This window comes from Grampus griseus (genome assembly GCF_964374135.1).
Source record: "Grampus griseus genome assembly, chromosome: X".
Classification (NCBI taxonomy): domain Eukaryota; kingdom Metazoa; phylum Chordata; class Mammalia; order Artiodactyla; family Delphinidae; genus Grampus; species Grampus griseus.
The window spans coordinates 17,649,317-18,226,032 of record NC_138999.1 but is presented as its reverse complement, the minus strand read 5'-3'; the positions used below and the strand labels follow the sequence as shown (position 1 = coordinate 18,226,032).

General features: G+C 37.7%; 3 protein-coding genes across 8 annotated transcripts; 2 read left to right on the top strand and 1 right to left on the bottom strand.

Annotated features, from left to right (window-relative positions):
- The first annotated feature begins 23,266 nt into the window (after window positions 1–23,266).
- Window positions 23,267–77,675, top strand: SMPX (small muscle protein X-linked). 3 transcript variants are annotated; one of them, XM_082680780.1, is made up of 5 exons: window positions 23,267–23,465; window positions 27,489–27,545; window positions 39,020–39,106; window positions 45,260–45,408; window positions 72,194–72,453. In XM_082680780.1, the coding sequence occupies exons 2-4, from the start codon at window positions 27,507–27,509 to the stop codon at window positions 45,392–45,394; spliced, it is 261 nt and encodes an 86-aa protein (XP_082536906.1). In that variant the 5' UTR covers window positions 23,267–23,465; window positions 27,489–27,506; the 3' UTR covers window positions 45,395–45,408; window positions 72,194–72,453. The 3 variants fall into 3 exon arrangements, with proteins under 3 accessions (XP_082536906.1, XP_082536907.1, XP_082536905.1); XM_082680781.1 differs by lacking the exon at window positions 72,194–72,453 and adding an exon at window positions 65,566–68,420; XM_082680779.1 differs by lacking the exon at window positions 72,194–72,453 and adding an exon at window positions 77,269–77,675 and having other exon boundaries at window positions 23,268–23,465.
- Window positions 77,676–121,828: 44,153 nt separating this feature from the next.
- Window positions 121,829–127,327, top strand: KLHL34 (kelch like family member 34). The gene has a single exon (XM_082681619.1). The coding sequence runs from the start codon at window positions 122,445–122,447 to the stop codon at window positions 124,389–124,391; it is 1,947 nt and encodes a 648-aa protein (XP_082537745.1). The 5' UTR covers window positions 121,829–122,444; the 3' UTR covers window positions 124,392–127,327.
- A 417-nt stretch (window positions 127,328–127,744) lies between these two features.
- Window positions 127,745–385,390, bottom strand: CNKSR2 (connector enhancer of kinase suppressor of Ras 2; the record flags this gene model as incomplete). 4 transcript variants are annotated; one of them, XM_082681111.1, is made up of 22 exons in its annotated part: window positions 385,286–385,390; window positions 332,409–332,572; window positions 324,353–324,555; window positions 311,574–311,661; window positions 286,091–286,132; window positions 270,450–270,569; window positions 264,483–264,542; window positions 260,750–260,818; window positions 244,943–245,089; window positions 234,602–234,735; window positions 229,237–229,448; window positions 212,531–212,620; window positions 210,688–210,902; window positions 187,771–187,819; window positions 187,179–187,351; window positions 184,936–185,009; window positions 184,572–184,643; window positions 177,525–177,592; window positions 170,778–170,878; window positions 167,924–168,470; window positions 129,552–129,748; window positions 127,745–127,960 (listed from the first exon to the last, which is right to left on the bottom strand). In XM_082681111.1, the coding sequence occupies exons 1-22, from the start codon at window positions 385,347–385,349 to the stop codon at window positions 127,745–127,747; spliced, it is 3,105 nt and encodes a 1,034-aa protein (XP_082537237.1). In that variant the 5' UTR covers window positions 385,350–385,390. The 4 variants fall into 4 exon arrangements, with proteins under 4 accessions (XP_082537237.1, XP_082537238.1, XP_082537239.1 ...); XM_082681112.1 differs by lacking the exon at window positions 212,531–212,620; XM_082681113.1 differs by lacking the exon at window positions 244,943–245,089.
- Between the last annotated feature and the right edge of the window lie 191,326 nt (window positions 385,391–576,716).

Below are 576,716 nucleotides of genomic sequence, written 5' to 3'. Positions count from 1 at the left end.
CAATGGGAGAGGCCACAACAGTGAGAGGCCTGTGTACCGCCAAAAAAAAAAAAAAAAAAAAAAAGTCTACAAACAATACATGCTGGAGAGGGTGTGTGGAGAAAAGGAAACTCTCCGACACTGTTAGTGGGAATGTAAATTGGTACAACCACTATGGAGAACAGTATGGAGGTTCCTTAAAATACTAAAAATAGAACTACCATATGATCCAGCAATCCCATTCCTGGGCATATATCCAGAGAAAATCATAATCTGAAAAAATACATGCACCCCAATGTTCATTGCAGCACTATTTAGAATAGCCAAGACATGGAATCAACCTAATGTCCACTGACAGTGGAATGGATAAAGAAGACATGGTACATACACAATGGAATATTAATCAGCCATAAAAAAGAATGAAATAATGCCATTTGCAGCAACATGGATAAACCTAGAGATTATTTTACTAAGTGAAGTAAGTCAAACAGAGAAAGACAAATACCATATGATATCACTCATATGTGGAATCTAAAAAGATGATACAAACGAACTTATTTACAAAACAGAAACAGACTCACAGACATAGAAAACAAACTTATGGTTACCAAAGGGGAAAGGTGGCAGGGGGGTGGAGGGATAAATCAGGAGTTTGGGATTAACATATACACACTGCTATATATAAAATAGATAATCAACAAGGACCCACTGTATAGCACAGGGAACTCTACTCAATATTCTGTAATAACTTATATGGGAAAAGAACATGAAAAAAAAAAGGATATATGTATAACTGAATCACTTTGCTGTATACCTGAAACTAACACAACATTGTAAATCAACTATACCCCAATATAAAATAAACATTAAATTAAAAAACGTTTTTCAACATTCTTGATTCAGGAGGTGGAAGTTGGAGGGGTGGAGGTGGGTATTCTGAGAGGGAAAGCATTGTGTTGTCAAATGGTTTGGAGGTGGCCCAAGCAAAATTTCAGGATGTCCTGGTAGAGACACAATTTATGAGTGAGGAAATCTTTTTGTACAAGGAATGGATAAGATTATCTCTGTCTTTTTCTAATTGAATTTATTAGCTACCTTAACCATCTCCACTTTAGATTAAATAAATTCCTTTACTATTTTTTTAATTTTGACAAAATTTTAGAGATACAGAAAAGTGCAGAGACCAATATAATAAATACCTTTGTACCCATAAGCCATAATTGCTAATGATTAACATCTTATCAAATTTATTTTTTTACACAGAAGCATTATAGATAAACTTGAAATCTCTTTCCCTGTTTTTTTCTTCCCCTTTCTACAGGCAGTTATTTTCATACATTTTATATGTATCTTCTCATCCAATTTTTGGATTAATATATTTAGGTATACTTTTCAAATTATTAATTAATTTTGTTTTCTGAAAATTCTATATCTCTAAGCTGGAGTGTCTTGTTCCAAGCTTCTCCACTTGGAAAACTCCTACTCATCCTTTAGGACCCAATTCAAAAAAATCATTATCTTTTTGAAGTTTCACCTTAATCCCTTAAACAGATTAATGGTGAGTTCCTCATTACTTCTACAGCTTTCAGTTCCTTCCTCTATTGTACCACCAGTGTGGTTAGGCTTATCTGTCTTCCTCACTATGAGGCCCTCAGGGATCAGAACAGGTCTTATTTATTGTTGCATCTCCAGGTTGAGTTCACTGCCCATTAGAGAATGGTCTCAGTAAATGTTGAACAAATAAATTGAAGTTTAGAACATTTGAGCAGGTAAGGATGGAATAAAAAATGCTTTTGCTAGAGGAAGAGACCTTATGGAGTGGGAAGAAAGAACTTGATGTATTAGATGGTCTTCATGGATTGGGACTCATTTGACTAGAGTTTCATTTGAGAATTAAACATGTTTACACAAAAATCAAAGAAGAAAACTAACCCAAGTTTGGTGAAGTTTACATTACCTGTTTGAAATTTACTGTGCCTATTTCCTCCATGATAAAAATGGAATTTTTAAGCTGTTTAATCTAAGGGAGATATGTAAAAACATGGAGAATGGAGAATTTATGAATATTCATGAGGGAGTATTACTATATTAATAGAAAAATGAGTCAGGCCCAAATTTTGTTCAGTCTAGGTCATTATTGCCTGCTGACATAAAATATAAGCTCTAAAGACAACTGTCATTAAAATTTTTATGAAAGCACATTATCCTTCAAAATATTTTAATTAAAAGTACTCAGGGGCTTCCCTGGTGGCGCAGTGGTTGAGAGTCCGCCTGCCGATGCAGGGGACACGGGTTCGTGCCCCAGTCCGGGAAGATCCCACGTGCCACGGAGCGGCTAGGCCTGTGAGCCATGGCCGCTGAGCCTGCGCGTCCAGAGCCTGTGCTCCGCAACGGGAGAGGCCACAACAGTGAGAGGCCCGTGTACCGCAAAAATACAAAAAAACCCAAAAGTACTCAGGAAAACACTTAGAGCAAATTCAAAAGTTTTTTCCTCCTTTTTTATTTTGGTGGGGTGATCAGGAAGAAAGCAGGTCAGAAACAACTCTGGAGATGAAGGACAACACATCTCACACCAGCTTCAGAAGTGCCAATTGCAATTAACATCTCACAAATCACACAGTTCACACTGTGTTGGCAAGTGATTTTTTACAGCTGAACTTTCACATTCCAAATTTGTAGGGAGTTTAGGTGTTCCTGAAATGTTCCTGAAGATGCTTTATTTTTACTTTTCAAGGAGATTCTGGGCATCTGTCTAATGTCTGACCCTGTTCCCAAAGACTGTGAGGTGACCTTGGACCCTGAAAGAGACAGGAGCCACTGGGGTTTCCTGGGAGTCAAGTCATGGCATTCGACTTCATGGAATGTGGCACAAACGTGTCATTCTTGTTGTGTGTGTATGTGTGTTTGTACGAGCTATTTAACAATTTGTAAGAGTGACATGATAACTATCTTCTAAATTCTATCTTCACCAGGGCTGCTTCTTATCCTGGAGTTCATTCAGGGGGCTTAAGGACTTGCATCTTTCTTTTCACTATCCTCTAACTGAAATTTAGTAACTATTTCAATTATGAATATAGGCAATGAACCACAGTGATATGAGGCATTGATCTGTAACTTTACCACCAATGGAACAGATATTTCCCAAGGACATTTTCATTGTTGCAATTGTTGAAATATTGTTTATGCTCATCACTTGGGAATTATGATAGTTAACAGAACTACCTCTGGACTTTAGTTTTTAATGCACTAATAAGCAAACACATATATTATTATTTCAGATTGATTTTAAATATTTTGATACCTGTATTTCAATATAATCGACTAGCTTTATAGTACAGTGTATTTTATTTTATGCATTAAAAACATTCTGAGAAGGTACTCATAGGCTTTACTAGATGCAAAAGGTCTATGGCACAAATTTAAGAATGCTTGGTCTACAGAAGGATTCAGCTTCCTCAAATAAAACACTGTGCATGCAACTGTGGTATAGACACCAGTGTTTCTGAAACTTTGTAAAGTCATTGAGCCCCATCTTCAAACAATAGCTCATGTGGAAGATCAAAGCTTGGCTGCCCTGTTTGAGGGACCCTTAGCCGAAAGCCCCATCTTTGTGGTCTGTCATTTTGAAGTTGACCCTGGGCAATGTCAGAAAATGGAAGTCCATGAAGGACTGTGGCTGTAGCCTCAGATGGAGTCAGAAGGAGCAACAGAGAACAGAAGTTGGAGAGAAAAAGAAACCAGACTAACAAAAGATAGGGGGAAAGACTGGAAGAAAAATGATGCCAGTGGATAGAAGGACATCTTTGATATAGCAGAGACAGCTAGTCCTCCTTTCAGTTTTGGTATTAGTTGTAGAGTAGTTTTATTATGAGAAGGCTGTTTGCTTTTAGAGTCAAAGGGAAACGCACGAAGTTCGGTCTTGCTGCATGAGAGCAGACTTAGAAAAAATTGGGAATTCTCTCAGACCCACACTGGAAGTTCAGGGGAGGATTCTTGGTGGAAATGACATCTGAAAAGAAACTTGTTGTAGGACAACCTCTTTAAGCCTAGTGGGTGCTGTTGGTGCCCCACCCAGATCTTCTTTACTAGTCAGTGCACTAGTCCCCCAGCTGCTGTGAGTGTTGGGGACCCCTTCTCCAAGGAGTTGCCCTTGGCCCAACAGTAGCTTCTCCCACCCCCAACCTCCTAGAAAAGAAATGGGGGTGATAATGCTGATGCCTCATTGGCATGGTGCCATTTGTACTCCAGAGCTCTCCACTGCATCAGGCTAAAGCTTGTCTCCAGCTGAGACCACATCTACCCCTTCCTATCCTGCTTCTCTCATGTCCCTTCTCCCCAGAGCACTCCCACGAAAACCACATGAACAAGAATCCCTGTCTCAGGCTCTGTATCTAGGGAACCCACACTAGGATTCCTCATCTCTCTCTCTCTCTCTTTCTTTACTCCTAAGGTTGGTTTTATTGAAGATAGGATCATAAAACAAGAGACATCATGACATAGAATCTAAGTATCACTGGCTTCACAATTTTGCCTTGCATTTGGGACAGGGATTAATCTCTTTTTGTATAATCAGTACCTTGGCCTAAAAGCTTGTCAGTTGCCTTGAAAAGCAACAAGTCTCTCCTACTTACGTCATGTATTTCCTTGGTATCTGATCTTATTAATGTGAAGTACATCCAGAATCTTTCCTCACGAATTCTCCATCTTTAAAAGCAAATAACTCCTACCTCTCAATTGTAGCAAGAATTTTAAAAGATGGTGGACCTGTTAGAAAATATGATAATTAAGTGCTTCTAAGAGCATTAAAAATCAATTTCCTCAACTCTTGACCTCCAATGTCTTTAAATGACTACAGGTTTTTTGTCTTTTTTAAAAATATTGCCTTCCACTTCCCACACGCAGAAGGAGAAAAGTAAAATATAAATGTGTATGTGCCGGAATGTTGAGAGGCTGTATCAAAGAGGGGTTAGTGTGTAGACTGTGGAGTCAGGCTGCCTAAGCGTCACTCCTGCTACACCAATTATTAGCTCTGTGACCTTGGGCAATTAATTTCTTGATGTCTCAGTTTCTACATTTATAAAATGGGGACAATACTAGTACTACCTACCTTATAAGATTGTGCAGTGGAATAACTGATGTCACTAAAGCACTTACCACATTCAATATAGAAAACATTAGTTATGTTTTAGTCATATTGTATGTACATTCTTTTCCACTTTACTCATGACTCATGGATTTGAACATAGTCAAAGTCTCCAAATCATTTTATCTCACAAAGTTGACTATTATACTTTTGTTAGGATTCTTTTATTACCTTAATTTTATGTTTTAAGAGAGAATTTGAATAATTCACATTTGAGGGTTTTTTTTGGTTTAGTGGAACAAAACTCTTCAAGTATAGAGATTTGGTAGGTCCTTGTATATTAACTGTTCATCAAGAGAAAAATAATGAAACAAATTGAGATCGTATATTAGAGGTAATTGTGCATATCCTGATTTAGAAAAAAAATCAGTGAGTATTCTGGTTATTTGTATTTTGAAACTAACATCTTTTTCTTAAGGTATCATGTTTATTTTAATCCAATGAGGGGTAAAGAAAGAATGTATGCATTGTTTTTTTTATTACTTTAGTTTGGAAACCAGAAGTGAAAAACTGATAAAGCTGAGGAATAGCTGCTTTAATAGAGAAATGGAAAAGTGAACTGAATGTTACTATAAAGAGGAACAATAATCTATATACGGTTGACTGGAGTTTTCTCCAGAGTGGTCTACAGAAGGAATGAACCTGGGGGAATACCTGTGATCTAGAGCGGTGCTGTTACAGATGTATAGATGCTGACTGAGAGTTTGATGGGGACGCTACTGTACTGGTTTTCTAGGGCTGCCATAATGAAGTACCACAAATTGGATGGCTTAAACAACAGAAATTTATTGTCTCACAGTTCTGGAGTCTAGAAGTCTCCAGATCACGATGTGGTCAGGGTTGGTTCTTTCTGAGGGCTGTGAGGGAGAATTTTTTCCATGCCTTTTTTCTAGCTTCTGGTGGTTTGCTGGCAAACTTTGGCTTTCCTTGGCTTGTAGATATATTACCAGGATCTCTGCCTTCATCTTCAGATGGCATTTTCCCTGCATGCGTGTCTGTGCCCAAATGTCCCCTTTTTATAGGAATGCCAGTCATACTGGATTAGAGGCCCACCCAACTCCAGTATGACCTCATCTTAACTGATTACATCTACAATGACCCTCTTACCAAATGAGGTCACATTCTGAGGTACCGGGGGTTAGTACTTCAACATATGAATTCTGGGGGAGACACAACTCAATCCATAACATTTAATGGGGAAAGTGCCAATTATGGTTTTAAAGCTTGGCTGTGCCCCAGAAGTAGATTGCTAGTGGGTAAACTCTTCTCTTCAGATAAAGTGTAGACATAAAATATATATTAAAAAAAAAGAATGATAAAACAAAAAAACAAACAAAAATATATTCAGAATTAGCAAGAATCTTTTTAGCACTTTTCTCTAGCTAAACAGGATTCTTCCTTTCTTCGGCCTGAAGATATTCCTCTTACCTACTTTCCAAAACCTTCTCATGTTAATGCATATGTTTCACTCTAAGCCCTTTCTTGGCCTAGGCTGCTTCTTCACTTCTATTTTGGGACAACATCAGCCTTCACAACAGGTGACCTAACACTTCCAAAACCACTCAATAGATGGTGACTAGAAGAAACTATTAGAAGAGAAGTCAAGGACTAGGGGAGTGATGTGCCCAAATGGCAATAATGAAGAAGACTGTGAATATTAAGTATGACTATCTTTCAGGTTTTCAAAGCTGACATTTGCCTAGTTCTTATTTCTTCAGAGCCTCAGAAGTGGTTTCCTAAGGTCTAGTTCAAATAAACCAAAGGCTTTTCTTTCCTAAAACCTAATTCAAATGTTAAAAGATAGCAAACCTGTTGGTCTTAGGTGGAATGATGATTTTGAGAGTATATATGAAGTAATTTTTGTCAGGGCAAAGGAAAGTTCATGCTACCATCCTGGTTAGGCCACATGGTTATTGCTGAAGGTTTCTGATGATCACAAATGCCTATGTAGGATTAATCCAAGCCAACTAATACCTTAGTTTCTCAAAGGGTTTTTCACCGCTGGATATTTATTATATTCAAAGATTAAATGGTAACTGAAACCAACCTTGGGTCTGATGCAGCTGTCCCAGAGTTATATTTCAGTGTTTGTGTGGGCTACATTCATAATACACTTTGTAAGAGCTTAATATAAATTCTTGGAACCCAGATAATACCTCTATGTCTATTAAAAGAAGTTAGAACTTTGGGATTTAAGGTGATGTTGCTTGGCAATAATAAAACAAAATAAAGCAAGGCACCTAAACATAAAGCAATTATTTCTTCTACAAAACAGAGGGTCACAATTTAAGGAAAAAAAGCTTTCATTTTTAAAAGACTAGAAAGAAGCAAGTTACCACATTGCAGAATACATTTTTTCATGAATAAAAGCAAAATTTTACTTCTAATAATTCAGTAAAATAGAAAATAATAAATATAATTTGTGTTAATCATGCTATACAATATATAATTGTGTTTATATATTAATATAATTATATGGAGAATATACCATAATGCTTTTCACATGATTTTAAAGAATATCTTGAATGAGGGTGGTCATTTTTATACATGAAAACAGTTAGGGACTTCCCTAGTGGCGCAGTGGTTGAGAATCTGCCTGCCGGTGCAGGGGACATGGGTTCGAGCCCTGATCTGGGAAGATCCCACATGCTGCAGAGCAACTCAGCCCGTGCACCACAACTGAGCCTGCGCTCTAGAGCCCGTGAGCCACAACTACTGAGCCCTCACACCACAACTACTGAAGCCCATGCGCCTAGAGCCTGTGCTCCACAACAAGAGAAGCCACCGCAATGAGAAGCCCACACACCACAACTAAGAGTAGCCCCAGTTCGCCACAACTAGAAAAAGCCCATGTGCAGCAACTGAGACCCAACACAGCCAAAAAAAAAAAAAAAAAAAAAAAAGAAAGAAAACTGTTATTCCCCACCAAGAAAAGAAAGAAGATTCAGGAGAATTGAGTGACTCTGGGAATATTGGAATAACATTATATATCAGGAGTTGGCACACTTTTGCTGTAAAGGGCAGGTAGTAAATATTTTAGGCTTTGGGGGCCATGCCGTTTCCACTACAACTACTCCAGTCTACCTCTGTGGGTGAAAAGCAGCCACAGACAATATGTAATGAAGAGGCGTGGCTGTGGTCCAATAAAACTTTATTTACAAAAACAGGCAGCAGGTCATAGTTTGCCAACCCCGTCTATACATCATTAGGGAGACCATCGTGATCAACTAATAGTGAAAATCATATAGAATGCAGTGCTTTATAACCTTTCAAATAATTCTACATACATTTTTTTCATTTGGATCACTCCAGATTTCAACTCCTTTCCTACCCCTGAGGGGGAAAGCTCTAGTGAACATTGTATGAAAGCCTCTATCAGCTGTGAGTTCCTTGAAGACATGTTTCATGTCTTATTCTCCAGCGCCTGGCAGTGTATACTGAATTGACTTAGTGCATTTCCTGTGACCTCAATGTACCTACTGTTTCCCTGCCTACTTCACTTTCCCTGTCTCAATGCGTTTCACCTTTCCAACAGCTGTTCCCTTGACCCTTGTACACATTTGTAATCTTCCATATTTAAGCTGAGTATTTATACATGTTCCTAAGGACATTTCAGTTGACCCAAAGCATTAGGGTGGAGTCAAAGGCTTTTCCTCCTCGTATCTAACCCACCTGTGTGGATGAACCTAATTGAGCATCCATCACTACACACATAAAAAGGAAACAAGGACCATTCATTCGGGCACAGTGGACAGAGAAGGAAAAGATAAAATCCCTTATTCTGCTATTCCCTTGACCTTGAAAGCAAGGCAGGATGCTTCCTTAGGCTGGCCATGCCCTTGAGATGCAAGAGGCTGGACAGGATAAGATGTTAGTGATCATTTTTGGACCAGGTTGTGACTGCTGCTGGCCCCCACTTTGAGTCATTTATTCCTAAGCAGGACATATTTGAGCTCGCTAAACTGGATCTCAAAAGCATCATCTAAAAGAGAAGATATGTTCTGCAGCAGTTTCTCTAGGTACCTCCCTAGGCCTTTCTATTTTTTGCCTTCATAGTAAATTGAAAAACATGGCCACACTATTTAGCAGCTTCTTCCAACAAGAGGTGGTCTTAGGGCCAAGAATTTTCCTCTGACTGTGCACTATTTTCACTGTGGTTAATTTATAAAGGGGTTATTATTGTAATTTTGATTTTTTTCTTTGGCCCTCGAGTTATTCAGAAGAGTATTTTGTTTTTATTTTTATTTTTTTGGCTGTGTCACACGGCTTGCAGGATCTTATTTCCCCAGCCAGGGATTGAACCCAGGCCCGTAAGCAGTGAAAGCATGGAGTCCTAACCACTGGACTACCAAGGAATACCCTAGAAGAGTATTTTAGTATTTATTTTCCTAACATTTCTATTTCTTTGTGTTGTTAATTTCTAGTTTTTTAGCATTCAGGTCAGAGATCGTGGAATATGCAGTTTCTAAATTTGGAGACTTAAGGTTTTGTCTCATAGTGCCTTAAGCCCTTCTGTAAATATTTTGTGGCAGTAAGAAATGAATGTTGAATTAAAAATTTATGTGTGTACATATATGTATATACATGTAACATATTATACATATACATCATGTATTATACATACATAATCTTGTATGTGTGTACATCTATTCAATTGAGTTTAAAAACTGTAAAATTACAATATTTTATATCCATATTTAACTAGATGGTTTTCTAAATTCTGAAGAGGTGTTTTGTCAAAACTTTTTTTTTGTATTTATAATAGTCTCTGCTCTCTATATTTTGATGAAAAGTTGTCAGTACTTAGAGATTCATGGCTAATATATTTGGTGGCTTGTATTTGTATTAAAAAATACTCCTAATTTATTAGAAATATTAAAAAAATTTGTATATACTAAATGAATGAAAGAGGAAATAAAAACTGAAATTACATACTATTAAGAAATTATTAACAATAAAAATAACATATATTCAGATGAAAACTGATCCTGGCCTCACTTGAAGTTTATGACCTACTACATTTCCAGAGCAATTCCCTCTCCCTCTCTGAGAGGGCTAGTTTAAACCTTCTCAAAACTCCAAAACTTCTTCTTCACGTCTTACTCTCAGCTGCCAAACATGCTTCTTTTTTTAAAAAAAAAAAGATTTATTATTTATTTATTTGTGGCTGCGTCGGGTCTTAGTTGCAGCACGTGGGATCTTCGTTGCGGCATGTGGGATCTTTCATTGCAGCACAAGGCCTTCTCTCTAGTTGTGGCACATGGGTTTTCTCTTCTCTAGTTGTGGCGTGAGGGCTCTGTAGTTTGCGGCACATGGGCTCTCTCGTTGAGGTGTGCTGGCTCAGTAGTTGTGGCATGCGGGCTTAGTTGCCCTGTGGCATATGGGATCTTAGCTTCCTGACCAGGGATCGAACCCACGTCCCCTGCATTGGAAGGTGGATTCTTTACCACTGGACCACCAGGGAAGTCCCCAACCATGCTTCTTATTTCACTGAAAAATTATTCTCGATCAGAAGAGCATGTCCTCACCCTCTCCCTGGCAAGTGGACCAACCTCCTCACCTCTGCATCCACAGGCCTTCTCCCCCTCCTGTCACACCCATCAGCTGCCCTTGCTCCTACGCTGTCTCCATAAATCGGATCCCCACCACTTGCGGCTGCGCTGGGCTTCGTGCCCCTGTGACAAGTGTCCCTTCTCTTTCTGTTACCAAGTCCAAGCTCGCTCTGCTCACCACACGACAGGCCAATAAATCGGGAGACGAGGTGTTGAGGCAAGGAATATGACTTTATTCGGAAAGCCGGCAGACTGAGAAGATGGCAGACTAGTGTCCCCGGAAAAACCATCTTATTGGGGTCTGGACGCCAGTTTCTTTTATAGAACAGAGAAGAGGAGGAGGTGAGGAAGTAAAGTAAAAAGGCCGTTTATCTTGCAAAATAGGAGGGGATGTGTTAATTTCTTTTTTTCTGCAGCCATTCACAGGTAGGCAGGGTCAGACTGTCTCCCGGTGAGCGGAACAAAGGCACTTTACTTTAACATTCAGGCAGAGGGGCAGGGTTCCCTGAGGCAGTCCATTATGTATGATTATAAAAACAAAAGAAACGAAAAGCAAAGGTTAAAGTCAAAGAAAGAGATCCAGCCTGGAGTCCCATTTAGCTGTTCCCTGTTACCTTTCCTGCCTCATCAATGTTTCCCCCTCTGTGGGATCATTCCAGCCTCAGGCCTGATATATATTATCTTTCTTCTTAAAAATAAGACTCCTTCCTGTGACCACTTCCAGTCACTGTCCTCATTTTTCTGCCACCTGAAAAGTTAGCTACCCTTTCCATCTTGCCTTCCTCATGCCCCATGTTGTCTTTGAGCCCAGTTCAAGCAAGTGTTTGCTGCCAACTGCTCTGCTCTCAAGGTCACCACATGCCAAAACCAACGATTAACTCTGTTGTTCTCTCAGCGGTATTTGACCTCCTGCCTTCTGGAAACACTTCTTTCACTTGGGTTCTTTTTTTTTTTTAATTAATTAAATTTTTCGCTGCGTTGGGTCTTCATTGCTGTGTGCGGGTTTCCTCTAGTTGCAGTGAGCGGGGGCTACTCTTCGTTGTGGTGCGCGGGCTTCTCATTGCGGTGGCTCTTGTTGTGGAGCACGGGCTCTAGGCGCGCGGGCTTCAGTAGTTGTGGCTCATGGGCTCAGTAGTCGTGGCTCGTGGGCTCTAGAGCGCAGGCTCAGTAGTTGTGGCGCACGGCTTAGTTGCTCCGTGGCATGTGGGATCTTCCTGGACCAGGGCTTGAACCCGTGTCCCCTGCATTGGCAGGCGGATTCTTAACCACTGCACCACCAGGGAAGTCCTCACTTGGGTTCTTGTATGCATTTATCACTCTCTTTTTTAAAAAGTTGTGGTAAAACACACATAGCAAAATTTACCATCTTAACCATTTACAAACGTACAGTTCAACGCCATTAAGTACATTCACATTGTTGTGCTACCATCACCACCATCTGTCCACAGAACTCTTTTCATCTTGCAAAAGGGAAACTCTGTACCTATGAAACACTGACCGCCCCCCCACCCCCCAGTCCTGAGTTTCTCCTTGACTTCTAAATGTTGTTGTGCTCCAGGGCTCAGCCCTTTGACCCCATCTCTGCTCTAGTTACACTCCTTCTCTAGGAGACCTCATCTAAATCCTGGCGTTAAATACCATCTCCACAATGGTGACCCCCAAATTGGGATCACAGCTGGACTTCTTCCTTGAATTCTGAATTCATCTGCACATCCAACTTCTTCAACTTCTTTGGTATCTCCATTTAGAGATCTAATAGGCGTCACAAAGTTAAGATTATCCAAATCAAACTTTGTTTCCTACCCCCAAACCTGCTTCTCGCACAGGGTCCCCACCCCAGCATTCCCTACCTCATCATTCACTGACTGCTTAGGCCTAAAGCTGGGGGTTGTTCCCAGAATATAAGATCCAAGACGGCAGAGATTCCTGTGTTTTGTCTGCTCAGGTACCTCCAGCACCTAGAACTATTCCTGGCACATGGAATGTTCTCTAAGGCTCTACCTGATCTAACTGTGGCTATGTCTTTCCTTCCACCTTCCGACTCGCTGCTCTAAAGCCATTTGGTTCAGCGCGCATGCATGCACCCACCTTAGAAATGTTACAATTATTACTCTTCCACTGGGTTCTGAGGTGATTTTAAGAATGTGAATTTAAGAGGAATTTCCTAAGGGATTCAGGAACATCCAAATTAATCTTTTACTAGTCATTCTCTCCTCAACCCCACCGTGTATGTGGTCCTTGAGGGAAATAGATGCATACAGGTGGCAAACCAGGCTCAATAACTTCCCGGGGCTGTGGCTCCCAACCACACTGCCAATTCACAGACATGATGGAAAATTCCTTTTCCTCCGCCAGGTTCCCCTGTTTGAAAAACCAATCTTCTCCTTTTCAAAGCCCAAACTTAAGTTTAGTCTTGGCCCTGCTGAGTGAGGAAGGCCTCACCTTCCCACCTGTGCAGGAGGAAATGGCGTGAGAGAAACTCAGCAAATGAGCATGTTTGTCTCAGGGATGAGAGCTGCCGCCCCATACTTTTCAATGCAGGGACCAGGGGCCCTGGGGTGTGCTGCCCCGGTGGAGAGAGAACATAATAAGGAGGGAGACCAATAAATTGGAAGGAGGAGTCACAGGGTGGGAGAAGGGGAGACAGAGGCAGACACATACAGAGACAGATGAAGAGCGAGAAAGAGATAGGTGCAGACAGAGCCACAGACAGATAGAGACAATGACAAAGAGACCTTGGGAGAGCGGGTCAGAGAGAGCAACGTGGCAGAGCACAGAGCCTGGGGAGAAAGGTAGCCATGTAGCTTCAGTTCTTTTTCCTGGATTACTTGCTCTTGGAGCCCCGAACCTCCATGTAAGAAGCCAACTACCCTGAGGCTACCGTCCTGGAGAGGCCACATGTGGGCATTCTGGTTGATAGTCCCAAGTGAGCCAGCCTTCCAGCCGTCCCTGCCAAAGGGCATCAGACATGGGAGTGAAGCACCAATCTTGGAAGTGGGTCCTCCAGCACCAGCTGGTGCAACTTCCAGAATGAGGGCAATAATTCCTTGAATAAGTCAAATAATGCTACGTTATGTGTCAGTAACAAGCCGAAATTTCTTAGCTTTACACAGTAAATGTTTATTTCTCATCCATGTCAGAGTCTGATGTGAGTCTAGTGATCCCTTTTCATCTTGTAGCTATGATATCTAGGACCAGTGGCTTCTAAGGTTGCTACAGACGGAGAAGAAAGAACTGGATTGCACAGGATGTTTTTAAGGGCCAGGCCTGGAATGCCTTATAGCAGTGCTTCTCAAACTGAGGACCAGGTTTTTTTTGTTGTTGTTGTTGTTGTTTTTTTGGCCATGCCACGGGGCATGTAGGGTCTTAGTTCCCCAACCAGGGATTGAGCCCATGCCCCCTGCAGTGGAAGCGTGGAGTCTTAACCACTGGACTGCCAGGGAAGTCCGAGGACCGGGTTTTTAAAAAAGTTTAATCCATCACAGACCAATACTTTTGTTAAAATGCAACAAAAATGAATTACTAGAACAAGGAAATGCTGCTTGGATGCAGAGGCAATGTCAAACTGCTGTAAAAGTCCCTAATTGCTTACTTTTTTTGCTGTGTTGGGTCTTCGTTGCTGCGCTGGCTTTCTCTAGTTGTGGTGAGCTGGGGCTACTCTTTGTTGCGGTGTGCAGGCTTCTCATTGTGGTGGCTTCTCTTGTTATGGAGCACAGGCTCTAGGCGTGCGGGATTCAATAGTTGTGGCGCACAGGATTAGTTGCTCCGTGGCATGTGGGATCTTCCCGGACCAGGGCTTGAACCCGTGTCCCCTGCAATGGCAGGTGGATTCTTAACCACTGCGCTACCAGGGAAGTCCCCTAATTGCTTACTTTTAAATTTCTGTATTAGCTCATTGCAAACTGGTAACATACAGTTTGCAAATGGGCACTGGTGCATGGACCACATTATGAGTAGCACTGGCTTACAGTAATTGGGGCCCACATCCTATTGGCCAGAACTCAGCCAGGTGACCCCAAATGCAACTGTGAGTGAGCCTGGAAAATACAGCGTCCTGTGTGCCATAAAGAGGAGACAACGGCTGAACTTACAGCACTGCCTCTGTGACCTGCTTTAAGTTAGGGTTTCATTCTTTCTTTCCCTCTAGGAGGATCCAAATGTGTACAAATTTATTGTCTCATTTATGTTTATAGTTCTCATTTAAAAACAAAAACTTTGCAGGGCAGGAGGGAGAGGAGACAGGAAATTGCCCTGTATAGTATGTGGTGCCATTGTGATTCTCCCTGGTTTTACAGATCCTGACCTTGGGTAAAATTCTAGTTGGGTAAAAATTTCATTCAGGTGGTTGCAGTGATGTTTCTGTAACATTCCAGATCTCCGGTGCATGTGCAGATGGCTACTGTTTCTGCTTCAGACCCTAGAGGAGGACTGTCCCCCATCTACCATGTGTCACCAAAGGGACTAGAGTTACCTCATTTTTGGAAAAAAGCCAGCATACAGTGGTTTCATATGACAGTGCAGGAAAATGTAACTCTAAATAATTTTGTAAGCTGCAAAAACCCTGCAAAGATAGTCTCTTTCCACACTCATTAGAAAATGACTAATTAGAAACAGAAGTGCTCAACATTGCAACCGTATAACTTTATAAGATTGTTCCAAATAAATTAGGCTTTTTAGAAACAAGAGGCTAATGTATTGGCAATGTCCATCAACAGAGGGATGGATAAAGAAGATGTGGTACATATATACAATGGAATATTACTCAGCCATAAAAAGGAACGAAATTGGGTCATTTGTAGAGCTGTGGATGGACCTAGAGACTGTCATACAGAGTGAAGTCAGAAAGAGAAAAACAAATATCGTATATTAACCCACATATGTGGAATCTGAAAAAATTGGTATAGACGATCTTATTTACAAAGCAGAAATAGAGACACAGATGTAGAGAACAAATGTATGGATACCAAGGGGGGAGTGGGGGGATGGGATGAATTGGGAGATTGGGATTGACACATATACACTATTGATTCTATGTATAAAATAGATAACTAATGAGAACCTACTGTATAGCTCAGGGAACTCTACTCAATGCTCTGTGGTGACCTAAATGGGAAGGAAAGCCAAAAACAAAGGGATATATGTATATGTATAGGTGATCCACTTTGCTGTACAGTAGAAACTAACACAATATTGTAAAGCAACTATATTCCAATAACAATTAAAAAAAAAAGAAACAAGATGCCAATGTGTTGGCAATATTTCAGAGCAACTTTGCTGACGTCTGTGTGCCATAAGGGCCTGCTGTGTTGGGGCAGACAATAACCAAGCTCAGCCCAAATCCCTTCAGGTCCCACTTCCCAGTTTGCTGCCTGCTCCTGGCTTCAGTGGGCACTTGCTTCCAACACCTTAGCTCTGTTTTTGAGGCCTGCCCTAGGGCTTCTGTAGCCTGCCTTTCCAGCTGGTAAAGAGAGCCAGAGTCCCTGGGAAGTTGTTAGCCTGGGCAGTCCTTCTCCAATGACGGACAGGTGCAGGAATATGACAGCCCCACTCCTTTGCCTGGGCTAGGGCAAACCTTTATGGCATAACTTATACTCCAGAGCCCCCCTGCAGGATCAGACAGAAGATGCCTTCTGTGGGACTTGAGATCGCTCCTCTGTTCCCCAGTTTTCCTGGAAACACTTTCTTAATAAATCACTTGTACACAAATCCTGATTTCAAGATCTGCTTCTGGGGGAACCCAATGGAAGATATGTGTTCTTTAGAACCAACACCCCTGCAAAGCAGTCACCATGTTGATGGAACAGCTATCTCTGAGGTGGCAAGGTTTCCAACCTCAACTGGACCCTCCACACTGCTGGGCAGTACTTCCAGCTCTTTGTTCACTACACCTGGTTTCCTCTTCAAGACCCTTAGAAAGTTGAGGCCAGCCATCAGGTGGCCTCTGTTCTCCCCATTCTGCCTCCTCCAACCCCACAGACCCTCTTACAAACTTTTCGGCCTCAGCCTTCCACCTCAGCTCCTCCACAGTGGGAAAAACATTTGTTCCTACCTCTATGGACCTTGCTTGACAATGACCTCCTCTTGACCTTTATCAACTTCTGCACCTTGGCTTCTAAACATGTTTAAATATTATTCAGACTGAAATAAGATATAGCCAAAAAACTTCTCTCCATATTGGAAATCTCCAAACCCAGGCACTATCCTTTTTATCTACTATTCATCAAGGGTCTAGAAGAGATAGGCCCACTTGCTGCCTCAAGCCTTCATGGTGTAACCTGGTTTTTGAAGCATCCCCTCAATCCACTGAAGCTCTTCTCTCTGAGTCAACAGTAGCTTTTAAATCTTCATGCCCCATCTTAAGACTTCGCTATGTGCCAGGCCCTGTGTCGAGTGCTTTAGATGTGGATCTCATTATTGTCACTGCTACCTTTGCTCCTTGCCCAGGGACCACGTTCCTTCATGCCACATGACCCAAGTCTGAAACTTAAGAGACACCCTCCATTCCTCTTCTCCACCGTCCTGCATCCAATCCCTTGGCAAGGACACATTTGACTCTATTACCAAAATACACTTTGAACCTCTCTTCTTGTCTTTATCTCCATTGCCAACACCTTTGTGCAGGTCAACATCATCTCTAACCTTTTAAACATTCTACGCTCTTCCTTGCTTATTCTATTACAGTCCATTCTCCACATGGCAGTGACAGTGAGCTCATCAAAGCTCAAACCAGGCAACTCTATTGCTTAAAACCTTCCAAGGAGTCCCACTACACTGAGAAGAAAACCAGCATCTCTTGCCAAAATGGCCTACAAAGGCCCAGCCAGCCTCTGCCTTTCTCACCTCATGTCATGCCACTCTTCTCCATGTTTAGGCTGCATTGTTTTTCTGCGAGTTCTGAGGACATACTTTCCCATCTCAGGGCCTTTGCACATGCAGTTTCCTCTGCCTGAAGTGTTCTTTTCTCACTCTATCCATCTCAGTTCTTCTTGCAGAGATGCATCTCCTGCCACTCCCCCTCTGTCCCAGTTTCTCTTCAGTCTTTGTGTTTTGTTTTTGTTTTTCTGAGTTCTAACCACTGGACCGTCAGGGAATTCCCATCGTTTGTTTTCATATTACTTTTTATTTACTTATTTATCATTAGTTTTGGCTGTGTTGGGTCTTCGCTGCTGTGTGCGTGCTTTCTCTAGTTGCAGCCAGCGGGGGCTACTCTTTGTTGCGGTGCGCGGGCTTCTCATTGCGGTGGCTCCTCTTGTTGCGGAGCAGGGGCTCTAGGTGTGCGGGCTTCAGTAGCTGTGGCACACGGGCTTAGCTGCTCCGTGGCATGTGGGATCTTCCGGGACCAGGGCTCGAACCCATGTTCCCTGCATTGGCAGGCGGATTCTTAACCACTGCGCCACTAGGGAAGTCCCTGTTTTCATATGACTTAACAGGATTTATCTTGTTTATTTGTTTACTCAGCTTTGTCCACTACCCACTCCCTGTTGTAAGCTCTGAAGGCAGGAACACATGCTTATTCACTGCTTTCTCCCCAGGGATGGTGGGGATAGGACAGTGCTGGCATTTAGTAGAAGCGCAGGACATTGAGTGCAAACATTCCTTCTCTGTAAAGCCCTCAGCATCGTGGGAGAGTTAGGGGCACCTTCTTCGGAGTTCCTGTAACAGTTTGTGTATAGCACGTAAGTCCAATAACCACGCGTTATTTACTTGTTTGTCTCCTTGACCAGGCCATGGTGAACAGGCTTCTGGAACACAGAGCTATATCTTACTCATTTTTAAACCCTCTGCTTCTAGTGCTATGCCTGGATCATAGTAGGCACTTGATACAATGATGGCACGTGATGAATGAATGTATGAATAAATGAGTGAAATAGTATTCTCATGGGAAAGGATGACTTAGCTAAAAGCTGGGAGTGCAATTTTTCTGAGGACAGAGGAGCAGATACTGTGCTTTTGGAGATGGAAGTCTGAATTCACCTCTGAGGCTAGATAGCCCCTTTATTTGGGCAAGGAAAATATTTGGGGAAAAAAAGCTCTTGAGCTGTACAAATGTGAAACAGAGGTCTCTTTTTGAAATGAGAAGTCTGTAGACAAGGAGATGCTAAATTCTTTTGCATAATTATATAAAAGATTTTTTCCTATGGGTAGAGTTATAACTCTGCACATTACTTCTTAGAAAAACAATTTTTCCTCTCTGTGGGTATTCGTGGAAGAAAGCTAAGTTCCAAGGAAGGAGACAGGAGCATGGCCACTGCATCATGGCATACGACAGGGGCTAAGGAGAGAAGTGGCTTGGCTCACACAGTCAGGTAAGGAAGGAAGTCATCACATAGTATGTACCTCAGGGGACCAGCCTTGTCACCTGCTCTCCTGCATGAAAAACAAGCATTGATTTGTTCATAGTTATGGGGTCAAAAATTTAAATTGAACACAGAAGTGAACGCTATGGGAAAATAAGAGTGTTTTCAAAGGTCATAGCTAGTTTCTTTTTCATAATTCTTTTTTCCTAGCTAATCATTCTTCATTTGCTAATATTTTCTTCTCTCTGTCAGCCTACACAGTTTTTTGTTGTTGTTTTTTGTTTGTTTGTTTTGTGGGGAGAGGTTACATGTTTACACATAATGGTACAAATAGTTATCTGTTAATTCATTTAAAAATGTTCATATTATGATTTATTTTCCTCTTTGCCCAAACTGTAGGTGGGCCCAGGATAGAGAAGAACTGAGCAAAGAGGAACCTGAAAGAAGCCTGTAATTTGGGGTACATGATAGGAGTCTTACCCACGAGAGCATTGAGGGACTGGGCAATGGTTTGAGCAGCTTGGCTCTCTCTGTTGGCTTGTATGTAGAGGAACAAGGGGAAACCCATGGAATTTGGACCCTGAAGACTTAGATTTGGGTTTTGACTTGGACATTTGTTAGGCACGTGAGTTTACCTTTTTCAGGATGATTTGTCATTTATAAAATGGAGATAAATAAAAACAACATCTGCTTCACAAAGTGGTAAGGATTAAATGAGATTCTGTGTGTGAAAGCACATTTTCCACTATAAAACTCTATATGTATGTGTGTATCTTGTCTACACAACTACCATTCTCTTTCGTCTTCATTGCTAAGAGCATCCTGATTTTATATGAGATATTTGAGCTTAGCTAATCATTTCTACTCCATTCACCCTCCACTACTTATTTATTTTCTTAGCTTCCTTTGCAGCCATGAGACCCAGTTCCAGCCAACGAGATGTAAGGGGAGGTCTGCTGGGGCTTTGGGAGAGTTTCCTCCCTGACAAGAGGAGAGCCACTTTTCCCACCATCACTGCCATTCTGTATTGTTTGGATGCTAGTGAAAGATCCTGATTCTTGGAGCTGTGGAAGCCATTTTGAGAACATGAGGTAAGAAGCATGAGGATGAAAAGCTGACTTGTAGAGAGTGGCAGAGTAGAAGAACTGGAAGTTGCCTGGGTCTTTTTGACTTCATCAAATTTCTGAACCAATCTGGAACTACCTCACTTCAGGTTTCTAGGTTTGTGAGATGGTTAAATGACTTTATTGATTGAGCCACTGCTAGTCAGGTATTCTGTTACTTGCAACTAAATGCATCCTACCTGATACCATGTGCATAGTGCTTATGTGGGAGCGTGCATGTGAGTGTGCTTCCTTGAGGACTTTGGTGTAACAGGTGAGAACACTAAATATGGGAGTCAAAAAGCTGGGATAACTGGCTCTGAATTAACACTCTGAGCCTCGACTTACTGATCTATACAATGGGAATAATACCACTTAACCCACAGTGTAGTTGGGAGGGCTAAATGAAATATATAATAACTACAAATGAAAATGCTTTGCAACTCCACAAGGGTTATATAGACCTAAGGTGTTCTTAGATATCCTCCTGCTGTTTGACTGCCGTGGAGGAGGGATGAAGGCATGCAGGTAGAAATGACTTAAGTGAATTTGGTTTTTGTCAACAACCCCCAATGCTGCCCCTCTTTCATGATCTCCAGTGAAATATTCCCAAAGGTCTCAAGCTGTCCCCTCAATGCCCAGTACTGTCTAGTTCTCCATTTCTCATATTTAAAGATGCTTTCTTATTCCTTCTTCTCCCATTTCAGTTTCTCCAATAAGACATGGACTCATCTTGTGCCTGTCACCTCAGGCCCAGTTAATTGTTGCCCACCAATGCAGTTATGTGTTGGTGTGTGCCCGGGGCTTTCTCTGTTATACAAGGCCTTAAACTGATGGGGTGACAAGAGTAGATCACGGAAAAGCACTTGGCTTCTTAGTGCTTTTTGGGGACCTCAGTTGGGAGGGCTGTTCAGGTCACAACTATTCCCCTCTCTGGGAAGGACCTCCTCCATAGGTGTGCACCCCAATGGCCTCCTGTATGCTAGGTGACCTGGCCAGGAGTTTGGTGATTGACTCAGGATGGGGCAATCAGAACCCTGGGATTTTAAAAACTGGAGTGGGAGAAATAGATTTGGCACTCTCTAGTGAGGTCTGAGTTCTTGGTTCTGGTTAGTTCTGAGGCCCACCTGCACCCCATGCCTTTCCTGCCACACTATGAAGCTTTCCCAGTGAACCCCCTTGTCTTGGTTTGGGTTGCATCAAATCCAGACACGGAGACAAGGACTTGATCTTGTTTGATTGGTGGTGTATTTGGGTGATGATCCCAGAGAACGTAAGTGAGGGAGTGGGGAAGTGAGAGAGAGAAAGGAAAAAACCAATAAGGGTGTAATAATGAGCAAGTCGTTTCCTGCTGTGGGCAACTGAAGCTCAGTCCTGCTGGGGACCTCTGGAAACTGGACCATATCTCACAGTCATTCCACCAGAGGATGGGGAGGTGGGGCGTTTATCACCGACTTCCATCCCTACTGGCTGAGATTTGTCCCTAGGGGTGTCTGCTCCCTGGCACTTCTGGGTCATGCCTGCAGCACACCCAGGCAGCCTGCCTTGGAGATGGAGAGAGCCCCAATGTGGAGGAGCAGAGAGATTCAGGTTTTTGAGGTGAGAAGGTGACAGTGTCCTGCGGACTGTCTATAGCTGCAGAACTCAGGTGGGCAGAGCAATATTGAGAAAGACATCAACAGTGTCTGCCACACCTCCTCAGGGCTTAAACTAGTTCACTTTGCGTTTCTGTCACTTATGGCTACAGAAGTCCCGATTATGAAGCTCGCCTCAGTTCTTCCCACAGAGGCAGCTACGTCCACGTTGGGCCAGCCTTGTGTACAAGGCACTGCCGCCAGGAGCACTTTCCTTAACATATGCCACACCAGTAGCTACTGAGGGGTCAGTGGGGGCAAAAGGACTGTGGCAAAATGTATGGGCTGGCTGCAGGGCCAGGGGTCAAAAATGGCTCGTTGTTGTCTGGTGAAGGGCTCTGAACACAGAGGAGCAGCCAAACTCTGGGGAAATATTAAGGTGCCTACCCTAATCTCTTCCCCAGTGTGTAAAGAACTCACTTTTGCTGCCATATGATCTCAAAGTACAATGTCTAAACTGAATTTTGAAGACACAATTCTTTTAAACAGCACATGAACAGAACTTAATGGTGAACCCCAAACTGAGATGATGCACAATTATCTGCTGACCTCCTAAGTTACTGGAAAGTTGGTTTTCTCTTTACTCACCTGAAATCAAGTGTTCGGAATGCATTCAGTTGCAGGGAACTCACATCTGACTTTAAGGGCTCATACAGATCGGAGCTTCTTTGCCTCACATAACGAGAGGACTGGTTGCTGGTGATGGGTCAGCAGCTGACCGTGCTGTGAGGGACTCAGTCATCCCTCACTTTCATCCACTGGATGAATTATAAGTGAGTCCACTCTGTTTAGTCCTTCTACTGAAGGGGAGTTCTATGCAAAGGTAGTTTTAGAGGCTAGAGAAGTAAAAAAAAAAAAAAAATTAAAAGTAGTGTTAAAAATAATGAGCATGTGCTTTAGGATTTGGCAGTGTTCTCTTTAAAAAGTGTTTTGCCTCATACCTGGTCCTGGCCCTTGTCATACTTAAGATAGATACTTTCTCTTTTGTTTTGTTCTGTTGCCTCATGTGCTGTAGGGCCAAAGTCATTGCCACGAGTAGGGGCGGTATAGAGCAGAGAGAGTAAGGACTCTGGGCCCTGGAACCACACGAGTCAGTTGATCTGTGACCATTTTTGACCGACGAAAAGGATGATATCTGGTAGTTCATCATAATCTGACTGAGTGTTGATTATGAAATAACTTTCTCAGCTCCTCAGTGACCAAGCAAGGACTCAAACACTGTTTGTGGTGCCGTGCCGCCTCTCTCCAATTTTTTTTGAACACTTTGGGTCTTCTCACCTCTGGGTAATAAAGCTAAAGATAGAAACTTTTCCTACTTTTCAAACTTTCCTGTGCCCCCTCAGAAGTTGTGAGAAAACACAACCAGCATCTTCTGGAAGATTAGGAAGGCAGTAAGATTCCGGAGCCACCTTCCGGCTGACATTTGAGCCCTCCTTTCAGCACGGTCAAGCCTTTTGGAGGCAGCGTATGGCTTGTATCAAACTCTATATTTAGGAAGAACAACTGTGAGCTATGACAGGAATTCTCTTTAACACTTATCCTTAAACCGAGTTCCCCTCCAGCCCCGAGCCAGGAGCAGCTCTCAATACCGGGTGAGGCACAGAGCACTTGAGCTATTTCAGCCACATGAAAAGCATCGGAACTGAGATCACAGCTCAGAGGACACCGGGCGTCCCTTCCACTCACTGAGAAGCCTTGTATTCTTGCACCTGGCTGCCTGGAACTTTCCTCAGGCAGGAAACAAGTACATAAAGCAGGTAAGCAGGAGGACCCAGCTCAGGCAACTGGGCTTTCTGAAGGAAATTTCCTTGCTACCTAACTTGAAGTGGCTACTTATAACTTTGTAGGCTTGTAACCAGTGGGTGTAGCTTCCTTGTAAATTCACTGTTCATTGGTGATGTTGCTGCTTCTGTTTTATAAATTGTTGGGGGGCGGGGAGGTTGAAAGGATATCGAACTAAAAGTAGTTTTCATTGATAGGGACATTAAGAAAATTTCCATGGTCCAGATATGATGACTGTGACCCTGAGCATGAGATCATTTTGATTCTTATGGCCAGGATTACAGTCAGTCAGCTGCAGACTGATTCGGGCTGTAAGCCTAGAAATAATCAGGAGAATTTGGGTCAGAGAAAAGCTATAATGCTAGCTCTTTGGTTTACCTAAATGCAAATTATTGCCAGAGCTGTTAACACAGTACAAGTTTAAAACGCTTTTCTCCTCTCCCTAAGCACCAGGCTTGGCCTCAGTGATAAAGTTCTATCAACCTATAAATCCATTAATACTCCAGACCCATCTTTTTGAAAGCCTCACTTCAATCGCAGTGTTCCCCATACCCAGCAGAGTAGAGGGCAGCAGCCCTGTCTCTCCCTATGTGGGCACCAGATTATGATACGTGGCAATGCTGAGTGTCTCTTCGCTCTCGGCATATCTCAGGCAGAGTTGAATAAAGACTTAGTTCGGACAGCTGAACATCTTTCTACACCCTTCTTGGGAATTATTTTTAGCAGCAGACAGAAGATAATTCCCTGTGAGACTGAGCTGTAGCCACTTAATTGACCTTTAAAAAGAACAAACGAAGCCCCCTCTCTCCATATATTGATTTATTTTCCTCTGAATCCCTGCTTATTAAATTAGCGATATTAATGTTGACAAATTTTTAGTAAGTGAAAGAGTCTTACTTAGAAGTCAGATATTAGATGCTGTCCAATCAAATACCAGCAGAGGTATATTGTACATGACTCAGCATACGGACCATTAAAGATCCCCACTGACTTGCAGAACTGCCAGGAAAGCTCAACTGTGCTAAGCCGGCAAGCATTTCCATTGTAGTATAGGCTTTGTAAAAGTCAATGGTAAAACTTTCCATGTTCTCAAATTGTAGCCAGAACCAGGAGACACAGTAATAGAGTGCTTTAAAGAGTACCTCTTTGGATGAAAAGCTGTGGCCCCGGTGTGAGTGGAGTTGTGCATCTAAGGCATAGCTTTCTTTTTTGGTCCTGGGATGAGGCATGCAGATACAGAAGGAAGGTGCATTCTACACCCTGCATCCTTAATGGAGGTGAACGCAGGGCCAGGGAAAGAGCCAGGGAACACTGTCTATTTTTATTCATCAGTGTGCTTTGCCCTGATTTCTCTGAGAATAATGAGGACAGCGGGAACGGCTGCAGAAATGATTTACACAAACGTTATCTAGCCCGTTTGCAAGGAATGAGAGCTGGGATCTGACCAACTTTCTAGAGGTGTCTGTCTCGCAGACTGACGTATATGTTAAGAAGGAATTTGTATGCAAATGAGATTATACCAATGCTATACAAGGCCCAAGGAATATCCATCCGCTAGGCTGAGAGGTCCACAAAATACAAAGCAATCCAGGACTTTAGCGAAAAAACAAAATCAGCCTAATTTAAAAAAAAGTCAATGCGGTATAAATAACACAATCATTCACTGCCTGATTTTTTCCCACATTTCAACTTGCTATTGTAATAACATAAAGAAATTCCTAATCCCCACATTTCAAATTGACATACAATAAATTTTTTAAAGTTCCCAAGTGATATTAGTTAAACTTTAATTGTACACGTACAGAGAATGCTATATGATGAGATATTTAAAGTCCTGTGAGAATTATTGCTTTGCATGTCTTCTAATAGCTTTTGAGGAATAGAAACATTAAAAATTAAACTACCAAGCTTTTCCTTTTGAAATTGAGCTGTGTGTCCTAGATCCAAAAATTAAAAATCCTTCATTGACTTTTTGACACTGCAGGAAAGACAGCAACCTATCTGAAACATATCATAGAGCAAAAATGGATTCCTAATTGTTCAACTTGTTATTGCTTTTTAACTTTTTAACCATATAAAAAAATAAATTTATTTATTTTTTTATAAATTTATTTATTTTTGGCTGCTTTGGGTCTTCGTTGCTGTGCTCGGGCTTTCACTAGTTGTGGTGAGCGGGGGCTACTCTTCGTTGCGGTGCACAGGCTTCTCTTGTTGCCGAGCACGGGCTCCAGGTGCCTGGGCTTCAGTAGTTGTGGCACTCGGGCTCAGTAGTTGTGGCTCATGGGCTCTAGAGCGCAGGCTCAGTAGTTGTGGTGCACGGGCTTAGTTGCTCTGCGGCATGTGGGATCTTCCCGGACCAGGGCTTGAACCCGTGTCCCCTGCATTGGCAGGCGGATTCTTAAGCACTGCGCCACCAGGGAAGTCCCTATTTTTTTAACCATATTGAAAATAATTCTACCTAGACCCTTATGCATGAAGGCTGTATCTGTATATTACCAAAACATTCAGGTGAAACTGTAAAAAAAAAAAATCCCATTGTTTTCATGTATGTGACTCCAAGGACTATATAGTTGAGTATACTAATTTCAGAGATTTAAAAAAATTATGTAATTGTTTAACTTTGTATAATAGAGCCTAAGACTTTGAAGACCTCAGAAAGAAAAAAAAGCAAGTTTTTCAGAGTTCTCAGATCGTAAATTTTATCTCTAAAGTGTGTGGGGCATCACTACAGCAGTTTTTACTCTGTACTTAGAGCTGTAGACCAGTATAGAACTAAAAAGTCTCCAGCTAAGGGCAATGGCAATAAAACAATACATATTTGCACCATGCTTTACAGTTTTCAAGGCATTTTCAGGAACCTTATGTCATTTTGATTCGTACCACAACCTGTGAAGTAGGTGAAATTTAAGGAAGAGGAAATGGGCCTAGAGATGTTGACTGACGTAGTCCAGAGGACACCGGACGTGCAACAAATGCCAACACGGCTCTCGGTGTTCACTGACTCACCAGTGAGCCCACACACTTACACCAGTCAACTGAGGAAACTCTAGTCAACCCAGTTTATCATTTGGGTTTAAAAAGCAGCGTGTTTTTAATTCACTGAATTTCAAACTTTTTCACTCCGTCCTGTCGACATTTAATAGACCTAGCTATAACATCACTTGTACAGAGCTGGGCTGTTCCCTGCTCCCTGAGCCCCAGTAAACCTCGGCCACTAGTCCCTGGGCTCTAAGTCAGGTCTCACGAACTGAAAGAAAGCAAAGGTCCTTTGGGAAGGAAGCACTGCTACCTCTTAGGGATCTGACATGGTCACATAAGTCCTATTTGCCTTCTGAGACTGATTCGTTAAAAGAAAAGAAGACAGAGGCGAGGCTTGCCTGCCAGCTGCCTGGTTGCCTGGTTTACAGAGCCCAGGCTCTGGACGCACAGAGCAGGGAGACGCGGCCCATGTCCCCCAGGTCTCTGTGCAGAACAGACACGAGCACAGCGAGCAGGGAGCATCGCAATAGTAAGAATGCGATACAGGCCATTTCTCTTTGGGTGTTTGACAGAGGCGAGGCGGTCCCGATGGACTGACGTGCAGCCCTGGCAACAACTCGGTTCAGATCAAAAGTTCAGTTTCAAGCAGAAAGCTTCTGAGGCCCCAAACAAAGGTGTTTTATTCCCACAACCTCTTTGCTTTGCTGTTCTTGGCAGGGGGGCAAGAGGGCAGGGAAGGAGATGATAGCGCCTTTCAAGTTTCTGATTGCCTATCATGAGCATCAGGGGAGAGGCATCTCAGCATTTCTCCTCCTGAATGATTTATCCAGCGCTCTAGTGTTCCCTCTCCCTGAGGCATTAGGAAGGAGAGTCTCTAAGTAACCGGAAACTGAGACTGAAAGAATATATGGCCAGTGAAAGGGGTGACTGCCCAGTTGAATCATGAGTTAAATTCAAATTTATCACGATTGAGAATCTGAATGCCGCCACCTCTAACAGTTTCTTACCTGTTTTTTTAGGGATAAGACCTTGTCGATATGTCGAAACAGCCAGTTTCCAATGTCAGAGCCATCCAGGTAAGTAGACATATTTGTGTTTTAACATCAGCAACTTCCAGTCTGTTTGCTTAATAAATCAGACTTTTTGTGACTGTTCACCCCAACTGATGATTCACTTCAAAAAGAAAAGAAAGACTCGTGTAAGGTACAATTAAGGAAGGATATAAGGCTGGTAATGTATAACTGAGAAGGGAGAAGGTATTTTTGTAAGGGAGTCAAAGTTTATAAATGAGAATTAAATGGTCTTCTACAAAAATGCAGTGTGTATGTTTTTTGATATGCTTTTTGATGTGTAAGTTTTTGATATGCTCATCGATGGGAATTTAACAATTCAATTTCCATTTTTATATCCAATTGAGTTTGTTGACTCATCTGTTTAGAATACATCTTTCTTTAAATAACATCCTTTTCTTGTCAAGTGTTCTTCCCAAGGCTTGGGTATTTATTTTTTAAGGTCCGTATGCTATTATGTCTCCTCATGCCCTCTCAACAAACAAATTCTTTGGTTGTTTCATCTGACTTAAGTGTTACCCACAATAAGGGGAGGGGGAAGCAGGCATTTTGGAACACAAATACAATTATGGAGAAAATTTTAGTATTTGTTTTGACTCAGTACTAAATTTGTTATTTCTCTTAAGAGCTTGGTGTTTAACTCTCAAGTGGCTCCCATACTGAGACGGTGGGCACAATGCTTTATCGTAAAATTCCATCTTTCCTTTCCATCAAGATGGAGCCTTTTGTACTTTCTCTAAAGGAACTTTAAAACTTTTTTTCCCTGGGCTTTCCTGAATACTGCACAGCATATGGTAGTTTCTGAATACTTGGGGTCTGATGCACCATCATACATACACCTACTCATAAACGACTGTATTTTGAAGGGACATGCATGTGGTTAGATTGTGGTGTGAGGAATCCTAGCACACACCGGTGGTGGAAGTGGGTGGAGGGACGTATCTTTACCCGTCATGACTAATGCATAGCCTCAAATGGATGGGGTTCTTAACTGGTAAGATATATAACAACCTCTGGAAACCTGTCACAGAACAAACCACCAAGGAAGGGCCTATTGGCAAGGATTCAACTCTGCATTGCCATGTTTGGCCCTCTGGTGTCCACCTAGTGAGTTTCTGATGTATGTACCCTGACATTGGTAGTAGAATTCATTTTGCCTCCCAGGCCTGTGAGCATCCTTGAGCCTTTGAACCTTCTCTTTTACCCAGTGTGTATAGCTGTTAGTGGCATGGGCTGTGAAGCCAGATTAGTGGAGTTTGAATCCTTAATCCATTTTGTACTGGTGTGGGATCACGGGGAAAACCACTTTACCTACTTTACTTCTCTGCCTCTGTTTCCACATCTGTAAAATGGGGACAGTACTCACCTCCTAGGGCTACACGTATAAGATGCTTAAAACAGCACAGTAAGCCCTCATTAAGGGTCACATTGTTACTATAATACTTATCATTCCGGAATGCTCTGTGTTAAAGTGACAAAAAATAATACCATTTAATCACTGCATCTGAAGCTGTCAAAGTGCTAAACATAAAATTTCCTTTCTATTTTGCAGGACACAAAAACATAGTCTCTCAGGCTGCCTTTTATTCTCTTCCTTTTATAGCTGAAAGTGTGTTGATTTTTCTTCCTTAGTGCTTCCTGGCCTCCCTCAAATCTACACTGAAAATTCACCCGTATTTTACCTATTAATTTTGACCTTGATATATTTTTAGGTCTGTAATATTTAAAAAGCTGCTATTGACTGTTCTCAATAGCTGTTATTATACTGCATTTAAAAAAAAATCCATCTACTCTACCAACAAAGGCAGTGCTTCCTTATGGATGTGGTATTGCCTCTCTCAATATATTTTATGCCAGACAGAAAGCCTAACTTAATGCACCTTCAAATGAAATACTATTTCTTGTGGCTAAATAGGATCTGCACTATCTGATATTTTCCTATCATTTCTGCATTAAATGTAGGGTCTATTAAATAAAATATGAAAATGGTTACTCTATACAAAATGCTTTGTAGTAGGAACATTACCTAGGCTATGGTCTTATGTGGAACAAATAGAAACCCCAGCTGATGAAGGAGTGCCCTTGTTGTATAAGTACTAAAGATCTTAAATGTTCCATTCAACACACTCTAGTCACTTCTTTTTATTAGGATCTCATTTCCAATTCAGTTCAACTGTCACATTCTGGGTGCATACTTTGTTCCAGGCACCATACTAAGTGTTGGCTATGCAAAGATGAACTGAAACCTGATCCTTGAGTTTGAGGAGCTCATGGTCTCCAGGACTCACTAGCTATGCGACTTTGGGCAAGTTGTTTTATCCTCTTTGTGTCTCAGTTTCCTCATCTGTCAAGTGGGGAATTAATAACGTGAGCTCATAGGGTTCCTGCGAGGGTTAAATGAATCAATACTTGTAAGTGCTTAGGCTAGTTCCTGGCTCATTGTAATTGCTCAGTAAATATTAGCCATTATCATCAATCATCATCATCGTAATCATGTAGTTCAACAGTTCCCAAAGTGCGTCTCCTGGAATAGCAGTTTTATGGGATGTTGTTAGTTAAAGGGTTCCATGCTAAAGTGTCTGGGAACACAACATTAAGCAAAGTTGAATGGGATCTTTACTGCAGGATTTCTCAGAGTCCATAACTTGCTAATGGCTTCATATATTTCCAAGAAGGCAGTGATGTATACAATGTTTTCTAAACATATTGGACCTTTTAAATGAGTATCTTGTAGGATAGTATTTTGCAGTGCAAACTTCTAGAAGTAATGACTTAGATCTCTATTTTGTTTGGATTGAGCAAACTTAAGCCTCTGTCAACCATATTTCTAACAGTCAGGCATAGGTAGTTGAATTACTGCACTTATGTACACCAGACAACATGGAGCCAAATGGTTATAAATCTCTACCTGGCCACTCACTAACTCTGTGACCTCAGTTCACCCTTAGTTTACCCTTCTGTAAAATGTGGACATTCATACTACTTAACAGGATTGTTATAATGAATACACAAAATAATGTATGGCAGGTGCCTAGTTTATAGCACACAAAGTCCTTAAGAGATGGCTCTTCTAATTATCCAAGTAAGTAATGCATGGAATGGCCTTGTTTTCTCTTCAGCTGCTTCCATCTCCTCCCTGCCCCAGAATAAGCGGGAGGCCAGAATCAGACCCACCCTCAGAGGAGATGGACAGTTGTCTTTCACATCCACACTGAAGAAGAGATGGCCTTTGAATTGTAAGGGGATTCTAGCTAAGTCTGCATTACTTTTCAGTTGTATTAGTGAAATCTCATTTATCGCAGGGACATAAAAACATCCTGAAGGAGTCAGCTGATTCTTCCATAGTCTGCAGAGGGCCTTTGTCTCCTAAGCAGCTGATAAGGCTCTAGACCAGACGCTGGCCCACCTTTTCTGTAAAGGACCAGATAGTAATCAATACTTTAAGATTTACAGATCACTGGGCCTCTGCTGCACTATTCAGCTCTACTGTTACAGCACAAAAGCAGCCATAGGCAATACATACATGAATGGGTGTGGCTGTGTGCCAATGAAAGTTTATTTACAAAAACAGGTGGCAGGTTGGATGTGGCCCATGGGCCGTAGTTTGCTGACCCCAGTTCTGTGCTCTGTAGGCTGCTTGTTAAACCTCACTGTTGATGGGAATGGAGTTGCAACCAAGGTAACATCAGCACACTAGGCACAGTGGGTCTGATCCTTTCAGATGAAAGAATTTGACATGACAGGTGGTGGGGAAAGCTAGAGCTGCCGGGAAATCTAATCCCATCAGCGATCTGTTTGGTAAGTCTAATGAGACCAAGTGACACTGACCACTGGCAGCACCTGCCTGTCCTTCCCCTTCTTCCTGAACACACCCCCTTTGGCAACTGCCATGGGCCTCCCCAGGGCCTCAGCCCACCCAGAGCCAATGTCCTCTGAGTCGTCACTGGCCCTTTCTCTTCACCATTGATCAAAGTAAGCTGAGTGTTATTTGTCCTTTCACGTGAGATCTGAGAGTTTCATGGTTGAACGGAAAAGAGTCCTGTGCCCTAGTCATAGCTCTGCTCCGTGACTTCACCCCCGGTCCTCATGAGCTGCAAAGGGCAGGGGGCGGGGATGTTGCATTAAATGACCTGTAAGCTTCTGTCCAGCTTCTAATAGTCCATGAACTTCTTGAGAATAACTTCTAAGGTTTATTATTAGGACGATAATAATAGTCAGTTTCTTCAGGGTTTACTATGTACTTGGCACAGTGCAATGGGATTTCCATGGATTATAATGAAAGGTTTGGAGAAGCAAAAAAACTCACCCAGGATCACACAGCCTGTGAGTAGGAGAGTCAGGAACTGAACCCGAGTTGCCTGATCCCAAAGCCCACGTTTGGAACCATTTTGTAACAGTGACTAGTCTTATTACTTACTATCTCCAGTCTGGCACCGAGAGTGAAGATGGAGGAGTGGGTGTAATCATAACTACCAAGGCTACTTGAAGGACAATTACCATTTTATGGATGCTGGGTCCTCCCTTTTAAAGCCCTCAACCGACATTCAGAAACGGTGCCAGCATTTCAGCAGAAGCAGCTAATAGCTTACCCTGATTAAAGTCATCTTAAATGTAAGTTGGCTAGGAGTGAAAAGTACAAAGTAAAGTGACTCAGTAACAAACATGGTCTTGAAATACAAATGACCATGGCCACTGAATCCCACCTCTCTGCTTAATTGACTTAATCAAGCTGCTCGTGAAACTAAAACTAACTCCTTTATCATACATTTTAGAGGAATGATTATATGAGCCTTGCATCATTAGTTAGTGTATGGCTTCCTACTATGGGAAGTTTCCACTGTCACCCAATCCATGTGTAGAACAGAATATCTTGATGCCCTGAGTTTTAGTACTTCTTTCCCTTCCCCACCCGTTACCATTGCTCTTCCACTCTCCATTGCTCAGGGCATAAGGGCTCCGTGGAAGAAAAGAGCCCGACAAAAATATTTACAGACAGGTATTAGGGACTCTAATTCCATCTAGGACTTCCAGTTTATAAAAGGTTTCAGGTATGTGACAATCCTTTGTACAAAGGAACAGACTAAAACCACCCATGGCTGGTCAGTTAATCAAATACATTTATTAAAGCAAATAATAGGGGCTTCCCTGGTGGCGCAGTGGTTGAGAGTCCGCCTGCCGATGCAGGGGACACGGGTTCGTGCCCCGGTCCGGGAAGATCCCACATGCCGCGGAGCGGCTGGGCCCGTGAGCCATGGCCGCTGAGCCTGTGCTCCACAACGGGAGAGGCTGCAACAGTGAGAGGCTCGCGTACCGCAAAAAAATAAAAAAGCTAATAATAATAATGATGATACATACCTTCCTTTACTAGTGCATTTAAATGCGAAAGATAAAATATGAACTTTCATTTGTCACATGTTTTTCCTTTGACCTTGGATCTACTGTTTCTTTCTTAGGTAAACCACTATAACACAGTGTTTATGATTTCCACTGCTGGTTTCTTTGAAGTGTAGCCAGAACTTGAAATGTAGCAGTTTGACTCTAGAGCTACCTCCAGCTGGTGATCTTTGCTGCTCTGCCAGGGCTCCATATTGGTGACATACACTGACTAAGGGATGTCATTTTTTGAGGCTGACATTCACAAGTACTTCAGAAATATAACCTGCCTTCAACCGATTGTAGACATTCTCTTAATAGCTGTACGATACATTATTGAAATCTACTTTCCCCTGGATGACAAGACTACAGTTGAGTCACTCAGAAAATTATTGAAGAGAACAAAAAGTGTTGAGAACAGAGGGGAAAAAAAACACAACAACCTTTCAGTATGAAACATCATGGGTGAAAAACTGGCTGAGTGGGAGTTTCTCAAAATTGTATTGAGTGGGAAAGTTCTGTGTGTTCTGAATCTATTTCACATTTCAAGAATCCCTAAAGACAAAGAAGTCATGCATTCTAGCGATACAGAGCTTTATTTTAAAATGGGTTGGATATATTTTAGTTGGTGTGTGTATGTATGTGTGTGTGTGTGTGTGTGTGTGTGTCTGTCTGTCTGTCTGTCTGTCTTCCTAATCTAGGCTAATATATCAAATAAGAAATCTTTTAAAATTAGCTATTGGGAAAACACCCCTGTTTCTGAGAGTCTTCTGTGAAGATGCTAGAAATCTCAAAATGTCATATCCTGCTCCATTCAGAGAAGGACTAGGACTGTAAGAATAGGAGAGCACAGAAAGAAATATTGTAAAATGCAACCCTATAGGGGCTCCTCTTCCAGCGGCTGGGAGAAAGCCATGGGGGAGGCTATAGATTCTGGCAGGTACTGTTGGAGACCTTGGAAAACTAAAGATAGAACCCGTGGGGAGTCATCTGAAACAAATATGCAATGGCAGGAAACTCCAAAAGCCTGAGCGCTAAAAGGAGAGACTGAGTGGGGACGAAAAGGGAGGGGGAGATAAGAGAACAAGGGCTCTGGAAAGCAAAGTGGAGTGGGATTGTCAGTATCCAGTGGCTAGCAGCTACAGAATCCAGCCCACTGGGGAAAGATGCCATTGCACTGTAAGTCACACAGGAGTAGCTGTGGAGGGAATACTGTTTCCAGAATTCTCGGGCTCAAAGCCTGGAGCCAAGCAAGAGAACAATACAAATAATTAAGGGACTAGTGGAATTAACTTACAGGGAATTCTTTCGGCTTTTCTTCACCTGGTGAGATCAAGTGTAGTATTCATTTCACATCAGATAGGTCTATTATCAGGGAACTGTATCCTGTTCTGGCAAAAGATGATCTAGTAGATTTTTTCCATTCCAACTTTGAGGATGTAACAAAGTATGTATAGCTTGGGAAAGTGATGCACTGGGTCTGCTACATCAGGGGCATATTTAGAAATATTTAAGATTAATAAATCTCAAGGAGGGAATAAAAGCAAGGGAAGGTGTTACAAAAGGAAAAAACAAAAGCCTGCTTCCTTTACACTTACACAGAATCTATATAGAGAAGGAAGTCCAACCTCATATCAACTCCAGGTCATTGATTTCTGTTTGTTTATTCTTTCATAAAAACGTAGCTCATATTCCAAACCCATTTTGAGTAGTGAATACCATGTTCAATTTGCAGATGGAAAAATCGAGTCATTGAGAAAGTATTTTGTTTGTGTTCAAACAGCAAGTCAGTGAAAAAGACAAGAATATGACACCAATCCTCTGGCTGATGGAACAAAAACAGAGAGCTTATAGGTCTACACATTTCTATGAAATTCAAGTTACAAGGAATTTTTCTTATGGTTCTAATTTAGCCTATAATTTGTCACTCAAATATCACCGCCCTACAATTATATTAATGAATCATCTCTAATCAGTTACAAAGCAATCCTCTGACACTCCCTTAGGTGTACATTAATGATTGGATACTTGACACGTTCACAGGCTGCTCTGGATCCTGTCAATATTTGCTGTCAAAAAAACCATTTAGGGCTTCCCTGGTGGCGCAGTGGTTGAGAGTCCGCCTGCCGATGCTGGGGACACGGGTTCGTGCCCCGGTCCGGGAAGATCCCACATGCCGCGGAGCGGCTGGGCCGGCGAGCCATGGCCGCTGAGCCTGCGCGTCCGGAGCCTGTGCTCCGCAACGGGAGAGGCCACAACAGTGAGAGGCCCGCGTATCGCAAAAAAAAACCCCCAAAACAAAAACAAAAAAACCACAAAAAAACCCATTTAGGTTCTGGGTTTCTTGAGTCATGCCTTAAAGATGAAAAAGCATCAGGCCAGTGAGTTAACGGCTCACTTTTCAAATGTGGCTTTTTTTTTTTTTTTTTTTTTTTTTGCGGTACACGGGCCTCTCACTGTTGTGGCCTCTCCCGTTGTGGAGCACAGGCTCCGGAAGCGCAGGCTCAGCGGCCATGGCTCACAGGCCCAGCTGCTCCGCGGCATGTGGTATCCTCCCGGACCGGGGCACGAACCCGTGTCCCCTGCATCGGCAGGCGGACTCTCAACCACTGCGCCACCAGGGAAGCCCTCAAATGTGGCTTTTTTTGATGCCTATTCTAGAATTATCCATTTGGCGTGCCCCTTTTCCAAGGCCATTCTCAAGGTGTAAGTTTGTGTGGCCTTGAGCAAATCACCTAACCTCTTTGAGGCTCAGTTTCTTTATGAGTAAAATGAAGATGATAGTCTGCACCTCAGAAGTTTGTTGTGAGGATGAAGGTGTTATGACAACCTAGCTGAATCTTGCTTGGGGTTTTAGGGTGGATAAGGGTGGTTTGTGGTGACCGTGGGGAGGGGTAGTTACTGTTCCACAACTTCATCGCCAGGTTAAGATGAAAGTTAGTCCCAACCCAACTCTGCCACTTTGTTAAACATGCATTTGTTAGCAAACAAGCAGAAACCATCCATACAGTCTGTCTGTGAGCCTGATGAAGCCTCAGCTCTTGTCCCTTTAAATGCTCTGAGTGACTGCCAGTTTGCATAAAAGGTTCATGGGAGGCAGGTGGGGATTCTGTTGCCCCTAGTTGGCAGCAGTCCGCTAGAAATCCTCATTATCAATGACTGGAGACAGGCCCACTTAGGGACCACCCCTCTGAGCTCTGTCTCTAAAGATGCAAGCTATAGGCATCAGATTCTTACACTCTGTTCAGCAGGGTGGGAATTGTCTCTAAAATATTTTAACCACTCTACATATCTTAACCTCTTCCAACTTCATCAAGACAAGCCATTTCTAATAGTCATTCCATTATTTCACTGATTTTTTGCCATTTATGCAAACATTAAAGCCTCGGTTATTGGTGGAGATAAACCTAACAGAAAACACTTGGAGCAGCAATCTGGGGAACGTGGTCTTAGTGATATTTTACCACCTAACCACCCCAGGAGGATGAACTCCCAATGAGAGCAATAGTGTTCCCTACAGTTGTAGTTAAACCAACCTGTGCGTATAAAATATCACACTGTCTATGCTAAAGTAGTTTAAAGTAAATTACAGACATCTTAACAGTGGGCAGAGTGAACATTTTAAATGCACATCAATACTCATTCACTTAGGGGTGATCTCTTTCAATGGTTGTCAGATTTGGGCCCCCAAGTTCCTTGGAAGTGCTCACGGTCCGGGGCTTGGGGGAAGCAGATGGGGTCTGGGCTCCCTATAACCTTGGCCAGAGCAGCTCCACCTCCACCTAGTTTGCATTTTACATATTCTCACAACACTTTACTGAAAAGAAGGGTTCCATGGCCAAGAAGGGTTCCATTAGTGAAGCCTAACATTCACATTAAACAAGTGGGGAAGACAAGACCCAGAGCAGCTGTCACTCTTTCAAGTACAGGGAATCTATAGCCACTCCTAGCATTGGGCTCTTTTCACTACCATAGCCACCCAGGTACCATGGAGAGGCTACAAGCATTCCTAAAATCAATCTCTGAGCAAGAAAAGGTGGTATTTCCATAGCATGTGCTTTACTGAATACACCATCCTGGATGATTTTTACATGTTCCATTACTGAAAACTACAACCCACCATAGAGCATACACACTTGATTAAACGGGTTAGTTTAACAATCATATCTTTCAGAAACAATACTTTAACTTGAACTTCCCATTAGGAAGATGCCCTCTGTACATGCTTAATAAATGGGTCAGGGTAGTGGTGATCTAATTAAACTTTTAGCCAGTTAACTGTCTTCCAAATAGTCCCTATATCAACTTTTCCCCTCTTTCATCCAAACTGTAGTAATGGAAATAGTTATTGGTTCAATATACATCATCTTCGGTGAGTCTTACTTACATTGTTTTGATCTTATTTCAGGACCCTAATGATATTTCATCCTATCTAAGACACTGTCAATTGTAAAATACCAGTATTTTATGTCCTAAGAAATAAAACAAGTGTGCCCATTAAAAATTTAAGATACCATTGACTGTAAGACATGCTCTGATTTCAGAGATATTGAAAGAGGTGCATCTTGGACTTCGTGAAGTATGCTACCATATTTGCCACCATAGAAGACATGTTTTCCCTCTTGTCTTATACCTCCCCCTCCCCCCACTCTAGGCCACCTGATATTTCCATTAAACAGAGGAATAGCATAGAAGGCTCAGCCTTAGTTTTTCCAAAATGCTTCCCTCTAAAATTGTGCTGCACTTATATTGTAGCATATATGATACATACTGACCCCAAATACTTCTTGGCTTGTTGGCCCTAGGAATGGTGATGTCCCTCTCTTGATACCCACAACAAACACTTTGGATCTGTTTCCTTTCCGTGGGATCATCATTATTCTAGTAGGGAAGAAAGTTTTAAAGTCCTATGTGGAAAAAGTCACCTCCTGTTCTACGGAGCAGAACATAGATCCACCATGTTGCATGAACACAGACACTGGATATTTCCTGTGTCTTGAGTTAAACATTCCCCTGGCAACAGAGCTCATACCAGGCAGTTCCAAATACCACACTTCCTAATGATTTTGTTTGGTGTGGTACCAAAATTGCCCAAACTGAGTCATACGGTAACAAAATATGTTGCTCCCTTTGCTCGGGCATCATTTTCATTCATAACATCAGAGCGCAATTTCAACTTTTCAAGCCCACAAATCCAACTACTCATAAGGCAACACTTTATCTCAAGTGGAAAAAAATACACTCTGCCTTAAAAAAAAGTTTTAATGCTTGTTTTATGTGAGTGATACTCCTGGGTGAAGATGTTTTTGGTCTGCATTAAACATTCTTGCCTTTTGATACCAGATGAAGAAGTATGGACAAAATTCAAATTTACATATTCTCTTTCCCAAGTTTGAACTATGTCGGTATTTTCCTTACATAATTTAATGTTTAGCATATTTCATGTTTTCTAGAAGTTATTTTATGTTTACTGTGGGTAGAAATTGGTATTGCATCTTAATAAAGGACAAAAATCTATGAACTGTGATACCAATCAACTTGACTTTCCAGCACTCTCCTTACACACTGACCCACACAGTGGGGTGTTGGGGAGAAAGTAAAAGAGTGTCAAATTACAGAGACCTAAGGCTGTCCTAGAATAGCCTTAGGACATTATGGGAGGGAGGAGGTGGTTTGGGAGGTGTGATTGCCCCCCTCCCGTGGTAAATCTGAAGGAAGCTGAAGGAGGGCTAAGATGTGGGATGGTTTCTGCAAATGCCATGGCCTCCTTTCCTATCATTATGTGTTCTTTCCTCATCCCAGAGAGCGGAAAATATTAGGCACCACAGGAGGGCAACAGCCAGAACAAACTGTCTTCCAATTCTTCCAGCCAATAGGGAACTGTGAAATCACTGCACAGACCTCAGGATGAGTACAAGAAATCTGGAATAAATGGAAGTCAAATTTTCCTTGGCATATTTTTGTACTGTCATAGCAATTTTCTTGAGGTAAAAAGCTTTAAAGACGTACTTTTCAGATTTGTTTTGCCTCACAATGATTACCATCTCAGAGTGTCATTGCAATTTCTTACTTTCCTTAACCTAAATCTTCCCTGTTTTCTCTTTTAGGCAAATATCAATATCCCAATGGGAGCCTTTCGGCCAGGAGCTGGGCAACCCCCCAGAAGAAAAGAATGTACTCCAGAAACGGAGGAGGTGAGAAAAACTGAGCTGGCAGAGCTCAGCACCATCTTTCTCCTCCAACATCCTGACTAGAGGAGGGCAGAGGCAAGGCGAGGGCCAGCTTTCCAGGACAAGGAGGGCACCAATGGATGTGGGTCAAGGAGTCATCATGTAGTGCATACATTTCTTTGGTTGTCTTGCTCAATCAGCCACGAAACACACTGACCCTCACTTCCCTCCAGCCAAAAATCTAAGTGCCTGGCCCAGGTACTTCAAGATGCTGAGTTTAGCATCTAGTTTATTGATTGCGTGTGTCTTCTTGTGTGTGTGTGTGTGTGTGTGTGTGTGTGTGTGTGTGTGTGTGTGTGTGTGTGTGTGTGGAGGGGGAACCTCTCAGATGCTCTTGGTTCAGCAACAGTCAGTAGCTTGCTAAGTTTTCACTCTGAAGCTTTTATTCAATCTAGCTGGATGTATGTAGTACAGCTTCCGATAAGTGATAAACCCCAGTGGGAACGCAGGTAATAAGCACGTAAAATTACTTGTGGATTCAAACAAAAAGCCCCAATCTCTGGGTGTTTCCTTTGAAAAGAGGAACTTGCAAAGGAGTCTATCAATTTCTGTATTTTTCCCTCCCTTTCTTTCTTTTCGTTTCCTCCAAATTCAGATACCCAGTCTTCTAAAATGGGGGCTAAAATTCATCATGGGTGCAATAAATATAGTTCTCTGCCCAAATGTTTATATTTTTTCCTCAATTCTGACTTTTCTGATGAAACCTGGAAGGTCTGATTCTAAAAAAAAAGTTAAGGTCTTGGAGCAATAAAGCCACAGGGTATTGCAAACTGTATTTTACCTTTTTTAAAAGGTGAAAAGGCTTTTTAAACTTTTGTAGGTGACCTTTTTGGTATTTGCTAATAAAACTGGTTGTCCTGCATCTAACCTTTTTCTCTCATAAATAATTCCTGATGTGGTCCTCAGTTAGTGGTTCCAGCTTCCTGTAAATAGAAAGATAATTTTTGAAAGGAGGAGATAGAGTATTTGAGTGACATCACCAAGTTCTGGAGTTGCAGTCACTAAGTCACCCTTGACGAATAACAAATTTTCAACATACAAGCTGAAAAGACCTGGCCCTACTCGGCTCTGATGGTACATAATTTCTAGTTCTGCTGCTGCTAACTTGGCCACCCAGGTAGCTCATGATCATGAGCTCTCCCTCTGGGACTTTGGTCAAGTATCTGAGTCTCTGTCTGCAAAATACGATTCTGTCCGTTCCTCAGAGGGTTGCTGTGAGGAAAGAGTCATGTATTCAATAAATGACTGTTCATCGATTGATCGAATTATCCAATTTTTATGAAGGACTCCTGGGCCTATTATTTCACATGTTGTAAGAAAAAAGCACAGGGAGGTAGAAGGGAGGGCAGAAAGGCATTCTTTCTACATCTCCATTCATCTGTAATTAGGTTTTCTTCCTGTGCTTCCTCGTAAGCTGTGTGTCACTGGGTCTGGCAATCAGTTGGAAGGTAGCTTGACTCTCTTTTCACACTAAATTGACTGATGTGACTATTGTTTTGGAGGCTTGCATCCATCTTCCTCTGTGGTAGAGATGGCCCTCGCTTCTTCTCTACAACTGGTACTTTCCTCCACACAAGTGCCCCAGTTAGGAGCTTGGGAAAGCACCCTGCTTGTACTCTTGCCTTGTCCCCAGCCTGATGGTTCCGGCACATTCTAAAATAACTAAGAACTGATACAGCCTGGGTTTTGAAAACTTACTTTATGACCAACCACATAAACAAATGTCAACCAACATTCTTCTCAGGATGGAGGGAGCGAGGTGTCCACAGAGATCCAGAGATCCCAGAAGTGTTTCTTGAATTGAGCTACACCTTTCTTGTGGGGCTCACCGGTCGGGAGGGTGGCGAGGGGTGGTATTCCCTTATTGTGAGAGCTGAAAGGGACTCTCAGGACTTGTGGGGTCTTATGGAGAGGTGGGATCTAATGACTCAAGTTCTGGGCTGGACCTTGGAGTAAGTTTCTCATGGAAGCAATATTGCAAGGGGAGCAGTTAGGCAGCTTGGTTTGGCTACGAGGCCCCAGCCACCTTTGGTTGCATAATTTGAATGGGAAAATGGAATCTGAATTCAAATAACCAGTAGAGCCCCGCTTTTCTATTACTATCCAGTTTAAAACTTCAGAATTGCTTACTTTCTTACATTTGGGATTCATTGCTTAGCTTACCATTAAGATAATCACTGTCTAAAGTCGAGGGCATAACAAACCACTCCTGAACAGAACAGGCCACCTCTATCACAGCCAGGAGCTCCCCCATCTCAAACCCGCCACCATCTCAGACGTGAAGAAGGTGGACCCTAGCAGGAAGCCAGGACAGGCCATCTGACAAGGCCTGTGAGCACTGGCTGAGTCTCCCGCCCACCTATGGTCTCTGTAAGCCCTTGCTCTGCATAAGACAAGGCAGCTGCTTGATTAAAGTGATTTGAAGCGTATTGACAAGCCCCTGCTCTGCCTCCCAAATCTCTCAATTACATCATTATTAAGCCACAAAACAGCACATTGGGATTTTCTGTTAATTATTTCCCTCTCCACCTGATCCCTTCACATGATGCAAATACACTATTTAATTCTAGTCTTGCTACTTCCTAGCTGTGAGGCCGTGGGCAAGTTTCTTAACCCCCCCCTCACCTTGTGCCTCAGTTTCCTCAACTGTAAAATAGGGATAATAATGGTAGCAGATTGAGAATTTTTTAAGTAATTAATTAATTAGTTAATTAATTATTTCTTGGCTGTGTTGGGTCTTCATTGCTGTGCACGGGCTTTCTCTAGTTGCGGTGAGCGGGGGTTACTCTTTGTTGCCGTGCGTGGGCTTCTCATTGTGGTGGCTTCTCTTGTTGCAGAGCACAGGCTCTAGGTGCGCGGGCTTCAGTAGTTGTGGCGCGTGGGCTCAGTAGTTGTGGCTCGCGGGCTCTAGAGCGCAGGCTCAGTAGTTGTGGTGCATGGGCTTAGTTGCTCCACAGCACGTGGGATCTTCCCGGGGCAGGGATCAAACCCGTGTCCCCTGCACTGGCAGGCGGATTCTTAACCACTGCACCACCAGGGAAGTCCCACGGATTGAGAATTGATGTGAGGATTAAATGAGCTAGTAGGTGTAACTTAGAAGAGCTAGCAGTGTGTTTGCTGTTATTATTAAGTCTCCAGTGTATGAGCATAATACACTGTGTGTATAAGCACATCAGGCTGTTGTGTCGTACAGAAGAGAGTTTAGGGGAAAACGAAATAGGGCATCTGGTAGTAAAGAGGGAGATGAAGGTGAGATAGCTGGGAAATGGTTCACCATTTTGCCAAATTTTACAAATACTCTGTCACCCCCCAAGGGGGGCATTTCCCTTTGACAATAGCCATTTCTGAAACTGGGAATGGCGCGGGGCTGATAAGCCTTCTCTCAAGCTTTCTTTATCTAAAACCAAAGAATGTCTTCCATATCCCTTCTCAATTCAAATATCTACTTACAAAAGAAAAGAGAGCATACTTAGCCAAATGGAACCATCTGGCCCCTGCCTGTTCATGCCTTAATGTATTATAATTCTTATGATAACAAATTCACAGAAAAAAATGGAATCTGATTCGCATTCTTTTTTAGAAGATGAGAGAAGATTCAGTTAAGAATATGCACCACCACTAACCCCCTCCTGAGTCAATATCTTAAAACCTAGTTCTTAAATATACCCACTTATAATTTTCCATTATATGTGACCTTACCAAATCAAGTGTTGAAAGTTTTACCTTGATAAATAAAAAACACAGTGCATTGAGGTTTTAATAAATTTAAAGGAAAGTGCCTAATATTAAGTATTTTCATCCTTTAACTGTGTATGTTTGCACAGTAAATCTTTGCACACAGACACATAACTGCACACGCTGGTTTTCTGTGTTAATTGTGCCAGTATAGCACATTTTGATATTAGAAAGATAGTGATTATGACTCACCCAGGAACTTAATAGAAGGAACTGGAAACATTTTTCTCCTTCATACTTCTTTATTAAGATCTACCCACCTAACAACCATGGGAACATTTATAAGCAAGGAAACATTTTTCATTTCACCACTACACATATATATATATATATATATATATATAATTTTTTTTAAAGAGCACTTTATAGCCTTGTTTAAAATTTCTTTCCAAAAGCCCAACAAAGAACATTTTGGAATACCATGTCCTCCAAGTGGATGTTTAACAGTTTTAACTATTGCTTCTAAATCTGCATTTATAAATGATGAATGTGCGTGCATGATGCAAGGAAGCTGAGCCTATGGCTCTATACATTGACCCGCGGAAACATTTTCCAGACATATACAACAGATATTTACAACAGGTACAGTCTACATCGAACTACTGTATCATTTCGTGTGGGTGACATGTTAGCTATTTCATCAGCACTGGGTCAGATTCAAAGAAAATGACTACAGGAAAAACCATGAGCCCCTCAAATAAGCAATTTAAAAACGTTTCTGTAAAGGAAACATCTACCAAATAATTTGTTAAAGTTTGGGAAGCTTGAACATTTTCTGCCCTTTCCCTTTAGGGTTTAGACAATTTGAGAACTAGATATAGGAGCCAGATGGGGGCTAAAGCATGGCATTGGCTTTAATACCCAAGTTACAGGGTTGCCTAGTTAGGCCGGCAACACATATGGGCACAGGGCTTGCACCTGAGAAAAACGTGCAGTTTCTTATTCTTTTTCCCAGAACTGTATTGGTTCACTCAGTTGCTGGCCCAGCAGGTGGAGCTCTGCCAGTCTCATAGGGGGCCTGTTAATTTGGGTCCTCCAAGAAGCAGATCCAAAGGTGGGATTCTATGGGCAAAACATTTATTGGGGAAAACACTTGTAAGGAAAAACGAGAGGGTCCTCAGACCGTGATGCAGGTGAAGGAGAGTGGGACAGAGGGTTGGGCGGAAGCATCTTAGACAACAGTGCTGTTCTAAGGAAAATTCTCGAGCCCAAGTCCCTCCCAGGGGAGTCCCAGGTCTCCCAGGAACGGGCCCGCCTTAGGATCCTATGACACTCATTCATTGGTCACGAGCAGCCGTGGGAAGTGTGACCTCAGCATGGTGATGGGCGGGTTTCAGGGTGAAGCAGCTGGGCCTATCATTCAATTATCCTCCCTGCAGGAAACTGATCCCAGAGGCGTGCTCCTGTGGCTGCCACAGAGATCAAATGTTCCTCCAACACCTTCGTTCCAGGGCCCTGGGGAATATGCCCCCCACTGCTAGTAAATAGGAGGAATGAGCTAACCAGCAACTGTCTGTAGTAATGAATTGAAGTTCTAGGAGCTACACACAGCAACGGATCTTACTGTTTTACAGCCACTGTTAATATGTGTTTGGTGTATGTACATAGAGGCATAGATTTGTCACTATGGCACATTCTCAGGCTTAATCAGCTAAACAACCATCAACAAGTGTGCCTGTGCACTTCTGCACCAGGCATTGGAGGACCCACAGAAAAATGTATAGGATATGGTCCCGCCCTAAAGCCACAACAACAGAAAAACATAAAACAATAGGAAACGTAAAATGCTTTCCAAAGCAGGAGGGGAGAGCTGGGCCTCCTCTGCCACTCCATCCTACCCCACCCATATTCAAAAAGGTTTTGCTGATGTCAGTTTCAGTTTGTTTCTGCTTCCCAGAAATGTCACTGTAATAAAGGCTGGCAGCCACTGCACCCCAAACAAAAGAACGGAAAACTCCTGGACCAAGTCATTGTTAGAGATAGCCGTGCACTAACAGTCTACAAACCTGTGCCTTTCAGGCGTCTTATGATATTATGATACCAAATTAAATTTGATCTTGTAAGATGCTTCTCTTGGAAACACAACACAAATCCTTTTAACTAATGGTAATTTTTATTAGCTATCAGACACTGAACAGTACTCTTGTGTTTTCTAAGTGATGCGGAAATTACTTGTTTTCTTCTTCCAACTTTATTCTTCTATAAACTTCAGGAGATCTTGAAACTCTGAGGGTAACCCAACAGCACAAGAAAAAGTCACTCTGCTAGAATTACTCTCTGACACTATTTTTGCTTTAATTGTTTTCTGCTTCATGTCTATGACCTAGAGAGACCAAATGTCTTTTTCGGTGAGCTAAATCTTTCTCCTTTTTTTCTCTTCAGGGTGCTCCTCCCACTTTGGATGAGGAGAAGAAGTCAATTCCAGGAGCTAAGAAACTTCCAGGACCTGCGGTCAACCTATCAGAGATCCAGAATATTAAAAGTGAACTGAAGTATGTCCCCAAAGCTGAACAGTAGTTGGAAGAAAAAAGGTGAGTGAAAAACTCTTTTCTTTGTCTCAAAAAGACCACTATAAAAATGGTTTATGGAAGCCTTGCACCGAAGGAGTCTGGAATTCCAGAAGTGTTTGCTAAGGATCAGGACCTTCAAGTTAGACCAGTATTTCCGGCGCAAAGTTTTTCTGGTATGTAAAGCCAAGCTTTTAAGCCTACCTTACTCCCAAACCAGTCAGAGGGCCATTGAGGATGTTTGCCTGCCATCCCCTTGCTGGTTACCTTCTTGATTGGGGAAGGGTGGGGGTGGGGTTGGGAGAGGAAAGATGCTTGGGAGGGGGTCCTTGAGGAGCTTTTGATCTTCAGGTACAGGGAGCCCTCCATCATTGCATGCCTCAGTTTCCCTGCCCAGATGCCCCAAACAGCGATGAGCTACTTCTGAGCTGGAGAATCAGAGGGGCAAGGAGCTGAGGAGGTCTGGTGGTAGCCCAGGTGTGGGTAAGGCAGACCAAGAGGGCCTGGTAATGACTCTGTAAATAGAGGAGGGAAAGGTAGGCTCAAAATTGTACCTGCCACCCTTAAAACTGGACAGGTACATGTAAAAGTATGAGATTAGATCACTCCCTAACACCATACACAAAAATAAGCTCAAAATGGATTAAAGACCTAAATGTAAGGCCAGAAACTATCAAACTCTTAGAGGAAAACATAGGCAGAACACTCTATGACATAAATCACAGCAAGATCCTTTTTGACCCACCTCCTAGAGAAATGGAAATAAAAACAAAAATAAACACATGGGACCTAATGAAACTTAAAAGCTTTTGCACAGCCAAGGAAACCATGAACAAGACCAAAAGACACCCCTCAGAATGGGAGAAAATATTTGCAAATGAAGCAACTGACAAAGGATTAATCTCCAAAATTTACAAGCAGCTTATGCAGCTCAATAACAAAAACCCAAACAACCCAATCCAAAAATGGGCAGAAGACCTAAATAGACATTTCTCCAAAGAAGATTTACAGATTGTCAACAAACACACGAAAGAATGCTCAACATCATTAATCATTAGAGAAATGCAAATCAAAACTACCATGAGATATCATCTCACACCAGTCAGAATGGCCATCATCAAAAAATCTAGAAACGATAAATGCTGGAGAGGGTGTGGAGAAAAGGGAACGCCCTTGCACTGCTGGTGGGAATGTGAATTGATACAGTCACTATGGAGAACAGTATGGAGGTTCCTTAAAAGACTACAAATAGAACTACCATATGACCCAGCAATCCCACTTCTGGGCATATACCCTGAGAAAACCAAAATTCAAAAAGAGTCATGCACCAAAATGTTCACTGCAGCTCTATTTACAATAGCCCGGAGATGGAAACAACCTAAGTGTCCATCATCGGATGAATGGATAAAGAAGATGTGGCACATATATACAATGGAATATTACTCAGCCATAAAAAGAAACGAAACTGAGCTATTTGTAATGAGGTGGATAGACCTAGAGTCTGTCATACAGAGTGAAGTAAGTCAGAAAGAGAAAAACAAATACCGTATGCTAACACATATATATGGAATTTAAGAAAAAGAAATGTCATGAAGAACCTAGGGGAAGACAGGAATAAAGACACAGACCTACTGGAGAACGGACCTGAGGATATGGAGAGGGGGAAGGGTGAGCTGTGACAGGGCGAGAGAGAGGCATGGACATATATACACTACCAAACGTAAGGTAGATAGCTAGTGGGAAGCAGCCGCATGGCACAGGTATATCGGCTTGGTGCTTTGTGACCGCCTGGACGGGTGGGATAGGGAGGGTGGGAGGGAGGGAGACGCAAGAGGGAAGAGATATGGGAACATATGTATATGTATAACTGATTCACTTTGCTATAAAGCAGAAACTAACACACCCTTGTAAAGCAATTATAACCCAATAAAGATGTTAAACAAAACAAAACAAACAAAAAAATTGTACCTGCCACCCTTAGAGGCACTGCAAGCAGGGCCTGTGACTTTATTTTCATTGGCTCTGTTCAGTAATGATCCCCTGGTGAGGGCTCAGCCCCACCCTTCACTGCAGACCTGATGCCTGCAGACTGGTGTGGGATTTCTGTCAGTAGTGGACTTGTGGAATTGGCCCAAGTCATGGCTCTTTCTCCTATGAGACCCTGGGAGCTTTACCCAACATTACTGAAGGCCACCACGCACAGTTTATTCCATTTCTTAAGCAGAAGTTTAAGTCTAGAGGAGAGGAATCTATATTGGCAACATAAAACAGGTATTTATCTGGCTGATTGTCCATTCATTTGTTCATTCATCCAGTCATTCATTTATTAAACCAATATTTATTGAGTATCTGCTGTGTACTGAACACTAGATACATATACTGATTACTTATCATGTGACAGATACGGTGTGAGGAGCATTCTACCTATTGTTTGTTAAGTTTCATGATACACTCCCTGTGGGTATTAGGGTGACATCTTCTGACCACGTAGATGGCAAAGGCAAGCACAGCAATGGGGCCCTACAGTGTCTTCTGTAAACATAATGAAGAACAGACGTTCTGTGAGACAATCCCACTCGTGATGGAGTCACGCTTATGCTGACTTACTAAGACATTTGCAAGTAAGTTCTGCCGAAAAGATTTCTTCATAGTGTAGGAGCCAGTTTGAGTTAAAAGAACAGGACAGTATCTAGTGTTTTCAGCACAGTTACATGAACGAAAAAAGGAGTAAGAATAAAACACGGTGGATTCTATGACCATAGCGTGAATCCCAGGAACCTGGATGGGGACAGAGTGACGTGAGCAGGAACTGACCTGAAGCATGGCCACACACACTTGGTATTAATTATGACAGAATGAAGCAAACTGATGACTATCATTATATCAGTCCTGCTTGTGTTGCCAAGCTGAGATGAAATATTCTAATATGCTTGGGACAAAGCTACAGAACTTTCTTGTGAGAAAGCCCGCAGAAGTGAAATGAACTTTTGGGAATATTTATTATCATCACCCAACCAAGGCTGTTCAATTAGACATGTGATTTTTTAAAAAAATTAATTTATTTTTGGCTGTGTTGGGTCTTCGTTGCTGCGCGTGGGCTGTCTCCCGTTGTGGTGAGCGGGGGCTGCTCTTTGTTGCGGTGCGCGGGCTTCTCATTGCAGTGGCTTCTCTTGTTGTGGAGCATGGGGCTCTAGGCGTGCGGGCTTCAATAGTTCTGGCACGAGGGCTCAGTAATTGTGGCTCGCAGGCTCTAGAGCGCAGGCTCAGTAGTTGTGGTGCACGGGCTTAGTTGCTCCACGGCATGTGGGATCTTCCTGGAGCAGGGATCGAACCCATGTCCCCTGCATTGGCAGGCAGATTGTTAACCACTGAGCCACCAGGGAAGTCCTGATACATGAATTTTTAATGCAAATTTTAAAGGGTTTTGCTTTTATTAAATCCTTGTCAACCTAAATTTAACCCCAGTTCCAGTTTCAGAAGAATTTTGTTTGGAAGATCCAAAGGAATGCTGTTTTAAAATTAGTTCAGAGAGGGGATGGACTTCCCTGGTGGTCCAATGCTTAAGACTCCATGCTTCCACTGCAGGGGGTGCGGGTTTGATCCCTGGTTGGGGAACTAAGATACCGCATGCCGTGCAGAGTGGCCAAAAAAATAAAAAAATAAAATAAAATAAGTTCAGAGAGAATCTTGTGGTGTTATTCAGCAGAGAGGCTGATTCCGTAGCCTTGTATCTATGGTTACAGTAATGGGGAACAATACCAACTCCATAAAATAGCAAAAAGGTACTAGAGTATCCAGAAAACATTTTTTGTTACTTCATTTTCTCACAGAAGACTTTAATGATTCTTCTCTCCTGAACAAATTCTAATAATGCAAAACCACTCGGAGAAGCCTATTTGTCCTTATTCTACAGGAATGTGAAAACCTAAGTTGTCCAGGTAATTGATCTGAGTTCCCGATGAGGACAGTCATTGTTTTGACCCAAGGAGTGATCTTTATTTCTTGTAGGAGAGGTAGTGAGCTGGTTTGTTTTTGACTCATCAATTCTTCTCCTGCAAATCTGTCAGATTTTGAGACTTCTGTGGTCATGGTTTATGGTCACAGAGGGAGAACATTTCTTAACGTTGATTGATTCAGCGGAATCATAAACAGTAAATACCCTGGACCAGCCGTCATTTTGCCCCTCACTGGCTGGATTTGACTTTCTCCTTTTGGACCACCACTTCATCACCTGCCCTCACCATGTATTGTTCAATGATTTAATCAAACAGGTCGTTGTTTGAAGACTGAGTGAATAAGTCCATAGTACCAAACTATGAAAACCACAAGACTAAAGGCTCAAAGTCTAGGATATAACTATTACAATATTTTAGACATAAGACAGAGCAGCACCTCCTTCTAGCTAAGATCAGCACATCCTTTTAAGTGGGGTTTCAGATTCTTTTCATGCCCTGTGTCATGGCTAGAATTGTTCATGAAAATAGATAAAAAATACTATAGGACAAGAATCAGAAAGGCCAATGACTAGCCAGTTAGAGATCAGTAATCACGGCTTGTGGCAAAGGAGTTAGGGCCTGGACCTCATCAGGAACCAGAACCAGGCCACACAGAGGCAGCACATACCAAGTCAAGACCAAGAGACACGGGAGAATCCCAAATGGGGCCCTATTCCACGCTGGAACAGGCTGGGGCAGGGAAAGGCAGGTGTTCAGCCCCGTACCTCTCAGGATTCTCCTGGCTGTGGTTTACGGTGGCCAAATGGTGATTTAAGCAAGCCCAGGAGCCAGATAAGAGACAGGACCAGCAGCAATGTCTGAAAACCAAGAACCCTCCCACACTCGCATGCCTGCTTGTTTGCTGCATGATCAGGAATCCCCCGCCCCATGTCCACCGTCAAAAGCCACTGTCAGCTTGTTTGCTTGTAGCTGCAGGGGATGCCACCTCAGACTTCACGGACAGGGGTCTGGGGAACCTGGAGGACTGCTAAGGGCGGGTGTCCAATAGATTCTGTGTCCACTCTCAACGCCCAGATCAGACCACAGGTGCCCAGTAACAAACCTTTGTAACTAGCTTCTGTACCGTAGGCATTTTCTTCATTCCGTGCTATAAGATATATAGATGTCAGACTTGGTCCCTGCTCTCAGGATACTTAGGTCTTGATGGAAAGATAAAAATAAAATACTTCAAAAGATAGGTAACAATTCAAAAACTAGATAGCAGCTCAGTGATTCAAGATACCCCATGCTTGTTTATGACCCACTAACAAGTAGGCAGTAGAGCAAAGCAAGGTTATGACTTACGAGAGGGGGAACTCACAATGATTTGGCATCAGGGACAATTTCAAGGAGGTGGTGGGAATGGAATGGTTTAAACAGAGGCTCAGAGATAACCTCTGGATTTAGGGAATGTCCAGAGCATCATTATTGGGCCACCCTGCTGAGACCAAACAGTTCCTCTAGGGCAATACTTCTTAAACTTTTGGAGCAGAGCAAAGCAAGATTCCACAACCTGCCTACATCATCTCTTCTCTTTTTCCAGCAGTAAAAGAACTCAGTGATAACAAAGAATTAGAGAGGAAAAAAATAAGTATCAAAGTAGCAGCAATGCAGCAGTTATTAGAAGAATGATTAACAAAGATAAACCCTAAGAAGAATTCTACAATTACGTTAATGAACACAAAGATAGCAGCAACTGAAAGCCCTGGGAGTGATGAAGCACTAGAAAGAAATTGTCCTTCTGAAGTGGCAGGAATTACTCCTCTCTGTGTTGGACATTGCAGCATGGCCATGTGTTGTGCAACAGCCAGACTTGATGATTATGTACTAAACCAGGGTTTTAGAAAAATGCAAAATTGTAGTGATTCTTAATAACTCACTTAGTAGCTTTTGGCCATGTATATAACTGAAAGTCTATGGAATGAATCTCCATTTTGTTGTAAGATCTGAGTAAAGCACTCGCATTTTGGAATCAGGAAGTCTTTCGAAGTCACCCAGTGGGCATTGGACCATACTTTGAGAAACACTGCTATAGTGCAATAAGTGAGAGTGAATTGGAATGATCTGTAACTCCTGTACACCCATACGCTGCGCCATGGTCTCAAGTTAGTCTCTATCCCATACCCCACACTGGTCAACCAGCCTTGATTCTAGATTTTGTAGTTTGGAAAAGAACCATTATAATGCCCTGTTGTGGGAGGCATGCCTTCTCCATCCAGCACTTTGCCCCAACTCTGGCATCTTCTGTTTATGCTGTCACAGTCCTTACCAAAGTGATGTATTCATTTGCTTTTTAAATCTTCTTCATGATGCCAGCATATAGCTTCTTAGAGGCTAGGGCACATCTGATACATCTTGAGCACACATGCCTTATTACTGGTACCCTGACCACAGCAAGCCTGGTGTCCCCTAGAAATGTGTTCTTGTAGACTTTCCAAGTCCTTGCATTCTCAGGGAGATTACTACTTAAAAGCAAGACTAGCTTTTCTGTCAAGGACTGACGGTAACATTGTTGACTGCGATCAGTAAAGGGCTCAGAAATTTGACTTTAATTCATTGATTATAACTTTATTCCTCTGGGAAACTGAATAATTAGGGAAAATGTCAAGGTTGGCTCATTTTCCTCAAAAGGGGAGAAAAATATGTAAATCCAGAAGAAAATCATTTAATTTTCAAGAATTCTTTGGATTTATTTTTCAAAGAATGTCTATGTCCAGATAAGACATATTTACCAACCAGTCATCGAGAAAGATGCCATCTCTGATTGAGGAGAACATAAGGTGTTCATTACTCTTAAATGTTAAACATTACGCATCACGATTGTTCTTGCTGATTCAAAGGCTAATTTTGACAGTGTTAGCAGAAGGGCAAATTGATGTACTCAGACCCTTGATGAAGTGTGTTTAGCACCTAACAACAGACCCCCAAAATACATGAAACAAAAACTAACAGAATTGGAGGGAGAAATAGACAATTGAGCAATAATAGCAGGCAACTTCAATACTCCACTTTCAATAATGGATAGAGCAACTAGACAGAAGATCAACAAGAAAACTGTCTCAGTCTCTTTGGGCCAGTATAAAAGAATACCATAGACTGGGTGGTTTATGAACAACAGAAATTCATTTCTCACAGCTCTAGAGGGTGGGAAGTCCAAGATCAAGGCACCAGCAGATTTGGTGTCTGGTGAGAACTTGCTTCCTGGTTCATAGATGGCCATCTTCTCCCTGTGTTCTCACACAGCAGAAGGGGCAAGGAAGCTCTCTGGGGTTTCTTTTATAAGGAACTAATTCCATTCACGAGGGCTGCACCCTCATGACCTTTCACCTCCCAAAGGCCCCACCTCCTAATACCATCACACTGTGGATTAAGTTTCAACATATGAATTTGGGGTGGGGGGACATAGACATTCAGTCTATAGCAGAAATAGAAGACTTGAATAACACTATAAACCAACTGGATATAACTGACATCAGCGGAACACTCCACCCAACAATATCAGAGTACACATTCTTCTCAAGTGCACATATGGCACATTGTCCAGGACTTATTTCATGTTAGGCCACAAAACAAGTCTCAATAAATTTAAAAGGATTGAAATCATGGCAAGTATGTTCTCAGAGTACAATAGAATGAAATTAGAAGTCAAGAACAGAAAGAAGTTTGGGAAATTCACACGTTGTGAAACTTAAACAACACTCGTAAACAACCAATCAGTCGGGCTTCCCTGGTGGCGCAGTGGTTGAGAATCTGCCTGCCAATGCAGGGGACACGGGTTCGAGCCCTGGTCTGGGAAGATCCCACATACCGTGGAGCAACTAGCCCCGTGAGCCATAATTACTGAGCCTGCACGTCTGGAGCCTGTGCTCTGCAACAAGAGAGGCCACGATAGGGAGAGGCCCGCGCACCGCGATGAGGAGTGGCCCCCACTTGCCGCAACTGGAGAAAGCCTCGCACAGAAATGAAGAGCCAACACAGCCATAAATAAATAAATAAATATTTTTTAAAAAAAGGCAAAATTTCTTTAAAAAAAACAACCAATCAGTCAAAGAAGAAATCACAAGGGAAATTAGAAAATACTTTGAGACAAATGAAAATGAAAATACAAGATACTAAACTGTGGCATGCAGCAAAAGCAGTGCTTAGAGGGAAACTAATAGTTGTAAATGCCTATATTAAAAAAGAACAAAGATCTCAAATCAATAACCAACCAATCAAATCAATAACCAACCAATCAAATCAATATTAGCAGCTCCATATTTGGGAACCAGGCCTTTTATCATCTTAGAGTAAGCTTAACCCATATCTACATAAATGGCAAATGATTAAACTGATGCATGAATGGAAATATCAGCCCTTTTAAATGGTAAAATGTAATAAGCTAAAACAACCTATTTATATAAACACTGTAACAACATAATAGAAGCTGGGAAATAAAATGTAATCACCTGTAAGATCACCATTTATCATAATACTCAAGTTGATATCTTCCTTTCCAGTTTTCCCCTTGGGTTTACATATGGAATGCAATACAACTAATTTGCTAACAATATGGGGCTTTAGGTCATGAAGACTTGGTCTCATTACCTTCTACCTTTGCAACTTTGAGCTCTATGTCTCTATTTCGTTTCATAAAAAGCAGAAAATGGTGTCTCCCTCATAGGGTTTAGGATTAGGGAGATGTGAAGGATTAGGGAGAGGTATTTTTAAAAATACATCTAGGCATAGCACCTGGTACAGAATAACTACACATAAATGGGAACTGGTTCTCCTTTTACTTTTTTCCTACAGAGCATCATTCATAGCACATGTATGGTTTTGAATCTTGCTTTTTCCACTTCACATTTTCTCATAAGAATATTTTTCCAGTTTTACTGAGAAATAATTGACATACATCACTGCCTAAGCTTAAGGCATACAGCTGGATGGTTTGATTTACATATACTGTGAAATGATTATAGAAATAGGTTCAGCTAGCATTCATCATCTCATACAGATACAATAAAAAGAAAAGAAAGGAGAAAAAAGAAAAACATTTTTCTCCTTGTGATGAGAACTCTTAGGATCTACTCTCTTAACTTTCCTGTATACCACACAGCAGCGTTAGCTATAGCCACTGTGTTGTGTTGTATGTTACATCCCCAGTACTTCTTTGCCTTGTAACTGGAAGTTTGTACCTTTTGACCACCTTCCTCCAATTCCCCCTCCCCTGCTCTGCCTCTGGTAACCATATATCTGATCTCCTTGTCTATGACTCTGTGTGTGCATTTTAGATTCTACATATAAGTGAGATCGTATAGTATTTGTCTTTCTCTATCATAAGAATTTTTTATGCTGCTTTGTAGCTTTCAGAATTAAGTGATTTATTTTTCATAGTCTTTGACTTATGATTTCATAACCTTTTCCCTCTGCCAGAAGACAGAGGACTGATTTATTGTTTTACACAGAACTAAACTTACCCAACAACTTCTCCAAATGTCTTCTCTGTGGTTTGCTGCAAATTTTTTGTCCTCAATTTTGGAATGTTCCCTGCTTTGACCCAATTACAGAAGCTCTATTCATTTTGTTTGAAGGAAATGGTTTTATGCTGAGATTTTTCACTCTCTAGTGAAGCCACATTTCTTTTGATTTGTGATGCTCTTTTTTTCCCTGCTCCCCACTTGGTTAGGATAAAGATGAGTTTTGCAGTGGTTCTGAACTGCATCAAGGTTTTATTCATTTGTTAACCTGCCTGGCAAAGCTACTGTTCTAGGCCCTGGTTACAGCCTGTGTGGGTGTAAAGTACTCTTGAGGGCGAACGTGAGGAGCCTTTGAGCTGATCATGGCAGTTGCTTTAAGAGCCTCTCAGCAAACACACACAAACACACACAAACACACAGAAGCTACCTGGATGGTTTCTATTAAAACAGAGATCTGGAGGGCCTAGTGTGTGAATTCTCAGTAGGGATGTGAAATTGGTGAGAATAGATCTGAGCCCAGAGAAGCACATCTGCTCCGGCCAGCTCTCTAGAAGGCAGAGGTGACTCAGGACCAAATTTTGTAAAACCTTGTACTCTGGCATGTAGATTTCCACGGGCTAAAGGGCAGTTACCACTGGCGCTTGCCCTGCTCCCAATGCAATGGAACTCATTACCCTAACCCAGTGGTTCTGGGGGCAGAGGGCCATGTCTAGATACAGTTTGAGTTGTCACAACTTGAGGGAAGTATGGACTGCCACTGTCACCTAGTGGGGAGATGTCAGGGATGCTGGTCAATGTCCCACGATGCCCAGGACAGCCCCCACCCCCCACAACAAAGGATTACCCAGTCCTAAATGTTAGTTGTGCTGAGACTAAGTAACGCTGATTGATCAACTTGAAAAGTTGATGTCAGGACCAACTTGCAAACGTTCCTTTCCAAGCAATCAATGCACTGCATTTTACAGAAATCAAAACATTAATAAACAGAGAATAGTAATTAACCGCCTAATATTTATAATCTCTTCACATTAATCAGAGACTTAGGAATCAGCTACTCTTAAATATGATTCTCTTGTCAACTGGTAAACTAAATATATTTATGGTATACGGTACATATTAGGCCTTAAACGCAACTATTTTTGGTAGGTTATTTTTTCACCGCAAAAGTATCAGAAAGCAGTAGGTTATCTCAGCAGCTCATCAAGTCTTTTATTTATTTAATTATTTAATTATTTATTTATTTATGGCTGCGTTGGGTCTTTGTTGCTGTGGGCGGGCTTTCTCTAGTTGCGGTGAGTCGAGGCTACTCTTCGTTGCAGTGCACGGGCTGCTCATTGCGGTGGCTTCTCTTTGCTGTGGAGCACGGGATCTAGGCACAGGGGCTTCAGTAGTTGTGGCACACGGGCTCAGTAGTTGTGGCTCACGGGCTCTAGAATGCAGGATCAGTAGTTGTGGTGCACGGGCTTAGCTGCTCCGTGGCATGTGGCATCTTCCTGGACCAGGGCTTGAACCCGTGTTCCCTGCGTTGGCAGGCGGATTCTTAACCACTGCACCACCAGGGAAGTCTCTCATCAAGTTTTTAAAAATACGAATGTTAAACATAGAGTATTAGTAATCATCAGCACTAACATCAATGTCATCTTTTTTTTTTTTTTTTGCATTATGTGGGCCTCTTACTGTTGTGGCCTCTCCCGTTGTGGAGCCCAGGCTCCGAACGCGCAGGCTCAGTGGCCATGGCTCACGGGCCCAGCCGCTCTGCGGCATGTGGGATCCTCCCAGACCAGGGCACGAACCCGTGTCCCCTGCATCGGCAGGCGGACTCTCAACCACTGTGCCACCAGGGAAGCCCCTAATGTCATCATTTTTATTGTCATTGTTAGCATTTGTTACATGTTCGTGATATAACTGACACTGTGTCTTGCACTTAACATACATTATTTCATTAACTTCTCATGCTGACTGCATGGAGTATATACTGTGATGCCCATTTCATTTATGGGGAAAAGAAGGCTGAGAGAGTTTGTGTAACTTGACCAAAGTCATCCAGCTTTTAAGTCACAGAGGTGAGATGCCAACTGTCATCTGTCGCACTCCACAGCCAGTCCTTTTAATCACTAGCACCCACTGCATTCTTTAAAAATGTTATTTAACTGTAGTCTTCTGAGCTTTTCCAATATATCACTGTGTTAGGTCACAGTAAAAACAAACAAAGGCTTAAAGAGGCTGCAGAAACTGTCACCTCCACAAAGAGGTGACACCACAACTCTGACATGTTGGTTTATTTACGTGTTCATTCGTTTGCTCATTCAATTATCCAATTCATGCATTCATTCAGTCAGTCATTCAACAAGTATTTAGTGAGCATAAAGCATGCACCAGGCGCCGAGGTTGTCAGCTTTGGGGATTCAAATACACATCAGGGAGTCTAGCCAGGGTCAGGTGAATGGGCAGAATATTGCCTGGAAGCACAAATAATTTGCTCTCTTTAAGGGTCTTGGAAAAACAGAGGGTTCATTAACGTCTGTAAATATCAGAGAAAGCATGAGAGAGACACTGAGAGAAAGGCCAAGGCAGCGAAGGAAAGGAAGGAAAGGAGGGGAAGAGGAAGGAGAGGGGATGGAACAGCAGCAGTGGTGGCTGCGCCTGGGATGACGTGGCCCTGGCCCAGTGCTGACAAAACTGCAGCAGAGGAAGGCCAGGCCTCTGCAAAGCCCTGCTTTGCTCCTGGGCTGAGCGAGGGCTTGGCAGGCGTCTCTGTGTCATCAAGAGGCAGCCGTCTCCTACCCATGAAGCCTTTTCTTTCATGCCTTCTCATGCTGTGCGCAGCCCACGTAGAAAACTGGGGAAGTCAATTCCAGGCTGTCTAATCAGGCTTGGCTGCATCGTGACAACGCTGCTCGTTTTAACTCCCCCCGCACGTTGTGGCATTTGAGAAGGAGAAAGAGTCACGAGGGGGAAATCGAGACTTGCACATTTAACTTGTACTCCCTCGCCACGGCTCCCTGCCCGGGGACTGATCATTCCACACCCTCCGGTTTAGGGCTTTACGCAGATGGCGAGGTGGTGGCTGCTTTAATCCCAGGCAGGGACAGTCAATTGGCTTCTCACTGAGGGACAATTTCTTTTAAGCAGCGGACAGACTGGAGTCGTTTTTGACCAGGCGGGTGGCACAAAGACTGCTCAGAACCATTCATCTTGACTGCTGGAAAAACAGCAGAAACCAAGCCTGTCTTACCACCCAGAAGTCACAGGATGCCTTCTAGAAAGGACAGTGACACTTCCTTCCGTGACGTGTCACACGCGCAGCCGAATCCTTAGCACGTCATACACATTTTTCTGCCTAGCTCTTGCCTGACGCCCAATTTTAGATACAAATGATAGGAACCATGGCCGCTCTTTAGTTCCAGAAGCAGCAGTTCCTGAAAACTTACCAAACGGGGTTATTAAATTCTGAGTGTTCAAACATCCATTTATTCAAACTCAATTTTAATTTCCTAATCATTTTGTACTTGGGCTACCTGGAATTTACTTTGGCCGAATTAACCTTTTTCTCCATAAAACAAGTTAACAGCATGAACTGAGGTTGAACAGAAAGGGTTAAAGTACTGGAATGAATTCACTCCTTTAGTAAGTGAACATCTGGCACCTACTCCATGCCAGGCACTATCACACTAACGGTAGGCAATACAAGACAATGTCCCCCGAGGGACTCCCAGTCTAGTTGGGTGTGAATGTGAGAGGGGACCTTAGCACATAACAGCTGCAGCAGGAAGGAAGAAACATGTCATGGCCTTTGAATACAAGTGACAGAGATTCTAGACAGGGTGTTGCAAAACAAATATTCTACTGAAAGAAGGTTGAAGAGCACACACTTTAGAGGTGATGCAGGCGTAGGTTCATGCCCTGGTTTTGTTATTCTCTTGGTCTGTGATTTGGCTTAGCACTCCGTTTCTTTTTCTGAAAAATGAGAGAAATGCCTACCTCACGGGGGCAATTTCGCTCCCCGTCCTAAGGGACATTGAGCAATGTTTGGAGACATTTTTGGTTGTCACAACGCAGGGTGGGTACTATTGGCATCTAGTGGGTAGAGGCCAGGGATGCCACCAAACATGACACAACGTGCAGGACAGCCCCCCACAAGAAATGTCAGGAGTGTCAAGGGTGAGAAACACTGAGTTCACATACATGGTGTGTACAAAGTCCCCAGTGCAGTGGGAGCTATTATTATTACTAACGATAGCATGTTACCAACTTAATTTAAGACACTGAGCACTGGACGCGCTGGATGTAGTCGGACAGACTTGCGCTCTACTTCCGGCTATGTCACGTAGTAAGTCTGTGACCTTGGGCAAGTTCCTGACCATTCTGAGCCACGTCTATAAACAGAAATGATAATCCCGATCTTCAGAGGCAACCATAAAGACAGTGAGTTGACTCAGATGGGGCACCTGGCACAAAGTGGCATCCAGAAACTGTCCTTCCCTTTGTTGTCCCCACAACTTGCTCATGCCCTCTGCTCTCAGCCCCTTTCTTCCAAGGCCAAGTGTTGGTTGGTTGGTTTTTAAATGAAATACTCTCTGAAGAGTGGCTCTGCATATTTCCCCAAGGAGTATGAAAAAGCTCACTGAAAAAGAAAACTCATTAATTGTTTGTGACTAATCTGAGCTCGCTGAGACCCTTGTAAGTACCTGGGAGGACCCCTCCTTGAAGTATTCCTGAGATGATTTCTAATCTGCAGGTACCATCTTTCTCCGGGAGGAGGCACTGCAGTCCCATTTTTCAAAACCTGCAGCAGCTCCTATTTCCAAAGCCAGCAAAATGACAAGCATTTCACTTCAGCACTTTCATTTGATTTTGGAGACTTCAAGGGATCTCTACCCCCTCCCCAGCCACTTTTAACTACCAAATATGTCCAGTTTGCAATTTCTGATCTTTCTCTGAAGAGAATCAGTTAAAGAAATATTTAAAGAGTCAAGCTGCCATTCTCTTACTATCAAGGAAAAGTAAAACAATGCATTTCAGACACCATTTTACTGAGCATTTTGAACGGGCCTGATGGCCAAAAAAAGAGGCATCTCATCTTTTTAGTAATCTTTTGTACACAGACTGTGTACTATTGAAGTCTGGTCCGGAAACTAAAACAAGATCCATGTCGATCTAAACATCCAGAAGTGCCTTTGTGTCTGCTCCACGACATCCTGTCCTGGCTTATCCCCATTCACATCCAACCTCCCCATCTTATTATTCTCCAGGAGCGTTTTCTCCCTCTTTCTGATGTTACTTAATTTGACAATTAAGTCATGTCTACTTTGTAATAAGAGTGAAACAGGTAGGCAGTCAGTAATAAATACAGGTGCCGCATAACATGGCAGCTTGGAGACTGTGAAATGACCACCTTAGGGGAAGCCATGAACTTGGCAATGAGGAAACAGAGGCTTATTTAGAGTTTTATGGCAAGTTTTAAATCCCATCTTTTAACTAGAACCTACTTGTAGTAATAATATTAACAAGCCCTTGCCCTTTTTTAAGAATTCCACCATACTTCTGTGTTCATTCTCTTTCAAGGCTCACAACAGTTCTATGAGACAGGTAGGGCAGGAATCGAATTTGCAGTTCATTCTTATGTGACTTCCAGCTTCACCCAGGGTGGAAGATTGTGGGATGTATCGTCATGTCCCTCAAGAGGAAGTTTGTTCTAAGACTAATTATTAAGTCTAGTCAAGTCCATCTGTAGAAAATGAGTGTGATCCCTTTTAATCAGAAAAGTAGGACCACCAATGCAGTGTGCAGCAGGTGCCAAGGAGGGGTTAGTTACAAACTGTGCTGTGGTCCAGGACAGGTAATGGCTCTGCTTACACCCAGAGGGACTTCTTTCACTGACAGAGAAAGAGAGCTAGGATTAAGCTACCCACTTAGATCTATACATACATTTCAAAGGAAAGGTACTATCTCAATTTCCATTTCTATTTACTGTTTTCTTGCTGCCTAATTAAAAAAACATACTGTATCATTTATATACACACACACACATTTGATCATGAAATTTGAAAATCTGGTTGAAATGTCTTAATTTCAGAAAGACCAGGTGGCAAACCAATGGGCCTGGGGAAAACTTCACTCTAAGATAGCCCCAAATCATCACCCTAAAGGTCAACTCTTCTGGAAAGCTCTCCATTGTCAGCAACAGCCAAGAAATGGCATCCCAGATTCCCTGCAGAATTATACATGAAGTTTACTTCTGGTTATCTGTCAGGGGAGAGACAACCTGGGAGCCAGTCTGAGCCAAATCCAATCCAATTATGGGCCAATTATAGACCTGCTTCCACAGCCAGGAGCAGGCTACACCACCGAGCTGCTCTTAGAGCCCCTGGCTGGCAGGGAATCCCAGTGCATGGGAAGAGCACGTGGCCCAGATAAGACAAAACAGCTGATAATGCTCAGAGACCAGAACAGATGGCAAATGCAGCTGCATTAGAATGACCCCGAACCTCCCCACCATCTCACTGCCATCCCTTCATAATTGACTGCAGACTCTGTTTTCTCCTGGCGGGCACCCTTTCTCACTAGGTGATCAAATTATGAAATGCCAAGAGGTGATGGGCAGGGCTTCGCTCCTGTACTCAGGGTCAACCTGCTGCAATCCTACAGTCCTGGCCATGGTGCTAAACAGAAATGTGGTGCCTGGATACCCACCATCACTGCTGAAAACCTCACTGAACATGTAGGAGTTAAAATGCCAAGAAACTTGAGTTAGAAATTTGCGTTAGGTAAAAATAAAGCACTATTAAAAATCACAACTTTGCGAATTTTGGCTGGCACTTCCAACCGACCGAGATCATTTCAGGTCCACATTCCAGCATCCAACAGTGTAGTTACCCCTCCAGGCTGGCTTTGCACCTCTGATCTGTTAATTTGAGAAGCAAGCTCGTCCCTGTATTTAACTGAGGTCTTGAGGAGAGTGGGGACAAGGCAGCACCAAGGACAGCATCCTGTGGGCTGTGGCAATGGAAACTCTTTGGATTGGCCTAGAGTAGTGGTTCTCAAACTTTCTCATACATCAGCATCATCTGGAGGGCTTCCTGAGACTTAGATTGCTGGGCCTCACCTCCAGTTTCTGATTCAGTAGGTCTGGGGTGGGCCCGAGAATATGCATTTCTGACAAGTTCCCATGGACTGTTGCTGCTGGTTTAGGGGCCCCACTTTTAGAACCACTGACCTAGAGCCATCAGTCTAGATTGTTTAGGTCTGGACATTCCAAATCCCCTAACTATCCCATTATCTGGTCCACGGTTTTACAGCTAGTATCCAAAGGTATAGTGAGCAACTAGGCCAAATTTTCTTGCTGAAATTCAGATACATAATGCATCAATGAAGCAACAATCATTAGTGCTTATAATAGTGCTTCCAAGGGTCAGGCACTGTCCCAAGCACTTTACCTTGTAATTCTTAAATGAGTTAGTATACATAAGAGCTCCATTTTACAGGTGAGAAAACTGAGGCACAGAGAAGCTACATGACCTCCCCAAGGTGGCAGAGCTAGACGGTGGGGCAGCCAGAATTCAAATCCAGGCTGTCTGCCTCTGAACCATTGCCCCAGACTGATTCTCCATGTGGCAGATAAAGTTCCATGGGGGTGAAATGTACTGTGTAAATTATGAGGGACAATCCTAATAATAATGCATGAGGAATGCTAGTGTCATCAACTTACCTACCAGTCACTTAATCTCACTGATACAATATTAATTTCTGTAACTGTTAAGTTCTAACACTGCTACAGTCCAAGGGTTGGCAAACCAGGGCCCAGGGGCCAAATGTACCCCACAACCTGGTTTTCTTTTTAAACTTTTTATTGAGATAATTTTAGATTCACATGCAATTGTAAGAAATAATACAGAGACCTCTGGATGCAGCGGTTGGGAAGAAAGAAGAGGAGTCACTTTGCCAATCTCTGTAGAAATATTTCTAAGGAAGGCCTTTCCAAGTTTCAAATATATGCAGAGACCAAAACGCCAGGTTTGATCATCTTCATTCAAGCATACTGTTATGGATGTCCAGGTAGTGGAAATAAAACACAGAAGACATTCTAAATTTGAACATCTTTCAAGTCCAATACAAGACAGGACCAGGATCCCAGCTACCTGGCTGATTGATAGGCAGTTGTATAGCTTTTCTCAAATATTATGGTGTAAGAACTGAAGCCAGTTTCTGAACACCTGAGTTGTCCAGCCTTGGGCTTTGGGTGAGTATCACTTATTTTTATTCTAGTTATCTTAGTCCTGGAATCAGGCAGCAGCAAGTTGTTGGGTACAGTTAGACCATCCACAGTGCTGACTGCACACCAGGATCACCTGGACTTGCCCAAGCCCCACCCCGACCCATAATTCCTTGAGGGAGGGGTATGTTTCACAAGACCTCTGGGTGAGTCTAATGTGCAACTCAGGTCAGAAGGACTGAGTTAGAGAATGTTTCTCAGATCCTCCACGGACAAACCAAACTGAAATCTTTCTTGTTTGGAAAAGTATTTCTTCGGTTGAATGTCAAGGTGGCTGGGATGAAAGTCTCTAACTATGGAAAAAAGCCACACGCTCTTGGAAAGCCATGCAGCATATATGTACATTTATTCAGAGGGTGATCCAGTGGTGAGCCACAGCCTCTGTTTGGGACAGGACATGGGGAAGAGATACTAAGTTATCCAGACTGCCACATGAGTCCAAAAAATAGCTTAGAAGGGCTTAGAAGGGGCTGAAGACACGCTGGTTCCCCCTAGTGAGTGTGCTGTGCCTTGTTAGTGTCGTGATGTGTGTCTATCCCAAGATACGTAGAGACATATTCTCACAGGTCAGGGCACCACCACTGCCACTTAGTCTAACCAAGGTCCAGGCCCATGCAGAGGTCCTCTCTATACCCCCTGCTTTACAGATATGTCCCCCGCCCTGGAGAGTCACTTGAGTTTAACCATGAAATCAGCAACTTTTAACCCCTATCCCAATTCATCTCACACTAAAAAATGCTAGGGGTGTTGTTCCCTCCAAATAATCCCAGTTGCACCCTTTGGAGTGACTCATTAAGAACAGAGCCCCGGTAAGTCCCCATTCCACTGAAGTTTCTTTTAACAAGTTCAGTGTCTGGGTGTAGACATAATATAAGTGGGATACGTTTTTGGTACGTTGTGCTAAGGACTAATTGCTGGGTGCTGAACTATCGCACTGTAAGCTTTGGTTCAAGGTCAGCCAGCTGTGTTGGCCTGCTTCCACAAAGTTGAATCCATGAGTTCTCAGGACGCCATGTCTCTAGAGACTGGCTACTCATCTTTTTAGAAATGCCTGAAGCAATACAGTCCTACCCTGCAGCTAGGATCTGGTTTTTGACATAAATGAAATGCCAACTTTTCAGGATTCCCAGAAATAACACCTATTCATTGACATATAAAATATAAGAGCTGGACTTGGCTTAAGGCAACCGTATTAGTTATATATTGCTGTATAACAAATTACCCCAAACCTAGCAGCTTAAAACAATAATATTATCTCAGAGTTTCTGTGGGTCAGGAATTCAGAAGTGGCTGAGCTGCATGACTCTGGCTGGCATCCCTCATGAGGTTGCCGTCAAGATACTGGCTGGGACTGCAGTCATCTAAACCCTTGACTAAGACTAGAAGATCCACTTTTAATTTGGCGCACTCATCTTAAAGGTGATCAGCTAGCTGATTGGTGATGACTGTTATCAGGAGGCCCTGGTGCCACTAGGCTGCTTGAGTTCCCTCACAACATGACAGGTGGCTTCCCCCAGAGCCAGTGATCCAAGAGAGAGCAAGGCTGAAACTGCATTGGTTTTTATGACCCAGTCTTGGAAGTCACACTCTGTCATTTCTGTAATATGCTATTGATTACACAAGTCAGCTTTACTTGGTGTTGGACAGGTCTATACAAGGGTATGAATGCCAGGTGGCAAGACTCACTGGGGGCCATCTGGGAGGATGCCTACACAGCAGCCTACCCCTCTTTCTTTTTTCTTTTTCTTTTTTTACAGATGAGAAAACTGAGGTCTGGAGAAGTGAGGTTTGCCCAAAGTCACATAGCCTTAACATTTCAGTATTTGCTTTTCTTTTAACCTTACTGATCCTCACCATCCACAAGTTCTTGTATTTATTTAAAACACCAAATGTTGTTTATCTTTGGAGAGATTAGAAAGATTATTTCCAAATGTGAAGCCAGTTTCCATGATGTTTCTAACAGCAGAAGCTTTTATAAACCAGACAACATATAAGCAAAGTGCAAACTCTGAGCACTTGGGAAACGTTTTTCTTCACTTCCTTGAGTCATGAGGGAGGAGGTGCTCCAAAAGGAAGGAGAAGAAAGTGGAACCTCTTAAGGAGGGCAAACCCAGAAGTAAACTAAAAAGTCAGGGTTGGAGGGTTAAATCTTAGCTTGTATAATACTCCCTCTCCTCGCTTTGTTCTCCTATTGTGATAGTTTTCCTGTTCTCTCTTGATTTCCGAGGGTGAAAAAAAGCAGAGTAACACCAAAAATCAATGGAAAGGCCACCCTCCTTAGGAGTTGCTGTTTCATTAATCCCAAGTGAAAGACAGTGATCAGCCATAGGGACTCCCTAGGAGAAGCACAGAATTTTTTTCGGTAAAAACTTATGTTTCTGAAAACACATACACACAGGTTTTTAGGCACAAAACTCAAAACTGTGATAAATACTATCAGTTCTTTTCTTTTCAGGATCCTCTTTGAAACAGCCATCTTCTAAGAAGGACAACAACCAGAAAGAAACCTCTTATTCTCTATCCTTTTTCAAACAGTTAAAAAACAACAAGGCTTGTCACTCTGATCAACGTAACTAGCAGGAACAGGGTGACTTTCTCCCTGCCTGACCTATTTCGCCTAATAGGGCCACTTCTTCGCCCTCTGACAAGCTACCTTCTCTCCTGAGTTCCATTTATAGTAGGGCTTTATTAATGGTTAAATCGTTAGGAATGGGTCCTTCTTCCTCCCAAGGCTTATTTCCCCTGTTCAATAAATTAAGCCATGGGATCGGAGAAACTGTCCATTTCTGCTTTGTTTAAGCTCAGATTCTTCCTAGCCCACAAAATACTGCGCACTGCCAGGTGAGAGCCCACCCGGCAGTCTGTGGTCACGTGTGATTTGTCTTGTATTTAGTTCTCCAAATAAAGTGGGAGGCCCGTGGGAATTTTTCTAAGCCCCTGCTGGAAGTCTGAGATCTGGTGCAGAGATCTTTCAGTGGGGAGTCCCTGGGCCCTTGCTGATGGTGAGGGGCTGCCTTTCTCAATCCTCAGGCGAGAGCCCTTGGATAAGTGCTGTGAGTTTTTGAAATGTTTGACCCCTCTTTCACCTTGAGAGAAGGTTTGCAAACTCCATTCATCCACCATGCTTGTTGCTGCCATGCACATGACCTCAACGAACAATCGGAGCATTAATAGCCCACAGCTGTCAGAGTGACCTGTGCCCTTCACTCCTTAAAGCCTTTTCTCCCTCGTTTTTCCTCACCAGAGCCCTGCAGTAAACAGGTTTTTTAAAAAAGTAAAAACACAAAAGTGATCATGTCACTGCCCTGCAGAACAGGCCTCAGTGGCTCCGCACGGCCCCCAGGGCCTGCACCAGCTGACTCAGACTCACCAGGTTCTCCTAACTGGCATTTCTGCCCACTCAGGGCATCCCTTGCTCCAAGCCACTTCAGGGAGGTGTCATACTGACTCTAGGCCTTTATACATGCTCAGAATATTGTTTTCCAATCTCTCTCCTCCCCTACCCATGAGCGGGCTAACTCCTACCCATCATTCAGGTCTCAGTTTAAATACAATTTTGGAAAAGCCTTTCCATAGCCCCTTAAACTGGATAAAGCATCCACAGCTGCCTTTGTCCCATCACAGCTGCACCCATCACCATGGAGGAATGGATTGCCATCACTTATTTTCTTGTCTGACTTTCCTTCTAAATGTTCAGTTCCGTGAAGGGGGATAACTTGCCCACTAGTGTATCCACAGTGCCTACTTAATACATTTTCTGGCATATAATGTAACCAAAATAAAACCAGGCATCTGGTTTCCACCTTTAAGACCATTTAAGCACAGAGCCTCCTCCAAAAGAAACATAAATTGATCATCAAAAGCAGTGTCAAAAAGGAATGCAAATCTTCACCTACGATTAACACTGTAAAGTGACCTAAACATTCTTGATTCATTATCAGCCTGAAAGTCCTTCATCCTAGAGACTTCTTATTCCAAATGTCTTTTCATCCTTTCCCCAGAATCCGGTTATCCGATTGCCCCAGCCCTTCTTTTTTCTGTAATTTCAACTCAATTCACTGCCTTCAGTGCTCTCCGCCCATTTAGACCTCCACCAACCATCAGCGCCACAAAGAGCTTGACTCCAAGACAACAAAGACTCAGTCCTTGGTGCTGGGAAAACTGGACAGCTACATGTAAAAGTATGAGATTAGATCACTCCCTAACACCATACGCAAAAATAAGCTCAAAATGGGTTAAAGACCTAAATGTAAGGCCAGAAACTATCAAACTCTTAGAGGAAAACATAGGCAGAACACTCTATGACATAAATCACAGCAAGGTCCTTTTTGACCCACCTCCTAGAGAAATGGAAATAAAAACAAAAATAAACACATGGGACCTAATGAAACTTAAAAGCTTTTGCACAGCCAAGGAAACCATGAACAAGACCAAAAGACACCCCTCAGAATGGGAGAAAATATTTGCAAATGAAGCAACTGACAAAGGATTAATCTCCAAAATTTACAAGCAGCTTATGCAGCTCAATAACAAAAACCCAAACAACCCAATCCAAAAATGGGCAGAAGACCTAAATAGACATTTCTCCAAAGAAGATTTACAGATTGTCAACAAACACACGAAAGAATGCTCAACATCATTAATCATTAGAGAAATGCAAATCAAAACTACCATGAGATATCATCTCACACCAGTCAGAATGGCCATCATCAAAAAATCTAGAAACGATAAATGCTGGAGAGGGTGTGGAGAAAAGGGAACGCTCTTGCACTGCTGGTGGGAATGTGAATTGATACAGTCACTATGGAGAACAGTATGGAGGTTCCTTAAAAGACTACAAATAGAACTACCATATGACCCAGCAATCCCACTTCTGGGCATATACCCTGAGAAAACCAAAATTCAAAAAGAGTCATGCACCAAAATGTTCACTGCAGCTCTATTTACAATAGCCCGGAGATGGAAACAACCTAAGTGTCCATCATCGGATGAATGGATAAAGAAGATGTGGCACATATATACAATGGAATATTACTCAGCCATAAAAAGAAACGAAACTGAGCTATTTGTAATGAGGTGGATAGACCTAGAGTCCATCATACAGAGTGAAGTAAGTCAGAAAGAGAGAGACAAATACCGTATGCTAACACATATATATGGAATTTAAGGAAAAAAAAAATGTCATGAAAAACCTAGGGGTGAAACAGGAATAAAGACACAGACTTACTAGAGAATGGACTTGAGGCTATGGGGAGGGGGAAGGGTAAACGGTGACAAAGCGATAAAGAGGCATGGACATATATACACTACCAAACGTAAGGTAGATAGCTAGTGGGAAGCAGCCGCATAGCACAGGGAGATCAGCTCGGTGCTTTGTGACCGCCTGGAGGGGTGGGATAGGGAGGGTGGGAGGGAGGGAGGCGCAAGCGGGAAGAGATATGGGAATATATGTATATATATAACTGATTCATTTTGTTGTGAAGCTGAAACTAACATACCATTGTAAAGCAATTATACTCCAATAAAGATGTTAAAAAAAAATGACTGATGAGAGATAGACATAGAAGATAGATTCATAGATGACAGATAGATAACCTTTATACTTCATGGCTTGTTCTGAAATAAATAAACAAACAAAAACCCTAAAATCAAATGAAGATTTCAGATTCAATGTCAAAACAACATTATTCACAATGCAAGTTTCTGTTCACAGCTCCTGTTTTCCTAAATCCCTTTATGATAGTGTATTGGAATGAAGTCTTATATTGTATAAGAATACCAGTACAATAAGTTGAACAGTTGCTTTTGACCAACAAAAAAGAACTATTTATGTTAGTATATGCCCAAGCACTCTTTTTTACAAAAGAATGATGTCAGGAACTACAGGGCTTTTGTTGAAGAGCCTCTGGTCAAAAGCAAAGGACATTTGATAGTTAAATGCAAGGAGGGGGCAGGAAATAAATGAAGACAAACAAGAGGAAATGATTATTTGATTGTGACTGAAAGACTAGAGCACACAAAGCCATGTAGATTAGCAAACCCAAAATGCCAGCATTCCTTCTGAGCTGTAAAAAAAAAAAAAAAAAAAGACTCAGTCTTGCTTGGACGGCAGAGGAGGAGGGCAGGCACGTCGATCTATAAGCTTTTTTGGGTCTTCAGCTTGGAGTAATAGTAACAGTTCACATTTATCGAGCATTTACTATGTGGGAAGCACTCTGCTGAACACTTTAATATGTTATCCTCACAACATCCCTGGGAGTTTGGTACTGTTACTTTCCTGTACTTAATAGAACACTTACCCAAGGTGAAGCAGCTAGAAAGTAGGACTGCTGGGATCCGAAAGCAGAGTCTGCACTACAATGTCTCCAACAGAAGGCGCTCAGTAAACAGTTGAATTTATAGACAGGGTCCACCTGGGAAGCAGCTTGGAGGCTGGCAAGGCAAAGGGTGTTGAAGCAATTTCTCTGATGAATTCATTGCCAGCACATGTCAAAGCTTTACTTCAAAGCTGCTTAAAGAGGCTTCAAAAAGCCAGTTCAAAAACGTGGAATAGGAAAAAATGTGGTTAGACAACACTGTTAGACTGGGTACAAGTGGTCTTTAAACTCTGTCACAAGGCTAATTTAGTGAGGCAGGTAAATCTAATTTCCCACAAGGGGATCTTAATCTCATTAAAGTTATCAGAAAAAAAATCACTCATATGTTTTATCAGAAATGCTTCTCAGAAGGGACCACTCATCACACCAGAGCAGACAGCCTTCCAGCTCAGGTTTGGGATCATTTTTGTTCACAGAACCAGCCCTCTCTAGAGTGGGGTTTCTCACCCTCAGCACTACTGACATTTGGGCCAGATAACTCTTTGGAGTGGGGGTTGTCCTGGGGCCTGTAGGCTGTTTAGCACATCCCTGGCCCTACCCACTAGATGTCAGTGGCACTCCCTCCTCCTCGTTTTAATAACCAAAAATGTCTCCACATATCACCAAATGGCCCCTGGGGGGCAAAATACCATCCCTTTCGTTGAGAATCACTGCTCTAGACCCTCGATTCTCAAAGTGTAGTCCATGGGCCAACAGCAACAGCATCCCTTGAGAGGTTGCTAGAAATGTACAACCTCAGGCCACATCCCAGGCCTCCTGAGTCAGAATCTGCAGTTTAACAGGATCACCAAGTACTTCCTCTGGACATTAAAGTCTGAGAAGTGCTCCTAGATCAGCGGTTTGCAACCTTGGCTGCACATCAGAAGCCTGGGAGCTTTAAAAAATACTGAGCCCACCCGCAGAGACGCTGATGTCATTGCTCTGGGGCAGCCTGGGCCTCCGAAGTTTTAATAACTCACCAGATGATTCTAATGTGTAGCCAAGTTTGAGCTCCTGTTGTGGGGGGTTTAAAAAAACTCATCCCCCTCCCCAACTTTAGGAGCAACTTACCACAGCTTCTAAATAAGACCCCACATCTCCAAGGCGATGCTTTTCTTTCCATGAACATCCTTCTTTTTTGACCTCTTATCACTTTTAAGGTGATAAAATTAAAGGCCTTTGATGAAGGCTTCAAAAGGGACGATTTGGCCATAACTAACTTTAAAAATAACGGTTGGACTGATTTGGGGAAAAAAATGAAGGCACTGATTTAAGCTTGCCCAGATAGCTTTTTAAAGAAGAGCCATCAAAATCACCCCTCAAAATCTTGCTAATTAAAAATCAATTCCGTACTTGAAAAATAAACCCAGACATTAAATGGTGAACTCTATCAAGAAAACTGTTTTGCATGAAGTGTACAATTGTATAAAGAGCCCATGCAAATTGGGAAGCAAAACATTAACACCTTAATAGATAAATAAAGGAAATGAACTCACAATTCACAGAAGTAGATGTATAATTAGTAGAGAAGCCATGAGAAAATATGCCTCACTAGTATTCAAAGGGGGATACTCAATGAAAAAAGAGTTAGCAATTTTTCTCTTGTAATATTCACAAAAATAAGTGGGAAAATGATCATGAAATGGACACTTTCTCATTCCCTCAACAGATATTGTCTTCTGTACAGCAGGCGCTATGCCAGTCTAGATGATGAGGGTGTGGGGCTTAGTAAATGGAGAAAGTTCCAGCCATTGTGGATTTGTATGTCCTCCAACCCACTTAGGCCTTGATGGACGCCATCCTAAAGAAAACGTGTGGGAGAAGGTGTGGGAGAAGTTTTGTTCACTTTTGATAGCAAAATTGATTAAGAACCTGTGTCCAACAATAGGATTACGATTAATTCAACTCTCATATATCCACCTGATGGAATAGTATGCACACTATCTGTGCTATAATGAATGATAAATGAAAAAGAATACAAACAGTAAAAAACTGGATAAATGATTCAGTAATCAAGTAAATTTTGAAATGCTACATGATATCATCCTCACACCCAATATACACAATATATATTTGTATATTTAAAGCTCTGAGGAGCTCTGAAACGAAGAAAATGGTTTATCTGTGCTTAACCCCATATTCCTCAATTTATCTGACCATGGAAAGATTCTTTTCCCTCCCCTCCCCTCCCTTTCTTCCGAAGGTGAAACTTGCTTTATCGTCTCTTGGAACTAGTATTTCTCAAACAAACAAACAAAACCTTGATGATATATTACTGGCATACAGGGTAGTATTTAAGAGTTATGTAAAAATAAGAGCCATACATGGGTATATACATACATAAAATAATTCATGAAGCTGTTCACTTAAGATTTGTGCATTTTACTCTCTAAAAATATTTAAAAAAACTCTACTAAATTCTGACAAGGCAAACATATCTTTTGAAATTAAAATTGGATGTTCATTAGAACAAGTACAAGAATGCCAAGTCAAATTATTTTTACATTACAGGTACATTTCTATGTATCAGTTGTTCATGCAAGGTGCCTCTAATACCGTCAACATGTAAAGATTTATTGTAGGAGCTAAGAGCTCCAGACAGGCTTTTAATCCTGGACCAGCCATTAACTAGCTGTGTGACCTTGGACCTTCACCTTGGATTCAACCCCTCTGGATTTTAATTTCCTAATTTCTCTCTCTCTCTCTTTTTTTGGCCGTGCTGCGCAGCTTGTGGGATCTTAGTTCCCTGGCCAGGGGTAGAACCCGGGCCCTCGGCAGTGAAAGCGTGGAGTCCTAACCAGTGGACCGCCAGGGAATTCCCTAATTTCCTAATTTATAAAAGGAGGAGCAATAAGAAAACTCAAGTTCCATTCAATCTTCGAAAACAGTTTTACTATTTTAGAGGATTATAAAGCTTTTATATCTGCCTGATGGTGTACCAATGGCCATGTTTTTAATTTGAATACTGAGACTATGGACCACTGACTTCCATAATTGTTACTGTAAAAATAAACAAACAAAATATCAATCAGCTCTAAGGGAATCTCTGTGACAATGTGCTTTCCAGGATGTCTTATTAGAGAGAGACAGGGAGGCCTACATTTATTTCATATGTGAACTTTATGTCAAGAAATTGCTTTTCCGTTTGGATGTCCCAGGACCTCTGACTGCCAGAGACCGTGCCAGACAGTTCTAAGAGGATACTGGGTATTTCTGATGTAAGCGCCATTGTCCCTAGGTCTCAAATGCTCAAGCCTAAACAACATAGAAGGGTTTTGCCATCTTTGGAACCTCTTGTTAAGACAGCAGTCTACTCGACTTGTTCAATACTTTGTCTACCTCCGCGCGTTATCGAGCTCTGCTTTACTAGGGAGTCTCGGGCCAGTGTTTCTCCAGTAAAATCTGTGGCCCCTTTAGAAACAGGGTGGTCTGTGCTCTGACAGATGGAGAAATTGACCACAAAACTAGCAGCCACCAGCGGTGACTGGTCTTGGATTATACCCCTTATTCCACCAAGATCTCCCCAAACAAATTCAATGTTGTCTCACCTGCCGAACCCTGACTTGATATCCAAGGCAACAAACTCTCAATACAGTAGGATTAAAAAACTCCTTTTGAGCTTATTTTTAATGATTTGACCTGGACATGCAATTTGCCTTCTCCTTAAGGTTACTCAAATTCTCCTCACCCAGCACGTAACACTGTTGACTCTGGATTTTAGGTGCAGAATTTCCCCCCCAAAATGTCCTGCTCTTTGTGTCTTTCTGCTCTTCCCTGCTTTTACTAGTTATTGGTAGAAGCATTTCCATTTTTATTTTAGCCACCAAAGGCTTCATGACGCACAAAACCCAATTTGGGTGGATATTTTGCAGTTTAAGAAAAAAGTTTTAAAAGTTTTTACTTAGAGCTTTGTTTCTTTTACTCTGTGAGTGGCTGGTGGGGATAAAATAGTCTTGGGTTTGGAGTTACCCGGGTGCAGTTTCACGCCGTGCACTTCCTGGGTCCTCGACCTTGGCGTGGAGGTGTGCTAGGAGCTCTAGGGGACTCCACAAATGCCCTCTAACAAACTCCAGAGCTTCAACCAGTTTGCTCTGGGTGCCTGGTCAGTCATTGCATACGGAACCAGATGGAACACGAGGCACGGCCTTTCTCTCGATTACGTTTGAGTGCCACTGTGTTTATGGCTCTATGATTTAGCACCACGTAGGAAGAAGTAATCATTGCACCGCCCCCGAGTGTCTGGTTAAAGGACCAAATGCAGAGCAGTGTTGAGTGGCCTCCATTTCCTAAATGATGTATGTGGGGCTGCGGCAAGTATGAGTAACACAGCTATAAATGGGTCGGGGCAGGGTGTAAACATCACATGCTCCTCAGCCTGGACCTAGAGTGACACACAGGAGATATCTGGTGTATCACCCTTGCACCAGCCAAGGTGTGCCTTTCCCAATGTAAACTTTTTTGCTTTGGGTACAAAAGGGGTGTGCGGTAGCTGGAGAGTGACTTTTCCGCAGGGGGCCTCGCATTCTGCATCATTCTCACCAATGTCCCCGACAGGAGAACAGGACACAGGAGAATAGCTGACAGCTGTTGTCTAGGCAGCAAAGCAGTGTGGCCTGGGACACCGCCCAACACACTTGCATTCCAGCACCCCGACAAACAAGTGTGCTTTACAGCAGGGGCAATTTTAGCTCTGGATCCCTTCCCATTGTTCCCATTTTTAAATTTGAGCCCTCACCCAGGTCTCTGAATTCCTGGATTCTGGTATTCAGGTAACATAAAGGCGTTCTGAGAACACCCGGAGTCCCACCAGGCCAAGGACGGAGACTCTGGTCCTCTTGGGGCCTTGCACTCCTGGAAGGACCATCTGTGACCTTGGCCATCAGCAGTGTCCTGTGTCCAGGGCTGCTGGGCCCTCTCAAATTCTCCTGGGATCCGGGAGGGAGAGGGGAAGCTGGGGGAGGGAAGGGTGGTCTGCAAAACAACTGCAGTGACTCCTTTGTTCTATCAGCTGCCTCCTGCCCAGTTCCTTCTACAAGGAAGACCAGGGCTCACTCTGTAGATTAAATGAGGGCACTGTGTAAAGTCAGTGGTTCCTCCATCCCCATATGAAGCACAGTTCCCCTGGGGCTAGTACTGCATAAAGAATTGTGCATTTGCTTTTCCTAAATAATATGGTGATCGCAGTGGCCATGGTGGTCTGGGCAAACTGCATCAAGGTTTCCTTATGTTTCCAAAACTGTCTTAAAGTCAGAGAGGTCCACAAGCCGAAGCCGGTCATGAGGGGCATCTTAGGGTTTTTAAACAGTCACTGGAGGGTCACTGCAAATGGCTCATCCTCTTTCTCAGTATAGCTATAATTCCACCGATGTGAGACAGATGTGTGGGGGTCAAAGTCCATATCAAGCCTGTCATAGAAATGGTTCCCATTTCTGGTTGCAGATGAGGCTTCACAGTCTGGACACTTCTTGGAGAGAAATGCCACCTCACAGAACAGGCTTCAGTGACAACTTACTATGAATCATCACCCCTTCCATGCTGCTCAGAGAAGCCCAAGGAATGTCTCGGTTTCAAGGGTAGCTTGTGCTGGGCCTCTCATTCGGCCAGACAGACCGGCCATATGTCACCCAACACAGTGACCACAGCAGTAAAATGGCTTGGGCACACGCTGGCCATGATGGGGCTACGACTGGGGCCTAGGACAGGTGTAACAGCACAGTGGGGACGCAGCGCAGCTCATCAACACTGCCGGTTTCCTGCATCTTCGGTTCCTCGCCCACTCCTGCTACCTCACCAGCACTCCGATCCCACTTCTTGTCCTGCTCTCACCCCTCCAGCACTCCACCTCACCAATCCCTAGGCTCCCGCTTTGTGTCAGGTGCCATGATAGGAAATGGGATGCAAAAACGAATAGGGCATGTTCATACCCTTCAGAAGGTCACGGCCTAGAGGCAGGACAGCTATGGCGGGAAAGAGATGAGCCGGGAGAGAGGATGCATATAGGCAACTAATTACACCGCAGCCTATGATGTGGCGAGCCATGGGGGGAGGGGAGGATTTTAGTCTAAAGTTATCAGGCAAGAGGGAGTGGCCTGAAGGCTTGAATCACGTTACACAAGCAGTGAGTGTCCAACAAACTCGGTTCAGGTTGCGCGAGGGAGAAACAGACTGGCATGGGGAGGCAGGCGCCCTGGTGACGCTGGGAAGCTGCTGGTCAACAAAGTACATTTCAGCCAGGAAATCCTGGGCTGGGAAGGAGATGGTATCTTGCTTCTTCCTGGTGAATGACCTGGACTAAAAATTGAGTTTCTAACAAAGAGAAATAAATGCTAGAAAAAATACGTGAGCCAGTGCTGACGGCTGTTGGTAACATTTTCAGTTCTGCAGTCAATGATGCCTTCCTACCTTCCCCTCCAGTTCAAAAACCATCCAAACCTTCCCGTTAGTGGAGTGGAAGGAGCCCTACAGTCAGGACACAGGAATTCAAATCCCAGCTTTTCTCTTTACCAGCTATGAGACTTTGGGCTACTCACTTGGCTCTTTGAACCTCTAGGTGTTTCATCTCAACAATGAGTATAATACAACCTGCATCACAGCAATGCTATATAACTGTTAAGTGGTGCAACAGGCTTTGTAAACTCTAAAGAAATACACAGGAAAGCAAAACTTTCTAAAAGACCTCTGCTGCAGAATTCTCCTCGGGGCTCAGTGGCCACAACTGCGTCACATGGCTGTCCCAAGCCATGAGAGAGACTGGGAAAGAGAGTATTTGGCTACCAGCCTTTGGAGTAGAGAAAAGCAAGGGCGAAGGGGATTGTGAATGGATATGGAGAGAGCCAAGTCATAGCGACTGCCGCAGCGGGGGTGGGGGGATCCTTGTCTGTGGAGTTTTGTTTCTACAGCCATTGGTGCTAAAAAAAAGTAAGCATTCTATTTCTTAGAAAAGATTCAGCCCATCCACGTAAGTAAAGCATGCAAGAAAAGGCAGCAAAGAATAATGGAAAACAAATGGGTGAATAATGTTCAACCATCTCGGCACTGCAAGAGCCTTTAAAAGAAATGGCACCGTATCAATTAGCTATGGCTGCAATAACCAACCATCGCCAAATCCAATGCCCTAAAACAAAAGCATTTATTACTCTGGCTCATGTGTTTGTGGCTTAGCTGATCTAGGCTGGGCTCACTAACGTATCGGTGTCAGCTGGGGGCTCTGTTCCACATGCTGCCCGTCCTTCTCCAGGAACCCACAGGCAAGCCTGGGCATACCCTACTTGTGGCAATGGCAGACGTGCAGGAGGGAAAACCAAAACACGTGATCCCTCTTAAGGCTCAGGCTCAGAACTGACACACCATCACTTCTACCTCATCCTGTTGGCCAAAGCAAGTCACATGGCTAACCTCAGGCATGAGGAATCCTACCCTACTCATGATGGTAGGAAACTAAAAAGTTACATGGCCATGGGGGTGGCTCTAGGGAGGGGTGGAGGATGGGAGCCATGAATGCAAATTTACCAAGGCACCAAAGGTCTTGCAAGTCATAATCATAAGGTCGGCATTATAGTCTAATCCTTCAGAAGGAAGCCATCCTCCTTTAGTTTAGAATTACTCAGATCACTAGAGCCAGAGTTGATGGTCACACCTTCTACTCATAGTTCACTTTACCTTCATGGAATCGAGAAATGAAGTTTTCAAGTGAAAATGAGGCCTTCAATTTTGACTTGTACCTATCATATTGATTTACAAGCTGTCCCTAAAAGTACCTCATGGAAACTCAACTAACGGTTCCTTTGCTTTTTCCTTTGCAGGCTTGATGTGAAGAACTGAAGAGTAAGAGAATGGATTCAAATGAAAATAGCTCACTGAAAAGTTTTATATATTTGTATGAAGATTACGTACCTCCCGAATGCCTAAGACTCTAGCAGAAACGTCCTGGTTGTACATTTATATCTCTTCCTTCTAGCTGGCTGCACTACTTACTTTATCTTCACGTTCGGCAGCTTGCAGAGCAAATCAGCTCAAGAATTCACCACTTGGGAGGGTGTGGTTTTGAGGAGGGATATGATTCTATGGAGAAGGATATGGCAATATGCATAGCAATGATTTTGATTGAAAGTTCTCTGAGCGACTTCCCACACTATTTTGGTCAATATTTGGAATGTATTTTAGTTCTTCATCTTCTAAATTATGTCAATAAACTTTGTATGAGCTCAAATGAATATCTGAGTAAATGTAAAATGTGAATCTAGACTACATTAATTTTCGTATCTTCAGATAGCTACATATTCCCCCACATGGACAGAAATGAGATGTAAGCGCCAACCAAATCCCACATTGCCTAAGTGGGGGCTTCTCATTCTGAATTACTGGGGACCACAGGTAAAGCTATGGCTGACTTATCACTGCAAATGAAGTTAAGTAATGCCTGAGGAACTGGGCATCACTGACATTCCTCCTTCAGGGACAGCTTTTATGGTGAGTGCATTTTACTTCCATAGACGCTCAGAAATTCCCTTTGGCCAGATGGAGTAGAGTCCATTATAAGGCACAATAAAGTAAAGCTGAGACGTCAGAATGAAAGCGAGGGGCAGCTCATACCTTAGCTATCCAAAGAAAGAAGAAGTGTGTCTACTGGTGCTAAGATGGAGAGTCTCTATGAAACAATCACAAGCCAAGAAGAATTAGCCATGCCACGCTAGAGTCTGCTGATCTTCCCAGATGTCCCTGTAACTTCACAATATGAAGATTTGAGGGACCAGGTTCTCGAGATCACACCGTTTTAGAGACAAGTGTATCACCCACTTGGTAGGCAGACACCCCAACACCATGACTTTTTTCCTCACTTCACTGCCTGCCATTACAAGAAAACCAGATGTGCTTTCAAACATCCCAAGCACAAATTAGTCTTTAGCTTTTCTGTTTCGTAGAGATAGGTTTCCAGAAGCAGGGCTATTATTGCACACACGTGACTGGCTGCAGATTAAGGCGGTGCCCGATGAGCTTAGGTTTTGTGAAGGGGCGCCCACCTGGTCGTGGGTCCCAGGCACCTCGCTGGGCTGTGGCTTAGCCTGATGATCTAAATCTACTGTAGACATACAGGGCGGGGAATATCAAGCAGAACAAAATATACCAGATCATCATCTGTCAACAGAACAGATCCTAAGTAATATGGTGATGTGTTGCCTCAGGCCATTCCACTCCTTCCTAATTAGGGTAGTTGGGTAGGGTTACAAAATTTGCCCCAGTGTTCCTTTTGTTTATATATAAATGATCCATGTTCAGTTTCAAAATTAAATTCTGGTTTCATGTTATAAAAACCGTCTTCATATTTTAGTGCAGTCTGTCTCCCAAGTCAAATTTGCAGCATAAAGACCAGAGTCGTTAGACAAATTCAATGTATTTTTTTAGTTTTTCACTTAATATGTATTTTATTTTGTTAAGACTCAAATTCACTCTATGGGATTTAGCAAGTTCCATAGTCTATCAGTCATTGGACAGTACATATAATCTAGGGAAAGACAGATTTTATTTTCAATGAAGTTATAATTTTAAAAATTCACACGTCATGCTAAATGCCTCTTTAAAAACTCATACATCACACTGAAGCAGTGTGATTATTTACCTTACAGGCTTGTAAACAACTGATTATTATGCAGCTTTTCCGTGGGGGCGGAACAAGGTACAAGTAGTTGAAGTTTTGTTAGGAGAGAGAGACAAAAAACTACAAACAACACTGGTTTGAGTAATTAAAAGCAAGCACAGGTACAATGGCGTTTTTCGTGCACGTGCTACAAAGGGTCCAACTACCAGCGACTCTGCTGACAGGGGAGGATGTTTGAGGGCAAAGTACAGTCCTTCCACCCACCTCAGCTGGCTGCCCGCCTTGCGCAGGCTCCCCAGGGAGTGCTGGGGGGAACACGGCACCTTCACCTAGAACATCCCCTTGCGTCTCTCCCTTCCCCGGGACAGCATTTTGTGTTCTGTGCTTGAGGCCCGAGTGAAAGGAGAAGGCCCCACAGGGTCCAGGACTGCGTGGGACACTTGAAAAGCTTCTCCCTCTGGAGCAGAAGCCATCTGGAACAAGTAAGGCTCTCCAGAATCGTCTCAACCACTCACTTTTTAAGATCTTTACATTTCTAGAGCACAGATTGGAGGGTAATTAGCTTTGCTTCCAAGGTTACTTCCCGAGTAGCTGAATGACACAGCAGAATTTTTAAAGTGAGGCCCAGGGCAAAGGGGGATGATAATTACCCAAATGTATCGCTCATTTTGAACTAGAGCAGTTAGAGGATTTACACAAAGCCTCCTGTTATGGTCCCTAGAAGGAGTGGGATGTGACTGTGCCACCCTGTGACACTCCCTCTCCTACACTCTTGGGCTGACCTAGAATTAGGGTCCCCCCTCCGAGATAAGATGTGGAAAGGTTCAAGGGGAATGAAAACAGCTCATTTGGATTCAAAGACCACAGGTTGATCAACTAAAACTTCCCTTCCAAGGCAATGTGGCATTCTCCCCTTGCTTTGCAGTCTCTAGCTTAAAATAGAAACTGCATTTAACTTGGTAATTCACGCTCCCTTGGGATTTCAACCTGCTGTTGAATAGATGCATCAGTGGGCCCACAGCTAGTTCCTTGCCTCACACACCATCCGCAAAATTTCTGTGCTTCTCCAAAGGAGATGATAAACTTTCTTAACATTCAGACGTGATCGTGTATTCAGTCAACAAGCCACGCACACTGCTACCATTCAGGGTAACACGACCTGCCAGCATGTTGCTGGGCGAAGAAAACCCTTAGAGCTCATACACTGAGTTCATTTTTTCTCTAAGCAAATGACCAAACCTGCTCAGATCCCGCACTGAAGGCAAATCATACTGTCAAAAAAAAAAATTGTGCTGATTATAAAAGAGGGAATTCGGCTGTAAAATAAGATTATAGCCTTAACACCACCATCACCTAAAGGTGTTCTTCAGAGAAAGAAAAACAACCTCAACTGAGCAATCGTTTTCAGATTCTGGGAAGCACTTGGCCTCATATCCCTCAACCCTATGCTTCTTTATTAAAGGAGAAAATAACTCCCATAACATTTGACTTCAGTGCAAAATAATTCAGTGCCACCCCGGACTACGAGACGGCACTATAACAAGGCTCTTTTTTATGACCTGCTCTTCCCCTAGTTCAATGAGGATATAGTCAACAAGCAGAGCCCAGGCGCAAAGGGGGCTCTACCCTTGGGCTTCAGATACCTGCAGATGAGCTACAAAGCAAAAGCAGGTCTGCACTCTAACATCTAATTTTCAGATCTGATCGCGAGTTGGGCGGAGCGACGGGGAGAGGCGCAGGCAGGATTTCACCCTGGTGGGCGGGCTGCTCTCTACAAACAGAAAGACGGCTCTAGGCTTCTCTGCAAACCCCTTCCGCTCCTTAATATTGCTCAGGACGCTATAGTGCACTAGACAAGGCAGGGTCCTGGAGGAATTCCTGTTCAGAAGCATTTTGGAACACACTGACATTCAATCCACCTGCCCACACAAGCCGCACTGCCTTACAGCTAATGGTAGGCTTTAGGTAAAAGCAAAACAAAACCCCACCAAAACAACAACAACAAAACAAAAATGGGGAAGGTTTTGAGGTTTATTTACAGCTTTGTTTTATACTGTGTCTTCTGGCTCCAGCCACACAAAGATTTTTGGGTTCAGGCAATTCTCACCCTCCCTTACCCACTTCTGGGGGCTGGACACCCACCAGGGCATGGACATTTCTGCTTAGTACTGGAAATTAGGCCTTTGCCTAGTGTTCTAAAATCATCTGGGTGAGTCCACCTTTGTTATAATGTCTTGAAAATGGTATGTCGCCTTTATTTAAACTTGCAGGCAAGGAAACAGGCATAGCCATCTCCAGTGATTAATAACAATTGTGCATAGACCAAGACTCCTTAAATCTTAAACAGACGAACACCCCGCCCCAAACTTAGTGTTTTCCAAATCTTGAAGTCATTGCCAGGCATCATGGTTGTGATAATGATGGCCGAGGAGGGGGAGGGTGGGAGCTCCACTTGGAATACAGACAAACCACACACACACACACACACACACACACACACACACACACACACACACACACACACACACACACACACACACACACACACACACACACACACACACACACACACACACACACACACACACACACACACACACACACACACACACACGTACGTGGTGGGGAATTCACAAGGAGGAAATAGCCAGAGAGATGTCGCTTAATGAGAGACCCAATGGGCTCCAAACTCTGTAGTTTGATCGTGGTGAGCTGCTGGGACCCCCAACCTATAGATTCAACATTGTGACCCTCTACTTTACTCATTGCTTGCTTATTTCCCTAGACTTCTCCCGACATTTTCTTCACCAGTTTGGGAAAGGAACCCCACTCTCTCTCTGGCTCTGCAACCTTCCCATCTGTATAACTGGACTCTAGTTGCAGATACTATACCAAAATGACTGTGGCATTAATTTCCTTGGAGAGCGTGCTTCTTTCTACTAGAGGCTTTACCAGTATCTGCCACCCTGGAGTCATTCGTTCCATTTGGCCCCGGATCTAAACAGTAATGCCTATTGCTGGCTGGAAAATAAACCGTGGGAATTGGCATGTTTGTCAGTGAGAGGTCATGGGGAACAGCGCTGGCAACGGCCCGTGGTATCCCCCAGACCTTTCATTTAGAGGCCGAACAGAGGCAATGATCTCTAACAGATGCGCCATTAGGCAAGACCTACATCTGAAAGCTTTGTTGATTCAGACACTCAGTAATTAAGTTGTGGGCCAGCGAGCACATTATCTGCAATCAAACATGTCTCCGATCAGCGATTAGATGGGCAAACATGTGACCTCGTTGTGTCTGCCGAAGGATGATTATGTAACAGTCTCTCGTCCTCGGACAGCATGGTTATGTGCCAACTTTTGATCCCAGTAAATAAGCAGAAATCACTTGCTGTGTTCTGGGAATCAGATTTTCAGAACGACTGACTTCTCCTCTGGAGGCCTGATTGTACTTGACCTATTATTGATGTACTACAGAGACCCAGACCCAAGGTCAGTGGGTCCAAGAGAGGTGGGAGCTGTGAAGGAGGGGCTGGCCGGGGGGTGGGGGGGAGTGGGGAACGGCCTGGTGTCACATGATTTCACCCAAACAAAGACAGTCAAAGCACGTCTGCTTTTAAACTTCAGAGCTGTCTTGCTAAGTAAGAGGCAGTAAAGAGAAAGGTGAGTAGGAGGGAAGGGGGAAGGGAGAGAGAGAATGAAACAACATGAGACAGGGAGAGAGGAAGGGGAGAGGAGGAGAGTGTGAGTGCACTTGCTCTAAAGTAGAGGTGACCGAAGATGATTCCGTGGCTTCTCTGTGGTCTGGCTGAGCAGGGGAAGCCTATCTGTTTCATACACAATCGAACACTCATCATCTATTTTCTTCTGAAGGGTATTAAGCAGGATGTGTGAGAGCTTTCAAGTGCATGTGGTGAAGCCAAGCAAGGACTAAAAGATAATCTGGCTTGGGGTGACCCGAGACATTTAAATGTCACATAGTCTCAAATGCACATGTGACCTGGAACTGCCCTGAGGTGACTCAGGCCCCAGCCCTTTCTTAATCCCTTATTTGCTCTCCTTACTCCAGCGAGATTAACGCAGCCCTGGCCCGCCAAGCAGCTCCGAGCAGCCCTCCCTCCTGCTCTTAGCTTTCAGGGGCCAGTACCCAGGTTTTGCACAGTTAAGAGCTTGGTCTCTGAACTGAGGCTGATCTGCATTTCAATCCTGGATGCTCTGTTAGAAAGAGAAACAATCATTTAAAATGCTTCATGTGTTTTCAAAACGAAGCCTACAACCCGATTGATAGGAGATGAGCCTCGATCCAGTACAGGGCCAGGCCCTGTTGGAGCAAACAATACTGCAGTGTGGAGTCCCTTCACTCAGACACTTCGAGAGTTTTGATGAGTATGTTTGAGGGCTACATTGAGTGCCATGTTTGATGAGTATATGGATAGCTAAATTATAGGGAAAAAATTATCAACAGTGATTTAGAATGAATCTATCCATCTAGTGATTTAAGTCATGCTTCAAGTCATTTTGATTTAATTTAAATCCCTCACAGTCCAGATTCCTCCAGGGTAATAAGCAAATCAATAAGCATTTCTTTTTGTTTGCTTCTGTGTTCATTTCTTTCCCCAGCAGCAGACTCTGAGGCAAGGAATTAAGTAAAGGTAGCTTATTTGGGCAGGGAAGGAAATACCAGCAGGGGCTGGGAAGATGAAATAAGGAAGGGGAGGCAGCTGAAGAAGGAGGCTGTGAAGCTAGTTATAAAGACAGGTAACTGGAGCTTAATCCCGCAGGGGAAGCTCTGGGAGCCTGAAAGAGAACACACGCTCCAGAGTGGTCCCAGCTCGAGCAAGGGAGCTCGAGTATTTAGGTGCCAGCTCCCATCCATCACTGATTGAGGGCCACCTGCCACACCAGCTGGCAAAGTACACTTCGCAGGTCAGGGAAAGCCCCGCGACAAAGGTATGTGGTGACTGGCAAGTTGGAAGCTGGGTCATGTGATGAAATGTGGAAGCCAAGAGGATATGGGTAAGGTACAGGGTACAAATGGAAAAAAATGAAATTCTTATTGTAGATCATAGACATTTTCTACTGAAGATGTAACTGGCTAAATATACATCGTTACATTAAATCAGAAAGTGAATTATTCCTGGTATTTTCCCTTTACAAATGAGGGGTAGAATATCTTCTGGATAGGGGAGTGGCATCCTTGTTTTTTCCTACAAGGGTAACCATTTTGAAACAGTACTGACAATGAAAATAAATTAACAACTAGAAATTCTACAGGGCATCCTATGTCAATTAATTTCACAAATATCCCCATCCCCTCACATTTTCCAAACTACATTTTCATCGTAACATTATAGCGATAAAGCCAGGGAAGCCTATATCTATCTATAGTAAATATAGTTCTATATAAATATATAAATAAACATACCTATAGAAGTATAGATAATATTACATGATTAACAATACTTGCTCTCCATATTCAATTAACACACAAGATTACTATCACTATGAGGGCTTGTTTTATTTTTAAAATAGATGTATCCCTAGAAATCAGTTGATTAGACCCAGATTTCCCTTTTCTGTAAAAGCAGCATGTTTTCATCTATTAGGATTTTTTGAAAGCTCCAATAAAATATCCTCATGGTTAAACCCCATGACCCCAAAGCACTGGAGACTGTCAGTCTTGTTTATGTAAGTCATTGCAAAACTGTACACGACTTGGGGCTTAAGTATCAGTTCAATAAGAAAGCACCCTTGAATAAACTGATAAAAAGAGCAAAAGAGAAAGAGAACTTGAATATAATGTGTAATCGATATCAATGATTTGGTAGCCTGCTAGGCTGTGCAGTGAAAATGGCAAATGAGGTAATAGCATCAAGAAGGAATAGGAAATGAAAGCACCAGCAATGGAAATGTGGTTGAGTATATCATTATATGATATCCTGAGATGCCCTGAGATTGAAGGGTGGCAAGCAAGTCTCTTCCATTGAATGGCTTCCCTGCCACGGTGATTTGGGGGGTGATGGGAGCACAGAAAAGGGAGAAGGTAGTTTCACCTCTGTAAATGTAAAAATGTCTTGAAAGTGGCAGAGAGAGGTAGATGTCCACTGATACTCACTTTCCTTTCCCTTCCTCAGTAATAAAACCTCTGAATTTCAACTGGCTGCACAACTACTCTTCTTGCAGCTCACAGTGGCCCTGCGACTAAATTCTGGCTAAGGGTCATTAAGCAAAACAGTGTTTATAATTCGTGGTAAATGTCCCTGAAGGGAGAGGTCAGCTACTTCTTTCTTCCCCTTTTCCTCTCGCCTTCTAGCTGCAATGCAGATGTAATGATTGGAGCAGGAGTGGCCATCTTGGACCATGAGGTAGAAGCTGCGTGCTGTTAAGAGCCTAGGTCCATAGAGCCAAAATAGTAGACTTGGGCTGCTTACATTTCTGAAGGAAGAAAACAAAACCACTTCTTGTCCTTTGGGGGTTTTGTTAGTCAGAGCTGAAGTTTATTTTGACTAATATAAACTATTAACTATATATTAATATAAACTATTAGCTATATATACTAATATAAACTATTAGTATGTAGCTAATATATAGCATTAGCTATAAACTATTTTGGCTGTTCTTCCATGGAAATGAATATGGGATCCTGCAAGTTATTTACTAGATTTCCCTTTTTGACCAACAACCGTATCCAGTTCTTCGTTTAGAGGTGCAGTCATTCTGAATCTCTCCCTGCCTCCCACACAGAAAGGATATATACTTGCATCCATAGGGAGCTAGAGCATGGGCTGTGTGAAGGCAGGCCATTTGAGTATGGAAAAAGGAACAGTGAACAGTTTAGATTTAGAAATCATTCTAGATTGATGGTAGTGGCGTGCCCAGTCTAATGGCAGCAGTGTCTGAGGCAAGGCTCAGGACGGGGCAGTGGTACACTGATGTCCTAACCAAACTTTTCTGTGGCATGTTTTTCCGTCATGCTCACCTCTTTCTCTTACTGCCTCTCCAAGCCTGTTTCTCCCGCACTGCCACTGAATATGTGAATTATCCAGTATCCTTCCAGTGATGGGTCAGTATCTACTGCTTACAATCATAAACCTTGACTCACACATAAATTGGTATCTGGGCATGAGTTTCAACAAATAGCCTTAGGGAAATGGAGGTTATCTGAAGGGAGTTATTTGTCCTAGTTGAGTCTGAAGGCAGTGTTAAGGGGTGGGACTGTGGCAGCAGCTGGCAAACGAGCAAACTACTCATCTAGGGTCACCTGGAATAATGTCTTCTTTGAAGATGTGCTCCTCCTTGGACTGCCACATCTCCATTGGCAGCATGAAGAGTGCAACCCTCCCTCATGAGGGGGAATCATTTCTCTCCTGGCAGGAGAGATGAGGCAAGCAGCTCTAGGCCCCCATCTCTCTCACCCTCCCCTCACTCACACCCCTTTACCATTATCTGCCTTAGGACCACTGGGACTAATCTCATTGTGTCCTTCATTCATCACAGGAAGCCCAGACCGCCACATCACCCTCATCTTCTGTGCTTCAATCCCGCATGGCTCTGCATATCCCCTATTCAGATCCCACCTCCCACCCTTTCCCAGCTCCTTCAAGGTGCCCTCTGTAACCCCTAGTTGGTCATCAGCAGAACCCCCTTGGCTTCAGTTTCTTTTCTGAATGACCCCTTAGCACAGGGTTCCCCAATGGAGCACAGGGCATGTTCTAACAGAAACTGTTAGAAAGCCTCAGGGCTTTTGCATGAGTACATTGCTTCCTCTGCAACCCTTTCAAATGGTGGCTGTTTTTATTTTTCATCCCCATCTTTCATACAGCATAGGGCATGGAGATGCCTAGATATCTTCTTTGCTCCTCACGGCCAGTTCCAGACCATTCTTCCTCCCTCTTCCCTCCAAATTGGAGTCTCACATCAGACTACATTCCCACCAGCCCTCCTTGTTGCGGGTGGCCACTCTCCTACATTTATTGAAGGTTTTATCTCCTGACTCTCTTGCTCTCTCCAGTACTGTTGTCTTTCTTGAGTATTCAGGTATATGATGTATGTGTACTGGTATATTCCTTTCTATATCCTAGTTTCTCAGTTCCTTGACCTCTCTCGTTGTCCACCCTACCTCAGCCACTCATTCTCATGTTCATACACAGACCTTAAAATAGTCACCAAAAATTGCAACTCCTCCATAGTCTGAGATTCAAAGATCCATTCTCTGACCATCACCTCTTGTATTTACAGATTATTTCCTTTAGGACCCAGACTGCAACAATCCAGCCACATTAAGCTGTGTGAGTATAGAAATGGACTAGGTGGAGAGCTGGGTTTAACCAGGGTAGGTGAATGGAGTGATTGACCAAAGAAATTAAGCTGGATAGAAAGGACAGTGGGGATCTAAAAGGGAAATATGAAAAGATGGTAGGATCACTGGCTGTAGGTCCAGTTAGTTCAGGGATTTGTTTGACAAGGTCATTCCGGTGCCAATTATCCATTTGTCCATTCATTGTCTTCTAGAGCTGGACCCTGTAAACACTTCTCCTTTGCTAGCTAGTATGATCCTAAGGGCTGACAGTAGAGGGGTACTGCAAGTGCAATGCAGGAGGAAGGGGCTTCTCTTCCTGATCCTGGTGTGTTTGCCTTGTTTCTTCAGCATCCAGTGGCTGAAGTACAAGACACCCAGTGGGGCTCACTATCCAGCAAGTTTCAGTGCACCCCTGTGGGTGGTTTCCAGAAGGTTCCACCAGTATCTCAACAGTTGGCTTCCTAGTGAGTTTCACTGACATTCCAGCAGTTGGTTTCCTGCTTGCCCCACCTGACCTGCAGCATCTCAGGGAACTTCTCTGCCATCCAGGACTACAGTCACGCTCCCTCCACCAAGGTCTAAATGGCAGGCTTGGTGGATGGAGCCTCTTCCAGATTTGTTCCTTCCTTGGGTATTCTGTCTTAGCTTAGAGGTAGTGGCTGCTGCCTATATCCACCATTCCTGTATTCTTTAAAGATCTCCATACTATTTAGCACCTAATCTCCTGTTACTAGTTAGTAATCCTTAAAATTTCCCCCCATGTTACTATGTGGTTTCTGTCTCCTAACTGTCTAAAGAAAGAAACTCAATAGAAAACCATTTCTCACTGTCTACTCCTTTGATCCCTAGAGTCAGATCAGCATGTTCTGGTAGCCAATGATCAAGTGCCCCAGAAGAAGGCTTATACACCAAAATAATTGTAGGTTGTTCACAAAAATTTGGGGAATATATCTAGAAATGAGGGCGCTAGACCAAAGACGGAAAGACATACTTTATATTAGGCTGAATTCATCAATATGGGCCCACTTATCAGAGATTCTGGATCCTGCAGCCTAGCTAAAGAAGCTGAAAGTAGGACTTCCCTGGTGGTGCAGTGGTTAAGAATCTGCCTGCCAATGCAGGGGACACGGGTTCGAGCCCTGGTCCGGGAAGATCCCACATGCCGCGGAGCAACTGAGCCCGTGCGCCACAACTACTGAGCCTGCACTCTAGAGCCCGTGAGCCACAACTACTGAGCCCGCGTGCCACAACTACTGAAGCCCACGTGCCTAGAGCCCGTGCTCCGCAAAAAGAGAAGCCACCGCAATGAGAAGCCCGCCCACCGCAATGAAGAGTAGCCCCTGCTCGCCACAACTAGAGAAAGCCCGCGTGCAGCAACGAAGACCCAATGCAGCCAAAAATAAATAAATAAATTTAAAAAAGAAAAATTTCTTAAAAAGAAAGAAAAAAGAAGCTGAAAGTAGTTCTAATAGTTTACTTGGTGGACTAAAACCTGATTCAAGTGGGGCTCACCTTAAATGAGGTTGAGATGCAAGGATTTGTAAGGATTCTAAAGACTTATGGACATAGCTTGAGTTCATTCTTTGGTGTGTCTCCACTAATGTCACTTGAGAACTGCCCAGAAGACAGTCCCTTCCCATGGCCTTGAGAAATCAACTGGTGAGGGGAGTGCTCTTCTCAGTAGGCCAGAATTACTGACAGGAGATGATATGTGGAAATGGGCTTCCCAATATCAATGTGTCCTACTATCAGGAGGCCAAGGGGCACTACTTAACCATCAGAAGCAAGATGATCATGGTTACTAGAGTGGGAATCAGAAGGGTCCGAGCCACAGGGATCTTTGGCAGTAATGGAATAACCATGGGATTGCCAGGTCTGAAGATCACGGGTGGTCTACCAAGGCCCTATTTGACTTTGACGACAACAGCGCAACTCCATATCCACTTAACAGAGGTTAGGCATGTGCCCCCAAATAAAAGTACTGAGTTGAGACCTGTCACCCAGTTCTAAAATCTGAGTCACCCAGCTCCCAGACCAGAGCTCCTTGAACGAAGGAGAGGCTGCAAGGAGAACGAAGGAGAGGTTCCAAGAAGGAACCCTGTAAAGACTCCAAGAAGGAACCCTGTAAAGACTTCCCTAGGATCTCCTGGATCTTCCTTCTAGCCCTCATCAGAGAGATTTCATCATTTACCATAGTAAATACACGCTGGGAAAAGGGACTCACATACATCTTTGGGGGATTTTTGGACACTGGCTATAAGATAACATTAATTCCTGAGGACCTAGAAAGTTACTGTGGCTCTTTAGTTAGATTTGTCAGAAGATAAATGGATGTTAGACAGGCGTCCACCTCATGGTGATACCTATGAGACACTGAACCCACCCCCAGGTTGTTTCTTCAGTTCCTGAGTATTGATGAAACATATTCTCAGCAACTGTGGCAGACTTTATTTTCCAAAGATAGCTGTAATGCTATCTCCCATCCCAATGGTGTTCGAAAATGTGACCCTGCAAATACCCCAGTAAGAGGAAGAGTCTATTTCTCTACTGCCTTGAATCTGGGTGGGCCCAGTGACTACTTTGGCCAATAGAATAGGGCAGAAGTGACGCCATGCCAGTTCTACGTATAACCCTTAACTGGCCAGACACTTCCTGCTTCCTGCCTTTTGGAAGGCAGCCGCCCTGTAAGAAGAGCAACTACCCTGAGACCACTACACTGGGAGAAGCCCAAGTCAACATGAGATACCATGTGGAAAAAGACATAGACAAGTCTGATTTGACCAACTGGTTTGACATTGAGGATGGGTTTTCCCACTTAGATGATATGGCAGACACTTTAACTTGAATGAGCTAAAGCTGCACTTTCAAGCTTTTGGTAAAAATGTAATTAAAGCATGTGCCAATATAAAAGCACTTTATAGTGTGGTGAAAAATAGTTAAAAGAACTTGCTAGGGCTTCCCTGGTGGTGCAGTGGTTGAGAGTCCACCTGCCGATGCAGGGGGCACGGGTTCGTGCCCTGGTCTGGGAAGATCCCACATGCCACGGAGCGGCTGGGCCCGTGAGCCATGGCCGCTGAGCCTGTGCGTCCGGAGCCTGTGCTCCGCAACGGGAGAGGCCCGTGTACTGAAAAAAAAAAAGAACTTGCTAAACTTTTCTAAATGAGATGCCTGTTGGAGAAATCACACAACTATTAATTTTACTTGTTGTTCTAAGTCATAGTAATGTCTTTTTAGTATACTTTCTGAAATGGAGAAAGTAAATGATGCAAAGAGTAGATGACAATTTCTCAAGTCATATAGTTCTAAGTTTTTGCCTTTAAGAAAGTTGAAAATCCTATGAGCTGGGAGCTGGTACATTATTAAAAATAATTTTTGTTGATAGATCACCACATAACACTTAGCACATACTTGGAAAGAGTTCAACAAGTTGAGTGACATTGGTATGGCAAAACTCTTCCATTCCTATATACTTATTTGTGTAAGATTTCAGAACTCACATCTATAACAATGAAAAAATAGAATAAATTGTTGAATTGTTGCCAAACCCTGCCTCATTCTAGCAATAAGTCATATTCATCCATGGATACATGAGCTAATTTTTTAAAAGTCAGCCACTTCCATATAACTAAGAAATCCAATTTCAATTACATTTTGCTTTTGTGTCTTATGATTGTCAACATTTATATTTATGTTGTTTTGGTCAACTGTGTACAAATAATAATTCTAATGATAACTTAATCCAAAAGAATATTTTTAACACTTAGAGATAATATTTAAAATTCATAATTCCAGTCAAGATTATATATATATATACACACACACACACAAATTTTAGGAAATATTGTTCCAATATTTCAAAACTTATCTGATCCAGTAAAGCAGTCATTCATGTCCCTGATGAAGGAATGAAGTTCCATTATATATCTTCAATTTTTTTTTTTTTTTTTTTTTTTGTGGTACGCGGGCCTCTCACTGTTTTGGCCTCTCCCGTTGCAGAGCACAGGCTCCGGACACGCAGGCTCAGCGGCCATGGCTCACAGGCCCAGCCGCTCCGCGGCATGTGGGATCTTCCTGGACCGGGGCACAAACCCGTGTCCTCTGCATCGGCAGGTGAACTCTCAACCACTGCGCCACCAGGGAAGCCCCTATCTTCAATTTTTTTACTTCCATCTTACTTGTTAACGCAAACAGAATGATCAACCAATATCCATGTCAGAACTACACTCATTAGTTAATGACTCAAGCAACTTCCTGACTGAATCAGACAGTACCCAAGCCTTTATTTCTACTCTGATTTTGTCAAATCATGGTTGAGCTATGACCACAGGCTGGTAAAAACAACAACAGCAATAACAAACAACCACCCCACCCCGAAAAAAAAACCCCAACCATTGATGATCAATTGGCTATATGGAATTTATAATAAAGAGCATTGTATATTTTATTATTAGTTTTAAAGTGTGTGCTAAACATCCTCTATATTAGTAAAATTTGTAATGGATATCTATTTTTTCAGAGAGCTGGTTAAACCTTACCAGCATACCACTGCAGCCAGCCCAGGTGGGGCTGAAGATAATGGGACCATGAAGGGGTAATAGTGGATGGAAGTCATAAATACCTCATCGTCAGGTGCAGAAACAAGGAACATAGCCTCTACCCAGATTCTCTTCCTCACTGTGTCACCTATTTATTTACACATTTTGAAGTGATTGCCCTTTCTTCCCTTTTCCTTTACTTCACTAATGCACATAGAGTGTGACGGTGGTTGAGAAGGGATTATGAGAGAAACAGATATCCCTCAGATGCCCTGGGTGAGGGCTAGAAGAAGTGACTGATGAAATAGCAGGATATTTTCTTTGGAAATAGAGTAGGTTGCATTATTTGAAGTGGGAGCACTTAAAAAAAAAAAAAGACACATGAGAAGATGAGTCTTCTGAGGTGTTGGACAGCCAGAGGGGTGGAAAGCTCTGTCTACCTTGCACCCTTTTCTATGTCTGGGAAACGGCCCACAGTGTGAGTCTTGGAGGGAAGAACAGTCCTGCCTCCTACTGAGGAAACTCAAATTATGTGCTTTTCCTGACCCTTGGTGGCTGTAATTTTTTGCATGTTATCTAAGCTGAGAAAAATTAAATCCGTCCACTTGGGATTTTGGATCTGGAGATAATGGGGAACAGCTCAGAATTCTTCGCAGCTGCAGCCACAGTAGCCAGCTTCCAGAAGTGACAGTCAGGGGGTGGGTGGGCAGCACTGGTGGTTCAGAAGTGGCTTCTTTAATGGATTTTCCCTGTGATGTAGTAATTTTAGCAGTGGATCCAACTGCTTAGCTCCCTTTGTTGATTGCTCATTGTCAGAGCTGATTCTCCAAATCTTCCTGTTAATTCTGTGAACTATTTAATAAATTATTGCAATAAATGCATTTTCTGCTTAAGTACAGTTGGTTTCTGTTATTTGAGTTAATAAAATATGCCCAGATGGAAGCCTTTTAAAGGATCATACCATGATTCTAAAATGCAGGTATTTCCTAATGAGACTCCTGGTTAGAAGTCTGTTGCTGGGAAATTGAGAAGAGCATTAAGGCTGTGGATGTGCCCAACTGTCTAGCCTAACATCCATGGGAAATGACCAAGATAAATTGCTCAAAAGTCCCTGCTGTTCTCATACGTCTATTACAGGAGAAAACTGTCTTGATGATAGTTAAACCTCTTTTTTCCAAATATGCATTTCATTTTGAACATTTTTTTGCAATAGTCATAGCTCTGTGTCATATTTTTACAACAGGGCTGGCCAGGAGTAATAATTTCTGATGCCCATCAGCATTTCCCTTTATTATGTTGGAGGACTCTGTAGAAAGGAACATCATCTAAGTTGTCACCATCACAACTCATATTTGGCAAGTCAACAGTCAGGCTAAATGTTCCAGAAGCAAATTGAACACCAAAACTTGCCAAGTTTCTCATCTTTCAACTTGTGGTTTGTGTTAAACAGTTTTAGTGACATTCACTTTGATTTTTGGCTGGCCTGAGTTCTCTTCCGGAGGTTCTGGAGAAGAATCTGCTTCCAGTATTTAGGTCGTTGGCAGAATCCAGTTTCTTACAGTTATAGGGTTGAGGCCCCCATGTCCTTGCTGGCTGTCACCTAGAAACCTCTCTTAGCTCCTTAAGGCCATCTGCATCCCTCGCCACACTGCCTTCTCCATCTTCATTCCGATGATGGTGCAGCATCTTTTCTGCCTCCACTAAGAGAAGGTTCTTTGCTTTTAAGGACTCATGTGAGTAGACTGGACCCATCAAGATAATACAGGATAATCTCTCTGTTTTAAGGCCTATAGTCTTAACTACATCTGCAAAGCCCCTTTTGCCATGTAAGATAACATACTCAGACGTTCCAGGGATTAGGACATGGACATCTTTGGGGGGACAGTCTGCCTACCACAGTAATTCACCATCAGTCTTAGCCAAAGAATCCCAAGATGGGGTTTCCCACCACTTCTATTAAGCTGTGGCTAAGACTTCACCAAGGAGGTGAAAGACCTATAAACTGGAAACTATAAAATATTGATAAAGAAAATTGAAGGTGATTCAAAGAAATGGAAAGGTATCCCATGCTCCTGGATTGGAAGAATTAATATCGTTAAAATGGCTGGACTACCTAAAGCAATCTGCAGATTTAATGCAATCCCTAATACAATACCCATGACATTTTTCACAGAACTAGAACACATAATCCTAAAATTTATATGGAACCACAAAAGACCCAGAACTGCCAAGGTAATACTGAGGAAAAAGAACAAAGCTGGAAGCATAACCTTTCCAGACTTCAGATTACGCTACAAAGCTACAGTAATCAAAACAGCATGATACTGGCACAAAAACAGACATTTAGATCAATGGAACAGAATAGAGCCCCGAAAGAAACCCACACACCTATGGTCAATTAATCTATGACAAAGGAGGCAAGAATATACAATGCAGAAAAGACAGTCTCTTCAGTAAGTGGTGTTGGGACAGCTGGACAGCCACATGGAAAAGAATGAAATCAGAACACCCCTTTCCTGTCTCCCTAATGACATCATCATCAGCTCTTTGATTATGCCAAACACTTGGGATTCATCCTAGTTGCTTCCTTCTCCCTATCTCAGCCACTTACTCAATCATCCCCAAGCCCGGGTATATACCAAATCCTTTCCGTCACTTTCCCTTTACCCCACAGCTGCAGTAACTACTGAGCCAGGCAACCCTGATTTCTCCATTAAATCCACTGCTCCTTGCAGCAGCAAAATACATCTTTTACAAGCTTTAATTGGAAGTAACAAAGCCAAAATGCTGAGAGGTTATTTCTGGATGGTGGGAATGTGGGTGGATGTTATTTTCTTCCTGGTACTTTTTTGCACTTTAAACCTTTCCATAGAAAACTCAAAACAAAATGTTCCATAAAAACAAAAGCAAAAATAAGACGTTACCTTCGCAGAAGGGCTCCCCTCCCCTTCCCCATCCTTACATTACTATCTCTAATAGCATCCTGTTATTTTCCTCTCTTGGTCTTTATCACACTTTGCAGTGGTTTACATTTTATTTGTTTGTTGCTCTCTCTCTCTTGCTCTCTCACTAGCTGTAAGGCCATGAGGGCAGCACCATATTTATTGTGTTGATTACAATACACACAGCACCCAGGCCTATGCCTACCATGCAGTAAAGGTTTAATTCACCCAGGTGTCCCTCATTATCTGAACTCTCACTATCCAGCTACCCACTAAAATTATTTGCAAAAATTCCAGATTTATTGTATGAATCAAAACCTGTTATTGCATACCAGCAAACAAACGCCAGAAAGCCTGTTTAAGGTGCAAGTGAGTCCAGGTAAGAGAATGTAGATTATGTTGCAGTCCTATCTCAGTGGCTGCCTGATACGGATACTTGTTTAAATGTGTACCACCAACATCACGATGATCTGCGTTCCCAGTTATTAGGTGAAAATGTCTTCTCAGAAAGTAGTACTCATTCAGCTTCATGTTCATCATCATTTGGAGGAAAGGGAAGAAGAGGATCCATGTGCGGAATTTTCAAAAGAAACTGCAGATCACACGCACAAAACCATTGCTGTAGCCAAGTGAATGTGACCATGATATCAAAGAAAGCACCGCACTCCAGAAATGCAATGACAAGCCCTGTCTTATGCTATTGGGAGCTGTATAACCTTCAGCAAAGAGAATATGAACAGATGTTCGTTTGAGAGTTTCCCCCCTACACACTGTTTCATCTATAGCTCCAGACAACGGTTCAGAGCCACAACCACTTCCAGAGTCTTGCATGCCAATCAGAGATAGCTGTCCCCAGTTCCTTGTGTTTGGACTTGTAGGATGTGATACATCTACCGTTCTACTCAGTCTTTCACTCAACCCCAAACCCCAACTGTGACTGAAGCTTCCATCTCCTTCCTCTGGCCACCGGACTCTGCTCAGGCAGCTCTTCCATTGGCCAATAACCAGAATTTGAAAATTACCATATTATTTCATTTTATTTTTCTAAGTGAAATTTTCACTCATTATTTAAAGTATCTTGAACATTTTATTTCCACTATAGTTATTTATGTTTCAGTAATATTCACTGAGTTGGAAGAAAGATGAACTTCATCTGTTCCACAACATTCCTCCTCTCAATGTTGTCCTGGACCGGACCAGCTGTGTCAGTATCACCAGGGAGCTTATTAGAAATGCTAATTCTTGGGTCCCAACCCAGACCTAATGAATCTGAAACTCTGGGTCCCAGGATTCCATGCTTCAACAAACTCCCCAGATGATTCTGATGTACGCCAAAGTTTGAAAAGCCCTGCTATATAATGGAGTATTGTACACAAAAAATCAGATAGTTGATGTTTTAAATGTTTTTACATTATGTAGAAATCCCTGGTGGATGGTTTTAGAGGGCTTTAAGAATATTTTAGTGATATTTAAGAAAACTGGTTGTGGATTTTGGATGGGCTGGGAATACATTATTATTATTATTATTTTTGCCATTTAAAATAATAGACTATAAGCTTCCTTTATCTGAAAATTTGCTATCCAACATGCTTTCAGGAATGGATTAGATTCAGATAGCAAGGGAGGTCTGCATTCATAAAAGGAATGTTGGAAGTTTGAGAGGCATAAGCCAAGAATTCCTTCACAGCATTAAGAGCCTGTCTCGTTGAAAGGCTGACCCTTTCTTGCGTCTTCTGTAACTGCCTCATGATAGAACATATACGTGGGCCAAAGAGGGAAAATCATGGGGCAGTGGTATGAAATACTTGGGGAAATATGTGATGACTTTTTCGGATTTTAAGAAAAAAAGAGTTCAAGGAAACACCAAGGGAAAACTCAAGGCTGCACAAAATGTCAGCTCAAATTCTCACTCCAAAAAGTAATGATGGAGAGAGAATGGCAGTTCGCAACTAGAAATGATGTGAACCAGATTCTTCAAATAGCTTACTTCTGCAGGTCTCTATCAACCACAGCCAGTCAAGGACACATCTAAGAGAAAACTCTGCTCCTAGTGGAGCACCACTTGGCAACTTTCCAAGGGCAGATGCCATTAACTAAGTCTACACTCAAATCTTGCCATTTCTCCCAACAGACATGAAGCAGTCTACTGATTATGTAAAGTTCCAAAGGGGTCAAACAGCATAGGCTGATCCAAAAAGAGAATTTCTTGTGGAGACAGGTGATCCAGAAAATCAGCTTTACCATTCTGTTTCAAATATACATAGTTCAACACATACACACATTTCCCTTAACTCTGGGAAAATCTCTGTAAGAATAACTTACAAATGCCTATCCAGTCCAGGTAAATTACATCTAGTCTGGAATACTCACAAAAGGACCCAGGATAGGCAACACGGAACAGAAGTATACAGAGAATTTCAGCAAGAATAATGCTTTTAACTAGGCAGTTAGAAACCATGGTCAGGGAATTTATTTCATGACCAAATGTGTGGCCCTAAATGATTTCAGAATTCACTCAGCATATACTGAGTTATTGGAGGGAACCAACAATAACTTTAAAGTGTAAATTATACTGTTCGGCAAACCTTGATTGCATCAATAGCTGTAAGGAATGAACTGCAATACTCTTCGTTTATCTCTACCTGGAAAGTCTATCTGTTCCAGGAATTCTGGAAGTGGGCCGAGGTTAGTCCTGCCATAACAATTGAGACCATATGTCTTGATATTGAAAGCTTACTATATTTCCATCAGATATAGACAATGGAGGCAGTTGAGTCTACAAAATTAATATGAAACTATATATTCTATAAAGCACTTGTCCTTTCTTGATACAGTATGTAATCAGCATTTTGTTCTATTTAAACAAACCTAACTCTATTCATAAGTGCAGTATTTTTCTATCTGCACACTTACCCCTCAAATTATTTCCCTTATTTGGAATATCTTCCATTTTCTTTCTGAAAACAGGTACATCTTATCTTTCAAACCCCTTTAAAACTTTTTCCTTAAAACCTTCCCACACTAAAGTTAGCCTGCCTGGTCTTGTCAAAAAATACTTAATGAGCACATGGAGAAGTTAGTCTCTACAGCAGGGAGGAAGGGAATGTGCATAAAGAGACTGCATCATCCTCTCTCTATTCCAAGCCTGACCTGGGGTAGAGGAATCAGATGAGTTTTAAATTGACCTTGAGACTGAAATTTGAGAGTGAAGAGGACTGAGTATTTAAGCTGAATGGAAACTGTTCTGATAATCAAAAGTGACTGGTCAAGATGTTTTAAAGGACCTGCTACCGAGTAGAGAAGGGGGAAGCAGTAATTGAACAAAACCCAAACAAATTGAGACTCCTCAATAAACCAGTTCCATCTGTTTAGAGGGCAAGGGAAGGCTTCTTGTGGGAACTGGTACCTTGTAATAAGTGTTAGTGCATCTTATTGATATTTCTGGGTTTTGTCACTCTTGGCACCTAGAAAGATTTTATGCTTCTGTCCACTGGATGTTAGGCAGGGCCTTGGGCTTGTGACTACTCTGCTAATGGGTTGTGAATGCAAGTGACACGTGTCATTTCTAGGCCAGAGTAATCACTGGTTGGTAGGGAACCCAGCTCTCCCTTTCCCCTGCAACAGTGACTGTGGAGGCCCAAGCTGATACGGAGGTGCAGTGCTGGGTCAGCCCAAGGAGGAAAGCTGACCTAAAAGGTGGGCTAGGCCGGCAAAGGACTTTGTGTGAAAGAGAAACAAACCCCCGTTGTTTTAAGCTACAGAGATCGGGATTTTGTCACTGCAGCATGACTTAGCCTATCCTGGCTGATACACAAGTTAACTGAGAGCCAAAGGTTAGCCATTGGAATGAGGATGTGGGAAAGGTGTTGCAAGTAGGAGCAGTATGTGTGAAGTCTAGGAGGCAAGAAAGAGAATGGAATATTCTGTGACCTGAGGGAAGTACAGAAAGCTAACTGATGGTGGGGATGGCTGGTTTGGTATCGATGAGGCACCAGGAACCAGATCACGAAGGACCCTGTCAACCGTATTTAAGAGTTTGGGCAATTTCTAGATCATGATTTCTGTAAGGGCCAGGCTACAATTTATCCTTCCCAATGAGTCCATTGCAGAGTTAGGTGTGGGACAAGCAGGTAGCAAGTGTTAGAGGTGGCTTTCCCACCAAACTGAATCTTAACATTCAGTTTTTTCATGGGTGAAATTTTACTCCCCTTACTAATTTTTTTAGGGTTCAAAGAAGGGTATCCGAGATCTTTGCAAATTGGACATTAATTTGAAAAATAAAGTGGCTGGCTAACTAAAAGAGACTTCTTAAACATATATCAAGTGAACAAAAGCATGAATAAATAGAAGGCTGTTTTAATAGAGCCACTAAGCCGCATGCATCTCTTGGTTTCACAAACATGAGTGGAGAAATCGCCATTATTTTGATTTTGATTTATGCCTCCAACTCTGTGCTTATTAAAGCATGGCCCACATGGCTATATACATGCTCCAATAATTCATGCAGTTTGTAAGAGATTAATAAAATATATCATATCAATGTCACCATAAGTTTGCATAATTCTACTGAATTTCTTCTCCTCACTAGACCTGATATTCATAATTTCATCAGATTCAATACACTGTTGATCTTCACAGCCTGGTTTGTGAAATTACCTCATCCTCTAAACAAATATTAATGAGCCATCTTTATCCCTTGAACCTGGAAGCATTGCTGAAACCCACAGAAGCTAAAAATAGAGAATTGGCCTTTTAAGTACCATGAGCACCAGATGCAAGAAGGGAAAAAACATTAGGCCCATGGCTGAGAAATTTTATATACATTTAAAAATAAAAACTGGAAAGGAGAAAATATCAAAAGAGTGATTATTACACAAAGTTCCACTATGCAAGTTATTTATGGTACTCTCTCTAAAACTCCTGACCCTGGGATCAATTTCTAAATCAACTGGAAACCAGTCTCATCCCAGAGTGCAACCCATACAATCTCATTCAGAACCAGCTGGTATCTTTCCATTGTTCTCCCATCATCCTCCTGTGGATTATATTTCTGGATGTGGAAAAAGGAAGAAGGGAACTGTCCTTTCTCATTTGCCTTCTGCCCAGGACAGTTTTTAAGAGACACTTATCACCCCCATGGTTCATACCAGTTATCCATACCAATTCTTTGTGATTTTTTTTTCTTTTTAAAAAACTTTTTTATTATGGAAACATTTAAAACATGTACCAGACAGAATAGTATAACAAACTCCCATGTACCCAGCCACTTAGTTTACCATTACCAACTTGTGGCTGATCTTGTTTCATCTATATACCCATTCAGATCTCCCCTCCCATAAGAATTTGAAGTAAATTCCACTTCATTTATAAATTTTCAGAATGCAGAGGGCTCTTATCATTGGATACGAAATTCACCACCCTTCCTCTCAATTCTCTCAGATGGTGACAACTGAAAGTTACCTGGTGGTGTTATTTACGGAGTCTCCTCTTTGCAGGCTGCTCTGAAGGCACATATCTTGTCATGCTACCCATGTATCCCATTTCAGGAACTCTACTCTACTTGCAGGCAGGAAAAATGATGACCCACATGCATCATTCAACCAGCTTCCCCTCTTCTGGTCCATGGCAGAAGCATGAAGGACCCAAATGCTTTTCATCAACTGTAAGTTTTTGCTTATTTTTTCCCCTAGGTATATTTCTGCTATTGATTTCTGGTTTAATCCACTGTAGTCAGAGAGCTTACTGTGTATGATTTCCACCCTTGATTTATTAAGACTAGTTTATGCCCTAGAATATAGGTTTATTTTGGTTAATGTTCCATGAGATTTCCACAGGTGTTCTGCAAATGTCAATTGGGTCATGTTGGTTAATGGTATATTTAAATCTTTTATATCTACACTGATTTTTTTCCCTACTTGTTCTAGCAATTAATGAGACAGAAGTTTAGGGCTTCCCTGGTGGCGCAGTGGTTGAGAGTCCGCCTGCTGATTCAGGGGATGTGGGTTCGTGCCCCGGTCCGGGAAGATCCCACATGCCGCAGAGCGGCTGGGCCCGTGAGCCATGGCCGCTGAGCCTGCACGTCCGGAAGCCTGTGCTCCGCAACGGGAGAGGCCACAACAGTGAGAGGCCCGCATACCACAAATAAATAAATAAATAAATAAATAAATAAATAAATAAAATTCAATATATTAAAAAAAAAAAGAGACAGAAGTTTAAATCTGTGCAACTAAGATTGTTGATCTATCTCTACTTTTAGTTCTGTCAAGTTTTCCTTTTTATATATTGGAGCTATGTTATTAGAGCTTCATTCAGATTTAAGATCATTATGCCTTCCTGTTGAGTCAACTCTTATCATTATGGATCATCCTCTTTATTTCTAGTAATACTTCTTTCCTTAAAGTCTACTTTGTCTGGCATTAACATAGCCAGAGAATTTTCTTTTCAGTGTATTTTTCTCATCCTTTTACTTTTAATTTTGCTGTGCCCTGGTATTTAAAGTTTGTCTTTTATAAACAGCATATAATTGGGTGCTGAATTTTTCATCTGGGCTGTCTTTCTTTGTCTTTTCATTGTAGTGTTTAGTCCATTTACATTTAATGTAATTATGATTCAGTTGGGTTTAAGTCTACCAAGTTGACTCTATTCCCCAGCCTCCCTCACTGTCCCAGAACTCAGCAAAAGGCCTGCTGGAGATAACTAGCTATATGTTTGGGGCTCCTTTTGATTCCCATCAGTCATGCCAGCCCACACAACTGTTAGAAGGTTCCCTCATTTATTTTTACCCCTACAATGTCCTTCTGCATACAGCAGGCTTGATCCTCAGTCCTTGCCCACACTTGGCAAATGCCCTCTGGGAGGAAAGCAGTTGCTGATCTCTGCCTACTTAGGAATGGTCTTTCCCTCTTTGGAATTTTATTAAATGGAAAAACAAAAGGAACAGAGAATAAGTGAAATTTGGGGCAATGTAAGTGAGTCTAAATTTCCATATATCCTATGTCTATATTCACTAATTGTTTAACATCTTGCCACATTTGCTTAATCTTTACCCCTCCCCCCTCAACACACAAATGTTTTATTTTGTTTTCTTTTTGCAGACAATGAAGTAAGTTGTAGGTATCATGGCACGTTACCTCTAAATGCTTCAGCATGCATCTCGTAAAAATAGACATTCTCTTACATATCCACAAGACCACTGCCACACCCAAGAAATTTAATGTTGCTACAATAATATTATCTAATATCCATTTCACATTCAAACTTCTCCAATTTTCCCTGAAATATCATTTGTATCTTTTTAAAAAATCTCAGGTCAAGTCTAGGATCACAAATTACATGTGGCTATCATGTGTAGTCTTCTTTAATTGAGAACAGTCTCTCCATCTTTACTCATCTTTCATGACTACTGAAATTTTGGATTTGTGTAAATATTTCCTCACTATTAGATATTGGTTAAACATTTTGGACAAGAATTCTACATAGGACTTCCCTGGTGGCGCAGAGGTTAAGAATTCACCTGTCAATGCAGGGGACACGGGTTTGAGCCCTGGTCCGGGAAGATTCCACATGCCACGGAGCAACTAAGTCTGTGCGCCACAACTACTGAGCCCGCGTGCTACAACTACTGAAGCCCAGGCGACTAGAGCCCATGCTCCGCAACGAGAAGCCACTGCAATAAGCCTGCACACCGCAACGAAGAGCAGCCCCAGCTCGCCGCAACTAGAGAAAGCCCAGGCACAGCAACAAAGACCCAACGCAGCCAAAAATAAATAACTAATTAAAAAAAATTCTACATAATTCTACTGTGTCCTTCCACTGCATCATATCAGGAGGAACATGGTATCAGTTTGTCCCATTACTGGACGTGCTAAGTTTGATCATTTGTTTAGGGTGGCGTCTACCATATCGCTCTAGTATGAAGATAACTTTTCCCTTTGAAATTAATAAGTAATCTGGGAGGTGATACTTTGAGATTATATGAATATCTTGTTCCCCAATAACCTCTCACTCATTGGTTTTAGTATTCATTGATGATTTTTGCCTGAATCAATCATTACACTGTTGGCTGTGAAATGGTGATTTTCAAATTCTATCATTCCTTCTATATGTCTCAATGGACATCCTTTTGTAAAGAACTTTCCCTCCTCCCACCTTTATCCTTTGTGTACAGTATTACTGTGGACTCACTGATTTCCTTTTGCTATAATCCATTACTATCATTACTCATTGTGATCCTCAAGTTATCCCAAATTTAGCCAGTGGGAGTCCCTTCCAGCCAGCCCATTGTCCTTTGGTTGTGTCCCCATTGTTTGAGCACTTCCCTGCTTTCTGCACCTGAGGATGCTCCAGGCTCACTTTGTACCTTCCCCGTGCCTGGAATCAGCCATTTCTCCAAGGAAGTCAGCAGTGCACAGGGTATCAAAGCCCAGGGGAAGCACTAACAGTGTCTATGTGGTTCCAGCTCCGGGGTGTGATTTGAGGCATTCTCCTAGCTGCACAGCCTCCCAAGCCTTATTTTCTAGCCCTACTGAGGATTTTATGAGCCACCCGACACCAGTTAATCATTCCTTGTGCATTTAAGTGAGCCAGAGTGTCTGCTGCTTGCAGCCAAGAACCTTGATTGATACAAGCACCAAATGATTCACGTAAGCAGCCTGAACTCCCTGTTCTCTGGGTGGCAGTAGATAATCCAGAGCCTGTGTAAAAGTGTGATGTGATAATGGCTCATAAGAGCAGACTTGATAAAAATGAATTTAATAGCACTTTTCAGTTCCATGGTACTTTAAGCATCACCTTTAATACACTTGACGTGTTTGAAAGATGTATTATTTTCCTCATTTGAAAGATGGGAATTTGAAGTAAATGTTATAAGAAAGTGTACTAGAACTGAACTGTTTGAAGATAAAAGATGTACTGAAAACTCAAGTTAAAAAAATAGAAAAATATACCCAAATAAATTTTTTTGGAAGCCACTTCAAGAAGTCAAATCAACAAGAGCATCCAAATGTTACTATCTAAAGCCAAAACTATCTTAAATTGTCCCGGACTGGTCATTTATCTGTAGAGAGTTTTACACTGAATTCATGAAGAAACTCCAGTAATAATTAAAAGGGTTGTACTGAAAATACAGTAAGAAGAGTCAGCAGTAAAAAGAAACAGGGCGTAAATTACTGAGATAGAACGTTAATTTTAAATGGCAGTGGTTTGTCATAGCCAATTGAACTAAAAATGTGATCCACATTAACTTCACTCTCTTTTTGTAAACACCCCATAACTACTCTTGACATTCTCACATGCTTTGTCTTGGCTCAGTAATTCTCCATCAGGGTGAATTGCCTGGAGGTGGTGTGTATTAGTATACGTGAATCCAAGTGTATTAGTTATATCTGCTGTGTAATGAATTACCCCATGTCTTAGTGGCTTAAAACAACACACGCTTAAGGTCTTACCGTTTCTGTAGGTCAGGAATCTAGTTATGGGGTAGCTGGGTCCTCTGCTTCATGGATTTTCACGAGGCTGCAATCGAGGTGTTGATGGTCTAGGGTCTCAGTCTCATCTGAATGTTAAGCAGGGAAGGACCTGTTTACAAGCTCACTCTGTGGTTGTTGGAAGCATTCTGTTCGCTACTGGCTGTTGGCTGGGGCTGCTCTCAGCTTCTTGCACATGGCCACGTGCTCCTTCAAAACATGCAAACTGAGAAGTCAATAGAGTCTGTTAGCAAGACAGAAGTCACAATCATTTGTCACCTAATCATGAAAGTGACATTCCATCACTTTGCCATATATTTTTGGTTAGAAGCAACTCAGAGGTCCCACCCATGCTCCAGGGGAGAGGATTGAACTAAAGTATAAACACCAGGAGGTGGGGATCACTGAGGGCCATCTTAGAAAGCAGCCTACCACACCAAGGACACGGTTCTGAATGGAGTGTCACAGTCCTTCAAAAACGGGCTGTTCCCAGTGAGATGGAAAACAAACCTTGGGCTTACTGTGATCCATTGTATCTCTGAGTCATTCTTTCTTGACTTTCTAAAAAGTGAGTGATTTGAGGAAATTGTGATTGCTGGACATTTTTGTTGTTTATTTTTGAGGGCAGATATTTCTTAAAACACACATTTTAATAAGTCAATCATCATTTTAGAAAGACATTAGGGACTAACTTTTATTCATCCCAGGATCACATGTGCAGGGAGGTAGGGGGAAGGACGTCCTGTATTAGTTTTTGCTGCATGTAAATATAAAATGTTCATCAGCTTTAAAGTATTGTCATTGATCCTCCTGAGATTCCTTTCCCCTGCTGTGTTTTTTATTTACATATTTTCCTGTTACCTAGCACTCACCTATAATTTCCCCTGATGAAGGGCTTTGAACCTCACCAGGAATCTCCTTTATTAAGTAAATTACTTGCGTTTACCCTTTGAAATATTCCATATATTTTTCCTAAGCCATGTTTTTCTTATGATTCTATTTTTCTTTAAAGACACAAGCCCTGCAGCAGTGAGTTATGGAAAGTGCCAGAAGGAAAGGAGGCTTTGGCCTCCAAAGTCTTTTTTTAAAAATTAATTAATTAAATTTTGGGCTGCGTTGGGTCTTCGTTGCTGCTTGCGGGCTTTCTCCAGTTGTGGCGAGCAGGGGCTACTGTTCGTTGCAGTGCACGGGCTTCTCATTGTGGTGGTTTCTCTTGTTGTGGAGCATGGGCCCTAGGCACAAGGGCTCAGTGGTTGTGGCTCGCAGGCTCTAAAGCACGGACTCAGTAGTTGTGGTGCACGGGCTTAGGTGCTCCACGGCTTGTGGGATCTTCCTGGACCAGGGCTCGAACCCGTGTCCCCTGCAGTGGCAAGCGGATTCTTAACCACTATGCCACTGGGGAAGTCCCTGGCCTCCAAAGTCTTGAATGATGCTTTATTCACTTGGTTGAGAAACAAAGAGGGAAAAAAATGGCAGGGAAATAAGTTCCCCTCATCTTAAAGGAGTTGTCCCCACTCTACCACCAGCACATGAGGGGCTAGTGGTAGCGGTGCTCAGGTGGCCGGAAGCTGGGGCTTCAGTGACACCGTGGAGTGGGTGGGAAGCCCGGGACCCAGGGCAGGAGCAACAGGAACATCAGAAACCCCTCCTAAAAGGAGTTCACGAAAGGTCAATAGCAAGCCTTCTCACCTATTCAGCCATCACAGGGTAGGATAAGAAGGCTCTAAAACGCCATTGAGAAAAGAATAATACAACCATCAAACACTGGAAAGTGGGGAAAGAGAGATGTTATGAAAGTATGAGCCTCCTCATTGTTTGTAGCAGGGAGTCAATACTGTCTAAACACGTAGTTTAAACATTGTAACTCCAACCACTTAACAATATTTCTGAATCTTTTTTTTCTTAAACTCAGGAATATCTTAGAAAATACTATCTTATGGTGAAGAAATATCAATTAGGAGTTCTTCAGCTTCACTTCAATTTCTTTTGTTCTATGATATTCAAGTAAAATTAAAAGTAACATTTTAATTAAAATAGCACTTAGCTATTTTATTCTTACTTTAATTAAGAAACAGCATTTTTTAGGGCTTCCCTGGTGGCGCAGTGGTTGGGAGTATGCCTGCTGATGCAGGGGACACGGGTTCGTGCCCTGGTCCGGGAAGATCCCACATGCCGCAGAGCGGCTGTGCCCGTGAGCCATGGCCGCTGAGCCTGCGCGTCCGGAAGCCTGTGCTCCGCAACAGGAGAGGCCACAACAGCGAGAGGCCCGCGTACCGCAAAAAAGAAAAGAAAAGAAAAGAAACGGCACTTTTTAAAAAAGCTTCCCTCTCTGTATCTGTCCATCTCTCTACTAATCTATCTTTTTGCATGAGCCTAGGTAGTTGAATGGAACTCTCCTAATATCAGTGATAATTGCTTCTGGATGGTGTTTTGGGGGTTACTGTCAACTTCCTTAACTTTGTACTTTTATAAACTATTTGAATTCTTCAAAATAAGCATTTTTATGTTGACAAAAGAAGACTAATTTTTCTTTAAAAATAAAAAAATCAGAAAGAAAGGAAGAAAACCCACTGGTCAGAATGACTATCATCAAAAAGTCTACAAACAATAAATGCTGGAGAGGATGTGGAGAAAAGGTGGGAATGTAAGCTGGTACAACCACTATGGAGAACAGTATGGAGGTCCCTTAAAAAGCTAAAAATAGAGCTACCATATGATCCAGCAATCCCACTCCTGGGCATATATCCAGAGAAAACCATAATTCGAAAAGGTACATGAACCCCAATGTTCATTGCAGCACTATTTACAATAGCCAGACATGGAAGCAACCTAAATGTCCATCGACAGAGGAATGGATAAAGAAGATGTGACATATATATATATATATGTATACATAAATGGAATATTACTCAGCCATAAAAAAGAATGAAATAATGCCATTTGCAGCAACATGGATGGACCTAGAGATTATCATACAAAGTGAAGTAAGTCAGACAGAGAAAGGCAAATATCATATGATATCACTCATATGTGGAATCTAATTTTTAAAAAATGATACAAATGAACTTATTTACAAAACAGAAACAGACTTACAGGTATCAAAAACAAACTTATGGTTACCAAAGGGGAAACATGTGGGGGAGGGATAAATCAGGAATTTGGGATGAACATATACACACTACTATATATAAAACAGATAACCAACAAGGACCTACTGTATAGCACAGGGAACTCTACTCAATATTCTGTGATAACCTATATGAGAAAAGAATCTGAAAAAGAATGAATATATGTATATGTATAACTGAATCACTTTGCTGTACACCTGAAGCTAACACAACATTGTAAATCAACTATAGTCCAATAAAATTAAAACAAAAAAACCCCCCACCAAAAAAAAGTGAAAAAATAATGAAGAAAGGAAGAGAGAGAAAGAAGAAAAAGGAGAGAAAGAGGGAGAGAGAGAAAGAGAAACCATATAAACAGGCCAAGATAATAACAGAGGTTTATTCTGGATGTGTAAATATGGACCATTTTTATTTTCTTCTTTATACTTTCTTGTTTCGTTAGATTTTCAAAAACTGTTTTGTGTGTTGCTGAGGATATGGGAGCTTTTGGTCTCTTTTCTCCCAAAGGACAATTTGAAGAGTAGGACCACTATTAAGTGAGGGGTTGTAAAAGGTTTTTACTTTGCAATACGAGCCTCATAATGAAAGGCTGGGAGTGAGTTCATGGCCCAGCCTCCTTTAAACTACTCATGCAAAATTCCTGAGGGAGTCTATGGGTAAGTTTGATGGGACAGGGATATAAATAATTCACTGCTCCCATGTGTTGGTTCTCGTGGGTGAATCACACACTGGATACATGGCTCACTTAGTATGCTTCCCCTGGCAAGCAGGTGGCCACCTGGGATGATAACACAACGAAGCTCCAAGGATTTGAGCATATTGACTAAGAATATGCTTATGTCATATGGACATCTTCTATTTACCTGTGAAAATGCGGTGGCCTTAAGTTTTGTTTTTAGAGTTACCCTTTGAGGTTTATACCTACAAAACCTGAAGATGTTCAGATGTAAGACTTGTGTAAATTTTAAATATCCCTCTTGTAAAAACTAAGTAAATGTCAACTTAGAAGTTTCTGGTATTGTAACATTTTCTTTGGAGAAATGTTAAGCTTATCATAAAAGGAATTCTTGTGAGAAGAAAAAACCCAACTCTGTACTGTCTTTGGAAGGCCACTGAGAGCTGTGAGGGGGCTTTTGTCTTCAACAGATTTTTAGGGCATAACAATCTTGAGAAAGAAGCCCTTCTGCACAGTTCAAGTTTAGTACATCGCTTCACTATGGAAGAATAAATCAGTTAAAGAAGTATCCAAAAGGCAATAAACAAAAATAGAAAATTATTTCATAAAATCCCAAGACTCAAATCAAAGAAACAGCACATTCATGACAGCAGATCAAGGACTGACTAAATGACTGAAATTGTTTGGAAATTTAAAATATCGCCAGACATATATACAATTGAATATTACTCAGCCATAAAAAGAAATGAAATTGAGTTATTTGCAGTGATGTGGATGGACCTAGAGACTGTCATACAGAATGAAGTAAGTCAGAAAGAGAAAAAAAAATACTGTATGCTAACACATATATATGGAATCTAAGGAAAAAAAAAAGGTTCTGAAGGACCTAGGGGCAGGACAGGAATAAAGATGCAGACGTAGAGAATGGACTTGAGGACAGGGGGAGGGGGAAGGGTAAGCTGGGACAAAGTGAGAGAGTAGCATTGACATATATACACTACCAAATGTAAAAGAGATAGCTAGTCGGAAGCAGCCACATAGCACAGGGAGATGAGCTCGGTGCTTTGTGTCCCCCTAGAGGGGTGGGATAGGCAGGGTGGGAGGGAGGTGCAAGAGGGAGGGGATATGGGGATATCTGTATATGTATAGTTGATTCACTTTGTTATACAGCAGAAACTAACACACCATTGTAAAGCAATTATACTCCAATAAAGATGTTAAAAAAATAAATAAAATATCGCCAGGAGAGGCCACCAAGGTCAGTGATACAAGACCCATCCAAATGGCTCTGAAGGCTGATGTCCTCCCTACTTTCAGGAGCTTAGGGACAGACTGTCTCAGTAGGTCTAGTTAACTCAAGAAAAGGACAGGCTGATAGCAGCTACTGGGTCTGGAGGCTTCCCCTTTCTAATAAGGCCACTCGTCCACCCAGGAGGCTTCCACTATGTTAACTAGTTGAATCAGTGTCTCCTGGCCTCTTGACCCTAGAACTACAGTATGTGGAGTATCTTGGGGAGGGAAGGGTTCTCTAGTGGAACACTGGCCATGGTAAGCAATGTGACAACGTGAGTTTGGAGGGATTGCACATGCTTTCCTTCTCCTCTTTTATACATTTTCCCTCAATAAATGCTATTTTTTTACTTGCACCATGTGTGACTAATGCTGTGTGTCCTGATGGTCAGAAACTTGATTTTTAAAAAGAAGTTCATCTTATAGATATATGTCTTCATACCATGAAGAAAATGGTGCTTATCTCAATGTACAGTGATGTTCCATGTTCCCATCTAACAGCCTGCTTAAATTTACATCCAGACTGAAGTTTTGTCTGATGCATAATCCAAGTAAAGCTGGTTAATGATGACCCAGAGCAGGCGCAGAACTTGAAGCTTTCAAAGCTTTCTTTGTTTTATCAGCACATCTCTAGGCTAGTTGCTCACAAATATGATCAGCTGAGTTTTCCAAAAGTCCAGTCAAAGAAACTGTCCCCAAATCTCATAACTCTACATTTTAAATCTTTCTGATTTGTTATAGCAATGTCAAGGCAAGATTCTTTGTTATTATTGACAATATTTTTAATAAAATTGATCATTTTCTCCTCGATGTAAAAGTAATACTTGTCATGGTAGAGAATTTGATATATGTAGAAAAGCACAAAGATAAAAAATATCCCCTGTAATACTCCCCTGGATATAACTACTCTTCATTTAAATGTATATCCTCCCAATCTTTTTTTTTCCCCTCTATATATGTGTGCAGATTTAGTCAGACTAGCACTGCAGTTACTCTTCTGTAACCTTATTCTTTCACTTGACAATAATATATTCTGGGCATATTCCCATGTCATTAAATATTCTAAAAATAATCTTAAAGGTGACCTAGTGCTCTGCCATTTGGATCTTTCTTGAATTTCACATATTTGAAAAAATGTTTATAAATAATATGATAATCAATATCCTTGTATGTAAATCTTGTATACTCATCTGATTATTTCCTTAGATTCAATTCCTAGATATAGAATTGTTGGGTAATGGGTATGAGTAAGTATGAGGCAGCCCAATTATTTCCCCCTTGTAGATGCTTGTCATTGTCTTCCTGGATACTTGGATTTTTTCTTCATTTCAAAGTTCAAAAGCTTAAAAAGAGACTATATCTCAGTGTTGGATGTTCTGCATCATATTTCCCTGGAATGAAGTGTAACCTTTCAATCAGCAAATTCATTTATTTCTTTATTTCAGGGATATTTTCTTGTATAATACTCATGAATATACCTTCTTTCATTAGTGAGCTTCTCTATTTCAGGGATGTCAATTATCCTTATATTGGATCATCATTATCTGTCTTACACTTATATTCACTTCTTTTTAATTGTCTTCATCTCTAATCCCTTCAACTATATTCCTATGATTATCCCAAGTATTTCTCTATAGCCATAATTAGGTTTTAGCTAATAGCTCTATGAATATTAAAATATGTGATAAAATATATGAAAATTAAAAATATAGATGAGGAAAAAATTACCTACAGTTCACCCAGTTAGGATTACTGATAATATTCTGGCTCCTACCCTTCCAGACTTTTATTTGCATATTCAAGTGCTTATATATATGCCTACCTTTAAAAAATACATTCTTCCTAATCTAGGAATTCCACTCATGGACTTTATCCTAAGGAAATAATCACACAGGAATGCAAAGATGTTTGTATAAGGATGTTCTCAGCAGCTTAGTTTATAAGAGTGAAAACCTGGGTACAACCATTATGGAGAACAATATGGAGGTTCCTTAAAAAACTAAATACAGAGCTACCATGTGATCCAGCAATCCTACTCCTGGGCATATATCCAGAGAAAACCATAATTTGGAAAGATACATACACTCCAATGTTCACTGCAGCACTATTTACAATAGCAAAGGCATGTTTAAGCAACCTAAATGTCCATTGACAGAGGAGTGGTTAAAGAAGATGTGGTACACACACACACACACACACACACACACACACACACACACACACACACACACACACACACACACACACACACACACACTGGACTATTACTCAGCCATAAAAAAGAACAAAATAATGCCATTTGCAGCAACATGGATGGACCTAGAGATTGTCATACTGAGTGAAGTCAGACAGATAGAGAAAGACAAAATACCATATGATATCACTCATATGTGGAATCTAATTTGAAAAAAAGATACAAGTGAACTTATTTACAAAACAGAAATAGACTTATAGATATCCAAAACAAACTTAAGGTTACCAAAGGGGAAACACTGGGGGGAGGGATAAATCAGGAGCTTGGGATGAAAACACACACACACACACACACACACACACTACTATATATAACATAGATAACCAACAAGGACCTACTGTATAGCACAGGGAATTCTACTCAATATTCTGTAATAACCTATATGCGAAAATAATCTTAAAAAAGAGAGGATATATGTATACATATAACTGAATCACTTTGCTGTACACCTGAAGCTGACACAACATTGTAAATCAACTCTATGCCAATAAAAACTTAAAAAAAAGTGAAAACCTGGAAGTAATCTGAATATCTATTAGAAGACTTGTTAAACTTTGCTATATTCATCTAAATAACAGTATACAAACATTAGAAAGTGTATTTATATCCATAAACATTTACTGGGGAATATCCTCAAAACATATAGTTAAGTAAAAATTTTGACTTTAAACTAGCACACGTGGCGTGATCCCACCAGTGTTAGTGGTTACTAAATGGAAAGACTTCTGGCATTTTTGCTTTCTTTGTTATTCCTTTCTGTTTCATTCAAGATTTTGAAATTCCTATATCTTTGAAGAGAGATGGTGAAAATTAACAACATAGTTTACTTAAGGGGAAAATGTGTGTATGTTAGAAAAATGCAAACAGTATATATTATCTATTATTACGCAATGAGTCAATTGTAAGAAATGTGGTTCCATGCTCATAAAGACAGGAAGATGGCTGATCTCCTGCATAATCCTTAGTCTGAACACTGACACAGAACGTCATTACCAGGCCACCATAGTGTCAGGTGCACCCTCCAATTAACAGTCACAGGCTTATATGATGTACTCTCCTTACAATGCCAATTTGTAAAACTATTCAATGGTTACTGTCTATTAAACATCTGTACTACACAAACTCATTCCTCATGGATTTTTGGCTGAAAGAAATGCTTTGCAAAATCCCTTTCTGCTGTTTACTTTAATCCGAAAACATGATTGCAAGGATACCCTCACTTGCTGCTACTTTTCATGTTGTGTACTTCCCAGCACATTGCTATTAAATACCATAGTTCAAGGGTTACTCTATGCTTTTCTGTAAGGTGCTTGAATATTTTGCCTGAGGGAGAATGAACAATATAGGTAAACTCTTCACTGAAAGTCATTTTTTCCAGGACTATGTATATTTCTCTAATGTATTTAGGGAGAGTGTCTATGTTTATTATCTACATTGTACCCAGTGCTATTAACATACCCCTCACTCCTGTCCTATGTACTTCTAGGATGAGAAAGCTGAAACTGGGGAGTCACATGAACTGTCCCACGTTAAATGGCTTGAGCATGGTAGAACCAGGATTTGAAACTGAACATGCTGGTCCCAGAGCCCACCCTTTTAACACTGTACTAAATGTATTTCTTTCTGTAGGTAAAAGCACAAAGGGATGAGTTATTGCGGGAGTCACAACTGGTTGCTAGGCTCAGGGGAATAAGAAATATCAATGAGGGAGATAGGGACAGATTGGGATGAGAGAGAAAGAGCAGGGCAGGTCCACATAGTCACCCTCAGGAGTCTTATTTGGATAGGAATGTGCCCAGAGCTTGCCATCCTTCAGTGGTCCACAATGTCCACCTGGAGGGTGAGGGTTGGGAGATGCTAGATGACTGTTGCCCTAGTGGTGGACAGCATAGGAATGAAGGTGAGTATGTTCCAACCTCCCTCGCAGCACCTGTTAACTTGGCCCTGTGATTTGTCTATTTACTGATCTTTGGGCATTGAGCAGCATCTTTGGCATCACCAGTCTTTAGTTACGCAGCCCCTGAGGACAAGTCTGTTCAATGCTTAATGGGCAACAGGTCTACTCACAGCATTTCATGTCAAGCATTACCTTGATAAGATGTGTCTGATCCTCATGATACGATCAATAGCTGACGCTCCTGGGACCACAGATATACCCATCCAGTCTTCTCTTGGAGTGGGAATGCTGGGGTCTCAGAACCTCCCTAGATGTATGTAGATGTCGCTGACTTTCTGTTAGTTCAATGTGGCATGGCAGGTGCGGTCAGTGCCCACCCATATCCCTTGGCCCCCTTTACCATTTTTGTGCCCACCTGCTTCTGGTGGAGGTGCCTTCATTCCCAACAACAAACACCTGTATCTCCCTTCTGGAGGACCACCCCCAGCTGCTGGCACCTGCTTTGCCTGTGCAAAGAGAGAACTGGATGACTGACAGTCCAGGAGTAGCAACTCCAGCCTCTGTGCTCCTGATGGGGACAACTGAGGTGTGACCTCCACTGTCCTCAGAGCTCCCTCAGGACTGAGCCCAAGTTACCCTCCATGGGCTTTGGTGGCTGCTGCACCGTTGCTTGGCCTCCTTCCTTCCTGGGCCCTTCACCTCTACATTAGTGTTTTTCTAGGGAACGCTTCCTACAAAATCACTTCCTTGCGCTAGGAGTGCATTCAAAGTTCAGATTGCTTCCAAGTCTGCCCTGGTGTTTAGTTTCTGCCAGACTCCTACATCCCCTTCACACAGTGCAGGCTCTGTCAGTCAGGGATATGCGTACAAAAGTTCCTTGAAGGCTCCTCTGGGTCTGAAAAGGGAGACCCAAGACACGGTCAGGGAACAAGACAAGCATGCCCACATTCTCTACTTCTATTCAACATAGAATTGGAAGTTCTAGCCAGAGCAATTAGGCAAGAAAAAGAAATAAAAGGCATCTAAATTGGAAAGGAAGAAGAAAAGTTATCTCTGTTCACAGATACAATGATCTTCTATGTAGAAAGCCTGAAGAATCCCCCCACCCCCACCCCATGCCAACAGCATGGTCAGGTCTAGCCAGGCAAAACTGCCCAGAGAAAGAGAAAACTAAAATGTTTTAAACAATGAAATGGTATATGTTTGGGGTTTCTTGGAACAATCTGGGAAAGAGGGGGGTGGTGGGGGAAGGGTAAAAGAGGAGAGGGCAAAGAGACAGGGCCAGCAACATCGCATAGTGGCCCCTAGGGAGGAAAAGCTGACAGGTGGGCATTTTAAAAAACAAGAATAGCTATAAATTCTATCTGCTATTTTCTGCATGTTGCTTCTCTGTGCCTGTCCTACCCAAGTCTTCAGTAAAAGTTTTATTTATTTTTTAATCCATCACAGGTTGTATGGGAAGTCAAGGGAGAGAAAAAAGGCTTAGGGTCCATGTTCCTTGGGTGGGTAAGTGCAGAGTAGAGAGCATGGAACAACCCCAAGAAGCAAAACATGGGTGAAACGGGGCATCAACAGAAGCACGAATTGAAACAAGGAGTTACTAGGAGAGTTGTAAGCCCCTGGAATTTCCTCAAAGTTATTGGAGCAATGCTGGTTTTTCCCACCATCCATGGGAAGGCGGCTGGTGCAGTTTTTTTTTTTTTTTTACTAAACTATTAAAGGAAGCTGGAAGATTTCGGGCCAGCCAGGTGGCTGGGGTGGGGGTTATGCTTGTTGTACCTTGAATGGTTGTGAGTGGCCCTCCTACAGTGGGTAGGCTCTGGAAACACTGCTCTTGCCCCTGTGTCCTCATATTCTGGTGGCACTGTGCTCTCTGCAGGGTGACAGGGCAGGGCAGATCCAACTGCTTACTGGGAAATGTCTCCTGCTTAGGGTTCAAACTGAAACATCCTGAGTGACGACATTAAACGTTACTCAGAGAACAGCCACTTGTTTAATGACGGTTTCTTGCCCATGATTCTATAGGTAAGTTTTAGTAGATACTTTTGCAGAATGTTTCTTAACAAATGGACAAATGCCACAAGATTTTCAGGCTGTTAAGATTACAAATTATAAGAAGTTGAGAACAAAACTATCCTATAAGCTCCCTGGTGCTGGAAAGATCTTGTGTAGAATTTTTCCCTGTTAGTCACTGACAAGGATCATTAGATAGAGATTCTGAAAATAGCAGAAGTAATTGGCACAGTGGACATGCTGGCCATAGGTCAGACACAGAAAAATTCAGGAAAGGGTATAATATCTCTATAGAAGAGTACTGGTTAAAAAAAAAAAAGCATTTAAAGTCCAAGGCTCGACAACTCCTTAAACAGGTGCCGGTGATTGGAGAAATTTACTAACACTCCGAGGGTGTTCTTCGATTTTAGTTCTGGTTGTGCTCAGATGACATATCTGAGCCACTTCCCATTGTATGACTTGGTTTGCACTATGCACTCATGTGGAAAGATGTATAAGAGACTCTGAGATTGATGTCAGAACATTGTTTCATCTTTCTGAAGAAGGTCTGACCATGGGAAGTCATAGGTCTGGTTGCCTGTACACACCTGAATGTGCTGACAGCTGGCCCTTTGGGGTCAGACACTAAGAGTAAACCCACTTCATTGTGCCCAGAGGCAGGGATTCCTTCTGAGACAAGGATTCCTGTGAAAGTCATTTATTAGGAAGTATTCCCAGAAAAGACAGGCAGGGGGCTGGCAATGTGAGACAGGGAAGGGAAGGTCAAGCGAGTGTGAGACACCAAACAGGGTCCCACAGGACTCTGGATTGAGCTGTAGCTCAATCGGATAGGGGAGGTCTGGAAACAGTGTGAGCCACACCTGGAAAGGGAGCTGCCCTCCACCTGTCAGTCAGTCGTTGGTCAAGGGTAGCCCCTGGGAGATGTAAATTTGCAGGCACTTTTGCTTCTGTTCATGTGCACAGGGAAGGTGGGCTCCAGCAGCCCAGGGGTGCCTGCCCACAAAGGGACACAGGTGCTGGTTGCTGGGAGCAAAAGCCACTGGGATTGATGTGCACAAAAATGGTAAAGGGATCGAGGGGATATGGGCGGGGCTCTGACAAGGTTTGCTAAATCACGTCACCTTGGACAAGTTTCCTGTCTTCCCCGAGCCTCAGGTAACTCTTCTGATGGCCCGGCACATTCTACTTCTACTTATGTGTTTTCTTTCAAGGTTCTCTATTGCTAGAAGGTTCTTATTTATGCTGTGGCAAAATTTTTCTTTGTAACTTCCACTTACTGGCCCTGGGTCTGCCTTCTGTGCCTCTTGCCCTTCAGAAAGTTGAAAATAACAATCATTTAACTCACCAGAGGGTTCTTTCCTCTTAGTCTAAAATCTCCAGCTCCTTCACCTGCTCTCTCCATGAGAAAGAACATTTCCAGACCCTCCCTCTTTCTGGCTGCTCTCCTTGGGCATTTCCTGATTCATCAAAGGGCCTCTTAACATGTGGCATTCAGATAGGAAAACTGGCTACAGTTACATTCTGATTTGAGCATTCAATCAAGTGTTGAGAAAATGCTTCGGTTACCAAATCATCTCATGCCACAGAGATCGCTGTTAATATCGTCAGCTTGTCTGGGGTAGGGAAGGGCAAACAAGTCCACAATCTATTTTAAAGTCATATGATGTGGGGCACAGCCACTGAATTTTCCCGTCTAAGTCTTTTGGAGCTAGTGGGCTTCCTCTCTTTTTTGGGGGGAAATGTTGACATTACGCCTGGAACAAGTTATTACTAAGATTAGTGAATTCGGGATGTAGCAGAAATTATGAACAATTCTCTATTACAGTGGTTCTCACACTTTCATGTGCATCAGAATCACTGGGAGGGCTTGTTGCGAAGCAGATTGCTGGGCCCATTCCTGGGGTTTCTGATGCAGTAGATTTGAGGCGGGGCCGAGAATTTACACTTCTTAACAGGTTCCCAGGTGATGCTGCAGGAGGACCACTGAAAACCACTGCTTTACTACATTTCCTGGCTGCTTGGCCTCTGGTATGATGAGTTTTCAGAAGGCTTTAAGGGAGTGAGAAGGAAGAGAAACTCACATCTATTGTGTATACTCAGGCCAGGAATGGTCATAGATACATAACTTAATTTTATTTTAACAGTGTTATGAATGTAGAAGCGGTATCCTCCTTTTAAAAATAATAAAATGACACTCACAGAACTTAAGTCACTTGCTTAAAGTCTAATGGGGCAGATCTGGAATTGGAGCCCAGGTCTGTCTGAGTCCAAAGTCCAGTCCTTCCCCACCTAGCACACTGCTTCTTTAGCTGTCAGCTGGGCCAGAATGCCCAAATCACTCATGATTAAGACACACACGCACACACTCCACCCCTTGAAATCCTTTCACTTGAACTGCATGTCACAAAGATAAAATAACATCTCACATACAAAAAAAATGGTCTTGTTAACCTGGGTGAAGTTAACATGGGATTTTTTTCTCTACTGCATGTCTGTTATTGTTTGTCATCATGTTTTCACAATTAGTTAATGTGTCAATTTATAATAATAAGCTCTCCATGGAGGATGCCAGAAGCCGTGTGTTGGAAGTATACTGGTATTGAAAGGAGTCAGTAATGATAGATGATAAAGAGTTAACCTGCCAAAAACTGTATCCTAAATATCACAGGGCATATTTTTTAGAATGTTGTGGTTTTGAGAAAAGGTTCCCAATGTTATTATTATACAAATCCTTTTTTTCCTCAGAAGTGCATTACAATGGATGAACCTTGAAAACATTATACTAAGTCAAAGAAGTCAGTCACAGGAGACCATGTATTACATAATTCCATTTACATGAAATATCCAGAATCTACAGAGATAGAAAATAGATCAGTGGTTGCTCAGGGCTTGCAGGACAGGTGGTACAGGGAAGTGAGAGTTAAAGGGCACAGGGTTTCTATTTGAGATTATGAAAATGTTCCCAAATGAGACTCTGGAGATGTTTGCATAACTCTGGAAATATGCTAAGAACCACTGAACTGTACACTTTGAATGAGTGAATCGTATGGTATGTGGATTATATCTCAACAAAGCTGTTACCAAAAAAAGCACATTAGATTTGCAAAAAAAATTTTAAGTGCCTATTATACATGGACGTTTGTAGTTTTCAATTTTTTTTGACATATACAATTATTTTAGAGGTGAGAGCTATGGAATTTACATTTAGCTAGGTAGGGCCAAGTCAGGGAAAGTGGAGTGCCCACGGCTGACCAGCACTGCCACTTTGATGTGGGAAGTGAGGTGGGTGCTTGGAGGACTTTAGTTCTAGGCTCTGTCACAGGAGGTGCAGATGTATGGAAGGGATCATCGACAGCAGGTCACAGTCCTGACAAGGGGTGGGGGGTTCAGGATAAATTGCACGGTCCTAACAGGCGTGCTGGAGTGTGTAGCTGGGCCTTCGGCAGAAGCCTGGCCATACAAACTGGGGTGTGTAGGGGCTGCTGGGGCACAGGGGGCCCTGCGTCCGGGTTGGTGGAGTAGCAGTGAGTCTGACTGGATGCCAAGAACCATGTGGGGCTGGCCTTGGTAAAGGACTAGGGTTGTAGAGCAGGGGGCTGGATGAAGTGGTAGGGTCTTCTCTCAGTTGCAGGCCACGCATGGTGACCCACTTGATTCCTAGGGATGTTATTAGCTCATGGCCATACCAGGGTGTGTCTGCAACCGCAGCTGTGTGAAGGGAAGAAAGAGAAGCAGAGAGAAAGAGAAAGAAGTAACTGTCTCAGTCAGGTTCCTCTTAACAACCCTTTACTCCTCCCACTGACAGTCTCATTCCCTCTATCTGTTCAACTCAACATTATTTATGCCAAAGACTATGACAGGGGCTGGATATACAAAGACCAAGAAACAGTCCCCAGCCTCAAGGAGTTCATAGTCTAAAGGAGGAGGACAACTTCTTAGAAGCAGATCATTTTCAACAGAACAATCATATCCTAGTTAATATTGCCCAGAAATTAAAATATCAATACTTTCCATAAACATTACTCAAAGGACAAGAATGTTCTTGGATGGACTGACAGTTACATTTTCTAAACAAGACCTTGTAGACACATCTAATATGAAAATTTCTTCACTTAACACATTTCATCATATCCTCAATGGCAAGACACGTTGAGGTGGCATGTTGGGCTGGCAATGAACAGGTACCTGTTGTACAAAATTGGATTTTTGATGTCAAGAGTTTAAAATCTTCCAAAGCATCTCTATTCTCAAGTAAGTGTGACATTTTCGATTCAGACTGAATGCATGGTGATGGACAGATCTGATGGGCTGTGGTCCAATTTCAGGGTGAGAAATATGCTGTTTAAAAAACTGTATTTAAATTTTATCGCTCTGAAATTTGGTTTAAATAAACTGACTGTGTGTTGCACTATTTTATTTTTATCATACATGAGGTCACATAATATAGTGGGGAGGGAGCCCTGGATTCTGGTCCAGACTCTGTAACTCAATATCCAAGTCACCCAGACAAACCGTACTCTCTCTGGGGCTCATTTGCTACATTTTTAAAAAGAAAAACAAGAAACTGGGGAGGAAAGGGAGAGGGTTTGGCTAAATGATCTCAAATATACCTTCTAGCAAAATTCTATCAGGTTGAGTAAAGGCCATTTAATTTCACCATACAGATCTGTGCACAGCGAACCAAACTGGTATTTTATTTTTGAACTAAGAATTTTAGTGCTTTACAAAAAAAAAAAAAAAAGAAAGAAAAACCCAAACCAACTAGCACTGCCCCCCCCTTCTGTAGCTCTAACATTAAGAATTCAAATTGCAGTATTTTTAGTCTCTGGAGTTTAAGTAAGCCCTTAACCGGAGCCCCTGCCTGCATTTTATAATTTGACTAATTTAAGTCATAAATCAGTTTCATCTTTGACAACAAAGCAAAATCATTTTACTAATATTTTTATGTACTTCAAGAATTGCTTCTAACTGGAGGCCCTGTAAGTACTGATGGCATACCAGGCAGAAAATGATGAATTTTATCCTTCCTTGGATTTTTTTTTAAATGAAATACAACCCTAACTCTCAGAAATGCAAGTTATTTCACATGCCTTCAAAAGGTGCACTTAAAACAGATTACCAGAAGGCTTGTAGTAGAAAATAGAAAAATCAATTCTAGATGAAAGCAAAACACACAGAACCCTCCAAACTGGCAAGAAAGAACAGCTATATTAATCATTTAGTTATTTAAGAGCAGGGTGTCAGAGATGAGAAATGCTTTCCTGATGTCTCAAGATTGGGGTGGTTTTAGTCATCATTTCCGTGCTGGGTGCATCTTATAAAAATAACTTCATGAGGATGGGCCCTTCAAAACTCCAGCCTCTACCGAGCTTTGCAACCTTACTGCCCATTATAAAGTCACGGCATTAAGAATGGAGCAGGCAGTAATTACATCAGAGTCTGTAAAGCCTGGGAGACAAACTGGAAAGACTTATTTTCTTAAATGAAGTGGTCATTCAAAGGCAGAAAACCCAAGTCACCTACAATCTCCGTGTCCACTTTGCCAAGGGATGGGCCGGGTGGGGTCTAAGAACAGGAAGGGGGAACTCAGCCGGGGTCGGGGAGCTGGGTGGGAGCAAATTCCTGAAAGCGGAATGTGAGACAAGCCAGGGAGACCTCGGGAAGGGCGCAGAGTAGGCCCAGCATCTCGCAAGGGTGAGTCCAGGTGAGGAGCGTGCTCCGGAGCGCCGCTGGCGAGGAGCGTCGGTTCGCCCCGGCGTGATTCCCGCCAGCTGCTCCTCCGAGCGCAGTGGCCTCCTGGGTGTCAGCGCGCAAAATCGCCGCTTAATCCCCGCTCTAGCTGGATTAATTAGGGCCTCCTCAAAGCAGGAAGTTGCGAGCCAGGGGCGTTTTTCCCAGGCGCAGAGACACCGGGGGGTCGACACTCCTCCAGACCAGCCGGGCGCCCCTCCCCAGACACCAACAGGCACAGGATCCCCGCGACTCGCGCCTCTCCAGTGAGCGCCTCCCGCACCCCAGCCAGGTTCCCGGGACCCGCTGGTGACCGGAGGCTTGTGGGGTCGCCGGAGTCATGTCCCAGGCCCGGGCCGCTTGCTCCCGCGTCCCGGCCCTCCGTTCTCAGCCAGCAGCCGGGGCGTGGGGCGGGGCGCGCCGGGAAGGCCGAGGCCGCGCGCTATTCCTGTCGCTGTGAGCTACCGGCATGTTATGTGCTGCGGCCAATCACGCCTCCGACCCTCCGCGCTGACCTGAGCCCCCCCTCTCTAATCCCCTAGGCTTTGATTTGATCCTCCGCGCGGAACAAGCTCACCCCCCTTGCCCCGTAGCTAGTTGTCCCCGGCCCTCGCGGGTGCCCGCAAAACCCTCCTTGTCCACCCCCGGGAGGTCAGAGCCCTCGCCCCGCACTCCCCGGACGGCCCGAGTCGGGCCACATCTGCGCATCTGGCCGTCGGAGATCCAGCACTCCCCTGGAGTCAGTCTACCTGCAGCTCCGCCCTTCCAGGTGATGGTGCGCGGCCACCGCGGCCCCTGGCGCGCAGGTGTGGGCTCCCTAAACTGGGCCGTGGAGAGGGCTTTGGGCAACGCTCTGGCAGCCTCGGCTGCCGCCGAAACCGAGCCCTGCACCTCCCGGAAGACTCCAAACGCCGTGCCCTCCGCTACTAGGGGCTTCTGGAAACCGTTCCCCGACCCGATTTGCTCTGAGAGGGGGACTGGGAGATCTGCGGACCTGTATGAAGGAGGCCTGGGATTTAAGCTGAGCAGGCAAAAATGGGCCCCTGCTAGGGGCTCTTCGGCTCGCACGGGGGACCTGGCGGCGCCGTGTCCCGGGATGTCTCCGGCCGCGCCCGGCTGGCCCCAGCCCCGGCCCGGCCACTTCCCGCCCTGGGCGTCATGAGTTACTTCCTGTCTTACTGCAAAGCTCATGGCGGCGCGCTGCTCACCGGCTACCAGGCCCTGCGCGCCGAGGGCTTTCTGTGCGACGTGACTCTGGAGGCCGAGGGCAGCGAGTTCCCGGCGCACAGGTCGCTCCTCGCGTGTTCCAGCGACTACTTCAGGGCCCTGTTCAAGAGCCACACCCGGGAATCCCGGGCGCCCGTGATCCACCTGCATGTGCCGTCAGCGGCCGGCCTGCAGCGCCTGCTGGACTTCATCTACACCGCCTGGCTGCCGCTCTCCATGGACACCGTGGAGGACACGCTGGAGGCCGCCAGCTACCTGCAGGTCACCGAGGCCCTGGGGTTGTGCGGCCGCTACCTGGAGCGCCAGCTAGCCCCTGATAACTGCTGCTTCGCCGCCAACATGGCGGCGCGCTTCGGCCTGGTGCACACGCTGGGCGTGGCCGAGCGCTGCATTGTGAGCCACCTGCGGGAGCTGCTGGCGCGGGGCGCGGGCCCCGCCGGGCTGCTGGAGCTCAACCCCGCGTCGCTGAGGGCCGTGCTGGGTGCCCCTGACGTGGCGCGCGTGCCCGAGGCCCGGCTGCTGGGCCTGGCTCTGGCCTGGCTGCGGCAGGAGCCCGAGGCTGAACGGCTGGCCCACTGCGCCGCGCTGCTCGAGCGCGTCCGCTTCGGCCTGGTGCCCACCGACGTGCTGCGCCGCGTGTACTCGGGCTCCGGCCTCACCCTGCCCTCCCGGGTCAAGGGCCTCATCATCCAGGCCCTCAACTACCACACGTCGCCCTCCCGCCAGCCGCTCATGCAGGGCGAGCAGACCAGCGTCCGGAGCCCTCAAACCCGCATCTTGTTGGTCGGGGGGTGCAGGGGGCGGGAGGTGGTGACCGAGGAGGTCGTGGCCCCCCGGCGGGCAGCCAGGGGGAGGGGCGCCGCGGCGGAGCCCGAGGAAGAGGAGGAGGAAGAGGAGCAGGTGGAGGAGGAGGAGGAGTGGGAGCTTACCCAGGACGTGGTGGCCTTTGACGGGTACAACCACCGCTGGCGCAGCCTCACGCGGCTGCCCGCTCCGCTACTGGGACACAGCGTGTGCGCCGCGGGCAACTTCCTGTTCGTCCTCGGCGGGGAGACCCCGTCGGGCGGCGGCTCCTCCCCCACAGCCGACGGCCTGCGGGCGGTCACGGCCGAAGTGCACCGTTATGACCCGCGCTTCCACGTTTGGACAACTGTGCCCGCTATGCGGGAAGCGCGGGCCCATTTCTGGTGCGGCGCCGTGGGTGAGGGGCTCCTGGCCGTCGGGGGCCTGGGCGCGGGCGGCGAAGCGCTGGCTTCAGTGGAGATGTACGACCTGCGCTGGGACCGCTGGACGGCGGCCGGGGCGCTGCCGCGGGCCCTGCACGGCCACGCGGGGGCTGTCGGGAACTGCGGCGTCGTGTATGTCTCCGGGGGCAAGGCGGGGAGAGGCGAGGGCGGCGCGAACAGCCTCCGGGACTTGTTCTCCCTGGGCCCCGGGGAGCAGGCGTGGAGCAAGAGGGCGCCTATGGGCACGGCCCGCTTCGGGCACCACATGGCCGCACTGCGCGGCGCGCTGTTCGCCTTTCTGGGGCGCTACGAGCCCTTCTCCGAAATCGAGCGCTACGACCCCGGCACCGACCAGTGGACTCGGCTGCGGCCGCTACCCTACGACCGCTTCTGCTATGGGCTGGCCGTGGTCGACGAGACGGTGCTGCTGCTGGGAGGCCTGAAGTGGCAGGACTCACGCCAGGTGCCTACCCGCAACGTGGTGGGTTATGACCTCGACCTGGACCGCTGGGAGGACACTGGCTGCGCGCTGCCTTGGGCCTGGAGCGGCCTGCAGTGCGCAGTGCTGCAGCTGGCCGAGGGTGGGGACGAGGAGAGGGAGGGAGAGCCTGGAGAGGCGCCAGATTTAGTGCTGGGCGTAATGGGTCAGTGAGCAAGTCGCGCCTGACCAGGCTTACAGAGCAACCCGTGGGCTTTTCCTTAGGCTTGGCCAAAGAGGAACATTTCCCCTTACTCTGAGAATGGGAGACAGGACGGGTCAAATTTAGAAGGATATATGAATCATCTTCAGTGAACTGGGGATTTCTAGAAATTCTCATGCTGGGCTAGACATGGACTTTGAAAATAAAACATGACTCTATTTTCCCTCTGGTAGTTAGTGTTTCCCAGGCGCTAAACAGTGACTACTTTTGTGCCAAACAGTCAAAAAACGTACCATAAGAAATTATGTACAAGACCAGAAAATTGTTAGCTATAAAGACTGTAATAAATGGTTCTAGAAGATGGCATTATCTGAATAAATAAATATTTATCTGAATAAATAGTGAAGGGAAAGTGCCTTGGTTAATAAACACATGCAATCATTGTAGGAAGAACTATGATTTTATGATCCAGAATCATGGTTATAGTTCTGCTCTGATAGTTTAATATAGATATGGAACTGAGAGGAAAAAAATCTCTAAGAAAGCACCATTTTTTTTTTGAGAAAATAACCTAGGTTAAGTTTTTCTGTACTTCATCCTTACTTACCCTAGTCTGCTTTTGCCCTGGCTTTTGGCAGCTCATTGGTTTTAAGTTTTATTTCTGCAGCCCTTAGCCATAATAATCAGGCTTCTTTGGCTTAGTGGAACACCTAAGAAAAACAAATCAAAACCCTATTTCATTCATCCTCTTTAAATGTTCATTCTGCAGACATGCTGTAGGTAATATTTGTAAAAAAATATTTTTAAAGTTTATTTTTAGTGGTACCCCCCCCACCCTCTGCCCCACCTTCCCAAAAGAATCACAGAGAAACGAAAGAGGAGTAGGTGAAATTTTAAAGTTCCTTTCAGGTAAATGGGAAACCAGCTTGATTTTGCAGGACCTCTGAGAAGATTCTTGTATACACTGGACAGGTGCTTCTTCTGGCTTTTACCACCAATGGAGTGACAAAGTTAAAACCTGTAACCGGGGGTGGGGTGGTGGGGTGGTGGCGGCTGTGTGATTAGGTCACAAAGAAATGTGATGAGGACTGCATGAATAAAATAGGTGCTTTATAAGGATTCATTAAGAGCTGAATTTATTTGACTTCAGTTTACAGTGCTGCCTCTCTCCTAGATTTGAAACTAATGCAATAAAATGTACAGATATATAGTGTTAAAAGGTCTCTTTCATGCTAGGCTAGCCACGAGTCTTTTAAAATTCATTAGTTTAATTTTTACCATTTAAAACAACTTTACCAAAGTAAAAGCCGCTTAGTAGCAACACAGCTAGTCTTTCCATCAACTGCTCACTGTTTCCAGGGCACAACCTGGCCACTGTATCCACGACACATCCATCAGGTACAGATATTTTTAAGTAAATGTACGCATTTGGTCTAGTAAACATTAACAAGTCTAAACACCTGTAACAAGCACACTTCATTTTAGGACAAGAGGTTTTTGTTTTTTTGCTTTTGTTTTTTTACATATACAAAATCCCACAAATTTAATGTGCGTCAACACCCATGCAGTAAATAAATGTTTTTACAAATAGTTTTTTTAAATGATAAAAATATTACACCGGACCCAAAATTCCATACAAACATTAATACATGATTTCTCATCCATTTTGACTAAATATAGGATTACTGAAAATGTGCTGTAGAAAGGCCACTCTCCTGTACAGTTGTGCAAAGTCTGCAAAACGATAGTGATTCAATGGTGGTTTCAAAAGCAAAGGAAAAGATCCCCGCTGTGGAGTTTTTACTTTCTCCTCTACAGCAAAAATATTCACTGGCAGATATCTGAACTCTTAAGAGATGAAAGTACATTCATTCACTGAGCTGTACAGGCAACAGTATAAAGCTGATTAGAAGTAGATTTTAGGATATAGAATAGTAAAGGAGGGTCTCTTCCTCCTCCTAAAAAAACAAAACCCCAAACCAGCAAATTGTGACTTATACGTTATGCAGCCAGACACTAAAAAGCAGCACAGTCATTATCATGCTGTGATCACTTTCAAAAACGAGATGCTTATAAATGGAAATACATGAAGAGGATTTTTTCATAGACTTCATCCACTCTATAGAACAAATCATGAAACTAGGAAAAACCTCTAAAAATTGTTTCTCTCGTATAATTCAATGTAATATATCTCTGAATGACCATCATCCTCTTGCTCCTCAGGAGAGAGGTACATTTTTCTTTTTCAACATTGTTTTCTATATTAGAACATACATCAGCCTGTAAGTAAACATATTTTACTTCCCTGCCTGAAGTATAATTATATATAAAGTTTAACTAATGGACTAGGGGGAAAATTGACCCTAACTGGGAAGTTGACTCATTTACGTTTATACCTTGTAACTTTTTAGAAGTTGGAGTTTAAAAAAATGAGTTTGGGCTGAAATTATATATATATATATATATATATATATATATATATATATATATATACATACATATATATATATACATATACACATATATATATGTTAGCTGCCTTTCTGGGTGAGTTAAGTGTGTTTTAAAAAATCCACTCTCAAAGTCCTCTATACACAATCAGCATTTCATCACTACAAAAATAAAGGAAGATTTAAACCAAGAAAATAAAGCAGCTCTATCTTCAATTTTGGTCTCAGTTACAAAAACATCTTACAAAGCTTTGCCCTGATACACCATTAAGTGTCCCCATGGATTTGGAATACTATTTCCATTAACCAGCTTTCACAAGTTAATAGACTATTAAGACGAATATTAGATACCTGAACTTTTCTTATGTTGATGCTCTTCTGTTTTGCTTAACTCTTGTATGCGCATCTACATTTCACAAAAATAAAACTACAGCATTAAACTTTGTGCAATGTTTAAGAAAATTCTTAGAACATTTTAATAAATATAAAAAAGGTTTAAATTCTTTCCCACCCACAAGGATGTCTGCACCTGAAAAAATGTGATTTAGTTTTGAAGTCTTGTTTATATAAAATTAACTTAAAGGGAGAAAAGATGACCTTAGATAGAAAACCGCCTTTTTGTTTTTTCTACTTGAAGACCACCTGTCTTCAGAGTTGTTTGCAAAAGTTAACTTTAAGTCATTGAAGACAGCTGATTTTGCACATGGTAAACATAAGCTGAGCACTAACTGCATATAAAATATACAAATGCTCATTAAAGACAGTGGTATTATGACCATATAGGGTTTGTTTCATATAGTTTTGGTAACATTGAAGTATAGCTTGTCACGTGTCCCACACGTTGATATAAAAACTACCTTATATACTTGTTCAAAGTACCAGAAGGTACCACATGGCCAGAGGGCAGAATACACTTACACATGCGTTTCAATGTATGAATGAGTGTGTGTTAGGGAGGAAGTGATTACATCTACTTCAGAAGAAATACTTAATGGGTCATTTGAGGTGGTGTTTTGACAGATATCCAAGAAAAGATCGAGGTACATCTGCTTCCATTGTTGGAATTCTTTTGATGTCAAGTCTGGATTGTCTAGGACTTTATCAATAATGGCTACTTCGCCTTCTCTGGCCTGAAAAGCAAAAGGATTCAACAGTTACAATAGGGACAGACTGTTCTTCAAATTTAAAATAAAAAGTTAATAGGCAAACTATTAAGAGGCCCACAAGAAACAGCTCTGGTATACTCAAACTCAGCTATTTAGACTCAAATACTAGTGCACTTTTTCCTACACGCAGGCATGCCTCGTACTGCCCACTCTGCACGGTTTATTTTTTCTTCTGGCCTGTCCTGTTTCCCATCTCTGCCTACGGAAACCTTCCTCATTCTTTAACATCCAGTTCATATGCCTCTCATTTCTTGAACCCTTCCTTCGACAACTGGAAAAAATGTTTTCTCCTTCATTTAGATAAGTCCCCGTAACACTTGATCACTGCTGTTGAGTGGACTTACCACATTCTATGTCTTGAGTTACTTTTGCACTGTCCTTTTTCCTTCTGCTAGATGGTCCCTTGGTGGTTTGGACCTGAATGGGGGTGGGGTGTGTGGCTCTGGGAGGAGGGAGGGTTAGGATATCTTTGGACTAGAATTGGGCACCGGAATGATTCTTATGAATATTATAGCTCTTTTAAAAATTCTGGTCTTAGTTACCAATAGGCCATTAAATTATCCCACGGATTTGCAATAGTATTCGCATGAATACCAACTGAAAGCTAATTGACTGAAAACTTGGCTGCCTGCTACCAGAAATGTTTTCAAATCATGCATTTCCTATTTTGTTTATCTCTTTGGTATTCACCTCTGTTTCAAAATTCACAAAACCTCAGCAGCATACTACAGATCTGCAATATTTCCCAAAGGAGCTCTTTGCCCTTTTGTTTCCTGAAATTACTGCGTCACAAACTCTGTATGACATTTCTTTTCTGTTTTTGAGTTTTCCAGGGTGCAGGGTCTGCTTAGGGAGAGTGTGTATGGCAGGCCCTCTCCCCTGATACACACAGAGTGAGGGGGCTGACTCTTCTGGCTCCTTCTTCAACTTCCTGCCTCTGTTTCCCTTTCCTCACCACTTCCTCCTCAATCTGGGGGTGGCAGAAGAAGACTGGAGACTATGTAAACGCTTATGGAAATGTATAATAAGAAAGTAACATGTCAGTTGGGAACTGATGGTGTATACAGAACAATTATAAAATTTCTACATGGAACATGAATCACTCCAAATGTGCTGCAGGAGATATTCACAAAATATCTCAAACAATTTTAGCACCCACTATTGCATTCTGCATGCATGCTGTGTTCTTTTAGTAACTATATTAGTTCCACGACATGGCATATTTATCTTAGGAAAACAAAAGACTGAGGAATAACACCAGCCCTGCATTTTTGGAAAAAAAATTACGTCCTGTTTTCTCCTAGAACTAACTCATATAACACTTAGTCAGTGCTTTGAGATGTTAATAAAAAGTTAACATTATTTCCTTTTGGCCAAATACACTTATTACGCTAAAGAAACAGCTCGGCTTCGGCTTCGCATTCGGTATGTTTATCCTCCGCTCCCCCCACCCCCCCGCTATTTTGTATTTTGTCCCCTGGAGTATCTGATAATCCACTTTGAGTTCAGGAATGAATCTCTTAAAAGGAATTTCTCCTTCCATTTCATATCTTACCTTTAAAGTGCTTTTGAGAATTCTTAGCCTGTGTAGTTTTTCATTCATCACAGGATCATTACATCTCTTTATAAATGATAGCTTGTATTCCATCTTGGTTGAAATGCGATGTTCTCCCAGTGGTGACAGACTGGCTTGCTCCAATGCCCTATATAAATCTTGCAAAGAGTCTCCTAACTTTTCTTCCCTACTTTCACCTGCAATGTCCAAAAAAAAAAAAATAATAAGAGAGAGAGAAATAAATTCAGTGTAATAAACAGTTATTTGACACTCCAAAAATCTACTTAAAAATATATCTGAAAAACAGGATAATGAATGATTGGGAAAACACTCTCTTACATTAAAAAAAAAAACAACAACAACAAACCCCACCAAACCCACAGTTGCTGGTTATACTGGGTAAGACTAGCTACAGGCAGCCAATTGTTTTAGAATGATCAATTAATAGGATGCTTTGATTAACAGAATATTCTCTTAGTAGCAAATCACTGTACATATCTTGAGTCCATTAAGTTCAAAGAATTAGAGTACAAGAGGTACACAACACAGAAACAATCCTGCACGTAATTTAATATTTTAAAACATTAGTGAATATCCCTTATCATTATACTGATAAGCATAGAAGTGCTAAGTAACAGAGCTCTCCTGGTTTAGCAATACTGAATGAACTGATTTTTACATTTTTCCAGACTTCATAAGATGGAATGGCATTCACTGGAGTATATATCATTGTAAAAATCTTCTAATAGTGTGCCGTAGAGGATTATTAGGTTTCATGTGACTGCCATAGTAATGCCTGCCACATTGTAAATATAGTAAATGATCATAACTTATCATCAATAATAATGCTTTAATTAGAATGAGATATGGGAATGTTTATATGCAGATGTAAGCAAAAATCTGGCATGTACTAAAAGAAGCTACTTAACATTTGAAAGACCTGGGAAGAAAACACTCCAATTAAATATTTTTGAGAAAAAAAAAATTAGAGACTGGTTCAGGAAAGGATCTTAGATCTATTTGAACAAATCAAAACTCCCATATTATTCTTGAATTGTCTGAATATACTGATGTCATATCTTTCTCAATGATAAACAAAGATGAACTTGGATCGTGCTTGGATTGGGAGAGAGGATTAGGGTTATATCACATTTCCTTTAATAGAGAGCTTAAGAGTCCTCTTTGAGGAATACTAATTACATTGGCCCAAGAAGTAAATATGGAATGTTGTTCATTCCACCATGGTCCATGTAAATATTTTAGGCTTTCTGTCATAGTTAAAAAAAAAAGAAGACGCCCTAATTGGTAATAATGTAGTTAACATTTGTAAGTGCCGGGCAGTAGGGTAAATGCTTAACATTCATGATCTCATTTAATCCTCACAGCAGTACTAGGACTAGATCTATTTGATTTTCATTTTATAGCAGGGAAGTACCTTGCTCAAGGTCACATTTATTAAGTGGTAGAGCTACAATTCCGACTGGCCAGTCTGGCTCCAGAATCCATGATTTTAACAAGAATTCTAGACTGCCAATTTTGTCAGGAATCATTTGAACTGTGTATTTAACAGTAGGTGTTAAATGAATTTGTGAGACTTGCTTAAAATGCAGCATTCTAAAAAAAACTGCCCCCAAAGCCCACCAACACAGTACCTTAACTTGAGGGGATCATCTTTAGGATGAAAAAGTAACTTCATTTAAGTTTCATATTCAATTTTTGGCTCTGCTGCTGAGGTTGGCAACTATTGGTAAGTATGATTGTCGAATCCTTCTATTAGAAAGTTCTTTGTTATCAGCACCTGCAATCACTAATTCCTCTATAACAAATTTTAACTTCCTAATCATATATCTAAGTTAGAACTATAATCTAAAAATACAAAAATCCCTTTAAACAGCGTTTTAATTCTCTGTTGGCTCATCCTTCAATGTTTGCAACACCTAGAGGATTTTGAGGGGGTGGGGGGACAGAGGACTGTAAAAAGGAGGAACTGCCTTGTGGGCTAAGAAGATTGAAATGAGATAAGGAATTTTAACCGAGAATGGTTTGGACCCAGAAAGGCACAAAATTATAACGTCATTCAGAGTAACTAAATGGAGTTGTAAAAACAAGGATACTTTTGAACAGCATACTTCCATTTCATAAAATCATAGGCCAAGAAAGAATCCTGAGGAATTATTTAGTAGTTACCATTCTTTCTGCCTCAAGGCAAGACTGCATCTTAAGCCAGATGTAATTTCATAGAGCAGAGGGTGGGAGAGAAATGGTAGGCCTAACAGATGTGAATTACAGTAGTCTAGGTATCAGGTAGCCTAATGTATTATTAGTTGTTCAGTTCTTGAAGGAAGGTAAAGAGAAAAGGGATTCAGATTATAGTTTTAGGATTTAAAGGAGGCAGAAGTATTTTCACATAGTAAACTTTTATTTTAAGATAACCTCCTTCCATATTACCTAACATGTAGGGAGTATATATTTTGTTGAAAAACCATTCTTACCCAGTTTTCTTTCTCCTCAATTCTTAAAGTTTGTGGAATACTGAGCCAGTTGCTTGATTTTTTTAATAAAATTTCAATGTAGTTTTACCTCTAGAAGTGTAAGTAAAGCTTTAATATAAAAAGTGACAAACATAGCTAAAAACTGGAAGTTTTTTTTTCCTTCTTGCCATTAAGGGGGGAAGAAGCGTTCAAACAAAGGACAACATAATTCTACAAAGAACCTGGTTTGACAGCTATAAGAAGAATCGAGTATGGATTTATCTCTGGGCAGCACATTTGAACAGGGAATCACAATGAGACGGAACACAGAAACATTTCCAAGTAGAGTAATGGAATAGAGATATTAGAGATAAGTCAGGCCCCCTCCCCCCACCCCTACACATCATACACATATGCAACACAAGACACAGTAGTGGGATGAGGAAGGATGAGGGATTGAGATGCCAGGCTACCACAAAATGCCACCAGTTACTTAACATTTTAAGACTAGACAAAGAGTCCTTTTCTTTTCAAAGGAGGGGGAGTGAGGGGCAGAGTCACATTATAAATCTGATTCACTGTGCTCAACAGTCAAAACAACACAGAACTCAACATTCAAGACGAAAACAGACCTTTATTTTCTTTTATAATTTTCAACTGGTTTCCTTCATTTTTTTTTCTCAGATGAATACCAATTAAGTCAATTGGGGCTACCGCTGCAACTGAAAATGTGAAAGCACCTTTATCTTCTCTTTTTGCCCTCTTCTTCTTCGTCTCCTTCTCACTTCTCTTCTGGTTTCTCTCTCTTTTAAACCCTTGCTTTTCTTCTTCTAGAAGAGGCTTGCTTTGGAAGAGGAGGCAAGCACTCGGTCAGGTCTGCTTCCTGATTGACTTTCTTTCAACGTGCCAGTTCAGCCCTTGGAGCACTGGCCCAAACCCAGCTCGTTTGTAATTTGAATGAATGTTTTCTGCAAGTTGGCAAAGTGTAGAAGACCACATGCGAACCACAGGACATATAGAGGAACCTTCTGAGATTCCTAATGAGGAAGTGTATCACTGCTACAATGAAATTTTAATTTGTATCTAACTTATTAAGGAATTCTGGGCCTATGAAGGAGTAAGTTCCCTCTCAAATTATATTTACATTTACAACATGTAAATTAGTCGTGCGTAAGACGACACGCTTTTCTATTCCAATTTTATTAAAGCGAAGAGAACATATGAGGTTCTCTTTCCTATATAAAATTTCATTGATAGATTTGAGGATCACAGTGAAGTTATTGATAACTTGTACTCTCAGCCAAGGGAGGGTCATTTCTGGCTGTGTCATAAGTGGCAGGGCTGGAAGAAGATCCTCTTTCTTGTTTCATTTATACTCTAGCTACACCACGAAACATTGTGAGGCTAGAAATACGCTGAGCATCACCACAGTTCGTTGTCTGGTTCTTTCAGGTTGCATATGACCTCCACGTAGTGATAAAGAAAAGCTCAAAGAAAAGATTAGCCAATGCAAAATAACAGTTGGCTGGAACTTTCTTGCAAATGGCTTATTAGCAGATGATAATGCATTTCTTCAAATACTACGAGGTGTTTGGTTGATGTATTTCCTTACATTCATGCCCAGTGGTTATTAAACTTTTTTGACTGTACACCCTCACCAGTTAAAACACTTCTGTTGATAACATATATATGTATTACCCTATATTAATAGATATGCCTATTATAAGATAGACACAAAAAAGAAATTCGAGAAAATGAGATATGAAACCTGAGGAGAAATTCCAATTTTTTTTCTTCCTGTACCTCACCCCATGTGTACCCTCCTTCAGAGACTTAGACTGTGACTTTCCCTGAGCGTATATGCCTCGCTCTCCTTTGCATTTCCCAATCTTCTACCTGGCACGGTGTCTCATGCACCCAACGTTTAAACTGAGTGATGGTTTTCTCTACTTTAGACACTAAGTACTCCAAAGAGGGCTTCCTATCTGGTGACTGTGTAATTTGTACGCTAGTCTCGTGTAATTTTGTTCATGTTTCTTCGGTGAAAATTAAGGAGAACAGAATACAAACGTGGCGACCTAAAATGTCATTCTGGTGTCCTTGCTGTTTCCCTGCCTCTGCAATGATAATGTGGAAGGAGAGAAAAAATGAAAACAAAACAAAACAAAACGAGTATACCAACTGGGCTCTTCAAGAATCAAGCCAACAGTGAATAATCAGTTCTGGTACATGTTTTGGAAGGGAACTGTGCTCTTTTAAAATTGGACAATGATGTCCTCGTGGAAACAGTTGTTCCTTCCACAACACAGCTGGGTAATGAGCACAGAAGGTTGGGAAAGGCTAAGTCACAAGTGGAGAGAAGGCTGAACATAGTAGCATTAGTCACCAGTCAAGTGTGAGAGGCATTCGGTCTTGTACGGCCACAGAGTGCTCCAAGGCTTCCAGGCGAATGGCATCACGTATGTGGAGCACTGTTCTCGCCATGAAAGGCAATTAACATTTGCGTTGAGACATGGGACTATTTTCTGTGAATACTAATTTACCAGTGTGCCACAATGAACAACTTATTTATATGTAAGGTGACAAAGTTTTAATGGGTTTAATGTAGATAGGTTTAATGTTTGTAAGTTTTATGCTGAAGATGATTATGTATTCAGGAGTTTACACTGTAATTTGAATTGTTTTATAATGAAAGATTCACTCTCTTTAATTCATGTTTTTATATGTCAACTAGCTATGCCTTGCATTGTAAAACTGGGGAAGGGCAGTTTGTTATACCAGAAAAAAAGCATAAGATTTTAAAACCTGGCTTTTACTTGTCACTCTGTAATCAACTACCCTTTTCATAATTAGAAGTAATTGGTTTATTTTCTTTTAGGCAAAATAACAATAATTTCTCTGATGAAAAAAACTGAGGAAAAAACCCTTCTTTTGAAAGGACAGCTTGAGTGAGTCCACCAATATTGCTAAGTGTATTTTTACAGAAGAACATGTGAAACCCATCCCTGTACGAATGACCTTGTGCTTCACCAAAATTAAGTACAGCCCATACCAGTGTCTGTCAATTCCTTCTGCACAACAGTAAAGCCTACTTCCATAACTAGTTAACAAAAGAGACAGAGCTGAAGCTTATTCTACACTTCATTCTCTAACCATGTAATTTCTGCCGAATTATGTTGTTTAATGCCACAAATATATGACCGTGATTGCATTTTCAGGGTATTACGGCAGTTTTTATGACAAATAGTTCAGATGGCAAAATCTTGGTGTCCTTGGCATTGATTTATTGTCCCAAAGGGAAGGTTCTTTGAAGGACAATCTCAAACATAAATGACAGATTCTATATTTGCCCACAGAATTTAGAAAATTTAACTAATAGAGACATGGAGGTCAAGGTACCTGGTTCTTAGGCAGGAATTCATAAAGGGGACAGTTTAAAAACAAAGCTAAGAGATGATCATATTTAAAAATTAATGTGGAGTCCCCATATTCCTTAATGAGAAAAAACTAAAATTCTTCATATCATAAAATTTTACTATGACTTAAACAGGGAGGACGACCCAAGACAATCCCACTAATATTAAATGCCAACAAAATGCTTTTTGATGCATTTCTATATACCAGAACCATCATTTTTATATATACTTAAAAAAACACATTAAAATGGTTAGAGCACAGAGGCAACTGTAAGGCAGATCAATGTGATTTTATTCACAACACAAATTCCATTTGTGAGAAAGAAGCAAAGATTACTTCTCTTTAGAAAGATATTTACTATCAAGCATACTTAGCAAATTATTCAGCTATCTAAAAAGATCTGATACCAATTGGCCATATTTTTATTTTTACGTAATTTATATTTTTACAAGTATTCACATTATGCAATACTACACACTGTGGCGACAGGAAGAAAAAAACATTTTCAAATACAATGTTAAATTATCTGTTCATTGCACAGTATGAAATATCCATTAATTAGCATTGAAATTATTACAGAGTATCTTATCCAACTAAAGGAAATTTCACATCCACTACAGAAGAAAAATAAGCAATATTGAGCCACAAGTGACCCAGTTACATAGTATTAAATAATATCTGAAGCTAGTTTGAAAGACAACCAGACAAAATACTTTTTCAAAAGTGAAAACCACAGCCTATAGATTTGGAAAATTTTACAGAAAAGAATAGCTCATGCCTGTCCTATGAGGCAACACCATTTGTATACAAGTGCCAAGAAATAAGGAGAAAGTTAGGATTTTAGCTGAGGAATCTAATAAAGCCTGGCATGTGGAATTTTCTTCATTAGTGTCACCGAAAGCAGTCTCTGTGTTGCACCTGAATACACTTTATAATAGAATAAACATAGTAAGTTTCAGAGCAGGTTGTGTATACCTTGCCTTAATAGATTACACTTAATTTAGTACAATACAGCACGTCAAGTTTTAAAAATGCAAAATACACTTAATACACAGAATTTGCTTTCTCTGCTTTGCCTTAAAGAGGCCACCGAAGAGTCCATTAAACAGCCAGGGTTTTCTAGTTATTGGAGCTGATCCCTCTCCTTTCCTGTGTCAGGAGAACACAACTGAGCCCTTCCCCAGTCAATAATACCCTTCCCCTCTGTTCTCCCACAGAAACAGCAGTTTTCTGTCACTGTGCTCCATCTTGATTGGCTTTGATCTTATGCTAGTCCCAGTGGAGAAAGCTCGCATTCTTCTTAAGAGTGGCCTGCCCCTCTTAATATCCCTTTAGGGAGGCCCCCAATCCAAAACACTTGATGATCTAAGCTTTTAAAAGTCTGTTTTCTGTTATAAACAGCAAGGACGAGGCCATTTTAGTTGCTTGCAAGAGGTTGATGTTGAGTCTGCGTCGTGCCGACTCTCTCCGATCTAAATTCTCTAAACATTAGCTTATCAATCTGTGAGTCCAATGGGTTGAGTGCCAACAGAAGTGGATCCGATTTGGCATGGAGAGGTTCTACCAACTCTCGCAGTGTATTAGCCTAATATGATAAAGCAGTGATACAATATGATGAAAGACCTGCGAGTGCCATTATTTCCAAAGCATATTAGTATTTGTATTAGAAATACCATCATGCAATACCCATGAAGAGAAAAGAGAAAAATATGGCTAGAATTGCATATGGTTTTAATACCATAATGTCTTTCTGTTGGCATGCAAGTCTACTTGGCCAAAAATGGGACACTTTTTGTTTTAAGCTTGGTTATCTGGAAACGCCAATCTTATGTATACAAAATAATACACAGTGCAGATACATCTTTTCCTGCCTCTATACCTGTATATGCATATCTATAATTTTAATCAGAAAAGTTTATGTTAATAGTATTCTCCACACACATGTAAAATGATCAGACTTTCAAGAAAATTAAACTTGTTCTATACAAGATCTTTCCTCAAATTCATCCAATCAAGAAGTATGAGGAGAAGTTTTCTGGTCTACCTTCTATCTAACTACGCTGATTCACACGCTACCAGGTGCTAACTGGTGAGATATAAAAGCCCAGCTGGTGTGGCTCCAAGGAAGTGGCCGAATGCTGACCAACACAAAGTGAAGAGAAGTGAAAAGCTTCACAGGGTCAACGTGATGAAAGGGTGACTTGACACCTGCGCACAAGCCACATTCCAAGGAATTAAGAAACTAGATGAGAATAAAATTTCTGAATGACCTGGGACACTAAGAACAATTGGGCTGAAATAAACTAGTCTCTTTTAAGTTCATTTTAGTTTGGATTTTGAGGAATGCAAATATTGTCACCAGGCACAAATCAGTGATATTTTTACTTTCTAGCCTAGGGCAGATTTTTATCTGCTACATCCTGTAGTACCTTTTGAGTTATATCAAGAAGAAGGAACAAAATGGGAGAGGGAACAGAGACAGCATGTTGTTCATTACTAGCTCCCTCAGAAACTGGGAAGGGAGTGTGCTGCCCATAGCACAGTATTTAGAAAATAGGATGCAGCTTGGTCCAGAAATCAGCAGAACTAATTTTTGTTTGTGTCATAACCTTCTTTTGCAGAAAAGGGGCTGGGAACTAAGCAATCTTCATAGGTAGGTCAAATGAAACAAAAGATAACACCTCATTTTTTAGAAAATTATAATACTGGAACGCTAGCTCTGGATTCTACTACTTTGTTTCGTAAGGTTATGGAACTCCAAACTGCAAAATCAGAGGCAATCTAATGCTGGGCACAAGGTCATTCCTAAATTTAAGCTGTTTCTAATTTATCTATGCAATTCAAACATTTCCCCCTCAGAAACAATGTCACCTGAATGGTTTAATTTCTACTGCACTTAATCCATACTAAACCTGAACTAGAGCCTTGGTAACTAAGTCACATTTAGTTACATTTAAAGACACTGTATAGGATTGGTAAATTCTACTTCAAGAGACTGGAAACACCTCCTCAGTTGAGGCCTTGCCAAAGTGCAGGATGGTGGGGGGTGGAATGCTATTTCAAAGTGACTATAGCTATTTCCTAGTCTGTATGTACTAACATAAGAGAAGATAACTCTCTTCAGCAAGGTGTCTCTTCAACTAGCAGTGGTCAGGACCACTGGCTACCAAATCTCAGGGGCAGAGGCTGGCTTGTTAAACACAGATTCCTGGGCCCTACACTTAATCTACTCAATCAGGATTTCTGGGTGTGGAACTCAGGAATCTGCATTTTAAGCAAGCAACCCAGGTGATTCTTGTGCCCACTGCAGTTTGAGACCTCCTGCTTTAGGCCAGTCACATTGTGAGGGCTGGTTGGAGTGATGCCAATTTTTTGTATTACACATATAAGTAGTTTGTAAGTCAGAAGACTTTGTAGTTGGGCAAGTCACATAGGGCTTTATTTTTAGTCTCGTCACCGGTATAACATTGTATTATGTAACTCAAATGATTTCAAGGTTTTTGCTGAGGAATCCGATGGAAATATCCAGGTCTACTGAGAATACAGCAAAATGAAAGAGGCCGTGGTAAACTGCTTGAATAAATTCTTTCAAGCTACGCTTTTAGGTAGCATTAAATAGTTCCTCTTTATTTTTGAGGCAAAGAGAACAAACATACAGATACTTCCAGACTCAAGCCCGTTGAATCAACTCTATGTCTTGGTGTGTGCATTCTGAATCCCAAGTATGAACAGCATGGGCAGGCCAGGAGGGTCAGATATGATGGACTGGTGTATGGCTAATCTACATGAAATCTCTAAAACACAAAAACCCACTGCATAAAGATACTGTTTGATGAAAGCCTATCTTTGACTTCTGTGAATCTTATATTTATGTGTCTTTAACTTTTTGCAAGTTCCTTTCTGGTTCTCAACACTCTCCTTTTCTCTCCCTTTGTGTTTTCATTGGGCATTCTCTCTCTCCCTATTTCTACTCTTCTCCTTTGTAGCTGACAACTTCATTTATCCCTACTCAAATAGTCAAAACATTCAAACCGTTAAAATTACTTATTATAGTGACAGACTAATTTTATGCCTTTTTTTTAAAGGACCAGTGGAAATTGCATGTTTCTTAAAGACCCTAAAAATTAAATTATACGGCTCTTGATTGTTTTGTTTTCTTTCGGTCAATATCCTGACTATAAAAAATATTTCCTACTTCCTGCTATTAAAATATACCCCACTATTTACCAAGCTTTTAATCAAGTACATTTTGAAACAACAGCAACATATCTATGCTACCCCAAGAAAATCAGTAATGTTGCTGTTTGGCATATTACTTAAATATTTATTGAGCTTCCATTCATCACTGAAACCCCCAATTGTGAGGCTACCAGGCCACACAGAAAGAAAAAGATCCTGTTTCCCTGTTACTGAATCCCTCGAGATCTGAATGGTGCACCCAGATGTAATGCCATGTTGAGTCATGTATAGGATGACTTCTTCCAGTGTTGATCCACTTCTCATGCAAGCTCTTTACGGACTGAATCTATGTAGGATATGTTGAGAAGAATGTTTCTTTCCCTTTTTGTTTTATGAATTTAAAACTCTTTCCACTCAAATAATAAGCAGAAATAGAAATTCTAGAAACATAAGTTTTAGAAAGGTAATCAGGCTTCTAATAGTGTACCTGCTAGGAAGAACTGATGATCCTTCAATCAAATCCTGACGATTAGATTATAGGGTAAGGATGGAGGCACAAACATTTGCAAGAGAATGATTAAGTTTGAATACAAAATAGGTAAAAAAAATGTTTTCCTTAATGAATGAAATAGAAGAAAATATATGAAAATGGAAATAAGAAGTGCTTAAGCCAGAAGAGCATTTTCAAAGATTCCTACTTCTGAGTTCTAAGAGAAAAAGTTCTAAGAGAAAACTGGATCCATATACTCCACTTATCATATATACTCACTTATCATTATCAGTGAGCTTGAGGGCAAATTTAAGGGCAAAGCCACTGACAACTGGTCTTAAGCTGCTTGCAGATAACAAGGCAGACATCCAAGCTTATCAATAGTAACACACGTGGAGCTCCTGGGAGAGTAGAACTGTTTTGTGTGCTTTTGAAAAAAATCTAATTTACCACAATTATCTGGATCTCCCCCTTCTTCTAAATGTATGTGTTCAGATTTATGTTTTTCTTTTTGTAAAACAGGAATATCTAACACCAGGAATTGACCGTCAGTGATAATTACTTTTCTCAGTGAAAGTCTTGGAAAAAGTGGGCTGAAACCTAGGTTCAGAATGTTTGGACCAAGAGAGAGACTTAATTGTGGCTTGAGTGGTAGCTGTCCAAATTTTGAGGGCCTATTTTCTTGTAAAGGTGGAGTTCAAATAGACAGTATATCATGTTTAAAAAAATTTGTTTGTTTGCTTATTTTTACTACCATGGGGGAAGGAATTAGAAAGTCTTTTATTTTATGAATAATAAAGTATTCTTTTTCAAAATAAAGTGATAAACAGCAAAAAGTAATATAGTTTGTGATTATACTTATAACACTTATGGAGGTACTTAATTAGAAATTCCAGGTAAAATAAAAATATTTGGTGAACCTAGCTACAGGCAAAACAGATAAGGAAATACTGTTCCCAGATAAAATGTTCCTACAAATTGCCAAATAACAATTCCATTCTCTGTGTATGATTCACGGGAGACAGAGTATTTCCTTATGAAAGTAGTATCTCATCTTAAACTACTTACCGCTATATTATGACCTTAGAGAGCACTTAGGACTTACGAGTACACCACACACTCTGGCTTTTTCTGTCTGCATTAAAACCACTATCTGAAATAAAGGTACACCTAAAATACCCTTTAACTGAAGCTGATATATTAGCAACAACTGAAAAGGTCTTTTATGTTTAATAGTCACAGAAGTACTTAATATGTTAATTCAATTTACCCCGAGTTTATTTTCAATGAAGCATCTATAGATATATCAGAAAAATGTACTATGGAATTCTGCCAGATTATATTGTCATCCCAAAATGTCATCTTTCAGATTTTAAAATAGAAAATGGGAGGAATTCATTTTTATAGACATGCACGGTTCAATAAGGATTTAATGGGTGCCTATGGGTATATATACTATATCAAATGTTAGGGGTAAATATACGAAGATGACAGTCTGACCTCAAAGAGTTCACAGTATAGTTGTACCTTCCCCATTTCTGTCTTATAATTTTATAGTTTATATAGATTATCAGTAAAATAAAGCTCTACTTTATTAGTGTATATATATATATATATATATACACACACACACATACATATATACAGATTCTATTATATGACTGTAATGTAATTATACCATTACCCTAACAATGTATATTATATGTAATTATACTATGTATAATTACATTAATGATACATATTGTATGGATATATTAATTTAAATTGATAAGTATATTTGGAATACACAGAAAATAAATTATATTTGAACTTTAGGGCAAATTTAAAGAAGATCATTAAAATATGAATGTATGTGTGTATATACATATATATATGATATAAAACAGCTGAGTTTTGATGCTTACGATAGACGTTAAAACTGAAGAGGACTGGAGCAGAATATAGAGCCCAGAAATAAACCCATGCACTTATGGTCAATTATCTATGACAAAGGAGGCAAGAACATACAATGGAGAAAAGATAATCTCTTCAATAAGTGGTGCTGGGAAAACTGGACAGAATGAAATTAGAACATTCTCTAACACCATATACAAAAATAAACTCAAAATGATTAAAGACCTAAATGTAAGACTGGAAACCATAAAACTCCTAGAAGAAAACAGGCAGAACACTCTTGGACATAAATCAAAGCAATTTTTTGATCAGTCTCCTAAAGCAAATGAAACAGAAGCAAAAATAAACAAATGGGACCTAATTAAACTTAAAATCATTTGTATAGCAAAGGAAACCACTGACAAAATGAAAAGACAACCTACTGAATGGTAGAAAATATTTGCAAATGATATGACTCGATAAGGGGTTAATATCCAAAATACATAAACAGCTCATACAACTCAACATCAAAAAGACAAGCAACCCGATTAAAAAATGGGCAAAAGACCTGAATAGACGTTTTTCCAAAGAGGACATGCAGATGGCCAACAGGCACATGAAAAGATGCTCAACACTGCCAAGCATCAGGGAAATACAAATCAATACCACAATAAAATATCACCTCACACACCTGACAGAATGGCTATCATCAAAAAGAACACAAATAACAAATGTTGGTGAGGATGTGCAGAAAAGGGAACCTTCGTACACTTGGTGGGAATGTAAATTGAAACAGCCACTGTGGAAAACAGTATGGAGGTTTCTCAAAAAACTAAAATTAGAACTACTATGTGACCCAGCAACTCCACTCCTGGGTATATATCCGAATAAAACCAAAAACACTAATTCGAAAAGATTCATGCACCCCAGTGCTCATAGCAGCATTATCTACAATTGCCAAGATATGGAAGCAATCTAAGTGTCCATCAACATACGAATGGATAAGAAGATGTGGTATATATACATACAATGGAATACTACTCAGCCATAGAAAAGAATAAAAATTTTCATTTGTAGCAACATGAATGGACTTGGAGGCATTATGCTAAGTCAAATAAGTCAGACAGAGTAATACATACTGTATAATATCACTTATATGTGGAATCTAAAAAATACAACAAACTAGCGAATATAACAAAAGAGAAACAGACTCACAGATATAGAGAACAAACTAGTGGTTACCAGTGGGGAGAGGGAAGGAGCGAGGGGCAATATAGGGGTAGGGATTAAGAGGTACAAACTACTATGTATAAAAGAAATAAGCTATGAGGATATACTGTACAACACAGGGAATATAGCCAATATTTTATAATAACTATAAATGGAGTATAACCTTTAAAAATTGTGAATCACTATACTGTGTACATCTGTAACTTATATAATATTGTACATCAACTATTCATCAATAAAAAATAAACAAAACAAAACCAACTTCAAAAAAAAAAAAACTTGAAAGGGATCATAATACGCCACCTCAAAATATGCCATTTTGGCCTAAGGATTAGCTGAAGGTAATTAAGAAGCAGTAGACATAGAAAGATCTTAGGCCATCCCCCAATCGGCCTTAAAGCAGGACATAAATTTCCCACTGTGAAGGTGTTCCTCCTCTCCTCTTACATACCAGGAGAACAACCCTTAACATTTGAAGACAGGAAGCTGGCATCAAGATGGGTCTGCACAAACAAATCTTACTAAAATAGCCCTTATCTTCTGTTAGTTTCCCCATATATAAACTTTTCCAAAATTTACCGCTCTAGAAGCCCAAACCCCTTTTCCGGTTATCTTGTCAGTTCTCCATAATTTATCATGCTTTCTTAAAATGGTGTATAAAACTCAGGTCTAAGTGCTTCTTTGGGTCTTCATTTCTTTCCTATGAAGGCCTCTGTGCACATAAAAATTAAATTAACACAATAAAATGTATATGCCTTTTCTCCTGTTAATCTGTCATTTGTCAGTTTAGTTCACAGGCTCCAGGTAAAAAACCTAACAGAGTAGAGGAAAAGTTTCTTTCTTTCCCTATAAAACATTTAAATCAAGTCTTAAACCACTCCATCCTAAGTCATCCATATTTTAAAATATTTATATTCAAAATATTTAAATATGAAGTAACGTATTTCATAGATAAAGTTATTTTGAAATAACTTTCAGCAACGTGGAGAGATGGCAGCTTATTGGCAGAATGGGTTGCTGTTGCAACCTATTTTATGATTAATTACTTATTTTAAAATAATCTCTTTTAAATCCTCATTTCTAAATGAAATAGCTACAGAGGCAACATAGCTGGAGACTTTTTTACTCTCAATAATGTAGAGATGAACAATGCATATTTTTAATTTATGAGAATTTTCAACCTCTACCACCACCTTACATGGTTATATTAAAAGGATGAAATTCAATAGATGATATTCAGTCTGGATGCTATCAGTGTGAAGTAACTCAGTGATGAGAAGTGCCAATGGGTTGAACATGTAAATCCTAATGTGTCACAACACTTGGTCTGTGACCAGACTATGTCTGGTCTGCCAAAATGAAAAGGTAAATTGGGACCAACTACATTTCAGTTGTTTTCTTGCCTATTTCTTTCAATAGATTCCTCTTTGGTCCTTCCAACCCTATTAGGGCATTCTCTTTCTTAGCTGATAGGCACTCTAAAAAGCAGTTCCAATGTCATCTGAACCTTGAACCACTTATGCGACTGGGTGGTAAAAATGTCTTCACAACACTGATTATACTTCCATGACGCAAACTACTTCATTTGCCTATTGCACTTGACTTGAATTCTCCAAACTGGACATTCTGACGGAATAACAGGTAAAGGGTATCTGTACCTGCGGGGTTGGAGTTGTAAAGATACATTTAGTCTGTTGAGTCCATCAGAACCTACTCAAAGTAAACAAAGGACTTTGTCCTACGTCCTCTTCTAAGTTGCTGATCAGCAAACATGATCTAGGATCGGTAAATTCTGATGCTATACAAATTGTGCATTTACTGCCCAGCTTGCTACTAAGGTAGACTAAAAGTAGACAGTCAATGGCCTAACTTCTTAATTCTTGAAAATCTGATCTAAAATAAATACTTACATATATTTTTTTCAAATTAACAGTAACATAGATCTTTGAGAACTTTTGCTCTATAGAATTCCACCGTATTCTTATTCACATACTAGATTCATATACTATCCTCTAAGTACTGCTGTCTTGATTTTGGTGAGATTACTTTTTTTAAAAAAATATCATTCAGTATCAGCTCCAGTATCATGATATCCCACCAGACTAAATGAGGGGGAAAAAGAGGTACTGATCTGCAGAAGTGAGTGAAATAATAAATTCTTTCCAACAAGAGTACAACAATGGGTGTATGAGTGCATGTGTGTGGGTTGGGAGTAGAGTAATAAAAGGAGTGATTCTTACGCTAAAAGTTTAAAGACACTACTTCCTCTCACGTTATAACATTGTTTATGATTATAGAAGCTTGAAATGGACTTCTGCTTACTTCTCCTGGCTGAACTTATAATATTACAAAAAATTGTAATATTGATTTTCCCCCTTCAATAACTTCTAAATGTTAATGCCTTATTACTCACCTCCTTGGCATACCAGCCTGACATTTGGGATCATTTGCTCATTAACAGCTCTGGCAAGAAGGAGCTACTTTGGGGGTTCTGAATTTCTTAGCAGTAAAGACAACCAAAAATACCTTCCCCAGAAAAGCAAGTGACAAGAAAGGAAAAGAAAATTCAAAAGGTGTTTGTAATAATCTAAAATTTTATCTCAACAGTTACTTATCAGAATTCATATTTTTCTCTACCTCAAATCTGCTATAAATCCAATCTCTCCCCTTCATCAATAATATTTTCATATTCTCCCTTATTTTTCAATCTATAATAATTATATCAGAGACTATTCTCATAAATCCCCATTGTTAGAGTCATCTGCATACTGTGATATTTAAATTATTACATTTTTAGGTATTTAAAATGTATTGTGTACACGATAAGAAGAAAAAATTATTTTGGTAAAAACCACTATAAAATCATGTTTATTAGAAATACAGCATGGATGTAAGCAAATTAGCACAAACATCCATCTTAGCAAAAAACTCAGAGGTTAGAATAATGAATATTCATACTCAGTCTTAGTTGTCTTGAAATTACTGGTTATTACATTTTGCACCAACAAACTCATTTTACATTTGGGATGGAAAACTATGGGATCTAAGAACATATTTTTTATAAAATACCCTATTATATATGCGTTTCATTTTTTCCACTCCTGACAAAATTGTATAGAATTGTCCTTTTAAAGAAAGTAAGTTTTACTAAAGAGTTGGATATATGCTGACTCTCAGTGTTCTTATGGAAAAATACAAATGACTTTATAGCTCTTGCAAAAGGTTTCCAGCTATATCTGTGTTTAACATTTAGCATCACATGTTGAATTTCACACTCCCCAGTGTAATTACAGAAAACTAGAATCATACAGGGACTTCATTAGGGTGAGAGCTCGTTTTGCAAAATTCAAATGTTTGAAATGTCAGAAGGTTCTCCATATTGTAAAACTTAATTTGTATTCAAATATAGCAATGAATTGCTAACTTCCCGCTAGTGAACAAAACAAAAAATCCAATTATATTAACAAATTTGTTTTCCATTTGTAAATTAATTAATTTACAGCAACTTTATGGTGCCAGTTTATTCATAATATCTTTTAAAAATTATGGACAATTCCATATTTAATTGAAGTCAGGCTTTTTCGTAATTCCTATTTAGTGTATTTATATTAAACAAGGACCATGCTGTCTTCTCTCAGGTGAAAAAACAACCGTCGAACTAGATATGTGAATTTGTAAGGATGTGCAAATCAAGGGGTGAATTTGGAATTCTTAAGTTCCACTTAAGACTTCCTTACCATCTCTTTTGACTGGTGCCATTTGTGGGGGAGGTGAGGAAACAATGATAGCAGCTATGGTGTAATTAGTACCTCCTTAACAAATGTGACCATCAAAGAACTCTGCAGAACTTTGGCCCTTTTTTATTGATACTAATTTATATATATAAAAGAATACATTATTACTATAATAAAATAAAATTTAAAAAGAGAACACATTACAATAAGTTGTACTGGTGTATATGATCTTTTATAGATAGTTGAGCTGCTCTATCTGGATGTACTATAACTGGATTTACAGTGATACATTATACCAATCCTTTCTTGTTAAATCCATGTAGAGTTATGATCAAGGTCCTAGAATAAGTTTTCTCATACTGATCTTATTGTGACCAAGTGCAGAACTAATCTAAAAGACTCCAATACTGGATTTAGAAACAAAGTTAGACAATCCAAAACCAAAATTAAAAGCAGCATTTTAAGACCACCATGAAGTGTAGATTAAATATGTTATCTACTATTTAGGAAAACCGTCACATAATTTGAAAGGAAACATTCCTCCACAGTAACTGACTAAGTGGAGTATACACCATTAATACACACAAAACCAGAACTTGACCAAGGAAAATGTCATGATGACATTTTCTTTCTCCTTATTGTAAATCTTCAGCACAGCACTAGAAAGCCTGTTTTCTCTTTGTAGAAAATCAATAAATACTGCAAAAGCAGAAGCAGGAACTCTTCTTTAACAAAACAATACACTTTAATTATAGAAGGCCTTGGTTTCCAAGGCCTTAGTTTTAGCCATACTAGGAATGGTTGCAGATCTTACTTGTGTGGGAAGATCTGGTCTCCATGGTGATGAAGAAGTCAGCCTGGGAAGTGGAAAGAACTGTAGTACATTGCTCCCCGTAGAAACAGACAAGCTGAAATCAAATGCGGCTTCTGTACCTAGCATTGACAAAGCCTGAAGCTCCAGTGAAATGCTACCTTACATCAGGAGCTACCAAGGCAATCTGCTAAGAAAGGTGGGTTTCAGATACCCACATCATTTACTACTAAGACATCAAATCAAAAGCCAGAACATATGGGTTAAAACTGGTTCTGAATTTGGTTTTCTTAAATAGGATTTAGGAGTTATAGGAAGTAGCCCTGAACAACTTTTACTCTTCCTCAATTTAGTGTAAATATTCTGAAGGCAAATCAATTATGATACTAACATTTGTGTTTTGCTTTCCACTTTATAAAGTCCTTTTATATGCAATATCTCCAAAGAAGATGTGGAAAATATGAGAATTTCACTAGAGTTCACTTTGGTAATGACTTTTCATTTCATACTACGTACTGCATAGTACAAATGAGAAATTAGAAGTTGGAAATAGATGAAAGTGTGAATGGTGCATTCTTTAATAATTACTTTCAGGGCATATGAAACAACTTTTCAGATTTGTAAGAGGTGATAGGAAGCAATGTTTTATCATGAGAGAAAACAGTAATCCACAATACGTCAGATTTGGTACCTGTGAGTAGGAACTGGAAAGATCAGTGGCATCTTCCAATTTTACTCCTAAATCTGTCGCTTCTCTACTCCCTACCTCCACCACAAAATTAAAAAAAATTAATAAACAAAAAGATCCTTTAGCTGATACCAAAAAAAGAAAAAAGGCAGAAAGATTTGGATTGTTTCAAAGAAGATGGATAAAGTAGAACTTGGAAGAAAAAACTGAAGTAACTTTGTCTACCACATAAAATACTTTTCAAATTGGTCTCAAGACTTAATTCTTTGGAATTAGTTCTTTTTTTAATATCCCAGTATTATCTTGACACAAACTAACTATAAAAGGAATCATGTCAAAGTTTAAAATACTAAGAGTTTTGACTCAAGTGGTGGAATTGTTCCACTATTTATACAAATCGAGGTACATGAGTTTTGGATACTGATCAGTTAAAATTGGCAAGTACACTAATTACAACTTTTAGTAATAAAGGGTAAAGTGGTGTGCAGGGTTTGATTTACTTGAAAGAGCATATTAATGGTGATATTGACTTGCTGTAATAAAATTTAAATGTTGTAGTTTCTTTTATATAGGTCTAATATATACACAGAAAAAGGAAACATTTTGCTAAATTTTAGCCTGAATGAAAATGATAGATCTGAGAGGCAATATGTGGCTGAGAGCATTCACTCTGCTGTCAGAATGTCTTAGTCTGAATCTCAGATCTGCTATTAACTATCAAGGAGTCCTGGATCATGTTATTTAAACTCAGTTTCCTCACCTAGGAGATGAGGGTAATAACAGTATTTACCTCTTAGGGTTGTTGTGAAGATTAAATGGGTTATGTTAGGCAAGGACCTTAGAATAATGCCTTAGAATAGTTAGCACTCATTAAAAAATGTTACCTATTATTTGTGATAGATTAATATGTTCAATAAACCTACAAGATTTAAACTAAATGCACCATATTATAGATGTGTTGGCTTTACCTTAGGGAAGGCAACTCTATTATAGTATTTTTTCCATGTTGAAAAATACCTTTTCTCTCTATGTGAGAAAAGAATGAAAGATTCAGATTTATGGGCATGCCTAGCTTTGCAGATTGCATTTCAGGTCCAGACTATGTAGCATACCTTTATAGAAAAGGTAAATCACTGAAATGTCTTTCATTCAACAGACTGGTATAGTCCACAGGAAAGATGAAAAGAGTTTTCCTAAGACAACAGTGAAAGTAAAAGGACAAGTACATATAATCCAATCATTCTGTTCAGAATGTCCTTGATATCATATTTACAATTATTTTATTCAAAGACTGGTCAGTTCGTGATGTTGTAAGCTTGACTAAAATGAATTGAGATTTACTTAGAATGGAGGTAGCAAGTTAAAACATCTTCAGTTTTCACTTCCCTATAATTCAGGTTATGTTCATTAAATATATTTCACCAAATAACTGAAAGATATAATAAACCATGTTAATACAAATGGGACTTATTTCCCATATCAATGGGTGTTTCCCTCTTACCATTAGACAGCTTACTTTACACACTAATGTGGCCAAGTGTTCCAAAATTTATTTTTTTCTTCAAGATACAAACATAAAAGAGGGATATTGAAGAGTTATTTTGAAATAAGTGCCCTCTGTGTTAGATTCTTACTGTCAAATCCAAGAACACATATTTCAGCTTGTCATCATGGGGAACCATGTCACCTCTGAAGTATTACAGCTCTCCCTGATTACAGCTTTCTCTTCTATCTCTTTCCCTGTGTCTAATCTTTGATCTAATTAAGAACACAGCCCCCCCTCCTGCATTCACTTCCTTATCCAACTCGAACCACTCTGACTAGAACCCTCAATCTCCTCACCCTCTTGGATAGGTACTACCCATACACTTTCCAGTATTCAACTCCTGCTTTCTTACTCCTACCTGGCCACTGAGCATTGCTAGAAAAAATTGTCTATCCATGCCGATTGGCACCATTCTAAATTTGGGTTTTCTGACTTTTGGTTATTCAGGGCCACTTGGCAGACCTCTTATTAGTGCTTGGTTAGCTCAATTTCCAATTCCCCATTGGGGTGCTCCAAGCTTCCATTAGATTCTTCAAGCTCTACTCTACCTGTGGATCTTCCTTTGAACAGATAACTATTTGCCTCCACATTTGTAGAGGGGATATAATAACTTTCATCTGGACTGCTCAAATAGTTTTCTAACTGGTCTCCCCATCACTTGTATTCTCTCACACCAATACATCTTCTGTACTGCCATGACAGTGACCTTTCTGAAACTGACGTCTGATTACAGCACTTTCCTACTGAGATCTCCAAAGGCTCTCCATCATGTTTTTTGGGATACAATCCAAACTTCTGGGCATGGAATACCACGACTTTTATAATTTAGTTCTTGCATAGTTTTTGTCTCATCTCTACTCATCTATACTACATGCTGTATTTCTCTAAATTGTTCTTTGTTTTTCTTCATTTCTGCCCTTGCTGATGCTATATATTTTTTAACCACATAGAATGTAACACTTTTTTCTTTTCCTCCTGGTGAAATCTTTCATTAAGCTTAAAAGTCACATCCTCTCTGACACCTTGTCTAATTTCACGAGGTAGAAAGAATGAAACCTCTTAATTGCTTTCGTGGAACTTAACATGTTCCATCTTTTAAAACACTTAATATACTGTACATTTACATGTGGATGCTTTTCTCTCCCATTAGACGGCAAACTTACTGATTCTTTGATTTTTAAAAATGCTTGCTTTTCCTGCACTTAGCAGAGTGCATTCTCAGGACATTGTGGCTGTTCCATAAATATTACTTAAATTGAATTGTTACTAAAATAATTTTAATTTAATGTCTAAGTATATGAGGTGCAAACTGAATAAAGTATTCTATTAAACAACTGGATAAAATGCTTTACTTCACTTGATCTTCCATTTTAGTAAGAAGATCTACTTCATCTTTTAATTAATTAATTAATGAATTTTTATACAGCAGGTTCTTATTAGTTATCTATTTTATACATATTAGTGTATATATGTCTCTACTTCAAGTCTTTGATGTGAATTATGTGGCAGAGGGGGAAACTTTAGGAAGATAGGTCACTGAGGTCAAAGAATGCCAGTTATGGCACTGTTATGTCAAAGAAGAATGATCTAGACCTTACATGAAGTGATAGCATAACCACTGCTAAAGGGTGTTTTCTTTGAATGACCTAGATTGTCAAGTTATTCACATGTCATTCATATTCAGAGTAGATGAGGTGAGTCAAAATTTTACTAAGATTCAGGATGAGCTAGCTTTTAATTATAAATGTAGCCTATAACTACATTCTCAAAAGGTCTTCTGTTCACAGAGGCTGATTAGAAGGAACTACTGCAAAAAAATCTTAGCACCTTGCTAACTTGGGAGAGATGTTGGAAGGTGTTGCAGCCAAATTACTTGATATGGGTTTATTGCTATGTCCAAAACTTAGTCCTTTAAGAAGATTTTGAATGGCTAGGTTTCTATACCACATGGATCAGGCAAAATAGATACCATTATAACACAACCACTAGTTACTGTTTTAACAGTTAAAAATGCCATATTATATATCGATTCATCTCTATATTTCTGTAAAATATTAAAAAATTAACAGGTGAAGAGTAGCCAAAATTTACCCAAATATTTCAATGATTTACCTATTTGTTTATTCCTTTTTTTAAACTTTTAGAATATAACATGCTTTTATTTTAATAATCTTTTTGGAAAATCTACTTGAGATTGTTTTAATCCACTACAATTAAATGAATTCTAAATGAATAAAAGCATTCTCCAATCACTAAAAATATTTGATTTATTATAGTATCACTGGATCAATTAAATGGCTTTTCTAAAGATTCAGTCATCTTATTAGAGACAATGATAACATAGCAATTAGTATTCTACCTTTCTGAAACCTAATGGCTTGTATCACTCATACTTTCATTTAATTAGGCAATAACCACCTGAATTATGAGCTACTGGGTACAATATACAAGCTTGTCAGATATCTGAAATCTAAGACAAGCTCTGATTTTAGAGATCGAGCAATGAATAGAATAAAAGTTTGGTTAGGCAGACAAATTAATACATCATAATTCTACTTAACTTGGAAACCAATAGAACAAGTCACGACAGAAAACTATGAAAGTATTCCAGATTGCTCTTATTCTTTAAGCCATAAGAATTATAACTTCATAGGCACAATTCTCATCATTTAAACTCCACTAAACTCAATTGCAGATACAATAAAATATTCTTGAGTTTTTAGTCATTGGTCAGATATATGACCTGTTAAAAACATCCAGTTTATTGCTCTTATGATTTACCTTTGGGGTGATAACCAAGCCCTGCATAGCAGGCTTTTAATGATTGTCAAGTAAAACAAACTGCATTATGTCCCTTTTCCTTCTTTTACTTTTTTAAGCTTAAGATATAGTGTGAAATAGAACAGATCTGCATTTTGTGAAAATAGTTTAACTGGCTGAAAGCCCCTAGTTTGATGTCAATCATCTCAATATACTAAAAAGATAGTCCTGAATGTCAGCAATGCATAGGACTTCTCTATATATTTCAGAAACTGAAGAGTGATTTGAAGTCACCAGTGGAAACAATACCGATGCCTAAACAGTGAGTCATTCATATCGTTTGGTTGTCTCATTATTATTGTTGGGGTGTATGTATTAAACTCTAAAAGCCCGGAAGTTATTAACAAGATCACTGCTCAAAATAATAGGTGGAATTGCTAAATTTTAGCTGGAATTATAGAATAGTTATTCCATTCCCTTTTTTATTCTCCATATTATAATTAATCAGAAATCAATTTTTGGATACCCGTGTCTTTCTTCTTCCAACAGCATGCAGTGTTTTGTAAGCTATAAATCCTCCAAATAGTTTTATTCAGTATCTTTGTAGCCTTGGTTCTATGACAATGAAGTATATGCTATAAACCCTGTTTAATACACATATGTTCAGTGAACTATTAGCAAAGTAATTTTTTAAGGGCTAAATCTAGTTTGTTCGTTAATTATTGTGTTAATTATTCAGATAGGAGACATATATCACTATGTGTGAAAATATCAAGGAACATGGACAATGCAGCTCAACACTACTTTTCATTAAACCACACATGAAATCTTATCATGTATTCTCTAAAAATCAAAACAAAAGAGATCATCTTCAAGAAATATCCTTGTCTTTTATAGACAGGCAGCACATATCTAGCACTGGATACATTATAGCAAGATTATCCAATAAACATAAGTATGAAAGTGTCACCCCATAAACTGCTTAGAGCAGAAATTGGTAGTACAGTTTTTTACTACCAAGATATTATTATTTTATATAAAAGGGCTTAACATGAAGAGGTTTGAATGCAGCTTGTTTCTGTAATTTGAAGCTACAGTTGATAGATGTGAGTTAGTTACAGTGTAGAAATGCTAATTCTCAGGAACCACTGATTGCAGCTGACCAAGGAATATGGCTGATCAGGGATAGGACTCTGGGCTAAAAAAATAAGTTACTAGAAATCCCTGGTATTCTTATTTACTTACTCTTCCTAGGATTCTATAAATGGCCAAGGTCTGTGTGGTCCTAATACTTTATCCTGGCACATTCTGGTATTGACTGAATGATGTAAGAACAAAAGATTAAAAATCTTGCAAACTGTCCTAATGAAGCAACCTAATTTTTACAGCTCCGGTTTTCCAATTATTTGCAGAATAAAAAAACTGGTGATCAGCTTCTATGAAACCTTCTGAAGAGGAAAAAATATGAAACAATATAACCTGAGCTCCAATATTTTTTGCTTGTCACCAGTTTACTAACTATAGGATTTAATTCATTAAAAACGAGATTAATACTTGTAATTGCTGAGTGCATTAAAGCCCTGGTAATTTCATGTCTCAAAAATATAAAGAAATGAGTAAAATCTATTTGGAATCTAACATTGAACAACAGGGAAGAACTAAGTGGCACTTTAGACATGAAGGGGACTAGAAGAAGCTTAACTGTTTTTGTTTTTTCTAGTGGTGAGGAGAGAAAACACACAGTCGGATATGGACCCTAGATGATAAGAAATATGATTTTAAAACTTTAGACAGGCAAATATAAATGTTGAATGATCGGTAGTTTTAAAAAATGCAATTCTAGTAATACAAACATAAACTGTCCCAATGAGAGAAGGAAAGGAGATGCAGCTCCAGCCAAGACAGTTACAAGGATATTCCTTAGAAAAAGCTTTAAGGAGGATTTCTATAAAAGATGGAAGAGGCTACTCTAAATGAATGAGTGGAAAATAATACCAATTGCTTGTAAGAAGAGTGCCAGGAAGGCAAATGTTCAGCTGAGGACTGTGAAAAAGCTGAAGACAGAGCTCAAAAAAATTTTTTTAAAGAAAAAAGAATGACAAAGGAAAGTGGAAGTATATGACTTCAATGATATTTTAGGTGTTTCCTGCAAGGAGAAAAGTCTTTACACTAGTAAATTTAAAAGACATGCTTCTTGAGATAAGGGACTATCTTACCAAAGGACCCATTTTGTGGTCTCTTTGAACTAGCAGAATAATCTTAGGAACTGAATGAACTTTTTGGAAATTATCTCAGGGCCACCGTCAGAATGCCTTGAGGCTTACTGTTTCAAGAGAGAGTTCTCCTATCCAAACAAACAAAACCCTGCATGTGTTCTTCAGAGAACACAATGATAAACCTGATATAAATACATGATAAAGTTTTAGAATAGATTATTATTGGGAGGAGTATCATTTTTTAATTTCATTTGAAGGACCAACATGGATTCAATAAAAATGAAGCATTTTAAACTGGCTTTTTTTCCCGGACAGTATCTCTAGGTTGGGAGACAAGTGGAAAGCCAAGGGCAGTATGCTTTGCATATGATGAAATTTTGCATAATATCTTTATGAATAAAGTGCTATAAAGTGGACTTAGTGATATTACTATTAGCTGGATCCAGATAAGGATGTTGAATGACTGAATGAAATTAACGTATGTAAAATTTCAGACTGAATGCTTCACAGCTCTGTCTTTGCTCCTTTCTTCTTTAAAATGTTTTGTTACAAATGTTCTTTCCTTATTCAGTGAAGCAGTTAAAAACATAGAAAGGATACTTAGAACTTTGGAGGGTTATTCAACAACAGGAGGAATGATTAGTATCATGGATAATAAAACTGAGAGTCCAAACTTTTGTAACAGGATTGAATATTGCTGGGTGAAAAGCTGAGAAGTTAAAACTTTAACAGAAAGAAATATAAATAGCTGCATTTAGGTCAAAAAATAAATAAGTGTGGGATGCTAACTTACAACTTGGTAACATAAGTGTGGGATGCTAACTTACAACTTACAACAATAAAAGCATTATATGAATCAACAGTGAGTAGGTTAAAACTAAGGTAATCATGCCCACAAAAATATGTTGTCTAGATCACTGTAACAGTTCCAGTACACTTGGCCTGGAGACACTAAAGAGAAATAAGGTGTACAGATGTGGGTAACCAGGATCATGAGTTATCTAGAACTTATGCCACAGGTTATAAAGTTAAGGTGATTATATGCATTCAGCTCAGAGATGAGGCAACATAAATTATGTTTGATAACACAATTCCATTGTATAGTTTTGAACATGTACAATGTGCAGAGCACACAAGAGAGCAAAGGTGAGGCCATTATGCTGAAGAGAACCATAAAAACCTTAGAGTTAGAAGAAGCCATCATGTTTAACTGTCCTGCTGGCTCAGGAAGCCCTGATTGGTAGCTGGTTTTCAGCCCCTCCTTAAAACACTGAGTAACGGGGAGCCTTCTAAGCGGACAAAGACCAGTTATTACAGTCATGGGTAAATGCAACCATTGGAATGTTCTCCCTCATATCAATCTAAAATCAGCCTCCCTGTACCCATTACATCCTCTGGAACTTCAAAGACTATCTCATCCCTGTTCCACATGTTAGCATTTCAAATCCTTGCTCTGTATTTTTCCAATTTTCAATGTCAAGATTGACAACCGAGTAGAAGTGTCCATCATCGGATGAATGGATAAAGAAGATGTGGCACATATATACAATGGAATATTACTCAGCCATAAAAAGAAACGGAATTGAGCTATTTGTAATGAGGTGGATGAACCTAGAGTCTGTCATACAGAGTGAAGTAAGTCAGAAAGAGAAAGACAAATACTGTATGCTAACACATATATATGGAATTTAAGAAAAAAATGTCATGAAGAACCTAGGGGTAAGACAGGAATAAAGACACAGACCTACTAGAGAATGGACTTGAGGATATGGGGAGGGGGAAGGGTAAGCTGTGACAAAGAGAGAGAGTGGCATGGACATATATACACTACCAAACGTAAGGTAGATAGCTGGTGGGAAGCAGCCGCATAGCACAGGGAGATCAGCTCGGTGCTTTGTGACCACCTAGAGGGGTGGGATAGGGAGGGTGGGAGGGAGGGAGACGCAAGAGGGAAGAGATATGGGAACATATGTATACGTATAACTGATTCACTTTGTTATAAAGCAGAAACTAACACACCATTGTAAAGCAATTATACCTCAATAAAGATGTAAAAAATAATATGTCAGCTTTTATATTACTACAAGGAACACCTTTTAAACTAGAGCTGTCCAATATGGAATGCCCTGTCTTTGGGGGCACTAAGCTCTAAGTCCCTAAAACATTCAAGCAGAGTCTCAATAACAATTCTTCAAGTGAGTAAAAGGTATTTCCGTATTGGGTGGGAGGACGGATTATTTTATACTCTAATTTCTATGGTGCGATAGCTAATCATTATGCACATTTACACATAGTATGGCACATGTTATATGCTTACTCCAATAAAAAACAACTTATCTATTATTAAATGAATTCTTTACCTTAATATAAAGCATTTAAAATGGGTTTCATAGCATTTACAAGAGAGACACTACTCACAGTAACACAAACAAACAAAAAAAGGTGTTATACATTTAAAGAAGATTTCAAAGTTAAGGCTAACTTTTCACTTAATGATTCAGCAAAGATATTCAATATTTGTACAGAATTATTTCTGGAATGGTAAACATCTTTCCTACCTCCAGTGCTGAGGCGCAAACCTTCTAATTAGGTTAATAAAAGATTATCATGAATCTTAGAAGCCAGGATGCTAAAATCAAGAGATGGCTGCCCAGCAACCACATAGGGTATAAGACAATAGAATACAAAGTGAGGGGTGGGGCTTACTGTCAGAGTTGGCAGTGAGTCATATTGCAGCCACACTGATTCCAAGCTGTCCCTCCTCCCTGTTCTTTTTAGAAAAGGCATGAAAACCCCTGTTTGTTGGCATTATTAAAGAACAAGGAGAAAACAGCACAGATGTTAGAGGAAAAAGAGTAAAGTTTAAGTTTAGTGGTATTGAAGTTATGGGCTATTTTTTCCCACCAAGAATCCTAAAGTGAATGACTGCTTTAAAATACCCATTTCATAAGGTTACAGAATAGACTCAAAATCAGGGCAACCACAACAACAATTTAAGGAAAATATTAAGAGAAAGGAACCAATAAAGTCATGATTGAGAAAATTCAGAGGTCTTAAATGAATATAGATCTTGGGTATTAAGTCAATAAACTCTACAGATAATTTATCAAAAGAGAAATAGCACAATAAATATATCAGATTCAAAATCATGGAACATATGGTATTATAAATGTGGAAGAAAGTGAAAAACTCTGTTTAAAATGTTAAGGTTCAAATTTCCCTAAAATAGGTTTTCAAAATACAGTATAATTTTCTGTATTTGGTTAATAATAGGTTTTTCTGATAATCAAATTCCATATTAGCTGTACTATAAAACTGGGAAGCATCTTCTCAATCATCAAAGAAATATTTATCTTGTGGTCAGTATAGTATTAAGTCAGTATAATATCATGGCCTATATATAATGTTACACTGATCATAGATTGATATTTCTTTGATGATTGAGAAAATACTTCCTAATTTTATAGAAATCAATGGGGATTTTTAGACATCTGATTTGAGTTAATTAGCATATCTGAGTAACCAGGATGTATCTGCCCCAACCATAATGTTTAAGGAATGAGCCAAATCAGAAGTAGCTCTAAAAGTGATCTCATCCGATTCTAACCAGTTTTATAAATTTTGTATAAGTGATAAGTACCTTAAAGTGAACATAGAATACCTTGTGCTATCTCTCAAAGAATCATTTTTATAATATTATCAATTGGTTATTAGGGGAAATTACTGGCACAACGTAAGAAAGAAGCTGCATACTTTGAATTATTTGCTCTGTTTTATGTTATCAGAAAGATTTTTCTTATTTTTCAAAGATTATTTACAAATTTTTGTTGTAAGTAGACTTATGGAAGAGCTAGATATACTCTTAGCATAGTACCTGGCACGTAGTAAATAAACAGTAAATGTCTCTTGAATGAATGAATAAATCCATGCGTAGAACTAATTAGAGTATGTATTGATAACAGCAAACTAAAAGTACAAAATGGAGGTTTAGTTTACATTTTAGTAGGCTAAATGTAGATATTGAAATATTAGGGAATCCATGACTAAGAATGTTAAAGAATTTATAGCTGTGAAATGAATCCATGAGTATAATAACTGTCACTCTTATTTTCAAGTACTCTACAGTTTCCGTGAAATAGCCTAGAAAGTTGATTTTATTGGTATACTCTGTGTTTGTAATAGAAACAAGCATATATGAAATTGTCATAGTACATACCTGAGACAAGAACCTTCTAGAAGTTCTCAAAGATGAGGTTTAAATATTTAAAATATTTTTTAATGACCAACTGTCACTTTTGCATTTAAAATACATAGTAATAGGTACTTTTCCCTTATTGGATGTTATACTAATGAGAATATTTTCACATTAAAGGAAAAATTTCAGAGTGTACTAGTTTGAGCCATTAAGACCAACTATTAGGTCTAAGGTGCCTATGGCTAAACATAAGAAAGTCTGGGAGGCCAGAAGAATGGAACTAGTGAGAACGCTGGAAAAAAGAAGTAAGGGAGATGGTTTAGTAAAAGGTTTAAAGCCAAAGTCATGTGTGAAAAAACTCTGACCACCGGACACAGTGGTTCTGAAGCCCATCTCTGAGTTCTACATTCTGGCTTTTGAAGGCTAGACTTGCTATGCTTTTTAGCTAGTTGGCTCTGGCTTAGCTGTTTTCATCACAGAGCTTTGGGATAAGTTGACATTACTGGAAGACCCCCATAAAGGAGGGTGGGCAAAAGTCATAGAGCCCTAAGGCATTAGGCAGGTAGGCAAGAAGCTTCTGACACACGATTATGAGTGTGTGTGTGCAGGGTGTAAGCGTGCATATACAGCCATTGTCATTTCTTCCTTCTCACATTTCTCCTTCCATCGTTTTTGAAATAGTCAACAGGTAACTGTTGCATTTTCTAGGGTGATATATGCTGGGATTGGGGCTGGGTTCTGAGGTGGTATGTAAATAATCTCAGAAGACTGCTGCTTATATTATAAACTAAGGTCACATCAAAAAATGTTATACAGCAGAAACTAACACAACAATGTAAAGCAATTATATTCCAATAAAGATGTTAAAAAAAATTTCTGAGGAAATACACTAACTTGAAACCAACTAAACCATACCTCACCTCGCTACTCACAGTGAGTTACAGGAAAAAGACATATGAGAAAAACAAATTCATACAAGAATTTTTAAAGCTTTAACTTTTAACAGAAGTTACCTCTGGGGAAAATGAAGGAGAGAGGGTTGCTTTTCACTTTCATCACTGTTTTTTTAATTAGTTAGCTTGTTTATTTAGCAACAAGCAAGTTACTACTTTTCAATTAAACAATAAAAGAAAAACATGCAGGGAAGTTTTAAAACTTCCAAGGCATGTTTTATGGTGCATTCCTATTATGTTTTAACCTACAATCTTCCAGTAGTTGGTAACCATAGGAGGTAGACTTCATACGTAGAGGGAAAAAAAGGAGGCGTTTGTGACCTTCAGCTTTCTCTGGCAAGGGTGACCAAGGTAAAAGGAGTCTAAACTTAGAACACGTTCTCACAAAATGAGCTAGAACAAACTCTGCTGAGAAACTGACTATATGCTACCACTGATCTGAAGGAAGTGGTTTGCCTTTTTTGATGTGTGAAAATAGTAACAAGTAGCAGTATGGATGAATCTAATCATCTTTCTTGGTAAAACAAACTGTAAATCATAACTTGTCTTACCTATACTGGTGAGGGGTTGTCATCCTTTTATGTGAGCTTTAACACTTATCTGTCCACATCTTCTGCCGGTATGACTCTGTAGCATCTAGAATTCATTCTTTTGCCAACTGAATCTGGCTTCATTACTTATTATAAAACTTCTGAGAATATTTTCCTGGCTGATGCGGGCTATTGGTTATTCGTTAAAGTACAAGTTGCAATTTCAACACATTTTACAAATGAATCAGGATGAAGCTAGGTGATGAGTGACTTCTGAGGGAGCCAGACTTCCTTCGATAGGCAGCAGATTTTGGTAGGAAAATCAACTGCCTAGGGGTGCTGGAAGATCCAGTTTCTAACAATGAATTGCTTATTTCACATGTCATATTCTGTGGCCTTCATCTTTGAAATGGGAATAAAACAGTAAAAGAATGGTTTCAGCATAGAGAAAGTGACTATAAATGAGCCATAATACAAAGAGCAGTGATTCTAGTTATTAGTATCCTAGCTCTGTGGTACCCAGCATGAAGAGGATATGCTGAACACATGCAGTCCTGTCCTTCCCTTTACAAAATACCCCAAATAAAGAATTTTGCCATGTTTTGACTTTACGTCACACAATGAATAAAAAATAACTTTAGTTTTAACTACTATATAATAGAATGGAAAAGAATAAGTGATAAAAGGGTTTAGCTACTATTCATTCACTCACTGACTCATTCATCCAATAGTGCCTGGCCTACTATGGACCATATAATGTTTTAGGCACTGGGTATACAAGACAGGAATAAAATCCCTGTTCTTAAGAAACTTACACTCTGGTGAGTGGAAATGGAAAATAAATCAGCAAACAATATTTGATATTATACACAAATTGTAAAGCTGTGAAGATTATAAAACAGGGTAACATACTCAAGGATGAGAAGTGGTGGGGTAGGCGGGAGAAGGGGCATCTAGGTCAGACCAGGTTGTTAGGGTAGAACTCTAAAAGGGGAAAATATCTGAACCTGAATGGCAAGGTCTATAAATACATATTTCAGTAGATATATATGAGAAGGTTATTACTATTTGGAATACAAAGTTTCTTTTGAGTTCCCAAATGTCCAAAGTCAAAAAGGAAAGGAAGAGTGATTGATAATAATGTGAAATGAGGGACATTTCTATTTTAGCTCCTAGAGCACAGCTAATATATTGTGTTGAAATATACAAAATTGTTGATATTTCATCATTTTGAGCTACAAAAACATCAATTTATATGGTTCAACTCAGTAGCTGGAGCTAAACAAAGTTAGGTCATGTAGTCAGGTAAATGTTATTGAGTGAGGTTTGCCAGGACTAATTCACTATTTAAGTATTGTAATTGCCCTTTTTGCTTAAATCCAAATCTGTATGAAATCTACATAAATTACATAATTATAAAACATTTATTGGATAGACTTACAGTGTCAGAAATGGAAACTTAAGTGCTTTCTGGCATTACCTCATTTGATCCCCATACAACCTCAAAAGGTAGGTACTGTTACCACATCATTTAACAACGAAGCAATTGAGGTCTAGAGGTGTTAAATAATTTTTTTTTTTTGGTGTTAAATAATTTGATCAGTCATACCACTTGGAAGCAAGGATGTGAACTGAGGAATGTCTCCAGAGACTGTATTCTAACCTCTGATCACTTAATGTTTATAGGAAAACATGCTTATTCATTTCAAAGGTCAACAATAATTATATCTAACTTGCTGTATTTTCAGGGTTATATAATATATACCCCTCTTTTTCTTTTTTTCTTTTCTTTCTTTTTTTTTTTTTTACTGTACGCGGGCCTCTCACTGCTGTGGACTCTCCCATTGAGGAGCACAGGCTCCGGATGCGCAGGCTCAGCGGCCATAGCTCACGGGCCCAGCCGCTCCGCAGCATGTGGGATCCTCCTGGACCAGGGCATGAACCCGTGTCCCCTGCATTGGCAGGCGGACTCTCAACCACCGTGCCGCCAGGGAAGCCCTATACCCCCCTTTTGTTATCTAACATTTCGTTGGGGCCAAGACTTTTAAATGATGTGATCTGCGGTGTGTGTTTGCATATACACACTGAAAGAGTGAAACATTACTGGAACAAATATATTTGAGGATATAACATACATAATAGTAGAGAGGCTCATGTAGATAGTAATGATAGGCAGTCTGGTATACTCCTTTTCTTCATGATCTTAATAACAAATCAAGGTTAGTCTAAACTCATAATCATTCCATTTCCCTTGCTGTTTCGGCAGGGGCATATGATGCAGCCTTGGCCAATGAAATCTAGGGCCAAGTCTGCCAGAAGGATCCAGGAAGTTTTGATTTTACAAAAAGGACTAAGAATAGGGCCTGGTCTTTGGCTCTTTTGGATGCTATCTTATGAGAAGTGATGCTCAGAGCTGCTGGCATTACAGAAAAGTTAACTGAGTCCTGACACTGCAGAGCCATGACATTTACTCCAGAACAACCCCACCTCTGAACTTTCAGTAAGTTAGATAATTACCTTTTCCTCATTATTTAAGCCAAAAAGCAAGGGAGGTGTGATTAAAAAATCCAACCTGTAACCAATATTGAAATTATAGCTACATTCTACTTTATATCCAGTCTTTAGTGTTTTCTGTCTCTCTAACAATCTTTCTTCAAAATCAGACAATACAGTATTAAGAGAATATCTGTTTACTGCTTTCCAGATTTTTCCATTTTTTAAAAATATATACTTGTTACATTACCGCCAAGAATGGTGCCCTTAAACTTCACAAAAGTGACATATTTAAGGTTCTCTACTATTCTTTCTCTGACTTTTTGGTGCATGTCTTTTTATTCACATTGCTTGTATATCTTTTCCATCTATTCCCTTTAGACCTGAACTATAATTTAAGATATTATTGATTATTATGCTCTTCCAAACTCTTCGTGCTTGAACATAATTTATCTAGACAATAAATAAAACAGTAAAAAGTGCTGCAACATTTTTCTATTATTTTCAGCTTGCTCCTTTTTCTCCTTTAACACAATTTCATATTCTGGGAATATCTTCCCGTTGCCCACATACTTCCTACATGAATGTTCTTAAAAATAAAACTCATGGCTTTTAGAAACTCTTCAGGAAATTACTCTAAGACCCTTAAAATGACTGAAGAAGATTAATCTATCTTCTTCTGCACGATATTGGTAGTCATTATCTAGCCTCTCTGCCTATATAATTTAAGATATTAGGGCACTGAGTTGCACATTTTGTACAGCTCTTAAGTTACCAATGGTGTGCAATGGATGTTAGATTTAAGAAAATAAATTTAAAATACATTTCTTGGCAGATTTCATTTTGAAAGCATCAGTAAATATTTTAGCCAGATAACCTGATATGTACTGTAGCTACTAGGTAACATTTTATCTTTCCCACCCTCAGCCCCCTAAAAAAAAAAAAAAAAACCTAGGTTTTGCTTTAGATTTCTAAGCCCAAGCTAATGCTGGTCTTAGAATGCTGATAGGTTATCCCTAAGGCAATGAAAAAGAGCACATTATAAATTCATTGAGTACATGGTGGCACCAGGAATGCATGGCTAGCAAAGAGTAGTCTTTTAACTGCCAAGAGGGAAATCAGCAGGATTAAGGGATAAAGCTTTCAAAACCTCATCTAAACCGCCTAGTATGGCAAAGGAAGGAGAACTATTAGAAGCAGACCTCAAGCTGCATTAACCAAAACTGTATTTTAGTGTTATGGCAGATGATTTCTGAATAAAGAATAAATATAATATCTTTATATTTTGTCCCACACTTTTATGATTTATACTCCTTGAAAGCTGCGTAGGCTGACATAATTTATAATTTAATTTCACTGATGTATTATAAGGCCTATACCTCAGTCAGCTTCGAAACTGCTAATTGGGATAATAGGAAATTAGTTGTCTTCTCCCAAATGCCAGTGAAGTAGGTCAGGATAATTAATATTCAAGCTGACTTTTCTGTCAAAGGAAAACACAACAGGTCTCATCTGTGTACTTTTAGTTCTATCCACTTTAGACTAAAATGAGTTCAGCCTCAGAAAAATCACAGTATGACTCAGTTAGAGAATTGAATTTCAAAAATAAGACAAAAGGTAGTTCAACCATGAGAACGTAGACTGAAGTATGCTCTAAAGAAGACTAAATTTACACCTTGTAAGCAGGGCCAAATTCCACCTGTACGAAGAAAATGAAAAAACATCTAGGTCACAGATTTAGGTACATCTTGCTTCTTAGATTGCTCTGGAGACTCATAAGCACTATATAATATAGATCACGAGAGGGGCTTGGTTGGTGCCATAATTCTTCACCCTTAAAGCTGAAGAGAAGCTATATTTTCTCCATGGCTCCTTCTGCTCACGTGCCTGGTACTTCCTATTTTTAATTTCTTGGCAAACTGAGGAAAATGTTTGGAGCTAGGGACGTGAAACTTATTTGCTCTGCAGGTCTGTACTTGATTAGTGCAAATTCACTTTAGTAGGTCACAGTGCATGCTGGCCTCGAGCAGGACAGTTAGTAACACACCGCTGCTGGTCTTTGATTCTAACAAGCACGGCAGCCTGCTGACCGGAGCAGTAGCACAGTGAGAGCTCCGGGCGGAGGGCATGCTGTAAGTGTGAGGCTGAGGGGATGGCCACAGCTTCTTTCCCATGTATTATTTTGACTCTCCTGACAGAACAGCAAACAGCTTGATTTGAATAAGCAGCCTGGAATACTTACTCCTAACGGCTGACTCAGGGCAGTCATGAATAAGACACTCCTTAACTAGACCTTGAAGATTCTTTTGAAAACACTGATTTTAGAGCCGATATTTCCCAAAGGAGGTGCTCATCAAATTGCACACTCCTAAATATTAGAAACAGTAATGCAGAAAAACCATCATTGGGAAGCCGAACATGTACCCCATTAAGTTAAGAAGCATCTTCCAGGCAAGCATGAAACGTACTGCCCTGTTGAGAATGGTTTAAAGGACACTGAGACATCAAGTGGCAAGATTATAGAAAAATACCCAGAAAGAAATGGCGCCCTGCAAGATAGTGCACGGTCACCTTTAGTGAAACAGATCAGACTGAAATAACGCGAACTACCCCACGATATCGAACCGCAAAGACAGAATGTGCAATAATACCAAGTTTACCGACACACTTCTAGGGTGGTTCTGCCTTATCGCAATCATTCCACAAAGAGAGAGCCTGATGAAAAAGATGGAAAGTATTGAATAACTGCCCACTTGACTTATTCGGGAACCTAAAGGAAAAACCCACCAACTTTGGGAGTACATCTGTATGGCTAAAAGTACATCCAATCAACAAAACAGCAAAAAACAGACACTAGAAGAAAAAATAATCGAACGCCATCTAACTAGGGATGCTCTGTGGGCTAGTGGAGACTGAAGGAAGGGCGAGCCCAGGGCTAGGTTTGCCTTTCAGGTCCTAGGACACGTATTCTCCATTCTAGTCCTCCCTACACAATGCCCAGGAGGAACTGCTAAGTATCTAGCCAGTTGAAAAAGACAGCCTCAAAGACGTGTACCCGTGGCGATGATGGAATGTGTCATGAACAGGATTCTCTATTTCAGAGGGTTGTGCCTAATTTCAACACAATTTATTTTAAAATGCCAGAGATGAAGTATTTTCCCCAATGCGTTTGTAGAATGCTGAATAAACCTCACATACTTAGTTGTAGCAGTTGTGCAGCACCTGGACAACAGTTGAAAGGAGGTTTCTAACTCATCCTTAGTTAAGTTTTAGAAAACAACTTATACTAATCATCTTAATATTAAAAATATATTATCATGCTTGCCAGAACTCCTACAGAGGCCTGACATGGTTCCTAGATCTTTCCTCCACAAGACTCTTCTACAATTTCTAATAGATGTGAATGTTGTGAGGGCGTGGCAGGTAAATCACCTTTCCTGAACCAACAGTATACCTTTTAAAAGGCTCCTCATGGAGATTATGGCTAAAATATACTTTACGTGGAAACTGCTTTAACATATGAATTTTATTATAAGCAACTCATATTTTGATAGTAGAAAAGGCCCACTGTATTTTCTTGTCGATTATCTCCAAAGTAACCCTCATTTTAAATGAGACAAGCTTCAGATTGACATGAGGCTCCTGACCTGCTGGTAACCTGTGAGATTTGAGTTGTTTTTCCAGTTGTGATGAAGAAGTTACACTAATATATCCTGTAACCAAAGTCTCCATACTGTGTGAAATGGGCTGAAGGACACAGTCCGTTTGTATCCTTTAAAAAGAGAAGTCTAATGCCCTAGCGGGACCAAAGCAGTAACTGGTTTCATCAGCACCAGCTTGGGTCATCTGCACTAATTGGCCCATACTTCATTTTGAATAAAGAGATTTCATACTATTTCTTCTATACTATTTTTGGGGGTATTTTATATTCAATTCTTATAGCCAGAACTAGATTTTCTTTCTAAGTAAAATAACTGAGTTATAGCCTTTCTCTTAAACTAGCTTGGGTTTCTGGACTGGTATATCACATTAGTTATAAACAGAAGCTTGGTATGGCATGTTGGATAAATAACTTGATAACTAGTAAACATATTCTTAATGCCAATCAGAGGGTTACTTAATGACTTGTCTCTCTCAAGAGCGGATTCACATAAATTGAGCTTTGCAATCAACATACATACCAAGAAAGTAAATGGATGCTTTTGGCAAATTGGTTTCTAGAAACATATTCTGCTATTTGAAGTTAATAGAAATGCTATGTAAAATTTCTTCTTTGAAAAATTCTTTTGGATTCTTCCTTTCAACCTTCTCATGGTGAAAAGGGAAGTTATATATGTATGTATGTGTGAGTGTGTGTATGTGTATTCACTTACTTATTCAACCAAGGTTCTGCTAACACCCTGCTTGAAGCATTTATAGCTTCTGAACCCAAACTCAGGGGGCAACAACTGTGGACCAAAGGGATGATGCATGCAAGTGAAAAGAAAGTGGATAAGAGGAGGAAGCAAAACAAATGAATGCCATCAACCTTAAAAGGCAGATGGGCCAAAAAAAATTATTTGCTCTAGCTGTGGGTGTACTGGGATGTAGGCTTCATTACTCATCTTTTTTTTCCCCAAGTTACTCAAGTTCTGAAAGTGGGACACCAAGGGATACCTGACTTCCTATGCAGCAAAACCATTATTTTAAGAAAAAAGGGAAACAGAATTCTATTTTCTTAAAATAAGAAGTTTGAAAAGGTTAGGAATGTGTGTATACAGGCTGAGAATCTCCATCGGCATACTTACTTTTGTCTCCTATGTTTTCCCCTGCTGCCTCCCCTTCCTCCTCCTCCTCCTCCTCCTCTTCCTCCACCTCTGTGGGCTGCACGTCATCCTGCGGGTCACAGGCACTAACCGGCGCGTTCAGACAGCAGTGGTTGAACCCGCTATCTCGAGGCAGAGTAAAACTTCGAGGCTTGCCCCCGTTTCCATTTAACACTTGCATCCTCTCGCTCTCAGCTAAGGGGTACGGCCCATAGTGATCCTGTAGGTGGCACTTCTGAGTTGGAAGGGTGGACTGCCGCCTGTGCTCTGGGGAGATGGCCGCGGAGTCAGAGAAGACGGAATCCTCCAGGGGCAGAGTCTGAAGATAGTGTAACCCTGAGCTCGTCAGGGGCGTCTCGATTAAATCCTGCCAGGAGCGGCGCTGACTGGCTGTCTTGCGAATGGGGGACACCACACTGCTCCCAGTCAGTTCCTGGCGAAACTCCTCATGGGATGACTGCGACTGAGAGGTCTCTGTCGAGGAGAGCCGGCTGTGTTTCGCTTCCACGTAAGGACTGGCACAACTCATCTGTGGAAAGGAGCCTCTGATCAGTCTCCACAGAAATAACAGACCATGCCTATCACCAAGGAACACATTTGATTTCCACCATCTCAAAGTTAGGCCCCAGCTGACATTTTAAGAGACTGAAACGTGGATGTATTGAAATACAGCTACGCTGGGCTCTCATGAAAAATGTGACATACTAGTGCAAACTTTTACAGCAAAGTATAAGGCAACGTGAGTGCCTATGTAAGAAATATTTAGCAACTAAAAACAAAAAAATCCTAAGTTTTGAAATCTCTATGCATTCAAAATCCTGAATTGTTGCCAAATTCATATTTCCAGATGTTATGGAGTCTGGGGATGAGAGCAAGGAGACAGGATTTTGGATGTAAAAACAAGGTGCCTCTAATCGGACACAAGCCTTCCTCTTCTTCATAGGTGAATGTCTGCTCCTAGAGTGTCAAGGATAAGCTTTCTTACGGTCTTGTCAGTTCTGTGGCACTTTCTAGAGAGTTAAAAATGTAGAAAGGATGAGATTACACCCTGATGGGAATTAGCATTTGCCTTGAGCATAGCCACTTCAGAGCACATAAACACAAAAGAAAAATGGAATATTCTTATCCTTGGAATTTAAAGTTTGGGAATATATGTTACAGCACAAAGCACAACCAAGAAAAAGGACGGGCATCAAGTGAATGCTATAAAAGTCTTGCAGGCACCCTTACCGGGACAAGCCTTACTCTAGCTCTGGGGGCTAGCAGACCAGCCCAGGCCCCTTCCTGGCAGGAGGAGCCGGATTTGTTAGATGTGATCATTACGATTGAGGCTGAGGTTGTGGCCAGGAAAAGCCCGACTAAGGTGAAAGTGCACCTTCCCCTCTGGGTAAAGGAGAAGTTAAGTGGCATCTTCTGTGGGCAGCCAGTTTATCTTCCCACATGTTAATCACAATGTGAGTAGTTTCCTTCTTGAAATTCACAAGTTGCTATGATTAAAGAGCGGTTTGGTCAAGCTGCAGTTTCCCTTTCTCCCACGTTTACAAATATTTAAAGGAACTATTTAGACCCTGATGTTTTAGGGAAAGAGGGAAAATATGATATAAACTATATCTTGTTACTGACTTCATTATTTCATTTGTCTGTTGCACTTGGTACACTGCAGCATTTATTAATGAAATGTGTATACGGAGAGGAACAATTCTGCATTTCTGTCTACTTTTCTCCTTTTTCCCTTAGGTAAGAGATACTGTCATCAAACATTTCAATTAAAAATGTGACTTTCCTTTTAGTCCTTAGCCAAAAGTATTCATTCATTCATTTCAGAAATATTTATTGAGCACTTAATAAATAAGTACCAGTGTTGTGCTAGGCCATAGGGATGTACAGTGAATAGAACGGGGTCCCTGTTCTCAAAAAGTTCACAGTCCAGTCCAGTGAGCTGTTTGCAGTCCCAAATATTCTGATTTAATATCTCTGGATGACGCCTGAGCATCTGCATTTCTAAAACATTCCAGAGGCGATTCTCATGCACAGCCAAGGTTGAGAAGTGGCCTAGAATTATATGAACATCTTGCATAGCACCTTTCTTGTTAACAATCCCCTGTAGCAATACGGAGGTAGAATTAGGTGGCTGCTATTGTCCCTTAAATCCAGCTTCCATTTCCTATTTGGAAGACTCAGTCTCAAGATAGGCAGAATTCACTCTTATGGTACCGTGACCATGCAATGTATTGCCTAAAATGGGACAGCATTGAGACTCTTTTGGTAATTCTGATGGGAAATGGGCATACAACAAACCAGGACAATTGTGAAGATCAAGGTACAGTCTATACACAGAATAATTTACACAGGTTTAAGAAGTCTTAAGAAGAAGAGCATCACATAAACACATATACATTAAACCAGACCCCATGGCTTCCTGAAAAGCTACATGCCAAAACATGTTCAATACAGATATAATATAAATTTTTACAATTGCTTCTAAAGGACATAGGAATTAACTTTGTTAGTGTAGAATAGATAAGGTCAATTTATATATCTTTTTCTAAGAAAAACTTTTTTGTTGTTGACATTTTCATGAAGGCTACTCTGACACAAATGGTATGTTTTCTTAATAAAACTGGTAAGATACTTACTAGTGTGGAATCTGTGGTGACTGACTGCTTCTCCTGATTAAATACTCTTTGTACACTTAAAATTTTTTTCCCTTATTGCTTTTAGACTCCCTGTTTTCTTTCCCCCTAAAAACCCCAAGGTCTGACATGTAATTCACTACATAATGTCTCAGGTCAAAGAATCTGATGCTATATTGAGTATATTCCTACTGGCAACTTACGGAGGGAGGCCGTGGGTATGTATCGTAGGGGGGTGGAGGGCTGTCCTGTTTGGGTGTTGATGGAGTATCTGCTTCTTCCTTGTCACTCTCACTCCAGTAATCTGAAAATTCACACACATGGATACATCAACATTCCGTTAAAAGTTTCTAGCCATATTTTCAGGAACACACACTACCAGCTAACAAAAGGAAGTTTAAATTCCATTCCGACACCCTGCTCCCCAGCACTCGCTACTCCAGGCCCACCAACTTTTACTTTCAGTTGGGTTTTGAGAAGGAAGGAAGAGTACAATCACCTAATTCCAACCTCCTTTTAAAGCAAGCAATTACACATAGCCACAATTTTAGGTATGGCAATATGCCTCCAGTGGGGTGCTGGAGCTGACTTGTCACAGCTTGAGAAGGCTGATTATTAAATTTTCGGGAATTTTGCCAACGGTTGATATTGCATTCGGAGTTCAGAATCAGCCGTGGTGGGAGTATTTATACCATGGAAATTGGCAAACACTACAAATTAAATTTTGCTCTGTTGTCATCGTCAAAAAAAAAGGAGTTAAGATAAAGACACTGCATAAGTCAAATAAGGTTTAGGGTATTTTAGATTCCAGACCAAATTACTTAAAGCTTCAATTAATGAATGATGTCACATGATGCCTCTTAAAGGTGTATCATTTTATCCTAAAGATGAACACTCAAAGAAGAAATACATGGGTTGCTGTAGATCTCTACAGGTATAAACAGCTTGAAAAATAATGTTCTCAATCCTCTTCTGTGGCTTCAGTTCACTGGTTATCTAACAGTCGCTGTTTCCAGAGTCATGCTGACATGAATCTCTATAACACCATACTCCCACCTCTACTTGGAAACACATGGCAAACCCTGATTCTTGCCAAACGCAAAAGGGCAAATCTGCTGATGTGGGCTGTAAGTTCCAAACTTCTAGAACTACTTAAAAGGGTAGAAAATGTAAGCCGCTAGACAAAGTGACTTGGCAGACCTCAGGCAAGAGGGATGGGGAAAAACTCCGAGAGATACATTAGTCAAGTAAGTAAACTACACCACAAAGGCCAATCAGCAGAATCTGTTCTACCAATATCTCAACCACCCTGTAACTGCTGGGTTAATTCTTTATGTGATTTACAAGGAAAAACCTAGAAGTATTATCCATATGAATTTCAAATGATAAAAGAAGAGAAAAGTTTCCTTATTCTTATGAAAATCTAAATCACAAAAGAACCTTAACTTATATTCAGATGTAGGTGAAAAATCATGGCACTTTTTTTTTGCGGTACGCGGGCCTCTCACTGCTGTGGCCTCTCCCGTTGCAGAGCACAGGCTCCTGATGCACGGGCTCAGCGGCCATGGCTCACGGGCCCAGCCGCTCCGCAGCATGTGGGATCCTCCCGGACCGGGGCACGAACCCGTGTCCCCTGCATCGGCAGGCGGACTCTCAACCACTGCGCCACCAGGGAAGCCCCATGGCACATGTTTTTACAGGTACCCTTATCCACCCAGGAATTCCTATATTGTAATATTTTTATATATTTTCCTTGTGGTGCTGATTAATAAGTACAGCTAATATTTACTGAGTACTTATTATAATATGCCAAATAGAAAGTAGTACAACTGCGGTTTGAACTAAGAAATTGCCTTGCTCTAAGCCTCGAAGGGCCAAGTCACTGGGACTCTTTGTACGACTTAGTGGGAGAATTTAATGTGACATATATTCATGATCCTTCAAGTCCCCCTCCTCCTGCTGCTCAAAATTCTTTAGCAATGGAGATTATTATATTCAGGCCTCAGAATACAAGGTCTCTGAAAATCCAATTCCTACTTTAATTATTCCCTTTGAGTAAAGGATAAGCAAACACTAGTTAACCTAAATTTGAGATCTGGTTTTTACACTGGGTCACACCAGTGATGGGCAGCATACGAAGTCTCCCCTCAAATATGAATTGATGTAGTTGCCCAGAAATGGACCCAGTAAACACTGGTGGGAAAAGCATGAACTATATACTCGCGCAGATGTAGGTTCAGTGCTTGGCTGTACCAATTACCATTTCTGTGCTCTTGTGATAGTTACTTAATCTCTTTGAGTCTGTTTTATCATCTGTAAAAGGGGGCTAATAATAACCACCTTTCAGAGTTGTGTGACTGGGCTACTAAGGTAACGTATATTCAAGCGCCTTGCATCTTGAAAGCACTCAATAAATATTAAGGTCCCTAATATAGGGTGGATTTGTAGGTAGCATGCCAGGACAGTCTGACCCAGATCACACAGGAGATAAATGCCTAGTGTTCATCTTCTTAGACATTAGTTTTTTCTTGTAGCAAGTTCCAGCAATGAAAAGTGAATTCTGGAGCTCTGGGGTCTCAGTTGGGTAGTTTTGTGGGAGCTTGAAATACTACTGAGAAATTATTGCTGGAGGTGGAGGTACTAAGCACCCCCTCACCCTGCTCCCAAGCAGTAGGCTTGTGAAGATCACTCTGCTCTTACCCTTCCCACTACTTCCAGAAACTATGGCACCTGTGCTGAGTTCCCCCTTCAACTTTGCACTGAGACCTTGGGTCTCAAGGAATTAGTTCCTCAAGGGGTCCTGGCAGCACACTGAGAGGGAGATGATCACCATTTTATCAAGATCTCTATAGCTATTATTACAAGTGACAGATTTAGGAGATTCTCTCTCTCCTCCCCAGCCCCCCACAACCCCCGCTAAATTAGGAAGAATTCTAATCCTTTATTTGATGTAATTCTTGGTTTATTAAAGAAAAACACCATCAAACCAAAGTTTTCTTGGGTTGCCTAAGAAAAGGCTGAAATACCACTTCATTTCACACACTAACCCGTGTGTCTTTGAGAGAGCAATGCCAGGGAAGAGGCTACACAGAAAATTTAGGCATTTTGGTTTTGTGTGGAAAATTACAGGCACACTGCTTCCCAGAGGCTGAAACCAGTCTGATTTTCATTCTAAGAGCAAATTAATTTATTTTTCTTAGCTCTCTATTTAGCACAAAATAAATGGATACTTTTAATGTCTCTTGCAGTGATATTCAATTTTACAAATAACTAATCATGAATAAACAGTGCCATCAATAGAAGAGGAAAATTTCCACTTTACTTCTCATGTTGATACAAAAGGATAATTTGAAAGAAATTGACTTTTTCATCTAGAACTATCAAAGAAATACAATGTATTTCATTCACTTTTACGTAATTAAAGCTTTACAAAGACCTTGTGTGTGACTGAAAATAATGTGTCATGAATGTCTGATTTGAAGCTGGAAAAATATAGAAAAATGATTAGCAGACAATTAGCTAAATTATGATCTTGGCAGAATTTACTGTAACCCTGTTTTCTCTAAGTAAAACAATGCATAATGAAAAAGAACCCCATATCCTTTATACTTCTGTAGTTAAAGACAGCGATTCACTAAACTTTTATTTAAGTCAATGAAAGAGTCACTTCCAAGCTGTACTGAGTATTTAAATAGAAACAGTGTTTGGCAGTTATTCCTTTGCATCTTTCTGAAATATTCCCAATTCTCAAAGAGCTATATTTTGTATCAAGTTTAAACTTCCCTACTGAGAATGGTACTTACATGTCAAACAATTCTATAGAAGTGTGGAATAGACACGTGCATCCAGTAGTTGTCTATACAGAATACGTAAGACCTAATCCTGCATAAGGTAGGAAGTCTAATATGTTTCTGACCTACGTTAGAGTACCTGATGAATGTATACTCTAGGTGGAAATCTAAATTATTTCAGAGATTCTGGCTGTAGAGACCTGAACTGTAACTATTAGCTTCTACCTATGATTGTCTACCACATTCCAGTAGGCACTAAAATAAATACTCACATGACAGACTATGGCAGCATGAATCCATGGAATGAGTATTTTTTGGAACGTGCATGTGCAATATGACTTACCAGTTCTTTCATCCATAATGAAATTTGGTTATATAATGACAAGTACAAAGGAAATCCACTAAAATCAAGGCCATGCTCAGCTTCAAAGAAATGCCGAGTGATAAAATACAGAAGCCTGAAAATCCAACGTTCCTTATTCATGCAAATTGACTTTTCTCAAGATTCATTCTCCTATTGGCACATTGCCCACACTTCTAATTCTTGCATCTTAAAAAACTGAGAAATCTATATGCACTTTTAAAGAACAGTTTTCATGCTTTATAAAGTAATTTGAAAAGGAAGGCTGGTGTGTGTGTGTGTGTGTGTGTGTTGTGTGTGTGTGTGTTTGTGTATTTACCTCTCTTACTATAATTGTAGGCCTATAAATTAAGTAGAAGTATGAAAGTGGGGAATAAACTTTTAACAATGAAGAAATGTGACAATAACTGGCCTGACACTTCATAGTCCTGGCTGGGATTTGCCTGTGCACAGTGATTTGATAGAGATGGTTTCCATGTTATTTGTGGAAGTACTCATGCTGCTTCCACTCCCAGGAATGTTTTATTTTATTACTTCTCATCCTGCGACAACCAGTTCAGATAATGAGTCCACATAATATTTTTTTCCAATTTCCCTCCTAGAAGGAATCTCTAGCCTCATTCCCATGGAATTTGCTTTGTACTTTCCCATGTTTCACTTTCCATATTGTACTAAGAGTATCTTTTCTACTAGAATTCAATGTAATTTCAGGCAGGATGGGTGCTTATTTCACCTTAATGCAATTAGAGTATTAGCTGAAGGCCTTATTCAGAAACACTTTAATATTTAATAAAATATCTTCTCTGCCTCTTCACCGCTAACTTTATATGAGGCTCACTGATTGCTTTCTCCAAGTATTTCCTCATTAATCCTGACTCCTTCTCAGGTTTTAAAAAAAATTTTGCAGCCACTTAGCAATTTTTTAAATCAGTTGCATGTGGTGCAAAAATTAGTACTCATTTACTTTATGTTGCTCTTTAATTTTTCTTAGGCAGTTTCAAGTGTGAATTTTTTAGAGTCTCAATAAGATGCTGAATTCCCATTGGCAGTAACCATATTTTGCTATTTCTTGGAAATCTTCCTGCCCTATCTCCTCACCCTTCACTGCTCTAGTCACCCCCATTCTCTCACCCCATGGCTCTAAGCCAGGGGTTGATAAACTGTGGCCTGCAGGCCAAATGAGGCTCTTTGCCTGTTTTTATACAGCCTGTGGATCAAGAATGGTTTTTACATTTTAATTGGATAAAAAATATCAAAAGAAGAATATTTTTCAAAATGTGAAAAATGTTATGAAATTCAATCTCAGTGTCCATAAATAAAGCTTTATTGAAGTACAGCCACTTCCCTTCATGTGTCTACAGCAGAGTTGAATAGTTTCAACAGAAACCTTAAGGCCTGCAAAGTCTAAAATATTTACTATTTGGATCTTTACAGAAAGTTTGCTGACCCCTGACCTAAATATTTGCTGAAAGATTGGTTTTGGGATCTGGTTATCTTCTTTACATCTCTCTAACCGTTAGTTCTGAGATATTTAAAAAGCTTTCTCCGTGACGAAACAGTAGGTTTTCAGAATCTTCATGTCGACCAACAGGCTATGTCCACTGGAGACACAACTAGAAATATGTGTATCAATGTGTGGAATCCTTTTAACTTCAGGATGTCTCAAAAGTTTTCAAAGAACTATTTATGCTTCCAAGGGAGGTATAGCAAACATTCTTTGGGAAATGTGAAGCTACTTTTATTTTAAAATAAATGTATTTATTTATTTATGGCTGCGTTGGGTCTCCGTTGCTGCGCACAGGCTTTCTCTAGTTGCGGTGAGCGGGGGCTACTATTTGTTGCAGTGCGCGGGCTTCTCACTGTGGTGGCTTCTCTTGTTGTGGAGCACTGGGCTGTAGGCGCGCGGGCTCAGGAGCTGTGGCTCGAAGGCTCTAGAGAGCAGGCTCAGTAGTTGTGGCACACGGGCTTAGTTGCTCCGCGGCATGTGGGATCTTCCTGGATCAGGGCTCGAACCCGTGTCTCCTGCATTGGCAGGCGGATTCTTAATACTCTGTGCCACCAGGGAAGCCCTGAAGCTACTTTTCGAATAGTGACCACAACTTTTGTTAAGATTTCAATTTTGCATCAGGATACTGTATTTCATAAATGTGAGGTCAATACTAAGGCAAGTTCCATAAGATCACAGAGCTAACAAAGTAACAGAACTGAAGAACACAAGCAAATGAGATAATCTATGGAAGAAGGGATCATTCATCTGAGCTCTTTGCATAAAAGCACTTAAATGTCTGTGAAACCACTAAGTAGAAAAAACAACTCACCACCAAGGACCTTGACTTGGGTCAATATAAAGGACCAAATTCTAGGCTTTTAAATTTTTTTTTAACATCTTTATTGGAGTATAATTGCTTTACAGTGGTGTGTTAGTTTCTGCTTTATAACAAAGTGAATCAGCTATACATATACATATATCCCCCCATCTCTTCTCTCTTGCATCTCCCTCCCTCCCACCCTAGGCTTTTAAAATTTTTTTCCTCCATAGGAAGTAGACTAAAGAAGATGGCAACAAACAGGAATGAACTCCACATTAGCTGCTCCAAAAATTGGAGTTTATTTCCTGTTTAATTTACTAAACCTTACCCATAAGATGCTATGGTTTGGATTCAAAGTGAACAGAAGAGAAATAACCACAGACTGACATATGCATTTTCTCTCAAGTGATAGCAGTGAATCACTGTATAGGAAAACAGCAAGAAAAAAGAAGTGTAACACAATAGTAAAAAAAAAAAGTATTCCTTTACCTTGTTCTTGCTTAATCCTCTCTCTTTCTGCATATCCCGCAGTCAGCATATTAATTCTGTTAAGCCACCTGAAGAAACAAATATTAAAGTCAGTAACATTGCAACTGATTTTTTTTATACTTAACTATTTTCTTGGGAATAGTTATTTTAAAATATATAAGAATATATGGAATAATCCCAGATAAAGGGTGTGCTTTTTGCTACTCTTAACACATGGAGTCTTCAATGAGCTATAATTTGCTGTAGTACAAACTGCTCCCACACTAAAGATGCTATTTCACTAGAAAAGTCTTGGGCAAACCTGTTAACATCTGCAACATAAAGGGTTTTGAGATGACCAAAGCCCTATTAATTCTGTTGCTCTAAATGTAAAAGCACTCCAAATATTTTTGCTGTTCCGTTTCTTCAGAACAAATGCTCCTTTAGAGATATTTAAACAATATCAGATATAATTTGTCCTGAGAAGGGAAAAAATTATAGACCTTGCCTGTCAAAATATGTTTTACCATGAAATATTAGTTTTGATGAATCTCCTTTAAGTTTAATGATCCAAAGGGAAACACAGCTCAGTAGCAGTATACTTTGGAAATTTGTCTCTAAATACAAGGGTATTAGGTTTTTCCAAACACAAAACGAGCATATACAATTTTAACCTCTGTTTAGATCTTGAAAATTTATTTCCATGAACAATAGTAATTTAAAAATAAATCTTAGTTCTTTCCTCTTTCAGAAGAGTTGCTATTGCCAATGTAGGGAACTGCCTGAAGCAAAGCACTATTTCAATCTCTGTCTTTTGTCCCACCAGGTCTCTCCCTGTGTTCATTATTCTGGAAACTGTTTACACTGCATCAGATTATCAAATCACAAAATCTTTAAACTAACCTGACAGTTTTCCACTGGTCAATCCTGAGCTATGATCCATATATCTTCCCAAATAAGAAAGTAAGGAAGAATCAACCTTCCAAACTAGCTTGAGTAAGTTTGGAATCACTAGTATAGTTAACATCATTAAATTGTGGAATAATCTGATTGAAACACGTTTTTAGGAAAAAAACTGTGTTTGAGAAGCTTTTCTCCTAGGAGATTATCTCCCCTGTCAAGTGGAAGATGACTTTCTTTGAAGTGACTCATATATTTCGTCATTTATGCCAAGTGGTGTTAACTGTGCATCAGATACTTAGAATATCTTGAAAAGGGAGGGAGGAAAGTTGTTTCTCTAATGGACAAAATCACATCCATGGAAATTTAAGCTTTAATTTTAAGAATAAGTCACTTAAAGCACAACTTTATTTTGACAAAGCCTACAATGTAATGATCACCTCAACTATGGGAAGTAAAGAAGGGACTGGAGCAGAAATGGAAAAAAAATGGATCAAATGAATTCAGCAGCATGATATATACACACGATCCAGAAAATTATAAACTGTCAGCCAAGAAGTTAACTTCATGACAAATAACCTTTTAAAAATGACTCCAATCATTAGTAAAAGGTCAAAATTAAAATCTAGCCTATAGGTCATTTGTAGTAAGAAAGGGGTTGAACTTGTACTACAAGGTGAATCTTAGCACTCTTAGGAAAGACTGGCTTGGTGCTTTTTGGGTGGAAATGATGTTGATACCACTAGAGGAATATTTGTTAATGAATTTTAATTCAGTACTTCATATTTAATACTTTTTAATATATCACTGAAATTTCATTTTATCAGAAGTCTAAAGAGCAGTGAGGTCTTCATGAGATGAATAAGGAAACTAAAAAGAGGCTTCTTAATTTTTCAGCTCAACAACGTTTATTAAATGCCTGTTGTATGCTGAACAATGAGCTACGTTTTGTGGGTCCAAAAATGAATAAGACATAATTTCTGCCTTTGATGAGCTCCAGGATTCCTAAATTCCACAAGACAATTAAAAAATTAAACTACTTTTAGGAAGAAAAATTCTGTCCCCAATAAAAACTCTTTACCAAGTGTATGCGTAAACTTGTATGTATAGACACAAAAGGCTGAATGCAACACAACTGTTGTTGCTGTCTTGGATAAAGTTGTCCTTAGGCCTCAGTTAGAAGATGCTTATCCAAACACTTGCTGCAGTTATGGTTTGGTGTTTATATGCTATTATGAACAGCAGATATATATGCATTAATTGAGTTAAGAAATATTAATGTGTGCCAGGTACTGTTCTAGGCACTGAGGATAGAGAAAGATAAATGAAACAAAGTATCTGTTTTCATGATGCCTGTATCTTCAGTGAGGGAGACAGACAATATTTAAGGATAAGAGGATTGGGCCTATGGTGAATGTTCCAATGAAGCTGTCAACAGCTGACACAGAATAACGTACTGAGAGGGAAACCAGAGTAAGAACTGGGGAAGAAATGTAAGATAATCACACTAAATAGAAACTGGTGAGTCCTGACAATTATAAGGACATATGTGCTGACGTGAAAAGGAATACATAGGCCAAGTGAATTCAGTAAATAAGTCTCAGAATACTTGAGAAACATGATGTTTTGTTTTCTTCCCACAGATTTCACACAGGCTGGCAAAAAAGTTTTTTTTAATGTTTCAATGCTCATTTCTGAGGATGGAACAGATGGATTGGTGGTAGGGTGCTCAAAAGTGTTTTTGAAGATTACCTCACAATCAAACTTAAAGCTACTCAAAAAATAGATGGTGAGATTTTAATATTCTAAGTTATATGTATTTGGGTATATGTATGCATGTGCGTATGTATGTGTATACACACATGCGGATTTTACAGAAGAAAATTAAATCTAAGGATTGCTTTTTCATTCCAGTTACTAGGTCCTGTCAAAACTAGCACTCCATTTTAAAAATATATATGATAATATTTTAGAAATTATGAAATAACCAGGTAAGGCACTTATTTATAATTATTATAATATAATTATAATTATTTATAACTATATCATCTCTTGAAGGCTTAGGTACATGCCTTCAAAGGACTACACATAGAATGAACCAACACCCACATCATCTTGCTGCTATGTAACAATCAGCTTATTAAATAAAGTTGTTGGAGGCTGTCTCTCCCCAACACCAATCCTCTGTGAATATTGCCAGCACTGACTCTCCTCCGTCCTATTGACAAGTAATTTTTAATAAACTTGCCTATTGAAAGCAGACATTAGGAATATGCTTATTCAAAAAATAAAAAGCAGGGCAAAACAATAAAAGTCCACTATACTTAAATTTTAAAGAAAGACTCAGTATTTCAGGACAATTTAATTCTGAAGGTTGTAGTACACCACGGCAAGGCTTACATAAAACAGCACTCTTAAATGTACCATGTGGAGATGACATATTTGATCAAATTTATTTATTTTTTTCTTTGACCCATTGCTTAGAAAAGGCAACAAAATGAAACATATGGGTTTGGTTTAGCTTCTTCTCTGATATCCTGAACCAGATACATCCACAGGAGTATTAGGGAAGAGTTAGTGACATCATACACTTCTGAGTTATTGCTAACACAGGGTAGAGAATGGAGATCAAGAATGGTTTTATAGTTCATAAAAATGCATTTTTGAACAGGCTATTTTCTAAACCTAAAAAGACCCTGATTAGCAAGTATCACGAAAGATTAATTTATGTTAATTCCTGGATGGAAGTAACTGTGTTCTAGTGGATCTATCTTGTAGGAGAGGACATGATTATATATACCACTTATTTTCTGTTTGGTTATGATGTAAATCCTTCATATTTATCCTAAGGGCATTGAGGTCAATTGTGGTAAAATGGATAGTGAGTAACAACAACAGTAGAAGTATAAAATAGTTAAAACACAAAATAGAGTACCACCCCTCCCCAACAAGTACATAAACATTTTCATTTTGAGAATAAGCTCTTCAAATTCTGATTGGCTACTGTGAAATTTCAAGAATGGTAACATGCAAATCAAGAGAAGATTATGGAAACCAAATACAAGGCTCAGTTCACAGAACTAGAACAAATAATCCTAAAATTTATATGGAACCATAAAAGACCCAGAATTGCCAAAGCATTCCTGAGGAAAAAGAACAAAGCTGGAGGCATAACACTCCCAGACTTCAGACAACACTACAAAGTGACAGTAATCAAAACAGCATGGTATAGGCACAAAAACAGACATATGGATCAATGGTACAGAATAGAGAGTCCAGAAATAAACCCACACACCTATGCTCAATTAATCTTTGACAAAGGAGGCAAGAATACACAATGGGGAAAAGACAGTCTCTTCAGCAAGTGGTGTTGGGAAAGCTGGACAGCTGCATGTAAATCAATGAGGTTAGAACACTCCCTCACACCTTACACAAAAATAAACTCAAAATGGCTTAAAGACTTAAATATAATATGACAGCACAAAACTCCTAGAAGAGAGCATAGGCAAAACATTATCTGACATAAATCCCAGCAATGTTTTCTTAGGTCAGTCTCCTAAGGCAATAGAAATAAAAGCAAAAATAAACAAATGGGACCTAATCAAACTTATAAGCTTTTGCACAGCAAAGGAGACCATAAACAAAACAAAATGACAACCTAAGGAATGGGAGAAAATATTTGCAAATGATGTGACTGACAAGGGCTTAATTTCCAAAATATACAAACAGCTCATACAACTCAGTAACAACAAAAAAAACCCCACAACCTAGTCAAAAAATAGGCAGAAGACCTAAGTATACATTTCTCCATAGAAGACATACAGATGGCCAATAGGTACATGAAAAGATGCTCAACATCGCTAATTATTAGAGAAATGCAAATCAAAACTACAATGAGGTATCACCTCACAGCAGTAGGAATGGCCATCATCAAAACATCTATAAGCAATAAATGCTGGAGAGGGTGTAGAGAAAAGGGAGCCCTCCTACACTGTTGGCGGAAATGCAGATTGGTGCAGCCACAATAGAAAACAGTATGGAATTTCCTTAAAAAACTAAAAATATAGCTACCATATGATCCAGAAATCCCACTCCTGGGAATATATCTGGAGAAAACCATAATTCAAAAAGATACATGCACGCCAATGTTCACAGCAGCACTATTTACAATAGTCAAGACATGGGAGCAACCTAAATGTCCATCAACAGAAATGGATAAAAAAGATGTGGTACATATATACAATGGAATATTACTCAGTTTAAAAAAGAAGGAAAGAATGCCATTTGCAGCAACTTGGATGGACCTAGAGATTACCATACTAAGTGAAGTAAGTCAGACAAAGACAAATACCATATGATATCACTTATATGTGGAATCTAAAATATGATACAAATGTACTTATTTATAAGACAGAAACAGACTCACAGACATAGAAAACAAACGTCTGGTTACCAAAGGGGAAGGGGGGGACGGATAAACCAGGAGTTTGGGATTAGCAGGTACACACTACTATATATAAAATAGATAAACAACAAGGACCTACTCTATAGCATAGGGAACTATATTCAATATCTTGTAATAAACCATAATGGAAAAGAAAAGAAAATATATAAAACAATCACTTTGCTGTACACCAGAAACTAACACAACATTGTTAATCAATTATATTTCAATAAAAGAAAGGCTCAGTTCTCCTATTAATTATAAAAGATTTTATCAAGTTTTCTCAACACCTTTCTTTGCCCTCTCCTTGTATTCATATCCTTGGTTTGGAAAAATCACGCCTATACCCTGAAGTGTCAAAGAACAAGATTATTTATAAAAGCATATTAAGTGTCCATTTAGCGTGTTCAAGCACATTTATGAAGCTCCAAAATTTTGTGCTTAAAAATATTTGAACACTAACTCTTTAGAGATATACAAAGAAAGTTATATGGCGTGAGAACCCTATGTATATAAAAGGAATATATATTGAAAGCAAACACTTATATAGCACTTACAATTTAGCAGGTACTGTTCTAAGCCCTTTATGTGTTCTTATTTGCTCCTCATAAAAGTTCTATGGGTGGAGATGGTTATTATCTCCATTTTTTAAAAAGAGTTAATACCTGACAGAGAGAGGTTAAGTTCTATATCCAAGGTCACAGAGCTACTAAGTGGGACGGCTGGAATTTGGACAGCCTGGTTCCAAAGTTCATACTCTTAACCACTATGCTATTCTGCGTCTTCCTAACTATTGGCACATCATATGTGTAACATGCACTGCCTACTGAAGAGCTGTGAAGGGGAAAATTTTGAATCTTAAATCCAATTTCTACAAATCTAGAAAAGGGAAAGGAGAAAGGAAAGAAAAAGGAAGAAAGGATCAAACTCATAAGAGCCAAAATGGAAACAAGAAGCAGTATGTTGTAGATAATGAAAAAATATATATCCAGATTTTCCCAGAGCCACCAAATAACCACGTGCCATCTAATCACTTGGTTGCACAATCCTGTCCAGTGATAGAAGAAAGGTGACAGAGAGATACACCAACTATGCCTATGCCTAAGTTATTGAGATGGATATTCTGTCATAAATACTCAGCACTTGGAAAAGTCAGCTTTTTTTTTTTTTTTTTGTGGTACTTGGGCCTCTCACCGTTGTGGCCTCTCCCGTTGCGGAGCATAGGCTCCGGACGTGCAGGCTAAGCGGCCATGGCTCACGGGCCCAGCCGCTCCGCGGCATGTGGGATCTTCCCGGACCAGGGCACGAACCCGTGTCCCCTGCATCGGCAGGCGGACTCTCAACCACTGCGCCACCAGGGAAGCCCGAAAAGTCAGCTTTTTTTGTGGGTATCCTTTTTTCCTCACTTGGGAATAAATCTGAAGACATATTCTTGAAGTGGACTTAAAAAAATGTTTTTTTTCTACAGTGGATTTTTTTTTTGGCCTATACATGGATTCTGGCACATTTTTGGTAAACTTGACAAAAAGTCAATGAGTTTATTTTGACTTTTTAAAATGCCATTCTTTAAAATTAGGTATGGCTACATGGAGCTATGGCTGGGTCCATTTTATTTTAAACTGATCTAGAAACTTCAGTGACATTATTCTCTAGGCATTGATGTGGAAAACAGAAATCTAAGCCTAACTGACTTTCTAAGTATTTTGAAATTTAAGTAACTTTACCTGTTCATATCATCAAGATGCTCAGCAGCAAAATAAAAGCTTTTGATTTTAGGATGACAGGCTTTGAATGCACTGCAAAAGGAAACAGAGTACATTTATTTATTTCAAATTGGGAAATAAGTTAGAACCAAACAATTTTTATGGATAAAAATTACCTCAGATCTAATCTGAGTTCACATATATAATGCTTCTGCCGTGATGACAGAAATGAGTGAAAAATTCAATTTTCTGCCCACAAAACTGCTTTCTTATTACCTCAATTTGAAAGCATTAGACAAGCAACCTATAATTTAAAAGCTAGAAATTAAAAAAAAACAAAACTACCCTTCCTTTCTCTCCCTCGCCCCAAATAAAATCAACTTACTATTTCTTGCGGCATTCATTGGCTCTATCAATTTTAAATTCAGGCAGACTGATGAATCCTTCTGCTTTTTCATCCTAAAGAGGCAACACTCTTGTTTAGGGTATTATATATAAAGGTTTGAAGCTGGTGCTACTATACAACTATGCCTTAAATATCTATACTAATAAATCAGTTCATTTAATCCTTTAAATTAGACATTTTAGAGATCAGAATTTCAGTCTTACCTGTTATAGTCCATTAAATTGAAGGTATATTTTGAACATTTAGAATAGTACAAATTAAAATACATACAGAAATGTTTAAAAATTCTTTTTATATTAAAATAAAGATAGAAAAATTTTTAATTCTCAAAGTGAAATCTGTTTTATAAGTAATTTTTCCCTCAGAATGTACATACACATTTATAACATATAAAATAACTGTAGCCCACATTTACAATTCAATTTTCTACCATTTTAAATGTTCAGATATAAAATGTAGGGACATTTACTAATTCAATTCCTTTTCTGTCTCCAAAAAAAATCTCTTAAACCTGAATTAAATTATTTTGTGTACTCAAGATTTTACAAATGAAGAGATTAATTTGCTTTTCAAATATCTGACTTGGTTTACATGCTATATATACATAAAAGTCATGTTTCACTTGGAAAACTGAATGAAATCCATAAAATGCCCCCCCCAATGTGGGATGGGAATATAAGACAGGAGAATTATCTAAAATCTTACATCAGATGCAAGTTATTACAACTAGGCTAAGATTATTTTTGGCTAAACCCTTTAAATGTTGTTGTCCCTTTCATGTTCATGAGCCAACTCCTCAGACTTTTACTCCCAAACTTTGATCTGTGCTGTACCAGTTCATGGCTCCTTATATATCAAGTTCAAGAGACATCATACTCCCATCTGCCATCTCAAAGAAAAAGAATAGGGGTTCTCAATTCTTTTAGTGTGTGTGTGTATGTTTATATGTAAAACTTAATAAAATTTGATGCTAATGATAGTGACTAAAATGTGTGTGTTATATGCAAGAGCAGTATAACTTCCAATATTTTTCAATATTTGAGCATTTTTTTCTTCCAATCTTAGGGTAAATACAATAGTCTCAAATCTCTTTGATTTGTGTTATGTTACCCTTGATGTCTTTAATGTTAAAATTAAAAATTTTGAACAATTTAAAATACTTTTGGGGTAGTTATGATCTCCCCATTAAACTCTGAAAGACAGAAAAGCATTCAGCAGACAATCTACAAGTGATCTAAAATAAAGAGAAACATAAAGACGTTATGTTTTTACACTACTTGATTGGCATACAAAAAGTTTTTAGCCAGCACACTACATTAAACCACATACATTTTTATGAAAAAAAAAGCTAACAATAGAAATTTTTGTTTAAAAAACTTAAGGTGGGAAGAGATATGGGAACATATGTATATGTATAGCTGATTCACTTTGTTGTGGAGCAGAAGCTAACACACCATTGTAAAGCAATTATACTCCAATAAAGATGTAAAAAAAAATAAAAAAATAAAAAACTTAAGGTGAACTGGTAGATGGCTATGGCAAAGGAAGCAAATGTAGAGTTAAGGGAATATCAAAAAATAAGGTATACTGTATATCTGTTGTGATATGTGACAGGTTATATAATTACTCTGGATATAAATCTGTTTACTGGAAATGAAACAGGAAATTATAAGAACAATTGGCATGTATTATATACCCTCCCCCTGCTGTCCCTATTGGGCCAAATGAAATGAATACTTGAAGATTTTTGAAACTAGTCTACTAGTTCATTTATTCCTTAAGAAAAACTGAAACAAATGCAGGTGGTATTAACTTAATTTACTTAACTTACTAAAGGACTTCCTCCCAAAAAAGCAAACAGAAAAAATTTTAAAACTTTGAACAAAAGCAAGACATTTAAAAATCTTTATCAAATTTCCATGTATAATCCTTTTGAGTAAGCTATTGCTTGAATTAGTTTGGTATTTTTAATTAGATATACAGAATTTTACTATACATTATCTATATTTCAAATATGTTGCTACATTAGAATAATTGAGACAAGTGCCTTTCCAGAACCCCACAATGCAACCATTTTAAGAAGGCAGACTGAAAAATAACCAGCAGAAGTCTCCTGAATTAGCCTTAAGGTGATTATATGATTTTAAAACGTAAGTCTCAAGACGATGATTCTTTTGGTTAAAGATAAAATGAATGAGAAAACAAAATGTGCTTTGTCTTACCTCCTCATTAATATACCAATATAGGGATGCATCCTTTAGGACAAACCAGTATTTCTTCCATTTCTGTGAAAAATAACTCTTCGCATCTTTCTTTTTCCAAAGCCAGCCCTCACAGTCACCACGGCCAAGATCTTTGCAAGAAATTCGTCTTTTGCTCTTGCCGGCTATAGGACCTAAAGATAATAGTGGGTAAAAATGCTCTTTAAATTTTGTATACGTGTGAAGGTAGAAGGTTAATCTATAGATTATAAAAATAAGTCTGGATACTTAACAACCTTAAAAATTCTTATTTTCTCTTTGTATCAGAATAAAAAACTATGGAAAATTGTAATACCTTTTCGCCCACATGAGTGACATACAATTTAATCTGAAGTGCGTGATCCCAGTCTGAAAACCTGTTGAGACCATGTGTTGCAAAAGGTACCTTGTATCATAATTGACCTGAAGGAGAAGCCGGTCTTGGTAGCTCTTGTGCTAGGGGGTTGTTCTCTTCCAAACCACACTGGGCTCAGGCAAGAGAGGATGGGTGAACTGTGCTGGTGATTATCCCAGTGCAAACTAAGCAGCTAAATGTTTCATTTCCTTTTCTTACCTTTGTTTTTCTTCTTTGATTTGTGCTGCAGAGAAGACTGCTGAAATGTCTGAAATCAAAGATAGGGAAGAATGTTATGTGATACGCAGCGTGCCATCGGAGTCCCAACAAGCTGCAGAGAACACTCAAAAGCTGAACGGTGACTCTGAACCCCGGTCAGCGAAAGTACCTTCTTTTTCCAAAGACTCAAAACAAATTCATATATAACATGCCGCTAAACTTTCTACTTTCTCATGAAGCAGGAGAGAATAATGTTATCTTGGTCTTTATTTTGTAGGCAGAGAAATAGGGACATAAAGCAGGGCTGAAACTGAGGGCTCATATATGCAGAGCACTACCTTTCTTAGGGGTTTACAGTGCTTTCTCAGGCAATATCTCATTTGATTCTCACAAAATCTTATGAAGTTGTCAAGCAAATATGACTATCACTTGTTCCTTTGAATTTCATTATATACCATAAGCCACCATGAGCTACTGATCTCCTAGGCCCTCCCCCTCAGTTGCTAAATATTTCAGCACTTGAATCAATATTTTGTTCTCACACCTACTTCTGTCTCTATTATGGGGAACTAACCTTCATGTAGGTGATGTCAGTATGTTGGCTTTCTCAGTCCCTCATCTCTAACGTTCTTTACTTCTCCACTCTTCAGCTACCCACCCCCATGACCCTATATTTGTTACTCTTAAGCATACTCCAACAACTGCCTCCATTATCTCCATTTTACATAGTATAATACCTCCAACCCAGCAATTTTTAGAAAATCTTCATTGAGGCATCCAATTTATTGACTTTACCACCTTTTGTGCCTTTATTTCTCTTCTTCTACTTGCTTTCCATGGGACATCGTTATGACCATTTCCTTGAGCTATATACTTCCTGCATCATACTCGCCTAGCTAACAACCATCTCAGTTAAACCCACCTATCAGTCTATTCCACGCTAAGGACCAGAATAGCGTAATGTCTTAATAGAAAAACCCACAACTGTATGACTGGTCTAGCTTTCAATTAATGACTATAAGTCACTGGTTCCAGTCAGACAGTCTACTAAACTAGATTGTTCACTGGTCTAAATAAGGTTAATTATGTTCATATGATTAGCTAGCTAACAGGGTAGAGACATAGCATGTGTAATTTTAATTCACAGATAATCCTTCAAAATGAATTTTAGGTAACAGATCCTTCTTCATATCTGTAAGGGGCAATTGGATTTTGTCTACATAAAATTTGCTGGCCTTGGTTTTATAAAGTAAATTCGTATTCTGTGACATACTTCCTTATTTAGTATCTTTGCTTGTAAAATAACATTCTACTTACATAATAATTTGCATGATTTATATATGGTTTACATAATTCTTAGGAATATAATATTATGGGTGGATATTAGTCCTAAAGATAAGGGTCAGACAATTTGCTGACATTCAGTGTAACGCAGAAATAATCACCCAATTGTCAAAATAATATAAATACATATATATGCGGGGTGCGTGTGTGTATAAAACTTTGCAGGATCCATGGCTACAGAAATTCATAATCAATTTTGGAGAGAGAGCATAAAAGATAAAACCCATCATGCTATGTTAATTTTCTTGAGTGCACTTTGCTTCAAAATAATAACTCAGGCTAGTGTGCTTAAGTATAGTTAATTTACATTTAGCTGTTTTCCCTAAATTGTTTGGCTGTAAAATTACTGATTGGGTTTTTTCCTTTTGTGTTTCCACAAGTAATCATTATAATTTTACAGCTCATTATTTTTAAAAATGACAAAGATGGGGGTGGTTTGTTTTTAGGAAGCTACATGGATAACAGATAGCTCAAAAGAATTGAGTTATATAATGTACTTCCTATGCTTTTTGCACGTTCTTTCTTAGAACCTTAAGGTCTACTTTAAAATCTACACAAAAACATATTTTACGCTCTCCAGGTTTTCTTTTTTAACAAGATTATCTTTTCTTTCCCTATAAAAATATATTCTCATACTCATCATGATTGCAGAGTATAATCAGTATACATATTGTTGGAACCTAAGAATTCCTAGGCACACAATACAGATTTATCCACCATTCAAAGAAGCAAAGCTTTAGCTGTCTTTTTAAAATATTGTAACTATTACAATGAAATTCTCGTAAGAGAGACGTCATTATTTTTCCAAGTGATGTGACATTTCCTAAAATGAAAGAGTTAATTGAATTATATGCTTTTGAAAGTAATGGAAAAAACAATGAAAACTACCATTAAGGAAATAGGTCTCTGTGTAGAAAAGAGTAATATAGCAGGCCTGAGCCTGCTATTTTAGAAAGGCCTGCTTGCAAGGTTGGCCCTCAGCTGACATATGGGAACTTGGCTGGTAAACAGTTCCCTGTACTGACATGAAGCTTCCCTAAGCGATAAGATGATTTTGCCCACCTGGGGACTCAACACTTGCTTTCATTTCAGGAAAGGAAAAGTAGTTGCTAGGCAGAGGATGCCTATGTAACCAACCCATTAAAATCCTTGGGTACTTGAGTCTTTGATGGGCTCCCCTGGGCAGAGACACTACCCACATGTGACTGTATTTTTGCTGCTAGGGAAGTGTGCACTCTGCATGATCTGTCATGAGAAGGAGAGAGCACAGGAAACCTGCACATGGATTTCTCCAGATTTCATGTGTATCTTTTTTTCCTTACTGATCTGGCTGTATACCCTTGCTGCATCACTGTAATAAAATCTTAGCTGTGGGTACAACTATATGTTGAGGCTTCTGAGTCCTAGTGAATCACTGGACGTGTGGGTGATTTGGGGACCCCTGAAACAGATTCAAAGATTCCTTAAAAACTTGTATCAGAAATTGCTCATTATTCATACATATAAATAAATCCTGACAGTGAAGGTTTCCTCATGTTATCAGCAAGTATGATTAAATACCTTGAGGTGCAGATTTACAATCTTGTGTAGTCTTTTCTAGTAGAACTGATGGAATTATTCATTCTGAGTGATAGATATTTAATTGTTATCATTTTTCCCAGTTTCTAGTGATATCATGAAATATTTAATAAGAGCAAGACATTAAGAACAGATACATGACTATAATGGATAACACAGATCATATAAGGTATTATGACCAAGTTCAAAAAGAAAGAGGCCTGGAATCTTTGCTTTACTGATGATGAATGTTTTTCTCATGAGACAGAAAATTTGTAATATATTTTATTTCTGTATTTTTCTTCTTAGTTTCAGATCACCCTTCTTCCAGGTTCATGCTCAAGTAAGTATGTCTTTTAGAAGTTCTTTCATAGCAGTCTGTGAGTAGCAAACACTGCTAGATTTTTATGTTTGAAAATATAAAAACCCTTTACTCTTAAATAAAATAATACCTTAGCTGGGTATAGAATTCTGAGTTGAAAATAATTTTCCCTCTGCATTCTGAATATATCACTTTATTTTCTTTTAGCATCTATCATTGCCCTTAAGACATCTGTAGCTAGGGACTTCCCTGGTGGCGCAGTGGTTAAGAATTTGCCTGCCAATGCGGGGGACACGGGTTCACACCCTGGTCTGGGAAGCTCTCACGTGCCGTCGAGCAACTAAGCCCATTTGCCACAGCTACTGAGCCTGCACTCCAGAGCCCGTGAGCCACAGCTACTGTGCCTGCGTGCCACAACTAATGAAGTCCGCATGCCTAGAGCCCATGCTCTGCAACAAGAGAAGCCACTGCAATGAGAAGCCCGTGCACCGCGATGAAGAGTAGCCCACAGCCGCCGCAACTAGAGAAAGCGCACGCGCAGCAACAAAGACCTAACACAGCCAAATATAAATAAATAAATAAAAAATCTGTAGCTACTCTGTCATTAGTTATATTTTGTCTTTAGTCTTTCTGTAGCTTTTAAAATATTTTCCTCTTTATCCCTGATATTCTGCAATTGCTCTATGATGTGTCTAGGTTATAACTGATTTTAATTAATCTCATTTCACATTCATTGTGTTGTTCTTGAAGGTGTTATTTCTTCAATTCTGAAAATTCTCAGGCATTGTCTCTTCAAAGGGCCTTCTTTACTAGTCTCTCTCTTTTTGTCTCTAGACTTATGTTGGTACCTCTCAATTTATCATCTATGTATCTTTCATATTTCTGCAATGCTTTTTAGGTGAATTCATTCTGCTGTTTTCCAATTTCCTAATTCTCTCTCTGATTTTAAACAGTCTAAAGTATATCTTACCTATAGAGTGTTTATTTTACTGACTATATCTTACACATCCAGGATGTCTAGTTGGTATTAGCGCTTCTGAATATTCAGTGTTCTTAATCATCTTGTTATTATTTCAAATTTTATTTTAAGGGGTTTTCTGGATTTCCCATAATTTCCATTTACTAAGGAAAGAATAACCTTATAAGAGTCAGCGCTCTGGTCAATTGCTGTATCTTTATTCAACCTCCTTATACTCGTGGGTGAGGAAGCTCTGCTTGCCTTCCCAGTTGGTTTCACCCAGTGAGTCAATCTTCAGTTTCCTGACATAGTTGTGGTCCATTTGTTCTCTGATCCCCATTAGAGTAGACTCCCAGTCATTTCTAGCTCTTTCTGGACTCAGAGCCTACCAGGTATATGGCTTTAGTTCCCATTTATTGTCGTGTGCAATTTTGTTCTTTCTTCTAGTCCTTGGAGACTAGATCTTGTTTTTGACCATGACTGTATCTTTTTGTGTTTGGGGTAGGGTGTGTGTGTGTGTGACAGAGAGATAGAGACAGAGAGAGAGAGAGAATTCAAAGTATAAGCTCATAAGGCTTACTGACCACCAAAAATAGACTCCTTTTGTAAACATTTGTGAAGGTCCATTCTCTTAAAAAACATATTTTTATCTTTTTTCCTGAATCATCATTCAATAAAATCTTTCTAACACCATCACTAGCACTTTCTGTTTATTGTAGGGAGCAGCTGGGTGAAAGTTCTTTGAACTTTCTCCCTAAGAATGTTTACAAACTCTGAGCTTTAGCTACTTATGAATTTATATAGTCAATCGGGATTTCTTGACTGAGCTGCAGGCTGCCTAACGCAACAGATTTAATGTGTACAAAACTGAGCTCATGATATCCACCACCCATCAACCGAATCTGCTCCTCTCCTAGTCTTCTATACCTTAGTAAATGGCAATTCCACTTCTCCCCACAGTGGCTCACACCCAGAATACCAGAGTCAATCTTGACTCTTTCCTTTCTCTTATAGCCCATAGTCAATCCACCAGAAAGCTGTATCAGCTCTGTATTCAAAATATGTTCACAATATGACTTTTTCTTATCATCTCTACTACTACTATCACCTTGGTCTAAGCCACCATCATCCCTCACCTGCATCACTAAAATATCTCCTCACTGTTCTCCCTCCCTCTGCTCTCATATCTTCTGTTTTTAACATAAGAGTCAGAGTGATCCTGTTAAAATATGATTTGATCATGAAAACTCTCCAATGGCTTCTCATCTCACTCTGAATAAATGCCCAAATCCTTCCACTGACCCTGAAGGCCCTGTATGACCTGGCCCCTGTTACCTTTGCTTCCTGCGCCTACCCTTACTAACTTTGCTCCAGCCACAATTGCTGTTCCTAGATTATGCTGAGTGGAGTCCCATCTTAGGGCCTATACCCTTGCTGTTCCCTCTGTCTGAAATGTTTGCTCAGATACTGAAAGCAGCTCTTTTGCCCCTTTCCTGTTTGCCCATTTCTGTCCACCTCTAACCTTAAAATAACCTCATTATAAGAATGAGATGACTAAGCAATTGAAACTAACTCCTGACCTATGTTCTCCTGAATGCACACCAAGCCTTGTCTAACTTGTTGATTCTTTTCCTAGATAAAAAGAAGAAAGAATGAAGAATGAAGCAGTTAAAAAATGACTAGCTCTCTACCCACAAAAGCTCCCTTAGCACTCCTGCAGGCAGATCACGCAGGCAAGATAACATGTGAAGAAAGAGTCAGCCAGTCTGCACCCAATGGAGAATGATGCAGAACGCAACCTCCTGCCTTGATGATCCACTGAGATTCTTCACCCCCATTTTTCCCTTTAAAAACTGTCATCGCTGACCAGAATCTTCAGAGTTGGTTTCTGGACACGTGTCCACCTTCTCCCCAGATCGCCAGCTTTTCTGATTAAAGCACGTTTCCTTTCTACTGACACTTGCCTCTCGAGTTATTGGCTTATGAGCAGCAAGCAGCCGAACCTGGGTTTGGTAGCAATACTCTTGTGGCTTACTCCCTTACCTCCTTCAGATCATGAGTCAAATGCTTCCTTTTTAGTAAATTCTTCCCAGGCTTCCCTATCTAAAATTGTTATCCTTATCGTCCTCAACACTTCCTGTTTTCCCTCCCTGCTTTATTTCTCTCCTTAGAACTTAACATTACCAAAAGTACTTATATTTCTTGTTTATTACTCAGCCTTCCCTCCAAATATAAACTATATGAAAGAAGAGGAATTCTGACTGTTTTATGCACTGTTTTATCCTTTGACTAGAACAGGGATTTTAGTACTTCCTCTGTGTAAGACAGAGGAAGTACTAAATAAATACTGGTTGAGTGCATAAAAGTTGAACAAACCACCAGCAAAGAACACAGGATGTAGTCTTAATTAACTGATTGTTTGAACCTGAAGTCCTTCAGGGGGAAATAAACAAGCCAGGTGTCTTTTCTCCAGTAATCCATGTACAGCATATTACTGATGTTCTGTTCTTTAGTAGACTGTTCCTTTTGGTAGATAAGAAAAAATTCCTTTTTATCCAATCTCCTTTAACATTACTTGTAATGAGATTGTCTTACTGCACTTAACAGTTTAAAGTTGAATTCAAGATGTGGCGGGCAAAAGCGCATTAAATGTGTCAAAAGATATTTATGCATATAATTATATGATGAATTATGAATGGATGTGTTGAAATCACAATTCAATCCATAAAAATAGAAATGTGCTAAAATAAAAGGCCATTATGAAAGCATTGTTGATCCTCTTCTTAACCATGGCGATGCATGCAACAGTATTCTGTTTGGCTATAAAAGATTCCTTTTTCAGACAGTTGCCTGAAAAGAGCATTTGTCTTTCATTTTGTCCACAGATGTTCTGTTCAAACTCTATTCCCCCCTCTTCTGGATGAGGAAGTGAGGGGGAGGGTAATTTGGGTCATTCTTATCCTGAAACTTTCAGAAGCACTTATTTTAATTGTGGAAGAAAATGACAGTTTCTGTGTTACATTTTGAAAGCTCAGCTACTATTAAATTCTTCTCAAGTTGCAAATTGCCACACTTACAGAAAAATTTGCAATCAAAATACTCTCTTGTTGCAATATAGCAACTTCCTCTTACTGTAATTTTCTGCAAAGTTCCAAGATTTCTTCAGTGACTAGTCAAACCAATAGCTTATTTCTTATACATAAGAAAAGGTGCTTAGCAATTTGAAACTCTTGGGACAAATGACAACTATTTCCACATATTTAATCTTTTTAATAAACAAATAAACAAGAGCCTTTGAGATTTAAGTACTTCACAAAGAAACGTATTTTCCCTTACTTTCTCATTATTGTGTGTCAGCAGAAAAAGTCTAAATATGAGCAAGTGGGGTAAGATGGCAATGGGAGTAAATAGTACATCAAGAAATCTTCCATTTACGTGAAATAACAGCATAGAACTGAACAAATTTACTGTTGATGGTGGTCTTGCCATTCTAGTGCATGAGAAACTCTGCGTGGAATGGGGTGGGGATGAGGCACTGCATACACGCTGGGTCTTTGAGGGCAGTGGGTGAGCTTGCTCTGGATTCTGTCAATAAAGTTAACCTGACTTTATATTGACTGAAAATGGCTCTACACACACTCAAAAATAAGCATGCTTTTAAAAATAACAAGCATGCTAATAAATTATGAGTCAAACAAGAACAAAAAGGCAGTGATTGGGGGGAATTTAGAGAAGGTCAAACTCAGGTTGGGCAGGGTCAATGTTTCATCAAAAGAATATCATGCATATCAGATTCTGAAGGAGGGAGGTAAGTGAATCTTATACAAGATTCCATAAGGCAATTCCCCTTTCCTATTGGACAGTAAGTGGTAAGGTGGGAAGAAGAGCGATTATAGTGGTGAATGGTTAGGAAGGGTTACAAAAGTCACCACCCTTGGGAAACAGGAACTGTCATTCTTGGATCGTAATAATTATCATTTACTGAGGGCTTATGTGTGAGGCACAGTATTAGGGACTTTATATCAGTTATCAATCTTAATCCTTACAATAAATTTGTTCCGTGGTGATCATTAATGCCATTTTAAAGAGGAGAAAACTGAGAGTAAACAACTTGCTCAGGAGCTCACAGGTAGTGGCAGAGTCAAAGTTCAAACCCAGGTCTATCAATCCCAAAACCCGTTCTAACCACTCTGTGCAATACTGCCTCTCAAGCAAATATTCTGTAGTCATGGTAACCATGTGAGAGAAAAGAAAAACTGCTTCTGACATGAAGACATCCATTTATGAGAACCTCCCGTGTGATATAAGTACATTGCTATGTGGAAAGACTATAAAATAAAAAGATATTAGGATGAGACTTTTATATTAATGGAGATAATTCAAAGCAGTAACATCTTATCAATCTCTAATTTTCATGCTTTTGTCGATTTTAATTAGCAAGTTATACTGCTCTGTGGATTTAAAAAAAATTTGCAGGTTTTTTTCCCACAGCCATTAATCATATCTTCATGAGAGGAAGGCTCATGTTAACATTTTAATTTTGCAAATGAGATAGAAACTAAGGTTCAGAAAGGTAATAAGGCTCAGCCAAGTTAGACAAGGATGGGACTGCAATCATATTTTACTCCAAACCTATTAACAGTGTTAATTGAACTCAGCACAACCATAAAACCCTATGTCAATACTGATGAGGAAACCAGTGATCCAAATAAGGCAAGCCTGCCTCTCCACTAATTCTTCACACAGGAGAAATCTCTTGGAGCTGATTCATTGTGTTATGCAATTTTCACTTGATACACTGCTGATTATTATACAATGCCTTAAAATTACTTGGTTCACTTTCTCAACGTGTGGTTTTTAACTACTGCATTAGTTTCCACAAAGGCAGAAACCATCTGCTTAGCTCACCACTCTCTGCTCAACTCCTAACACTGGAACTGACATATAATTTTCTATTGAAAGCATGAATCAAACAGTTAACTGACCACCTATGTGTGCGGACAGTGAGGCAATGAGTTATGGCATCTCATATGCAATCTGTCAGCACATCCTGTCCACTCTCCCTTCAAAACATATCCAGAGTCCACGCCCTTCTCACCTCTTCCACTTTAGCACCCAGGGCTAAGCCCCTATCATCTCTCACCTGAATTGGCCAGATCCTATCTTGTCTTCCTGCTTCCACACTACCCCCAGCCACCTCCAGCCTATTCTCAACACACCAGCTGGAGTGATACACTTTGAATGTTTATGTTTCAGCAAGAACGGAATGCACAGTACCAGGAGAACAATACTGTGGTAGTGATCTGGAGACCTGACTTCTAGTTCTCCATATTCCAGTGATATGACTATGGACAAGTCACTGAAACTAATCTTGACCTCAATTTCCTCATCTGCAAGACCAGAGACTTGGACCAGATGCTCTTAGAATATCTCACAGTGCACTAACTGTACATGATCCTGACTTAAAGGGAAAAATGGCTAGTTACCAATGTACACCCAATTACTGATGTTTTAGGAATTATGTATACCTGCAATCAGTGTCACACACACACAATGCTAGATTATTCACTGAAAGGCGCTTAGTTTATGCTTAAGCTCCACCATGTATGGAAAGTACTTATCACCAGCCATATTAGATACAGCTATTTTGGGGTGCTTGATTAATGTGTACAACATGAGACAGAGGCAGAAAGTTCAAATAGGTGAAAAGCAGAACTAGGACAGTACCTGCTCCTGACACTTCTGTTTGACAAACTGTCGACATCTAGGTGTCAGAGAAATCAGGGTAGGCTTGCCCATCTTTTATGACAAAGAAACGTTTATGACCAGAAAAAATTGAGAGAACCAGATTTGCCTCCTGATGGCTACTAAATGACAAGGAAATAAATTATATGTAAAAGAAAAGAGAGAAAAAATAATACAAAAGAATCACCTCTAATGAAGAATGTACAAAACCTAAGAATCTCAAATAAAGTCAATGTATATGGCATGATAATTTTGTCAGCAGTTTTATGACAATCAAAATTACTGGAAAATTTTCTGGCTACTGACTTTATGGCTTCATTTTTAAGAATCTGAAACTAAAGAGTTTTGTGTCACCTTCATTTCTAGGTTTGTTGCTCTGACAGATTGTACATATTTTCTCATCATGGAATTCTTGCCATGTCATTGTAATTCGTTCCAAGAATGCCAGTTTTTCTCTAAATACCTTTATGGCTAAGAGTATGTTTATCAGGCTCTTATTCTGAGATCTTTGCTCTTATAGAATAGATAAGCTCTCCCAGACAACCACTTCAAATGTTTCTACATCGGCTAGTTTAGCTGCAGTTTTCTTGATCCAGAGATTGCTTTTCCTTAACAGAAAATCTCTCAAAGATAACATTGGATAAAAATCAAAGTTAAGTTTAGGAAGTTTCAAAAGTCACTATATGCAACTCATTTTATAGTAAAATAACTGAGAGATAAATCATACTCTTCCTTCTCTTCCATACTGAACCATCTAGTATGACATGATTTTAAGACTAAAAAAGCAAAATTGGTTTTATCTAACAGAAGGGAAAAAAGAACTTGATGGGGAGATTTTTTTTAAAAAATTTGTGTTTGCAACAGGAATCAAATCATCATGATGCTGTCAATTTAGATGGCATTTTCCATAGTCCTCTTTGCAGTGCCATGCTCATTTTGTAAATGAGAAAACTGAGTAAGAGAAAGCAAGCAATTTATGCAAGCTCAGATATGAAAAATTAGATTTCTGCGGGGCCTGATGTTTGCTGCCACTTCTCCAGAACTCGTTGCCTCAAATGCACCTAGATTAGGGTTTGGCTTGTTCTCAGCCCACTGGTGAGGACATTTTGGTAGTATGGTTGGAGGAAGGATGCTAAGAATATTTGTGCACTGCCATAGTGCCAGACACTGTATCAGATACTTTATATACATCATAATCACAGGGAGCCAAAGCTCTTACCCAATTATAAAAATATATATGGGGGCACAAGGGAAAAATACAACCTCCTCAAAAATATTTTACTAGCAAACAAAGAAGTGAATTTCATATGGCTGTTTCTTGTATCAGCCATCTGATAAAAATTGAGGACATGATGCTAAAATGCAACTAAGTGAAGGAGATTCAACAATTGGCTAAGATAAGATGGTCTAGGTACATAGATTTCTGGTACTCTTCCTTAAACAGAGTACGCAAAGAAATTCTTTAAAGAATTGCCTTACGTGTTTTAGCAAGTAGAAACCTCTTTAGGTAAATTAGACATTTTATCCTAATTATTACTTATACTAGTCAATCTTTTGATTTAAGATAGATAAAAGACAATTTGAAGTTATATTTTCCTATATGCTCTGGGGAATTAAGTAAGTAGGCTGTGGGGATGATACCTCCATAGACGTAGGCTGCACCTTGAGTCCACTCCAAATTTATGATCATTTAGAATTTTTCACTTTACAACTGATCCTCATACAGACTGTCACTAGAATTTTCAAAGCAGGTTTTACCTGGTAGGTACCTATAGTGCCAACAGAAAAGGAAACCTCAGTGTGGTGGTTATCTACTATGTCAACTTAGCAAAGCTGTAACTATTTATTTCAGAATTCCTCTCCCTGTCTGGTGCTAGTTAGGGCTGGCCAATGTAAATTTGTGTGAATTTTGGAGAATACAAGCGAAGCAGCAGCCTTTCTGCCCTGAAGGTCAGCGTAGGGTGACGGTCAGTGCAGCAGCGCACACATACTGCCACTTTTCTGCTGGCTCACCTTGCTGGGATAGGTTAGTAGCCAGGCGTGCAATTCCTTCAGCTCCTCTAAGTCCTGGACCAGGAGCCTGTAAATCTCCACGGCAAAGGGCACCAGCTTCGTTTTGAAGCTGGAGGCAGGCTTCCAGTCTGCTCATGGATTCTAGTTTGTCTTACTCTCCCTGGCTTCACATCTAGATTTTCTTCATGACCACTGGCTCTGCTGAGGTTCTTCACCAGCTCCTCAGCTGAGTAAGATCTAGTCCTTTATTCCACGCCACTTAGCACTTCTGCTTCCCTGACTGAACCCTAGCCGATACGTTCATTAATGCCCAAAGAGGACAGATGTTCTAGTCCTAGAAGCCTTTCTGATTTGCTCATCAGGAAGCAAATCCCCATCCATGTAAATGAATCCATTTCCTTTCTGTATGGCCTTAAGAATAGTTACTATGTGCCCAGCACAGTGGAACAAACTTTATATAGAGTGTATGATTTACTTCTGAAATACCCGAGTGAATTAAGTATTATTATCCTCTTTATACTGATGAGAAAATGAGGTTCAGAAATGTGTCTGAGTTCAAACAGTTCATGTTCTATTAACTACAGCATTATTCTTGGCCATCTGAATCTTAGAAAAGACAATTCTTTTCTTTAATGTTGGGCCCTTTTACTTGGAGGTGGTTAGATACAACAGCCATTGTCTCTTGAGGCCACTCTGAATTTATGATAATAAAAGAAAACACAAGAAGGTAAATTATTCTCCTATTTTGAGTTTCAGGAAAGTTTGCATCTAGTTAATCTAAAATTATGTGCATATAAAGAACAGGGATTGAAACACATCTATTTCTCAACATTGCAGATTGTTTTGGGTTCAAGTCTATTAGGATACTGTTTTGGCCTAACCTGATACTTGTAGAGATGCTAAGAAACAGATTTAGCAGTATTATTTAGAGCTGAGACTCTAGGTTGAGCTCATGCACTTGGCCTGCTGTCAGTTGCTGTCTGATCCAAAAGCCAAAGAAGAATCCCTTGAAGGCTACAAACAATTTAACACTGTTCTTGGAAGTTATCTTCAAGAAACTAGAATGTAACAGTAGTCAATAATTGTGCCTTAAACTTCATTCTCACATGAGATCTGGGCCAAGAGACTCAGACATGTAGTGTATTAAGAGGAATCTTTGGATGAGATTTGGGTATACACAGCAAATTATTAGGCCTACAGTTTTGCAGAATTGGATGGTGCTGAAACCATCCAGGAAGTAATGTATTTTAGGAGTTGAATGAAGAAGATAATTTGATATAGGTTATGGCCCTTCAATCAGAAGAGGTTTTAAACAGTTCTGGGGTAAAATAATTTTACCTGGAGTTTCATTAAACCTGAGATGCTTGATGAAATGAGTTATGGTGGTGAGGTAATATGGGTAGAAGTGATTATGGGAGCAAAAAAGTTCTACTGCCAACAAAACTTGAGGAAATTTTCTGAGGTTATAAAACTGGGAGAGACAGGCCTACAACATGAAAGAGAATGGGGTTTCTTTAACCTCTCTGATCAAGTGCCTCTCATCAGAATTTAGGTTTTATTTTTTTTTTAGAAGGCAACAAGGAATTTGTAATAAGATTTGAATTTAATAAATTTCAACTTAATAAATTCCAAATTCAATTATTCTGTGTCCTGTTTTGCATGATGCCTCACTAATTAAGCCGGATTTTGTGTTTTCCTTCCTGGCAGCCATTATCTAACCAGGAACTAGCAGAATGAGGCCCCCATTGGCTCAAACATGAAACTGAAAAGGACTGGGTTTACATAATCTGTTTTATACAGTGTAAGCAGAAACCTCTCTCAAGAGGAAGGGCGTATTAGTGAATCTTTTTGTTTGTTTGTATAATGCTTAATTTATTAAACTTTAAAAAATTTATGAAACAAATTTTTCAAACATTTAAACAATATTTTCACAATTAATAAAATTTATGAATTTTAATCAGTCTCCTAGGAATTCCATTAAGTCACAAGCCCTATACATCAAATATTTTACATGCTGCCAACACTTTAAAGGCACCACAGAACGTAATAATAAAAGTCAAATGGATTACTCTTGCACTTAAGCAATATAAAAGTGCAATATGTTTGGTCCTTTTTTCAGTATTTCTGTACTTCTTTTTTGGAAGTCTTTTAATGATTAACTAATTTCCTTTAATAGTTATAGGAATATTCAGATCATCTACTCCATCTTGGGAGAGTTATGTAGCTAGTGGGTTTTGAGGAATTGGTCCATTTCATCTAAACTGTTAAAGTTAAGTGCAGAGAGTTGTTCATAGTATTTCCTTGTTATTCTTTAAATGTCTATGAGGTTTGTAGTGATAACCCCTCTTTCATTCCTTATACTGGTAACTTTAGTCTTCTCTTTTTCCCGTTGTCAGTCTTGCTAGACATTTATCAATTTCTTTTTTGATTTTTCAAAAAAATTTACAGCTTCTGATTTTCTCTACTATGTTTTCTGTTTTCAAATTTCATTTCTTCTCTCTATTGTCTTCCATATGCTTACTTATTTCTTGTTTTTCTTTTTCTAATTTCTTGAGGTGACAACTTTCTCCTTTTCTTTTCTTGATTTTTTTGGCCATGCCACATAGCTTGCGGGATCTTAGTTCCCTGACCAGGGACTGAACCCGGGCCCTGGCAGTGAAAACGCCGAGTCCTAACCATTGGACCAACAGGGAAGTCCCTCTCCTTTCCTGAGATAAGTATTTAGTGCTATAAATTTTCCCTTATGCATATGTTGTGTTTTCATCTTCATTCAGGTCAATTTTCCTTGAGATTTCCTCTTTTACCTATGGATTATTTTAAAATGCGTTCTTTAATTTCCAAGAGGTTGGAGACTTACTTGTTAACTGTTATTGATCTCCAGTTTGATTCCATTATGGTTAGATAACATACTTTGTATGATTTCAGTTCTTTTAAAATTAAGGTTTATCTTATGACCTAAGATATGGTCTATCCTGATGACTGTCCCACGCACACTTGAAAAGAATGTGTATTCTGATGTTTTGGGGAGTCAGATACTGTTGGTGGGTAGTCGTTCAGCACTCTATACCCTTGCTGAGTTTTTGTTTAGTGGCTCTATGAATTACTGAGAGGGGTGTTCAAGACTTCAACTATAATTATAGATTTGTCAATTTCTCTTTTCAGTTCTGTTGGACTTCGCTTCTAGTATTTTGAATCTCTTAATGCATATACATTTAAGATGCATATAAGATTTAAGATGCATAAAAAATTTAACATTTTTATGCCTTCTTAGCGAATAGATGCTTTTTACACCTGTTGCGGTGGAGGAGGAGCATGATTTTTCTTAATGGTTTTCACTAAAATAACTATTAGTATAAATGGGTCAGTAAACACAAGTGAATTTTCCTCCTAGGCTTCTTCATGGACTTGCATTCTATAAAACTGTTTCATATTTATAGACAAGAAAAGCCAAGATTTCATTCCTTCTACTTTTTAAAACCACATAACCGTATTTAAGGCAGTGGGTCTCAACAAGTTTTGATTGTGACCCTCTTAGGCCAGTAGGCCTTGTGGTCCATTTGTCCCTACTTTCCAATGGAAAATTAACTAGGTGATACCAATAGAATATGACTGTAAGTACTGTAGGGTATGGATAATTCATAGTATCATTTTTAGAAAATCTGGGTAATGTGAATTACAACATGCTAGAAGGTAAAGCAAGCAACCTAAAGCAAACTAAGGTCAATAGTCTAATGATAATATATAATTAAAAAAAGCAACTGAAAACTATAGGTAACTTAAGAAAATCCTGCTGATGTACCAATATAGCATTCCTCCTGAAAACTGTGGGAACCAGAACCATCTACACTTGGGCTTGAGCAATAAGAGCACCACTGTACTGTTGGTTGCATGGATACTAGGCATCTTGGAAAAATAGTGAATTAGAATATTGAGTAAACTCTACTAATGCATTATTTTATGATTATTCAATTTATAACCTTTTAAACTCATTTAGTAGGTTACTAATAAGCAATATCTAGTCACAAGTGAAAATTAAAGTCTGTGAAATTACGTGTTATTTGCCCATAAGAATCAAAGGAAGGACTGTCATTTCTGCATAAAGCCTCAGTCACCAGGAGCCGTTTGCTAAGGACAGCCCAATAGTTTGAGAATCACCACTCTAGGGAAGTGCTCCAGTGGGAAACACGTGTCACAGTCCAGGCTGTTCCCATGTAGGCTTTGCCAGTGCTACTACGAATTTGGCATTAACACTCTAGAAATTGTGAAGTCATCCACAGGAACCAGAGAATACATATGATATAAATACAATAATATTTAGAATGGATATCTGCATGCACCCCGGTGAGGAGAAACATCATGTCACACTGTACCATGGCTGTCATCTAGGTGAGTAAAGTCAAAGCGTGGAGAAAGTGGTTATTATAAACAATTGTTAGCTCAGAGATGGTTATCTAGCCACTGAAACTAACTGCCCTCTTATTTTAGCTACATTGATCCTGAAACAATGCAGCTAAGACAGGCCTATATTACACAAACCAATCTTTATAACTGTAGATAAATTTAATTATAAATGTTTATAGGCTGCCAATATAGCATATTTTTCATCTTCGTGATAATAATAGCTCTGGCTTCTCTAATAGATGGTAAAATCCTTATGAGTAGACATGACTTTACATGACTTTATTCATCTAAAAATGTGAGTTTTGGAGTCAGACTGCTTGTACTCATATTTCAAGTCTGCTACTTTCTGGCTGTATGACCATGAGCAAGGTAAACTCTGTGTTTCAGTTCTTCAAAATAGATATAATAATAGTAGCAACCTCAGAAGGTCAATTTGAAGGTTCAATGAGATAACGTATGTAAGTTCTTAGCATAGGACCTTAGTAAGCAATAGGTAAATGTTAGCTATTATTATTAGTAGCAGTGGCAATATTATTATTATTTATATATATTCCACAGCACTTACTGGGCCTTAAAGATAGTTGGCACTACTAGAATTGCTGTTGAGTTTCTGCTAAATTATGTTATTTTTTGAGGGGCAATTTGAAACACTTGGGATAAATGATAAATACTTCTATATATTTAATTTTTTAAATAAACAAACAAAAGACTTTGAGATTTAAATATTTCACAAAGAAAAGTATTTTCCCTTTCTCATTATTGTGTGTAGGCAGAGAAAAAGTCTAAACATGAGTAAGTGGGGTAAGATGGTAATGGGAGTAAATATTAAATCAAGTAATCTTCCATTTACATGAAATAACAGCATAGAATTGAACAAGTTTACTGTTGATGGTAGTCTTGCCCAGCTGGTGTATGAGAGAGAAACTCTGCCAATGTTCAAATCCCAGCTCCACCACTTAACTGCTTATTGTTAGTGCCTCAGCTTCCTAATCTGTAAAATGGGGATAATACCAGCACCTTTCCTCATAGGTTTTTTTTTTTTTTTTTTTTTTTTTTTTTTTTTTTTTTGCAGTACGTGGGCCTCTCACTGTTGCGGCCTCTCCCGTTGTGGAGCACAGGCTCCGGACGTGCAGGCTCAGCAGCCATGGCTCACGGGCCCAGCCGCTCCGCGGCACGCGGGATCTTCCCGGACTGGGGCACGAACCCATGTCCCCTGCATCGGCAGGCGGACTCCCAACCACTGCGCCACCAGGGAAGCCCCAGCCTCATAGGTTTTTTACGAGGATTAAGTGAGTTAAAATTTGCAAATTACTTACAATAGTGTCTGTTTCATAATGTTTATTTACTTGTTAAATTTTTAAAAATAAGATGTCTTTTAACAGCTCTCCACCTCCTTCCTCCAGAAGCTCCACCAAAAATCCTTTCACAATTTGATGGAAATGGCTAAGAGTACTTATCAGAAGTGAAATAGTAACTGAGTGTTTGCAGTTATATCCTAAATAACTAAGACAAGCCAATGTTCGAATGTTATGAAACAAATCATCCAGATTTTTTAACACCTACTCAAAATCTGTTTTACATAAGCCACCTAAAATCACATTATTCAGTTTATGAAAGTGTACCTGCATGTTGCCTAGATCCATATCAAATTTTACTTTTCTGGCTTCTCAGCATGTAGATTTAAAATAAATTATTATTTTGTTTATGGATTTAGTTCAGCAGCTTTAATGTGAGAGCAAGGTGCCATATGTATATCATATTAAGCAAAAAAAAAGTCCTGATTCTAATCATCCCTTATCTAAAGGCTTTCATCACTACATTTGGATTTCACACACACACACACACACACACACACATCAGACACTGCTGTCTGCCTTTGCTTCATGTGCTCTCAGGTCAGATGAGGGTTTTGGCAGCTAACAACTCCAGTTTCAGACAGAGAATCAGTGAGTAGGTAAAATAAAGTTATACTCTTTTGAAAAATACCATCACATGCTTGGCTGACAGGCATAATGCGACCTCCATAACGAGAGGGCAGTGATAGGAAGAGAGCAAGAACTAGCTGGAGTGGAGGAGATGAGGCCAGGCTGAGGGGGAGCTAATCCTGTTGCCCTGGTGGCACCTGTGGAGCAGAGCAGTCTTGTAAATCACCCTGATTAAAGGTACAAACTGGGACCTGCTTTGAGAGGGAGCCCAACATGGTGAGTGTAAATTACTAGGTGATTCCAATACTCTCTTAAATGAGTGGGTGGTCAGAGTTAGGCTCCACATGGTCTGTCGTCTGTATCAGTAAACCAGCCAAACCCTCGTTGGAGGAGGCGCCAGTAAGGGCAGAGTTCCCATCTTTGGAGTGAAATGGAAACCTAATCGATAAAACAAAGTAGAATTTAGTCATGTGGACTAGACAAACATGATAGAAGACATTCAGAGCCCTATGCCTCTCCCCAGGCACATGGGACACTGAGCCTATGGTAATAGGTTCCTGGTGGTTCCCACTCTGAACACACCCCAACTGAAGGTCGGCTTGTACTGGGCAGGGCTGGTCATGGAGGTGGCTCTTGTTTTTGCAGGCTGAGGACATCAGCTGAGAGATACTGAGAAAGGCATTGAAGTTCCTGTCACATTTCACTCACTCATTCATTCATTTATTCATCACATTTTTATTGAGCACTTGTAAGGTACTAGATTTAAACTAGGTACTAAAATATAGTGCTGAACAAAATGGAGAAACTATCCTTTCCTGTCATGGACACGGACATGCCCTCTCTACCATATATAGTGAAGAAAGATACTAAGCAGATAATCACACAAATAAATACGTAATTATGAATCGTAAGAAAGTTTTCAAAGAAAATATACAGGGTGCTAAGAGACTATAATAGGAGAAACTGATTTAGTTTAGGGTGTGGTGGTCAGGGAAAGTCTCTCTGCAAATTCAGGTTTAGATAGGAGTCAGCCAGGGGGAAAGATGGGGTAGAAGCATTCTCAGTAGAGGGAGGGACATGTCAAAAAGGAAAGAGGTGGCAAAGACTGGTTATAATTAGGGTAGTTAGAGCATAGTGAATGATTTCTTTTCAAATAAGTTTAAGAAAAATACATAAATTGGAATAACAAATATATGGAATTAATAAAAATAAAATTATGTATTTTACAATACCATAAACTTTTAAATCTTCTTTATTATTATATAAACATTTCTGCTATAATTGCTAAGAGGAATGAGTCATGCTGAAGTCAAACTGTATTTGCCTGGCTTTGTGTATTATTAGGCTGCTTTCCAGAATAGACTAACGGGGATTATAATCTAGGAGCTTAAAAAGGAACACCCTGCACACACACACACACCTTTAGTAAATTGTTTAAGGGTATTTAATGCTGATATGATCCTGCTATTAAATTCAACTAAATTTTCTCCAAATTTCAACCCAGACCACATGGAACTAGTATTATGATAGCAGCCTTACGAAACTCATTATTCCATCTTTATAATCCTCTTCCACTTAAGTCCTATTTCATTAAAAATAGTTGTGCTATCCAAAGGAATAATTGGTAAGAATGAAGATTAATGGTTCATCATGAAGGTGATTGGATTACATATTGATACTGATCTTGTGTTTCTAAAAAAATTAACATAAGTAAACATTTTTTATTTTAAATAAGTACATATATACAGATTAAAAAATAAAACAAAAATTCCTGTGAAATATAAAAAGCAATCATTTAAATATATTTTATTTTGCCTCCCAGGTCCAGGCAATTTTAACTATAGTACCCTGTAGTCTCAGTAATATATCATGCTGAATAACTACTTGTGTTTTATAACAGCAGTAGCTCTGTATGTTTTTCTGAACTTAATAAAAAAATAGTAATATAGAGCAAAAGAGAAACCTGGGTAGAAATCAATCCACCTACGAGAAATGTTATTAAAATCAACATATGAGCGCACATGTTTCTTCAAGTGAACTTTTTCAAAATTCACTCATTTAGTTATTAAAGCACTAATTCATTTGTGTATGTAATGCCTACCATGCATGGAGGACCAGGGCAGAGTGTGGAAAGATCCCTGCAGTAGGTGGTTTGGGTTCTAGTTCTTACTCTTACACTGTTTTGCAACACAGCTTTGGGTAAATCACTTTTTTGAGTTTTGAGTTTTGTCATTTGCAAACACGGTTGTTGTGAGGTTTAGAAGACGTAACAAATGTGGAAACTCCCTTGATAACTGTAAAAGTACTAAATAAATGCAAGTAAAGTCCTCTAAGGAACTTAAGAGTCTAATAAAAAACTCACCAATGAATGTTCTTTCTTTTTGAACACTGGTTATAGACATTGAACATACACTTTGGGGCTAACAATTATTTAGCTTCTTTTAAACCAGAGAATAGTTAGAAAATGTCCAGCTTTTCACTCTGAAATTAGTGGGTTAGTGTTACATGGGAGGACTTCCTCCATGATTAACAATATTCCTTACCCTGTGCTGTCTCTCTGTTAAAAATTAGTTGGGATAAATATCATGTATCTGGGAAATCCCTGTTACAGACTCAGGATATAGAATAAAAATAGGAGGCAAAAGTAGGCTCTGCTTTCTTTCTTGGAATAAACTTCTAGAAGTAAAGTTACTAGACCAGGTTCTTTGCACACTTAACTAAATAATGCCTTTCAGAAAGGTGGTAACAATTTATAGATAATACTAGATAATACTCACAATATTCCTGATTAGCAGTTTTACCTTTTACTATCTTCCATAATTTAATTACTCAAAATTCACAAGACTCAGCTATTTTCCTTCCTCACGCAGTATATTCCTGTCTGGACGTGCACGACAGGATGGCACAGGCTGAGTGTTTAAATGAGCCTTCAATAGCTTACCGTTCCTCTTACGGCAAATCCAAACAGTTTAATAGTTTACACGCTCTGGGTGAAGTGGCCTCTTCTTTCCTCTCTAGCTTCATCTCTCACTACCAGCTTCTCTCTTGAATAGGCCAGCTGTCTCTTATGTTTAGATCTTTGTTCAGGCTATTACTTCTGACTAGAACACCAGCTTCTCAGTGTGAAGATAGCATTTCTGACTAGTGATAGCAAAAGTGGCCCCCACCATACAGCTATGAGTATTGATTTCAGAATGACTGCAAATGTCTATGGAAAAAATAATAACCTGATTTGCCACTTATTCAAAGTAGCAGGTTTTGATATGTGCATTATTCTCTTGGAGAGGAAGAGGCTGGTGGTATGTAATGGGGGACAGGAGAGGATAGAGAACGAGCACCCAAGAGTGCTAACTGCACTCCTATGTCAACCCAAATATGAAAACATATTTCTTCATTTTCATTTTATGAGAGACCTAGCGAATAAGTAATTAGATGATTTAAAAGATATACTCAGGAAAGCAACTCAACTATGAGTTGTTAAAATCTTTCACATCTTGTATATCTAGATGGTCTGTCTTCCACAGCAGTGACAGATTAAATTTTTTGATGCTGTATACACTAAGCACAGTTGTTCAACTCACTTAAAAGCCTGTAGTCCATATTTTTCAAGGGCTTCTAATAAGAAGCACAACAAACTCCCTTTTAACCAAAATGTCATAAAATGGGTTGACTTTGTGATTTGAATGTTTTGGCTAACAAGATTCTCAGCCTCCACAATGCCATTGTCCTAGTTTCTCATCATCCATCTGGCCTTAATGGCCCTGCCTTTGGTCTCACATCTCTTGATTGATGCTCTGCACCAGAGAGATCCTATAGGCCAATCTCATCATGCAAGTCCCCAGGTCAAAATTCTTCAGTAGCTCTTTATTACTACAGGAAAGAGCCTAAGTACTATCATAAAATTCCTGATCTAAGCCCCACCTACTTCTCTAGGGTCCCATCTACTGCCCCTTCTCACATGCTTTCCTTCAACTTTTAATGAACCAGTAATTTTGAGCCACATGAAGTCCGTGGAACATGCCATATTTGCACACATTTGTGGCACACTTTCATACGCCTTCCCACAAAAATACTGCTTTTCACTCTTCACCCAAATGCTCCCCATTCTGAAGCCTCTTCTCACTTCCCAAGAAGGCAAAGGCCGTTCTCCTACACTTCTTGCACCCACCCATTACAAACTGTATTGGGACTCTCGGTGTGTCTTTCTTTCCATATTACGGTGTGCTGTCTTCTCATTTTTACCTCGAGAACCATGCTCTAAGTCTAGTGCATAGTAGATGTTCATTTTTAGATGAAATCATAAATATATTAAAAATCTTATCTTTAATGTTGAACTTTACAGCTATTCATTTACTGTGTATTATCACACTAATGATTAATCAGCTAATTATTAGTCTCCATAAATTCTGTGCATATTAATTTATTTCATTAAAAATATAACCTGCTACAACACATGAACTCATTAAACATATGAACTGAAGAACAAAGCAATAAGCCATCATTTTTTTTAAACGTATTTTTCAGGGCATAACATCTAAATTTAGGATCTTTTGTGAAAATCTGACAAGAGGATAAAAATAAATAATCTGGAATTTACCAAAAAGAGTCTGCCAATGAAAGTATTATCATAGAGTCTTTGAAATTTTACTTACATGGTATAGTGTGGCCTCCGGCACAGGGGTGCCCATGATATCTTGTCTCAGTGCATCCATTTGCAAACTAGGTAGCAATGAATAGTGAGTCGGGCTACTACTCTTATCACCCTTCTTTTTAGACTTCTTCCCTGTGTCTTTTTTGCTGTTTCTCTGAAACATGTATTCTTCTTGAGCAATTTTTTCATTGCTCATATATCGGAGTAGAGAGTTTTCTATATAAAAGAAGATAAATAGACCAATGTAAATACGCAAATATTCCAAAGTTCCTATTCTTCCTTAATTGTACTATGAGATTTTGTTTCAGAAATGTAACTTGACTTCATTTATGAAATACCTTTGTAGTGAAAATATAGAGGATCTTAATTATTTGGGATCATAGGGAAACAGGAAATAGATAGCCTATAGATTATTTCTCCAAGTTTTAGGTCTGAACAAACTATATCAGAATCACCTGCGGAAGTTGAATCAGAAGTTCCGGGTGTGTGGCTCATAAAATTTTTAACAAGCTCCCCCAGGGAGATTCTGCAAAAATTTGATGACAAACACTGACGTATGGCAGGCTAGGGAGCATCCTTGGAGAAGTTAAAACCCACACTATGGACCAACAGTGAGGAAACTTAGTTCATAAAACCTATGCTTAAACTGATAGCCAGAACTATCAATTGTAACTATTAGTACAGTGCTTCATAAGGCCTTTTTCCCCCAAGATGTCACTATCATATCAACTCCCAAAAGAGTGACTCAGAGAAGGCATATAAGTGTTTCCCTTTTTATATTTTTCTTGGTTAATTCTATAAAACAAATGAGGTTAGAAACTGAAGTTTGGAAGACGGAATGAATACATAGATGTAAAGGAATCTGTCAATGTTCCTGTATTTACCAACACTTTCAGAAATTCTCGCTCCATGAAACAAGTGTTAAGAAGTCTAATGAAGCAGATAGTCATGCTTACTTATCCCTGTGTAGTCTGTGGATCTGTGTATTAATGAAATAAATTCTGCACACTGGCTAGAAATAACAGGCAAGTGGGTTAAACATGTTATAAAGGAAGCTTAGTGACTTTAGGTTCTATGAAAAGTTTTTTGCTTTGTTTTGAATAATTTTATTTTTCATCTATAACCTTAGGGATCTCATTTCAGAAAATGCAAGTAGCAGCATGACCCACTGGGCCCACCATATCCACACTTGGTTGAATCCCATTTAGTAGCAAAACTTCCAGTTGCTCTCTTTACTGCTCACCTCAATGGCAGGATAAGTGAACATAAAAACTTACTTTTGGTAGATACTTCAAGTGTAGCCCACCCCCAAGTAAGAAGATAACCCTGAACAGCAAACAGAAGAGAAAAAAAAGCAAAGCAGTTTTTTTTTTTCCATTTCTATATGGTTTTCATTAGAGTCACTGGCCCAGTTTCTATTAGTTTTTACCCATGTGCTTCAAAGCTCAATTTAACATTATATTAATACAAAAGTAGTGAGGTTGGCATTGCGGACCAATGGGGACTGATCACAAACTCTTTCTATTTGTTGAACTTAATTCTTTTATGCAGTTTCACACTTCTGACCTTGTTTTCCAAGTATTAACTTTCAAATAACACTCAGATATTAATTTTTTACACTGTACTTATCTACCCTGAATCCCTTAGGAGGCATTCAGAGAAGATATCTACTTAATAACAGATCAAGATAGTTAAAGGTTAGTCTGAGTTGGTTTGGGTGTATCATAAAGTCAATGAGAGAATGAATAGTTTTCCACTGAAGCCACAACATCCTATTTAAAAAACATTTCAATTTGCTTTTTGTTTCAACAACCCAGCCTACACTGAAATTCTAGAACACTTACCTCTTCTACTATCTCTCTTCATCTTATTTGGATCTTCATAGTCCCCCACCCAATTATATTCCACTGGCATAGATATAGGTCGTAGCTTGCCTAAACACAGAGAACAAAATTCACATCACATTGTTTTTCTTCCCCACGTCCGCTCAAACTTAAACGGACTTTTAGCTACAGTCTGCAAAACACACTCACTCATATGCAACATTATGGTTGGCATTTGTGAAGGTGAAAAATATGTGTGTTTTGAGCCAGAAGGTGAAACTGCCTGTGGCAATTGGCCAGATGATAATGCAAACTTAAGGCACTTTTTATAAATAATAAAGAACAGCCTAGGTTTGCTCTCTTAGGAGCCCCAGGCTTTAAGAATGTGGCCCTTTACAAAGAGGATCATCATTTTAGTGATTTCATTTTCAATAACTGGATCTGTCTTATTCCCCAATGCCCAAGTGTCTTTATCTTGATAGCCAATCTCCAGGATAGTAGCTCCTTGGGTTTAACCTGCCTGCCAGAACATTAACCCATCATTTCATGTTGGAACACCACAATACTAACTTCCCATCTTCACTGCCTCCTAACTCCTATTTGCTTTTTGGATACCACTATTCTTCAGCAATATGGCTATACTCTCTTTTATGACCTAAAGCTGGGTCTGCCCCAAGCATCTCTTGCTATTGTGAGTTCCAAGTAATCATTGTTTTGGCCTGTCCCATTTCCCTCTGGGTCTGTGTTCTTACTAAAAAGCATTTTAATTTTACTTTAGCAAGCAGAACTCATGGCACAGACTTTAAGGATAGCTTTTCGGTGAGGCTGCAGTGTATTATTTCTGACCAACTTGAAATTCTTGAAGCACAAAACAGCCAAAAGAAAATCATACTGAAGTTTAAAAAGGATACCTAGCACAAAGTCTGGCATACAAATTTACTAACCAACATTACAGTTGGCCTTTGTGAAGGTTAATAAATTCTGAATGAATGAAAATTAAAGACTCATGTGGGACTGGGTCATAATAATAATGATGATTATGATGATCATGATAATAGTACTAACATGTATATATCATTTACCATATGCCACATATTGTCTAAGGGTTTTATAAGTATTAAATTGTTTAATTATCAAAATTATGAGAAATACACTATTACCCTCATTCTACCAGATGAAGAGCCTGGGACAGGTTATGTAATTTACCCAAGGACACACAGTAGGTAAGTGTGTAGTACCAGGGTTCAAACCCAGGCACTGAAACACTACTTCTGTAGTAATTTTTGGTGACTTCAATATTCACCCTCCAATATTTTGGCCTCTCAGTTTCTTGAGGTTCTCTCCTCCACCCATTCTTGTGGTCATATGCTTAATCTTGTCACCTGCAAAGGCTGTAATTCTTCCCAGTACCCCAATTTCCTACCACCTTCTGTATTTTTAGCACACCCCCTACAGCACTCCAACAATTCTTCCTCCTTTAATCTACCAATCTTCCCACCTTTCAACACCTCCTGGTCACTGTATGTCCTCTTCACTTCGCTCCTTGCCCAGATACATTTCACAATCAAATTGCTATGAACACTCCATGGAGTTAAAAAATCCATCAAGATACTTCTTTCTCATTATGTTCTTAAGGAAAATGTGCCAATCTTATGGCATTTTATTATGTATGCTGATACAGCTTACTTAGTATATTTTCCTAAGCTCTTTGAAAGTCTGAGGATGAACTAGACATGATAAAATTATTATTATTATTGTTATTTTTTTTTTTTGCAGTACGCGGGCCTCTCACTGTTGTGGCCTCTCCCGTTGAGGAGCACAGGCTCTGGACGCGCAGGCTCAGTGGCCATGGCTCACGGGCCCAGCCGCTCCGCGGCACGTGGGATCTTCCCGGACCGGGGCACGAACCCGTGTCCCCTGCATCGGCAGGCAGACTCTCAACCACTGTGCCACCAGGGAAGCCCTAGACATGATAAAATTATTAATGGGCCCCCCAACGAAGTATTTATTTAATGGCTTCCTTTCAAGGTGTGCAAACAACTTTATAAATGATCATCTCAGTTTCCAAATTTTCATGGGGTAGATTTCTGCAATTTTACAGAGGGAATTTGGGTAAGCTGATGCACGTCAATATATTCTGCCCATCCAGGGTGGCATAAAGGTTTTAGGAAAGGTCTCACTTTGTCATGTCTATTCAACTGCTTTCCAAAATCAGTCCTCCAGCTTTTCAATGTTATGAGTGCTATATTTTCAAAGTTCTTACAACTCATTTCTTTAGAATCTGGTTTTAAGGATAAACTCCATTTCAGCATGGGCACTGAAACTGAAATAGTTAACAGCTCTAACACTGTTTCTACATGTCACTAAGAAAATCTTTTGAAAAGTGAAAAATCCAACAAATAAGCGTTGTTTTAACTTTCTCTCGCTAAGAAAGAAAATAGTCTGATAGTTTTTGAAGAATTGATTGGTTGTTTGGAGTCAAATAAATGTGCACAAAAACAGGAAGAAACTTCTCACAGAATACAAAATATATAATTGTATTCGTTGTATTTTACATCATATTCTCTGAGATTTTCATGGAACTAAGCCATGAAAGAATGTAATTAAGCCTTTGCTATGTCTGGTTATATCATTCACCATAGGAAAAAAATTTGCAGAAGGTTTAAACACTGACTTTTTATGGAGTGATTTTTTTTTAAACAGAAGTATACTGTATATTACTGATACAAAATTGAGGAAAATACATTGAACCAGACAAAAAACTGAGATAAAAAGTCTTAATTAAAATTTACTTTTATAGGGACATCAAGTTTTTGCTTTTACTAGTTAATAAAGCTGTGAATTTTAGCAATGCAAATCAAAATAAGTATTTTTAAAAGTAAAGTGTATTATTTGTTTAGTTATAACAAATATTGTTGCTTATAAACAATGCTTTTATAAATTTTTTATTGTGCTAAAGTATTGAAATAGATTTAGTAAACAACAGTCTTTGGCAAATTAAAAAATAGACAATGGCTTAAATTATTTCTAATTTTAAATATATAGATCTTTGATTGCAGCTTGGAAATGCTTGCCACTGTGTATTTATAGCAGTGTTTTAATTTCATAACAGCAAAGTTCAAATGGAAAAAAATCTTTATGGTTTGATGCTATAGTGATGCTAAGAAAAAGAGTTCTACATGCATTATTGCTAGATTTAAATCAAATGTACACTATTATTAATACAGGCAAAGTATTTTTATGCTCGTATGACCTTTTAAGCCTTATTAAACACATCTGACTCATTCCGACGTAATTGTGCATAAATTAGTAATAAATCTCTGAAAAATAATTTGGAAAATTGAAAGGTATCTCTTTATGTAATAACGCTATTTACTAATTCATAAGGAAAATTAATAATAGTCCAGAATATAGTAAAAACATGAAGATAAAAGCCCATTTAAAAATTTTGCTGACTACTTCCTCTTACAGAAATTTTTTATTCCTTTAAGCATGAAACATTTATTAATTATAGAGTTCATTTGACACATCATCATAAACCTTGTGATAAATCTGTGCTAGTATCTCATAGTTAAATTATTATTCTGTTACTTGGCTTTTCATATCTGTTGTACATCTGGAGCATTCTAACTGAGATCTCTATAGAGGCAGGAATTGTGCACTGTATTTCTTATTGTAGTCTAATAAATGTTCAAGAAGTCAAAGATAAATACTTTTGGATTTTGTTTGAATTTTATTCTGAAATTAATGGCAAGTAGCTTTTTAAAAATAATGAACTATATTTAGCTGCAATTAAACACAAACAGAACCTTAAATATAATTTAAAGAATATTTAGCACAGGGAACTATAATTCAATATCTTGTAATAATCTATAATGGAAAAGAATTCAAAAAAGAATCTATACATATCTATACATATATATGTATATATATATATGTATATATATATATATACACACACACACAACTGAATCACTTTGCTGTACACTTGAAACTAACACAACATTGTACATTAACTATACTTCAATATAAAAATGGTTAAAAAATAAAATAAAGATATATTAAATCTAAAAAGAAAAAGCAGATAGGAGTTTTAGAAAGTCCAGGAACAAGCCAAACTAAACAGCATATTATAAGGGACATGTGTAAATTGATAAAAACTACTCTAAAAAAGCAAAGAAACAATAAATAGATAATTCTGGAGAGTAGTGATATTAACAAAATAGGGTTGGACAGGGATCCACTGTTGGAAGCAAAGACAATGGTTAATATTCCAATTATTGGCAGGTTGCCAGAAGAACCAACCATGTGATTAGAGGGTTGGAACTTTCAGTCCTATCCCCCACCCCCCCACAACCTCCAGAGATGGGAGGGGGCTGGAGATTGAGTTTAATCACCAAGGACCAATTATTCAATCAATTGTGCCTATGCAATGAAGCCTCCATAAAAACCAAAAAAGGACAGGGTTTGGAGAGCTTCCAGGCTGCTGAACAGGTGGAGATGCTAGGAGAGTGGCGCACCTAGGGAGGGCATGGAAGCTCCAAGCCCTTGCCCCATGCCTTGCCCTATACATCTCTCCCATCTGGCTGTTCCCGAGTTATATCCTTTTATAATAAACTGGTAATCTACTAAGAAAAAAAAAGAATACTGATGTGATGGAATGCCTTATAATGATCTAATACTCTGTTTTAATATGAAATTGCTATGTTTTAATACTAGTGTACAGAATTGCTTGAAAATAAACCAACTTTTTCCTTAGACAGTAAAGCATTTTCAATGCTATTACAAATGCTACAGTGCTCTTTGGCAGAGTTAATTGCTCACTCTCTTGGGCTCCCTTAGCTCTTCCCTAGTGCCTTTTGTATATATGATCCTTAATTATACTGTATTGTATCTGTCTGTTTATGGGTTTTTCTACTTTTTGGCAGGAACTTACATATCTTTGTTATGGAAGTTCCTGGCAAAGATTCTGACCCAGAGCAAGTATTCATTAAATTTCTTTTGAATGCTTGAATGAAAGGATGCTAGACATTAGGGAGATCCCAAATTACTGGACTGTTCACTGGATTCTACTCCCTCTTTCTTACTCAAGGGCATCTCTTGAGCAATTCTACCTTACTTGCTCCTGTAGCATCAATTTTTCCCTTTCGACCCAATGATTCCCACTAGCATACAAACATGCTGTAATTTCTCTAACCTTAAAAAAAAAAAACCCTTCTTCAACAATAAACAGCCACCCCGCTACCACTTTATTTCTCTGGTCCCCTTAAGAGAAAGACTCCTAAAGTCTCACTTCTATTCTCAGTCTCCAATTTCCCTCCTCCTCTTTTTCTTCCTAGCTTTACTGAGGTATGACTGACAAATTCAAATGTTATACATTAAGGCTGTACAGCATGACTTTTTAAGGTTTGCAATGTGATTATACACACACACACACACACACAGACACACACACACACACACACTGTGAAATGATTACCACAATCAAGTTACCACATCCTTCACCTCATATAGTTACCATCTGCATGTGTGTGCGTGTGTATGTGTGGTGAGAACACTTAAGATCTACTCTCTTAGCAAAATTCAAGTATACAATGGAAAACATTAGAGTGGTTCCTCAAAAAATTAAATATAGAACTTCCATAGGATCCAGCAACCCTACTTCTGGGTATATATCCAAAGGAAATGAAATCAGTCTGTCTAAGAGATATCTGCACTCTCATGTTCATTGTAACACTGTTTACAATAGCTAAGATATGGAAACAAAACAAGTGTCCATCAGTAGATGAATAAATAAAGAAAATGTGGTATATGTATACAATGGAATATTACTCTGCCATAAAAAGAAGGAAAGCTTGCCATCTGTGATGACATGGATGAAACTGAAGGACGTTATGCTTAGTGAAATAAGCCAGACACAAAAAGACAAATACTGTATGATCTCACTTATATGTGGAATTTCCTCCTCTCTCTTGAACCTTCTCCAATTAAGCTCTTGCCCCCTGAACTCCACTAAAACTACTACTGTCAGGGTCACTAGTGCTTCCATGTTGCTAAATCCAATAGACAATTCTCAGAACCCTTGACTTTTCTGATCCGTCTGCAACATTTGACACAGAGGATTATTCCCTTCTTGAAACACTTTCTTTACCTGGCACCCAGGATTCTGTCTTCCTCTGGTTTTTGTCTCCTCTTCTCTTCCTAAACTCACATGCATCCTTCAGAGCTAAGCAAAAATGTCATTTCCTCAGGGATACTCTCCTTGACCTTGTTCTAGGTTGGGTTCCTCTATGTTTGTTTTTATTTTCTTTTGTAGCTTTTTTAAAATAGCATGCCAGTTATAGTCAAATAAGTATTTATTAAATTAGTTGCTTCAATTCTGTCCCTATTCTAGAATGTAAATTTCACAAAGGAACAAAAATTTCTCTGTCTACCCGTGGTATTCCCAGCACTTAGCACAGTGCCTTAAACATAGTAACAGTTCAATATTTGTTAACTGATTACTTGTTAAGAAAGTAAACAGGGGACCTTCCTCATACATTGGACTAAAAAGGTCCAAGCTATACCGTTAGTTTCTATTTTCAGTTTCCTTCCTCTTCCTTCCTGTCAACTTTCCATTCCCCTCCTTTTCACTTTCCCTCCCTCACTTCCTTCTAAGGAACCTGACCAACCACTTTCATTATTCTAACAAATTGAGCCTAACAGAGCTGTTTCGTAATCAAGCCAGAACTAGAAGTCCTGCCTCCTGATTTCTTATCTAGAAACATTCCCATATTAAGCTACCCATGATGTATGCTGAAATACTACTGAATTGCTGCCTTTTTCAATTGTATCCCTCCCCTACCTTTTAAAAACTCTGTCCCCAACATGCTAAAATCATTAAGTTTCAGGGTGATATACAGCATCTGAGAAGTAATCTTCTCAATTACAGTTGTCAAAGAGTTGAAAAAAAAGACTGCAGAGAAATTTCTCCTTACGTCTGATATATCCTTTAATGCTCACAAAAGAAGCTTTCTCTAGAGGCTAAGGAGAAAAAATATATACATACACACATATACACATCTGTTCTGAATATTTTAGCCAATATTTTGATGAAAATGAGTGTATTAAAGAATGTTAAGCTATAAGCATGCCACATACATGCCATCAAACTCCCCACATACCAGACAGAAAAATTGCTTTCAGATGGTTGACTGCATTTCTAGGAAAACATCCCGAGATTATTTAAGGTAGAGAATCACACATTTAAAGAGGAGTAAAATTGAATTAAGTGGAAAGTCAGTAATTTTTTAAGGATAAAGGCAACATATCTGGATCTAGTAAAATAAGTAAAAACTGGGCACTCTGATCCCTAGGGCCATATTTTTAAATTTTCATTTCTGGATAAAAGAGCTTGGGGAAAAAGTGGCTTGTAAACATCACAATGTGATGATTATTTAAGTACTGGATTTAATGCCTTATAATATAAATCAAATACAAACCTAATGATTATTAATTTGAAATCGTCTCAGTTGCATTAATGGAGAACAAAAACAATTAAAATCTCATTTCAAAGAATAAGCTACATCTTGTTTGTGAATTTTCCTATCGCTTCCTAAAGGTGATCTAGACTTTAAATGGGGACTCACATAAAAATTGTTGAAGGAGAAAATTTTGAACTGCATCAAAAATTATAGGGAACTTTTAACACCTGATTCCAAGGCTAATTACATTTTGAATCAAATTACATTCTACCAAGAGAGCAAATGTGCTGTACACACTGGAGTTCAGAAAGGTTATTTTAGTCGAAATGCTGCCACTGTGCATAGAGACCGGGAAGGATTCACATGGTTTAAATACTGTCTAAGCGGCAAAAGAGTTCTGGGTTCTCTTTTGAAGGCTCTGGTGGGTAAAAAAACAATGAGCTCTGCTAAATACTTTTGCCCCCTGCTGTGCTCAGCAATACAACTGTGGGAAAGAAAGATGATGTGGGGTAAATAGTATTTGGTTAAAAACATCCCATTCTCAAGTTAAAAACTACAATTAAAGCAAACTATTTTTAAAGATCTTAGTAAAAGCAGTATCTTGAAAATCTTATCAACCTATAGAAGACAGTCACCCCTTCTCATGAAAAGCGAAAAGGACAATGATTAAGACCCTCAATTGAAGACCCTCATTTGAAATAAACAAAACGACGTAGTAACTTTATAATTCCTTTCACATATTTTTCTCTTTGGGATCATATTAGTCAGTGAAGTTAGAAAGAAAGGTAGAGATGAAAAACTTCACACACACCACAGTTAATTTCTTAGGATTTCACCGATAATTAGTTTTGGAGTCAGCCTCTGAATGTAGACTTTGAACTTCTATTTCAGTACTCTTTTCACTGCATTAAATTGCCTCAGTGATGAATTCAAGACCATTGCATTACACAAAAATCCAATTCATTTTTCTTCAAAAATAATTCACTGACATGTATGATTACTGCTTTTTAAAAAAGTATACTCCCAGCCAGTTTGCAACTCTTGCAAAAAGTTCTTAAAGGCTAGGCAAAGAACTAATGGAGGATCAGAACATAAACTGTAGATGTAACTGTATTTGTTGTCCATCCCTTAACAAAGATGGAAAATAAACTGGTTTGACATGATGTGTTATTTATAAAGTGATGCTAGGTTGTCATACTTTTAAATGGCTGTATGTTCTTTTAATTATTTCCTCTAATGTCTCCAGTCATTAAGATAATCAGTGTATAATTTTTAGTCATCTCTCTTTTAACAAGATTGGCTATAACACTTGACATTTTCTATCCCCAGGGTTCTATTTCCTTCATGATTCTAGCAAATTGTTTTGCAGTGATACCAGTAATTCTATGACGAGCCATGCACTGATCTTTCCAGTTAATATTTATTACTTTAGTTTGGACTTTCATCACAAATAAGATTTACTCTAGAAAATGGCTTTTCTGCACAATAAAAATGAAGATGACATTCGACAAGCTGTCTGCTGGGGCAGACTTCAAGTTAAGAATAGAGGCTTTTCCAAATGCTTATCTGTTAGGTCAGCTGTTTGCAACTTAAAACAAAGAAATTTTAGCATTGGTATATTGGTCTTTAAGAGGAGCTGCAACTCTATTTCAGCCTTTCCAAAATATATTCCATCAAACATTAGTTCCATTGGGAGGTTAATAAATATTTTGTGACCAAAACCAAAAAAGATGCAATGTACAAATACATGTGGGAAACAATAAGCTAACCCCAATTCAACAAGATTTTCAAAGCCTTTAGTATGCTAATGTGCATTTATTAATCTCCAAGAGGGGGATAAAATATGCAGAGCTTCCCAATCTTATTTAACCACATAATCTCTTTCATTTACAAAGATTCTCTTTCAGAACTAGTGATCTGAAGAACGTACATAGGAAAATGCTGGATTACTTAAGCCACATTGTGATCTGAAAGCAGACACTAACCACTCTATTTAAATTTCACCTTGCTGCCATTTATTATATCTTTTTCCCATTGAGGGAAAGTGCATTCCGATTTCAACTAGGCACAATGAGTTCCCTCCTGTTCCAGGGGATGTCATGATTAGGTTTTCTACTATAGAGCAGGGTAAGTCATCTCAGATACTCACAACCTTATAGAGAATATGCTAAGTTTGAGTAAATGCAGGTCTATCCTTCCAGAGCAGTAAGTTCCCAGATCCTTTGAATAAAAAAAAGGCAATTGGTCCTATGTCATACAAGGGCTCTTTGATTTTCTAGTCACATACATCTGCTTCTGTATTCAATTTGTCTGCAACTGATTCTTCTTAATTTAGCTAGGGTTTCTCAACAGCAGCACTCTTGATGTTTTGGACTGGATCATTCTTTATTGTTGGGGGCTGTCCTATTCATTGTAGGATGTTTAGTAGCATCTTGGGCCTCTATTCACTAGATACCAGTAGCACCTCCACTCCCATTTATGACAACTACCAATGTCCCCAGAAATTGCCAAATGCCCCTAGGGGGCAATACTGACCCCAGTTGAGAATCTCTGAGTTGGACTGTTTCTATTCTTGGCTTTCCCATTTTGTCTTTAAGGGAAGCACTAATATCTTTGTGTTAATTCATTTGAAGAGTTTTTCTTTTCCTCTAATAGTTGCATCAGCTTTGCTGATTTGGTTTGCTAATCCCTCCTTTTTATCCACATATTAATATTCTGGAACTTTATTAAAAGTTTTTTTTTTTTTCTTAAGCTTACTGTTTTATCTATTACCTAGTACCTTCAATTCTTTCAGGGCAATCTGATCTTGCCAGGTTTCATTTCTTTGAAAGTCTCCAACTATTTAACTTATTTCACATATTATTTTCACTATCCTTTTTTAAAAGCAACTAATCTTAAACTTTAAAAAGGTGTGGGGTTTGAACTGTTTTCAAAATTTTGATGCTGAGAGGTTATAACTAGGCCCTTCTGCCTAGCATATGAGGTAGTGATTTCAATAACAGAACTTAAAAGAAGACTTGGATCACGAAGGTTTCTAGTGTTATGAGCTATTTGATGCTCTTCCTTCTACTTTTCAAAACCAAACCAAAAGAAACAAGCAAATTCTATATTTCTTTTAATTGGTATGATTTAAATGGCTGGTTATTTATTGGGTAGGTAGAGGGACCAAACTGAGGGAATACTTCCATTCCTTTTGTTCTTTATTAAGTCCCTCCACAGGAAAGGAGGAAGTGTTAATTTGATCCATCAGCACTTCAGAATCTTTGAGACACTTTTATTTATGAGCAGCAGTAATTTATTATGCCATTTAGGCACCATTTCTTGTAAGCATGGTTTCTTTTTTTTTTTTAAGTCTTTATTGAATTTGTTACAATATTGCTTCTGTTTTATGTTTTTTGGCCGTGAGGCATGTGGGATCTTAGCTCCCTGATCCAGGGATCGAATCCATACCCACTGCATTGGAAGGCGAAGTCTTAACCACTGGACCACCAGGGAAGTCCCTAGGCACCATTTCTTGAGTACTTTCTATGAGGCAAGATCAGTGCTAAGTACTTGAGATATAGTATCTCATTTAATGCTCATAAAAACACTAAAAGTAGTATTGCTATCCCATTTTACAGATAAGGAAACAAAAACACAGTGAGGCTAAGGCTCAATTACAAGGTCAATCAGTTATTAAAGGCCAAGCCTTGGCACCAAATTCAGGTCTATCTGACCTCAAAACTCATGCTCTATTTCTATCAGTAAAATTATACAAATTAAAGAAGAGTGCCTTCCCTAGGTGATTACTCTAATTTTTACATTAGGAACAGACTATTTTCTATTTCTATGCCAAAATATTGCTGAACTACTTTTCCATCAGTTACATGGTCCCTTATCACCATCACCTTGATATTCAAAATTATTTTGTGAAGCTCACTAACATGCAGTCTTTATGAGGTGTATTAAATAAGTCCAAAGGAATAAGAATTCCTGTGAGTATAGTACATATCTCATATTTCTGAATTTTTGATTCACTAATTTCTATTTCTATGTTTAGTTCTGCTTTGGAAGTAGTGCGTTTTACTTGAGCACAGAAATTTCTTGTGGTTAGAATCCCATTTTCTTTTCTCTCTAGCATAGCTGATGAATGACAGCTGAACTTTTATTTGATAAGAAAGATAATTTATATGCAAAAATCACAGGAAAGGGAACAAGCTTCTATTTGGAAATAAAGAAATGCAAATGTATTACGTGTACCTTTAAGAAATGTTTGAAATAATGTTATTAATTCTAATTTAACTGCCCAAAAGATAGAATGAAGTTGTAAGATAGAGAAAGGTGATTTTGAAGTATGAGAGACCCTGGAACCTTCAGACCATATCCCTACCTCACACTGATAAAACTCAGTTCACAGTATCACTGCCCATAAGTCCTTCACCATGCTACTGTTAAATCCCTTCAAGCCATTTGCTATTCAAGTGGATAAAAGGGACACGGTATTTGGTTTTCTCTTGTCCCAACTACTCTGGTGGAAAATGTTCAGGTATAATATTACAGAAATTAATTTTCCTCAATGCACAGTGTGTACAAATAACATTTCTGAGGAGCACTTGTAAAATACCAACCTTGCATTCGTTCACGTGCTTTTTGTGAGGTCCTGGATTTTCAATAAATCAGAAAAGGTCTGAATTCCTTCAAACCAATACTATTCTATAATATTACTGTAAAAAATGTTTTTATCCTATTCTTATAAAATATGACCACTCACAACCACAAAGGAACTCAGCCAACTGTGTCTACCTTTTAGCAGGTTTCTATGCACAGAAATGTGCTATGATGGAACAGCAAGGGCAAGGAGTCTGTGAACAGTGAAAAGGGAAAGCTGATGGGAAATATTACCATTCTGAAAAGTTGCCAAGCAACTGATCTCATCAAATTTGAACCTTTGCCTTTGAAGCATGAGCAGATGAGACCAAATAGTTAGTGATTTAATGCTATCTTTTTTCACCCTTTTACTTTCACATTAAAGTTTCTTTTTTTTTTCTGAACTTTCTGTTTATTCACTCCATCTTATTCTTGAAAAACTTTTAAATGGCTCATATTATTATTATTTACCTGTTGAGATATTTCAGTTCTTTGTTTTTTTCCCTAGCTTTATTGAGGTATAATTGACAAATAAAAATTGCATATATTAACATGATGATTTGATATTATATGTAAACATTGTGAAATGATTACCACAATCAAGCTATTTAACACATCTATCATCTCAAATAGTTACCCTTTTTTTTGTGGTAAAAACACTCAAGATCTATTTTCTCAGCAACATTAAAGTCTCTATGTAATAATGACAACAGTGAAAAGAAATATCTAGCACATACTGGGCACTTTCTAGGCAATTTACAGTGTGTTGTCATTAAATTCTAACAGAAAGTCTATGAGACAGATATTATCATCTTCATTTAACAAATGAGAAAACTGAGGCCTTGAGTAACATTCCTAAGGTCACACTGGACTAATTAGATGGCAGTCAGGATTACCAAGTATGGCTGATGATAAAGTCAATGCCAGCGATCACTAATCTAGGTTGCCTCACCTACTATATCTGTATTTCCAGAAATCATTCTTGTTTATTGTTTTAGGAAAGTAAAACCTATTATATGCTCTCTCATTTAAAAAGGGCATACACATTGTTGCTAACTGTACCCCTCAATTTAGCTATCTTTTCCTAAGGTGTGTTAAGGCCATGTCTATATAAATGCATGTTTATTATAGTGTCAGGAAATACAAAACATATAGAAAAACATATTCGAACAGATCTAGTTCTGCTTGCCTGAAATCAAATGCTTGAATTTGGAAGGGGTAATGAAATTTTTGGAAATTATTTCCCTACACTTTTGCAAATTATTTTCATAATAGTTAGCTATCCAGTACCACTGGTAGAGTCAACAAATATCCATGGGTATTTAATCCCAGCTCTACCACTTACTAGTTGGGTAAGTTATTTAACCCATCTGTAAAGTGAGGATTCTATTAGTATCTACCTCACAGGGTTAATGACTTTTAAATGCTTAGAAGAGTGCCTGGCATACATAAATCTCAACAGGTATTATTTACTTATTTTCTAGACGGGCCATCCACTGTCTATCCATACTGTATCTTACAGCTTAGGGCAAATAACTAATTTTTTACTTCACTCTTAGCCACAAAGAGTGGGTTCATGATATAAAATGAGAACTTTGGTTAATCAATACATTTTAAAGCTCTCAATTAGGATATTTTCAAGTATTTTTCTTTCCATCTGTTTCTATGTCACAGTGTCTAATAGCAGAGCTTCCCTAAATATTTTTGTCTTATATATCTATCATATGAATGAAACCAAAAGCACACACTAAAAACTGTATCATGGGGCTTCCCTGGTGGCGCAGTGGTTGAGAGTCCCCCTGCCGATGCAGGGGACACGGGCTCGTGCCCCGGTCCGGGAAGATCCCACATGCCGCGGAGCGGCTGGGCCCGTGAGCCATGGCCGCTGAGCCTGCATGTCTGGAGCCTGTGCTCCGCAATGGGAGAGGCCATAACAGTGAGAGGCCCGCGTATCGCAAAAAAACAAACAAACAAAAAAACTGTATCATGTTTCTCCTTTGCTTCTCAAAATCCTATTTAGACTCTTATAACTCTAAACCTCTTTGAGTAAACAGGTAAGCTGGGAAGTTAATAGGTAGTAATGGTGACTAAGTCCACATACTTGAAGATAAGGGTATTTGTAACTAAGAGATAAGTTGAACACTGTAAGGCTAAAGGACTTATACAATGCCTTTTAAGGTATTACACAAGTGCTAACAGGTTAAATTACTGTCATTTTCAGAAAATATAAAATGTGGACTTTTTTTGTAACTTCAGGGTTTTTTTTGTTTTCAATATACTTCAGCAGGATCAAGTATTTCATTATCATTGTTTTTAAATCCAAGAGAATATTGTCACACTTGGGGGTCCATGTAATGGGACCATTTTATAGGTTAAATAAAGAAGTTGTCATCAATTATTGCTTATTAAGGTTTGAAGTTACTTGGGACCTTTAGGGTCTGGGCTGGGAGATTTATATAAACCCTCAGATCTCAGACCTAGGTTTGAGAAGGTGTCAGGTATTTAGTGGGGATAACCAGCATTTAGAAACCCTGGATAATGACTATTCATCATTTAAAACTCAAGCATAAATGTCACTTTTATTTATGTGACTTCCCAGGAAGACTCTGGGGCTTCAGCTCCCAGGCTACTGCAGCACTCTGTTCACACCTTCTTACTTACCTAAAGTGGCTGCACTGCATCTCTTTGTTTTTTCCCTCTGCATTGTGACTGCCTTCCAGGGAAGATTTATGTTTTATTCATCTTTGCATCCCAAGTGCCTGGCTGACCTGATGCACACAACTAATATTAGCTGAATGAGTTAACAAATGAATTAATCTTTGGGAATACTATGGCCACAAATTCACGTATGTGAAAGGTAAGTTTTATTATTTAAGAGCTGATTTTAAAAAGGTAAATATACATTCAACTGCTAGCTACCTGGAACAACTTTCAAGTTGTGCCAGGGAATCTCTACTGAAGTATCTATAAGTATCTCTAGTGAAAGTTCAGACTATATGACCAAAAGTAAAAGAACTTTTGCTTTTACTTCGTTATCCCTCTTTTAAGCATATATACATTTCTTTTCTCCTAAGTGGTTTATAAAAGTATATCAAGAATCTAAAGGATATCTACTTTTTCTAAAATTTAAATGGTATTCTATTTTATTGGAAGAGATATGATCTGTGGAACATGATAGCACTAGGTGCTTTAAACCATAGTTTGAAGGAACTAAGAATTCAGAGCCATTTAAGTAAGAACTTAGTAAACTATTTTTTTATAAAGCTGTCAATAATCAACTTCATCTGGTGACTATAAGTTCCCCTTAAATTAAACATTCTTATCTACTTCAACACAAGTAGAAAATAGCCAGAAAATTCTGGGACATAACAAAAGAAGAGTTGCTATACATTAATGCCTATCCAATAATAGGTAGTCAATAAATACTTGTGCAACGAATTAACAAAAATAAAAATCTCATGTGATGGGGGCAGGGGCAGGGATAAAAAGATGGCAGGCCTCTATACTGCAGAGGTTTACAATATAATAGTGGAGAAAAGCAAAGGTACAAATACCTTCAATTTATGACAGTTCAAAATAAGTGCCACCAGAGTAGTATAATTGAGGAGGAGCACATGATAAAACAGCACATGTACAGAGAATAACACAAAGCAAGATAGGTATGGTTCCTATTATTTAGGATCGTTTTGGCCAAAACTTTTCATACATAATTATTACCAAAGAGCTGTAAGGAAACAGGGCGTGGGTAATAACGTAGGTAATCTTTCGGAACCACAGGAGGGAGGCATATGGCCATAGTGAAAAAGTAAGGGAGGCAGGTGGAAAGAGAAAGTTAGAAACAACTTTCCTTCTGCTCAGCTCCCACTGATCAAGTCTGGACTAATCAGCAAGGATCCTGCCCTTCCCCCAAAACTGAAAAGGATGGAGCATAGAATTCCAGTTCAATACACTCATTCTTGCAATAGGACCACAGGTGTTACTACTTTAACTTTAGGCAACTTTATCTGCAAATCTTACAGCTACACTATATCAATTTTTAAGTATTTGTGACTGGGTTACTTTCTGGGTCATGCATGGAAAAACAGGAGTCAGATAAAAAACCCTGGGACATGGTAACTCTAGGCCCATCTTTGCTTTAAATACATTATGTCCTTCCTATTTAAAATCCACTCAAAATTTACAGCTTCTTATAAAAAACAAAAATTGAGATGAGATTTTACCCAGAAAAGTCCATCTAAAGATTTTTTAATACCTGAGAAATAAGGAAATTTTATTTTAAATAAGTTATGTTAACAGTAAATATTCATTAAAAAAACGGGAAAAAAACCCTTGAACTAGTCCAGTTTGGCAACACCTGATCTACAAAAATTACATGTGAGTCAAAAAGGTTTCCGTAAATCATTAATGAGTTAAAATGCTACCTACTATTCTTGCTTATTTTTGGAAAACCTGGAATAAATTTTAATGTCATGCCTCATATTGTTGAGATTCCACTTGGAAGCACACGACAGACACAGATCAATTATAAAGATTCAAAAGCTATCAAGTAATTTTCACAACCCAAAAGCCTAGGAAAAGAAATTGAGATTCCCATACCAGACATAAGCTCTTTCATCAATGTAAGAGAAGAACTCTTACCATAAGTTGGGGTGCTTTCTCGTCTTCCTTGACTACTTGATCTTCCCTTTTCATATTCATAACAATACAAGACAGTATCTTCCTCCACAATATTAAACCTCTTTCGATATTCCTGATCCAGAAATGAATTTGGTGATTCAGATCCCTTATGCACTGGCTTGCCCACCATGTGTCCTCTGAGGTCTTCACAAGGAAGGTTTCCTTTTTCATCCCTAAAGAGATGGTAAAGGAGAAGGATGTAGAAAAGTGTTACAGTGGTAAAAGGACAGAGACAGTCTAAAGTAGTAATAATGTCCTTCCTATATATCTTCTGATCTTTCCAAACTTTCTTTGAGGTTTATAGGGCAACTTTGAATTATTCCTGTTTTGCAGGAAAAAAAAATGCCAAGGCTCAGAGAGGTTAAATGACTAGCCTAAAGGTTACACAGCTAGACATAGCCCATGGATCTTCTAACTCCTGCTCTAGTCCATGTTCAATACTATGGCACATAAAAGACATCATCTTAGCTCATAAATTCCTTTTAGTGCTTAAGAAAGTAGGTATAATGTTAACAGTGCTAACAATGTAGCTTTCTTCTGCCAGTTTATCTAATTGATTCATGGTAATATTTGTACTGCTTAAAAACAAAGATGTATTTAAGAACTGTCACTTCTGTGAGGGTACTGTGACCTTAAGAACTAAGTTAGCACTATATAAACTGGTGTTGTAAGAATTTCAAACAGCTTGTTATTAATTTAAAATAAACCTTAATGAAAAGAATTATTCTCTGTATTTAAACTGTATTATCTCATTTAATAGTAAAAAAAGATATGTTCATGGAACTCATTCTAAATGGATATATCAAAATTTAATTACACATCAGCAACATTTCTTGTGGAGAGAGGGTGGAGAAACCTTACCATATATAGAGTTTAAGAATGGGATTTAAGATGATGGCAAGTTGATTTTTTTTTAAATAGGATTCTGAAGTGAAAAATCTCTAATTTAAATTTATGGGATCCCTAAAACTGTTACTCACACATAGTAAATATTAATCACACAGCCCAGGTGACTGGGACAATAATTTGGTAGAAATATTCCATTTAGGATTAGTTAAAATGAACCTTGCTTATTTTATGATAATTTCACTGACTAGCTATAAAATTTCTGTTAGAAAAGCTCATATTCTAGAACATGACTATGGATGTAAATGCAACGTTTCTTTCCTTGTTGATCACTAATTTTATTTCTTCCTAGTTCTTGTTTCCAGTTCTACCCTAAACAGTGCCATGAATACTATCAAACCAGATAAAATTTAATTTTAAGTGCCAAGACTGAAATCTTAAATCCACAGAATAAACTGAATTATAACAAGACAGATAAAAATAACAAATTTATAAGTGACCTATTAAGTCTTATGAGATGGTGATGAGCTTATAAAGCTAATGTCAATTCTAAAATATGAGTTTCAGTTCACCAAAAATATTATACTTTTATACTACAGTATACTATACTTCTCTCTCAGTATACAAATGTCGAGGTTGGGTTTGTCCAAATGAAGAGAACTATATTCCTATTATTTGAACTATGTAGAAAGTAGTAAATAATATTCTCAAGACTGACTGAATCAGAAAGCTGTCACTCTTTTATTTTTTTTTATTTTTTTACATCTTTATTGGAGTATAATTGCTTTACAATGGTGTGTTAGTTTCTGCTTTATAACAAAGTGAATCAATTATACATATACATATGTTCCCATATCTCGTCCCTCTTGTGTCTCCCTCCCTCCCACCCTCCCTATCTCACCCCTCTAGGTGGTCACAAAGCACTGAGTTGATCTCCCTGTGCTATGCGGCTGCTTCGCACTAGCTATCCTATTTTACGTTTGGTAGTGTATATATGTCCATGCCACTCTCCCTCTTTGCCACAGCTTACCCTTCCCCCTCCCCATATCCTCAAGTCCATTCTCTAGTAGGTCTGTGTCTTTATTCCCGTCTTACCCCTAGGTTCTTCATGACATTTTTTCCCCTTAAATTCCATATATATGTGTTAGCATACGGTATTTGTCTTTCTCTTTCTGACTTACTTCACTCTGTATGACAGACTCTAGGTCTATCTACCTCACTACAAATAGCTCAATTTTGTTTCTTTTTATGGCTGCGTAATATTCCATTGTATAAATAAAAGTATTGCTTATTACCAAATTGTAACTATGAAAGCTAGTTCTTAGGCAACACAAAGAAAATAAATATAAAATCCAGGCACAATTTTATTTTTGGCTAGCTAAAAACTTTTCCTTAACAAATTGCCTGGTGCTTTTTGTTAGCTAGTCCTCTAGCAAAAAGAAACTGACACTGCAATTAGCTTGGAAACAGCCCTAATGAACTTGGGGCACTGGGGAAGGTTATGCCTATCCATAAATGGGCAGACGTTTCTGCCAGGCCTGTGACATGAATGTTAATGCAGCTGAGATCAGAGGGTGATTCAGCCCTAGTTAATTCACCATGCTCTACTTATAAGGACACACCCTGTGGTAGAAAATGGGAAGGGCTGGTATTCCTTATCTATAATGGTATGAGAGGCCTTCTACCAACAAAGAAGATTTATTAGACATGTCTATATGGGATGCATTCAATAAAGTTGAATTAAGAAAAGTACAGATCAAAACCAAACTTTGCAGTAGAATGAATTGATACATGTATTGCGTATATAAGTGGGTGTGGCTATGTGTATATGTACTCACATTATGAGACCCTGAATAACTCAACATATTAATTTGTACTGCTATAAAAATTTTCTTAATGTTATACATCTATACATATATATAATAAATCTACACTTTTGCTCTAAAAAGGATTTAAGGGAACAGATGGAAAGTTAGAGCACTGCTTCACTGGACTATCTTTATATTTAATGGCTCACAGTAAAATTAATACGAGAAATTAGTATTTAAACTTCACAGTTGTGCAAGACCTATAAATTCTTGGTTTTCATGATAGAAAAAGAAATTTGGTTAAGTATAAAAGTTCACTGCATACTATGATAACGAAATTGTATACAGTCATATAATAAAAAACTGACCAAATTTCACTCACTTCACATACATGAGTGTTTTCTCTTTTAAAGAAAAAGTCACTTTTGCAATCACATTCTTTTTCTGGAATAAATGTGTTCAAAGAATTATAATCACATGAAAAAAAGTCTACCTAATTTGACAACCAGTCCTACCATTTTTAAGGTTTTTTGGTTTTAAGATGAGAAAGCTTTTATTATTTACAATTCAAATTATCACCCAAATGCCTATCCTACATAAACAAAAGTTTTTAATGTAGGAAAAAATAAACGTTCAGATGAGTTAAATTAGGTGAGCCTCATTCATCCTCAAAATGAGAAAAAAAAAGCCACAGCTGTACCTATAAAAGAATGACAAATGCAAAAAGTTTTATGACTATAACTTCAAATCAAACCAGAAAATGCAGATAATTTATATGAGGCTGTGGTACAAAGGGAGTCTCGTGCACATATTTTCTAACTGGGCTATATCTAACGATTGTGTGACTAGGTAACTAATAATCTGACTCAAAAACATTTAGAACATTCTGTTAAATTACACACTAGACTAAGAATCAATTAAGGCGACAGATAATACCCTACTTATGAATTTTACTGAAAAGTATGGAACGTTCAAGCAATACTACCAAAACAAGTACCACTATGCTGATACTTCAATCTCTTGCATTCTCCTGTTTTTGTAAACAGCATGTTTAAAGCTTTTTATTGACTTCAATATATTGCCTTCATCATATCTGCACCACACTTAGAGGACAGAACTGGATTCTTTAACTCCTTTGTCTTCTGAAGTACATTTTAAATACATTCTGTCTAGGAAATACTCTCTTTATTACAAGTTCCTCCCTATCCAAGAGACAAGGAAAGAACATCAAAGAACCGCAGAGACTTGCTAAAAATAATTTTCTGGTGTTTATCTGTACATGTAGCCCTCTGAAGAATAAGGTCTTTTAAATAATCATTTGCACTGAAATAAAAATCTTTCCCATTAAAATGAAAACAAACCAAAAGATTCATTTCCTATTTGAAACACACATGGTTTTATTGCTCCTCTTACAAGCGTATTCAAAAAGTCTGATACTATCTTAATAGATTAAAATTCAACTTGAATTTGACTAGGATATCAGATGAATTTGTACATCTGATTGTAAATTTAACATGACTGTAATTTATATATTAGAACGATTTTTGAAACGCCAGCTTAGTAAATTGTATCTTCTCACAAACCATGTTCTCACAACCACATTTAATTCTCAAAAAAAGACCTAAAATGTTAATAAAATTGACTGCAGTTTTATTAGTAGATGACAACACAGTATTTGCAGACATGCCAATGTTGTCATGTAGCATTTAGATGGTAAAATGTCAGTACCATCATAACCAACAGAATGAAACATTAGGTATACTAAAGTGAAGAATAGTGAAAATTAATTAAAACAAGGAATTCCAGTACTTTTATTTATTAAAGAATTTTAATATTAAGTATAGCTTGGAAACAAGAGAACTTAAATTATTGTTTTTGAATGACTGCACAACTAATTTAAAAACTGAATCAAAATACTTTGTGATTGGTATTAATTATCCCCATTTAGTGCTGGCCCTTTTCCATAATTTTTGTATTCCACAAGGCTGGAAATCATAATGCTTTTGGACAAAATGCATGATGGCACAAAGTTATAGTCTTCCACCTGCCAAGAATTTCAAATAGGAATTTGGAACATGAAATGGAGATACAGCCTCCAGAAATCTGAAAACAGACTTTAAAGGCAACTCATTCTCTTGCAAACTCTCTCTACTTTCTGAAAGAAACATTAATGAACTAACCAAGTGGAAACTGTAGAGACAGAGGTATTGGGGGAAGAAACACTCTCCCTCATCATCATCCAAGAAAAAAAAATCTTCCTCATTACATACATTTAAGAAAGCATAGAAGTTATCTCTAACTTTCTCTTTTAGAAATAAAGTATGAAATGCTTCAAAGTAACTTGAGATTTCCTGTGGCTTCTTACCAAAGAGCCTCACTTATTTTTTACTTACTAAAATAATCCTAGCTGCTATTTTATATTAGTTTCCTATTATGAGATAATGCTTATAAGATATTTAATGTAGAGTGTTTAATACAAATTAGTTATTGTTATTGTTATTATTAACTAGAGTACAGTCTCTATAAGGCAATGATTTCCCAGAATGTGCTCAGAATTCTTAACTGAGAAAATATTCAAGGTGTTTCGTGAGAATTTACTTCACAGTTTACGTGCACTTAGGTTAGTTTTTAGCTAGAAGCTACGTAGAACAACATGATGGTTAGTTTTATACCTGGGAATATACGGTTCTGCAGGAGGAGGGGGAATGTAGAGATCCTGGAGGGCGGAACTGTCTCTTTTGGTGGGTGTACTGATGGTGCTGGAAGGCGTGGCAACGCTGCTTGTGGGACTTCTAGGTATAAGAGGCTGGTTAAAATGAAAAAGAAAATACATACGCACACAAACAACACACAAAACAACAACAACAATGACAATAAATAGTTATCATTTTTAAATGATCTATTTCTACAAAGTTTTTGAACTTGGCTGAAATCAAGAAGCATGCTATTTAGCACATGGATATTCCTTTGAGTCTCCAAAAACAAAAAAATTTATCGCTTTAGAGCTTTTCACTTAGTTCCTAACTCACCTTATTGTACGGCATAACTGCGTAAAAGCTATTTATAAGGTAAATCTATCATGCAGTGTTTCATAATGGGGAGATTTATCTCACAGTCAGAAACATATTTAAATTTGCTTTGTTAGAATCCCACTTTTGAAAGAAAGATAATAAAGAGTAACTTCCCAATAAATTAGTTCACTCACATCCTGACTGGTGTACAAGAATGATAATTCATATCGTTTCCCAAAAAAGATACATTACACTCCTAAGTCAGTAGAATGTGACAGATTCTCAAAAAAGTTTACAAAAATGGAGTATGAAAGGCCAATACGAGAGAATATTTTCTAGGAAAATGTACTTTTTTCATAAATATAAACAATACTGTCTTCTCCAAGTCATTTTATGGTACATCTTCAAAAGTATGGTGATTAGTGTGACACAATCATTTCATTTTTCATAGGCACACACATTTACCATTGTTTGAAATAATTTTTAGTTGCATACCTATAGATCTCATTTTCATGCCTGTATTTACGTATTAAATAAGTTTTTTAAAAAATTAAGATTCTCTATATACTGAATTAAGCAATACATCAGGATGCATTAACTTACGAGCACTCCCAATTCTAAACGTCACAGCATTTGGAAATGATATTGTGGTTTGAGAAATTATTCTAAAGTGAAACTAAAATTCACAAATTTTCATGTTTATCTTACAGATCTTACTGCTTAGCTACATATACAATAACATATTAAAAAATAAGAACTTTAATGCAATCGCAAACAAAAATAATGATCACAAAATTAACTGTATCTTCACATGATAAGATGTTGCCATTTCAGCCAGTATGAAAACACTTTTTAGCATATCTATAATAGACCCATAGTTCTATTACTTTAACACGTATTGCTGGACACTCAAAAAATGGCATAGTACAACTATTTTATATTGTGACAATACTTTTGTACAGATAAACAAAATTTGTTCAAAAATCCAAGCATAAATACAATGTACAATGTAGGTCACTGGGGTAGGCTACATAGTTTATGACTCAGTTCATGGTTTTTGACCTTCCTTTTTACACAGCTCACCTTAATAGCTTGAAATCACACATCCTGCCAAAATGACGGTTAAGTTTTAATCTATGTGAAATAGAAATTAAAGAAAGAGAGAGAGAAGGGAAAAATAATTGATAATTTATTTTGGGACTCTACAGTATTCTATCTTATATGATGTAAAAAAATAGTCAGGAAGTTTACATGTTGAGGAATTTTGATATATTTTGAAAGTACACAGTAAAGACTATTATGTTTAACTATGCTGATTTGGAATAGCATCCAGTTAAACTATGCGTGTCTTTTAGAAACAAAAATTTTGGCAATGGGAAATCCTGAAATTTATATAGGTAATCAGGAGTTACCTGTATAGATGAACACCATGAAGCCTGAGGAAATAAAGAATTATATTCTTTCTAAGGATGTATTACATGCCTCTACAACAGACCTTTGAATGATAGGAACTTTTTTTTTTTTAACTGGAGTAAAATTGCTTTACAATGTTGTGTTAGTTTCTGTTGTACATTGAAGTGAATCAGCTATATGTATACCTATATCCCCTCCTTCTTGGGCCTCCCTCCCACTCCCCCTCCATCCCACCCATCTAGGTCGTCACGGAGCACCGAGCTGAGCTCCCTGTACTATACAGCAGGTTCCCACTAGCTACCTATTTTACACATGGTAGTATATTTATGAGGTTTGATAGGACCTTTAGATCAAGTGTGATCTGTGATGTGACTCTGTTTATCATTGTTTCCTCTCTGTCAGGACATCTTGGTATTAAATACAAATGACATTAAAGAACAAGTCTAACCAAAATTTAATCATTATAGAAATGTAAAGAAAACATTCATTACACAGTACATTTCTTGCCAAAACTTTCTGTAACAGATGCACTGTGAGAGAAAAACTTATATTCAGTATGCTTTTAAAATGCTCTAATATGCTCTTATTTTAAAATATCCTAACACTACAAGTGAACTTAAAAACAAGTTCTAAAAACACAAGCATTAAAAAAAATAATCTAACAAATTTTTATTCTCTTTCTTCTTTTCTAGGGTCACTACTTCTATTTTGAAGACTTCTCTCCTTTTATTTTACCACCTGTAGAACTAAAGGTAATTTCTCCTGGTTAGTACCTATCCCTGCCCTCCCCAAACAAAGAGGAAGGAAGGAAGGAAGGAAAAAAGGAAAAAAGGAGAAGTAGTAGTCAATGATTACAAGTATATTTTAAATACCTCTGAAGTGTGAGGTAAGGACCAACAAAATATTTTATTCTGTCTGGACTATTACCAGAATTGTCTGTTTAGGGTACTTGTTCCTTCCCCTTCCAGGAAGTTTAAATATTAGCCTTGTCAACTTCCTTCAAATTGATATTTTCTCTAGGTTTCTATTTTCAACACGGAGTTGCTATTAATGTCCTCAGTTAACACAGTTAGTTAAATTAGCAAAAATGTAGAAGAAAAAGACTCTTAGATAGGCTTAAACAGATAACAGGTTTGATTGTGCCAGCTGGTTCAATTAATTGAAGCGGTTGAAAAAAACAACTTCTTTCAGAGAAAGAAGAAATTAGTCAATCCTGTTGTTTAACTCTTACTGGCTAGTTATTTTATTAACTGGTAAATCACAGAAACCATTTAAACTGGTTTATCATGCAGATATCATCTGGCTAATCAAGTATGCCTGTACTAAGTAAAACACATAGTAAATACTAAATATATTCAATGTATTTTTGTCTACTAATTGTACTATTTTTGTCAAGCTAATCCAAGCTAAAAAGTAAACATTATTCTTGAGAATCTCATCTAAAAAAAGACATTAGGCAATGGAAAAATAAAATATGGTAAAATAGAAGCTTCATGGGAAAATGGAAATAGCTACTTAACCCCAAAGGAAATTTGTGATAATTTAAAATTATAATGTCTTAAAAATGTTCTAACTCTGGACAAGAATTGAAAGGGTACAAAATTAAATGACTAAAAGAATGAAGAAGGCATTAAAGAATATTAGAAAGATAGGCAAAATGTGACTAAATCAAGCACAGAATAAATGATGCTATTAGCTGAAATTATCAGTGAGAAATTCCTAGTTGTAACAAGTGCCATTAAAATTACACCTATTACTGATAACCAACAAGTACGTGAAAATACACAAAAAGTGACAAATACAGCCTCCCTCAAATCAAAAAAGTTCTCAGCGTTTAATTCAAAATTTAATAGACATATGCCTTAGTTTCAGAAAAAATACCTAAATATGTAAGTATAATAGTGCAGAAGGATAGTTCTTCCTACGTTGGTAACATTTAGTTTTAATCATTTCTTCATAACATAGTATAAGAAAAGTAGTTACCGTTGTACTATAAAGAATTTCCAATATAAGGGAAAAAAATAGAATTAAAGGGTAATATTTTTTATTTTACCACTTTGCCTTTTGATTCTTTCTCTTAACTGGTAAAATCTGCACAGGAAGAGAATTAAGAGCTTTCATCGCTTATGGATAAAATACAAGGGTATTTTAAGACTGCATCTTCTTACTCAAGTAAGCATGAAGCTTCAGTATAACTCGATCCACTACGGTATGCAATCAAGTATGATATGGATCCATTTTGGATTCTATCCAAGAGGATTTATTTCCTGGAAAGACCTTGCCATAAAACTTATTTTTCATATCTAAATGGTCCTACTGACATAGAGTTTTCCTTCCAGATTCAATGAGGCTCCAACAGGGAGGACATATTTTGCACATATGTTGTTACTCTTCTAAAATAAATCTATGATAGATTTTGGGGGCACTGGCATGCATCTCTTAAAATATCCAAATCCTAAATAAAATGATCATATGCATCTCTTCAAATATACATTTATAACCTTAGGTCAATTAATGATAACTTACTACTGTGAACAGGACTCAGAAATTCATTAGGTTACGTACACGTACATTTTTCATATTGTCCATTTAAACTATATAAATACCTTCAAATTGTATCCCACAATATGGTACGGCACAAATCTTCCTCTGAATCATGAGTGATGACTCACTATAGTGATAATATTCTACTCATCCAGTTTAAACATCATCAGGAGACTGTGATTATTATAAAATAAAATTTTCAGCTTTGGAAAGGGATCACTGAAATCTCACGTTAAATCCTCTGATGGCTCAGGTCTTTTCCTTGTGTCCCCGATTCTAACATCTCTAAGGTAACTGAGCACACCTGGAAGGTATTAATGTACCTCTGAAAACACTATGGTTTTAAAGACTATGAGAAAAGAACGTCTATACCTTAAAAACTACATCTGATATTAAAGGTTTTATTTGAAACAATTTACATTTTAACAACTCTTGGCAAGCATATCTTAATTTAGTTGTCCCTCTATCTGGTAAGTGACCCAGCTTTCACAGAGCTATATAAAGTCTTGAATGAAACCAATGACATAAAGACAGCCCCCATGTTAAAGATTAAAACGGTGCGTTACACATTATGTAGTTATCTCTAAAATTCACTAATGCAAATATCACAAAGAGTTTGCTTTGTCTTCCAGGGGGAAAATACTCATTGAAATATGAATGATTACATCAAGTATAAAACCTGGCCATTTATTTTATTCACTCTTGGGAATAAGCACAGACTCAAATGGATCACAATATCCCATTATTCTAGCACAGAATATTCACACAAGTCCTTATTCAGTTCAAACACGTTTTTATTATAATTCCCAATACAAGTACCAAAATATTGTTTTATGTTAGCAACTCTGAGTCATCTAAACAAATGCTCCAGAGAAAATGTATTCTGGATTTTGGGAGGCAAGAAGTTGCATACAAACTTGTAAATTTCTTGACCATGTAAAGAATGTTAGATCTAATTTGGAAAATTATTGGGCATAATTTTTCCTGGGTAAGCTTTTCTTAAGTAGTAAATTATGTGAAAAGAGCTTAAGCAAGAGAAACACTTGTATTCAAAATTCTCGCACTCAGTTTTTTCACAGCTTTTTCTAGAATCCAAGGTTATAAATACAAAAGATTTGAGTCTTCTTTTTTAAGCATGTAACCTTCCCTTTCCTATCAGACTACAAAGAAAACAAACATTTTTTCCAAGCATATATTTGATCAGGAAGCTATATCTATATAAGTTAAAAATAGATATATGGGCCTAAAAGTAAGTATGTAGTTACCCAATGTACAACTAATATAGACTTTAGAGTCACACTACAAAATGGCTTTTTCCAATTAATCATCAAAATTTGCACATTGTACTGAAACTACCATTAGTGTATTTATTGCTGTCCACTCTTATTGGCATAGTTGATACTGCAACATTAAAACTGGACTTGCAATTTTTTCAATTTACAGTAAGCATTTTTAGGAAATTAACTAAAGAAATAGGAAGCTAAAGAACAAAGAAACTAAAAATAATTTTTCATCTTAGGTGATTATTTGTAGTCAGTGTTAACATTTTGAAAGCATGTGGTTGAAAAACACAAATGTGATTTAGATCCTTTAATTAATTTGCTTAAACACTGGTGAACAAAAATGTAATGTGACAATTGCTTGCAGCTATTTACTAATTTGAGCATGTAAAACATATAATTGTTTCTGCCTCCCAGTCAGCACATTACATTTTTAGTTAAAACTTATTTTCTTCTCGTGTCATATCTAATATTACTTGTCTTCCTCTTCAAAACATGCTTTTAAAACAAAACTCTCAGAAACATATAAACTTTGCTACCAATGTTTTTTTCAGTCACCCCAACCTATAACTTTGATATTAAAATAAATTTTATTATTGCTTACGTTTTTTATTTTTACAGAATGACTTTAACCATTCATATCTATATGTATTTGAAATGTAACAATCAATTAATGTTCTTCAGTCGTTACACCAGTTGAAAGACAAAATTGACTCCTATAACTATTTGCTTTCCATTTCTTTTTCTGCTCAAATTTATTTAATTTAAATATCCTGTAAAAATGGCATCAAGGTAATGCTAAGCAATAAAATTTAAAGTGAAAAGCACAAAAACCACACAAGAAACTATCACATCGATTTAAGAGACTTATGGATTAGAACAGTTTAGGAGCAATTCTAATGATACAGCTTTATATCATTTTATACTAAAAATGTGTTTAATGAAACCTATATCAGTATATCGAATTCCAGCATTGATTTTAGTGATTATTTTTGAGATGCATTCTCACCAAAAAAAAAGCTGGGCTCCTAAATGTTTTTGAAAATTGTTGATTCCCAGTGATGATTTCAATCAACATTCTTGCCAGTGTCCAGCTAATTCTCCCATACATCTCTTGTAAGAAGAAAATGACACCACCCATGCAAGCTGGTGACCTATGCACACTAAATTTAAAACCACAAACATCAAAAAATATACACTGAGGTCTATCCATAATTCCCCAGGATTTGTGTCATCGAATTGGAAGAACTTGACCATAAGCAATCACCATGCTTACCAAAATCCAGGACATTAGTAGAGGGTGCTACTAAGGACATGTTTTAAAAACAGTTCTCAGAAAGCAAGGAATTGCTAGTTTGCTTTCTTAGAATAAAGATTCTACCTCAGGTAAAACATTACTATATATGAATGGGTGCCGATGACAACAGAATTCAAGTCCAGATTAAATCTGCTTGTAGTATTTGACTAAAGTAGCTTTAAGTCTTTCAGTTCTATTGCAAAATGTCTGAGAAGTCAGGAATTTAACAAAAGAGCTGCCAAATTTCATGAAATGTACTAATGAAATTGCTCTGTGAGCATGAAGTTGAATTGTATGCTTTTGCTTATTTGGCTATAATTCCATGAATGATTTTCAAAAGAAAATCCAAATTAAAATTTATCATTGCAGTTAATTAATAATAGAAGCTACTATTCGCTCTAGAACTTCCATTAAAACATGTGATATTCCTCAAAAATCTTCTACTTTAGGGTAGATAAGGTTATGTTTTAGTTGTATAGGTACGAATTATTTCCTTATTAGTTTAAAAAATAATTATTCCTTTGTTAGAATGAAGTTGTTCTTTTTTTTAGAGGCATGTATTAGCATCAACCTCCCCATTATACAAACTTTGCCATATTTTATCTGAAAATGCTAAGGCTGGTATTGTATAAGAAAAAGATAAAATAGACATATTGAGGTTAAATAAATGCCACAGATTGCTTCTTTTTGTAAACTCTATTTTAAATAATTCTTAGTAGACTATTGGTATAGCCTATGAAAAAAGGAATAACCTAATGTCCAATTCCTCAGGTTCGGACACTGAAAATTTATATTTAGGTGAGTTAATGGGCATTTTAGCTCCAACGTATTCATACACATACCAGAAGCAGGAATACAGTAAGAATGGTACTTATGTCTGCACAGAGGACTGTTGCTACATTAAGCACTTATGTTTCACATCCCAGGTCCTTTCTTAGCCACTAGGAAAAATATGTGGCCTCAGGCAAAGTCACAAAGAATCCAGAACTGCCTGCAAGACCTTCTCATCCCACTATTTCTTTGATTTTTTCCCCTTCTGGAAGCGAACCCTCAAGTTTTGTCCATCTTTGGTTGTATACATCCTCTAAAAATTCTGACCACATAGTTTCCATTATGCTTCTGGTTTCTTTTTGCATTTTAGCACAAGCCAAAGCCTTAAGATCAAAAACGAACTCTGTAATGGTACAATTTCAGGTCTTCGAAATAGATTCCAGGGAGATTTGGCGCTGGTGGTGTGGTATGTTAGAGTACTTATCTAGTGCCCTTATTCCTAAGACTTTGTTTTACCACCACTTGAAAGTATTTAATCAAAACTAATACTCTTCCTTCTGCTCTGTAAAAAGTCAATTTTCAAAGAAGTTGAAAGCAGGGTCCTCCCCTGCCCTCACTAATAGTATTGTTTATCTATAAGGCGTTGAACTTGGATAATACATTTTAGGTGAACTAAATTCAGTTGAAATAACAAATTTACAAAAACATCAATACATCATAGAAGCACTTATGTCAATGCTGATTTTCTTTTTTTCTGATTTCAGCATTCCGAAAAAGTACATTTACAAATATACTCAGAGTAACTGAATAGGCAATGAGGAATAAATATAAGTAGTGATCTGATGAGGCACATTTCTTGGCATTTAAGAATGAAACTAGAAACAGTGCCTTAAACATCTATTATAATTATAATTAAGGAATGATGTAGAGTAATTTAAAAAATTAAAGTCTTTGTTCTCTAGTTTTGAATACACACACCAAATGTATGTGTAGCAAAAAAAAAAATGCAGGTCTTTCAATTATTTCAGCATTTCCTATAAAAGTGATTCTTAACTAGATATTGTCATTACCTTAATTCTCCAGTTTGTGCTTGTGGAAAGGAAGCTAAAAGAGGACCAAATCACAAATTTATTTTCTAGAGATATTCCCTCAAATAGAGTTCACGGATCAACAAGAAACTAGTGTCTTTTTGGTGTTCACCATGAAACAGAAGGTACTAGAGAGAAGTTGTTAAATTTAACCACACATATAGAGAAGGAAACCTAATGGCTGAAAGGGGTCTCTTCTTCAGGGTTCCCACCTCTCGGACTCTGAAGAAGGATCTTTGGGGAAGACATGTCAATAGAAAACTACAGAGTGGAACAACAAAGCAACTTATAATGCAGCGAGAAAATAAAATGATGTGATGGGAAGGTCTGATCTGCTAATCTACGAATTAATGAGCCAAACACTGATCTCTCAACTTTAATGATCACCAAAAATCTTTGATAATAAACATACACTGCATTTCAAATGCATTTGGACATATTAATATAGTTTTAAAATATAGTTTTACGTATATTTGAAAAATAGAAAGATTCACATTAAAAGTTTAAAGACCTTAATGTTAGTATATTTTATATGTTTTTATGTTACTTAAGCATAATGCAACTTTGAGGCCAAGAAGTAGGAAAGTTTTAAACAATGAGAAATCATTATAATCTATAAGGCCATTCATATGTAATGAAGAATTTAGGATTTTAGGGAAAAAAATCTAAGAATGGTGTAAGTTACTAATATAGAACAACAATTTACATAGCAGTGATAACAATGGCATTTTCATTTATTGCTTTTCTTTTTAATCTGAACAACAGGCAATGTTCTATTTCAATGGGCAATTTTAATTTTTAAAAATTAACCTTCTATGGAAGGTGATGGTCTTCTATTTTAAAAGTGCAGGTCTTGTGAAGAACAAGAATTTCTTCTATGATATGTTTGAAGATTATAGCCTGACTGAAATGGAAGAAAATGTATTACTTCCTTGTCTTTATCAATCAGAATAATATTTTTATAACTTCCTAGATACCTCTGGTTCTTAATGAATGTAATTTACTGACATCCAGAGTAATTTTGGAGTGACGTTTCACGTTGAAGAAAAATGCAGAAATTCTAAAGCATCAATTTCCCTATTTTTGCCTCCGTACATGGTAGAAAAGAGAAAAATGATCAGTCAGGAAGAATGTAATAGGTACATTTTAATTACTATCAAAAGTTTCTTTACCTACTGTTTATAAACAACTATTTTTTATCTCATGACCTGTTTTTAAAAAATTCTATAAACTATCATCTAGTTTCCTCAAGAATTATATGTGGGTAAAACTTTTAAATAGAAGATTGTATCACAAAGTGAAACCTCTCACTTTCATTTCTATCCACATTTTGGCTTCAAAGAACTTGTGGTTTTGGGGAATTATGCTTTAAATGTTTACAAATTAAGGCAGAGTTCTCTATCATTTGGGTTTTAATTATAGTAACTTTGAGATTTCATCACAATTAAGCCTATTAGGATAAGCTGTGAAGAGATCATTTCATAAACAAATTTTCAAAAGCATACAAGATTAATCCATATGCTGCTGAGATGAGGCACAATAAAGAAGCATTACTGAGATAATCTATGGCTAAAATGATGGTGTATGACTTATGATTAAGCTTCATTACCTGCAGAGCAAGGGGCTTCCATCTCATATTTTTCAGTAAAGCTGGTGCTGAGGTAAGCATGCTCTGAGGTCGCTTTTTCAAAGTTAAGATAACACCACTCGGGTCCTCTCGTAGTGCATTCACCAAATTTTTCAACTGCCACCCCACCTGGTAACCAGCAAAATCATTACAATAAAATTGAGGTACAGTATTCAAAGATTTAATGTTCTCCCCCTTTAATAAGATTAGTAAGAAAAAAAAAGAAAATCACATAATTGGTGTACCATCCTATCAATTTTCAGGAGATATAAACTCAAGAAAGAAATTTTATTTTTGAGTTGATTAACCATGTTATTGCATTTAGAGTCCATACCATTATGAGATAACATAATGGACATTTACCAGTCTAAGCAGAGACTAAAATGGTATCCTACCAATGGAGTAATTTAGAATTTAAAGAAATTATGTCATCATTAATGCTGCACAAGGTCTAGATCCAAGCTTTGTTCACAAGTAACAATTTAAAAATCCGCATGCCTGAAACAAGGATTTGGCAATGTCCTGAGCTTAAGAACTACACCACATGCTTTCTCATCACCATCTTTTAGAGATAAGTGTCCCTAAGTTAGACTGACATTATACTACCAGTAGCTGGTAGTGACACACCAAGGAAACATTCTGAGCGGGGAAGACAGCATCAATAAAATAAACCTTTAACCACGATATAAAGATAGAATAAGAAACGACAAGGTAATGCTACTCTAATGCAGCAGCTATTGGAAATGTGTTCCAAAAGACCCTATAAACTTAAAATATAATGTGCTAAATTTAATGAAGCCATTATTTGAATATCACCTCAAAACATATTGTATAATTAAACAGAAGTACTTGATAAATGTCCTGAAACCTGGCTCTACTGTTATCCATGTTAAATTACTTATCATCCTTTTAAATTTTTGAACACAGAATAATTTTTGTTACTTTGCTTTTAAGACATGCTGGTTATGCAGTTATCTGAAATCCTAGAAGTATGCTTTAAAGAAACACATTAAAAATATCTATTATTCCAAGGTTTAAAAAATACACTTCACATTTAAAAGAGAGAATAACCTTTTATTCCAACACTAATGGATTAGAATTTTCCAGGGTGTTTTATACAAATACATTGGGTCAAAATTTATCCTGGATTGCAAGCAGGACTTAGCAAATGGTCTGAACAGTGATCTAGTTTCTTCCTAGGTACCTAATGAAAGGGAATGGGTGCCTTTGCCTATTATTCATCATGTTTTTGCCTGGAAAATAAGGCTCAAACTGTAAAGAATGAGCACTTGCATCAAAAGAAGCACAGATCCCAGAGACTATGATGAAGAGGTACTCTTCCACAGCCACTGTAGGATAATGGGAGACTTTAGTTTATATGAGTGACCATTCATTTAAACTATAACCTCTACTATAGCTGAACTGAGTGATGGTGAAGAGAAAGAGTTAGGACAAAAAAGAAGCAAGACATTATAATACTTAAAACCTCAGGGGTCTCAGATATGAATCAAAATGATCATTATGATACTTGCCTACCACGAATAAGAGGCTGCCAGTTTTTTCAAAAATCACATTAATGTGGATCAGCTACAGTAATGGAACTGGTCAAATGTCTCCCATTCTATATAAGTGGAGATTATTATGTCCCCAAAGGTACATTACTTTGATTCTGATTCTTCTGATAGCTACGTAGTATCCCTACAGCCATTTCTATGAGCCAAGCGTCAAAGCAAAGTTAGTTCAAATCCAAGTATTCATTTTGCTCGCCAAAAAAATATGCGAGCAGATTTCTGAGTTCCAGGTTTGGAGGGAGAAAACACAGTGTTTATACAAAGAGTATAACCACTTTTTATCATTTACTTTATTTACTCAAATAATTGCTAACTATACTAAAGCACTCAATATGATGACTGTACCCTTCTTTCAGCCTATCTACTCTTGACAACGAATTACACATTGATTTCTACCCACCAATTTCTTTCCATTTTCTTGTACGACATAATCATTGTGACTAGTTGAAAATTTTAGGGCTAGATGGTGTTTTCCAGTGTAACGTTCAGTGTAATTTGATTCATCCTGGTTTTTCACAGTTTCGCTATGCTCTTTTTGAATACACAATTCCAAAAACCAGAATTGTTTCTCCATGAGAAAGTGAAATTGTTTTTTGATGAGAAACTAATAATTCGGTTACTCTTAAATTTTATAGCTGAATGTTACTTAATGGCAGAAAATTATATAACTCTATTACTTTTTCATCAGCCTTCCCACACTCACTAACATAAGATTAGCAATATCTTTTAAAAAGTGACCCATATGAAGTATTTAACTTTGACTCCCAAATTCTACTTTCACTGCCAAAAGAAAATGATTGGATAAGAGCCCAGAGATAAATGTGCAACATGTGTGTTGCAGTACTGTTCAAACCAATGAAAAACTGTACATTATGTAAATTCCCATTAGCATGGGGTATAAAAATTGTGTAGAAAAAAGTTTAAAAATAGCTAATGTACTTCAATTCTACTTTTGTAAAAAAATTTATATAAATATAGAAAACACAGAAAGCTATACAACACCATTAACAATGGTTACATTAAAGGGGAGTACAGACTACAATATATATTTTCTTCTTTATTCTTTTATTTCCTGAACTTTTGGCAATAAACATGTTATTTTTATAAACAATAAAATCAATAAAATAAATGGACCTAGTGTATGAATAGTAATATTCCAGTCAGAAAATTGTGAATTTTATGAAGTATCTAGTTAGGACTGTTTGTTATGGATGGAAAATTCCCACAAAAAAGAACAAAACCAGAAAGATAACACTATTTAAAACAGTAAAAGGTGGTGATGGGGAAATGACATCTGCTCTGTGCATTATACTTTTATATGATTATCAAAAGAAAAACAAAATTATTATTCAACTGTGCACAGTAAGTCAAGAACTACATTATCTGTTGTTTTTTTTATTCAATGAACGATTTCAGTAGATACCTCACTTAAGTGTTAACTCAGGTTCATGTGGAAATTATTGAATAGGAATGAAGCTGGCTAAGTAATTCCGAGCCTATGTGTAACATTTTCCTTAATAACAGGTAGGTTTTAGCTATATCAGTCCCATCCCAGTACTTGTATACATATAAACAGCAACCAGACAACATGCCTCTCATGCGAATAATCCTTTTTTCCTTAGTCCTTTCTCAAGCTCGCTGACTTGGATCATTTCTTCATTACTTTCTATCTTTTCTACTGCATATTATTCTTAACAACTGTCCCCATTTATTGGGTTGTACCATGTTCTATTCAAGGGCAAATATGGAATGGTCTTAGAGCTCCAGGAAAAATAATTCTCAGCTCTGGTTCTGTGACACCTTCACATATCTTCGAACATATAATTAAGTGTAATGAACTACTGAAATAAATTTATTTCTCTTTAATTGTTATTAAGATATTTATGGTTGACAGATTATAGGGGGACATGAGTAGATGGTATGATGAAATGAGGCAGGTATACAGGTTACAACTTCAAGAAATTTGGGAGCCCCGTGTTCGGAGCTAAATGTAACAGTACATACACGTCAAAATAGATAAAATATATCAATGCGTGTTAATCATTTTTCAAGATTAGTTTTCCATTTCGTCATTTGAGTTTCTGGCTATGATTTTAAAGTATTAAGTGTGATAGACCTGAATTAAAAGCCATGTGAAGATACAACAGTAATATGAAAAATGATTGTAAAGTATTCTTTACATTGGGTGCAATGAAAGTCTTTCTGTACAAGGAGATACAGGGAGCTTTGAAAGAAGGAAGAAGGGAGGCTAATGGGATCCTAACATAGGAAGGAATTAAATAAGGTACAAAACTTTAAGAGATAATGGGTTTGGGATACATATGAAGAAAAACATTTTAATAATCAAAGACATCCAAAAAGGAATTGGCTGACTTGTGGAAAAGTGAACTCAACACCAAAAGAGACATTTAAATATTCTTGCACAGGCTAAAGGATTAGATTAGACTTCCAAAACCACAATACATTACAACTCTAATACGCAGAATGGGTAGGAAAGTGCAAATAGATGACAACAGATGAGCTTTAGTAAAAGGATGTGGTCCTGGCACATCTCTGATTACTTGTCCTCCATCTTTTCTTCCTCCTTACAACCAATAAATGCAGGTATTTCCTCTAGGCTAAGTGTTCTACCCCTAATATTTCATGCTGTCTTCTTACAATAATTTCTTCTCTTCCCAGAGCTTCCACTAACAACTTGCTGCATGAATCCCAAATCTTTCTAACCATCCCTGCTCCCTATCAAGAACTCGTGACATATTTCCAACAGTTCAGTTCATCCATACTAATAGCTACTGAATAATCAAGCACCAGTAATTCACTAAGCTAGATTCTTCCTACCTATATTACATTCCTTTCACTTATATTTTCATTCTTATGACAGCCCTAGGAAGTAAACAATTAAACCCATTTTACATGTGAAGAAACTGAAGCAAAAAGAGATTAAGTTTTCTTGGCCAAGATTACAAACATAGTAGTAGTGGTAGTTCAAACGAATGCAACACTTTAAAAACCAAACTTAGCTCCCTGTTCTCATTCAACAGCAATAACAAAAAGTTCCCTATCATCCTCTCAAGTTTTGAGTATGGAGTCACCTTTGACAGTTCCCCCTCTTTTTAATCCACATGTATCCTAAAGAATAGATTCTAGCAATTAATACTTCCTCTCACTGCCTTACTTCTGGCTTGGATACCTGACTGTTAGACTTAAAACAGAGTCCTACCGGCTCTTTCTACTCTGATCTTTTGCAGCTCCAAAATACTGCTACAGTACAGAAGTGTTCTTCCCCTCAAAACCTTTGAAAAGCTCTCCAAAGGCCTAACTAAAGAATCAATTCATCAAATAGGTCCTTTGCCAATATGGCCATAGCTGTCTCATATTATTTTTCTTTAATGTGGTTCTGAAACTTCAGAATGTGTTAGAATCTCCTGGAAACCCCAGAGTTTTTGATCCAGTAGGTCTGAGGTGGGGCCCTAGAATTTACATTTTTTTCCCACAAGTTCCCAAATGATGCTGATGCTACAGGTCTGGGAACCACATTTTAAGAACAGCTATACTAGACAACGACTGTCTTGAAGGCAGTGACTTGCTCATGTCTAGAATATTTTAATATGTTTTTAAGATTAGATATTATAACTTATAGAATCACTAAGTATTTATTACGTGCCATGTACTATGGATACAATGGTACTTGCAGTGCAACCTGTGACTCATTAAAAAGCATAATGGGGCTTCCCTGGTGGCGCAGTGGTTGAGAGTCCGCCTGTCAATGCAGGGGACACGGGTTCGTGCCCCGGTCCCAGAAGATCCCACGTGCTGCAGAGCGGCTAGGCCCGTGAGCCATGGCCGCTGAGCCTGCGCGTCCGGAGCCTGTGCTCCGCAACGGGAGAGGCCACAACGGTGAGAGGCCCGCGTATCAAAAAAAAAAAAGAAAAAAAAAGCATAATGAACAGGCAAGAGATGAGCAGGTCAATGAACATTTACAATAAATTAAGAGAAGTACGTCAATAGAATGGATACAGGGTGAAATGGGAGCCTCCCAAAGGGGCATCTAACCCATTCTTGAGGGTTCAGGGAAGGTTTCCTATTAGTCTAAGCTGAATTTCTTAGGAATTGGACACGTGAAGGTGATCTGGAGGTTGAGGGAGTGAAGAAAGCCGTGAGACAAGGTAAAACCAGTTTGAGCAACTTTCGGTAGTTCAGTATGGGTGGAAGAGTTGGTGAAGTTAGTATTATGTTCCCCTCGAACACTGTGCTTTTCTCCCTAGCTATATCCTTGCAAAAGCGTTCTTCCTTCTATTTGCAATTTTTCTCCCACCTATAAAATCTTACGTATCCATAACGGCACTTATTAAATGCAGTACCATCATAAAGCCTCTTACAGCTAGAACCTTATTTTCCTCATGTGATCTCATGGTACACTGTTTGTATCTCTCCAGTGGCATTTTTTTCATGCACTGCCTCTTATTAAAGTTACCTATTTTTCCTTACCCCCCCTTCATCTACCCTCACAAAACTTTTTGAGGGCTTTTTTTTTTAGGATAAAAACTGAGTCTTATTTGTCTGGATATACCTGCAATCAATGCCTTACAAATGGCAGAGACTTAATCAGTGTTTGTTGATAACTCAACTAGTGAAACGATATGGTGACATGAGAATGTAAATGTTTCAGAGACAATAAAGTGCCTTAAAACTCCAAAGGGAGTTTAGTTTTGTATGTAAAACCAAGATGTAGTTTTAAATTTTTCTCTAAATGTAATATACTTGATACTAAAGCTATAATAGACATTGTTTCCCTCAAATTACCAAATAAACTTTCTTATAAATGAACATTTGAAAAGAAACCAGTATTTATATCCTGGATACTTCAGACCTAAAGTCATAGTGATTTATGACAAGGAATATAACCGTGGATATAGTTGCTATTTGTCATAGAAAGATTCTGCTTTATTATTTTATAAACACTGTTAGGAAAGTTTTCTTTTAGAAAAATATTTTGTAGTGGTTGTACATAGTCCAAGTTTCTCTTTCTCAATATTTTAAGAGAATATTTCATTCACATTAAGTTCATGGATTGGAATGAACTTTAAAAACCCACTTATACATCTTACACAAAATATGCCTTATTATTAAAGATGACCTGCTTTTCACATACGCCGAACTACTAATATTACCTTCCTGATTGTCCAGGTAGCAAAAGTCAGTGTCCCTAAACAATGGCAAGTCTTACTAGTTAAATGTAATCCCCAACCTGGACATTGAAATGCATTTTATATACAACACAAATAGGATTAAAATTGTCCAAGACAGTTTTTAAGGTATCCCAGGAGTTAAAAGCCAGAGGCTCTGCTTTCTTGTAGATGGGGCTTGTAATTGCTTTGATCAGGCTGAAGAGGATACCAGGGGTTCTTGGGTTAACACAACATAAGTGGGCAGGTCCTTGGACAATGGGTTGCCCAGATTAGATGCACAAAAGACTTTGGGGTTGGTGCTGAAGAGGTGATACTCTTCCTTTCCTCTTTGTACATAGAGGGAAGAAGTTGTCTCTGACCCCTTTAGGACTTTCTCTAGCCTATCTGATTTTGAAACAATAGCTGGTGAATTATTTGACCAACATATGAAAAGAATCTCTACTCTATGGTCCCAAGTAGGCAAAGTTAAAAAACAAAGGTAAGAATGTAAGCCTATCAATTTAGACCTTTACCTTTGTCACAACTGTATTTGGAGTTACAAGAAAACATCTCTACACATACAAGCAGGAAGATAGGACATTCTTAAAAGATTTTCAAAGTTATTATCCTTCAGAAGACAAAGTAACAGATCCATTCATTAACAATTACACACGCTCCTGTGTATACACTGGCTCTTACTAACAGTTTGTAATGTATAAATGATACCTCTTCACAAAGGAAATTTCAGAGACTTGAAGTGTGCCTATATGAATGTCTGATGATATGTCACACTATACCCAAACGTTCTTCTCTTTTTAAAAGCACTGAAGAGACTTAATCCAATATACAACCCATCACCCTGAGACTAATGACACTGTTTTTGCCAAATTTTTTGGTGCTGAGATGTTTATCATAGTGATCTGTTCCCCTGCATTACTAAAACATTTTAAAACATTTCAGAAGTAATGAATTTTGATACACAATATCTTTCAAAGATCCTAGAACTACTAAATTTGAGTACCAATCTACAAACTTCACCTTCACCTAAATTTATTTTTTTCACATAATACTAATGATAAAGTCTTACAATATTAAACTATAGTATATTTGGAGATATCCTAATTTTGCTCTTCCACAATCATTCATTTACTGAATAGAAACAGAGAATTACCTACGGTTCAAATATAAAGAAATATAAGCTGAAAGGTATGCATTTGGTTAAGTAACTAAATGCAAAAAAAAAAAAAGTGACCTTAAATTCCAACATGGAGTAATTTAAATAGGTATTTCAGAGTATTCAGAAATGACCCAAGGTGTTATCTATTTTAAATAAAACCTTAGTACTGATATTTTTTACAAACATGATTAGAAGAGACAATCTTGGGAGAACATGAAAGGAACAAACATTCGAAAAGAAGGAATATGGGAATTAAAAAGTTTTATTTTCATTAGAGGAAAAACTCCACAATTTTATGTCTTTATTCACTGAGCCACTCTTCACCTCACAGTCTCCTTAACTTTAAAAGGCACTTGTCCAGTGAAATAAGACTGCATACATCAAAGCATTTGTTTTTTATGTGGCTTAATTTTACTGTAAAAGTTGGACCGTGTTGAGCTGCTCACAATTTGAATTTACACATATGTTTTGGTAGTTAATATTTTCATGTGCGTTTCACAGACAGTCACATATATAATGTGTGTGTGTGTGTGTGTGTGTGTGTCTGTGTCTGTGTGTTATATTTAAAGAGAAAGCATAGAGAACACAGTTTCTCACTTCTGAAGATGGACAGGGAGTCCAAGAGAGAAAGCCAACTTGGAGACTACAAGAAGCTAGTACTTTGTTTCTCACCTATTGTACACCATCTTCCAGGAGTCCTTCTCTGTAACCAAGAAGTTCTGAGGGTTAAATCAGAATTTCTTGATTAGCTCATGAGAAAGTTCATGGGAGGAAGAAAATAAGAATCATAATTTTTTCCATTAAGTTCTACAAATCACCCACAATGTTTTCACCAAAGGTGATACATTTCCATAACCTATTACTTGCATTATCTCCTGTTACCTAACACTTATATTAACTGCAGCCTTTGTATTACTGGTATCTCTGCTTCTGTGGCAAGCTGATTTAAAAACTATGGGTATAGTTTAGCATCTTGAACCTACTGCTCTCTCCCCCTTCTTCCAGCTCAGTACACTATTTGGTAATATTTTGGCCTCTGAAGAGCAAAATTTTATTTGGGGGGCTTCATGGTTTACATTCGTATATGCTATAGAAAACTAAATTGAAGCTCATTTTATTTTTATTTCATTATCATTCATGGTATTCTTTAACTTCTCCAAAACATAAAATTGAGTGAGTCTGAGAGACTCTGCTAGGGAGACATGGAGAAGGAAGACAATCACATCACAGTGAAAGACTGTGGGGATGAATCTTTGGTCATATCACAGAACCTCATTCCCCCCAAAATCAGTAAGCTATTTCAAAAGAACCACAATAATACAGGTTTTTAACTAAAATTTTTATAAACATATTTGCATAGGTTAAATTTTAACACCATTTTGTATTTGCATATGTATGGAAATTATTACATTTCAGCCATTCCTTCCTATGTTTCATTTCTGTTCTCCTTGCAAAGACATTGGAAATACGTGTATTTTAAAATAAAAAGTCTTAGTCACCAAAGCTAAGGGATGAAACAAAGCATTGTTATCTAAAAATCTATAGATCCTATTTATAAGAATTCTGAGAAGAATAAAAAAAAGTCTATACTTATGAAAAAATTCAGCTTAAATTTAATTTAGGAATCTAAACGAAAAACATAATTAAAAGGAACCAAAGCCCTAGTATTCAAAAAGTAACATGTTTAAAAATCTACAGCTTTTCTATGAATAATTTTTATAATGTCATTTACTGGTAGACATTTAACAGATATGTGTATTTGAAAATACTAGCAAATATTGCAATAGATGACTATATTTATCAAAACAAAACCAAAGAATGTGTATATATGCATTTATAAAGCTAAATAAACAGCATTCTACATCTTTATTAATAAAACGTTTTAGTTTAAGAACTTCCATAATGGTTATAAATACTTTCACTATAGAAGTTATCTTTAGAAATCATTTTATCAGAAATGCAACAACTCAGACAAAAAAGGTAACTCAGTGTCAGCTCTAAATGGGGCCACAGGGAACTCTCTCTGCCATTTGTCTCAATTTTAAATTCCCCTTATTGCCCAGTATTAGAGTAATAAGATGAAAGGGAATGTGAAAGTGATCAGTGGTTACATTACCTAAAATTTCAGCCACCAAGCTGATCAGAATATTAATTTAGTGGATGAAACTTATATTTAAATCCTAGGGCTAAATAACCTGAAAAGAATATGAGACTTTTTAATTATCTCTTGAATTTCCTACTTTATGATGTTTTAATGTGTTTCCCTTTCATGCAATAATTTTTTATCTTCATTAGGCAGTTAACTGTTATCTACTAATGGCCCACCCCTACTACAGACAGAAAGTAAATCAGGGAATTGTGACTGGCCAACTTTTGCCTTTCTGATAGATGTAGGAAAAGGGATATAGTTATTGACACTGATATGCAAATGAGTTGCACACTTAATAAGCCAGAGTTGGTAAGAACATCAGCCAACAGATACATTTGAAACATACAAAATAATCACTTAATATGGAAACCTTCTAAAATTCCATGTAAAATAACTAAACCATATTAACTGTACGTTGACACTGAAAGATGTTTCTAATAATAAAAATAAATTAGCATTAATCATGTTTAAAACCAATTAGTCTTTTCCTGGTGAAGCTAGTAAGAACTGCATAAATAAGAAAGAAATCAGGATGCAGAGATCTGCAGAAAAAATAAATTGGTTCACAGGAAGTTACCAATATTAAGGTATCATACAACTTATCTCCTTTATATAAAGACTTAAGATAATTTTAGTTTGATGACAGAAAAATCATAAAATATTATACTGGATAATAAAGTAATGAATTGATTTCTCTAGGGAAAATAAAATATATGACATATCAATATGTGGCAATTCAAAACCAATTTCCACACATCTCATCAAATCCATGATATTCAAGGTAAAATAAAAGAAAAAAAATCTACCACCATCTCATAAATGACATACTACATAAGGTAGAACCTGAAATAAAATATTACTATGAGTAACTGAAAACTATGATGCATTATTTCTTTCAATTTTTGTTAAGTGTCTCTTCATGATATTTCTCCCTTCCAAAAGAGAACAATTCATGTGCTCTGTTTTAGAATACCAATTTCTTAGAATCCTAACAGAGTTATTTTAGGATATTATCATAACCATTTATTAAGCAATATGTTAAACACCATGCTAACATATTTAATCTCTGTATTCCAGCAACATCTTGTGTTTACAGGAATAAGAAAGGAGGTGCACCGCAAATACTGCCATTTGAGGTCTCAGTTTTCAATATTTTGGTTATAAGGAATTATAAGATAAATACTTTCTCTTTTGAGAAAGGAGAACAGAAGAAAATAGGCAAGAATTTAAAAAAAAACGTGAAAGAGGTGAAGAATGGAGGAGAAATAGTCAAGTGAGAAGAGATGAGGATGGTAAAGGAAAGGAGAAGAAAACTGAATTAGAAGAAAAACCTAAAAAAATAAAGACAACAATTAAACAAATTAAAAAAGAGAGAGAAAAAGCACATCAGTGTTAGCCAATACTGTGGTACTGATTCCACTCAATGAGCCATTCCTTCCTTCCTGCTGAAGTCCAGGGTTAGGGCGGTAGGGTGAGAGGGAGGGAAAGGGAGAGCTGGGTTTTAATGGGTCACCACACTCTCCATCCATTCTGATTACGTTGGTTTCCCTTTCAAACAATACTTGCCTGTTGTTCTGGGGTTGAAGGAACAAGAGGGTGAAGAAAGAGTAAAAAATGAGAGACTAGAGTGAGAATAAGAGAGAATAAGGGAGATGCCATTGAGAGTTACATAAATGAAGTTAGAATGACCTTTTGAGATAACTCAATAGTCCTTTAACTTGTTCCCTTCTCCCCACCCCCTCTGCCATCACCTGCATTCTTGTTCAGCAACCATTTACCATTTGGGGGTAACAAAACACACTAGTTTACAGTGTTCATCTTCCATCTCTCACTGATCAATGTCTAACACCCTATTTGTTGTAGTCTATATTCTTCTTGACTATCCCAACCCAGTTATTTCCCAGTAGGATTTATAGCCCCATCTATTGAACCATTTCTTGCCATAATGTAGTCACCAGGTTCCAGAAGACCTTCCAAAATAATAGTGAATATGTTTTAGTATATACACAAAATAAAAGGAAAATTTTCCAAATGCTGGATTCAACCATCACATACCCCACTCTTTTCAACTGATATTCCTAAGAAGAAAATATCTGTTTTTAGTATGGATAGAATCTTTATAACACTTACACACCAAAAACAGCATTGACATGAAATTTTAACAGATTCATTAGGAATATGCCCAGATAGATTTAATAACTATAAGTAGTCTCATCAGCTAAAAAAAAAAAAGTGTTAAAAGTGCATCATGAGGGCAGAGCTGTTGGTTCAAACTATGCCGAGGTATCTCCCAGAGAGGAATGTAGTGGCAGATGAAGTGGAAAAAATCTTGGGAGATTCCAGCAGCCTTTGAGGAGTTGGATCTTCACTGGCAGGGAAGACATGCAATAGGACTCAGTCTGCTTTGCTTGGATGTTCATGATTTTTTCTTCTTCCTACCTGGCAGCCACAGTTTCTCAGCCACAGAAGTAGGTTGATTAGAAAAGCTTAAAAGCCACTTATAATAAAGAATATAGCAACGTGATAAAAGACATAAAACTTCCAGTTTCATTTCAAATAAGAAAATGTACTTTTAAAAAAAATGAGCAAACTAGAAACACACAAACACACACATCTAATTGGACATCTTGAAGATATACCATACTAGCAATTTCAAAAAATAGTATTTGAATTCATCTGTGATTATTTAACTTTCTCAGACTCTTAGGGAAAAATTTCATATTGCTTTTTTAGGTATTTTATAATAAGAAAAGTTATCAAATTTTATATTGTACATTACTACCTGTAGCAGTAGGAAATTTTAGAATTACAGAAAACTACTAACTGGGCTAATAACATTCAAAATATAAAACTGAACATTACTCTTTTCATTATTGAATCTAAATTGGTATAGAATAATATTGGCAAAATCTCACTATCCAGGTCAGTTAATTACTGGATTAAAATATCATTAAATATGTATTTCAAATGTATTAGGCCATACTTTAATGTAATTATTATATCATAACCAACCCCTAATGTCCCTGGTTATGAACGCAGGGACAGAAGGGGTAATTGCAGACTGCAAATAACTTATACTTGTTTCAGCTAATTTAACAACTTAGCAAACCTTTTGTAGTAATAAAACTCAGATAATGTCCATTTCTCCACCTCTGTATATTGTCTGGTAAGAAGTTAAAAGCACTGCACAGACCACAATGCAGGCAATAGCAAGAAAAAGAGGACAGAGTAGGGTGCATTTAACGAAAGGTACCATTCTTGCACAACTATGCCTCTACTTGAACACAAAGAAGACAATCTGGTAATTGATCACATTATTAAGGAAGGCTACTTTCATGGAATTCAACATAATTTCCTGACAGAGAATGTCTCTATTATCATCCAAAATCAATTTGTAGGTCGTAGTAGCAGTCTGTCAAGGAACTGGGCTCCAATTGGCCCAACTGTTGTAGTAGGTAAAAGGGAGGAAGGGAGGTTGGAAAGTTAGTTTCTGTTGAACTCCTAATGTGTGCCTGGCATTGTGTTTTACATATCTTGTCTATCTGAAGGAAAGGAGTGAGTGAAGAAGTGGCAGTCAAGTGAAATTTCAACCCCACTTCTAATTTCAGTTCAGCTGAACCTACCCCAGTTACGTAAATTCTCACTTCCTCTCTTCTTCTCTACCCTTGGCTCCATGTAATCTCTCCCTGAATCCTGGGGTTTACTTACAGGATTATTAGAATTCCTCCCCTTTTGTTTGATAATTTTATAATTTGACTTTGGGGAGGGAGTATAATAAAACTGAAGTAAGAGCATGGGCCTTGTAGTCAGTGAGCTTTGAGCTCATTCAATCTCCACTTACACCTTCTTCATAGGATTATTGTGAGGAGTAAATGACATAAAATATGTAAACTACTTAACACGATGCTTGGCACACTGTAAGAACACAGTAAGTGCTGGCTATGTTTATTATCATTAAAAAGGTAAAGTTAAATAGTTACCATGGCTCACTTAAAACCGTAAGTCAGTTTCAGAGCAAAAACTGAAAGCAAGTTCTCCCAACCATCATTCTGTGTAGTTTTTAATATTTTAGAATATTCCTGTGATGCAAAGATGTGTTGACACATTCTCACAGTATATAAATATCACCAATCCATAGAGATTTTATTAGTTCACTTGAAGTCTTTTAAAGACTTTCATATACAATAGACATGAGAATCTTTGCTCCACAAAGAGTATCATTTTAACAATTTTTCATTAGAGACTAATCTCTATCCTCTTAGAATTGACCAACTGGAAATAGGCCCAACTATCCAACAGATGTCATATTTGTTAAGGTCACATTGTAGAAATGGAGGCAGCATGAACATTAGAAGAAGCAGCTGCTTTATCCCACTGCCCAAAATCCTCATCCTAGGGGACAAGAAACTTTACTCAAGACAATCGCTTTGTATAGTTTCTAGTAATGAGAACTTATCATCAAAATTGTCATAGTGTAGACAGGCTCTGTCGATTACCAATAGTCTCCATTAATTAGTATTAACTAACAATAATTAGTATTAACTTTATACCCACACATTTAATTTTCCAAACTTTCATTAACTTTTATTCACTTAGATAATGAACTCATTGAAGAAACATCAGAACTTTAATTATCAGTGTTCAGGAGCCTCTCCAAAATATGACAAACTTCTCAGTTTATTCAAAACCAAAATTGAAATAGCATCTGCCTTAATATCAGAATCACCAAGAAAGATCAGACTTTTCACATGAGTCTTCTTACCCCCAAAATACAGCCTTTCTTCTAGGACTAGAACATGCAAAACCAAATTTAGTTTAAAGGTACAACAGGAAATAATTACTCACTCTGAAGAGTTAGTGAGCCATAAGCAGAATATTTACCAGGAAAAAAAAAAACACTTTCTTTTAAAATGAGGATTATTAATCAATAATCAGATTATTTAAATTTTAACTTCATTTTAAAAAAAACTTTATACTTTATTTTGGCAGAGATAGATCAACTGAGACAGAAAATAGTCCAAAGTGAAAATCAGATGATGTTCATTTTCTCAATCTAAGATTAAGAAAAATTGCCCTTGAAAATCTACCATAGGCACAGAATGCCATTGTCATTCTTAGCTAGAAAGGGAGTTGTGAGGTTCATAGAGCAAAAAAATTTTATGAAATTATTTAGTTAAGTGCCAATAGTTTTAAAACTTAAACTATAGTCCTCTTTTGGGAAATGAAAAGCCAATTCAGCTATTCCAATTTAAAATTTAAAAACTGACATTAAAATAAACCAATCTGCCAGACACTTTAATGAACAAATCAATGTTAAAGTAGATGAATGAATGTATGCTGTTACAAAACATATCTACTAGGTAATTTGATAATTTATAAAATGAAACTTAAAAGTTGTATCAAGAAAAGGTTGAATTTGTATGCACTGTCACTTTAATTTCTATTCCAAAATGATCACCCCAGTTCATAGGGTTATATTATCCTGCACCTGTCCATATAGAAATGTACATCTAAACTCAGCCACCACCAATATTTCCTCATGTTCGTTTAAAACTATGCCTTACATTTCTTCAGATAATTAAGAAAAATAGTCAGTTATTTTTAAAAAGGCTATTCAATTATTTTGTACACAAACAGGCCTTTCATTCCACTGGTATTCTTTCAAAGCTTTAGGCAATCTTTATATTAGTGTCTCCCACTGACTTGTAAGGTAATTATACATACCACAGTCTGATGATTAACTTGAATCACTTCATCACCAGCATGGATTTTCTTGCACCGATCTGCAGGTGACTAAATTTAACATAAAGGAAATGATAAAGAGCATAAATTTTATCAGTCATTTCTCCTCTATGGAAACACTACAGTAAGTTCACTCTTTTAAATTAGATCAAGAGTTAATTATAATCTTCAAGAAAATAAACTAGCAAAAATGGTTACTAATATTTGATATACTATTTGTATTCTATGTATAACTAATGACAGAAAGCAGGAATGTAAAACAATATATAGGTATTTATGTTGTAAAAGACCAGTATGTTTCTGACAGCATTAAGGGAAAATGATAACTGCACACTTTAAACAGACAACCCTCTCAGGCTCTATTGGGCAACTGGTTCAAAAATATATATGTTAAAACATTATCTTTTAAACATTGATCTTTTTCATTTAATACAAATAATTCACATTAACATCAGCAAACAAGTATTTTCAAGTACATGCTTATGATCAGCATCAAAGCTTTGTCAACTAATGATGAAATTGCTAATTTATTTCATCATTAATACCATCAATCCTGAATAAATGAGAAAAGCAAATTAAAAGATGGATTGCCACTAGTTAAAAGTTATATTATATAATATTCTCTCTCTAAGTATCTAACTACAAGAGAACCCTATTTCTTATGTTTCATACACTGTAACGTATAGGCAAATAAAATCACATTAAATAAACTAAAATGCCAGCATTTCTACAGGATGTAACAATTTTATCATTTTTTTCCTTTACTCCCCAAAGACATTAAAAACAAAAACAAGCAAAAAACAACTTTGGTAAGCTAATGTTGACAAGTTTTATGAAGTCTTTAGGAAACTAAAATGAGATTTAAGACAGAAATTTTATAATATTGTAGGTATGGATAATGAATTTAAAATTCTATTCTTTATTTTCCCTCTAGTGACTATCGATTATTGATTATGCATATTATTAGACGTTTTAATGATAATATGCATATGGACTTTTGAATATACAGAAAATGTGTTTTTATGAAAAAATATATTCATGTATTCATATGTGTGTTAAGTTATCAAACACAACTATAAATACTGTAATATTACTCATTCGTATCTACTGAAAGGTAAAGAAGAATGATATGGTGATGCAATCTGCATAGTAAAATGCTACTTTTGAGACACTGGAATAGGATTTTCTTTAAAAGTGATTTCCAGTTCCTTTAGTTTTTATTCATTTCCAATTTCCAATTATTTCCAAAATAAATAAGTCTTAAAACAATCAAGTTAACGAATTAAAAAATTCCCAATAAAATTATTTGCTAGAGGCTGGAAACCGAGATTAGATGGTATCTCAGGGAATTCCAGTTACTGAAGTAATAACACAAGCATACAATTAAGAGGGTAGTTCATCCAGGATGTGAACCCAACTCTAAGAATAGTGTCATAACAAGAAAAAACAAGTATTTATTTTACAGCAACTACCAAATCAAACAAGTACCATGTAACATTTCTGAAAAGTTCCTAAACCGAGCTGTAACTATAGAGTCAGTTCCTGTGCTTTTGGCTCACAATTGATCTTTTAAAAGGACAGTATGAAAAAAAAATCAAGCTAATGGCTCTAAGTCATGATGTAAAAGAAAATGATAGTTGGTACATAAAATTCAAAGAAACTGAAACAACTTTTTGCACAGATGAGTAAAAAAGGAAGTAATTCATACAAACTATAGACTTTCAGTGTTAAAAGAGCTATTTTATTCAAACCCCTCATTTTACATAGGAGAAAACTAAGAAACTAGGGCACAGCAAAGCAAAATAACTTACCCACTTAGTGAGCAGCTTTACTAAGACTCAACACAGATCTAATGATAAATGACTGAGGGTACCAAAAATAATAAAATATTTTCAAGAAAGAAGAATTAAATGATAACTCTTAATATACGGTTTATATCTGAACTACTCATAGAATTAATCTTTCTTTGGTCACTCATCCATTTATCAAATATTACTGAGTAATATAAGCAATGCATATAGCGCTCAAGTTTTTTTTACAGACTCCATACAACATACAGAGATATGTTCCTATCAATTCTTCAAGATACAGTTAGTTCAAAATGACCATTTCTGTGATTCCTTCCCTGATTTCACTTGGCAATATTTACTATTTTTTCCTTTGTCTATCTATGCAAATTTCACTACCTGTTTACACAGATAAACCCCTACTTTTACTCCTTAGGGGCAGCAAGCTACTTTAACTTAAAAATTGTTTCAATACCTAGTCCTAAGCCTGGAACACAGCAGACATGAGGCAGAGGTTTGTTAAATGAACAAATGAATAAACAAAGTATCAGGGGAATGTACACACCAATGAGAATGATCAATCAGCGACAAGAGCATAGTTTATGCAGCATCTCACTGCATTTAAAAATTTTAAATAGTTGACAATATGCATATAACTGATATTCTGGATCCCATATAACTCTCTTATTTAATATCAATGTGAAGCCAGTAAAACAATCCAACTGCAATGTATATTATGTTTCACCATTCACAAGAAACTAAGTGAAGCGGAGGGGGAAAAAAATCAATAAATGATTAAAGTAATAGGTGAATCAGGTGAAAAGAATGTTGTCTTTTTTAAAAGAAAATGCTGGTAAAATGTTGAGAACAATAATAACTTGAGATTAACTAATTCCACCTCAGCCTTCTTTGAAGGAACATGGTATAAACATGCAACTTGTCAGAATTTCTAAAAGAAAAAATTTCAAAGCTCAGAACCTGCTTAAGAGAGTGGGATGGAAATCTGGGACAACCAAATGCAGAAAAAATGACTTACTATGCAATTCAAATCTATTACACTGATCGTGTTAATGTCCAACACAATCACTTCACATTTCTGTAGCTCTTTCTTTATAGCATAGTATTTCATATTTATTAGCTTATTTGATTTTCACAACAACCTAGTGAGGTATGTAGTGCAGATGATATATTATTTGATATATTATTTCCAATTTACAGTTGAGGAAATTAAACCAATGATAGGGTAAATGACTTGCCAAATATTACACTGCCATTAAAATGCAAAATTGGGTGTAGGGCCTAGGCCTAGGGACTCTGACCCACTGCTTGCAGTGGTTCTCAAACTGGAGCATGTCTCAGAACCACCTGTTAAAACAGAATCTCTTATTAAGAAACAGGCTGGTCTCCAGAGCTAATTCAGTGGGTTTGGGATGGGGCATTCCCAAGGGAAGCTGATGCTTCTGGTCCAGGGACGGACCTCACTGTGAAAACACACTGATCTATACCATGCTGCCCCTCCACTGAATTAAGTTCAATTATACTTCAAGTATTCAGAAAGCCTGACTTATCTGATGTTTCTTTCTTACATGAGGTAAGTTTCCTAATAAAACTAAACTGTGTGACAGATGGAAGTGGATTCTTTTAGATGTCACAATAACTTGTCACGAATCAGAAAATACTTAACAAAGACAAATCTCTGGCTGTGAACAAAAAACATCCGATTTACTTCAGGTAAACAGCTATTCTAAACTAACTAAAATGACTGAAATTCTCCCCAAAAAAGCACTTACTAACTAAATATGTCTTTTTAATTTTATACCCTAATCTGTCATGTCCTCAGAAGTCAACCTCAATTATGTGAGTTACATAAGTTGTTTAACAATAAAAGGAAAAACACACACCAAAATATGAAATGTTAGAATACTTACATTTTCTGTAGTTCCAGTAATTACATGGAGGCCATCATATGTTGATTTAATATACATACCCTAAGAAAAAGACAGCATAGAAAAATAAGTGAAGCAACTGAAATATTTTCAAGTATATTATAACCTCATTTACAAAAAAAAAAAAAAAAAAGCCCTATCAAATTAGAATTGCCATTGCCCCAGGGATGAATCCATGATCCAATAAGGCTGTCTTTAAACTGGTAAGAAATTCCTCTTTGAATGTTCTGGCTTCTAAAGTTTGCCTGAAGAAGCCTGTACTCAGCATAATCAAATGATTTCTTGAAAAGTGAATTAATTGCCTATGAAACTTACAAAATGCAGCATGGTAATTCAATATCCTGAAGGAAGAACACACCTCACTCCCCTCAAAATCCATACTACATGTTCTGTGGCAAAATAAAAGTTACAATGGGAAATTCAAATATTGGGATGTTATTAGCTTATTATACTTGATTCATATTACAAAATAAAAAGTAGGTTTCTCCAGAGCTACTACAGAACTACTGGAGACAGAAGAATGATAAAATATTGTTTATGTAAAAATTTTTTTCCGTCCCTCTTTTGTGGTATCCTACATTTTCTGCCTTAATTTCTTATTGATGAAGTTTTAATAATTACATCCAATCATCTCTATATCAATCATTAAGAGGTGGAATTCCCTGGCGGTCCAGTGGTTAGGGCTCTGTGCTCACTGCTGAGGGCCCGGGCTTGATCCCTGGTCGGGGAACTAAGATCCTACAAGCCTCACAGTGTGGCCCCCACAAAATTTTTTTTAATTCTAAATAAAAATTAAAAAAAATAATTCGGGGGTAATGTGTGGCAACCCCTCCTCCCAACAAAGAAGGTGAGAGTCCATTTCCATTTAAATAAAGCGATTTTAGAGAAAGCTTCATTAAAGTTTAAAGATTATCCAGAAACCTTCAAATTGTGCAAGCTTTAAGAGCAAATGAAAGCTTTAAATTATGCATAGTGACAGAACCTTAAAAGAAAAAATATCACAAGAAAGTATTCACATTTTAAATATTGAAATATTTTCACTTAAGTAAATCAGAAAAAAAATGGATGATTCTGTGAATGGACTTTTTTCCTGTCTAAGGACGATTCTGTTACTTTAAATTCTCTTCGGGTAAAAATTAACTGAGTTTTACGTCAAAAGTGCTTTGCATCTCAAAATATTGACTTCAAAAATTAAAAAGTACTAATTTTAATAAAGTTGAAGTCTGAAACATAAGGGACTTAATAACTAACAACAATCATTTCAGAAAAAGCATATGTTTTAACAATTATATGAAGTAGACAATTACTATGTTAATTTCCTATAACTTTATGTCAATTATATATTTCTATACCTGAATATACATGTGTTTTCACTGAAAATAAGTAACAAATAAAAACAAGAATCAGTAAGTTCATGGCATGGAACTATTAAGAAGTCATTGAGTAGGTTTTAATTCTGAAAAGTCATTTTAGTAATGTCATATGTCTAAGATGTTGGTACCAATTAGAAAAATGGCTAAGCCTGGATCTCTGATGTGAAACAAAATGAATGTAATTTAAAAGATGTTAATTTATCTGTGAATTCTATTGTGCTAAGGACTGTTTTAAGTGTTTGACATTTATTTCACAATAGCCTGTGTGGTACAAACTGTCATTATCTCTGTTTCAGAAATAAGGAAACTGAGGAGTCTGCCAAAGGAGGTGAAGCCAGGTTTCAAGCCCAGGCAATCTGACTCCTAACCACACTCTCTACCATGAGGCTCCTAATTTACAGATTTATTAACAAGAGCGTTGTACACCTTCACTTTTCTTATTAGAACATAATATTTGGAAACTAGATATTGAGTCAAACATTCACTGTTTAACATCTATTCTAAAAAGACTAAGACCTCTCTAGCACACGTATACTACGTGCAAAGCGGTTATAAAGAGTAACTGGGTTTGATATTTTACAAATTTATTTAAATCACCCATCTCTTCTGACAATTATAAGCAAAAGCTTATTATATTATTCTCCACACTTCTTTCAACACTGTGCATTACTGATTATGAATTAAGGTGTTGGACAAGAGCTCTATATAATTTCTTAAATGATTGGGTCATAGAGAAAGTCTAGTCTCCTAAGATAAATGTTTAGAAAAGTCATTATATTCATTGGGATCATAAGAACTCATGAAGATAATCTAGTTATGACTAATGAAATAAAATTCCTATGTAATTACTGCACATACCAGGAACTTTTAAAATGGCAATTGTAAGATAAAGCAAGTATCTATTAGTTATAGGAAGAGGATTTCATCATTATTTATATATAATTAAATGTTATGTAATTTATACTAAAGCTAATTTTTTTCAGATGAACAAAAATATTTTTTAAATGCTTAAGTAAAGAAGGATAGAGCTATGTATAGAGTTCAGTTCTAGCAACTTCATAGCTATGAGCAATAAAATAGAAATAAAGCACATCTTTAAAATGCCACAAAGACTGACGATATTTTGTTTTACGCAGTATTTTCATTTCTAACCTCAGTAAACCATTAGTTGTAACTGCTTTTAATAATCAAGACTGACTTCTTCAGCTTTTTTATCTCCCTCTGGTAGTACTAATGAGAAAAATGGCCAAAAGTCAGGAACCAAAAGAAAGTAAGAGAAGAAACAAGTTGCTTGGATCAGTTTCAAACTAATCATCTTCTGAATAATGAAGAGTCCACAGAAATACATCTGATCACTTGGTCACCTCTGAGAAAGGGTCAAACAGCAGGAGGACATGTAATTCAAATGGCTCTTTTTCTGGAACTGAGATAAATCTGGTCTTCCATTTCATCAAAATCTTCATTCTTCCTTCTTGCATTTTTTTAAACCAATTAATTAATTCTGGAGCTGACTCCAACAGCTCCCTCTCTTCTGTTCAGCTTGCCAAAATGACATTTGCTTCACCGTCTCCAAATGTCGGTTAACCAACGGGAGCCAAAGCCACCTCACAGTCAAGGCAATGGAAGAAGGCATATTTGGAGATAGTCCAAGTGCCTAAACAGCAAAAGAACTCTCTGAGGCAAAGAGGCTTCCCCAAGGATGCTCCCCAAGCCCTTTCCTCTCTATTCAACCTCTCTTGGCTCTGATCTAGTTTTGATATGTTCCAATAGCTCTCATTTTCCTTCCTTTAACTTTCTGCTAATTATTGTTGTTTAAAAGCATTTTAGAAGCTAGTTTGATATATTTTAACCATTACTAAGAACATTTCCCACCATTCCTTATAATGCTCAGGACTGTCAAAACTAAGACATTCTACGAGATTTGACTAATTAGGTAGAAAGCTGATGAACAATCTATCCAGTTTATCAGTGCAAGAACAAAGCAGTTACCTTTTACCTATGTGAGATGTTCTGTTTTGAAAGAGCCAGAAGACTGTCTGCAGATGTTTTAAGCTGATTAAACTTCATTAAAGCTTGGTATTCTCCCACATCTTTCTATTTCTTTCCTTCATTTAAACACTTCCTATGGCTAAGCACATGCTAAATGCTACCAAAATCCTCAAATCTATTTCAAATGTGACGGACTAAACTTACTTAAAGGTGGCTGATTTTTAAAACGATGCCTTGAGTAACTCATATAAAATTTCCATTTAGTCATCTCCCCTTTAACATGAATCACAAGAAAGGGTTTTACACTTAACTCTTTTTATTAATATTCAACATGTTAGCCTTTCTTTTCCTCCCTTGGAATTATTTTCCCAATGAAGTGTTGCTGATTGTCCTTTAAAATGGATTTCTCTAAGTAGTTCTAGTTTTAAAGTCATCCTCCTAAACGTCTCATACCTCCCTTTAGCAATCCCAAGTTTAAATGTGGGATAATGGAATAAACGTTGTTAAGTTGTACCTCATTTAGATTTACCTGGATTTAAACCCTGCCTCTACTGTATATTACCTCTATGTCATACACGGCAAACTGGTAAGGACCTGTGAGTAGGTAAGGATACCTACTCTATAGAGTTGTGAGGATGATACCCGGAAAATGGTAGGCACTCACTTGTTCTCTTTTCTCTACCAGCTGTCTGCCAGACTAACTGAATCAGGTGCTTAGCATTTTAAGTTCATGACTATTTCGAAGAGCAGACCCAGCTCTATGTACTTGAAATTTAAAAAATGAAAGATCTGTCCAGGGCTATACCTTCACTGAAAATGAAAATCAAGCTTTCATCTAGTCCATTAATGAGCAATGTGTTGACTCACTTCACATGGTTATTTTCCCCCCATTATTTCAGTGGTCATTAGAGGGAAAAAAACAGGCTCTTTTCTTAGAACAATACCATCCTCAGAACTGCAAACTCACAGAGCTAGAGGGAGCTTTAAAGAGGATCTAGTCCATCCCTTCCTACCCCCAACATTCTACAGATGGAAATATCAAGGCCAAGGAAGTTAAATTTACTCCCTCACCTGCCCCAGATCACACTCACAGCTCTATTTTATGTAAGTGATTTGTATCCAGGTTTTCTATCTCCTAATCTAATTAGTTCATAATTTCCCACTCTGCAAATCATGCTTAGAGAGATTTCTTTCCTTCAGAACTACTGCAAGGGTAGATATTGAAAGGAAAATCTTTACTACTATGGGTGGAAAGATGCTTTAAATAAAACTGGACGTTGTAAATGTGACCAAAAAGAATAGTAAGAATTTAAATCATAAATATTACTTCAAATAAGTTTATAAACATTAAAATAAAAATTTTAAACTAATCAAAGATATAACATAGATATAACACTTATAGGTTACAATGATGACATACTTTGTCTATGTCTGAGATGCTGAGTTCCATCTTTCCAGGAAAATACAGATAAAAGCCACAAAAAGACAAGGAGCTACAGTTACCCAAAAGTAATTTGTTAAGTAACAGGAGAAAAGTCACTCTATAGAATAGAGGGCTTCAAACCAAAAACTCACTGGTGACCAACAAAGGCTTTGCCCTCGGAAACAGTTATACACACACACACACACACACACACGCACGCGTACGCACACACGCACACACACACACACACACACACATATAAGGCTGAAGAAGAAAGGCCACATAAAAAGTTAAACCTACATAGAGATCTTTAAGAATATATTATCTGAATTAAGTTGTTAACACTAGTTTTCAAGATTCCTACTTTCTAAAACATCATTAATAGTATCCTTGGAAAATTCACCTCTAGGGAGAAAGTAGAAACGCTATAGCAACAAACTAACATGTAATAGTTGTGTAGTAGGTAAGATATTCTACAGCCAGTTTCTTGTTTTTTGTCTCTCCCTCATTAATATTAATATTATATGCTTTCTTTCTAGAGGCTCATTAAAGGAAAAGCTCTCCCTTGGGTTAAATTTAGAACCAATACAATTTTTAATCAGGTGAACAAAATATAGAAGATGATTATCTTTATTATGACATAATAAAAATACATCTCATAGATGTTAGCCTAGTTTTAGCAATATCCACCTGCTTACTCACCCTTAAAAGAAAGAGTAGAATTATAAAGAATATCAGGTTTGTTTAGCTTACACAACCTAAGGGAAGAGAGACCTATTAAAACTGGAACAAACAAAAGCAAAATAAACAAAACACTCATTTTCATGGGCAGGTGGTTCTTATTATAAAACTCATAACTTAAACTTCCTTTAAACCTAAGGAACTTTAGTAGGGGGTGAAAATGTAACTAAAGCTAATTTATTTAGCAAAGTAAACAGGATAATTCAGAAATCACCATTTTAAATTCTCTTTCATTTTCATTTACCTTTATAAAACTTCTTATCATGACTGACTCCCACTACCTCAATTCCTCTAGGGAAAAAAACCCCCAAACCATTCAAAGTTTGTTAAAATTCATGGATTCTCATGTTTGGGGACTGCTCTGCCCATACCATTAGCTGTCTGTTGATGGGTGGTGGCTTTGATAAACATGGTATCTCTTACCAGCCCTTCACTTGGTTTGATGTTTGCCAGCTGAATCACTTCAAGGTGGGCAGACTGCGAAACTAGAGGATCTGATGACAGGGATATGATGTGGTCACAGACTCCAGAAAGAGTTTTACACTGAAAGCAAAAAAACAAAAAGCAAAAAAAATTTGGTAAATACATGTTGTAAGTAACATATAAATCACTTTTTATTATAACATTTTTTACAAGGAAAAATAAAAAACAGTAGAAGAAAGTAGTTTGCATTTTATTCTATGAAGTCTGTATGAAAAAGGTATTCAGGTTAAGAAATACCCACACATAAAGCACACCTATATTCTAAATTATGGATATAAGAACTACATATCAAAATATTCAAGAAAGTTATGGTTATGTTTTGTTTCTATTATTTGATTCATCAGACCTAAAATAAAATGATTATTTCTAAACAATCTTAGTAATCTGAAAACTTCTTGATGCCAACCGTTAGATGGAAGTGAATTCAATAAGTTCAAAAACCTTGATGGTTTTTACTTCATGATCAGAAAAGTTTAGAAAACAATCCAGCCAAAATCCAGGGAAGATGAATCTTCCAAATCTGCTCGGTGAACTCCTCCCACTCATTTGTCTAGACTCTCCTGCTCAAGGTTACCTTTCCAAGCTCCCCCTTACCTCCAGGCAAAGTTTGGCACTCCCTCAATCCTGCTTTCTCAATGTTCTATGAACAGTCTGAAATTGTATGATAACTTCATTCTGAAGCTCTCTAAGGCAGGGACCATGTCCTACTCATCTCTGACTTCTCTTCCTCCCCTACCCCTGGTAGACAGATCCTAGAACATATTAAGGCAATTAATATGAGTTGAATAAACTGAAGAGCAAATGAGCTTTAACAATTAGTAGACTCGCTTGATTGAGGACAGAAAGCTAGTGCTTTAGTTAGTATAAATCTATTCATGCTGATAGAGAATAATAGATTTAATGTATGTTACATCCATAATAGTATGGTTAAGACTGAGACATGGTAAAATCATGAAGAAAGTAGAACATAAGTGAATGAAGCTTGGAATATACTGTTCTAAAATGTTCTGGCCCTTGGATGCTTCACAGACTCTCATTTACTTACTGAAGCCTGGTTGTCCAACATTGGAAGTTGTTTTATTTTGTTTTTGTTTTCTTGCCTTTACTGTAGGAGGAGCTACAATTTTGCAGCACTCAAGGTGTCACCTTGTATTCATCTCCAACATGTTACATTTGTTCTTTGACCACTGCATTACTCTACTGTAAGGGAGAGAGTCCCCTCCTTCTGGTCAGGACTCTTTATTCGCTGCATTCTGTACATGGTCCATGGCCTCAGTCTTTGCTGGGCTCAGCTTCGTCACCCCACAGAAACTGCCAGGCTAAACTTCTCCCCCTTCTTGCAGTCCTGCTCTTTGCTTTTCACGGCTGCACTTTTATTGTGGCTATCAGCTCCTAAGGACAGACAGTGGACAGCATGCAAAGCACATGGGCTTGGTATGAAGATATGTAGGCAATCACCACACTGGCGTGTCTGTGAGCAAGTTGTTTTATATCCTTGAGGTTTAGTTTACACATGTAGAAAATGGGGTAATAAAGATTACTTTACATGGTTTGCATGACTAATCAGGATAATGTATATAAAAAAAAGTCTGATATGGTTCCTATCCAAAGAAGACACCAAATAAATGCTTATTCTCCCCTGTTGCTTTCCATAAGCTCAAAGGGCTCAGCTCTTACTCATGGGATGAATTATGTCATATTCTTAATGCCATGGCCTTGCTGACCATCTTACAATGACCAGTAATCACACTGCACGGTCATGATGGAGAGTTCACATCTCTTTACTCTCTCTGATATTCAAGTTTCAGTGCTCTCAAGAGATACAATGAAGGTAATTACCCTGAAGAGCTGCTAAGCAAAGTGCCAACAGGAAGACCACCTCTCAGAAATAGGGAACCTTACAGGGCCAGCCTCATGGGCATGTGACCTGTGCACAAGGGCCTGCATTTAGCATTATGCTTTGCTGGTGCCATTTTGGAATTCTTAATTGTTTTTGAACAAGGGGCTCCATATTTTCATTTTGCACTCCCATATTATATAGCCCATCCTGGGACCCCAGTCTCTGTGTGTGTGTGTGGTTTTATTTTTATTTCTCTTGAAAATATTCATCAGCAGCCACGGGGGAAAAGACAGAATGGCAGCACTTTACAAAATCTGGCTACAGTTCAAATTGCTACTGTTTGGCAAGAAGAAAAACAATTTGGGGCAGATTTAAATCTTTTAACTATTCTTTTCCTTCCATATGTGGTTTCATTTTCATTCTTATTTTCTCTTTATCTCAAGGGGGTGGAAAACAATGCTAATGTGAAGGGTTTCTATATAGGATACTTAAATTGCATGATAATCTGAAAATTAGTAAATCAGTATGCTAAAAAGAACGCTTTGTGGTTTCTACAAACTGGGGCATATTTCAAAAGAGTCCAACGTATAAATAAATAGGAAGGTAATGGATATACAAAAATGGCTCAACATGTGTGCATTACAACACTCAGGGCCTCATATAACTTGCTGGTAATGAGCAATAGTAGCTCTCCTATTCAAGCACTGGAAGCACTTAAAAGTGGAGTAGAAGGAAGAAAGGCAGAAATACTACATTGTAGGTGTTTTTACAAAAAAAAAAACCAATTAAATCTACTGTATTAAGTCGCAAATCATTTTTCCAGATTTCTCTTCTTGAGTAATTTTGTTTGCCAAATGTCTGCTATGTGCTAAGTCTGACAGGAATACGAAAGATGAGCAAAACACTGACTTTACCAGCGAAGCTATCAGGATTTAATAGATTAAAGATTTTGGAAAAAATAATAGAAAGACTTAGAAAAGACACTCCATTAGAACCTTGCTGCCCGTTTTAGAGATAATGTACCAGAATCTTTATACTGTAGCAATTTGGCACTTGGCTAAATAAGCCAATTAGAAGGGGTATAAAATGGCCTGGCTTTAAATGCTAATTCTGTACTCATTACTGTATCATACATCAAGCCACTGCAGGAAACCACATTAAGGGTACTACAGCAAAGTTCCAGGGAAGTTATTTATTTTTATTTATTTATTTACTTATTTATTGAACTTGAAGTAGGGTTTATAACTTCTTTTTCTTTTTTTATACAATTTTTAAGGGTTACTTTCCACTTACAGTTATTACAGAACATTGGCTATATTCCCCTTGTTGTACAATACATCCTTAAGCCTATCTTACACCCAATAGTTTGTACCTCCCACTCCCCTACCCCTATACTGCCCCTCCCTCTTCCACTGGTAACCACTACTTTGTTCTATATATCTGTGAGTTGGCTTCTTTTTTGTTATATTCACTGGTGTGAATGAAAAATGTTGCCTGCCATATCAGCAAAAAAAGGATGCTGAGGCCACCAAGCCAACAGCCACTACTGCTGCCCCCCAACAGTGAGCCCTGAGGGAACTCAGAATGGAGACAAATGGGCTGCCCACTACCAAGCCCTCAGCCACTGCAGCCATCCTCAAAGGTGCACCCTGAGGTGACTTAGGATGGGAAAGAACAGGATACTGGCCTTATTAGATAGCTAAGGTGCATATCAAAAGAATGATTTCAATGGGCCGAGGCTCTTATATCTTCCCGTACATAGAAAAGTACTAAATTCATTAACTTGAGATGTCTGGTTTTCTTAATTAACATATTTTTATGTTCCCACTACCTGGTCTTTGTTGCAAAAACCCATGTATACCCTGGCCCCTCCCTTACCTCTTCGGAACAGTCCCTCAGAGATATCTGAAAGGCTGCCTCTAGGGCTTGAGTCCTCAGAAACTCTGCCAAATAAACATAATTCTCAGCTTTTAGATTGTGTATTTTTTTCAGCTGACACTAGTTTGTTGTATTTCTTAGATTCCACATATAAGTGACATCGTAGAGTATTTCTTTCTCTGTCCAACTTATTTCATTTAGCACAATGCCTTCCATATCCTTGTAAAAAGTGAATTTTTTCCTTCAGTGAATTTGTGATATTATGTTGTTTTAAAACACAGTATTATCTATTGCTACCTAATAGTCCAGAAAAAGAAATTAACTATAATATAGCAAGAAAAATATATTCTTTATTATTAAAAGTTAACATCAACATTATACCATGTGTCCTGCACAACGCTAAATAGTTCATTATTTCATGTATCCTTTTAACAACTTCCTGAAGTAGGTAGTAGTATAGCCAGTTTAGCAGATGAGAAAGCAAGGCTAAATAAATAGACAAAGGTCATTGCCTTGGCCCAAAAAAAACCCCAAAAGCCAACTTGAATCCTTAATCATTATGCTTACCATCTCTTACTTCGATCCTTGAATCTCCATTTGTTTCTGATCAATTTCATTTTTGTATTGTTTAAAAGCTATGTCAGTATTAAATGGATGTTGTATAACATGTTTAAACTACACAGTATAATGAAATATAAGGTGAGCCTGCAAGTGTTCTTGCAATTTAGAATACAGTTTAGATAAGGACTAGTAGATCTGAGACTATGAAAGACACAGCTCTCTGGGAAAATATGGAATTTTAGCAGCAAAAGGACAACTCTTTTCTAGCGAGAAGATAACTGGTAACCACTTGTATAAAGGGGATTCTTCTGCTATTTTTGCAATATAAATACCAAAGGGTTTTAAATTCTATTTATCTTTAGTTTTAAAAGCAGAAGGAAATTTTTAAATTTTAAATTAAAGTCTAGTAAATAATATGTCTTTAGTAAAGTTAAAGGGAACATAAAATGGCAATGAGTATTATAACTGATCCTCTGGATTCTGTTTATACTACCCAAAATGGTGACAAAGGATTTGTGACTGAATAGCAGTTAACAGAGGGCTAGCTATGACTTAAGAAACTTTTAAAACAAAAGAGTGTCATGGGCTGGATTTAATGGTATTGTCTTTTTTTCCTCTCCAGTTGTTTATATTAATTTCAAATATGAATTAACATTAATTATAGAGCATATTCTCAGGAAGAAATGGGACGTTTTCATACTCTGTTCTGTATACATACTATATTTTATATAGGTTTGCATACAGTGTATGGCTGGTTCACCCAAATCTAAAAGTTCTTAAGGGGAAAAAAGATCTGAATATAGCACGGTTAGTATAAAATAAACAGCGGTTTTTAAAAAGTCGTGAAAGCAACATTTTAGTCACTGTGAAGATACGAAAAACAGCAACCTTACGTTAATATACTAACCAATTAGCAGATAGCATTATTTCATTATCTCTGAACAGCATTCTTTCATTATCACTGAATTTATTATACACTTTTTAGATTAATATGTGAAGTTTTAGCTTTTGTATTTTAAAAAGGAAATGTAGAAAGCATTCTAAGTACAGACAATAGTGAAAAGCTAAGGAGTAGGTAAGAAGTCTTAAGTTAGCCTCTTAGCCTCAGAGAACACTCAGCCAGACATGATTGAGCTACTTAAAGTATTTTTATTTACGTTTTTCTAAATAAGTGGAATACTGGTTATTCTTCTGAGTATACTGGAGGAAATGAATAGAAATATCTTTAGATTTAAAAATCAGACATTCATTTGACGAAGGAAAGAACCTCAGGTTCATAAGCTTAACGAAAGGTTTTACAAAAGGAAATTTCTACTTTCAGATATACACATACATAAAAGGGACAAGAGTATAAAACCAAGATGAACTGAGGAAACAATAAACAGATGAATATGCATTTTAAGATGGCAAGAATGATGTGAAAGCTACAATTTAAGTATAGCTTAAATAATCCAGGTTTCTTATCAGTAACCTGGAAAACAATAACAAAAGTTTCAGTTTGATAAATAGTGTGTACATATTAAAATAGTTATTGATATAAATAATAGTTCAATTAAAATAGTCCAGAGGACAGAGCATATTTTATTGTTTGGTTTATATATTAGTATAATTCAGTATTATAAATCACACAACTCTGTGCCAACTGAGCAGGATATTTGCATCATCTTTGGTGAATAAGAGAAGCTTTGTTTTTATAAAATAGTGCAAATTTATTCCATATTAAATAGTGAGAACTCTAAATTATATAAGCCTCATTCAGAAATACAGTATTTGTAGTACTTGCCAGATCTCTGTTGAGCTAGTAATTTTGCATTTCTAATTATAATGGTACCCTAAACCTACTGTATAGCACAGGGAGCTCCACTCAATGTTCTATTATGACCTAAATGGGAAAAAGAATAGATAAATGTATAACTGAATCACTTTGCTGTACATCCGAAATTAACACAACATTGTAAATCAACTATACTGCAACATAAAATAAAAATTTAAAAAAAAGACACAGGAGTGAACAATCACAGGTAAATTTGAAAGGGTAAAATTGATAAAGAGAATTTAAATTGATGTTAAAAAGTATTAATCTACATACATATTCCCCAACACAGGAAGAATTTCTTGCTCATATGAGTAAAGAGAATTGAATAGAAAGTTTTTTAAACTTAAAAAACTAATACAACAGAATAAAATTTCAACTTTAAACCCATGTAAAAATTATATTTGTACACAGCAAAGATTAAAGAGTTTCAAATAGCTTCAGAAAGCAACTATATTTGCAAATAAATAATAAAGGTCATATGAACTTTGTTCCAACAAGGCCTGGAAAAGTCTGCAATCCCTTTAGCTTTCAAACTCTGATGGTGGGGAAAAAACACAACAAAACAATTAGCAAAACGGAAAGAAATCACCATCACCACTGCTTCATTAAGCCATGCATTCATTCAACAATCACTGGGTATCTACTCCATGATTCAAATGCCACTGCTATGCTCAAGGATTTCTCAACCTGGGACAGTGTTTCCGGTGATGTATTTGGCTTTGTCCTTAACATCACTGACATTAACCATGCTGTCCTTGTGTTCCTGATCACGGAAAAGAAGCAATAACACTTTAAAATAATAATCATCTAAGAATGATGAAGTCAGTACGAAACAGTGAGAGAACATCAGTCCCAAATGTGCACCTACATTGATGAGCAAGAAGTGGACGCATGACACTTCCAACTTCCAACTACCTTCCTGAGACATCCTGGTCTGAATTAAAGGTGGGACAAGAGTCTCCATTGCTCCTTTGATTTCTGATAGGGAAACAGTCAGCTGGAAACCAGAACTGGATCTGGGAAAATCTCCACCCTATTTGCCTGCTCTCTCAGGGGCAGGAAGCAGAGCCAGGCAGGCTTGCAGGGAGTCCCCAGACAGATGAGAGGAGTACTCATTCTTGGGCACACTACTTTCCAGGCTCAAGATTAACAAGGGTCTGGACATATTAGTGGCTCGAATAAGATGTAGGTTATTAGGAAGATGATTTAATTTTACTTTAGATTCAAACAGCAAGAGTGAAGCTGTTCATTATGATTGGATGAGCTTCTGGAAAATCCAGGCAGTATATATACAGCTTATGGGCAAATAGGGAACAAATAGCAGAGACCTGGGAGCAATGTCTTTACATATAGTAGAGAAATTCAAAGTTTCCATATATGATTTTATGGAGAAAAGAGCTAATTGCATTGTACCAGTTATTAGTTTACTGGTTCTCAGCTCCAAATTCACCCTTCAGTGTTTCCTCTATGATGACAGGCAGGTCTCTTCAAATATATCTACTTCACAGTAAGGACAGTGTTAAGTTTGTGCCAGTAGAGGGTGCTGGAGGGATACTGCAGGGAGAAGGAGGCTTCTCTTCCCTTTGGGCAGTGTTTTGCTTTTTCTTGCTTCTGCTACAAGGTCCATCAGTGACACACGTGTGTGGGGACATCCATGATGCCCAGACTATGCAGTCCCTCAGTGACCTCACAGCCTCAGTCTGGGCTCAGTGACCACCATCCTGTGGCCCTCTCAGCCTCATACCCACGTCAGCACCCTACTCTCTCTGTGAGCTCTCCTACCAGCATCACTTGCCTGTATCCTGGAAGGTTGTTTCCTGCTTGTCTGGGCCAGCTCTGGTTTAGGCAACTCAATGAAGCCGCAACCTGACTGTTCTAATGATTTCTGACCCTCAGTGTGGGGGAAGGTGTCCACCTCAATCTGTCCTTCCTTGGATACTCTCCCCCAGTCCTAGGGCATGCTTTAGAGTCTCTTTACATCTATATCGGTACTCTTCTATCACAGTTTAGTAATTATTTAGATTAAACTTCCCTTGTTTAAGTTATCGTGTGATATCCATCTCCAGACTGATTCAATTATCTTTTTGAAGAAATCTTTACATTTATAGTAACAATAACTATAGTTTTTAAAAATCCATAGTGTCTTTGATCACATAAAGAATGGTCTTAGATTAAGATAGTCCTTCAATTTCTCTCTCTCTCTCTTTTTTTTTTTCTGGTACACAGGCCTCTCACTGTTGTGGCCTCTCCCGTTGCGGAGCACAGGCTCCAGACGCGCAGGCTCAGCGGCCATGGCTCACGGGCTTAGCCGCTCCGCGGCATGTGGGATCCTCCCAGACCGGGGCACGAACCCGTGTCCCCTGCATTGGCAGGCGGACTCCCAACCACTGTGCCAACAGGGAAGCCCCAAATTTCTCTCTTTTATGTGGTCATACTGTTTTCTACTGATCCTGTGAGTTAGTCACCAAAGATTTGTGGCATTTAGACCTTTGAAATCACAGACACTCCAATCCCCCAGCGTAATCAGAAAGGCTAATTTAGTTTGTTCACAGCTAGTAAGTGCCAGAATGGGGTCAGGACACAAAATCTTTTTAACTCTCAAATTGCTGCTCTTTCTATTACATTACTCAGCCTCACTTGACTCAACAACTAAAATGAACACTCTTTGAGAGTGAGGATTGTACACTCTGAGTCAATCTGAATATGAAAGCATTTTACAATGCATAATGTTTTCAGCAAATGTGATATTAGCAAAAACATCCATAATATACCAACTTACATACTGTATCCAAATCATAAAGACACACTAAAAAGACAGTGAAAACAGATTATTTTGATTTTTTTATGTGTGGTTACATTCCCATTAGTATACACACATTTTTTTTTGTCCCATAAAAGACAAACAACTTCTAACTCCATCATACTCTATCTGGATGTCTTCATTCCCGCACAAGACATCAGTTGTGGAGAACTTAATTTACAGTTAAAAAATTTATAAAGCAATAAAGCACCAAACTGCCAAAACCTGAAGATAATCTAATACGACACTCAAGAAATCAAGGCCTATTTCGGTAATAGAGTTAGCGTGCTTCTTTACATTGACCACAAAGACAGTGAAGGGGGCCAAAATAGAAGGGTCACATTAACTTTCAAACAAAGAAGCATCCTAATGCTTTATATCTACAAAACTCAGTATTACAATTCATGTTTTAATGAGACTGACCATAATTTGTATGTTCAAATGCTACAGTTACAACCAAAATGTCAACCATACAAAAACATTCAGTTTGCAATGGCCCAAGATCACAGCTTTAAGAGAAGAGTCTATAATTGGCAAAGCTGCCATTTCACAGCTTCAGGGACCAAAATAAGATTATTTTTATAAAGTAATTAGACCGCCACTGTTTTCAAGAAATCTCTAAAGATAAAATATTAATATGATGACTTTTATTATGGGGCATGCTGCTGCCCTAGTACTTACATCCGCAAGGTTTTGGAAGATTAGAAGAGGGAAACTATGCTTACATAAATGATATGATATAGATGGTGGGGCAAAGTCTAAAATGACCTTTTAATTTTCTCCTCCAGGCTCTTCTCTTAACCTAACTGTTGGTTCTATGCGGTTTTAGCCATTTCTAGTCTAGATAGCGGAGAAGGAACAATAATCTCAACCCAAATGGAGCTTCAGAGTAAAGAACACATACACTTAAAGGAAGGAAAAAAGTACACACAAAATTTTCATGAAATGAAACAAATAGTTAACAAGCCAAAACAAGCCTAATTCATGATCAAACCTAAATAAATAATGAAAAAAATAGCTTGGAGAGAAAAGAAAGAAGAGAGAAGAGAGAAGAGAGAGCATTCATGAAAATACCCTGTAAACTGTAAAGTACTACACAACGAAAAGATAGTGTTAACACTAAAATAATAAAATAGGCATTTACTTTATTTATTCCTCTCATTATTTTTATAAAAACGATGAGGGTAAAATGCTAGCACAAAGCAAGTGCCATATACAAGATCACACTGTTGGTTAATGTAAAAGGTGTATTTGAGTTCAGTACAATCTGATTTAAACAATGTGACTTTAATGATCAATGCCTGGCCTGGGATTTCCATGAGCTTATCAAAGCTGACAAGTGTTCGCGGTTCACCAGCGAGAGCAGCAGAGCTGTGACAAGCAGAATAAGTCTGCTAAAGCACAAGGTCTGAAATGGCTTCTCGGGAATGCTTCTGTCTCCAGATTCAAAGATTGTAGTGAAAGGTGGCAGTAAGGGGAAAGTAGGGTAGAGAACTGAAGAGAACTCCAGATTCCCTGCATCTGATTTCCTGTATAAAACAAGGATCTGTGCAGAGCAAAAACAGATGGGCTCCAGCATGCCAGGGAACACGAAATCAGCGACAAAGCCTAACTGAGAGGGAAATATCAAATCAAGAGAGGTGAAATATATTCCTCTTTATCATCAGGTGACAAGCACTCAGATATATAGTACATTGATATCTGCATTTCCTTTTGTCCTTTACGGTCACACTCTGCCATCTGCCCCATTATATTTAATGGCAAATTCCAAGGAAACCCAAGCTGCCCAGTCTCCTTTTATTCATTCTCACATTTCATATTGATGGACATCTCTGTCTACCACTGAAACCAACCAACCCTCTTTTCTACCCAGCTTTTTGGTCCTCAGAGTCTACTACTTTCTCATAAACAACTCTCTCCAATTTTAAAGATAAAAAAGCTGAACAGGAAATGTAACCTATGGATTGTCCAAGTTTCTTTTGACTATTTCATTATGTAGAGAATAAAACTATCCATTCAAGGCCATCAGGATTATAAACATAATAAATATTTACTTTTATAATGAAAAATTATAAAAGTAACATAAACTAACTGAAGAAACTTGGGAGGACATTTGAAATGAACAAACAAAAAACATCAGCTATCATCTTACCAAATAAACACAGTAAATATTAATATTGAATATTTTCTTTTTCAATTTTCAATGGTGATTTATTCTGTGTTTATAATGCTTTGAATCTGGTTTTTACTTAACATTATCATTTAGAATGTTTCCATTAATATTGTCACAAAATATTTTTGGTATATTCATAAATTTATTTATGGATAATTTATTCATAAATCATATATTCACAAATACAACTTCAAATAGTATTAAATAGAATATTTAATCCTGTGAATACACCATAGTTTACTGAAGCATTAACCTATTATTGCCTATTTTTCATTATTACATATAATTCTGCTATAAACTCTTTCTACAGAAAACGCTATTATGTTTTAGAATTTATTTTTAGACTAGATTCCCAAGATAGTATAGGAATATGGACTCTGGGGCCAGACCAACTGTGTCACTTGGCAAAAGTCATCTAACCTCTTTATGCTTCCGTTTCCTCATCTGTAAAATGGAGATGATAGTAATAATACCTACCTCATAAGGTTGTTATGAGGACCAAATGAGTTAGTTTATACCGAGCATTTAAAATAGTGCCTAAGGCATATGTTAAACACTACATAAATGTTAGTACAGTATTAATGTTTTTGAGCCTTGAAATTGACTAAAACTTAAAAAGGTTTTATGAACGTACATGCCTAGCAATACGGTGTGTCCATTCTAATTTCATCAGATTCTCACCAGCATTTGGATATTTTTAGTGTGTGTTAGTGTGTGTATGTGTATTTGTGTTTATGAATCGATCGGTGAAAATTTGTATTTCATTAGTTTTACAGGAAATCCTTGTTTTCTGAGGATAACTGCCACTGGAAAGTAATGGTAGTCTTCGTGGTTTAATTTAGAAATACAGAGCTTGTCTCTTTAAAAAATATATAAATTCAATGATATTTGCATTATATTTTTGATTTATCATTAAAAACCCTCATTTAAAAAATAGTAGTTAGAACTCATATACTTTTTTATTTCTCTCCATCTGTTATAGACTCAAAGTTTGTATCCCCCCCAAATTCATATGCTGAAACCTAATCCCCAGTGTGATGGTATTTGCAAGTGGAGCCTTTGAGAGGTAACTGGGTCATGAGTTTGAAGCCTTCTTGAATGGGATTAGAGTCGTTATAAAAGAAACCCCACAGAGCTCCCCTTGCCTCTTCCACCGTGTGAAGACCCTCTATGAATCAGGGAACAGGCCCTCACTAGACACCAAATCTACTGGTGCCCTGATCTTGGACAGCCTAGCCTCCAGAAGAGTGAAAAATGTTTGTTGTTTAAGCCACCCAGTCTACTGTATTTTTGTTAAAGCAGCGGGAACGAACTAAGACACCATCTCATCTGGTTTTGTTGTTCACCTTCAGGCCTTTGCTACCTTCCTATCCTGGAATTCAACTTTTGTTTCATTTATTTGGTAAACATATTCAAGTATACTTTTCAAAATGGTCCTTTACTGATCTTGCTGATCTAAAAATATCTTTTTATTGCTTTCACTTGTGAATGATAATTTAGTTAGATATAAACAGTTTTGCTTCAAAGGCTTATGGATTTTGTTCCATTGTCTTCTGGCAGTTAGGGTTTCAGAGTAAATATGTGAATACACTCTAAAATTTGTTTCTTTGAAGTCAAAACCTCACATCTCTCTCTTGCCACTGGTTGAATGAATGTAAAGTTGCTTCTTGCCATAGAAATTGTAAAATGTTACAGAAAATATCTTGAAATTTTTCTTTTTTTAAATTGAAGTATAGTTGATTTACAATGATGTGTTAGTTTCAGGTGTACAGCAGAGTGATTCAGCTATACACACATTTATATCTATTTTTTTTCAGATTCTTTTCCCTTATAGGTTATTACAAAATATTGAGTATAGTTCTCTGTGCTATACAGGAGGTCCTTGTTGGTTACCTATTTTATATACAGTAGTGTGTATATGTTAATCCCAAACTCCTAATTTATCCTTCCCCCCACCTTTCCCCTTTGGTAACCGTAAGTTTGTTTTCTATGTCTGTGGTTCTATTTCTGTTTTGTATATAAGTTCATTTGTTGTTGAAGCTGTTATCTTTCCAACACATTTTCTGACTTTGTTGAGTAATCCAAATTTCCCTATTTCTATTTCTAAATTATTCTATTATATCTTTGTTTCCTATTACTTTCTTTCTTAGAAACTAACAATTAATTGAAGGTGGGTTATCCATAATCTATACTCCATAGCTATTATCTTCTCTCATTTTTTGTCTTTTCAGTAATTTACTAAATAACTGAGCATCATTAAAGTTTATCTTGTGTCTCACTGTTTCAATTTTCTTCAATATCGAGTCTGCTTTTTGCTGCTTTCAGCATGGTTTAATTTCTTTTTCCATGTTCTGAGTTTTAGAGACTGTTTTCTTAGTCCATATTATGCTCAGTTTATAGTGGCCTTACCTTCTTTATAGTATGGTATTCTATTTTAATAAAACAATGTTCTTTTAGTTCTTATTGAGAATATTAAATAGATGTTCTTAATAAACTTACTTCATGGGGAAAGATTTTCTTCTAATATATGAGAGGATACTTCCTCTTCTCTTTCCCATTCTTTTTCTTTACTCATCTTTAAATAGAGATCTATGTCAGGAAAAGACACACCTTACAACTTTCCTGAGCTATCTCAGTTTGCCCAGGTATTGAAGAACACTCTGATGCTTGTACTGCCTCTGGAATTCCTAGGATAGAGCAGGTTTTCATAAGTGATAAGTTCTCCTTCCTCTTGACAAATGCCTCCCTTACCTTCCAGACAAAATAAAGATATTGGGTCTGGTCTGAGGCGGTTTATGTTCTAGTGCATATCTCAAGCTACTGTAATCTCTACTAGGTTATATGAGTACACGTACTCGCCTTACATATTAAGAACAAAGTCTCTTACAAATATTGAATCATTATGTTGTATACCTGGAACTAACATAATTTTATCTTAGTAAATTTTTTTTAATTGTTAAAGTTTACCTTAAAAAAGAGCAAAAGCTCAAAAAATGTTAAATCACTTGACTAAGGTCACTGAGATAGAAAGTGATAGAACTAGGATTCAGACACAGATTTTTAGACTCTAAGTGATTTCTTCTATATTACAGGAAACCTAGAAAGAGACTTTTCTGAAAATTTTGTTTTAAAGAAAGTATTCCATTGTAAAGTTAACTATGCTTCAAAAATAAATAGATAAATAAATAAAGTATCCCAGCATTACATACCAAGTGGAATACTATACTATTTTATTATTTTTAAAAAATAATTCTTACTGTTAGAAAAGTAATACACAAGTATACAACCTTCTAGTGAAGGCTGGGCCATCCTTGCGTAAAAAGGCCAGGAAGGGCAGTAGAATAATAACATGAAAATACAAGCGCTTTCTGAGCTGAATTGATTGGTTAATGCAATCCACTGTCTCAATCATTATCAGACAAGATCTTTAAATTCTCACTAGCTGAAATGCAAAATCGCCGAAGTAAATATATTGCATTTATTTCTAAACTTCTTCAATGTTATTTATGCTGTCACTCATATCTAATAGAGGTGAAGTTATTAGGGCAGATGAGCATTAACCAAGAAATGGATTAACAAAGAAAAGCAGCAGCAAGGGCTTCCCTGGTGGCGCAGTGGTTAAGAATCTGCCTGCCAACGCAGGGGACACGGGTTCAAGCCCTGGTCCGGGAAGATCCCACATGCTGTGGAGCAACTAAGCCTGTGCGCCACTACTGAGCCTGTGCTCTAGGGCCCGTGAGCCACAACTACTGAGCCCACATGCCACAACTACTGAAGCCCGCGCGCCTAGAGCCCATACTCTGCAACAAGAGAAGCCACCGCAATCAGAAGCCCGTGCACCTCAACGAAGAGTAGCCCCTGCTCATCACAACTAGAGAAAGCCAGTGTGTAGCAATGAAGACCCAATGCAGCCAAAGGTAAATAAATACAATAAATAAATTTATTAAAAAAAAGAAAACCAGCAAACTTCATTAAGAAGAAAGAAGATGCCTTTCTACAAAGTATAATGTACTCATAACTCAGTATTTCTAGTAATAAAATGAAACACATGCAAAGTCATGAATTGATTCAATAAATATGGCCAAGTTAAAATTTAGAAGGTTGGTGAACACAGAATCAGAGTAAAGGCAGTTTGATTATTTTATGAAGTACTTCATCCAAATGACAACAGAGGTAAATTATCTCTGTTATACAGCCAAATACTTTGATCTCTTTTTGTCACAGGTCAAGAGTGAAAAATTCTTATTTCAAATTTCCTTTTCTCTAGATTCTTTATTGCATTTTAACCTTGCTACATACTACAATCTTAAAGTACTGTGTCATATTTTTCTATTAAGTTACAATAGAATGGTTATAACTAATATAACCTGTTACGTTTTGATCTTTTTGTACTTTTCCTATAAAATATACAGGGCTCACTTTTTTATAGGCTGTAGCTTTTTACTTAATAGCTAGTTAAACAAAGGAATACATATTTTGTAATGAAGGTGAAAATAAATCCAAGTATACTTACCACATGAAGAATTTTATTTTCTGTTTCATATACAGTACAATCCTAAAAATAAGAAACATATACATTAATTTTAAAAAATCAAGCATTCCTTTTAACTAATATATTCACATTGGTTAGCTCTGATGGTCAGTTACAGGGATTTTAATTTTTGCTTAGCTGTGTTTTCTAATTTTACTAATTTTAAACACACATAATAAAGGATAATATACATTGAATAGATATAAAAACAAATATTGGAAAAATTACTATAATCATTTCCTGTCTAAACTTTTACATGTGATAAATGTATTTTGTTGAAATATTTCCAACATTTCAAATACTGATTTATTATAGATTGGAACATTAAGAAAAACACTAGTACTTATTTCAATAGTCATATCAAAAATCTCAAAAATACTTTGCTGCAAGATATTAAATACACTTTTATTATGCACTTAAAATTGATATATGCTACTAATGAATATCAAGTTTATAGTTCTTGCCTAAATTTGAGTTCCTGAAATTACAAAAAAATTATTTTTAAAAATTCACCATTGTCTTTTTATCTGCAATTGCTAGACTTACAATAAGCAGTAATATAGCAAAATGATCTTTGCTTAGAAACTTCGTGTTTCTATGGTTCAGTTTACTCAAGGACTTTATAAAATGGGCATGATATTATAAGTAAACCCATAAGGATGTGTGAGAATCAAATGAGGAAATGAAATAAATGGCTTAGCACTATCTGGCATACAGTAAATGATAAAAACATTTTAAGTATGAATTATTGTTGCTCTGTATCATTTAAAAATTTTAAACTAATTACTTTTATGTTAAAATATAAAGTTAACTAATTATTATTTGGCTATCTAACTTTGAAAAAAATATCCATATTCCACAACACTGCATATTTCGAGGAATGAGAATCCACGTCATTTTTTCCCCTGAATTTAATTTTGACACAAAGGAATCTTACTCAACATAGCTTTTGGTAATGCCACTTCACCACAATACCTTGTCAGAAGAAGTACATATTCTCATCGGGCCAAAAATTTTAAAGTTAAATTTGGCCTAATTCATTTCACAAACTAATAGAAATACTTAAGGATTGGGCCTTGCCATTCTGTACCAAAGGAGAAGTTTGCTGCAAACACCATCATATCTGTGTCTATATACTCATATAAAGTCAACTCTTAATAATTAACTATGAATTATGTGTACAGAGGAGCCAAGGTGTAGATAAAACATTTATATTTGGAAAGTGCATTTGTACTTACATCTGAATTTGGAAGAGTCCAATTTTACAGAATTAACTTCAAACACAATTACACTGGGAAGAGACGATTTGGGAAAAGCTGGGAAGTTGCCCAGTTTCCCCATGCTGCCTCTACAGCTAGCTTCAGCTGTAATGGATGCAAGTTTCATTAATTACCTACCTTCCTAGAATCAGAGGATATGATTAAATGTTCAAACTTCAAAGGGATTCTTCTCAAGGAAAAAAGTAAATATGATCTAAATGAATATTCTGCTAGTGATAGAATAATCACACAGAGTAACTATTTCAAGTCTCTTTAAAATATACTCTACTTGTACATCCCTAGTATGATATAAGAAAAAGAACTGTTAACCAAAATCTTATACTATTTTCAGTAACCATATTGTTGGTTTGGTAGTAGTGTTGTTATTCTGTTACTGTTTTGTTGAAACTGTTGTGTGTGTTTTATAGGATGAAGCAATTGAACAGTTATATGACAGTATCATTCTATCACTCTTGGTGACATTGGTAAGTAATTTTAGCATGGGAGAAAGCAGATACATATATAAGAAGTTAAGTAAAAACCTCAGAGTCTCTTGATGTATTATGTATGTATGTATGTTTGTATGCTTCTCTTAGCTCTGTCCACTGAAAAAGCATAGAAACAATGACCAATTTAGTAATAAACGAACTCCCCACAATTGGTGGTCTTCAAATACCATTTCCCAAGCCTTCCTGGAAAATGGCTAATACCAGATCTGGGATAGGAACTGTACAAGAGGAGCATGGATTATATTGTGACACAAGATAGAAAGAAGCTATTAAAGACTACGAGTATTGTGTCAGTAGGACTCAGAAGCCAACATGAAGAGATTCTCACTGGCCAGAGATGGAACAATTTGAGCATCTAAAAGGATAACTGTAATGGATGGAAACAGTAAATATTACTAAATATTAAGTATATTAATATGTTTGAAGCTAGATTTTACATATACTAAATGTATCTAAATATATTTAGTAACAGTTTAATAATATTGAATATATTAAACCAATTGGATAATGTATAATAGATGTACTTTTCCTCTTGATTCAGCAAATATTAATCATCTGTGTTAAGGATGTAAGGATGAATAAAACATGGCTTAGAGAAGTGCAGTTTAAGGAGATAGGCATTCACACAAATAAGTTAAAATATGTAGAATTCTAGTCTTCATGCAGTTTTACGTTTCAATAACTTTAGAAGTATAAATGCCATGAAGTTATACAAATCAACATATGAAAGGTCAATTATTTAAAATTTAAAAATATTAATATATTTCTTATTAAAATTCAACAAAACCACTGTATTGGGCTATACATTGTGCAAGTCAAATTTCAAACTTTGTAAAAACTTTCATCAGCTGCTCCTCCTCAGTGACTAAAAGGATTACATTTGTGATCCTGGCCTTAGTATTATTCAAAGAATGAAGCACTGATGCATACTGAGATGACCCCACAAGATAAAGTCTAAGGGAGCTACATCCGGTGACTAAGGTGGCCGAGTATTTCCATGGGTCTAAAAAACTGTCACACACAAATATTAAAATTAAAAACTTACCATTTGATATAAAACTAAATGATTGTAAAAGAAATTGAAATAATTAAAATTCAAATGATGTCTGCACCATATTTATATATGTGAAGTTATTAAAGCTTAAATATGCACTAAGACTTTTGGGACACCAATAATTACTATAATAAAGGCAGGATCATGGGGCTGGGGAAGTAGAGGAGGAAACAACTTTAACTTTGCCTTAAAAAAATCAGGAAAGGTGGCTTTTAATTGGGTCTTAGAAAAAAGTAGGTCCTTTAGGCAAAGAAAATAAAGGCATTACTGCAAAAGCAATGAAAGTACACCCAAACACAGTTAAGCTACTGCAGTGATTTTTCAGATTTTACTTCTGTATACATGTGAGAATCACTTGGGGGGAGTGGGTTAAAATGCTGATCCCTAGGTCCATCCCCAGAAATAGAGATTCAGTAGATCCAGAGTACGGGTCCTCAAGATGATTTTGATAAAGATAATATTTTGAGAAATACGTATTCTATTTCATAGGATATCATGTGATAGAAGAATACCAAACCAAATCAAACCAAAAATGATCAAATATATAGAATCCATAAAACAGTAAACTGCTTTAAAAACAGCTAGCTAGCTCACTCTAAACAGTTCTCAGCTTCTCAGAGCTTTGTGTTTTGGTTACACGTTCCCCCAATTTATTGATTGGTTTTTCTTTTTTCCTGCTAGTAAACTTATTTCTCTTTAAATAGCTTACTACTTTGAATACTGCTTCTACTTGTCTGTATCTCTACCTTCTTTCAGCCAGAATGCCTCTTCATTATTGAAAACCAAAGGCTTTCACAAAGGTTGAGACACAGCATAAAAAAAACAAAACAATAAAGCAGAACAACACAAAAAGCACATATTAACCTGCTGCTTTATATTAGGGAGAAGAATAGAAACTAAATGACTATGTTCTATTTAGTTAAGCTATAATTTCTTGGAGTTCATTTTATCGTGCTAAATATTTATACAGCCCTAGGTACTTTGAGGGAGTCATCTTATCAGTAAGTTATTTTATTTCCATCAAATTGTGATTTTAAAGTATTTGCTTCTGAAGTGTGGGTTTTGTTACCACTTAGGGCCAAATCTTTCCCCAAAAGGTCATACCCCCAAGTTTTAAAAATAAAATCGCACTGCATAGGGAGAAATCTCCATTTTATGAACTTATTCATACTATGGAAAGGCACACCTCTGACGTTCTAGTTATTTTTAGGTTAGGATTAAATTTAGATTTTTAAAATTGGATTTAGAGCTATGCCACTATATACTCCCAGGAATTTTCTTCAGTAGCTCATGCTGTCTTTTACTGTACATGCAAAATAACACTTGCATTTCTTCTTTATCCTTTTTACATATAATGCTTATACAAACCATGTGATGCACATTTAAATGCCCCAAATTCCTAATATGACAATATTCATAAAAAAGAGGAGTGTTTCTTTAGTTTTGATCCCTTTTTTTCTTAGCAAAATAAGATCACCCACACAGGATCATAATCAGTTACCCTTTCTGTGAAACAATGATCCAGTTGCTATACTGAGCAGAATACATTAAAAAATTCCATGAAATATTTTACCATAAATGTTGAATACTTTGTCATCTGGGGATTAGGATGCTCAGTACAAGTAATATTTCTCATCAACTGTGTATTATAGATAGTCACAAGAACAGTACAGAAGTTATTAATATTGAATACATAAAGAGAGAGTGAAGAGAAATAGTGTATATCTCTAATGTTATATACTATTCCATGGAACTTTATAACTATAAATGCTATAAATTTTCATCTGTATCTTTTCAGTACATATATTATAGTACATTTATACAAATAATATAAAAAATATTGCTTTGCTTACAATTTTTTTTTCGCATCTTCTAAATGCAATTCACTGTCAGGGACTATTGCGTGATCAAAGACAAATTAAACTTGGTCCTTGGCCATTATTTCATCATTTAGTAGAGAAGTAGGTGAAACTACTCAAATAATAATACAACGTAAACAAGATAAATGCTAACAGAAGATCCCCCTAAAAATGAGATAAATCCTTACTTGTTAACTCTGGAATGACCTTCTGGAAGAGATGATATTTTAGCTGGTCTTAAATAGCTTTTAAATCTGGAAATTGGGGGTTCATGAGGAAAGATCGTTCCAAATTATGTGAACACACTGAACAAGGGCACAATCAGGAGTAAACAGACCAATTTGGCTAGAGTGTAAGGTATGTGGGGTGAGTGCAGTGAGAAAGAAAGCTTAGAAAAACATGTCATATTGTGGAGAGCTACTAATGATAGGCTGGAGGAATTTTGTTGTTTTAAAGGGAATAAAAGCTTTATTTTTGTATAACAATCTATTTTGAAGACCCATTCTATTAGGGTAGCAAAGACTTAACTCAGTCGATTGACAATTTCTTGTGACTTTCATTTGGGTGAGGTTGAAGTCAGGGTAGCTTACCTAGTGCCATGGTTGGTGTTAAACAGCAATGTGAATGATAAGCGTGTGTGTGTGTGTGTGTGTGTGTGCTGGGGGGATACAGGGGTGAGGTGGGGTGGGGTGGGAGCAGAGTTCAAACTCTATGGTCTAGCTTAACAACTCAAATAGACATCTCTTGTTCCTTTTCTCATAGTTCCTTTCCTCTTGTTCCTTTCCTTTAGTTACAGGAGTAACTTTGGTGCCAGGTCTCAGATGGAAGAGACCTGGAAAGTTGTGTACCTTTCTAGACATACCAAGTAGACATTTCAACTCTAGGGAGGATGAATAAGTATGCTCTTGACTCTGCTACAAGGGAGGGCTCACGGATGTGTGAGTATGGGAAGTATGTGATCAAACGTATGTTTTATGAAAATGATGAGGAAGAAGGCATGGATTCGGAAGGGAGAAAGGCTGGAGGCAGGGAGGTCAGTCGGAATAATTTTTCAATAGAAAATGTGATATGTAATTAGGACTTGAACTGATGTTATGATGGTGGAAGGGGAGATGAGGAGAGGTGGATGACATACATGTAGCCAGGAATGAGTGAACTGGGCGACTGATTCATTAGATACAGAGAATAATGGGGAGAGGAAAGTTAAACATTACCCCAGGGCTAATGGATGAATAACACTGTAGAGATGATAGGAGGAGAGAATTTAGGGAGAATAAAATAATTCTATTTTGGGCATATAAAATTAGAAGTTGCTGAGAGGACATATACAAAGCTGTCCAGCAAGTAGCTGAAAAAGCTGAAGTGGATCTAGAATACAACCAGATCTGGGAAATATTTACATTAAACAGACAATTAAAGGTACAAGAAAAACAAACAACAATGAATTCATCAAAAAAGAATATGTGTAGTGAGAAGATAGCTAAGGACAAGATCAGACAATGCTTATGTTTAAGAGCCAGATGGAGGAAGAGTTAGTTGTGTGGTCAGGAGTAAATGGAGAAAGTGGTGTTACAGAGACATATCTAATACAACTTACAGTGATAATAGAGTTATAATAATATATTCTATGTCTGTGCTATCTAATTCAATAGTCATTAGACATGTGTGGCTATTAAGCACTTGAAATGTGGCTAGTGCAAATGAGGAACTGAATTTATAATTTTACTTAATTTTAATTAAATTTACATTTCAACTACTACATGCAAGGAATTCCCAGGCAGTACAGTGGTTAGGACTCTGCCCTTTCACTGCTGTGGCCCAGGTTCAATCCCTGGTCGGGGAACTAAGACCCCGCAAGACGCGAGGTGCGGCCAAAAAACCCCCCAAAATTGCCACATGCAGCTAGTGGTTACCATGTTAGACAGCAGTGCAGGTCTAGAGAAATATACTATAGTCCATCCAACAGTTGGAGAAGCCATTTACCAAGAAACAAATAACAGTAAAAGCAATATCTGGGAAGAAAACATAAAGGGATTTAATTCCCAGTCATTAACCAGATCCTTCAGTTTTTTTTCCTTCAGCAAAGGGCAGATTCCAGTCTACTATGACATCTACAGTAGCCACACAGTACAATGACACCAATTCTCTTTGTAAGGTAATATATGGAAAAGCATGAAAATGAATCCAAAGTACCCATCACATAGCTTTGTGGGCACAGAGAAAGCAGTGCCAGTGATAAAAGATTTGCAATGGATGAAAGATAAAAGTCCAAACTAAATTAAGATTCATCAGAGACAGAAAGCTGACTGAGTGTCCCGAGTACAAAGAAGAATGTCCACAGTGAATAGACAGGCATCGACATCCTTCCTGAACGTGTTATCAAAACGCCATAGTTTCATTCTAATTTCAGATAAATGTCATTGGCAAACAAGGCAGAGGTACAATAACCCCACAACTACCTCCTTGGCAATCCCTTCACCGTTGTGACTGACTCAATGACCACATACTTGTTAGTCTTTCTGATGTGATTTTGGAATGAGAAGAAGAATGTTCATGAAGGATGGTATCTGTTGAAATTTTAAAATGACCAGTTTTTAAAAGAATTGGCTAAGATTTTCATTAGGTTAAATAAGGTTACAAGTTGTAACATAAAAAGTGCAATTAACAAAGAATGGGAGGAGAATGTGTGGGTGGGCACGACCTCAGAGGCCATCCTAGACTTTCTGTTGGTGAACATAACCATATTCTTCTGCATCTTGGATCATATTCCTTTTCAAAATACTGCTCCAGTTCTCCCCCAGGAGGTCATCTAAAATGAAACCCCATTTGACTCTAATCACTCTCGCCTTCCACTTGACAATGAAAGACTAATGTTCCAACAGTTGAAAGGGTGTGGAAACTAATCTTTTAGCATATAGAGACTTGGGGGTACAAGCAGAAGTGAGTCTGATTGTGTTTTTCAGCATCTAAGTGGCTCTCCAACAAATCCAAAATCCACTGAGGCTTTTCAAGATTGAACTGTCAAAAGGCATAAAAAGTAAAAATGTCAAGTCAATGTACCATTGACTAGAAAACTCATTAGAGTGAGATTGTGATCCTGTAACTTTAATAGCTTTGTTTTGACAACTTGAAGGGGCAGTGAATGAGTTAATCCCCATTATGAACCAAGTTTGTTTATTCTGCATGTCTTGAGTCAAGACCTAAATGATTTTGAATGGCCAATCAGATAACTACTAACTGTACATATTTTATGTTTCCATCAGTAATCTATATGTTAGTCTTAGTCTTTCCCATTAGATTGTCAATATTTTCAAAGAAGGAATCTTATATTCAACTGCACTGTCTCTTTAATTTCTCAAGGTGCTCTGACACTCTATAAATAAAATGTTAATTTATCAGTTATGATTATTTTCTTCCATTAATTCTCTATTTTCATATTCCACAGTAAATATTTAACACTGGTTTTATAGGTTACGTGTAAAAAAATGAAACTTTTAAAGCCATATTTTTAAAACAAAACTAACTGCTATACAAACTAGTACAGTACACTTAGTCTCTTCATACTATTTTGTACAAAAATAGAGTTTCACAGTTTTAAAATAACTTTAAACATGAGTTCGGTTTTAAACTTTAATCTGCATGATCTCAGCAGATATTTTCAACAAAAATAATTGGGCCTTTCTCAGCATGAAGATTCATATTATGCAAAAGATATCAAGAATTTTATATTCATTCAATGAAGCTAAAATTTCTTTGTAAGTCTCTCTAGCTTCCACATGTTCAAGTTACTTACTGTAATGACCATCTAACATATCACAATGAAAAGAAAATCTATAGGGTCTAAAATTGGGAGACAATTTTTCCCTTGTGACAAATTCAACTAAAGAGTTCTAGCAAAGATAAATACCACACCCCATTACAAATAAACATATAAATTAAACATTAATTCTTCAATTCAACATCATACACTTGGCTGCCAGAAAATAAATGGAAGTTATAGTATATGTGAAACAAATTCTAAGTATTAGTTTACAAAATTCCTTAAGCTCATGTATCTTTGTCCTTTTTATCTACTTAGAATGCACTTTCTTGGACAAAATGAAACCATTTCTTTTCAGTAACTGTGTCCAACATATGAAAAAGTGCCACTTACCTGGGCACTCAATAAATATTTATAGATCACTGATGATGATAAGATATTTAAATCCTAGACAATACTAAACTGTCCGAGTAATACTATTAGCTCAAATCTAGGCTTAACGTGGTACACCTTCACAATAGATATTACACAAAATCAGTATCCATTTAGTGTTTCCTAGTCATAACACTGAATGATTATAAGGCAGAATTTTATGCTTTGAAAAAATTCGAGAAGTCTCCCCCTCCCACCAAACCTACCACCCCATATTCCAGTAGATTATACTTAAAATACCAAGAGACACACACATGCATACAAACACACCATTGAGGGAAAATAAGAAATTCTTCAAATTCAACCTTTACCAAGCTGTTTTCTTGATATTTAAAATTTCAGCACCTAATTTTATTGTCTCTTTCCTTATATTCAAATAAACATTGTTGTCCTTAAAATTCTGGTATAATGCTATATTGGAATTTTTTAGAGATTCATTACTGTAGCAGATTTGTATTATGATTTCTAAATATATACTTTCTTTTTTTAAGGGAAAAGTAAACTTCCCGGAGCCACTGATGTTGGCCATGGATCTATGACTTACTTTGTTCAACAAAATGTGAGCCGAAGTGCTATGTCTTATTTCCACGCAGAAACTTTAAGAACCAGTACATAGTTCACCATGCTCTCTTTTCCCTCTGCCAGCAGTGTTCAAGAAGAGGCTACTCTGAGCTTTGAAGTGAAGAGGATGTGGAGAACAGCTATAGCAACCCAGGATGGACATGGAACATGACCACTGGACATGAGTATTATTAAAAGCCACTAACATTTTCAGGTTGTTAGTACAGCATAATCTAGCTTACTTTGACTGATACAATCCTCCATAAAAGAGGGAAATACAGAACACTCAAGCAAATGAAGACCTAACCAACGCAGAGTTTAATGCAGTAACTACTCTATGAATTTTACATACCATACCTCTTCATTTCAGGAAATATGAGGTGCTATATCACTCCTCACACAATGTAATTCACAATTAACCTCAGACTACATTCTGCTACCTTCATGCAAATCTAGTCTTTTCCCATCTTGTATTTTAGAGAATTTTTGCCTCATTTTTTTAAGTTTGATTCATGCTCACTTGCATAATTACTTAATTCTGACCAGTTCTTCAACCTGCCACTATCAATTACAATTTCAATCCATTATTTCACTTGTGTTAGGGCCTAATTTCATCTGAATTACCTATCTGATGTTGGTGGTTATTCTGACCCAACCCAAGAGGCCTGGGTTATTAAAAACTACTTCAGCAGCAGGGCAAAATGCCTCAGAAAATCAGTGCCTATAACTAGTAGCTCTATATTTTCTTTGATTTGCTGCATTCATCTTATGTAAGTATGAAAATCTATGTCATAGATTTTGTGTAATGATTCAATGATATAATCCATGTAAGTCATAATATAATTCATAATAAATGCTAAAAATGTTATTATTATTCCTTCTTGTTTTAGTAACTCTAGTTCCTGCCTCTGTCTGTTGACACCACATTAGTTTCTAGCACTGGTTCCCCCCTTATTACAAATGCACAATGACCATTTTTGTTAATAACTTATATTTGATGTTTCAAAGGACAAGTCTAATCCCTTTGGATATGCATGTACGGCACAGATAGACTATGAGTTGATAACTACAGTTGTAAATTCAAAACTTTAACTAGTCTCTTTTATAAAAGTGTGGGCTCTGGGTTGATATCACCTACCAATAGTTGAACCTCCTGATCCATAGTTCTCAGTCATTCATACTGTGCTGTGATGAAGTCCAGGGAATATGCATGTTTAGCAAGCCTCCCTGGGTGAATCATGGTCCATGGACCAACCATTGGTAAACACTGTTCTTGATCACATACATTTTCTTCCCACCTCACGTTCATCTCATACTAAACCAGTAAAGTGTGACTATATCACGGTTGTTATCAACTTTGGCTCCACATTAGAATCAACTGAGGCATCATTTAAAAAATACTGATTACAGCCCCACCACAGAGAGTCTAATTTAATAGGTCTTGGATGGGACCCAGATATCAGTGTTTTTAAATAAAGAGTTCTTTACTTGATTCTAAGATGAGGCCAAACTTGAGAAACAATGAGCAAGAAGTATGAAAACCATGTCAAAGCACCTGGATCTGAGTCCTGGCCATGTCACTAACTGACTATGTCACGGTCCCTCTCTAAAATTCCATTTACTCATTTACAAAATTGGGATGACATCTGGTCTACCTACTTCACCTGATTATTGTGAGGAACAAATCTGATAACATGTTGTAAAAGCATTTTGCCAACCTCAAAATAGTAATGATACTATCGCCTGCCTATTACACTTTATATAGCCCTTTTTTTCTTGCTAATACTTTTTAAATGTCATAAGGAATAGGATTTATCCAGATGATGTGGTTTGAGGGAGGGGTTAAAAAGATGAACAGAAGAGCCAAGGGCCAAATACATTTCAATTTTAAAAGGCAGTTCAGAATCTTTGTGGGGAGACAGGGCAGGAGAACATTTGTGCAGACAGTTTAAATGGGAGGAAACAGGAGGCCTAGTGAGATATTTAGTGGTGTGAGGAGGGCTGTGGAAAACAGTGAGACACTGAAAAGGAAATTAATAGTTATGGTATTAATAACTGCTGAATAGTGCTAGGGTAGACATTTCAAAAGGCATTAAAAACTTTGCAGATAGCACTTAAATAAGAGCAAGATACACAAGAAAATATTTGCAGAACCAGAACCAATAAAGTTACCTAATCAAACCTTTTTTTTTTTTTTTAAACATCTTTATTGGAGCATAATTGCTTTACAATGGTATGTTAGTTTCAGCTTCACAACAAAATGAATCAGTTATATATATACATATGTTCCCATATCTCTTCCCGCTTACGTCACCCTCCCTCCCACCCTCTCTATCCCACCCCTCCAGGCGGTCACACAGCACCGAGCTGATCTCCCTGTGCTACGCGGCTGCTTCCCACTAGCTATCTACCTTACGTTTGGTAGTGTATACATGTCCATGCCTCTTTATTGCTTTGTCACCGTTTACCCTTCCCCCTCCCCATAGCCTCAAGTCCATTCTCTAGTAAGTCTGTGTCTTTATTCCTGTTTCACCCCTAGGTTTTTCATGACATTTTTTTTTTCTTAAATTCCATATATATGTGTTAGCATACGGTATTTGTCTCTCTCTTTCTGACTTACTTCACTCTGTATGACAGACTCTAGGTCTATCCACCTCATTACAAATAGCTCAATTTCATCTCTTTTTATGGCTGAGTAATATTCCATTGTATATATGTGCCACATCTTCTTTATCCATTCATCCGATGATGGACACTTAGGTTGTTTCCATCTCTGGGCTATTGTAAATAGAGCTGCAATGAACATTTTGGTACATGACTCTTTTTGAATTATGGTTTTCTCAGGGTATATGCCCAGTAGTGGGATTGCTGGGTCATATGGTAGTTCTATTTGTAGCTTTTTAAGGAACCTCCATACTGTTCTCCACAGTGGCTGTATCAATTTACATTCCCACCAACAGTGTAAGAGGGTTCCCTTTTCTCCACACCCTCTCCAGCATTTATTGTTTCTAGATTTTTTGATGATGGCCATTCTGACTGGTGTGAGATGATATCTCATTGTAGTTTTGATTTGCATTTCTCTAATGATTAGTGATGTTGAGCATTCTTTCATGTGTTTGTTGGCACTCTGTATATCTTCTTTGGAGAAATGTCTATTTAGGTCTTCTGCCCATTTTTGGATTGGGTTGTTTGTTCTTTTGTTATTAAGCTGCATGAGCTGCTTATAAATTTTGGAGATTAATCCTTTGTCAGTTGCTTCATTTGCAAACATTTTCTCCCATTCTGAGGGTTGTCTTTTGGTCTTCTTTATGGTTTCCTTTGCTGCGCAAAAGCTTTTAAGTTTCATTAGGTCCCATTTGTTTACTTTTGTTTTTATTTCCATTTCTCTAGGAGGTGGGTCAAAAAGGATCTTGCTGTGATTTATGTCATAGAGTGTTCTGCCTATGTTTTCCTCTAAGAGTTTGATAGTTTCTGGCCTTACATTTAGGTCTTTAATCCATTTTGAGCTTATTTTTGTGTATGGTGTTAGGGAGTGATCTAATCTCATACTTTTACATGTAGCTGTCCAGTTTTCCCAGCACCACTTATTGAAGAGGCTGTCCTTTCTCCACTGTACATTTCTGCCTCCTTTGTCAAAGATAAGGTGACCATATGTGCGTGGGTTTATCTCTGGGCTTTCTATCCTGTTCCATTGATCTATATTTCTGTTTTTGTGCCAGTACCATACTGTCTTGATTACTGTAGCTTTGTAGTATAGTCTGAAGTCAGGAAGCCTGATTCCTCCAGCTCCATTTTTTGTTCTCAAAATTGCTTTGGCTATTCGGGGTCTTTTGTGTTTCCATACAAATTGTGAGATTTTTTGTTCTAGTTCTGTGAAAAATGCCTGTGGTAGTTTCATAGGGATTGCATTGAATCTGTAGATTGCTTTGGGTAGTAGAGTCATTTTCACAATGTTGATTCTTCCAATCCAAGAACATGGTATATCTCTCCATCTATTTGTATCATTTTTAATTTCTTTCATCAGTGTCTTATAATTTTCTGCATACAGGTCTTTTGTCTCCTTAGGTAGGTTTATTCCTAGGTATTTTATTCTTTTTGTTGCAATGGTAAATGGGAGTGTTTTCTTGATTTCACTTTCAGATTTTTCATCCTTAGTGTATAGGAATGCCAGAGATTTCTGTGCATTAATTTTGTATCCTGCTACTTTACCAAATTCATTGATTAGCTCTAGTAGTTTTCTGGTAGCATCTTTAGGGTTCTGTATGTATAGTATCATGTCATCTGCAAACAGTGACAGCTTTACTTCTTCTTTTCCGATTCTAATCAAACCTTTTGATTTTTCCCTTTAGGTACTTTGATAACTCCTGCTATGGCACTGCATAGTCCAGTAACATCATGTTCTATATTCCTTTAAGGCTCAGGTTTCTAAATTTGCTATCAGATCAAAATTGGAATTTTTAAGCTACAAAAGCATTCTAAATGCTACTCAGAAATGCACACATGGATTTATTTGGTTGGGGAGGGTGGGAAGCAGACTGGACAGTACTAGGAACCTTTTTTAGCTCCAAAACCAGCCCTCCCCTCCAAGCTTCTGATCCTCTCCACAATAATTCCTTTCCCCTCCCCTCCCCAATTCACTAGCTCATTACCAGTTTCACAAGGAGACTGGTGCCATCACCACTGTCTCTCCCAACTCATCTCCCTGGAGTTACAAGCATTAAAATGAGAAGAAATAGGAAGAAGCAGCCTTAAAATGTTAAGGACTAATTTTGTATCTGTAATAATCATGATATACCTGGATTTTATCAACTCTGTTTAGTTCTCTCTCAGGTTTTCATCAGCATCAGAATCAGTTACAGCAGCTACATTTAAAATCCTGTAACCCCTTTTTACGTGAAATTTTATGGGGAAAATTAATCCTTTCATTCTTTCAACAGACATTTATTTGCCAGGCACTGGAGACACAGAGGTGCAAAAGGCAGACAACTTGCATTCACCACTGCAAATCTTTTCTTAAATGGATTAGTATTACTTTTGGCTTGATTCTTTAAAAAGAATCATCACAATACATTACAAATGGGAGCATATCAGGGATTCTCTTCTGAAAAACTGACCACCTACAAGGGTTAAGAATCACCTAACCCATCTTTCTACATCTGTTTCCTTATATATAATATAGCAATAATGGTAAAAGTTCTATCTTCTTGGAGTCTTTGTGAGAAAATTTTAAAAGCCTCTCAAAAGGTGAACTGCATAATAAGACAAAATATAGTAATTCAGAAGGTGGGAAGACAATGAAAGTACATTACATAAATAAGCAATAAAAACTTTGGGAACAGGATGTGGTACATTTGTAAAGATGAGCATGTGTATACTGTATAAGCCAGCAATTACTCTCCTACATACATAACTAAATATAAGTATATATCCAAATATTCATGGTCAGGAGAATGGATACACATTGGAGTATATACACACAATTAAGTATTATATGAAGTGAAAGTGAATGAACTACAGTGACTAAACAAAACATGAATGAGTTCAGAAATACATCAAGTGAAAAAAGTAATATGCAGAGTGATACTATTTTTATAAAGCACAAAGACAAGCATAACTAAATGAGATGTTTAGAAAATGTATGCAACTATTTTATGAAAAAAAAAAAAAAACACCCTGAGAAGAGGCAGGGTAATGAGATGGGGAGGAGCACAGTTATAACTAAGACAATGTTGGTAATGTTCTAGTTAGTAAATTAAATGGCCAATTTATGAGTATCTGATTATTCTTATGCTTCAAAACATATATATGACATGCATTCTTTTGTGTATATATATATAATATTACATAAATTTAGAAATGTAATAGTGACAAAACAGATGTCTGAGAAACAGTATCCTGTCATTTGCTATCTAAAAGAATTTAATTAGTATACTACACCACACATCTAGTTCTTCTGTTATTATTAATGGTGATACTATCTACATCTTTAAAAGTGTTTTGGTAAGATGCTCAGATAACATGCAATATAGTCTAGGTTTGTAAAAGAATAAACCTATAAAAACAGCCTATTTCATTTTCATATAATACATAGTAAGTTTTAAAGTTATTTTTCACAAAAAAAGTGTCAGAAAGATGCTTTCCTAAAGTCTTATTATTATGTAATAATTTCATCACTCTTCTTTACCTTTCAGTCTGAGCCTTCAGAAAATTTGCAGCTACCAATAATCATGTTTTTTTTTAACATCAAGAATGAGGATTTCTCTTTCTCTCTGTTTGTGTATTTATATCTATTCAGATTATAATGCTATATTCTAGGCCTTCAAAGGGATACAGACATATATACACAGCATAATCTCAGCTTTGCAAATTCTATATGTTTTTTTGTTTGTTTGTTTGTTTGCGGTACGCGGGCCTCTCACTGTTGTGGCCTCTCCCGTTGCGGAGCACAGGCTCCAGACGCGCAGGCTCAGTGGCTATGGCCCAGGGGTCCAGCCGCTCTGCGGCATGTGGGATCCTCCCGGACTGGGGCACGAACCCGTGTCCCCCGCCTCGGCAGGCGGACTCCCAACCACTGCGCCACCAGGGAAGCCCTCTATATGTTTTTAGTTTTATATTTGTCTTCAGAAAAATCGTCCTCAAGCTATCTGGGTACTGTGCCTAATAGTTCTATATCTAACTCCTGATTCATTACGTTAGGATTATAAAGAAAAGTTTAAAAAGATAATGGCTTTGCTTATTCATCATCAACCGAAACAACTGAAGAAAACTTGAAGGACTGAGTATTGAACTAAAATATATTGCTTAAATATAAAATAAAAAAACAGTATCTTTCATATTGCCTTCAACAGGTATGCTAAGTAATGTAATTCATACTGTTTAAAAATTACATATAAAGTTTGTCCTCGTTTTTGGTCTGAAATGTACCAGTTTCAAATCCCAAGAGCCCAAGTCCATTTTTCAGGTCACCTAGAATGTCTGATTCAGGAAGGCTTAAACACTAACCCTGAAAATACAGCAAAAATAATATTTAAAGCTGTGTTTGAGATGAATGATAGACTATCCTGGCTGAGCTTTCATATGGTTTAATACTTACTACATGAACCACAGAATATAGCCTGCCTACCCCAGTATAATTTATATCCCCATTTTAGAACTTTACATGTACTTCACTACTACTTGAATCTTAATATCCCTATTACAACACACATTCTGTAAGACTGACTATTAATTATACACTAGCCTTTTACCTTTACAAGTTTTGAGTTTTCCATTTTCAACTCTAGGTTGCTTGAATATGTTGATAGGGATGGCAAATTCACAAGTAACCAAAATTAATTTCTGTATTCCATTTGAACATGGACATTTCAAAATATCATCCAGAATATGAAACATATATAGTTACCAATTTGCCTTAAATTCTAAAATCATCCGAAATTAAACCAAAATTCTTTATAAAAAATCACTCATTGTAGAAACAGGTCTTTCTTCATTGCCCCTCAGTACCAAAGGTAAGCAGAGAATCACTCCTTTAAATTTTGTGTGAAACAACAAACTAACTGAGAGAGTTTCCAAAGATCTTTTGCTATACAAGGTAACTAAAATTGCCATTTATTAAGCACCCACTAAAATGCCAGATCATGAACTAGATCAATTTCCAATATTCACATAAATTCACCTACAATAATCCAACAAGGTGGTTGGTGATCCACTTTACAAATAAAGACACAGTTATCAGAGATATGAAGTAATCTGTCCAAGTTCATACAGTTTGTAAAGAGCAGAGCCATAATGAATTCAGATCTACTTTATATCAAAGCTCACTAACCTATTTTGCCATAAAAGGTAAGAGTAAATAATATAAAGTGTCAACTAGGAAGGTAAAGGACATAATATTCATATAGATAAAACATAATAAAGTAAAATATGATAGTACTGTCAATAAACTCATAGGCCAAATTTTCTTGCTTAAATCCTTAATAAAACACAAAAAAATCATTTCTAAGGCTATTTTTACAAAATTGTGTAATCTTTTATTTTAATTTTTTGCTATTTATAAATACATGCCCTAACAATTTAAACCACAAATACCAGTTCAATTAAGTCCTAAAAAAGCTCTTATTTTCTCTTGGGTATTTACCTTGAGTAAATAACAACCCAATTAAGATAAAACAGGTTAGATCAAATTCAAGCAGGAATATTTTTTTAAAAGGGTTATATACTCAATATGTTCACTTACATTTTTATTTAAAAATGTATATTTAAAGAATAACTCATAAATAGTTTACTTTTACTGATATGTATTTAAAATGGTGTAAAGGTAACAAAAATGAGTAGAAAGCACACACACACATAATTTAGAGGAAGATGTCCATCAAAAAGAACCATTTCCACTATTGACCTTTGAAGACTATTTTTTCCATTTTCTTGAACAAAGAGTTAGAAAGGAACAAAATACATCAGACAGGTAAATATGGAAAAAAAAATCAAACAAATGAACTGTCATAAAATCAGAATAACAACTTAAGTAAAGATATTTATTAGAGGAAAGACCAAAGCAGTGGCACAGTTGTTTCTGGTGCTTAAGTTGGGATGACAGTAACTAGTCTTCTTTATGGTTTTCTGTATTTTTTAAATTAATGAGTATTATTATTTTATAAACTTCTTTAAAGGACAAAAGACCTAATAATTATGCAGTAAAATTAAAAAATTATGGCACAATACTAAATGAAAAAGACCATTTTGAAAATATATATGTGTATATGGATGAAAACAGACAAAATGGCAAGTAAAACAAGCAAAATGATAACAGGCATTTTCTTTGGGTGGAAAGATTACAAGCAATGCTTTTTTTCTTTTCATTACTCTAAATTTTTCTATAAAGCATATTACACTGCTTTTATAATATAAAAAATATAGAAATTAGAGGAGTATAGAGTGTGCTACATACAAACCTTTACACAGATGGCATACAACATCAACGGAACGAATACAAGCTAGGACCATAAAAGCTCCCTTTCAACATCTAAAAAAACTTCCAGTTCTCAGTGAAGATTCTCTCAGTTAAGATGTTTTGAACAGTACATGCTATTTCTTCAAATTTTAGAGGGTGGGAAAGGAAACTGTTGACCATGCAGTAGGTAAAAAAGCACATATTTAAAATAGATTGATGTTTTTAGAAAGGTTTCTAAAATTTCTCTTTTCTTTGTATTTTTTCTTCTCAAAAATTATTTACAACCATCTTAGGTGAAAGACTATTGACCTTTTTTTTTTTTTCTAACTTCAAGCTGGGAATGGTAAGGGAAAGAAGTATGTTTCAAACACTATCCAGAAAAATCAGTGATACTCAAGGACATGGAAAAATGAGTCTTAAAAGGATGAAAAACAAGCAAGCCCATGAGAAAACACAAGAACATTTTATAATATATAATTTAGAAGGGACCATTTCAGGTAAGAGTATATCAGCAGAACTTGAATTTTAAAACGAAGTCTTCATTTTACAATTGCATGTGAATCTACAACTATCTCAAAATAAAAAGTTTACTTACAAATTAAATTAAAAATTTTTTTAAATAAACAAAAAAGGAAGTTTTCACTCTGCATTTAACAGTTCAAAATCTGATTTAGAATGTTTCACATGTTGAAATTTTTCTCTCAGTATCTCCTTCACTGTATATGTAGTTGAAGAAAACTAACACCAAATGGAGAAAAAAATCTGTACATTTATTATTTAAAACAAACTTGTTATTCTAGTTCTTTGTATCAAGTCTTTTTCTCATCCATTTTATAATTAATAATACTTTACTTTTGTTTTTCACTTCACATTTGTGAACCATTTTTAATACATCTAATTTGATTCTCACAATAATAGATAGAATTATTTCTGTTTATAGATGGTTTGTCCAAGGTGAAATGCTCATGAAACAACAGGGCTAAGCCTCAAATCTCCCAATACTCATTGTCCCCACCCTCCGTCCCTTGCCCCAAGTATTCTAAGTTCCACCAAAGTTTCACCTGGCAAACCGATACTTTTGCACCCATTTCTTAACTAGTGACAATCTAATTAATCATTTTTTGTGTTTGAACTAGAAAAAATTTTAAATGGTGCAGTAGAATAATTTTAGGTTAAGCTGATACTCATTAGGGTAGGCATCATGGCAATTATTTCAATGCTGACAAGAAGTGCGTGGGTACCTGTCTCATTTTTCTGTTTCAGGTGCTGACAGTGCTCTAAATATCTGAAGCTTCAGTTCTTTGTGAGAATTCTTCCCATTTAAGATTTTAAAACCAGTTTCCCTTTTTTCTCAAATGTGTTATTATATCTTATGTGGGGAAGAGGTGTTGGGGGGAAGAATCTCTTTAAAAGACTTCAACTATAACTGTCTAAACCCATCACATCTGAAAATAAGAAAAACAGATACAGTAAGATTAAATAAATTCTTCCAAACAGAGCTTGTTAAAAGAAATTTCTCTTTCTCCTCTAATGTTTGCATTACTTTAAATATAAGTAGCCAATATCAAGAAGCACTTTCCACTTACTTCATAGTACCACTCCTTTGTGTTAAGAAGGGAAAAGAAAAGCTATTTGTGACAGTTTATTTTTAGATATTGATCATCTCATCTTGCTCAAAGGGAATAAAAATAATTAAAGTTGAGTGAAAATAATTGGAAGTACAGCATATTTCAAAGCATAACTATCATCATAACTGTTCAGATGAGATTTCTTGAAAGCCTGGTAATAAATGCATGCCCTAGATATTTTTTTTTAAATCTACACTTTGCTTATTCAAGTTGGCCTCTTTTACTGGCAGCTTAAGTTTAATTCTGTCTTTAGATACTGCATACAATTCCAAGTGAATGAGATGATTAGTGTGTATTTAATGGCTGAATGAGACCATTAGATGGACACTGACTGTTTGTAAACTACGTAATTTATTTTAAAATATAATAAGTATTCATCTATGCTGTGCTCTTTCATCAAACTGAAAGTAGTATTTCTTCAATGTACATAGCATTCATTTTGTTTTTCTGATAACTCAAATTCATTTTAGAAAATCTGAAAAATACAGAAACATAGTCTAAATAAACTAAAATCACCTGTAGTTTCATCATCAAGAAGCAAACACTTAACTGTTTTATTTCATCATTTTAATTACCATCCTCATTCCTATTGCCAAGATAGGGAGCAACAGACCACAGAGCCCAGAAAGACTTGGTATCAAAGATATGACATCACACAACAGTAGAAAAATAATAGATTATTTAAGAGATGATTTACAAATATTCATATCATGCCTACAATTAAGTTTCCTCTAAAAAAATATATTTTGTTAGTGTTATATAACAGCATAGTGTTTCAGAAGTTTCGTTCACTTTCATTCTAGCACTGGAAAATGGTTATCAGGATCAATATTTTTATTTTAATTAATGAATAAACTGAGATGTAAAGTGATGGGTGTCTCTGGATATCTCTGGGGTTCTTCATATGAGTAGCAGAGACAGAACTGCAGCTTTTACACTGGAGTTGAAATAAAAATAAGTAATGATTTAAGCATTTAATTCTAGATTTTTCTGGAAGAGTATAAATGAGTATGTGCAAACTACATGGGATAACTGGGGCTCAGGTCAATTTATTTTAACAAGTAAGTAATGAGCACAACATTGTTCCTGTTTTCAAGAAGATAACAGTCTAATGGAAGTCAGATAATTATGATTCACAGCAGAATATAACTGACAAGATGTAAAATGCATGTAAAGTAAGTTTAAGGGATTTCTACCTTTGCTCATACAACAAGCAATTGTAGCTGATAAGTCAACAAAGGGGACAAACTGTAATCATAAAAAATAATTAATACAGAAAAAGGAACAAAGACCAGATTGGAGACATAGAAGACAAAGAGCAAGGTGGTATATTTAATTTAATCGCAACTACATCAACCATGGTTGATTAAATATAAATGGTCAAAGTAGGGGGTATACAAACAATTATGAGAAATAGTAAAAGTTTCATGAGTGGGGTGGCATTTCCTAGAGGCCTTAAAGGATGGGACATAATTTTGACAGGCAGTGATAAAAAGATATATGGGACATGTTCTGAGGAGGCCTCACAACATAAAAAGATGAAACTGCAAGATCTATTTTACCAACAATAACTCATCTACATGAACTGGAGTACAATTAAGATACAAAGGAGTACTAGAAGATAAAATTGAAATTATGTTAGAACCTTACTTGGAGTCCTTTGAATTCCAAAGAGGAATTTGTAATCAATTTGGAAATTAGGGGAAAATCGCTGAAAGCGACAGAATTGGAGCTGGGCTTTGGGATGACTAGTCTGAAAGTGATCCATTCTATACTTATAAGTAGATTAAATCAGAATGTCATGAAGATGTATTTTATTTTATTTATTTTTTTGGTGGTACGCGGGCCTCTCACTGTTGTGGCCTCTCCCGTTGCGGAGCACAGGCTCCAGACGCGCAGGCTCAGCGGCCATGGCTCATGGGCGTAGCCGCTCCGCGGCATGTGGGATCTTCCCGACCGGGACACGAACCCGTGTCCCCTGCATCGGCAGGCAGACTCTCAACCACTGCGCCACCAGGGAAGCCCTGAAGATGTATTTTATTGAGAGAAATTTACAACTAATATTTCCTTTAAGGTACCACATAAAAGACCTCGTTAAAGTAAGTGAATTAAGATATCAAGTCAGGTAACATGTTGGGAGGGGGTAGGCAAGGCAAGAACCAAGAACACCCATATACAGAGAAGTTTCTGTTTGGAAGCATCTTAAAGGTGACACATGGAACAGGACATGTGATGGGAAAATGAGAGTGAGGTAGAAGGAACTGTGAGAAATGTCATGAGCTACTGAACTTTAAAAAAAAATAGAAATGGGTAATGTTTCTGCTACCCAAGAAGGGCAAGACATTCTCTTCAAAAGAAGGGCAAGAAGAAGGGCAAGGCATCCTCTTCCCAAGAAGGGCAAGGCATCCTCTTCAAAACAGAGTGTACAGTGGTCAAGGGTACAGAAAGTCCTTCTACGTCCTCTGTATACTTGGAGTATTTCAATTACTTGGTCAAGACAGAATGTACTTAAAGTTCAATCTGTAAAAGTATCTCTCTCTCTCTTCTACCTAATGTTTCCTGATCTGTAAATAGCAAAACTTAAACCCATTATGCCTTGACGTAAGATTCCTAAAGAGAATGTTGAGCCAAACAGTGCAGCTGTTAAAAGGTCCTGTTATGAGCATGAACAAGCCTCTGAGGGCAATATCAGAATGGCATATGTCTTCTATGAAGTAGAGGTCTATAGCAGGTGTTCATACGTTCTGGAAACAAAAACTGCATCACTTGTTACTTAGATGGTAGGTTCTTAAAATAGCAGAATGGGTGGGTTAGTCCTATCTTACACAAACTGCACTTCCACCCCTGCACATGCCTCTACAGGAAATTTTAAGTCACTGAAAATCATTTCAGCCATTCGTAATGTAACATTTGAAGGTTAGCGTGACAGAGGTATGCTCTGGAACCTGTGAGTTCTAAACATAGAAAACTTTCCACTTTTGACTTCACTCTACAGTAAAAGTTAAAAGAAAGGTAATTTTTTTAAAAGATCACTTTGTTTATCTACTTTTGATATGGGAAAACATTAAGTATGAATGAATTCAGTGAAAATAAATACACCTGATTCTCCTTCAAGATTTTCAAGAAAACTTATCAGACTTGCCATTTAGAATTGCAGTCTTTGTTTACCAGGCAACAAAGAGTGGGTCAATTACTCAAAAGTTAACCTTAAACTGGCCATCCAGATCCAGATGTTTAAAGGAGACACAAGAAATTAAAAACATCCACTTCCTGTCATAATTATGCATGGAAATGACATTATTTTAGAAGGTGACATCAGATGGATTGTATTCTCATAGAATGGATAATACGTATGAGTTTCTCATGTTTAAAAAGTTGAAAAATAAACTCAATTCTCCCATTTAATTCCACAGTATTCCAATTATTTTGGGTCTCACGTATAAATGAAAACCTTAAGTAATACATAAAATAGTTATCACAGATCTTGTCATGTAGCGGATAATAATAGTTATTGTATTATTATGACTGTTGGCATATAGATTGCTACTGAACACATATCCAACGTACCATGAATGATTATCATACAAATACTGTGTAGTAGGTACCCTTAAAGCAGAGAAAACTTCTTTCTCTCATGGTAAAAGGGAAGAAACTAATAGTCTATTATCCACATCTCAAATCTCTGGTCAAGTTTAATGGCTTTAAAAAAAACAGCTTTAGAAACATATTTTTGAAGAAATGTCACTGACAATACAGATCTACAAGAAAACTTACCCATAGATTATATTACTGTTCTTTCATTCCTATGCCCTAGAACAGTGTATGAGAATCAGAATCACCTGGAAAACTAGTAAGCATGCAGATTCCTGGGCACTCCCCACAGTACATTTGGAGTGTGTGCCAAGAATCTGAATTTCTAACAAGTTTCTGTGTGATGATAATGCTACTGGCCCACGAACCACACTGGACTAGCATAGCCCTAGAACATGAGTCAGCAAACTGTGGCCCAGGGCTAAATTCAACCTGCTGCTTGTTTTTGTAAAACAAGTTTTATTGGCACATCACCATGTCCATTGATTTCACTTACACATTGTCTGCGGCTGCTTTTGCAGTTGAATACTTGGATCAAACATCATATAGCCTATATCATTAAAGCCTACAAAACCTTACATACTTAAAATTTGGCCTTTCACAGAAAACGTTTGCTGACCTTTGCCCTAAAATGCCACTCTTCTCCCTAATATCCAGTTGAAATCTTTGACATTCAGAAATAAAATTTACTGATAACAAATATGAAGACATGTAGTGAGACAACAGCATTTCAAGGCTGATAAAATGTTTATCATCTTCATCCATGTTTGTGACTAACAGCAGTGAGTTACTTTCTTACTGCTGTGATATAATCCTGATGAATGTCTGCTGTATTCCACAATTAAAAGTCATAAACTTACTCTCCTTTCTATAAACCTGCAGTTTCACAGAAATGGTGCTAATAAAATCTATACGGTACAACAGAAACTATACTGAAACATTTAAGATTGTATTAAAAATTTTTCTTATTTGAGAAAATACAGGCAATATAAGAAAATTATCCCTCGTCATAAAGGACAGGGAGTAGAAGGATAAATTAAATCATGAATTTCCCCAATAATCTTCTGCATCATCACATTTTATCCTCTGCTTTCCCTATTTCTGCATCACTGGATAGTTTAACAAAAAATGGCACCCTGAGAAAGTACCAGCAGTAGCAGCAATAGGTTGACATGAGGCTTACACAGAGTGGTGGTCGCTAGCCTCACACCTCTCAGATGTGTTTTATTATTAGATTTAAACAAATTTTTGCAGGATATGTACTAGTCAATTCACTCCTCTACCACTTCTCCATGTTATGCCAGGACATTTATATCAGCTGCTGCACTACTGAACACGTTTGATTTGGAGTCCCTGGCTTAAATAATATTCAAAGTAAAAAAAACTGGGTCATGTAAACAGATCATTTAAATGATTAAGGTGATAATTAAAGGCTATTATGTATATTTGTTTGTATGTATACCCATATAAATGAAACTATAGTCGTACTAATAAGGAACTAATGGTGTCTTAGAGCAAAAGTCTCAGATTGTTATTCAAATGTATTAATTTAATTTTGTGAAAGGCCATACAGTTTAGTCATCCCCACTAAAAGTGTGAGAGTAACCTACTTATTTATTATAAAGCTGTCTCTGGAGGTTCAGATCACTTTTACATCTGCTGATAAATAAAACTCTTGTTTACTGGGCTATATGCACAGTTTTCCAATGAATTATGTATTTGGTTTCTTTTGAACCATTTGTCTTTGAATGAGAAAAATCCCAAACCAGTATTTTATAATCTCTTGGTAAATACAAGTACTTCTCATTGTTAGAATATGAGATAGCTAATAAATTAACTGAAGAAAAATTTCCAGCTAATACCTGTTGCACGATTGTTGTTAATTCCAAGCAGAGCTGTATGACATTATTCCTTGTAACTGAATAGTCTGTGACAGCAGCAAATGGTGATCTATAAAGAAAAAAGGAAAACGGTGATTAATAGGAACAGCTTTTGAAAGTTCCCCAAATACAATAGCCTAAAATAAGATTTTGAGTAATATGAAATGAATTGTTCTGAAGTTTACATAGTGATAAACAATATTCGGAACATATTTAAGGAAGAAAATCGAGGGAAATGCTTGGAAGAGAATTCAAGAAAAATGTTTGCTTTCCATCAAATTTCTCTTTTTTTAGTGCTTAATATTTAAAAGTTCTTTTGTACTTCTTACGAGGTCTTTTCACTACATCTAAAATAAAACAACACCAAAAAGGCATGCTTTAGCAAAGACATTTTAGTTTATTTTCAAATGAAAGTAAGATTTTGAGTCCAGTGGCTTCTTGAAATAGTCACAATTCAGAGCTAGTCTAATGACAGCTATCACCTACCGAGGACTTAACTATATGCCAGTTACTTTTCTAAATGCTTTACATGTACCAACTAATTTTCACAACTCTTATAAGACAGGCACTATTATCATTCCCATTTTACATATAAGAAATGTGAGGCAGAGAAAGGTTAAGTGAAAACTAGTAAATGGTGGAGCTAGTATTCAAACCCAGGAAGTCTGACTCCAGACTCCACAGCCCAGAGTTAAACACTAATATACCTACCTACTCTATGAACTTAAGTAGGTTTTTATTTGTACCAAATCAATTACTTACATCACTTCACATCCCTTTTCAAACAACTTGGCATGTAAATAATATATATTGGTATGAGGTTTATATTTTCAAGAATGTTATAGACAGCAGCAGTCTTCCCAAGCAAGTGTTTTGCCACCAAATGAATTCAGTGCCTTTCCATTAGTCCTTATCCTCTCTCTTGTCTAAGAATGCCAGTCAGGTTTTTGTGGGGCCAAAGCTTATATGATTTGGGAGGCCCAGTTTAAAGAAAACAAAATCACAAATAGAAAAGAAGGTATGGGGGTAAATATTTAGTCAGATTACTAGAACTTTAGTGCTTTGGATCTCTCTACTGATAACTCTTAAGGCAATTTACTATAAATGATTATATAAGACTGCTTCCTGGTTACAAACTGAATTTGTCTCTCTTCTAGAAAACTCTACAACTCAAGCACCTCCCATTGTCACAGAGGTCCACAGGAGAGGCCCTTTATTGGTTACATTTTTTAAAAAACGTATTTTTCACTTATGTATTTTGGCCATTCTAATAGCTATGTAGAGGCTTATCACAGATTTAACTTGCATTTCCCCAAAGTTATATGTATTTGCTCTATCTATATATTATCTATATTTAATCGTTAACTATATTTCCCTAATAATTTTCTAACTGGTTGTGCTGACTTGTGCATATTTGCTATCCATATATAATCTTTAGTGAAATGTCTGCTCAAGCCCTTTGCCCATTCTTTATTTAGATTTTTGGCATTACTATTGAGTTTAGAGACTTCTCAGTATTTTCTGTATGCAAGTCCTTTGTTGAATAGGTAACCTGTAAAATTTCTTCTCAGTCTATGGCTTCTCTTTCCATCCTTCAACAGAATCTTTAGCAGGTCAAAAGTTTTTTATTTTAATGAGGTCAAATTTATCGATAATTTCTTTTCTGGATTGTACCTTTAGCCTTACATCTAAGAAATCTTCACCTGACTCTAACTCAAGTTTTCTTCTAAAAGTTTTTTATTTTACTTTTAGATCTATGACCCATTTTTAACTCAATTTTTGTATAAGGTGTGAGGTTTGGGTCGAGGTTCACTTTTTTCCCTCTGCCTATCCAAGTGTTCCAACACCATTTGTTGAAAAACTAACCATTCACCACTGAATTGCTTTTGCTCCTTTGTCAAAAACTGGCTAACCATATGCATAAAGTTCTGGACTCTCTGTGTCTATCTTGCCACCAATACCAGTTTTGATTACTGAAGTTATATACTTAAAATAGTATTAAAAAACTTCAAAATTGATGAAGTATTATGGTCCCTTTATTTTTTAATACAAATTTTAGAATCATACTGTCTGTGGCTATAAAAAAATCCTGCTGTAATTTTTATGTGAATTTTATTAAACCTACAGGAAGATTTAAGAATTGACATCTTTACTAAGTTGAGTCTTCCAATCCATGAACACAGTATGTCTCTCCATTTATTTAGGTCTTGTTTGATTTTATACATCAGTGTTTTATAGTTTTCACATACAAATCCTGTAGATATTTTGCCAAATTTATATGTAGGCATCTCATTAATTCTAGAGCAACTGTAAATTATACCATGTTTTTACTTTTTGTTTCCAACTGTACATTGCTAGTATACAAGAATGTGATAAATTTTTCTGTGTAGACTTCATATTCTACAACCTTGTCAAATTCACTTACTAGTTCAAAAAGATGTTTTGTAGCTATCTTGGAATATTCTACACACAGACATATATTATCTGCAAATAGGAAAAGTTTTAATTTTTCCTTTCTAATCTCTAGACCTTTTACTTCCTTTTCTGGTCTACTGTATTGGATATAACAGGAGGGATGAGCGTGGACAGCCTTGCCTTATTCCCAATCTTAGGAGGAAAGCATTGTCTTTCACAGTACAAGGTCAGCTGTTGCTTTTTATATATGCTTCATATCAAGTTGAGATATTACTACTCTATTCCTACTTTGCTGAGAATTTTTCTCATGATCGGGTATAGGATTCTACTGAATGCTTTTTTTTTACATTAACTGATATGATTATATGATTTTTATTCTACAGCACATTAACATGGTAGACTATATTGATTTATTTTCAAGTACTGAAGCAGCCTTGCTTGCCTAGAATGAATCCCACTTAGTCAAGGTGCACAGTTCTATTTATATGTGGTTGGACTTGGATTGCCAATATTTCGTGGAGGATTATAACATGTAAGTTTGTACTATCTTTGCCGGGTATTGGAATCAGGATAATGATTGTACCATAAAATGAGATGGGATGGATTACCTCTATGTCTATTTTCTGAAATAGACTGTGTAGAATTGGTGTTATTTTTTCTTTAAACATAGAATTCACCAGTGACATCATCTAGGCCTGGACCTTTTTTCCCCTACTCCAAAGAGTTTCTAAGTACAATTCAATTTCTTTAATAGTTACAGGATTATTCAGAGAATCTATTTCATCTTGGGTAAGTTTTGGTAGTTTTTGTGTTTTTGAAGGAATTGGTTCATTTCATCTAAGCTGTCAAATGTATGTATAAAGAATTATTTGTAGTATTCCTTTATTATCCGTTTAATTTTGATTGACTTCTCAACATAGTGTGGTCCCGTTTTCAGTTTCATTGATTTCTGTTCATTTATCATTACTATTTGCTCCCTTTTGCTCCTTTGGGCTTATTTTCTACTTTCTTTTTTCTTTAATTTTATTTTTTTAAGAATACTTAGCATGAGATCTAACCTCTTAACAAAAATTTAACTGTAAAAGACGATACTATTAATTATAGGTACAGTGTTCTACAGCAGATCTCTAGAACTTTTTCATCTTGCTTAACTAAAACTTTATGCCCATGCTTGTTGATTAGCAATTATTTTTCTACTTTCTTGAGATGAGAGCTTAGATAATTGATTTGAGACCTTTCTTTTGTTCTGATATAAGCATTCAGTGCTTACAAATTTTCCTTTCAGAATTGCTTTAGCTGCGTGCCTCAAAAACTATGACTTGCTCTAATTTTCATTCTGTTCAATGTATTTCTTTTTATTTCCCTTGAGATTTCCTCTTTTATCCATGAAGTGTGTTGTTTGATTTCTAGTTTGACTCCATTATGGTTAAAGAAGAGATTCTAACTGATTTAAACTATTTTAAATGTGTTGAAGTTTGTTTTATGATGCAGATATGGTGTACCTTCATGAATGTTCCATGGGCACTTGAAAAGAATTTGTATTCTACTGTTGTTGGATGAAATGCTCTCAAAATGTCAAGTATATCTTGTTATCTGGTGTTGTTCAGCTCTTCTAATCCTTACTTTCTGTTTTGAGAGAGGAGATGAGGTATCCAATTGTAATTGTGGATCTGTCTATTTCTTCTTTTAGTTCTGTCATTTTTTGCTTCAAGTACTTTGAAATTATTGTGTGGTATATACATCTTAGCAGTTTCTGTTTCTTGTTTTTTGAATTGTCTATAGGCTCATCTGTTGCATTTTGGTGTTCTTCGTTTTTAATTTAAATGTAATATTCACATAGTACACATTAACCCCCTGCTTCTCATAACTGTTTGTAGCAAGTATTTTCCCCCGTTTGTCATCTGTCTTATACTTAGTCATGTTTTTCAATTTTATGTAGTCAAACAGCATATTTCTTTGCATTTTATTCCATATTTTAAAATACTTAATAAGTCTACATCTAGAAATCATTTTTTGTCTATATTTTCTCCAGTTTTCTTATGGATTTATTTTTCCCTCTTAAATAAATGATAGGCCTAAAATTACTTTAGTGAACAGGTAGTGTTCCATCATTATTTATTCTCCAAAGGCTTAATCAAGTACCCCAATTCCACTTATCAAATGACCCTTTCTTTTTCCAGGGGTTTGAACATATTGTTTTCTAAATGATTCTATGTATTGCAGTCTATTATGCGCTGTCTTCCACTACTGTTTATTCCTATTCCGAAATGGTATATTTTTCAACATAGTTTACTAAAACAGGAGTCATTAAGAATTTAAATAATGATAATTAGAACAAAATGTATGTAATTAATTAATCTGAAGTCATTGCATAGGTATATCTAAATTTATTAAAACTCATTAAACTTAAAATGGATAAATTTTATAGAATGTAAATTAGGCTTCAATAAAACTATTTTTAAAAAGATGTTACGATACAAGCACTTCTAGGAAAACATCATTTAAAAAAACCACCCCAAGACCATTTTTTTTGCTGCATTGAAGCATAAAAATTGGCATTTTAATTAAGAATTCAAAAATGCTTCTGGCATGATTAGAAAGAGCTTGGGTTCCTAGTTTTGCAAAGGTCAAAGTCTGTTAATAAAATCTAAAAGCTTCATTCAAAAGTGATGAGATGAAGTACAGCATGATTTTCCCCATAAAATCTTAAAAAAAAGACTCATTTGATCTTGAAAATGTACCAAAAGAAAAATCTATTTGATAACAGAATGCCTGTAGCAGACTGAATTCTAAGGTGTGTTTTCCACTTTCCTGAGCACTCATATTTCAAGTGGGACAAGCTTCTCGCTCAAGATTAACTGTCAAGAAAAACTGGAAAAAAAATCTAAGATATACCTAGGAAAACATGCATTTTATCTTGTAGTGAATTCCCCTAAAGTTTTCATTTTAAAGGCAAATCATATACAACCACACAAGAACCATTCTTAGCAAGCACATCTTAATGTTTGGGATGATGATAAATAAAAGAAGGCTGACAGGTTCCAATCTTTGTCAGTTACCAAAGATGAACACTCAATCATGACTAATGAAATAAAGAAATGGATCTCTATAGAATAGCTGAACATGATCAACTTGAAAACAAAACAAAATTAAGAGAGGAATTTGTTCCTCAGTCTAAAGAAACCCCAAGTTAGAGCACAGGCTACTTAGAAAAAAACACGTGGCTGACTCGACGTAAAGAAAATAAAATTCATGGCAGGAAAAATTTTTGATGCCAGAAAGTTAAAAAAAAATAAATAAAATCTTTGGCTCATTAATAAATGGCCATTACAGGAACCATCCTACTTAGATCTTAAAAGTTACACAACTATCCTCAAATCATCATATGGATAATAAAATGCTTATACTTCTTTCTAGTGCAAAAGTTATTGACCCTATAAAAATTATTTGTTGTACATTCTTTTCAAACAAAAGCATTTATGGAAAGGTTATTAATGGTTCAGAAATCCTAAACAAATTAGAAGCTAACAAGAGAAGCTAACAAGAAAAACTAAGGAGTTAATTAGGAAATCTGGAAGGCCTTACTGTTTCTCAGGTTGGCACTGCTGAGCCTGAGGGGCATTCTATGAACAATAGCCTTGCTAACATCACTGCTCATTTCTGGAACAAGAGGTGCCAAGTTGGAGCACTGAGCACACAAGAGGAAATAAGACCAAACAACAACGAGCCACAGCATTTGGTAGTGTTTGGGGTAGATTTCTTTGTCTCTGTAATTTTTCCCTGGTATAGAAATAATTTTTGTCCTATAGTTTCATATCACAGAAGAAGAAATTAGTTCAACCACTTTCGTAGATAAAGCAAAAGATTTCAAAGAATACATTTTTTCCCTTGGCATACTAACCCTTATGCCTTAAACATTTAAAAGGTTTTCAGTGATATAAAAAGACATCTCATTGATCCTTTCAAAACAGAATGATCTTAAAATGTATTTCAGAAACAATTAGAAATAGGTATTAATGCTAAAAATGAGAGAAAATAATAAATTTTCATTATAAATAGCAAAATAAACTTTTTCTATACATAATACTTTTGAATATTTTTTAATGATGTTACTGTACAACATGGTACATACAGCGATCTGGAAACCTCCAAGTATAGATTGATTTGAAAAAGCCATATAAAATTGTAAGAAAGATGAGGTGTGAAAAACAGCAGGATGTAGGTTAAAAATAGACAAGTAAACCATGAATTGAAAATAAACAGTAAAGCTACCAACTGTGATTCACCTCTGAGGCTTTTCCTCTGGGAAAGTCTGTTGTTTCACTCAAGTCAATATTTAAAATACGAAGAAAAAGGGGATTTCTGTTAGCCTTAGATTTTATTTTCTTTAAGAAATGTAAGGAGCTAATTTTTGAAAATAAATGTTACTTAAATGGAAGCTCCACTGAAATTGCAGTTTTTGTGATTTGTAAACATTTTCCCTAGCACCTTAATGCTTTTGCCTTAAACGTTCAAAAGGTTTTCAATGATATTAAGAGATATCTCATTGATGTCTTCAAAGTAAAATGAGAAATAAACTTTCTATAAAAAAATTCTATATAGCAATTTGAAGTATCAAGGCCAGAAAAAGAAAAGTGGTATTCTTGTTTAGCATTTGAGGAGAAACACCAAAGTACAAATAAATGTTTATATATGCCGCATTCCTAAGAATCGCTTCCTCAAAATCCTTAAGAACTGGTCCACATTCAAAAGGAGACGTAGTATGACAAAGGAACATGATAAAAGAGAAACAAGAAGGGCTTTGGTATCACAACAAAAATAGATTCAAGTTATAATTTTCACACTAGTGAACAACTTCAGGCAAATTACTTCATGTTTCATATGTAAAATGGGGATAATGATACCCGCTTCGTGAGAATTCAATAAGTCAATACATGAAAAGCATCTAGTTCAGTATGGAGCTAAAGTAAACATTTTATCCTATTCTTTCTTTTCCTTTCTCCCTTCAAGTGACATAAAATAAAAATTGCAATAAACTCATCATATTGCTGTGCATGCAAGTTCTCCCCAAAATGTAAAAAAAAATTAATGCCAAAAAGTCAGATTTTTAAAAAATTAAGCCAGTTGTTTGGCATCAAAATAACCATAGTTACCTGAGAGAATTTTTCATTTTTCAACTAAAGAATTATACTATATTGTACACTAAAGGAATAAACTAAGGTTAAAGATCCAATGCTTGGCAATATTCAATTGCAGTGACCATTTTAAACCCTCCAAATGAAAGGCAATCTACCATGACAAATCAAGATATTAAAAGTTTTTGGTCAACATAATTTCTATGGAACTTTTATAATTAAGTACTTCTAAGTTCTTCAAAACAAAAATAAAAAAGACAAGATACATTCTTACCTTATATAAAGAAAGCACAAAAACAGATTAGTTTTGGTCTAGAACTTGGTATTAACTAAATTTAGTCAGAGAAGAGGTAGGGAGTTAAATCATGATTCTACAAGTCACCAACAAACTTTGTTAGTGTTTATTCTTTGAAATTATGTAAAGGGAAATAAGATGAATATATTCCTCATATGGCTTTGGTGAACAAGGTCAATGATTTATAGAATATTAGTGCTTAGAAGAGAACTTCAAATTCTGCAGGTCTTACATCCTTATTCTAAAAAGAAAATAAAAACAGAGGTTAAGGTTCAAGGTTACCCAGGGCCAGAGGCAGAGCTGAAACTCAACTCTCTCTTAGCCCTTTGTTCTTTTATACTATTTCACGATGTATTTCGGCAGGGATTCACAACAGAGTCATGGAGAATACTGCTCTTTTGGCTTTTCTAGCATTGATTAATGTGTTTTGCTTCCTGTGTAGTTTGCAGAACACACTGAAACAAGAGGGCATGTGGAATGTTGGCTTGTGCTCTTGCTGCTACCTAGAAAACATTTTTTCTTTGAAAGGAATAAAAATATAACTTAAATACACATCCACTAACAATCTCTAATAAAAGTCTGGGCTACTTGTCAGGAAAACAAACAGCATAAACATTTTACTTGGCACAGTTATAGATAAAATCCTATTACATTTAAATTGATTTTGGGACCTTTTGAAATTTATATTAGCCAAGGAGTAGTTAAGATATTCATACAATCCATGGAAGAGAAGGAAGCAAAGTAAGTTCCCAGATATAGAAGTACCCCTCATCATTTGCCTTTCCTCTTTTCCAACACCTCTAAAAGATGCAGTCTATGAAAAGTAGAAGTTAATATTATACAAAACTATCCTGAACTACAAACCATTTCACAGAAAAATTTCTTCAAAGAGGAGTTATCACTTACCTTTAACTCACAATCAACCCAAGAATTCCAGTTTTCATTAATTCTAAGTAAAAACACTAAACTGTTGTTGGTAAGATCACATATATCCTGATTCCCTAATTTACTACACACTTTCAGCCCTACCGTGCCTAACCTGTCAGCAGCATTTGACTCTACTGACCACTTCCTTTTTTTCCCTAAAACCCCTTATTCCCATCTTAAACGTTCTCACCACATACACAAAAAAGGTAATTATGCAAGGTGATAGATTATATTAACTAATCTTATCATGGTAATCATTTTGCAATGTATATGTGTATCAAATCATCACGTTGTACACTTTAAACTTACACAATGTTATATATCACTCATATCTCAATAAAGTTGGAAAAAAATAAAATAATACTAAAATATCAACACTGCCCCCCCACCCGCCCACCAAAAAACTCTTTACTCCCTTTGCTACCGTGACACCACTCTCAACTAATTCTATCCTATGGAGTCTGGTTATGTCTTCTTATTTTTTTCCATAAGCTGAACTTCTAATCATCCTTCAGTTCTTGGTGGTCTGCAGAGGTCATTCCTTTTCTCAGTTCTCTTCATTCACTCAGAAAAATTTATTGAGCACCCACTATAGGGCAGGAACTCTTCTAGATAATTGTGATAGCAGTGAACAAAGCAGATGAAAATCCATGCTCTCCAGAAGCATACATTATATATAGAGCAGTCAGACAAAAACAATAATAACACATAAGTAAATTACATACTGTGTTAGAAGGGTTTGTGTTATGGAAAGCAAATAGAGCAGGATAAGAGGAATTCATTCTAAAATTCTCCTTACACCACCATATTAATGCATTCAGGACTTTAACTACCACCTATATTTTACCTATTCCCAAATCTCTATCCACCGTATATCTTTTCTGAGCAGCAATACTCTAAAGACCTTTTCACAATCTATCATGGCCAACACTCAACACTTGTCCTCCACCATAACCTGTTCCTCCTGTTTTGATAATGGCATCACCATCCATTGGGTCAGCCAAGTCAGATACCTCTTATTCACCTTAGGTGTCTCCTTTTCCTTAGTCTCTCTGTCTAACAGTCTTCTATCCTCACTGCTGCTTCTCTAATTAAACATCTCAGTAAATAGCAATGGAGAGAATCAACTCTGTAGTCAGGCGCCTGGAATGAACCCTGGCTCCACCACTTACTTCCTATTTGGTTTTGAACTTAACTTCTGCCTCTGTATGTGCTAGTTTTCCTATCTGTAAAATGAAGACAACTCTCCTAGGTTGGCTTTGAGTGTGGCTGGTAGCATCAGAATCACCAATAGTAGCAGCAGCATGATAACAGTTGGCACTCCATACTGGCAGGTTCCATTCCATGGATTCAACCAACCTCGGATTGAAATATTTGAAAAAAAATTCCAGAGAGTTCAAAAAAGCAAAATTTGAATTTGTTGTACAAGGCAATTATTTACATAGCATTTACACTGTATTAGGTATTATAAGTAATCTACAGATAATTTAAAACATAAAGGAGGATGTGCGTAGGTTACATGCAAATACTGTCATTTTATATAAGGGACTTGAGAATCCTCAGGTTTTGGTATCTGAGGGGGTGCTGGGCAGGTAATGAGGGACAAATATTCCTGAAACAACCTCTTAACTGGTTTCCCTTCTTCCAGCCTTATTCTTTCCCTAATCTTTCCCAACATTATAGCGCAAGTAATCTTCAAAATTCAAAGGTCTGAACACAACAGTGACCCTAAACAGCTCCCCATTGCCTTCAGCATAAAGTCCAAATGCCTTAAAATGACAAAGAATTCTTTTTCTCCTTCTTCTTTCCTTTTTAAAACTAAAGCTGTTAAAGCATAATCATTATAGACAAGCCAGCCTGGAGCTGAACTTTCCTGAGAAAAATCTTCAAAATATAAACTTCAGTTTCTTTTTAAAATTTACAGTCTCAGCAGAAGATTTTAAAGTTATCACAAAGTTGTCTCTTTTCCTTCTAAGTACATATTTTATTTTTATGATCAAAATGTTAAATGGCCTTTGATTTAATGATCACCATAGGTAGTATGATATAACACAAAATAAGCATTGTGAGAACCTTTGCAGCAATGGAAGCCAAACAGATGATTTAAATTATTTCCTTCAGACTTTTTGTCACATTTTCTCTTTTGATGAAACAAACGCAAAATACCATTGATTGACTGCAGGGATTACTATGTATGTGTGTGTACGCTCATGTATGTTTGTAGATGAACTGGCATTTACTAAGGACATCTTATTAGATGATAAAAATAATGCCACCATAAAAAATTATATAATACAATAAAATCAGAAACTACTATATAGTGTTCTAGAAGCCATTATGTGATTTTATAAACAGCCATACCTGCCATTAAGAAGTAAAAACATTCTCTAATCATTCTATTTATTTACTGATTTAACAAGTACTAGTGTAAAAAGAAAATAATGAAATTTACCAAATATAAATATCAAGGCTGAGCTAATTTACAATTATAGGACAGGTGATAGTTATAAGAAGATATAACTAAAATCAAATATATTTTCTATAAGTTTCTAATTACTGAGAAGCCTCCTGAAACAAGTATATTACGTTACTTAAGGATAAGCCATATTTTAAATATATTTACTTACTGACCATTATACTACTTGTAGAATTTACATGTTTAAACAGCAATTATTTCATACAATGGATAAATGTGGTTTAAACAATTATGAGAATTTTCATGATGTCATAATATAAGAGAAATATGCTGTCTGCCGATTAATTATCAGAGCTAATAATTACAGCTTAGTGTTCAGATTTGGATTTAGTATTGTCATGTTATATGTTATTAGTAATATATATAAATTTAGACAGTATAGAATTAAGTAAAATTACCTTAACTTTTACCTTAGACATACAAATACTTTGTTTTTAATATAAAGTCTCATATTTTTAAAAAGCCAAAATATAATACAGTTGAACTTCAAACAAAGAGAGGATTAGGGGTGCCAACCCCACAGTCGAAAAGTCATGTGTAACTTTATAGTCAGCCCTCCATATCCACAGATTCAACCAATGGATGATTATGTTCATATAGTAACGTGGTGCGTATTTATTGAAAAAACTCTGTATATAAGCGGACCCATACAGTTCAAACCCATGTTGTTCAAGGGTCACTGCGTATATATGTGTATATATATATGTATATGTATGTAAATTCTACTGACATTTATTCAAGAAAGAATTCTAGTAAAATTCTATATATCAGAATTTCTTATAAGAGACAAAATGTTTTTTAAGATTTGATTATTTAACCATCATAACACAGCACATGTCCCCTACAAAAAAATTTTCAAAAATGAAAGAGCTTATTTAGTATTTTTTAAATAGTTGTAATGTTTTACCATTAAAATGTTTAATCACATATACAATTTTAATCTAACTTTTTTCATTTTATATTATGAAAACTTTTATGTGTTCCAAGACAAATGAAACTTAACTAAATTAGCAAAAAAAGGACCAAAATTGTTTTTATAATATCCAAAATTGACTGTGCAATGTGAATAATAATAATAAATAAAGCAAAGGTAATGAGACATACAGTGCATGCTATGAAAGTGTCAGTGTCTAATTACCCATTTAAAACAATAAATAGAATACTGATGGTCACTTCCTTAAATATGACCAATGAATGAAAAGAATACAGAAAATCAGGAGACAAGGTAGTATTATAAATCTTGTTATGACAGCCAAAAATGATTTTCCTTATAGAGCAGCAAATGTATTTTGAAACTGTCAGGGACTAATTATTGATTAGCTACTTGGATATAAAATTTTGCAAACAGTTAGTATCTCTTTGATGATATGCTTATATTGTGGTAAATCATAATTAGGCATTTGTTAATATTCCTCGTACTTATCTAATCCTTTCACAAGAAAAAAATGAAATAACGTTATATTCACACTGATGCCTGAGGAGGATAACTTATGAAACACGTGAAAGATTTTACCTGTCCAACCAGGCAAGCAGACTCTTGGCTGCTCCAATCAGATCCACAACCGAAGTCAGAAAATCATTTGGCAATTTTCGGCTGGTTCTCCCATCATAATGGCCACTCCTTCTCCTCCCTGTTATAAAATTCTGTAGATTTTTGGCAGATGCATTCAACTTGTGAGAAAGGGTTTTTAGATTTTCTGTTTCCAAGCCATAATTCTGAAATATAAAAAGACAGAGAACAAATATACTTAAAGTCAATATTTTATTCATTCGTTAAAACATTTACTGAGTACTTTACTATATGTACAGGCAGTGGAACAAATATTAAGAGTTACACATAAATAAGATAGGATTCCTGGCCTAGCAGAACCCATAGTCAAATGAGGATTTGGGGAAACGTCAGATAAACAAATTACAAGAAAATGTGTAAGTGCTAATATGAACATGGAAAGATGAGGGCATTCTATCTTGAAATTATGCCACCCAAGACAGAGAGATTATAAGGACTCATAAGCAGTTTCTTTTTTAACCCAAACCTAAGTTCATTTACTTGTGAAATTCATTATTATCAACAATTATTTTTGAGTATCTATTCTATTAGCATATGCATAGTCATGAATGTAGGCACTAGGAAAAATTCTGCTTCCCCCAAATGAGAAAGTAAGTACAATCCAACAATAAAATGAAATAGCAAAAAATAAATCACATACAATATAACTTTTCTTCTGTGTCCTCTTCATAATGACTCACATAAGAAGTTTCTTTTATGATATGGTATACCAGGAAAACCTCTGCATCCTCAGGGAAACCAACATACTTTCTCCTTTTTATAATACAAATTATAAAACTAAACTTATTTATAATTTTGTCATGGTTGCATTAGCTCACAGTCAAATATGAAGCACATCTAAAGAAATCATAATGACTTTTTGGTAAGTATAATTGTTCTTCTTTTCCTTGGTCTCACTTTTCAATTTCTATTAATATATATTATTTTACCCTAAATGTTTTATCTATAAATTATTGCAAAAAGGATTTATATGAATAAATACAAATAAACTTTTTTTACCATATGCAATAGGAAAATATTGTCGGATCCCCTCAAATAAACTTTAGGGAAAGATTTCACAAGTCACAATTAATTTTAAAACAGATAATTGTGAGTTGTTAACCTGATCAGAGGATGACCTTGATCAAAGTACTTAGCAGCATGTACGTTACCGTCATGTGTAAAATTAAAAGTATTATTAACTTGCAGAAAAGCATAAAACCCAAAGAATGTTAGATAGCCTCTGAGGCCCAAATAAATTCTAAGTTTGATTTATCCCCTCCTTTTACAGTTAAGTAAAGTGAGACACAGGGAGATATTTTGATTTGCTTAGAGCTCAGAGCTTAGAGTAGACAGAAATCAGAATGGGACTACAAGCCCCCAGGCCACCTGTGAGGAAATACCTCTACCCCCACTCCTTAGCACCAATAATCTATTCCTGTTCAAGCAGAGTAGTAGAAACAAGTGAAACAAAATGGAAGAAAATACTGGGGGAAATGAAAAAGGGAAGAAAATGGCACAATGAATTTAGCTATATTTTCAAGTCAACAATCACTGGGTAGCTAGTTTATATGAAATTTAGGTTTATTCTTTCTATTTAAGAAAAGAAATAACTTAGAGGAGAAAAAAGGAGGGCGTAGAGGAAGATTTGGATGCATAAACATTAATAGCAAGTTATGTATGTTACCACTAAAGATTTAATAGTGATAAAAATCTGATTGTTCTTTGCTGAGAATTTACATTTTTACTAAAAGAACACTGTTTTGGAGCCACGGATTTGTTTTTTAAAAAACATAGTATATTATATATTCACCGCTACATTTGAATTGCAATAGTCTCTCAAGTTAAAAGGTTTTGTTTACACAAATAAAACAACATTCTATTCAAATTATATTGCATCTGAGCATGGATTATTTGTGAAACATTTGGGAGATTTTATCCAGCACGTATCCTCTTATAAGAGATATTCTCTAATGACTAGATAATGACTAGATAACTTATATCAACTAAACTGAAAATGATACTTCTGAAGTACTTGAAAGTATTTTCAGAAGTTTTTCCCCGTGTTAAAGCATTTTCCCTTAAGTACAACAGTGTCTGCCCTTTTCATTTTTGTGTATTAATGATTTTAATGAGAAAATATTTGTTTACAAACAAATTATAAAAATTTCTCAGAGAAACTCAAATTTAAATAGTTTATTAGTGAGGAACCTAATCAATCAACCTGGTAACATAACTTGCACTCTGTAGCCAGTAGCCCCGACAAAAGATTCATTTAAATTATCTCTCCTTATATTACCATCTCAAATATTTTATTAGAAAAGGTAAAAATGATTTTAAAAGAATACAGATCTTCTCATAAAAATCTGAAGGCAAAGTAAAAATACTTTGAAGATTCCAAAATTTAAGATAGCATTACATAAAAAAAAATACAACTCAAGAATTAGAGAATAGAAAAATCTTCTGGACAAAACCTGGTAAGATACCCTGAGGTCTCCTAACTTGGAAGCCTACTAAATAAATATCCTATATGGAGGAATTTCAGGTAAAAAATACAGGCCACAGAGGAATCCAGTAGCGAGAAGAGACAAAAAATGCGTAGGAGAGGAAATTCTTAAAACTTATTCTAGTTAACAAATATAACTAGTTAAATCAATAATTCAAAAGCATTTAAGAATTCTAGAAGAGTACAAAAATAGGTTAGAAGCTTCTCTGTATATAACAGTGTCTGTGTGACACTATTTGAACAAAAGAGATGGATTAGTTGATCTCTCAAGTTAATTTTCATCATCACAGTTCTCCGTTCTAAGTAGCTCAAAATCAATTACTGACAACACAGATATCTTTTTGCGTTTTCCTGCATGAAAGTGGACGGTTTGTTGTGACTCACTAAGTCACCAGTAAATCACACTCCCTTGCCTACCATGTAAAGAAGCAACAAGTATATGAACCACCCCTTTGCTTTGGGCCAAAGGTATGCAGATGAGAAGTACTGTCTCAACTTCTTAAAAATGCAGCTTTATTCACTACAGACTTGCTTTTTACTGGATATGCATGGGACAACTAGGCATTACTATTGGTACAGAAAGGACTACATCAAGTAAACAAAAGCTTGGACATGAAATGTACTTAGCGATTTTCTTTATCCTATATGTTACCTATGTGGTCAGTAACATTCATGCCAGGAACCAGGTGTGACTCCACACTAATTCAATATAGCCAGTCTAATCTTAAGGAACTGATGCTAAGTTTCTACTGTTCTTCTCTCAGTTATACGCATGCAAAAGCACATGAAAGAAAGAAACAACATTTGAGAAAATCGAGCTGGCTCCCTCACTAGTGGCAAATTCTCACTAAACACTTAACTGGAAATATTGGCACCATGTATTTTACAATGTCAATGCTATTTTATTCAGAGCTCTTAATTTGAATGCATCATGTAGCAGGTGTTTAGGTTTTATAATACTTTGCTTTATAAATATGTGTGAGTCCTAAAAAGATTGCTTTAATGAATTTTTTTTAGAAATGAATTATTTTGAGATGAATGAACCAAGCAATTATGTTGCAAAGAAACAAATCCTAGCAATGGCAGGCATCAATTTTTTCCTACAAAATACCTATTACATGAAAAGTATATGAAGAATGAAATGCAAACTGTTCTTATCCTGTCATAAATGATTCACTTGTACTTCTCAATAAAAGGTGCACTGTCAAAACATAAATTAAGGGCTATACATTAAACTATATGTATTTTATTTATGCTTTACTATTTTAGTTAATACAAGGTGCTCTCTATTGAAGCACACCAAATGGTAGCATAACAGCTTGAAAGAGTTAATATAACTCCAAATCATGAAAAGCTTATTTCTTTCTAGGATAACATGGTACAAACAGTATAGTTGGTGCTTAATAAATATATGTTGCATGAATGAACAAGTTACTAAATAAACCTTTGATTTTCAACAGCTGCCATAACATTTATTCCCCATCAGGACTAATTTCAAGACAAGGCAGATGAAAATATTCCACTGCTCAAGAAAAACAAAGGAATTTGGTAATTTTTCTGTGTCTTCCTTATTTTAGGAACAGAAACTTCAGAGTCTGAGGCTGTGTCGGCAAGAGAAAAAAATTACAGTTCTCTGGAGAAAGGCAGATAACTTCATTCAGTAAGATAACATTAATTGAATATCCTCTACTTGCTAATCACTAGGCAGAAAGTATATCAAGGACCAAAAAACCTAACCAAAGCATTATAATGTGATACAAAGTGTAAGGTGACATTCTTCCCATCACTTCCTACTCTGCAGCAGCTAAATCAAAATTCTTATTTTTCTCTGATCACTGCATACTCTTTCACAATTCTGTCTTTACACATATTTTTTCTGCCAGATAACTTTTCTCCAACTTTTTTATCTGGCAAACATCTACGCATCCTGCAAGTCCCAATGCAAATCCCACTTACAGTTCCTGGATCCCTCAGTAGTGTTCACCATCTCCTTCTGCACTCCCCTGGGATTTTAAAAATAAATCTATATTATCTTTTAATGACTGTTGTCTTTACTGGACTGTATACATCTTAAGAGCACAGACTATGCCTTTTTAATCTTTGTATTCCCTGTGGTAGCACTGTATGAGCATGAATATATAATTGTTAAAAGAAGAAATAAATACAGTAGATGTAGGAAAAAGTAGAAGAGTCAGTAGAGACATTACAGTTTTGAAGCGACAAAACATAGTTCCCCATTGCCGACAGCACAACTCCTGATGCTCAGCTTGCTGAAGAGGGATGTCACCTCCTGATTTTATAACGGCATGTAGAAGTAAATCAGAATTCACTGCTTGGAAATTTGCTTTATATTCACTGGAAAACATCTGGTGCATAAACTGTAAGATATGTGCACTTTTAACATGTTGATGTATAGCCATTAGGAAGCAGTGAAAAGGAAGTTTAATATTTGACCTCCTTGGGGAATAAACATAGAAAGAATGAATTTAATGTTTTGATTTACTTTTTCCCAAGAAAATGATGCAACACTATGCTGCTTAAACCCAGAACTGCACGGCAGTGGTCTGTATCTCTGATACCATCCTTTTAAGTAAGTCTAGGTCAGCAGAGCTTATCCCAGGCCAAACTCCAAAGTCTACAGGTCTAGACTATCTGTAGGTAGTACCGTAATCACCAATCTTACTTCCTTCTTCAAAGTGGCAGAGTGGAGCTCAGCATGTGAGTGGTTCATCTAAGAGAAGCCCTGCTTATGACACATACACTCTAGACTTCAAGCTGTGACACACTCAACTTTACTATTATAGAAGATGTGGCAAATAGGGGACTGCTAGGTCAGATACCCATCTCCAAGCCACTTATATTGTACCTTCATAGCGATTCTGACTCATATTTGGAGACCAGTATGCAAAAACACTGTGGACTCTTACCTTACCCTGAGTACTAGCTTTTATTTCAGGCATGATTTCTGCAATCTGATTCAGATAAGGGAGAGTGCAAGTGCATGCTCTGGTCTGAATTAATTTCTTTTATCTCAGGAATAAGGAAACAAGAAGATCCCCAAATTATCATGTGAAAAATATGTCAAGTCTCTTTCATCACCACTTTCAAAAAACGTTTATTCAGCATCTACTATTGCCAGGCATTTGTGCTACACACTAGGTGTTCAATAAGCAATGTCACTTTTCCCACATAGCTTGTAGTCTAGCAGAAGAAACAGACATTAAACTAATAAATACACACACAAGTATATAATTATGAAATGAGATGAGGGTTAAGAAAGAGAGGAAGAGTGGGGGGCCAATTTTAGACCAGGCCAGGGTGAGGGAGTGATCAGGGAATATCTCTGAGGAAAGGACAATTAAGGTTAGACTGAAATGTGTAAGTGGGAGGTACTATTCAACCAATCTGGTTTCAGATTCTTTAAAAACTATTTTCAATCAGTTCTTTTCCCCTTGCTTATTCTATTGGCTTTTAGTGAAATTTGATGACATTATTGGTGTTCCTTAATGAAAATAACAGTTCCCATTGCTTCTGTGACAACTCTTTCATAGTTGTCTTCATGCTTCTCTGACTACTCCATAAGTCTCCTCTGAAGGCTACCCTTCTTCCTTCCCAGCTGGAGTGTCAAGTTGTGTCCTTTGTTCTTTATATTCTACAGGCCCTTCCTGGGTGATCTCTCTATCTATGGATTCAATCCCTATATACTTGAGACTCCCAAATCTCTATCTTCAGCCACTTCTTAGCTCTAAATTCAGAAATTCAATTGTCTGATGAGTATTTCTTTCTGGATAACACAGAGATGCCTCAAATTCAACAAATCCAAAACTCAATTTATATTCCCTCCTAAATCTATTCTTGCTGCTATTGCCTATCTTCATTATTGGAAGATCTTCTACTCTATCTCTGCAGCGAATAAGATGGAATCTTCCTCAACTTCCTTTATCTCACTCACTACTCCTAGTCACCAGATCTTCTGTATTCCTGTTGCACATCCTTAGTTTAAGCCCTATTCATAGCCTAAGTAGATTATTTTAAACACCTCCTAATTGTTCCCCTGTCTTCACTCTATGTCCAGTCCACTCCACCCTTTTCACCACCATCAGTTACCTTTTTAAAGCAAGTATTTGATCATTCTTGCATAGTCCTCCAGTGCCCAGATGAAGAAGTACTCATCTCTTATCAGGATATTAAGGTACTTTACAGTCTGGCCCTATTCTATCTTTTAAAGCCTAATTTTAGGCCACTATTTCCCACTTATTTTTGGTGGGAAAATAGTTTATCATTTTTCATACACACCAGGCATGCTCCTTATTCTGTGTGCCTGTGTATGTGCTGTTTTATCTACCTGGAAATTCCTTCCCTCTGTTCCTCCACCTCTTAGAACACATGCTCGTCCTCCACTAGGCGGTTAAAGATCACCTCTTTTGCAATATGAACCCATTTATCTTAGTCAAAACTTCTGTGCCCCTAATACTCAGCTCATACTTTTATTTTAGTAATTATACTATAATATTGTGATTATTTATATGTCACTCTCCCCCCACTAGGCTTTTCAAGATGGCAGGAACTAGAACTTACATCTGTCACACACAGTGCTGACTGTACTGATTCCTGAATTACGTTTAATTATCTACACATTTATTATTAATCATCATCATCTTAATAATAGTGACTACTTAGTGAATGCCTACTGTGTGCCAGGCACAGAATTAGGCACTATTCAAACACTATCTCCTTTGCTTTTCACACCAATACCAAGAGGTAGTTAATATTATCTCTATTTTTTAAAAAAGAACTAAGGCTATGGTGAAATGACTTGCACACAAATGTCAGTAATTGACTGAGTCAAATTTCAATCCCATATTATTATAAGACTCATGTTCTTTTTCACTGTGGCTCTAGCCCCAGTCATGTTAGTGTCATCTTACCTAACATGGGAAAAAAAAGTCTATGTTCCTCTCAGAATATCTAATGTACTATCAGAATCTTGCAGGATTCTTTTCACATTGATTTCCCTTGTCTGACAAGGCACTGCTCTTTTAACACACAAAAGTAGACATATAATGTACAATATTCAATTTTCATTGATGTATACACAAAGAACACTAAAATAATTTAATTATTTTAAGGATGGTTTTTCTAAAATAGGATTACTTAATATTTGGGATACTAAAGCAAAACTTTTAGAAGGAAATGAACTTTATAACTGATTGTATGCAATCGTACATCCCAAATGCTTCTGTGAAAACTCCCTTGGTGAGTTTTCAAGTAGTTTTTCAAGTAGTTAAATAAAATGTCACCAATTGAGTTAATAAGCCCCTTTAATTTGTAATTTGGGCCTGCATAGTGCATCAAATTCAATGAAGGAGGAAAATATCACCACATCCAGTTGGCTGATAATGAGGGGATCTTTTTTTTCTGCTTGAAGGAGAAGAAACGAAAAAAATTTTAAAGGAAAGAAAACAGGAGAGAAAAGCAAAGTTTCCCTTCCCACCAGTTTTATGATGTCCTTACCAGTGCACACAGAAGGTCAACTGCTTCCAAGATCAGTTCCTGATGGCCAATGCGGCTGACCCCCAGATCCTCTAGCTCCTGATGTGTAATGCGCAGCAGCTGGTCTCCACTGATCTTCTCCCTCTCAAAGTTCTTAATATACTGCTGCAAACAGTCATCAAGACCTGCAAAAGAAAAATACGGAAGACCAGAATGAAGAAAAAAAGAGAGTTGAACCAAACAAATTAAAAATAATAATAAAACAAGCATTAACTCCTACCCAGTCACAAGTTAAGTCCATTTCAGCTCTGGACTAGTTCAATCATCCACCTTTCCTCAACCTATATATGGGCTTCACTGGGGAAAAAAAAATCACTTCCTCATATCCCAGCTGTTAGGCTCCTATTTGAATTTTCCTCAGCAGCTACTGCAAGTCTTTACCTCTCTTCTCAGCAGTTCTCTTCGCTGCCTGTTTCTCAAAATGTGCTAATGGGCAGGTTCTCCTACTTCCAAATGTATCTGCACCCCACTCCTCCTTTCTTCTTTCAGAGGGAGAGGTACCCTTCTTTCTATACAAGGCTAATCAATCTTCCTCTGCTCTGGAATCTTCTGCCACCTTAACACTACTTGAACAATTAAAAAATTAAATGCTCTATTTCAACCATTTCTTTCTTATTGACTCCTTTGTTCAAACCTCTGCCATCTTAAAAAAACAAAATAAAACAAAAACATTTCCTTGATTTCCTTGATCCTGTGTTCGCCACCAGTTTGTTACTCCCTTCAGAACCAAACCCCTTACACCTTTATTTCCTCACCTATAATGCACTCCTTAATCCACCATTATTTGGAATTTACCCAGATCCAAAAATGGAAATCCACAGTGGATACGTTTTTCAAGATTATTCAGGGCACTTCATAAGTGATTGGCCAGGCTACAGATTGGGTGGCTTCAATCACCTATGAAATGACCTGATATAAATGATGAACTAGACTAACAAGATTACTTCTCTCCACATTTTTAAGTAAGGAATACCAAGAAAATGAGGCAATCACGAAATCTAAAAGGTCTTGATTATATGTCAAGGAGGGAGACGAAAGGCCATAATGGGCAACGATCCAGCTGAAATAATGACAGAGCGGAAATGATAAGCAAGTAGAGAAAGCAGAGACAAGGTTACAACAATTGTGCAAAGGGAAGCAAAGTCCCATAACAGAAATTATGTAGCCACTGAGAGAAGAAAAGAGACACTCCTAAAAGCCACCTGGTTCCTGATAGGATAGTTTAGTACCAGGCCACACATGTCCTTATTGTCTTTTCAAACTTTCTTGAAGTAACTTGAGTTACCCTGCAGTCTCTCTACACTACCTTTCTTTCACCTTCCATTGGTATATGCACATCACTCTTTCCTGGTTCTCTCTGTCCATTCGTTCTCTGTACCCTTTCAGGATGTTTTCTCCAACTGTCCTAAAATATTGTTGCTCTCCACTCCAGGGACCCATTCCTGACCCCCTTACCTCTCCTCTTTACATTCTAACTGAACAATCTCATCCATGCCCATGTCTTCAACTGCAATCTAATACCTCATACTTCCATTTCAGATCTCTCTCATGAATGCCAGACCTACAAATCTACACATCGTAACATGCCACAACACAACTCATTTTCCCCTCCAGAGGAGTCTCTGCTGCATTCACTGTCTCAATGAATGGCACCACCATCTATCCCAGTATAAAGACTAAATACATGGGAGCCATCTTAGATTTATCTATCTTCCTTATATCCCTGCATCCAACCAATCTCCATGTCTGAACAATTGGTCCTCCGAAACATCATTTATATATATATATATATCCTTTCCTCTCGTTCTCCACTGCCATCTTTCTAAATCAGGCCACAAACAGTTGGCCTAAAACAGTTTTACAGTTTTCCTGCTGCTAGTCATTATCCTCTCCATCTTCCCCAACATAAAAATTCCGATATCATTCTCTACCTCAAAAATGTTCACACAGCAAGATCCTTTTTGACCCACCTCCTAGAGAAATGGAAACAAAAACAAAAATAAACAAATGGGACCTAATGAAACTTAAAAGCTTTTGCACAGCAAAGGAAACCATAAACAACATGAAAAGACAACCCTCAGAATGGGAGAAAATATCTGCAAATGAATCAAGTGACAAAGGATTAATCTCCAAAATATACAAGCAGCTCATGCAGCTCAATATCAAAAAAACAAACAACCCAATCCAAAAATGGGCAGAAGACCTAAATAGACATTCCTCCAAAGAAGATATACAGACTGCCAACAAACACATGAAAGGATGCTCAACATCATTAATTATTAGAGAAATGCAAATCAAAACTATAATGAGGTATCAACTCACACTGGTCAGAATGGCCATCATCAAAAAAATCTACAAACATTAAAATCTGGAGAGGGTGTGGAGAAAAGGGAACCCTCTTGCACTGTTGGTGAGAATGTAAATTGATATAGCCACTATGGAGAACAGTACGGAGGTTCCTTAAAAAACTAAAAATAGAACTACCATACAACCCAGCAATCCCACTACTGGGCATATACCCTGAGAAAACCATAATTCAAAAAGAGTCAAGTACCACTATGTTCATTGCAGCTCTATTTACAATAGCAAGGACATGGAAGCAACCTAAGTGTCCATCAACGGATGAATGGATAAAGAAGATGTGGCACATATATACAATGGAATATTACTCAGCCATAGAAAGAAACGAAATTGAGTTATTTGTAGTGAGGTGGATGGACCTAGAGTCTGTCATACAGAGTGAAGTAAGTCAGAAAGAGAAAAACAAATATAGTATGCTAACACATATATATGGAATCTAAAAAAAAATGGTTCTGAAGAACCTACGGGGAGGACAGGAATAAAGACACAGATGTAGAGAATGGACTTGAGGACACGGGGAGGGGTAAGGGTAAGCTGGGGCGAAGTGAGAGAGTGGCATGGACATGGACATATATACACTACCAAATGTAAAATAGATAGCTAGTGGGAAGCAGCCGCATAGCACAGGGAAATCAGCTTGCTGCTTTGTGACCACCCAGAAGGGTGAGATAGGGTGGGATGGAGACGCAAGAGGGAGGAGATATGGGGATATATGTACATGTATAGCTGATTCACTTCGTTATAAAGCAGAAACTAACCATTGTAAAGCAATTATACTCCAAAAAAGATGTTAAAAAATGTTCATTGTTTCCTCATATTTATGACAGAACAAAATCTGAACTACTTTATATAGTGTTCAAGGCCCTCCCTGACCTGGACCTTGCCTTCCTATACAGACTCATTTCAGACACCGTCCACACTTCCCAATCTACCACTCTACAGACCTCCATCACAACAATGCCCACATTATAATTCTTTGTTCCCATGTCTGTGTGCCCAACAAATAGACTGGAAATTCCTTGAAGCTGGGCACTGTGTCTTCTGAATTTGGAGAACCCAGGGCTTAGAGCACAGTGACTGACACAGACTAATGCTCAATAAGTGTAAACTGAATAAATTAATAGACATTTAATTTTATGCTATATAACCTGGTCAGAGCAAAAAGGGAACTATTTTTTCTTTTTTTAAAAAATTTCTTTGGAGTATAGTTAATTTACAATGTTGTGCTAGTTTCAGGAAAAAAGGAACATTTTAAGTAAGAGCTAAATCTAAAATTAGAGGGGCAAAAGAACGTTTGGTACATGGCATTTTGAAGCACTCATGTCTTGATACACTGCAGAATAATATGAGATAGACTGTTATTATTTTGAGTTGATTTTTCTTACAATTCCTCTATGTAAAGGAATGATAAAGGATTTCCTAGGGCATCAAAGACAGCATCATTATTAAGGTTACAGACCAAGTCACATACTAACTGGCCGGGTAGAAATAAGGAAGAGAGACTTATCCTGTATCACATTAATTGCTGCCTAATTTAATTATCAAGGTATATTAGCCCATAATATAGGAAGTATCTTGGCTCCTCTATTTAAAATGTAAAATATATGGCAAATATGCAGCTAGGGTATTATAATACAATCACAATAATGTCACTTTATGTCAATATATGTATTTATGAACCATATGAACCATATATATATTTTTTTCTCAACTGAATTATAAGTAACCAATGACCTTATAATATTTTAGAGTTGTTGTTTTGACTGAAAGGTCAAAAGCAACACCTCACATCTGTGTATGGAGAAAATATGGTCCAGAAAGAGTAACCTACAAAAATCACAAAAATGAATACATTACAAAATTGGGCTAAAGGTCTGAACCTCATGATTCTAGGATCTATGCAACACATATGTGATCATTTAAACTCCCATCACTCATACACTGTTTTATTTAAAGTAGAACTATACCATTTTCAAGAAGGAGAAGTTCTTTAATGATTATGTGTCTAGTCTTCAACACTGTAACATTTATTAAGTAGATAAAATGAGAACTAATATATACCAGATTTTTAAAATATTATTATCCATCCCATTTTCCTAAGATTTTAAGCTTTAATGTTGCATGAATTCTTTCCTTAGGTACCACCAAATTTTACCCTCTCTTGTTGATGTTCTAAATAATTATAAGTAAAATTTATAACATCCACATACAAATTCCTACCTATTTGTTCTTAAGAAAATGAACAGAAAATGTGTTGATCCATACTTTAAACCACACAAATTTACCTTGAAGACAATCATGCACTTTCGTCAACTGAAATATTAAACAAACTATACACTAAAACAATCAAAAGGAAGGCTTGGAATCATTACTATGACATGTCTCTTTCTCAGTAAATTATACTGCTTTCTTCCATCTGCAGGGAAAGGAATGAACATAATCAAAGCTCTAGAAAGAGGTTCCAAAAATAATGAAACATTTACAAAATGATGATGATATCTGAGAGATAGCCTAAGGATGTATAAATTTTCAGTAAACCAATGATATTACAGAAGATGGAGTAAAATAAATACATAAATCCATTATAATGTGGCAGTAGAGTAGAATATACAAATTATTATATTTAACATTCAAAATCTTAAAAACCCACTTAAAATTGACGTTAGAGGATGATTCTATCCCGACTCCAGGAAATTTTACTTTCTACATCATTTTATACACAACACGTGCTCTCATCTAAAAACAGAACACTCTCTGATGTTTATAGCAAAAAAAAAGGTAATTTCTTTAGAGTTCTATTGCCACTCATGATTCACTGTGAAGAACAAAGATTGACATATGAAGGTTTGTGAGGACCTATGTCCCACTTCTGCAAAATAAGGTTAGGAAGTTATTAAGACAAACATGCATCAGTCCAATATCCTTTTGCTTACTCTAATACATGAATGATAATTCAAGACAGAATATTTTACTTTTAATCTAGTTTTCGGCCCCCTCGTTTCACTGACACTGCTTTTTGCTAAGATCAACAATGATGGGTAACACCTGATTCAATTGCCCCATTTCCAGTCTCAATCTTCCTATAAGCAACTTAGTTCTTTATTTCTACCACCATTTTTCCACTTAGTTCTTTATTTCTACCACCATTTTTCCAGTCTCAGAGCCATTTATGATGACTTCCCAGTTTAATCCCTTATCTTGTCACTTAGTGAGAAACATAATTTATTCATTCAAAATAGCTCTTGCTCTGTCCTTTCATTTCTGGTCACACTGTCACCAGCTTACTCATGCTGTATATAGCCTGCCCTGATTCCCAGTTGCTCCCCCGGCATCAGTCTGTCCAGTCTATCACAGTCAGATCTCTAAAAACACTCTTCGATCAAGCCATTTCCTGATTCAAAAACTTCAAGAACCCCTCCTGCCAAAAGGTTAAAATTCAAAGATCTTTAAAAAAATTTTTAACTATTAAAACTTTTTTTTTGGTCCTGGATGTTATTTTGTTAATTGCAACATCTACTATAGACAATACAAGCATTTTCTATAATATAAACAGCCAGAAAGCTCATATGACCATCTTTTTCTTCTACACATAGGATAGTATAAAATGATAAATGATCTAGCAAAAGATAATTCACATTTAAGATCTTGTGGTACCTCCTAAATCATCTAAAAAGGATGAAATTATATTCAGTAGTGTTTCAGCACTAAGAGAATTTTACTGTATTCTAATTAGTGGAAAACTGACCAAACTACAACAATATATAGGCTACTTAACAGATACCTAGCATATCTAATAAATCAAATTCCTGGAGCATTCTAGAAACATGAGATTTTGCTCTAGAACCCATGCAGATAAAATTTGTTTTAACAATTCCCATATAGTTCTGGGATGATATAGCCATGTAAATTCTTGATCAAATTCAGCAATAAGCTGGCCATCACTCTTACTTAGTAAGTAAAGGTGTATTTACTCTTTGCTCTGCTTTTTACTATATTCAAATTTATATTTTGTTCAACCAAAAAAAATAAGAAAAACTTTTCTTCAAAAGCATTTATGCCACTAGATAATTCTAAATTCCAACAAAAATTATGCAATATCTGCTTTAACAAATGGGAAATAATGTGAACAAGAATAACAAACTGTGGAGCAACCATACCATGGAATACCACTTAGCAATTAAAAAGGAACTACTGACATACACAATAATTTGGATGGAGCTCAGAGTATTATGCTGAATGAAAATGACCAATCTGAAAGGGGTTACTGAATGATCCAATTTATATTACGTAGTGAAAAAGACAAAACTATTGCAGCAGAAAACAGATCAGTAGTTGCCAAGGATTGGGAATATGAAGAGGTTGTGACTATAAAGCAGCAAGGAGGGAGTTTTCTGGGGTGAAGAAACAGTTTTGTGTCTCAATTGTGGTGTTGGTAACGTAAATCTATACACATATTAAAACTCATACCAAAAAAAAAACTCATACAACTGTAATGCCCCCAAAGTCAATTTTACTCTGCTAATTTAAAAAATTAAAATTAAAAAAATTATAAATGAACTACAGGTTATATAACATTTGGAAAACACTATTAAACTAAATTTTCAGTTGAAGAAATTTCCCTTCTGATATCATTTTATCATAGTGTCTGATATAAAAGACCCAGACCAGGGAATAATGTTTCCAGCAATCCATTCAGCCACTATTTAGTAAGTACCTGCTACTAACTTTGGGGCAGTGTGCATTCATGCATTTAACTACCTTTGAAAAGACTCCATGCTGCTAATTGGCAGAGCTGAGAGACTATAAACAGAATTCTCTCTAAGAAGCTGTATATGATGTAGGGTGTGCAGACTGATGCAGTAGAAAATCAATCAGTGCCTGTGGTCTTTAGAAGACTTCTTAGATGGCCAAGCCCCACTATACTGATCATCACCATTTCTACTCTTCTCCTCAAACCTAACTTTTTTCTCGAAAAACTTAATGTTGTCTTTAAGACAGAGACTAAAAAACAAATCTTGACTGGGTGACTGGATGGTAATATGTCAATTGTTCCATTTTGCAAAACAATTCAGCCTTTTTACAATCTGTTTCTGGTTCTTCATTTTAAACCAGAGCAGGTTTTAAAGGCCAGGCAACTTTAAAAGGAATTTCAGAGAAATATCTGCTTTAAAACTCCCCTCTAGGGACTTCCCTGGTGGCACAGTGGTTAAAAATCCGCCTGCCAATGCAGGGGACAGGAGTTTGATCCCTGGTCTGGGAAGATCCCACATGCCACGGAGCAACTAAGCCCGCATGCCGCAACTACTGAGCCCCATGCTGCAACTACTGAAGCCCGCACTCCTAGAGCCTGTGCTGCGCAACAAGAGAAGCCACCGCAGTGAGAAGCCACGCACCGCAACGAAGAGTATCCCCTGCTCGCCGCAACTAGAGAAAGCCTGTGCACAGTGACGGAGACCCAACGCAGCCAAAACCAAAACAAAACAAAACAAAAAAACTCCCCTCTCCTAGAAAACGACCAAAAGAAAGCAAAAGTAAGAAAGAAAACTTTGTCAGCACTGAAACTAGGAGACAGTGCCAAACATATAATAGACAGACTAAAGATTTAATATTAAAAAAATAAAAACTAGGTACTAGAAGAAAACTGGGCTCTGTATCAAACCAAAGCCAGAAACAGTAAAGAACATGACATAGATTTGAGTATACAAAAATTAGGTTTTTGTTACGACATATCAAACCAGAACATTCACAAAAGAAGTACTTAAAATATCTCCAGTGATTTATTACATCAAGGCCAACTAAAGAGGGCAAAGAAAGCCGCAGACATGCTATCAAGTTGCTTAAAACTGCTCAATTTTAAAATACTGAGATATGGTAATCTGAGATAGCAACCTTAAAATGCACATTACACAAAGCAATGTTTGAATGGTTTCATAATTTTGTAATTTTTAAAGTTTTTGATTCAGAACATGGTAAATCCGCTGGACAAGCAGTTTTTCTCAAAGTGATTTTTCAGAAGCTTACACAAACTTTTAAATGCTCTTAAGTAAAGATGAAATAAACTGTTAGAGTATTATACAATTATTCTGCACTTCCATGTTTTAATTTTTAAAACAAAGTCTAAAATGATTTTAAAGACATGTTCAATAAAGACTGCCTGCTACTGTCATGGAGCTTAGAGCTATTACATACTTAGGAATTCATATACAATATTTTTCAAGGATCACACTTAGTCCCCCAAATTAATAGGCAGTTTCAGAGACAGTTTTAGCTAAAACTGAAACTGTTTTTCTGTTTTCAAGCCTTCATAGTCCTTACTAAAAATATTTTATTAACAGAAAACAACTTTAATATGAATCACAGGGAGACACAGCATAAGAAATTAGTTGCAAACCTAGGGATTAGTAACGTCTTTCATTTTATAACCTTGTAGGTAAACATTTGTTGTCTGTTTATTTAAGGAAGCTTAAGGACATCTAAGCCTTTCATCTTTTATTCTGGCATTCAATGACCTCCAAATTCAGGTCCCAACCTATCTTTCTAACATTATCTCTCATACATTCATATATCCTACATTGCAGATAACTTGAACAACTCAACTGCTTCCTTCATGGGATCCCAGTTACCCAGAATATCCTCTTCTACATATTTAGTTGCTGAAATCCTGTCAGGTCTTGATCATCGAATCAGATGGATCCCTCTTCTCTTAATATCTTTGGATTTTACACTATGGTACTTATTAGCCATGCTATTTTTTACAACCTCCTTATTAGTGTCTTATTCTCCCAATAGATTATAGAGCCCTGAAGGGTAGCATCACTGACTTCACACAACACTGAGCACAGCGGGCACCTGATACATATTCAGTCATTCCTTCATTTAATCAATATTTACCGAAGTGATTACTATGTGCTAGGCACTAGGAATCAATGCCAGGCAAAAACTGACATGGCTATTGACTTTATGAAGTTTATAGTATAATACTGAAGACAAACATTAATCATTTAATTGCCAAAATAGATGTATAAATACAAGCTGTGATAACTACTACGAGGGAAAAAATACACTGTACCGTGAGAAACAAAAATGGAGACTTACCCTAAGCTGAGGTAGAAGTCAGGAATGGCTTCCTTGATGAATCAATGACTGTACTATGATCTATAAGCTTAAACACTGTTAACTAGGCAAAGGGGAGGAAGAGAGGGGACGGTGTAGGCAAAAGAAAGACATATGCAAAGACTCTGTGCTACAAAAGGAACACGTATATTAAAAAAACTGGAACAGGTTTGTGTGACTGAAATTCAGAGATGAGGAAGAGAATGGAGCAGCATGGGGTTCAAGAGATGAGCCAGAGCAAGACGATGCAGGGTCTTGTAGGCCATATTCAGAATCCTGATCATGACTCTAAGAGCAATGAGAAGGTACTGAAGGGTCTAAAACAGGCAGCATTAAAAGTGTTTTGTGTTTTGTGAACATTACTGCAGCTGTAGTATGATAAACAAATTGGAGGCTGCCAAGAGGGAGGCAGGTTGGGTGACATTTGAAATAATCTAAGTATGAAATGCTAGTAATTTGTCCTAGGATGATGGCAAGAAAGGAAGAGACAGATTGGAAAGAAGATAAAATGTGCAGGACTTGGTGCTGGAGTGGATGTGTGAGGTAGAGCAGGCCACAAGAAGTAAGATGATGTCTACTTTTCTGGATTACAGAAATGGATAAATGGTGACATTATTCACAGACAATGGAAACACCAAAGGAGAAGCCATTTAGAGTAGCTGGCTCTGTTCTGGACGTGTTGGGATTACAGTTCCTTTCAGACAGCCAGGTAGCAAAGAAGAGTAGTCAGTCAGAAATAAAGGTCCGCTCTGGAGATATATATTTGAAAGTCATTGGTATATAGGTAGAAAATTGGCTAACTAGGGAAAATGAATAGAGTGAAATGAAGATTTAGAACAAAACTAAATGTAAAAGCAAAAAAAAAAAAAAAAAAAAAAACTGAAGAAGTACAGCCAGAGAGGAATGGTAAAAATGAGAAAAGTGTGGTGTCATGAAGGCGAACGGAAGAAAAAAAAATGTTTCAAGACTAGCAGTTACAGGACTGTGGTAAGAGAAAACTCTGGGTCACACCTGCCACAACTACTGAAGCCCAGGCGCCTAGAGCCCGTGCTCCACAACAAGAGAAGCCACTGCAATGAGAAGCCCGCGCACCACAACGAAGAGTAGCTCCCGCTCGCCGCAACTAGAGAAAGCCTGCGCAGCAACGAAGACCCAACACAGCCAAAAATAAATAAATAAATAAATATATTAAAAAAAAGAGAAAACTCTGGGTCAGGCGGCCAGAATTCAAAGCCCACTCTGAATTTGACAATAAGGAGATTATCAGGGACTTTAACCAGAATATCACAATAGTAAAAACAGAAACCAGCCAGAGCATGGAGATGAGGGGTGAGAAAGTAGAGGCCTTGCATACAGAATATTCCTTTACGAGAGTATATGATACTGGTGAGGATGGAGAGTTGATAAGGAGGTACCATGTCGAGCAAAGGGGCTATTGTTATACCAAGTTTAGACATGAAAGAACTAAAGAATATATGGTGAAAGGACCTAAAGGTGAATAATGTTACCATTTATCCATTTGCAAGATTAGGTAACTCCCTAAGTGTACACAGTAACTGACCAGCAAAGCAAGGACTAAAACCTAGTCCCAGAGGATTCGGAAGTCCAGTCTGTTTTGACTACATCAGATCATTTCAAGATTGAGAAAAACAGACCTCAACAATAATCTGTATGCTTGCAAAAAGAAAGAGGTATAAATGGAGCTAGATAGAAACATACGGTTATTAAAATGAAGAAAGGATAACATAGGACAGTGGCTAATAAAATCATATTCTTCCAGAAGTACATGAAAAAATTATTTAAAACTACCAAGGATGAATTCCATGTAAGTATACTCTGATGAATCGAACATCATAGGGTACCTGGTTGCCATTTGATCTGAAGCTGCATTCAAATGAATGAAAGGAGAAACACTGCCAAGTTTTTAGATATCACTGAAACCAATACAATACATGCTGACTTGAGAACTCCTCTTCCTTATATTCTGCAATGTCATCCTTCAGTCACCCTCCTTCTACAAACAAGCAGTTCCTCTACGACAAATAGTACATGATTTCTTTTCACAAGGATTCCCAAGAAAACCAAATAAAATAGAAAAAGTAAGGTCAATTTTCTTCTGCGTCTGTTCTCATTTACTCTGTCCTAATTTCTTTTAGAAAATGCTAAGCTGGCAATAGTTTTCCATTATTTCCAAATGGAAGAGTTGGTGCTGATAAACAGTAATACCTTCCATTAATTTTTGTGCTGTGTGCCAAGCACTGTTTTAAGGACTTCACAAACATTTTCTCATTTAATTTGTAGGACAATCTTATGAAGTACATATCATTATCTTGATTTTACAGATAAGAAAATTGGGATTTAGAGATCATGCCCTGGATCCCACAGCTTAATAAACAGTAAGGTTAAGTCTAAAACCAAGTCCATCTGACACCAAATCTCTACCTTTAAAGCCTATGCTAAATTAGAAGGAATTAGGATTGTGCCCAAAGTGATCGCCTATACCATACCAGAAAGACATTATGCCAAAAATATTCTTTCCATTTTCCATTTAAAACTTTAAAGACATTGTTTTAAAATCCATTTACTTAAATTTTACTTTGTATCAAAAGGGGTTTAAGTATGTCGTTTACACACACACACACACGCATACAATTCAGCAGGATAACACAAATTAAAAGTAGATGATAGACATTTCTCCAAAGAAGATATACAGATTGCCAACAAACACATGAAAGAATGCTCAACATCATTAATCATTAGAGAAATGCAAATCAAAACTACAATGAGATATGATCTCACACCGGTCAGAATGGCCATCATCAAAAAATCTAGAAACAATAAATGCTGGAGAGGGTGTGGAGAAAAGGGAACCCTCTTGCACTGTTGGTGGGAATGTAAATTGATACAGCCACTATGGAGAACAGTATGGAGGTTCCTTAAAAAACTAAAAATAGAACTACCATACAACCCAGCAATCCCACTACTGGGCATATACCCTGAGAAAACCATAATTCAAACAGAGTCATGTACCACAATGTTCATTGCAGCTCTATTTACAATAGCCAGGACATGGAAGCAACCTAAGTGTCCATCATCAGATGAATGGATAAAGAAGATGTGGCACATATATACAATGGAATATTACTCAGCCATAAAAAGAAACGAAATTGAGATATTTGTAGTGAGATGGATGAACCTAGAGTGTGTCATACAGAGTAAAGTAAGTCAAAAAGAGAAAAATAAATACTGTATGCTAACACATATATATATGGAATCTAAGAAAAAAAAAAGGTCATGAAGAACCTAGGTGTAAGATGGGAATAAAGACACAGACCTACTAGAGAATGGACTTGAGGATATGGGGAGGGGGAAGGGTAAGCTGTGACAAAGTGAGAGAGTGGCATGGACATATATACATTACCAAACGTAAAATACATAGCTAGTGGGAAGCAGCCGCATAGCACAGGGAGATCAGCTCGGTGCTTTGTGACCACCTAGAGGGGTGGGATAGGGAGGGTGGGAGGGAGGGAGACGCAAGAGGGAAGAGATATGGGAACATATGTATATGTATAACTGATTCACTTTGTTATAAAGCAGAAACTAACACACCATTGTAAAACAATTATACTCCAATAAAGATGTTTTAAAAAAAAAAGTAGATGAGAAAAATATGGTTGAGGGAAAATACAATTAGTCATAAAATGGGAGCCAGAAATAATGGTAATACAAAAACTTCATACCAATGAAAAATATTAGACTTGCTAAAGTGTGGGAGGAGCTCGAACACTGCCTGTATATTGCCTAGAACCTAATAAAGAGGAAAACAGGATCAGGTACACAGTTAAAAATATTCATTAGATAAAAGCAAGCCAGTTTCTCAGGGAAGTCCGTCTATTCCTGATACTAAAGCTAAAAAAATATTTCCCACTGGAAGAAATCCTTGTGTGATGTAATGAATACCCCCTTCAATAAACTCCTTCAATGAATACAACTACAGGTTCCAACTGGAGTCTCTTACAGCAATGTTGAAATACATTTTTTCAAAAATTGTATTGTACACCAAACAGTAACTGATTATCATGAAGACAGAAAAATATTTATATTTACTGGCTTTAAAGATGTTACAACTTCTCAACAGAACTTCTAATTCTAAGGAGAAAATAGCTATCAGAGTTTCTCTTTTAAAATGGTAAAAACATGAATAGGTGAGTTGGAGTTGAATCATCTTCAGAAACTTGATAGTTTGTCACCAGGTGCCTAAAATGTTTTGGGATACATACTATATATTCATTTAATGACAACTGAAAATGAAAAACTCCTACTGTCAGACTTCTTATCTCGAAAAGCATGTTTACAGATTTTGACTTAAAAAAGTACAAGTCACAGGCAACAAAAGAAAAAACAAAATTGGACTTCATCAAAACTAAAAACTTTTGTCCATTAAAGGACACTATAAACAAGAGTGAAAACGCAACCACGGAATGGGAGAAAATAATTGCAAATCACAAATCTGGCAATGGATTAATATCCAGAATAGAAAAAGAACTCTCCTGTAACTCAACAGAAGGACAACTTGATTAAAGAACGGCAAAAGGCTGAAAAGACATTTCTCCAAAGAAGATATATACAATGACGCCCAATAAGCACATTAAAAGATGTTCAAAATCACTGATCACTAGGGAAATGCAAGTCAAAATCATAATGAGATACTACCTCACACCCATTAGGATGGCTATGATCCAAAAAAACAAAACAAACAAACAAAAATACAAAATAACAAGTGTTGGCAAGGATGTGGATAAACTGGAACCCTTGTACACTGTTGATGGGAATGTAAAATGGTGCAACCGCTATGGAAAACAGTACAATAGTTACTCAAAGAATGAAAAAAAAGAACTACCATATGATCCAACAATTCCACTTCTGGATATATATCCCAAAGAATTGAAAGCAAGGTCTCAAAAAGATATCTGTATACCCATGTTCATAGCAGCATTATTCATAATAATCAAAAGGTGGAAGCACCACAAGTGTCCATCAAGAGATGAACAGACAAACAACAAAATATTTTTCAGTCTTAAAAAAAAGGAAGGAAAATAGGACTTCCCTGGCAGTGCAGTGGTTAAGACTGTGCTTCCAATGCAGGGGGTGCGGGTTCAATTCCTGGCTGGGGAACTAAGATCCCGCATGCTGCGGGATCTTTTTTTTGGCATGGCCAAAAGAACTTTTTAAATTAATTTAAAAAAAGGAAGGAAATACTGACACATGCTACAACATGGATGACCACTGAGGACATTATGCTAAGTGAAATAAACCAGTCACAAAAGGACAAATACTATATAATTCCACTTATATGAGGTACCTAGAGTAGTGGAATTCATAAAGACAGAAAGTAGAATGATGGTTGCCAGGGGCTGAGAGAAGGAGTTAGTGTTTAATGGGTACAGATTTTTAGTTTTGCAGGATGAAGAGTTCTGTGGATAGACAGTAGTGATGGTAGCATAACAACGTGAATGAACATAACATCACTGAAATGTACATTTAAATATGGCTAAGATAGTAAATTTGATGTCATATGTATTCTATAATTTAAAAAATTTTAATGATAAAAATGGTAAATTTTACATTATGTATATATAAAAAAGTACATGTCAACTAACAAATTAATCTTAGCCTAAATTTGCTACTTTCGAATTTTAATTAGACTTAAGCATTTGGGGAGGCATATGGGTTTATGAAAGCCACACCTGTAAGTTACTATTTTCTATTTGATTACTAATGGTATGTCCCTGTGTAATCAGATTTCTCTAACAGAAAGACAATTTTTCTTTTCGTTGACTACAAAGAAACCATCAAAGGCAATGATTTACTAAATTCAGTGAATCTTACATGGAACTCCTCAGTATATCTCAACCAAGCTAATTAATCGTGAAAAAATATTTAGCCTAATCACAGTGGGATTTAATACAGCTGCTATCATTTTTTTACTATTTTCATTTAATGTCTAAACAATATTGTCGAATGTGAAGACATGCCACAAAGTTTCAGCAATGTGTGGATTTTGAATTTTATAAAAAACTGTACATTAGCTATACCAAGGGGGAAAATGAATTTTGTATCCAAATGCCATCCAGATAAATGTTGAAGGAACAGGAGCACAAAGGATTAATCAGTCATCTTTGAGTGCTGGGAGAGACTTCCTTCTCTAGGGAGGACATGTCCATGGGCAGCTCTGTGTGTGTGTGTGTGTGTGTGTGTGTGTGTGTGTGTGTGTGTGTGTGTGTGTGTGTGTGTGTTGGGGGGTTGCACAGTGTTGATGTGGGGACAACCCTGAGTCATGCCATTGAAAAGGGCAAATCTTGTTGATCCAACTTTACTTCTGGAGAGACATCTAATCTTGGTTTCTCTCAGCCCCAGGCTTCCCTTAATACTCTTGATTTCTTCAGATTTAAATCAGGTTCCTAAATCAATAACTGTTCCTTTTACTTCCACCATAGCACAGACCTCTATATGATCTTCCTCTGACCAATCAGCTTGCTGAGCTAGGAATATCTCCCTTCCTGTCCCCAATATTAGGATCCCTCCCAAGTGCTTTTCCAATTCCTGATACCAACTTTCATTTATTTATTGAACAATTTATTTATTGAACAATATTTATTGAATATTTATCAAATGCCTAGTTATGATCTAGCTATTATTCTAGGGAGTATGAATAAAAGGTAAGCAGAAACAGACATGGTCTCTTCCTTCATGGAGCTAACAGTTTAATGGGAAAGAAGCACATTATGTAAAGAATCACACAGCAACCTTGACAAGTAAATCAAAGGGAAGGAAAGGTATCTCTGCATGGTGCTCCAAAAGCCTGTAATAGGGGGATATGACCAAATTTGACACTCAAGGTAGGTTTTCTGGGAGAAGTGTGGCAAGAAGTGAGGTCTAGAGGAGTGTGAGTCAGTTAGGCAAAGGGGGAGGGAAGAGCATTAGACTCTGGAAACAGCAAAGACCCAGGGGTGGGAGACAGGATGGAGAGTGTGAAGCACTGAAAGAAGGCCAGCATGACTAAAAGTTGCATTCAGACTTGTGTTCTCAAAAGCTCCCTCTGGCTTCAATGTGTAGCACAGTGACTTGTGGCCAGTTCACCTTTTGCCAAGAAAAGATCATCTTTGGCAGGAACTCATCTTCCTGCTCAGTACCTTCACTTCATTGGTTATTCCAGCTATGCGTGGAATACAGCTTTCCCAAACATGTCCTTTCTTTGGCTGTTTTATTCCTCCATGCTATCTACATCCCCCCACTACCACCTAGTCTCCTGGTAACAGAAGGTAAGGAAAAAACCTACAAGTAGAACCTATTCCATGTTATTTATAATTATATCTATGGTCTCCTGAATAACAAATCAAAATCAATGGAAAAAAAATATGATAAAAGGTAGAAACATCTTTTAAAGTGTTGATTCGAGAAAAACAATATGGTAACAGGGAAGTAAAAAACTGCCTTTAGAAGTTACAGCTGATCATTTTAATCCAGACATATGCAGCTCATTAATTCTGACTGAAATAACTTCCACAAAAGAAAACTCTAGCATAAAAGTTACTGCAGAAACAAAGGGTACCATCCACTGGTAAACCTAATCTCAATACATCTCCTATGATCCTTCCCTAATTACAAAACAAATCTTATTCAGCATTCCAAATCCACTGTTTGGAGCCTCCTCCTCTGGTAAACACACACACACACACACACACACACACACACACACACACACACGTTTCTCCACGATAAACTAATGTCAGCATTATTAACTATTCAATAATTTGACAAGGCCAAGCCAAAATGAAACCTTCGGTGTTTTAAAATTTTTATGACTCCTAAAAAAGTTCTAAAGTATTAGACCCAGTTTAATTTTCAGTCAACATTTACCTTCCATCTAACTCTTATATCACTTAGTTTTACTGAATATTAAAATGAAAATAAAGCTATGACTTTTGGTCTTTTAACACAAAGTTAAAGTGTATTCATAAGGATTTATTTTCAAGATAAAAAGAATCCTACATTTATCCCACAGTCATTTCTGGGTTATCTAATAAAAACGTTAAGTGCTGATACTGAATTTTATATTTGTTTTCCTTCATGTATCAGAATCAATACATAATATCATACAATTATATTGAAAGCCAAATTATTTTTATTAGCCTATGATGTACATTTTACTTTGCCTAGGAAAACAGGCTATTTGGAGGGGCTGATTTTTTTCCCTAAAATTCATAAGACCTCCTCAAAATAATTCTAATAATTATAACTCAAAACAATGTCAGTTTTCCATTGCTTCTCAAGCTTCATGTGCATACAGAAGATCTAGGGATCTGATTAAACTATAGATTCTGATTCAGTTGGTATAGGGTGGGGCCTGAGATTTTGTATTTCTAACTAGCTCCCAAGTAACAATGGCCATTACTACAGCAAAGCTTGTCAGAGGCAAAAAGAGATGATTTTTTTCAACAAGTGATGAGGTCATTATCAAATAGGACAATAATGATGACCGGTAATACACATAAACAGACACAAGTAGGCTTATGTTGCTAAATATCTAGTCATGTCATTTACAGGTTTACCAGTCCTAATTAGGAAATATATTTATAATGATACCCAAGGATCAACAAATATTTGCCATAAATTTATAAACCACAAGGGAACAAATTTCTCATACTGTAACTCAGGCAAATTATTTTAACCAAGTGGAAAGAAAAAAAGCTATTCAAAACTAATTGTAGGGCTTCCCTGGTGGCGCAGTGGTTGAGAGTCCGCCTGCTGATGCAGGGGACACAGGTTCGTGCCCCGGTCCGGGAGGATCCCACATGCCACGGAGTGACTGCGCCCGTGAGCCATGGCCGCTGAGCCTGTGCGTCCAGAGCCTGTGCTCCACAACGGGAGAGGCCACAACAGTGAGAGGCCCGCGTACCGCAAAGAAAACCAAAAAACAAAAAACTAATTGTAATTATGCTTATTTGAATAGATCCCTAATTGCATGTTTTAAGGATAGGTATTTAGAAAATGTCCTAATTTTCCAAAACATGAAGTCTATGGAGAAACTCACAGCCTAAATAAGCACATTAGTCTCATCCTTCACAATATTATCATCAATCATAAAAGAGTGCAGTGGAAGTTCTTCAAAAAAATGAAAAGAAACCACAAACATACGAACTTATGTTCCTTATTGCTACCAAACCCAAGTTTGTGTGTCAGAGTTTGGAGCAGAGAATGGTTTATTGCAGGGCCAAGCTTGGAGCAGAGAAAGGTTTATTGCAGGGCCGAGCAAGGAGAACGGGCGGCTTGTGCTCAAAAACCCAAACTCCCAGATGGTTTTCAGGGAGAAGTATTTATAGGCAAAATTTGGGGTGAGGGCTGTAGGGTGTGTAACTTTCTTCTGATTGGTTGGTGGTGAGGTAACAGGGAGGTGCTCCAGGAATCTTGTGCTCAGCCTGAAGTTACCATCCTCCACCTGGGTGGAGGCCTTAGTTCCTGCAGAAGAACTCAGAGATATAAGGCTATGTGTTCCCCTTGAGGAGGAACCAGGACCCAGCTTTCATTGCTGCACTATAGTTTCTTGACTGCTCCTCCTTTGTTTCTGCATTCCCTCACTTCCCTGATTAACAACCATTTGAATCTGCCCTTTGGAACTCAGGGAAGGTCTTAGGAGGCTGAATGCAGCCTATTTCCTACAAATAAGAAATGAGGGACATGGAAAGGATTTGTACTTGGGAGGGCCCCACAGGGTCCTGATCAGTTTCATTATTATTAAGCATTTCTCAAAGAGCTCCTAGAATATGAGAATCTTCTAATATTTCTCATAATTCCTCTCTGCTCAGTAAAATTCTCTTTCACAGTGATAGCATTCTACTGCAATCACCATCAGTTAGGGAAGTGGGGTTCCTCCTTTCTCCAAACTGGAAAACAGTGTCAGTGAGCACTTCATTCCTTCCAGATGCCAAATTCCTACCCAGGAACCAGAATCAGAAATACCACGAAATTAGAAAGGAAGGAGGAACAAGTTCTACAGAGATGTATATGAATGAAAGGAGTGAGGGGAGCAAGGAGAGAGGGAGGCAGAGAAGAGAGGTGGGAGAGAGGGGAGGAGGGAGAGACAGACGGAGGACATCAGAGACTTGGCTAAATACTGTGTCAGAGAAACAATTTGATAGACCCGCTTTTTTTTTTTTGCTTAATCTTGCCCTCACTCCTTACTGCAGAGACAACACTGCTTCTCTAGTCACAAATTAACCTCCATCACATCTGTTTCTTAGCAGATGGAGATGGCAAGTACTTGACAGGAATTTAAGAATTAACTTTTAGATGACATTTGCCAAGTTCCAAGTCAAAATTTAATCCTAGATTCATATTGTTGGCAACCCAACAGTTAATGGAGCTTAATGGTCTCGTGATTCTTTTGATTAAATTACTGCTCACAAGCCTAGTTTCATAGACAGCAGTTTATAAGAGAAAGATATATGGACATCATTTCACTCAGTTCTCACAATTTAAAAACTGTCTAACATGTAATTTAACTTAAGATCACTAGATACTGATGTCATATGAGAACATAATTTTTTAAAAATTACCTCCACAAGATACAAAGAATAAACAATCAGCTCTTCCAGGGAAAGGAGACTAAGGAAGAAGGGGAAAAAAACAAATGTGAGGGCTGGGAGAGGTTAGGGCAAGGGCAAAGACCCAACACATGTAATGACTTTATATTATGCAAAGCACTACCCAAAAACTTCTGAGCTTGGTCCAACAAGAGCGTATTCACACACTCTCCTATGAGACTTTGGTCACTGCCTGAAAGCAGCTGTGCAAACAATCTTTTAGCAAGCTTTTATTTCAATTCAATCCCAAATCTCTACATTGGTTAATTTCAATAAAAAGACCCTGAGGGATGCAAGCTTTGCATACATATAAATATGCTACCATTGACTGCAGCACAGGCCTATACTCAAGACAGCTATAAATCAACCTGTGAAACAAACCAAGCGCTTACCAAGAATCATCTTGAGCAGCCACAAACTATTTCCTGCACTCTTTTGCAAATGCTATAAATATAAAAAGTAAAACTAACTGTGATAAGCATTACAAACAACCCCAGTGAAAGCTACAGAAATACTGGCAGACATTTCTAAATGTATATAAGAAAAATTAATATTGTCTTTCTATTTTAATTTTATAGTTGAGTCAAAACTGCTCCTTTCTTGAAGGCAATAGCTCACTGCTCATAACTTTTAACAGCAGACTGTGGAATTCAAGGTATTTTTCCAGAAATGGAAAAAAATTTGAAGGAACCTAGGGTGAATATGAATTTTTCATTTCAAGAAAGAAAATACAAGTTGTACTAAAATATGTAACAATGCATGAAAAGCTACAATTACTTTTTGTCAGCAGCCGCCCAGGAAACATGTTCTTTGGTTATAGCATCACAGATTAAAAGTCATTTAGAAAGAGTGTGATTTATTCGATAATGATAAAGGCAACTTTAAGTTCTTGTTACAGTTTTGGACACTTCTAGTTATGAACAAAGCATTCTGATCCTGACCTCCCAGTGTTATTAAACCAAAAAAAGGTAAAGAATTCAAAATAAAACCTTGCATTTCTATCCCAAACTGAGTCATGTCAAAAGCTGATTTCATTACTTTTCATAGCAATCCCAAACCTTGTCAGAAAGGAGGAGAAAAACAACCAAAATGATTTCTGCTTGAATAGCAGAGACATGCAGTTGGTGATTATCTTGTAAGGATACAACAAGAAAAAGGGAAAAAAATGATTTAAAAGACTACCATAGGAAACAGAATAGAGCTAATCTGGAGAAACTGGTCCTCTCCGGAAGGAAACATGGCCCAGGTGCTTTACTATGGTATCTTCTCTTCAACACATACAGTGCATTCCTGTCTTGAGGTTAACTTTAACTAGTTTAACCTTGGGCAGCTAATGAATACCTAAATTAGGGGCATTTCTTCTGGAATAAGATTTATTTCTTTTTTTTAAAAAAAGAAATTTATTTATTTATTTTTATTTTTGGCTGCATTGGGTCTTTGTTGCTGTGCACAGGCTTTCTCTGGTTGCAGTGAGCGGGGGCTACTCTTCGTTGCAGTGTGCGGGGCTCTCATTGCAGTGGCTTCTCTTGTTGTGGAGCACAGGCTCTAGGTGCACGGGCTTCAGTAGTTGTGGCACACAGGCTCAGTAGTTTTGGCATGCGAGCTCTAGAGCACAGGCTCAGTAGTTGTGGCACACGGCCTCAGTAGTTGTGGCGCACGGGCCTAGTTGCTCTGCAGCATGTGGGATCTTCCCGGAGCAGGGCTAGAACCCATGTCCCCTGCATTGGCAGGCGGATTCTTAACCACTGTGCCACCAGGGAAAGCTCCTGGAATAAGATTTATTTCTTTATCCTTCATTTCCACCTTCAAATAATTTTAAGAGTACAACATTAACTACAGGTTTACATTTGCTTCAAAATATCTTACAGCTGTTAGGTTTATTTTAAAAATAATAAAGTTCTAACAATGTTCCACAATTAAAAGCTCTGTCAGAGTCTGTCAAATAGGAACAGTAGTGTTACTCGGCGACTAAGACCTAGTAAAGCCACAAAATCAAAAGTATTACAATGAGGAGCAGAACCAATGAAACTTTTCAATTTATGGTTCTTATACATTTTGAGCTTTAAGAAAGAAAAAGAGCAGAACACAGACAACACTTACTTTCGGTTTTTTAAAAATAGGCCTTACATTAGCAACAGATTAATATTCCTTGCATATGTGGAAGACCTCAAGAAGACTGTACCCTTGTATTTCAAATCGCTATCTCTACAAACTGAAGAGAGACATGACACTGACTCTCCTACTCCCATTTCTTCTAGTCTTGACAGGAAGGAATGAAGGTGAAGATCAGAAACAATGGAATACTCTTTGGCCCAACAGGGAGTGGTCCAATAGTCTCACCTCTTCACTTCTTTATTCTCAGAGGCTTGCTTTATGCATTTCCAGAGGAATACAAAAAAGTTTTCAGGAAATGTCTACATAATAATGGGTGCAGAGGCGCTAATGGTTCAATAATTAAAATGTTAATGGTATCATCAGTACATATAAATAAGCTGAAATAAACTCAAAAGAGAATTAATTTTACAGCTAAAACCATATTTTTATAACATATGAAAACAAGTTACTTGATAAACTTGATAAGTTACTAAGTGAAAATATGTAAAAATCATCCTCAACATAAACTTGCTTCCTAGAAGATAGGAAGCTAAATCCTTAAGCCTCAGAGACCACTAATGATCATTTCCTTAAACTAACTTTTCTAAACCAACTGTTACGACTTATATACATATGGGATATTTATTTTTAATGACAAATTTTAATTATAAATTTAAAGGTTAATATATCAATTTACCAGACCTTACTAAATGCAGAGACACATTTAGAACAATTCAGAATCATATGATCAACATAAAAGTTAAACTTAAGAAGCATTCTCAGTAAGGTCAAGAATATTCAACACTGAGCAGTAGCTCTAGCCAACACAAAAAGGTAAAAAAAAGTAGAAGTTACGGATATTAAGAGAAAAAACTATCAACATACATATGCATAATATGATTGTCTACTTAGAAAATTCAAGAAAATCAACTGAAAAACTATTAGAATAAGCAAGTTTATTAAAGTGGCCAAAAACAAGAGCAGTACACAATAACTTCCCTATACACAGCAAAACCAATTAGAAAATGTAATGAAAGAAATTCCATTCACAATAGGAATAAAAGCAAACTACCGACGAAAAAAAACTAACAAAAAATGTAGCAGACACTTATTTTTTAAAAAGCTTTCAAATTTCACTGAAGGATATAAGAGAAGATTCAAGTAAATAAAGAAGACACACACACATTCCTGGATAAAAAGACCCAATAGAGGATGGATATCAATTTTCCACAAATTAACTTATAAATTCAATGCAATCTCAATCAAAATCCTAATGCGATGTTTGTTTGACTTGACAAACTGAACCCAAATTTTCATATGAAAAGAAAAATAAGCAATAACCAAGAAATATTTGAAACAGCATAACATGGTGGTGGGGGGAGGCCTTGTCATTCAGATAATAAACATTCTGTAAAGCAACATTAATGCAAAACTGCACTGAATAGAAAATAGATAAATGAACCCAAAAAGGAGAATCCAGAAACAAACCTATCCATGTGAATTTTAGTTTACATGATTGAGGTTTACCAATTGATTCTTTCAACTAATTAAGCTATTCTTGAAATCTAGTTTACTTTATGTACATATTGCTGCATGTTTCTATTTATGAATATAGAAGTTGCAATGGAAGATACAATGTGGAATAGTATGTTACATAATGCTATTTTCTGGAAGCAGGTTTTTTTTTTTAAATGCTCCAGTTTACCCTTTGTTCTGACAAGTAGCATGTGGTCTAAGTGAAATATATAGCACCTGTATAAAGAATGGAAACTTTTATACTGGAGTCAACATAATAACCCTTATGTAGGATTAAGATTATACATTTAACTCCATATACTTAGTAAGACCGGCTATGGGACTATATGCTATTTTTCTATTTCCAGAACAGAAGGTATTTAATATATGTTTGCATAATAAATATCTTTTCCTTTGTTTTAAAATTCAACAGATTTAAAGTTAGTTTTGTGAGGCTTTTTAAACTTTTATGAGATTTACTCCTTCTAAAAATCTTTATTTAGTGAACTATCACCAGTTAACTCATTTTTCTCTATAACCGAACTTTACACTCATCAGTCATAGTCACAAGTAGAATTTAACATTCTTTCCCTGTCTCACCGTCTTGGAATCTGAGTTGTCACTGATATTTTATAGTTAGGTAAGTTCATACTAAAGTTCATGGGAAAAAAATTGAGGGCAGAATTGCTAATGTATATAAACATATCATGATCATTGGGAGTGAATCTATTCTTAAATAATACCAGTATGAATTCATAGTTTTGACAGTGATGTTTTTAAAAAGAGAATACATATACTGGGAGGTAAGATTGAGAGTACAGGAAAACTGATTTTCCCTATGCCTGTTATCTGCAAATGACCATATTTGCAAAATGAGGGAAAGAATGTTCCATTTTAAAAGGAAATTTTTCTATTGTATGGATATTTTCTTTAAAAATGTAGACCGCGGTTAAAATCCGGTTTTTCTAGTACTCTTGTAGCTTCATTTTTTACATTTAGCTCTGTAAACCATTTGGAGGGTATTTTGTGTATGGTAGGAGTTATGGCTCTAATTTTACCTTTATCACATAATAAATTTCTGTATGTGCTGGGGTCTAGTTCTGGGCTTTCCATTCTATTCCACTGGTATATTTGCCTGTCTATGGGCCAACATCATGCTGTTTTTATTATAGAAGCTTTACAATATTTTAATATCTCATAAAGCTAATCCCACTTTATAGTTTTTCTTTTTCTGTGTTTTCCCAGCTCTTCTTTTTTTTTATACGTTTATAGGTTTGATGATTGATATACTCAATCATGAGCTTAAGGATTCAACAGATTAGTTTAAGAATTATGCCCTAAACATAATTAGGATGGTAAACCAAGTACAAAAAATTAAATTATGTCCAATAAATATAAAAATTTCACTGCCTACTATTTTAACATGATCTTTTGTTTTGCATAAATATTTAACAGCTAACTAAATGTCAACTACTTTCATGTTCCAGAATACTAAAAAATGTATTTTCATTTGTAAGATGTAGTATAATCTATGTAATCATTTGCCATTTAAATTTCAGATTAGTTGCTAGAGTAGAAATGGAAAAATCATAAACATAAGTTTTCTTTAAAATTATTAAACCTGTTACGTATCATCATAAATCTAAACATAGCCTTTGGCATAAGCATTTACATTACCTAACCAAATATGAACATAAACTAAATCATTCTAAAATATTAATGATTTATTCTAATATTCTCATTTTTTTAGATAAGCAAAACCAGGAATTTTATGAAGTTTCCCCTTACTTGCTCTAGGTTTCAACTGCATGTCCTTACTTATCCAAGGACACCACATACAGTTGTGTAGGTTGTGCACTATATGCTTGCACAACCATACAGAGGATAGTAAAAAGCTACACAAGTGAATCTGGTAGCCCTGTTTTTGTGCTTATTGCTATCAGAGTAGAAAACCACTCCTTCAAAATCAGCAGGGTGTCTGAGAATTCAATTCAACTCAATTCTGACACTATCAGAGGCTAATAGCAAGCCCAGGTTGTTACTTGTGCTTCTGAGCGACCAGCTACAAAAAGGGAGTGTTGAACGATCCCCTCTAACTCAGGATGCCAACCACAAGTCCAGATTGTACTGAAATAGAGTAAGACCCTGCAGGGCCCTCCCACCCAAGCACAAAAGCCCCTCTTTGTCTCCCGTTTCTTGCTTGTAGAAAAAGGCTTTAGTCTCATGGGCCTTCCCTGAATTCCAAAGAGCAGGCTCAAACAGTTACTAATTAAGGAAGTGAGGGAATGCAGAAACACAGGAAAAGCTGTCAAGCAAGAAGATAATAATAGCTTAAACAATAGTTCAGAGATATAACAGGGTCCTAGTTCCTCCTCAAGGGATATACATAATAATCAGACACAAATCTTTTGAGTTGTTCTGCAGAAACTAAGACACTCCCCCACCCCCACCCCACACCAGGTAGAAGATGGTGACTACATGCTAACCACAAACACATAGGCCTCAGACTTGTTGGAACTAGAAGGTTGATGATTAAGATTCCTGAAACATCACCCTGTTACCTCACCACTAACCCATCAGAAGAAAGTCATACACCCTACAACCCTCAACCTAAATGTTGCCTTTAAAAACCCTTCCCTGAAAGCCAACAGGGAGTTCGGGTCTTTTGAGCATGAGCTGTTCATTCTTCTTGCTTGGCGCCCTTTCAATAAATGCTGTACTTTCCTTCACTACAACTCGGTGACAGTAGATTGGCTTTGCTGTGTGGTGGGAGAGTGGACCCAGGTTCCTTTTGGTAACATTACCTCTACTTCTGATCAAATGGCTATGAATCAAAAGTTCCTACAACCCCCTCCTCAGGTTCCATTAATTTGCTTGAACAGCTCGCATAACTTAGAGAAACATTTCACCTACCAGACTACCATTACTATAAAAGGATATAACTCAAGAATGGCCAAATTGAAGAGATGCATAGGGCAAGATATGGGGAAAGGGCGAGGAGCTTCCAAGCTCTCTCTGCGTAGGCCATTCTCCCCAGATCTCCAAGTATTCACCAACCTGAAAGTTCTCTGAACCCTGTACTTTTGGGGTTTTATGGAGGCTTCACTACATAGGCATGACTGATTAAAACACTGGCCATTGATGATTGAACTCTCAAAAGCCTTTATCTTCCCCAGGGGTTGGGGGGGTAGGACTAAAAATTCCAACCCTCTACATATGGTTGGCTCCACTGGCAAGGAGCCCACATCCTTAGGTGTAGTCCAAATTCCACCTCATTAACATAAGACACCTTTATTGATCTCTTCACTTAGGAAATTCCAAGACTTTTAGGAGCTCTGGGACAGAAACTAAGGAAGAGGAAATATATATTTCTTATTATATATCACACTCCCGGAACCCACAAGCAATATTTTTCTGGTTTTGAAAAAGGCCAAAATGAATGATCTCTGAGCCAGATCTTAGTAGTTCATGCCATCACCATTTTGGTTAAGTGTTTGCAGAGTTAGATAAATATCAAAAAATAGGAATATATATTATTTCCAATTTTAAAACCCTCTATTTTTAACCACATAATATAGAAAGTCAAAAGGTTGCTGTCTATACTTAAAATTTTACTGGACTAACCTTTTAGTGGACTATCCAACCTTCTTACTTTTTCCTGATCATTTCTTAACCCAGTTTTCTAAGCTCATTCATTCTAATGCTATTAGTATCGCAAACATCCTCACTTATAATAGAACTCCTAATTTAGCAAATCACTGCTCAGAAAAGATACAACGTGGCCAAAAGGAACAAGCTTGAACAAGGTATAGCTGTAGATTTAAATTCCAGAGTGTTCTTAAAAAGAAGGACTAAAAGATTTAAAAATGTATTTGCATACTTCTACCACTGCAAAACACTTGTAAAGAACTAAGGAAGAAAGGAGTGACTAAAACACATAAAAGTTTTTAAATGTTCTTTCATCCACTCTTTCTTCTCAATCATAATGAATCCTTCAAATTCAGGCCTAGTTTGCCCAAAAATAATTAAGAAAATGTATTCATGTTAAAGTATTTTCTTTATATATTTTGATCTTTTTTTATATATAAATGTATTTATTTTGGGCTGCATTGGGTCTTTGTTGCTATGTGCGAGCTTCCTCTAGCTGCGGCGAGCGGGGGCTACTCTTTGTTTCGGTGCGCGGGCTTCTCATTGCAGTGGCTTCTCTTGTTGCAGAGCATGGGCTCCAGGTGCGCAGGCTTCAGTAGTTGTGGCATGCGGGCTCAGTAGTTGTGGCATGCGGGCTCACTAGTTGTGGCTTGAGGGCTTAGTTGCTCCGTGGCATGTGGGATCTTCCCGGACCAGGGCTTGAACCTGGGTTCCCTGCATTGGCAGGTGGATTCTTAACCACTGCGCCACCAGGGAAGTCCCTTGACCTGGGTTTTTATTCAGGCAACAATCTTTGAACTTTCAGTTCATAAAAGGAAAGCTTTCAATAAAATGTTTAATTTACACAAACAGATAAAAAGAAAGTCTCTGCTCCTGAAATTAAATAAAATTTATCTTTCTTAAGTCTTAAAAGAGAGGAAGAAAAATATTCCTGGCCCTGTAGCTAAATTTAAATATGAAACAGAAGTTTAAGAGCAGTAGTTGTCTTAGATCAGGTTTTAATAGCTTGGGTGATTTTACTCATTAGTTCATTCACAAATACTTATTGTACGAATGTGCCAGATACAACTCTTAAAGTCTTCTGAAACTCAGACATTGCTAAGTCTGATTAAAATATTATATATAACCAAATGAAAATATGTAGACGTCTACATTTCAGAAGTATGATTTTTTTCATGGTTAGAACAGGATTATTCAACTATATTAAGGCATGAGCCACATAATCAGAAATTTTTGTATGAGTAGGCCATGTTGAGTTGAATGGTCCATTCCTGGCAAAGAGTCTTGATTGTGACTCAAATGTAAACTAAGTGCTTATGGAATCTTTATGTCTATTTTTATTTTCTCAGTAATCTTTTCTTTTTTTCCAGTTTCATTATACTTATAATTCATTTATAATTTCAGTAGAGTTAAATTGGAGTGGCTCAAAAAAATACCTGACTATTTACATTCAGCATCAATTACAGTAATTAATTATTTGTAGGCTAGCGTCATGACTTTGTATTGCTAGTGGTAACAATAATAACCAATACTTTTCCAGCTCCTACTATGATCTTTGCATACATTATCACCCCCTGACTACAACCCTCTTTTATAGGTGGTGTTAGTGGTGGAAATAATAATAGCCAATGTTTATTTAGAACTTACTAAGTACCAATGACTGAGGTATATCATTTGCATAGATTACTTTATTTAAACCTCAATGCTCTTTAAGGTAGGTGGTGTTATTTCCTCATTTTAAAAAGGAGAAAGAGGTTATTATGTGCCCAGATCCATACAACCAATAAGTAGCAAAACTGGGATTTGAATCTAGGTATATTTAGCCTCAAAGCCTACATTTTTGCCACTGTAATATAGTGACTACCAGAGTAGACTGTATAATACAGTGACCACTGGAGCAGATTATTGGAGGTGTTTATACGATGGTGATGGTGGACAGGCCTGATGGGAGTTTAAATTAATGTGATTAAATAGTAAAAAACATTCTAACAAGACTTAAAATTAGAATGGGGGCATTCTGATCACTTAAGGAAAAAAATAACAACTATCCCAAAAGGTTTTCATGTTAGACTCCAATGTTCAGAGCAACTTTTAAAAATACGTAATTATGTAGCAACACATGTTGTATTTTACTATTAAAAAACTCAACAACCCACATATAAATAAAAATATTACCCAACCCACAGAATTAGTTCTGATATAATTAGCAAATTACGTGTTTCAAGTAAGATTACAAAAAGAGAGAGAAAAATGTCTCTAAAACAAATTTCCTTTTATTTGAAGGATATACGTACAATTAACTTCCATATAAAAAATATAAGGTGCAACTTGAGGATGTACATTAAAAAAGAAAGAAGGCATTCAGTTAAAGGTTTTGTTTGTTTTTATAAGGTCCTTATTTTAGTCATGCTGACACTAATAATGATATTAGTAAAATACTCTAAAATAGCATTTATGCTTTAAGGTTGTCTATTTGAGTAGGTGGAAGTGAGCAGTTTCTGGTTCCAAACTTTATTGGTATTTATGAAGGTAATCAACCAAGTTTTCTACTACTGTATTACTGTTCTGCATAATTGCATAAATACTTTAGATATACATATAAATTAGAAGTCCAGCAAATGTCTAGGCTAAATTAACAGCTGTGTATCTATGACAGACATATAGGAAAAAACATTAAGGTCATATTCCAGTGTTATCTGGGCTGCTGAGATGGGTTAACACACTAAAAAAAATATAGGAACAAGACCCAATTCTTTAGCTCTTCACTATACAAGGTGCTTTAGTTTTACCATTTCAAGTTATAATATAAATTTTGTTAAAACACAATTATAAATTTGTTGAACAAGCATAAGTAAATTAAGAATTCAAAGCTGTTGGTTCAAAATAAGTCACAGACTTCAGCTTTTACACTCCTTAACATTAATTTTTCCTAGGACTTAGACATTTGAGAAACATTTCAGTTACACCATGTGCCAGTCTGCCATTTGTCATGGAACATGAAGAGCCCAGGTGGCTGCCAATGATACGAACTTTTCCGACTGGCCCCAGAAGTATGACTCAGTGCTTGTCCTGAGGTGACCACACTTCTTATAGTGGCAGGAAAAGTGTTATTATTCCATCTTTGACAGCAGCTATCAGAAAATGTGCATAATGCCACAGTTCATTCTCAAGTGACTAAGTTACATAATTTTGCCTTTCTTAAAAGGATGACAAAGCTTGAAAAATAGAATACCTAAAAATTAACATGTAAAAGAAAGTAATTCCTAAAGGACAGTAAACACCACTAGAAATTTAGAATAGAAAACACAATGGCATTTCAGTGGTGAAAGAGAAAGTACCTTACATTTTCACCTAGTTATTGAATACGCAACAGCACACCTAATACAAGAGACCTACACACATTTTAAACTTGAAAAAAGTCCATTAATATGTTTGTTTCCATTTTGTTAAATACTTTTATTTAGTCACTTCTCCCTATTTGGCATTCATATATTTATTAAAAAATAATTGCCGAAATCTCACTATGGTCATGAAATTTACTTACCTTATCAAACCACTGATAACTACAGATGTCACACTGTGAAGTTACTCTAGATTTTAAATAAGTAAATATTCTTTGAAATCAGGGACTCCAACTTGTTGAGGCTTTAACACAGATATAGGAATGTTGGAAAGAGAAAGGAGGAATGAGAACAGTATAAATGATGCAATATCTACTACATAGAAGAAGGAAGCAATGTTTAAAATAGGCATCAAGGAGGACATCACAATAAATAAACTCTATGAACTAATCTTAAAATAACTCAGTGGCCTTGATCATTCAAATACACTTTTTTTGATGTATCAAAGACAGCTATTTGTATTTGGCTGGGACCAATTTATTTCAATACACTAATTCTAGTAGTATGAATGAGGTTACTTAAGTTATATAGTTAAAGAATACAGGGTCAAAAATTATTCCACATTTAAAGTTTTAGGTACATGTATACCGTTCATAGTTAAAATGGAAAATTATTAAAAATACACAGTGAAATGTAATAGACTATTCAGCATAGCAAACCATTTACAGCTCTAAACAGACCACAAAATCTACTGTGTGTCCAGATTTGGATTTAATCCTGTTGCACTTGACTATACTAACAAACTGCAAAGCCTTAGAAAATGACATTTAAAATCACTGGGTCATAGCACACAGAGATTAGAAGACCATCAGGAGAAGTTTTTCTAGCAGTTAATAGCATTTTAACTCCCTGTAAATGGGGTTTGGCATTCTATGAATCTTACATTCGATTATGATAAAACGAAACCTAAACTGAACATTCTTAATGAGGGGATTATTCTATGAAGTAGGCTTGTTGCATGTGTTAATCAAGACGTGTTCTAGCTTTGACACCAGTGATCAAAAGAATTCATTCTCTTTTGTTCCTAACAGAGCTGTCCTTATAACAATGAAAAGATCTATGCATCATACTCTTTCTGAGCTGTCTTTTTGTAATTTTGGTAATAGAAAGATATGTGAATCTAGACAAGTCCTTTAACCAACCTGAGCTCGGTTGGTTACATGAAACATGATGATGGCAGAGGACCAAGAGATTTCTGTAAGTTCTTTCTTATCAATTCATCTATCTATCAATTCATCTCACAGAGAACAAGAGTGTCAGTGTAACAAACTAAGAATGTTCTTTTATTTTTTTTATTTTTTTTTTGCGGTACGCGGGCCTCTCACTGTTGTGGCCTCTCCCGTTGCGGAGCACAGGCTCCGGACGCGCAGGCTCAGCGGCCATGGCTCACGGGCCCAGCCGCTCCGCGGCATGTGGGATCTTCCCGGACCGGGGCACGAACCCATGTCCCCTGCATCGGCAGGCGAACTCTCAACCACTGCGCCACCAGGGAAGCCCAGCATGTTCTTTTATAAAAGAAATGTTACACACTGTTTTAACTAATGATGTGTTTCAATAAAGGGACATAAGTACTGTACTTGAGTTTACTTTGAATTTGCCTATCAGATATAATTAAAACCATAAATGTTAAAGGTTTATAAAAATACCTGTAAATTTTGCTAAGAATTTAAGGGATGTACTTGTACTACATTCATTAATACAAATCTGTTTGATGCATTTGCACATATCTAGAAATCACTTAATAGAACATTACACAGACCCTGATTTTAAAGGGATGATTAAAAAATGAACACCAAGAACAAAAAGCATTGTTTTTTTTCCCAGATATTCCATGTCAACTTGCACATACCACATATTCTAATTTACTTTTTCCTTGGTCTTATGAGTACATTAGTAATTCATATTTTTATTTTTATACAGTAGGACTTGTCAGCTACCTTAAAAATTTTTTAAATATTACCAAGTAGGTAGAGAAAGAATGTGAGGAGTTAGACTATGCAAGGGACCAGGAGGTATCTGCTCCTTGCTAAACTTGGGAGTTACAGTTTTCAGTAGTGAACGATTATAGAAAAGGGGAAAAAGGAGAGAGATTTGTTACCTAGTATATTAGGAATTTGCTAACCAGAATTTGTCAAAGTAATCTGGCACTGATGGCACAGACTTGAAGGATTCAGATCCACCTACAACATCAAAAATACACCTTCTGCTTTTGTTACATAACAAGTCTTTATGTAAAGTACATGAAGTTTTATGCATGACATTCAATTTATAGAACAGAAAAAAATTAAACCTTCTAAAAATTCATAAGTCCCAACTGTCACTAAAGTAGATATAAAGAAAATCAAGAATGCTCGTCATTCATTGCTTCTAAACCAAATATGAGAAGGAATTAAAAATTTAGAATCAGAGAATCTTAGAGTTTTAAAGGAGAACGTGTTACCCAATTTTTTTTAAAGGAAACCAGAAGTCCAAATTATTTACCCTAGGTAACTCTGACAGAAGTATAGCTGTCTCAACCACATGATCTCACTTTTTAAAAGACATTCATTTAATTTAAAATTTACATGGTTTTAAAAAATGAGTTATAAATGGCTCAGGGGTGACCAAAAAAATCCAAATGATCTTCAAAGTTTGAATGAAAGAATAAAATATGGCATATTATTGTCCTCTGTCATTTATCATACAAAATCAAAAAGATGGAGGAAAAGTAGCAATAAAATTATGGAGAAAAATATTTCTCAAAAGCTTTAAAGTCAACATTGTTATTACACTGATTAAAAGGAGGCTCGTAATCAATTTCTGTATTTTAAAAATTCTTCTAAACCAAATTTTATATATGAGTTGACATCATTTACATGAGTGCACCAATGCTAGATATATGGAGCATTTTTCCAAGGAAAACACAACTGCAGATGTGAAACATAAGAAGAAAAACAAAACTGCTTGTAATTTAAAAAAAAATCTAGCATACTAACACTGGGAAAATACACTTTCCAACAACCATTCCATAATATAAAATACAGGAACTAATTTGTAGTCTTAATGCTTCTCAATTGTCCTCAATCCAAATACCACTTGTGACACATGAATGAGAAAAGGCATTGTTTTGCCAGTGATTCCCCCTTGTTTTCAGTGATCCAAGCTCAAATGAATTGGTTCATTTGTTTCTTACAATTGACTGTTTCTCCTATGAAAAGTCAATACATTCTTACCACTTAAATGGAGCTCTAGTGCTCATAAGTGCCTGTTATTTTCATTGCACAGATTCAGTATTTAATAATTTTGATCACCTTGTATATGCCTGTGTTGATAAAACTCTTATATTCCAATCTTCTGACAATGGCTGAAAAATGAAATTTCAATGGTCATAAACCTTTTGGTAAAATAAAGATGAGAAGTATGAGGAACCATGATATGCAAGGACTACTACTGAGATGAGGCTCATACTGGTTGAGACTTAGCCAGGGATAGTGGAGCATCAACAGCAATGCCTTTAGGACTTTTGTACTGGGTTTCCTGCCAGGAAGAGTGAGATATACCATTCTAATAATTAGGCTGAATTACTTAAGTGATCATTTGACTCACATAAGGAAAAAACTGGAGAGAAAGGCTCCAATAAAGCTGTTAGAGAAGTGGCTACACACAAGACAAAGAAGCTAGTAAGAGGAAAAGCGTTTCCGAGACCCAGCCACCTGAAATCCATACTCCAAATACATTTTAAAATCAGTATAATCTTCTTTGTCTTAAGGCAAACATATGTGAGCTATAGCCAGCAATTTATTTCTAAACTGGAATACTTAAAAATTCTTTTCCATAAATCTCATTTAAAAATCCTGTTCAGTAATTAATAATAAACTATTTTTGCCAGTGTCAAAATGTTACTCCATTTCTACTCGGACTACATGTTGACTATTCTTCAGAATTCCCTATAAAGCATATTTTCCTTACCCTCATTTTCCGATAAAGAAACAGAAGGCTTGAGAAATGAAGAGGCGAGTTAAACACACACGACGGGACAGAATTTAGGTTGGGTCACAACTGGAGAGATTTCCAGTTCCAACTCAGTACCACAAATAATTTGTATTGTCTTCTACATACAGTGCTTCCTACTAGATATTTGTCCCTTTAATCTTTTTTTTTTATTCATCTGTATGAAATGTAGAGATGCGGAAAGAGAGGGGTACAGTAGGGGAGTGAGTCCTTTGGCATGGCTACAGGTAATAAAGATGTTTTCAGCAGCCTTGAAAGGCATCATCTGGCATTTTTATTGGGGAAAGTAGAATATTAAATTCATGGCAGCCTACAAGACAGTGGCTACTATACAACGATTACTCTTAATTAACTTCTCTGAAGAACTCATGGCCATCTGCACTCTGAAAAAGCTTCCAAGTCTACTTCTCGCCATCTGTATTTCATAAGTCATGTAAATCACACAATTTGCTTCTAACATTCTGTTTTTAATTATTATGAGACTGTATTACCATAATAGCTAGTCATCCTAAATCTGTGTACTTTTGTTATGAAAAGTATCATTGGAAAGTTGTGAAAACAATTTCAATCTAAATGTTGCCCACCTACCTTGGGATAGATTCTATCCTGGGATAGATATGGGAGAATCTTGGAAAGTCAACCCATTTTTTCCAGTCACATATTCAAAGACAGCTTCAAATCCTTGATATTTAATGTACAAGCTACACAGACTTTTTTTTAAAGATTTCTTTAAATTCAAAACATTCTTACCTTACTAAAACATATCAAAGCAGAAGAAAACAAAATTAACTCTCCTTCATTCTTGTGAGCATACCTTAAGAAATGCCTTGTACAAAAAACAGAAGTATTTCACAGAGAACACGTTAATGCATATCCAGGCTGATACTCAGAGCATGAAGTCAGGACAAGCCAGGAAGGCAATTCTAAGACATTCACATCAATATCAGCAGAATTTCACACTTTCATAGAAGTGGATTAATAACAAAGAATCAAGTAAGATGAAATTGTGATCCATATAACATTTCAGTTTATTGTGGCAAGAAAAAAACCCTGATTATCAGGTTAATGCGTTAAATTCCCAGTCACAATTTTATCTACTTATTACCAGAGGCTGTTCCTTTTAGAATTTTCACACCAATAAACTAGAAAACAAGGAAGATAATAATAAGAAAGACACAGGAATAAAGTGCAAATATTAAAGTAGTTCTGTTTTGAAATCAAATATAATTTCTTAGAGATGTGACCAAAGGAGGTGTTAAGTTACAGCCACTCTCATACCCAGAACTCAACTACTAAACACACTACATGACCCCGTAATACAATGAAAATAAGGTGTTACATTTAGTGACAAAAAGAAAAATGCTGACTGTCTCGTAGAAAAGCAATGAGAAAAGTTCATTTGGTTATATTCCATTTCAACATATCTGCCCTAGGCAAATATCTTGCCTACGTAAATATGCATGCATATTTATATACACGTTTATATATTCAGCCTAAAATCAATTATTATAAACCACATTTATTTGCTCAAAAATGTTCATGCCTTGTTTAACATTCCTACACAGTGTCTGCAGGAAAAAGAAACTACAATTAGAAAAATTGCTGGGAATCAGGCTTTGTTAACAAGGTTTAGAATAGCACACTCTTCTGTCCAAGAGTTTACCTGCCAATCTGTTAGCAGTGAAGTAAAATACGTAGGGAGATGGAGCTAAATTTTGGTGGTCTCCACCCTATCCCATGTACATTCAGTTTCCTTTTCTTAAATACATTTCCTGATTAGCAAAATGTTAAAAACAAAAGCTAATCAAGTAAAAAGATGAACTTCAGTTGAAGGGAAACCAGGTATGACATTCACTCAAAAAATTATTTTTTCACATGTAGAAGAGCATGAGGTTTACACAGGAGCCAAGAGGTAAGGCAGAGGTTCTTGCTGCCAGGCCAGGGTCAATGTTGTCCCTTGGGTGCATTTTGAGTATTGTGGGGAGTTTCAGGTTATCACAATGATCAGGTTACTGAATGATTGCTAGACCAACGAATGCAACAGTCCCACACTTAAGAACTGCCTGTATCCCACATGACTTTTTTTGTTTACATTTGAAAGAGTTTATTATTAACACTTACAAAAGGGCAAACCTAAGTTATTTCACATGAGATATTGCTTACATTTTGGTATAACCAAATTTGAAAATAAATTTAACTCTATTTTATTTAAATAAATATTTCAGAATAGTTTTAGGTCTACAGAAAAGTTGCAAAAATAGTACAAAGTTCTTGCATACCTGTCATCCATATTCTATTATTAACAGCTCACATTACTGCGACACATTTGTCACAACTAAGGAACAGCACTGGTATATCACTATTAACTAAACTCCACACCTCATTTTGATTTCACTAGTTTTTTCCTATCAGACTTCTTCTATCTCAGAATCCTATCCAGGACACCATAATACAAATAGTTCTCATGTCTCCTTAGCCTCCTATGGTCTGTGTTTCTCACATTTTCCTTGTTTCTGATGACCTTGACAGTTTTGAAGGAGTAGTGGTCAGGTATTTTGTAAAATGTCCATAAATTTGGATTTGTCTAATGTTTTTCTCCTGGTTAGACTGGAATTATGGGTTTGGGGGAGGAAGACCACAGAGGTGAAGTGCCATTCTCACCACATCATATCAAGGGTACACGCGATCAACATGACTTATCACTGATGATGCAAACCTTGATCACCTGGCTGACGCAGTGTTCACTAGGTTCCTCCAATGAAGTTATATTTCCCCTTCCCACACTCTACTCTTTGGAAACAGGTCACTAAGTTCAACCCACAATCAAAAAGCGGGGAGTTAAGTGTCACTTCCTTGAGATGGGAGTATCTACGTAAAATATTTGGAATTATCTTTATGGGAGATTTTTCTCTCCTCCCTCACTTCTTTCTTTATTCAGACATTTATTTACATCAGTATGGACTCTATTTATTTTATGCACTGAATTAAAATCCAATACTATTTTTGTTGCTCAAATTGTTCCAGCTTCGGCCACTGAAAGCTCTTTTAGAATGGCTTCCAAGTCTGTGACGTGCCCTCATCATTGTGTTTTCTGAGCACTTCCTTACTTTCTGGCACAAGATGCTCCAGACTCATCTTAAATTTTCCCTTCTCAGCTCTAGAATCTGCCATTTCTCCAAAAAGCTGAGGTTCCTTTTAATATGACTTTTAAATGTTCAACAGGAATTATTAGAGTGACATATCAAATGAGTCTAGCCTGTTACCTGTTCTAATACTCATTTTTATTCCAGTGTCTATCAATTCATCTGCTCTTCCATTTTCTTGTACTTATAGAATGACTTCTGAACTTACTGCTTGCTTGTCTTAAATCCAGGTATGCTCATTATAAGTAGGCAAACATATCAATTATAGTTTTTTACAGTACAGTCATTTTAAGCACCTACATACAACAGAAACTGATTTTATTTTTTAATTATTTTCCCTTTTTATTACAATAAAGGCATTACAGTGAATTTTTTAATAATATGAGGTAGGTTTTATTATATATGAATTTTATTTCAAGAGACATTAAATAATGTCTGTCATGTAAAGCGAGTACTGAGTCCAAAAGGATTGATGTAGGAAAAAAAATAAGGTAGACTACAATGTGTGGGCTTTATTTGGATCCTGATTTAAGGAAAAAAGAAACTGTAAAACTGTTTATGACATTTATGAAACTAGAAATTTAAACTAGATATTTAATATTAAGAAATGAATTTTGGTGTAATAATAGTGTTGTAGGGGTGAGTGTGTGTGTATATATTTTTAAATTCTTATGTTTTAGAGATACATAACCAGCCTTAATTTTTTGTGATCTTATTACTGGTACATCAGTAGGAAGAAAAATGTTAGTAGATCCCTAAGTATTATTTTGCTGTATTTATTTTATTTTTTTAATTTATTTTTTATATAGCAGGTTCTTATTAGTTATCTATTTTATACATGTTAGTGTATACACGTCAATCCCAATCTCCCAATTCATCCCACCACCACCACCACCACCCCTGCCATTTTTCCCCCTTGGTGTCCATACGTTTTTTCTCTACATCTGTGTCTCTATTTTTGCCCTACAAACCGGTATTTATTTTCTCTGTGTGTGCTGGTCACAACTGTAAAAACAAGCTGGCAAAACAGTCTCATATGAAAAAAAAAACCCTCAAAATTAGAAACCATTTTGTTTAAATATTAAATTAGACACATCTTAAAATTAATGTAGATGGAGATTCATTATGTTACCACATTTAAAAGTCTATCTCTTACCAGACCACTTATCAACACAGGATGCCAACAACTTTTTCAAAAAAAGTGACAAAATTCTCAAAAACATGCCCAAACAAAATTAATTTTAATTTGTATGGATTTTGAAAAATAATGAGCACATTAGGAGAGAAAAAGTGCTTTACAGAATCAAATGGACAATGCTAAGGCAACTTCAAAATAGTTGGTAATTACCACAGTTCACAGTTGATGTTATTTTTTAAATGTCTATTGTCCTGGCTGTTGTAGCTTTCATAAAAAATGAGAGATTTCAAATCATTCTCTCCACAACCAAAGAACAATTAAGTTGTTTTCACTTATTTTAAAACTTCCAGCCTAAAACAAACTCACCTCAAGTCTATTAAAGGAAAATAAGGAGAAACAGAAAATATCATCTTTGTGTTTTTACTCTGAACAAATCTTACTTTAAGTTTCAAAAATACATGCCAGAATATATATTTTAGATACACAGGCAAAACCATGTGTATCATTTTAAAACATAATGTGGATGTAACTGTATCTATCATTACCATTTTACAAGTACTCAATTGATCAAACATCTCTAGCTCAACTTGACCACTCTGTATCTTACGATTTTACAATAGTTTTCTGACAGATAATGATTAAATTTTCTCCAGCATATATGTTTTTTGTGTGATTCACTATGCTATCGTTTCATATCACAATTTGGTCTACAAAAAAAGAATTTCCAAACAAAACAAAATAACTTGGGTAGAACGATTACCATTTACTAGGTAGGTAAGGGTTTCCAAGCTATAGAAATGTACTGAATAAAGTCTGCTGTTCAAAGAAACACTAATGAAATGTATTGCAATAGATAGCAATGCTAACCACTACTTGGTAAATATAAACAACAGAATATAATCAAGGCCCTTACAGGTGTACCTCATTTTATTGCACTTCACTTTATTGTGCTTCACAGACATTTTGTTGTTTTACAAATTGAAGGTTTGTGGCAACCCTGCATTGAGCAAGTCTATCGGTGACATTTTTCCAAAAGCGTTTGTTCACTTCATGTCTCTGTGTCACCTTTTGGTAATTTTTGTAGTAGTTCAAACTTTTTCATAATTATATTTGTAATATAACCTGTGATCAGTGATCTTTGATGTTACTACTGCAGCTTGCTGAAGGCTTAGATGATAGTTTGCATATTTTAGCAATAAAGTATTTTTTAATTAAGGTATATACACTTTTTTAGATATAATGCTATTGTATACTTAATAGACTACAGTAGAGTGTAAACACAACTTTTATATGCACTGGGAAACCAAAAAATTCATGTGACTCACTTTATTGCAATATTTGCTTTACTCCCGTGGCCTGGAACAAAACCCACAATATCTCCAAGGTATGCCTGTATTTGTAGTAAAATGTAATGCTCCTTAGGAACATCTATTATCAGGCACCACTACTTTTGGGGCGGAGGGTATTTTTAAATTTATAAGTGCATATTAACTATATTTTTTAAATACTCTAGATGTTTATTCATACTTATGGAAGTATCAGTTCTTTTACAAATTTAAAAAATTTTTTTTATTGAAGTATAGTTGATTTACAATGCTATATTAGTTTCAGGTGTACAACACAGTGATTCAGTATTTTTACAGATTATACTCCATTTAGAGGAATTATAAAATAATGGTTATATTCTCTGTGCTGTACATTACATCCTTGTAGCTTATTTTACCTTAAACATAGTAGTTTGTACTTCTTAATCCCCTTCCCCTTCCCCATCGGTACCTCCCCCGACCCCTCTCCCCACTGGTAACCCCTAGTTTGTTCTCTGTATCTATGAGTTTGTTTCTGTTTTGTCATACTCTTTCATTTAGTTTTTAAATTCCACATATAAGTGAAAACATACACTTTAAAGTAAGTCATTCTCTGTCTGACTTACTTCACTAAGCATAATACCCTCTTAGGTCTATTCATACTGCTGCAAATGGAAAAATTTCATTCTTTTTTATGGCTGAGTAATATTCCTGTGTGTGTGTGTGTGTGTGTGTGTGTGTGTGTATACCACATCTTCTTTATCTATTCATCTGTTGACAGACACTTAGGGTGCTTCAATATCTTGGCTACTGTAAACAATGCTGCTATGAACGCTGGGGTGCATGTATCTTTTCTAATTAGTGTTTTCATTTTCTTCAGATATATACCCAAGAATGGAATTGCTGGATCATATGGTAGTTCTAGCTATTTAATTTTTTGAGGAATCTCCATACGGTTTTACATAGTGCCTGTGCCAATCTACATTCCCACCATGAATGAACTAAGGTTGCCTTTTCTCCACATCCTTGCCAACATTTATTATTTGTGGTATTTTTGATGACAGCCATTCTGACGGTGTGAGGTGATATCTCATTGGGGTTTTGATTTGCATTTCCCTGAAGCTTAGTGATGTTGAGCATCTTTTCATGAGGCACCATGTACTTTTATTAGCAATCCTTTGAGAACAAAACATCTCAGAACTGGGCTGGTTAGTAGTAGTAGCCTAAAGTAGATCTTTTGCCTAGGTCTACACTCAGAAGAGGAGAGCATCAAACTCTTGGAGTTCACTTCAAAATAAGAAAGATGAGGGGCTTCCCTGGGCGCCCAGTGGTTAAGACTCTGTGCTTCCACTGCAGAGGGCACGGGTTTGACCCCTGGTCAGGGAACTAAGATCCTCATGCCGTGCAGCATGGTCAAAAAAAAAATGTCACCAATACTATAGTTGTATGTGGCATTTTTGTCACTGGCTAAAGTTCTACTTTGAGTGGAAACGCTTTATCACCAACCAACAACACACACAACACACAACACACACACACACACACCCCTATAGAGGTCAAAAGAACCCAATGACCACACCCCACCTTACCACACACTTAAGAAAGTAGGTCTGACAGAGAGGACATCAACATCTTTGCAAATGTTCCCAGGATTCCTCTCATGTCACATCTATCCCTGGTAGAAAGGCAAGGTAATCATATTATGTTTTAGAACCAGTTAGAAATTCATTCAAATTCTGCTTCTTCCACTTAATATTTATTCATTCTTGAAAATATTTATTGAACACCTGCTTGATAAATATTTTGGTATACAGGACAAGTGATTCAATGTTTCTAAGAAAAAGTTTCTGCATCTGTAAAACAGGGATAATTCCAACCTTTCAGGGCTAGGATAAGTATAAGATGACGCAGTGAAAGCACCTAGCACAGTACACGGTATATAGTAAGCAGTCAATAAATATTATCTATTAATAGTTCTGCCTCTGAAGATTACCAATAGAATGAAACTTCTTCATAATTAAAAAAAAGCTGACCTTTATCATGCACTTGCTGTGTGCTAGGCATCGTTTTAAGCATACCATAACCCTATGAGGTAGGTAATATTATCACCCCTATTTTACAAAAATGAGAAAACCTGGCAAGTTACTTCAACCCTCCCTCACTAAGATCACACAGCTAGGAAGTAATGGAGCCTGGATATAACTAACACAGGCATCTGATTTCAAAGTACTCTTTATTATATACTAAATGGTGCCAATTTTTAAAAGGTAGAAAATTCAGAAACTTTTAAAAAGTCAAGTCTTAAGATAATTACGTATAAACTTGAACTATGTTCTTCATCCATGGAAGTGTAAATCCAATCCAGTAGGCAGAAAAGAAAAAAGAGTTAATGTTCAACCTAATTCCATCACTGAACAGCTGTACATCTCTGTTGAGCTGCTTAACTTCTGTAACTTACCTGTTAAAGGGTGTTAACAACTGTCCCTTATTTCACTTTTAAGTACTACTACTACTAATAGATGTGAAATGCATGAGACCTTTATAACATGGGCTAATGAGGGGAAGAACCAAGCTGTACTACAGGATGTTTGCAAAAATATTCCAAAAAGTCAAAAAACTGATTCCAACCAAGTATGTAGAAATCCTAACTAAAAATATAACTCATTTCTAGCTTGCATATTTTCACTATGGAAATGGCTCCTGGCAAAGTATGATACTTAAAAACATCACATCCTCCAGGATCAAACAATTTCTTTCCAATCTTAATTACACTATTAGATTGATCAGCAAGCCCTTTCTTCACATATCAAAAGTAAAGTTCAATAGGAACCTACTCAAATTATCACAAATCCCAAATAAACAATCTGAATTAGCATGTTTTTACCATAAATAGACTTAAAACATTATGTCTAGGGACAGATTAGAAAGAAAAATTATCTAGCTCTAAACATTCCATAGAATGAGCTGCTCTCTGCTTGTCACAATTCAACATCAAATTGAAAGCCTCTGGTCTGACAGCTGTTGGGCAAGGTAGCAGCCTTCTAGATAAGCAAACCTGTCATTAATTTAATGCAACATTGGTGCCAACAGAGACGGTCGCAAAACTCACCATGTCACCAATGCAGAGGGAAATGGGGAAGGAGCACCTGCCTTGCCATCCATATGCGGGCTCGTACCACACTCAACTTGGTTTCCACACAGGCTCTGGCAGGCAGGGAGAAAAACTAGCAACTGGACTCTAATGTCTATTTTGAGCACCAGTAGCAACAACTCTACAATTCTTTCTCTTTTATATATATTTTTAATAGCCCAGTACCTCGTTTACATAGCCAAAATATAAGTGAATTACACAAACTTAAAATACGAATTTTCTGCTCAGCCAGGTGAAAAAAAACACAAGTCGCCAGGAGTATCAAACATTTTGAAAATAATATGGATAGCTGAAATAAACTCCCACATACACATATAAAACATACCAAAATTATAACAAGAATTCCGCTAATGCTGTTGAAATTACTCATTGAGCATAATTACTTAAAACAAGTATTTCAAAGGTTTTTTATTAATAAATTAATTAGAAGTCTAACATCTTGCTAAAAAATAGATTATTTTGTAATCTTTGTGTAAACAAGTTGGAAAAAGTAAAATCCAGGATCTAAGTCAGCCTTCCATTGATTTCTTCTAGACAAAAACCATGTTGCAAGCCCATTTTAAAAATAGCAGATATGGCTGAAACAAAATAAAAAGTTCAAACAAACAAGAGGATATTGGGTAACACTTTAAAAGCAAGTAACAACGCAGTTTCTTCCTATCATCTTATCAGAAGACTATCCAACCTACCTAATAAAACTAATTTCTGGGGCTTCCCTGGTGGCGCAGTGGTTGAGAGTCCGCCTGCCGATGCAGGGGACACGGATTCATGTCCCGGTCCGGAAAGATCTCACATGCCATGGAGCGGCTGGGCCCATGAGCCATGGCCGCTGAGCCTGCGTGTCCGGAGCCTGTGCTCCGCAACGGGAGAGGCCACAACAGTGAGAGGTCCACGTATCGCAAAAAAAAAAAAACTAATTTCCAAGAACATTAATGTCAAGTAAATATAAAACAGACAAGTATGCTACATTTGATATTAGTTATGTAACAGTGTTCTTACTGTGGCAAACTAGAATACATTAATGCCATTGTGAGTTTTGGTTTATTTAATAAATCTTGGTTTTTAAAACAATTTTATGTTGTGACAAAATATTCAATAGATGAACACAGAAAACTAAAACAGCAGTTACTGTACTTTAGTAAAATTTAAAATTCAATGAATTTATGCAAATACCCACAACCCTTTCTTTTCTGAAATTGAAAGAATAAGATAATGAAAGCTTCCATTAGAATTAATGATTGTAATTTAAATTGGAATTGAACAAGAAATTAAATACATCTTTCAAGTTAAAAAAAATACTAGCATGTTTAATGGTTATTTGTAATTCAAACCAGGGCACAATTGCAATCCACTGATTTGCAGTACTAGCTAGAACATTTAAGCCCGAAGGTGTTGTTTTATTAAGAGTTAACAGACAGGCAAAGTTATGTTAAAGTCTTAAAAATTTCACTTATTCTGATTTATGTTTTAACAATTCTAAATTTAGGGGGAGGGGCACACTTTATTAGAAAAATCTCTATAACGTGCCTACTAGTAGCATGTAATTCACAAAAAATCCACATGAGGCACCTGTATTCAACAAGTTATGCTTTACAGTAACTATCTACATAGGTTCTTAATGAGTGCTCTTCAAAAATTAGTCCAAATAAATTTATATTTGGTTTAAAAAATTAAAATTTATTTTTGAAAATCAGAGTGAGATGAAGTTATATAACAAATGCTGATTTAAGATGCATCTTTAAATATCTTAATTTTATTCCTATTAATAAAAATGTAGATTCAACATTAAATATAATGAGAAGATAATGGTTCTCATTAAGCTAACGGGCTTTTTTTTTTTCATTTTATCCTCTATATTAACAAATAAAGGGCATTTTCTTCTCACAACAGAAAAATATATTTAAATTTCTTATATGAACTTTATTTTCTTTACTTTTTTAAGAGGAAAAATGTAAGGCATTTTTTTCAATTTCATTCTACCATGCATTCCAAAATATATGGTGTTCTTTTTTTTTTTTTTTTTTTGTGGTACGGGGGCCTCTCACTGTTGTGGCCTCTCCCGTTGCGGAGCACAGGCTCCAGACGCGCACGCTCAGCGGCCATGGGTCACGGGCCCAGCCGCTCCGCGGCATGTGGGATCTTCCCAGACCGGGGCACGAACCCGTGTCCCCTGAATTGGCAGGCGGACTCTCAACCACTGGGCCACCAGGGAAGCCCATATGGTTTTCTTTTAAAAACACCAAAATGAAGAAACAATCAGAAAATTTGTATGAAAGAAAATACTTAAGAAAAGGGGTATGTTTTAATTTTTTAAGAAGTTTGCCTATTGTGTTGGCCTATGAAATGACATCAGCAAATAATATTTATAGCATAAACACGGAAGTGTTATAGATTCACTGAAATTATTAACGTTTCTTAACGAAATGAATCTACACCATGATTTAGATCATTGAATTGGCTAGACAGCAACACAACTATGAAAAATGGACAAAGCAACCCTACTTACACTGTATTCTGGCACACAGTATACAACTCGTCTCTGAAGTATCCATTAGGGCATTATAAGAGACTTTACGTGCATCGTCATTTAGGAAAGCAGATTTGTCGACAGACCAGTAATCTGTGAATAAATTTATTTATTCCTTTACTCAACAAATATTTCCTAAGCTCCTACTTTTCACCAGATACTTTCTTATGCACTGTTATGCAAAAAGATGGGTTCCCTGCCCTCATCAAATAATCATACAAATAAAGGTAAAAAATAAAACTGGCAAATGGAACAAAGAAGATATACACGGTACCAAGAGAGTGCATAACTGAGGATTTGATGTGATATGGCGATTCAGGAAGGCTTTTCTGAGGCAGAGGAGGGAAGGCTTGAGATCTGAAGGATGAGCAGGATTTAACTGGGTGAAGCAAAAGTGCAAAGGCTCAAGGGCTGGGTAAACAGGACTGAAAGAAGGCCCGAGTAGCTAGTGCTAGCAATGAGGTTTACCTCACAGGCAACAGCCAAACCTTCCAGGGTCTTATAGGCCATTTTAAGGACTTTATCCTAAAAACAGTGAGAAACCATTAAATTTTTTAAGCTGATGGGGAAGATAGGATTAGATGGGAATCATTCTCAAGAAGTTCATCCTGACTACAGGTTTATGGATCAAACAAAGTAAGATGCTGTAATTATCATGACCTTGACTGAAAAGATAATATTTTATCCTTTGCAAGAGGAGAAAAAGAGGAAGCAGAGTACATAAATTTTACCTTTTCTAAACCCAACCACCACTTCTCAAACTTTTCCACTGATGTATCCTTAACTGCTGAACAGAGTGTACTCATAACCCTGGGAGGTCTGGGAAACGCAGCTTTAAAACAGCCTGCTGCAAGGCTAAAATTCCTGTTAAGCCTCTGGTCTCATCTTTAAAATCATGCCAATTTTGCTTTCTATACCATGAATATAATATCTATGTTTATTTTAATATAAAAATAATATTTTAAAATACTTAGCAAAAATCAACTTTTTGGCTTTTGATCATTTGGCTTTCACAACCACAGAAATGTACCATTTTGGGTAGCACAGGCCTATGCTATGCGTGAAAACTGAATTCACTCACTGAATGCTATTCAAAACAATGAGCCTATTCTTGAGCCAGACACTAATCCATGACAAACTCATAAACATAAAGCTTTAGACTCCATTTTGTTTTTCAAATTACTTACCCTCCCTTTCCCCCACCTTTAAATTAGTACTGATGATCCATCCTTCTAGGACTCTTTATAGAAGCTAATGCTTCATCTTTCACAATAAGCCTTGTGTGTGAGGGAAGTCACATAGAACGCTAAAAGTCATTAAGAAAATGTTAGGTCCTAATCTGAGGTCACTCTGCTATGAATGAAAATGATAATTTATCATTGCTTTAAGAACAACATCAACATTTAAAAGCCAATCTGCATTCTTCATGTAAGAATTTGGATCAGTAAAATTCTAAATATCCAACAACATAATGTTAATGATGTAATTAATATTCAAAATAACTCATTTTAACATTATTTCCAAATTATTCCTGAGAAACAGAAATGGGCTTATTTTTGGCAGCCGAAGTTTTATAATGTGGTATTTATTTAAACTCAGGACATGATGAGAGTTTTATTGTCTTTGTGAAATGCAGATTTGTTCTTGTACTTTTGTGCCACCTACTCATGCTCCTCCCTCACTTTCCCTGTACTGCCCACCTTTCTCTTTCAACCAGACAAACGTAGACTCAACGCCTCTGGTTAATCGCCCCATCTCAACTCTAGAGTCTCTTGCTGTGCTTCTACATTTAGAATACATCCCTCTTAGAATATACCTTAATTAAATAAACTGCTTAAACAGTTGCTCAAACCTTCCCCATGGATTCCTTCCTGACTTACTAAAATCATCATCTTCTCTTTCCATTGGTGCTTGTATACATATGCAAACTCTTAAAATTTACCAAATGTACTAGTTGGTACCTGTCTCTGTCTTGGCATAGGTTTGCCAATGTCACTGCCAACCCATACAGAGACTAATTTCTCCAAAGCAGGGAATTATTTAAATTCATCCATCAAAGCACCTTCCATGCTGAAGTACTAAGTAAATATCTAAGAACTAGAATACATCTACATAAATAAACTCTTTTTTTTCCTACTATGCACTATATCATGTGTGTTACCTTAAGGAGCAAATGTTAATGACACTACAAACAAAACGTTTCTTGTGAACTAAACTCTACATATCAAAAAGGTAAATTTCCTCTTTGTATAAAATGACAAGAATTCCTGTTCCAAAAATGTCAAATCCAAAGTAGGTGATTGTTGGTTACTATCTAGTCACGCTGCAATTGAGAAAAAACCTAATTTTTCAAAAAGAGGTAATAGCACCAATTTAAACATTTAGCATATTTTTTTTCCCTTACGGTGTATACTTCTCAAGTTCCTGCCACAAAATTATTTCTGATCTCTCTCTCAAAACAGTTTAACTCAAAATTTTGACATTTTCCTTCACCTGATTAAGATAAATTTCAACTTCAGCTCTGGGTCCTATGAGGGGGAAAAAAATTACTAAAGGGCATTGTACCTGTCAAAACTGCTTTCCGTTATGGGACACATTTTCCTCTAGAGTATGTAAACTTTTACACTAAATAGATCTTATTTCATCACTGCATTTTCCTCTTTTTAGGGTTGTATGCAAAACGTTGGCTTTATCTTTGTTTTTTAATACCTAAAATAATGTATTTCATTTTCAGTCCTCAAGAAGGCTGAGTCATCAGGACAGAAATTAGAAGTCAGTGAATGCTTCTTAAAGAAAATGGTTTATAGTAAACAGGAAAGACCAGAGCAGTTAATTGTGGGATGGCTTCAGAGGCTATCTTAAAAATTTAGATGATTTTAGGAATCATAATAACATAAGAGTGCATGGAGCTAAGTCACAGAGACCATAAGAGAAGATCAGCAAAGCGGGGCCTGTCCGTTGACTCTGAAAACAATAATCCATTTTATTTGATCCAGAAAGGGATTAAAGATCACTGGAAAAAATGTCAGAAAGGGAGCTGGCCCTGGAAAATAACTTTATCTTAGTCATCTGGATATTTTGAAAGAATTTCAAAAGGCAGAAAAGGTGTGAGAAAAAAACTGGAATTATTGGGTGTGACGTGGACAAGGAAAATTAATGATAAAATTAATAATAGGGGCCCAAACGTGTTCAAAGGTTTTTGTTGTATTTCAGAAGGCAAAAAAAGTAGACTCAAGCAACTGCAGATTATGAAATATTTCCAGGCCCTGCAAGTGAACAGACAGGAGCTGAGAAATAATGTATTTTAGAGTAACAGACTGAGCAAAAATTAGAAACAGTTATTGGCCTACTTTTCTACCTATAGCTTTTCCCAATAACTGCTTTGCTTTTATTCACTGTAAAAAGGTTTATGTTTTAAAATTTTGTCAAAACTACAGGAGGACTGAATGTAATTTCCAACTGAAAAAGGTTAGTTGCAAGCACTAAATGATGAGTATTTGATTTTCTCAAAAAATATTTTTATAAAATTAATTTTTAAAATTAATTTTGAAGGCTATGAGACATTTCCTAATAGCCTGAAGTACTATCAGGATAATGTGGGATATAAATGCTTATTCTACTGACTCATGAGGAGTTCATATATTTACTGGAACTAACATTGACACTGTGTCACATCAAATTTCTATTGTCAGGAGAAAATTCAATGAGTATTGGATTTCACAAATAGTGGAGTTAGGGGTGAGCAAAAAAATAGGAAGTATTTCCTCATACTGTTTTTTAATAATAATTAACATAAATTTAATACTTACGTGTCCCTCAAATATATTTTAATAAAAAGTAATAAATTAAAGTGAATTGCAGTGTATATATGGTCCTTCATAATTAATCTTGAATATATTCTACCAAAGTTTAATAATCTTGTCAGCCAGGGGTTTTTCCCTTCATTTCCCTCTCTGCTGACTGAGTTTCTATTGCACTTCTATAAATTGTCTGGAAGCATTAAACATATGGCCATGCTATTCTTATATGCTTAATGGTTCCTTTTCTGTTTAGTGAAGGAAAAAAATACCCTAGAAAGAGCATAAAGCATATACCTTACTAAAGAGAGTTATAACTATCTACGATTGTGACTAGGTGAAAGCATATGCCATATATATGCTTTAAATGTTAAGGATGATGAAACTGTCACATTAGGAGCATGTTTTAAAGAACTCCCACAATGCTGCAGTTGTTCAAAAGTCCTGTTCATCCTTTGGTACTGCCTTTATAACACTATACATTATACAACACTAAATGAGGTTTGGCCATTCCAAAGCTACAGCCTAAATTAATTGACTTTTAAACATTAGCGCATCTGAAGAAAGGATGAAAAGTATTTTTAAGTGTATTTTGTAAAGTTTATTTGGGGAAAAGGGTGGGGGGGATTAATTAAGCTAATAGTGTACGTTACCTTAATTAAGTTAATTAATTTGAGGAAATGCTTGTTTCATCTTAGTATTTTTTTAAACCTTATTTTCTGATAATATCTCAAATCAAATTTATATGAAGATTATGGAAATTTCAGCAGTAAGCAGTTTGGGACTTGAAATATACAGATAATGACATCAGTTATTCTCTTCCAGTCTAATGTATACAAAGATACACAAATTCTGTCTTCTCAAATAGCTCTAAGATGCATCACCAACAGGTATGAAAATAAGTTATTCAACTTAAATATAACAATCACTTAAAATCACAGCTAATGATGTAAGCCCAACTCCAAAGAAGCTGCATTTTAGGCTGGAGAGATTTTTAAAGGACTAGTGTACTGAGAAACTAAAAATGTGTGTCAGAATATGTACATCATATGTTCTACATGCTTCAGTGGACCTAAAGTGTAGAGAGAGGGGAAAGTGCAAGAATGTACTGGGAGGGTGGGAGGTGAAGAAGATGGAGTATGCAGCACTCACTACAAGCATCATGGGAATTTGTGAGAGGTAGTCTCTGAAGGTAATCTGACTCCCAAGGAGCCAAGATAGCTTTTCTTTGAGTATTTCAGTAACAAGACTCAAATTGAAGTAATCTTTTAGGCAAATTCAAAGAAAGGGTTTTAATTAAGCAGTCTTGCTTTTCGCATGTGCTCTGGCTCTTTCTTCCATGACTGAGAAACACAGAAGTTAGATGTTTGTCTGCATCTGACAATCCGAAGGGGGGAAAAATTGGTGGGAATCTAGGAGAGCAGAATTTCAATAGCAATATGAAAACAGAAGAAGAAACAGAAAAAAATAATGAGCCACTGCAGGACTTTGTCTTAGTCATGGCACCCATGGCACCTTAGCACAATGCACCGCACACAGGGGGGCAGTCGATAAATAATGAATTCGATTTAATTCAGTACACTCTCATTTGTACTGCGCTTTGCAGTTACAAAGCACTTTCCACATATTAGAAAAGAAAAACGAAATAAATGAAGAATAAAGGGGCAAGTAAGGGAATAAAAGGAAAGCAAATGGATAAAGGAAAATCCACAAGACAAGCAAGAGGCTGAAAAGGCTCGGGGGAAAAAGAAAAAAAAATTGAGTTTCCCTCTGTTGCTCTCAATCACTTCCAATCACGCTACTTTCGTTCTAAAGTACCTGGAGCTTAGAAAGTCTGACTGCTAAGCAAGCCCTAAGAAGGGGCTCCCTCATCTTTGAAACTGCATTTGCAAATGATAAGCCTTTGGGCCCTGACTAATCCACCCAGAGTTTGTGCCTAGGAATAACCACAAGCAAAACTCTTAACATCTCCCAAGTGCGGCGAGGAATCCTTTTTTGTCCATCCCCTCCATCCCCTGTCAGCATTCCCCAAATCTTAGGAATCTTGGGGATGGGAGGGGGCGCAGTGGTCTTGAGGAGAGGGTCCTCTAACTCAGACAACAGACAACAGAGGGAGATAGTGAGGCAGGAAAACCCAGGGACAGAGAAAAAGCCCACGTTTGAGATTAAGAGGGCGAATGTCTTTAAGTATGGTTATTAGAAATTGCCCAGGGGAAAAAAGGGGAGAGTCTTCAAGATGGAATAAATGAGGGGACACTTGAATGTGCATCACTTTACACCTGGGGTCGAGCCCCCAATAAAAAGCTTTAAGATTCAAAGCCTCAAGCCGCCAGAAGAGAAGGAGGCAAAGGACGCGGGGGGATGCACAGGAGGAGTCACAGATACCAGCGCAGATGCTGTCCCAGGGGAAGCATGTTTTCCTCTCCCCCAAAGCAGCGCATCCCCCGAGCATCCTCAGCCCAACCTGGGGAAGAGGGGGAGCTCTCCGGATCCAAACCCCGGCGGCCGCGTCCTGACACCATTATGTGGGCTTAAAAGTTGCAGGGAGAGTTGGCGCAAGAAAAGGCACTTGGCAGGGGCGGCCGCCAAGGGGGCGTCAGGATTCCCAGGAACAAAGGGGCCGGGGAACGGGCGACCGTCCCTGGGGGCTCCTCCCTGAGGGGAGAAGGCAGGGTCGACACGTCCTCCCGGCCTGGGGGCACCAAGGGGAGCTAGGAGCCGGAAAGACTGACAGGGATTCCGCCGTCCGGCTCCCAGCCTCCCATCGGGTCGCCCCGGCCACCCCCGCACTCTCCGCGCCCCTCTCCGGATGGGAAGCCACTGGCTGGAGACAATAGGAGACCAGGATCCCGAGCCCCAGTCAGCCCTGGAGGTCCCCCGCTGCCCTCGGCGCCCCACGATCAGCCGGCTGCAGCCCCGATGGCGGGCTCGGCCGCGGCGGGCGCCCCTTCCCTCCCGTGCGCCGGGACCCCGAGCCCCAGGGCCGCCTCGCCCTCCGCACAGCGGGCATTACCTTTCATCCAGTCCACTACTTGACTCGGAGACCATTTGCTCACCGGTTCCATGATCAGAGCCATGAGCACAGGGTCGGTTCCGCGCGGGGCGCGGAGCTCGGAGCTCAGACACAAAACGAACTCAGCAGCCCGAGCCGCCCTCAGGTGGGGTCCCTCGCTGGCTGCTGCCTCGCTGGGCGGGCGGCGCGGAGAAAGCGGCTTTTGTGTGTCGAGTCTCGCGGCTGCAGCGGTGGGAGCGGTGACGGGGAGGGAAAGGCGCCGGGGTCGCGGCTCCGCGCCGGGTCTGCTCGCTCCCCGCTGAGGCGGCGGCTGCTGCCGTGGCTCCGCAACTCCGCTCGGGTCTCCGTCCCTCCGGGGTTTCAGTTCATGGCTTGTACTGCCGAGGGTCGCAGCGCTAATGGAAGGAGCTGCCGCCACACGCCCGCAGCCAACTTGCCCGTTCGCCTCGTGCGCGAGAGTGAAGCCCCCGGCACGACCAGCAGCCCGGCGGAAATGACGAGGGGCCTCCTGCCACCCAAAATATCTCTCCGCAGCCCTCGGGTGCGGGGCGCGCGCACCACGAGCCCCCCGCCCGCTCGCTGCCGCGCGGTCCCGCCCCCGGGGCCGACGGCAGCCGCGCCAGGCGCGTGCGCGTGCGCGCGCCGGCACGAGGCCCGATGCCGGGGTCCGCCTGTCAGTCAGGCAGGTGCGGGCGGCTCGTAGCGTCGCGTTCCCGCCCAGCGGGCCGCCCCGGGACGGAGGCGGGCGAGGAGCGCGTGCGCGGCGGCGGCGGCCGTGGCGGCGGCCCGGGTTCCAACTTCGGGTCGGTCGGTCAGCCAGTCAGCCAGTCAGTCAGTCAGTCAGGTGCCGGCGGCGGGAGTGCGGCTCCGAAGGGCCTCTGAGCGGACGTGGCGGCGGCGGGACGGGCTGCCCACCAGTTGAGCGCCGAATGCTGAGGCAGCTGAGGAGGTACCTGCGGCCCCGCCGCCGAGGGGTGGGGGACGCCGCTGAGTTCGGGGGTTACAGCGGGAGCCCGGGCTTTCCTCGCTCCCGCCCTCCCCGCTGCTGAGTGGGCTCCCGAGGTGATTCCCCAGCCCCGCGTACGCCCGCGGAGACGGAGGCGTGGAATGCCGCGGACGGGGACCGGGCTCCGCCAGCCAGAAACGCAGCGATGACGAGGCAGGAGGGCCGGTGCTGTCGGACCGCCCCCGGTGCTGCACCGGCCCTGGGAAGTCAGGCGCGGAGCCTGGAGCCTTCGAGCGCCGGCCGTGGCGATTCCGAGGGAGGTTCGGCCCCACGTGCCTTTTGAAGGGCTTGGTGTCTGGTTTTCGGCCAACTCCTCCGACGCTCAGAGCACCGAGTACCCATTTTAGAGGATGTCCTTTTGTTTTCAGATATTCTTGTGTAAGAACTGAAGGGTAACACTGGGCTTGAAAATGAGTGACAGAGTGTAAACAACATGGTTCTTCAAAACTCCTGTTCTTCCGAAATCTTACACAGGCTCCTGTGCAGTCCTTAGTAAAACAGTTTACCTAATGAGGCTCGACTTAAACGACAAATAATTCAAACTAGAACGTTTGGACGCAAAGTCTCTGCCACCGTTGTAGGTGTTTTCTCTTTGTCATTCTTAAATAGTTCCACTGAGTAAAAGAGAAACTCATTTTATTTCTATAACCATTGCAATAATGGCAATAGGTTTTGCCAGTTCTTGCAGTAACCCATTTTCTCTAGTTCAATTGCATGAGATGCAGAGCTGCCACTTTTCTCAACTAACATGAGTTGACATCACCCCCACCTGCCCCCTCCCCCGCCACAAAGAGCTGAAACCACAGTAAAAATATTTTTGATCATTTCAGGCTAGTGATACACAACAAGTAAAACTTAAGATGGCCTGTCTGTAGGCTTGTTATTTATTTTTCTAATAATACAAACTTAAAAGTATATGAGAGGGCTTCCCTGGTGGCGCAGTGGTTGAGAGTCCGCCTGCCGATGCAGGGGACACGGGTTCGTGCCCCGGTCCGGGAGGATCCCACATGCTACGGAGTGACTGGGCCTGTGAGCCATGGCCACTGAGCCTGCGCGTCCGCAGCCTGTGCTCTGCAACGGGAGAGGCCAAAACAGTGAGAGGCCCACGTACCACAAAAAAAAAAAAAAAGTATATGAGAGAATTTGGAAAGAAATATAGATTATCTAGACAAGTCTACACTCAGACGGTACAGGTATAGCACTTTCCTTTCATAATCCAGACCGTGGTTGTGATTTACAGTTTTTTTCTTGGCTGACCAGGTGTGAAAGGTATTGTATTTTAGAGTGCCTACATTCCAGTGTTCTCGGAACATTGCATCAATATTTCTAGAAAAGATCATTTCCAGCATCAGTACTTTATGGAGTAGCTTTATGTTCAGAAACGGAATGGAATGGATGCATTGTGAATCATTAGAGGTTACAGTCACAGGGAGATGTTAAAAGTAATTTGATCAAAATAATACTGCTAATAATAACAATGAACATTTACTGAGCACTGTGCTAAGTACTTTACATATATTTTATCCTCAAAACAGCTCTATCATTAGCCACGTTTTACAGATGAGAAACTCTTGGCTATCACATTTACTTCCTATCCCCAGAGCCTATTACACATAGTTCAATAAATGTTGAATAAATTAATGAATAAAGCTTACAGATGTTAAGTAATTTGTCTGAGCTCATGACGCATGATTGTAGTACCAAGTTAAGGTGATTCCAGAATATGACTTTTAAAACTAGTAAAACGGTTTGTATCAGTGTTCCAAACTGAACAGTACTTTGGAAGGGGAAGGTCTATTGAATGTTAACTGAATATGTCTCATCAGAAAGTTAACTACAAAGGAGGCTAAGAGTCACCGTGAGTGTTCCTGCACGGTACCAACTGTGAGAATATAGGAAATGAAGAAATTTGGCTGAAACACCAAACAGTATATCCTGACTGTGCTTGTATGACAAGCAACCAGACTACATCATATTGTAAGCAAGCTTAAAGTGAGATATTGTTTGCATAATGAATGGAGTATCAAAACAAATGCCGAACACCAGGATGCAGTAAAAATAAAAGATACGTATTTCATGAAAAACCAGTACCAAAGAAGATGGAATAAAAGGTCCTAGAGAAAGAGGATTTTGAGAATTACGTCACAGAATTAAGTTGTACATGTTCTCCTCCTATATATGTTACAGTAAGGAATTTATTTAATATAATCACCTGAGATAACTATTAGAAAAGTAATTGTAAAAACTAGGAATGACTTAGCCAAAATGTGAGTGTGGGGTTATACTGTCTAATAGCATTCACCAAGGCCTTAGGTATTTTTCCCAAGTCGTCCTTCCTGAGGTTTCCCCTACAAAACATCAAAAATTTGCCTTAGATTTTGACAGCATAATAGGCATTAATTATTTCACTTAGTTTGTTAAGAACACAGCTGACTTCACTCAGATAGTCTTGATTTGGGGAGAAGAAAAATAAAATGATTAAATCATCTTTGCGTTCACTCTTTTATTCTTAACTCCAAATGCCTCAGCTAAATCCTGCATTTTTCTTTCCGCAACTTTTCAAATAAACTAGCTTTTATATTTTTTTGCCTATTATTCACAGTGTTAATGTCTTGCCCCATTTTTGTTAGTATAGCGTTATTACATACAAACTTCAACCTCTTAGTTTTGCCTTCTCTTAATGAACAAATCTCAAAGATTAGGGGAAAAGGTATGTTATCATAAACTACATATCAAAACATTGCACTAAATGATATGTGACACATACTTCAACAGTCTAGATATAAAAGCCAAACTGATTCTTTGGAAGGAGACTTGGATTCTTTTTGGAAGCAGGCAAAGGAGAAATATTAAACTGATTAATTGGAGACATAGAACTCGTGAGATGTTTGCAACCATATCAAAATAAACCACTTTAACGAGCCGCAACTACTGAGCCTGCATGCCACAACTACTGAAGCCTACGTGCCTAGAGCCCGTGCTCCATAGCAAGAGAAGCCACTGCAATGAGAAGCCCGCGCACCGCAACAAAGAGTAGTCCACGCTTGCCGCAACTAGAGAAAGCCCACCCGCAGCAATGAAGACCCAACGCAGCCAAATAATTAATTAATTAATTAAAAAACATAAACCACTTTAAATCGTCGTTTAATCCAATTGTTACAGTTTTGTCTTTTTTGTCTTTTAGACTCTCTAGAGTTCAATAAAAAATTAAAATCTCTTGACCAAAATATTTTCAGTTAAGATTTTGTATATGTAATGAGCCTAAGTACTTCAGATATGAAATTTACAAAGGTTCTCTGACTAGAATCTAGGTGCTCAATGGATCTGACTCTTAGGGATGAGGGCAGATGGGGGAGGAGCCTAAAGCCTTTTTCTCTTTGGGGCCAAAGACAGGAGTAAATAATGTGAATGTTTCTTCTGGAGCTGCAAGTTAAAGATTTCTAACCTCCACATTTCTAACCTAGGTTATTTTTATAGGGGCCTTAATCTTCACTTCCTATTCTTCTGCTAAGAAGCTTGCTCAGCATCAGACCTCAGACTTGCCAGGCAAGACATATTTTAATGTTTTTTATTTATTTAACATTTAGACAAAATGTCTTGCAGAGCCCTTTCTGGTGGTTTTCCCAGTTTGCTTAGATTGTGTTTTTTCTATAGCTCTCTGTTTAATGTTTAGATTTCTTGCTTTTTTAATGATTAATATATTATCAGGAATTTTTTTCTCTCTTTTATCTTTCATTTTTGAATGATTAGTGAGAAGTGACAACACAGAACAGCTGTGTGGGTCGTCCCTGTCCTAAAAGAGAGGAAGGGATGGGAGCCCTCTTTTTTCCACTTAGTTTTGCCCAATCCTTTCCTATAATTCTAAAAGCACGTGTTCTGTGCTGGCCCAGTTGTATACCTTGATCAGAAAAATTAGCTAGGCAATTCTGATGAGACTAGTAGTGATTAAACAAGATACAAGTTATTCTTAGGAACAATATATAAAACTTGCTCCAGAGAAAGTTAAGCAAAATTTCTGGAACAATGTTTTTATTTTCTTGTAGTATAATTCAACTAATAGCTATGAGTAAAGAACTAAAGCCTCATAGCAATCTGTCTATGCCTCCAATAGTCAGAGAAGCAAGTAGGAAGAGATCTTTAACTATAAATGGGCCTTCAAGTGTGCTTCTCTGGGCCAAACCTCCCTTTAGATTATCAGGGAGAAGCACCCTGAGACTATAATTAAATTAGTAGAATCCTTTCTTTGCTGTTCTGCCTCAAGGGTAAATTGTATTAAATCAAGCCATGTCCTTTCCAGACCAAGATTCATAGCAGTCATCTCTGAGAGAAGAAAAATTGGCTGGAGTTGAAGTTATCCCAATAGGGGTTTTTTTTAGGGCTCTTTCCAGGTATTCCCTGCTGTTAGATTTTTATTAATCACAATCTAATAAAAATCCCAGAGCCCACCTAAGATTAGGAAACCTAGTTTTCTTAACTAGCCCTAGCCCATCAGGGAAGTTTCTGGTGCATTTAGCAGCCATTAATGAAAAGCATATAAACTTACTGTTAAATAAACATTTTTTGAACACTACCAATGTGGTGGCCCAAGTTGTATCCTTTAATCAGAAAAATGAGCTTGATTTTGTGAATGCAAAGATGACCAAGATGCTCATAGACTGGTAGGGGAAACAGAAACAATCACAATTAATGTAATAGGATAATGTGATAAGTGCAATGATAGATGTGCCCTGTACTATGCACAGAAGGGTACCTAACAACCAGGAGGAAGACTATATGTGTGAGCAGTTATAGAGCACTATGTAGAGGTGCCTGGATGGCTAGAGTTGAAAAGCAAAGCAAGAGGTAATGGGAGATGAGGTGGGAGGGGTGGGCAATAGCCAGATCAGGGGGAAAAATTCAAACTAAAAAGTAACCTAAAAAGATAGAGCCATATAAGGATTTTAAGCAATAAAGTGACTTGGTCGTATTTATATATTTATGTTTTATATTGGCTGGCAGCCATGGAGAGCACAGATTTGAGAGGGACAGGATGGAGGGAGAAGTCAGTTTGAAGGATGTGGCAATAGACCAATGAAGAGATGTCTTGGGTCAGAAATAGATCAGTGAAGGTGAGGATGGAGAGAAGAGGATGAATTTAATAAATATTCAGGAGAACTAGGTGACTGATTAGATATGAAAGGTTAGGAAAAGAGCAATATCAAGAATGATTTGCATGATTCTAGCTTTAGTGAATGGGTAAATTATTTCTTCTCCATCTAAAATAAAAAGTAAAAGTGGATTTGGAAGAGGGAAGTGATCTGAGATATTCTGTTGTGGACACTCTAAACATGAGATACCCATGGGAGAGCTGAGAAGGGTTTTCCAGTAGGCAGTTTCTGCATTCACATATAAGGGCTGAAGATACAGACTTGAAAGTCACTACTAAAACAAGAATATGAATGAGGACCAGGAGAGCGTGAGATGCCCATGGAGGAAGCCCACAGAAGAGAAAGAGAAAATAAAAAAATTGTAAGGAGAACCAAGAGAATGCAATGTCATGGAAACCCAATGAAAAAAGAGTTTCAGATAGAAAAGAGTGCAAAATTGTGTGAAATGCAAAAATGATGTTCCAGTAAGAACTGAGAAGAAAAATCTGGTGTTTTTGTCAGTTTAGGTATCCCTCGTGGCCTTATCGATATCTGTGGAAGAACTGGATGTCAAAATGGGAAGGCTTGGTATATACGCCATCAACTTTTTCACAAGTTGGTTTTCCTTCTTCCTCATAACCCACCTAGGTGTATATCTTATTCAGATGGCTCCATGATGAATGGTAACAATTCTTCAGTTTACCACTACCACTTGCAATACTATTTTCTGATGAAATCCCAGGAGCTATTGATGATCCCTACCCTTATCTGATTATACTTTCACCACTTATAGAATAATGGCCCTTTTAACTAGGCTGACTTTGAAATCCTCACCTCCTCATCAGATTATAGGAGAACAGCTTTACCATGGCACTCTGGTCATCTTGCACATCTCTGCATAGGCTGTGTATGCAAGGCTCAACCACAGTCTGACACATGTCATGGCATAATGCCCTGTGATCTTTCCTGGAACATGGCAAGATGATCCTGTGAGGAGCTATCCCAAGTCCATTTCTTATCTGCCACCCTGGTTCCAGTGAGGCGTGGGACTTGCCATCTCACAGCAGCTTCAGGTACAGCTTCAGATTAAAGAACCGTTCACCTATAGTTTAGAGTTGGCTCCTCAATGACAGAGTGACCCACCAATTGTATCATCTGTCATCTGGCCCCTCCAGTTTGGTATCATCCTGTGGGACTAGGGACATGGGGAGTTGACACCATGCTGATATTGTGTTGCTGTCTGTGTAAATAATAAACTTTCCAAATTCATTTGGGGTCGTTTTTGCCTTACAGCCTGAATCTATGGAGGTGTGATAAACTAATCTAGCAGCTGCCACCATGCTGCTGCTTAGGTACTGCTTGACCACTTGGCACAGATCTGATCTCGGAAGTCCATAAATACTCCCAAAAAGAGTGAGTTCTGCTAAACCTCTGCCTGGATAAACTAGGGCAGTCCAGCCCTGGCCTAGTAAATCAGCAGCAACAGCAGCAGCAGGAGCTGGATTTCAAATTTGAAAAGACTGCATTTGCTTCAATCACTGGGGCTCCCTAAAATAACCCCATAACTAATAAAAGAAGAACCCTGTGTTAATATTGCAGGATAAAAACAAAACCCTGATCTAAACCCTTTCTTCTGAGCTTTAACATTATTTATTTACAAAACATCTAGCTCTTAGGGAATTCCCTCACATTCAAGATGTTAGGTCCATTTTCATCTGAACATTTAGCAAATGTTAGTTGCAAACATTAGTTGCAAATGTGAACTGGCAAAATTGGTGCTAGATAAGTTCAGAGGTTCTATTTATAAATTAATACAGATCTATAAATCAAAAATTTTAAACATAAAAAGTACTTAAGGTAGGAGACAAATTGTTTGATCCTTGGCTAATAATTGACAGACTACAGAGGAATAAAGATGGGGAGTGGGAAAAGAAGATTTCTTTCTTTCTCCATAGATATTGTCATTTTTTCTCAAATGGGTCTTATTTACTTCTAGGAAGATTGGAAAATTAAGGATGCTCATACCAAGTGGAAAAAATCATTTATTCCCACTGACCAAGAACTGTATCCAGAAAGAGAGAGAGGCATGTAAGTTTGTCACTGCTTTTGATATTTTCTTGATTTTGAAAGGAAACTTAGTTATTTGGGTCATCTAAGTAATGAAAATATTTTGGTTTGTTTAGTGTCTCTTAGGAACTATTTCAAGTACTTTGTAGCACATTGCAGAAGCTATCATTTATTGATTTTTCATCATGAGCATCTACTCGGTATAGGCCATGTGCTAAGGAATATAGATACAAAAATGAGTAAAACATGGTAGCTGTCCTTGAATCCTATAAACAAAGCATACAAATAGATAGTTTTGACATAAGGTAGCAAGCAAAATGACAGAGACAAACAAAAGTATTTTTGGTGTATTTCACAATATGAAAATATGAATGCATACCAAATAAATAAGCATCTTTCTAGATTATAAAATGGCAATGTAATTTGTACATTGTATAATGTTTTGTCTCCATTCATTCATTCAGCAGACATTTATTAAATGGTTACTGTGTACCAGGGACTTGGCTAAGCACCATGGATAAACTAGTAAATATAATGAATATGGCTACTGAGCCTGTGAAGTTTACAATCTAGTGGAAAACATACAATACACTAGTAAGCAAACAAAATATGTATATATAAATGCAAATCATGAAAAATACTGGCATGAAATGTACAAAGTGTAGTGATAGAGAACAACTGCAGCAAGGGAGAGAGGAAACTCCTTACAGTGATCAGAGAAGACTTCCCTGAGTAGGTGACTTTTAGGCACAGTGTTGAGATATACAAAAAATACAGGCAGGCCAAGATCAGAAATAACTCATTCAAGGGAGAAGTAAAAGCATTTGTAAAGTCCCTGGGGCAATAAAGAGTTTGATGTGATTGAGGAACAGAAAGGAAGTCAGCATGAATCATAGTGAATGGGCAAGGGCATGAAAGAGGCTAGAGAAATAGGCTGGAGTTGGAAAAAACGGTCTTCTAAGTCCATGTGGTAACTAGCTTGGAGTGCAGTGAAAAACCTTTAAGACTTGTAAGCAGGTCAGAAACATGATCTGATTTATGTTTATAATTTAAGGAGGGGCGCTTCCACTTACAGAAAGACCAAGGAGAGGTACATTTCCCTAGTCCTCCCACTAAATACAACTAAAAACCCTGGACAGTATATATAAAACAAACATAAGAAGACTTTGAAAGGTAAGGAGAAGAAAGAAGACAAGCAAGGGAACTCAGACCCAAGGAATGACTCAGTGGTGAGTTCCCCAGGTTGTTTATTTTTTGTTCATCTCAGACTTAGAGCTGAAGAAGCTAGCAACCTGGAAACACCAAAGGCACAGACAAAAGAGTCCCAAGAAAAGCCTGAGTTCTCTAGTTAAATGACCAGGAAAGGGGCAGCCTAGGAAGGCAGAAAACATTGAGACACTAACCACTCTACTCCAGCCAAACACCACACGGAAAACTGAACCCCACCCCCACCTTTGCCAGCAAAGGCAAAGTAGGGCACCTAGACTTCTTTAAATTTGCCAGGGTATAGCAAGGCACTCCAACACCCCTGCCATGGTGGTTTCAGAGAATGCCAAAGTGGAACTGGGTCTTCCATCCTTGCCAGGCAGTAATGATCTCCCCCACACCACTTCCAGTGTCAGAGGAACATGGATTGCTTCTTCCACCCAGCAGTAACAGAGTATCCCCTTCTCTGCTGTAGTGGTGTTGGAGGAGTCCTTATGGAGAGTAAAGACTTTGATCACTGCCCAGCAGTAATGATACCACCTCACATCCCATGATGTCAGCAGAGTCCAAGTGGTGAGCTTAAGTAATGAAACACTTCTACCCCTCCCAGCCTGGGAGGTATTCGTGGAAGTCTGTAGGAAAGTCAGAACTCCAACCATGGCCCAACAGTAATGAGAAGCCCCACTTTCAGGTGTCAGTGAAGGCTGAGTGGGGAGCTTGGACTTTTATGACACCTGGCTGAAAGAGGGACACACCCCTGCTTCCTCTTTTGGAGTGGTGTCACAACTAAAAACAAAGGTTTATATAAGATCCAGAGGCCCATAACATAATGCCCAAAATGTCCAGATTTCAATTGAAATTCACCTGTCATACTAAGACCCATTAAAATCTCCAAATGAATGGAAAAAGACAATCAATAACTGGCAACAACAAGATAACGGAAATGTGAGAATTACCTGACAAAGATTTTAAAGCAGCCATCATTAAAAAGCTTCAATAAACAATTAAAAACACACTTGAAATATATGAAAAAATAGAAAAGCTCAGCAAAGAAATAGAAGACAAAAAAGAAGCAAATGAAATTTAAGAACTCAAGAATACAATAACTGGAATAAAAATTCAATGTAGAGGTGAAACAGCAAAATGGAGGTGACTCAGGAAAGAATCAATGAATTGAAAGATAGTATAGGGACTTCCCTGGTGGCGCAGTGGTTAAGAATCTGCCTGCCAATGCAGGGGACATGGGTTCGGTCCCTGATCTGGGAAGATCCCACATGCCGCAGAGCAACTAAGCCTGTGCGCCACAACTACTGAGCCTGTGCTCTAGAGCCCGTGAGCCACAACTACTGAGCCCATGCACCGCAACTACTGAAGCCCCTGTACCTAGAGCCTGTGCTCCGAAACAAGAGAAGCCACCACAATGAGAAGCCCGCGCACCACAATGAAGAGTAGCCCCTGCTCACCACAAGTAGAGAAAGCCTGCATGCAGCAACAGAGACCCAACACAGGCAAAAATAATAATCAAAATAAAAAGAAAGATAGTATAATAGAAATTACCAAATCTGAACAACGAAGAGGAAATAGACTTAAACAAAACAAAAAAAGAACAGAGCCTCAGGGACCTGTGGCACAAAAACAAAAGATCTAACATTCATGTCATTGGAGTCCTGTAGGAAAGGAGAAAAAGGGCAGTACTGAAAAAGGACTCAAAGAAATAATGGCTGAAAACTTCCCCAAAGTGGCAAAAGACATAAACCTACAGATTCAAGAGGCTGAATGAATTCCAAACAAGATATCCAAACAAATTCAAACCAAGGCATGTCATGCTCAAATTTCTGAAAACTAAAGCAAAACAAAAGAAAACAAAAATCTTGAAAGCAGTCAGACAGAAACAAGACCTTACCTATAGGGAAAAATAATTTGAATGACAGTTGATTTCTCATCAGAAACCATGGAATCCAGAAGGATGTAAGCAAGATTGCAAACTAGGAAGCTTCAAGTTCTTGTTCCCCAATGGAAACATTAAAAAATAAAAAAGCAAAAAAACAAAAACAAATTTACATGCAAGAAAATGAATTTGGCCCCTTGCCTTACACCATATACAAAAAGTAACTCAAAATAGATCCAAGACATAAATGTAAGAGCTAAAAGTATAAAACTCTTTGAAGAAAACACTGGAGACAATCTCCATGACATTGAATTTGGCAGTGATTTCTTATATATGACAAAAAATGCCCAGGCAATGAGAGAAAAAATAGTTAAATTGAGCTTAGTCAAAATTAAAAATTTTGTGTGTTTAAGGACATTATCAAGAAAGTAAAAAGACAACCCACAGAATGGAAGAAAATATTTACAAATCATATATCCAATCAGGAATTAACATCCAGAGTATTAAAGATCTCCTACAACCTAAGAACAAAAAAATAAGCAAACCATCTAAAAAAATGGCAAAGGACTTGAATAGACATTTCTCCCAAGAAGATATACAAATGGCCAAAAAGCACATGAAGAAAACATTCAGCATCACTAATCATTAAGGAAATGCAAATGAAAACTACAGTGAGGTAGTACTTAACACTCATTTAGTTGGCTACTATAAAAAACCAGAAAATAACAAGTGTTGGTGAGGATATGGAGAAATTGGAACACTTGTACATTGCTTCTGGGAATGTAAAATGGTGTAGCTACTGTAGAAAATGGTTTGGCAGTTCCTCAAAAAATTAAAAAGGATCACCATATGATTTAGCAATTCTACTTATAGGTATATATCCAAATGAATTTGAAAGCAGGGACTCAATCAGATACTTGTACAGCAATGTTCATAGCAACATTATTCACAATAGCTAAAAGGTGTAAATACCCCAAATGTTGATCAACAGATGAATTTATAAACAAATGTGGTATATGCATACAATGAAATGTTATTTATCCTTAAAAAGGATTGGAGTTCTGATACATGCTACCACATGGATGAACCTTGAAAACCCTATGCTAAGTGAAATAAACCAGACACAAAAGGATGACTATTGTATAATTCCACTTATATGAAGTACCTAGAATATGCAGATTCACAGAGACAGAAAGGAGAATAGTGATTACTAGGGGCTGGGGCAGGGGAGAATGGGGAGTTATTGTTTAGTTGGTAAGTTTTGGAAATGGATAGTGGTGTTGGTTATACAACATTGTGAATGTACTTAATGCCACTGAATTTTACAGTTAAAAATGCTTAAAATGGTAAATTTTATGTTACGTGTATTTTATCACAATAAAAAAAACTACTACAAAAAAATAAAAAAGGAAAACCATGGAGTCCAGAAAGAAGTGGCACAGCATCTTTCAAGCATTGAAAGAAAAGAACTGTCAACCCAGAATTTTATATTGAGCAAAAATATCCTCTAAGAATGAAGGGTAAATCAAGATATTCTTAGATGTAAGAAAACTAAGAAATTTTACCAGCAGATCTACCTTAAAAGAATGGCTAAAAGAAGTTCTCTAAACAGAAAGGAAATGATAAAAGAAGGAACGGTAGAACATCCAGAAGGAAGAAAGAACATGGTATGCAAAAATATGGGTAAATACAGTATAATATAGACTTTCCTTCGGGTTTTCTAAATTATGGCTGATGATTGAAGCAAAAATTATAACACTGTCTGATATAGGGCATAGAGGATATATATAAGACTATTATAGTACAAATGAGGGAGTGTAAAATCATATAAAGAAAGGTAAGGTTTCTAAACTTCAATTGAACTGGTAAAATGATGATACCACTAGACTGTAATAAGTTATGTATATATAATGTAATACCTAGAACGATCACTAAAAAGCTATATGAGTTATACTCAAAAACTATCTATAAAATGAAATTCTAAAAATATTCAAGTAACCTACAGGAAGATAGGAACAAGAAAAAAGAAGTGAAAAACAGAACAAACAGGAAACAAGAATTAAAATGGCAGACTTAAGCTCCACCATAATGATAATTACCTTAAATTACCTTAAAGGATCTAAGTTCACCAATTAAAAGACAGATTAGCAGAGTGAATTTAAAAAAACATGCTGCAGCTAACAACAAGGTCCTACGGTATAGCACAGGGAACTATATTCAATATCCTGTGATAAACCAAAATGGAAAAGAATGAAAAAGGATGTGTGTATATATATATATATATATATATATATATATATATATATATATATAAATAAGTGGGTCACTTTGCTGTACAGCAGTAATTAACGCATTGTAATTCAACTATACTTCAATTTTAAAAAATCCTATTCATTATCCTTCCCACTGAACCCTCATTCGCACAATAAAATAAAATATATCACAACCTGATTCTCAATGTCATAAAGCATATTATTCTACCTAATATTCTATATACTCCTGTTGAAGAAATAAAAATTTGTGGGGAAAAAACCATGATGAAACTATATGCTGTCTACAAGAAACTCCAAATATGACAGTATAGGCAAGTTGAAAGTAAAAGGATGGAAAAAGATATATTGACCAAATATTAATTAAAAATAAGCAAAAGTGCCATATTAATGTCAGATAAAGTAGACTTCAAGGAGGGAAGAAAACTAAGGGGGAAAAATGGAAGTGCTGAGACACTCCTTTTGCATAGCAAAGAGTCAAGAGTTACTTTATAGAGTTGATGAAAAGGAAATAAACAGTAAATATATTCCTTAAAGTTACAATGGTAAGAAATGTAGGAGCTGAAAATAATCACATTGGGGAGAATTAATGAAGCAGTAGATTTGGTATGAATTAGGTAAGTCCTCTTCTGCATTGGCAGAAAGTCCATGGATAGTGTCCTAAACAAATTTATTAATAGTGACAATTGGCTTAAATGAGTTAAAATGGGAGTTCTTAAGAGTGGGGAAGATGACTATGGTTTGCTCATGTAAGTCCTTCTATACCATTAGATTATTAAGTCTTGTGCGTGTATTACTCTAGTAAACATTTAAAAATATTTTAGTTAAAACCAGAAGTGTCTACTGTGACTGACAAGAGCATAATGACTGAAATCCCTTGCATGGTGTTTGAAATCATTTACAGGCTGACCCCAGCCTAGTTTTACCTCTCTGTTTCTATCCATTCCCTAGAACACTTTGCATTAGCCACATCAGAAAACAAAGTCTTACTTCTCTTGTTAGCTCTTCAAGTACCCTTCTCACCCATCAAGACCCTACTGAAATGTAAATTCCTACATGGAGCCTTTCTCAAATCAAGCAGGCTCCACCCCCAAGGGTAGAATTATTTTCTCCTTTCCAGCATGTTTTTTTTTTAATTCCATTTTTATATGCAGTGGGTATACAATATACCTTTTGAGTTCTAATAAGTAAACAGAAACATAAATTCTGGGAATTCAAAATAGGAAGTATTTCACATATTCACAGGGAAAAAGTGAAAGGATTGTGCATGTAATAAGAAAATATAGGGGCAACCACATTAAAAAAGGGACATTTGTTAGTGGGAAAGTACAGTCTGTGCCCCTGGCAATTCTAATGGAGCACATTTCATGACAACTCCTCTTCTCTCCCTGACTTCATGAAGATTCACCATATGTCTTGTAAGTCAGAAACCTTATTTTTAGAGCAATATATTACTTCTAAGCTTGACTTCAAGCCACACATCTTTTCTACTTAGAAGAGATATACTGTTTCCAATGTCAAATAATTATGTTAACCCAATTTTAATGGGATTTGGAATGTGATAGAAGAAACAGGAATCAGTTGATAATGAGAATCTGACAGCATTTTCTTGCTTCCCAAGCAAATAACTTTCTGCAAAAGTCCTGTTTGAAGGCATAATTACCAAGCTTTTGTCCATTGGCATGTGGCTACTTTTAATATTCTATGAAAACAGTCTTATTTTGTGGTTTATTTCATGGCAGATTATGGCCATTCAGTAAAAGGGTACATTATTATTTATTTTCCTTTGAATGTGTCCAGATTTTTAAATTGTTGTCAAGGACTGGTTGTTCTGATGCAATGACTCTTATGGTACCATATGTCCGGAAATTTTGAAACAATGATTTAAGGATTTACATATGCTTAGTTATTAATCTGAATGTGTAATTTCAAAAGGCAAAGTTAAGGATGTTTTCAGTAGCAAACCTTAGTTTTCACTGAAGTATGTGTCCTCATCAAAACTATAGAGCAGCTACTTAATTATATTATTACAACTTATATGAAAATATATTTCATATAAAATTACTCAGCCATAAAAAGAAACGAAATTGAGTTATTTGTAGTGAGGTGGATGGACCTAGAGTCTGTCATACAGAGTGAAGTAAGTCAGAAAGAGAAAAACAAATACCGTATGCTAACACACATACATGGAATCTAAGAAAAAAAAAAAGATCATGAAGAACCTAGGGGTAAGATGGGAATAAAGACACAGACCTACTAGAGCATGGACTTGAGGATATGGGGAGGGGGAAGGGTAAGCTGTGACAAAGTGAGAGAGTGGCATGGACACATATACACTACCAAACGTATAATAGATAGCTAGTGGGAAGCAGCCGCATAGCACAGGGAGATCAGCTCGGTGCTTTGTGACCACCTAGAGGGGTGGGATAGGGAGGGTGGGAGGGAGGGAGACGCAAGAGGGAAGAGATATGGGAACATATGTATATGTATAACTGATTCACTTTGTTATAAAGCAGAAACTAACACACCACTGTCAAGCAATTATACTCCAATAAAGATGTTTAAAAAAATTATAAGAAAAATAAACTTGCCAGAACATGTAGAATTGCAAAGTGATATGGTGTACTTAGAAAGAGAGCTAAATTAGGAGTGAGAAGAGTTGGGCCTTCTGTCTAAACTTCAAGTTCAAGGCTCTGCAATACTGGGCAAATCATATAACCCCACTAATCCTCAGTGTTTTCATCTGCAATATGGGAATTCCCATTCTTAGAATTGTCATGAAGTGCAAATGAAAAAATGTATTCAAAATCACTGTAAACTTACAAATATAAGGTAATATTATTCAAATTGCATAGAATTTGTAGCACAGTCTTCTAAATATCTTCAAAACTGGCAACCTTTTTATCTTTAAGGATAACTTTGATAGTCAAAATTCATCTGAAGCCATGTCTGGTCAGTAAATTTGATGCTCCAATTAGCTAATACTGTTTTTGGTTAAGAAATAAAAAGAGCTATAAAATAGATATTTTTAAAAGCAGTCACATAAAATTACTGAAAGCAATGTTTTAAAAGTTCCCAAAATGTTTTGAATTATATCAACATCCCAAAGATGACTAGTTTGAAGCCTTAACACTAATTGATTGCATTTCTTTGGTTATGTTTCTTAAGAGAATATGTTTATCTGCTTTTTTTTTTTTTTTTTTCGGGTACGCGGGCCTCTCACTGCTGTGGCCTCTCCTGTTGCGGAGCACAGGCTCCGGACGCGCAGGCTCAGCGGCCATGGCTCACGGACCCAGCCGCTCCGCGGCATGTGGGATCTTCCCAGACCGGGGCACGGACCCATGTCCCCTGCATCGGCAGGCGGACTCTCAACCACTGCGCCACCAGGGAAGCCCCATATCTGCTTTTTAATACTGTTTCTATATAAGCTCCTAGGTTATTTTATCTTAAGTCTACATGTTTGGTTTAGATACTACTCTACAAAAGTTTAAAGTAGAGCACAAGCTAATTAGGTAAATTTATGTTTGTAAAATGAGACATATGAAATATTCAGTTATTCTTGTGTGGCTATGGAAAGGTAAATAAAAGGTCAGCTCCTATAAACTATTCCTTTTGTCAGGATTGTGAGTAAAGATAGGAAGGGGAAGGGAGAAAAATGTTTGCACTACTAAAGTACCACTTCACTATCAACATATTTAATGAGTACCTGAATAAAACAAAACCGGCTTAAAAAATTAAACCTTGCCTTTGTTTTCCATTTATGGAAATACCCTTTCTGCAGGCTAGATGAAGGTAAACTGTGGTTCAGTGTTCTCCCTCCCAACCTAGGTACCTGTAGTTCCTACATAGCATTGTCAGAATCCTCACATGGCAGGGGGAAACAAAGGTCATAGAATTATTATATGTATTTTTCTCAAAAAAAAATACTGTGCCATGGGGAATTCCCTGGCGGTCCAGTGGTTAGGACTCCACGCTTCCACTGCAGAGGGCATGGGTTCCATTCCTCTTCAGGGAACTAAGATCCCGCAAGCCTCTCGGTACAGCCAAAACAAACAAACACAAAACAAAACAAAACAAAACAAAAACAAAAGCTGTGCCATGCTTAGAAAATATAGAACCTCATTTCCTTAATGGCACAACTTCTGGTATGCATAATCTCATGGAAAAAGAAAGACTGATTGCATGCAAAATTTATACCTGAACAGGGAGATGAAGTTGTAGCTAATTGGGAAGGAGATTAGAAAGATGATGGAATTAATAACTAAATCCAACATTTAGTTTAAAAACACTATTCAGAAATTATATTAGGTACCCAATGTGATCTTGCTTTGGGGGTAGGGATATTGTTTTCCTATATGCAGTGAGTTTCTCTTGTATCATGGCTTTTTAATATTGTATTGATTACTCAATTTTTCTTGGTCCATTAGAACATAAATATGTAAAAATAGCAGGCTATTAAGTCTTTTTCAAAAACTGTTAGTATAATCAGAAGTGTTCTGTTAACATGGAGTGTACCTCATTTTTAGTATGAAAAATATACTTGGGGTCTGATGGGATCTTATGGAGGTTTGGTTCAACAGCCATGTAAAAATGAAAACTCTGTTAATACTAATTTACCTGTTTTAGTAAATCACACAAAAGAAGCAACCTAAAGCAACCATTGATACAAAGATTTCCTGTATGCATTTGATACAGATGACTCCAACTGATACCTGCCATTTATACAATTGTATTTTGCATTCACTTTGAATAGATCAAAGAATTAAATAATTTGCTTACACTTTAGTTGTGCTTCTTAGAAATCAGTTTCTGCAGATTAACATAGCTGCCATTATCACTGTAGGGGAGACAAAATAATTTTTCCTCTACCCTTCTGAGTTCTTAGCTGAGACCTCAATAATCAAAGATGGGTTAACTAGAGAGGTGGCTTTAGAATTCAGGATTAGACACCACCTTAATAGGGAAAGGGGAGGCGGGTAGTAGGCCTCTTAGGGGAGATAAAATGATTTTTAGGGAAGATGAATGGGGGCTTTAAAAGAAGAGATGGGAGGTATGATAGTTTGTGACAAAGTTTGTCTGGGTGTGATGTGTACTTCTAGACTCTCCTGTGTTAGGAGTCAACCCTCTTTGGTTGATGAAACTCCTAGGGAGGGGATTTATGATAACTGAATTCCTTTAGGAGGATTTATCTCCTGTTTTCAAGTGACTTCAGCTCAAAATAATCAATATACCAAGCAGCATATTTTGGGGTGGCATATTTTGCTACCTTTCATTACCTTACGTGTTATCCTACAGTCAAGGCCTGGAAGAAATATATTAAGATTGGTAGAGAGAATCAAAAGTTCAAGGTAAGTGGAACTTGTGTCACTTTCTCCATAAACTGTTAGAAAAATATTCTCAAGCAAGGAAATTTATGACAATTTGACTTTGATGTTCTACTTTAATGATCTTTCTTTTCCCAAATGAGTGTAGTCAAAGCCTGTTTCCAAAATTCACCAGTACCTAATGACTTCCTCAGACATTGACATCAGCTAAGCTCTACCATCAAATAGTTTGGAAGGAGGACCAATATGATCAGTGGTAATTTGAATAGGGATGGGCTGATTTAGCACATCAAAACACTTTTGGTTGCATAGATTTGTGATCAAATGCAGTGAATCCTCATGCCTCAGATCTAAGCAACATATGTGGCCAAAACATTTTGCTGTTCAAGAGAAATGAGTTAGTATAGTGACATACCAGAATCATGAGCAAAAGAAGGTTTGATTGTTTCAGAAGAAAAGCTTATTGCCATAGCATCAGCATTCAAGAAAAATTTGTAACCATCTATAGAGATACATAGAAGACTTTTCAAGAAAAAGTAAGCAAAATCATTGAAGTAGAAGGCAAGCCTCCTAGAAAGTTGTTTGCTACGATGAAACCAAATGCAAGGTTTCATTAAAATAGAAGAAATCACCATGCAATCTGCTCCTCCCCCAGTATTTATCACAAATAGACTTTTGGGGAGGCGTTTGTACACATATAATGATCAGTGAAAATGTTCATAACAGCCAACCCAAATTTTCAATTCAGTTTAAAGGTGTTGGAGAAATGAAGAATGTCTGCAGTTATCTAATGAGTACATATTTCTCAGACTGCAAATTAGTTGTGATGGCAATGTGGGATCCTGGACAGGATCCTGGAACAGAAAAAAGACATTAGTGGAAAAAAATTGGTGAATTTAGAATAAAGTCTGTAGTTTAGTTAATAATATTGTATCAATGTTGATTTCCTGTTCTTGATAATTAAACTATGGTTATAATATTAGGGGAAGCAGGGTGAGGGATAAGGCATATAAGAGAAATCTCCCTGTACTACTTTTGCAACTTTTCTGTAAGTTTGACACAGGCACATACAGAAGGAGAAGATTTACTTTTTATATAACTAAATGTAATCTGTAACTCAAGTGCCCAGAAAATTTTATCTAGTGACAGAAAAATTATCTGTGTCTCAGAAAGTTTTATTTGGTCACAACCAGGTAAAGTTGGTCACCTTTAACATTTTTCTTAAAGAAATTCATGGGTTTTGCCTTCTCCCCTTCCCCAAGGTAGATGTAAAGCTGGAAGGAAGCTTAAACAAATATTTAAAAGTTTCCATAAAGTAGGCGCATCTACTTGTTATGTTTGATTTGGTTGTGTCCTAAACTGACGTCCTCTGTAATGTGACTTCTCCTATCTAATCCTTGGGCCTATCCCTGGCATGCTGACATCTGCTAAAGTAAAACTATATACCTGTCTTGATCTCAGCTGTACATTCCTCTAGTTTAGTGGTCATTAGTAACACCTGCAGATCTCTCATAGGCTCATTAACTATTTCCCTTCATAGCTACTCTAACTCTCCAGGACTTTCAGATGCCACCCCACTGGAAATTCATTGGGTTTTCACTGGCCCTTTCCAATCTGGGCAAACAATAGCTATTGCACTTTTAATAATTTGAAGGACTTTTCTTAAAGGTTTGCCATCTCCTTGGTCTTTACCCAGGATTCTTTATACCGTCTCACATACTCACTTTTAGAGCAGCCCTCCCTTCCTCCACTACACCTGGCTCTCTTGTTTCCTCTCTTCAGATTTTCCTCCCTGCTTTGCCCTACATCGCTAAGGCTTTTATTTAATCTGGGGGAGTAGAAAACTTACTTAGCCAGTACACTTCCTATGTCTTTTAGTCTTATATATAGATCTTGAGTTTTTTTGAAGTACAATTTAAATACAGCTAAATACTCTGTGTGTACTGTTCAGTTTTGACAAATGCATAAACTTTATAACCCATACCATTACTAAGACCCAGGACATTCTCATCACAGTTCCCTTATGCCCCACCTCAGTGAATGTCCCCCACAACAACCATGATCTGATTTCTGTCATCATAGGTTATTAGTTTTGTCCATTCTAGAATTTCATGTAAATGAAATTATGCAATGTATACTTTTTGTATCTTGCTTCTTTTTACTCAGTATAATGTTTTTGAGATTCATCCATATTGACACATGGATCTATAGTTCATTCTTCTTTGTTTCTGAAAAATCCCTGAAAAGAAATGTTAAGAATCAAGTTTTTATACATTCTGTTTAATTTTAATTACTTAATACATGATTTTAAAGGCATAGTTTTGCCCTATGTATTTAGCTGATCAATTTTGGTCTGTGGTAAGTAATTTAAATCTAAGAATTAAATTCTATCCTGTAATTTTGTACATACAGGAAACTAGGATGGACTTTTGATGGTTCAACATGTGACCATTGTCTAGGAACCAATTAAAGACTAAATATTGCCTTCATCATAATCTTTAAATATTTCTGGAACATTGAGAAATAAAGAAGGCTTTAAGCAGTTGTCAGATGACATATAGAGGAATAGCATGTTGATGTCAGCTGAAGCAAAATATTGGGAGCCACTTGGCTGAGCAGCTGCTCTCATACTAATATATCCCACATATAAGTATTAAAATGGTTACCAGTAAAGTTTTACATACTTGTATTTGAGAAGACTGCAGCTTCACTGGAAGACTCTAGGTTTACTAGATTCTTCAGTACCTTCTAGCCTTCACTTATATATCCTAATAACATTAAATATCAAAGCCTTTAGTACACATTTCAGGTTCTCCACAAAACTGGCGAATTTTAAAGCCTATTATTAAATTTTAAAAATTGGTGGTCAATAAACTGTCTTTCCTCCTTCATAGAAAAAAAATGTTCAGGCCATTATGTGAAGTTTTCCTAAATGTCCATCCTAACCCTAATTAGTAGATTAAAGGTCAAAACACAAATCAACCTCCAGATATATACAGGAAAAAATTTTGTTAAAATTAAATATTCAATCCCTATTTTTAAAGAATTCTAGTAAGGTACAAACAGAAGACATTGTCTTCTTTAAATAACTTTTGGGGAGACCTCTGGTTCTAGCCCCATTCCTTCCAGGTTCTCCCTCTTACAACTAAAAAATCCTGGACATAACATAACAAACAATCATAGACTCTGAAAGGTAAAAAGAAGGCTGACAGTCTAGGTAATTTTTTTTTAATTTATTTTAATTTTGGCTGCATTGGGTCTTTGTTGCTGTGCGCAGGCATTCTTTAGTTGTGGTGAGCGGGGGCTACTCTTCATTGCAGTGCACGGGCTTCTCATTGTGGTGGCTTCTCTTGTTGCAGAGCACGGGCTCTAGGCACGCAGGCTTCAGTAGTTGTGGCACGTGGGCTCTAGAGTGCAGGCTCAATAGTTGTGGCACACGGGCTTAGTTGCTTTGCAGCATGTGGGATCTTCCTGGACCAGGGCTCGAACCCATGTAACCTGCATTGGCAGGTGGATTCCTAACCACTGTACCACCAAGGAAGCCCCAGTCTAGGTAACTTTTGACTTGAGGAAAGACACAGTGATGAGTTCCCTGGGTTTCCTTGTTGTCTCCCAGATATTCTTTTTTTTTTAAACTTCTAATTTTATATTGGGGTATAGCCGATTAACAATGTTGTAATATTTTCAGGTGCACAACAAAGCGAATCAGCTATACATATACGTGTATCCATTCTCCCCCAAACTCCCCTACCATCCAGGCTGAGACAGGGTATGGCAGAAGCCTCCCACCCAGAACTACCAACAGGCAAAGACAAAACAAAGTTGCAAGAAAAGCCAATTCCCACTTTCTAGCCAAAGTACCAGGAAAAGTGTGGCCTAAGAACAGAAAACCTTTTTGGCAAGACCCACCCTATACCAGAGAAACAACATGGGGAAAAGTATGTCTCAGTTATAGTCCTCTTGGCGCAAATAAGTGGCACTCTGATTTCTCCACTAGGTGGTGTTAGCAAGTGGGGATCTGAAGCAGACAATTGTCTGATTCTCCTGTAGAGGTAGTAACGATTGGACCAAGTGGGCAGTTGATTGTCCATCCCCTGCCTGATGGAAGCAGATGGTGCTCTGATTCCCCTACCAAGGTACTATTAGTGGGGCTGAGTGGGGAGCAGATCTTTCATTCCCCACCTGGCAGAATCAGGCAGTGTTCAGACTCCTCCAACAGGGTAGTTTCAGTGGGGTTCAGAGGTGAGCTGAGCCTTCAGTTGTACCTAGCAGCAATGAAATTTAACAAGGTAGTGGGAGGTGGAGCTATAGCCCCTCTCCAATGTCAAAGGACTCAGTGGGAAACTAAGCTTCTACCTCTTCTGGGATCAATGAGACTAAATAAATGGTGCAAGTCAAGCCTAGTAAGCACCCTGCTTTCCAACTACTCTGGTGTCAACAAGGCCAGTGCCAAGTTGAACTTCCAAACTCACCCAGTAACAATGGGACTGAATGATGTGGTGGTAAGCAAGTCTAGACAACACTTCTGTCCCCTCACTGATGGTGTCAAAGGGGCCTAGTAGGAAGCTGAGCCTCTACACCCACCTGACAGTATCCTAGTTTCACCAGGAAGAGGTCAGCAGGACTGAAGGAAGAGCTGACCTTCCACCCCACCTATCTGTAATGAGACAGTTTGAGTCATTGCCCCACTTTTGCCGAGGTAGTGTTGGCAGGAACCAGCAGGAAACATAACACACACTCCACCTGGTGTGGGAGCTACACCTCAACAGGTGGACTGCCTGATCAAATAAAGATTAAATAGGATCCACAGTCTCATAATACAATTTCTAAAATGTTGAAGATATAATAAAAAGTCACTCAGCACAGTAAGAACCAGAAAAATAAAACATGAATGAGAAAAGACAATTAATAGATGTCAACATCAAAAGGACTCAGATGTTGGAATTATCTGACAAAATTTTTAAAGCAGCTATCACAAAGATGATTTAATGAACAATTATGAATTTTCTTGAAAAAGTAAAAATCTCACCAAAAAAAAAGAATCTATAACAAAGAATAAATGGTGAGGACAGAACTAAAAACACAATAATCAAAATGAAAAACTCACTCAGTAGCTCAATAGTAGAGTAGAGGAAATAGAGATAGAATAAATGAGCCAGGGTACAAATCAGTAGAATTTACCCAATCTGAAAATCAAAGAGAATAGATTGGAAAAAAATTGAACAGAGTCTCAGGGACCTCTGGGACAATAACAAAAGAGAACATTTGTATCATCAGACTTCCAAAAGGAGAGGAGAGAGACAGTGGGACTGAAATATCATTCCAAGGAATAATGGCTAAAAATGATACAAATATGGAAAAAGAAATAAACCTATAGGTCCAAGAAGCTGAACAAGTCTCAAATAAGATAAACTCAAAGAAGTCCATGCCATGACACATCATTATTAAACTTCTGAACACTAAAGACAAAGAAATAAATCTTGAAAGCAGCCAGAGAGAAATGCTGCATTACTTATAGGGAAACACCAATTGGTATGACAGCAGATTTCTCATCTGAAAATATGGAGATCAGGAGTAAGTGGCAGAACATTTTTCAAGCACTGAATTAAAAAGAATTGTCAACAGCAAGTTCTATATCTGACAGAAACATCCTTCTGCAATGAAGGGTCAATAAAGACATTCTGGGACAAAGGAAAACTAAGATTATTATTTTCTAGTAAAACTCCCATTAAAGAATGGCTGAAGTAACTTCTCTAATCAGAAAAGTAGTGATAACAGAAGGAGGCGTGGAATTTCAGAAAGGAAAGGAAATTGGAATGTGTAAATATAGGGGTAAATATAACAGATTATCCTACTTCTCATGAGTTTCTTAAATCATATTTGAAGGCCGAAGCAAAAATTATAACACCAGCTGCTTGGTTCTTAACATAAGTAGAGGACACACTTTTTAAAAATACGCTTTTTAAATGGTGAGCATAAAGAGTCCTAAATGGAAGTCATTTTTCTATACTTAACTCACAGTGGTAAAATGTTGAAACCAGTTCATTGTTATATCATATACATATATGTGTATTTTGTGTATATCTAGAACACTGCTAAGAAAACTACACAAAGAAATGTGCTCAAAAACACTATACATTTATCAGGAGAGAATTCTTAAAAATGTTCAAATACGCCACCGAGAAATAAGAAAAGATAAGAAGCAGAATGAGAAACAGAGAAAACAAATAATAAAATGGCCAAGTTAAGCCAAAACATATCAACAAATAACAAATGTAAATTGTCTATATACACCAATTAAAAAAGAGATTGGCAGGATGGCTAAAAATAATCCCCACAATTCACTTACAGTTTCTGGTCCAACATGTAAAGAGCTTGGAAGTTGTCATTCCCATCCTCACAAGAAAAAAGCTGAAGAAACTGAAAATTAACAACTCTTCTTAGATCTGTCAGCGAATTGAAGTCACAGGGGAAATCACAGCTACCTAAACTGGAGAGACAATTGAATACAGAGACTTGCACCTTACCAGGATCAGAAGCTGGAGCTGGAGCCTGGTAGGAACACATTGCTGGAGACTGAGCATGGACTAGCTTGAGAGATTAAAAACTCCTACGGACTCAGCCTTAGGGGGACACCCATACTTCTGAGTTAAGTCTCCAGGAGCACCACCAGATTCTCAGGGTGAAGCTTGGAGAAAAATCCCCTCTTGCTTTTGGCAGGGGAAGGGGAAAAGTAATTGTTTTGAAATATGTGCAGGGCATTCTGTTCTTATTAACAAAGACCTGTTCTCAATAGAAACTATTTTACCAGATACTAACCCACATGGATTTTACCAGAGACTAACCAATGTGGAAGAAGGGAAATACCCATCTCCATCCTCCTTTAGCCTTCTTGTCTCACCTAAGGAAAGGAAAAAAGCTGAGAAGCACTCGCAAATGTTACAGCCCAGAGGCCCAGGACAAGTGAAAGATGAAGCTCCCTTGATAAGAATATATAATGCTTCTCCTTCTTCCACGTCTTTCCACAATATCAACAGGGCTTCTGTATAATAATAGGGAATTACAGCTGAAACAACTGCAAGTCTCAGGCTGAAGTTCAGAAAGAGCTTCTAGGGAAACCCGAAGATAACAGAGAAGACAAAGACAAGGACACTAGAAGAAATCTTAGCTTCCCATACCTATAGTTACAGCAAACAATAAACACAGCCTAACTCCTAGCCAGATAAACATAAAACCTCACACTAAAGGGCTGTTTATCTCATTTCCTTTCCTGATGCATCATGTCTGGCTTTCAACAACAACAACAAAATTACAAGGCATGCTAAAAGGCAAAACAAAACAAAACAAAAACCAAACCAAAACAAAACAAAAAAGCCATCTGAAGAATCAGTCCGAGCATCAGAACCAGACTCACATATGGCAGAGATTTTGGAATTATCACAGTGATAATTTAAAATAATGATCATTAACATCCTAAGGACTGTAATAGAAGATTGGATAAATGCAGAAACAAATAGGTAACGTAAGCAGAGAGATGGAAACTCTAAGAAAGACTCAGAAGGAAATGCTAGAAATCACAAACACTGTACCAAAAATGAAGAATACCTTCCGTGGATTCATCAGTAGACTAGATATAGCTGAGAAAAGAATTAGTGAGCTTGAACATATGTTAATAGAAACTTCCCAAATGAATATAATGGGTGATTATAGCTTATGGATAAGTGAAGTGATAAGGGACGTCATAAGGGACAAGAGGGAGGAATTGGTAATATAAGGTACCCACACTACCTAAGAAGTGTATAGTGTTATTTGAAAGTGTACTTGGATTAATTGTAAGTGTATATTTCAAACTCTAAGACAACCACTAACACTTAAAGGCTGAGACTGTCAAAGTGGATAAAATAATAAGACCTAGCTATAGCACAAAAGGCAGAAAGACGGAGCACAAAAGAGTGGAAGATGAAAATAGAAACAAAGAACAAGGGCAACAAATAGAAAACAGTAACAAATATGCTAGCTATTACTCTAACTATCTCAGTAATCACTTTGAACATCAACCGTCTAAATGCACCAATTAAAAGACAAAGATTGTCAGAGTGGATCAAAAAACAAGACCAAACTATATGTTGTCTACAAAAAACCCACTTGACATATAAAGACACATATAGATTAATCTAAGTAAGTGGGTGTAGAAAGATGTACCATGCTAATACTAATCTAAAGAAAGCAGGAGTAGACATATTAATTTCAGAGTAGACTTCACAGTAAGGAAAGGTATCCGGGATAAAGAGGGACATTACATAATGATAAAAGGGTCCAATTTCCAAGAAGACACAATGATCCTTAACTTGTATGAACCTAACTCTCTCTAACAGTAGATGTGTGGCAAAAACTGATAGAACTGCAAGGAGAAGTAGATGAATCCACTATTACAGTTGGATACTTCAACACCCCTCTATCAGAAATGGACAAATTTGGCAGGCATAAAATCAAGAAATAAAAGGCAATCCCAAGGAATCTACAAAACATCTCCTAGGGCTAATAAGTAAGTTCAGCAAGGTATAAGTTCACAGGCCACAAGATCTAGATAAATAATCAATCTCATTTCTCTATATTAACATGTGGAAACCAACATTAAAAATGTACCATTTGAAATTGCTCCAAAGAAAATGAAATACTTAGGAATACACTTCACGAAACATGTACAGGATCTGTGTACTGATAATTATAAAATGCTGCTGCCAGAAATTTAAAAAAGATCAAAATAAATGGAGGGATATACCATATACATGTATTGGAAAACTCAACATAATAAGGATTTCAGTTCTCCCTGAATTTATATATCGATTTAGTGTGACTCCTATCAAATTCCCGCAAATTTATATGTAGATACAGACAAGCTTACTCTAAAATTGATATGGATGGGAATAGACCCTGGAATACCTAAAACAATCTTGACAAGAAAAAATAAATTGGGAGGAATCACTCTACCCAATATTAAAACTTACCATATAGCTGCAATAATAAAGACAACATGGTATTGGTGGAGGGGTAGGCAAATAGGACAATGGAACAGAATAGAGAACCAAGAAATAGACCCACACTAATAAGCCCTACTGATTTTCGACAAAGATCCAAAAGCAATCCAATGGAGGAAAGATAGTCTTTAAACAAATGGTGCTGGAGCAATTGGAAATCCATACACCAAGAGGAAAAAACCCCTCAATCTTAAGCTCACATCTATGCAAAAGTGAACTCAAAATATGTGATGGACTTAAGTATAAATTTTATAGCTATTAATCTTTTTAGAAAAATGTTAAAAGAAAATCTTTGGAATCTAGGGTAAGCAAGGAACTCTTGGACTTGATACCAAAAGCATGATACATAAAAGGTAAAATTGATAAGTTGGACCTCATCAATATTAAAAACTTTTCATCTGTGAAAGACAATGTGAAAAGGATGAAAAGACAAAGCTACAGACTGTGAGAATGTATCTGCAAAGCACATATCCAACAAAGGACTAATATCTAGAATGTAGAAAGAATTCGCAAAAGTAAAAAGTAAAAAAACAAACAAACAATACAATTAGAATATGAGCAAAGACATGAAGAGACCAAGGAAAATACACAGAAGACAAATAAGGAATAAAAAGATGCTCAATATCATTAGTCATCAGAGGAGGGCAAGTTAAACCACAATGATATACCACTACACACTTATCAGAATGGCTACAATAAAAAATAGTGACAGCACCAAATGCTGGAGAGGTTACAGAGAAACTGATCACTTTCATCTTGATGGTGGGAGTATAAAATAGTATAGCCACTCTGGAAAACAGTTTTTCAGTCGCTTATAAAACTAAACATTCAATTACCATACAATCCAGCAAATTCCCTCTTGGTCATTTACCCTAGAGATATGAGAACTTGTGCTCACACAAAAACCTGTACATAAATATTCATAGCAGCTTCATTCATAATAGCCAGAAATTGGAAACAGCCCAGTTGTTTTTCATAACTGAATGATAGAACAAACTGTGGTACATACATGCCACAGTGTACTAGGCAGCAATAAAAAAGAAAGAATTATTAATACATGTGACAACTGGATGAATTTCCAGGTGATTATACTGAGTGAAAAAATCCAGTCCCAAAAGTTTAGATACTATATGATTCCATTTATATAACATTTTTGAAATGACAATATTAGAAATGGAGAATGGATTAGTGGTTGCCAGGTGTTAGAGAACAGTGAGGGTAGGTGGGTATATTTATAAAAGGGCCACAACAGTCCTTCTGTTAATCACACTGTTCAGTGTCTTGATTGTGGTGGTGGATACATAAACTTATGCATGTGATAAAACTGTATAGCCCTAAATACACACACATGCACACAGATAAGTACACATAAAACTCTAAATCTTTTTTTTTTTTTTTTTTTTTTTTTGCGGTACGCGGGCCTCTCACTGTTGTGGCCTCTCCCGTTGCGGAGCACAGGCTCCGGACGCGCAGGCTCAGCGGCCGTGGCTCACGGGCGTAGCCGCTCCGTGTCATGTGGGATCTTCCCAGACTGGGGCACGAACCCGTGTCCCCTGCATCGGCAGGCGGACTCTCAACCACTGGGCCACCAGGGAAGCCCCAAAACTCTAAATCTTAATAATATCAGTGTGTTGCATTAAGGTCAATGTACTGGTTGTACTATTGTACTATAGTTTTGTAAAATGTTACCATTGCATGAAACTAAATAGAGTACACGGGAGCTCTCTGTATTACTTCTTACAACTCTATGTGAATCTACAATTATCTTAATAAAAAATTCACTTAAAAAACATGATATCAGGGCTTCCCTGGTGGCGCAGTGGTTGAGAGTCCGCCTGCCGATGCAGGGGACACGGGTTCATGCCCCGGTCCAGGAAGATCCCACATGCCGTGGAGCGGCTGGGCCCGTGAGCCATGGCCACTGAGCCTGCGTGTCCGGAGTCTGTGCTCCGCAACGGGAGAGGCCACAACAGTGAGAGGCCCGCGTACTGCAAAAAGAAAACAAAAAAAAAAAAAAACCCCAAAAAACACATGATATCATTTATAATCACTCCAAAGAAAATTAAATACTTAGGAATACACTAATAAATCAACACATGATGCCTAGAGCAAATGGACATATGTAGACCCCGCCAAAAAATGAAACTTGACCTAAACCACACACTTTATACAAAATTCAACTCAAAAAGAATGAAAGACTTAAATGTAAAATGTAAAACTATAAAATTTTCAGGAAGAAATAAGGGAAAATCTTCAGAATCTAAGCTGAGGCAACGATTTCTTAGACATGATACCAAAAGGCTTATAAAAGGAAAAATTGACCTCATTAAAATCATTTGCTCTGTGAAACACTATATTAAGAAGATGAAAGCTGGGATGAAGTGAGAGAGTAGCATGGACATACATACACTACCAAATGTAAAATAGATAGCTAGTGGGAAGCAGCTGCATCACACAGGGAGATCAGTTCGGTGCTTTGTGACCACCTAGAGGGATGGGATAGGGAGGGTGGGAGGGAGACACAAGAGGGAGGGGATATGGGGATATATGTATATGTATAGCTGATTCACTTTGTTATACAGCAGAAACTAACACAACATTGTAAAGCAATTATACTCCAATAAAGATGTTAAAAAAAAGGATGAAAATACAAGCTACTAACTAGGAGAAAACATTGCAAACCACATATGTGACAAAGAACTAGTATACAGACTATATTAAGAACTCTCAAAAATCAACAATAAAAAATTAGAGAAAGGGCAAAAGGCAGAAACAGACATTTCCCTGAAGAGGATATACAGATAGCAAATAACACATGAAAAGGTGCTCAAAATCCTTAACCATTAGGGAAATGCAAATTAAAACCACAGTGAGATATTGCACACCTATCAGAATTGCTAAAATTAAGAATGACGACACCAAATGCTGGCAAGGATGTGGAGAAACTGGATTATTCATAGATTACTGGTGGGAATGTAAAATGGTACAGCCACTCTGTAAAACTGCTTTGTAGTTTCTTACAAAATTAAACATGAAACTGCCATGCAACTCAGCAATTGTCCTCTTGGGCATTTATCCCAGAAAAATAAAAACTTAACATTCACACAAAATTCCATACATGAATGTTCATAGCAACATTTTTATAATAGCAAAAACTGGAAAAAAACCCCAAATATAAATACACTATTTCTACTGGGAAAAATATAAATATATCAGATACCAAATATAAATATACTATATTTAAAAAATCTACAAAAGAAAGGTGAAAGGATGGAAAAAGGTATACCATGTAAACATTAGTAAAAAGAAAACTGGAGTGGTTATATTAATATCTCACAAAGTAGACTTTAGAAAAAGGAAAATTACCAGGCATAAAAGAGGGACATTATTTAATAATGAAAGGCTTAGTTACCAAAAAGTCATAACAATCCTAAACATGTATGCAACTAACCACAGAACTTAAAAATACATGAAGCAAAAAATGAGAGAAAGGAGAAAGAAAAATCTACAATTATACTTGAGGTCTTCAGTACACCTCTCAGTGATCAGTAGAACAAGTAGACAGGAAATCAGCAAAGATATAGAAGATTTGAATGACAGTATCAATGAACTTCACCTAATTTACATTTATACACTACTATATACAACAGCAGAATAGAAATTCTTTATAAATGTACATGAACATTCATTAAGATAGACATTATTCTGGACAATAAAAACACCTTAACAAATTTAAAAATGATACAGCAATTATACTCCAATAAAGATGTTTAAAAAAATGGTACAAAATATATTCTCTAACCGTAATGAAATTAAACTAGGCATCAATAACTCTCTAAAGAATCAAACTCTCTAAAGAATTAAAAATTGTATACAAATGAACCTATTTACAAAACAGAAATAGAGTCACAGATGTAGAAAACAAATTTATGGTTACCAAGGGGGAAGTGGAGGAGGGATAAATTCGGAGATTGGGATTGACATATACACACTACTATATATAAAGTAGATAACTAATAAGAACCTACTGTATAGCACAGGGAACTCTATTCAGTCCTCTGTAATGACCTATATGGGAATAGAATCTAAAAAAAGGGTGGATATATGTATATGTATAACTGATTCACTTTGCTATACAGCAGAAACTAACACAAGATTGTAAATCAACTATACTCCAATAAAAATTAATTTAAAGAACTAAAAATTTTAAAATAGACTTCTAAATAACCCATGGATCAAAGAGTAATTCTCAACATAAATCAAGAAATTATTTTCAACTGAATGAAAATATAACACTTCAAAGTTTGTGGGAAATAGTGCATAGAAAGAGATGTTTGGCATTAAATGAAAGGTCTCAAAAAATTTAAGCTTCCAAAATAAAAAACACGAAAAATAAGAAAATTAAGCCCAAAGCCAGCAGACAACAGAAAAGAATAAAGAGCAAAAATGAATGAAATTGAAATATCAAAATAATAGAAAAAAAACAATGAAACCAATACTGACTCATTGAAAAGATCAATAAAATTGATAATCCTCCAGCCAGACTGAACAATAAAGGAAAGACAATCAGGAATTACCATCAGGAATAAAAGAAGGAGCATCATTACAGACCTTACAGACATTAAAAGAATAAGGGAATACTACAAAAAACTTTATGTCCATAAATTTGACAAATTAGATTTAATGAACAGATTCCTAGAAAGACACAAAACTCATTCATAAAATACAAAATGGGTAACCTGTTACAGCTCTATATCTGTTTTTAAAAATTGAATTTATAGCTATCAGTGTTCCACCGAGGAAAACTCCAGGCTCAAATGGTTTCACTGTTGAATTTTACCAAATATTTGAGAAAGTAATAACACCAATGCTACAGTTATTCCAGAAAATAGAAGAGGAGTTTACACATTCCAACTAACCTTATGAAGCCAGCATTATCCTGATATCAAACACAAAGATATTACAGGAAAAGAAAACCACATACCAATATCCCTTATGAAAATAGATGCAAAAATCCTCTTCTAAATGTTAGCAATATATAAAAAGGATAATCTATCATGGCCAACTGGGGTTTACCCAGGAATGTAAGACTGGTTCAACATTCAGGAAGCTTTGCTTTTGCACTTTGGTGAGAATGCAAATTGGTACACCCACTGTGGAAGACAGTATGCAGGTTCCTCAAAAAATTAAAATTAGAGCTACCATATGATCCAGCAATCCCACTTCTGGGTATATATCCAAAGAAAATGAAATCACTACCTCAAAGAGATATCTGTACCCCCATGTTCTTTGCAGCATTATTCACAATAGCCAAGACATGGAAACAACCTAAGTGTCCATCAACGGATGAGTGGATTTATATGTGTGTGTATATTTAAATGTGGTATATATTTATAATGGAGTATTATTCAGCCATAGTAAAGAAGGAAATCCTGCCATTTGTGACAACATATATGAAACTTGAGGCCATTATGCTAAGCGAAACGTCAAAGAAAGACAAATACTGTATGCTCTCACGTGGAATTTTAAAAAGCCAAACTCAGAAACAGTATATTGGTAGAAGCCAGGGTGGGGAGTGATGGGGAGGAGATGTATGTCAAAAACTACAAACTTCCAGTTACAAAATGAATAAGTTCTGGGGATCTAATGTACAGCATGGCAACTGTAGTTAATATTAAATCTTAAATGTTCTCACCACTACCACCACCACAACAAAATGGTAATTACGTGAGGTGATGGATATGTTAAGTAACCTTATTGTGGTAATCATTTCACAATATACAGTATACACGAGTATCAAATCATCATGCTGTACACCTTAAACTTACACAATGTTATATGTCAATTATATCTCAATAAAGCTGGAAAAAATCAATGTAATTAACCATATTAATAGACTAAAGAAGAAAAATAACATATCATCTCAATAGATCCAGAAGAAGCATTTGACAAAGCTTAACATCTACAGGGGAATATATTCCAAGACCCCCAGTGGATGACTGAAACCACAGACAGTACCAAACTCTGTATATTCTATATTTTTCCTATACTAATGGGTGGGTAGCGTATACAGCATGAATATGCTGGACAAAAGGATGATTCATGTACCGAAGGGACAGAGCTGGATGGTGCAATATTTCATCATGCTACTCAGGATGGCGTGCAATTTAAAACTTATGAATTGTTTATTTCTGGAATTTTCCATTTATTATTTTTAGACTCTGGTAGACCAAGAGTAACTGAAACCTCAGAAAGCAAAACCACAGATAAGGGGGGACTACTGTATTAATGATTAAAAAAATTTTCTCAGCACACAGGGAATAAAAGGCAACTCCCTTTATTTGAGGAAGTTACCCACACCACAGCCAGCATTATATAATACTTAGTGATGAAAGACTAATGCTTCTCCATCAGATGGAACAAGACAAGGGTACTTGTTCTTTCTACTCTTATTCAACAGCATACTGGAAATTCTATTAAGTGTAGTAAATCAAGGAAAAGAAATAAAAGATTTCCAGATTATAAGGAAAGAAACAAAACTATCTCTGTGCTCAAATGATATGGTGTCTATATAGAAAGCCTCAAGGACTTTACAAAGAAGCTCCTAGACCTAATAAGTGAGTTTACCAAGGTTGCAGGGTACAAAGTCAATATAAAAAGTCACTTGTATTTCTGTATACTAGCAATGAACGATTAGAGTACAAAATTGAAAAAACAGTACCACAATGTTGAAATACTTAGGTTCAAATCTAACAAAATGTGTGCAGAATCTGTATGGTGAAAATTAAAACACTGATGAAAGAAATCAAGAACACCTAATAACTGAGGTCTGAACCCAATTCCAATGTGCGGAGGGGGGTTTCCTTCACACCATCAAACAATTCTTGGGACACCAGCTGATTGTCCTACAATTCAACTCAATCCTGACACTGTCTACCTGGAGATAGCATCAGATCCTACAGGTTAAGGGCTTGTTCCCATAAGTTTGCCCTCCCCCCTCCCCCAGTTAAGATACCAGTCTGTCACCTGTGCTTCTGACCGACCAGCTATAGATCTTCCGTTCCAGCATCCTCCTCCATGGGTTCAGTTAATTTGCTAGAGCATCTCACAGAACTCAAACATTTTACTTACTAGATTACCAGTTTATTATGAAAAGAATATAATTCAGGAACAACCAGATGGAAGAGATGCATAAGGCAGGGTATGGAGAGGGGCTGTGGAACTTCCATGCCCTTTCTGAGCATGCCACTTTCCCCAAATCTCCACGTGTTCACCAACCCAGAAGCTCTCTGAACTTTTTCCTTTTGGGGTCTTATGGAGGCTTCATTACATAGGCAGGATTGTTGGCCATTGGTGATTGAGCTCAATTTCCAGCCCCTCTCCCCACCCTGGAGTTGGGCAGGGGGGGCGGTGAGGGGAGGGTGGAACTGAAAGCTTCAATCACGTGGTTGGTTCCTCTGGTGACCAGCCTCCATGCTTATGTGACCTAGGGGCATTCAAAAGTCACCTCCTTAACATGAAAAGAAACTCCTTTATCACTCTCATTATTTAGGAAATTGCAAGTGTTTTAGGAACTCTGTGCCAGAAATGGGGGATGAAGACTAAGTATATATTTTTTATAATAAATCAAAATATCACACCTAAATAAATGGAGATGTTCACCATGTTTACGAATTGGAAGATTTGTTAGTGTTAAATGTCAGTTATCTCCCAATTCATCTAAAGATTCAACAAAATTCCAATCAAAACACCAGCAGTTATTTTATAGACATCAACAAGCTGATTCTGAAATTTATACTGAAAGGCAAATTAACTAGAATAGCCAAAACAGTTTTGGGGGAAAAAACCCCAACAATGTTAGAGGACTCACTACTACCTGATTTCAAGATTTAATGTAAAAACTAATCAAGGTAGTATGGTATTGGTGAAAGATTAGACACAGTCTACAAATGATAAATGCTGGAGAGGGTGTGGAGAAAAGGGAACCCTCCTACACTGTTGGTGGGAATGTAAATTGGTGCAACCACTATGGAGAACAGTATGGAGGTTCCTTACAAAACTAAAAATAAAGCTACCATATTATCCAGCAATCCCACTCCTGGGCATATATCTGGAGAAAACCATACTTCAAAAAGATAAATGTACCCTGATATTCATTGCAGCACTATTTACAATAGCCAAGACAGGAAAGCAACCTAAATGTCCATCAACAGATGTATGGATAAAGAAAGTGTGGTACATACACACAATGGAATATTACTCAGCCATTAAAAAGAATGAAATAATGCCATTTGCAGCAACATGGATGGATCTAGAGATTATCATACTAAGTGCAGTAAGTCAGAGAAAGACAAATATATGATATCATGTATATGTGGAATCTGAAAAAATGATACAAATGAACTTATTTACCAAACAGAAACAGATTCACAGACTTAGAAAACAAACTTATGGTTACCAAAGGGGAAGGATAGTGGGGAGGGATAAATTAGGAGGTTGGGATTAGCATATACACACTACTATATATAAAATAGATAATCAACAAGGACCTACTGTATAGCACAGGGAACTCTACTCAATACTCCGTAATAATCTATATGGGAAAAGAATCTGAAAAAGAATAGATATATGTATATGTATAACTATATCACTTTGCTGTGCACCTGAAACTAACAACATTGTAAATCAACTATACTCCAATATAAAATAAATATTAAAAAAATAAATCAATAGAACAGAGTCCAGAAATTGACCCTCACAAGTGCAACCGACTGATTTTTGAAAAGTTGCAAAAGCATTCAATTGAGGATAGACAGTTCTTTCAGCCAATGGTGTTGGAACAATTGGACATCAATATGCTAAAAAATAAACCTTTACCTAATCCTCACACCTTATGGAAAAAGTAACTCAAACTGGATCATAAGCCTGAAGGTGAAACTTAGAGCTATACAATCTCTAGAAGAAAACATAAGAAAAATACCTTTGTGACTTTGGATTAAACAAAGAATTCTTAGATATGACACCAAAAGAGCCATTCATAAAAGAACAAATTGAGCCACTATCATCCCTCTCTTCTCATATAAACTTCTAAAAAGTCTGAACTCATCTCTACTTCTTCATCTATAATTTATCAATGAAACTAATGCAGTCAGCTTTCTGCCTTTATTCCCTACTGAAAATTCTCTCATTGTGTTCTACAAAACCTACTAATTATCAAATATGACTGGACATTTTCAGTTCTTATCCAATTGGGCTTCTTTGCTGTATTTGACATGTTGATAATTCCCTCCCTGAAATTCATTTCTTATTGTTGATACTATTCCTCTTAGCAGTTTCTCTGTTCTCCCCTCAGGTCTACTCTCACGGTTTCAACTGCCAAAATGTGATGGAGGGATACTTACATATCTAACTCTCTGATATACAATTCCAATCATATACCCCAGCATTATCTCAGATTCAGCATGTCTGTTTACATTCTTCTTATTCTTTCTCCAAACCATCTCCCCTTTTTTTTCATTCTGTAACTCCTTTGCAAGCAGTACAATCACTTATTTGTCCCAGTTAGGAACCTGGGAGTCTCTTCCTCACAGCTCACATTCCGTCAGTCACCAAACCCTGCTAAATATTTTTGGAACTCATCCCTTATTTTCCAAGTTTAAGGCCTCACAATCTTTCACCTAGGTTATTGTAATACTGTTTTCCCTGTCTTCAATAGTGTGCTCCTCAAATCCATCTTCATTCCAATTCAGATCATCTTTCTAAAATGCAAATCTAGCCCTGTCATTGCTTTTCTTAAAACTCCTCAAGGGCTCCCTTTACTTCCAAATTCCATAATATGGAAAAGTTGGCCCTCTTTTATCTAGATACTGCTTGCCTTTTCTGCCATCTTCTGCCACTCCTTTCTTCACTGTGCTTCAGTGACATCTAAATGTTTACATTTCCTCCTACATGCCATGTTCTTTCTATTCTTTATGTCTTTGCTCAAACCATCCTTTCTGCCTGACTGTTTCCTACTCATTCTTTAAGGCACAGTTTAGGAAACCTTCCCTGAACCCTCTGGGCTGGAATTGGTGCCCTCACCCTGCTGTCCCATAATATCCTGTAGTATAACTCTGTCTTTCATTGTAGAACTCTATTTGGTCAACAAGATTGTGTAGTATTTAAAAACTTGGATTTATCTTTTGTTCATCTTTGTATCCACGACGTTTAGCACACAACCTGCTATTCAATAAATGTTTATCAGATGAATTGAATGAGTGGTTGTTGATTTTACTTCTGTGCAGCTGATCTCATCAAAGAAACTGACCCCTTAACAACTTTAATTATTTATAATAGCTCTCATTTTTTGGACATTAAGGAGCATAAAGCATGGAGTTCTGGTTTTGAAATTAAGCTTGTGAAAAACTACCATTCCAAATGGCAATAAGGGCAAGAATGTAAATTAAGAATGTATTTTCACCTTCTACATTTTCCCATGAACTTCATTTAGCAGCCTGGTCAAATAACTGATATTGTTCCATTGGTAATGGCACTGTTCTGAAGGGTAGGTGATCCCCTATAAACACCAGAATTTATTGAGTGCAGTTATCTAGGAACTGAGAAAAAAAGATAAACAAGAGTAATTCCCAAAGGAGCTCACACTTTCCTGGGAACTAAAGAGAAATGAGCAAATAAGTGGGAGGAGCAGCTTATTTTGGTTATGGGGTAGGGAGGCAGAGTTGATGGATTTTTTTCCTTCTGTATGTCTCTTTCACATCAATCTGTTTCTAGTTACAGACTCCCCATAACAAATCAGTACATTGGTCAAGAGGAAAACTGCCAGGGATTGTGCATGGGTAAGAAAAAACTTTAAACTGCTACTGGGAAAACAAAAGCAAACACACTCAAAAAAACACAAAACAAAAACACAAGACAGAAATAAAAACAAATAGCCAAACCCCCAAACAATCTTAAAGTTCATGTCTTACAGATAGTGAGTCAGTTACATCACCTTTCTAGATGAAGGATGGTTCCTGATTCATCAGTGATTGTAGTGGTGAAGAAGTACTTGTTTTACTAGTAAAGGCCCTGAAGTAAACTACTAATATCAGGGTCTCTGGTTCAGACTTTTTGCGGTATGAGTTATTTCACAGAGTTGAAATAGTCATCATAAACTCTATGTGAAAGAAATACAAAAGATGGATAATTATTCCACGCTCTTTTTCTGAAAGACAATTATTCAGCTCTGTCACCAGACATCACATTTCTCTTTCAATTAGGTCATGTCGTCTCCGCAGAGCAACCAAAACACACGTTTATTCATTTTGCCAATAAGCTTGCAGAATGGTTGCATAACTTTTCATTTTCTTTTCCTTTGTTTTAATTTGAAGAAAACAAAATTATTATATACCAGACAGTTGTTTTCTATTAAAAAGTACTTCTTTAAACAGTATCATTTATACAAAGTCAAGCAATCTGGCTTCATCAAACAGGCAATTTGATTTGCTATGTGATTTTATTTTATTAGGTCAGGCAACCAACTTGGACTTTTTCCTTAGTTAGTCCCAAATTAAACTACCAGGATTCTTTAAAAAACCTACCGCTTTTCTATATATGCTGTGCATAATAAAATTTTTATGAAATCTCTTTTTAAAAGGGTATTTTTAGGAAAAAGAAGAAAGTTTAGTTCTGGTAACCACCCTAACCCTAACCCTACCTCCTATGTGTAAAGGTTAGCATTTAAATCCCTGATTGATGCCCAAGTCCAAATACCAATGCCAGTATATCAGAGTGTGACATATTTTCCCCTTACCTACCTTCCAAATCAACTGTGTTTCCTCACCACTCATCTACCACCTTTCTACCATCATTCACAGTTCTTGAAGGATTCAGTTCTGGGCATTACCACATGAAAGTCGACATACAATATGTATAGTGAATTGTTTATTAAAGAAATTAACAGAATTGATACATAACTTGGAAGGAGGGGAAAGTATAATGCAAAGCTATGGTCAGAACAACTGAGGCCTGAGAAAGATAGGCAAGGATGATGTGTTAGTCAGAGCCCTATGGGGAAAACAGAAACCATGCTAGGTGTTCGAACGAGGGATTTAAGATAGAGAAATGGTAACCTAGATGTTGGAAGGCTGAAAGAGCACAAGGGGAAGTTGAAATAACCATTCAGATAATAGTAACTCTTTTAATTAAAATAATAGAGGAAAGAAAAACAATATAGTTAATATATTCATAACAACCAAGGAAGTAATATGCATAGCTACTACATTTTTATTTCTGTAACTAATCAGAAGGTCATAGTATTTATAACTTCTTTCTTCCACTACTCTTTCTATGTTTGCTTTACTGTGAGACAGAAAATCAGTTGATTGGGTCTTTACATGGTAAGGTAATCCCAAACTTCATTCCTGAAGGGTCTGAGTCCTTATTAGTCCTTTCTTAATTGGATTGCTCTAGTTCTCCATTAACTTTTACAATTGGGCACGGAAATATGAACTGGTACCCCAGAGAATCCTTGAATTATAGACATTGTTCCCTGTTTTGTAGAAATGTCCTTTGGTAATATGGATTGATCACCCTAGCCCTTATTTGCCTTCTGGTTCAGTGGTATGAGGCGCCCCAAATGACCAGGCGATGGTCTCAGCTTGCAATTAAATGGAAACATCGTCCTCTCAGGTAGACAGTAGAACCCCAAATTGTGTTATTAGGCATAAGAGAATCAGGAACCATTCTCATTGCCCCCTCTTGTAATTCCAGGATTCCTGTATTCTGAATCTATGGGAGAAAGAGTGTCATGTATTTGTGGTTGGTTCAAAGCATATTCCACATCCTGTAGAATACTATAGTAACCTCACCAGGTATTTTTTTTTAACTACAACTATAACTTCCAACTGCTGCTGTAGTCTTCAGTTGGCCTTTGCTGACAGGTAAGGTATATTAGTTTTCTTTTGCTGCATAACAAATGATTACATACTTACTGGCTTAAAACAACACCCATCTGTTAGCTCACAGTTTTGTAGGTCAGAAAGCTGGCATGATGTGGCTGAGTTCTCTGCTAATAGTGTCACAAGCTGAAGTCAAGGTGTTGCTGGACTGAGTCTCATCTGGAGGCTCTGGGGGAAATTCAGCTTCCAAGTCCATTCTTGTTGGCAGAATTCACTTCTTTGCAACTATAGGATGGAGACCCCTGTTTCCTTGCTGGCTATCAGCCAGAGGCTGTTCTCAGCTCCTAGAGGCCACCTGCATTCCTTATAATGTGGTTCCCTGCATCTTCAAGTCAGCAAGCACATGTTGCATTCTTCTCATGCTTTGACTCTGACTGACTTCCTCTCTTGTGACCAGTGGTAGAAAACCCTCTTATTTATTTTATTTTTTGGCTGCACTGCGCAGCATGGGGGATCTTAGTTTCCTCACCAGGATCAAACCTGTGTCCCCGCAATGGAAGCTCGGAGTCTTAACCACTGGACTGCCAGGGAAGTCCCGAAAATCCTGTGTTTTAAAGGGCTCTTGTAATTAGGTCAGGCCCACTCTGATAGTCTCTTTTTCTTAAAACCAACTGTGCCATATAACATAACCTAATCAGAGGAGTAAAATCACTAAATTCACAATCCTGGAGATTATACAGGGTATATATACCAGGAGTTGGAGGATATCGGGGGTCATCCTAGAATTCTACCTACCACAGAAGCAAATCCATACCCAGAACGTCTATTCCAGTGAGAAAATTGTTGCTGTTTTCATGATGGAAAGTGTCTCATATAATCAACCTGCTTGGTGGTCCAGCTGAGGAATGGTGCCATGTTGGGAGCTTCTGTTGTTCAGACTTCTGGTTGGGGTAACCTATGGATTGTGTTTGGACTTCTGGTGGCAGGTGCCCCAGAGCTAGTTCTTGGCTGGCATGGTGAATCTGGGAAATGTAGTTTGCAGATTGCATGCCCCACCATCACAAAACGAAGTATTAAAAAAATAAATTTGGGACTGAAAGACAATAGTTAAATGGCCATCATGAATATGGATGTCTCCTGTTAATAAGGGAACAGAAGCATAGACTCTTCTCTGTATTTTCCAGCAAGGATTTATAACGCAGCATAATGTCCCTCCAGTGTCACTCAACCATTGTATACCATCTACTATGTTACTTTATTTTGAAGCTTCTGCTCTTATTCTTTCTCCCTGGCTCAGCTTAAATTCTCCTCAGCTACTTTCCTCTAACTACTCCCTAAGGCTTCAACCTGGTAAACAGTTTTCACCTTTCCTTTATAAATGATCACCTTCTTCCTATAAGGTGGCATTCATACCTAAAAAATGATGTGACTACAAATGAGTGATATTTCCAAATAATTCAACATTCAAATGGGTGATTCATACATACAAATGGGTGATACTTCCAAATAACTCAAGATTTTTTTTCCTAGATATTTCTTTTTGCTCCATGGCTCTCCAAATTAAATCAGTGATATTTCTATACTGTCTGTAGAGGTTTTTATACAGCTGAATTAAAGTTCCAGATTGATTTATTTATCATTCAGGATAGTCTAGATTATGGTACAGTAGCAAAAAAAAAAAAAAAAAAACCCTCAAATCTCAGTGGCTTAATCCAGAAAAACTTTAATTCTTGTTCATACTAGGTGTCAAACATGAACAGGTGGGGAGAAGGAGCTCTGTTTATTGCAATCAGCGACCCAGCTTGATGGAGGCTCCATTTCAACACATGCTTCTATATTAAGGGCTGTTGAAATGGGTTGCAGTAAAATGCACACTGGCTTTTACTTCTGCCCAGAAGTGACATGTTACTTCCTCTTGCATTTCTTTTTAAATTAATTTTTATTGGCGTATAGTTGATTTACAATGTTGTGTTAGTTGCTGTTGTACAGCAAAGTGAATCAGTTATACATATACATTTATCCACTCCCATATAGGTCATTACAGAGTATTGAGTAGAGTTCCCTGTGCTATACAGTAGGTTCTTATTAGTTATCTGTTTTATATATAGTAGTATGTATATGTCAATCCCAATCTCCCAATTTATCCCTCCCCTCCCTTTCCTTCTTGGTAAACATGTTTGTTTTCTACATCTGTGGCTCTATTTCTGTTTTGTAAGTAGGTTCATTTGTACCCTATTTTTAGATTCCACATATAAGCGAGACCATATGATATTTGGTCTGTTTGACTTACTTCACTTCGTATGACAGTCTCTTAGGTCCATCCATGTCACTGCAAATGGCATTATTTCCTTCTTTTTTATGGTTGAGTTATATTCCATTGTATATATGTACCATCCTCTTGCATTTCATTGGCCAAAGCAGATCTTATGCTAAGCCCAACTTCAAAATAAGTAGGAAAGTTCATCCTACCGTGTTTCTAAAAGGAGAAGTGTAATTTGTGTACAGTCTTAATGATTGATTACTTATATTTTCTTTTTTGACTCACGGCAATAATCTTGAAAGCCAAGGCAAGTACCTGAGTTTTTGTTTGTGAAAAAAAAAAAAGTAGGAGAGGGCTTCCCTGGTGGTGCAGTGGTTGAGAATCTGCCTACTAATGCAGGGGACACGGGTTCGAGCCCTGGTCTGGGAAGATCCCACATGCCGCGGAGCAGCTAGGCCCGTGAGCCACAACTACTGAGCCTGTGCATCTGGAGCCTGTGCTCCCCAACAAGAGAGGCCGCGATAGTGACAGGCCTGCGCACCGCGATGAAGAGTGGCCCCGGCTTGCCACAACTAGAAAAAGCCCGCACACAGAAACGAAGACCCAACACAGAAAAAATCAATCAATCAATCAATAAACTCCTACCCCCAACATCTTCTTTAAAAAAAAAATGGGGGGCTTCCCTGGTGGCGCAGTGGTTGAGAACCTACCTGCTAATGCAGGGGACACAGGTTCGAGCCCTGGTCTGGGAGGATCCCACATGCCGCGGAGCAGCTAGGCCCGTGAGCCACAACTACTGAGCCTGCGAGTCTGGAGCCTGCGCGCCACAACAAGAGAGGCCGCGACAGTAAGAGGCCCGCGCACCGTGATGAAGAGTGGCCCCCGCTCGCCACAACTAGAGAAAGCCCTCGCACAGAAACGAAGACCCAGCACAGCCAAAAATAAATTAATTAATTAATAAACTCCTACCCCCAACATCTTCTTTAAAAAAAAAAGTAGGAGAGATTGAGTATCAAAAGTCTAAAAGACTGAGGAACCAGAGCATGTAACTTTTAGCATAAGATCTGGTTATCACTGAGAGAAATTGATATTGAGTTAGAATAAGGAGATGAAAATAAAAGAGCTAGTCCTTGGTGTGTATCCCTGATACATATCCTGAATGTGGGAATTCTATATCCTGCCCCTTCTAAGTTGAGAGGATTGATAAAAATACCAGATAAGTTTGGTTGAGCCCGGAATAGAGGGAACTTGAATCATGATTCTCTGGCAGTTCTTCTGGAGAATATCAATCTCCAGCTTGATGCTGATAGGGAAGATAGTATTGGCTCAGTTTGGAGGAATAGGCAGTCTCACTGAGCCACAAGCATCCCAGTGTGGTGTGGGAAAGCTGCCCAGCATTCCTCTGCACTTCAGGGTGGTTGCGACACTAAATTACTGAGAGGAGTCTGAGGTCAGAATTGACATAGAATACATGGATGGGCCTGGTAGTTAAGGGCCGTGGCGAGCTAGCAGACATCAGTAGATGCCAGCCTATCCTTGAAGAAAACCAAATGACATGAGTTATACCTCAGCAGAGGCTAGTGAAGATGGGATGGTTTGGGAATCAGATATCCCATGCCTCCCTGATACAAAGATATATTTATGACTCTTCCTTCACCCTCTCTAAGAACTTAGATCAACACCTTTCACCAGCTTCTCCAATCACCCTGAACCAGATGTAAGAAGGGGAAGAGGGAGAATGAAGAATTAACTGATTAACACACAGAGGATAAGAAAAAATTTGAAAGTGATTGAATTAACAAGATTAAGTTTTATGAATTAGGTTATGTTTAGTTTTAGAAAAGTAAATGAAGTTGCATGTTCACTTACCTGATTTCTGTGATTGTGTATATTTCTTAGCCACTTTATACACTTTATAGATTATTATGGGTATTACCACACATGATATTATAAAATACACAGGGTAGGTGTTATTTTCTCTATTTTATATAATTTATGGATAGGTAAATCTGAGGCTCAGAGTGTGTAAAGGACTATGCCATGGGCATAAAGCTATAAGTGCTGGAGCCTAGATCAACTCTTAGACACTGTGATTATTAGAATTTTTCTCTACTCCTTACTTTGGTAATGTTTGATAAAATATACTTAGACTTGAGAATAACTTCAAAATCTGGGCAAATCGACTTTCTTTCTCTGCCTGTAAAGATTAATTTAGCTATGAATGGCAAAGATGGAAAGAAAACACTCTCAATGTTTAAAAGAATAGAAAAATGTAATAACCACTCTCATTTATAGAATGTGTTATATTTTTCCAAGTGCTCATAACATCCTACAAGAACGAATTTAGAGAATCATATATTTTTAAAAGTATTTTAAAATAGATAATATATGCAGATGGTACAAAATTCGAATGGTACTAAAGAGTACATGGTGAAAAGCAAGTCTCTCTCCAACCCTTCACTAGCCATTCAGTTTTTTTCCTGAGATAATCACCATTATTAGTTATTTGTTTCCTTCCAGAGAAATGCATGTACAAGCATACAGGTGTAAAAATACATCACGGAATTTTAAAGATAAGCCTCAGGAATAATAAATATTATACTACAGCATCATTTCTCATCTGTCTTCTATTACTCAATTGCATTTAGAACATTCCTTCCATTAAACTATCAGCTCCTCTGGGAGTAGCCTTACTCATCTATCTTTAATGTTACTTAACATATATTTTTGCCATTATAGGAAATACTTATTCAACTCACATTAGGAGAATTTAGACAAAAGAACTTATTGTCCACCAGTGTTTGAGGAGGTCAAATTATTTAAGATAGTGGCTAGATATTTTTGCCCAGTCCATGGTAGATGTAATGATGATACAAGACTGCATACATAACTGGCATCTGTTTCCTTGTCTCTGTTCCCACTGCTGCTGTCCTATTTCAGGTCCTTATTACCCCTTACTTTTGGTAACATATCCTAACAGGCCACCTTCTCTCCATCCTTCTTCCATTCTTCTCTCCATCCCCTACCTCTCTCATAAATTCCCTGTATACTGCTGCCAAGTTATCCTCCTAAATCCACAGCTTTAATCATCTCACTTTATAAACCTATTCCTAAGTTCCAGTAGTTCCCACTGTCTATCAATGTAAAGTTCAAATGCTTTTGTACAGCAAGCTACTTCCAATATGACTTCAAATTACTTTTCCAGCTTTATCTCCAGAACTCATGTGTCCACTTCCTTCAAGTTGGACTACTTACATTTCCACTAAACAAAAGTTGGTAAGGTCCAATATCATATGAGAAGATATAATGCATTTTTTCTAGAGTATTATTTTCTCTCATCAGCAAAGTATATTTTCTTATAATTTATAGTTCAATTTTTTTCATACTCAATGAATAGGTAGCAGACGAAAAATTAAACACTTCAACTGAGATGTACAAAAAATAATGCACAGACCTTCGTGTTCTATACTAGCATGACTTAAGAGACTTATAATTAAGTCAATTTTACTTTTAAAAAATAGTATTAATTCCTCTGGCCTTAGTGTGTTTTTATAACACTAAATAACTATATTTTTGGATAAGTGAAACATTCTTTTTCCTATGTGGATGCACTAAATTTTGTGCTGACTTTTACTCTTTTAGAGTTACCACATTTCTTATGCACTCTTCTTCAGATTTGAGCATTTCCTTCTAAAGGTTTAAGAAGTTTGTTTAGAGAGAATTTACTTCCCAAACTTAATGAACATTAAACTTGGAAAGCCATTTGCCAATCCAGGAGTGAAAGAACGGTACTCTTGAGGTTTTGCAGATTTTCTTTTACTTTGTTTTAAATTTTTCTGAATCACTGGTGAGGTGATTTTGCTATGCCTGTGAGCTGAATCACTCTTTAAAAAAAACCCTAAAAGTACACTCTAATTCATGCAGGTCCCAGAAGAGCTCAGAGTTTGCTTCTTCTATTTTCTCTACACAATAGTTATTTTTAAGGCATTTCTAACTGTCAGATAATCTCACTGATGGGAACCTTCAAAAGAACAGGAAGATACACATTTATATGTCTTTACCCCCTTAAGTGTGAGTGGGTTATTTCTCTCCAAATGTCTATCAACAGTAGAAAGGATAGATAAATTTTGGTACATTTACAACTGAAATACTATATAGCGACAAGAATGAACCAGTTATTATTACACCTAAAATGAGTGAATCTCACAAACTACCCAGCAAATACTATAGCATTACTGGTACCTTAGAGTACCTTAGAGTACTGGGTCTCTAGTACTTCATGAAGAACTAGTCTTTTGATACCTGCTTTTTGAATGTTGAACACTCTTATTCAATACTTCCACTCCATACAACCATTTGTTTGGGAGGGATTAAGAGTGCTTCACTATTGTCTCCAGGACTTTCTCCAAGTTTCTTACTCTCTTTCTATAAAACTTGATGCTGACGCTTTTTGTGTTCATGCATGAATAGGCAGTCACAGCTACATTCCAATTGCTGCCTGGTTGACAGTAATTGTAAAATACCTCAATTATGAGATTCACTTCAATTACAGAGATGTAAAGTGTAAAAAAAAATATGTGCTTTGGAATTGATGAGATTGATAGTGGGTTTTATCCTTGAAACTTAATCTGTGAGAATTCTTGAGCCTAGGTTGGTGTTGCCTTCCTACAGTGAGGAAGTTGAAACTGGGGGCAGTTGCAACTTTGAACTGTTGATACTTTATATCATATTCTTTGCTCAAGATATTTTTTGGTCATGCAGGTAATATGAATTTGGACTACAAATTCCTGGGTTAACTAGCTTGTCATTATGAATGAGTTCTCAAGGGAGATATTTTTTCCATTCCACCCAATGTCAACGTTAAGACCAGCAATTTTTTTTTTGCTGTCCCTTCTACATGTTTTTTTAGTTTAGTTTAGTTTTTATCTGATTTTTCTCTCTAATTTACTCTTACACCTTTGGGTCCCATTTTTATGAGGGGTTTCTTGGCATCTGGACTTTATCTCCTGTCCTCCTTCCATGTCCATGCAACTGTTAAGGCAAAAGGCAATCCAGTAGAAACTCTCAGGATAAGGCTGACTTTGATGTTAACTTAAATTCAAGGTTTCACTTCATTTTACTTCTACAGAATTCTTCCTTTTGTATCAGCTCATCAATACATTTAAAAAGATGTTCTTTTTTAGTTGAGAGGTGGATCAGGGTAACTAGTTACCCTAGTTACCCTAGTTTCCAGGATAGTCAGTCTACCTTCTGACTGTCCTGGAAACTCACTCATTGATTCATTCAGGATGATAGCTTTAGGATGAAAACAACGTATCATAATACGATTGCAGCATTGAAGTTTTAACTATTCTGAGAAATAGATATTCTATATATTTCTTTAATTTTGGGAACTACCTTAGCATTGTTCTTATCTGAAGTTCTAGCTGAGGTATCAAAGTCATCAGTAGAAATGGAAAACCTTGAGACAAAAAATCTCAAAATTATTGTTTTAAGTTTTCAGAATTAGGAAGACCGCCCAAGGCTTTATTCTTAAATCATCTGTCTGGTTTTCGTAACTAAGATTTAGAAAATGAAAATTTTCTGAGCCAGAAGAGATGCTCAGTACTATCATAATCTTTGTTTGTATTAGTTATTGTTTATTTAAACTCTTTTGGTTTATGGTTTTCACTAAGTAAGACGACCTACTACCCATCACAAAATTGGCACATCTCTCTGTGTACCTTAGTTCCACCTAAAGTCAGTTATATTAAGGTTTATTCTGTTACATATTATTTGAACGTATAGAATATCAAACTATGCAGTCACAAATTAAAATAGTAAGGCAGCATAGCTGTGAAATTCGAGATATTGACAGAGACAGACCAATCTGTGTTGTAGCAATTAGACATGTAGAAAGGTTTTTGCTTGCTTGCTTGCTTGTTTGATTGGCTAGGTATAGAATTCTAGGCTGGATTGATTATTTTGAATATGCAAAAGAAAAACAGTGGATCTTAGACTATATCTACATCCAGTGAAAAATGCAGTTGCCCAGGAGTACAAATATTGTATTTCTGAGGGGTCAATATGTTTACTTTGGGGCATACTGATGGCTAAACTAAGCAGTTAAAGTAAAGAAAGTGTGTAGCCCTGTTTGCTGATTCATGGCATGCTTTTTGCATAAGTAGACATGTTGGTTAAGGAGACAGAACTGTGAAGAGCAATCGGTTTTGCATTTGTGGCTGGATTAGGTTAAATCCTTTTGTTAGGTGCTCTTCTTCTTTTACTATACTCATCAAGCTTATAATAATGTATTATCACTTTTTCCATTAGACTGTAAAGTCTTTGAGGGGAGAGCATTTGGCTATTGTTTCCTTCTGTAGCTCACTAGTTGTCATATTGCTGTTTTGAGTACACACACACATATAAATACATATATTTATTTATATGTTTACAATTCAGTTGTTACAGCTGAGAATTTAAGGACAGTCTTTATAGACATTGGGTGGACAAAGAACTGTTTATCAAGCATCCCTCCCCCCTCTTCAAATACTGCCCCCCCACACACTTGAAAACAATGAGCATGATCAGCATTCAGTTAAAAGGACAAGACAAAATACCCAGTTCTGAATTTTCAGTGCTAGGCATTGAATTAGCAGTACCACAGGAAGATCCTCAACTCTGGCAGTGAAGGATACAGTGTTTCACATCAGCAAAGCAGAAGGTAACTCTAAGCACAAACTACTTTTCATTTCCAATCCCCTGGTCACTCACCATAGAATACAACATTCTAAGAACATACAATTGACAGCAAAGTGAATTCCACTTGACTGACAAGGTAACTCATCTATTAGGCAAAACTTATAGTCAGTTTGGTCTAAAGTAAATTTAAGAAAATTAACAGATCTGTTCATCTTCTCTCTTTATTCAAACATATCAGATAACCATCAGCTTCATTTTTTTTCCCCCTTGGAGATCTCCTTCCTGGAAACCACTGTCCCCCTCTTCCTGATTGGTTGCTTTTTAGGTTTGCTGCCCAGTCTTCTCTTGAAACTTCCCTTTGTCATCCTGGGAATTTCCTTCATCCCTTTCCTGTGTGAAGTAATTTCTCCCTTGGAATCCATGTTTTCTTGGTTTATTCCCCTTTTGGTGGTGCACATCCTCTAGTAGTTTTTGGAAAAAGGGAACATGAGAGATACATTTTAAAAATTCTGGGCTTCCCTGGTGGCGCAGTGGTTGAGAGTCCGCCTGCCGATGCAGGGGACATGGGTTCGTGTCCCGGTCCGGGAAAATCCCACATGCCGCGGAGCGGCTGGGCCCGTGAACCATGGCCGCTGAGCCTGCGCGTCCGGAGCCTGTGCTCCGCATTAGAAGAGGCCACAACAGTGAGAGGCCCGTGTATTGCAAAAACAAAAAAAAAATTCTTACAACTGTCAAATTAGATTGGCTATATACAGAAATCTAGATTGGAAATAACTTTCCCTCAGAATTTTGAAGGCAATGTCTTCTTCTAGCTTCCAGTATTGTTTTAAGAAGTGCAATGCCATTCTAATTTACAATCTTTTGTAAGTGCACTGTATTTTCTCTCTGTAAGGTTTGGAATCATCCTTTTATTCCCAGTGTTCTAAAGTTTCACTATAACACGCTTTGATATGAGTCTCTTATTCATTGTGTTGAACACTTGTTTGGTCCGTGAAGAAATTTGTTTGTTTTTTTTTAAAAAAATTATTTATTTAATTGGATGCACCACGCCTTAGTTGCAGCATGCAGGATCTTCGTTGCTGTTTGCAGAATCTTCATTGCGGCATACGGGATCTTTAGTTGCAGCATGTGAACTCTTATTTGCGGCATGTGGGATCTAGTTCCATAACCAGGGATGGAACCTGGGCCCCCTGAATTAGGAGTGCAGAATCTTAGCTACTGGACCACCAGGGAAGTCCTGAAACTTGTGTTTTTCGATTGTGTCAAATTTTCCTGTATTATTTCTTTGATCTTTTTTTTCTCCTCTGTTTTCTTTCCTCTCTCTTTTATGGATCTCCTAATTCTCAGTTAATAGACGTGTAGCATGGAGTCTAATTTTCTTGTATTTTCTATTTTCTTTTTATTTTTTGATACTTTTTCCCATAGATTTTCTCAACTCTATTTTCTAATTCTTCTATTCATGTTTTTTTTATTAATTAGATAGGATTTTTATCCATGAATTCCAAAGTTAACCTTCAACATATTCAATCTTATATTTTATTGTTAAGATATAGCAACTCTTAATCAGATACTTTGTATTTTAATCTTTACTCTTTCTTGATTACAAAAGCAGTACAGGCTAGATTAAAAACAATAGCAACAACAAAAACAAAAGGTATATAAATAGTAGAAACTGAGAATCTCCTATAATCCTATTACTTAGTAAGAAACCCTTTTAGTAGTTTTCTATGAAAATTTTAATGTGTGTGTAGTTATACCATGGATACTATTTTGTAACTCAAGAACAATATGCTTGGACATTTTCATAGTCTCTTTTTAAAATGACTGCACAATATTCTATTTTATGGATGTACCATTATTTATTTAACTATTCCTTTATTGAAGGTTATTTGAGATCTTTGTAAATTTTTTTGCTTATACAAAAATTCTGCAGTGAAAATTCATGTACATATATCTTTGTACACTTGTATGATTGTATCTGTGGGATAATTTCCTAGAATTGCCTTAACTGGGGTCAGTGGATAAAGTTCTTAAGTTTATAGCATACTTTTAATAACAATTTGTCACTTTGCTGCTTTAATTGGTATTGAAGGTGTCACAAGAATTGCTTTTTCTTCTATAATCAGCATTGTACTTACTCCTGATTTCTTACTAAACAACAAGCAGTTACAATAATTACCATTTTAATTGGTTATGAATCGATTGCAGAATCTGCAGAATGTATATAAATAAAGGTAAAGACAGACCAAATAAGCCATGGCATGACCGGCTCATTATCCTAATGGCATAAACTTTATTATCAAATATGTGAAGTGTACATATCCCCACTTAGATGCTTCATCAGCCTAGAAATAAGACATAATGACTTGGCAAGAGAATGAGAGTAGGAATTGCCTATTTCCCAGATTACTCCCAAGGATGTGTCAGAAGTTATGGATCATTTCTGTGCAGATATATAGAAAGTTTGCTTTTTCCAGTGTGTTAAGGCAGCACTCACAGACCAAAGGTTGTTCTTGATTACAGAAAGGATCCTAGTCTATCTCAGTGCTTTTCAGTTAGACAATATCCTACACTCATGCTGGGAACTCCTGTCCCTGCTAACCTATTTTTCCATTTTTAAAATATGTGTAAAGTGTTAAAGTACTTATAGGTATTGAGAAATAACTAATGAACATGATTGCCCAAAATGCTGATAGCATAAAGGGCTGTAGAAATCTAAATAAATTTATAAATAAATAATAAATTTCTGCTAAATTAAACTTTGTTCTCTTTAAAATGTGTGAAACAATCAATTATTTAAAATATATATTTTTCTTCAATACTTAGTGTATTGTAGCCTTCAACAAATATTGAGCACTAATGGTCATTGTTATACATTTGTTGTGGCATTTGGAAACATGTTTGAGAATAACTAAGTTTAAGAAATTAAAGAAAACTTTCAGAATCCTATTTAATATCACTCTTGAGTTATATATAATAGGTAGCAAACTTTGGAAGTGGAATCATAGGAGATAGTAATGGCAGAAAATGTAATAGCACAAAGCTTATTAATTACAATCATAGTGGATTAATAGGGGAAACTAGGGTTATTTGGGAGCGTATTTCTTACATTTTGAGAATGATGACCTAAAAACATCCAAATGTCCCATCTTGCTTCTGCCAGAGGAAAGGTGCTACAGGTTTTTGGACCTTGGAACTGAGCCCTTTGGCTATATTTTGGCCTGACCATTTTCTTCATCTAGAAGAAATGACCCAAATAATATTTATCCCATGGTTATTCATTACTCTTATATAATGATCTAAAAAAAATCTCCTCTTCACTCATTCCTGAACTTTACCTTCGTTTTGTCTTTCTCTAGGACTCAGAGACCCAAGTTCAGGCTCTGCTTTGCTATTGACTTACTCTATTAGTCACTTTGACTGTCTAGGCATTACTGCCCTTATCACTATAATACAATAAAATATTTAAACAAAATAATCACTGTGGTCTCTTCCAGTTTTATATTTTGAGATTATAAAAAGGTCAGTCCCCCATAGTCCTTCAATGGCTTTCTACTACACTAACAATAAAATCAAAACCTCTTTCCATGGTCTCTAAGGCCTTGCATGATCAGCTCTGCCTCCATCCTCTTACTTCCATCTCATGCCGCAATCCTGTGCTCACTATTAGCCGGCCACATCAACTTGCTATCCTTTTAGGGAATCAGCTCAAATATTACCTTTTCAGAAAGATTTTCCTTGACCCGTTTATTTAACTTAAGCCACCTCATGTAAGTTACTCGGCATTATCATATTAACATTTTAATCTCCCTCAAACTCTTTATCAAGACCAGTTATTATCTTTGTTTCTTCTCATGCCAGATTAGGATATTAGCTCCATGGGGATGGTACCTGGTTTATTTTATTTATCCCTGTGTCTTTACTGCCAGCACAGTTCCTGGCATACAAAATACTTGCCAAATACTTATTGTTGGAAAGCGACTGATATGGGTAGAAATGATATATGAAACAAGAAGCAGGGGCCTAAAGAAGTCTAATGGTATATTGTGGAGTTTACAATTGTCAGTGAAACCCTGCAGTCTACTTATAACAACCACACAGATAAACAGTCAATCTAAATTGATGTCCTGGGTAGTTCTGTTATAAGCCATAGGAGAAATTGCAACTTTTGATAGCTTTTTCTCAGGAAGATAGCCCCGCTGAGAGGACTGAGAATGCTTCATGCACTTACAGGTCCCCATTGTTCTCTAACCAGGGCTTTCTTCTTTACCTCTTCTCAGAATGGGCTCCAGAGAGAATAATATTAGGAAATCTAAGCTGAAATGGACCCTAGAGTAGAGCAATTTCAGGGAAGAAGGAGTCAGGGTGAGGTTTGGATGATGTAAAATATTTTATTACTTAGCTTTTTGTTGTTGTTACAATGGTGTAAGTGTATAAGGTGGAGAAAACATACTGGAAAAAATCCAGAATTTAGGATTTAATCAAGTTTCTACCCGATTTAACCAAAATCTTAGAAAGAAACAGGTTAATAACTGTTTTTTTTCAAATGTAATAAAAGCAACTTAATTCATAGAAAAAGAACATGTATATTAGGATCTCAGCAGCCCAAGTTTAGGCTCTGCTCTGCTGTTGACTTACTCTATTAATCATTTCAAATCTTTAGGCCTTAGTGTCTATATACATACATACACACACACACACACACACACACACACACACACACACACACACACACACATATATACACACATACAATAAAATAAATAAAATGATCACTATGGTCTCTTCTAGCTTAGTATTTTGTGATTTTATGATATGGACCAAGTAATAATATGTGGACTGTGATCTTTGCCTTTTAAAAATTTGTCCTTTGAAACTCTGTTTTGGAATGAGAAGTTGTAATGTCAGACTGAGAATGAAACTGAGTATTCAGAAAAAATTAGAGGCAATACTGTATGCATATTCTTTATAGTGCTTAACAAGTAGCAGGCACCAATTCTTTGGGTGCTGTAATTAGCTCAGGCCCAAGCTAGGGCTTATTTGACCATATCCAACCTATCATGATAGAACAACTTTGGATAAGCAGATTTTCCCCCAAAAGCATACCTACCACATTTGCAATATGTAACTAAAATAAGGATAATGTCCCATTTATTGGAATGAGAACTAAATGACCACTGGAGATGGCTGGATTGATCTTCAGGGAGAAGTTCTTTTTCCTTTTCCCCTAGATATCCAACAGGAAGTGTTTCATTTTGGTATTGGCTTTGTCACCATCTACATTTATGTGGATAAATATGCTTGACTGTTAGGAAAATCACATCACAGCTATTTTTCCTACTTTGAACAAAGTGACCTTTCTCATTCACATTCACCTGCTGTCTTCCATGTGTCACAAAGGAATCAACCACCATGTGAGAAATGAGTCATCTATCCAAAGAAAATGCAGCCTGCTAAGATCCATTCTTCTTTTACTTAACTCATGTTAGTTTGGAAGTTCAACTGTAGTGACTAGATGGGATTATTTGCTTAGGCAACATATGCAGATGAATCTTATTTGTAATGCTTTATGTAAATAATAGTCATGTTAACCAAGAAGCACCACATAATTTGAATTGTTTTGTGTTATGCCTGTGAGGGATATCATACTCACCACATGCTTATTCACAGTGTGAGGAATCTTGCTATGGTAGCAGTTGGAAGACAGAGGCAGCATAGTTCAAAAAATAATCCCAAAACTACAAGGAAGAAGCAATTGCTTGAGAAGAGACTCCAGGTGAGGGCCAGAACGAAATCAGTCCTGAGAATATAAGATATACAAATATGATGTAGTCACACAGTGATTTGTAGATTTTAAACTTTTTTCATATTTATTCTCTCATTTGTATCTCATTAGCTGGTGAGTTAAGAGGACAGGCATTATGATTATTTTTAAGAGATGAAACAAGTGTCTTGTTCTTAGTAGACAATCAGTGGTTAGTAAAAGTAAGGGCACACTTGGGCATTTACTGCTAATTTATTTTCTGTATGTTTGGGTAGACAGATGATGACCCAAAGCAAATAAATTTTGACACTGAATTGCCCGGTGACATGTCATTATAAAAGTAGATTCTGCTCTTTTGATATTCTAATTGACTACACATAATATTAGGAATTTGTGTTGGCTATATAAATGCCTTATTATAATAATACAAGATAGCTTCATGAAAGTTGTTTAATACTATATTTTATTGGTTTTCAAGCACAGATTTGACATCTATATACCTTGATTTAAAAGTTTATATTTTATTTTGTATTCAGCTCATACCCAACTAAGTTTAAAATGAATGCAAGCACAGTATAGGGCATAAGTTATTTAAAAGTAAACCATTTGTCATTGGCGTGAAATCATGTCATGGGATTTATGGTAGCTGACAGTTCAATGAAATGGTGCCCTCTTATTGTATCTTTGAATCATTCCATTTCTCTACATTTGCACCTCCATCATCCATGCCTATTCCCATGTGCTAGCTGCTATTATATTCCACAATAAAGGGCATAGTTTTAAACTTCCTCTACTTTCAGAAGATATACTTTTCTTGCAGTTCAGTTTATGAACAAAAATGATCAATATTTATTATTTTAGTGAAATCAGTACTCTGATTTATTTGCCCAAAATTAATTAGGACCAATTCTTTGTATTCTGCTAATAAAAAAACTCACTTTTTTAAATTCAGGAGAAACATTAGCACCTTCCTTTTATCATTCTTAAGCAGCTCTCTGGCAAAATAATATTTTAAACTGAATCAAAAGCTCATAGAGTATTAAGACACATTTGTTAGTATTTTTTATATTTTAATGAAATAGTGACAATGACAGCCTTCCACATTTCTTTTAACATTCATTAGGTCACTTAGGCCTTATATTGTGTGAAGAAATAACTATCATCAAAACATTGTCTCTTACTCAATATGAAAAACATTCTAATTCAAATTTAATCAAGTATCAAGAATGCTAAGGGAATGAGATATATCTGTTTTGAGGCGACAGTAAAAACTTCCTCTTTGCTGTGGCCAGGAATGCTCCATTCAGAGATGGTACAAGAGACTCAAGAGAATACTCAAGAAAACGTATGGTTTTAGCAGCTTAATGAAAGAGCAGAGCCTTTACTTAGGAACTATAATTATAAAGACTTATAATCATCGTGCTAAATCAGGATGGGGAATTTTCAGCACCTCACAGTAATTATCTAGGGGTATGAAAGAACTAAGAACACCTGGAAGCTCTGAGAAAGTACATGACCTGAGGCAGGGTCAGCTTCATGAGCATGTGATCTGTGCAGTTGCACAGGGCCAAGGACTCAGAAGGGCCCTGCACTTAGTTTAATGCTCTGCTTTTGCTTTCTTAAAATGCCTAATAATTTTCGAACGAGGGGCTCCACGTTTTCCTTTTGCTTTGGGCCCCGCAAATCTGTAGCCAGTTCTAACCTGCGCTGTACTGATCCCCCCAGCATACTGTTCCATACCTCTGTGCACATACATATTCCTCTTTGGGAAGCTCAGAAAGAAATATGAGAAACTGGAGCAGTAGCTCGGATATATCAAATCATGGAAGACTTTTTGTGTCATGCTATGGAACTTGAACTTTATCTCGTTGGTTATTTTTCAGCAGGGGAATAGCATAGGCAGAGTTGTGTTTTTAAATAGGTTCCTCTGACTGCAGTGGAGGATGGATTTAAGAGGCCAAGACAGGGCCTAGGGCAAGTAGAAAGCAAACTAGTATGTTACAGCAACGGTCTCAGCTTGCTCACCAAATCTCATCAGATACACATGCTTGCTTATTAAGATGTTCTACTTGGAGCACTTGTCAAGAGAAGTTATAAAAATAGTAACAGAAAGAAGCAATTGAAAAAGCTTGTAATGAAAATGTTAAGTGTTTGAATCTTAATGACTTTAAGCCTATACTTAAGAGTGTCCACTCCTATTTCCTTCCCCACATTGCCTTTCTGCTTCCCCACAAATCCAAATACATTTAATTTATCTTAAATCAAAGAGAGATTCTAAGTGAAGACAACTTCAGCTATCTCTATGGCATCCACAAAAGAAGTCAAAGGCCTACAGAATAGGGGTAGAGATGGTTGATATCAGGGCTATATTAAGACAATTGAGGAATATTCCACAGACAACTTGATCTATACTTTTCAAAAATGTCAATACCACAAAAAATAAAATAGACTAAGGAATCATTTCAGATTAAAGGAGATTAAAGATATATGATAACTAAATGCAATCCTGGATTGGATCCCAGATTGAAAATATTTACTATAAAGGGCATTGTTGGGACCATTGGAGAAATATGAATGTGGACTAGGTATTAAACAGTAGTATTGTATTGTAGGGAAGGAAAACTTTTCCTTTCTTCCCTTCTAAGTTTTTTGACTGGTCTAATAATTAAATTGACATATAACAAATTAACCGGAAGAAAACATAATTTCATATGTGTGGGAGCTCATAAAAAACATGAGACTCAAAGAAGTGACCAAAGCAAGAAGTTTTTATATCTTTTAGATAAAGAAACAATAAATTTGTGAAGAATTGACAAGTTTGGGCTTGGGGTAGTAAGTTTGAGGAAGTAACAAGGTTTGTTCATACAGCCTTCTCGGCCCTAAATTCCCTATCTCTGGTGATATGGGTACTTCTACCCTCCTGGTACAGGAAGGGTACCTTTCACATGGGAGATTTATTTTCTGCTTTCAGGGGGAAAAAGGAGGATCAGAGTGTCCTTCTTGTACCAGCTGTTTCTTAAGTAATTTTAATTCAAAATAATCAATGTGCCAAAGTGGCATATTTTGGGGTGGCATATTTTGCTCCCCTTCAGTATCAGTGTTACATTTCTTGAATTGATCATTATAATATGGTTATATAAGAGAATATTGTTATTCTTAAGAGATACATGCTGAAATATGGAGGGTCATGATATCTGCAACTTAAACTTACTCTTACATGGCTCACCAAAAAAAATTGGAATATGTTTACACATAAAGAGTTTTTGGATACTGCTGTTGTATTGGTTTCCTAGCATATACAGTTGACCTTGAACAAGTCAGGGCTTGGGGTGCTAACACCTGTGCAGTGGAAAAATCCCCTTAAACTCTACAGTCAGCCCTCTGTATCTATGGTTCTGCATCCGCGGATTCAACCAACTGTGGATCATATAGTACTGTAGTTCCTATTTACTGAAAAAAATCCAGATATAAGTGGACCTATGCATTTCAAACACGTGTTATTTAAGGGCCAACTGTATTTAATTTGTTTATTGGATAATTCAGGATTGGTTGAGGTAGGGAGAGGAATTAAAAAGAAAATTTATTTTGGTTGCATAAATTTATTTTGGTTGAAAATTTTATGTGATAAGAAGAGAAGCTTCCAAAAGGGAAGGGTCTCCATCTTTTCAGACCCTAGATTGTACAAGTGTTGATCTTTACAAAGCTGTGAAGTGAGCTGCTAAAAGTCTAAATACGTCTATATTTACCCAGTGGTTAGGTGACTAAGAGGTTTCTAACACAGCTGTTTTCCTTTTATGACCCCCCCCAACCCTCACATATAAATGTTTGTATGCCAAACGTTTGTCAGAGACAATTCATATAAAATCCCAAATTCTTGACGAGATGGAAACTCTTGTTTCACACTTACGCTGCTTTTCAAAATTCCCTGGGTGACACTTCTCCAAAACACAGATCTACAGAAAAATGAAAGAATTCTGAATTCTCTTATGAATTCAGTTATGAGGCCCTTTAAACAGTAACCAAAACACAGACTACTTTGTGTTGCCTAATGGATTACCAAGGAATTAACACTGGGAAAGGACTTTAATAGGGGCAAAATCTTGTGAGACCCACCACAGTGAACAGATAAGTCTTTGGTTCATTCCATTGTTTAAGAAAAGATTTACACGCATCTTCAAAAGTGAAGTATCTAGACACTAGTATACATTCTCTGTTCACATTAGAGAATTTTATGTGATATTAACAAACCATGAACACTGCAGAGACTGTTGGTATTAGAATAAAATACTTTTTAGGACATTCAACTCAGGCCTTACCTATAATACACAAAATGTCCACTAAAGTTCAAAGGTAATTTGAAGAAGAATTGATTACAATCAGTGATAAGTTGAGTAGTTACAGTGTAAGTATATATAGAGTACATAAAACCTGCTTGCCTAGTTTTACAGATATTATTTTACAGATTTTCATTCAATAATTAAAGTATAAGAACAGTTGAAATCATTAGAGAAAATAAGAATCTCCCCAGAAATATGTTTTTTTAAGATTTTAGCATAGACATATAAACATAAATTCAGAACCATCAGATAGTATGATAAATTCTGACTATAAAAATCATATTATGCATTGTGAAATTTCTTCCATTATTCAAATATAAAAATAAAATTAAAGTTTCTTAAATTTTCTCTTGTCATTGTTAATTATGACTATAAAGGTAATTGCTGAAATGTAGGGAAAATATATCAACGATTTTATGTTTCTTAAGAAAGGGGAAATTCCATAAGCATATTAATAAAAAAGTTTACTACTTTTAGATATAGAGTTGAATTAATAAATTAGAAGGCATTATAGTATTATTCTAACCTATAAAATTATAATAGGTGCCCATTTATTGTGGTAAGTTAAGATGAACACGTAACATTGGATTGAAATAATTAAATAATGATGTGACGTGTGTGTGTGTGTGTATATATATATATGCATAAAGAAAGCAGTTGTAAACAACTGGAATAAACAATTCCAAATACTTTAATGTTAGTTTTGATAGAGCTTCTTTCAAACTATTCTACTCTTTAGGATCACTCTAGAAAACCCTTGTTTTAGAAATAGCAGTTTCTGTTTCCTCTCTTTTCTTTTGATTCCACATAGTTATTATGACTGAATCAATTTATAGCTAAAATATATTGAGATATTTATTGGCAGAGTGAAAGTATCCCAAACATTCTCAACTGAAGGATCAGCTATTCTCAGCCATAACTATAGTCATTGGGTTTATTTCCAGTACTTCCTGGGCATAGTAGATTCTTTACAATAAAATAGAAAAAAAAAACCTGGTAAGTTGAAGGTTATTTTTCTTTCCTACTGCATTTCCTATTGTACATTATTATATGCAACAATATTCTGGGAGTTTGGCATATATTTCAAAATACATGAATAAAATTACTCATGCTTACAGTATGAATTTTGTTGTATTGTTTTTGGTCAATCAAAGCAGCATTTGTGCTTATACATAAATACAAATTTTAGAGCTGTATCTGATTTTAGAATTCATGAAAAGAACAAATTCTTACTTTTCAGTTGAAGGAAGTGAAGCCTCAAGAAGGCCCTGGGGATGCAAATCTGAGGTGCTTTCTACATGTTTCTTGGCAGGGGTCCCATTGGATTTGAGCCCCAATTACCCACAGCACTACCTTGCTCAAAAAGGCACTCTTTGATTTGCTTTTATTCCTTCCATATTTCAGCCTTCCCATATCCCCCAAATAAACCACTTGCATATAAGCCCTTTTGTCAGACTCTGCTTTTTTGAGCAATCCAAGCTAGGATATACAGTTTTCAGAATATCACTAATATAAAAAAAGTTTGATGTGTGGTATTAAGCAAAATGAATTTTAAAGGAAAAATAGCTCCTAAAATTTTTTCTTTCACCAAATAATACTGTAATTTTTACTCATATTTTAGAAGTAATAACTCTTCATGTTTTATAATTTATATTTATATGAATTATGTTACATGATATCTGAATCTCAGAGATTTGTCTTGATTTAATCTTTTTTTTTTAATTTATTTATTTTATTTATTTATTTTTGGCCGCATTGGGTCTTCGTTGCTGAACGCGGGCTTTCTCTAGTTTCGGCGAGCAGGGGCTACTCTTCGTTGCGGTGCCGGCAGGCTTCTCATTGCGGTGGCTTCTCCTGTTGCAGAACACGGGCTCTAGAACACAGGCTCAGTAGTTGTGGCACGTGCGCTTAGTTGCGCTGCAGCATGTCGGATCTTCCCGGATCAGGGCTCGAACCTATGACCCCTGCATTGGCAGGCGGATTCTTAACCGCTGCGCCACCAGGGAAGCCCTTGATTTAATCTTATTCCAATGAAAAGAAACAATGAAAAATGCAAGTAAAATTCATTCTCCATTCTCTCCGTTAGAGTTCCTTGCTCTGGAAAACTTCTGAGGCTGTGTATGTAACACCAGAATATCCCATAAATTTATTTTAAATCATCATGTCACTGGTTTAAAGTTGTGCTGATAACCCAACTGTGATGGTTAGAAATTTTCTGGCTAAGTAGCAAAAGCCCCAACTGAAAGGGACTTAAACAATTAGGATGTTTATTGTGCCACATAACCAGAAGTTTGAAGGTGAGATTTTTCCAGATTACAGTGGCTCAGTGACATATTTGTGTCTGACTTGGTTTTCCTGAGATTCTCTGTCATCCCTCCATGGAGGCAAGATAGCTGTTGAAGTTCTGAACAACCTGATGACTTATACATATGCATGTATATAGCGTATAGCATCTACTGGTGCATACAATGCATATATAGGTGCAATTTGCAATATTTCATGGACAGCTTTCCGTATTAGTACATATAGCTATCCTCATTCTTTTTTATTCCCCCCTAAGGAAAGCTTTAGTCTTTGATCAAAGAATGGAGAGTTAGGAGCTCGCTCTGTAGAGTATATGCTCTCCCTCATTCTTTTAATTGTGGTACAATATTTCATTGTATATTTGTTTCATAACTTATTTACTCCTTCCGGTTAATGGACATTATAATTAGTCACTATTACAACAGTGCTGCAGTATGTATTACACATGTTCTTGTGCGCTGGCACAAGAGTTTTATAGAATAAATTTCTAAAAGTGGAATTACTGGGTCATGAGCAATACATATTTTATAGTTTAATAGAAAATGCTGAATTGCTGCCCAAACACTTGTACCAATTTATAGCCCTAACAACAGTGTCTGAGAGTGCCCGATTCTCTATACACTTGTCATCACTGGGTGTTATTACACATTTTAATTTTGGCTAATCTGGTAAATGAAAGAAAACTCTTACTATAGTTTGTTGTTTATCGTTGGTGTGGTTTTATTATCCATTTCCAATTTTTCTCTGGTGAATTACCTGTTCACATCTTTTGCCCAGTTTATTATTGGCTGTCATTCCTGGTTTTTTGTTGTTGTCGTTGTTGTTTGCAGAAGTACTTCTTCTTTATATATGTTACAGATATTTTGCTCTGTTTCTTATTTCTCTTTTAAATCCATAATCACATTTTTGTGTAGTCACATAATCAGTGTTTTTTTAAAAGTGTTTCTGGCTTTTGTGTCAAATTAGCATCACCTCAAGATTAAAAAACTCTTCTCCTATAATTTCTTCTAGTATTTTTATGTTTTATATCTAAATATTATATTTATGTTAAGTTTATTTCAATGCAAGCACTGTTTTTAACATGTATTTTTCTTTTCTACTTGGCTGGCCAGTTCCCAACTCCATTTATTGAACAATTCATGTTTTCCCTCCAGGCTTGAAATTTCACCATTCTTATGTGCTAAATTCTTATAGATATTAGAGGTAACCAATTTATTCATTTTATCTCTTGGTGTCTTCCTAAATCAGTAACTTACTATTTTAATTACCAAGGTATATATTATATTTTACATTTTGACAGGATAAGTGCATCATTATGTATTTTATTATTATTCTTAAAATTAGAAAATTCCTGGTTATTTTCACAAGTTTCTTTTTCTAGATGTACTTTATAATGGTTTGGGGTTTGGGACTGGGTTTCATTAAATGCTTATATTTTTGTAGTCAGAATTAATAGTTTTTATTATTGAAACTTTCTACCTAGGACAAAGTCTGACTTTCTATTTGTTGAGTCCTTATGTCCCTCTGCACTTTTATAGTTTTCTTATATAGATCCTTCACAGTCCTTACTAAATTTATTTCTAAATAACTCAGTAGATTTTTAAAATATACCTTTATCATAAAACATAATAATAAAAGAATATGAACAATTTATATATGTCCTAAAGACTTATAATAAAATGAATACCAATGTATTAATCTCCCAACTTAAGAAATATCATTACCAGTACTTAGAGCCCTATCTGTGCCCTTTTCTGAACACAACCCCTATCTGCCCCACCTCCCCAACCAGAAGTAATCACTACCAGAAATTTTGAGTTTCTCAGTCCTCTACTTTTCTTTATAGTTTTACCATATGTTTATGAACTCCTGAAAAATATATGTTTACTTTTACTGGTTTGGGAACTTTGAATAAATAATAACTTTGTGTTCTTTTGCATCTTGTGTTTCTTCATTCAGTGACGTGGCTTATATTTGTATTTTCTTGAGGAGAAGCTGTTTTTCACATGTTTTTCATATTTATTCTATTTTTTTTTTGTGTGTGTGTGTGGTACGCGGGCCTCTCACTGTTGTGGCCTCTCCCATTGCAGAGCACAGGCTCCGGATGCGCAGGCTCAGCGGCCACGGCTCACGGGCCCAGCCGCTCCGCGGCATGTGGGATCTTCCCAGACTGGGGCACGAACCCGTGTCCCCTGCATCGGCAGGCGGACTCTCAACCACTGCGCCACCAGGGAAGCCCCATATTTATTCTTATGGTGAAATGTCTCTTTATGACTTTTGCCTTTTATATTGGGTTGTTGGTTTTTAAAGGGTCATTTATATATACAGGTGTACCTCAGAGATATTGCAGGTGTGTTTCCAGACTATTGCAATAAAGTGAATATCACAGTAAAGCGAGTAACACAAATTTTTTTGTTTCCCAGTGTATATAAAAGATATGTTTACACTGTACTGTAGTCTATTAAGTGTGCAATAGCATTATGTCTAAGAAAGCAATGTACATATCTTAATTTAAAAATGTTTTATTGCTAAAAATGCTAACCATCATCTGAGCCTTCAGCGAGCCATAATTTTTTTGCTGGTGGAGTGTCTTGCCTTGATGTTGATGGCTGCTGACTGAGCAGAGTGGTGGTTGCTGAAGGTTGGGGTGGCTGTGGCAATTTCTTAAAATAATACAACAATGAAGTATGCTGCATCAATTGACTCTTCCTTTCATGAACTGTTTCCAGTAGTGTGCAATGCTGTTTGATTCCATTTTACCCATGGTAGAACTTCTTCGGAATTGGAGTCAATCCTGTCAAACCCTGCCGCTTCTCTATCAGCTAAATTTATATAATATTATAAATCCTTTGTTGTCATTTCAACAGTCTTCACAGCATCTTCGCCAGGAGTAGTTTCCATTTCAAGAAAGCACTTTCTTCACTCATCCATAGGAAGCAACTCCTCAACATTAAAGTTTTATCATGAGATTACAGCAATTCAGTCACATCTTAAGGCTCTACTTCTAATTCTAGTCCTTTTGCTATTTCCACCACATTTCCAATTACTTCCTCCACTAAAGTCTTGAACCCCTCAGAGTCATCCATGAGGGCTGGAATCAACTTCTTCCAAACTCCTGTTAATGTTTATATTTTGAGCTCTTTCCATGAATCATGAGTGTTCTTGATGGAATCTAGAATGGTGAATCTTTTTCAGAATGTTTTCAATTACTTTGCCCAGATCCATCAAAAGCATCGCTATCAATGGCAGCTATAATCTCATGAAATTTATTTCTTAAATAATAAGACTTGAAAGTCAAAATTACTCCTTGTTCCATGGATGGCAGAATGAATGTTGTGTTAGCAGGCATGAAAACAGCATTAATCTCATTGTACATCTCCATCAGAGCTCTTGGGTGGCAAGGTACATTGTCACTGAGCAGTAATATTTTGAAAGGAATCTTTCTGAGCAGTAGATCTCAACAGTGGGCTTAAAATATTTAGTAAACCAAGTTGTAAACAGATATGCTGTCATCCAGGCTTTGTTGTTTCATTTAAAGAGCACAGGCTGAGTAGATATAGCATTATTCTTAAGGGCGCTAGGATTTTCAGAATGGTAAATGAGCTTTGGCTTCAGTTTAAAGTCATCAACTGCATTAGCCCCTAAGAAAAGAGTCAGCCTGTCCTTTGAAGCTTTGAAGCCAGGTAGTGACCTCTCTCTAGCTATTAAAGTCCTAGATGGTATCTTCTTCCAATATAAGACTATTTTGTCTACATTGAAAATATGTTGTTTATCGTAGCCACCTTCATGAATTATCTTAGCTAGACCTGGATAACTTGCTGCAGCTTCTACATCAGCACTTGCTGCTTCATCTTACACTTTTATGTTATGGAGACAGCTTTTTTCCTTAAACCTCATGAACCAGCCTCTGCTAGCTTCATACTTTTCCTATACAGGCACCTCACCTCTCTCAGCCTTCATAGAACTGAAGAGAGTTAGGGCCTTGTTCTGGATTAGGCTCCGTTATACAGGAATGTTGTGGCTGGTTTGATCTTCTAACCAGACCGCTAAAACTTTCTCCATATCAGCAGGAAGGCTGTTCACTGGGGCAGCACTTTTAATTTCCTTCAAGAACTTTTCCTTTGCATTCACAACTTGGCTAACTGGCTCAAGAGGCCTACCTTTTGGCTTATCTCAGCTTTCAACATGCCTTCCTCACTAAACAACTATTTCTAGCTTTTGATTTAAAGTGAGAGGTGTACAGCTCTTTCTTTCACTTAAATGCTTAGAGGTCTTGTAGGATTATTTTTTTTTTCTTGTAGGATTATTAATTGGCCTAATTTCAATATTGTTGTGTCTCAGGGAATAGAGAGGCCTGAGGGGAGGGAGAGAGATGGGGAACAGCTGTTCAGTGGAGCAGTCAGAGCACACACAACATTAATCGATTAACTTTGTGGTCTTATATGGGCGAGGTTCATGGCGCCCCAAAACAATTACAATGGTAGCATCAAAGATCAGTGATCACAGATCACCATAACAAATATAATAATGAAAAAGTTTGAAATATTGTAAGAATTACCGAAACATGACACAGAGACACAAGGTGAGCAAATGCTGTTGGAAAAATGGTGCTGATAGATTTGCTCGATGCAAGGTTGCCACAAACCTTCAATTTGTAAGAACTGCAGTATATGCAAAGCACAATACAGTGAAGCGCAATAAAACGAGATGGGGCTGTATTTTTTTATAGCCTATTTTTTTAACCTATTGAGGTAAAATTGACGTGTTAAGAACTGTACATATTTAATGTATATAACGATGAAATTGTAGATAAATATAAACTTGTGAAACCATTGTCACCATCAAGGATGTAGGCATATCCATCTTCTCCCAAAGTTTCCTTCCACTACATTTATTAATATTATTATTGTTATTATATTTTTATGCTTGTTAAGAACACTTAACATAAGATCTACTCTAGGGATTTCCCTTGTGGCGCAGTGGTTAAGAATCGGCCTGCCAGTGCAGGGGACATGGGTTCAATCCCTGATCCAGGACGATCCCACATGCCACGGAGCAATGAAGCCTGTGTGCCACAACTACTGAGCCTGTGCTCTAGAGCCCGCGAGCCACAACTACTGAGCCTGCGCACTCCAGGGCCTGCGTGCCGCAACAAGAGAAGCTACCTCAATCAGAAGCCTGCACACCGCAATGAATAGTAGCCCCTGCTCACCACAACTAGAGAAAGCCCACGCACAGCAACAAAGACCCAATGCAGCCAGAAATAAATATAATTAATTAATTAATTAATTAATTAAAAAAAAAGATCTACCCTCTTAGCAAATTTGAAGTGTCCAATACAGTATTGTTAGCTATAGGTGCTACGCATTTTAGTAGATCTACAGAGCTTATTTATCTTACATAGCTGAAACTTTGTACCCCTTTAATCATCACCTCCCCACAGCCCCTGGCAATCACCATTCTACTCTCTGCTTCTATGAGTTTGACTGTTCTAGATTCCACATAAAATTGTACAGTATTTGTCTTTCTGTGTCAGCATAATGTCCTCTAGGTCCATCCTTGTTGTCACAAATGGCAGGATTTCCTTATTTCTTAAGGCTGAATACTATTCCGGTGCATGTACATTCCACATTTTCTTTATTCATTCACCTGTTGATGGACATTTAGGTTGTTTCCATATCTTGGCCATGGTAAATAAGGTGTCAGTGAAAATGGGGGAGTGCGGTTATTTCTACAAGAACCTGATTTCAATTCCTTTGGATAAATACCTAGAGGTGGGATTGGTAGATCATATGGTAATTCTATTTTTAATATTTTGAGGAACCTCCATGCTGTTTTCCATAAAGGCTGTACCAGTTTACATTCCAATTTACATTCCCACCAACAGTGTACCAGTGTCCCCTTTTCTCCACATTCTTGCCAATACTTGTTTGTTTTTTTAATAATAGCTATCCTAATACATGTGAGGTAATATCTCATCGTGGCTTTGATTTGCATCATTTTCCTGATGATTAGTGATGTTGAACACCTTTTCATATACTTATTTGCTGTTTGTGTTTTTTGGAGAAATGTCTATTCAGGTCCTTTGATCATTGTTAATCAGGTTATTTGTTATTTTGTTATTGAGTTGTACAAGTTCCTTATATATTTTGAATATTAACCCCTTATCAGATATATAGTTTGAAATATTTTCTACCATTATGTAGGTTGCCTTTTCATGTAGTTAATAGTTACCTTTTTTGTGCAGAAGATTTTTAGTTGGATGTAATCTCACTTGTTTATTTTAATTTTTGTTGCCTGTGCTGTTGTGTCATATCCAAAAGGTTATTGCCAAAACCAATGTCAACGAGTTTTTTTTTGATGTTGTTGTTTTTTAATTTTTTAACATCTTTATTGGAGTATAATTGCTTTACAATGGTATGTTAGTTTCTGCTCTATAACAGAGTGAATCAGCTATACATATACATATATCCCCATATCTCATCCCTCTTGCATCTCTCTCCCACCCTCCCTATCCCACCCTTCTAGGTGGTCACAAAGCACCGAGCTGATCTCCCTGTGCTATGCGGCTGCATCCCACTAGCTATCTGTTTTACTTTTGGTAGTGTATATAAGTCCATGCCACTCTCTCACTTCGTCCCAAGTTACCCTTCCCCCTCCCCGTGTCCTCAAGTCCATTCTCTACGCTGTGTCTTTATTCCTGCCCTGCCCCTAGGTTCTTCATAACCTTTTTTTTTTTAGATTGCATATATATGTGTTAGCATGCGGTATTTGTTTTTCTCTTTCTGACTTACTTCACTCTGTATGACAGACTCTAGGTTAATCCACCTCTCTACAAATAACTCAATTTCATTTCTTTTTATGGCTGAGTAGTATTCCATTGTATATATGTGCCACATCTTCTTTCTCCATTCATCTGTCGATGGACACTTAGGTTGCTTCCATGTCCTGGCTATTGTAAATAGAGCTGCAATGAACATTGTGGTACATGACTCTTTTTGAATTATGGTTTTCTCAGGGTATATGCCCAGTAGTGGGATTGGTGGGTTGTATGGTAGTTCTATTTTTAGTTTTTTAAGGAACCTCCATACTGTTCTCCACAGTGGCATTATCAATTTACATTCCCACCAAGAGTGCAAGAGGGTTCCCTTTTCTCCACACCCTCTCCAGCATTTATTGTTTGTAGATATTTTTTTCTTTTTTTCTTTTTGTGGTTCACGGGCCTCTCACTGTTGTGGCCTCTCCTGTTGCAGGGCACAGGCTCCGGACGCGCAGGCTCAGCGGCCATGGCGCACGGGCCCAGCCACTCCATGGCATGTTGGATCTTCCCGGACCGGGGCACGAACCTGTGTCCCCTGCATCGGCGGGCGGACTCTCAACCACTGCGCCACCAGGGAAGCACCTGTTTGTAGATTTTTTGATGACGGCCATTCTGAATGGTGTGAGGTGATACCTCACTGTAGTTTTGATTTGCATTTCTCTAATAATTAGTGATGTTGAGCATTCTTTCATGTGTTTGTTGGCCATCTGTACATCTTCTTTGGAGAAATGTCTGTTTAGGTCTTCTGCCCATTTTTGGATTGGGTTGTTTGTTTTTCTGATATTGAGTTGCATGAGCTGCTTGTAAATTTTGGAGATTAATCCTTTGTAAGTTGCTTCATTTGCAAATATTTTCTCCCATTCTGAGGGTTGTCTTTTCGTCTTGTTTATGGTTTCCTTTGCTTTGCAAAAGCTTTTAAGTTTCATTAGGTCCCATTTGTTTATTTTTTTTTTTATTTCCGTTTTTCTAGGAGGGGGGTCAAAAAGGATCTTGCTGTGATTTATGTGATACAGTATTCTGCCTGTGTTTTGCTCTAAGAGTTTTATAGTGTCTGGCCTTACATTTAGGTCTTTAATCCATTTTGAGTTTATTTTTTTGTATGGTGTTGGGGAGTGTTCTAATTTAATTCTTTTACATGTAGCTGTCCAGTTTTCCCAGCACCACTTATTGAAGAGACTCTCTTTTCTCTATTGTATATTCTTGCCTCCTTTATCAAAAATAAGGTGGTTATATGTGTGTGGCTTTATCTCTGGGCTTTCTGTCCTGTTCCATTCATCTATATTTCTGTTTTTGTGCCAGTACCAGACTGCCTTGATTACTGTAGCTTTGTAGTATAGTCTGAAGTCTGGGAGCCTGATTCCTCCAGCTCCGTTTTTCTTTCTCAAGATTGCTTTGGCTATTCGGGGTCTTTTCTGTTTCCATACAAATTGTGAAATTTTTTGCTCTAGTTCTTTGAAAATTGCCATTGGTAGTTTGATAGGGATTGCATTGAATCTGTAGATCACTTTGGGTAGTAGAGTCATTTTCACAATGTGGATTCTTCTAATCCAAGAACATGGTATATCTCTCCATCTATTTGTATCATCTTTAATTTCTTTCATCTGTGTCTTATAGTTTTCTGCATACAGGTCTTTTGTCTCCTTAGGTAGGTTTATTCCTAGGTATTTATTCTTTTTGTTGTAATGGTAAATGGGAGTGTTTCCTTAATTACTCTTTCAGATTTTTCATCATTAGTGTATAGGAATGCAAGAGATTTCTGTGCATTAATTTTGTATCCTGCTACTTTACCAAATTCATTGATTAGCTCTAGTAGTTTTCTGGTAGCATCTTTAGGACTCTCTATGTATCATATCATGTCATCTGCAAACAGTGACAGCTTTACTTCTTTTCCAGTTTGGATTCTTTTTAGTTCTTTTTCTTCTCTGATTGCTATGGCTAAAGCTTCCAACACTATGTTGAATAATAGTGGTGAGAATGGGCAACCTTGTCTTGTTCCTGATCTTAGTGGAAATGGTTTCAGTTTTTCACCATTGAGGACGATGTTGGCTTTGGGTTTGTCTTATATGACGTTTATTATGTTGAGGTAAGTTTCTTCTATGTCTACTTTCTGGAGGGCTTTTATCATAAATGGGTGTTGAATTTTGTCGAAAGCTTTCTCTACCTCTATTGAGATGATCATATGGTTTTTCCTCCTTTAATTTGTTAATATGCTGTATCACATTGATTGATTTGCATATGTTGAAGAATCTTTGCATTCGTGGGATAAACCCCACTTGATCATGGTGTATGATCCTTTTAATGTGCTGGTGGATTCTGTTTGCTAGTATTTTGTTGAGGATTTTTGCATCTCTGTTCATCAGTGTTATTGGCCTGTAGTTTTCTTTCTTTGTGACATCCTTGTCTGGTTTTGGTATCAGGGTGATGGTGACCTCATAGAATGAGTTTGTGAGTGTTCCTCCCTCTGCTATATTTTGGAAGAGTTTCAGAAGTATAGGTGGCTAAGCTTGGTTCAGTGGGTTGTGTAGGCTTCCTGGTGGAGGGGAGTAGTGCCTGTGTTCTGGTGGATGAGGCTGGATCTTGTCTTTCTGGTGGACAGGACCATGTCCTGTGGTGTGTTTTGAGGTGTCTGTGACCTAATTATGATTTTAGGCAGCCTCTCTGCTAATGGGTGGGGTTGTGTTCCTGTCTTGCTAGTTGTTTGGCATAGGGTGTCCAGCACTGTAGCTTGCTGGTCGTTGAGTGGAGCTGGGTCTTACCATTGAGATGGAGATCTCTGGGAGAGCTTTCCCTGTTTGTTATTATGTGGAGCTGGGAGGTCTCTGGTGGACCAATGTCCTGAACTGAGCTCTCCTACCTCAGAGGCACAGGCCTGACACCCGGCTGGAGCACCAAGACCCTGTCAGCCACATGGCTCAGAAGAAAAGGGAGAGAAAAGAAAGAAAAATAAATAAATAACTAAATAAAATAAAGTATTAAAATAAAAAATAATTATTAAAAATAAAAAAAAGAAAGAAGAGAACAACCAAACCAAAAAAAAAATCCACCAGTGATAACGAGCACTAAAAAAAACAAACAGAAAACCCCAAAAAAAAACAAAACAAAAAAACCCAGACAGACAGAACCCTGGGACAAATGGTAAAAGCAAAGCTATACAAACAAAATAACACAAAGAAGCATACACATACACACTCACAAAAAGAGAAAAAGGAAAAAAAATCTATATATTTTATAAAAAAGGAGGAAGAGAGCAACCAAATCAATAAACAAATCTACCAATGATAATAAACTCTAAATACTAAACTAAGATAAACATAAAACCAGAAACAAATTAGATGCAGAAAGCAAACCCCAAGTCTACAGTTGCTCCCAAAGTCCACCACCTCAATTTTGGGATGATTCATTGTCTATTCAGGTATTCCACAGATGCAGGGTACATTAAGTTGATTGTGGAAATTTAATCCACTGCTCCTGAGGCTGCTGGGAGAGATTTCGCTTTCTCTTCTTTGTTTGCACAGCTCCTGGGGTTCAGCTTTGGATTTGGACCCGCCTCTGCGTGTAGGTAGCCTGAGGGCATCTGATCCCACCCAGACAGGATGGGGTTAAAGTAGAAGCTGTTTAGGGGGCTCTGGCTCACTCAGGCCATGGGGGAGGGAGAGGGCACGGAATGCGGGGTGAGCCTGCGGTGGCAGAGGCCAGCGTGACATTGCAACAGCCCAAGGTGCACTGTGGGTACTCCCGGGTAAGTTGTCCCTGGATCACCGCACCCTGGCAGTGACGGGCTGCACAGGCTCCCGGAAGGGGAAGTGTGGATAGTGACCTGTGCTTCCACACAGGCTTCTTGGTGGCTGCAGCAGCAGCCTTAGCATTTCATGCCTGTCTCTGGTGTCCGGGCTGACAGCCTGCAGCTCGCGCCCATCTCTGGAGCTCGTTTAGGCGGCGCTCTGAATCCCCTCTCCTTGCTATTCCAAAACAATGGTCTCTTGCCTCTTAGGCAGTTTCAGACTTTTTCCCCGGACTCCCTCCCGGCTAGGTGTGGCACACTAGCCCCCTTCAGGCTGTGTTCACGCAGCCAACCCCAGTCCTCTCCCTGGGGTCTGATCTCCGAAGCCCGAGCCTCAGCTCCCAGCCACCGCCCGCCCCGGCAGGTGAGCAGCCAAGCCTCTCGGACTGGTGAGTGCTGGTTGGCACCGATCCTCAGTGCGGGAATCTCTCCGCTTTGCCCTCCGCACCCCTGTTGCTGTGCTCTCCTTCGTGGCACCGAAGCTCCCCCCCTTCGCCACCCGCAGTCTCCGCCCGCGAAGGGGCTCCTAGTGTGTGGAAACCTTCCCTCCTTCACAGCTCCCTCCCACTGGTGCAGGTCCCGTCCCTATTCTTTTGTCTCTGTTTTTTCTTTTACCCTACCCAGGTACGTGGGGAGTTTCTTGCCTTTTGGGAAGTCTGAGGTCTTCTGCCAGCATTCAGTAGGTGTTCTGTAGGAGTTGTTCCATGTGTAGATGTATTTCTGATGTATTTGTGGGGAGGAAGGTAATCTCCACGTCTTACTCCTCTGCCATCTTGAAGGTCTCCCCATATAAATTGTAGAATAAACTTGTCAAGCTCTGCAAAAAAAATGCCTAATTTTAGTTTTGATTAGACTTTTATTGAGCTTATGGATCATCAATATAAAGAGAATTAACATTTTTAGTTTTGAGTCATCTGATGTCTGAAAGTTGTTTGTCTCAATTTACTTTGATATTCTTTTATATTATCCCTTCACTTTCTGCCTATGTGTGAAGTGATTTACTGTTTTACCATTTAGAATGATATTTGCAGTAGGGTTTTTTAAAAATCATATTAAATTCGCTATTTTTAGAATTCTTAACTTTTGGCTTAGCGATTTTGTTCTGAATGGATATTGAGTATTAACATGCATGTTTTCTACATCAATTAAGATGAAAATGTATGTTTAAATCTTTCAGTCCCCTAATCAGTTTTCTAACGGTCAGCCAGTCTTTCATTTCTATGATAAATTCATTTGCCCATGATTTATTATCTTTTTTGTACATTATTTATTTGTAATATGATTTTCACTCATTAAAGGTTATATTTCTCTCTTCACTTTCTTCCCTTAAGTATACCAGCTTCTTTTTAAAAATTAAGTTTCCTTGTCTTAATTTCTTAAGTCGTACATTCCTTTGGATTTCTTATTTCAAAGGATTAATTTTTTAATTCGTATAACAGTGCAAACTATTTTTTGGCTATTTTTTCCCCAGTTTCCTTGAATAATTCTTCCTCTAGTAAGTGTATGATTTGTATTTTGTAGTACTTTTGAATATGTTTCTAATAATGGTGCAATAGTATCCAAGCTGTTTTAGCCACTAAATAATATATGGAGTATTCTGCTTAATCCTACCATCTTTTCCTGGGCACTACTTGAATCGTTCTGTTAGAATTGTACTGGGAGGTATGTGTTTTTTTATATAGTGTTTCAGTTGTTTGAAAAGCAGGGCTGGTGAGCTGAGGCAACAGAAAGTTGGCTGCTGTAATTTAAATGGTTCCTCACCATACTTTTGAAATCTTCTACTCTCTGCTCCAGATGATTATTCAGTATTTGGGAGGGGGAGGGATGGAAAAGAGAATTTTGTTTCTCTTGATTTTTATGTAAGGACTTTATGCTCAAAGACTTTCTTTTGTCATTGTTTTTTGGGTGTTATTTACTTCTGCTCAGTGAACTTTATTAAGCAGCTATATATTTTGACTACAAGGTTGTTGTCTCGCTTTGCCTTAACCATATTTCACTTGTTTGGTACATTGCTATTTCCTAGTCTTTTTCTCTCCCACATCATCTTCATGCTGTTCTGATTGGCTCAAAGGCAGAATACAGAAAAGTAAAAATCATGTAACTGCATGGTGGACTTTCCTTTAGCCCTGTCTCCCCTGTGATACTGCTGTGCAGAAACTGGCTCCCACTGGAATGCTTCCACTATGGCCTGCCAATATTCCTCAAACTTCATTTCCAGGTTTAGGGATTTTGATATGACTATTCAATAGTTTTTCACTTTTTACCTGATAATGTCACCCTACACTGTACATCAGTCTTGGAATTCTTCTTTAGTTTGATCCAGATTTTATTGTATATGACAGATATTTCTCCAAGTATCTGTCATGTGCTGTGGCATGGGCGTGGGGTGGTTTCCATTGCTTTACTTCACATGGGATTTTCTTCTCCTTTTCAGTTTATTCTTTTTTTTTTTTTTTTTTTCTGCAGTACACGGGCCTCTCACTGCTGTGGCCTCTCCCGCTGTGGAGCACAGGCTCCGGACGCGCAGGCTCAGCGGCCATGGCTCACGGGCCCAGCCGCTCCGCAGCATGTGGGATCCTCCCAGACTGGGGCACGAACCCGCGCCCCCTGCATCGGCAGGCGGACTCCCAACCACTGCGCCATCAGGGAAGCCCAAGTTTATTCTTTTATATGGATTTTTGATATAGGAATTATGCAAATGTGCAATCATTTGGCTATAGTCCCCACTAATTCAATAGTGCAGTTGACCTCCCAAGAAATATATGGTCATTTCTGCTTCCTTTGAAAGTTTCAGTCATAGAAACAAATAGTGTAAGTTAAAACCTTCACCTGAGACTAATAAGATCAATGCTACTTGTCTTAAGGATGAACTATAATTTCCCTTCCAAGTAAAGTCCCCATCAAATACAGTAGAAACCCCTTATAAAACTGATATCAGGGGACAGATCTCGGGCTATTTTTACCTTTTTTATGTGTTAAGGTCATAATTAGTTCCAAGATATATTTGGTCTGTATACTCTGTCATATACATAGTAAAATAATTTGCAATTAAATATCATAGAAAACATTCTTGTTAACATTTTTTTGCCCTGATTTCTAGTAAATCTGTAAGTCTTCTTTTTTAAAAAAATTCAAATGGAAAAAAGAATAAAATTTTACTTCTCATCTAAATGATTCTCATCCACCTAATAGTAATGAGATTATAATGCAAAATTAAATCTAAGAGTAATACTTGAGGGGCTTCCCTGGTGGCGCAGTGGTTGAGTGTCTGCCTGCCGATGCAGGGGACGCGGGTTTGTGCCCTGGTCCGGGAAGATCCCACATGCCGTGGAGCGGCTGGGCCCGTGAGCCATGGCCACTGAGCCTGCGCGTCCAGAGCCTGTGCTCCGCAACGGGAGAAGCCAGAACAGTGAGAGGCCCACATACCGCAAAAAAAAAAAAAAAAAAAAAAAAAAAAAGAGGAGAGAGATAAGAGTAATACTTGATTAAATATTACTGTAGTTTATTGTAGCATTTTGTTGCTAGTTTTAGTATTACATCCCAGGAAGGAAAAAAATATCCCATTTAAAATACATTACTATTATTACTTTGATTCCCACCTGGTTAGATCCAAAGCTTTCATAAATTGAACTCCCATAAATTTCATAAAATTCCTATTCCACATTTCTTGAGACTCAAAAGGGAAAATAAAAGTAGGGCTAGCAATGGTTGTTTTCTACAAACTTAAGCATCATAGATTAATGAAAAGATCAGTAATATTCATATGGCACCTTCAATTTAAAGGGAAATAAATATTGTGAGTCTTGAAAAAGAAATCCAGCACTGTTTTTATTTCATTTTTTTATTCCATGAAATATACTAGTAATTAAATTAGCCATAATTCTTTAAAGTACACATGGACCTCTTTTTTTAATTAAAAATGTGGGGAAGCACTAAAATCTCTAAATTACAACACTACTTTTAATGAAAGTACATTTGAAATACTACAGAGTTGCCATCTACAGGTAAAATGTTTTAAACTGGAGCTTCTCTGGTGGCGAAGTGGTTGAGAGTCCACCTGCCGATGCAGGGGACACGGGTTCGTGCCCTGGTCCGGCAAGATCCCACATGCCGCAGAGCGGCTGGGCGTGTGAGCCATGGCCCCTGAGCCTGCGTGTCCGGAGCCTGTGCTCCGCAATGGGAGAGGCCTCAACAGTGAGAGGCCTGCGTACCGCAAAAAAAAAAAAAAAAAAAAAATGTTTTAAACTAACGAAGAAATCTTTCTACAGCAGGAACATGAATTACTAGAAAGCTCATGAATAATAAAAAAATATGTTCGACCATTTTTTCACTAAATTGGTTAGATATAATGTTTTTGAGCAGTGACAAAAATAAATAGATAAACAATAAGGGAAATTTCTATAAACAAACACTAAATTTGGGGGATTTTAATTATACTCCATTTATATCTTTCACTGATGTCTTCTATTTCTCAGCATGAAATTATTCTCTGGGCCAAATGCAAGCCCAAGGAGAGTCAATCCCCATCACGGCATTGCCAAGTGTGACGTAAAAGTTGAAAGGCCGTGATATAATAAATTGTGCCAGAGAAATAATCAAGCAGCTAAGGAAATACATTTTGGGTAGAATTGGCAGTCTTTGCCTTAGAAAAGCACAGCACTAGAGTAGAATCACAATATTTTGGAATAGGATAAGGAAAATGCTTGCAGAAATCCTGGATAACTTGCAACACATCCAGAAATTTAAAAAACTCTTGCTGAAGAAGTATTCTCCAGTGGGTAGTGTTTACCTGGTTTGCCTCCTCTAAGATTCAAACAGGGTTGACCCAGTCTAGATAGTGATCTATAATTTTGGAGTTGTTTTGTAATTCAAGACCTTATGGATATAACAAAAGAGTTGTTGAAAATGATTGAACCCCTCAGAATTACATGAAATTTATGTATAGTTCTTCACTATGATAAATTTCAACATAAACATAAACAATAAACTCTAACAGCTATATGGGGCTAAAAGGGGAAGTTTTAGTATAAAATTTTAGCTCCTCTTTGTTAACTGGTGAAAATCATTTGCCAGGGTTACTAGAGAATTTTGTGTTTTTTGGTCTGGCATAGATTCCTGTAACGTAGCATACTGTTTATTGATTTTGAACCTTTGTTTATGCTGTCAACTCTTTCTGGAAGGCTCCCAACCCTGCCACCCTAACCAACACAAACATTTACGTGGATAATTACTTCTCATTCAATAAGACTTCCTCTTCAGTGTTGTATAAGTACTTGTGCATACATGTCCATACTTAAATTGTATGTATCTGTTTAAATATCTAATTTATCTTTGTAATTCTAGTACATAGACATAATAGTGTTCAACAGAATGCACCCACCTTATTTGTAGAAAATTTCCAACATGGTACTAGACCTATTTAATCATTTCATTTTATGGTAGAACATTTTGTCAGAAATAATCATAAAGTTACTAAATAAAACTTATTTCTTGCCATTTGAAAACCGCTAAAATGGTATATGCCTCTCTTTTTTGCCTTTTTAATGTTTATTTGTACATTTATTTGCCCTACCCCTAGTCCCACTGTAAATTCCTTGGGATCTTGAAATCCGTGGTGTATACATTTTGTATTTTATATCTTCACTGAATACAGTGTTGACACATAGAAATGCTCAAGAAGTATTTGTTGAATGAATGAATGCATGGATAATTTTTCATGGTTTTTTTTCTTTCTATTATACATACAATTTTAAGTTACCTCTACTTTGTTGACATCTAGTGAATATATTGCCTAAGGGACCAGGATGAAATAGCCTATGCATGAACACTTTCATTTCTGGAATCCTTTTCTTAAAGGTTAGCCATTTTCTTTTGTTTGATTTTGGAATGACTGTGTAGGAATGGGAATAAATAATCTAGTAGCCGGGTCTGAGTTCTGTAGCTAGAGGCTTTTACTGATTATATCCACATCTGACTCTTGAGTGGCTGAAACCAGGATTAGAGAAATTCCAAAGTTATTCAACAAGCCTTTTCTCATTATTGTTAAGGATCAAGCTAACTTTCAAGAACTATGCATTTAAAAGTCCCTCAAAAAAGAATTTTCAGAATATCACAAGAACTCATATCTTTTTGCCAAATGGTGATAGACAACATAAAGATAGTTGGTATGTAAGATTTGAAAATATTTTACTTACTAGTCTGCTTTTTAGCCTCTTATATTTCTTTTGGTTTCCTTTTTTTCAGCAATATTTGATTTTTTTCTTTGCCATTGTGAAAATGCTTAGTGCTTCATCAGGATGTCTTTGAAAAAAAATGAGTATATCATTACTGATGCTCAAAAGTTGTAATAATACAAACAAGTCACTAAAATTTAAGGTGGCATAAAAGAACACTGCTTTTATCTGTATTTTAGGCAAAAGAGCTTCAATTCATGTTTTAGAAATTTTCTGTATCAAATTTAGGCTCTTTCTTCATACATTTACATAAAACTCCTATATTTCCTATGAAAATAGTGATGGTAATTTAAATCCAGATAGTCAATCACTGTCAGCATTTGTCACCACCTGCCGAAAATACTTGTGATGTATCTATTTTCTTCATTTTCAGAATAGAAGAGGGATTTGGGACAAATTTAAACAGAAAAAAAATTACCAAAGCCTTGAATATTAGTTATATTTTGCTTCATAGCAAATTACTCCAAAAATTGATGCCTTAAAACAACATTTATTATATCAGTTTCTATGGGTCAGGAATCCAAACATGACTTAGTTTGGTTTTCTGGCTCAGGGCCTCTCATAAGGCTGTAATCAAGGTGTTGGCAGGGGCTGCAGTCATCGCAAGGCTCAACTGGGGGAATTACCTGTTTCTAAGTTCACTTTAGTTGTTGGCAGGATTCAGTTTCTCACTGGCTGTTGGATTGAAGGCTTAGTCCCTCACTGGCTGTTGGCCAGGGCCTTTCCTCAGTTCCTGGTCACATGAGCTTTTCAATAGAACATTTCACAACATGGCAGCAGTCTTCTTTCAAAGCAAGCGAGAGAATGAGAAAGGGAGAGCAAGAATCTTTATGAAATTTGATCTCAAAAGTGACATACCATTGCTTTTGCTGTATTCTGTTCATTAGAAGTGAGTTACTAGATCTAGCCCACTCTAGAAGGGGAGAGGATTACATAAAGTTGTGGACATGAGGAGGCAGGGATGATTTGGGCCCATCTTAGAAGTTGCTTACTATACTTCTTTTATGGAAAGTCTTATTCCCCTAGGCTAGCTGGTTTGGAGTAGAATGGCAACTGGTTCTAGTTTTGATTTATTAAATATTCAAGGTTTTGTTTTTCAAGCCAGAATAATAGCACCTGGCATTTCAGCAGAGAGACCACTTCAGGCCAAAATGTACTGTTAACATTTTTTTTAATTAAAATATATTAAAGATTAAGTAAAACATGGCAACAAGTGTCTGAGACTATTAAGAATTGAGAAGGGGGATCAACTAAATAAACAAAGATAGACTTCCTCATGCCTTCTTCACAGTTATGTAAAATTTTCTTTTTAAAATTTTACATGGCAAATAAGAAACAGCAAAGGTAGAGGTGATGCAAGATTAATGACAGCTGCCCATTAATAAGAATGGGGGAAATAGGTCTCTCATTGAAAGACAAAGAATTGGGAGTATGGGGCCTGAGGGTGAGAAATCAAATCACAATCTTATTTCAACATCTTGTTAAAAGACTTTGAAGAAACAATACAAACAAGGGATGGTAAATACATAGCCCTCATTCCAGAAATAAAGTCTGTTAGAAAAAAACAAAAACAAAGCCAAAAAGCTTTTGCTTTTACAACTTGGTGTAAAAGGGATCTCAAAGCATAATCTCATATCCTTATTGAGCTTTCCTCTGATAGGGCTTATGGAGAGTGGTTCAAAACTATATTATAATTTTTAAGATTATGCCTGTGGGATTACAGTTAGGTACCTCTTCTATAGCATGAGCTGCAGAGGTATGGTTAATAAGAAAATGCCATATTATACCATAGCTCCTATAATTTGGTCAGAAATTTTTCCATATAAGGACTCAAATAAGAGTTCTGGAAATTAGGTAACAGCACTAGTCCGAAAGCATTCCTGTGATGAGGCTGTCCTTACTGCTCTAAACTCTTAGCCCCATCTAGCTGTCTGTGTTTAGAGCTAAAGGGGTTGTAGTAGATGCTACCTCACTCAGATCCTCTTTACTAAACTGATGCATCCATTTGCCAGCTGCTGTGAATGTCGCCTGCTAAAGGCTCACAGCTGTACCCTTCTCTGGAAGGAATTGACCTTGGCAGAGGAGAAGTGCCTTGCCTGGGAGACTAGCACACCTCCCTGTGCGGCAGGGGACACCCCGAGGGCAGTGACTGACTGAAACGGAGGTATCAAAGCCTAACCATTCTTGTCTTGAGGTGAAATTCAAACCTTTGAACTGCCCAGGGGACAAAAATGAAGCTAATCTCCTGCTGACACAACATCTTTGGTTAGCTCTTCCCCTGCCCTATCTTGATTCCTTCCCTCCTTTACAGGATCCTTCTGAGAGCCCTCCCTCTATAAATCACTTGCACAAGAATTTCTATCTCAGGCTCTGCTTCTGCGAACCTGATCTAAGACATGAGGCAACTGGAAATCAAATGGGGGACTGGGCAGTTCTTTTTTTTCATTGATTTATTTATGCATCTTTTAAAAAAATTTTATTAGAGTATAGTTGCTTTACAATGTTGTGTTAGTTTCTACGGTACAGCAAAGTGAATCAGCTATACATATATCTCCTCTTTTTTGGATTTCCTTCTCATTTAGGTCACCACAGAGCACTGAGTAGAGTTCCCTGAGCTATACAGTAGGTTCTCATTAGTTATCTATTTTATACATAGTATCAATAGTGTATATATGTCAATCCCAATCTCCCAATTCATGCCACCCCCCCTTCCCTTCTTGGTGTCCGTACGTTTGTTCTCTACATCTGTATCTCTATTTCTGCCCTGCAAACCGGTTCATCTGTACCATTTTTCTAGGTTCCACATATATGCGTTAATATACGATATTTGTTTTTCTCTTTGTGACTTACTCCACTAGGGCAGTTCTTTTTAACATTAGAGAGTAAGATCCTAATTTCCTTTTTTGGTTTAGGGAGCTGTTTATCATTGGAATTATCCCCTTGTGTGGAACTTCTTCCTCCCATCTAAAATTATAGGATTGAAAAATAGGTAAAATGGTTAACCTATAATACCCTAGCCTTCCTCCTTCCTTTGAACAAACCTCCCTTCCTTCCTTCCTCCCTTCCCCCTTTCCTCCCTTCCTCTTTTTCTCCCTTCCTCCTTCACTCCCGTCCTCCTTTCCTTCCTTCTCTGAGTTGCTCCAGAAAAGATTTAAGGTATCTAAATTAAAACATGGATAAAAATGGTATATGGTAAAAAGTGTATTTGGAATGCCCTTCTCACAAAGCTCTCTAGGCCAATATCCCCCTTAGTGGCAAATATTGAATTCCTAATCTACATGGAACAAAGAAATGGTCAAAATCTCTAACTAGCATTCTTAGTTCAAGAAGATTGAAAAACAATTAACAGAAAAAATATAGAGCTACCAATTCCATATGTTTCACAAATTCTTTACCCTTAGTTCATATACACCTGATAAAACCCACATTTTTGGAAAGAAAATCAAACGGGAGGTGGTCACTGTGGAGGACATTCTGTTCTGGAGGCCAGAGGCTCTATGCTACTGACTGTTGAGCTTCTAGGTCCTCACTCACTTTCAGTGGGTGCCTTTTAAATTAATGCTTTAACAATTGTTGACCTGTTCCCAAATTCAGGAGATATTCTGCAAAACTCATATTTTCATGACCTATGGATTTTTTGTTTTTGAGAAAAGAGGGTCACATCTAAACTTAGTACATTTCTGACTGCCCCTAGCTTGTCACCCTTCATACTTTTTCCCATAATACATACTTTTCCCCAGCACAACTTCTTGTGTTGTTTTGCCAGTGTGCCCTGGTAAAAGCAACCATGGCTAAAACAGGTCACTTTATGTTTCACTTATGGTAGAAAACCGCTCAAACCAAGCACACAAAACAAAGCTTTCTGTAAGAATCAAACATGACCCTTTATATGAATTTTAAATAGCTGTAATCAACTGACAAATACTCTGTGTCTTTAATGATGTATCAAAGTCCTCTGCAGGAAGAACTTTTTAAGGGCAAGGATTGAATCTGATGTCCGTTTCATGGTTTCCATTGGTGCACCCCTAAAAACTGCTTACAGAGAGCCCCAAGGCTCTCTCAAGAGCAAGAAACATTCACATTTGTGCCCTTGAATGACAGCAGAAAATAGACTTCTACTGCCAAAGGACATTCTCATCTCTTCTTCCAAAACAACAGCTATGCCATTTTACAGGCCATCTCTCTTCTGAACCAACAGCTCCCCTAGGTACCTTCATAACCATATTGTAATATAAGGATGAGTTATTCATTCTGCATCTCATACTTAAAAATTAGAAAGGCCAGAGTTTTCAAATGAGGCAGTTTAAATTTTTAAAAAACATGTAAAGCAGAATATAGTGATATGGATGCATCCAAACAGAATTGCCAGTGCTTCCCTAAGGCAAAATTGAAATATAGGCACAGTTCATCTCCATCTTCCTTCTTTCTCCCTTTTCATGTCTCTCTTTTGCCATTGGGAACATAGGTCATCGTGCTTTCCCTTGTCTGCCAGAGTCTCTCCACTAAATTACGTATACTGTTTTGGCTTACAGCCTTTAGACTCGGCCTCATACCTTGTTTGCCCTTGTCTTATCAAAATTTACCTGTTTTATGTCCTATGTCTTACTGTAACAATTTGACATATTAATTTATTTGAGTTTATGGACTAAAGACTGTTGATGATTTAATATCTTAACCTCTTGGAGTTATGTTAACAGGCACTCTGTGGAGGATGAAATTTTTTAACTCAAAGGGAGAACTGGTGCAATTTCAAGCCCTTCACTAGGTTGGTGGGAGCAATGTTTTGGAGAGGGAGGCCAAGGTCTTTAATGGAGAGCTTGCCTGCTTTGTTTAGGTATTAAGCTGGCCCTGTACATATGGCCATTATTTTGGTAAACAACAAAGGATAAGCATGTTTAAAATCTGAAAGTGCACACTATGGACATCTGTTGAAGAGAAATACATGATTTTGTTAAAAGAAACTTTTCTACATTATGTCTACCTTTTCAAGAATTGTTTTTTCCCATGGAAATAAAGGAAAAATCTGTTCCAGCTGCCTTCAGTTTCACAACCAAAGTATCCATTTTTGTTACACTCAATCAGCTCTAATCATTACTATGAAAACCTGAAATTTGTTAATCCAGGTACACAGCTCATCCTGCTGACTCCATGAGTAGCAAATCTATGTCCTACAATGTGTGGTGTTTAATGCTACGTTGGTTGCTGCCTGCAACTACTTTTTTTCCTTTTTGGCAGGAACTGGCAAACTGTTGTTCCATCAAGGGAATGTGGTGGCAGCTTCAAGCTTAAAATATTTTGACATAATACAAGAGTGACTTTCTTTACTTGACTCCAAGGCTGTCTGTTCCTTAGAAATTAATTTACTCAAGGCTGTGATTTTGGGGGTTCAGCTGAACAGGGATTAAGTCAATTATTAATGTTTTTTATATATCACTGGCAAAATGCATGAAAATTTTACAGTTGAATCAGAAGAGGATTGTCAATGGAGGTAAAGCATGGCTGAATAGATATATCATTTGTCACCATAATACAGCTAATACTTCTGCCTTGACTTGGCACTGAACAAGACAGAATTTGCTGCACAGTTTAAGATTGTAATGTTTTCTACTTTCTGTATCTTATTACCTTTTTGAAATTCCTGTGCTGAACCAATATCTATAAAATAGTACAAAAAGCATTTGATGTGTAAGCCATTAAAATGACATGATGAACACAAGCATTTTCCCCAAAGGGACCTTGAGTAAATGTTAGTTATTGATATTATTATTATTACTATTATTATTCTGAGCAGAAATCTCAGCTTCATTAGTACTAGGATTAATAAGCAACCCAGCTTCCCATAACTAGCTCTTTGTGTACTTGGTAGCTGGAGACTAAGGACAGATTCCATCTATGTTGACATTTTCCTAAACGTTTAAAAAACATCCTTTGAGCACAAATGTTATCTGTATGTACACAGTGAGGGAAAAAAAGCTGGGTATCTGATAAATACAATTGTTAAATTCATTTTTAAATAAATTAATGATGACTTTTAAAATGAATGAATGAATTAGTGATTAAATGAATAAGCAAGGCACGTGTATTGAACTGTGTTCCGTGTACCAGGTTACATAATGTAACACTCTTTTAGAAGTGCCGGAAAACCTTAAAGAAGTTATAATATAGCTCTTAATTTTATACGTGAGGAAACAGAGGTAAAATAATTTGCTTGATCACAATTTTAGTTGATGATGGTCCAAAACTCTTAATGATTTCCCTTCTTTCCATGACAAATCAAATGGGCTTTCTCCAATATACCTTAGGCCCTGAGAGCTGTGTAGGGCATTACAAAGAGCATGGGCTTAAGAAGCAGAGAAACCTGGGTTTGGAGCGCAGTTTGCATTTTCCAGCTGTGTATTCCTTGGCAAGTCATTTAACCTGACCTTAATTTCTCATCAATGTCATGACATCTGTCTCACAGGGCCATTGTAAATGATGTGACTTGTGTAATGTACTCTTTGCTGGCAAAGAGTAAACATGAATCGGTAATTCCCTCCTCTGCCTTTGATGTAGCATATTGTAAAAGAATTATGTGAACAGAGGGTATCAGTTCACTGAGCCTACATAATTTACTTTTAATTTAAAACTAACACCAGAGCTGATCTTACCATATCATTGGCTATCTGAAGGTAAGAATTTTATTTTCCATGATAGAAAATTTCATTTCACTGTTTTCCCATCTGTATGGTCAGGCCATTCAGGATGGCTGTTCTCTTGCTCTCTGTACATCTCCTGCTCAACTAGTCCCTGCTTCACTCACATGACTATCCAATCCTCTTAATTATAGGGCTTAATCTGTAACTGCCTTCATGCTTGCTCCCTGCCCCAGCTGCTGGTTTCCCTGGTAATTAATAAGCCAACCTGACATCAATTCTCCCTATAAATGGTAGCCTCTTTCTCCCCTAGTAGCATGGAGTGCTGCCATGTCTTGCTTGCTGTGTTACACAGTGGGGTGTTGCTCCAGGACCTTTTGTTTCAGACTTGTTAAGATTTCCTATCCCATAAACTGCTAATGTCTTTGTCACTGTCTGTGGGCTCTTTCTTCGGTCTTGAGGCTGGGCAGTTACAAGGCTTGTAGGCCTTCCGGGTGCAGCCCAACACCATCTAAGAAAACACAGATAATGAATTGGTTATAGTATAGATTGTTATGGATAACTTGAGTTGTCTTACCTACTTGAATTCTTCTTTATTAAAATACATGAGAGGTGGCAAAGTTATCTCTCATTAGGGTTAGACACTTCGAAATTTTGAGATTTTTTTTGATACTCCAATCCTAAGTCACACCATTGGCTTTAAACCCATTTATCCACTTGGCCCATTCTCCTGTTTGCTAAGATTCTGTAGAAAATTCTGTCATTGGGTGCTGAGAGTGCTGAAAGCAAACAGCACTGTCTTCTGCATCCTAGAATGACTGACAGTCTCTTAGAAAAGATGTATCTGGAGCAGGGATTCATAGATACAAACCAAGGAAATTAAAAACAAGATAAAAGACACAGGTCATCAATCATCTTTGCCAGTATTTTTTTTTCTGAAGAAGTGGATTAAATCATTTCTCCATGTTGGGAAATAAAATGAAGAGTAGCAGCATGACTTTTGCTCATTTTATTTTCTTCATCTGAAAACAAATAAAAATCATGATAGAATAACTAAAACAAGGATTAGTGCATAATTAATATGTACTAGGGACTTGTGTATTATTATCACAATAGCCCTGTGAACTAGGGAAACAGTCTTAGAGAGTTAAATAATTTAATGATGATCATACAGGGAGTGGGTCTACTACACAAACCCATGTCTGCTTTTAATCCTACTTAATATTGCCTGGATATTAATCAGCCTACTTTTGAGGTTTTAAAACCACAGTGAAAAGAGTGAAGTATAGCCAAAATGTGGATAGATTTGCCATGCTGGGTATTACCCATTGGAAGCAGGCTGATCCCTGAGAATCAATTTACCAAATGCCGTTTGACCAAAAGCTAATTTGTCAAATGACTATTTCCCCAAATGGCCAATTTGCCAAATATACCAAATTTAGAAACTTACAAAAAATATGATTTGTATTCAAAGACTAAGAATATACATTAAATGAGTATACTAATATATCCTTGATTAATATATTTACATTTGAGAATTTTAAAAAATTACTCCATATTATTCACAATTATCTTCCTTATAAATATGTTGATAAAAAAAGGATAGTTTCATTGAAGACTATGCTATTCTATGACCCTTAGCTTTTTTTTAAAATTAATTTATTTTTTGGCTCCGTTGGGTCTTCATTGCTATGCACGGGCTTTCTCTAGTTGCGGCGAGCGGGGGCTACTCTTCGTTGCGGTGCGCAGGCTTCTCATTGTGGTGGCTTCTCTTGTTGCAGAGCATGGGCTCTAGGCGTGCAGGCTTCAGTAGTTGTGGCACTTGGGCTCAGTAGTTGTGGCTCGTGGGCTCTAGAGCCCAGGCTCAGTAGTTGTGGCACACGGGCTTAGTTGCTCCGCGGCATGTGGGATCTTCCCGGGCCAGGGCTTGAACCTGTGTCGCTTGCATTGGCAGGCAGATTCTTAACCACGGCGCCACCAGGGAAGTCCCTATGACCCTTAGCTTTTGACCAACTGAACATTCCTTAAAATGCTACTAAGAAGCATATAATTACTGAATATATTAACTGATAAATTCAAGCCTATTCCTTAAAACTTGCTTTGGTAACTTGATAAGTTTAGTAAATTTGGTGAGGTGTCTTTGGTGAGGTCATGTGGACCTTAGTGTGCATCATTTGGGGATCTTGTTAAAAAGCAGATTCTGAGTTTGTAGGTCTGGGTGGAGCCTGAGAGTCTGCATTTCTAGCAAGCACCCAAATGATGCCTATGTATTGCTTGCTTCAGACCACATTATGTGTAACATAGATTTATAGGGAATTAGCCTTCAGTGAGTTGATACTGGGTGAACTGAATTAGAATTGCATACATCACACCGATTTCACTCTCTCAATTGCGCTGACCTTTGTTTAAGATTTCCTGTATAAAGAATATTTTGCTTAGCTATTAACATGACTAATCTTTAAACTGATGCAGATTTGGGTAATGAGAGAAAAGCAAAAAATTGCTTTATTATTGTGTCAGTAATCTAAACAGTTTGAGGAAAGCTATGATACCATCTGCTATCCTGTCTAATTTCTCCTAAGCTCTCAGCATGAAATATGTCCATAAAATTTTTACCAGTTAGAAACATGCATACTTAGAGTTATTGCATAATAATGGAGCTTTAGCAACTCACTGACAATTTTAAGTACCTGTTTTTATTGCATTTAATTAAATATGTCCATTTCAGGTACTTTGAAAACCAGGATAGAAAGAAATATATTATACATCATAGTTTTTTGACCTAAATTATCTTGGTAAAATTAATTATTATTGATGGTCAAGAAGAAAATATATATATTATCATCTACAGCTGTGAAGAATATTTTATTCTGACAGAATTGCTTTTTGCTTTGAGAAAACTATCTTTCAAATAATTACTTTAAATATCCAGTTAAATATAATTGGTAATAGAGCTGAGTTGTAGGTTTTGTTTAGTGCAGTAAGTCTCAACCTTGGCTATATCTTAGAATCACCTGGGGAGCTTTCAAAAAATCCCAATACTCAAGCCGTTCCCCAGATTAGCTAGATTTGAATCACTGTATAGATTTTTTAAATGATTCTAATACACAGACAGGTGATTCTAATGTACAGACAGGGTAGTGCTGCTTTTCTCATTCTCCAAATTTACCTAGTTGTTCCTTATTCTCTCTTTCTGAGCATGCCATTATCACACTCCTCCAATTCTTCCTGTTCTTTTGGTTATTTACATGTAGGACCATCTGTTAAAATGGCATAATTCTTGCTTATAACTTGGACTAAGGCAGAAATTCCAGACAAAGACATACAAATACATGGGTAATCTTTATAAACCCATTGTTTACTGTATGACAGAACTGAGACCCTTTAGGAAATAATTATTATTTGTATGTCTTTGGCCTGGGTTCACATATAATCATAGAACAGCAAATAAGCAGAAAAACAAAGCAACTGTAATTTGAATGACATATGAAAGCAGTTCAACTCATTCCATTTGACAGTATCTTTATGGCATGTAGTTCCACTTAAAAGTGCTGGGCTTGCACATAGCACAGGGGAGATCAGCTTGGTGCTTTGTGTCCACCTAGACGGGTGGGATAGGGAGGGTGGGAGGGAGGGAGACGCAAGAGGGAGGGGATATGGGGATATATGTATACGTATAGCTGATTCACTTTGTTATACAGCAGAAACTAACACAACATTGTAAAGCAATTATACTCCAATAAAGATGTTAAAAAAATAAAAATACAAGTGCTGGGCTTGGACACTTATAGACACTATTTAGTCTTACATATTTTTTAAAGGTTCTACTTAGTTTCTGAAAATGTCATACCATGGTACTAAGAACTGAAAAAATGTGTGAGAAGCTGATGTGTTGATATGTGGACTTTTAATGACATTGCTATATGTACATATATTGTTGTCTTCTTTTTATTTCTGGTTAAGAAATGGAAGAGTAGTTTGGTATAACCTGGAGGGTAAGTTCCTAAAAGCACAAATGGAGATTATTCATTTTTCACTCCCCTCTCACCCAGGGCTTACCATTTGACCTAGCACATAGTAATACATTTGACTAATGTAGAGGAACATAATTTGGGTAGAGACCCATATAGGTGAATCAGATAGAATAAGAATGCTTTATTTCCAAAGCAATTATCTTAATGCAGAGGATCACAAAACTTAAACATTTAGTAAGAAAGGAATAGGATCTCTTCAGAGATAGGGAAAATAAATCAGATATAATGTTCAATAACAGATGAATAGAAGGAATGAAATAAGAAATCAGAAAGTCTGACTCTGTTAAACACTCATATTGTTATAGAATGAGTTCTCTATTGGTCCAAACACAGGTTAGTTCGTGGTTTTTCTGAAAGATCTTATAACACAGGATTAGGGCTAAGAAGAGAGTAAGATAATAATGGAATGGAAGAGAGAAGGGAAAGCATGGAGAAAAGGAATGGGGTCAAAAAAGCATTTGTAAAAAACATTTTTAAAAGAAAAAATTCTTGACACTTGAATTTGTGAATTTGAGGCTAAACTAGACATGTATCAGGGTTGCTTCATTGAATCTTATTTCACTAATTCACAATTCTAAATTATTTATCAAGAATTAAGGCGGTAGGGGGAAAAGAAACAGCAGGATGACATAGAGAGGGGGCTATCAAACTTATCAAAGCCAGCGTTCCCTTTTTATAACATAGTTTTGTAGGTTCTCTTTATTACCCTGAGATAAAATTCATACATAATATAACCCACTTATGCAGATACGTTTTTTTATAAGAATTAAAAGTTTATATTAGTTATTTTAACACTAATTCAGACAAAAGACTACAATAAATAATCAGTTGTGACAGAGAAAGAATATGATTCTTTTTGTTTTTAATGAAGTATAGTTGATCTACAATATTATATTAGTCTCAGGTATACAACATAGTGATTTAATATTTTTATAGATCATACTCCAATTAAAGTAATTATAAAATATTGACTATATTCCCTGTGCTATACAATATATCCTTGTTGCTTATTTTTCTATACATAGTAGTTTGTATCTCTTAGTCCCATACCCCTAATTTGAACTCCCCCCTTTCTTTCCCCTGTAGTAACCACTGGTTTGTTTTCTATGTCTGTGAGTCTGTTTCTGTTTTGTTATATTCATTAATTTGTTTTATTTTTTTAGATTTCACATATAAGTGATAACGTATAGTATTTGTCTTTCTCTGTCTGACTTATTTCACTAATTGTAATACCCTCTAGGTCCATCCATGTTGTTGCAAATGGCAACATTTCATTCTTTTTTATGGCTGAAGAGTATTCCATTGTGTGTATATATATATATATATATATATATATATACACACACACAATGGAATACTATATATATATACATTTCATATACACACACCACATCTTCTTTATGCATTCATCTCTTTTTTTCTTTTATAAAATTTTTAATATTAATTTTGTTAGCTTACATTAGAAAACTAAAATGGACTTATTATGCAATGTACTTATCATACCAAATCCCATTTAATCCTTGCACAACTCCATATAAAGCAGTTATCTTTCTTCCCATTTTATATGATGAAATAAAATTTAAGAAATTTAAGTAATCCCCTCAAGGTCATACAGAAAGTAAACAAACAGATACCTTTAAGATGGAGATACATTTACTTCGATAACCCATACTCCTTCTAGGATAAGATGATGTTTATTTATATTACTTATATTGTGTTTTCCAGATTATGCAGCACTTGGACATAAAGGGTTATTAATTCCAACAATGATTCCTAAAGTTCTTCAAGTGACTAACTTTTTTCCTGGTCTCTTTCATAATCAAATTACATTTAAAAGGTGCTGGCAGATTACTATGGTGGAGACTTAAGAGCATATTGGAAGACAACACAAATGACACATTTAACCAGTCATTCATTTTTCTTTGATGTGTCCAGATATGACTGAAGTTATCCAAATACTTAAGTCCGTCATGCTAAGTATTCTTTTAAGAATATCAATTCTACATCAGAAAGGAGAGTGACTTCTGTGTATAATGAGGTCTCAGTATTCTCCCAGTGAAGTGGGTTGAGTTGTCCCTTTTCTTGCCCATTTAGGAGTCTGCCTGCAGAGACTCTATAATGTCGTTGACTGTCCATGAATCCTGAGAGTAAATACTACCAGTAACTCTGAAGGAGAATGTATTCTCTCTTGCGGACAAGCCTGGGGAGAGAAAGCAGCCTAGAACAGGCCAGTGCTATGAGGCTGTGAAGGTTTACAAAAATGCCAGAACAGCAGTAGTTTAGAGTTGAGTAAGTTGGCAAAGGTGATAAGTGGTTTCCTAAAATGAACTGATTGTAAGCATTCCTTATGGATGTTCAGATATAACCGCGAAGTATTTGGGAAGGGGAAGGGGGGGATGTGTGTATAAAAATGCAAAATAATTTATATTTAAAACTTGAACTAATTAAGACAGTAGTGCCTCTAAGGGACAGGTAGGTATAGGTATAATTTATCTGGGGAGTGGATAGTTATTTGTTTCACAGAAAATTTGATAACATACTTTGTGTGTGAATGATGAGTACCTAAAGGCATGGATTTTAAAGGGGCAATGAAACAAGGAATATATACCCAGGAGTGGTATTGCTGGATCATATGGTAGCTCTATTTTCAGTTTTTTGAGAAACCTCCATACTATTATCCACAGTGGCTGCACCAATTTACATTCTTACCAACAGTGTAAGAGGATTCTCTTTTCTCCACATCCTCACCAACATTTGTTATTTGTGTTCTTTTTTTTTTAACATCTTTATTGGAGTATAATTGCTTTACAATGGTGTGTTAGTTTCTGCTTTATAATAAAGTGAATCAGCTATACATATATAATATGTCCCCATATCTCTTCCCTCTTACATTTCCCTCCCTCCCACCCTCCCTATCTCACCCCTGTAGGTGGTCACAAAGCACCGAGCTGATCTCCCTGTGCTATGCGACTGCTTCCCACTAGCTATCTGTTCTACGTTTGGTAGTGTATATATGTCCATGCCACTCTCTCACTTTGTGCCAGCTTACCATTCCCCCTCCCCATATCCTCAAGTCGATTCTCTAGAACGTCTGCATCTTTATTCCTGTCCTGCCCCAAGGTCCTTCAGAACCGATCTTTTTTTTTCTTTTTTTAGATTCCATATATATGTGTTAGCATATGGTATTTGTTTTTCTCTTTCTGACTCATTTCACTCTGTATGACAGACTCTAGGTCCAACCACCTCACTACAAATAACTCAATTTCGTTTCTTTTTATGGCTGAGTAATATTCCATTGTATATATATGTGCCACATCTTCTTTATCCATTCATCTATCGGTGGACACTTAAGTTGCTTCTATGTTCTGGCTACTGTAAATAGAGCTGCAATGAATATTGTGGTACACGACTCTTTTTGAATTATGGTTTTCTCAGGGTATATGCCCGGTAGTGGGATTGCTGGGTCATATGGTAGTTCTATTTTTAGTTTTTTAAGAAACCTCCATATTGTTTTCCATAGTGGCTGTATCAATTTACATTCCCACCAACAGTACAAGAGGGTTCCCTTTTCTCAAAACCCTCTCCAATATTTATTGTTTGTAGATTTTTTGATGATGGCCATTCTGACTGGTGTGAGACGATACCTCATTGCAGTTTTGATTTGCATTTCTCTAATGATTAGTGATGCTGAGCATCCTTTCATGTGTTTGTTGGCAATCTGTATATCTTCTTTGGAGAAATGTCTATTTGGTTCTTCTGCCCATTTTTGGATTGGGTTGTTTGTTTTTTGAATATTGAGTTGCATGAGCTGCTTTTAAATTTTGGAGATTAACCCTTTGTCAGTTGCTTCATTTGCAAATATTTTCTCCCATCCTGAGGGTTGTCTTTTCATCTTATTTGTGGTTTCCTATGCTGTGCCAAAGGTTTTAAGTTTCATTAGGGCTCATTTGTTTATTTTTGTTTTTATCTTCATTTCTCTAGGAGGTGGGTCAAAAAGGATCTTCCTGTGATTTATGTCATAGAGTGTTCTGCCCATGTTTTCCTCTAAGAGTTTGATGGTATCTGGACTGACATTTAGGTCTTTAATCCATTTTGAGTTTATTCTTGTGTATGGTGTTAGGGAATGTTTTAATTTCATTCTTTTACATGTAGCTGTCCAGTTTTCCCAGCACCACTTATTGAAGAGGATGTCTTTTCTCCATTGTATATTCTTGCCTCCTTTATCAAAGATAAGGTGACCATATGTGCGTGGGTTTATCTCTGGGCTTTCTATCCTGTTCCATTGATCTATATTTCTGTTTCTGTGCCAGTACCATACTATCTTGATTACTGTAGCTTTGTAGTATAGTCTGAAGCCAGGGAGCCTGATTCCTCCAGCTCCATTTTTCTTTCTCAAGATTGCTTTGGCTATTTGGGGTCTTTTGTGTTTCCATACAAATTGTGAAATTTTTTTGTTCTACTTCTGTGAAAAATGCCAGTGGTAGTTTGATAGGGATTGCATTGAATCTGTAGATTGCTTTGGGGAGTAGAGTCATTTCCACAATATTGAATCTTCCAATCCAAGAACATGGTATATCTCTCCATCTGTTGGTATCATCTTTAATTTCTTTCATCTGTGTCTTATAATTTTCTGCATACAGGTCTTTTGTCTCCTTAGGTAGGTTTATTCCTAGATATTTTATTCTTTTTGTTGCAGTGGTAAATGGGAGTGTTTTCTTAATTTCACTTTCAGATTTTTCATCATTAATGTATAGGAATGCAAGAGATTTCTGTGCATTAATTTTGTATCCCGCTACTTTACCAAATTCATTGATTAGCTCTAGTAGTTTTCTGGTAGCATCTTTAGGATTCTCTATGTATAGTATCATGTCATCTGCAAACAGTGACAGCTTTACTTCTTCTTTTCCAATTTGGATTCCTTTTAGTTCTTTTTCTTCTGTGATTGCTGTGGCTAAAACTTCCAAAACTATGTTGAATAATAGTGGTGAGAGTGGGCAACCTTGTCTTGTTCCTGATCTTAGTGGAAATGGTTTCAGTTTTTCCCCACTGAGGATGATGTTGGTTGTGGGTTTTTCATATATGACCTTTATTATGTTGAGGAAAGTTCCCTCTATGCCTACTTTCTGGAGGCGTTTTTATCATAAATGGGTGTTGAATTTTGTTGAAAGCTTTCTCTGCATTTATTGAGATGATCGTATGGTTTTTCTCCTTCAATTTGTTAATATGGTGTATCACGTTGATTGATGTGTGTATACTGAAGAAGACTTGCATTCCTGGGATAAACCCCACTTGATCATAGTGTATGATCCTTTTAATGTGCTGTTGGATTCTGTTTGCTAGTATTTTGTTGAGGATTTTTGCATCTATGTTCATCAGTGATATTGGCTTGTAGTTTTTTCTCTTTGTGACATCTTTGTCTGGTTTTGGTATCAGAGTGATGGTGGCCTCGTAGAATGAGTTTGGGAGTGTTCCTCCCTCTGCTATATTTTAGAAGAGGTTGAGAAGGATAGGTGTTAGCTCTTTACTAAATGTTTGATAGAGTTCTCCTGTGAAGCCATCTGGTCCTGGGCTTTTGTTTGTTGGAAGATTTTAATCACAGTTTCAATTTCAGTGCTTGTGATTGGTCTGTTCATATTTTCTATTCCTGGTTCAGTCTCGGTAGGTTGTGTATTTCTAAGAATTTGTCCATTTCTTCCAAGTTTTCCATTTTATTGGCATATAGTTGCTTGTGGTAATCTCTCATGATCCTTTATATTTCTGCAGTGTCAGTTCTTACTTCTCCTTTTTCATTTCTAATTCTATTGATTTGAGTCTTCTCCCTTTTTTTTCTTGATACATCTGGCTAATGGTTTATCAATTTTGTTTATCTTCTCAAAGAACCAGCTTTTACTTTTATTGATCTTTGCTATCATTTCCTTCATTTCTTTTTCATTTATTTGTGATGTGATCTTTATGACTTCTCTCCTTCTGCTAACTTTGGGGTATTTTGGTCTTCTTTCTCTAATTGCTTTAGGTGTAAGTTTACGTTGTTTATTTGAGTTGTTTCTTAAGGTAAGATTGTATTGTTATAAACTTCCCTCTTAGAACTGCTTTTGCTGCATCCCGTAGGTTTTGGGTCAGCGTGTTTTCATTGTCATTTGTTTCTAGGTATTTTTTGATTTCCTGTTTGATTTCTTCAGTGATCTCTTGGTTATTAAGTAGCGTGTTGTTTAGCCTCCATGTGTTTGTATTTCTTACAGATTTTTTCCTGTAATTGATATCTAGTCTCATAGCATTGTGGTCGGAAAAGATACTTGATACGATTTCAATTTTCTTAAATTTACCAAGGCTTGATTTGTGACGCAAGATATGATCTATCCTGGAGAATGTTCCATGAGCACTTGAGAAGAATGTGTATTCTGTTGTTTTTGGATGGAATGTCCTATAAATACCAATTAAGTCCATCTTGTTTAAGGTACCATTTAAAGCTTGTGTTTCCTTATTTATTTTCATTTTGGATGATCTGTCCATTGGTGAAAGTGGGGTGTTAAAGTCCCCTACTATGATTGTGTTACTGTCAGTTTCCCCTTTTATGGCTGCTAGTATTTGCCTTATTTATTGAGGTGCTCCTATGTTGGGTGCATAAATATTTACGATTGTTATATCTTCTTCTTGGATTGATCCCTTGATCATTATGTAGTATCTTTTTTTGTCTCTTGTAATAGTCTTTGTTTTAAAGTCTATTTTGTGTGATAGGAGAATTGCTACTCCAGCTTTCTTTTGATTTCCATTAACATGGAATATCATTTTCCATTGGCATTGAATATCTTTTTCCATCCCCTCACTTTCAGTCTCTATGTGTCCCAAGGTCTGAAGTGGGTCTCTTGTAGACAGCATATATATGGGTCTTGTTTTTTTATGCATTCAGCCAGTCTATGTCCTTTGGTTAGAGCATTTAATCCATTTACATTTAAGGTAGTTATCAATATGTATGTTCCTATGACCATTTTCTTAATTGTTTTGTGTTTGTAATTGTAGGTCTTTCCTTCTCATGTGTTTCCTGCCTAGAGAAGTTCCTTTAGCATTTGTTGTAAAGCTGGTTTGGTGGTGCTAAACTCTCTTAGCTTCTGCTTGTCTGTAAAGGTTTTAATTTCTCCGTTGAATCTGAATGAGATCCTTGCTGAGTAGAATAATCTTGGTTGTAGGTTTTTCCCTTTCATCACTTTAAATTTGTCCTGCCACTCCCTTCTGGCTTGCAGAGTTTCTGCTGAAAGATCAGCTGTTAACCTTATGGGGATTCCCTTGTATGTTATTTGTTGTTTTTCCCTTGCTGCTTTTAATATTTTTTCTTTGAATTTAATTTTTGATAGTTTGATTAATATGTGTCTTGGCATGTTTCTCCTTGGATTTATCCTGTATGGGACTCTCTGTGCTTCCTGGACTTGATTGACTATTTCCTTTCCTATATTAGGGAAGTTTTCAACTATAATCTCTTCAAATATTTTTTCAGTCCCTTTCTCTTTCTCTTCTTCTACTGGGACCCCTGTTATTCGAATGTTGGTGCATTTAATGTTTTCCCAGAGCTCTCTGAGTTTGTCCTCAATTCTTTTCATTCTTTTTTCTTTATTCTGCTCTGTGGTAGTTATTTCTGCTATTTTATTTTCCCGGTCACTTCTCTGTCCTTCTGCCTCATTTATTCTGCTATTGATTCCTTCTAGGGAATTTTTAATTTCATTTATTGTGTTGTTTATCATTGTTTGTTTGCTCTTTAGTTCTTCTAGGTCCTTGTTAAACGTTTCTTGTATTTTCTCCATTGTATTTCCACGTTTTGGGTCATCTTTACTATCATTACTCTGAATTCTTTCTCAGGTAGACTGCCTATTTCCTCTTCATTTGTTTGGTCTGGTGGGTTTTTACCTTGTCCCCTCATCTTCTGTGTGTTTCTCTGTCTTCTCATTTTGCTTATCTTACTGTGTTTGGGGTCTCCTTTTTGCAGGCTGCTGGTTCGTAGTTCCCGTTGTTTTTGGTGTCTGCCTCCAGTGGCTAAGGTTGGTTCAGTGGGTTGTGTAGGCTTCCTGGTGGAGGGGATTAGTGCCTGTGTTCTGGTGGATGAGGCTGGATCTTGTCTTTCTGGTGGGCAGGACCACATCCGGTGGTGTGTTTTGGGGTGTCTGTGACCTTATTATGATTTTAGGCAGCCTCTCTGCTAATGGGTGGGGTTGTGTTCATTTCTTGCTATTTGTTTGGCATAGGGTGTCCAGCACTATAGCTTGCTGATTTGAGCTGGGTCTTTGCATTGAGATGGAGTTCTCTGGGATAGCTTTCGCTGTTTGATATTACATGGAGCCGGGAGGTCTCTGATGGACCAATGCCCTGAACTTGGCTCTCCCACCTCAGAAGCACGGGCCTTACTACCGGCCTGAGCACCAAGACCCTGTCAGCCACACGGCCAACACCTGCAGACGTTCACCAACTTGGAAGCTCCGCATTCACATTTAAAGTCATTATTGATAGGTATGTACTTATTGCCATTTTTTTACTTGTTTTTGATTGTTTTTGGTACTTCTTCTCTGTATTTTTCTTCTTCTTTTAGTTTCCCTCTTTTTAATGATTTTCTTTAGTGGTATGCTTGTGTTCCTTTCTCTCTAGTTTTTTTGTGTATCTGTTGCAGGTTTTTGATTTGTGGTTTCCATGGGGTTTATATATGTTGACCTTTACTACATCTGGTAGTCATTTGAGTTCAAACACATTCTAAAGGATCTACATTTTTTACTCCCCTCCCCCTCATTTTGTGTTTTGATGTTATATTTTACATCTTCATGTTTTTCCCTTCACTTTTTATTATAGTTATACTTGATATTACAATTTTTTGTCTTTTAATCTCTATCCTAGCTTATTTAAATGTTTGATCCACAGCCTTTACTAATGGGATATTTCCTTTTCTTATAGATTCTTACTTCTTTTGTACCCTTTTATTTTCAATTTAGGGAAGAACCTTTAACAGTTCTGTCTGGGTAGGTTTAGTATTGATGAGCTCTTTTAATTTTTGTTTGTCTGAGAAGTTCTTTATCTTTCCAATTCTAAACTATAATCTTGTTGGGTAGCATATCCTAGATTGCAGGTTTTTGTTTTTCAGTCCTTTAAATATAACATGCCTCTCCCTTCTTGCCTGCAGAATTTCTGCAGAAAAATCAGCTGATAGCTTTATGGGGGTTCGCTTGTATGTGACTCTTTGTTTTTCTCTTGCTGCCTTTAGAATTCTCTCTTTATGTTTAACTTTTGCCATTTTAATTGTGATATGTCTTGGTACGGGTCTGTTTCGGTTCATATTGTTTGGGATTCCCTTTGTTTCCTATACTTGGATATCTGTTTCCTTTTTCAGGTTTGGAAAGTTTTCAGCCGTAATTTCATCAAATACATTTTTGACCACTTTCTCTCTGTCCTCTCCTTCTGAGACCCCTATAATGCAAATGTTGGTACACTTCATGTTGTCCCAGAGGTCCCTTAAACTGTTCTCATTTTTTAAAATTTGTTTTTCTGTTTGCTGTTCTGATCATTTGATTTCCATTATTCTATCTTCCATATTAGTTATGTGTTTTTCTTATCATCTAGTCTGCTGTTAATTCCTCCTAAGTGTATTTTTCATTTCTGTTACTGTATTCTTTAGTCTGACTGGTTCCTTTTTATATTTTCTATTTCCTTGTTAAGATTCTCACTGTGTTCATCTGTTCTTTTCCCTAATTTATTTAGCATTCTTATTACTAATGCTTTGAAGTCTTTATCTCATTAATTAATTATTTCTGTTTCATTAATTGCTGTTTAAGGGATTTTCTCTTATTCTTTCATTTGAAATAAATTCCCACATCTTCTCATTTTGCTTAACTTTCTCTGTCTCTGTGAGATTAGGTGAAACAGTTACCTATTCTGGTCTTGAAAGCATCTTTGTGTAGGAGTGTTACTATACATTCTTTGTGTGCCCAGTGGCTTTGGTGGGAGAGGTGGATCTCACATGAGCATAAGTAACATCTTCCCTTAGGGTGTGCTGGCAGCTATCACCTTGGTAGGAGATGGGGCTGGAGATGGAGGGGCTAGAGCCAGAGCCAAGTGTGAGCCTCGCCTTCTCCTCTGCTCAGTGGCCAACACCACCCTATTTTGGGGGGGACCGGGTCCCAAGTTGCTGGAGCAGAATCCCTGAGGATCAGGTTTGAGCTGGCTCCATTCCCTCTAAGTGTGTGCTCTCCTCCTTCCCAACACAGGTACCCTCACCCCAGAGCAGTGGTGGAGCAAGAGGGGCTGGAGCAGGCACTAAGCATGGGTCGAGATGCAGGATGTGGCAGTCCCAGCATAGTCAGAGTCCTGGATGCTGTTCCAGGTTCAAGCTGGCTCTGTCACAGCCACGCACTCCCCTCAACCACGGCAGCACTCACCCTAGTGTCGAGATGCATAACATAGCAAGCGAGGTTGGAGCTGGGGTTGGTTGCTCAGTTCAGGCTGGGGCACGCTCCAGGGAAGTCACAGGGAACCAGCCAGAGTCTCAGGAAGTTTCAGTTTGCTTCCTCAACCTGGTTTCTAAGCAGTATGTGTACATTCTTCATGAGTGGTGTTTAGGTTTTTTACAGCCCCACTGTCAATCTCGGTGGTTTTCTAACCAGCTAAGGGGACATGTCCTCCTGATGTCAGACCCCAGAGCTCACTCCCCAGGGAGGATCTCTACACCTGTGTAATCCCTCTCCTCTTCTGTGTCCCGTCCTGGGGGCACAGGTCTCCACCTGATTGCTATTTTTCCCTTCCTACCTGCTCCTATGTGGATCTTTCCTACAGCCTTTGTTGTATTGACATAAGAGTCTTTCTACTAGTATTCAGTTTGTTTTCAGTGAGAATTGCTCCATGTATAGATTTTTTTGATGTGTTCATGGGGGGGGGAGGTGAACCCCATGTCCTCCTAGTCTGCTATCTTAATCCTGTCTTCACACAAATAAGTTTTTAAAAAGCAGTAAGATATCCAAATTGTAACATAAAGAGAAATAAAAAGAAAGTAATTTATAATAAATGTGTTTCAATGATGTGTTTTATAATGTATAATGTGTTTCAACAATGTATTTTATTACATATAATACATTACACAGAAATATGTAGTTTATAATATATTTCAGTATGTGTTTAGGCATGACTGCACTTTAAGACAATGTCCATTGCTTACATCTATCTATTATTATAATCAGTGTGAATACAACAGCTACAGCTGTAGACAGATCCAGGTGTGTTGTACTGGTATCTCAAATCCATACACAGCATTGCCTTAGGGATATGATTTTCCTGAAATGTAAATAACTCTTGGTAAAGTTCCAAAGAAAACTCATGAAACAAAATGCAGTCTTCCTTTGATTTATGCAGTGGTTGCATTTCTAGAAAATTCAGTGCAAATTAACACTTTGCAAAAAACACTTTGTGTGAGTTAGGTTCTAAGTGTAAATACTTATAAATGGAATTTTCATCTACATGACTATCTGACAAGACATTAGAAACTCATGTGGGGTTTAGAACAGTTGTTTGTTATATGTCAGTGTCGTGCTCATTGTAAGATAATCAATATCTATCATCCCTAGCCCACCGAATGTCAGTACCATCCCCAGATCATTGGGAAAATTAAAAATTCCCCTTCAAGTTACCAAAATGCTCATTATTGGCAGTTCTTGCCCTGATGATTGTTGGGGATCAGCCATATACTTCAGCCAAAGGTTAGTTTTACCTCTGACACTAGCATTCTCAGCCCTTGGGCAAGTCTACGTCTTTTTGAATCTCAGTTGAGAGAATAGGGCGAAGGATGGGAATAAAACTAGGGGTGCAGAAAGGCTATTCTGCATTTTAAGGTGGAGAGAGACTCTCTCCAACCATATAGCAGTTTCAAGATTCTTAACTGCTAGTGCTTTTGGGGGATCTTGTGCAACATTCTTTTGGGCTCAGACCTCACTGTTCTCAAGATAAAAGTCACCCTTGATATAGTTAAAATTTTTCATTGTTGTTGACTCTTGCTTTATTAGACCACCCAGTCTTTTGAGAAAATCAAGACTAGGAAAACTCTCACTGGTACTCTCCTCACACTACCTGATTCCAAAACCCTACCCCAAACCTTAAGAATTCTTACTGGACCTCCAAGTCAGAGCCTGTTTCCCACCTTACACCTTGGAAGCACTGTGATGTCAGCACAGGCTCTTTGATCAGGCCGTCTGAGTCTAGTCAGGGAGAAATAATGAAGACATCATTAGAATTGAGAGCACATTTCCAAAACCCAGATTCTCACCCTCCAATAAGAAGGTGAAAAAGTAAAATGTCTTCAACTTATATCAGAGTAGAGCTAGTTGCATGTCCTTTTTTCTCTTTATAGTAGAAAGCAGAAGTGGTAGATGGTATTATTTATGATTCTTTCCCTCCCTGCCTTGCCATGGATTCTCCACGTATAGATTGTACTTCCTCAATCCACTAATGTTTGACTTAGTCATATGATTTGTTGTAGCCAATTTAACGTGGGCAGAATTGAGAGTATGACAGTTTTCAGTTACAGGCCTCAAAGAAACATGGAAAGTTTCTGTCAGCCCCCTTGCAAACCTATCCTTTGTCATGAAAAGAACTTGAACTTTTGAAAAGCTGCTGGTTCTAGAATGAAGAGATGTGCAAAATAGTCAGGCAGTCATTCTTAGCCAGGAGCCAAGCCAGGTAAGCTCAGTCAAGTCCATTTGACTAACAGCTGACTTTACTGTAGAACTGTACTAGAGAAATACATATTTGTGGTTGTAAGCCACTGAGAATTGGAGAGGGTAGGGTAGGAAGAAGTCTTCATTAAGCAGCACTAATGTAAAAAACCTGAGTAATACAGCAGGCTAGTTTCATAGTAGGCCCCTCACAACATCATGAAGGAAGACACCACACATTGTTGTGGTCAACAGCCAGGTTTGCCCCTTGAAAAAGAGGCTCTGACTTGGAGATGTAGTAAGGTACTTAGGTTTTTGGCAGGGAGTGAGGATCAGGTAGTAAGAAGAGATGAGTACCACTGAGAGTTTTCCTAGCTTAGATTTTCTCGAGAGACTGGGCAGTCTAATAAAGCAATAGTCAAATGAAAAAAGAAAAATTTGCACTGTATCAAGGGTAGCTCTTATCTTGAGAATGGTGATATCTGAGTCCCAGAAGCCTATTGGGCAAGATTCCTCCCGAAGCATTAGAAGTATCAAAGCTGCTATGTAATTGATGTCCTCTTCGTACTTTAAAATTATTTCATTCACTGGAATGAATGAAAAAGAGGAACTGCAAAGGAAGTGGTTAGGAATAGCAGTAAAATGACATTCCAAGTGTCTGAAAAAAATTTGAGCAGAAAAATCTGAAGCAGAGAAAAGCAGTTTGGTATGAATTGTAATGGAGCCCATATTGGAGAGCTGCTTCAGAGTTAATTAGCACTTAGAGACTTGGTAATGAAACCTGAACAGTTATGCTGGAATGAGGGGCATCATTTACACAGCTGAAGGGAATGCTTAGATTGCCAATTGAAGTTACTGTGGAGAACCTTATTAAATTAAGTGTAATGATGGAATGGGGTAAAACATCATCAACTATATTTTCATCAACATTTTAAATTTCATGGGATCATAGAATGTTTTCAAGCTGGAAGGCATCTTGGGGTTTGGGCTCATGATTTTATTTTTACCAGGAAATTGAACTTCAAAAAAAGTGAGTAGTTCTGCCTAAACTCACACAGAGAGGAGCAAATTTGGCACTAGAGTCCAGGATCCTGAGTCTACTGCCTCTTTTCATCTTTCCTTCTTTGTCTTGTTTATTCTAAATTTTAATCATAGAATCGAATTATCCTAGTAAATGAAGAGAAGAAGAAAAAAATTCTGTTAGAACTCCTACCTAATCTGTTTCTTGAAGGTTTGATTATGATTATGCTGAGAGAGTATGGATGATTGGTTTAGACCCTTAGCTGCTTTACTTTCTACTCTGACAAGGTATTTGAAGACATTTTTCTTTCCATTACTGTTACTTGGAAATTCTAGTACTTCAAAGCCTTATGTAACTTTCACTTCAGAGAGGAGGAGCTGGCAAAACAGGTGGCAACATGAGTGGTTTTTAAAGTCCTGAGGACATATCCCAACAAAAATGTATGTCTCTGTTTAAGGGAAGAAGAAGAATGCCTAGATTACATCCCACTTGTTCTCAGTGATTCTGTGTAACCTTTTTTTTTTAATTGAAAACTTTGAGATAATTGTAGATCACATACAGTCATAAGAGTAGCACAGGATATCCAGAAATCCCAATTTCTCCAAATGGTAACATCTTGCAAAACTATAGTTCAGTATCACAAAGGACATTGACATTGATATAATCCACCAATCTAATTCAGATTTCCACAGTTTTACCTTTATTCTTGTGTGTGTGTGTGTGTGTGTGTGTGTGTGTGTGTGTGTGTATTTAGTTCTATATAATTTTATCACATGTGCTCACTATTATGGTCAAGGATAAAAAATAGTTCTGTCACTACAAGGATTCCTTGTATTGTGCAGCCATTTCCCCCTACCCAGCCTGCATCCAGATACCTAATCTGTTCTCCATTTCTATAATTTTGTCATTTTAAAATATTATATTAATGAAATTATTCACCATGTAACCTTTTAGGATTAGCTGTTTTTATTCACCATAATTCCCTGGAAGTCCTTCCAAGTTGTTTTGTGTGTCAATAGTTTGTTCCTTTTTATTGCTGAGTAGTATTCCATTGTATGGATATACAATAGTTTGTTTCTTATGTGTTGAAAGACATCTGGGTTGTTTCCAGTTGCTGGCTATTATAAATAAAACTGCTATGAACATTCGGGTATAGGTTTTTGTGTGAACAAAAGTTTTCATTTCTCTGAGATAAATACCCAAGAATGAAATTGCTGGCTTGTGCTGTAATCACATGTTTAGTTTTTAAAGAAACTTTCAAAACTATTTTCCAGAGTGGTTGTACCATTTTACATTCCCACCAGCAATATGTGAGTAATTCACTTTCTCCATATCCTCACTAGCATTTGGTATTATTACTATTTTTTATTTTAGCCATTCTGATGGGTATATATTGATATCTCATTATGGTTTTATTTTGCATTTCCCCGACGGTCTATGATGTTGAACATCTTTTCATGTACTTGACGTGATGTGATTTTTGGGATACATTTATCAAGTTTCTTCTTTTATGGATTGTGCTTTTGATGTCAAGTGTAAAAACTGTTTGCCTAGCTCTAGATCCAGAAGATTTTCTCTTGTTTTTTCCTAACAGTTTTATATTTTGCATTTAAGTACATCATCCATTTTGAGTTAATTTTTGTATAATGCGTGAAGGTTAGTCAAGATTTTTCTTTCCCCATTTCTATCCAATTGCTGTAGTACCATTTGTTGGAAAGGCTATCTTTCCTCCTTTGAATTGCTTTGCTTATGTACCTTTGTCAAAAATTAATTGGATATATTGATTTGGGTCTTCTTCTAGGTTCTCTGTTCAATTACATTGATCTATTTGTCTATCCCTTTGTTCATACCACAGTTTTTTGGGGTGTGCAGGGTTTTTTGTTGTTGTTGAAGTATAGCTGATTTACGATGTTGTGTTAGTTTCTGGTGTACAGCAAAGTGATTCAGTTATGTATATATAATATATGTATATTATATAATAGACTCAGTTATATATATATAATATTGTTATATAATATATTCAGTTATATATATATATATTCTTTTTCATATTCTTTTCCATTATGGTTTATTACAGAATATTGAATGTGGATACCATATAGTTTTGATTATGTAGCTACATAGTAAGTATTAATATTGGGTAGACTGATTCTTCCCACTTTATTCTTCTTTTTCAAGATTGTTTTAAGTATTCTAGGGCCTGTGCCTTTTCATATCAATTTTAGAATAATCTCGTATCTACAAAAGTATTGATGGAATTCTGATAGAAATTATATTAAATATATAAATCAATTTTAGGAGAATTGGCATCTTTGTTGTCTCCTCTAATACATAAACATGATATGTCTCTCCATTTATTTAGATCATCTTTGATATTTTTTTCATCAACATTTTGAAATCTTCAGCATACAAAACCTGTATGCATTTTGGTAAATGTATACCTATTTACTTTTCTTTGGAGTGATTGTAAATTATATCATGTTTTTAATTCTACATTTCTTTGTTAGTATATAAAATGCAATTGATCTTTGTTTCTTTTTTTTAAAATTTATTTATTTATTTTTGGCTGCATTGGGTCTTCGTTGCTGCGCACATGCTTTCTCTAGTTGTGGCGAGCGGGGGCTACTCTTCGTTGCAGTGCATGGGCTTCTCATCACAGTGGCTTCTCTTGTTGCGGAGCACGGGCTCTAGGTACGCGGGCTTCAGTAGTTTTAGCACGTGGGCTCAGTAGTTGTGGCTTGCGGGCTCTAGTGCACAGGTTCAGCAGTTGTGGTGCATGGGCTTAGCTGCTCTGCGGCATGTGGGATCTTCCTGGACCAGGGCTCGAACCTGGGTCCCCTGCATTGGCAGGCAGATTCTTAACCACTTCACCACCAGGGAAACCCAATTTTTGTTTCTTAATATCGTATTTTATGACCTTGCCCACTCACTTATTAGTTCTAGGATTTTTTTGGAGATTCATTGGGATTTCCTACATAGGTAATCATTTCATCCACAAATAGAGATGTTTTTATTTTCTTCTTTCCAAACTGTCCCCTTTTATTTCTTTTTCTTGCATTATTGCAGTGGCTCTAACTTCAAGTACTATTTTGAAAGAGTGATGAGAATGGTCATCCTTCCCTTGTTACCAATAATAGGGAGAAGACATTCAATCTTTCTCCATAAAATATGATGTTAGCTTTTGGTATTGTGTAGATACTCTTTTTCAAGTTGAGGTAATTCCCCTCTATTCCTACGTTGCTGGGAGTTTTTATCATAAATGGATATTTGATTTTATCAAATGATTTTTCTATATCATTTGATATGATTATATTACCTTTCTTCTTTAGTCTGTTTATATGGTGGATTACACTGATTTTCAAATGTTAAATCAGGCTTTCATAACTTTAATAAATCGTACTTGGTCATGGTCATGTCTTACAGACTTTTGGATTTGGTTTGCTAATATTTATTTTTGAGAATTTTGTATATAAGTTCATAAGAGAAGTTTTTCCGTAACTTTTTCTATACTATATTTGGTCAGTTTTGCTATAAGAGTAATACTGGTTGTCATAGAATGAGTTGGGAAGTGTTCCCTCCTCTTCTTTTACCTGGAAGAGTTTATGTAAAATTGATGTTAATTCTTCCTTAATATTTTGCAGAATTCTCTTGTGCAACTATCTGGAGATTTCTTTTTCAGTAGCTTCTAAATTATAGATTCAATTTCCTGAATAGGGCAATTCAGATGATCTATTTCATATTTGTTGAGTTTGGTAGGAATTGGTCTGTTTCTTTTAAGTCGTCATATTTATGAGCATAAAGTTGTTCATATTTGTATTGATTTCCTAAGGGCTGCCATAGCAAAGTAACACAAACAATAGAAATGTATTGTCTCTTATTGGAGGCTCAAGATGTTGTCGGGCCATGCTCCCTCTGAGACCTGTGTGGGAAGGGTCCTTCTTTGACTCTTCCAGCTGCTAGTAATCCCAGTTGTTCCTTGGCTTGTGGGGGCATAATTCCAATCTCTGCTTCCATCTTTCCATGGTGTTCTCCCTGTATCTTTTCACATCATTCTCCCTCTGTACACGTCTATCTCTGTGTCCAAATTTCTCCTTTTAAAAAAGACACCAGTGATGTTGGATTAGAGCCCACCCTAATGACCCCATTTAAACTTGATTACCTCTGTGAAGATCCTATTTCCAAAAAAGGTCCCATTCTGAGGTACTAGCGTTTAGGACTTCAACATATCTTTTGGGGGAGGGAGCATAATTCAACCATAACAATATTATTCCCTTATTATCATTCTGTTGGCTCATTATCTCTCATGATAGCCTCTGTTTCATTCCTGATATTGGTGATGGTGTCCTCTCTCTCTTTTTAATTTTTGTCAGTCTTGCTAGAGGCTTGTCAATTTTATTGACTTTTTTCAAGGAACCACCTTTTTGTTTCATTGATTTTCTTTTGTTTCCAATTTTCAATTTCATTAATTTCTGCTCTTTATTGTTTATTTCCTTCTGCTTGCATTGGGTTTACTTTGCTCTTCTTTTTCTAGTTTCTTGCAGTGAGAACTTAGGTTAATTGATTTGCCCCTTTTCCTCATTTCTAATATAAGCATTTCATACTATAAATTTCCCTCTCAATACCTTTAGCTGTATCCCACATATTTTGACATGTTGTATTTTATTTTTTTATTGAAGTATAGTTGATTTACAATGTTGTGTTAATTTCTGCCGTACAGCAAAGTGATGCAGTTATGTATACATTCTTTTAAAAATTCTTTTCCATTATGGTTTATCACAGGCTATTGAATATAATTCCCTGTGCTATACTGTAGGACCTCATTGTTTATACATTCTATATATAATGGTTTGCATCTGCTAACCCCAAACTCCCAATCCATACCTCCCCCACCCCCCTCCCCCCTAGCAACCACAGGTCTGTTCTCTATGTCCATGAGTCTGTTTCTGTTTCATAGATAGGTTCACTTGTGTCATATTTTAGATTCCAGATATAAGTGATATTGTATGGTATTTGTGTTTCTCTTTCTGACTTACTTCACTTAGTGTGATAATCTCTAAGCCCATCCGTGTTGCAGCAAATGGCATTATTTCATTCTTTTTTATGGCTGAGTAGTATTCTATTGTATATAAGTACCACATCTCCTTTATCAGTTCATCTGTTGATGGGCATTTAGGTTGTTTCCATGTCTTGGCTATAGTGAATAGTGCTGCTATGAACATAGGGGTCCATGTATCTTTTTTTTTTTTTTTTTTGCGATACACGGGCCTCTCACTCTTGTGGCCTCTTCTGTTACAGAGCACAGGCTCCGGACACGCAGGCTCAGCGGCTATGGCTCACGGGCCCAGCCGCTCCACGGCATGTGGTATCCTCCCGGACCGAGGCACGAACCTGCGTCCCCTGAATCGGCAGGCGGACTCTCACCCACTGTGCCACCAGGGAAGCCCACCGTGTATCTTTTTAAATTATAGTTTTGTCTGGGTATATGCCCAGGAGTGGGATTTCTGGGTCATATGACAACTCTATTTTTAGTTTTCTGAGGAATCTCCACACTGTTCTCCATAGTGGCTGCACCAACTTACATTCCCACCAACAGTGCAGGAGGGTTCCCTTTTCCCCACACCCTCTCCAGCATTTGTTATTTATAGACTTTTTGATAATGGCCATTCTGACCAGTGGGAGGTGGTACGTCACTGTAGTTTTGATTTGCATTTCTCTAATAGTGATGTTAAGCATCTTTTCATGACATGTTGTATTTTAATTTTAATCTATCTTTACATTTCCATTTAGACTTCCTCATGGACCAATGGATTATTTAAAAGTCCATTATTTAATTTCCACGTGCTTTAGGTATTTTCCTATTGTCTTTCAGTTATTGATACCTAATTTGATTCTGGTATGGTAGGAGAACACAGTGTGTATGATTTCATTTCTAAATGTGTTGAGGGTTGTTTTATGGCCTAGGATATAGTCTAGCTGGTGAATGTTGAATGTTGAAACATTTGTGTATTCTGCTGTTTTGGGGTGGAATGTTCCATATATGTCAATTAGAACCTATTGGTTGAATGTGTTGTACAGATTTTCTATATCCTTTTTGATTTTATATTAGTTTTTGTTTGTTTGTTTGTTTGTTTTGGCCGTGCTGGCTTGTGGGATCTTAGTTCCCCAACCAGGGATTGAACCTGGACCCTCAGCAGTGAAAGCTCAGAGTCCTAACCACTGGACTGCCAGGGAATTCCCTCTACTAGTTTAATCTGTTGTTGAGAGGGATGTTTTGATGTACCTAACTATAAATTTGGATTTGTTTATTTTTCCATTCAGCTCTATCAGTTTTTGCTTTATATATTATGAGGCTCTTTGGTTTGGTATGTATATATTTAGTATCATTTTGTCTTCCTGGTATAGTGATCCTTTTGTCATTATGTAATTTCCCTCTTTACCTTTTGTGGTTTTATTTGCTTTGAAGTCTTCTTTGTCTTATATTCTTATAGCCACTTCTGCCTGTTTTTGATGTTTTCATGGTATATTTTTTTCCATCTTTTTGCTTTCAACCCATGTATATTGTTGAATTTGGAGTAAGTTTCTTGTAGACAGTATATAGTTGGGCCATGCTTTTGGAGTGATTCTGCCAATCCCTGTCTTTTGATTGTTTTATTTAGCCCACTTACATTTAAAGTAATTATTGATATTTTAGGGCTTAAGTATGGCATTTTATTATTTGTTTTCACTGGTTCTCATTCATTTGTTTCTTTTGTATGCTTTCCTGTGTGTTACTTGACTATTTCTTAGGATTCTAACTTGATTTATTTATAGTGTTTTTGAATGTATATCTGTAATAGTTTTTATAGCAATTTATCTGTGTATCATTATATATATGATATCTAAATCATTATATATATGTGATATCTACTGATATTAACATTTTACCACTTCTAGTGAAATATGAAAGCATACTTCCATTTACCATTTTCTATTACCACTATTATTCCATTTACCATTTCATTTACACTCCCCCCCCTTTTTTTTTTTTTTTTTAACACTCCCCCCTTTTAAATATCATTGTGTTGAGTATCAGGTAGTATTATAATTTTTGTTTTGATTATCAAGTATTATTTATAAAACTCATGCAGATGATAATCTATTTTATATACCAATCTTTTTGTTATTTCCATTGTTCTTTCTTTCTTCCTGATGCTCTGAGATTCCTTCTTTTATTATTTCCTTTTTATCTGAAGAAATTCAGATAAAATTCAGATTGGCTAAAGGAGCCAATCTTTAATGGTATATTTGCTAGTGACAAATCCTTGTAGATTTCTTTCATCTGAAAATATTTTTATTTCCCCTTCATTCTGGAAGGATAGTTTCACCAGATATAGAATTTGAAGTTCACAGTTCTTTTCTTTTGGTGCTTGAAAAAGTTTTCCACTTCCTTCTGGCCTTCATAGTTTCAGATATCATTTTTATTGGTGTTCCTCTATAGGTAATTTGGTGTTTCTCTTGGTGAGTTTTCAAGAGACTTTTTCTTTGTCTTTGGTTTCCAGAAGTTTAAATATGATGTGTCTTTGTGTGGATATCTTTGGATTTATCCTACTTGAGTATCACTCAGTTTCTGATGTCTGTAGGTTTGTGTCTTGCCAAATTTGGGAAGTTTTCAGCCATTATTTCTTCTTATACTTTTCAGCCCCATTCTTTTCTTCCTCCCTTTTTATAACTTTGATGGTAGGAAACTTGAATCCTTTGCCATTGTCTCACAAGTCTCTGAGGTTCGGTTTGTTTTTCTTTTCAGTCTATGTTTCTCTCTGGTTTTCAGATTAGGTGAATCTATTGATCTGTCCTCAAGTTCGCTGATTCTATTTTATATCATCTCAACTTTACTATTGAGCCCATCCAGCAAGGTATTTTGTTAATCTCTTATTGTATTTTTTAATTTTGTATTTCCATTTGGTTCATTTGGTTCTTTTATAACTTTGGTTCTTTGCTGAGATTTTCTATTTTTTCATTTGTTAAAAGAGAATTTGTAATTGATTGCTGCAACATTTTTTTTATGATGGCTGCTTTAAAATCCTTCTCTGATAATTCCAACATCTGACTCATCCTGTTGTTGGTATCAGGTGATTGTTTTTTCTCAATCAAGTTGTGATTTTCTTGCTTCTTGGTATTATGGGTGATTTTTAAATTGTGTACTGTATATTTTGCTATTATGTTAGGAGACTCAGAGTCTTATTTAAATCTTTTATTTTAGTAGGCTGTCACCCTCTTTAGGTTTAGCAAGAAGGCTTTGTTCTACTTTTGTGGCTCTAGTACCAATGACAGTTCAATTTTCAGAGCTTTTACAGTAATTTGGTTTGCTCAGTTTATCTGGTGCCACTGGGGTTCCCACTGGTCTCAGCTGGTGGTGCCTGAGGAGGTGGAAAGAGTTTCTCCAGGATGAGATGTCCAGTTTCTTTTGATGGAAGAGGAGACTCTATCTCAAGCTTGTGGGGATAAGAAGGCTTCCCAGATCGGCTGCTTTTTGTGGCAGCGTCTCTCTTGGTACTGCCTGGCTGGCTTAATAAAGTCTTTAAAGTCTTTTAAAGTTACTTTATTCATCATTTCATTTATTCATTTATTCAGTAAAGAAATACTTATGGGGCACTCACTATAGGCTAGTCTCTGGAATTTTTGTGATTCTCCAGTTGTTGACAGATAAGAATTCTTAAGTATTCTTAAGAATTACAATCCCACATTTGAAGTGGTTGTGGGAATGTAAGATCTTAATTAATTTTAATCAGAGTTTAAATTTAGCTAAAGCTCAGAAAAAAAGGTCTTAGTTTAGTTTTCAGAGGTATAGCTAAGTGAGAAATGTAACAAGGGAACGCTTGACTCAAAGGTGTTACTCAATTATATGTTTTGGACTCTTTGTTTTACACTGTCAATCTAAGTATTTATTTTTCTTTTAATGTATTTCATTATAGAAAATTCTACTCGTCTTTCAAGACTATATTCTGCCTTTTCTGATTCCCACTCGGTTGGACTTGTCTTACTATGCATTTGGTTCTATAGTGATTGCAAAAATGGCCCCAAGCCTTCACTCCTCCCTGCATCCACTCTTTTTGCACTGACACTTTGCTGCCCCTTCTATCAGGAGTTAGAGCCCATATAATTACCCCATAAATCTGAGTTGGCCTTGTGACTTTCTTGGTGAAAGTCCTTGGCGAAAAGGATATAGTGGGAGTGACAGTGGTCCAGTTTCAAGCTTAGGCCTCAGGAGCCCTTATGCACTTCTTTTTTTCTCTGCCCCTTTCCATGAGAAGTATCTTGGGCTAGGCTGCTGGAGGATGAGCAAGCACAGGGAGCAGAGATAAGTGGTTCCCACTAAGACTTTCATAGACCATAAATAGCTGGCTTGCAAGTTGACTTCATGTCCATCTCATCAGTAGATATGAGCTTTTGGAGAGTTGGAACTATTCCTTTCAGTATCCTTTGAGTCTGGGAAAATGTCAGGTACATAAGTAGTTGGCAGAATGCTAATAGAAAGTATAAATAAACAAATAGTCAACATTGATGAGTTGAAGACCAAAACGAGGCAAAACAAATGTGTTGTTGCATAATAATTTATTGCAAATATAAGATTAATTTTTATTGGAAAAAAAGGAATGCTAAATTATGTGATTAAACTCTGAGACTATTTAAAATAAATGCAAGTTTTTCAACTAGATTGAGTTGGCATATGGTTCTTCTTTGGAGAACTTAATTAGAATTAAGGAAAGGGCTTCCCTGGTGGCGCAGTGGTTGAGAGTCCGCCTGCCGATACGGGGGATATGGGTTCGTGCCCCGGTCCGGGAAGATCCCACATGCCGCGGAGCTGAGCCTGTGCATCCAGGGCCTGTGCTCCGCAACGGGAGAGGCCCGTGTACCGCAAAAAAAAAAAAAAAAAAAAAAAAAAAGAATTAAGGAAAGACCATCTCTTTATTTCTCCAAAGAATGTGTTATCTTCCTTAAATAATATCTGAAAAGTAGAGGGAGAGAAGGAAAAAGTATTGTTTAGCCCTGATTTAATGAAAAACCTTTGTTTGGAAAATTCTTTTTAGCCTTGCTATTATGCCTTTTGATTTGTTTATGTTTTAAATTTGCAGTAATTAGCTAATCTTGGCGATATCCTTGTGAATAGCAAGAGCTATTGCCCACATTGCACAGCCAAGCAACGTATTTAAACACAAATAAGAACTCTTAGTAATACAAAGACTACTTAGAAAGGAAGGCCTTGATGCTTTGCCATGATATGAGAAAAGAGGGAATGTAGTGTCAGTTTTCTTAGAAATTTGTCACTGGACAATTTCTTTCCACTGTATTTTTGTTATGAGAGGACTTAATTTCCTACTGACATTTTTTTTCAGGAACAGTTCTAGATCATTTCAGTAACAGAGGATTATAACTTGGTGGTGGCTGCAGAGGCCTTTTTACTGCAGTGAAAGAAAAAGAGTAATAGGGAGTCAGAACATATTAATAAAGGGTTTGGGAATAACCAAGAGATAGAAAAGCTGGAGAACAAATCTTTTTTCATCATATCTCTTTTCTATGCACTCCATAACCTCCGTATTTATTGTGTTCTCTGAAATGTAGTGCTACATGTGTAATTAAGAATGGGTTCTACATATGCTCTCTACTTGCAAACATGCAGTCGCTACCATGGCAACAGCAAAGGAACCAGCAGAAGAGGCACTCTCTGATTAATGTAATTACACAGCAAGCTCTATAATACCCTTAAACACCATTTATTTCTGCATGAAGAAGACATTAAAAATGGGTATTATGTTCAACAAGTTAACATCCCCAAATTCTTTAGGATCACATGATTTTTATGTCATGATTAAGATAATATTTATCTTGTTCATTCAAGATCATAGCCTAGGAATAGCTGTTGTGTTTTAGTTCAATTCAATTCCTCAGAATATTTGCTGAGTGCCAACTATGGGGCAGAAGCTATTTAGACCTGTAAATGTTACAACCGTGTGTATGATATAATCCCTGCTCTGGAAGACCTTACAGTCTAACACACCCAGACTGTTACCAAGCAAATATGATTTTTTAAAACATGGAATGTTGCAGTAGACTGGAAAAACACTATTAATCCTTGTGAGTTGTCAGGGCATGTTGTATCAGTCAGGGTCTCTGCTGAAAACAGATGGCACACACAAATTGGGTAATCTGAGAAGAGTTTAATAAAGGTACTATTTACAAGATGTGGGCAGGGTACAGGGAAACCACAGAGTTATAGGAGATGGTCACAGCAAGGTACCATCAACACTGAAGGGACAAGGGAAGAAGAGACAAGGGAACCTGGAGAGAAAGATAGTTTGCATGATAGAAATTGTGATTTTCAGTTGAGGAGGTGGCCAGCCATAGTGACCCTATAAAGAGAGAGGAATAAGGAGAGTCAGAGGAGTAAATATCTGGACTTTTTTTTTTTTAACTTCTTTATTGGAATGTAATTGTTTCACAATGGTGTGTTAGTTTCTGCTTTATAACAAAGTGAGTCAGCTATACATACACATATATCCCCACATCCCCTCCCTCTTGATCCTCCCTCCCACCCTCCCCATCCCACCCCTCTAGGTGGTCACAGAGCATTGAGATGGTCTCCCTGTGCTATGTGGCTGCTTCCCACTAGCTATCTGTTTTACATTTGGTAGTGCATATATGTCCATGCCACTCTCTCACTTCATCCCAGCTTACCCTTCCCCTTCCCTGTGTCCTCAAGTCCATTCTCTACATCTGTGTCTTTATTCCTGTCCTGCCCCTATGTTCTTCAGAACCACTCTTTTTTTTTCTTTTTTTTTTTTAGATTCCATATATATGTGTTAGCATATGGTATTTGTTTTTCTCTTTCTGACTTACTTCACTCTGTATGACAGACTCTAGGTCCATCCACCTCACTACAAATAACTCAATTTCATTTCTTTTTATGGCTGAGTAGTATTCCATTGTATATATGTGCCACATCTTCTTTCTCCATTCATCTGTCGATGGACACTTAGGTTGCTTCCATGTCCTGGCTATTGTAAATAGAGCTGCAATGAACATTGTGGTACATGAGTCTTTTTGAATTATGGTTTTCTCAGGGTATATGCCCAGTAGTGGGATTGCTGGGTCGTATGGTAGTTCTATTTTTAGTTTTTTAAGGAACCTCCATACTGTTCTCCATAGCGGGTGTATCAATTTGCATTCCCACCAACAGTGCAAGAGGGTTCCCTTTTCTCCACACCCTCTCCAGCATTTATTGTTTGTAGATTTTTTGATGATGGCCATTCTGAGTGGTGTGAGGTGATACCTCATTGTAGTTTTGACTTGCATTTCTCTAATGATTAGTGGTGTTGAGCATCCTTTCATGTGTTTGTTGGCAATCTGTAAATCTTCTTTGGAGCAATGCCTATTTAGGTCTTCTGCCCATTTTTGGATTGGGTTGTTTGTTTTTTTAATATTGAGCTGCATGAGGTGCTTGTAAATTTTGGAGATTAATCCTTTGTCAGTTGCTTCATTGGCAAATATTTTCTCCCATTCTGAGGGTTGTCTTTTCATCTTGTTTATGGTTTCCCTTGCTGTGCAAAAGCTTTGAAGTTTCATTAGGTCCCATTTGTTTATTTTTGTTTTTATTTCCATTTCTCTAGGAGGTGAGTCAGAAAGGATCTTGCTGTGATTTATGTCATAGAGTGTTCTGCCTATGTTTTCCTCTAAGAGTTCAGACCTTTCTTTTTTACTGCCCTCTGATCTTCTGCTGGTGCTCCTTCTGTGGCCTGAACAGGAAGCCAGAGGGTGAGGAAACCTATTGACATAATTTATATAGTTCAGTCTCCCAGAATACAAAGCAGGTAGAGAAGAGTGGAGAGTGGATCTAGGGAGGGATATGGAGAAGGAAAATGGAGGATATCCAGTATACATATACATATATATGCATACTCACTAAAGGCACACACACACACATCCATACACACATATCCCAGATACCTATATTTGTATAGCCAAACTTTTATATCTGCATATAGTGTCTATATCCCCTCCTCATTTTGCTGAGAATGTCTCCAGATATTTTTATATTGGCACAAGATCCATGAGGTCTGAACTCATTTCTGTCTCTAGCACCATGTAATAGAGAATGAATTAATTTTTAGATGAAGATGAAATTTCAATAAATGTGACCCCATGCATCATTTTTCTCTCCAAGTGACATATGGACTGAATTACACGTTGGGTATCATCACCAAATATTTCTAGACCATGTCCCCATGAGAATATGCCACCATGGGAAGAAACCTGAAATGGGAGTTAGGAGAGAGTCATTCAACAAGCAATTATGAACATGTACTGAGTTTCTGAGTTTGCTTCATCGACTCAGCTAAAGGGAGGCACCAGCATGAGACCACAGAACATGAAGAGTAAGAGAGCTTGGGATATCTCTTCCCTGTTCCACCCAGCTTTGTGCCTTGGTTCTGGCTGTGGTTGAGTCTCTACATGACCACAGCTTCTCCTGGGTGTCTCCTCCTCCATGGTTCCAACTCTCAGTGGTTTCTGTAATATTATTTCCTCCCCTTTCCCCTTCAATCCTAGGGTTGGTAATGGCTTCCAGCCATGACCCATCTCTGGATACCTGAACCTTCCTTGTTGTTTCCCTTAACTCCACTCACATATCTGAAAGTAGTCCTTTATGAAAATCTCCTCATTGAATCACCTGAATAGAATTCTATTTCCTGCCAGAACCCTGACTGATACACTTCTTTATTAGAAATGGTAGCTAAAACTACCATGCAGTTGAAAAGTTATGAATAACTATATTCTTTATATAGGGATGGGAACAGTATGACAGGAAATCAGGCTTCTTTCCTGTCCATAGTCCTGAATCTTAATGCCAAGAAAAAGAGTTTTCCCTCCTCTGTAAAATTTATAATATAACACAAACACAGCTGACTTACTGGTTCCTGGGATATCAAGGATGCTGTAAGCTATTCATGCATACTCTTATCAAGACTTATAATGTGAGCAATATGTGACCAATTAATTTTGCTCATTATGTACTACTTAGTAACACAATAAAATAATAAAAAAGAAAATGTTTGTGATACTTTGTTCCAGGTAATATACTGATATTTCATAGAAGCCAAAGATAAAACTACTCTTGTAGGGTAATTCCTCTCAAAGGCAAATTGATTCTTCTTGAGCATCAAGCATAGATCCCATTTTCCCTTTGATTAAATCGTTTTTTTAACTCCATGGTGGTGATATGAACATTATGCTTTCACTCTTGTTTCCTCAGAGAGGAAATCCTCTAAAACTTGTTGATCTACATGAGATTCCCAGTGTTAGTAAATTAGGTTGGCCTCAATGAAACAGATTTCCTGTCATAAGGCTGACATCAGTGTCAAACTAACCTGATATGGGGTTGTTGTCTATCAAGACAGTGACATCAGTGTCTCCTCATACCCTTACCTCATTAGAAGAGAAGAAATTAAGTCCCCAAATGGTGGTTATACAGCTAGTTAGTTGGTGAGCAAGGGCAATGACTCAGGGCTCCTAACTGCTAGCTCAGCATCCTCTTTCATACCTAGAACCTGCACAGAACCCAGACACTTAGAACTCTGAGAAAGCAATCATTTTACCCTTCAGTCCCATCCCATTGCTTGGTTAACTTGTTTTACAATGCTTCTTGAAATATGCAATTCACTTCCCAGTGCTGCTATTATATTTCTGTGTGGCTCTCCCTTACGTTGATTCAGATCTGTCTTCCTGAAGCTTTCACCCATTGGTCCAAGCTCTGTCCCTTGGGGTCATAAAGAACAAGTCAAATCCAACTTCGGTGTGACACTTATTTAGGTATTTGAATTCAGTTAAATATGTGTTATCAAATGTGTTTCCCTTGCCCCCATGTTCTGCAGAGCTCAATAGCCAAATTCGTTAAAATGTTTACCATGTCATATGGTTTTGGGTATCTTAACCTCCAGTCTGTTTATCTCTATCCCCAAGCTCAAAGTGTGTCTCCAAGCACTTATTAGTGGTTGTGTTAGCTGTGGCTATGAGTAGGCTGCTATTTCTGTCCTTTGCTGGGGGAGGTGCTATTTTGAGAGTGAATGTAGATATTTAACACTGTAACTTCACAATGCTAGAAGAAAAGGTCGTGGTACTGAATGGAGGCTATGAATGGAGAAAGAATTATGGATCCTAGGAGCAAATTGCTAATACAACCTTCTATTTCCAGTGCTGAGATTGAAAACAAACAAACTATATATATACACACATACATCTATCTATGTATCTATGTATGTGTCTATCTAGATGTGTGTATATACAGAGAGATAGATAGATAGATGGATATAGATATAGATATATGGCAGGGATGTCAGCAGGATAGTTTATGGTTTTTCTTCCTGTCACCAGCCTCTTTCATGAATTATCATGCTCATTAGAATGACTGTAAATATGAAACAAATAAACAAAAACCCTCAACTGAGCTAAAACAGGTGATGATGAGACCATAATTTCTGAAGCTTCCTGAGCACAGTCCCATAAAGAGTTAACAAGACCAGAAGGGGGAGGGGAAGGGGAAGGGGGAAAAGATAACAACTAGTAAGGGGCAGCAAGGTATTTAGTCCAAATGAAGCTATTATTTTTTTCAGATGATAGATAATTGTTTTATACAATGACCTTTTTACCCTTGCTTTTCTTAGAGTTTTACCTTATAGTTATGTTTTCTTTTGCCTGTTTTTGAACTTTAAATAAATGGAATCATACGGCACGGCATGATGTCTTTTCCAACTTCCTTCATTCTCTGATTTTTATGTTTTAGAAGTTCATCCATGTTGTGATGTGTAACTCTAGCTGATTCATTTTTACTGCTCTGTAGTATTCCATTGTATACATACACCATAATGTATTTATCCATTTTATTAGTGAAGAACTTCCGGGTTAACTTTTTGATGATATGAGAGCACATTTGCTGCTATAAACTTATACATGTCTCCTGGTACACATGTACAAGAGTTTCTCTAGATTAGTCCCTTTATTTACTTTTATAATTTTTAATTTTTTATGTTGAAAAATTTCAAACCTATGGGGAAATTGCAAGAATAAATTAATCTATATTCATAATTGTTATTGTTTACAGAATCATTTGCAAAGAAATTATAGACGTGATATCTCTTGACCTAAAAATACTTCAGCTTGTGTCTCCCAGGAATAATACATTCTTTCACATAACCATGATACAATTATCCAATTTGGGACATTTATCATTGATACAATAGCATTATCTTATATACCATAGTCATTCAAATTTCTTGAATTGTTTTATCGATGTTCTTTAATGCATTTTATTTTTCTGATCCAGGGACACTTGTTGCGTTTATTTGTCAAGTCTTTTTAGTCTCCTTTCATTAAGAACAATTTTTCAGACTGAATTTTACCTTCAACAATGTTGATTTTTTTGAAGAGTAGAGGTCAATTGGTTTGATAACTATTCCTTACTTTGAGTTTGCCAACTATCTCATCATGATTAGATTAAAGTTAGCTCCTTTCTTTTTTAAATTCTCTTCTTCCAAGTTTTAAATTTTATGTGCGAAATATTTCTAACAAAGGGTCCTCTAAATTCCTTCTTGAATTATGTAAAAATCCAAATATGCTGTAGATGTCTAATTAAACAAGAGTGAGTACTCCTAGGTTACTTGAATTATTCTCATTGACATGTTAGCTCTAGAGAATAAAGAGAAGCAAAATGAATTTTTTTTTTTAGATTTAGTTTTTAGATTTTTACATGTGCTAAGTGATTTAATTTTCTGGAGACCCCTGATTAAGAATTTATTCCTACAATATATATATTACAAGATGATGCTAACATAGTGACCACGTCCTAGCAAAGGCCCAGAAATGAAAAGACACAATAATTTTCTAGTGCAATTGCTTACTTTACCTTTTATCAAGCCCAAGAGCATTTCTTCTTCAGCCCTAATCATTATCCTGAGAGTTGGAATTTATTCACAGTTCCTAATTTGAACTGGAATTCTATTTCAGGGAGTTGTGTTTTTAGTTTGTTATGTACTGTTAGATAAACTATTCACTCCATTTTAATTCAACAGATATTTATTTAGTATCTACTGTGTGACAGGCAATATGTTAGGCACTAAGGGGAAAATGGTGAAAATGCAGCATTTTTCCCTTCAGGGGTTCATGGTTCAATAGGGGAGTCATATATCTATATAAATGATAGTATAATGAGATAAGCACCTTAACAGCATTATGAATGAAGTGTGGTGGGAGCTTAGCATAGGGAGCAACTAACTGTTCTGGAGGAGCATGAGGGTTGACTTTTGAGCTAAGTCTTTAAATATCAGTAAGGGATCCCTACACAGAAAAGAAGGGACAGAGACTATGTGCTAGACACAATTCTAGATACTTTGGGGGAAGTCTTAATCTAACAAAAGAAACAGACATAGATGTAAACTGTAATATGATGCAGTCCTACTGTTCTAGAAGCACAGAGTGCAATGAAAGGACTGAGATGTAGAGATATAGTCTGACCTGGAGGAATGCATGTAGAGGGGAGTGCATCTCAACTTTCATGTCTACAAACAAACTTCCTGTACAAAAATCTCTTTTTGTGTGGTCTAGAATATGACACAGGTCAGTAAATTCCCTCAAAGAAAGTTGACCAGACAGCAAAATTCTATGTGGATTACAGGATATTAAAAAATCCATCAGTTCTACATTTTGGTGTGTGGGAAACACTCACTGAATGTCTTCCTCCATTAAGTTGTCATAGATGTCATCAATCCTAAGAATTAGATGAAGGGTCCAGCTAGGTAGTTTTATTTACAGTCCACTAGAATAAAAACATATTATTATGTTCTTGTCCGGTTTAATAGAGACAACTATAGGATTTGTTTGCTTTGAAAATCATTCGGTCACAATAATTACCCTCTATTTATTAAATAAACCAGATTGCTCACTTCATGCTCAGCTTTCTCAGTTTTCCTCTTATAAGTGCCTTATCATAATCTATGAATACTTTTTAAGCTCTAAAAATCTTATTCTTACATGATTTTAAGTTCCTGTCCTAAAAGTAACCCTCTTCCTAGTTAATAATGCCTTATTTCAGACAAAGCGCGAGAGAGGCATGGACATATATACACTACCAAATGTAAGGTAGATAGCTAGTGGGAAGCAGCCGCATAGCACAGGGAGCTCAGCTTGGTGCTTTGTGACCGCCTGGAGGGGTGGGATACAGAAGGTGGGAGGGAGGGAGACGCAAGAGGGAAGAGATATGGGAACATATGTGTATGTATAACTGATTCACTTTGTTATAAAGCAGAAAATAACACACCATTGTAAAGCAATTATACTCCAATAAAGATGAAAAAAAATAATGCCTTATTTCTATTAGAGTTTGGTAGTCTAGTCAAATGTACTTACACATCGTCCACCCATTTACTCATCAACTCATCTATTCATATCATTACTAATCTTTGCACATGAGATAGCATGGAGAGCTATCCTCAGGCTGTAGCAAATCTAGGAGAACAACCTGACCCTTTTAGGATGAATCCCACATTTGTCAAGATAGCTTAAGGCGGTGGCCTTCCTGATCAGTGCTAAAAACCACCCTTGTGTTCATAAACAAACCACCCTCAGTCACCAGCCTTTTCATCATCAAAGCAAAATGGGCTAAACCACCTTTTCCCCTTTCATACACATCCCTGAAACCACTTGTCACCATTTTTGACATGTTGTCCCCTTAATGATTTCCCTTAATATTCATTGTAAACTGATTTGATCAGAACAAAAATGCATGGAGGCACAAGGCAGGGTTTGCCTTCACATTTCCAAGTCCCTGAGTGAACTGTATACCTGCAACTATTCCTTCATAAGCATTACAGAGCACTTAGGCATGGGTATACTGAAAAGAGCAAGCTGGTCTCTGCTCTTACGGACTCCCAGTTCTAATAGGGGAAACCCAACTTTGATAGACTTATTCTCTGAGGATTATGAGAGCAGAGAGAAAAAGAGCTTGTGACTGGGGAGACTAAGCTTTGCAGAAAGAGCAATTGACCTGGAAGAAAAGGAGAGTACACAAAACTTAATATCCTCCTATGAAATTCATGGTGGTGCAAGAGGGTACAGGAGTTAAACCTACTAGATATGCATGGCAAGATTATATTCTGAAACATTATCCTGTGTTTCTTTCCCTACTATTTCCTGCTGCTCAAACCGATCACTCATTCAGATAAAGGTAAAGGTATTCCTAACAGATGCTGAAAGAACATAATTTGCAGAAGTGACTGGGATTTTATGGCACAGCCCCCACATTCTCTCCTTCTTCCCTCCTCTCCCAGTAGGCAGCTCTTAACCAATGACTGATGGCATGAGAGGATAAATATTCCAACGCCCTTGTCCCTCCCTTGAGGGGGAAAACTGTGAGAAGTGACCTCCATTGTCTCCAGGGGTAGAGTCTGGGATAGAGCCAAAGATACCCTCTTACAGGACTTAGCTTAATATTACACCCTTGCTTGGCCTCCTTCCTTTCTGTATTCTAATTTCTTATTCCTCTACTGTTTTTTTAGGGGAACATGTCCTAATAAATTACTTTCACACAAATCCTCATCTCAGGGTCTGCTTCTGGAAACCCAACATGAGAGAATATTCTATACTTACTGCTATCAGGGTACAGTTACTTCAAAAGAAATACAAAGGGGAAAGAAAGGAGTCAATGCTCAGCTTTTTAGCCTCAAAACAGCTCCCAGAAGAGATGATAATGTTGAGAGTAAAAAGTTTTGAATTGAATAGTATCAAAAGTCAGAGCCTCAAAGGATTCAGGAGGCAAAGTTTATGACATAAATAGAAGACATGAAAAAATACAAAGTGAGTCAAGTCAGTTTTTCCCACCTGCTTAAATTAGATAGGTTCTCACAGACTGGTGTAGAGGAGTGGAGGATCAGGAGATGCAAATATTGAGATAGATTTTGGTGTGTGTCCCTGAGAATGGATCCTTGGGTCTCATTTCTGAGAACTGCTCCTCAAACCCCCATCCCAGGCCTCTCCCTGAGAGGAATGGTGAAGGAGCTGAGTGGAGAGAGGGTAAGGAATGTGTGGGGCTGTATGGTCATGGGAAGGAGGGCACAGATTTCCCTGCATATCCTTGACAGTTGGAGACTAGAGGGGAATGAGAATGCCTCAGAATCTACTAGCAGAGCTAGAAGATAAAGACTAGATAAGTGGAGCCTTAATTGTCTCAGTAGATTCCAACTTGGATAGATTATGACACCTGAATATCACCCACACAGTGATACACCATGGCTTTTCTCCTGGAGTGGGGTAGAAAATTTTGGTGTCCCATACCACATTCTCTTGTCTATCCTCAGATATTAACTGCAATTCCGGTAGATGGTTCTTATACAGTCAGCAGGCTACCCCACCTTACTGTCTTAGGATGTTTTCTGAAGATGTAGGGGTTTTCTCAACCTGCATATGCAGGGTAGTGCAGAAGTACAGGGCAGTAAATGCCTCCAGGGGAAATTCTCAACCAACGTGGAGTGAGAGTTGGAGGATAAGTGTTCCAACACCCTATTTTTCAGAGGCAATTATGGATTGCATTCTAACCAGCGATTAAGGGGTTGCAGTGGGATAGAGACCCAGTTGCCAACAGCTCAATAAAAAACTCTTTACTGGTTTTTCTTCTCCCATGTCTCTCTTTGCTCTCTCATTGTTAGTTTCCAAAAATACACCTCATATAAACTACCAGAATCCAATTCCTCATCTCAGATGCTGCTTTTAGGGTCACCCAAACTAAGACGTGTGGAAAAGCAGTAAGGGAAGAACTCTTATTTGGCTGAGAAAACCCTGAATTGAGTGACTTACCTTAAATTAACAAAGCCTAACTTTTTGCTATCAGCAGAATAAAGTTTCAAAGTAAGAATTCAGTTATAGAGAAATAGAAGTTATTTCTCTGTTTCTCAAAAAGCCTACGTCAATTTGTAGTCTGTAACTATCTTATCCACTATACATGCTAGTTGTCACTGACAAGCCTATTATCTCTCTTTTTGAGGAGAATCACCTGACTCTAATCTCCAGACTGAGGGAAGGCATCTTGGTGAAGAGCATCTTGGGCTGGAAATGGACATATGGCTCAAGAGCTGCCAACCCTGGTTTGCTGGCTAGTAATATATGAGGAGATCTGTGGCCAAAAACTGTACCTAGAAAAGTAATGACAATTAAGTGGGTCAGTCATAGGCTGTACCTTTGGCATCTGAGCTGGAATAATGGAAAGTATCAGACAATTTCTAGTAGAAAGAGAGAAAAGATATATAGAAAGATAAAGAAAGCAGGGAGTGAAAAGAATAGTGGTGGAACACTATTGCAAAGTTCCATAGAATCTTGCTGCTTAAGGGTAGACCAAATGGCTTGATGCTTTACATCCTGAGTGGCAGCTATCCCTAGTTTTGTGTGAGATTCTTTTCTGCTACATTAACTCATAAAGTTTTACAATAAACCCTGAATACCTTAGATGGATAGAATTAGTCTCTGTTTCCTGTAATCTAAAGAGTCTAACATCACCTGTGTCCAAGGAATTGCAAGTAGTTCAGTAAGGGGCTGAAATAAGAGACAAGATGTATGACTGGAGACCTAGGCAGTTAGAATAACTATCTTGAAGATAATAGGTAGATAATGAAGAATTTTAAATGAAGGAATGCTTCCCTCCAAATTCCCGAATGGTGAATTGAATATTTGAAAGTTGAAAGATTGGAAGTGGAGAGAGTAGTTTGGATGTTTTTTTCTATAATCAGGGCAAGAAAAAATGAAGGCCTGAAGCTGAAGTTACAGCATGTTTGATTGGGAAATCATGAGATCAGTTTTAGACTCTGTGAGTTTGAAGTCCTTCTGGTACTTTCAGATGATATGTCTAGAGACTGTTGGATTCATGGGTCTGAAACACAGGAGAGATATCTGGGCTTGTGACATAGATGTTAGTCATTAGTATTGGTTGAAGCCATGGCTGAAGGTAGAACCTCCCCAAAAGATTATCCAGAGTGAAAAGAAAAGAGGACAGAGTGTGGATTTGTGGCAACAGCAAAAACTAAAGGGGAGGGAAGAGGAGGAGATACTCGTAAAGGAGATTGAAGAGTTGCCGGATAAGTAGAAGGAAAGAGTTGCCAGATAAGTAGAAGGAAAGAGTTGCCAGATAAGTAGAAGCACCAAGAGGTGCTCTCTCTATGAGTTATATCAAATGCATACATCTGTTGACTGAATAAATGTCCCCGATAAATCCTTGGAAAGTATCCTCTGGAATTTATAATTATTTGCATTTATTTGGTTAAAAATATATAAATTTGCCTTTGTAATACTTGGTAGACATATTAAATGAGTCCAATGCAAGACAGGAATGAAACACAAGCGTTGCTTTTCTACTCACACATAGCGGTATATGTGCTACACTTTGACTCACAGCTCAAATGGTTGCTTCATCATTACAGTCCATGTGCCCATCCTATACTGTCTGTTGCCACAAGTAACCACATATTCACAGCATCCACTTATTCTTCCAGTACTTATTTTTTAAATAAAAACTAATTGTAAGCTTTCATATACTGTATTGATATATTATAAAGTACAGCTTCTATCTTCTCCATTCTTATATTTGCTCCCTCTTCTCCATTCAAATTGGCACGTGACGTTGTTGCGCTCATCACATGAGTCATTTGAAGTGGGAATATGAATTTAACAGGTTAAGCCATCTCAGAAAGAACTGCATTCCACTCTTTTATATTGATGACAAATATAACTGCAGAATGAAGTGTAAATTCACAACGCTTAGTGGTTTGGACTGGTAATACATTTCCACCATCATAATTTTACAAGTAGATTTTTTTTATTTTTGGTGACACTTTGCTTTGTGTTTCTCTTGTAAACATCATTATGTTTCAATGAGATCTATCCAGGTGGTATATCTGTGTCAATTGAAATGTACCCCTAAAAAGATATGAAGTGGAAGTTACTCTACTTTTTAGGATTAGTTAAATGGTTGGATGCACAGCAATATAATGAAAATTACGTAAACTAAGGATGTGTACAAGCCTCATCATGTATAGTGTTGAGGATTTCTTCTTTTACTATTTTCTTTTGACCTTGGCTTTTAAATGTATAAACTTTTATTTTTGAGTTAAAATTCTAATATATGTTCACTGTAGAAAACTTGGAAAATACAGAATAGCACAAAGAAGCAAATGAAATCATCTATAATCTCACTATCCTCTTGTCATTTCCTTTATATACATGTATGTAATTGAAACAAAAGATATCACACTGTATATACATAGAGTTTTGATTTTTAAAATTAATATATTATGCACATTTCCCCTTATAATACATATTCTTAGATACCATTTTAGTGGCCTTGTGATTTGCCTTGACATTGACTTACCGTCTTTTTTTTTCTCAGATTCTGCTGTGCAAATGAGTATTTTAAATGACAATACAAAGTTACTTAATTGTTCTAGTTGGCATTACAAATGACTGACAGTACTACAGAGGATCAAATGGGGGTAATACACATGGAACACTCTGAAAAGGCATGAAAGCAATTCTGAAAATGTTGTAAGTGAATCAGGAAAGTAAACATATCAAAGGTAAGAAAGGCAAAGTGGAATAAAGCTCTGACTCAAGTGAAGTTTTAAAAAGGAATAGTTCTCTATAATATCCTGTAAGTGGAATAAGCATACACTGAATTTTCTGAGATGATTTTGGCTTTATATATTCTGTCTTGTTGACCACCCACTAACCATCAAATGTCCAAAATTCTCAATATTTAAGCACTCAAACTATCTCTCAGACTGCTCTTTGCACCTGGAAGCAGCACAAACACCAGTGGATTTTAACATGGGGATTAGAAAATACGATTTTCATATAGGCATGAAACAGCCCAAAGTTGACTGTGCTTCTATTTTCCTTAGATTATAATGTTAAAAAGTAATTATTACCGGGCTTCCCTGGTGGCGCAGTGGTTGAGTCTGCCTGCCGATGCAGGGGACATGGGTTCATGCCCCAGTCCAGGAAGATCCCACATGCCGCGGAGCAGCTGGGCCCGTGAGCCATGGCCGCTGAGCCTGCGCGTCCGGAGCCTGTGCTCCACGACGGGAGAGGCCACAACAGTGAGAGTCCCGCGTACCGCAAAAAAAAAAAAAAAAAAAGTAATTATTACCTATATGTATTTAAATTTTTCTACAATGAATACATTATTATTTGTGTAATTTTAAAAAGTTATATATTGTCAGAGACTGTATTTTCCAATGATGGCCATAACAGTATCTCCCATTCTACATTCTCTTGTTAAAATGTACTTTGCCACTCCCTCATTGAGAGGTGAAGTCTATGTTCCCTCCTCCTGAAGCCAGGTGAACTTCTATGGCTATATAGACCAGTAGAATATAGCAGAAGTGAAGCCATATTACTTCCAAGACGAGGTTATAAAAGGCAATAGAGCTTTCATCTGGCTCTTTCTCTCTGGGATACCTGCCCTTGGAACCTAACTGCCATGCTGTGAGGGACTCTAGGCAATATAGAGGGGTCATATGTTCACGTTCTGGCCAACAGTTCCAGCTGAGGTCCCAGTCAACTGCCAGCATCACCACCAGCCATGTGAGTGAGGAAGACTTTGAGATGAGTCCAACTACCTGCATGCAGCTGAACAAGAAACTCTGAGCAAGAAGTGCCCAGCTGAGTTCAGTCAACCTCAGAAATGTGAAGTAATAATAGTAATAATAATAGATGATCCTTGCTGGTTTACACCACTAAGTGTGGAGTGGTTGTTATGCAGTAATGGACAGCCAGAACTTACATAAACAAATAAATTTAAAAGGGGGCCATAAAACATTATCAGTTTGCCTGCATTGATGAAATGCTTGTGCTAATCCAGTCCTACTTTACAGTGGTAGGCAACAGACACTCCAACCCCTATCGAATGGAGAACTGAAGTAACCACAAACTGAGAAGGCAAAGGGACCTTTTAAAAAACACTGTTAATCACAGCTGCAAGAGAGGACAACATTGCTGGGCATGGCTGGAGAACACTAGCAGCTGCTGGACAGGGCTGGCAAAAATCTGAAAGGTGCAGGAGAACCCAGTTTGAACGATAGCCTGAAGACAGCAGTGTCTCTGAGAGGCAGGGTAGAGAACCAAGTGACTCTGCAAACAGTGGTCACAGCTGCAAATCAAAGAGCCATTTCACATTTGGATTTTGGCCATATGATGGTCATTTTTTTCAACGCTCATGCATATGATCATGAGGAGACAGCTATCATTGGTTCAAACCAGTACTTGGAATGTTAACATTCCATCAGGCATATTTCTTTAGTAGGGTGGTGCTCTGCATAACCTTATCCACACTTTTTCTTTTTAACCCATTAAACAAAGAGCACAGCCTAAAATGAGGCAAAACTGTTCTTGAAGGATCATACAGGTATGAGGGAGATTCTGGAAACTGGGTCACAAAGAGTATGTCACAGGAATACCAGTCTTCAGTGACAGTAGGCTCTAAGGAGGAGCCTCAGGGTCTATGAAATCAAGGGCAACAACTGAGAGCTGGGAAAGTAGATCTGGAGAGTGTATAAAGTTGGGTCACAGACTACAGAGAGAAAACAAACAAGGGCAATTTGGAAACTACTTGAACATTTGTCCATCTCTTCATCCTTAAATTTGGCACTAAGTCTTTTGTAAGACTAGGGATTAATTCTTAAAGGGCAAGTCATGATCTCCTGGCTCCCAGAGCCATGCTAGGCTTTCTTTGAGTTCATCCAATGGTAGATTTCACACACTTAAAAGTTTGTTTGAGGTAGAATGAGTAATCAGGTTGATTCTTCTGTCCACACTTTTCCATCTCATGGTTTGTCAGTCTGGGGAACTATCTCAGGAAATTCACTGTGTGCTTATCCTAATTCTAGGACATTGTAGAGGACTATTTCTTTCTAAAACTTCACTTAATTCAGAGCTTTATGCCACTATACCTTTCTTCTCTTTGATGTGTTTGCTTTCCTGATTCACTTAAAAGAGCATTTTCAAGTTTCTTTTATGCCTGTTCAAAGTGTTCCACATGCATTATCCCCTGCACTGAATATTATTAGCCACCTTTTTAATTGCTGGGAACCAAGTGAGAGGTGGGCTTCTATGAGGCCTGGCAACATAGAGAATGTTGAAATACAAAGTGTGTGCATACATGTGGTGGTGATAAGCTGGACATAGTGAACAATCAGGTTGACTGCCTATGTGACTCAGAGTTACATGTTGGGCTCACTGGGAAGCAGACTCTAAGAGAGACATTAGCTTGCAGGAGGTTTATTGGGGAGTGTTCTACAGATCAAAACCTGGAGGGTAAGGGAAGGAAGTGTACCTGGCAGAGGGAGAATTTGGGTGTTAATACAGTCTTAAAAGAGACTTCAACCAACACCACAGGGAGTACTGAACCCTGATGGGCTGCCCCACATTACAATAAAGGGGCTATGTGTTTATACTTCCCCATTATGCTCATGGGATGCAGGTTGCCCCCGGGAAAGACACATGACCTTAAGCGGAGCAGCTCTTTCCAACTACAATTTTTGGAGAGGGCTGACAGCTGACAACTGTCCCTTGGCTGCATTACCAGAAGCTGAGGGAATGAAGAGGGATCTAGATGGCACAACACAGTATCTACCATACTTAGAATGGATCCGAGGACACATCTTCAAGCTTGTGCCAAATGTGGTTGATGCATTTGGCCTGAGAACAAGTGCTTGGGAGGAAAGGGGAAGAAAGGAAAGCAGTTGCTGCCCTGACTACATTCTCTCAAAGTGGAATCTTTAAATGCTTCTCAAGATATAGCTATAAGTTGAAAAAATATTAGAGGAAACAGTTTGAGATATCTGAGGGAAACACCAGTGTTCAGACCATGAGATGAGTAGAGATGGTAGTCAAAGGGTGGTGCCTCGTATATGAATGGTCTGTAAAGGAAATCCATTAGAAATGGAAGAGGAGAACCACAGAAGAATTATATCATGAAAGCCAAAGTAAAAGATAGTTTTAAGAAGGAAAGTGTGTTCAGCAGTATCAAATTTCAAGAACTTCCCCCCACCCCCAAATTAAAGGGCTCAGAAAGTAGGCTGATAGTGGTCACTTTGGACAAAATCATTTCAGATGAATGGTTGGGGCAAAAGTCAGACTGCAGTGGATTAAAGTGTGAGTGTAAAATTGAGAAGAAATATGAGAGCAAATCACTTTTTTTTTTCAGTATTGCGGAGGGAGAAAATATGGGCTCATCACTTGTATTGAGATTTTGGTCTGAGGAAAGTTTGCTTTTGAAATGGGAACGAAGGGAACATGGGTATAGACTGAGAGGAAGGAGCTGGGGGAAAGGAAAGTTGAAGATAAAGACAGTTAAGGATAATCGATAAGTTCTAGTCCTGAAGCTGATAGGAGGCAATGGAATCCATGGCGCACGTGTAGGAGTTAGATTTGGATGGTGATCCCCCTCTTCAGAAGCAAAATAAAAAGAGGGAAATATAATTGTTTTAAATATTCATGAATGATACCACTATAACCTCTTATTTATTAAGGAATAAGTAAGAAAGACTACCACACAGCAAGGATGGCCTTAAGCTAATAAGAAACAATATGGCTGCCTCATGGTTCCTTAAGCTCATTTAAGAAGTAGGTGACTTATTTAGGATTATAATACTGCATCAAGCATACACTTGTCATTATCCATGTGCTTGGCTGGGATATTAGTTATTAATAAAATTATACAATTTTAAAGAAGAAAGGGACTATTTTAGACAACTATGACCATCATAAGGTTTATTAAGGAAAATGGCCTAGGCAGTTTCAGATGCTCAGATGACCTTGTTGTGTACCATGTGATTCCCATATGCCTGGCCTCAGCTGCCTGGACTGGGGAGACCATCCAACTCTAAAGCAGCCAAACTATAGGCTATCTAGTGATTTACTGGCCTAGAGGTGCTAAGAGTCCCAGTGGCCTGTGAGAACATTGTCTATCAGGGATGATGATGATGGATTGAATCAATTTAATCTCCTTCAGTTACATTTAAAGATTCTACCTCTCAGCTTCTTATTCCTTCTTGGAATAAGAAACAAAAGGAAAGAACAGGAAAATTGTTAGTGGCAGCAGAATCTGAAAGAAATACAAAGAGAAGGCTGGTAAGAGAGGCCCCAAGGCAACTTGGACTGTGAGGGACTCGTGGATGAGAGGAAGGTAGGAATAAGGAGGAACTAGAAAACATACAGAGAAGAGAGTGAAGTCAATGTAATTCTAAGTGCTTGGCCCAAGGTCACAAACTTAGTGACTAGCAAAATCTGAATCAGAATACTATTTAGCCATTTTTCTTTCTGTTTCTGTAACAAACAAATGCCTTCGACTATCCCACAGTGCCTTCCAAATCTGGCTGTGAATCAGAATCACTGAAAAACTTTTGAAAAAATATTCGATACATTGCTGATCCCTAGGCCTCACTTCTGGTAATTCTTCTCCATGAAGTCTGGCTGTAACCTTTGGGTCTGTACTTTTGACAAGCTCTGCAGGTGATTCTGATGTGAGAGGTCAACTGACCTGTGTCTGGGAATCACTTTCCCAGAACATAGCTCTGTACTGAAGGACTCTTAGGTACTCATTTTAAATTCAGGTCCAGGAAGACTCCATTGTTACTATGGTGACAGAGCAGGCGTTAATAGGAATATTTATATTACTAAATTGGAAATGAAGGGAATTGCATCACTGGCATAGCAATTACTCTTTCCTGGGCTGGCATCAAACCTAGAAGCTCCTGTTTAGAAAGCAGATCATGCATTCCTTCCCCTGAGTCTATAGCAAAATGACTAAGCCTGAGTTTCCACTGCATTTTTGTGATTTTTCACATCTTTGTAAGCATACCTGTACATAGGAAAGTATTTTTCAGGAGAGTCTTCCACAGAATGAAGTCTTAATGGAATTACGTTTAAAATTTATGGCAAATATATGGGCCACATCGGAAGAGGACCTGTGCATATGGAATGGATATTTAAAGAATAGAACCTTTTTTGTTTTAAACACTGTATCCTATATCTTTTGTATCTACATACCTACACAGCACGATCAGAACTCAATAAGTCACTTATTGATTGATTGATTAGGTCCTCAGGTCAAAGTATGGTAGTCTTATTTTCATCTCCTTTCTACCATTACCATTTACTCTTCTTCCTTCTCCAGATAAAATGGAAATCAAGTGAACCAGTATCTTGTAATTTGGAGGCCTCCAAGTAGTCCTTCAAGTCCTACAAGTCCTCCAAGCAAACCATGCCTTCTCAATGGAGGTGATATCACCTCCAAGGGGGCACAAACTTGTTCTTGGTAGGGCCAAAAAAATCTTAGATATTATAATGATTTGTGGCCATCCAATGGGCCACATACTACATAAACAGATACACAGTGACTCCAGTATTAAAATTTCGTGGTGTGGGGGGGTTATTTGGGCAAATATGTCTAAAAAAGTCTCCTTAGGTGGGGAGTGATAATCAAAAAAAGGCTGAGGAACACTTTTAAGGACACTACAAAGTCCTGGCCACCTAGCACCTAGGCTTTGTCTCAGTGCACAAACAGATTACTATGAGGAGTTTCACTGGTGGATTGGCTCCCTGGCTGACGATTAAAGACTCCTTGGGCAGCAACACATTAGCAACCAAGCAGCCAAGTGTTCTGTTTGAGGAGTACTTGAAGAGTTAGCACTCTTCAGAGGAGCCTGAAGGATTTAATACAATGAACAGGATTTCAAAGGATGGCTGGGCTTTTATAGATAGAGTTCCCTAATTCACGTCTACAAGAGGAAAAGGGAATCAACTGGAAGCATTAGAGTAGCGGAATAGCCAACTGGTAAATGAGTTATTGAAAACATTATTCATCCAGAGATGCTTCAAGAAATGGAAGAGAGAGACAAAAGCCTAGAAGTAAATTAACCCAAACATCATGACTTCGTTGAATATGTTGAGTCCAAAAGTTATTAATGCAGCAGAAATAATGCATCTGAATAGTGTCTGGAAGCATTTCTATCTGAAAGTCTCCGATGGAGTATTTTTTTTTTGCTTTTTTTTTGTTGTCTGTAAATGCACCAGTTAATTTTTTTTTATTTTAAAACATCTTTATTGGAAAATAATTGCTTTACAGTGGTGTGTTAGTTTCTGCTTCCTCTAGGTGGGAGGAAGCAGAAATCCTTCCTCCCTCTTGCGTCTCCCTCCCACCCTCCCTATCCCACCCCTCTAGGTGGTCACAAAGCACTGAGCTGATCTCCCTGTGCTATGTGGCTGCTTCCCACTAGCTATCTATTTTACATTTGGTAGTGAATATTTGTCCATGCCAATCTCTCACATCGTCCCAGCTTACCCTTCCCCCTCCCCATGTCCTCAAGTCCATTCTCTACATCTGCATCTTTATTCCTGTCCTGCCCCTAGGTTGATCAAAACCTTTTTTTTTTTTTAGATTCCATATATATGTGTTAGCATACGGTATTTGTTTTTCTCTTTCTGACTCACTTCACTCTGTATGACAGACTCTAGGTCCATCCACCTCACTACAAATAATTCAATTTCATTTCTTTTTATGGCTGAGTAATATTCCATTGTATATATGTGCCACATCTTCTTTATCCATTCATCTGTCGATGGACACTTCAGTTGCTTCCATTTCCTGGCTATTGTAAATAGAGCTGCAATGAACATTGTGGTACATGAGTCTTTTTGAATTATGGTTTTCTCAGGGTATATGCCCAATAGTGGGATTGCTGGGTCATATGGTTGTTCTATTTTTAGTTTTTTAAGGAACTTCCATACTGTTCTCCATAGTGGGTGTATCAATGTACATTCCCACCAACAGGGCAAGAGTGTTCCCTTTTCTCCACATGCTCTCCAGCATTTATTGTTTGTAGATTTTTTGATGATGGCCATTCTGACTGGGGTGAGGTGATACCTCATTGTAGTTTTGATTTGCATTTCTCTAATGCTCAGTGATGTTGAGCATTCTTTCATGTGTTTGTTGGCAATCTGTATATCTTCTTTGGAGAAATGTCTATTTAGGTCTTCTGCCCATTTTTGGATTGGGCTGTTTGTTTTTTTTGTTATTGAGCTGCATGAGCTGCTTGTAAATTTTGGAGATTAATCCTTTGTCAGTTGCTTCATTGGCAAATATTTTCTCCCATTCTGAGGGTTGTCTTTTCATCTTGTTTATGGTTTCCCTTACTGTGCAAAAGCTTTGAAGTTTCATTAGGTCCCATTTGTTTATTTTTGTTTTTATTTCCATTTCTCTAGGACATGGGTCAAAAAGTATCTTCTTGTGATTTATGTCATACGGTGTTCTGCCTATGTTTTCCTCTAAGAGTTTTATAGTGTCTGGCCTTACATTTAGGTCTTTAATCCATTTTAAGTTTATTCTTGTGTATGGTGTTAGGGAGTGTTCTAGTTTCATTCTTTTACATGTAGCTGTGCAGTTTTCCCAGCACTGCTTATTGAAGAGGCTGTCTTTTCTCTGTTGTATATTCTTGCCTCCTTTATCAAAGATAAGGTGACTATATGTGTGTGGGGTTTATCTCTGGGCTTTCTATCCTGTTCCATTGATCTATATTTCTGTTTTTGTGCCAGTACCATACTGTCTTGATTACTGTAGCTTTGTAGTATAGTCCGAAGTCTGGGAGCCTGATTCCACCAGCTTTGTTTTTCTTTCTCAAGATTGCTTTGGCTATTCAGGGTCTTTTGTGTTTTCATACAAATTGTGAAATTTTTTGTTCTAGTTCTGTGAAAAATGCCATTGGTAGTTTGATAGGGATTGCATTGAATCTGTAGATTGCTTTGGGTAGTAGAGTCGTTTTCACAATGTTGATTCTTCCAATCCAAGAACACGGTATATCTCTCCATCTGTTTGTATCATCTTTAATTTCGTTCATCAGTGTCTTATAGTTTTCTGCATACAGGTCTTTTGTCTCCTTGGGTAGGTTTATTCCTAGGTATTTTATTCTTTTTGTTTCAGTGGTAAATGGGAGTGCTTCCTTAATTTCTCTTTCAGATTTTTCATCATTAGTGTATAGCAATGCAAGAGATTCCTGTGCATTAATTTTGCATCCTGCTACTTTATCAAATTCATTGATTAGCTCTAGTAGTTTTCTGGTAGCATCTTTAGGATTCTCTATGTATAGTATCCGATACAGTATTTATTTGATTATTCAGGTAACTTCATGATCTAGAGTTAAGTGAATTTTAAGTTATTTTTGTCAGATTATTGACTTTTTGTAATCAAGACTAAACCAGTTGTGTTAATATGAACAATGCATTAAATTAAAGTTATAATTACTATTTACATAGCGACATTTTGGGAAACATAATAAGAAATTAAAGATTAAGTTACAAATATATTTAAGTTTTTCAAAATGTGTTAATGCAGACTCTGAACTGCACATTAATCTCCTAAAACAGATTATTTCACTTCATGCATGTCTAATATGTTGTTGCTAAATACCTGTGATCTATTAAACCAGTATAGTTCTGGGATGCTGAATTTTCTGATAATAGTTTAGCAGTGCATCATAACTGTAGACTACCGTATTTACAATACAGTATACTATTTATTATGCAGTTTACTTAAATTGTTATATTCATGGTAGAGTACATGCTGTATTAATCTTGCCTTGCACATTAAGACATGAAGAGGTCTTGGCATTATCATTAATGTCCAGAAACATCCAATGGTGAGGCAGGGCTGCTCGGCTGAATGTCTTACTTGTGCCCTTTTATATCCCATATCCTTGTATTACTCTACCTGCTACTCTGTGCCCAGGGAGGCTGACCTCTGCAGACTGCCTCAGTAAGTTCCCTTGCCCTTTGGCTTCCCATTTGGCCAACAGGAGGCACCTGCAAGAAATAGGAAAGTGGGAGGAATAGAAACGAGGGTATTTATCCCCTGGCTCCTTCTCTGACTAGTCACCAGGAGCTCACTGCTTCCCTCTAACTGCAGGCCATAGCTGTCTCCATATAGATACTCTCCCCAGCTTCTAGTAATGACTCCCTCCCCTTGTTTCTTCAGGCTTCAGATTCCCACACCTTTGTAAATGGTCCAATCCTTAAATTCTCCTCCATTACCCAGTTTGAGTGTGCTATCTCTTTCTTCAGGAACCTGGGACACCACACCATAGTGGACTATAATATTATGTCAGATCATTGACCTTTTACTGTATTATGCTCTCTACAAGCTAAATTGCTAGAAAAGGACATTTGACTTTCTAAGCCCCAGATATCAGTAAATGAATTAGTTATAGCCCAGCTGTGAAAGCTGGAATATTATGCAAAGGTTGGCACTACTGCAGTGCAGAATACTGTTGTATGCCATTTAAGACAAATTGAGGTGCCCATTAATTGTGAAGAAGAGCTGTCGGTAATGCAAATATTTTACCTTCAATTTGAAACAAGCAGAATAAACAATGGACATTTTGGAAGGTACTAGCAAAACACTGGATCCAAAGAGCTTTGCCTTTATTACTAAGTAAGGTAACAAAATTAATTTCCTGTGGAGACTGAATAATTTTTATTACTTCCCTTAAGTCAGAATTAATAATTTAGAGTGGTTCAGAATAGCCTTAAAAATACCTCAAACTTGGTGTGGACTTATATAGCAATATTCATATCTACCTATCAATGTGCAAGTTTTCAAATATAGAAAATACAGGTAAGAGTTTATTTCCATATATAGGTAGCTCTAAAGCTAATAGGCTAGTGCTAATTCAGGTTTGCTCTTTTATCCTGAAAAGTGTACATGGGACTACCACTGACTGTGCCTGCCACTGAGAAATATTAAGCAATAAATTTCAGAGCAAAGGAAACTTAGAAAATTGTCATCACTTTGCATTTGGAAATCCCTTAATTCAGCTTTGTTCCATAGAGAACTGAGAGGACACTGGGTTATCTCTTTATGCCTTCCTTTTTGTAATCAGATTCATCTGAAACTGCTGAATACATTCTAAGTGTCAACATTATTACCCTTCATTTTTTTGCAGAGGAAAATTAAATGTGCATATTTTTTCTATAGTGAGGGTTGTGGTTTGTTGACATTCTCTAAACATCTTATTGCAGAGAGCTCTATAAGAAGGTCTTTGGCACAGGCAAAGGCAGATCTATCAGACAGATGTACCTCTTATTCGCACTGGAATTCCTCTAGGGTCATATATGTCTACATAAGGCAGATGGCTTAATAATTACTTCTGAAGAGTTCAGGCAGACCAGCAATTCAAGGTCAGTGGGGGTGCTGGAAATTTCCATATTGATGAATACATTCCACAGTAGTAGTATGGGCAGATAGAGTGATTGTCCTTATTTGGTCCCCTACCCCCAGCTGGGCCTAGCTCACTGTGGACACTTGATGAATATTAACTGAGGTGGAAATTAATTGAAGCAATGTACTCCCATTGAGGGAGAAGGACAAGGACTGAGAGCATGCTATCAATTGACATGTGATGGGTTTTCCTTTTTTCCTGGAACCCTAGAAGAAGTAGATTCAAGACCTAGTCATTTTCCCCTACTGGCGGCTCCATTTGGCATCCACGTAAAGAGGTATGTAATGCAACCTTTTGTTTTGCAGTGATACAGAATCTGGCACTGGGTTTCCATGGGGGTTAGTCAGTGGAGAAGCCCTTCAAGTGGACTCCCACAGCTAGAGTGGCAAAGAGCCTTTGCTAATCTTTTTCGTCTCTATGGGTTTAGCCCTTTGAATTATGGGACCAAGCCATAACTCGGCATGCAAAAGCCATAATAATGATGATTTCATCTCAGGCTGTTTGTAGAACTCTGACTTCCCTCTAGAGCATGAGAGTTAGGGGAAAGACAGGTTACATAACAGGGAGAAGTAAACACAGATTGGCTGGCTGTAGTATCTGGGGTTTTCATTGGTATGAGTAGAAAAATATTTGTTCTGTGAAGAAAAGCAAGAGAGCCTTTTTCATTTATATCATTTTGGCATTTTGTTCTGAGGTCTTTTCTAACACTCAAACTATTATACTGCCAGAGTTTTTTTTTCCTCTAAGAGCAAAAAGCACTGTGTACACATTCTCTCTGTCTCTGTCTCTCTCTCCCCCTCTCTCGAACTGCTTGGGTGTATTTGTGATATACAGGTTTCCATAGTCTTTTTATTTTATAGTTCAGGTTTTTTGTCCTATTGTTCTATATTTCACATGACAACATTTTGAACAATTCTTAAGCATGTTTTACTGAATTATATTATTCCAGCTGACCTTGACTGAATGTGTTGAAATATGTAGACTCACCAAACTGCTTGTTTTGTGATGATACCAAGTGAGGCATTTAATGCCTCCATCTCACCCCCATCCTGTGCCATTATCACACAATTAATAATGAAACAAAGTTTGACATATAAAAGGTACAGAAAATCTTAATTTAAATATTGTTATCCCAGTTTATTAATAATATACATACTTTATTATTTTCTTAAAAGTGAAAAAAGATGGAAATATTTAAATTCATCCAGTCCCCTGGATCATTAAGTGAAAAACCTCTGTTTAGAGGTGACAAGACACTTTCAGACCACAAGATAATCATCAAAGACGCTGAAATCTTGGTGATTTACCCAGTGAACCTAAGAACACTCAGATTTGTCTTAATGGTTGCTTTACAGACAGCGAGAAGATGGTACCTTAGAATCTGAGAGTTGATTTCATGTTGAGGTTATTTACTTTGAGAGAATCAGAACTGAAGTGAGCCTACTCTCAAAGCATCAGATACTTTAATACCTCCTTTTCACCTTCCTCAAGTGCATAGAGCATATTTTTAAAAGGAGACCTGGAAAATAAACAAGCAAAGAATCCCACCTCTGCCCATCCCATGATTTGAAATCAAGCACAGCCATACCAGGATAATGCTCCCAATTTCTTTTCTTTTCATTGAGGATGGCTGTGCACTGTGTCATAATTCAGTTCTGAATAGAACATATCATTTAGCTTTCATGGGAAATCAGTTTGCTTCCTGCTTTGGAATAATATTAAGTTGTGTTTTTCCCATCTGTGCCTGTGAGTACAGACCAATGAAGGATTCAATGGAAAAGTTTTCAGAGATTTGATTCACATAAATCTTCTATAGTTGGGTACACATTTAAAGCTTATATAAGACTTAGTGAATTAGCATATGGCCAAAGTTGTATGTCTCTAATCCTTAAAGATGTGCATAGACAGATATAGTGGATATTTCCCCACAGGTATTTCATGAGCATCTTTAACTCAACATATTTCAAACTGAACTCATTACCCCACCTCCCTCCAAGCAAACCTATATTCCTTAATGCTACCACCAATCATCCAGTTAGCTAATCTGAATGTTGGGAATTACTCTAAGATCTTTTCTTTCCCTCACTGATTATGTTGAGACTTCTAGGTGTTTTCCAAAATCCATTTCTTTTTCTTCCTGGGCATGTAGTTAGACTATATTTCCCAGACTTCAGTAAGATGTGGCCATGGTGCTAAGTACTAGTGAGTGGAATATGTGTGGAAGTGTTATGAGCCATTTCCTAGCCAAAGCTTTTCAAATGAGGGTGTGCCCCTTTCACATTCTCCCTCGCCTTTTGCTGACTATCACGAAGTTCTAATGGATATTGGAACCATAATATGGAAGGAGACTGGATTCTTTTTTTTTTTTTTTTGAGACTGGATTCTTGAATCATCAAATGAAGGAGAGCCTCCAGCTGACAAGGAACACCTTTCTTAGAGAGTTAGCAAGAAATAAACTTTTATATTGTTTGCACCATTGTATATATTTGGGTCTATTGTTTTTTTTTTTACTGCAACTTAGCCTTCCTAACTAATACGCTGCTATTCCTAAGTTCGTCAGTACTGTCTTGTAGATAGCTCTTGAATTCTTCCCATCACCTCCAGTCCAGCTGTCCTTTCTTTTACCTGTGATCACACCCTCCTTAGGCTGAGACTCTACAATAGTCCTGAATTCGTTTTCTGGCCTGCCTTTGGCCTTACTTCTCTACAAAGCGTTATCTCAAACTGTCAATAATTACCTATTAAATGGGAATACATTCCCAGCTTGAAAACTGTTCAATGATCCTCATCATCTGTATTACAAATTCTATGCCCTTGGCTCAGCACTGAAGGCTCTTCATTGTCCCCTGCCTTCTCTTCTGGTCATACCTCTTGCCTCATTACCACCCTGTACCCTGGGATCTGTCTTCACTGATCTGCTTCCAGTTCCAAGAAGATGCTTATTCTGCTCCTTCTCTTCTGAATGCCCTTCTTCTCTCTGTTCAGTCCTTTGGTATGGAGGGGCAGTTCATAGAATATATCACTGCTTCCACTTCCAAGGAGGAGGAGTATTACTATTGTCACTCAGATCTTTTTTTTTTGGCTGCGCCGAGAGCATTGTGGGATCTTAGTTCCCCAACCAGGGATTGAACCTGCATCCTCAGGAGTGAAAGAGCAGAGTCCTAACCACTGGACCTCCAGGGAATTCCATCACTCAGGTCTTTTTGAGCTCCTCCAAACTGAAACTCCATTCACATAAAATGATTAGTGAATAATGAAAGTTGTATCAAGTATTTCAAAGGGGACTTATAGGAGAGAAGTTTTAGTTCACAACACACAGCAGTCATTGAAATAAGTCTCTATTCGATGCTTTGATTCTTGCTCCAAATCTTTCTTCAGGCACTCTAGCAGTCAGAGGCCTCATCTCCTTGATCCTTCCCCCAGGAAATTCCCAAACTTGTTCTTATTTAATATGCAGTGACCCTCTCTCATTTCTGATGAAACTTGAGCAATCTGAGAATTATTTCTACCCCATGGTGAGCTTATCAAAGCCCCTTTTAATAAAACTGTTCTTTCCCTACAAAATGTTCTTATACCACCTGCTAAAAAAATGAAATGTTTTCTCACATAATTCATATATGTCATTCAAGTTCAAGGATGCAAACTGAGACGTGTTCAGAGAATGGGATTTTAGTGGGAGTGATAGAAATAGAACACTGTTGGGACAAACACTCTTGTTGTTCTTCCTCTTAGGAACACCAAGAGCAGCCCCATCAATTTTTCACTCTTTTTCTTCCAATACTACATCTACTTCTATGGCTTCTATTACTACCATCTAAGTATTAGCAATTGACAACATTTAATGAGCTCTCATAGTGTGCTAGGCATTTTTCTAAGGCATTTACATCTTATAATATATATTTATTGATTTTTTTGATCTTCCTTTAATCCTAATATTTATTTCTGTGGGGAACTGGATAATATGGTAAATTAAACTGAAAACTCTCCTACAGCGTAATAGTTAGAAAATACAGGTAAACTATTATAAACATTATTAGAGTCATAGCTGAGCTTGCGAGTGAGGGAAACCTTTAGACATCAAAAATGAAGGAGAAGTGGAAAACCGGTGGGTGGGCACTCTAAAGTATATAGTATATAACTCTACAGGATAACTGACGTGGTCTCCCAGAAATTCCCAGCAGGATTCTGTCCCAGTTACCCACCATGGTCATTTGCTCAATAATGTACTCTTTATTGGCCTTCTTCCCTTTCCTGTCTCCCCTGGAGCTTCCTGGAGTCACTTCTCAAATAAACTACCTGCACTCAAATCCTCCACTCAGACTCTGTTTCTGAGGGAACCCAAACTAAGACAGGCTTTCACTCATCTGTTCATTTTCAGTATATTGTGATATCTTGTACTTTAAATGTGCTCTAATTATGATCACTATTATATTAATCTAATCATAGTCCAGATGACCCTCACAAAATTGACAAATAGTTTAAAAGATTTCTCTGAAGAATAACAACAACAACAACAATTCAGGCACAAATGAATAAAAAGAAAATGGAAGTGTTCTTTAAGAATTAAATACAGGGAATTCCCTGGCGGTCCAGTGGTTAGGACTCCATGCTTCTACCGCAGGGGGCACAGGTTCAATCCCTGGTTGGGGAACTAATATCCCGCATGCCGAGGGGCATGTCCAAAAGAAAAAAAAAAAAGGAAAAGAAAAGAAAAGAATTGAATACAATGATAATTTAATCAGTTTTGGCCGAAGTCAACCCCTAAAATTATTTGATAGACTATTTGAAATATGGATTTAGGTACATTCACTCTGATGATGAAGTATGACTTACCTATATTGTGTGCCTCAAGATACTAATGGTAGCTGGGAATGTATAGTATGTATAAGGAGGTTTGGTAAGGGAAAGTGTGTCAACAGCCAGCCTGCTGAGTGCTACCTCGCTTCTGTATCCTGAAGTGAGGGCTGCCATTTAATGGTGTCCTACTCACAACTAAAAGTTGTTAGCTCTTTGATTATTCAGAGAAGTGGCTTTAGAGCACAATAAATGTGCAACCAAGGACCATCCTATATTTGAGAAAAGCCAACAGCACAAAAGTGAATAAACAAAGCAAATAAGTCTACAGTGGAATCAGATAATTCACAGAAGAGAAGTTTAAAAAAATTTAATGAGTATCATCAGAGACATTTGAGAAGAGGTTTTATACAAAACAAAATTCATCTAAGAAAAAAGTTATCAGAGTACAAATAAGAGCAACATAGAAGTTTGAAATATTATTGTCAAAATTATAAAATGAATAAAAAGACAGGAATAAAATAATCAAAGAAATCTTGTGTAACAGAGGAGAAAGATGAAGAATGTAATAATATGAGAAAAAGGAAAAGAAGATTGATCCATGCTAAATTCCTAGAAATAAGACAGAGGTAATGAGGGGATAAAATTATGGGAAAATAATATAATAATATTTCTAAGAGCTGAAGAAAAATTGTAATGTTCAGATTCAAAGAAACCCCTCTAATGTCCAGCAAGATAAAGTAGACATATTCTTATGCAATTTCAGAATGTCAAAGATAAAGAAAACATAAAATATTTTAGAGAGGAAAAAACATGTTAGCTACAAAAGAATCACAATAAAATTGTATTAGTCAATTATTAGGAGGCAATAGAGAAACACCTTCAGATTTCTAATGGAAATTATTATTACTATTATTATTAGCATTAAAAATTTTTAAATTGTGTAAAATGCACATAACACAAAATTTACCATCATAACCATTTTTAAGTGTATGGATCAGTGATGTTAAGTACATTCACATTATTGTCCAACCAAATTCCGGGACTTTTTAATCTTGAAAAACTGCAACTCTATACCCATTAAACAATAACTCCCCATTTCCCCCTACCACAGCTCCTGGCAAGTACCATTCTACTTTCTGTCTCTATGAATTCAACTAATCTGGGCACTTCATATAAAAGGAATCATACAGCATTTATCTTTTTATGACTGGATTATTTCACTTAATAAAATGCCCTCAAGTTTCATCCATGTTGAAGCCTGTGTCAGAATTTCCTTCCTTTTAAAGGCTGAATAATATTCCATTGTATGTACATCCTCCATTTTGTTTACCCATTTGTCCATTGATGAACAGGTGAGTTGCTTTCACCGTTTGGCTATTGTGAGTAATGCTGTTGTGAACATGGGTGTACAGATATCTTTTTGAGAACTTGCTTTCAATTCTTTTGGAGATATATCCAGAAATGAAATTACTAGATCATATGGCAGTTTTATTTTTAACTTTTTGAGGAACCACCATACTGTTTTCCATGGTGGCTGCACCATTTTATTACATTCCCACCAACAGTGTACAAAGATTGCAATTTATCTACATCCTCACCAACACTTATTATTTTCTTTCTTTCTTGTTTTTTATATTAGTCATTCTAACAGGTACATGGTGATTTCTCATGTGGTTTTGATTTGTATTTCCCTAATGACTAGTGGTGTTGAACATCTTTTCATATGCTTGCAGACCATTTGTGTATCTTCTTTGGATAAATGTCTTTTCAAGTTCTTTGCTCATCTTTTTTTTTTTTTTGGCCATACCACGTGACTTGCGGGATCTCAGTTCCCTGACTAGGGATTGAACCCGGGCCATGGCAGTGAAAGTACCAAATTCTAACCACAAGACCACCAGGGAACTCCCCCCTCATCTTTTAATTGGGTTATTTTGTTGTTGTTGAGTTGTAGGAGCGCTTTATATATCTAGATATCAACGCCCTATCAGATATATGATTTGAAAATATTTTCTCCCATTCTGTAGGTTGCCTTAACACTTGGCTGATTGTGTCCTTTGATGCACAGAAGTTTTAAATTTTCAAGTAGCCCTGGAAAATTATTTTCAACCTAGAATTCTATATACACCTAAAATAGCAATCATTTATGAAGGCAAAATAAAGACATTTTCAGATTTGCAAAGGTTCAGATAATTTTCCATTCTGGAAATACTTATTTGAGTTTGCTTTGAAGTAACATGAAGTTGAGAAGAGGGTGCTTCTAAGAAGCAATAGAATAATATAGGGTTATACTAAAAAGAAGCTCCCAGGATGCAGCAGACCCAGAAAGTAGTAGTATGACTAGGAAATTGCATGATCTTAGTGACATAGTAATAAAGGTACATATTTTATGCTCATTAAGATAAAAGAAATTCTCCAGAAAGAAAAATGTGTACAAGGAAGTCACAACTCAAATATAGAGCAAACTAATGCATGATTTGATTTTAAGCAATTCATACAGTGTAAGAAAAGAAGACCAATTTAATCTCAGCAATTGGAGCAGTGGCACAGGTTCTTATAGTGCCGAAGGTTTTGTGACATATATTTAAATGTCTTTATTGTACAGTCATGCACCTTGAGTCACAAGGAAATAAGATTTACATTAATCATAAGAATATAGATATGTTTATTGGCTTTTGGTTGCAGAATCATTTCGTAGTAAATTTGATTATAGTAAAGGTAAAGCTGACAGAGAGCTGGGAGGTGGAGAAAGGATGAGAGGTAGACAACAGTAACAGAGGTTAAATTTCTTACCCCATACAGTGAAAGTCAATATATACCATGTAAAGTATCAATAAGTGAAGGTTGCATTATAAAATACTGCTAATAAGTTGATTGGCTAAAATATAGAGATATAAATATATAATTTATAATAACATTTTTCAAAGTTCATCCCATAAACTACCTGAGTCAAAATTACCCACAGTAGTTTTTAAAATTCAGATTCCTTGGCTACACCCCACATGATTTTGGAGTGATGCCCAGGAATCTCCTTTTTAAGCAAGCAACAAGCTTTTCAGGTAATTATTGTGTACACAGAAATTTGAGAACCATTAATTTAGAGTAATGGAAGTAACCACTAGAAAAATTAAACATAAAAACTGCCTGTTACAATTGGAGATTAGGATTAGGGGTGGCACAAAAGTGGGAAGGAGAAACATTTTAAGCTTTCCTTTTATTTACCTCTGTATGGCTTTAATTTTTATTCCCATATGTAAATATTATATTTATAATTTTAAAAAGTGAGGCAGGATGGGCGTCTTTACTGAACCTCTTCATCTCATCCTCAGACTATTAGGAGACACAGGAACCACTTGAGGAGGACCCAGCATATGTTCTTCAGTTCTGACTCTTGAGTCATCTCTGGAATCTGGGTGCTCCCTACTATTAACGATAATAATATTTGTAACCCCTTAGTTATCTCTTAGTTACGTGTAATGTCTGGGATGGTATGCACACACAGTTCATTGCTAAAAATAAAAAATAAAAGAGAGAGAAAGTGAGAGGGAAAGTTATAAAATTATCTTCAATATACACTGAGTATAGTGGCTGGGATAAAATAATTTTGTACTGATTCCATAAAGTCCTAAGAGTCCACACAAAGTTACCCATATTTTTATGGCTTCTGCCCCTTTTCTCCTCCCCCAAGTCCCCTCAGATCCATCTAGTCCTGTATATCTCTGGAGAAGAACTTTAATTTCTTTCTGTTGTTTAGAGCAAAACACAAGATAAACACAGTTGTTGTTTTTTTTTCTCTGATACTGACCTTGCCTCATCTTGTAATTTCTATGTGTTACCTCACTAATGCAGTTTCTGCTTCTTTACTCCATTTTACTATAGTTACCATCCTGTCCTACACTGTAGCAATAAGAGGTGCCATGTGTTCTGTTGATTCTATGCCAGGAGCTGTTCCAGATGCTTCACAAGCCTTATTGCCCTTAATCCTCACATCAGCCTTATTTAGTAAAGGTATTAGTTTCATCTTATAGCTGAGATAAGTGGGTCTTAGAGAGCTTTAGTGACTTGCACAAAATGACACAGAGAGAAAGTGGCAGATAGCTGATTGAACTTCAAGTCGATCTGTCAACAGAGCCCAAGTTCTTAACTTCGACAACATTCTGTCTCCCTAATTAGTCCCTATCAGGCTGTCATACTTGTAGTCATCCCCATATCTTTTATCCCAACTCAGATTTTATCTCACAGAGGTGTATGTGGCTCAAGACCAGCATCGTTCTGGAACTTGAGATGCCCACATGAAGGCATTAGACTTCCTTTATTAGAGTGAAAGAGCAGGACTCCTTCTTTTTCCCCTTCTCCAAATGGAGTTATAGGACCATATTTCAGCAAATGCTCCAAATTTCAAGGGGTGTAGGTCTGGTGAGGTAGTTTGAGCAGGAGTTTTCAATTCAGACAGACTTCAGTTTAAATTCCAGCTTCACAACTTATTAGCTCTGTGATGCTACACAAATTGTACCAGCTACCTGAGCTCCTTGCACCTCATGGAAAAGTGAGACAATACTGTTGTGTTTAACTTAAGAAAATATTGTGAGGTAAGGTTGTGTAAAGCTCCTAGGATGGTGCTTGCCAAATGGTAGTTGTTGCTCTTGTTAGAATTATCGTCTTTCATCATCATCATCACAGTTACCATTGCTAATTCAGCAGCAACTTTTCTTTCTTTTATAACAGGTTTTTTGAGATATAATTCACACACTGTACAATTCACCCATTCAATGGTTTTGGTATTTTACATTATTAATATTTTTAAACTGTGGTAAAAATATATTTAACATAAAATTTTACATTTTCATTTCTAAGTGTACAGAATTCAGTATAATTAATTACATTTACTATGTTTTGCAACCTTCGCCACTGTTTCCAAAACTTTTTTATCACTCCAAACAGAAACTCTGAAACCATTAAACAATAACTCTCTGTTCTCCCCTCCCCCATAGCCTGTTAACCTTAATCTATTCTCTGCCTTTATGAATTTTACTATTCTAGATGCCTCGTGTAAGTGGAATCATGCAGTATTTGTCTTTTTGTATCTGGCTTATTTCACTTAGCATAGTGTTTTCAAGGTTCATCCATGTCGTAGCATATGTCAGTACTTCATTCCTTTTTTTTTTAAATTGAAGTATAGTTGATTTACAATGTTGTGTTAGTTTCTGGTGTACAGCAAAGTGATTCACTTATACATATATATGTATTCTTTTTCAGATTCTTTTCCATTATAGGTTATTACAAGGTATTGAATATAGTTCCCTGTGCTATACAGTAGGACTTCGTTGTTTATCTATTTTATATAGTAGTGTGTATCTGTTAATTCCAAGTACTTTATTCCTTTTAAAGACTGTATAAGATTCCATTGTATGGGTATACTACATTTTGTTTATTCATTCATCTGTTGATGGACATTTAGGTTGTTTCACCTTTTGGCTATTGTTGATAATGCTGCAATGAACATTATCATATAAGTATCTCTTTGAGTATCTGCTTTCAATTCCTTTGGGTATATATACCTAGGAGTGGAATTGCTGGGTCATATGGTAATTCTGTGTTTAGCTTTTGAGGAACCACCAAATTGTTTTCCATAGCATCTGTACCATTTTACATTTCTACCAGCAATGCACAAGTGTTCCAATTTCTCCACTCCTTCCACACTTGTTATTTTATTTTATTTTTTTAAATTATAGCCATCATCATGGCTGTGAAGTGGTTCAGTAGCAGCTTTCTAATCCAGGATTCCTCATGAATGTGATATGTGACCAAGATACTAGATAATGGAGATGGACCACACTTTTGGATACTGTGCTCAATCCTTAGCTCTAAAGGGACTGTTGGTACAATTTTACTATAATCTCTAGACAAAAAAGACAGTCTTCCTGTGTTTACAAGATTCTTGGAGAGTAATTTAATTGCCAAGAAGTTGCCTTAATTTGTAAGGTTTTCGGTAGGTTACATGTATTTGCAGGCAAACAATCACAACAGACAATTAAACAAGCTTTACAGATGAGGTCCAGTATAGTAACACAATAAGCAATCAAATTTTAAAAATTGACTTAAGATACTAGTTAGAGGTTTGTGGAATCGGCACCTAAAACACAATTTCTATAGAGACAAGTATATGATAATAGTGGCTGGAAGAATACCCGAAACAACATCAAAATGATTCATTACATATTTAATAGGGTTCAAAATCTAGCAAAAAAATTTAAAGTATATTTGTGTGATATCAGGTGGAACATGAGCTTTCTCTTATTTTCTTTTACCTTTAGATATTATACTCTGTTTGTAATGCTGAGAGTGCATGCCACCCTGGGTGGATATATTGGATTGACTTCATGTCAGATCAATGTTTATCTGCCTTCTGGCACAGAGAAAGTGGAAAAGAGTGATTCAGGGTGTACTTGAGCTGAAACAAAGAATAGTCACTAGGGCCATAAAAGTTGTGACATTTTCTTGTCTGCCGATATGGCAAGAACTGAGGACACTCTTCCCTAGTGATTCTAGTAACATTGGCAAAATATATGTTTTGTGAAGTTAGGTTTTGTTTTGTTTTTTGTGAGTTTTTTTGCTACTGTTAAAGAGAAATACACACAAAAGCTAACACACACATAGCTAATCTTTGTAATACTACGTAAAGCCTTGTGAGTGGACCTATCTGACTCAATGAATGGAAATGTTTATATAGAGTTTGCATAGAGTTACTATCTTGATTTGGGAAGTGGTACAGACTAGTTTTTTTGAGCACCAACTTAGGACCTAGGGAAACCTGGCTTTACCACTTAGCTGTATGACTCTGAACACGACTATGGATTTCTTTGAGCCTCAGTTTTCTGATCTGCAATACAAAAATCATGACCTCTACCTCATAATATGATTGTGAGTATTTTATGAGTAAGTATCTGTAATGTGCTTAATATTATGCCTCAAAGATCCCCTAAGTGCTCAATAATAATAAAATAACTAATGTTTATGAACTCTTATTATAATGACTCAATAAACAGTATCTATTATCATGATTTTATATGTGGGGGAAATACTTGTCAAATATCTTGTTAGTACAGTAAATACACACTGTGGTATTATTTTGTATAAGTATAAAACAGTAATAAATATAATGATAAAATCTAGTTATGGCAATCTTAGAGTAATACTTTAATACTATGAAGAGACTGGAAAGGAAGAAATGTTTTGCTCTAATATGATGATGAGCCACCCAAAGATGGAATGAATCAATTTGGAATCCAAGCATTCTCTGGAATGCGTTTAAGTATAGGCAATGACCAGTTGGTGGGAACATTGCAGAACATATTTAAACATAAATGACCTCTGAGTTCTCTTCCAACTCTGAGAGTCAATGCTTTATTCTCATTTCCACTAATCCCTTGATATCAAGAATGGCTTCTCCATCATTCATCAACAGAACAGAAGGTTCAGAAAACTTCACCCCCAAACCTTCCTTTAGAATAACTGCAGAAAGAACTAGACTCAATTTTGTTCTAATTGGTAGAGAATACACTCCCTTGGGCTCCTTGAATATCAGGTATAACTTGATCTGTTTCGTTTCTATTGAAAATAGGTTGTATTTACGTCCTTTTTTAAGCTGAGGTTTCTCAACCCTCGATAGGTAGATGAAATATGATTCTACTTCTAAGGAAGTGAAGCAAAAACATCCACACAATAATCATTCCTCTCTTTCTATCCTCGCTGAAATAAGCCAAGAGACAAAGAGCAAAATATCAAGCTGAAAATCTTTCAAGGATAAGCAACCTTGGGGGCTGTGTTATCCTGCCTAATTTTGCCACAGACAGTATGGCTGATGTAATAATAATTTGCAGTTAGATTAAGAAGTGCAGAGATGCATCAAAATATTAACACAAAGCTAATTAAGTTTTAGGAGCTTTATGGTTTCAGAGGAAGGTGTAATTTTCATTTTCATCATAAGCAAAAAAATTAGTTATTGTTTTGGCTAACTTATTCTAATATTTCTTTTTATACCCCATATTAGAACAAATGTTTTTAGAGTATCTTAGTTTCTATTTATTGATTTATTTTCTTTTATCCAAAAGGATAGATGTAGCCCTGTGTCTCAGGACCTTACAAGTACTCTAGTGCTTAGGAATCAAGACATTGTAGGCATACAATTTAGGTTTCAATCTTAAAATGCCACATACTCTCTGTGTAACCTTGCACAATGTCCTTTATTTCTCTGGGCGTCAGTTTTCTCATCTTCAACATGGGGATAATAATACCTTCTTAATAGGGTTGGTGTAAGGATTAAGGGAGATACTGTATGTCAAGATGAGACAGTATGTGAAATCTAAAATGGCCTTTAGGTACTGTTTCATCTCTTAGCTGACATTACTTCACCTCTTCTGCCTGAGTTTCCTTGTCTATAAAATGGTGATAATAATTGTACCAGCTACACAAGGTTATTATAAATTAAGTAATACATGTATAGTGCTTAAAACAGTGCCTCAGGGCTTCCCTGGTGGTGCAGTGTTTAAGAATCCGCCTGCCAATGCAGGGGACACGGGTTCAAGCCCTGGTCTGGGAAGATCCTGCATGCCGTGGAGCAACTAAGCCCGTGTGCCACAACTACTGAGCCTGTGCTCTAGAGCCCGCAAGCCACAACTACTGAGCCCACGCACCACATCTACTGAAGCCCGTGCACTCTAGAGCCCGTGCTCTGCAACAAGAGAAGCCACCGCAGTGAGAAGCCGGCACACCGCAACGTAGAGTAGCCCCTGCTTGCGGCAACTAGAGAAAGCCCGCGCACAGCAACGAAGACCCAACACAGCCAAAACTAATAAATAAATAAATAAGAATAATAAATAGGGCTCCCCTGGTGGCGCAGTGGTTGAGAGTCCGCCTGCCGATGCAGGGGACACGGGTTTGTGCCCCGGTCCGGGAAGATCCCACATGCCGTGGAGTGGCTGGGCCCATGAGCCATGGCCGCTGAGCCTGCACGTCTGGAGCCTGTTGCTCTGCAACGGGAGAGGCCACAACAGTGAGAGGCCCGCGTACCGCAAAAAAAAAAAAAAAGAAGAATAAATTAATTAATTAATTAAAAAAACACAAAACAGTGCCTCAAACATAGTATGTGCTCAATAAGGGCTGGCCATAATTATTGCCATTGTTATTATAATTATCATTACCACTACTACTGGAGTTGCTGAGAAATAAGTTGTCCAAAATGATCAGGAAGTAGGACTTGATACATGTAAATCAATGAAGTTAGAACACTGCCTCATGCCATACACAATAGTAAACACCAAATGGCTTAAAGACTTAAATATAAGACATGACACCATAAAACTCCTAGAAGAGAACATAAGCAAAATGCTCTCTGACATAAATTGTAGCAATGTTTTCTTAGGTCAGTCTCCCAAGGCAATAGAAATAAAAGCAAAAATAAACAAATGGTACCAAGTCAAACTTATAAGCTTTTGCACAGCAAAGGAAACCATAAACAAAACAAAAAGACAACCTACAGAATTGGAGAAAATATTTTAAGATGATGCAACCAGCAAGGGCTTAATTTCCAAAATATACAAACAGCTCATACAACTCAGAAACAACAACAACAAAAAAACCCAACCCAATCAAAAAATGGGCAGGAAACCTAAATAGACATTTCTCCAAAGAAGACATACAGATGGCCAACAGGCACATGAAAAGATGCTCAACATTACTAATTAGTAGAGAAATGCAAATCAGAACTACAACGAGGTATCACCTCACACTGGTCAGAATGGCCATCATCAAAAAATCTACAGACAATAAATTCTGGAGAGGGTGTGGAGAAAGGGAGCCCTTTTACACTGTTGGTGGGAATGTAAATTGGTACAGCCACTATGGAGAACAGTATGGAGGTTCCTTAAAAAACTAAAAATAGAGTTACAATATGATCTAGCAATCCCACTCCTGGGCATGTATCCAGAGAAAACCATAATTCAAAAAGATACACGCACCCCAGTGTTCATAGAAGCATTGTTTACAGTAGCCAAGACATGGAAGCAAACTACATGTCCACTGACAGATGAATGGATAAAGAAGATGTGGTACATATATACAATGGAATATTACTCAGCCATAAAAATAATGAAATAACGCCATTTGCAGCAACACGGATAGACCTAGAGATGATCATACTAAGTGAAGTAACTCAAACAGAGAAAGACAAATATATGATATCACTTATATGTGGAATCTAAAATATGATACAAATGAACTTATTTACAAAACAGAAACAGTCTCACAGACAAAGAAAACAAACTTATGGTTACCAAAGGGGAAAGGGGGTTGGGAGGGATAAATTAGGAGTTGGGGGTTAGCAGATACAAACTACTATATGTAAAGTAGGTAAACAACAAAGTCCTACTGTATAGCACAGGGAACTATATTCAATATCCTGTAATAAACCATAATGGAAAAAATATGAAAAAGAATATACATATATATGTGTAAGTGAATCACTTCGCTGTATGCCAGAAACTAAGGCAACACTGTAAATCAACTATACTTCAATTTTAAAAGTTTTTAAAGAAGTGGGGCTTGAGGTTGTCCTTGAAAGGTGGGAAAATTTTGATTTCGGTGGAAAGGAGAAGGTAATGGTAGAAAAGTGAATAAAAACCCATAGATATAAATGGATATAGCTGTTCTTGGTGGTAGCCAGATTAGAGAAGTCAGGATGTCTTGGTGGGAAGCAATGTTAAGTCATTAATTTTAGACTTGATTCTAGAGGCTTAATTACCAACTGCTGACTCTAATTCTGACTTTACATGTTCTTTCTGTTTAAGTGTCCACCATCCCTAATTGAATTCAACACTCAAGAGTCTTAATTCCCATGCCCAGAAGAGAATTTGACTGGTTGGCCCAGCCTTGGCCATGTGTCCATCTGTGGTCTAATCATCTGTGGCCAGGGGTTTGAGTCATGGGGCATATTAAGTTGAGGAAGTTAAGAAGTAAGGCAATGATTAGCAAAGTAGACATCATTTTGCTTACACATGTGGGTTGGGGGCTGAGGCAGGCCAGCATGAGCTGTGAACAACTTGCGTAGAGACTTTGTCTTATTCATCATGGTCTCCCAGCACATGGTAATCACCTAACCCAATGTTTACTACATTGAACAGACGCTCAAAAAGAAGGAATGTATTTAGAAAATCTCCATCTCCTTACTCAACTTCACAGCATATGTACACAGATCCTCTCCATTGGTGTCACACTCGAAACAGTGTCACAAACTGCTTGAGTGAATAAGAAAGCCCATGCCAAGTCTACAAGTCCTTTACAATTACTCTTCAAAGGAGTGGTCCATATAGTTTGTAAGTTCCAACTTTCAAATTCTTTGTGAAGTATAGTCCTAAAAGTGTATCCACAGTCAAGATTTTTCTATATAGTTGCATTAAGGCTTAAGAAGAGTCTCATTTGCTTAAGCATAAAATCATTTAGTTTGATCATTTCTTAATCCATAAAGTTTTCACTCTTCTGACAATTTGCCTGTTATAGAAATAGCTTATGAATCAGTTAAGAAAAGTCCATTTAGAAGATCAAATAGCAGATGTCAAGACATCAGACATAATGTTTCAAAAAATACAATAAATAAATATTTTTACTTATAAAAGGCTTGCCTATTTTTCTTTAATAACTCCTTCTTCAAATATATTCTAAATTAAAAGCAAGCATCTTTTAAATGGTTTATTTTTACTTCTTTTTTATCTCAATTCTATATGTCACTTGTTGTTCTCCTTTATCTAATTATATGTCTGTGATGGTGTCACCCTTCTATAATGAAGCATATTTTGAGAGGCCCTTTGAATGATGGAGGTATGAAAATTTCAGAGGTCTTCATTAAATCCAGCTAAAGGCAGGGGAAAAATATATGAGCCATGATCCTCAAAGCCCACTTGGTTTCATGTATTCTAAATTTAATTCACATCCCATGACTTCATCACTTTTTACTCATTTAAAAGTATCCTAATCATAGACTCAGTCATCTTATTAAGACCTGAAAAACATTTTTCATACTTTAATTCCACTACTGAAACACTTTCTTTTTGCCTATAAAAACTGGCACCATCTCAGTCCTAAAAAGGAAAATTCATCTCTAAAGAACATTTCAGTGGCAAATTTGACCACTTTAAGTATTATGTTACCAATATTTAAAACTTTTTTCATTTAAATTGCGTTCTGAATCATTTAAGGCTCTGAATTACTAAGTAGAACAACAGTATAGCATGCTTTTTTCCAAAATAGGTTTTGTATTTGTAGGGCCTTGTGACATTATACGTATATGGAAACCCCTAATTCAATGTTTATTGGCCACGCTGTCATTGACAGTCTTTTGGCCAGGCTGTCATTCGCTGCCCTTGTTCTCGATGGACTTTGGTGAATGACTTAATTGAAATTCTGCCCTTGTATGTGCTCTGCCCTTCAAGCATACTGATAGGAGTGTTCTGGAATGAACCAAATGCACTATCTTACGGCAGGTCTGTAACTTCTTCCCTCTCTTCATAGCTCTACAGAGATAAAGCAACTAATATTTTGAGTGACCTTCTGCACTTACAGTTCCCATCTGTTGTGGCCTGAAATTACCATCTAAGTTCTTGCCATGTGAGGATCTGCAGGGTGCCCCTTGATCTGTCGACCAAGCATGAGCAGTTACACAAATAGCACACAATTTCAAAGCCAGACAGGCTGGTAGAATCAGGCTCCATTTGCCCATTCTTTTACCATGTTATAAAACTAAGCTGTTCCCGTCTACTGCTCACAGACAGAGGCCTTTTTAAAATTCTAGCAAACCTGATCCCAGGTACTTGCCAGCAAAGTCTTAGTCTTGTTAACTGATACTGGTAATGAAGTGCATCTGAAACCAAACTTCGTATGAGCAATAGGTATCTCCATTTTCAGATCAAATTCTTTCATTTTTTTAGATTAATTTTTTACCTGATTGTAATCATGACATGTGTCTATGGTGGAAAGTTTGGAAAATACATAAAAGAATAGGGAAGGAAGTAACATTACTCAAAAGCCAATACCTGCAGATAACCAGTGTTAACCTTTAAACATGTTTTCTTTCAAACTTGAGATTTTACTCTGCACATAATTTTTTATAACATTATAAACATTCATTTAAAGGAATATTTTAAAGCATTATTTTAATGAATGCATATTAGCCCATTATCTGAGTACACTGTAATTATTTTATTATGCTATTTTATTTATCCATTCACATAATATTGGACATTGTTCATTTAGGTTTCCAATTATTCAGAATGATAAATAACCCTATCGAAATATTCATTGGTCTCTAATTACTTCCTTAGGATAGGTATACATTTTCATCTTTTAAGTAAGTTCTTAACGGTCTCTCAGATTGCTTTCCAAGAAAGCTGTAATACTCCCACCTATATGCTAATTTTATAGGTAGAAAATTATATCTTACTATTCCACTTCCTTTTAATTAAAATTTGGCTAGTATAGAGACCATTCTGGATGCAAATGAAGAAGAAAAGAGTAGAAGGAGTGGTGACTTTGACTCTTACCATGGTCCAAGTATGGGTGAAAGACAGTGCCCATGGCTTCCACTGCCATCTTCTCTGAGTTCTTGTTTGGCAGCCAAGGAGCTGCAAAGAGAGACCTTTCTGTAGGAAGACTTCTTGTAATAAAACCACAATTCACATTTTATTAACACTCTTCAGCTTATTGTCCTTTCACATCAATTGTCATAGATTCTCAAACAACCCTTCTAAGGATGGTGTTCTTATGGAGATACATGGGTCCCTACGCTCCTGGGTTGCTAGGATCCTCCATTTTCCCTAGCCTCTCTGACCATGGAAGTATTCTAGGCTGGAAGTAATAGATTAGGGGCTTGATGGCCATCATCAAAAAGTCTACAAACAATAAATGCTGGAGAGGGTGAGAAAAGGGAACCATCCTACACTGTTGGTGGGAATGCAAACTGGTACAGCCACTATGGAGAACAGTATGGAGGTTCCTTAAAAAACTGAAAATAGAGCTACCATATGATCCAGCAATCCCACTCCTGGGCATATATCCAGAGAAAACCATAAGTCAAAAATACACATGCACCCCAATGTTCATTGCAGCACTATCCACAATAGCCAGGACATGGAAACAACCTAAATGTCCATCAACAGAGGAATGGGTAAAGAAGATGTGGTACATATATACAATGGAGTATTACCGAGCCATAAAAAAGAAGAAAATAATGCCATTTGCAGCAACACGGGTGGACCTAGAGATTCTCATACTGAGTGAAGTAAGACAGAGAAAGACAAATATCATATGATAACGCTTATATGTGGAATCTAAAAAAAGGCTACAAGTGAGCTTATCTACAAAACCGAAATAGAGTTACAGATGTAGAAAATAAACTTATGGTTACTGGGGGGGTAAGGATGGGAAGAGGGATAAACTGGAAGATTGGGATTGACACATACACACTACTATTAATATATGTAAAACAGATAACTAATAAGGACCTACTGTATAGCACAGGGAACTCTACTCAATACTCTGTAATGGCCTGTATGGGAAAAGAATCTAAAAAAGAGTGGATATATGTATTTGAATAACAGATCCACTTTGGTGTACACCTGAAACTAACACGACATTGTAAATCAGTTATACCCAATAAAATTTAAAAAATAGATTAGGGGCTCAAAATCTAACTCCAAATATAATACTCTTTCTGTTATTCTTTCTGTTGTACCAAGGTCCCTATTACAAAGGCAGGTGTACTGAAAAGAACTTAAACTTCCAGACCCCTCAGTTGCATAGGTCCTTTTGAAGGCCCTGCACTTAATTTTCTATTTGTAGTTTTGCAGCCTTTTTCTCAAAAAGGGCCCCCAAAGTGTATAAGCTTCAGGGATCCACAAAACCTGATCCACCCCTACTCCACAGATAGTAGGACACTAAGAGCATAAATATAGCTTCCAGGGGTTCTGGGGTAGGAGAAAGTAGTTAGAAACTTCCAGTTTGGGCCAGAGAGGGAAAACTGTTGCTAGAGTGTGGGCTGTGAAACTGATTTTAAGGGGCCCACACACATCTCTCTCAGTAAACCCCTCTCTCAGGCAACAGAATCATTTTCTTCAGAAAAATCCTGGGTCATTGGCCTTCTCAGGGACAAAGCTTAGCTGATCTATCCAAAGCATCAAATCAGGACCCAGGACCTGGGTAGAAGGGAGGCACTTCCTAAGCTGATGACCTCATAGAGAGTGCATAGTTGAGGCCAGATTGAGCTGATGTAAAAGAAAATGGATCTTGCTGTTTATAAGTTTTGGCAGGCACAATACACAGAACAAGGTCCCGTTATCTCAAATTATGAAGACATTGTATTAAAGACTTTAAACCCAACCTATCTTGCCTTGGCTGAATTGCCTTGTTTTCACATCTGACAGGGCTGCCATCTATGGTCAGGTCCATCAGTCAGGAGTTCTCACCTTTTTTTGTGCCATGAGCCCCTTTGACATATGATGATACCTATGAGTTGAACCCCCTTCTCAGAATGTTTTTAAATGTGTAAAATAAATTATGCAGACTTGCAAAGGAAACCAACTATACTGAAATATTGTTATCAAAATACTTATGAAACAAGTCTGTGATATACTGAAATAGTATTTCTTTACTAATCCATTAAAAACCAAGATCCAGTAGTGAATCTGCAAACTGTCATAATTTCAACGTAGTGATGAGCATAAACAATATTTGAGACATCTCCAACAATTGTAATATGTTATGAAAATAGCTGTGATTTTTATTGATGATGAAGTCACAGGTACAGCTAAGGCTAGTGTGGTTTATTGCTTAACATTCATATTTGAAGGAAATCCTAAATTTCACTTAGATGTTTGTGAAAATAAAGATGTGATTTTTTTCCCATTTATGTTCACAAAACCCCTGAATTTTATCCACACATCTCAACTGACCAGTACAGATGTAATCTCAAATTTTTAGTTGCTTGGTGGTAGATATAAAAGCCCCTGTTATGGGCTGAATTCTGTCTCCTTCAAATTCATATGTTGGCATTCTCATCTCCAGTACCTCAGAATGTGACTGTGTTTGGAGATAGGGCTATTAAAGATGTAATTAATGTAAAAAGAAATGATATGGGTGAGCCGTAATCCAACATGTCTAGTATCCTATGTGTGTGTGTGTCCTAAAGAGATTAGGACACACACACACACATAGAGAAAATCATGTGAAGACACAGGGAGAAGGTGGCCATCTACAAGCATGGAGAGAGGTCTTAGAAGAAACCAACCCTGCTGACACCTTGATCTCAGACTTCTAGCCTCCAGAAATGTGAAAAAATAACTTTTTGTTGTTAAAACACAAAGACTGTGGTACTTTTTTATGGTAGCCCTAGCAGACTAATACAACCCCTGAGCCAGTCCCCCAAGAGTAGAAGAACTACATCATTCTCCCAGGTGAGGAGGGGGTAGGGAGCACAGAGGGAGGGAGAGCATGTATGAAGACCTAGAGGCAAGAGAGGGCATATGGCTCAATGTAGCTGAAGCATGGAGTGAGAAAGGTAATCTTAAAAGATAGCATCCAGATTAATAAATATCTTGATAGCCTGAAAGATAACATTTAACAGTGGTAATGATGCTGAAATTGTGACTTTGTAAAGCATTTTTTGGCATTCCAAACTTTTTCACATACATTAACTTTCTGACACTAAGTCAACTGTGTGAGGTATGTAGTACAAGCAATCATTATTATACAGATGAGGAAATTGAGGTTCCCTAAAGATAGGTTCCAGAGTGATTCAGAAAATCAGAAAACAGTTTCCATAATAACAGGGTGCAGGAAAACTGGATCGATATCAATAGTAGTTGTTATGAAGTAAAAGTTAGTTTTTATGAAGTAAAAACTAAAATAGCTAATCACAAACTGTCAGTATGAAATGAACTCTAAGATAGTTATCCAAGTTTAGGTAGTGTTAATGGCAGTATAATGTCTAGATCTACACTGTCCAAAAATGGTAGCCACTAACCTCTTGTGGCTAATAAATTAAAATAAGTTAAATTAAACTTTCAGGTCCTCAGAAACACCAGCCACATTTCAGGTACTCAATAACCACATGTGGCTAGTGGCTACCATACTAGATAGTGCAGGCATAGAACATTTCTCTCATCACAGAAAGTTCTATTGGACAGCATTAAATCAAAGTACTGTCCAGTGAGTACTCAGATAATATTTGGTGTGCTACATGTAAAAGAATGAAATTAGAACACTCCCTAACACCATACACAAAAATAAACTCAAAATGGATTAAAGACCTAAATGTAAGATAGGATACTATAAAACTCCTAGAGGAAAACATAGGCAGAATACTCTCTGACATAAATCACAGCAATATCTTTTTGGATCTGTCTCCTAGTAATGGAAATAAAAAATAAACAAATTGGACCTAATTAAACCTAAAAGCTTTTGCACAGCAAAGGAAACCATAAACAAAACAAAAAGACAATCTATAGAATGGGAGAAAATATTTGCAAACCATGCAGGTGACAAGGGATTAATCCCCCAAATATACAAACAGCTCATATGGCTCAATATCAAATACACAAACAACCCAGTCAAAAAATGGGCAGAAGATCTAAAAAGACATTTCTCCAAAGAAGACATACAGATGGCCAAAAGGCACATGAAAAGATGCTCAACATCACTAATTATTAGAGAAATGCAAATCAAAACTACAGTGAGGTATCACCTCACACCAGTAAGAATGGCCATCATTAAAACGTCTACAAATGACAAATGCTGGGGAGGAGGTGGAGAAAAGGGAACCCTCATACACTGTTGATGGGAATGTAAGTTGGTGCAGCCACTATGGAGAACAGTATGGAGGTTTCTTAAAAAAACTAAAAATAGAGTTACTGTATGATCCAGCAATCCCACTCCTGGGCATATATCCAGAGAAAACCATAATTCGAAAAGATACACGCACCCCAATGTTTATTGCAGCACTGTTTACAACAGCCAAGACATGGAAGCAACCTAAATATCCATTAACAGATGAATGGATAAAGAAGATGTGGTATATATATGTGATGGAATATTACTCAGCCATAAAAAAGAATGAAATAATGCCATTTGTAGCAACACGGATGAAATTAGGGATTATCATACTAAGTGAAGTAAGGCAGACAGAGAGAGACAAATATCATATGATATTGCTTTTAAGTGGAATCTATGATATGATACACATGAACTTATTTACAAAACTGAAATAGACTCACAGACATAGAAAACAAACTTATGGTTACCAAAGGGGAGAGAGGGAGTGGGATAAATTAGAAGTTAGGGATTAACCTACACACTACTATATATAAAATAGATAACCAACAAGGACCTACTGTATAGCATAGGGAACTATACTCAATATCTTATAATAACCTATAATGGAAGAGAATGTAAAAAAAAAAAGAATATATATATATATATATATATAACTGAGTCACTTTACTGTACACCTGAAACTAACACAGCATTGTCAATCAACTATATTTCAAAAAAGTTTTTTTAGAAAAAGATAATATTTGGTGTAATGTATTCTGTATCATGTGACATGGTAACTAAGTGGCATGTATCAAAAAGACAGGATCCAAGACTATGAAAAGCCTGGAGAGCATGTCATATAAAGAATAGTTGGAAGAAATTGGAAGGTTTTGGAGAAAACATGACAAAGGGGAAATATATTATCTTCACATGTAACTTTTAAAAGGTACAATTTATTGGTCTTCTACTATGAGGAACTGGATCTGTTCCTGGTGCTTAATGTATAATCTGTGTAATTGTCTCAACAACTTAGTAAGATGATCTTCTCACTTCATTTTGTGTATGAGAAAAATAAGGTCAGCTAGTTAGTAAGAGATAGAGATAGAACTTGAACCCATGGCTGTTCCACTGTATGCTATTTTCTACTATCACATCATATGGAAAAACAGTTTAATTTATTCCACTATATTTTGGAGGATGGAACTGTTATCAATGGTGGAAGTTACAGGAAGACTGATTTTAATTCATCTAAGGAAGAACTTTAAAACAATAACAGTGATTCAACAGTGAATTTGGGAACCTTGGGTGAGGGTCTCTGGAAGTATTTGGGCAGAGAACCACAAGCTGTTGGAGAGAAGACTTTTATATTTACTTTGACGGTTGGACTTGATGACCCTAAGATTCCTTCCAACTCCAACAGTTTTTATAATAGTTTAATTATATTACATAATGAGACTTGTAATCATTTAATGCCACATAGCATCCTCCAATTCACAATGAATAGATTTTTTTGCCAATTAAAAACTATTTTCAAAGCAATATCAAAAAGATTGATTTGTACTTTTTACTTAAATTTTTTATTATCCATTTATCTCCATAGAACATAATATGAAATTGGCTAAATTTTAACATAGTTTTTAGATTGCTGAAAATAAAAAGTGAAAAATGAAGGTGAAACATCAAGGAAACTTAGGTTCACATAAATTATCTTGAGGGAAATACTAAAAATTTTTAGGAGATCTAAAGAATAAGAATAGTTTTAACATATTTTCAACAATTAGAGGCTTCCAATTCTGCAACAGTACAATATAAATGGAATTCAAGAATAGCTATATAGATGTCAAACTTCTCCCACACTTTTGTATATCTCTCAGAGGTAGAAGAATCCCTATGTTGCTTTTATTTTATTTTTTAGTAAACTTTAAAGTATAATTACATACAGAAACGTGCACAAATCACAAGGCCATAAGTGTACAGTTGAATGAATTCTCAGAGTGAACACAGGCATTACATTACCTGCACCACAGAAGGCCCTTCTCCCTTCCAGTTAAAACCTTTTCCCCTCACCTATAATGAATTAGTTTTATCTGTCTATAAACTATATACACGTAATCATACAGTATGTCCTCTTTTGCCTCTGGCTTCCTTCACTCAATATTATGTTGTTGAGAGTCATCCATGTGGCTGTGTGTAGTTTTAGTTTGCTCATTTTTAAAGCTGTATAGTATTTCATTGTGTGAATATACCCCACTGTGTGAATGTATTTATCTATTATACTGATGATGGACATTAGGGTTGTTTCTAATTGAGAATATTAAGACTAGTGTTGTTATAAGCATACTTTTTTCTCTTTTTAAACTAATTGTGGTAAAATAGACATAAAATTTATCATTTTAGCCATTTTTACGTGTATTTTCTTCACAATGTTGCACAAGTATCACCACTATCCATGCCCAGAAGTTTCTCATCATCCCAAACAGAAACTCTGTACATGCATACATTGTTTTATTGCACTTAACTTTATTGCACTTTGCAGACATTGGCTTTTTTTTATATATATATAAATTAAAGGTTTGTAGCAACCCTGTGCTAGGCAAGTCTATTGGTGCCATTTTTCCAACAGCATTATTTTTAAATTAAGGTATGTACATTTTTTTAGACATAATGCTATTGCACGCTTAATAAACTATAGTTTAAACATAACTTTTATATGCACTGGGAAATCAAAAAATTCACGTGACTCACGTTATTATGATATTCGCTTTATTGAAAATGAACCCACAGTATCTCTGAGGTATGCCTGTACTCATTAAACAATAACTCCCCATTCCTTCCTCCTCCCAGCCTCTTATAACCTTTACTGTACTTTCTGTCTCTATGAATTTGCCTACTCTAAGTACCTCAGATAAGTGGAGTCATATAATATTTGTCCTTTTGTGACTGGGTTCTTTCACTTAGGTCTTTTTAAAGGTTCATCCATGTGGTAGCATGTGTCAGAACTCCATTCCTAAGCATTCTTGTACACATCTTTTGATGAACACATGCATTCATTTCTGTTGGGTTCCACCTAGGAATGGGATTGCTGGGTCATATAGTCCAGCATTTCCCCAAGGCTAGCACAGTCTGCTTTACTTCTCTCGACACTTTCTCTCCATACTCCTTATTCTTCCTTGCCTTCTGTCCACAATCCCTGCAATGCTCCTCCAGTATGAAAAAAAATCTTCCTATTACTCTATTTTCTCTTCAACCTACTGGACCATTGTTGTTGTTGCTGTAGTTGTTCACATGTATATATATAACAAAAAATAATACAATGAACATTATACACCCATTACCCAGCTCAAGAAATAAAATATTAGTAGTATCTTAGAGCTCCTCCCTAATCACTTCCTCCTCCTCCTCACAGAGATAACTGCTATCCTGAATTTTTTGCTGATCATTCCCTGGCGTTTCTCTATTTTTGGCCACCTATATATCCCTAAACAATCTATTGTTTAGTTTTGCCTATTTTTGAAAAAGGCATGGGAGCTGGAGTATTTATAGTTTTGTATTTGTCAGTCATTACTTAAGGGCTGCCCCTAAGGGACATCAATTTCCAGGCCCTGCCTGCTCTGGAAGCCTGGGGGCAGTCCTCAGGCCGAGAGATGCAAGTGCTGGCTGTTGGGAGGGAAAGCACACTGGGGGTCAGCGTGCATGAAAATGGTAAAAGAGTGAAGTGGGTATAGGTGGAGTCTGCTCTATCTGTTGACTGTGATAGCTTCTTAAGTGAGCCTTCCTGCCTTGGTTTCTATCCGATACAACCCATTTTCCAGTCACAGTTATTCACTGAAATACTCAACAAATGTTTATTGAATACTTATGACGTGCCAGGCATGGTCCTTGCCTGGTGAATCTTATAGTTTAGCAGGACAGACAGACTCTAGACAAATAATTAAAACTGGGATGCATGGTATGGAATAGGAAGTAAGATCACGGTATTATGGGGTCATATGTCTAGAGAAAGCCTATCGGAATACTTCAATGGAGTCCTGAAGGAGTTATCTAAACAAAAAAGCAAAGGAAGGGGGCAGGGTGGGGGGTGAGGGATGAGGGATGGAAGGAGAGCATTCTAAGCAGAGGGGACCTTTTGTGCCAAATTTCAGAATTGAAAGAGAGCATTTCAAAGAACAGAAAGTACCAAGCACAATGCCATGGTTGTCTGGAGGAACATTTCTTAAAAATTGTGTCACAAATAAAACATTATGAACTGGTTTGTGGCTAGAATGAGGCTTGAGAAACTGGGAAGTTTGAGCCTTCAGAGATCTGAATTAGAAGGGAACAGATGCATCAGCACGAGCAATATTTCAGAAACTCCCTTGCCTGTTAAATTAGAAAAGGCATAATCGATGGAAGTAGCACCCTGTATTTACTGGGCTGATTTTTATCTATATTTAAATCTGTATGTTTTAGCCAGTGCCTGAAATGTGGCCTGTCTGAAAGCAGGAAAGATGAATTACCAAATTATTTAGGGCTCTGGTCACTATTCTAATCTCTTCTAACCATTTCATGATGTGAAACCACAACTTCTTCCTCTATTCGAGTCATCATTATCTATCTTTGAATGCATTTGGATTTCAACATGAACGTATGGATTTCACATATTTTATGTGCCAAGTCAGGGATGGAGGCTAGTGTAAATTTTAATGTATTAAATTTCATGCCAAAGTAAACAGCCTTGCTTAGATTTCAAATGTGTATCTGTATGTGATCTCAGTAGCACCCCAAAGTTCCTGACTCCCTTGACCTACCACCCAGTCAGTCTGGGCAATCCCCAGCTCTGGGTAAACTTCCTCATCCATTTTCTCACCTTCTCAAAACTCCCAAGTATTGTTTAAGAAAGTCATGTAACCCTAATGATTAGTTACACTTGAAATTCCTTTTATATGATATCAGGTTAAAGCTATTTAATTCCTTTGTTTTGACTCCTTTATTCCCTTCCTTATATTCATTTTTCCAATCCCACCCTTTCACTTTCCTCAAGCTCCCTCCATTACTTTCCCACTATCTATCTCAGCCTCTCTGACCAAAGAAAAAATATTTTCTTCCTTTATTAAAGGAAAAATGTCCTTTTCCTGTCCAGAAAAGTTAACCTTTCTCTCCTTTTGAATACAGACTCCATCTTTTCCAGGACCCCAACCCTCTCACTTTTATCTGCAATTCTCACTTGCCAGGGCCCCCTTTCTCTCAGCTTACAGATGTTCTCATTGTTTTTATCCTTCCAAAGCATTTTCTCAACTTACAGTTGAGAGTGGCTATCGACCTCCCTTCACCTCCATGGTTATTACTGTATGAATGGTCTACATTCACTTTCCCTGTGTCCACTTCCAATTTACTTTTCGACCCACTTGAAACTCATGTCACTCAAACCTGTTCCTCCTCACTGCACTGTTCCCCTATCAATACCTCACTTCACCACTTGCTGCCTCTGTAGCCTAATTTCCCTCTCTTTCTTCAAACCGTTTCACTCCTCTGCTGAAATAGCACCTACCACAGTGGTTCTCAACCTTGGCTGCATATTGGAACCATCTGGGAAGCTTTTAAAAGTCCTGATCCCCAGGCTGCACCTCAAACCAATTACATCGAAAACTCTGGGGGTGGGATCCAGGCATTATAAGTTTCCATATCTCCATTTATGTTTCCAGTATGCAGCTGGAGTCGAGAACTCCTGCAGTAAGCCTTATCTTTGGCTTCTGTGTCAAAATCCTTACCTAAAGCTGGTGGCAGGGAGGCAGTGTGATGTTGGAATCAGACAAATCTGAGTTTGAATCCTGGTCACACCACTTATTATTTATGTAACTTTCAGAAAGTTATTTAATTAATGTTTATGCATCTCATTTTTCTCAACTGTAAAGTTAGGATAGCAATACGTAATATTTGTAAAAATTAAATGAGTTAGCTTATGCAAGATGCTTGGCACATGTAGGCCCTCAGGACATGCGCTTTCTATGGCTCTGATTCCTCCTTCCCTTCTCTCAGATGTGCTGAGTGTTCTTGTTCCATCCTCCCTCCAAAACAATGCCATTTCCTTCCTCCCTCTTTTCTCTATCTGTATTTTCTTTCTTTGTTTTAAGTTTCAGTCCTAATCAAATGATTCCCCTATTTTGTTCTCTAGGTAAACTGTCCTCCTATGCTGTATGCTCCTTTTCCAAGTCCTTGTCAGGCATCTTCTGATATATGTCTTTAGCACCCAGGGTTCTTACTTTGCAAACCATAGAAATTGACTCTTATGGATTTAAACAGAAAAACAACCTATTGAAAAGATGTTGGCTATCTCCCAGCATCCCTGGGAAAGCTGGAAAACAGGCAAGATTGTAGAGAGGTTTCATACCTGGGACTCTGGCCAAAATTACTCAGCAGAGCCAGAGTGGTAAAGACAGCACTGCTGAATGCTGGATACTGCAGCTTCTAATGGACACTGGATCCTGCCACTGCCCTCACCTCCAAAAGAAGTCTCCCCTAGCCTTACATTTTTGCATCACTAACTCCAGATTCAAACCCCAAGATGGGCATGTCTGTTTAGCGAAAGCTAGTTTCAGCTGTACCCTAGCTGCAAGAGGAGCTGGGAAGCAAATATTTGGCTTTTTAAACTTCTGTAGTGGGAAGTGGGCCCTACCTTCTAACAAGACTTACACAGTGGGGATATTCCCGGGTGTGGGATGGGCACTCAAAAATGGCAAATGCCGGGCTTCCCTGGTGGCGCAGTGGTTGGGAGTCCGCCTGCCGATGCAGGGGACACGGGTTCGTGCCCCGGTCCGGGAAGATCCCACGTGCCGCGGAGCGGCTGGGCCTGTGAGCCATGGCCGTTGAGCCTGCGCGTCCGGAGCCTGTGCTGCGCAACGGGAGAGGCCACAACAGTGAGAGGCCCACGTACCGCAAAAAAAAAAAAAAAAAAAAAAAAGGCAAATGCCTATTACAATGCCCTATAAATACCTCAAAGTTAACATACCCCAACCAATCTGTATTCCACTCCACCTTCACTCCTCCCACCCCTTGCTCAAACTGGCCTTGCCAATTGGTTTTCTTATTCAGTCAATGATATCACAACTCTGATATTTCTTGAGCAATTTTCAGAATCTGTTGATTTGCTTTTCTTCTTCTTCAGGTTAGATCCTACTCCTTCAACCTTCTACATTTATATCTACTTGTACCAAATGTGCCTGATGAAGCTTTCTCATTTCTTAAGACTCATCTCAAAAATCACCTCCTCCATGGGCCTTCTCTGATCCTTTAATCAGGATGACTTTCTCCTTCCTTTGTGTTCCCACAGCACTAAATTTTGCACTTATTTAGTTGCTTATATGTGACTCTACCTTACTATGCTGTTAACTCTGAAATCAGAGATACATTCTATTTATCTTTGCCTCCCCATCACCTAAACCTAATGCCTTGTACTTAGTAAGTCACTCAAATTATGATTCGTTAGTTGAAATGCTTCATGCTAAAGCTCTTTCTTGTTGTAGATAATTATGTATATCACCAAATCAGACACGACTGAGTATAAGGCACATTGTTGTTTTATCTGCTAAATGACTAAATTTTAAAAATTGCCAATGAAACCGCAATATGATACATCATTGACTGTAAGATGCATCCTGATTTTTAGATGTAAAAATGTATTAAAAAGTTGCACCTTAGAATTTATGAAATGCAGTAGTTATTATGGTTTAATATATTCTACAAAGCCATTAGTTATGGATACTTTGCAGTATACTAAAAAACAGAAATAATATTTTGGGTTACAGTCTCTCAAAAGCCCATAGCATGGATACTTACACTAATCCACTTATGCTTCATTTATTTTTGATGCTTATGCATTTGACAAACGTATTCTCTGTTGTCAGGGATATTTTCTTTAAGTATTATGATATTTACCGTATTATGGTATTCTTTAGGTGTATGGCTTGGGTCTAAAACTTATGAGGCTGCATTTAAATTACATGATTTGGATGTCAGGGTCCTGACGTATGAGAAGGTGGCTTTTCACTTGTTTTTGTTTCTTCCTGCTCTCTCTTATCTGATGTTCTGGGAGGGTCTTGAGAAAAAAGCGTAGGGCTTATGACTCCCGACCTGGTATGGGGGGCGGGCAGCCATGAAGAGGGGAGTCTCTGTACAAATGGCTAGACACAGGGAAGTTCTGGCATGGGCAAGTTTTGTAGGAGAAATCACCTCACCAAGAGATCCACAGATAGTATACGTAGTGTTTTTTAGGTAAAAAGAAAACGTTGCCCAGAGTGAAATCTGTTGCTTCTAACTTGGATTGACTTAGGTTGCTCTCCATCATGCCTCTGACAGCCCCAATTGCACACAGATGATAAGAGCTACACAGGTATTTCAGCTCAATTTATCAAGAGCACTGGGACAGGAAAGAGATGAATAAATGGTGATATATTCATTAAAATGTTTTTTAAAAATATCCTACTGCTTGCTGAGTGGTTTTGCTTCAAAAATTATAGACAAATGGAAATATTTTAAATTTAATGTTCTCTTTTTCCTTTTCCTCCTTCCCTCCTAACCCCAAGGCCAAATCTAATGGATTCCACTTTTCGCTGTGTAAATAAGACAGCGTCGTGCCCAGAGTTCCTCTCCTCCAGAGGTAGGTAAGGGAATTTATCAATCTTGTGTCCATTCCATCCCCCATCCCTCCCACGCAGATACTTAAAATAACTGCGGAGTCATAGTACCAGAGGCTCCCTCAGCCAGTAGAGTTCCATAACAAGGCAAGTGAGGAGCTCTTCTGGGTGAAAATGAACGTTCCCTGCTTATGTTTTGTTTAACCACAGCCATTTTGTCATTTTAAAAAACCTGAGGCTACTTTGAGGCTTGGTTCGCTTGAAGGTTTCTGTGAACGTTCTCAGTGGAAATAATAGCAAAAGCTCATTTTGTCAAAATGCCATATATGTTTGGAAAGCAAAGAAAGCCTTTTTTTAAAGACAAATGTTCCTTGAAAATAATGATATTTTATTTCATTATTTAAATTCAGCTGCAAGTATCTGGACCCTCAGACTGATATTTATTTTGCCTGATTTCCGCTTCACCAGAAAGAGAAAACATTAAAGATCACTCTCCACATTTTCACGAGCAGCTTTCACAAGGGTAATAGCTGTTGAAGTCTGTTTAAATTCGGGAGTAATTTGCTCCTTACGTAACAGAATATTTCAGAAAGCACCAGAGTACAGGAGAGAGTGCGCTTGTCAAAAACAAGGCTTTTAGTATGGAAATAAATTATTTTAATCACATTGCTTTTCGAAGCCCAGAGGACAAAGCTAAGGAAGTGGGGCCCCAGGAGTGAATGAGATTTAAGGTCTCTAGGCTTCAGTTAGAAAACATCTTGGGTGCGGTCTGTTATTTTGAGAGCATTAAACTCTTATTTATGGTTAACATGTAAGAGTCCATGTGACTTGATACTTTCAGTTCTATGATTGCAATGACTTGAAAGAAGTCTGTAGACCAGTTTCTCCAAGTATGGTCCCAGATCAGCAGCATAAGCATCACGTGGGAACTTGTTAGAAATGCAAATTCTCACCCCTACCCAGACCTGATGAATCAAAACTCTGAAGATGGGGCCTGGCCATCTGTGTTTTAACAAGGCTTCCAGGGGATTCTTATGAATGCTAAACTTTGAGAACTACTGGTCTAGGATAATGGTCTTAGCTGAGTAATTTTCCTAAAGAATATATCTTCCTCACCCATACTGATAATTTGAAATTGGCTTACCAATTTCAAATTTATTTACCTTCTTGTCTCACCTTCAATAGACAAGAAGGTAAATAACCTTCTTGTCTTTTCCTATCAAACGCATCTACAAACAAGTACCACTTGAGAGTAGTCAAGCGCACGAAGATTAAAGTGATCCTTATAAGCAGACAGTAGAAAGATAACTTACTGTTTTGTTATACATTATTCTAACACTGGTCCATATCACAAATAAATTATTTGGGAAACTCGAGGCAAGCACACCAGTTGCAATTTTGAGCATCCTGGAGGATGGAGGCCTTCCTAAAATTTAACATTCCCACACATACATACAGTTTATCCTCCAGTGTCTGTGCCTTTGCATATGCTGTTCCCCTTGCCTGGAATACCACTCTCACTTTCTAACCTGTCCTACTCTTGCTCCTTCAGTCTTGAGGAAGCCTTTCCTCAACCCCTAAGCTGGCACCTGGTCCTTCGCTTGTTCGTAACTTGTAACAACATGCGGTTTTATAATTATATTTTTGTCTCTCTGTGCGCTAGCTTAGATACTACTTGAGTGAAGGGTTGTCTTTAATAACTGTATACCTCAGTACCTAGCACAGTACTTGGCTCAGATTGGGGCATAATAACATTCTGAATAAATGAATGAATTAAAAACCCCATGCCCCATATACAGGCAGCTTGTCAGTGCTCAGAAAGAAATTAAAATATTTTTTTTCTTTTTAATTAATTTGTTTATTTATTTTTGGCTGTGTTGGGGCTTCGTTTCTGTGCGAGGGCTTTCTCTAGTTGCGGCGAGCGGGGGGCCGCTCTTCATCGCGGTGCGCGGGCCTCTCGCTGTCGCGGCCTCTCCCGTTGCGGAGCACAGGCTCCAGACGCGCAGGCTCAGTAGCTGTGGCGCACGGGCTTAGTTGCTCCGCGGCATGTGGGATCTTCCCAGACCAGGGCTCGAACCCATCTCCCCTGCATTGGCAGGCGGACTCTCAACCACTGCGCCACCAGGGAAGCCCCAAGAAATTAAAATATTAACTATGCTCTCAAGTATCACCCCTGTGGGATAATCCCTCTTCTCCTTCAGTTTTCGTTTTTGTTCATTAAAGAATAAAACAGTCCAGAGATTATATTAGCCGTGTGTTTTATATAGAATATTCAAAAGATATGAATAAGGGGTTAATAGACTCCTAGGAGAGCTAATTTCAAAGGACTTTCTTTTTTTCGAAGAACTGTCACATCCTGTTGTTTCATTTTATAGAACTGTATTCATCTACCTCAGGATAAATGTGCATATCAAGAATAACTCACAATTTTAAACAGCGAGAAATGTAATGAATGTTTCAAAAGGAAGTTGAAGGCAGAGGTATTGTGGCAGTACCTAGTAAGGTAATTGAATGAATGAAGGATTAATGCTGATTGTTTGGAAACTAGGTAAAATGCAGGAAAAACCTCAGTAGTCTAATAGAAGCAAAATGAAAGGAATAAGCAGTTAGATCAAACAAATTAATGAAATCATGTGAATGAGCGTAGAGGGCCAGGTGTCACTGACTGTACTATTCGCCCACTAAATATGTTGGGGAAAACTGCTATGGTGAATACTTAGAAATAATTTGCACAGTGAGTCCCAAAATATTCACAACTTGGTACTGCATCTCCATTTTTTTTTTCGTCCTTCAGTTCTAGTGCATTAGAAAACATCTTTCTCCCCACCTGATACATGTCCAAATGAGTGTGAACTAATTGGCAAAACGGACAGTTTTTTCAGGACGCTGAACACAAATACTAATGGGTAGGAAGAATTGGCAACCTCATCTCTGAGGTCATTTTGGAAAACTTGCTCTTAAACCCAAGACCAGACGTAGAAGGTTGTCCATCGTCCTTCCCTGAAAGAATAGTGTTGGTTTAAAAGATGGCATACAGAGCTTCCCTGGTGGCGCAGTGGTTGAGAGTCCGCCTGCCATTGCAGGGGACACGGGTTCGTGCCCCGGTCCGGGAATATCCCACATGCCACAGAGTGGCTGGGCCCGTGAGCCATGGCCGCTGAGCCTGCGCGTCCGGAGCCCGTGCTCCGCAACGGGAGAGGCCACGGCGGTGAGAGGCCCGTGTACTGCAAAAAAAAAAAAAAAAAAGATGGCATACAAATAGGGGCAGTCTGGATGGCATGATGCTAAAACACATAGGGAAGAAAACGATTTGATTTTACTATTTCCAGCTCTTTATTGCCAATATTCTTAGGTGATAAACCTGGGGAAGCAAATGGAGGAGGAAGTGATTGTATTGGAAGGGAAGGGAAAAGTTCTTGCATGAATGCTTAATAGTAAAGCCTGGACTCATACTCAGAAGTCTAAGAATGATTCAAGTAGGGTATTGTGTAGAGCATTGCTCAGGGAACTTGTCCTGTTTATTAGAAGACAGAGTTTTCTTATCCAATCCCTGTTGAGAGGCAAAATAATTTCTTAACTCTTTACACCAGAACTAGAGAAAGGGACAATTTTAGTAAAGATGGGTTACTAATTTGGAAATCAACATGTCAAATTAAGACATTTCATCAGGTAGAAATACCCCAGCCTGCTAAGGCAAATGTTGACTTTAGCTGGATTTCATCGACAGATAAACCGGTCACTGCCACCACGTTTCTTCTCCATTATTTGTGCCCACCTACTCTTGGTAAATCGGGATACAAACCTGCTCATGAAAGTCAAGAGTCACTGTGTGCTCATCACTGTCATCTCCCACACTCTTCCCCACACCCTAACATAGACATACCAAGGGATTAGGGTTAGCACACCATGTTTGACCTGGGTTCTAATATAGTGTTTTGAAAAATAGAAACAAAGACTTACCTACAGAGTTGAGGTCCATGTATTAGTTATCAAAGAAGAGGTGATAGAAAGGGTGGATTCATACTTTCAGGGTTAGAGAGATGAGATTTTATTTACATTTGATTGCCCTAAATGTGATCTCATCAAAAAATTGCTACCAAGAACCTGTAAAATAAAAAGCTTGTTTGTGGGAGTGTGTAAAATCAAATGGGTTTATTATTTAGGATTTGATCTCACCAAAACATGGAAGCTCAATGACTTTAAGGAAATTAGAATTTGACTTATTCTGTAGTCTAACCTGCCTGGTACACTATAAATGCATTTTCTTTGACAGGTTTATTCCTTCAGCTGTTTTGAGTTTAATTGGGGTCCTCTGTATAAACCACAGACAGCTTTGGGAAATGTGGTTGTTATTTATAGAACACCACAAGCCTACACTGTACTTTCAGTAGAGCTTAAATTGGACTGAATCTCTCATGCTATCAGCTCTGGGTTCTTTTTGGAGGAAGGGAAAAAACTCACTGCATTTTTTTTTTTGCCTCTGTGTTTGTACTATTAGAAAATGAAAAGAAGCTCTAAAATACATTATGATCTAATGAAAGAAGTGGGAGAAAAAGAAAGGAAACAAGATAGAATAATGGAGTTTTGAGCTTCCTTTCCTAAGAAAATGCAGTAGGACTAAATAACACAGAACAAAATTGTTACAACAGACTCTTCTGTGAGATGTTCACAGAGAAAACTGGAGACTAGAGAACAGCCAGACGCCCAGCTGCGAAAGTGCTTCCTTTTGGAGAATTTGGAAGGCCAAGGGGAAAAAATGAGTTATATGAGGATGTAAGATATGTTTGTGGGGGTGGGGGATGAAAGGTCTATGAAGAACAAGGAGACAGTATTAGGCTGCCGGAACATCAGGAAAACAAGACACAGTGAAGTCACAAGTGGGCGAAGAGAAAAAGAGAAGCATGAAGAGGAAAGCACCAAGGGAAGAGGTGGGTGAGTAGAAGGAGGAGGTAATGATGAAACTTACCCACAGACTAAAGTTGTGAATATAAAGCCATTTTCATCATCAGTACAGGGGAACATTCTCTGCGGGGTCAGAGACAAGGTAGCATGTCCTTCACACACACAGATAAGCCTTGGATCACAGCAGGTCTCTACTTAGAAAGTTCTAGTTGGATATCTCCATGTACACCTGGATGGGACTGTCAGGCAGGGCTGGAATGAGCTAAGGAGCAGAAGGGAGCTGAAGACCACCAGGCCTGAAGCCTCAGCTCTGTTATGGGAGAGTTTTCTTTTCTTTTTTTTTTTTTTAATTTTCATTTATTTATTTATTTTTGGCTGCGTTGGGTCTTCGTTGCTACACACGGGCTTTCTCTAGTTGTGGAGAGCAGGGGCTACTCTTTGTTGCGGTGCGTGGGCTTCTCAGTGCAGTGGCTTCTCTTGTTCTGGAGCACAGGCTCTCGGCACGCAGCTCAGTAGTTGTGGCTCACGGGCTCTAGAGCGCAGGCTCAGTAGTTGTGGCACATGGGCTTAGTTACTCCACGGCATGTGGGATCTTCCAAGACCAGAGACAGAACCTGTGTCCCCTGCATTGGCAGGCAGATTCTTATCCACTGAGCCACCAGGGAAGCCCTGGCAGAGTTTTCTTGATCCCCATTGAAAAAATTTTGACAAGCCTCTAAAATATTGCTCCATTTTCCAAGAGTGTCTGGGAAATACTATAACAAGAGCACTGTAACTAATCCATCTGATATGAGGCTCCAGAGAAACCTCAACAAATGTCCATTTGGGAGAGAATTGAAGATTAAAAACTATGCTCAGGGTCTTAATTAAACATTATGTTAATTTTATGAATCCTAGGTTTTAAATATGAAACCACTGGACTCCTAATGATAACTGACTTGGGGAAACACTGTACTTTGCTTTCTATGAAGCAGGATGATTATTATATCCCCTCTTACCTTTACCTCCCCTGACCCCCAAATAGGCATGCTTGTTACATTGAGGAGACTTCTGGCATTTCTGCACAGCCTTATATGTAGGCAGATGAACTTTCAGAGCAGGCTTTGGAGGAGGAAATCTCATAAGCTTGGACCATATATCATTACTAAAAATTGGACCTGGCGTTTATCACAATTATTTGTTCACTTTCTTCTTCCCTCCCTCCCTCTCTCCCTTGATTCCTTCCTCAAACCTACAGATTCAGAATCTCCAGTGGTGCATCCCACGGATTTGTATTTTGTAAACACTCCTGTAATCCTGATGCCATCAGCCCAGCACTGGTTTTGTGAACACCTTAGAGGTTTCAAGACAGGACCTGCTTTCTGTGTAGGTTGCTGAGTAATCATAGGTGATTTTAAGGGTGGGGGAAGAGCACTCCTGCCTCCCAATATCTCACATATATTTGGGTTGATTTTTAAAATGCATTTGGCAGTGGACAAGACCTTTCAATTCACATCAGTGTAAAGAAATTTCTTTCTTTTTTCTTTTAACATGTCTAAGATGTAAATGATTCATACAAGATAATTTAATAAGAACAGGTGAGTGGGGGGAGAGTAAGAAGGCACCTGATGTACAATGATGGAGAAAGGGGGCATCATCTCCTAGAGGGAATGGGCAGATTTCGGTACACTCTTCACAGCCTTGGTAAGGGTTGAGCTTACTTGAAACCCAATAGTTTATTTTTATTTTTTAATTAGATTATTTTATTTATTTGTTTATTTATGGCCACGTTGGATCTTTGTTGCTGCACGCGGGCTTTCTCTAGTTGCGGTGAGCGGGGGCTGCTCTTCCTGCGGTGCATGGGCTTCTCATTGAGGTGTTTTCTCTTGTTATGGAGCACAGGCTCCAGGCGCGCAGGCTTCAGTAGTTGTGGCTCTTGGGCTCTAGATTGCAGGCTCAGTAGTTGTGAGCACGGGCTTAGTTGCTCCACGGCATGTGGGATCTCCCCAGACCAGGGCTCGAACCCATGTTCCCTGCATTGGCAGGTGGATTCTTAACCACTGCCCCACCAGGGAAGTCCCAGTTTATCTATTTTTAAATAGTAGAGGTATGTTAGAATAAGCCTAAGGGACACATACTTGGAAAAGTTAACAGTAAGGACTTTGCTGTTAGGTGAGTTAAGTCCAACAATTTTCTAAGGCCTTAACAGAAAGCCAGGAAAGCAAAATTCTTAAGATGTCCCTCTCCAAAATGACTATCTTGGATATGGCACAAATGCCCAGCGCACAACCGCAAGATGAATAAAAGATGAATTCGTTGTAAAAGGCTTAGAGATGGATAGATGACATTTACATAATGATGTAAATTTGTACATAATGATGGAGAGTAGTTCATTTCTTTGAAAGCTGATAATGCCAGCACTCATGAAAGAAGTAGTTTCATGTTAATTTTGAGTTCTTCAAATTTGGACAGTTTTTTTCAAAGGAAAAAGACATACTTTCTACTCTTAGAAAGATCACAGAATTAGACAGCAATCATGTTCCTTTTTTTCCCAAGATCTGGGTGCTTTTCATCATTGCCAAACCCTAAAATTGAAAATTCCATACAAATGAATTTTAATATTTTACTGCAAATTGTCATGCCATAGATGAATTCCAATTAGCCTTCTTTTTCTACTTTATAATTAAGAAATAGGGCTGAGGATGGGGGGAAGGGGGCATAATTCTGGGCAGTGGCCAGGAAAAAAAGTGTGAAAAATTATATTGAGCACAGATTTACATAGTTTTACCATCTGTCTTCAATGACTTAGATCTAGTCTTGCTTCAGGAACTGGGACTATGTCAGATAACTCTTAAAAGTTGTTTCCAGAGTTCTGGTTCCCTCTTAATCAGGTGCTTTACATAAGTAAACATTGAAAAATAATGGAGTAAGGAAGACTTGGGGAGGACTGGATAGCTGTCTTCAGATATGTATAAGGCTGGCAAGTAGAAGAGGAAATACTTTGCCCTAGCTCTAGAAAAGTTTTAAGTTACACAAAAGAGTAGCTCTACTCAATCCAAGTAAGAAATAAGTAGAATCGATTGTCGTGCTGATATTCAGCTCTATTTTCCTGGAATTCTATAAGCAGAGTCTGATGGTTGTCTGTTAGTGATATTGTAGAAAACTGCAGTGGGTGGGAGACTGAACTGGGGGACCTTTCAGGTTACTTCTGAACTGAAGCTGGAAGGGAGAGCAAGGGAATGTGGTATTATCTTAGGCGGGGTTGCAGCAGTAGACTCTCAGGGAAGGATTTGAATGCAAGTCGTTTGTTGAGGAGGTGATCCCAGGAAGTATCAGTAGGAGGGTAGGGATGTGAGTCTTACTGGGGACTTCTGGAACACATTTCAGAATTGTCCTACTCAAGGGGTAAGTAAGCAGGGGCATCTATCCTCCATTTTCATCCCTCCTGGCTGGGCACTGCTGTCTGGGACATTAAATCCCCTGTACTCCTGGTCTGCCCTGTGCAGGTGGAAAATCGTGGGTCCTTGCCATGGAATGCCGTGGGTAAGCATGGAGTAGGTGACAAGTGCCAAAGGGATGTGACTGGGGCATGACAGAATCTGCTATAGTTGTAGAGCATTGGCTATGGAGTTAGGCTGATCTTGTTTTGGTGCTTACCTCTCCTTCTTATTAGCTGTATGACTTTAGACAACTTATGTAGCCTCTCTGGATCTATTCCTTATCAACAAGTCAGAGGTGACATAGATACCACACAGGGTGATTGTCGAAATTCAGTAAAATAACAAACTTAAAGCACTTAACAGAATGATCTAAAAAAGGTAGCTTTTGTTATTGTAAGAATAAATCTTTCTTCTTAGATCTAAAATGAGCTCATTCCCAAAATAGTAAGATATTAAAATCTTACATGCTGCCAAAAGACTTTACAGGTAATACAAATGCTAAAGAAAGAAAATTTTAAACTACTATAGAATTTAGTCAGAAATTATTCTTCTTTCTTCATGTAGCAACTAACAAGTATTTAATATTTATTGACTATCAGGTAAATATCTGGCAGTACTAAATTCACAATGAGCATAAATGCCTATTTATTTAAGACTTGGCATAAGCAGCATTTTCTCGCTGTGAAGAATAAAATTATTTTACAGCTAGACTGGGACACTGACTGACACTGACTCTTGGCCAAGATAAGGGCAGTGGGCTAACTAATGATGTGTAACATGCTATTTAAAGTTTGAAACTCCCCTAGCAGCACTTAGGACAGGTTTATTTTAACTTTTTTCTTCTAGCTTTATTGAGATATAATTGACATATAGCATTGTATAAGTTTAAGATGTATAACATAATGATTTGACATATGTATATATTGTGAAATGATTACCACAATAAGTTTAGTTAATATCCATCACCTCACATAGTTACAGTTTTTTTTCTTGTAGTAAGAACTTTTAAGATCTCTCTTAACAGTTTTCAAATATGCAATACAGTATTTTTAACTATAGTCACCATGCTGTACATTACATCCCCAGAACAAATTTATTTTATAAGTGAAAGTTTGTACTTTTTACCACCTTCACCCAGGCCGCCTTCCACCTCCCCAACTCCCCACCTCTGGCAACCACCAATCTGTTCTCTGTTTCTATGATATCGGTTTTATTAGATTCTATGTATAGGTGAGATGATACAGTATTTGTCTTTTTCTATTTGACTTATTTTACTTAGCATGATGCCCTCATCCCTGCTGTTCCAAATGGCAAGATTTCCTTTTTTAATGGCTGAATAATATTCATATATATATATCTTAAGACATCTTTATCCATTCATGTGGATGGGCACTTAGGCGTTTTCTTGTCCTGTAAATAATGCTGCAGTGAACACATGGGTGCAGATATCTTTTTGAGACAGTGATTTTATTTCCTTTGGATATATACCCAGAAGTGGAATTGCTGGGTCATAAGGTAGTCTTATTTTTATTTATTTTTAAAAGTTATTTATTTTTTAGAGGAGTCTGTGCCTTTATTGGCCAAGCAGGCTTCATGAAGGGGATGAAGGTGGAGAAGTGGGCGACCCTGATGTCTGAGCAGCTTGTGCTTCACAGGCTTGTAGGTGATTGACAGCTTGCCCATACAGCGGCCAATCATCCCAGGCTTGATTTCCACCTGGTTGAGGATCTTGCCCTTGTAGCCGCCCACTATCTTGGGAACGATGATCATGTCCCACAGGTGCATCTTAACAACCTTAGGCTTCTCTGTGGGTGGCGCCTTGTTCTTGGCCTTGCTCAGGCACTTAAGCGGCGAGTGCTGCTTCCTCCGCAGGCCGGATTCAGCCGCGGTTGCTGCCAGGCGCAGTACAACTGCATGAGCAGCTTGTAGGACTTGTCCAGCAGCTGGTTGAGGTCCACGCCTGAGGTAGGTGGACTTATGGAAGGTCTGCCTCTTTTGCTGCACTTCTGCCACCTTGTCAGTTATTGGAAAATGTTGGTAGTCCTATTTTTAATTTTTTGAGGAACTTCTATACTGTTTTCCATAGTGCTGCATCAATTTAGATTTCTACCAACAGTGTGGAAGGGTTCCCATTCCTCCACTTCCTTGCCAACATTTGTTATCTCTTATCTTTTTGATAATAGCCAGTCTAATGTATGTGAGGTGATATCTCTTTGTGGTTTTAAATTGCATTTCTCTGATGATTAGTAATGTTGAGCACCTTTTCCTGTGCATGTTTGCCATCTGTATGTCTCCTTCGGAAAAATGTATATTTGGGTCCTTCACTCAATTTTTAATTGAATTATTTTGTTTTCGCTACTGAGTTATATGAGTTCCTTATATATTTTGGATATTAACCCATTATCACATGTGTGGTTTGCAAATATTTTCTCCCATTCTGTAAGTTGCCTTTTCATTTTGTTTATTGTTTCCTTTGTTGTGCAGAAGCTTTTTAATTTGATGTGGTCCCACTTGTTTATTTCTTATTTTGCGTGCTTGTGCATATCTAAGAAATGACCAGTGTTAAGGAGCTTTTCCCCTGTGTTTTCTTCTAGGAGTTTTATGGTTTCTGGTCTTACATTTAAGTCTTTAATCTATTTCCAGTTAATTTTTGTGAGTGGTGTAAGGTTGGGATCTAGGTTCATTCTTTTGCATGTGAATATCCAATTTTCCCAGCATTATTTATTGAAGAGACTGTCTTTCCTCCACTGAGTATTCTTGGCTCCCCTGTCAAATATTGGTTATCTGCATATGCGAAGGTTTATTTCTGGGCTCTCAATTCTGTTCCATTGATATATATCTTTTTGTATACTATTTTGATTATTATAGCATTGTAATGTAGTTTGAAATCAAGAAGTGTGATTCCTCCAGCTTTGTTCTTCTTTCTCAGGATTGCTTTGGCTATTCAGAGTCTTTTGTTGTTCCAAATGAATTTTAGGATTGTTTTTTCTATTTCTGTAAAAAAAAAAATGCCATTGGACTCTTGATAGGGATTGCATTCAATCTATAGATAGCTTTGCATAGTATTTTAACAATATGAATTCTTCCAGTCCATGAAGACAGGATATCATCCCATTTGTGTTTTCTTCAATTTCTTTCATCAGTGTCTTATCGTTTTTAGTGTGGAGATCTTTCACCAACTTGGTTAGATTTATTCCTAAGTATTTTATTGTTTCTGATGCTATTGTAAATGGGATTTTCCTTTATTTCTTTTTCAGATAATTCATTTATTAGTGTAGAGAAGCACTAATGATTTTGTATGTTGATTTTGTATCCTGCAATTTTACTCATTTCGTTGATTAGATCTAACAGTTTTTTGGCAGAATCTTTAAGACTTTATATATATAAAATCATGTCATCTGAAAATGGAGAAAATACTACTTCTTCCTTTGTGATTCTGATGCCTTTTATTGCTTTTTCTTGCTTGATTGCTCTGGCATAGGCATGGTGAGAGTGGGTACCCTTGTCTTATTCCTGATCTAGGGCCAGTTTATTGGTGCTTTACAGCTGGTGTAATCAGTTTAACAGTCGGGCTTGGTTATGTGACCAGCAGGTCATGGAAGAATCTGCTGGAACCTTTTAGGGAGTTCTCCCTAAACAGAGACTCATTGGACAAGTCTTTCACCTCCTTGGGTGAATAAGAAGGACCGTGGGGAGCTGTGCTTGGGAGGCTCTTGGGAGTCTTGTGAATATGTTCAATTATCTGGTCCTATTGTAGTCCTTGAGGGAGTACTAATCCTACCAGGTTATTTTTGGCTGTCTACCTATATGTCTTCCCCATAGATGTGAGAGTTTTGGGGGAGCAAGAACCCTGTGTGCATATTGTTTACTATTGTATCCTTCATACTGAAAACATAGCACAGAACACCATGAATAGGCAAAAATGTTTGTTGGATAAAATGAGTGAATGAAGTAGTAGTTGACATCATGGAAAAGGCTAGATGTTTATTAACTTAAATCCACAAATATTTATTTAATGCCTTTTATGTGCAAAATGTAATAATTGTTTTTTAAAATATTTTCTTTTTAAAAATTCGATATACATTTTTATAGTAAGTATGGTTTATTTATAGTCTGTATTTAATAATTCTAATATATAAAGTCATTATAGTTCTATTTGTGTGCCTTGTTGTCCTTGAGTATTTGCTGTTCATTGTATCTGAAAATTACCTGTAAGAATAATTTAAGTCATAGAATGAAAGTAACTTCCTTCAGAAAGAACTTGGATTTGTTTCTACCAAATGCCTGAAGTTACTACCGGTCTAGGTTCACTTTAATCCAAGTTCAATTTTTAAGTTCCCTGGACCACACAGATGACATGATTCCAGACTGAAAGACGACTTACCCTTCCTTGAGGGTGTAGCCCTTTGAGGTCATAGCTTTTTATGCAGACAGTCTCCTAATAGACTTCCCATCTTCTATGGGCCTTGGGCTTTGTTCTCCATGCTCCTAATCCTGTGAGACCATCACAGTAAACATTTTTATTTTACAGAAATATCCGAGAAATAATAAGGAAGATGGTGAAGGAGTAACACGTGGAGATCCCCTTCCTCTCCACAAATACATCAAAAATACATCTACATGTGGAACAACTCCTACAGAGCACCTACTGAATGCTGGCAGAAGACCTCAGACTTCCCAAAAGGCAAGAAACTCCCCACATACCTGGGTAGGGCAAAAGAAAAACAGAGACAAAAGAATAGGGACAGGACCCGCACCTCTGGCAGGGAGCTGTGAAGGAGGAAAAGTTTCCATGCACTAGGGAGCCCCTTCACTGGCGGGGACAGGGGGTGGGCAGTGGGGGAAGCTTCAGAGCCATGAAGGAGAGCGCAGCAACAGGGATGCAGAGGGCAAAGCGGAGAGATTCCTGCACAGAGAATCTGTGCCAACCAGCGCTCACCAGCATGAGAGGCTTGTCTTCTCTCCTATTAGGGGCTGGGAGCTGAAGCTCGGTCAGACCCCAGGGACAGAACTGGGTTTGGCTGCATGAAGACAGCATGAAGGGGGCTAGTGTGCCAGCCGGGAGGGAGTCTGGGAAAAAGTCTGGACCTGCCAGAGAGGCAAAAGACCTATGTTTCGGGGTGCGTGAGGAGAGGGGATTCCTTCCCAGTGTGCCCACAGAAGGCAGAGCACTGCCTAAACGAGCTCCAGGGATGGGCGTGAGCCGCGACTATCAGCTCAGACCCCAGAGATGGGCATGAACCACTAACGCTGCTACCGCTGCCATGAATAATCCTGTGTGCAAGCACAGGTCACTATCCACACCCACCTGGGAGCCTGTGCATGACACCACTGCCAGGGTCCCATGATCCTGGGACAGCTTCCCCGGGAGAACACACAGCAAACCTCAGGCTGTTGCAATGTCACGCCAGCCTCTGCCGCCTCAGGCTCACCCCTCATTCCAATTATGACTACCGTACCCCTCCCTCCCCCCAGCCTGAGTGAGCAAGAGAGCCCTAATAAGCTGCTGTTTTAAGCCCCTCCTGTCTGGGTGGGTAAAAGACGCCTGAGGGTGGCCTACACACAGAGGCGGGGCCAAAACCAAAGCTGAACCCCAGGAGCTGTGCGAACAAAGAAGGGAAAGGGAAATTTCTCCCTGCAACCTCAGGAACAGCAGATTAAGTCCCCACAATCAACTTGATAAACCCTGCATCTGAAGATACCTGAATAGACAATGAATGTTCCCAAAATTGAAGTGGTGGACTTTGGGAAGAACTGTAGACTTGGGGTTTGCTTTCTGTGTCTAATATGTTTCTGGTTTTATGTTTATCTTAGTTTAGTATTTAATGCTTATTATCATTGGTGGATTTGTTTATTACTTTGGGTGCTCTCTTCCTTTTTTTAAATATATATATATTTTCTTTTGTCTCCTTTTTCTCTTTTTGTAAGTGTGTACGTGTATGCTTCTTGGTGTGATTTTGTCTGTATAGGTTTGCTTTTACCATTTGTCCTAGGTATCTGTCCTTTTTTCTTTCTTTCTTTCTTCCTGTTCTTCTCAGCCATGTGGCTGGCAGGGTCTTAGTACTCCGGCCAGGTGTCGGGCCTGAGCCTCCGAGGTGGGAGGGCCGAGTCCACGACACTGGACCACCAGAAAGCTCCCAGCCCCACGTAATATCAATTGGCAAGTGCTCTCCCAGAGATCTTCGTCCCAACACTAAGACCCAGCTCCACCCAACGGCCAGCAAGCTCCAGTGCTGGGCACCCCATGCCAAACAACTAGCAAGACAGGAACACAGCCCCACCCATTAGCAGAGAGGCTGCCTAAAGTCATACTAAGTTCACAGACACTCCAAAACACACCAGCGGACGCAGCCCTGCCCACCAGAAGGACAAGATACAGGCCTACCCACCAGAACACAGGCACCAGTCCCCTCCACCAGGAAGCCTACACAAGCCACTGAACAAACCTTACCCACTGGGGGAAGACACCAAAAATAACGGGAACTACGAACCTGCAGCCTGTGAAAAGAAGACCCCAAACATAGTAAGTTAAACAAAATGAGAAGACAGAGAAATATGCAGCAGATGAAAGAGCAAGGTAAAAACCCACTGGACCAAGCAAATGAAGAGGAAATAGGCAGTCTACCTGAAAAAGAATTCAGAGTAATGATAGTAAAGATGATCCAAAATCTTGGAAATATAATGGAAAAAATAAAAGTAACGTTTAACAAGGACCTAGAAGAACTGAAGAGCAAACAATGATGAAAAAACACAATAAATGAAATTAAAAATACTCTAGAAGGAATCAATAGCAGAATAACTGAGGCAGAAGACCAGATAAGTGACCTGAAAGATAAAATAATGGAAATAACAGCCACAGAGCAGAATAAAGAAAAAAGAATGAAAAGAGTTGACAACAGTCTCAGAGACCTCTGGAACAACATTAAATGCACCAACATTCGAATTCTAGGGGTCCCAGAAGAAGAAGAGAAAAATAAAGGGTTTGAGAAAATAGTTGAAGAGATTACAGTTGAAAACTTCCTTAACATGGGAAAGAAAAGAGTCAGTCAAGTCCAGGAAGCGCAGAGGTCCCACACAGGATAAATCCAAGGAGAAACACACCAAGACACATATTAATCAAGCTATCAAAAATTAAATTCAAAGAAAAAATATTAAAAGCAGCAAGGGAAAAACAACAAATAACATACAAAGGAATCCCCAAAAGGTTAACAGCTGATCTTTCAGCAGAAACTCTGCAAGCCAGAAGGGAGTGGCACGACATCTTTAAAGTGATGAAAGGGAAAAACCTATAACCAAGATTATTCTACTCAGCAAGAATTTCATTCAGATTTGACGGAGAAATTAAAACTTTTACAGACAAGCAAAAGCTAAGAGAATTCAGCACCACCAAACCAGCTTTACAACAAATGCTAAAGAAACTTCTCTAGGCAGGAAACACAAGGGAAGGAAAATACCTACAATAACAAACCCAAAACAATTAAGAAAATGGGAATAGGAACATACATATTGATATTACCTTAAATGTAAATGGATTAAATGCTCCAAACAAAAGACGCAGACTGGCTGAATGGATAGCAAAACAAGACCAATATATGCTGTGTACAAGAGACCCACTTCAGACCTAGGGACTCATACAGACTGAAAGTGAGGGGATGGGAAAAGATATTCCATGCAGTTGGAAAAAGGTATTCCATGCTAATGGAAATCAAAACAAAGCTGGAATACCAATACTCTTATCAGACAAAATATACTTTAAAGACTACAAGAGACAAGGAAGGACACTACATAATGATCAAGGGATCAATCCAAGAAGATATAACAATTGTAAATAGTTATGCACCCAACATAGGAGCACCTCAATACATAAGGCAAATGCTAACAGCAAACAAAGGGGAAATCGACAGTAACACAATAATAGTAGGGGATTTTAACACCCCACTTTCACCAAAGAACGGATCATCCAAAATGAAAATAAAGAAAGAAACACTAGCTTTAATAGACACATTAGAACAGATAGACTTAACTGATATTTATAGGACATTCCATCCAAAACCAACAGAATACAATTTCTTCTCAAGTGCTCATAGAACATCTCGAGGATACATCATGTCTTGGTTCACAAATCAATTCTCGGTAAATTTAAGAAAGTTGAAATCATATCAAGTATCTTTTCCAATCACAATGCTATGAGACTAGATATCAATTACCGGGAAAAAACTGTAAAAAATACAAACACATGGAGGCTAAGCAACACGCTACTAAATAACCAAGAGATCACTGAAGAAATCAAAGAGGAAATCAAAAAATACCTAGAAACAAATGACAATGAAAACACGACAACCCAAAACCTATGCGATGCAGTAAAAGCAGTTCTAAGAGGGAAGTTTATAGCTATTCAACCCTGCCTCAAGAAACAAGAAAAATCTCAAATAAACAACCTAACCTTAAACCTAAAGCAATTAGAAAAAGAAGAAACAAAAAACCCCAAAGTTAGCAGAAGGAAAGAGATCATAAAGATCAGGTCAGAAATAAATGAAAAGAAATGAAGGGAACAATAGCAAAGATCAATAAAACTAAAACGTGGTTCTTTGAGAAGATAAACAAAATTGATAAACCATTAGCCAGACTGATCAAGAAAAAAAGGGAGAAGACTCAAATCAACAGAATTAGAAATGAAAAAAGAAGTAACAAGTGACACTGCAGAAATACAAAGGATCATGAGAGACTACTACAAGCAATTATATGCCAGTAAAATGGACAACCTGGAAGAAATGGACAAGTTCTTAGAAGAGTCCAACCTTCCAAGACGGAACCAGGAAGAAATAGAAAATATGAACAGACCAATCACAAGCACTGAAATTGAAACTGTGATTAAAAATCTTCCAATAAACAAAAGCCCAGGACTAGATGGCTTCACAGGCAAATTCTATCAAACATTTAGAGAAGAGCTAACACCTATCCTTCTCAAACTCTTCTGAAGTATAGCAGAGGGAGGAACACTCCCAAACTCATTTTACGAGGCCACCATCACCCTGATGCCAAAACCAGACAAAGATGTCACAAAAAAAAGAAAACTACAGGCCAATAACACTGATGAACATAGATGCAAAAATCCTCAACAAAATACTAGCAAACAGAATCCAATAGCACATTAAAAGGATCATACACCATGATCAAGTGGGGTTTATCCCAGGGATGCAAGGATTCTTCAATATATGCAAATCAATCAATGTGATAAACCATATTAACAAACTGAAGGATAAAAACCATATAATAATCTCAATAGATGCAGGAAAAGCTTTTGACACAATTCAACACCCGTTTATGATAAAAAGTCTCCAAAAAGTGGGCATAGAGGGAACCTACCTCAACATAATAAAGGCCATATGTGACAAACCCACAGACAACGTCATTCTCAATGGTTGAAAACTAGAACCATTTCCTCTAAGATCATGAACAAGACAAGGTTGCCCACTCTAACTGCTTTTATTGAACATGGTTTTGGAAGTTTTAGCCACAGCAATCAGAGCAGAAAAAGAAATAAAAGGAATCCAAGTGAGAAAAGAAGAAGTAAAACTGTCACTGTTTGCAGATGACATGATACTATACATAGAGAATCCTTAAGGTGCTACCAGAAAGCCTCTAGAGCTAATCAATGAATTTGGTAAAGTATCAGTATACAAAATTAATGCACAGAAATTTGCATTACTATACACTAATGATGAAAAATCTGAAGGAGAAATTAAGGAAACACTCCCATTTACCATTACAATAAACAGAACAAAATATCTACGAATAAACCTCCCTAAGGAGGCAAAGGACCTGTATGCAGAAAACTATAAGACACTGATGAAATTAAAGATGATAAAAAAAGATGGAGAGATATACCATGTTCTTGGATTGGAAGAATCCACATTGTGAAAATGACTATACTACCCAAAGTGATCTACAGATTCCGTGTAATCCCTATCAAATGACCACTGGCATTTTTCACAGACGAGAACAAAAAAATTCACAATTTGTATGGAAACACAAAAGATCCCGAATAGCCAAAGTTTTTCTTGAGAAAGAAAAACAGAGCTGGAGGAATCAGGCTCCCAGACTTCAGACTATACTACAAAGCTACAGTAATCTAGATAGAATGGTACTGGCACAAAAAGAGAAGTATAGATCAAGGGAACAGGATAGAAAGCCCAGCGATAAACCCATGCACACATGGTCACCTTATCTTTGATAAAGGAGGAATAATATACAATGGAGAAAAGACAGCCTCTTCAGTAACTGGTGCTGGGAAAACTGGACAGCTGCACGTAAAACAATGAAATTAGAACACTCTTTAACACCATACACAAAAATAAACTCAAAATGGATTAAAGACCTAAATGTCAGGCCAGACACTATCAAACTCTTAGAGGAAAACATAGGAAGAACACTCTTTGACCAAAATCACAGCAAGATCCTTTTTGACCCACCTCCTAGAGAAATGGAAATAAAAACAAAAATAAACAAATGGGACCTAATGAAACTGAAAAGCTTTTGCCCAGCAAGGAAACCATAAACAAGACCAAAAGATAACCCTCAGAATGGGAGAAAATATTTGCAAATGAAGCAACTGACAAAAGATTAATCTCCAAAATTTACAAGCAGCTCAATAACAAAAAAACAAACAACCCAATCCAAAAATGTGCAGAAGACATAAATAGACATTTCTCCAAAGAAGATATACAGATTGCCAACAAACACACGAAAGAATGCCCAACATCATTTATCATTAGAGAAATGCAAATCAAAACTACAATGAGATATCATCTCACACCTGTCAGAATGGCCATCATCAAAAATCTAGAAACAATCAATGCTGGAGAGGGTGTGGAGAAAAGGGAACCCTCTTGCACTGTTGGTGGGAATGTAAATTGATACAGCCACTATGGAGAACAGTATGGAGGTTCCTTAAAAAACTACAAATAGAACTACCATATGACCCAGCAATCCCACTACTGGGCATATACCCTGAGAAAACCATAATTCAAAAAGAGTCATGTACCACAGTGTTCATTGCAGCTCTATTTACAATAGCCAGGACATGGAAGCAACCTAAGTGTCCATCAACAGATGCATGGATAAAGAAGATGTAGCACATATATACAATGGAATATTACTCAGCCATATAAAGAAATAAAATTGAGTTATTTGTAGTGAGGTGGATGGACCTAGAGTCTGTCATACAGAGTGAAGTGAGTCAGAAAGAGAAAAACAAATACCGTATGCTAACACATATATACGGAATCTAAGAAAAGAAAAAAGGTCATGAAGAACCTAGGGGTAAGACAGGAATAAAGACACAGACCTACTAGAGAATGGACTTGAGGATGTGGGGAGGGGGAAGGGTAAGCTGTGACAAAGCAAGAGAGAGGCATGGACATATATACACTACCAAACGTATAATAGATAGCTAGTGGGAAGCAGCCGCATAGCACAGGGATATCAGCTAAGTGATTTGTGACCACCTAGAGGGTTGAGATAGGGAGGGTGGGAGGGAGGAAGATGCAAGAGGGAAGAGATATGGGAACATATGTATATGTATAACTGATTTACTTTGTTATAAAGCAGAAACTAACACACCATTGTAAAGCAATTATACTCCAATAAAGATGTTAAAAATCAATAAATAAATAAATAAACATATGGGACCTAATGAAACTTAAAAGCTTTTGTATAGCAAAGAAACCGTAAACAAGACGGAAAGACAAGCCTCAGAATGGGAGAAAATATTTGCAAACAAAGCAACTGACAAAGGATTAATATCCAAAATATACAAGAAGCTCATGCAGCTTAATATCAAAAAAACAAACAACCCAATCCAAAAATGGGCAGAAGACCTAAATAGACATTTCTCCAAAGAAGATATACAGATTGCCAACAAACACATGAAAGGATGCTCAGCGTCACTGATCATTAGAGAAATGCAAATGAGAACTACAATGAGGTATCACCTCACACTGGTCAGAATGGCCATCATCAAAAAATCTAGAAACAATAAATGCTGGAGAGGGTGTGGAGAAAAGGGAACCTTCTTGCACTGTTGTTGGGAATGTAAATTGATACAGCCACTATGGAGAACAGTATGGAGGTTCCTTAAAAAACTAAAAATAGAACTACCATATGACCCAGCAATCCCACTACTGGGCCTATACCTTGAGAAAACTATAATTCAAAAAGAGACATGTACCACGATGTTTATTGCAGCACTATTTACAATAGCCAGGACATGGTAGCAACCTAAGTGTCCATCGACATATGAATGGATAAAGAAGATGTGGCACATATATACAATGCAATATTACTCAGCCACAAAAAGAAACAAAATTGAGTTATTTGTAGTGAAGTGGATGGACCTAGAGTCTGTCACACAGTGAAGTAAGTCAGAAAGAGAAAAGCACATATCATATGCTAACACAAGTATATGGAATCTAAAAAAAAATGGCTCTGAAGAACCTAGGGGCAGGACAGGAATAAAGACGCAGACGTAGGGAATGGACCTGAGGGCACTGGGAGGGAGAAGTGTAAGATGGGACGAAGTGAGAGAGTTGCATTGACATATATACATGACCAAATGTAAAATCGATAGCTAGTGAGAAGTAGCCGCATAGCACAGGGAGATCAGCTCGTTGCTTTGTGACCACCTAGAGGGGTGGGATAGGGAGGGTGGAGGGAGACGCAAGAGGGAGGGGCTATGGGAATATATGTATATGAATAGTTGATTCACTTTGTTATACAGCAGAAACTAACACAACATTGTAAAGCAATTATACTCCAATAAAGATATTAAAAAAAAAACATACGCAATGTCCTCAGTGTAGAAGTGGCTTCCTTGTGCACTTTTTGGATTCCTGATTTATTTTGCTTTTGTTATTAGATCTTTTGCTTTGTAAGAGATTTGTAAAAGAAAAAAACAAAACAAAACAAAAAACAAAAGTCCTTCCCTCAGTATTTTTGTTTTCCTCTGGTGGTTTGGTCAGAATAACTGAGTCTCCCATTATTGGAAATTAGAAATCTCGCTCAAATATATTGTAGTTATCAAAGACCTTGCAAATAATTGCAGTGAGAGACAGAGGTGAACCCAAGTAAGTATAGGACAGGGACTGCTAATCTTTCTGCCATCATCTCCTACAATTTTCTGCCTCTCTTATCTCACTCAAGTCCTATGAACCTCTTATTCTTCCTCATACATACTTGCTATTTCTTCTGTCTAGAACCCTCTTCTCCCAGATCTTTTACGCCTGCCTATTCCTGTTGTTGTTCCTCCTTCCTGACACTAGAAGAAGCTTATTTTTTACTGTTTCACATTTATTAGCATCTCTACTACTGAGAGGAAAAAATAAAAGGAGATAAATCTTAAATTAATTCATTTTAGTGAAATTAATAGGGCTGATGAGAAAAAGTAGTAGTAGATGAAATTAAAACTAACGTTTGAAAATATACTTTTTAGATTTTCTATGATTAAGTGAAAACCAAGAGGCGTGGGATTTGGCCCTGGTGCTACCACTGTTCCTTAAGGTGGAGTTAGTTTCTTCTTTTGCAAAATAAGTGAGTTAGATTTCTAAGCACATTTTCAGCTCTAAAATTACTTTATTAAACAATTTATATTATTTTAGTGCTACACGCTGGATAACATCAAGAGTTTTCAGTGGTTTCAGAATCTGAAAATCCATTTCCATAAAAGCTTCTTTCAGGTATTAATGTCTTAGGACTATATAACAATCCTGAGATACTGTGTTCACAGTCTTTAGGACTTGTGGAACATTCTAAGTCAGAGATTTTTAAAGAAGAGTGCATATCTGAATCACCTAAGGAGTATTTTCAAAATGCACATGCTTGCACCCTGCCCATTCCAGGCCTACTGAAATCGGAACCACAGGAGTGGCTTTTCAAGCCTCTGCTTGCATCAAGTTTGTAACTCTTCATTTGGTCAAAGCATGTCACATGGTCAGGCCCAAAGGCAGTGTGAGAGGGCACTATAAAAGGGCATGGATACAAGGATGCATTAAAAACTGGGACTATTAGTGCAATCGGTCTCCCCCAATCTACCATATATTTATTGAGAACATGCGGTCCAGCACACTATTCCTGCACATAGTATATATGCCATGGGAATCTATTGCTAACAGTATGCTAAATAGTTGAG

What these genes read in the sequence shown, in the direction of transcription:
- KLHL34 (XM_082681619.1), top strand. Translation starts at nt 122,445, where the DNA reads ATGAGTTACTTCCTGTCTTACTGCAAAGCTCATGGCGGCGCGCTGCTC.
- SMPX (XM_082680779.1), top strand. Translation starts at nt 27,507, where the DNA reads ATGTCGAAACAGCCAGTTTCCAATGTCAGAGCCATCCAG. An exon ending in CCAATGTCAGAGCCATCCAG is followed by an intron (nt 27,546 to 39,019) that starts GTAAGTAGACAT and finishes TTTCTCTTTTAG; the next exon opens with GCAAATATCAATATCCCAAT. An exon ending in GTACTCCAGAAACGGAGGAG is followed by an intron (nt 39,107 to 45,259) that starts GTGAGAAAAACT and finishes TTTTCTCTTCAG; the next exon opens with GGTGCTCCTCCCACTTTGGA.